The 567,607-nt window shown below is 38.3% G+C and overlaps 18 protein-coding genes and 1 long non-coding RNA gene across 64 annotated transcripts in view; 10 read left to right on the top strand and 9 right to left on the bottom strand.

Moving 5' to 3' along the window:
- Positions 1–861, bottom strand: part of LOC137119322 (kinesin-like protein KIF23) — an 11,008-nt gene extending 10,147 nt beyond the window's left edge. For all 6 annotated transcript variants that reach the window (XM_067495836.1, XM_067495839.1, XM_067495840.1 and 3 more), the window contains exon 1: positions 781–861. In XM_067495836.1, coding sequence (XP_067351937.1) covers positions 781–794 — 14 coding nt within the window. In that variant the 5' untranslated portion in view covers positions 795–861. The remainder of the gene's footprint in view (positions 1–780) is intronic.
- Positions 862–1,847: 986 nt separating this feature from the next.
- paqr5b (progestin and adipoQ receptor family member Vb) lies at positions 1,848–11,111 on the bottom strand. Its single transcript, XM_067495835.1, has 9 exons — positions 10,964–11,111; positions 9,840–10,092; positions 9,207–9,334; positions 7,187–7,392; positions 6,764–6,890; positions 5,645–5,689; positions 4,826–4,922; positions 3,830–3,974; positions 1,848–2,891 (listed from the first exon to the last, which is right to left on the bottom strand). The coding sequence occupies exons 2-9, from the start codon at positions 9,891–9,893 to the stop codon at positions 2,515–2,517; spliced, it is 1,179 nt and encodes a 392-aa protein (XP_067351936.1). The 5' UTR covers positions 9,894–10,092; positions 10,964–11,111; the 3' UTR covers positions 1,848–2,514.
- Positions 11,112–15,383: 4,272 nt separating this feature from the next.
- glceb (glucuronic acid epimerase b) lies at positions 15,384–62,621 on the bottom strand. Of its 4 annotated transcripts, XM_067495833.1 has the most exons (6): positions 62,404–62,618; positions 43,963–44,060; positions 36,150–36,679; positions 29,426–29,671; positions 19,570–19,862; positions 15,384–19,098 (listed from the first exon to the last, which is right to left on the bottom strand). In XM_067495833.1, the coding sequence occupies exons 3-6, from the start codon at positions 36,664–36,666 to the stop codon at positions 18,367–18,369; spliced, it is 1,788 nt and encodes a 595-aa protein (XP_067351934.1). In that variant the 5' UTR covers positions 36,667–36,679; positions 43,963–44,060; positions 62,404–62,618; the 3' UTR covers positions 15,384–18,366. The 4 variants fall into 4 exon arrangements, 3 of the variants coding, with proteins under 3 accessions (XP_067351934.1, XP_067351933.1, XP_067351935.1); XM_067495832.1 differs by lacking the exon at positions 43,963–44,060 and having other exon boundaries at positions 62,404–62,617; XM_067495834.1 differs by lacking the exons at positions 15,384–19,098; positions 19,570–19,862; positions 43,963–44,060 and adding an exon at positions 28,234–28,457 and having other exon boundaries at positions 62,404–62,621.
- Positions 62,622–80,818: 18,197 nt separating this feature from the next.
- anp32a (acidic (leucine-rich) nuclear phosphoprotein 32 family, member A) lies at positions 80,819–89,396 on the top strand. The gene is made up of 7 exons (XM_067495831.1): positions 80,819–81,203; positions 85,509–85,658; positions 85,757–85,879; positions 85,962–86,160; positions 86,301–86,413; positions 86,505–86,559; positions 88,138–89,396. The coding sequence occupies exons 1-7, from the start codon at positions 81,150–81,152 to the stop codon at positions 88,203–88,205; spliced, it is 762 nt and encodes a 253-aa protein (XP_067351932.1). The 5' UTR covers positions 80,819–81,149; the 3' UTR covers positions 88,206–89,396.
- coro2ba (coronin, actin binding protein, 2Ba) lies at positions 87,973–127,920 on the bottom strand. 3 transcript variants are annotated; one of them, XM_067495829.1, is made up of 12 exons: positions 127,475–127,920; positions 101,951–102,151; positions 97,306–97,422; positions 96,508–96,657; positions 96,064–96,228; positions 94,851–94,964; positions 94,649–94,753; positions 93,927–94,023; positions 93,468–93,580; positions 92,841–92,931; positions 91,991–92,130; positions 87,973–91,726 (listed from the first exon to the last, which is right to left on the bottom strand). In XM_067495829.1, the coding sequence occupies exons 1-12, from the start codon at positions 127,487–127,489 to the stop codon at positions 91,592–91,594; spliced, it is 1,443 nt and encodes a 480-aa protein (XP_067351930.1). In that variant the 5' UTR covers positions 127,490–127,920; the 3' UTR covers positions 87,973–91,591. The 3 variants fall into 3 exon arrangements, with proteins under 3 accessions (XP_067351930.1, XP_067351928.1, XP_067351931.1); XM_067495827.1 differs by having other exon boundaries at positions 94,851–94,967; positions 127,475–127,919; XM_067495830.1 differs by lacking the exon at positions 127,475–127,920 and adding an exon at positions 104,480–104,639 and having other exon boundaries at positions 94,851–94,967.
- A 17,698-nt stretch (positions 127,921–145,618) lies between these two features.
- itga11a (integrin, alpha 11a) lies at positions 145,619–182,245 on the top strand. Its single transcript, XM_067495824.1, has 30 exons — positions 145,619–145,776; positions 151,338–151,452; positions 158,243–158,355; positions 158,746–158,837; positions 159,088–159,202; positions 159,332–159,459; positions 159,700–159,848; positions 159,945–160,089; positions 160,585–160,750; positions 162,940–163,010; positions 164,893–165,037; positions 165,733–165,881; positions 166,977–167,120; positions 170,267–170,470; positions 170,639–170,769; positions 170,982–171,148; positions 172,690–172,829; positions 173,154–173,264; positions 173,362–173,447; positions 173,576–173,786; positions 173,879–173,977; positions 177,578–177,654; positions 177,783–177,866; positions 178,170–178,260; positions 178,346–178,459; positions 178,853–178,936; positions 179,043–179,153; positions 179,349–179,444; positions 180,217–180,330; positions 180,835–182,245. Exons 1-30 carry the CDS (start codon positions 145,704–145,706, stop codon positions 180,910–180,912), a joined length of 3,603 nt encoding a protein of 1,200 aa, XP_067351925.1. The 5' UTR covers positions 145,619–145,703; the 3' UTR covers positions 180,913–182,245.
- Positions 182,246–184,789: 2,544 nt separating this feature from the next.
- On the bottom strand, positions 184,790–186,768 carry rxfp3.3a2 (relaxin family peptide receptor 3.3a2). Its single transcript, XM_067493008.1, has one exon. The coding sequence runs from the start codon at positions 186,491–186,493 to the stop codon at positions 185,348–185,350; it is 1,146 nt and encodes a 381-aa protein (XP_067349109.1). The 5' UTR covers positions 186,494–186,768; the 3' UTR covers positions 184,790–185,347.
- A 588-nt stretch (positions 186,769–187,356) lies between these two features.
- On the top strand, positions 187,357–249,189 carry LOC137119080 (A disintegrin and metalloproteinase with thrombospondin motifs 7). 4 transcript variants are annotated; one of them, XM_067495818.1, is made up of 24 exons: positions 187,357–188,305; positions 191,126–191,493; positions 196,072–196,255; positions 198,644–198,846; positions 202,887–202,970; positions 205,629–205,753; positions 210,629–210,778; positions 213,463–213,606; positions 218,973–219,117; positions 223,797–223,889; positions 224,370–224,515; positions 225,640–225,809; positions 225,921–226,054; positions 227,172–227,292; positions 227,954–228,198; positions 228,620–228,761; positions 231,366–231,492; positions 232,669–232,882; positions 233,229–235,025; positions 235,336–235,488; positions 235,904–236,077; positions 236,577–236,723; positions 237,746–237,908; positions 241,341–242,847. In XM_067495818.1, exons 1-24 carry the CDS (start codon positions 188,191–188,193, stop codon positions 241,346–241,348), a joined length of 5,352 nt encoding a protein of 1,783 aa, XP_067351919.1. In that variant the 5' UTR covers positions 187,357–188,190; the 3' UTR covers positions 241,349–242,847. The 4 variants fall into 4 exon arrangements, with proteins under 4 accessions (XP_067351919.1, XP_067351918.1, XP_067351920.1 ...); XM_067495817.1 differs by lacking the exon at positions 241,341–242,847 and adding an exon at positions 246,865–249,189 and having other exon boundaries at positions 187,359–188,305; XM_067495819.1 differs by lacking the exons at positions 191,126–191,493; positions 196,072–196,255; positions 241,341–242,847 and adding an exon at positions 246,865–249,189 and having other exon boundaries at positions 187,359–188,305.
- A 790-nt stretch (positions 249,190–249,979) lies between these two features.
- On the bottom strand, positions 249,980–252,549 carry calml4a (calmodulin-like 4a). Its single transcript, XM_067495823.1, has 5 exons — positions 252,422–252,549; positions 252,278–252,308; positions 251,862–252,002; positions 251,494–251,682; positions 249,980–250,579 (listed from the first exon to the last, which is right to left on the bottom strand). The coding sequence occupies exons 1-5, from the start codon at positions 252,422–252,424 to the stop codon at positions 250,482–250,484; spliced, it is 462 nt and encodes a 153-aa protein (XP_067351924.1). The 5' UTR covers positions 252,425–252,549; the 3' UTR covers positions 249,980–250,481.
- A 209-nt stretch (positions 252,550–252,758) lies between these two features.
- Positions 252,759–262,258, bottom strand: LOC137119141 (ceroid-lipofuscinosis neuronal protein 6 homolog). The gene is made up of 7 exons (XM_067495822.1): positions 262,034–262,258; positions 259,535–259,652; positions 259,307–259,405; positions 258,562–258,750; positions 256,641–256,696; positions 254,426–254,548; positions 252,759–253,727 (listed from the first exon to the last, which is right to left on the bottom strand). Exons 1-7 carry the CDS (start codon positions 262,099–262,101, stop codon positions 253,457–253,459), a joined length of 924 nt encoding a protein of 307 aa, XP_067351923.1. The 5' UTR covers positions 262,102–262,258; the 3' UTR covers positions 252,759–253,456.
- A 976-nt stretch (positions 262,259–263,234) lies between these two features.
- chrna7a (cholinergic receptor, nicotinic, alpha 7a (neuronal)) lies at positions 263,235–280,121 on the top strand. Of its 3 annotated transcripts, none has more exons than XM_067495814.1 (10): positions 263,249–263,465; positions 266,501–266,640; positions 267,043–267,087; positions 269,176–269,285; positions 270,534–270,613; positions 272,892–273,059; positions 273,172–273,366; positions 275,557–275,643; positions 275,931–276,040; positions 276,611–280,121. In XM_067495814.1, exons 1-10 carry the CDS (start codon positions 263,411–263,413, stop codon positions 277,151–277,153), a joined length of 1,533 nt encoding a protein of 510 aa, XP_067351915.1. In that variant the 5' UTR covers positions 263,249–263,410; the 3' UTR covers positions 277,154–280,121. The 3 variants fall into 3 exon arrangements, with proteins under 3 accessions (XP_067351916.1, XP_067351915.1, XP_067351917.1); XM_067495816.1 differs by lacking the exon at positions 263,249–263,465 and adding an exon at positions 263,493–263,753; XM_067495815.1 differs by lacking the exon at positions 275,557–275,643 and having other exon boundaries at positions 263,235–263,465.
- A 4,115-nt stretch (positions 280,122–284,236) lies between these two features.
- trip4 (thyroid hormone receptor interactor 4) lies at positions 284,237–345,957 on the top strand. Of its 2 annotated transcripts, none has more exons than XM_067495805.1 (13): positions 284,237–284,413; positions 285,085–285,266; positions 285,464–285,594; positions 285,761–285,976; positions 286,097–286,175; positions 286,269–286,374; positions 286,523–286,738; positions 286,835–286,967; positions 287,243–287,433; positions 287,609–287,733; positions 287,885–287,976; positions 308,278–308,380; positions 345,658–345,957. In XM_067495805.1, the coding sequence occupies exons 1-13, from the start codon at positions 284,334–284,336 to the stop codon at positions 345,720–345,722; spliced, it is 1,719 nt and encodes a 572-aa protein (XP_067351906.1). In that variant the 5' UTR covers positions 284,237–284,333; the 3' UTR covers positions 345,723–345,957. The 2 variants fall into 2 exon arrangements, with proteins under 2 accessions (XP_067351906.1, XP_067351907.1); XM_067495806.1 differs by lacking the exon at positions 345,658–345,957 and adding an exon at positions 308,843–308,910.
- Positions 345,958–347,336: 1,379 nt separating this feature from the next.
- LOC137119012 (uncharacterized) lies at positions 347,337–377,664 on the bottom strand. Of its 2 annotated transcripts, XR_010913713.1 has the most exons (4): positions 377,388–377,664; positions 351,380–351,537; positions 349,143–349,353; positions 347,337–348,230 (listed from the first exon to the last, which is right to left on the bottom strand). It is a non-coding gene; the product is annotated as an uncharacterized lncRNA (long non-coding RNA). The 2 variants fall into 2 exon arrangements; XR_010913712.1 differs by having other exon boundaries at positions 347,337–349,353.
- LOC137118899 (zinc finger protein 609-like) lies at positions 354,411–423,908 on the top strand. Of its 3 annotated transcripts, none has more exons than XM_067495802.1 (9): positions 354,411–354,857; positions 375,282–376,168; positions 401,027–401,252; positions 412,993–413,080; positions 414,994–417,295; positions 417,413–417,779; positions 418,846–419,226; positions 419,474–419,537; positions 420,826–423,908. In XM_067495802.1, exons 2-8 carry the CDS (start codon positions 375,410–375,412, stop codon positions 419,530–419,532), a joined length of 4,182 nt encoding a protein of 1,393 aa, XP_067351903.1. In that variant the 5' UTR covers positions 354,411–354,857; positions 375,282–375,409; the 3' UTR covers positions 419,533–419,537; positions 420,826–423,908. The 3 variants fall into 3 exon arrangements, with proteins under 3 accessions (XP_067351903.1, XP_067351902.1, XP_067351905.1); XM_067495801.1 differs by having other exon boundaries at positions 419,459–419,537; XM_067495804.1 differs by lacking the exon at positions 419,474–419,537 and having other exon boundaries at positions 354,412–354,857.
- gramd2aa (GRAM domain containing 2Aa) lies at positions 423,879–450,986 on the top strand. Of its 5 annotated transcripts, none has more exons than XM_067495809.1 (12): positions 423,879–423,953; positions 432,871–432,975; positions 439,511–439,568; positions 441,271–441,571; positions 442,621–442,724; positions 443,215–443,313; positions 445,386–445,457; positions 445,556–445,612; positions 446,867–447,044; positions 448,377–448,470; positions 449,503–449,607; positions 450,273–450,986. In XM_067495809.1, exons 1-12 carry the CDS (start codon positions 423,925–423,927, stop codon positions 450,274–450,276), a joined length of 1,206 nt encoding a protein of 401 aa, XP_067351910.1. In that variant the 5' UTR covers positions 423,879–423,924; the 3' UTR covers positions 450,277–450,986. The 5 variants fall into 5 exon arrangements, 4 of the variants coding, with proteins under 4 accessions (XP_067351910.1, XP_067351908.1, XP_067351912.1 ...); XM_067495807.1 differs by lacking the exon at positions 423,879–423,953 and adding an exon at positions 425,880–426,118; XM_067495811.1 differs by lacking the exon at positions 423,879–423,953 and adding an exon at positions 425,883–426,118 and having other exon boundaries at positions 441,499–441,571.
- Positions 450,987–456,931: 5,945 nt separating this feature from the next.
- senp8 (SUMO peptidase family member, NEDD8 specific) lies at positions 456,932–460,081 on the bottom strand. 4 transcript variants are annotated; one of them, XM_067495798.1, is made up of 2 exons: positions 459,978–460,081; positions 456,932–458,711 (listed from the first exon to the last, which is right to left on the bottom strand). In XM_067495798.1, the coding sequence occupies exon 2, from the start codon at positions 458,684–458,686 to the stop codon at positions 458,021–458,023; it is 666 nt and encodes a 221-aa protein (XP_067351899.1). In that variant the 5' UTR covers positions 458,687–458,711; positions 459,978–460,081; the 3' UTR covers positions 456,932–458,020. The 4 variants fall into 4 exon arrangements, with proteins under 4 accessions (XP_067351899.1, XP_067351898.1, XP_067351900.1 ...); XM_067495797.1 differs by having other exon boundaries at positions 459,631–460,063; XM_067495799.1 differs by having other exon boundaries at positions 459,635–460,063.
- An 893-nt stretch (positions 460,082–460,974) lies between these two features.
- On the top strand, positions 460,975–543,319 carry myo9aa (myosin IXAa). Of its 20 annotated transcripts, none has more exons than XM_067495781.1 (46): positions 460,975–461,277; positions 478,788–479,759; positions 504,303–504,397; positions 504,480–504,542; positions 505,987–506,086; positions 507,301–507,354; positions 510,154–510,251; positions 510,677–510,803; positions 511,443–511,532; positions 514,127–514,243; positions 514,608–514,742; positions 517,397–517,518; positions 518,636–518,777; positions 519,301–519,496; positions 521,013–521,132; positions 521,890–521,937; positions 522,458–522,533; positions 525,253–525,393; positions 525,790–525,829; positions 525,932–526,054; positions 527,020–527,100; positions 527,257–527,367; positions 529,018–529,140; positions 530,348–530,497; positions 530,887–531,203; positions 531,647–533,392; positions 533,852–533,951; positions 534,186–534,401; positions 535,230–535,327; positions 535,483–535,613; positions 535,825–536,045; positions 536,216–536,332; positions 536,563–536,751; positions 537,036–537,083; positions 537,234–537,345; positions 538,276–538,337; positions 538,601–538,793; positions 538,935–539,063; positions 539,207–539,312; positions 539,426–539,557; positions 539,698–539,821; positions 540,012–540,059; positions 540,683–540,703; positions 540,965–541,170; positions 541,370–541,512; positions 541,621–543,319. In XM_067495781.1, the coding sequence occupies exons 2-46, from the start codon at positions 478,875–478,877 to the stop codon at positions 542,091–542,093; spliced, it is 8,169 nt and encodes a 2,722-aa protein (XP_067351882.1). In that variant the 5' UTR covers positions 460,975–461,277; positions 478,788–478,874; the 3' UTR covers positions 542,094–543,319. The 20 variants fall into 20 exon arrangements, 18 of the variants coding, with proteins under 18 accessions (XP_067351882.1, XP_067351880.1, XP_067351881.1 ...); XM_067495779.1 differs by having other exon boundaries at positions 537,033–537,083; XM_067495780.1 differs by having other exon boundaries at positions 535,822–536,045.
- A 7,275-nt stretch (positions 543,320–550,594) lies between these two features.
- On the top strand, positions 550,595–559,493 carry scamp2l (secretory carrier membrane protein 2, like). The gene is made up of 9 exons (XM_067495777.1): positions 550,595–550,757; positions 551,310–551,387; positions 551,504–551,590; positions 552,762–552,888; positions 552,998–553,126; positions 553,445–553,604; positions 553,868–553,969; positions 555,152–555,269; positions 557,546–559,493. The coding sequence occupies exons 1-9, from the start codon at positions 550,701–550,703 to the stop codon at positions 557,699–557,701; spliced, it is 1,014 nt and encodes a 337-aa protein (XP_067351878.1). The 5' UTR covers positions 550,595–550,700; the 3' UTR covers positions 557,702–559,493.
- Positions 559,494–559,808: 315 nt separating this feature from the next.
- The window catches only part of bbs4 (Bardet-Biedl syndrome 4), an 11,178-nt gene continuing 3,379 nt past the window's right edge, over positions 559,809–567,607 (top strand). Inside the window, exons 1-11 of the mRNA XM_067495776.1 lie at positions 559,809–560,098; positions 561,442–561,484; positions 563,908–563,987; positions 564,131–564,194; positions 564,831–564,942; positions 565,183–565,255; positions 565,598–565,651; positions 565,741–565,868; positions 566,761–566,815; positions 566,957–567,025; positions 567,210–567,362. Of these exons, the coding sequence (XP_067351877.1) occupies positions 560,039–560,098; positions 561,442–561,484; positions 563,908–563,987; positions 564,131–564,194; positions 564,831–564,942; positions 565,183–565,255; positions 565,598–565,651; positions 565,741–565,868; positions 566,761–566,815; positions 566,957–567,025; positions 567,210–567,362 (891 nt within the window). The 5' untranslated portion in view covers positions 559,809–560,038. The remainder of the gene's footprint in view (positions 560,099–561,441; positions 561,485–563,907; positions 563,988–564,130; positions 564,195–564,830; positions 564,943–565,182; positions 565,256–565,597; positions 565,652–565,740; positions 565,869–566,760; positions 566,816–566,956; positions 567,026–567,209; positions 567,363–567,607) is intronic.

Here is a 567,607-nt window from a genome sequence, read left to right as displayed (position 1 = left end):
TTTGTCAGTGGTATTTCTCTTGATACCACTGATCGCAATGACTGATGCATGAGCAGAGATGGATGACATTGTCTAGTTTCAAGTGGAAATTTTCTCTGTGCTCACCTACCTCCTGAGTTTAAGAGCATTATGACATTACATGTAAATCTTTAGGCAATCCAAGTCCAGGTAAACATGGAAACTTCAAACCTCTGTTTGAACATTGATTGCTGGGAAGTCTAACGACCGCAAACAAATTTAAAACTACCACAAAGCGACAGAAAACAAGCACCCTAGATACACAAAACATCCGTACAACAAAACGCTGAGGCCAGAGGCCTAACATTCTTCAGTGCATATGATGTTAGTTGTTTTTAAGTTAACTTAAGTGGTTTGCGCCGTTTACCTTACGCCATGTAAGTAAGTTATGCAGTTTCGCATCCGTATACATGACAAAGCGTTAGCTCCAACAATAGTTAAAAAAATAATATTGACTTTACACATCTATACACACAAATGTATAAGCATCTATACCAATTTTGATCATTTAACAAAAGGGACAATTGCTGTAGCGTTGGCTAACTTATGAGCTAGGTTAAGCTAAGCTAAAGCTAAAAAACTAACGTTAACGCTGACTAACTAATCTGACTTTAAGCTGACTTTACCCTGTGGACTCTATTCCTAGAAAATAACAGCTAGCAATTTGGTTACATTTGTTACCGGAGAAAAACGTATCTTATACATTAAGTAATTGTACATTGTTACTTGTTATTGAGTTGAACGTTAAACAATAATACTCACCCTGCTCTTTGCATTGTATTAAGCTCCACTCCACAGCACTGACAGAGCGAGTCTTCACGATTTGAAAATTTCCCTCTACTGAAGCGAAGTTCCGACGGACAGAAAATTCTACCAATCAGAGCGTAGAATTGGAGCTCTGCGGCGGAAGTTCCGCCTCTACAATTTATGCGTGTGTCTACTGATCCTGGATCAGTTGATCTAAATTACTACAGATCAGCTGATACTCATATTATAATACTATACATTTTATCAGATATGCCCTGTATAGCATGAATTGGAGAATGTTTTTCCAACACTCAACACTTTTTCAAATACTGGTAACAGTAAACAAGACAGCGGCAAAGGGAATTAAAGAGACAAAGAAAATAAAACGCACACTGGATAGCCGCAGACCCTTCCTGACATAAATTTAAATAAGTAGGCTGTAATTGTTTATTTTTATAGCAGTGTTCTATATTGTATGTCCATCAATAAATAGAAAATAAGGATATTTTCCCCCTTTTATCACATTATTTTTCACAATTTTCTTCTGTTTACTGCATATTTGTGCATATACCTAAACGTACTGGTCCTTTGTTTTTCTTGTTCTTTATTGTGTAACGCCATCCATCTTTTATCCTAACAGCTTATCCTATTAAGGATCCAGAAGCCTATCCCAAACTGTAATTAGGCAAGAGGCAGGGTGCATTCTGACATACTCACCAGTCTATAACAGGGCCACAGAAGAAAAGGACAACCATTCACATCTAGACTCAATTTAAAGTCTCTAATTAATAATCTAACTGCATGGTGGTGGGCTGTGGAAGGAGACTGGAATACCTGAAGAATATCCACAAAAGCATGCCACTTCCATGCAGAAAGGCCACAGCCAGAAGGTGAATTGGAACTAGGGACCTTTGAGCAATGAGGAACAGTGTTTACCACTCAATCACTGTGCTGCCCTTAATTTGTTATTGTAACTTACATAACAAAACAATAACAAATCGGTTTTACTCGACAAAAAGTGTAAAACTGATGTAAAAATGTGTATATGATCATACATATTATAAACTCATAACACAGGCAACTCCTCTTTAAAACCAGAATAACACAGTCAGGTTGATTTATTAAAAAACTTAAAATAAATAACAGTTTTTCAGAAATACTTAAGGTTTGGCATAACAGTAATGTTGTGACAGTATGTACAAGTACTGGGTCAGAAACAGCAATCATTTGAGGAAATTAATCCATTAAAGAATATTTTATATATCCAACAAAATCAGTAACATAACATTTAATTTATGAACCTGTTACTTAGCAGAAAAATAAAAATATTTTCTTCACTTGTCATAACTGTTTTGTCTTGATATGAGTGATGCACTCATACTGCTTTTACTCAGTGCAATTCAGGGTAGTGTACAGTAGTACAGTGTGGAATTGAAGTTAAAGAAGCTGATTTTTGCTATGCAGTCTCTTCGTAAACCATGTGGGCAAAAATCAGATAATCAAGAAAAAATAAATTGATCTATATAAAACACTTTCACATAAGATTGCTAGCCTGCCACATTTGTAGCCTTTAGGAACAAGTTTCCTCAGAAACATTTAGATTCAAAACATATTATGGTAACAAACATGTTATTGAATTTCCATTGTATGTTTGTGCAATTGATGCCCCTATTTCCAGTTTACCCACATATACAACAACAGTCATCACAGAGATGTCTGAAGGCCAAAAACCACAATGACTTTGGTTAATCATTTCTTCACCTCTTTACATCTCAGGAGAGTTTTAACGTCTTTATGTTTTGTGATCAGCTTGGATCCCGCAGCCGTGACTTTCGAAGCTGGAGCTCTTGCAACAGGTGCAGACTTGGCTGAGGCTTTCTTTGGACTTTTACCACGTCTCTTTTCTTGGCAGACTGGGGCAGAGAGGAGAGGTCGACTGTAGATGATGATGATGGCCAAGCTTAGCACCACACAAAGCAGCGCTGCACCAGCTGAGTTGGTCAATGTGATAGGAATGGAGTGTTCAAGGAGCCAGGGGCGTCGTGTCACCATGTCTTGTTCAATTGCCTTTATCTGGAAGTGTGTGCCGAGGATGGCGCACACATGGAAGAGCTGATGGCTGTGACCTGCAGAGGGAGCAGTCAAGTCTTGTTTGCACTCTGGTGTCTTAAAGGAGCAAATAATTTACACCTTCAAAAGATTTCAGAAAGAAAATATCTAAAGATGGTTCCAAATTATTCATGTGTAATGCAAAGCATACTACTACTGTTAGTATGATTTAAGCATTTACAGCAGGTAGAGAATTGTATTGTTTTAGCCTTTTATCTGAATGTGGCATTTGACATAGTTGTAAAAATGCACTGCATTCACAAACTGATCTTTTCTTCTGATCCAGAAACAGATTTTTTCAGCTGTGTACATAGTACGCATAATGGCATCTTTATTGCAAACCTTTGACTCTAGGTACATTATATCATATTTAATTACACGAGAATTACCTAACTCACTCAAAGACTTAAAAATAGGGAAATGGTCTAGTGTCTAACAAATAAAAACCCTGGCAACAGCATGAGAGGAAAAATGAAATGGTGACAGGTATATTGTAATTTAAACCTGCTGCAACAAATGTTTGGCCACTTGGGGGCATTAGAAAGAAACTGTACACATAACACTGGCAAACTCTATTTTCACCTTCAACTCAGTTCACATGAGGAACTTGTGGGAAAACACTAGCCTATACAGAGCAGTTTTAGCATTTTATTTATATAACAGTCTTATTTTAACTTTGTTTTGGTTCTCAACATCAGCTCAGAGATATAACTGGGTTTTTAACTCTTTAGTTGCTAAGTTTGTCTGTGGTTTGGAGCTTTTCTACTGCTAGGGTGATTTAAAAGGATTTAAAAGGATTGGTGGTGAGAGTAATGAGAGTGAGCCAAAATAGTAAAACTGGAGGAATATGCTGAAATGTTCAAGAGAAAAGAAGGGATACTAATTCTTTGTGGACTGACAAAGCAAAGCTGAACTGGCCAATGACAACAGTAGCTACTTCACTGGTCGGTTTTACCTATGTAGTCGAAGCTGCCAGGTGCCAGGCATTCAGGTAAATGTGTGGCAAACAGAAAGCCTGTGAGGAAAGCCAAGGTGATGTGGTTGTAGTGGAGCATGTTGGTACTATTGTCTGTGCAGCCTTCTCCTACACACAGGAACACCTGTGAACACAAAACCCACAGAGCACATTTAGAACAGATAACAGTCTTACTATTCACAGAAAGGCAGACTACGTTAGTATATGTACTAAACGTTTTAATTAGGCATAAACTCCTTTAGTTGGAGCTGCTGAGTGAATCTGTTTGCCCAAATCTTTTAACAGCAAATCTTTAAATCGTGCTGCTGTGCTCGCCACACGCTGTTATAAATCAGGTCACCCCCTTGCTTTTATAGTATAATAAAACAGGTGAAAGGGCATTTTCTTTTGAATTTCTTGTGTTAGAGGTTATACCAATGTTAAATACTTGATACACTTTATTTCCTATTGAGGTGTATAAGCAAGATTTATTGCATCACAAGTGGAAACACTAACTGTTTTTGGCAACCAAAAATCCAAATCATGTGCACCTGGTAGATGTTTTACTCCCAGTATGTTTTACTCTAGTGTTTAAAGGATCTGTATCCAATACTGAAGGAGAATAGACCTCCTAGCAATAAAATGTGGCAGTTTTTATTGAGTTGCATGTACATTGAAAAATTTAACTTAGGATGTTGTGTCATGTTTTTTTTTCGTAATTTTGTTTTTTGTGTCTGTTACTTGTCATTTTGTACGTTTTAGTCATTTGTGTGTATTTTTAGATTTTTTGTGGTTTTGGTCATTTTGCACAAATTTGTGTTGTAAAATATTGTCTGAAAACATATATAAATATTTTTCACTACTAAGGTAATTTATCTATAGTGAACCGGGTCAAACTCAGGACCTTAAAACAAAGCTGTTACAAATCTAATGTCCTTTTACATTAGATTAGATTTAGATGATAAATGTGTGTGAAATGCACAGGTGTGGCCCTACCCTGTAGAACAAAGGAATGTTGTCAAACAGGTAGGGGTAGGCAAAAGCAACAACCCGGAGAAATTTGCTGAACTTTGGACTCTGACACTTGGGGAATCTGAAACAGTAGAAGAAAGATGGTTTTTAAAAACAATGGCAAACAAAAGTTCTCTTTTACTAAATTAACTTTTGATATTGTAATCTGTAGTTTAGACCAATACACCTGAATATACTCTACACCCGCCTGTTTTTGTTTCACACTTACTGTTTTTTACTCAGTATAACTAATATTGAACGTTTGTAATGCATATATTGTATATAGCTTTTTAATGCTGCTGCTAATGCTAAATATAATTATATTAAATTCAAATACTGAATTAAATTGAATGATAGAGACTGAGCTGTGTGTGTCCAGTCATCCATGTCATGTCCTTGCCAGAGTGGTTCACTTGATGCTTCACACAGCTTTAAGAGTTATTACTGACATGGTATGTTACATTTGTTGTGTTATTTTCTTATTCAGTTGGGCGGGTGGTTACAAAGCCCACCTTTTCCCTCACTTTGTCAGCTTCTCTAACCTGCTTGACTCAAACTATACATAGAGTTAATCAGTGTTTGGGCTTGGTCCCTATAGTCACAGTTAGGTAACACCCAGTGTATGAAACAGTGAGTTGCTCAACTCATTCAGTCAACAATGTCTGTCGGATTGTCTCTCTGAAGGCATGTTAATACTTTAAATAGATAATGACACAATTTTAAAAGAATTGCTTGATTCATTTTACGTCAAGTTACAGTTTTAGATAAGAAGAGATAGTAGCAGGAGATTTAATGCATTTTTACCTTTTTATAGTCTCATGATTATACTGCAGAAGTGGTAAGCCAAGCCTTAGTGGCGGGGAGAGATGAGTGAAAGAGCAATGATTAGTTATACCAAGTTGACATTAATCCAGTACATGAAGATAAAAACAATGTTGTAAAAGTAAAGGGAGGAACAGTGGTGTATTGATGCAGAGTGGAGCAGTATTTCTTATACTCAGTGATAAATGTTGTCGAAACTGTTGAGTGATTCAAATATTTCTAAATCAGAAATTTGTCACACATATCTTAAAATGTGCACAGTACTACTGTCAAACAATCATCCTGATCCTGTTACAGCTATTTAGGAAATGCAGATAAATAAAATCCAACAACAGCTGTAATTATTGCCTATTAAAGAACAGATAAGGGAATTTTTTTAAGTCAACTTAGAAGAGTGCTGTAAGTGTGAGAACAAGTTTTAGTTGTCAGATTCCTACCAAATTCCTACCCTTCACACAAGGGTTTTACATGGAACATGACACTCCATTACACAGAAAAGGGTGATCACAATTCTGTTATTATAACTTTAACGGCTATTGTGTACAGCTTTGCCGTTACTGTGTAGGCTATGTTGTGTGTTGGGAGGGCTCTAAAGAAAACTGCATTTAAAGACATTCGCTGTGTCGTCATTCTAAAAAAACAAGACATTGTTTGGTCTGTATGAAGATTAGAAACAGCTACAGAAACAAAGACCTATTCTAACGGACACATGGGCACATCAGTATTGTTTTAAGACCGACAAAGTTATATTATTATCTGTCTTTGAGAAATTTGTAAGGTTAACAGTTTAACTGCACTTACCACGGTTTAAGATGACTAATACAACCATTAAGATAAAAATACTCTGCCCATTGCACCCTAAAATGATTTTTAACTTGTTTGCAAATTTGTAACTCCAAACAAACCAAAATCCAAACAAAAATGACAGTAATGTTCATTTTGTGCACTTTAAATTCAATCTGTCAACTGTGAAACAAGTTAGATTTATTTAGTGTAGCAGATGTTATTGTGTTTTTTGTTTGAAGAGTTTCAAAACTGTGGTGTTGTTCCTACGTGTTTAAAAATAAAACCGTAATGGCCAAACAACCTTTCTCACCATACCTGGAGTAGCAGGCCAGGCTGGTGCAGATGATGGTGTTGAGCACAGCAATAGGGATGTAGCACTGGTGGAAGAAGCTGTTCACCCACTTGTCGGGGAAAACATAAGCTGAATAAGTGATTGCTGACCCTGCAGCAGACAAATTAAAAAAAGTTGCATAATTGTGAACCTTTATGTATGTTGTTATGACAATAAAGGTTGTTCTTCTTCTATTGTACGAGGAACAAGTATCTGTAAGCTGTAGTATAAAGGATACAAGCTGCATTCACATGCACAAGGGAGACAGTTGTTAATATAAAACCATTCAATACAACACCCCCACTAGTAACTACTGCCGGAAAATCCAGATTGAGTCTGTTCCTTAAACGGAACATTGATGTTTCATGAAAACAGAGTTTACTGCAGGGCTGTAGAAAAGGCTGTACCCAAGCTGTAGAAACTGAGGGCGCCATAGTCAAAGAAGAAGCAGATGTGGCGTGCCCGCACTGACATGCTGCTGAAGGTGTGAGCACAGCTCGACGCCAGCGGATAAATACAGCAGGAGAGCAAGAGAATCACCAGAGGCCAGGTAAAGGAGTCCTGCCAGGCTGTCTGCAGCAGCACCACTGTCACCAGTTTCCATAGAAAGTACCTGTCAGGAGAGACAATGAGTACATTAAAATGGCTTGGACCATTCTTTTCATCTATCTCAAATCTAAACAATGAATAAATATGAGTATTTTTTATTAGCACAGTATTTTTAAAAAGCCCCTATGAGGTAAGAATAAACACTAAACCGTTGAGCCATTTACAAAGAATATTAATGGTAAAAGCCCCTGTACAACAGACCCCCAAACAGCCTATTAATTACCCACATAATGACAAACTAACATCAGTCATGTCATGGCATTGAAAGGACATTTGCCACCCCTATCAGTGTGCCTCCCAATGTGGCACAAACCAAGTTGTTCATTATTAAGTATCATGTACATTTTAAGTTGCATAACAGCCAACAGTGCTACATGAAAAGCTTATCAGCAGGCCATAAATTTCCACAACTCAGTTAACACCTCATTAACAAATCAACATTATTCCTGCTTATCCTCTTCACTGATCTGGTAAATAACTGAGGGTATGGGCATGAAAAGCTTGAACACAGATTTCCTCGTTAGCTGCAGACTTCTAGCTCCACACTGGGCCCCATGACACAAACACCCATGTGCCCTCAGTGTATCCTCAACACAGTGTCTCTCTCTCTCTCTCTCTCCGTGTACCATGCAGTCAAAGTAACTGGCATCTCACCAGGGAGGAAGTGCAGCATGACTAGTGGGAGCAGCAACCTCTGTAGTAACTTTAAATTCTGAGACATTCTCACTCAAACACACGCTGACAAAATAACAGCATCAGGACATTAGTTCCTGTGCCACCACAAATCACGATTTCAGCTCCATGCTCTGATGTTTGTCAGACACTGAACCAAGGTATACAGCAAAAATATCCTCTTTCTGTCTCTCACATTAGTATCTGTCTATCTTTAGCTTTGATTTTTCTGCTCTTGAGGGCATTGCATCTCAAGTGCTCTATAAGATAAGGCAAGAAGCTGAAAGGTTTTTTTGAGTTTATCACATTTAAGCTTTTTCCGAAGTTAACTTAGTTTCATGTTAGGTTTTCCAAATTTAAAATAGCATGTTTGCAGAAATAATTGGACACAGATTATGGGAAAGGACAATAGAAAGGTACAGAAGGGTTGGAGCCACAGTGCCCGACAGACAGCTCAGCAGCATAAAGCCCTATTCACCAAAATATTAAACACCCATCGGACAAAGGAAAGTCAAAGCTGACTTAGTGACCTAGTGTTATTGTGGTGACAGAGAAGACTGTGTGTGACACATAGTTACTCTGGAGACTGTAGTACTGCAGGTCTATGTGACCCACAAGGTTGCTGCTGGGATGTTTATCTTCAAAACAAACCTGTCTGTGTGTCCTTTTCATGTTACCTCAGTCCATCCTGACTGATGCCTGTAAGTCCTGTGAGAGCCAACCATCTACATCATCCACACTGCTCCATTTAACTGCCTATGGAGACCATTTCTAATAATAAATATGGCATGTCTTCCCAGACAGGTAGCAGAGGAATGATCAGTAGCCTTAATAAGTGAGTGATGTGCCAGATGGCAGAGAAAGAGCTATGACTTTAAGAGGTTTCATACAATGAAACTATGTAAGAAGTTTCTCGATTAGTCTGTGACCAACGAGCTTTACAAGTTGCACAAGATTCTTTTTTAGCTGGCCTGTGGATGCTATTTGGTTCTGTGAGAATTGTGGAAAAGGTGGAAAAGTGTGCATTTGGTCTGAAAAATCCAAAGCAGACTTTAACTGACTTTGAGCAACAAACTATGCTGAACGAAGTGCAGGTGATAATCCTGTTTGCCAACCCCATTTCTAAACATAATTGTTCAGCCATACCAAGTGGGCACAAAGTGGGTCCAGATGTTGAGTGTCTCATTGGTCAACTGGAAGATGCTCAGGATGCAGTCAGTGGCTGAGCTGCGAGGGTGTCGGTACCCAGAGATGATGCTCTCCTCATGGAAAACCTCGGTAGAGAAAACTCTTGGTGAGTCAGTTTGACAACTTTGTAAACACTATTTTTCTCCTTCTGTGGTGCAGAAGACGTCTCTCCAATTGATTTTAAAGTGAGTGTAGCAAAATACACAAGATTAACAAAATCGCGGTGCACCAACTGTTGCTTGTTTAAATTTTGGATTTATAATTTAGGATTATATCATTGTGTTACGCAACATTGAACTGGATAACATTTTGTCCAAATCAACTTTACACGTGTGTTCACACTTGATAGGAGCAAAACATAGCTGTGCATCCTCTTCTAACATACATGTGTTTTATAGGTTTTTCAGTTTTTGCACTGCACTGAGGTGAAGATGTCAATGAATTAGGGCTCTGTCAAATGAAATGAAGACATGTTTTTGTATGCACAGTTTTCTCTAAAACAACCAGGCACTTTTAAATTTCCCTGTCCAGCTCAACGTGACTGTGTAAAAGATGAAATGTCCAGGAAAGACACAGAGAAGATGAACTTACTTTGGGTACTTGATTGATGGTGAAGACTCGTGGTAATTTGATGAGGTTGAGCATGACTACCTAAAGGTGCTGCTGCTGCTGCTGCTGTCTGGGAGGTGAGCTGATCTGTGGCCACTGGCAGGGTGTGTCTCTGTCTTTAAAAGGTTAGTTCTGCCATGCTGCTGTCAAGGCTCCTCCCCTTCATCTCCTCCTACCTCAGATCCAGTGAAAATATCTAGTGTACCTGCGCCACTCCTCCTGCTGACTCTATACTCTATAGGTGCACACACACACACACACACACACACACACACACACACACACACACACACACACACACACACACACACACACACACACACACACACACACACTTGCTTGGCCAGAAGTCAAACATGTTTTTGTTTTGGAAAACAGCTTTTTCAAGATTAGATTGAACTCCCAGCCATTGCTCCTTCTATAGATTCATTCTCTATCAAAAACAAAAAGCTGTTTTCAAAACAACAAGGTGACAGTCAAGCCAGTAGAGCAGGTTTTAGTGGTACACCCACACACACACACACACACACACACACACATATATATATAAAACAGCTGTGATTGACAGTAATGATGTGCAACTGAGGCTAATATTTTTAGCCATTTTCCTGCCAGAAACTCTCAACCAGTGCTGCAGACGAGAAGCTCAGCTCAGGGTTGGACTCAACAATTGCTATCTGGGTTTCAACCTGTCCAGATAAGGCTGACTCTATGAATGAAGGGTGTGAATTGGTCGAGCAGAATAGCCAACACAATCCTTTCTTGCTGGCTTTTTTTTGCTCGTCTCCTGGTTAAAGTGACATGTCACCATCTGCCATCAGACTGCCAGCAGCCGTCACACCCAGCACAGAGGGGCAAGCTCAGTCAGAGCTCCCTGGGCCTCTTATCTTATATAAACTTTGAAGCAATGAAAGCAAACACATCTCACTGCAACCACAGAAATAGGAAATAGAAATTATATTTGTAGTTATATTTGCAAACTCCTGTGTAAGAATCTACTCAACCTATTTTAGAACAAGTTGATTTAAACATGCTACTCCTTTAAACTCAACTAAGCTCTGAATGTAAGTACATTTACTCATCAGCCACACTTTCATTCAATCTACCTTCAGTGATACACCATGTTGTCCTGCGATCACCACAGCATAGTGCGATGAGCTAATACATGATCTACAGCAGCACCTTGGAATCTCAGTCCACTTTCTCTCAGAGGGGCAGAGCTGCAGTGGGAGGCAAAGAAATACCAGGACAGGCTCAAAGCGATACATGAACTAGACATGCACGTCTGAGTGGAAGTCACTTTGTCTTGGACTCAGTTAATGTGTAAGTCATCAGGACCTCTAGTGGCAGTCAGATGCCAGGGGATACAAAACAATGTCAAGTTACAACAACAAAGTTATTTGCAGGAATTCGGTGAAAACACACGTTTACACTTCATAAAAAAGACTGAAAACAAGTTCCACTGCCTTTTCTGGTTGGAAGTTTCAAGACCGTTACACATCTGATAACACCCAAACAAGCCCATTGGGCACTGATGGGTGTGGTTAGTGTGATTCAGTACATAGGGATGAGCCTACCTGAACTGATATTTCTGTGCCGCCAAGTACACAATTAGCCTGTGTACCAACAGCATTGTTAAAAACACATTTCACATGGCACGCATCAGCTACATCCAAACAAACGTTCATCATGTGCTTATTGCAAACTTTAAAACTCATGTAAAAGATTAAATTCGGTTTCACGGCGTCTCCGACTCCTGCTGCTGTTTAATCCTTGCCGTCACATAGAACCGGCAAGCGCTGTCAATTGGAGTGCGTCCTGTGGCACCTGAAAACCACAGTCACGAAAGAAGAAACAAGATTGTCAGGGTGTGCTGAGCAACTTGAAAACTTCTTAAAAATGACTGCCAAGCTTAAGGGAGGACAAGTGTGTTCTTTGCTGCACTGAATAATTTTGCAGTATAACCTATACATATTAAATATGTTCTTTAGCCCTACTTTACTCCTACTTTGTTCCTTTCTTTAATAAATCCACAAATCAATCAATTACAAGAAAGTAGTAAATGTTTGTTCATATAGGTTTATATTTTTTTAAAGTCCAGTAGCTGTTCCCAGTTTGATCTTAATTTATCAGTTCAATGTCTTCATGAGGCATAAAGTTAAAGACAAATTAATGTCTCACATGAAGCTATGTTGCCTTCACAGTCAGCAGATCTCAACACCATTCAGTACCTCCTGTATGGGGAGCAGCACAGGATCAGAGTGGACCAACAGCTTCATACGAAACTTTGCCCATCCATGTATATGAAACATAAAACATTACACTGACAATGCTGCTTCACATTTCTTACTAATCTTTCTGACACTTCCCATCTCACCACAAGATGTCAGTGCTTTCAAACAGAAGCTGCAGGTTTGGGCATGAGCACTTCGAGGAGCAAAAAACACTGAAATGTTTTGTTTTTTTCATTAATGTTTAATTTTTTTTGGGTCTGAATTAAAGCATTTTCTTTATGGAAGCTCAGTGTCCTCAAACACTGCCCTTAGCTTTTACATTTGTGTTTCTTGTTTGTTAATTTATCCCTCAGTGACCTTAAGGAGAATACAAAGCTATCATCACTGCAGACACAAAGGTCTTGCAGCGCTGTTCACTTCTTTTATTGACTGTTAATGAGAAAAATTAAAATACGCACACACACATACACACAAACACGTAGAACTGAGCCTCCTGTGGCAAACCCTGAATGTTTGTGTGGCATCAGCACAACTGCAGTAGTTTCTCACATTAAACATTCACTGAGTTGTTGCTGATGCAAACTTCCCTTTCATTTAGACTGCAAGATGGTCCCTGTGCTTAGAAACATGAAAATAAAAACTAGTATCTTCACAGTACATAATACTTGTATTTTTAAACTTGCTACTTATTCTGCTACAGTTATTTACTGTAGGATGAGTACCCTTATATAAATTTAACTGCCAAACAGCTAAAGATACACTGCACCTCATTAGTATTTTTACTAATGCATAAACAAATCCTGTACAGCAATAGTGCATTCTACCACAACCAGCAAATGCAAGTGCCCCCTAACTTCAAACACCTTGCACAGTGTCCCCACAGTCAGGCATATGTGTAGTAGCCTTTTCCACCCATGTGCTAAGGCAAAGGTTCTTTTATTTTACAGTTTGTACAGCAGAAGAACAAATGTTTATAGTTACTACAACACTGCAAACATGTGATCATAAATAAACAGCAAAAGTGTGCAGATGCAAGCATAAAAAGTAGTTTCTTCAAATGACTTCAACAATACATTTCCTGCTTCATATTTACGTGATGCTCACAGGGATGACGATCTGTTCATGTTGTGATGATTTGAATAGGGCTGCTGTGCTGCAGCTGCTGAAAGAGTTGTTGCCTTGTTTTTAGTTGATGAGGTTTAGTTTGTGTCATCATATGAGAAGTGTGTGTGTGTGTGGCAGTCACTCTCCTGATACTTCATTAATAATTGTTACACAACAGGCACTGTCTTTCCTCAGTTTTGCAGTTGCTCATGGTTTTTCTCTTCAGCTTACTTTTCCCAGACCTACTTTCTCTTATGTACATCACTAAATCTTTTCTCTACTTACTCTACACACTGCTCTGTCTCCCCATTGTCCTCTCCCAGCACAGTTCTCATCTCTGGCTTGGCTGGACACTACACAGTTTTATTCTCTCTACCACGTGAACCAATGCAGCAATTACCAGGTTTGGAAAGTGAGAGAGAAGATTCAGAGTCTAACAACACAGGCTGCTCAGTAGCACCAGTGAACAGAATTATGACAGACTACTTATGTGGCTTCTTTAGATAATTTAGGGAGGTATTTTGACATTTTGGAAAAATATTCTTGCTCTTATTTTTGCTGGGAAGAAACAATTGATCCCACTCTCGTTGCTCTCTGTTAAATATGAAGCTGAGACCAGGAGCTACTTAGTTTAGCTTAGCATAATGACTCTAAATAGTCATTAAACATTTGGTTCATTCCAAATGTAATGTAATGTAAAAATTTTTTCCTAGGAAACCTGAAGTTAAATTTTGATACCCACAGATAGTAAAACAGCAAATTTCCCAAAATGATGCTCTCTCACAAGGTGGAAATTCCACAAACCACAAAAAAATGAGATGACCAATGAGATGACCAAGAAACACACAAAGACACCCAATAAAGCAGGGTTCAACGATGTGTTAATTTCAAGTGGCTAAATTTATGGACACCATAAAAGCCTCTGGCCTCCAGACCAAGGATCCACTGTAATGGTATCACAGCCATCTCAAAGGCATTTGAATGGCAGCGGAGGAGGCAGGAGAGGCCAGCACAGAGACAGTGAAGAGAAGAAGCTTATCAGGTTTGTGTGGGCCTAATTACAGGACTGGGAGACAGACTCATTGTCAGGAGGGGCGGCAATATTGTTAGCGTCGGGGAAAGAGGAAGAATGAGATGCGTGGGGTGAGGGAGAAACTATGGCTTTGTATAAATGCATGAAGGTAATGAAAAATGCAAATGGGTGGCAGAGGATATAATCTTTCTCAGGTGTCTGAGCTTCTCACTGGATCAAATTAGCCTAATTAGGATAAATTATTAATCAGGATTATTTTCTCTACTGGAGAGTTAGCACTGCAAGAGCAGATGTCTTTAGAAATTACTGTCAAAAACAAAATTTTTGAAAGTAGCTTAAACCATTAACTAATTTCTTATAATAATTACTGAATGTATCGTTTATTGACTAATCCACTAATTTAATCAACTTTATCACTGTTAAGTGCACTACCAGTATTTATTTTTTTGTCCTTTCAGCAGATCATTGTCTGCATGTTTATTTGTCACAGTTTTTATTCCCAGTGCCCCTGACACAACCGTCCCCAATTTCTACCGGGCTTGGACCAGCACTGCAAAGCTGGGAATGGGCACTGCTGTTAGGGGACATATAGACGTATAGCCTGGACCGGGGATCGACGCACTGACCCTGTGGTCCGTGGACCACTGCCTTACCAACTGAGCTACAGCCACCCCCCAGTTTAATGTAAACTGATGATTTAACAGGAAAGACTGAACCAGAAGTTTAGGAAAAATGCATTTATTTATTCTTTTTACATTTTTAAAAAGCTAGATTTTAAAGCACAAAGACTTACTCTGTATATAAACACCTCTCTTCCTTGGTCTAAAAAAAATGGTAGCATTTGCACATTGTGCTTCGATTGCAAAGTCTGTACAACCACTCTGGGTCTCACATGGTGTCAGGACCAGAGTAAACGTTTTATTGCATAAATCACGTTTGACCTCACTGGTCAAACTTTAAACAGATAGTGGAAAGACAGAAAAATTACCACTAAAATGAGCAAAGCAGTTCTCATATCTGTCACACAGTGAACAGTAATAGCAGCTTTCTTAATGAAGGTGTTGCACATTGTCCTGAAAAAAAAAATTCCAAAGGAAATACAACCCAAACGGTGAGAAAATAAACAGCAGTTGTGCTTTTGTCTGTGTAGAAAAACATCTTATTCCTCTAAAATGGTTCCAGCAAATGATGAAAACAAACAATAAAAAAACCCCACAAACCTTAATAAAACAAAACAAATAAATCGTTCAAGGAAAATTTTCAGCTACTGGCTCATTTCCCTTTAAAACAGTAGCTGACTAAATGCTAATCTCTAGTTGCACGCATCCCCTTTACAATAAGCATGTTTCATATTTCTTGTTTTTGCTATAATCTATTCAACATACATTTGAAAAACTCTCAAAAGGCAGACGCTCTTACTTTAACCTCTGTGACAACACTTAAAATCATTAAATGCTGAATGGAAATTGGTTTGCACAAAAATATACAAATTCAAACATTTGTGAATCCGTGACTTTGGTTTAAACTAAATGAAGAGAGTTTCTTACATAGAACTTTAATTTCTGAAAGTTACCTTGAAATTGTCCCATCAAAATGGCAAAATATGAATTAATTATGGGAAGAAGCCTTTTCTCTGGGCTATTATTATCTTTAAAAAGAGATCCTTAATATAATCGCTTACAGAGGATCAGGGCCACTGTGAAAAAGCATCATTGTATGAGGAAAAGTCATAATATTCTTTTTCAAATCATTATAAGAAAGTATAATTTTGTTATATTAAGAGGCATAGGAAATCATAGCACTGGAGAAAAATACTTTGTTTGAGAATAAACAGCTGTAATGATTGACAGACTGACAGACTTGATGTGCATGTTTTTGCTTTTCCTGAAACAGTATAATAACTACAATACACACGCACCTGTGTTGTTCAGTTACTATTTTGCTTTTCCTTATATTATGACTATAGAAGACTATGAAGTGTTAAAATTCCACTACATTTCTTCCTGAAACATTAAGACTTTTCTCTCAAAATGTGCAATGGCACAGATACTAGCTGAGGTATCAGACAGCTGCTTGATCCAGTTTTAACCACATGTTGCATGGAAATTAATCACATGCATCTTGAGATATTTGTCTTAATAGCTCATATGATGACAACCTGAAAGCAAACAGTGTAGAAAAATGTTTTCATCTCTAGGTTTACAGCCACTTCCTGAAAACAAGCAAAGAAAATTTACTATCCACACCTTCAGAAGGACAACCCCAGCACGAGTCTCCTGCTTCCCATTAATAATCTTTAAAGTAGATCGATGAAAGCCTCATTGATGCCGAGGGCTTCACTTTGTTTTGTTTGTGAGGGTGATGCCAGTAAATGCTGACTCATCCCTGACTAGCTACTGTACTGACTCTCCAACCTATTAGCCAGGTGAATTGTTTAAGCCCTTGGCAGGCCTCTGTCTCCCTGCACAGCGGGACAGTGCTCGGATTAAAAACACTGAGTTCATGCACCCACTGCAGCTGAGAGGAGCAACAAGAGTCTGCAGGGACTGTCAAGAATTCCCCTCCTGCTTCAGTTCTCCTGGCATCGTCTATTTAAACCTTTATGCCTCTGCTGCCCACATGTCTATCTACACTGATCTACACCACCATGTGGAAGAGTCATAGAAGAGCTTCTCAGAGAGTAAATGGCCTCTCACCAGTCAAAAGACGGGAACAGAAACCCTTTGTAGTTACAACTAATAGCGCCTGTAAAAAGCGAGATAAAGGAACATAAAGGTTTAAATGTTTTCACGATGGTCCAATGGATTCATCTCAAGCTCAATCTTAAAAGTCTAATCAAAAAACAAATATTAGTTGTACGTTACTGCCACAGTGTGTGCTGTAAGCATTTCTCATAAGATTAAAAGTCGCTCCAAACTGAGCCCTTCTTCGACTGAATGAAGACTCGTGGAACATTACCAATTGTTTTTTTGTCAATTATCAGAGACAGAAGACCTTAATAATTGCAGAAATTACTACTAATATCATCACAGCACTTATATGTGTAGCATAGTGTACACACAGGTAATAACCATTGTCATATACATGTCAAGTTGTCTATCTTTATCAGTAAACACTATACTGAGTGTATCAGTGTTAAGTTAACTTGGGTGGGATCACAGTCCAAGACCTCTCATGGAAAGCGCTGAAGAATCATTTGTAGCTGTGCAATGGCACATGAACATTTTGTTTGTGACCAAATTAAAAAGAAATTTTAGTTCCAGGTAGAACAACACACAGTGTTTTCATTCTAAAACATATTTTATCAGCATATTAGTAGCCATCATTGATAAAACGTTAAGTTGGATTGTTGCAGACCTGATGGGCTTATCTCAGGCAATTAACAGGAGCAAAAGGCCTTTACTGAAGAAGCTGTAACTATGATTTTGGAAGCATAAAAAAATTTGACTACAGGGTTAGTAGCCAAATGTATTATCTCACCTAGGAGCTTAAACATGGTATATTTAAATAACAAGTTTCCTGATTTAAAAGCAACCTTCAAATAAACTTTAAAGGTTGAAGGATAAAAATGTTGCACTTGAGAAATAAAATCAAACTAATTGTTGTATTGATGATATTACTTTTAGGCAACATTCTCCTTCAATTAATTTATAATATATTTTAATATTTACAGTTTTCTTTCAGTAAACTTGGCAAATCTGGAATGAAGTGGTATAAAAATACAGTTGGAGAGGGGACTTGTGATGGATGCACCCATAAATGTCGATTCAATTCAAGGAGGTTCGTCTTTTTTTAACAACATATATTGTTACACACACGCGCACACACAGTGTTCTTCCTGAACGCAAACACTCACGCTCTGAAACTAGATCTGTGCATAATTACAAATGCTAGAGAAAAAGAGCTACAGTCAGTGTTGCAGAAAATAAAAAACTTGCAACAGAGAAGACCAGAATGTTTCTGAGAGGTACAGCTAACTATACTCATCCTTTAGATTGTGATTTTCAAACAAAACTTGGTGGTGCACACACGCACGCACACACACACACACCACCCAGCATTTGGTTCTCACACACAGAATATATACTCCCTTTTCTTTCATCCTCTCAGCTGTGTACTACATGTGGTGACAGTTTGTCTAATTGTGCTTGGCACGGATCCCTTTTAAGTAGTTTTTCCAGCGCTTGACCACATCCTTGAAGATGGGAGAATTGTCTATGGATGCCAACAGCTGTAGCTGGTTAATGTGTGTGGTGTGATAGTCCCAGCGTGCCAGGTTGGGCGCAGTGCCCAACATGAAGTGACGCAGGTCATAAATGCTCCCAGACCCTGTGTCAAAGAGCGGCAGCATGGCCTTCAATGACTCCATGCCACGGCTGAACAGCTGCCCTGCCTCTCTGCCAAATTTCTCTCCAGCTGTCTCAGTCAAGTCATAGAGTCCCAGCAGAGAGTAGATAAAGCCATTGAGGACAAACGAACTGGGTGTGGTGGGGTATTCTTCATACCAGTCGTATTTGTTCATGAACACAGCTTTAACTCCGTGCTGCGCTGAAGGCACCTTGTAGGGTCCGATTGCCTTGAGGGCAGCGTTGAGGTAAGCCTGGTCCTTGGTGAGGAGGTACGCTCTCACCAGGGTGGACATGGCCTGACCCTGAGCCATGGCTGAGTACCAGCCGGGCTCCAGAGGCCGGAAGCCTTCTCCCAGTTTACGGGTGACCATGATGGGCCAGCCGCCTCGTTCATCCTGGTTGCGCACAAGCCAGTCGCTGGCAGCAAAGAAAGCGGCCATGTGGGCAGTGGTGGAAATAGTGATGTTGTCAACAAAGCCACGCCCATGTAGGACTACCCGCACCACCCGTCTGGGCATGATCTGAGAAAGCAATCAGAGACTGGTATTAGGATCTGCCATCAATTGCACGCAGTTATTTAGTTGTTCTCAACGATATGCGTAACCTGGTTCAGAGTTCTCATGACAAAATATTAGGTAATTTAAAAAAACCTTTTCAAAATAATGCTGCAAACATTTTTGTATAGATTACCAAGTGAGAAGCAGCTTCATGTAAATTACACATGGTCCACTTTTGGCTGCAACAAACATTTTATTTCATGAATGATTAAAATAGTATTTATTTTACAAATTTAATGTCTATGAAGCACAAAACAATTGTAGAAATATAACTTAAAGCTGAAGGTGGATATAATATTATATTGTTTGTACAACACTGTCCTCACACTACAGAAAGTAAAATGAGTTCTTGTTTGGTAATATTGCTTGACTATTGACTTAATAACTCAATTGTCAACATAGTTCATGATACAATTTCAATTTACTGAGTATCACCTTTGTGGCCTTTACAGCCTTAGTGTTGGACAGTCCAACGCCCTTCCTGAGGTCGGTGAGCAAGTCTCGGGTCAGAGTGCTCCAGGTGCTTCTTGGCCCAATGCCGTAGGTAATTTCACGGTCTTTAAAGGCAATAAGCTGCATGTTGGTCACATAGTGAATAGTGAAGGGTGGGCCCTTTTCTGTGGTCTCTAGGATCACTGAAATGCTGCTGTTGGATATTAACTTGATGTCCAGGCTGAGGATGAAGTCTTTGGAGTTACCCAGCTGGAGAGACACACCTTCTGATGACTCTGTGGTAGGTGAGAACAGGGGTGTGGGAGGGTACAGAAGATTGTGTGTCAAGTAAATTTGGTCAGAACAAAAATTAACTTAATTTAAGATTGTCTGATAAGGGTGTCTGTGTTACCATACTCTACTACAACACTCATACCACTTATAGTTTGTTTGTACGATAGCTTGTCTTTTTACTTATGTGTCTAAGTTTCATTTGCAGTCATTTTCCCAAATCAATGACAGCCAGACAACTGCAAAAACAATCTGCAGTTAAAAACCCGACTATTTTTCATTACAGGGGCTGTGTGTTGTTATTACCTGTATGTCTTCCTGTGTGTATAGAGTAAAGTCTCTCACACACACACAGACTAACCTCTCATGGGATGTACAGTGTCACTGTGCACTGAGCTTAATCAGGAGGACAGAAGGGAGGGAAGACAAAAACAGTAGCTGTAACATGAAATAAAGGAGTGAAAGTAGAAGTCGATGCACTATAGCAACTTTTAGATTTGAATCTCACATCTGTTCTAAGACAAACTCCGATGATATTTAACACTGCCACCTGTCCTCTTACACAAATTCAGCTATGTGCCAGTTTAGTGTGGGCACTTCAGTTGCTGTTCTGAATTCATTTCAACACCCTAAAGCAATAACAGGTTCTTGAATGATCTCTCCTTTGACCTTGTTACTTCATCTAAACAGCAAGAAAACCTGCTCCAATCAAGGCTTCCCAAAGGATGAATGCAGGAAATGAGTAGGAGTCAAGAAAAAGAGGGTAATGGCCTGAGAGCAGAGAGAGTGAAAATGAGCCAATAGTGAGGAGACAATTGAGAACTGGAGAAAGAGGGAGACAGATCTCCCATGACATAAGATGAGAATGCAAAAGACGACGAGGCAGACTCAGACACAAAGACAGTCGATCAGGAGGAGAATGAAGGAGAGAGCCCGCCTGGCAGGGGCCTCTGGATGACTACCGCTCTTTAATGCACTCATAAATCCATTACTTAAGGCAATGCAGAAAGTAAGTGGATTTGTACTCTGGCCCTGTGATTACTCTGCCATCAATAAAGGATGGGCTGGGAATTTAGACGAGATTCCACCTCCTCTGCTATGCTCTCTGGCTGTTTAGCATTAAGGCAGCGAACAGAGGTGACAAGCAGCTATAAATATGGCACGATAAACTTTGTTTGTATTCAGGAAAGACCATGTGAGAGAAACCTGAAAACCTGAATGGTATGTATGGCATTAGTAAGAAGAAGTAAATCCAAGTGACAAGACAGCAGTCGACACGTGTGATCACTGATCCTCATTCTCTGGACACATACATAAGCTCAGTTCTTAATGAATAATCTTACAACATGGAATCAAAGTTAAATATCGCTTCTCTGACAATGTAAAACATACAATGTTATCTACATCCATCTAAATTTAATTCAAAAATCGCATTGTGCACATTGGACACCCTCTTCAAATCAGTGTTAATTTGACAGCTGACAGCTGTCAAAGTAAAGCTGTCATTTTCCCCATTCCTCTTTGCAAAACTGCTCACGTTCTTTGATCACTTGGGGAATGTGAGTTTATTTCCTGTCACAAATCCTTTAAATGACTAAAATGTGGGCTCTTGACGTTTAAAGTCTTAATCACAAAGTTTATAAGAAAACATCTAATTGCACTTTTGACACTATTTATGTTTAGCACTTAAATATATTTACAACCAGTAATTGGGTGACTGACATCTTTGTATTTGTGATACAGTAGCATATCAAGGAGTGTTGCAATATTACAATGCCCTTAGCTTAAACCCAGTAATCATGGGTGTCACCAAATAACCCAGGAATCAAGTCTTGTAGCTTTTTTGTTTGTCAGATTCAAAACAGCTAAATTTAATCTACTTAAAAGCTCCAAGTTTGGTGAAACCATTTCACCATGTCCATGCATAGTTATTTCTAACAGGGCCCAGTTTGCAGAAGCAGCATTTCTGGAACAGAAACTGGAATAACATGATGGAAATGTCTACAGAGCACAAGAGGGGGCTGTGGGGTGATAAGTGGGTGGAAATGAGTAAATAGTGGTGACTGACTGAAATCTAGGGATAGACAGGGAAGACAGCTAAGGGAGGAGTGATGATGAGAAAGTTATGGAAAAAGAAAGGCAGGACGAGTGACAAGCCGAACAGAGACGGGATAAAAGGTGTAGAGCAGTGAAATGACAAGAAATTGTTGATGAGAGGTTGAAAGAAGAAGGAGGAGAAAATTACAGTAGAGACACCAGCTCAACAGAAGACAGAGAGAAATAGTGCTCTGGAAATATCAGCAGGAGATCAGACGACAATAGACAACTCACAGTCAGCATTGAGGTAAAAGATTTTGACTTCTCCCTGTTCCAAAAATAATTCTGTCAACTACCTTGTGGCCTCAAGATGGGCTAGTAAAACTAGGCCAGATTTCCAAAATCATATATATTAGACAGTCACATTTTATGGATAGTTTGGATATTTCAATCCCTGAGAAATATGCATATTATATATATATATATATATATATATATATATATATATATATATATATATATATATATATATATATATATATATATATATGAAGTCAAATATTAACATTTATTAATATTAATATATTAATATTTTCACTGCATTTAGTCCTGGTCCAAGCCTGGCAGAAATTGGGGAGGGTTGCGTCAAGAAACTACACTCTGTAAATTGTGATTTTTGTTTAAAACATTTTTTTTTGAAATCTGAATTTAGCTAACCTGTCAATTAATCAATCAATTCATTAATTACAATTAAAACCTTCAGTTTCTTTTTTTATGTTCATGATGCACACACAAACTACACAGACTTTGTTAGGCAGGAACAGAGTGTCCTCAGTACCATATGAGCAGAGTTGAAATGGTGCCATCTTATAATCAGATTTATTACATGTCAAGAAACTGCACTTTTTAAAGGCCTGTTGTTCACACACTTAAGGAGAAATAAAAAGATAATGGAAACTATTCTGTCCTCACTAGTGTGGAGAGTTGCGTCTAGCTTGACAGATAGCTAACAGGTCCTTTCAGTAAACACTCAGCAGGTAGTTTTTGAGTTTTGAACTTTACTGAAGAAAGCACTGTGAAACTGCAATACAAAATAAATACGTGTTACAAAAGGTTTCATTTATACATACATGCAAAGTCATTAAAAGATATGAATTAAGCTGATTACAAATCAGAACGTATAACAGAAGTGCACTAAGCGGGTAACGTTAACGAAATTAGCCCGATGCTAACATACATGGAAAAGCCCATAGACATGCTACGCAATTAGCATCGTGACGTTTTATCGAACTAACAAATAAATTACAAACTAAACCATCTTAAGAGATACATATGATACGAGTGTTAACTTTAACATACTCGGTACTTACAGACATATGTTCTTTAGGGACTGATGGAAAAGTTAGAAAGACAATTGTCTGCTCACTGCTGAACTAATCTTTTGAACTTCCGGGTTCACAGTCAACTACGGTAAGCCAGATAAGACAAAACACGCAACCCATTCTCTACATATGAGTGGCAGCACACTCCCCGTCTGGTATAATTTTATACCACTATGTACCTTTAATCAATAACACACATTCTGAGATGGGTCTTATGTACACCCTTGGTGTACCTCCCTTGACCACCCTTACTTCCACCTTCTGGACTCTATTGTCTTGTCCAGGAAAAGTATTCACAATTAGTCCAACGGGCCATTCATTTCTTTTAGCCTGGCTGTCTTTCAGAAGTACAACATCCCCTATCTCCAGGTTAGGTCCGACTGCCTGCCATTTCCTCCTTGGCTGAAGTGTGGCAAGGTATTCCTGACGCCATCATTTCCAAAATGAATTAGCAAGGCATTGTACTTGCTTCCATTGTTTTCTATGGAACTTTCAATGAGGATCTGATTTTCTGGATGAGTTTGGCTACTCCGTGGATAAGAAGCCTCCATCTGGAGAAGCGTTTAAACCTGTGTGATCCAAGCTGTGTGGTCCCAACTTTTGTAGTGAATGTTGTAATCAGTGGACGTAGCTCAACATCTGAGGCTGGTTCAACAAGCTCAAATGAGTCTGGCTGAGGTGGTGCATCTTCACTGACTTTCTTTAAAAAGTCTGGCCCAGTCAACCAGCTGGTACTGCAAAGAAGAGAGACTGGCACCGGTCGTGTACCATGATCTGCAGGGTTGTGTTGTGTGTTAACAAAGTACCACTGTGTTGGATTAGTTGACTTCCTGATGCGTGCTACTCTGTTGGCAACATACACATAGAACCTTCGACTAGTGTTGTTTATGTAACCTAAAACAACTTTGCTGTCAGTGTAGTATTTTACTTCATGGATTTCAATATCAAGTTCTTCCAGCAGTGTGTCAGCCAACTCAACTGCAAGCACGGCAGCGCATAGCTCTAGACGTGGGACAGTATGAGGCTGACGTGGAGCTAATTTGGACTTCCCCATGCAGAATCCTACATGAACTTGTCCCTCCTCATCAAAAGCCCTGAGGTAGGCCACAGCAGATACTGCTAGTGTAGAAGCATCTGCAAAGACACACAGCTCTCTCCGTAGTGTAGTATGCAGAGACGTGTGAATGTACTGCCTTGGAATCTGGAGCTTCTCGAGGTCTACTAATGAGGTTTGCCATGCTCTCCACTGTGTTTCTTTGTCAGATGGTAATGGTGCATCCCAATCACAGTTTTCAGAACACAGTTCTCTGATTAGAGCCTTGCCTTGCATAGTGATAGGTGCTGCAAATCCCAAAGGATCATATAAGCTGTTGACAGTTGAAAGAACGCCCCTTCTTGTGAATGGCTTTTCTTCTCGGGAGACAAGGAAGGTGAAGCTGTCCTTTTGCAAATTCCAGTTGAGCCCTAAACTCCGCTGCAGAGGTAAAGGGTCTGCACCTAGGTCAAGGTCTTTTAGCTCCTTAGCCCATTCCTGTGAGGGGAATGCCTTCATTACCTCGGGACTGTTGGAAGCTATTTTGTGGAGACAAATGTTTGAGTCTGCTAACATCTGTCTTGTTTCGTTCAGAACACGAATGGCTTCAGCATCACTGGAGAATGAGGTTAATCCATCATCAACATAAAAGTTTCTTAGGACAAACTGTTTTGCCTCCTTACTATATTCATCTTGTCTTTCCAGAGCAGCTCTTTTTAGGCCGTATATAGCAATGGCAGGAGAAGGGCTGTTGCCGAACACATGAACTGTCATGCGGTACTCTCTGATGGGTTTTTCAGGATCATTATCTTCAAACCATAAGAAACGCAAAAAGTCCCGGTGATCCTCACGAACAGTGAAACAATAGAACATCTGTTGTATGTCTGCTGTTACAGCGACTGGTTCCTTGCGAAAACGAATGAGGACCCCAAGAAGCGTATTGTTCAAATCTGGGCCACTCAGTAGAACACTGTTCAGGGAGATGCCCTCATGGGTAGCACTTGAGTCAAATACTACACGTATCTGACCTGGTTTGCGAGGATGATAAACACCAAAGATTGGTAAATACCAACACTCTTTTTCCTTGTTGAGTGGTGGAGCTGGTTCTGCATGACCTAAATCAAAGATTTTCTTCATGAATGCGAAGAAATGTTGGTTCATTTCTGGTCTTTTGTTGAGCATACGGCACAGTGTTGTGAAACGCTTCACTGCTTGGTCTCGATTGTTTGGGAGTCGGTGTCTTGGTGACCTGAAGGGTAAAGGGGCTGTCCAGCTGTTTGCCTCATTCACAAACATCTCCTTGTCCAGAATATCCAGAAAGACTTTCTCGTCCACAGAGATGGTAGGTATATCATCATGCGGTGTTCTCCTGAACAATTCCTCGCCAAGGCTATCAGTTTCATCAGATTTAATAATGTCGGTAATGTTAAGAGTACGAGTGTACAATGCTGGTGTATTTACCTCTTCTTTAACGTGTAGACCGTTATTACAGGGTTCAAAGAGAGATGTACGGCCATTGTTCAACACACAGGTCTTGTACACGTTGACATTAGCTGGCACATGAGCTCCTCCTAGACTGACTTCTCCTATTATTACCCAGCCAAGATCAAGGCGCTGGGCATATGGGGCGTTGTGCGGCCCGTTACAGTGTTCTCTGACTTTGTGGACTCTTAATACGTCTCTGCCGAGCAAGATAAGGATAGCTGCATTTTCATCAATAGCTGGTATCTTGTCTGCTACCTGTTTGAGATGAGCATAGTGTCCAGCAACTTCGGGTGTTGGGATTTCTGACCTATCATCTGGTAACATATCGCACTCAATCAATGTGGGTAGAGGAATACTGACTTTGCCATCTAATGACTCCACAATAAAATTGTTAGCTCGCCTCCCTGCGGTCTTCACAACTCCTGAACAGGTTTTCAACGTATACACAGCTGCATCTGTCTTGATGCCAAAAAGCTCAAAGAATTCAGTCTTTGCCAGGGACTTATTACTCTGCTCATCAAAAACCACATAGGTTTTGACAGACTTTTCTTTCTGCCCAGATGGGTATATTTTGACCAGACAGATCTTGGCACAGGATCTTGAACTTTTTACACTTCCGCAAACATCAGTGCATTTTGAGATCACTGCTGGAGAGAGGTTTTCTGCATGCTCCCCGCCCTGAATCTCTAGGGCTGCGGAGATCTCTGATTTCCATGGTGCTGGCCCTGGATGTAAAGCTGTTAGATGCTGACGGCTGTTGCACTCTCTGCACTGTACATTCTCATTGCAATTTTTGGCCATGTGGTTAGTAGAGGAACAGCATTTATAGCAGATGTTCTTTTCTTTGAGAAAGGTTTTCCTCTCATCTAACGATTTGCTTCTGAAGCCATGACATTTCCTTAAGGGATGTGGTTTGTTGTGCAGTGGACATTGTTTGTCAGGATCCATCACACTTTTGTCTGAGTTGTTGTAGTTTGCATCAGAACTCGTTGAGACTTCTGTTTTTCTGACAGACACTGAAGCTCTAAAATTAGACTTATAGGGTTTTTCCATTCTGGGTGGATTCATACCACCAGTGAGTAATGGTGTGAAGCTTGGATCATTGAGAGTCTTAGCTTGGTTACACACAAATTTCACAAAAACAGAGAATGGTGGGTAAGCAGAATGGTGTTCATCTTTGTAGCGTGCTGCAAAAGAGATCCATCTCTCATGTAGGTGATGTGGGAGTTTCTGAACTATAGGATTGATGCCCCGAGATGTGTCCAGGTAATTAAGACCAGGTAAGAATCCATCCGTACGAGCTGCATCGAGTTCCATTAAGATGTCTCCTAGGTCCCCAAGTCTGTGATTTTCTCTGGTTGTGATCTTTGGAAATTCATCTACCTTATTTAGAAGGGCATTTTCTATTGCTTCTGGTGACCCATAGCATTCTTGTAGTCTTTGCCACACCATGCTGACCCCTGATGATGCGTTGTGAATACACACCGCCCTTATCCTCTTTGCTTGCTCAGAAGATTTGGGTCCCAGCCATTTACAGAGAAGATCAAGCTCTTCCCTTGGTGTCAAATTCAAATCTTCAGTGGAACTGAGAAAAGATGTCTTCCAGGCCCAGTAATTCTCTGGCTTATCATCAAATGTTAGTAGTCCAGAACTTACCAACTCTCGACGTATTAAATACTTGGCTAAGTCAATTGTAGCAGATGAATTGGTCTCATTAGTTCTGGGTGTTGGTTGTGGAGGTGACTGTCTGGGGTGAAAGTCTGCATTGTATGGTAGTGGTTTGTACTCACAAGTAGATGGACTTCTGTGATATTGATGCAGGTTGGTGTTCCTGGATAAGCTTTGTGCTTGTGGAATATTAGGAGAGTTAGGAACGTTGTGGTTGGATGCATGCAACACTGGTAACTCACCAGAGTTGTATTCTCTGATCTCCTTTGACTGTGTGTTATCCTTCCTCACGTCGTACATTGTGCTTTCACCATTGTCCATCTGAATCTGATGCGAAGGGTATATTAAGGGATGTGCTAACTTAGTAGCTTGGTGAACGTCAGCCATTGAGCCAGTGGTTGCGTCCCTAGCATCGTCCTTTTTTATGTTTTGATAATCCACGTCTTCGAAGTCGTATTTAGCAGCTGCTTCCAGTACTTCAGCTTCTGCGATAGCTGCTGCTGCTGCTCTTTCTAGCCGCAGTGCGTGTAAGTTGGCATTAAGTTCTGCTGTCTTCCTGGTAGCTTCTGCTGTAGCCTTTTGTTTTTCTTCTTCTATATAAGCTTGGGTTTTAATTAAGTCAGCTTCTTTTTGAGCAAATGATGCTTGTGTTCGTGCAGATTCTGCTTTAGCACGTGCCTGCGCTGCTATTAAACTAGCTGAGGTACGTTGACTGGAACGTGAGGTGCTTGAGCACTGTGATCGTGTTTCCAGCATTTCTTCCGTGTCATCCATATTGGCAAATAGTTACTGGATGCTGCTATACTTGTCTAAGAATGTTGTTTTTCTGTGTTAACTCTTCTTAGGCTGCCCGTAGACGGATGTCTTTTCACTATTCTGTCCTCACTAGTGTGGAGAGTTGCGTCTAGCTTGACAGATAGCTAACAGGTCCCTTCAGTAAACACTCAGCAGGTAGCTTTTGAGTTTTGAACTTTACTGAAGAAAGCACTGTGAAACTGCAATACAAAATAAATACGTGTTACAAAAGGTTTCATTTATACATACATGCAAAGTCATTAAAAGATATGAATTAAGCTGATTACAAATCAGAAGGTATAACAGAAGTGCACTAAGCGGGTAACGTTAACGAAATTAGCCCGATGCTAACATACATGGAAAAGCCCATAGACATGCTACGCAATTAGCATCGTGACGTTTTATCGAACTAACAAATAAATTACAAACTAAACCATCTTAAGAGATACATATGATACGAGTGTTAACTTTAACATAATCGGTACTTACAGACATATGTTCTTTAGGGACTGATGGAAAAGTTAGAAAGAAAATTGTCTGCTCACTGCTGAACTAATCTTTTGAACTTCCGGGTTCACAGTCAACTACGGTAAGCCAGATAAGACAAAACACGCAACCCATTCTCTACATATGAGTGGCAGCACAGAAACTATAAAAAAGTTTTTCACATTTCAGAAGTTCTTCCTCACTAAATACCTCTTCATGTGTCACTGAAGAAACTCACGACTTTGTTGGTACGTCTGAACTAAAAAGGAACAAACACTTCACCACCTTTCATTAAAGCCCTTATGTGTACAATAGGCTCCAAATACAGACAGACCTTTGATCAACGGCAGAATTAAAAATGATTGTCTACTGATTTTATTGCTCTTTTAAAGAAGAGATGACTAAACAGTAATCTTCACAATGGATTAATAATGTGACTACATCAACAAAACAGGACGAAATGTGTGATGTTGTGTCTGCTTATTCTTTAATTGTCATATTTTATCAGAATCGGTAGGGGGGGGCACTGTCAACTCACACAGCCTGCCAACATTGTGGCAGTGACTCATTGTAGACTATCATTCTGTCCTGTAGTTGCATATCGAGCCTCCTGCAGCCACAGCTAACAGGAGTTAAGCTGCTTGCCCTGAAGCCATCTGGGCTCAGAGGAAGGCTCACGTACCTGGAGCACTGAACTGACGTACGGAGGTCACTCGGGCATTGTCGTAGACACGGCTCAGACCGCAACCTTTCGGCACACTCCACGGTGCTGTGCTGGCCCGGCTGTCTCTCTCTTCGGCCGTATCGTAGACCTCCACGTGGGGAGGGCGCTCAGTCAGGTTTTTGCTGTAATGGCTCAAACCGTACTGGGCAATCTGAATAGCGTAGAAGTAGCCCTGAGGGCCCCACTGGGTGGAAAGAGGCACACCTGGGAGGAAAAGAGCAAAAAAGAGCAAACAGATAAATGTGTACATTCACCTCTTTACATGCAACCAGAAATTGCAATTTAATGCTGCTCAACTTTTTCTGGGTGATCTTACACAGTCAGCTTGGTTTTTCTGTAAAGGTTTTTCTTTTAAAACTCCCCTCCAGTCATACATTTAGAAATATAAACTTACTTTGTTTAGAATATTAAATCATGTCTTATACTGTATGGTTTTTCCACAGAAAAAGTCAATTTAACTTTTTATTTAAAAACAAAACACATCAACTATTTTTTTATAAACGCTGACACCATCAAACCTGCATATCACACGTCTTTAAGTTGTTCAAACTGGGATTAGCTACTTTTGGGAGGAAGCCAGAGAAAGTTTCCCATTAGTGTTGAACTTTTAGTACTGCATGTATGCATATATATAATTCTGACGGGTAAAATGATGCCAAAGAATAGAAAAAGAGAACTCCACCCAGTCAATTTCAAGTATGCTTGATACCAAACATACAAATAGTAAAACAGTATATTGATGAGCTCAGCTACAGAACTAACAAACATTCAAGTGGGGGCATATGTTGTAAACACACACACACACACACACACAAACACACACACACACACACACACAAACACAGAGACACACACACACACAAACACAGAGACACACACACACACACACACACACACACACACACACACACACACACACACACACACACACACACACACACACACACACACGCAGCCCAAACTCCAACTTGAGGTAAAGAACAAGATATACTCAGATTAGAGCTGGGTGGTAATTTGCCTCCTCCGCTCGAGCTAAAAACCACTGTACACATAGCTGACGTTCTTCTTTCCTCACTGCCACATTGGGTGTTTTCACTCAAGGATGCATTTTGCATAAAAGACTGGATTTTATTATATGCTGTATTGCTTGTTTCAAACTCAGAAAAGACTAACATGTAACTTTTGTCTTTCCACGAAAAAAAAAGACCAAGTGAAGTCACTTTTTACCTATTAGTGAAGAGCTTTACCAAAAACCCTACATCAGTTCTGATGTGCCCCCTGCACTGAGACACATGGCACTACAGTGGGAGTCTATGCTGTGACAAGGGCACAAACCCATGTGCAAACATTGGTCAACTGTATTCATGTTTTTTATACATGCATACTTGCTTCATGTTTCAAAATTGAATGGCATAGAGGGAATAGAGCAGGGGCCCCCAACACATCGCTTGCGAGCTACCAGTACCGCTTTCCGAGTAGGTCGCCAAAGGGTTAATGAATCCTACATAAATTTGAAAACTTAATTATCAAATTTGAGTGGTCACTCAGCAAACCTACTTACATGTATATTCAATCAAATTCATAAGCGTTGCATTCCCTTCTTACACAAAGGGATTATTTGACAATTGTCAAACAGTGTGCTGCGGTCAAGCTTGATGAGCCAGTATTAAGACCCCTCTAGCGAGTCCTTATTAATGAAGTGACTAACAACAAATGTAGCAACTTTTTCTGGTGTTATTGAAGACTTTTGGAGACTCTGAATTTGAAAGCATGTAAGGTTCTGACTTTTCTCAACGAGCAGCATGTGCTACTGTACTCAGAGCAGGAGATGTTCATCCGTCCACCGCATCCAGACTGAAAAATAAATTAAGTATGCACGAAGCTGGCGCTGGTACCCATACCAGTTATAATACAAAGAAAGGAATGGTTACAGACACAGTAAATGCGAAAATACAAATAAAAATATTTTTTATGATGTTTTAATGCTAAATGTGAGATGTGACCATCACCATTTTGTAAAATCTGAAGAAAACAGCTTATCAATTTGATTGGGCTGAAATAGACTATGAGAATAAATGTTAGATGTTTTAGTAGATGAGTAGCTCTCTGCTATTTTCATTTTGTGTTAGGGGAAAAAGATTGAAGACACCTGAATTAGAGGGACTAATTTCATTTTAGCTGTTATTTTAAAAAGGCAAAATGCTCAAATAATTGATCAACTATTGTTTTGCAATGTTTTAGGCAATATTGCACATTTAGATACATGTGTCTAAGAATTTACTTGTGTTACTCGTGCACATAATTGTTGATTTAAATTATTTTAATGGTTGACAGCAAAGTGGGTAAGCCTGATTCATAGTATAACATCCCAAAGTAAAGCATGCAAAATATGCATTTTCTTCAGCTTGATCACCATTACTGGGGCATGAATTTATGCCCCCTTTTATGCATATTTTTAAACTAACAAGTAGATGGACCACTGCCATACATAAAATTTAAGCAGCAGTTGTCAAAAAAACCTCCTGATTGACAAGTGATACATATAATGAATCTTTCAAGCACACAAAAACATATTAACACAGCCCCACACAAGCATATACACTTCCAATCCCTTGCCAGACTTTTCTTCATGCCCGTCTTGTTACTGGCATCTCCCCTGACAACTTAAGTCAAATGATTGTCAAAATCCCAACACTGTAACACTGTGGTACTCACTGCATAAAATCAACTAATCCATTCGGAATTCACTGTTAAGCCTGCACAAATTATCATGACTCAAGAGAGCAGACTTTTAAAGAACTCTGAAAAACCAGGTCTTCTGCCAATTATAGTAGGTTCTAAGCTTGGTGAAGTTTAATCGGCAGCAAAAGTGCTGCACCATCAAATTGATGTACAATGCTTTTTCTGATTTTTTAATCTCTGGTTTTACTAGCTCCGTAAAGCAGGGTTAATAATAATGTTAAATAAGTGTCTGGAACATGACATGTGACAGGGTTGGCTGTTTGCTGTGCCTCTGAGAATTAGGAGCCAGCTTTGCTCTTTGCAGATTCTGGTTTGATAAAACGCTTTCAAGCAAACAACCTCAGACAATTTTACAGTGAAAAAGCAAAGAGAACAAGTCACAGAATGTGTTATGGTTAAAGGACAAGATGTTTACCTAATCAGTTGGTGGAGCCCAAAGCAGAGCTTATTGCAAACACAGCTTAAAGCAGCTACCAGGCCTGATATTCCAGTAGTACATATCATGAAACATTGTGAATGAAAAATAAAATTTTATATATATATATATATATATATATATATATATATATATATATATATATATATATATATATATATATATATATATATATATATATATATATATATATATATATATATATATGAAAACAGTCTTAAGACTTAAACACAAATGAAAAACATAATTTTATAAAATTTTTGACAGATAGAACTAGAATCATATTATTGTCTATTTAAAAGTCATTGGAACCTTTTGTAACCACAGCAGTTTACAACACTGTCCTGGATTCTTTTTAGAGACTCTTTAACCAAGTCCACCTCTGTCTTTATTAGAAAGTGCTATATCTCATAGTCAGTAGGATGATTGTGCACAGGCTTAGACAAATCATGGGTCATGTATGTGTTTACACTGAGCATAAGTGAGAGTTTGTTTATTTCATGGGGGACTTAAAACGTTATAAGACTTGTTTTAGACTGTGTGTCTGTGCAAATGTTAGTGATGATGTGTGTGGTAGAAAGGGAGTTGAGATAAATATAGTCCAGGAAAAAGCGACAGCAAAACAGATTGTGATTCAAGAGAGTGTTGTTAGAGAGGATTAACTACTTCTACTAATGACAGTGCTCTGGATGATGGAACTTCATTTTACTCAAACTTCTGTTCTGTTTGTTCTGAGGTCTATTTTTTTTCTGTACAAGGAAAACAAAGACTTCAGTTTCTAAATTTCCATAACCTATAGTAGGATTTACAGGTAATGGCACATAAAAGTGCCATTTTTTACTTATCTCCACACAAAGCCAGGTAAATCCTTAAATACATCCTTTACTTTCCATTTTGGTCCTGACTAAGACTGTCTACCCCTTTCTACCCCTAAAACGAAGCTCTTTCAAAACGCTCTCTGGATTGGTCAATCTGAAAGCCCCACTTTAAAGTTGAAGTGTGTACAAGGAAAAAAAGAGCATTGGTACAAATATCGATGATGGTAGTACTCTTAAAAATAGTCAGCTAAAAAAAATAAAATTCTTGTATACTCATTTGCATAAAAAATGGACGGAGCACAACTGGAAATAGAACACGGTTGTTTTCTGTGGCTGGTTTAGTTGTCAAGTCTTCTATGTATGCAGAGTACCCAAATACTAAATTTTCTGTCTCTGTGGTTTGATGTGAAGGAAGATAAAATGTCCGATGTTTTGTAAAAATCAAACTAACAAAAACAAAACAACAAAATGCGTTTAGATCGTACCCAGCTTAATGTGATTGTAGCCTGTGTAGATTAATAAAAAACAAGAAAAAACATACTGCATGAAAGTCTTGCGGTAAATTTCAGACTAGTTTATCTAAAACACCATGTAACTAAAGATATTTTCATCCTAAATGTTGCACTTAATAAAACAACTGAATGTTTGAGCTTGAGATATCAGTAAAAACATGGTGGGTGTCTGGCACTTGAATTGAGTCCTAAGACAAGTTACGGACAGGATATAGCAGAAGATTCAGTGATGGAAAAGGGCCACTGCAACATTTAATATCTGCTGCTAAGGTTCTTGTAGAAAAGCCTTTCCAGGGTGTTTTAGGAGAGAAATTGCTCCCATGATCTTGTTTAAGCCCTGTGGTACCTCTAACTGTGACAGGCTAATTAATGAAGCGCGATTCTCACCTATAAAAATGTGCTAAGTTTAAAAAAGGTGTGTATACTGCCAGATACCGTTGGGCTTAATTAATTGACCCTGGAAAAATGTGTGTGTGTGTGTGTGTCCAAGTGCTGAAGTGTGCAGGAATTAGACTGGATGTGTTTCTTAAGCTCTGTGCTAAAAAGGAATCTCCTGCAAGAAATTTAAGGGCGACAATAAGTGGACTCCCTGCAAACAGATTTGGCATTATTTCTATCTGAGGCATTTTCCACTATGCAACGATCAGCCACAACATTAATGTCTCCTTTTGCCTCGTTTTGGTGGACAGGGGTCAGCATGAGAAAACCGTACTTTGATCGACAGGCATCAGTAAACACAGTGCATGGTAGCTTTTGGGGCTGTGTTGCCACAGACCAGTTACAATGTTGGCTCCTGTCCACTACATTAAAGCCACCAGCTGGTATTAATGTTGTAGCTGATCAGTATATTTGTTCCCTCCCCTACATGTGTTATAGTAGGAATTACAAAGGTAAAACAATGGATTTTTATTAAAAACAACCAAACCAAATTTGTTATTAGGGTTTCTGACCCTCCTCACAAGTCAGCATTAAACTGCATTAGTGCTTTATGGAATGACACACATGCTTCTTTTAGATTTTACTATAAAGTACTTTATGGTTCTGCTTGTGTGATGAACTGAAGAGGAGATTTGTGCCAACACTGAAAAAATGCCAGTGTGGAAACATGCATTAATTATCTCTTTAACAAAACCTGTATACTGCTGGGAAATGTCTCTTGACTATTTTCTTACATTGGTCATCAAGTGAATCTCTGCATTTGGCACTGAATGAATACTGTATATAAAGTATCCCCACTATGTTTGTTTCTCAGGATAGTAGCTACGTATATAATGTTTTCACTGATTGCACTAAAACACTTGAATTAAGACGAAGACTCTCCACTACTAACTATTATTTTCTGAATTTCTGGAGTTTCTTGATTTTACTTGTGGCTTTAACTATTTGAATTAAATAAAGGATTATTTATATCTTTTCTGTAAATTTGGACAAATATATATTGCCACTTCTTTAGCTGAGCAAGGGCACAGAACTACAGTATATTGATAACAAAGTACTCTGAACTTACAGCCTTTTGAAATGAGCTATTGATCCCTCCTGGCAATTATTTTAAAAGGAACCATGAACAAAAAACACCTTTGAGGATGAAACCAAGTATGAAAGAACAGGGACAAGTACACTCACTGACATCCAGATTTTTATACAAGGACATGCTTACGCATTTAATTTTCACAAATAACAGATCAAAAAAGCTAATTCACATCTCACGACTTACTTAACTTGATACCATTAAGTAAATGACACATTTTTCAGTGACATGTGATTCATTAAAAACCTGTGAATTTAGCTTCTGCACACTGAAGGTGCATACGATAGAGTGTGTAGAAATTCAGTTTTTTTTAAACTGGGTATTAGTGCAATCATTGAAAACATTATTTGGCCACTATCCTGAGAAGCAAGCAATTGTTTTAGTGGGAAGATGTAATAAATTATATGCAGTGCTCACTGGCAAAATGTCAGCTGCTGAGATCAGCTTGAGCAAGTTAGGCTTAAAAAAAAGAAGTGGCCCTGACACAGATTCTTTGGATTATCTCAGGACACGTCTGATCCAGGTGTACTGGGATTCTTTTTTTCGGATTAAATAAACACACATACACACACACACACACGCACACCTGACAATGACATGCAATTTCTTTCCCCTGTGATAGACATTAATGAAAAAAATCTCTTACCTTCCACTCCACTTATACACTTTACACGGTCTCGAACCTCGACATTGTATCCCTCAAATGACATGAAGACTCCGTCCGGGTGGTAGGGCTCACGTTGTGCGTAAACCTTTGAATAACTGTGCTGGAACTCAAAACGATCATAGCCATCATACTGCACTACTTTGCCATACACCTCAAAGTATTTTTCCATCCAGCTGAAGGGCAGGTAGACCTCTGCTCCCTCTCGCCGGCCTTTGATAGTAGATTCATCATTGATCAGGCAGTCGATTTCTTCATACTTGAGCCCACCAACAACCCCAACAACAGGTGGGGGCTCTGGAGGTTGTGGAGGTTGCTGTTGGCTGCTGATGCTAGCATCCCCCTCTTTGGGACTTGGAGCCACCAAGGCAGCGCGGGGCAGGAAGTGTACGGAGGTGTCACTGGAACAGCGGTTCCACAGCAGCACAGTGATGAGTGTGAAAAGTGCACAGATGATGATGAGGGTCTTGTAGTTCACCCGAGCAGCCAAGCAACGCATGGTCACAACTCACCTGCGTGTCACAAACATGAAGATCATATTAAAAGCATGTGACTGATAAGTTGCAGAGAGTTGGCCAGGTCAATCAAGCTGTTGTGAAGTACGATACAGGAGCCTTTTTTAATAAGCCCTGTAAGGATATGCTATTAATGATTAGTAATCCACAAATTTTACTGTTTGCAAGACAAAAAAATAAAAATTACTTTGAAAACAAGGATGCAATGTAACAAGCTTTTATTCCACAGCTCTGAAGTCTGCCTCATTTAGGTTTATATATAAAAGGCTGATTAGAAACATAGTGTGTGTTTTTGTGTACCGTGCATCCAGAAAGTATTCCCAGTGCGTAATTTTTTTCCACATTTTGTTATGTTACAGCATTATTTTAAAATGGATCAAATTCATTATTTTACTCAAAGTTGACAACTTGAAAGTAGTTTGTTTGAAGTCTTTGCATGTATTAAAAACAAACAAACAAACAAACAAAAAAATCACATGTACATAAGTATTCATGGCCTTTGCTTGATACTTTGTTGAAGAACATTTAGCACCAATTACAGCCTCAAGTCTTTTTGAGTATAATGCTACAAACTTGGCACAACTATATTTGGTCAGTTTCTCCCATTCTTCTTTGCAGTTGCTCTCAACCTCAATTAGCTTGGATGAGACGCGTCGGTGCACAGCCATTTTTAGATCTCTCCAGAGATGTTAAGTCAGATTCAAGCTCTGGCTGGGCCACTCAAGGAAATTTGCTTAGGGTTGTTGCTCTGTTGAAAGATGAACAGTCACCCCAGGTTGAGGTCCCGAGCTCTGGAACAGGTTTTTATCAAGGATGTCCCTGTACATTGCTGCATGAAGCCCTACCACCATGCTTTACTGTAGGATGGTATTGGCCTGGTGGTGAGCGGTGCCTGGTTTCCTCCTTACATGACACTTGGCATTCAGGCCAAAGAGTTTAATCTTTGTTTCATCAGACCAGAGAATTTTGTTTCTCATGGACTGAGAGTCCTTTAGGTGGGCTGTCATGTGCCTTTTACTGAGCAGTGGTTTCCATCTGGCCACTCTACCATACAGGACTGATTGGTGGAGTGCTGCAGAGATGGTTGTTCTTCTGGAAGGTTCTCCTCTCTCCAAAGAGAAATGTTGGAGCTCTTTCAGATTGACCATCTGGTTCTTGGTCATTTTTCTCACTAAGGCCCTTCCCTCTCGATAGCTCAGTTTGGCCAGCCGGCCCACTCTAGGTAGCGTCCTGGTGGTTCCAAACATCTTCCATTTACTGGTGATGGAGGCTACTGTTTTCACTGGGACCTTCAATACTACAGAAATTTTTCTGTACCCTTCCCCAGATTTGTGCCTCAATGCAATTCTGTCTCAGAGGTCTACAGACAATTCCTTGGACTTCATGGCTTGGTTTGTGCTCTGACATGCACTGTTAACTGTGGGACCTTATATAAACAGGTGTATGCTTTGAATTTCCCACAGGTGGACTTCAATCAAGTTGTAGAAACATCTCAAGGATGATCAATGGAAACAGGATGAACCAGAGCTCAATTTTGAGTGTCATGGCAAAGGCTGTGAATACTTATATATATGAAAGTTTTTAATTTTAATTAATTTGCAATGTTTTCAAACAAACATCTTCCATGTTGTCATTATGGGGTATTGTTGTTAGAATTTTAAGGAAAATAATGAATTTGATTCATTTTGGAATAAGGCTGTAACAGAACAAAATGTGGAAAACGTTAAGCGCTGGTAATACTTTCTGGATGCACTGTAGATGTACAGGTTTGTCAGCCTTGTTTCTGCTCACTTTTGTTTAGTGGTCCTACCTTTGAGTGAGAAACACCTGAGGACAGAGTTGTTAAATGCATTTAGCAAATAAGACTGTGGTCCAACAAAACCACAGGTCTGTGACCAAGATGAAGATCTGGATTGTGCTTTGATCACCAATATGTAACACTGGGTGTGAGGCTGCATTTTTGTGATTTTGGTCTACGTTTTTCATCTGAACTTCTTTTGTTTTGTGAGCTTTCAAATCCCTTCTGCTAATTGCAGTAACATAGCTCTCTCGTAACATAGCAATATCTGCCAACCAACAAGACAAATCATAAAATTCATTTTAAAACTTTTGTTAATTTTACAGCAAGGTGGATGCCTTGGATCCTTTGTCTAATTACCATTCAATTACAATGTTTGCTCAAAATTAACTCTAACACAAACATTTCCTAATCTAGTGATAAGCATTTATTTGTAAGTGTATACAAAGTTACTGTTGCTACATGATCATTTACCTGTTAATCTGTAAAAAATATATTTTATATATATTATATATTTGAGTTCCCTTCTTCTCAGCTCTGTATTTAACACAAATTGAAAGTGCTTGATAATGAAATTAAATGTTTCTTTAAGTTCTCTACAAGTAAATTAATCTCTCATACAAAACACAAAGAGAATCAGACACGTTAGAGGACCAGTAAGTTTAGGTTCATGTTTTCATGTCCTTTGTGTCTCTCTGGCATTTTTACAGAGACAGTAAGAAATCAATACACATTTTAAGGTCTACTCCTCCATCGTAATTACAGTTTACTGCTCATAGTATTTTCTATTACAGGTCTTCTGGCAGTAGAGGGAAGGGAGGAGAATCATTATTCTCCAAGTTCATTTAAATTTCTCTGCTTTAACTAGCCAGTACTAAAGGTCAGCTCACTTAACATGCATTAATTGGACAGTAGTAATCTGCTGTGGCATTGCAGCTTCAGATTATATTACTAGTAGCCTGAAAAAAAGTCAATGTTTTAGATGACTCTTTTTAAATAGAAAAGTAGAGTGCAAGTTGTTTTAGATGAAGATCTGCTTCCCTCTAAACCAATGTCCGGAAGTTATAATAAAAAAAGAAACCTTTGAATGTAGGCTCTGTTAGTATGATAAAGGGATTGAGATGTGTCCAATACAACAGGAACAGAACATATCGTTTTCCACTACATGACTGTTTTTTTTTTCATTCCAAAAAACCGGGAGAAAAACATTTCAAATATTTCTTATTCTTATAAGCTCTAGCTTAAAACTTGCTGTTGTCTTCTGTCAGTTGAAAAAAATTATCTCTGGAGTACCTCTGCACCTGATAAATTATTGCTACACTTAAAAGCCATCATTGATATTTAGAGAAATGTCAGCCTGGTGCTCTGATGAAAGATTGGGCTGACTGGAACTCGGACAATGCTGAAAATGTGAGGCAGACTGCACCCTGAAAGATAAGTAGGACCAGCTCTGTCAGGGAACCAACTTTAAAAAATTGTCCCTTTTTATCGTGATTTGTCGCTAGTATTCAGCCAAGACTCAAGATAGGAATGACCTTAAGCACTCAAACATGCAGAGTATTCTAAGGCTTCACTGACTGGGAGACAATGCATCTCAAGTCATGGTCTGTCACAAGCGTAATTTACATTGCGACCACAGAACATGGTTACTGTACTGAAAGAGGAGTTAATGTCAACAGGCAAGTAAATTACAAAATGCAGTTTGTTTGTGCACCAAAACAAATATGAATGTTCCGATTCAGGTAATCTTGCTCTTTGTCAGAATCACATATGCATTGCCACATGCAGCTGTGTTGGTATGGTGACCAAACACATTGTTTGTAACATGAATCCTGTAAGTTTACTGTTTGTGGTTTTCACAACGAAATATAAAATACTTGCAGCCCTCATACGAAAAGCTTCAAAATAGGTATACTGTTTAGGTATGGTAAACCATTGCGCAGTGTCTTAAACTAATGTATTACTCAGACTGGACATTCTATATGTCAAACAACAAGCTCCCCACTGACACAACCCCCAACCATACAAAGGCGACATCGTTTATCGCCTATAAATACTGTTATGAATGTTCTCTTGACAGCGTCTCCATAAAACGATGATTTAAATCACATCTGCTGCTGCACACAAGTTAATTACAAGGCAAATAATACATTTAGCCATATAAGCAGACAGTAGCTGTACTTTTTCTAGTAATCTTGAGCCACATTTAATTTACTTTTTGAAGTTGCATTAGTTTTTATTCACAAACTGACTCACACTTGGGTATTCATGACAAACATCCTTTTTAGATGTGTGAATAATGTCTGTCACTCATTAGCACAAACTGATATAATGCATTTTACTGTGTGTTATTATAGATTGACAGAACGAGTCTAAGGTACAAAGTACCTTAATTTTAATCACAAATGGATGGATATGAGTACTTTTTGAACCAGCGATAACGATAATTTTCACTTTGTTTATGTTGTTTAGTTATAAGTATTTCTTCTCTGTATTATATGGGGAGACCTTTGTGTAATCCCTTGCTATTAAATTAACCCAGGATGTTTTGCATAGATGTAATCCCTCTGGTAATAAAACTTTTGATCTAAAAGTAAAACTGCACTGTCAGAAAGTAACCTACAGTATATAAAAAAAAGGCCGATGCAACTGGGCAGGAGGTGAAAAGCAATCCTGTTTGAGAATAAAAAGTCTTCCGTGCTTGACAGATTAAGGCAAAAGACACTGGAAAACAAAAGCAGCTTTTCAGCTTACATTCTCCCAGTGTCTTGCCTTACAAAATTGAAAAGTGCCTAAAATACCAGGCTGGCTTGTTCAAACTTCCAGGTTTTTATATGATAGCATCATTCTTCGAGAATGGCTAAAAGATTAACCACACACTGTGTATATTGATCAGTGCAGGGCAGAAAGAAAAATGAAGGAAGGCTTGTGCATTTGTCATCAGTCTTTTTGCCCATGCATACCACTTATTTCACCTGTTTTCCGAACAGCAACAACAAAACATGCCGTATATGGCAAAATGATGACTATCACGATCATACTGCAGGTTTAGGGTTTATATTCTGCCTGCTGTTTTTACTAAATATACCTTACTTATACATTACATGTTCCCTATATACTGTAGTATAATGTACTGAATCATGTACAATTACCACATGATTTGCAAAAGTCTAGCATTCAATGAATTAGATCTAAATCTTTAATGCAAAAGGTAATGCAATAAAGCAAATCAGATTTTTTTATTCATTTGGTCCTATCACAAAGTACTTTAAAATGTGACTCCTGTCAGGTTGTTAAGATTGAGATCTCATGTTTTTATGCTTGAAATTTGTGAGCATGTGCATGTGCATATTGGTCAGTGTCAGCAACTTCTACTCCGGTAAAAATGGATACAGACGAGAGCTACAAAGTAATCTAAGACTACTACTAATAATGCAAACAGACAATTAGCTTTTGGGATATAATTTACAGCTTTCAAATAATGTTTAAGAATGATCCTTGCAGCACTGAAAGTAGGCATTGCATTTACTGATAACTAAATAAGAAATCATTACCTAATGCATATACTTATGCTGACATTGGCAAATGTTTGGTCACATTTGACAGACTGTTGCATCATGATATTTTTGACAGCCCTGCTTCATAAACTGACAAAACAAACAGTTTAACAACTCTAATGTCTCATGTCTTTATACCAGCTTCATCTTTGCTTTTGCACATCATCAAGTTTTAGGCCTTACTTTAATTGTGAGCATGTGCCTTTGAGCTGTGATAGATGAGTTGTAACAAATGAGGGATCTCTAAATGCCCTGACGGTTGCCTCATCAAATACAGTGAGTGATCCCCTAGCTTAAATCCTTGGCTATTAATTCATCCTAACACAGACAACAACCAGACTTGTATTAACACTTGCAAATATTTGGATGTCTTTATCTCCTGAAACCCAGTAAGTAAGTCTGGGAAAACGGTAAATATTGAGAACGTCTGAGCAAAGTATAAAATGAAATCTTTTCATTAGCCACAAAGAAAAACACAACAAAACAAACTGTGTTAAATGCAAATTAAGTCAATCTACCTGCTAATCTCATCTAGGGCTCTGGTTTAGACATGTATACTAACAATAGCTCAAAAACTGCTGCAGCACGTGGCATGTGGAAAGCAAAATGGAGATTTTTTTCCTCTACTGCCATCCAAAAAAAAAAAAAAAAAGAATAAAAAATACAACCACACATTCACAGGCACTAATCATAGCAACAAAAGCTGAGTGCTTGTGAACCACCCTTGGGGAACTAATGGAGCAGAAGCCCAGTGTAAGTGAAAGGTGCAGGTGTTGTTGTTCTAACTAAACTCCTGACATTTTGACTGCACTCCTCTAACGGGTGAAGCAAGGCAGGGGTTTGAGACTGCCTATAAATTATCAGCTTAAGCTGAAACTGTTAGGCATGTTAGCTCCTGTGGAGATGGGATAGCTTGCTTGCTTGTGTGTGTGTGTGTGTGTGTGTGTGTGTGTGTGTGTTCTCAGCCTGATTATGATACTGTGTAGGCATGAGGGTGAACTTTAAGCAACAACAGCCAGAGGAAAAATAACTTTCACCACAACCATTTTATATATAAGTACTTAACATCAATCTCATTCACTGCCTGTTGCACTTATATTTTAGTACAATTACATATGTTGTTTTCAATATAATCAATAAAATAAAAAAGGCCCTGTTTATAGAGGATCCTTCTTGCAAATGAAACTGGAACCCGAGTAAAAATGACTTAGAATGTCAACCGATCAGATCTGTCTTTAATTGCTGGAAACACTGTGGACACTAGATTTGTATATGATTCACCAAGTCAACATGAAACTGTAAAACATGGATTTAGAATTAAAACCTTAGTGTTTCTTCCCTTTTTGTGCAGTGCTTAAAGAATGGCTATTACTCAGCTAACAAACTTAGACAAACTGAACATATCAATGTGTAAAGTTATATAAATGTTCAATAACACAGCTTTGTTAAGAGGCAACAGAGAAGTGAATAAACTGCTGTCAAGTTAATGTGCCTCTGTGTTTTATCTCTAGTTGGAGGATTAAACAGGTCATTAAAAAAGGTTATATCTGATGCCTACTGAGGGATTAGGCAAACCCTCAAATGCAGGAGCGAAGAGGGAAATGCATGCATTGTTTTTAAAGGGAAGCAGGTCATGCCAGCTGTGTGTCCTACATCATCACAGAAATAAATGTGGATCTAAAAAACACAGGATTAAAAACAAATGCTAAGACAAAAAAACAGATCATGTCTGGTTGGATTTGTGCACATTCTACAAGGGCTACAGCAAGAAACTGAACCAGGTAAAGTCCAACTACTAGGGGGTAAACAAAACTGTGACACTGTACATTAATTGCAAATTACATTTATAGAGACATTTTTCAGAGTGATAGGAGCATGGAGAAGATTCAATTTTTAATCTTGTCAGTAAGAATCCTGATACTAACCTTCAATCCATTTATAAAGAAATCGCTAACTAGATGGACATCCTAAGAAAAACCACACAAGAGTCTTGGAACAACTGGGCCACGAGTTTTTTTAGTACCTGTAAATGAGAGAGCAGAAAACTAAACTCTATTTTTGTGGCTTAAAGTTATCTTTAAAGATCTAATATCTGTATACATGATGTGCAACAGCAGGTATGTATAGGCAGCATAATCAACATTTAATTTTTAGATATCAACATTGACATGATAAAGATACGAACTTTGCAGGAGACACTGCAATATCTACCAGTATAGATAGAGCAATAATAATAATAATAATAAAGATAATATTTTGTTACAGTGCCTTGCAAAACTCTATGCAAAACTATTTTCCACACTTTGTCATGTTACAACCACAAATGTAAATGTACATACATACATACATATATACAATATATGAATGTAAGCTCAGTCAGATTGGATGGAGAGCATCTGGGAACAGTCATTTTCAAGTTTTGCCACAGATTCTCAATTGGATTTAGGTGTGGTCATTCCATTGTAGCTCTGGCTGTATGTTTATGGTCGTCCTGCACGAAGTAGAACCTTCGTCTGAGACTCAAGTCTTTTGCAAACTCCAACAGATTTTCTTCTAAGATTGCCCTACATTTTGCTCCATCCATCTTCCCATCAAGTCTGACCAACTTCCCTGTCCCTGCTAAGAAAAAGCATCCGAACAACATAATGCTGCCGCCACCATGTTTCACAGTGTTTTGTCTTATAAACCTTCACAGAACAGCTGTAATTATACTGAGATTACATTACACACAAAATTTCAAGGGGCATGAATACTTTTGCAAGGAACTGTATATACTGTCATTTTAATAAGAAAAGATAGTGGATATTTGTCTGCATGTTAAAACGACAAATGCATATTTATACACCCCCCTTTCCCCTTTCAGTTTCATGCTATTACAATTTGCATATGGATTTTGTGAGAAACTTATATTTGTATTGTCCTTTTAACTTTGAACCAACAGTCTTACCCAGGTCTTACTGTTATTAAAGAATCATAAAAAACTAAAACACCTGTTAGCTGACTAACAGGGGTCTTGTTGTTCTTCACACCTAACTACCAATTTCCAATCCAATACCTGCTTATTGCCATTCAGAATCATGTGGAGTGGAAGGGTTGGCACAGGCCTACACAAATATACACTGAGTAAAAGTTGTGGAAATGCAGTGGACATGTTGGTGATCACAGGATCAGATCAGTCAAATAAAATATTGACATAACTGCCAGATTAAAAGCAGTAATCAGAGTTGCTGATCAGTTTATAATAAGAGCATCAAGGCTTAACCATGGTCTGCATTCTTCAGATGAAATCCTTTAATGGGTCAAATGTTTTCTAAATGCAAATGATGACTGATTATTGCTGCATGCTTAGCAGCTTTTTAATTGAAACCCTTCGGAGGGAAACACAAATTAAATGTTTTTTTCCCTCTGGTTAATTATAACCTTAAATCAATGCTCTACAGATTGACACTGATACACTACAAATTAAGGTAAGGAAACAAATACATATTTGTAATTGGAGTGATGATGAATTTATAGCATTTCTTTCAGCAGGGTAATTAACGTACAACCAATCTATCAGTGCAAATAAGCAGAGAATGACATGGGTACTTTATTCTGCAATTAATCTCACCAATATATTTCCAGCCGGCTTTCAAAGAGGCTATTAAACTAAAAAAGGTGCAAAATCACGACATCAAAGGGAACATATTGATCTTCTTATAAATGAGCTTATTGATAAAGCGCTTAAATTAAATATTGTAGGAATAAAACCATCTGGGCTCCCTTCTGTCACTATTCTCTGAATTTCCTCTATCTATAGGAGATTCAGAGAAACAAGCTTTTCAGACTCATATTTGATGTTTCACTGAAGAGGAAACAGTCCTAAAATTATAAAAGATAATATATTTTCAAAACCTGCAGTACATGTACATTTTGCATATACTGTACAAACTGTACAGAAAAGAAAAACATTTTTTAAATGTTCCTAACCTAGGCATACCATGTTGACACAAAGGGAAGATGTGTGTATTTGTGTGTCTGTAACCTGACTTCATCTGAAAAATGGCACGCTGTTCCCAGCCAGAATGAAAGGCAACTAGAAATGTCAGCAGTCTTAATCAATATTCCCTGGCTACTGTATGAGTGTACTAACGCTTTTTGTAGCAGGTGTGCTGCAGGCAGATGGTGAGAAGTAGGAAATGAGAGTAAACCTCAGCCTAGCTCATTCTTGCTGGAGCTTATCCCGCACCACTTCTCTAGGCAAAATTTCACTCTAGATATCTCCTGTCTCTCCGAACATCTGGACATAGCCTTGCATTACTTAAAGAAATATCTCTGCCTTGACTTCTATTTGTAAAAAATAAAAATTAGATGGCCAAAAATAGCATTCTAATATATACACATCTAGCTATGCAGAATAATCCAAAACTGTGTTACTGTATTGGTACTTTTGTTTTTTGCTTTAAAAGACACAATGAGGAATAATGTTTGAGGCAACAGAAATAGATATCATTTTACAAATGAGCACCTTCTATGGCCATTTTATAAAATGCTTATAAAAGTCATTACAAATGCTAAATAAAACAAAAATTTACTTTTGAATATAATAAAAGAACGTGCAAAGAAACAATCTCCTGTCAATAAATATTTAGATTTGACTTTCTATAGGGCTTGATTTCTTTAGTCAACACTGACGTAGGACAAAGTATAAGTTACAGCAATAATCTCTTAAAGCTGTGTAGTGAAGTGCAGTGGAGGCCAAGCAGCACTCCAGCTCCTCTTTTAGGTGGCTTAGCATGAAGCTCCCCAAGCTTAGCACTGTGCTTACACCATTTTCATAGTCTTTAAATTCTGTCCAATTCAATTGACCTTTCTTAAGCTTGGGTTGACGCCTTGCATATGAATCATGAACATCAACTTTATGTCGCTCTCCTGGGAACACATTTAGGACATTAGGATGAGGATATTTCATTCACAGCAGCTTGTGTGAGAAAGATATTAGGCCATTAATTATTCTTTCCACTCCCCATTTGCTGCCACTTTGACATAAACAGTCATCTATCAGGGCATGTAGTCAGGGTAAAAAGAGAGATGTTGGGCATTCACAACACATCAATTTTCTCTTGGGAGTCAATGGCTGGCCAAACACTAAATGACCACTGATGCCACCATGGTGCCAACCACCACCTACCATCTGATTCTTAGAGCAATATCCAAGAATTGAGAGACTGCAAAGTGAAGAGCTCAATTAATTAAAATTTCTACTTTTAAAGCTGAAGCCGAATGATTAAATGTGAACACTTCTTATTACAAATTTGTTCAATCTATATTTGTTGTTGCCTTTATCTATAAGAAACTTTATTGCCTTTATTAAGAACTGCACTACCTCACCTTTTTGCTTATTTTTTAAATTTAATTTAATTTTTTCTATTTTTATTTTACTTTACTGTATGACATTTAGTGTGGACAGCAAAGTAAGAATTTCATTATGCAGGGTAACATGCTTTCTGTCTATGCATATGACAATAAACACTTTGAATCTTGAAATGTGAAGACACATTTTTACATTTGATACAACCATTTATGTGGTTGTTATATATGGTTAAATAGCAATTTAGCCTGCTTTCCCTCCCACATTCACTATTTTCAAAATACATTTGTGTGCTCTTATTGTTTTAAAAGTTTTTAAAACCTTTGCTCATCAACTATACAGAATAAAATTTTGAATGCTATTATATTAAAATGCTTATTTTTCTAATATCTGTATATCTATCTATATCTATATCTATATATATATATATATATATATTTTTTTTTTGCTTGTTTGTTTGTTTTTCCTCTTATAACAGCCAATAAGATGCTCTGGACCAGAGCATAATCAATAACCAGACTTTAAAGCTACCAACTATGGGGCCCAACCTAGTCACCAAAGCCAGACGTATTCTCCTACAGCAATGGCCCATGTCAACCTCTCCCAACTTCCAAAACTTTAGGGTAATTTTCACACTGGATTTAGTGGACAAAGAGGGTTTTAGTGGGTCAGCATCACATGCTGAGAGATGCGTTGTGGCTGTCACAAGTGTTCAAGGATATAGACAGTAAATTCTTATGTTATTTAGTGGTGTTTTGCATGTATTTAGAGGCCCTGTAACTCCCTTTTTGTGCTTGTGAAAAAACCTCATCTCCAGCATCTTTTTCCCAGATTGGGTACAGCCATTAACCCGTTTAACATGCAGAAAATACGTTACAATTGTGAGTTCCCTAAAAAACTAGATACTTCAAAACATGTAGCACCATAGGTCAGCTACACTTTAAACACACAATCCAAAATACTTTTGCATTCAGTGGTAAAAAGTAGTGTGACATTTAAAGGCTGAAGCATCAAGAACAAACAATGTGCAAATGCAGTGCAAAACAGAAAGTTGAAAACTGAAGCATCTCTGAGAGACACTACTGCTTTACTCCAACTCTAATCAACTGAGCAAAACAAGATAAAAGACAGAGTAGGAGGCAGCAAAGGCAAGCTTGCAAGAGGAAGCCAAGATGAGAATAAATAAGAGTTTTGAACTTTTTGGAACCTAAGTAAATACCCTTGGTGCCTGTCAAGTCTCTGTGGTGCTCTCTATAGTGATCTTGTTTTTTATGTTTGTAGTCAAAACCTGGCAATGGCAAGACTATACCATCAGATTCCAAAAATAAGCCACAGATTGTCCAAAGAAATATACAAACAGAAGAATTAAATTGAAACTTAAAGTCACTAAAGCCATATCCACCTCATCACTGATAAATCATTATGCTTCTAACCTAGAGTTGAGGTTCATCATGTTATTTTTATTTAATTTCTATTTGTAGAAATGGAGTAGCAAAACTAGCTATATTTTATCATTAACAATTAATTTCTGCACAAATTGTTAAGTTTACAAAAATGGCGCATATGGTAAAAAAAACAAAAAACATGGCCATCACAATTTAGAAGATCCCAGGATGACGTCTTGAAATGCAAGACTCATGCAGTCTTGAAGAAAATAAAAACAAATGACAACATGTCCCACCAGTTTATGTGTATCTGGCGAACAGCTCTGAACTTGTTATAGCACAGACACCTCAGTGTGAGCTCTGGGAGAGGAAAAGAAAAAAACAAAAAAAGAGGGCTGTGCCCCGGCTGCCTTTCACATGAAGACAAGTCTTGCATCTTCAGAACCTTGTTAGTTCTTTGAAAAGGCCACCGTCTAGCTCAGAATATTAAGCAGCTCATTCTGTCGGAAATCAAAAGGATTTGGGAAGAGAGTGGGAAGCCTCAAAAAGGCTTTGATGGTACATATCGCTCAATCTCCAGCAGATATGATGGAATGAAAAAATAAAGACGGGAACAAAGGGTGCCTGAAAGATGAGAGTGGCAAAGGTTATTCTTCTCTCAGAATTTTGCATATGGATATATCATTATTCCTCAATCAGAGTCGCTCTCTAAAAATGTCATGACTTCTGACTGAAAAGACAGAGCGTGTTACAGACAGAAAAAGAAAAAGAAAGGGCAAAGTGGGACACCATAATGTTTCAGGTCATTTATAATAACAGGGACACTCCAGTAACCAAAACACAGTTGTGTCAGTCAGAATACTTTTCAAATACAAACCATATTTACTGCATTCATATACATGTCTGTGCTGCACTGTGCTAAAATGCCTACCACTTCTGCTTCTTTACTTTGTATTAAAATTAAGGAGCTGTAGATAGCGAAAACCAAATATACTGAAATTTTTCCTTAACTCCTCCACAAGATTCACTGCTTCCATTCAGACCCCTACTGGGAGGGGAAATGCAATGATTAAGCATACTGTTTCCTTTTAATAAAAATAAATAAATAAATAAAAAAGGAGGACAAAGACAGGAAACAAGAACAAGACAAGAAATTCTTCCTATAAAAACAAACTGCGGTCAGGTAATGAAATGATTAGATCACCAGTCGTTCCTTTGAGGAATAACTGCATAGACAGTAAAGTAATGCTGCAAGACATTTATGGACTTTAAATTTCTTGATGTGATTTTTGGACATGCATGTTGATTGAATGATGACGGTCCTTTCACAGTGAAAAAATTAACCCCAACTCTGCAAGATTAAAATCAGCCTGATAGTGTGTCATTTGCAATACACCCTTTCCTTACTTAAAAAATAGGTCTCGTCTTTGGTTTGAATATCTCAGTCTTTTAAAAGAGTCACAGTAGATATAATGGTCTGTTGTGTGATTTATTATGTAAAGCACCTTGGTGCACTGAGCTTAGACTCTATCAGAAATTTCAAGAGACTATAGGTCACCCAGCAACAAGGTGGAACATGTCTGGCAATGGAAAGAAGAGTTGTGCTGAGGGAAAAGGTAAAAGCCTTGAGGTGATGTAAAAAAATTGTCTTTCTAGCTGACCTTGTCTTTGCTATAACAGGCCCTGTACAGGGCTGCCTTTCCAAGCAAATTACTACTCCAGTCAGGGTGGCGGTGTGCTGCCAATCTTGTTTTTCCACTCTTCCCTATAATTGCTCTTGGATAAATATCTTCAGCCTCTCTCTGTAGCTCTTAAGTCATTTCCTTTTCTTTCTGTTTATTATTTACATGATGTGTGTTTCTATGCTCAAATAAATGTGATAAATAGGCATTAAAGCCATTATACTATAGTTTATAGTTTCCAATTTGGTGATTTGGAAGTTTAAGTAATTCAGGAGTTGTGTGTAAGGATGTACAGCATGTAGCTAGTGTTTCCAAAAATTTGGAATGCTGTGTAAATAAATGAGATGATATGTAAAATATATTTAATTGAAAATGAGCAAATAATGACATATCAAATAACGACAGTGAGAAATTTGATTTAATTTTAAATTTGATTTTCAGGGGCATGTTCACCTCTCTGTTGCATCACATCAAAGTGAGTGGTCTGTTAATCTTTCTAAGATCACTTCTTGAGTTCTTGAGTGCAGCAACACTGCAGATTTATAATATTATACTAATTCCATGCAGTTTTTGATGGTTGTAACGCTAATTAGCACGTTAGCATGCTAGTGACATTAGCATAAGTTTGGTGTATTGGGTGTTAGAGAACGTCTAAAGCTAATATATATATATATATATATATATATATATATATATATATATATATATATATATATATATATATATATATATATATATATATATATATATATATATATATATATATATATATATATGAGGGCATCTGTCAGACAGCTAAAGCTTGGTCAAAATTTGACCATATATATATATATATATATATATATATATATATATATGGTCAAATTTTGACCAAGCTTTAGCTGTCTGACAGATGCCCTCACATTTGCTCCTAACATACTCCGATTTATAAATTACAAAACTATATAGCTCAAACTGTGGCAGTAAACTAAAAAAAAACTCAAGACATTTTACGGAAGTGTTCACATAACGAAAGATAATGTGATAAAATGGTTTATCCCTGTTCCTTTAGTGATAAGATAATGTCAAAAACATAATTAGCTTTAGCAACTAATTAACAAATGAATATTATACTGATCCACTCCAGCAAAGGATGGAAAATACACACATAATAAATACAATTAAAAGTAAACAATTGCTTATGGCGTGGGCTGTGTTTTTAGTTCAAGGGTAATGTAATAACTTGGACAATACTTGAATACAACACCCACCACACACCACCACACCCATTAATGGCTTTAGTAATTAGTATAACACCAGTGGTTTTCCAACTCTGACAGTGAATGGTAAATGGTCTGGACTTGAATAGCACTCTTCTACCTCAACAGTATCCAAAGTGCTATACACTTACCTCCATTAAACTATTCACATTCACACTAACAGGCCGATGACAGCAGCTGAAATGCAAGGTGCTGGCCTGATACACTGGGAGCAACTTGGAGTTCAGTATCTCTCCCAAGGACACTTGGACATATGGACAGCACCAGAGAATGAATTATAAATATATATTTTCAAATAATTGAACTCTCGCTGACATTTAGATCTGTCATACCTTTCATACTACGCAAGCAAATGTGTGATTAATAATGGCCCTTGTAAATGGGTGACTTATTTGACCAGACATAGTTTTTCGTTGTCTCAAGTAGTTGGAAACTACCAGACACGAGGCTACAAAGAGCCATGAAGAAAGGCTGAAGCAAACACTGATTAAGCAGGTGCACTGGCTGCAGCAAATCACTGCTGGAACTTCCTCCTGGATTATAATGTCCAGCCAATCCAATAAAGACTTAACTGGTGTCTGGGGCCAAGGTCACGCCTCCTGTCTCAAAAGAAGCAAAACTTCATTTGCAAGCCTAATCAAGTGTGAATGTCAAAGGCATTGCAAAGGGAGGTTGTAGATGGGTAATTTTGTTCAGGAAAGACGAGAGAGCTTCCGAGTGTCCTAGTTTGGCACTACTGGGGAGTGTTGAGTTGTAAAGATGGCTATTATAACAATTAACAAAGTCATCCTTTATCCACACCGAGTAGAGAGTGCATAGCTCTTATGAGAGTGACTGCAAATGGCACCCCAGCGACATTTCACTGCACCTTTCCTGCAATGAGCCCTTTAATTAGCAAAGTGAATGGAAAAAGAACTTCTTTATAAATGTAATGGCCAGGCTTAAATTATTCTTCTAGCCGACTACTCTTTTGTTTGACAAAAAAGTAAATACATAGATACACTCCAGCTCTCGCTTACGTCCTGCTTGGGAACATTGTAAAATTATTACTGACCCTAACTGGAAACTTGCTGACTTTAATGCATTCGTGATAAACTGAGGTTACTGTTAAATCTGTAATACAATGGAGTTGACTACCTTGGATAAGTTGTTTAATGTCATATACAGTCATGGCCAAAAATATGGGCAACCCATGCAATCCGCTCACCTAAAACACCTAAACAAAACAAAAAAAAAGAGACATAAAGTCAAACGATAAAAATTAACACAGAACTCAAAAAATGCCCTGGACAAAATTATGGGCACCCTTAACTTAATAATTGGTAGCCCCGCTTAAAAAAAATTACTGAAATCTATTGCTTCTTGTAACCATGTATGAGTTTCTTACACCTCTCTACTGGAATTTTGGACCACTCTTCTTTTCCAAACTGCTTCAGGTCATTCAGATTTTAATGATGCCTTCTCCCAAATGCTGTTTTGAGATCTCTCAGGTGTTCTATGGGATTCAGATCTGAACTCATTGCTGGTCATTTCAGAACTCTCCAGCGCTTTGTTTGTAACCATTTCTGAGTGCTTTCGGGTCATAGTCCTGCTGGAAGACCCATGACCTCTGGTGGAGACGTAGCTTTCTAAAACTGGCCACTACGTTGCGTTGTACCCTGTGTCTGCAGATCAGCTTGAATTTGTTTGGAAGTTAATCTGGGTTCTTTAAAAACCTTTCGAACAACCTTCTACACGGAGGTTAGCTACGGTGCCATGGACTGTAAACCTCTTGAGGATATTGCACACAGTGGACACAGGAACATTAAGATCTTTGGAGATGGACTTGTAACCTTGAGATTGTCCATGTTTTTCCACAATTTTTTCTCTTAAATCTACAGACGCTTCTTTCTTTTCTCCATGCTCAGTGTGACACACAACACAAAGGTTGATTCAACTTTTCTATATTTTAACTGGTTGCAAGTGTAATTTCTATATTGCCGACACCTGTTACTTGCCACATAAATGTCTAAATACAAATTACAGGAGCATGACATGCTTGAAATGAAATAATTTCTTGCAATTTTGCCAAAGTGCCAAAAGGTGGACTTTCCCGGCGGCGCTGTTTTGAACATATTGGAGCTTTTGAAGGCTCCTGCCGGAGATTCCAATGAGAAGTGCATTGTAGTAGTCGTGCCTGGAGGAGACAAAAGCGTGGACCAGCCTTTCAGCGTCACAGAGGGAGAGGGAGGGCGGAGTTTGGTTATGTTTTTGAGATGAAAAAATGCAATTTTACAGAGGTGTTGGACATGTGTTTCGAATGACAGGTTGAGCCCCAGGTTGTTAACAGAGTTGGAGAGGATAATGGTGTGACCAGAAAAGGAGATACAATTAATGGGTGAGGAATGAAGCTGATGGGTTGTGCCAACCAGAAGGGCTTCGGTTTTGGTGCTGTTCAGCTGAAGGAAGTTCTCTGACGTCCATGCCTTAATGTCCTTCAGGCAACAGGTGAGAGTTGACAGAAGTGTCGGTGGGGTCGGGCTCAGTCTCACGTAGAGCTGAGTATCATCGGCATAGCAGTGAAAGGAGATTCCATGCTTGCCAATGACTTGGCCTAGTGGGAGCATATAGATGTTGAAAAGGGTTGGCCCAAGAACCGAACCCTGTGGCACCCCACAGGTGACCGAGTGTGAATGAGATTTGGGATCCCCTAGTGCCACATACTCAGCTCTATTTGTGAGATAGGAACCAAACCACCACAAAGCAGTGCCAGAAAACCCAACGGTATGCTGCAGACGATGGAGGACAATTTTGTGGTCAACTGTATCAAAAGCGGCAGTGAGATCCAGAAGAATTAGAAGAGATGGGATGTCTCTGTGCTGTGGGAGAGGCGGAAGCCAGATTGAAATTTTTCGAACAGATTATGTCTTACCAATACCAAGTCATAATCCCAAGGCCAGACCAATCAAATCAAGACAAGATAGAAATCAGCAGTAATTTAAAAATTGCTCCTTTTAGCATATATTGTGTGCGTCATAGTAGAAAAAAAGGAAGAGGACACTTCACAGAATCTGACAAAAACATAAGAAAGCCATGTCTCCTAGTCACTGTCTCAGTCATGGCAAGAATATAAGATAATGTGGTAACAAGAATAATCTCAAACAAAGCGGCCTCCAAAATCCAGCATGGCCTGTATACGCAGACAAATGATCCTCTATCTGCCCACTTACTCACAATTATGGCAATGTTACCAAGTTATCACAGGGACTGTAACAATTCCTCCGGTGATCTAGCACTTCAGGGCAAGATGGCTTTAGGAAGTGTCATGCAGGCAGGCAAAACAAAGCAGACCTTAGTCTAGTAGCCTATTATTAAGGACCATGGGACAGCCTGGCTTCACCTGCATTAGACACAAAAGTCCCAGCATGAGCAAGCTCAATATCTACAGCAGTTGTGCAGATACAAAATCCTCGTCTATGTTCTGTAGGAGAGACATTCTCATTTAGGCAAGAAAGAGGGGAAAACAGTATGACCTGTCCACAATAGCTCTGATCAGCTCTATTCGGATTTCTTTGTGCTCTAAACTTTTGTTTCTCAATATACGTAAGGTTTATTTTGAAGGATTTGTGAGGCTATTTGTTATGAATAAACACGTTATAGTATTAGACATAACACTGTTCACTCAACGAGAGTAGAACCCTGCAATACATGTTTTCGTTTAATTTATAATTTAATTTGATTGGTTTATAATATTATTGTCTATGTAATGCTTAGGAGTACATTTTTTAATTTACAAAAGGAAAACGGGAAAATGGAATTTAAATTTCTAAAATACCATTTTTTATTTATTCCGTCCTTGTAAAAGTAGAAATTGTGATTGCACGTTGTGCCTTACATATGTGAAACACAACTCCAGAGCTAATTATTATTCTAGTAATTATAGTATTTGCGTTTATCATTGACAATGATATATATACAGTAACTACAACTTTGTCTGATATTTACTTTGTTTTACAAAATTATTTCAATGTCTGCACTTCTCTATTAAGGATCTCACCCCAAATCTTTGCTTTGTTCATCTTTCTGCCTTTTCTTTCTTTCAGTAAAAGATGTAATTTCTGAAACACCAATAGCTGCTATATTTGTTTTGAAAGAGGAACGCATTACAATTTCCCTTCTTGTGGCTTTGGTTAACTGCAGTGTACTGATGAGGATTTTACTGCCCACCAATTTCATCTGGAACAATGTTTCCCCCAGAATTTTTTTCACAAATAGTGGCAGGAGGATGATAAAAGTCTTGAATACATGCACTAAAATGTTTTTTTATTTCTCATGCAACACAAGATTTTACATAATTTTTAAAAATTGCCGTCGACATGCTGTGTAGGCATGGAAGGGGTCTTGTTAGCATGGCAACTCACCACGCCTGTACTATTGTAGAGGAAACACTGTAAAAGCAACACAATTTAGTACTAGTACCAGCACTATGTATCGTATATAAGTACTCCAATGGAAGTACTCCAGCTCCGTAAAATCTTTGCATCGGAACATCCCTATTGACAGATGATAATAGTATATCACACAGATGAAAAAATTTCTAAACTACAACATTATCTACAATGGCCTTATTTGAGCAAATATCTCCCACCAGATTATTGCTAAACCAGAATAAAGAAATATCTTAAAGTTCTAGGTATGATAATTACATTAAGAATACAGATTGCGTTCATACTGTAGACATATTAACCTAAACTTAAAACTACATGTTAACCACAATAGAACAATAAATAGAAAGATGCAAGATATTTAAATGGGTGTTGCTTATAATCTGGCAGCATTATCCCTTTTTTGGGCTGCTGGTAGAAAACAGATGGTAAAGCCTCATGAATGTGAGAAAAGAATCAGCCTCATGCAGACCTTTTCTTTAAAGCCTAATTAAGATGATGAACAAGCTCCAAAAAGAGGCCTTGTAAACAGATGAAAATAAATGTTACATTTTCTTTCTACATTAAAATAAGAAAACAAAAGGGTTTCATCTTCCAGAATGTTTTATTTGTTGATAATAGGCAAGAGGTTATATTTTATAAAGGCACATGGCACAATTTGAAATATACAGAATGAAACACAAGTATTGGCTGGTATCTCATCACACTGGTAGTTGCTATAGCCAAGATTTTATAACAATTACACTATATCATCTTGCTAATGCAGGATTCATACAACAGCCGGATCAACACTCTGAAGTCAGTTGTTGCTGAGAGTTTCGACCTAAAAGTTAACAATCAATTAGAAATTCAAACTACAAGGCATATGATTATTATTAGGGGTCACGGTAACAGTTGTAAGTTGATGGATGCATTTCAATTAGTTATGTATCTATTCTGGGTCAACTCAGTTGCACCATCATCCTAATAGAACATAGCAGGTGGGTTAACTAGCTGACATGACTAGCAGCCTAGCTCAGAGACAAGGCTTTTGTGGTAAGCATAGTTAAAACCTCAGTTTCTGTCACCTTTAAAGTCATTACCAAATGTAGGAGTTCAAAAAGAAACAGGGACCAAGCCAGTGCATTTTCATTTTGTATAGTTGAAGACCATTGTAAACCAAATTTAAAAAATTAATGAAAAAGGTTGAATTTATGAATAATGTCCAGAGGACCAACATTTTTAAAAAACAGTACATCCTCAGCTTTACGCAGAATATAAAATGTGAAGTTACGGCATGTCTGTTAACTGCTGTGGAAAACTGGCATCATTTTAAGATTGATGTGACCTGTTTTACGTGTCCCTGCTGAATAGTTGCCCTGCATGTGTAGTTTAAATATGATGGTTCTTCTCATGAAAATGAGAAGAAAAAAAAAGGGATATTACCTGGAGAAATTAAGTTACAATAGCAAGCAACAGTATCGGGAATAACAAATAATTAAAAATTCATTAACAGTTTTTCACTGGTGTCATGCGAGATCTGCTAGTTGTTCTTGCAAAGCTAAGATGGGAATGCTCTACTGACCTATTACGGCAGACAGTCAGAAAGTAAAAGCCCAGTTTCCAACTCAACAACAGAAAGACAGGGGAAATCACAGATAAACAGATGGCGCCTGAGTGCCCGAACAGTTAACATAGTGTGATGACAACTTTGCATTCTATATAGCAGTTTAACACTTTTCCACCACTACAGTTATTAACTCAAGGCACAACGAGCCTCATAAGGGTGATTGTTGTACAATGTTAGTTCTAAAGATTGTCAAATTATTGTATGGCCATATCACGCAGCACAGAGTCTCACGCACACTATAAAAAGAAAAATCCGGCACAGACTTAGATCTTGCTGTTGATACTTGTTGAGGCTGACATGTTCAAACATAGCAAAATAACTTAGGCTTCACAGTGTAATATTAAGCAATGGTGGTTCTTTATAGGCAACTGTGTAATAGTTGAGTAGGAACAGACACAAAGACAATGTACAATGGTGTTAGATTTATGGACAGTATAGTAATTACTATACAGCAATGAATTGGACATGCTACAAGTTAGATGCTACATCTGCTTTCTACTTTCACACGCTCACTCTGCAAATCCAGATCCACAGAAAATGGGCAAAAATCAGTAGACTTTAATAGAAGACATCATTTATTTGACGGCTTTCTGTCCTGTGCCCCTTAGTGTTTTAAATGATCTACACATATAAAACAAAAGGAGAACTTAAGCTGCAAGGACACTTGACTGTCTCATGTAGTGTGGTGAAACATGCTGATTAAGGTCACTCATAAGAGAAGAGACTAAAATGGCTTTGGGAGGACATAAATCAACAATAAATTACAGTACAGACATCAAACTGCAGTCAGCCAAATCCAGCAGATATTTCTAGATAGGGTACTATGTTTAATATTTCCTAGAGATAGCAATCCTAACGGAGCAATATGGGTTTAACAATTTAAATGTGTTGTGTTTAACAACATAAGGATTTGGTAAAATTTTGCAAGTATAGCGAAAACCTAGGTCAACGGAGAAATCAGAGGAGAAGCTATGGGTCTGTATAACAGTGATAACATTGATATACAGATAATTGAAAAAATGCGACTAAAGTATTACCATATTCTGCCTTCTCTACCCATTTCTATCAACTATGTCTTGTTAGCAGGCTCAGTAATTAACAAGCTTCCTACTTCTGCCAGTGTTTGTACTAATCCACACTCTATGGAACAAGATTTTGTGTCCAAGTTTTTTTAGGCACATTTCTGCAGGTCCTTCCTGGCTATGACACCATATACCAAATCTTATATACATTTATATGCTTATTTCCATTAATGACACTAGTTCAGCTTTATTAACAGTACATGCATTATCAAAATTTTTGTTCCCACCAGCAAACTGGCTCAAACTAGCGCACCAGTTAACTTTAAATTCAATTAAACGTTTTAACACATTTACTGCTTAGACATAGCACCCTATTCTTATTAGATGCCGTGCTATCTTATTACATTAAGATAACTAATGTACTGTAAGTTTTTATACTTCACTATTGACTAGTGTACATCCTGCTCTGCATTTGCTGCTATCCGTTTACCTTAGTGGCTCCTTTGTAAACTCAGGGAAAATTAAAATGAAACCAAATGAATCCAGACATTACTCGACATCAAGTTTTTGAAATGGTAGCCAGGCCGGCTGCCAGGGATCAATGTTGGTTGCCAAAATTGACAGAATGGCTGCCATAATGTCACAGATTACAAGTGGAGAAATTTTTTTTTCTGAATAATTACACCCCCAGCTTTTTGTTTATTGTTCAACTGAGTCTACTATTAGTAATATCATCATCTCTACTACTACTACTACTAAAACACTGTAGCATTTTCTGCTCAGGAATTAATTTTTGCAATCTAATCAGTATACTAAGCTTAAATGGTGTGTTTCAGTAATATAAATAATTCCTGCTACAAAGCTATTTTAAGGTTGTCTGTCTCAGGAATTCCTCATTCAACTGGAATATGGCTGTTCAATATCAATATTCAATAATGGATAGGTGAATTGACTTAATCTCCTTATTTATATGTCCTTATTTGATTTGTTATCCCTGTACATTTTTGTTTCTATTTGATTTATGGTTATGTTGTGGGCTAATGCAAAAAACAAACAAACTCGATGACTTTCAGGGGGTAGCCCTAGCTATTTTTAATTGTGCCACACAAAGAAACCTTTCTCACAGTGCATTTGCCATTTTCTTTTTCATTGATACTGAATCCTTCCTTTAGCTTTTAAAGCTCAAAACCTAAAAAGTTAATTATAATCTACTTTAATTTCATAGAATTGACTCGGTTAGAAGAGCAACGCATCTTTTGTTTTGTCTAACAGTTTTTACATGTGCTTGCATAAGTAGGTTATAGTCAGCTTTTTTGGGAAAGCTGATTTTTTTAAGTGTCATATAAAAGCTGGTTTCTGAAATAGTGTAAGGGATTAGGGAAACCTAATTTCCCCAGGTAGACAAGGACTTCTTTGATATGTATACATGTAACCAGGTTTCAAATCAGCTTTCTCCATGTGTGTAACAAAAGGCTGCAGACAGGAACATACAGTTGAGTAAAAGGCTGAATGAATGGAGACATCATTTGCGGGGTGACGGCGCTTTGTTTCTAATGCAAAGTCCACCTGAAGACCTATAGAAAATGTTACTAACATAAAGTGCCTCATAAAAGTCTGACTAACTTTCCCCTGATGATTTTTTTAAATTCAGACAATTCATCTAGTGGATCAGATGCATCTCCCCATTTTTCTCCTGCTGTCATACTGATGTGACACATACAAAAGTAAATGTCAGAAAGCAGCATTTTCTGTCACTATACAGTTAAAATCTATGTGCCAGGCTTGCAAAATAAGTCAGAGTTGGAGGAGAAATTAGATTACTCTTCTGCTGCATGTAGCTTTCCAGTAACCAGGTTTCTTAAGTGCATGTAAACGTTGTGAACTGCATGGTGAACTTCAATTTCATGTTACTTATCATATAAGGTAACTTGAGCATATATTAATAATCTACTCACAGCCCATATATGAGCTTGGCTGATCAATCTAGCTATTTTACTATGCGTTTATTTTTACTTTGCAAATTGAGCATACAGACGTAAATCTTGCCATCATCTTTTTTTCTCTTGTGGACATTTAGGAGGATATGCCCACATATCAGTACCCTCAAAATAGCATAATGCCAGCCAAATGACCCTTAACAATGCTCACTGTTGACAGCTGTGTGGTTACCAAAGCAGAGAAAGATCACACTGTAGAGATCTATTATAGACATTTTAAGTACCCCAGCATAGTGCTGATAAGTAAAATACAAAATTAGCATATTAGTTAGTTAATTAGTGCGATTGAATTTCTGACTCCTATATAGTCAAAAGCTAAATTGCATGTTAGTTGTATTTTCCCTTCAGTGGATACCGACAAGCGACACATGATTTCTGCACATAAGAAAGCTAATTAACAGTGGCCATTAAGAGTAGCTATGTTGTGGCAACAACTTGCACACCAAAACATGCAGCATGGTATTGTATATTACAATTCTTAAATATCACACAATGCAAGATCAAGGAGGTGTCTTATCCAAACACATTCTGCGGCATGACAGCAACTTCAAATATAGATCTAGAGTCAGAATGAACTATATTCAGAGATGAGAAGAACAAGAAGTCTGGCAACAGATGGTATGTCCCCCACAGAGCCCTGATCTCAACATCATGGAATCAGTCTGGGACTACACGAAGAGGCAGGAAACACTGACACAGACTAGTTCCACAGAAGAACTGTAGCATGCTCTCCATTCTGTAAACAACCTACCTGATGTAAAAGCAAAAGGGTGGCCATACCCAACACTTAATTGTTTCTGGCTTTTCTGTTTTCTGCACTTTGTTGATTAACAAAATTAAAATAATTTTGGCATGATTTTACAAACCATCTTCACTCAATTTATTTGTTTATTTATTTGCATAAAACGATAGCACGGTACTGTAACGTTAAAGATCCAATTTAAACTGCTTCAATTCATTTTAATGAACGTTATCTAGCGTTATCTCTTTCAGTTCAAGACCTTACAGAATCAGAGCGAAACCCAATAAATCCCCCTTGAGCAAACACTAGGCGACGGTAGACAGAAAAAGCACTCTCTTTGCTATAGAGAAGGAGCAAAACTGAGGTTAAAACTAACGATGAGTAGTTAGACGTTAGTTAACCAGTTGCACAAGTCAAGTTTGTCAGTTTCTGACCCAGTCCGTTTACTCAATTCCCGTTATAGCATCCTCGCATAGCCGCCTTATCACAACCTCTACAACAGGACAATAATAAAATGCTGTTTTGTGTAGAGCTGGCAGGCAATGCAACCAGCTAGCTAATGAGCCAGCCCACAGCGACTTTACCATACTAAGCAGATGTGTCGTTAGCATTCAAGCTAACGGGGAGAAGCATTCCTCAGAGTCCACAGTGAGCTTTGAAGTTCCTGTCTTCCCACTCTGAATCCGCTAAGAGGAGCCAGTACGCTAAAGGCTGTGGTAAAGTCCTCACGGTAAAGAGTTTCACGAGGGTGAAGATGTGAGAGAAGAAGAGACGGAGAATAGTGGGATTTAAACACTGCTTTCCTGATGTGAAAATGAAGTGTGAAAATATCTGCTAGCACTGCGAATGGGTGTCTGGACAGTGGGAGCCACAGGACGTAACGCTAGCAACCTTACCTGCACTATTAAAGAGGTCGTGCTGAGCCGAAGTCTGTTAAAACCCACCAGCAGCAGTTGTTTTCGGCTAGTTGGTCAGTTAAAAAGAATCCAGTTTTAGGCTGAATCACAGTTGAATGACAGAGACTAACTGGCTGGGTGACTGACTGTGCTGCATCCAGCCACAACAGCGACTGAACGCCGCTTTGGATCCGCTTCTCGCTGGGAAGGAGATTCAATATCGCGAGATAGGACGAGAACTTCGAGATTTCCACGAACCAATCAAATGCGTTTGTTTGTTGGAGTTTCGAGGGAAAGCGGTGAAGAGAAACAGAGAGAGAATAAACTGTGCTATTATGTTGCACGTTAGTAACATCAAGAACATCACTGAGTGCTTTGTGTAAAAATATTAATCAAGTCGCACTACTGAAGTGAGATTATGTCCTGTTTCAGAGCCATCATCTAGTCTGCAGTGGCTAACCTAGAATAGGGTGCCCATCTAATATTACTTATATAAATGTTTAGGTGAGTCCAAAAGAACAACACAGAACACTTTGTCAGGTAAAGAGGATGCCCTAAATAACAACAAAAACATCTCAAAAACATCTGTGATCTTCCATGGGCATGGTTGCAAGGAGCATGGTGTCTACAGTTTGACCTGCCAGAGGAGCCATTATTCTGCTACTACTGGGAAAGTGTTCTTTTACTGATTGAACCGTTTGAGAAGAACATGGACCAAAGATGCTGCTTAGCAACATAAAAAACATGTTGTGAAGTATTCCACAAGGAACATAATGATTTGGTGCTGCTTTGCATCCTAAGTTTGGACACCCCCGGTAATAGACAGTTTGCCATTACCGGGGTGAAAAAGAAATGCCAAGTTTATTGAGGTATCCCACACAAGATAATTTAAGAGTGCAGCCTGCCAACTGAAGCTCAGTAGAATCTTGGCAATACAGCAGCACAATGACCCTAAACATCATAATAAATCTACTATAGCATGACCTATGTCAAAGAGTTCAAACTCTCTGAAGTGGTCCAGTCAGAGAACATATCTTTCCATTGCAGATGGTGTAGGACGATGATATCATCACTGGCAAGAAAAACTCAGGGAAAAGCACGTGTATGATGCAATACTGCAACATCTTAACTTTTGAAAAACAGTAAGTCTAATACTTTAGTGTCTGTATCTCATAGCTCTTTGACAGTAATACTGTCATAGAAGCTATGGTCTTAGCTAAGAGTGGTTACTATAACCAGTAAATATAGATTCACCACACACAATGGTTTTTAATATTTTAATTTTAATATAATATGGACTATAATATGTTAATATAATATGGAGAATTTAACATGCTCTTACTGTCAGGTCTCTATATACGGTTGATTTGAAATTAAATTATCAGGATGTGCTCAAAGTTATGGGTTCACATAATATTCAAAATTGATTAATCCAATATTTTTGAGCAAACTAAATTAAAGCCGACCATTCACCTCGATTGTTTTATTTTAAATTTCTTACAGAGCGAAATTAATGAAAAATGTGCGACTGTCCAGTTACTTGCAATGAGTCACATTAAGGTATTATTGCATCTCTTTTAATAAGATATCGTTCATGTTAATTGTGCAAAACGTCATGGTCCCCCATAGGTGAACTGACTAACTTTGCCTTTGGAAAAATACCTGCAAAAACAATACACTTTTTAGCAACTTCACCTGGGTAGTGTATGTAGTGCTAATACTAGTATGTGAACACACTAAATTAGGATGGTAATCAGTAGCATTGCTTTGTGTTTCTCTCTCTCTCTTTTTTCAAATATAACAAACGCATAACACCTATGATAATGATTTGTTCACTGATGTGCATTTTACAAGCAGAAACATTTTAAATTCTGGATTTAAATTTCTTCCTGTATTTAAGTCTTTATAATTTTTATAATATTCCTTCAATACAAAAACAAGGAATTCACTGATGATTAAAGTATTATGACTAAAGCATTATGTGAAAATGCTTGTGGGAGGACTCGTTGTTATGTTGTTTTGAATCTAAAGCATTGTGCGCTGATTATGTACAGCTTGCCTATGAACGCTAAATAAGCTATTAAAGGTTTTATTTATGCCGTTCTTTGTGGCATTACCTGACAGCGATCAGAGGCACTGGAACATTTTTTTTAAAAATTAGGAGATTAGGTTTCCAAATCAATGTAGACAGCTTTCAGCAGGACATAGTATTTGATTTTGACCAAACAGATTTAAATAAGCTGTAATACAATTTGGTACTCTGTGTTTATGACATTTAACTGTGATTTAGATGAACTGTACATATATATGTTGATCTAAAATAAGACACGTATACGTATAAACAGAAATATAACACTAATAAATTGGTTTTATTCTTTAGAATATAATTTTGATTAATGACGGTGAAGGTAGGGAGACTGTTATTACAGTGAAGCCCATTTCTCTGCTCAGTATGTCTTCAGCATGTGAATCGAGGCATTCTCGTTGTGCAGAGTAATATTTGGCACTATTATTGTTGAAAGGAAGATGCACTGCCCCCCAAAAATGCAGACCCAAGAATCTGTATTTAGGATTAAACAGAGTCAATTCAAAGCAGATCGTTTTTTTTTTTTTTTCATTTCTTCCCTGCCACAATGCATAATGACTAAGGGAATATGTGAGTTGCTTTTGGTGAATGCTCAATAAGTGTTCCTCAGTCGACAGAGAATATTTCAGTGCTTAATCACATTTCTGGTTGACAAGCAATAGCTGCCTCCTCTATCAAACCACAGTGACTGAAAACTGAAATTTTATGGAAATTAACTGGCTCTCTTTTTTTTTCAAATTTTCACTCAAAGGGTGATTAAACACATCACAGCTAAAAAGATTTCTGGGCGTTGTGGCTCACACTTTCAAAGTCTCTACTTAGCATCAAAATGTTAACTCACTCATTTTTCTTTGCGAAAGAACATCAAAATTACAGTCCTACTTTTAGCACCTGTCACAAATCATTCTAGAGCAAAAGTAGCAAAAAATATGGATGTTGGCTTAATACACTGTCTAAAAAACCAAACTCCCTTCTTAAAAATACTGCACAACCTCACATTGATCAACTTTTCTTCAAAATTTGGAACAGCAGAGAAGGAATAAGTCCTCTCTCTGGGTCTTTGTAACGTGGCAACTGTAAACTGACTGATTGCTCCAAATCACTCCCATTTTTATGTATTCTGAGTCATAGAGTGATGTAAAAAAAAGCAGTGAACTGACTGACATCACTGTGTGGACAGACACAGGAGAAGAAGTGGAGTACAACTGTTGATGGAGACAAATAAACCAGTCTCTTATTCGCTTTTTTAATGTGACAACATTTAACCACCTCTTGGTTGAGATGTCCAGTTATATATTTCTAAGTAGTGCATTGTAACAGATTTATCAAATATGTGGGATTAAGGGAGTTAGTGTTGAAAAGTACAGTGTTTCTGTATGTGTGTGTGTGTGTGCATGTGTGTTTGTGTGTGTGTGTCTGAGACACAGGTTGCAGATCCTGGAGTTAGGCACCAAACAAGATATGCACTATTTATGTCACATCTTGTGGCATATCACAGCAGGATAAAGTAGACTAATAAGCCAACCAAGACTAATGTTTGTATAGCTAATGTGAAAGTACCTATGTATGTTCATAAGGGTGAGTTGTACCAAACATTTATAGAACATCTTTCAATATATATCTAATATATATATCTAGTTTTACACACAGCATTATGAATATGACCTACAAAGGCCTACTAATCAAAGGTTTTCCTTCAGCAGTTTTTCAGACATAATAAGTCTTTTCCAAAAGTCAAATTACGTTAAACTTACATCTGACAGACTTAAATTATGCTAACATTATGTCTGAAAGCAGAAGAAAAATTCTTAATGGATCTGAGAGTCACTGTTATCGAGTAATTTATGTCTCTTTACGTCTAACACTTGAGCAACTGTGATGCTGCACTCAAAGACACTGAGTCCCAGACACTCAGATTAACATTCCTCACAGAGAGGAGTCTGCCTGACCGACATTTGATTGATCTGAGTGTCCAGTATGCTCCATGAGCACAGCTTTTTGTCTTTCACTTTAACTGCTCTCCCAAGGTCATAAAAGATTCATGTGCAATGGCTCCCAGTGTTTTTTTAATTTGCTCAAAGTAGAACATTACACAGAGACACAGAAGGAACACTGGCGCTTTGAATTTAATTATATTTTTAAGCCAATCTCCTGCCCTGAAGAAAGTTCTGTTTAACCAGTAAACAAAGTGAAAGAAAGATGGCTGACGACTGAGGGAAACAAGCATTTTAAAATAAAGCATCTTTGTTAATATTGCTATATGCAAATTCACTCCCACTGCCTCTCGTCTTACTTTAAATATATGCAAGCGAGCTCACTGGTTGTGAATTAGACTATTGTTCACCATTTTCACTACAGATTACTACACCGCATACTAAGAAATGTCAGATTCTAAAAAATCAAAGTAATCATCTAAATTTTAATTTGCCTTGTACAAAGTGCATTTTGTGGTACTGGTAAACATCTAAATAAAAAGCACCTTAGACAAGTGTTACTGCTCCTTAAAACAAGTTTACAGTCACAACTCACTTGACAAAAGAATTCAGCCGTAGAAAAGTCAACAACAATAATATACCTAACCAGTTATGCCAGCTGTGATAACTTGCTTTTGTTAAAACACTTGCAATAAAACTTTTAGTATTTATAGCCATAATACTTCATTGGGAATTATCACATACTTTACTGTATTGTAGCTGTTCATTTTTTAAAAAGTTATACAACTGCTGAAGCTGGCAGCTTCTCCAGACAAATGAATACAAGATCAGCTTTTCTGGGTGTAATCCATCACTGAGGCGGCTTTGACAATCTGAGTCTGTGCACTTTTCTGTGGATGCATATATTCTCCATAGTTTCACTCCAAGCGAGTAATGATATTTTTATGAGCTAATCTTTAATCAGTGAGGATTGTTTGTTTTTAAACCAATGTTATGTGCACAGGCCGAACACTTCACTCACCATCTCAATCACTAAATAAAAAGACTGTTAAGTTTATTAAGTTTAATATCAATTATTAATTAAAAAGGCTAAACACCATACACATGCGTGCACCTTTAGCCTCCTACTCAACTCTTCACAAAACCTGCACTGTGAAAAAACTGTGAAAAATCTTGTGAGGGAGATTCAGTGGGTATTTTTGAAAAGTTTGAACAACTACATCCAGCCTCCAGGCTGCTGGCTCTCATTATACGTACATAACTTAAAAGTACAAAAGTGGCACTAATTTTCTCATGAAACTTTTAGTGAAAAAAGCAGACAAGCCGTTCAGCAAAATGTAAACTCTTCCTTTTAGACAGACTGACACATTGTCAACTAATTGCTCTAACTTGGCTCTAACTTGCATATCCAAACAGTGAAATCTATTATTGTTAATCAACTGGCACTTATTCAAAAGTTACAAAGCTCTCACTGCTGAAAAGATAAATATGCTGCAGGATTTCCCAGTAAAGAAGTTTTTATGTTTTGATCAGTCTGGATTTCTTCCCCAGAAACATTACAACTACGATTATATCTGGCTTTTCTAATAAAAATAAGTGAGTCGACCCTTTTTTTTTTTGCATGATAAGAGAAGTAATGATTTACAAGTGCAAAAGTATTGCAGCTTTATGAAGCTGGGACGACTTCCTATGGGATAATGAAAAATATGTAAATGAGGGTTGAACTTTAAAAACATGAACACAGGCAGAAGTCAGACAAATTACAAAATTTCTTGATTGTCCTGATAACAGAATTTCCATCCTCTCTTCCCTCTTTTATTGTTAAGTTATCTTTTGGACCAAATCGAACAAACCTTGCTGCTGCTATGACACTGTCAAATATTTACAGAAAGAAATAATAGTTATTACAGCAGAAGACAGACTGCTTTGGTGCATTTGTCTTACTGTCCTCCAAGAGCTGGGTCATTGCCTTCTGGCCTTGTCCTGAACCTAAACCTAGTTCACTTATCTCTCTGTACATCATCATCAACATTATTACTGCTTTGTACTGTGTGGTATGACACATGCTGATCATGGCAAATGCCAACAGGTGCTGTTAGTCAGTGTAGGTTCACATTACAATAGCATCTGCAGTATTTGATCACACAATCAACTTATTTGATAAATAGTATCACTGTTACAATTTCATTTTTATATTTTTGTATTTCTGCTTACAAATTGTTCAAATCATATGTTTCATGTAGTGTTGTTGCTGCTGTTGTTTAGTGTTGTTGTTGCTGATGAAAATCAAGCGCCTATATTGTTGATAAAGGTGGCTCCCAGGAATCAATATTAGGCCCATTAGGCCCACGTCACTATGTGAATTCATTATATTTACTCTTCAATTCACAGCAGCAATGCATATTTTTACGCTGATAGTTACGGTTCCACACATAACCTGATGTATTAAAAGATTATCAGCTGTCAGACTTGGACTTCACTAACATAAATTGAATGAATGCCTTGGAACTAACCAAGTGCCAAAAACCTGCAACTGAGCAGTGTGAAGAAAAATCTAAACCCACAGTGAAGGACCAGCCTGGAGGAAACTCTACTGCTGCAACAGAAAGCAACACCGACCAGATCAACACATGGTGGCCAGCCGATCTGGACTACGCAGATCAAGCAGCATGGCAGCCAAATGAGCTTCTGGTAGATGCCAGAGTGCAGTGTATCCATGGTGACTGCTTGCAGTGAATGACAGAGTTACATGTAGCTCTAAGCTCCCAACCTTTCTTGTTGTTTGACAGCCACAGTAGCCATAATTTTTTAGTCCTGGGGGAGAGGATACATTTGGCCCTATACACACCTGGCCATGACTTTACTATCTTTTAAGTAATAGTGTAAACTGTTTAAATTATGGCGTGGTGGGGACTTGAAGGCGTTCTCCAAGTTACATGAAGCTTTCAAGACATCTATTGCAGAGAGAAAAATTTTTAGTTACTTTGTTGTGTCTGTAATTACATAAATACTACCCAGTCTTTTAATTCATGCATGGGTCAATGTCTTCTCGCACCAGGGGGTAGAGATAAAGATGTCTGTAGAGGCAAACATGCTCTCACCCTTTTCCCTTCAGCTCATTCCTTTCCTAGTGTTTCCGCCCTGTGTTGTGTATGTCAAATTACAAAAATAAAGTGTATTACCAGGTGAAAAAACACCAAAGTTCACCCTGTGCCAGCAGTTGTGATATTAAAATTAGTAAAAACCTGCTTTACCGGCTGGTGGTGCAAGATAAGAAGTCGGGGGTCACTAAATCAGGATTAATCCCCGGGAAACTATGAATGTCCCTAATTTCTCAGAGAGCCATTAGAGTCTGAATGATGAACTCTGACATCCACAGATCCAGGCTGCTGGCATTGTTAAAAACAACACAGAGCTTGCAAAAACCAAGCACCTCATGGAAACATGCCTTAAATGTTGCTCTTCGCTTTACTCAAACATAATGTACAGATTATCAGATTTGTGTCAAATGCTCTTCTATCTCATAATTAACATGGAGACACTGTTGCAGATTAGCACACAGCAGATACGTGATTATGCATCATCCTGCATGCTAAAATGTGATTAGGCTCAGTGAGGGATGTTTTGTGTAAATTATGAGGGCTTGAGTGACAGAAATGTAGTGACAGAGTGTAAATTTTACATATTTTATGTATGTGTGTTCTTTCTGTATATGTGAGTGCATGTGCACAACAACACTGTAAAGTAAAGGAATCTTAGGCAGGTGAACAAATGCAAAAACAGCTTTGAAATACCAGATTGGAAAGTATTTAAAAGGGATGAAACTAAACATTTTAAATCAGAGTTGAAGAATTACGTGTGATATTAGGTGCTGTTTGAATAAAAGAAAGGATGTTCTTTTTTTGTTACTACTCCTAACATTCTCATATGAAAGAGAAGAGAAGCATGTTTATAATATCCCTTTGTTACATGAACTAGATCTCAAAATGATAATTTAAAGAAATCTCTTCCTATAGCAACTGTGACACAAATCCATCTCAAAACATCAAGATCAACCTAAGCAGGAGTTCTTTTTGGCTGGATATTATTTTTCATGTGGTTTGATTTGAAAGCTCATGAGAGTGTAAGAAAAGCAAGTAGGTAACAGAAAGAGGCTGAGTAGCCGAGAATCTGCACAGTAACATCTGACTGCTCTAGTTGAGCAGAATGGAGAGACCTCATTAAAATTTAATTGCAGCACGATGCTGAGTGCAATGCCATCTACATCAAGATGCGTGTGACCTTTTTTTTTCCCCATTTCACTTCTACTAAATGAGTGTTACATCTCATCTATCCTTGTGTTAGCTTAGCAGTGTTTAATTAAATAAAAGCATGTCAGAGAAAACATGGAATCAATTAATTATCACAATTTTCGAATGAAGAACAACAACAAAAAACCTTTGGATTTCACTGCATTTCAATTTGTTCTGTCTTGTGGAGTTGGGAGAAATTTAGGTTATAGAATTAAAAATATAACAATACTTCTGTTTTTGTTTTTTTTTTGGTGTAAAAAATCCTACATAAAGGCTGTATACACTGTAAAGGCCTGGTGTTCTAACAATTCAAAGCATCTAGAATAAAACTGGAGTCACATAGTTCCTCACAGTTCCAGGTTGATGTGAGAAGAAAGATTCACATGAGGAGGAAGCAGCCTGTTCAGTATGCATGCTGGAGGAGATTAGTGTGTGTTTATCATCTTCCTGTCCTGGAGGGGTGTTGCATTACAAGGTACTGTCTCCAAACTGCCAGAATCAATTAACATAAATAATAAATGTCTTCTGATGCTGTTGGTCTTGAGTGCTCATTTTGTTCCAGCTCCCTTTGTTCTTGCACATGCAGAGTGGTTTAATTTTGCAGGGAGTACAAGAAGCTTCTTCTTTAAGCGACAAAAGGTGGGGCCCAAATTATTCTTTGTACGGTTAAAGGCAGCACATGTCCTCAACAGACCTCACATTCCAAACTCTTCACTCACTAGACCTGCAATAACTAAACATGATATAAATCCTTTAATTCACATTGAGAAGGAGGTAATTACTTCTCACGTATGGACTGACACCACTTTGTTAAATCAAAAGAGACAAAGTTGTTACTCATCCTTACCAAGATCACTTTACACACTTCACCAACCATAAGGTTCACACATTAGTCAGGTCAACAGGCACTAACCAGTGGTCACAAAGCTCCAGCAGACACTTTATATCACGTTTCACAATGCTGACTTTGTCCTTGCTGTAAGATAAAAAGGTTACTATTAACTAATTTAATACTGAAAAGAGATTTTTTAGAATAAGCAAAGATACACCAACTGAAATTTAAAGGGTCACCACAGTTTATCCTCAGGAAAGGGTGTACATAATTGTACAAAAAGTCAGTGGATAATTATTCAAATTCATTTTCTTGTCAAGACCCAGCTCAGAGGTCATTGTAAATATGCATGGTTTTAGTGGGGGGAAAAAACTAAATGTATTGTTATTCGTCTAATAATATAAGTAAAAACTCTGTTCCTCCAAAATGTTCTAGATATATTTAGAGATACAGTATTTCTGTCTGGACTAAATGGGCAAACTAACCCATTCCAGCAATGGACCCCATCAAACAACACTGCCAGCACAGCTAAACATTAGGTCACAGGTCACGGTGGTTAATGCCTTGGTTTACTTTATGCAAATAAGCCCCAGTGTTGATATTATTTAGAGAACAACTTCACAGATTAAACTACACCTTCAATTTACTGTCAGGACGCCTCAGAATCTGTAGACAGCCCAGTGACATGTATTAAAATGTAGACAGTAATAATTCAAAAATGTCCAAATTTTATGATGGTTACAGTAGAAAAGAAACTATGCTGTATATTAACATAACATGACTTACAGATCCAGATAAATGTCTGTAAAGGGAAAATAATTTGTCTAACAAAAATATAATATGCTAATTTTCCACATAAGTTGCATTTCTAGCAGTTTTAAAATTAAACTGAGTTTTGTCCATTTGATTTGGGGTATTATGCTGCTTTCTTTTTGCAGCTCTACAGATTATAGCTAAATCAATACTGTAGCATTTTGATCAGTAATTTTTATGTCAATGAGCAGTTAATGACTATTACACACAAGACTAATCCAATTGCCTTATGATTTGGATCCACACCCTGAACAGCTCTTCTCCTGTCTGAATACCTTAATGTCTTAATGTCTTAATAATATTATTATTTCTTATAAAACTCAATGGCATTTCAGCGATATACATTTTTTAAACTTGTGCAGACTTTTTTACACAACGCGATTACTTTTTTCTACAAATTATGTAGCGTAAGTAAGCAGTGTAATTACAGCTGCTGTTTTACTTTTCATAAACGGCACAACTGTCATTTAAAAATCTGGCTAAACTGAAGAAAAGTTTCCTCTGAAGGCTTTTCAGGCTGCCAGTAGGAGAAGAGTTAATTAGATCTGACAACTGAGTAACTTTATGAGAATATTTCATACAAAATATCTCACATGTGAGCACTTAAGTCGGGAGTTACTACAGGCATAAAGTGCTGCCCTGTGGAGAAAAGTGGAAGAGGTTTATTATTTGTGCAGCAACTCTTTCCTCTTTTTCATCACTTCGCACCATGAAAACAACTGTTGTCATGGTTAAGTTAATCATCACTGTAGGAGAAACTGAAGGTGTTGAACTTCAAATGGTGAAATAAAAAATCTGAAGTCTGAAGATTTTAAGATATTACCATCTTTGATTGTAATTTTCACTGTCCTGGCCCTTTAAATCTATAGTTTCAAACATGTCAATGCCAAATATGCAAGAGAGCCTGTTGATGCTCCCTTTTCTTAACAAATATCCCCCTCTTGTGGTACATGAACTCTATCACAAGTGAATTTTTAACAACTGTTCAGTACTATTGATGCGTACAAAAATGCACATTTTAATTAAGTAAACATTTTCTTTAGATCATCATTTATTTCTGTCTCAAATAAAACCCCTTCTTAACACATTGTTAAGAAATGTTAAATTGTTTTTCTTCTGTATGATAGAGCCTAAAAGTAAATGTTAAATAACTGTAAACAATTTAGAAAGACAATTTTGGAGGACTTGCACAGTAGGTCATACAATCTTTATTTTAATCATATAATTTAATTTAGATCAGAGAATAAAGACAAACATGTGCAATACCAGGACCCTGAAACAAGTAAAATAAATTAAGGGGACAACAGTGGCGTTGATGAGTGAAGAGTGGATGCTATTCAGTTTTTCCAACCAAATTTGATTGTGCCAGTCTGGGGTGTTGAACAAACAGCCTTCCAGCCTTCTATGGTTTTTCACTATGAGATTCTAGAACTTTTTTTTTGAAATGAGAGAAAGCTTGAATCACATACACATTGCTTTTTTTAAAGATTTTGGTTGACACATCTGACTGACTGAACAACTAAGGCACAAAACCACATTTGATCACTTTTGTCAGTTACAGCCTGATGAGAACCTGTTTCTCCTCTCTACAGTGTTTAAGTCTCCTTAAATAAGACTATGAACCCCAAGTTGCACCCCCCAAGTTCCCCCCAAGTTCTGTCCTTTTACTAATTGTAAATGCAGGAATCTAAGATTTTGCCAATTAAATTACAAGTACATTCACAATTTACAGTTTCAAAACAAAAGTGAAACAATGTCCTATGCAGCAACAAAAATGTAAAGAAAGAATGATACTGTTAACAAACACAGTGTAGAAAAGTTGTATAGAAACTAAATAAAAAAAAAATCCTTATATGAACTACATTCACATCTAGAATCTTTTTTTTAGGAGGTGTAGAAGTTTCTAAAAAAATAAGATCTGGCAGTGATATCACAAAAGTAAGAGCGGTCGAGGTAGCAATAAGAAATCTGGATAACAAGGCTCCTTTTTACACTCAAAATATATATGGATATGCAACACTTTCTCATCCCACAGGTATCACAATTAATCACAAATAATTGCAGATTAATTGTGATTAAAAAATGAAATCAACAGCCCTATTCTAAATATTGACTATTTTCGCTATTCATCTTAACATACTGAACCTGACCCAAAGACAAACATTATTTCAAAATTTCTGTCCAAACCTTATGTTGGGTAGCAATGGTTCCTGAGTAGCCCAGTTTTGGTATCCACCCTCTATAACCTGCCAACACCCCACTTCACTCGGGTCCACCACTATCATAGGTAGACACTCTTCCAGCAATTGGGGAATTCTGAAAATAGGTACAAAAGTGTAGAACAGCAGTCTGGGCCAAGGATGATCGTTGATTGCATTCAGGTCCGGGGAAGGCTTCCTGATCTGCAATGAATGCAATGAAACACAGGTAAGACAAGACCAGCAAAAGAGGCAGTGAATAAGACAAAGATAAGAGTTCAGTGATAACAAATTAGTGCAGTTTGCTTTGTTGCAGAACAGTAGTTTCTTCTGATAATCTCTAATTAACCTCTATAGAATTGAACAACCCAGCACAGAGGGATTAATATACAAAGGCATGATCTTTTTTGTGTGTATTATATGCATGTGTGTGTGCATGCTCAAAAGAAATTCCCCAAACTTCAAGTAACAAAGTCCCAGGCTTTGCCCATGGCCCATCACATACGAACATGCATACAAACACACCAAACCACCCCCCCACACACACACACCCCTGAGCTGTCTTCCCCACCAGCATTCATCCAGTGCTACACTCCTGCCCCAGTGGTGACAAGCTCCATGCCCTAGGGGGAAATAGCTGTCTCTCTGCACGGCACTTAATCCCACAATCACTTGCGTTTATAGAATGCATAGTTACTTTCTCAATAATCATCAATGGCATCCTGGCCAAAAGTTATCACAGAAACAGATTACAATCTTTAACAATGTACGACAGGTAAACAATTGTGGGCTAAGAATTGAAATCCTTGATAACATGCAATACAAAAGAGAAACATTTTTATGCTATTCACCCATCAAAAGTTCCTCCAAAGCTCAGAAAAGTCCTTAACAACACTACTCAGGCCCCAGAGCTGCTGTTTTGTTGTTTTTTAATGAGAGTCTTTCCTTTTTTATGCTGGTTGCTCCTTAAATAAGACTTAACATCAGCTTCACTGTGCTTCAATAGTGAGCTAACCTTAGCCTCTGGCTGCATGTCAACATTAATAATGTTATTAAAATCATCAATTTACCTTCATTCTGTCATCTTTTTTTCCGATGATTGCCACTTTTTTGTTTAGGCTTGCAAAACATTATGCTTCTAAGGACACCTGTTTCTTGGTAAAAAGAGAGGGAAATTGTTACTAAAAACAATAAAACAAATAAGCATTTCAGATCATGCCTTCACACTTTCTGACTTTTGATAAAAAAGCAACCAAATGTTTATAGAGAGCAATGATGTTTATTTAAAAATAAAACCCACAATGCTTTGCGAAATTTTAATGAGGACAAATTAAATTTACATAAACAGATTATCACTCAAAACCGTAAGTAAAATCTGTATGGTGAGAAGGAGGTACATTGTCAACAAAGAATCGCACTGGGTCAAAAAGTGTTTACTTAACAACACTAATTATGGTTCTCATTAATAACCCCTTGACACATTCGGGGTCCCAGAAGCTTCACAGGTTTCACTGTTCATGGTACCTGCAAGATTAAACCTGGCTGCAACCAGAGTACATTTAGAAAAAGACTGACAGCTTCTCCAATGACTCGTTAAATTTATTTTCAGATGGTTCCAAACACTGGAAGCTAAAAGCAGTGGCACATTTGACTTGAGCTGTTGCTAACACATTTTTCTAAGCTACTAAGAAATAAGCTGGAATTATTACCCCTATTGTTTTTTTTTACTTAAGACATTTTTACATAAGACTATATTAGCATTATTGCCCATTACCATCCAGCAAATTAACAAATTAACAATTAAATAAAATGATGCAATGTTATGATAGTTAACTAACTAGTCTGGTTAGCTAAGAGAAAAAACAAATAAGGGATGCTTTTACACAGGAAGAAATTATGTATTTTTTTGTATATATATATATATATATATATATATGTATATATATATATATATATATAGATAGATAGATAGATAGATAGATACATAGATAGATAGATTTTGTGTACGCCAACTGATCTCTGGGTTATGAAAGCATTAAAGTAGCATTTCACAGATTCAGTTTCTTACATGATAGGTAGGTCTTTCTGGAAAGTTAACCAAAAATTATGCAAACAATCCTGTGTTTTTCATCCAGGGAAGAATTCAAACTCCAGCCAGAAAACTCTGCAGTTATCTGCCAAGTGGGAAGAAAATGATTTCAGATGCTGTCTGATAGACAAATGGTTTGACCCATCTCATCAGAAGTCCTATGCCAAGGAAAAACACTCACCAAATCTCACGTCTGTCCTTTCTTTTTTTAAGGCATAACACAGCTGTTTGGTAGCACCAGCGAAAACAGACACCAGCATTCCTGTCTTCATACAGATACCAGGCGGCACATATCTAACCTTTTTATAACTAAATTATTCCAGATTTGTATTCATCATTATCTGATGAGGCAGTGTTTGCAGATGTGTTAGCAATTAAAATATTTTTAATAGTTAAGTCATCGATATGACAGCACAAAACTTGTGTCTGTGTCTACAGGGCCTTTTCCTTTCTACCCCTTTTCGATTAAATAACCTCCTTGCTGACATCAGGAAGTCTGACACTGTGGAAGTTTTTAAATCCAAACCTAAAAGTCATTTATCTGCATTAACTTTCAATTAGAACGTTATAGATTATTTCGGGCCGCGTCGCAATAAATTTAAAAAATGAATAAACCCAGTATGTACAGTACAGACTATGGGTGCCACTGGCTCAGTTGGTAGAGTGGCCGCCTACTGATCATAGGGTCGGAGGTTAGCATCCTGCCCTTCCCGACAGCATGTCGAAGGGTTTGTGGGCAAGACACTGAACCCCAGTGCTGGTCCCAAGCCTGGTAGAAATTGGGCAGGTTTGCGTCAGGGCAGCTGGTTTAAAAAATGTGCCAAATCAACATGCAGACAAACAATCTGCTGTGGTGACCCTGAACTCACAGGATGAGCCAAAAGAACAAAAAACAAAAAAAGTACAGTACAGTAGAGTCTTTAGTCCTGCTGACAAGACAAAATTACTTTGCTTTACTTAATATCACTGCATCTTCTAATCATTCTGTTTTTTCCCCCTAAGCACATGAGCATCTAGCTGTGCACCTCTTCTTTCTCTGTGTCCTTTTCCTAGGTATGATGAAGAGAAGCTGGTGTGTTCAAGGCAATATCTGGTGGTGGCACCTGGAAGTTTTGTTTTTTGCTTCTCGTTGCTCTTCTTTTCTTTTCTCTCTCCTCTCCCCACTCACCCCAACTGGCTGAGGCAGATGGCTGCACAATCTGAGCCTGGTTCTGTTTGAGGTTTTTCCATTAAAGGGAGGTTTTCCTCTCTGCGGCTACCTAGTGCTTGCTCAAAGGGTATTTATGGGATTTTCTCCATAATTCTGTGTAAAGTGCATTGAGATGACTTGTTCTAATTTGGTTTTATATACAGTAAGTAATACGTTGTATTATTACAAGTAAGGTATCTGCAGTTGTAAATGCTAATAAGCTGTCTGCTTGGATTTCAGTGACAACAGTTTAAACACAATTAATGAGTTAAAAAACAATCAAAGTGTAGTAATTATGGAGGATTTTCTATAATTTGGGACCCCAAAATAATTACCGCTTATAATCCTCCTATAAATAGGATAAAATCAGAAATCAGTACAGATTCATCTTGTTCATGACAATTTCATGGCAATTCATTCAACATGTGTCAGAGCAAATGAGAAGACTATCTGGGAAGAATGATGGTCTGTATTAGTGTTTGAGCTAAACTATCAATTAATGCTGACACATTATCTGAACAAACGTTGACACTATACTGCTTGTGGTAAATACTACACAAACAGCCTGCATCTACTTCATACACTGCTACTGTTTTTTTTTTAATTTTCTTTCAGTACACTGTATATGTAAAATACCCTGTATTCAGAAAATGACTGCTGTATTATACATTATAATGTACTATTATTACTTGTGTATTCATGTGAAAGTAGCTTTCTTCTGTTGAATCTGGCTGAAAGCTTTTTAACTGACTAAAACATGTATAGGAAGGTTCATCAGGAGCTGAAATACAAAAAAGAAACAAAAAAGAAAGACAATCTAAACATTACGTGATATACAGATTACAATGGCATATTGTGAATAATGCAGCTTGTCTGCAAGTGTGAATCAGGAGCTCAGGTAACACTACACACACACATACACACACAAACACACACACACACACGGTGCCCTCTTGTGGCAGCGCTTATGCTTTATTCTCCCCAATCCCCCTAATCCACTGGTTGGTCAGTTCATATCTCAAAGACATTAAAATATATCAGGCTGATGTTGTGGAAACATTTACATACAGAATACTGGTGTAGGAGTAAAGCATATTTTCCTCTGTAAAATATCATACTGCTTCAACCAAAAGCTGGAATAAGCTGATCAACGATTGCGATTAGAAATTTAAAACATGTTCTTCAATGATAAAGCTATTTAGAAGGTGCAATGTGATGAGGTTAAACAGTTACAGGTGTACATTCACTTCCTTAGTGTGCATTAACTACATAAAGCATTTATTTGCTCCCACTCAGTCTTAACAGACCTTGATTGTCCTGTTGGAGCAAACAGCCATATTATATTGAATTATTTCTACTGCTTTCACTATCTATCATCTGTTCATCCTAAATTAAAAATAGAATAAAAAGTAAACAGCGGTATTAGTTTAAAAGGCTCATTAACCACAATGCATGTGTGCTGCTGTTGCAAAGCAATTTAACAGCAGTGGAGTGAAGCAGGGAGTTAATGTGTAGCAGAACTGGAACAATTAGTTCATCAGTCAATTAACAGAAAATGAAAAAATGAAAAATGAAACAATTTACTGCTTTTCTTAACCTTATATGTCAATACACTGAATATGTGGGGAGGGGTGTTACCTTAGGTTATGGAAACTTGTGAGTGGCTTTTTCAGAAAGATTTGTTGTAATTTTACTTGACTTAAAAAATGATCTAGGGAATAACCTGCAGCTCTACAGCATAGGATAAATTACTGTGTAAACCTGACAGGAGACATGTGAGTGACTGCCAAACTGCCTCAAAATGTGGTTAAAAGTTGCGCACATCTTCTTATCATAAACATGCACATTAGGCGATTTATCACACTAAAATAATTTATCAACATGACTGAGAGGGTGACGCCAGGGAGTGACCGTTCACCATTTTAAGCCAGTGGCATGTCTTCCTTTTTGGAGGACAAATGCCCCTCTCAGGGTTAATCCTCTATTCACATTTGTGACCCCATAAGCTTGTGACCTCATTAGACCAGTTGATAACAACCTAGATTGTGACTTGAATGTGACTGGAGCCTCTCCCCACCAATCTTTATGTAATTTTAAAACTTATTTTCAGGGTTAAAAATTTTAATGTCAATATAAACACCATACTGATGACCACAAACTACAAACTGGTAGCTTTGCTTCCCCCTTGTGGATGGGCTCCTCACAGCTCCAGACTGAACTTTAACCTTAACAAACTGTATCAGTTTCTCATTTGTTCAAGTCCAAAGTATTTGCATAACAAATAAAAACACTTGTAAGTTAGCGCACACATTTTTGTAAAGTTCTAATGTTGTACTGTGAAAAGTGTAGCCCAAACATTTTCCAATATGGCCCAGGGCAGTTGTAGTTCATATTGTGTGTTTGTGTGTGTGCGTATGTATATATATATATATATATATATATATATATATATATGTGTGTGTGTATATCTACATATTACACAATCCATTATGTCTGTACTAAAGCTGACTGTACTGCAGTTTTTGGTGTTATACTGGGCAAGCCAGGAGTTATAATGTGGTTAATAGGTAGTTCAACATTAAATAAACATTTGTAACTTAGTAAACACACATGCTTCAATAATGGTCTCTAACTAACCATAAAAACATACTTACTTTGGTCCGGTTCGGAAGTGTCAAATACAACAGTTGTCACCCTTTTTTAGAGTAATAAGCATAGTTTATTTTCCTTTCAACATAACAATTGTTTATGCTACATTGTGCGACCTACTGTTGCTGTTTAATTTAAAATCTTTACATGGAATATAATGAGCGAATACTTTGTTAAGTTTATGTTGTTTTGTGAGTTTGGGGGCAAATGTGTTATGTGAGTGTCGTTTTGTGTCATCTTAAAATTAACATTCAGGAGCTTCACACACCAACTTTAAATTGGCTTCATATAAGTTTCAAGTTTATTACTGACAGTTACAGAACCGACAAACATAAGACAGCCCTCTCCGTGTCATGTATTTGGTTTACAACATGACAGTATTGCATTAACCATGTAAACTTAAGTTAACGAAACAACCAAACATCGACAACAAAACCCCACCCAGTTTTATAAGGGCGGATTCATTGGCCTGTGCGTCTGTAAATCCGTTCCCTCTTTATTTGGCCGCAGCCATTGGTCGGCGGTGACGACAATCGTGAGCCGTGCTCCCGCCCACCGAGCTGATCAAGTTTGAATGAACAACAGCAGTCTATTCTGGAGGTGGTAGTTGCATTTGCAGTAATTATTAAAAGTGTGTATCATCTCGCGGGTGCCCTGATCAAGGATGGACATGAAGAAAAGAATTCACCTAGAGTTGCGGAACCGCACTCCGTCAGATGTAAGTTGGCCTCACATGTCGCTGGTCATGTTTTACACTCAGCTAATGGAGAATCTTTCGTGTGATGTCTTGGCGTGGGGATACAAAGTTTCTTACAAGTTAAAAGATGATGGGGACGTCGGCTCGCGTTGTTGCTTTGGGCTCAGATCCACGGTCGACAGGTGCTGCAGGTACGCTGGCTGAACTTTTGTGCGGCTCCGAGCTCAGGTTTGGATGTGCAGTTTGAGAATGCAGCACAGCTTTTTATGCCAGCGGTATAAACAAGGCAAGCGGTATGAGAAGCCATATTTGTAACTTTTGATCTGCGAACGCGCCCCTTTTCGTTTAAAGCCCGTGTTATTGTTTTCCCCTCCACGGTTCATGTGCTGTCTGCATGCTTCGACTGGGAAATATATTTGCTCAAACATTTTATGCCGTGCGCTCGGCGCGTTAAGGATGCAGATACTCAAAGTCATAGAATTATCAATGATGCATAAATATCACAGGCTTGCATTATCGGTTCACGACTGCGTGTCCGGCTGAACTCTCATATCTCCGCAGGAAGTGCATTGGAACACCAAACGGCGCACAGCGGTGAGCCCGCAGTCCAAGCATGCAGCCTACAACCGGAGCCACTGTGCGCACAGACGGCCGAAGGAGAGCGGCGTTAGCACGCACCGCTACCGGGCGAAAACACGCAGAGATTAAGCCCAGACACGCCCGCGTCGTTATTATCTGCTAGGTTCAGTCACTCGTTTGATCCAGACGCGGCGTGTCTATTTCAACTCCAGAGATCCGGCCATAATGAAAACAAATGGTCGAGTCGCGTTGTTGCTCTAGTTTTCCAGAACTAGGACAAGCCGCCATTTTACTGAGAAACAAAGGCAATCCGAAACACGGCGAAAATCCCGTTCATTCGACACACTGCACGAACGGAGCACCATACCTTCTTATTAACAGAAGTCTACACACGCCACCAATCCAATCGGCAAGTGTTTAGCACAAGCAACAATGAAAGGTTTGCCTGGCAGCTATCTAATCGGCTTTAGCTGCCCCTCCTACTCACAAATGACCCTGTGCACGACTCGTAGGTCTGTTTGGCTCCGGCTTGTTTTGACTAATGTGCATCTGCGCCGCTCATAACAACGCGCAGCCTCTCTTATTACACTTTGAACTCGGCGACCTGTAAAAACAAACACTCACTAGCCGCTATACTGGAAAAGTAGCTCAATGTGATATTTAGGCGACGTAATAAGAGGACAGCCAATGCATCGCGATAGCTGCAGCGTTGAAGTGCGTGCAGCCTACAACATATACAGTATTTTATAGTCCCGCTCCTCACCGCTGATTGGCTGAGTCACGGCCAAGGCCGCGGTCAAATATCCGGTAATTGCACACCTGTGACCGCGTATCAGACCAACGAAAGTCTACGCTCCTGTAGCTGCACGGTACACAGTAGGCTGCACTGTGCAAAAGTTTAGACACCCCTGGGGAAATGGCCTGCTCTAACTTTTTGGTAATATCTGAAGCAGTAAACGTAGGCCTACATTTAATACCCTACAGCAGTTCTTTCAATGTTAGTGCACGGTTACATTTAATTTCATGAACAGATTAGAAATAAAGTAATTGTGGCATATGCAGAACTATGGGCAGCCCATTAAGTCAGTAAGCTACTTACTAAGCCTGCCTTATGAGCTGGGGTCAGAATACTCTGCTTTGGGGCTGTGTGGCACAGATAGAGGGAAGGAAGGACTCCCATGTTTACTCCCTATCATTGACTTACAGTACAGTATCTAGAGGTACAGTGTCACACATATTGGGTCCTCAGGTTTGCCTCCCTGGTTCAGCAGGTGGAACCTGTGCCAGAATCTAATACTATGATCTGATTTTTGTATTTATTTATTATTTATTTTCCTCAAAGCAAATACTGCATCTGTTGTTCTTTCTAGGCATGAAACCACATTGCTGCTCACAAATGGTCACCTCTGCCCATAGCCTAGCTTCCGCTATTTCCCACAACTGCATTGTTTGGCTCATCAGTTTTATTCCCCTGTAGTTACCACAGCTCTGCACACCTACCCTATTCTTAAAAATAGGCACCAGTACACTTCCCCTCGATTCCTTGGGCATCCTCTCACTCTCCAAGATCTTGTTAAACAAACTAGTCAGAAACTCTACTGCCACCTCTCCTACACACTTCCATACCTCTACAGGTATGTCATCAGGACCAACTGCCTTTCCACTCTTCATCTTCTTCAACGTCCTCCTCACTTCACTCTTACTAAACTTTGCTACTTCCTGCTCTACACCAGTCACCTCTTCTTTCTCCATTCTCTTTAATTTTCCTCATTCATCAACTCTTCAAAGTTCTTACATCTTCCCATCACACTTCTGGCACCTGTCAATAGTTTTCCATCCTTATCTTTAATCACGCTAACCTGCTGCTCATCCTTCCCATCTCTATCTCTCTGCCTGGCCAATTTGTACAAATCCACCTCTGCCTCTGTACTGTCCAACCAAACATACATGTTCTCATATGCTCTTTGTTTGGTCTTTCCCACCTCTACCTTCACCTTACCCTGTACTCCTGTCTTCTCTCTTCTGTCCTACTTCTCTTTCCCTGTATACACTCCTGAACTTCCTCGCTCCACCACCAAGTCTCTTGTCCACTTTCCTCTTTCCCGATTGTCCAGTCATCTGAAAGCACCCCCTGACCACCCAGAGCCTGTCTCAGCTCCTCTCTGAAAACTACACAACATTCTTCCTTTTTCAACTTCCACCACTTTGTTCTCCGATCTGCCTTTGTCCTCTTCATCTTCCTCACCACCAGAGTCATTTTACACCCCCCCAAACTGTGATGTCTGGCTACACTCTCCTAGACATAACCTCCTACTCCATTTCTCTTCCTATCCACGGTAAAACAACTTGAACCCTGCTCCTAAGCTTCGAGACTTGCTACCTTTCCACCCGATCTCCTGGACACACCGTCTATCCACCTTCCTTCACTGCATCATGTCAACCAACCCTCTAGCCATCCCTGTCAAAGTCCCAACCTTCAAAGTCCCTACTGTCAGTCCTACATTCTTGGCTTTCCTCTTCTCTCTCTGCCTACGAACACACCTTTGTCCTCTCCTTTGGCCAACTGTAGCCCAATTTCCACCAGCACCCTGTAGGTCAACAGCACTGGTGGCGGTCGTTGTTAACACAGGCTGTGACCAATCTGGTATGGAAGTCACGATTCGTATGTTTAATTTGGCATGTGTTTTACGTTAGATACCCTTCCTGAGACAACCCTTTGCATTTATTCAGACTTGGGACTAGCACAAGAAGACCCTGGCTTGTGCCCCCTAGTGGTTACATTTTTGACCAGCTGGACAGTATAATCAAAAAGGGAATTGACAAATATTGCTGTATTAGAACGGCAGAATATTTGTAAATACCACAGTTTTCCAAATTTCGAACTTATTGAAAAATAGTCTGATTGGTCCTTGTAGTGTTTTTATTTACATCTTTTCATTTTAAATACCAACAGGATGCATATTTGGTTAGGTTTTGCATACCACATTTTTTTCTTTGGGATGTGCAATCAGTATTACACACTAAAATTAATGGTAGGAGAACTGTAAGTAAAATAGCAAAAGCACACAATAAAAACATTCTGGTTTCAATTTTTTACTGAAGTACAAGAACATTAGTATTAGGAGCAAAATTATTATTACTAAGCATTTTAAAGATTTATGTATTTAGTGTGGGGAACATTTAAACTACTTGATATACTGCTATAGTGTAATAAGTATATGCTTTTATACATTAAGTAGAGGTGACCAAACTGTGATGGTCAAAAAAAAGTTTAAAGTTTATGCGACTATATTGTCATTTGCACTTTATGATTATTACTGTAAGTTTTCATCTGGTACAACATTTGCTTCCTAAACAGAATGAAAAGGAAATATGCTTAAATGTAGCAGTAGCTTCTGCAAAACTCAAGGAAAATCAGTTTAGTATACTGAAAACAACTGTACATTCCTCCTTTTTGTTTGTTTATTAATTATTTTATCAATGGTATCTAAAACACAGCAAGTAAAGTTATGTTTAACCTCTCTAGGAATAAGAGCTAGAGCAAGCACATCTTTCCCAAATGAAATTGAAAAATAAAACAAGCCTGAAGTGAGTTAAAATAAAACAAATTTAGTTTTTTGTTTTTCTGGCAGAAAATGGTTCTACATTTGACATATTGTTTATTATTAATTGTACAGATTTTTGAATGCTTTATCATTTGCACCTCAAATTTAACACCCTGACCGGGTATGTTTGCTTGTCCATCAGGTCAAAGAACTTGTGTTAGACAACTGTCGCTCAAACGAAGGAAAGATTGAGGGTCTAACAGATGAATTTGAGGAGTTGGAATTTCTAAGCACAATTAACGTTGGGCTGACGACAGTTGCTCACTTGCCAAAGCTAAATAAACTCAAAAAGGTGGGTGATTTTTCTACATAAAATGAGTCTGTGAAATTTTGATAATTATGATGGTGAGATTATGATGTGCATGTTTTGATTGTTTAATTGATGAACAGCTTGAACTCAGCGATAACAGGATCTCAGGAGGGTTAGAAGTTTTGGCAGAGAAGTGCCCCAACCTCACACATCTCAACCTCAGTGGCAACAAGATAAAAGACCTCAGCACAATACAGCCATTGGTAAATGAAAACCTAACATAGCCTGGGGGTTAAGGACCCCATTCAAAGCAGCTTCATTCAAACTTGATTTTTCTCTTAACAGAAAGAACTGGGGACCCTGAAAAGCCTAGATCTGTTTAACTGTGAAGTGACAAACTTGAACGAATACAGAGACAATGTGTTCAAGCTACTACCCCAGCTCACGTACCTGGATGGGTATGACAAAGATGACAAGGAGGCACCAGATTCTGATGCTGAGGTTTATGCAGAGGGCTTGGATGATGAAGATGAAGACGAAGATGGTAAGTTTGAGATTGCAGCCAAGCTCTTCACATGCCATCATGTGAATAGCTTGTTCTTTCCAGCATTTGTTAAAGTTGCTTACCTGTTGATTGTTGGTACCTGATTTGATTCTTAATTAACCACGCCCGGTTTCCCTCAGATGTAGATGAGGAGTATGATGAAGATGTAGCACCAGGGGATGATGAGGAGGAAGAGGGAGAAGAAGACGAAGAGGAGAATGAAGAAGATGAGGAGGAGGACCTCAGCGGAGAGGTGGGATAAGAATAAATGTGTATTATATTATTATTATTAAAAATATTAAGTCTAAAATATCTAAATTGACATTGCATTGTGTTTTAAAAAGGAGGAAGAGGACGAAGATTTGAATGACAAAGAGGTTGACGATGAGGATGAGGAGGGTGAGTTAAATGGTGGTTATATTTGATTAAACACTGTTTTCTAATATTATGCTACATGCTAAGTGTATACAGTATCCACCTTTAATATTTAAAGGTTTTTGCAGGTTTTGTAGTTTTTTTTTTTTTAATTTACATTCTATGACTAGATAAAAAAGTTTCTCTAACGTTTAGGATTATAACTGGCCACTTACAGGGATAGTACAGTGAACTTACTTGTGTACTTACAGTGTACTTATTGGTAACAACAGTATACCTCCACGGTACCTGTGGAAACATATTTTCTGTTCCTTGATAACAATAAGCAGACTTAATAATTGGGTAACAAGATGAGAATAAAAAAATACCGACAGTGGAAGTATTTTGTAGTTAAGGGATACATATTAATAGTGTAACTATGATGTAACTAAAAATAAGAAGGTAGGAGGCTCCACTTTAAATTACAGCCCTCTTTTGTTGTTCCTACTGTATAACAACAGTTAACAAAGGGGTTTAGATTTTTGCAAAAAAGGCGCTAACCCGCACATATCATGGGACATTTAAATATTTATCAATACGTTTTTTTAGAATATAAAGCTCAACTGATTTAAGTTGGTTTCCATGCAATAGAATTAGAGGTAATAAAAATAAATGCATGATTGTGTTTCTCAAAAAACAATATTATAGCAATACCTTTATTACCTTGTGATATATAGCAGGTACAATAAATGAGGGCTGTAATTTAAAGTGGAGCCTCTTGCTCTCTTCTTATTTGTATTTACACAGTAGTTACATTGTAAGTATTGCCACTTATCATGTAATTATTTATTAAGTATCCCTGCACTACAAAATACTTGTAATACACTGTAGGTATTTGTCTTATTCTCGTCTTGTTATTCCGCAAAGTTTGTTTAAAAAATACTCAACAGGAGGCTTTTTAAAGGATAACTTCAAATCAATCATATTTTCAACAATCCCCCTACAGACACAACCATGAATCCCCTCTACTCATGGGGAGTGTCCATTTGTTTCCAGCCTGGGTTAGCTTGCGTGTCTGTGCTGTAGACCTTTGTTGTCCAAGATATGAATTCCCTTAAATTTTCACAGGGATTGCACATTTGCACTTGGTGCTTGCTTATTTCAGTCTGCTGTAAATAGATATTGGGATTTGCTGCAACATTTTAACCAATTTCATGACCAAGGTCTTTAATATGAAGAAACATGTCACTCAGTGAAGAGGTATGTCTAGATGTGATTTTAAATGGCTTTGGACGTTGGAGGGCAACACAGATAAACAAGCTTTTCCAGGTTGCTAGCAGTTGTTTGTTGAAGTGTCTGTATGTGTACTGTTGAAAATACACCTTATTTAGAAAATGACCAAAGGTAGCCTTTAGAGTTTTTTATAGTATAAGTACATAATACAGAGTTGAGACTCAGCAAATTCAGAAAATCTTTATTTTACATCACAAAGCAATGTACGCCCGTCTCGAAACAGTTTGAGCAAACATTGCTGTCGTGATGATGCAAAAAATTGATGACAGAAGTTTGATGGGAAACATTTATTAGTTTGGTTTTTCTTTAAATATGACTTTTCTATTTTAGAAGAAGAGCGAGGTCAGAAGAGAAAAAGGGACCTGGATGAAGAAGGGGAGGAGGACGAGGATGATTGAGAGTCCTCTTAAATCTAAGTTGTGAACTGTTTTAAACTTGTATCTCCCAGTCATGTCCCAACAATCCCTATGTATTTCCCCCCCAGTTTCATATTGCAGTAGGAGTGTTTTTTGTTATTGGCCAGTCAGGTAGATGGGGTTGTCTGGAGAAATAAGTTAAATTTATGTACCTTTGATGCTCCCTTGTTCCAGTCTTTACAGTCCACTTTAAACTGCTTTGTGGACACCGATTTTTGTAATATCAAATATAGCAAAGATAAACCTTTTTAAGAAATGTTTTTGTTTTCTCACTGTTTGTTTAAGACCAGTTTCTGGTGTATTTTAAGACGCCCCCTTCAAGAGAAAAATCAAAATTAAACAAAGAAAAAAAAAAAAGAGTGCATGTCTAATACATTTTAAAGTCAACTACTGGATTCATGTATGGCTGTCCTCTCCTCGTCTTAAACTTATTTTTGCATTTATTTTTAAATGTAAGTTATGTATTTGTAGTGTCACCAGTATGCCAATACTCTCTGCTGTCCTGGTGTGAAACTTCTGTCTGCACATGCAAAGTGTGACCCTCACAGGGCATATTTTTAATTAATAGCAGAAAAATGTCTGCCCTTGTCAAAGCTGCTCCTCCTCCTTCAACCCTCAGCTTTGATAGTTCGGAAATTACGTGTTCTTGTAAATAATGACCAAATCTATTTTTTTGTATTCTCTTTGATGACGGCAGACATTTAAACAGATGACTGAGGTGAAACTATGAATTGTAATAAGATATTAAATATGTATGCTGCTTTCTCTAAAATACGCAGTGTGAAATTTCTTGAATTTGAAAATAACTTTGTATTCATAATCTTTCCATAGAGAGAAATGTTTAACATCTAAACTTCATTATCACCTTTTCCACGTTCCTTTCTGTGATACAGAGGTGGCAATGTTCAAATTTGTGGTCATAATGTAGAGAAGTACTCCATATAAATGGAGGTTACAATCCAGAGTTATGTGCATTGTGAATTTATTGTTTCAAAGTCTAAACTCTGGAAAAAACAGCCTGTTAGCCAGACTTTGTATTCACTAGTATACGGAATGGTCAAATTGGCCTACCTCAGAGACTTTTCACTCTGTTAAATCCACTGTCATCAGCCAAATTCTGTTTCTTTTTCCCTCCCATTCACTTCAATAAATCCCTTTTATATATGTTTGGAATTTTGTGGTCCTTGTTTCAAGAAAAAAGTAAAGTCTAAACAGAAATCTAGTTTTCAATGAACGCATTGACTTTTTTTTCTGCACATGGAAAACCTATAAAGGTTACATTTTCAGTAGACTGAGATGTGATACTGTAATTGCCACATTAAATATAGACCTCGAGTACTACCAAAGTCCAAACTAAGCAAATACTGTGTAAGTGAGGATTTACTTGTTTGCTCAAATTAATCTAGTTCAATTCCAAATGGAATTGGCCCAAGCCAAAATGTCATTCAACATTGTCTTTCAGCCATTGTACAAGCACAAAATCCCTTGTGCCCTGTTATCATACCTTCCCACAAACAACCACTTCAGTGGTTGCTTTCAGTTCTCGATCTAGCTACATGATAGGTCCTGACATAGCGCAGCTCTCTCGGCATCTGATAGCGCTGTAGCTCATCAGATGTCTGGTACCGTTTACTTTCATTTTTGCCTTTTTTATTTTTTACTGCAAGAATCATACACATGTACCATTAGGGTCTATGGCTCAAGTCTACATTTAAAGGAGCCATGTCGTTTTCCCTCTTGTTAACTGAGGCTGTTAAGCTTAGGATCCTTTATACACTTGCAGGAAGGACTTGTAATCTCAAGTCCTTAACTTGCATTTTACTTTACCTAGTTATTAATTTCACTCTTGCTATGCATGCAGCAGATTCATCTTTTCTTTTGTGCACCAAGAGCAGAATCAGTAATGAGACGGCATATTTTTGGTAACTGCTTAGTCCTGGCTGACATAATAAAGCCATTTCGATGGTAATCCAGTAGCTACTTGACTTCAGTTTCAAAGTGTAGGATAAAAAAAGACTATTTGATGGTAGAAGAGGCATTCAAAGGGGTACTTTGTGTAAGTCTGTTAATGGTACAATTGGAGGAAAGACACATGACATTAAGTCTCTAGAGGAAAATTACATATACAAGTAAACACATCACAGTAGTGATGTAGTAGTGATATACTTAGTTTAAATGTAAAAGAATGGAGACTATTACAGTTTCCTGTACTGTTAGGAATAGGCAAAAATGTATTTTTATAACTTATCTCATGTTGGAGTCAAACAAATACCATTTAAGGTACAGTTTCGAACAAATTTTGCACTATTTCAACTGAAAACATTCAGCAAAATCTATCAAGCATCACAATCATTACTTGCACAGCCACGTCATGACAAAACAAAGGGATTAACTAATGTTAATGTCAAAAGCATGTATTAGCTAAAAAGGTCAAATATAATAAATAGGAGTGTATGTACATTAGTGCCCATTGTCAAAGTTAGCCCTAAAAACCACTAACAACCTGCAAAGCTTCTCTTTAGATTAGGTGTGAATAGTCCATCAACTCTGCATATTTGTTTCACCTGCTGCTTTCCCACTAATTAAATAAAAATACATTAAGTGAGTGTGCTATCATTGGAAAAAGGCTGCAATTGGGTAGTTGTGTGTCAGGTCTGTGACATACATTAACAGCAAACATTTGTAGGTCAGAAAAGAAATAACAGGTTTAGCAGCTCTGTGAAAAATATGATCCATGTGTGCAAAAGCCCTTTCTGTCTGTTAGATACAAAAGTACTTCACATCAGCCATTTTGGGATGTTGCTCGAGCTCACTGAAAACTGTGTCTGTGGCACGTTATAAGGCCTTAGGGAAGAAAAACAAAATACAATGAAAGTCTTTAAATCCTCTGCTTTTGCCTTGACAAAATGTGGAAATTCAGAGGTACTTTGGACAGTACAGGAGGATGAGTGTGAAGCATTTCTTGCATGGCAATAGATGTCAAGCATAGTGAGATAAACACCAAGGCAGTCTGGCTGAAAATATAAATGATCTTAACACTGGAAGATGTTTGATCATTTGTAAAAACAGGTAATAGCAAAAATGGCCAGGTCGGAAACCTTCCCTATGATCAGGTTAAATTGGCGCTGCATAAACACTGCCTTAGCTCTTTGCCATGTCATATTTGTCATTTTCATAACATTCCAGTAACCTCTTAAGACATTATCCAACAGTTACCAAATTCTTTTGTGCATTATGTTGGGCAGCAGGAGTTAAGATATGATATAATGTGATATATCAAAAGAGCAGGGTGGGAGGGCTCAGAAGCTTGTCAGATGTCAGATCTGGGGGCAAAGGAAGCAGCTTTGCCAGTCCAGGAGCCTAAGAGGTCAGACATTGTTGGGACTAACGTTCTTCAGGTTGTTCAACTCCAGCTCCAACTGGCGTATTCGCACATCCTTGGTGGTCAGCTCCTCCTTCAGTCGTCGCAACTCATCCTGCTGCCGGAAGAACATGCGCAAGAGCTACGCAAAGAAAAACAAAATGTGTGAAAACATGAATGTAACAAATATACTTTCATACAAGGTAATAAAGAGCTAACAATTACAAACAAGAGGAGGAAGTATGGGAGGAAATACATACTGTTTACTTCAATATATTCAGCAGTTGTTGAAAATATTAATCTGTTACTTTGATTTAACAATCTCACAAGATTATCAAGAGTAATCTCAAGACAAAATCCTCTCAAGAGTAATAACACTTTCATTCACCGTATTAATTCTACACACCTCGTTCTCTGTCCTGGGTGGAACATTCTCCAGCAGGTCGATCCCATTCACTACAACAGTCTTCTTTTCTTTTACCGGGGCCTTAAACACTAACTGGTTTGGCCGGTGATAACCGTCCTTCAGGGACATTAATACTGGATCTGTTTGGACAAAAACAATCCTAAGCAGGTAAAAACCAACAGGAAGCACAAAGATGCTCCATCACAGATCACTACAGGGAAATTACCACTTTGTGCTGGTCGTGCTTTTATTTCATACAACTGTGAACGCTTTTAACATTTAAACAGCTACATGTGCTATTGTTTTAGTCATCTTCTAGAATGTGTAGATTTTTTATCACTGAATGCTGTGGATAAGTCAGATCTATTGCAAAACTGCAAAAGGACATTTGACATAGGCTACTGTTAGATATGAAGAAGACGAGAGCAGATGAAAAGAACAAAACAAATACATAGTCACCTCATGAATTGTTGGCTGATTGATTATAATTTAAATTGCCCACAGGTTGTAAATCACATTCCACTTAAATTTGCGTGATATGAATGTAAAAAGAAATGATAACACAAGTGATGTGATTTGGCAATGAATACAAAAATAAACACAATAACCAAAGATGACTATGTTGCATCAACTTTAACTGAATCTTCATCTACATTTACATGTAGTCATTTAGCAGATGCTTTTATCCTAAAAGACTTTCAAGTGAGGTACAAGGCGGCAAAAATCTAAGTTCATCTGAGCCAAACCTAAGAAATGACACATCTCATCACTCTTGCTGAAAAGTGCGTTCTGTTCAAAACCACCAAAGGGGCATGAAGCTGATCCAGTGTGCCTCTGAAGTGCTGTTTACCTCTATCAATGCCGCTCAGCCACTCGCTGGCTGACAGCGCGGGTTCTGTTCCTGCAGTCATCGGGTAAATGTCCTCTTGGTATGTGTCTGACTGTAAACCAGGAAACACCAAATACATTATTTTATTTATTAGAGTTGGCACTTTTAATTATCTAAAGGTCTAATCTAAGAGCTTGTTTGGTGACTGAACGTTTGTTTTACTCAAAGCATAGAAACTGACCTCTGCATGAGTTCTATCATTGACCAGCCTCTTGTTTTTCCTTTTCTACCAACCATCATCACTATTGTCCTCAAATCAGTCTAATAAATGTAAACTGTTCATGCATCAATCCATTCATTATCTGTATGTGCTGGTGGGTTGCCAGGGGAAAATGCATCACTTTATCATCATTAGCTTTTCAATTCAATTTAATAACCTCCTGCTTGTCTGGTTCTGATTCACTGGATTATTCACAGTGTATTTGTGTTCATTACATGCCAAATGTAACCAGGAGAGGTTGATTAAGGCAAAGACTTAACAGCTTCTTAACTTGTTATGTGCTGGATAAATGTAACATATTACAGAAATTATAAATAATGAAAGAACAAAGCAGAATCAGTTCATTCCATGATGTGATTTTTACTCACCCTTCTTGGCACAATCATTGAAATGGGCTCAATCAAACCCTTTAGAGTGACCAGTTTGTAGAAGCGGTACACCTCGCAGGCTGCCACGTCCAGCCCGTGCTTTGGCATTACACCTGCAGGCAGGAATAGAAGTGTGTGATGAGACTGCTGTTGTTGACTGAAAATCCTTTCCTCAAACTCATGGCTACTTGAAGTCACATGAGCAAAAGTAAAAACCTGGTTCAATATGTCAGCCCTGGACAAGTTAGTCGCTTTATTAAGCTTTATAGAGGGAATATTGAAACAAATGTATATCCTTTCAGGCATACAACACCACTTTTAGAGCAATATTAAGGTCAAGCCCATTACCATAGTGATTTATTCTCTCCTCACATCTTTATAGACTTCTAATGACATAGTTGGGACTTTGCTCTCAGTAGGAGAGATCATATATTGCTAATCAACAAATTACTTACGTACCTAGTCCCTTCTGTGGAGCTGGGGAGCGAAACTCCATTAGGTATTGGATGTACGGCTTCTCTGTGGTAATCTCAAAGTAACGGATGTTGCCATCACCCTGCCAACGCACCAGAAAGTGGCTATTAAATCACAACTGAAGTAGTAGTTTTCTTACCGTGGAGGTTTTGCGGCTCATAATATACATTACTCTTCTGCTGACTTCTTGTTGCAAAATTGTCTTGGACTTTAAATTTTTATATAATTTTCAGTAACTTTAAATTAGAAAATAAACTTTGAAAATGTGATGTTTCATCTAAGCAATGGTGCACAGGCCGAACAAAAAATACAGTAAAACTAAAATTTCATCATAAATTGAACAATAGAGGTTCTTTGCTACAGGCAACATTATTAAGAATAAAGTACTCTTAATACCTTGAGCTGGAAAAAGATATATAAGTACATGTAGCCACACTGGTTTTGTTCTGTCTCCTGTTATTAAGATGTGTGACCATCTGTCCCTTTAGGTCCTTTTACATTTTATGCCAAATACTTGACAAAGGTAAAAAGACGAACCAATCATTTTGTACTTTGTTCACAAGTGCACACAGGGCGTTTTTTTCCTCCCCTGTGCACCTCTCATTTCTGTTCAGCCATCATTATTATTATAAATAAACCATGATTGCACTGCACCTTTGTTGCATATCAAAACTTTTTTGGGTGACACAGGAAGGGGCAGTTTTTACCTTGCCTGCCAGGTACAACATGTGTGTGTCAGCATCATAGAAGGGAAACAACAATCCTGAGAGACCATCTATGTCCTCTTCCACAATTGGCATGGACAGATCCTCCTGGGAAGAGCGACACACTCAGGGAATTAAATACACACACATTTGCTCCACCCACTCTGGTAATAAAAGCATGAGCCATATGGAGGTGTTGCCTGACCTGGTCCCACAGAGCGATCTGCCGGGTGTTCCAGCGAGAAACCCCTGTGGTGAGCAGCCTCTTCATGTTGCCCAGGAACACCACTCGGTTTACACGGTGGTTCTTACAACTGGCCTGCTGGTAGAGAAGCACAGAGAAAGAGTGAGGATTCACACACCAGCTGGGAAAACACTGACATCATTTATTTAACATACCTGTGACAGATGAGAGCAAAGACATGACATCTAAAAGTCTTATAAGATAATTCCGTTTTTATGATTGCTATGCTTTTGGACCCGTGGTGGCATAAAGTTTTCAAACAAGGAGCCCTACATAAATTCATAGCACCTAGGCATTTTCATTGGCAATGTACAGTAGCTCATTCACTTGGTAACAGGACATTAAACAATACTCCTCGGTTATAATCTTCTGGTCTCTTTGGATGTGAATCTGCACTTCAGGTAAAACTATTTTTATAGCCTCGCTGTTGCTGCCTTACCACCAAGACATGGTTTCTGATTAGATCCATCAGCTACCCCTCTGCTGCAACAATTACAAGACAGATCAAGGTAAACTTAATATTAATATAATCAAAATATTGGCAAATAAAATTAGTAGAGAAATGTAATTGCTCACCCTCTAAAAACTAAAACAAGTACTCAATTCACAATGAGTGAGGTCGAGCACTAAAGGTCTTGAAGGCAGTTAAGGTCAGTGATTTGTGCCCTGGAGCTTTATTTGTTGAAAAGAAAAGGATCAAACGGGAAAGTTGGAAGCAAACTATTTATGCTGTTATAGGTATAATGCTATTAAATGGTAGAATTTGTAATACAATTAAAATTTTCCTTTAATTTCAACTAAGGGGCATGGACTTAGAAACAAGAAACAAAGGTGAACACATACTATCCACATATTTGTGCCCATTTTTGCCCATTTTGCCCACCACTAATACTTAAAGTTCTCATTGTAAGTAAGAGATTCGGTAGCAGAATTTACTTTATAGTATTATTGTTTGTGAGGATTTTTACATTATTTGAATTTTAGTCTGTAAGTAAGAGATTCAGTAGAAGAATTTTTTTTTCAAACTCACAGACTAAAATTCAAATAATGTCAAAATCCTCACAAACAATAATGCTACAAAGTAAAGACATATTTTCATCTAAAAGCTGTGGCAAAGTTGTTCCTCAAACGTCCACACACCTTCCAGTAAAAGTATCAGGCTGTTCCCTCTTACCTGAAGGACCCTACCAGAGCGCGGCTCAATAACACGCAGCTTCTTGTCTTTGCAGCTGGTGGCCAGCAGGCTGCCGTCTGTGTTGAAGGACATGCTGAGGATTACGTCAGAGTGACAGTCGATCATCTTCACCGGCTCACCAATCTCCAGGTTCCAGATCAGGATCTGACAGAGTCAGGAAGGATAGTTTGGGTGGAGCTGTTAGATGGCTTTAGTGCTTGAACCAATTGTGTGATTATGCTGTGAGCTTGGAGTTTGACTTTGTTTTTATTTGTGTATATAAGAAGTCACAAAGCAGCAAACAGCTCAGTTACATGAAAAAATAATAATAATGCGTTGAAACATTATTAGATGGATTTTCTATAAATGAACTAATTGATTAACCCTGACACCAACACCAACGTAAGTCACTCTACTGATTCAAGCATGTTAATGATGTTGTACCTTATAGTCATAGCCAGCACTGAAGAGGATGCCGCTGCTGGTGGGGTGCCACTCGATCAGACCCACCCGTCTGCTGTGACCGTAAAGCTCCAGCACCGCCTCCGTCATATTACGTCTCAGACCACCATCAGGGATCTCCCATACTCGCACCTGCCATATTTACCCCCCACACACACGCACGCGTACACACACACACACACACACACACACACACACACACACACACACACACACACAAAGACATAAGAATGTTTACAGGTTAATAAATTGTATTATTGTATCAGTGGCTACTGCATGTTTTTTTCTAAGCCATTACTATGAACTCCAAACAACAAGCAGTACGACGTAAATAGAGATCCCTCTGATCAGAAATAACTCATGGTGTCAGAGCAGCCCGTTGCATTAGGATTACAGTGGATTACAGCTATGGCTACAGGCTCCGTGGTGGACCAGAGGAGATTATTCTTCAACAAGTGAAAGTACTACAAAGGACACCATGCCCGCAGCACATAGTGGCTTTACTCTGCTCAACAGTCATTTAACAGGCGCGTGTGACAGTGGTTGAGTGTCATTTTACAGTCTGTCACTGAACAGCTAACGGATTTGTGCCTTTGTCAAAGGTTTTCACATATGTCATTTTAAGTCTCCGGGTCCAGGGTTTCTGAGCCAGTGAACCGCTGGCCATAATAAACCAATAATGCTTTTCTGAAGCTATTCTAATACCTTCTGTATTATTATCCTTAACAAACCATTTTTGTTAAAATTAGACATGAAAAATAAAGACTCAGGAGAACTTACTGAGGTGTCCTCAGAGCAGGATGCTATGATGTTTTCAAAGAAGGGATTCCACTTGATATCCAGAACATTGCCTTGATGGCCACACACTTTTGGATAATGAGAGTCCAGACGACCTGACTGAAACAGAGTGACAGGAGTACATTGTTTTAAATTAGTCTTTCTGCTTTAGGACACCTAATATGTTAAAAAAGCATCAGCTACAGTATATTAGGATCCATTTTTTATGTGTGTTACACCACAGAAAATAGATCACAAAACAATGTTATAATAGACGTTGCGTTTTTATTTTGCATCGTGTGCACAGCCCTCATGGCTTTATAAGACAGCCAGTATAAAGTAAACAAAACAAGAGTAGAAAACAGCATAAGAATACGTGTTTTTGAAGACCTAAGAAACAGAGATAAAAATAATTACAAAGCATAAATTGTATTCACCACTGGATGCAAACAAATAAATAACCTGTATTTATTGGGCACGTGAAACTGGTATTTTAAGATACATCATTGATATAATTTAATAAATCCTGGACAAAAGAAAACACATTGCAATAATCCACAGTGTCCACTGAGGGGCACTGGCTCATAACAACAGACAAAATAACATGTCATCATGTCATTAATGTTTGATGTCACATCAGTCTAGTGACCTCCTTTTTATTTCCCCAGAGATTTGTTTTAGGAGCATTGGGTCACGTCTCAGTGAAATCCTGTCCATCTGTGTTTTTACATGCACTGTCCTCACTGAGCCTTGAATATTGCCTTGGACAAATGTTCACTCTTAACAGGTTGACAACAGCTAGAACTACGAGGAAGGAAAGGGGGGTTTCAAATCCTGTGCCATAATTCATGGTAATATGATTCAACAACAACCATGATTTATAAAGAAAACACAAACCCTAACCCTACACCATAAGAAATCATATCAATAAATATTTTTTTCAATATCTCTCTTCCAGTTAGCTAAATAAAAAGCAGCAAGCAGGAAATCTGCCCACAGAAAAATGTTTAACTTTCAAGTTGCACACTGCCAAATATCCTGAAGGCTTTGCTAACAAGACAAGGGACCTATGCCAAGACCAGAGGAAATCAGTGTCTTCCAGAACAACAGTGAAGTGGGACATCAATTCTGACTGAAAAGAGAGAGTGGAGACAGTGGGACTAAGGCTGATAGAATGATTGATTAACACAACTAATGCAAATACACTGTGTCATCATTAATGCAGACCAGTAGGGTAATACAAGTGAGATGTGATAGAATTTCTCAAAGAAGAAGTGGTTGAAAGTTTTAAAGTCACTTTGACATTACTGTACTGAACTTCATTTGACTAGGGTTCAAATACTTTAGCCACACACAAATAGTGTGTGGCAAATGTTATGACGTTTATAAGTCCCTTCATCTAATTTACAGTTTGCATTAAAATCAGATCCCATTTAAGGTCACATTTAATTAGAACATAAACGTTCAAACACCTCTGTGGTGTACAAGGACAGTGTTCAGCTTTTTCTCCTGCCATGATGGGGAGGTTTCAACAAGGCCTGAGGATTATTAATATGGGATCTAAGGGATTCATTTAGGTGGAACCAATTACCTGAAAAGAAATAAAGTATGTTGGGGGCATGACGAAGATCAGAAATCATCACAAAATGATTTAAACACGGACTGGTGCCTTCGCTGCTCTCTAGCATAGAAAAATAAGAAATACAGCATATTTATAAAGCCACTGTAACTATTCATCTTGCAAGACACAAACACAAATCTTCAGTACAGTACGTTGGGCCTTATTGTCTTTCTGCAGCTCATTTCCTGACGCTGTGGAACAGATGAGGACTCGTGGTGACGCACATATGTGCTGGCAGGTTACCAACAGCTCCGTACACTGTGCCTGCTACCAGGTCATACAGTGCCGATCTATCTGCAGTTCCCAGTGAAAATGGCTCTCCACTGCACTGCACAGCTAATTCTAACAGCAGATGTTAGGTCTTTTCTATACTGCTGTCATCGTTGGTTTCTCCTCTGAGTTTCTTCTCTACGTCACTGCAGTTTCACATACAGTTAGTGTCGACGCATGCTCATTCTGACATTGACACATACATTTTAGCAGAAGAGATTATAAATATTCTTTGACCTACTCTGGCATATGGTGACCTACTCCTCCCCTCAACTAACAACATTCAGATCCATGCGTATGAGGTTTAATTGACTCAGTATTCTGCTGCTGTGTTGTGTTTATCTCACGTTAATCCTCTAAAGCATCGTGCTGGAGTTTTTTCAGCATGTCCCCTCTGCCTGCAGTGTTTGGACATTCTCTTACTGTCACTGCATCACAGTTGTATACAGTGTGATAGCTGAAATTAGTGGTCATAACATCTTCCAGCAAAATAACCAAACATCCTTGGTCATCAAAATGAGTATAGTTAGCATGAGTGGTTATGTATATTTTATTTTATTTATGCCAATAAAACATTGCAAACACAGGCTTTACAATTGAATGAATACATATTGTTATTATTTCGCACTTTGGGGCCTGTTGTTCCATTGTCAGCTACAAATTACTAATTATGTCTTATGGCTTATGGTTTAAATAACTGGTTCAATCTAATCAACTTTCCAAAGATCACTTGGCATTAATGCTGGAAAAAAATTATACTGAAGTGATCAAAATCTTTTTTGTTGACTGACTGATTAAATCTTTCTGCTGGACTACATAGTAATTTAATTATTATGCAGCATAAACTACAGCACAATGTATGATGCACAGTAATAGCAGTGGGTTTGTGAAAGAGGTGCTTGTGACCTTTTCTGTCATTTTCTTGGCGGCCTTTGTGTGCCAGGTGGTGCCAGCGGTGGTTCTTTCACTTGTTAGTGGCATTTGTCTGGGAGCACCATATGGCTGTCTCTCGGACTGTCATCCTAATATGTCACATGTGCTCATACTTACAAAGAACAGTATGTGTTTCTATTAGAAAAGGTGGAGCTCATTGTGTAAGAGTTCTTTTCATATAGAATGGAAAATTGCAAAAAATATACTGTATTAATTTTTTTATACTTGTTTGAAAAAAAAAATTAATTACTGAGCTCTAATTTTACTGTCTCCTAGGAATGTTTCTACTGTGTGATCTCACATACATGGGACACCACAGCCTGTGGCCCATGTATCTACTACACAGTGTGGACAGTCATTGATTTTGGTTTAAGTGTAACTTGTGACACGATTTTGCACCTGGTTAAGATTTAACGCCTCTCCTGTGTGTTTTTACAAATGGACTTTATAAACCTATCTTCTCAACATGACCAGTAACACAGGTCCTCATTTATTTCCTGCTGTAAACACTGGAACGTTGAAGGTCATGCAATGCTTTCATGTTCACCCTTTCTTCAAGTGCCTTATACAAGGGATTGGTTAACTTTTGTTTTAATTATTACATGATGCAAAGTACAAAAAAATAAATAACAGAAAAAATTGTCGACACCTAAACAGCCATGATGATGTAGAGTAAAATGCAGCTGAGGTGTCCCTTCAGGGAAACTGCTCAGCTTGCTAAACACTTTTTCCTGCCTGACAGCAGCTCGTTCCGACCCTGCTCTGTGGCCAAGAGCTTTTCAAGTACCTTGGCAGAGTCTCTCTTAAAGAGGCAAAGGACCTCCATGGTTTCTCAAATCTGCAAAGTTATCTACAAAGTGGAGTGAGAACCAAACTACATTAAGTCCTTATGGAAAAATAAAGTCATACATAGAAGAACGCAGCAACAAATAACACAAGAGTCAAATATCTTTTGTTTGAATGCAGTTCTTGGAAAAATTACTTTCCACTTTCCACAGAGCGTTTATGACACTATTGTCTGCCCGAAAACACAATGTATTTGCTGAATGTGAAGAGAATTCTTAGTCAGAAGAAACAAATAAACTTTAATAATAATACAACTGTGCTCCTCTGTGTATTTATGGCCAATATGTGCTGCTATTGGCAGTACTACCCCATTACAACTTTAGTTTTAGATTCTGGCTTGTGGATTTAAGGCTGGCAGACTATATAACAGGTAGAGTCTGTGCTTCATTTGTGTAGAAACCGGTCTCCAAACTAAGATTTTAGTTTGCTGTGAAGTATGTGAAGCCAGAGAAATGAACTAAAGGTCTACACCCTTTTGTAGACCTATAATCTCATCAAGGTGATGCTGTTTTGTTGTTTTTTTGGAAGATGTCACTTGTGCTCTTGCTTAACTATACTGTATGTAGAGAGACATTTCTATGATTTGGCATAGCTTCACTGGACAAAATAAAATAAACGTCTGTCAGCATTATATAATATAACTCTGTAGCACCACAAAAATTGTCCAAAACCATTATACAGTTTATTCTACTCTAAAGGTCATCACTGTCACCTTTAAGATAGGAGGGCTTTTGGGATTGGTTAGCATTAGTATTAGTTTGGTGTACCTAATAAAATGAAAACTCTATATATTATTACATATATATTACACAGCAGCCAAAAAAATGCTTTGCATTACTTAAGCTGACTCAACTACAAATGATGCACACTGTGCTGTATCCAGTAGCAACAACAGCAGTCTCTTAATGTCCCATCCATTTTTTACCCTGGTCAGCAAAGCCAAAAACATCAAATCCAGAGCGAAGCACTTCCACTTACCTGGGATACAGGTATGACAATGAAAGAGCCCCCGCCGGCACTCTCTGTGACCACTGCCAGGAACTTGGAATTGACGGCACAGAAGTGGTTGTCATGGACATTCTTGGTGATGGGGATACCGTCAAAGCAATGCTCCCGGTTGGATGCTTTTCCATATACATTTCGAAACTTGGAGCTTCGGTAGGTTGGACGCCATGACATCTGAGAAAAAAACAAAAACAAGGATAAATAACTGTCTACTGCATATACTAAGGAACTGGCTTATTTTGAAAACCAAGAATTGTTTTGCTAATTAATTAAACTAAAAAAGGTAGAATGTGTCATATTTCCCTATGGCCAAGATGACCCATCATATTTAGTTTTGTCCAAACACCAAATATATGTCATTGACAATCTTATAAAACTCAGAGCATAACAGAAACTCAGTTGGAAAGGTGCAACCAGTGAACATCTGTTATTTCTGTCAAATATTTTTTTGTGATTCTGTTTAGCTTGAACAAAGTGTGTGAATACAATTTTTATTAGTCTCTGTAGACATCTTCTCCTTTGATACTTGTGTGTAGTTCACCAAACCAGAATCTATATAGAATGAAACCTGGCTTTCCTTCCCCTAATAATACGTATTGTGTATTCCCGTCTTTGCCCTTTCACTATCTGGTGTGTAGAAATATTTTGAATAGCCTTTTGTACATATTGTTAGGTGCTGGATATGATACGCACCTAATGTAAATAAAGAATGAGTCAAACATCCCATCTACCAAACTCACAGTTGCAGGGTGGGTCGGCCCATCTGTGCAGACATGATAGCAGTCACACATGCAATTACTGGAAATCATCCTAATTGGACAAGGGTGTGAGACATTCAGAGGTAGAAAACTGGATGAAAACTGTTTTAACACTATTTCATGTTCCCCAAGTCAAGCAAGAGAAGCAGTAAAACATTTCTTGCAAATACATGAATCAGGAAAAAGACAGCTGCATAAATCAGACTGATTAACACAGCACACTGCAGCACGTCCTATTGTAGTCACTCTATCTTGGTTCACGTGCATCTAGTAGAACATAAAAGCAGCCATTGTTTGCAGCCTTTACAAACAACAAAAGACAAGTGATTCTGTTGGACTCAAGATGCTTCTTTTGTTTGTGACCTCATCACAAGAATGCTGATGGGGCTCTTGATTTCTCTCATCTGCACTGAGAGTCAAAAGTTAACTCAACCACAGGAAGTGAATGTCAAAGACCTTTGTCCCACCAGGAGAGACCTTATGGGAATCTGCTAATGTATATGGCAACATTTCAAGATGTTTTCAAAAAATAAAATTTTTCAATGACATTGTTGATGGGGACTATATTAGATTTACAGGAACTGGACAGAGAAGATTTGTGACTCTAGTCAGATCAGTGGCAGTAATGCTGGATGACATCAGACAGTCCTCTATTCAGCATTGTTCTTCACATAAGGAGGGGAAACTGGTGGGAGTGGTGCACACATACAGACATCCCCACACCATGCTGCTGCCATTGTCTCTGCCCGTCTCTTTCCATCTCAAACCAGACTGAAGAAATACCAAGTGTGGCAATCGCTTCATCCTCACTGCAGCAATACAGCGTTCAGTCATTTACCAACAAAACATGCCAACTTTTTCTTTTCAGCATCTCAAATTGTATCCTTTATTTGCATTTTACTTTTTGTTTTGCTATTGTGCATATTTTTTGAAATGGTCCCCGATCCACTCCACCATATTTACCTGACAGCTACAGTTAGGTATAGGATATGGTGATTTTCTTAAATAATACACATTTGTAATAGAAATAACTACCTGAAGTTGCTGCCCCCCACCAAAATAAAACATCTATGTGTTTAATAAGTCAATTTGTAATACAGGCATTTCTTGCTGTATATGGATTCTACTGTGAGCTGCTTATCTGCAGCAGATAAATGCTTAAGCCATTTAAATCCAGACTGACTGCTCTGAAGCTATGTCTATATGAACAGCATAATGGCAGCTTGTTAAAGAATTAATGTAGAACAGAAGAGCAGCAGAAAGTGGCCTGAGGGACAGTTAGAGAGCAGGAAACGAGGACACTGTTTTGAGATCTTTTTACAAGGATGCTCATTCATTGGTCATCTGTGTGGATTAAAGGTTTTCGGCATAAGAACACACACACACACACACACACACACACACACACACACACACACACACACACACACACACACACACACACACACACACACACACACACACACACAGACCATCGGCTGCAGTGTGCACATAAACAGGATCTGTGAAGAATAATCACTTTGTATCTATCAACACAGATCATACGACTTGCACACTGGGAGCATGAGTCCCTCCAGGGTTACACAATGTGAGGCCTTCTTAACTTTGCAAACAGTTTTAGCATTTTCTTTTCTCACCATTCAAAGTTTTGTTCCCATGTTGGAATAATCCCCCCTCATTTAATATCACTTGTCTGAGCAGCAGTAAATTCCTACCAGTCACTATATTGAAAATGCCACCTTACCTTACCAATGTGACACTAGAGTCACAGAGTTCCTACGGCCTTCTCAGTTTGCAAACATCCACTCTTCTGTTTAAGTGAACCAGTAGGATGTCCTCTCTTTCCTTCTTCTTTTCAAATTCAACCAGGAGGCATGTGTCTGCTCTACCTCCTTCTCTCATGTTTTTCTCCCCCCTCCCCTTTAAATTTGCTCTTCCCACTCTCTTCTCCTCCTACTAGTACTGATAGCTGGAAGCCTAGCACTCCCCCTTCCTCTCTTTACCCTCTTCTCCCATCCTGCCACTCACTCTATCCTCACTTCCTCTGTTGTCTTCATCTAGAACAGTTCAAGCTCCAGTCCGTGTGCATAGAGTAGACATAGCAGCATTAAAGAAGTAGCCATTCATCTCCTTCCTCTCCCTCGTGCTGCTTATTGGAATTACAAGGCCCTTCTGGCTGATTCCCAGCACTGCAAGGAATTTTCAATTTGTAGGTAACTGCAAAGGTGCCAAAGGCAAGAAGAGGAATAGATTTTCAGAAAACACTAAAGTCTGGCAGACACTTGCTCTTTGAGTGTCATTAATAGCTATAAATGATGTACTATGGCTATATTCTAAAATTCAGCAATGTGTCTGTTAATTTGTGTGAACTCTCCCTCTTCTTAGAAATAATTAATATTAAACAGGTACCCCTTTTTGGCAGTTTGTAGGGTGAAGTGAGAGGGTCATTAAATGAACCCATAAAAACGATAAAAACTATGTTTGGGAAAAGTTGTTTTCTCCATGTAAGAAATCTTATACTTTATAATATATATATAATATTGACATATTTTATGTAGGAGATTGTGGGTCGTGGTCTGTCTATTTCTGTCAAGAACAGTTCATGGAGCTGGGGATAATGGTGTGAATAACTCCAGCTTCCAAATGACTTCTTTCCTTCCTTCTCCTCACTGACAAACCCTGGAGTCTCTGCTCTAACATTAAAATTGAAATGGCCCCTGGTCAAGTCAATATACGGAGGCAGGTGTTACAGTGAAAATTGTATTCTCAGTGTCTGAAATGTGGGTGGAGCCCTGCAGGCTGGTGTCTGGTTTGATGTGCATATGTGTGTGTAGTATATTTGTCTTCATTATGTGTTACATCTGTTTGTTTGCGTGCCTGCATCCATGTCTGACCATGTGTTGTCTGTGTGTAGCAGTATACATCTACTGTGAGTTCATGGCTGTGAGGCAGACCACTCCAGAGAGAAGTGTTTTCAAAGAGAGTTTTTTTTATATCTTTTCTCAAAACATGGCCGCTGCTCTGTGCAGACAATCTTTCTCTGCTCTGAGTTTTCAACTTTCTGTCTGTGTGATATCCTAAAACCAGCCTTTTTTTTTTACCCCAATTTTTTCTTTCAATCACTGAAATATACATTTAAATTGTGTAGGTGATTTGTAACAACAATAAAAAAACACATACACACCCTACTTAACACACACCCAACTGTATTTTAAGTACATTATTTTTCATATGATTAGAAACATCACTTCCTTTATACTAGCTGCAGTCAAATGTCCGCTCTCTAAACACTGCTAGTGGCAGCATACAGTCTCATTATGAGCCATAGACAGCCATTCAAAAACAGAATCAATGAATCAATGGACTAAACTATTCCAATCAAGATTTTCTCAACGTTGGTGCCAAATGTGGAAGTAGGACCATGTGAGCTCACATTCAATAGATACAAAAAGGAAATCCATGGGGAGACTGGGAGTCTTGTCACTCAGACACAGTAAAGCCCTGTTCAGCCTTTTCCTTTTCTCTCTTGGCAGTGACACTGTACAGTCATCACCGATAACTTCCATCACGGCGAGAAGTACACATCACAAAAAGAGAAAACTCCTATTGGCTCTTTTGGCCACATTTTCTCTCAGCGTGAAGTGGGAGCTCTTCTCACTCACACAGGAAGTGTCACAGCTGGGCTGAAAGTGTTGGGATATTTTCTACACTGCTACAGCAATGCATGATTGGACAACTGTGGTTACAAAAGGCCTTTGTTTGAAGCTTCATATTATTGGTGGGATTTCTGGAAAATTGAAATGTGATAATTGATGCAGTCAGGCTATTTTCTTAATTATTAAAACATTAGAATATGCATTTTAGTAGCCATCAGCTCATGGTCTGCATCATTAGTGGTTAGCGTTCGTCCTTTTCACAGCACCAATGTTGACCCTATCCCAATCCAATACAGGCAATTATTAATTTCTTACAATTTTACCACTGGATTTTGTTACAGCGTTTTTTAAACAAACAGTTACAGTTCAAAAGTTAAAACCTGTAGACAAAAAAATGACTGAAATTCAAATAGTAACAAAATAGCATATTAGCAATTAACAATTTTTGATGTAAAATATCAACTTGTCAATCTCAACAATGTAGTCTTCCGTTATAAAAGTAAAAACTAATAACCATGTATTTCAAACAGAAATGTTCTGATTAGATTTTTTTCATCCCTACAAATCAAATGCATCAAAAGAGACCGAATGAGCCTGGGCATGACTTCATGTCTGTATAAACTAGGCATATATCAAGTTAAAGTCTACAGTCAGCAATAACATCTGACAGCTGTTTTAAGTCATAACAAAAATATGAGCAGTCAATAAGGGAACAGTTGGAACCACATCGCAAGGTGCACTTACAAGTTTCCATCAGACAGTAGGCCAACATCTTACTGGACAAAAAAAGCAGCTGAAACTAGTACATAATCTCAGGCTAGGGAAGCGGCACTCACACACACAGCGTTTGCTTAAAGCATCGCTCACGCACAAATGTAAATGGAATACATAGGCAGCACTTGTGCTGTGGTGATGGCATCTGTGAGCGAGTGGCAAAAGTTATAAAACAGAGAATAGGTGTAACACACCTCCTGCAGCGAACCAAAGTGAATCAGCCCATGTGAATTTCTGTTTGATTTTTCCAGATGGCCAATTCAGGAATGTTGGAAAGTTAATTTTTTTTTTTTTAGCCTGCATAAATTTCACTAATTTCAAACAAGAGGTCGCAGGAGCCCTTGGAACTCACTCAGCCCCCATTATCTCCCCCATTAATGTGTTTTATATAATTTTTGGAGTTTCTCAAACAATTAGGAATTCACACTAACAGACCAAAAAGCCTCTACAGGAGTACAAGACCATGTCTCATCTGCAAAAGCATAATACACTCCATTACAAAGCCTTTAAATTGGACATATACCAATAGAATGTCTCCATCACCATGCAGGGCTGCAGGTGCAGTTGTTTTAGTGTGTGTGTCCTGTGTAGGACATTGTGCAGGCCACTGCCACTACTGATGCTGCATAGAGCAGTGTCAGACATTAATCATTTGCTTTATATGTGACACTTTGAATGATTAAGCTGATTTACAAATGGCTTCCTTTGAGAATCCCTTTTAGAAAAAAAAAAACGCCATCACCATTTGTGATTGCTATATTCCTTTAAGAGACACATAGCATAGAAATATACAGGTAGTCATAAAAAAAACCTAAACCAAAGAATTATTCTATGTAAAGTCGATGCAAGCACTATTTACAAAAATCTTGTACCCATGTAAAAATGCAAAAATATGCTGCCAAGAGCACATCAAATCAAGAAGCCTGAAAAAGCTAATACCAGTTCCTACTGGGTGTTTTCCAGCAATGTTGGCGACAAAGTCTGTGTCATGGAAGTGTAAAAATGTCCTCTGTAGCAATCTCTGACCCTTCTGTCAATAGGAGAGTATATATATCTATATCTATATAAATCAGAGATTTTCAACTGATTGGGACATATGTATATATACACACACATATATATATATACATACATACACATATATACATATATATATGTATATATGTGTATATATATGTATACATACATACATACATACATATATATATATATATATATATACACACACACACACACAAACACACATATATAAATGTATATACGTATATACGTATATATATATATATATATATATATATATATATATATATATATATATATATATAAATATACACACGTCCCAATCCACCTTGTAGTCAGCACCACCTTGTAGTCAGTTCCTCTGCTCCACCTACCGTGCCACATCTGCACCCTTCAGTAGCTCAGCTGAACTGCATCTCTTGTAACAAAATCGTTGCTATCCATTGTTTCCTTGTCAACTGTACAACAAACTTAAAACGTAAACAACAAAGGGAACCATCAAAGGCTGTATGAAAGCTATATGATGTCCCTAATGCCATCATCAGTACGCAGAAACATAACACAACACACAATACAGTTCACAATACACAATACATAGTACATAAAACAAAAACTAAAGCTGAGGATACCTTTGGTTGGCTCATACATACCCGGACAATAATTGTGCTCCAATATTAGAAACATTTTTTGTTGGAAACAATTACTAAATTACTTTGTACAAAAACACAAAAGAAGTCATGCAATAAACCACAAACATCATGACTTTTCTTCTATGGTGTTCTGTGCCCTTTCTTCTGGTACTAGCACTTAACACACCGAGAAAGATCAGTCTTAACCACCATCTCAGTCTGATTCCTGGAGAAGACAGACCTTGGTTATGGGTCTATCAAACTCGTTGGTCCTCGGCTTGATGTGAACCTGACGGACTAGACCTCGCCCATCCTTTATTGTATGGACGATCCTGCCAATCACCCAAGAATTACAACCCGCTGACTCATCAACAATCAACACAATACCCCCAGCAACAAAATTGCGCTTTGCATGTGTCCATTTTTGCCGCCTTTGGAGCTCAGTTAGGTAGGCTTTAGCCCAACGTTTCCAAAAGAGATCTCCCATATACTGGACTTGTCTCCATCTACAGAATTCGTAAAGATCATCTTTCTGAAAAACTAATAATGTATAATGTGACAAATCACCTTCTTCTCCTGCAGTATAAGGTGAGATACTTGATGATCTTTAGCCAGAGTAGCAGGGTGCTTGCATTCTTTTTTGGTGTTCTTATCATTCGTGAAGGCAATATAATCCATCTTAAATGAGGGATTCCTGAGAAACTTCCTCTTCAGTTGTAGCACCTTCTGCTACAGTCCGATTGTTTGGCATTTTAATTTCCAAATCCTTTAATGGGAGATTAAGGCAGTTGTGTCCGTCTACCAACTTAGCAGATTGTGAGACTCTATTCATAAACAAACGATTTGCCTTAGACATCTAATTCTCCTCCTCTTGACCACCCTCAGGAAAGTCATACTAAAACTGTTGATTCCACAGGTCTTCCAGCATGGCGACGGGTATACGATTTGACACAACTTGCTTTATTTCATTCCTGGTTCTGTTGCAACCACCCTCTTTCAGTGGCCCGTTGACTGTGCAACCCAGTATAGTTCTCACTGCATAAGGCCCGTTGTTGACACTAGGAATGACTTCTACTGGTTCCATCGCCTTGGCAACATTAGTTCCAATCATCAGTCATATGTCTGCGCGGATGAGAGGTATTTGCACTTATTTAAGATGTGGCCACTTATCTACATCTTCTTGTCGTGGGATGTTATCCTTGGTCACTGGAATACCGTTCTGTGAAAACACCTCATTTAGCTCTATGAGGTTATTTGATTCCAAGTGACTTACCTCCAACTCTGTCACCAGGTTACTGGTCACAACTTAGTTTTCCCCCATGGTTGTAAGAAGAATGCTAACTTTTTTCTTTTTTTTGCTGCCAGTATCCAAGAATGCATACAAGGTAATTACTTTGTTGCCCTTTTTAGCCTTTATTCGGGCATGAATTATGGCGAGGATGCCCTCAGTGTGCCCTGAGACCTGTCATATACATATATCTATATGACTTATATATATATATATATATATATATATATAAAGTTATGCGGATTACTTTGTAAAACAGTGTATGCTCCACACGAGACTATTTAAACAGCAGCTAGTGCTGTTTAACAGTGTATTCATGTTCTGTGGTGTGATCATGATGATAGGATTTTACAAGAGATGGAGAAGCTCAGCTAATGGCAGCTCTTAGGCTTTAAACCTGGGCCATTAAGCAGTAGTAATGGTGCAAAGAGTATACTACCCAGGGACAAGAAATCAGTCTGAAAGGCACCTATCAGTGCTCAAGCATGGAGAAATGGTTGAGGCAGAAATCATCCATTGCCCCAGATGGTAAAAGGACTCAACCAGGTGAAATAATGACTATGGATATTTGCTGGACTCTTACAGGTCTAAAGGTCTAAATTAATAATCTCCCTTTTGTGACCTTCTCCGATGGGAGTTTCTGCTTTATGAAGCACAGTGATGTGAGCTGGGCTTTACACCTCAAATGACAGGTGGGCGTTGTAAACTCAAGGTGGATGAAAAGCCCATAGAAAAGACAAGAGGTCATTTGAGGCACAAACGTCAAGTGCAGATAAAGAGGCATAAAACAATTAAAGGAAAGAATAGGGGACTCAAGGTGAAAGAGAAGACATTATAAGAAAAGAGAGAAAGGATGGGTAGGAGCAGACTGACAAAGAGCGATGAAATATTTAAAGAAACAAAGAAAAAGCAGACGGAGAGGAGGAGCCAAAGAGGCTTTTACCAGACAGATTAACTCCCCACTGTCAGACCACCAGCCTGCTCTGCACACACACATGCACACGCACACACTCACACATGCACTCTGAACCATCTAAAACTGTTTGTCCATACAGCATTTACTGAACCTTACATGGTACCTGTTGATAAATATGTATCAATAATAGGGGAAAACATATTATCATTTTTAATACCGTAACAAAATCTTCATGTTATTTCAGTTTACTTATTGAACATCACTTTTAACAATAATCCTAATACATGCAGATGGTGTGTTTTCAAGTGTGTTTTAAGTGAAAACTTTTACCGCAGCAAAAACTGTGATTTATACCATAGTACACTAAACTAACCAGCTCTGAAATTAAATTCCTCTGGCGCAAAGACAGAAGGCCAAATGGCACTGAGCCCAGAACACAAGAGCAGGGGAAGAAGGTGCACTTTCATCAGATGATTGAAATCCATCACCAAAGTAAGACCCCAGAAACAGCTCTTTGGAATGAATAATCAGCCTGAGAGTTATTATTTCAGTTCTGATATTGTGTTTCAAGACTTCAAGGGGATTGTTGAAGGGGAACATTGACTTACATGAGGCTGGATCATTGGTCATTTAACCGAGACCTTTAGAAGACTGGCATCAAATACAGACTAGTTCTGCTGCTTTACACAAAACTACTGTACTGTAAGTAGTACCACACCTATTCAGGTAATTAATCGTCTACCATGTACACAGATGTACAGTATCTTCAGGGACCTTGTATTTTGCAGGAGCAATAGCAAATTTAAAGTAAACAAAACTCTAAACCGATTTTTTTATTCAGCATATAACAGGGAAATGTTCATTTATGTGAGCTACAAATACTTTTAATCGCCATTGGAGTACAGGCATAATTCTTTTATAATTGAGGCCCTCGCAGTAAGATTAGGTGAAATTAATTTATCTCGATGACTCTCCCCGCTTCGTCCATTGACTGGGCGGTTTGGAGAAAGATCATGGTCTGGGTGATCATAGAACTAGTTAACAGGGATTTCAGACACAATATGTTTATTTACATTTAACCATGATATGATCTCAGATCTCAACTAATGCTATTCAGGTGCTTAAATCAAACCACAGATGGGGCATAAACAGTACATACTATGTAAATATAATTTCTAGAAGACAGAGTTGGACTGAGACATTTAAAAGAAAGGACAGAAAGGAGACATTTCTAATGTTATTAGTATAGTAAATCCAGCATAAAAAAGTAAAATGCACAGCAGTACATTAATGCAGTCCCAATAAAAAATCTCTTACCTCAAGGAAGATGACCATTTTTGAGGGAAATGTTCTTTATTACTACTGAAATTCTGGGTGTGAAAGTTTTCTAACCTTGTTCAAAATTATACACCAAGGCTGCAGACAAAGGCTGAGTAGAGTGAGTAAGGTGTGACAGTGGGTCTTTATTAAAACTGTCAATCAGTTTACTGAGTACACTGAGTCGTATGATATTTTAAAATCATCAGATCTCTTCTTACAGAAAGTACTTATTGCTCTGTTTTCACAAGTCTGGCAAAAAGCTAGTTTTTCTTCCAAATTGGATGAGGCACAAAGCCTTCGAGTGCCATGCAAAACCCAAATGTGTCACCAACCAGATGGAGCACACACCATTTTGGTATCTTTACCTCCTCAATCTATCACTGTCTGTCTTGTTCTCCCTTCTCTGTTTCTCTCTCATGTCTTCTCATTATCACTTTCTCTCACTCTATTACTCTTCACAGAATAGGAGAGATGGAGAGTGTGAAAAAGCAAACCTATAGCGAGAATGTGGCCAGACCAAGTGCCAGACCATCTGCCTGTCCATAGACTTTTCCATTCCTTGAACCTTGACAACAAGGATTTTTGCTACTAGACTGACTATTAGGTTCCTCACATCAAGGAGAATGAGAATGAATATTAGAGAAAGAAATAAAACACTGTGTAATGTTATGCCCTTGATAAGGGGACCAAGCTGTAACATTTGTTGGTGTTAAAAGCAAATGTGATGCAGAAGTTACCATAATGTTAATTATTGGTCCCTGTTAAGCCACTTGCCCTGGTTGCCACCACTCATGTACTCTGACCACTCAGGTGGTCATTTTTGTATTGTTGTCTGAAGGGCTTTAATACTGTGAGGCTAAATATTTATGTAAGACAAGATTTTTGACACTGGAAACTACATGGAAAGGAGAATGAGAATGGTTGTGATATCTTACTCTTGACCAAGCTATTAGAGAGACTAACTGACTTGCAGTAGGAGGAGATGGCAGATACCATAGTGAAAAGCCTTTACAGAGCTTTGAGCTATTTGTCAGATAAAGATACCTAGAATGAGGAGATAATCACTGTACTTGTACGAGAGATTCATATTCTCCAGTATCATTTTAGTGCATCAGGTCACCTCTCTGTAATCTCTTTATGGTTCCAGACAGTGTAATGATGAGTGGATTCTCATTGAAGATGGATACATGGAATAACAACAGGTTCTGAAAAATGATCTGAAGTGAACAGAGCTTCTAAGGTTGCATTGGCAGGTCTGATCTGTGAGATATAAACAGATTGCAGCGATTCTGTCACATTTCTCACTTTAAAAGGGGGGCAGGGAAACTCCAGATGTTCCTGGTTATTTGAAGCAGGAGGGAACACTTCTAATGGGTTTTCCTAATGAAGGCAGGAGGTTGACTGCAGAAATTGTCTACTTTTGGGGAAAACGTTGACAAAAATCAAAGCACTGCACATAAATCATAACTGAAGATGGAGGCGGTGTTCTGCCAAAAACGACAGGTGAAATGAGGAAAGAGACAGTGCTCTTCCTCTCTGTGTCCCAGGCTTTTTTAATTGAGGCTCGCCCCTAGACATGAGCAGTGGTGGTTAAAACTATTGCATGCAGTCTTGCACCATTGTGATCCTTTCTGCTGTGTGTCTTTAAAATAGTCTTTCTCAGCTTTCTAATTTAAATAATACAGAATGACAACTGTGCACATTGTTTGAAAAAACGCACACACACAGAAAGACAGAGAGAACAGACGGCAGTAATCGCCTTTGCATGTATGAGTTTATTAAGCGACACAGACAGAAAATGAATATTCCCTTATGTTGGTAAAGGTCAATGTAAATTTGACCTATTTCAGATGTTGATGAGTTTAACAAAGGAAAACCAGCCAAGATTACAATACTAACACACCTGTTATTCCACATCCATGATGATTATAATTTTTCCATTGTCAACACGTCTTATCATCATGGTTATATAGGACTATGCCACTCCCATGGACAGTATGTGGCTAGCGAGCGATATACTGGATATCTGTATTCACTGATGCACATCTTTCAAGCCTGATCTGTGTATTTTTCGCCTGTAAATTGGACTCCTACAGTACAGCAGGCCTATGTGTCCCAGTTTAAAAGCCAGCCTAATTTCCCTATCCTCAATGGAGAAACAAACTTAATTTAGGATATTATTGCATGAGGGATGTTCTACTGGCCTCATGTATTCCCTGCTGACTTTGCTCTCTTCCTGAGTCATAATAAAGCTTTCTGTAATACGTACACTGCCCTTGTTTCTGTGTAACTCACTTTTTGGGTATATTTTTGTATTTTTTAGATGGACCTCCCTCTTATTAGCACGTACATTACTTGTCAAAATTAAGTATTGAAATCACTTCTTGAAGCTAATTACTCATTACACAGCTCCAAAGCAAGAATGAAGAAATGTCAACAATCGACAAACCAGCTAGCAGACTTGTGTGCAGACTTTCACAAACTAAATCAAGTCAAGTCAAGTGGCTTTTATTGTCATTTCTACTATACACAGTGGTACACAGTACACAGTAGAAACGAGATAACGTTCCTCCAAGAACCAAGGTGCTACAAACAACACAAGCTATAATAAAGTGCATCGAGTGCAACCAAGTGCAAACAGTGCAGACGAAAAAACAGTACAGACGGACAGTGTAGACAGACAACACAAGTAACACAGGACAGGACACAAGACACAAGACCCAAGACAGTGCCGACCAGTAAACCTACTGTATACTATTTTACAGTACAGTACAGTTCAGTTAAGTGTGCTAGGGGTGTTAAAAAAAAGAGCAGCATGTAAACGGTATAGTGCATTTAAATGTCCAGCATGTAAAAAAAGTGCAATTGCATTGGAATGTGCAAAAAAAAAAAAAACAGCAGGTAAACAGTGTAGTGCAGTAAATGTAAAATGATAAAAGTAAATAAATAATAAATAAGTGGTGGTGGAATGAGATGAGTAGTGAGTGATGAGAATGTGCTGAGTTCGGTTTGCAGTGTGTTTAAGTTCTATTTCAGTTCTGTGTGTTGAGGAGCCTGATGGCTTGAGGGAAAAAACTGTTGCATAGTCTGGATGTGGTGGCCCGAATGCTTCGGAACCTCTTTCCTGATGGCAGGAGTGTGAAGAGTGTGTGTGATGGGTGTGTGGGGTCGTCCACAATGCTGTTGGCTTTGCGGATGCAGCGTGTGGTGTAAATGTGCATGATAGAGGGCAGAGAGACTCCGATGATCTTCTCAGCTGTCCTCACTATCCTCTGTAGGGTCTTGCGATCCGCGACGGTGCAGTTCCCAAACCAGGCAGTGATGCAGCTGCTCAGGATGCTCTCAATGGTCCCTCTGTAGAATATGGTCAGGATGGGGGGAGGGAGATGGGCTTTCCTCAGCCTTCTCAGGAAGTAGAGACGCTGCTGGGCCTTCTTGGTGATGGAGCTGGTGTTGACTGACCAGGTGAGGTTGTCCGCCAGATGAACACCAAGGAATTTGGTGCTCTTGACTATCTCCACTGAGGATCCATCGATGATCAATGGAGAATGGTCACCCTGTGCTCTCCTGAAGTCCACAACCATCTCTTTAGTTTTGTCAACGTTCAGAGACAGGTTGTTTGCTCCACACCAGGCTGTTAATCGTTGCACCTCCTCTCTGTAGGCTGACTCGTCGTTCTTGCTGATTAGACCCACCACGGTCGTGTCATCAGCAAACTTGACTATGTGGTTTGAGCTGTGCATTGCTACACAGTCGTGCGTCAGCAGAGTGAACAGCAGAGGGCTGAGCACACAGCCCTGAGGGGCTCCAGTGCTCAGTGTGGTGGTGCTGGAGATGTTGTTCCCGATCCGGACTGACTGGGGTCTCCCAGTCAGGAAGTCCAGAATCCAGTTGCAGAGGGAGGTGTTCAGGCCCAGTATGCTCAATTTCTCGGTCAGGTGCTGAGGGATGATTGTGTTGAATGCTGAGCTGAAGTCAATGAACAGCATTCGTACGTATGAGTCCTTACTGTCCAGGTGGGTGAGGGCCTGATGGAGGGTCGTGGAGATGGCATCGTCCGTGGAACGATTTGGACGATACGCAAACTGCATGGGGTCCAGGGAGGTTGGGAGTTGGGTCTTAATGTGCCTCATGACGAGCCTCTCGAAGCACTTCATCACGATGGGTGTGAGCGCGACGGGATGGCACAGGCACGATGGTCGTTGCCTTGAGGCACGTAGGAACAACGTTGCTGCTCAGGGAGATGTTGAAGATGTCTGTGAAGACATCCGCTAGCTGTTCTGCGCACTCCCTGAGCACTCTGCCAGGAATGTTGTCTGGTCCAGCAGACTTCCGTGGGTTAACTCTGCATAGAGTTTTCCTCACTTCAGCTGTGGTTAGACAGAGCACCTGGTCACTGGGAGGTGGAGTGGACTTCCTCGCCTTCACGTTGTTCTGTGCCTCAAACCGGGCGTAGAAGTGGTTCAGCGCATCTGGGAGGGAGGCGTCGCGGTCACAATCAGGTGAAGTTGTCTTGTAGTTCGTGATCGCCTGGATGCCCTGACACATGCGCCGGGTGTCTCCGCTGTCTTCGAAGTGGTCGTGGATTTTCTTTGAGTGTGCGCGCTTTGCCTCTCTAATGGCACGGGACAGTTTGGCCCTTGCTGTTCTCAAGGCCGTCTTGTCCCCTGTTCTGAAGGCAGCGTCTCTTTGTTTCAGCAGCGCACACACATTGGCATTTATCCACGGCTTCCTGTTGGAGCGTATAGTGATGGTCTTGGAGATGGTCACATCGTCAACGCACTTGCTGATGTAGCTGGTTACTGTTGACGTGTATTCCTCCAAGTTGATGGAATCGCCGTTGGTTGCGGTCACAAATGTGAAGTCAGCCAAAAGGATGACTTTGGGAAAACTAGTTTAAATCTTAGATGATTTCTATGAATGTAGCATTTTGGTTATTATTATATCAGTTACTTCTCAATCCTTTGGCTTGTGAAGGACAGTTGTGTGAAGAAGCAGTTTCTCATAATTCAGATCAGTCAGTATTGTACAGTTCAGTATTACTATACTAGGAAATGTAACCTTGAATAAGACGACTCCCTATGTTTCTATGGCTGAGAAATACCATAAAGTAAGGTCAGAATTTCTAATATATTCAGGATGTTAATGTCAAAGTTTCAAATCCTGTTCTATGACACAAGCACCCGCTTTGCTGCTATGCTCAACACCTTTTCTCTCTACTTTACTTTTCCCCCTTATGTTATGGAATATTGTATGTTAGCCTTTGCTACTTAGGTGTTCGCAGTTCCTGGTCGTCTTGGTCAGGAGTGTTGCCACTACAGGGCTCAACTTGTGTGACCAGATGGACGTATAGGAAATGACATAAGAGTAAAGGAAACATTACTGACGGAAAATGTACAAACAAATGTTTTCTACTGATATTATTGTGAGTTTGACATAAAGTGGACATCAAGTTTACAGTCCAGCAACTCTCTGGTACTTGGACATCAAAGACCGACAATAATTTTCCCCGACTAATCATTTATATGTTACCAATCTAATTGATGATAATTTATAAAGAAGAATATATGTAGTTGCTGTACAGCCTTAAAGGATATCTTCACAAATGTTCATGATTTTCCTGTCATAAAAAAAAGTAAAACATCTAGTTATCAAAGCAAACCACTGACCTGCTCTTCCTATCTCTGCAGGAATTCCCTGTGCAATAAGCTTTGTCTTTAGATCTAAAGCACTAAGACCTTCAAGAAGCCAACACAAGCTTTAACGTTTTTGAAAAACATTTAAAACCTAACCTGGAAAGACTGTAGAGGAATGCGTTGTAATAAAACTGGAAAAACTAATTTGCAGGAGCAAGACAATGTCCCCGGAAAACTGCATTAATATGCTGTGGAATGGGCAATGTATGAGTATCTTTTAGTAATACCATAAAAACAAAACAGTTACAGTGATGAATAATTACAGCTCACAAGTAGCAGAGAATACAGTTCTTGTTTGACATGACTGGAACAGTATGAATTCTAATGCCCCACAATTTCTAAAGGCTCTTTGTTTCTTGCCTCTGTTGTTGGACTTCTTTTTAGACAGACAGGCATACCCACTGTGTTACCATAGCGACAGAGACGAAAATCCAGACAAGAATTACTAACAAATTCTCAAAAAAATCAGAGATGACTGACGATTATATAGACTTCTCATTTGTGGTGAAAAATATCTGGCGAAATCTATAGAAATAATGGCGACACTTCACATTACAGCTTGGTAATAACAAGGTATTAAGGGTAAATACTCGGGTAAAAACAGTAACTTTATGTCTGGGTAAGTCCCAAAGTAATGAAGTACATTCCATCTAATTATCAAATTTTCCAAATTAAATGTATTGTCCACAATCACTATACAGATGCTAATGCCAGCAATGTATCTCCACTCATGTTCACTCTCTGTCTGCAGCCTGGATTAGTTTGTTTGTCTGTGTCCTCAACTGTCCAAAAATAATTAATTCAGCCAGACATCCCCCTTATTTCTTTTTTATTTTTATAAAAATGTGTAAATATATATTTTGTATCTAATTCTTTTAGCTTTCTCTCATTCTGTAATTGGTATTAACATCGGTGGTGCTGTGAGGAGGGTCATATGATTTCTATGATGAGCAGAGTTGCTTTTCGGCCACCAATTTATCAGAAGGATGCATTGTTCTGTTTACACTACCCACCCATGATTCCTTTCCCTCTGCAAAAACACAAACTGAACGCTACCAACGTCTAAACTCTGCAAGTATTAAATTCACTCAAACGAGCCTGGTTTATAAAGCGGATTGCTTTGGCCAAACTCATCTAACAAACTGCTGACACACCAGGCTTTATCTGTGGCTCAAAGCTGACACTTTAACCGTATACTGTTGCCTTTTTAAGAGGCTTATGGTTCATGTGATATCCTCACAGGCTCAAGCATTGGTTCAAAATAGTGAACCACCATGACTAAGTACTTGTAAAAATGAATTTTAATACTTCTTGTGTACATTGTTTTGACAGTATTAAAGACTGCAAAACAAACAAACAAAAAATTCAATATAACAGGAAAGTAAATAGCATATGCATGAGGAAAGGAAATTGTAGTGTATGTATCCTATAGAGACCAGTGTCTATATTTAAACTGCAATCAGTGCCCATAGGCAAAATACAGAGCTGAATGTGACCCTGATGAAGTTTAATGCGGATGTCTGTGTGTTTGTGTGAGAGTGTGTGTGTGTTTGTGAAAGTGAGAGTGTGGGTGGTAGTATCATCCTCGATGGATGTGCTCTCACTCATTGCCCCACTCCCCACTCATTGCTCTCTTATGTTCACTTCAGTCTTCAGCACTGTCTCACTCGGAGTAGAATGCAGTTCTACAGTACCCACAATAAAATACTTTGAACCAGTGCTTTACCAGCAAAAAAAAAAAATCACACTACATCTCACACATGCCCTAAAAGTAAGCCAATAATAATGCAAGAACTAAAAACACAGCATTGTATACAGGACTGCTATTGTTAACCTCATGCCTGGGAATGTGATGTGGGATAAAATTACGCAAGTAGATTCCATAGCACTTCATTAGGCCTCCCAACCAGGCTGTTACTCTGTCAGTGAGAAAACGGACCCCGTGATTTTCACTGGAGTGGTACTGCTTCAGTTAGTTGACATCGCCTAACCAATGCAGCATCACTAGTGCAACTGTAGTGAGAAGACTAAGTAAAATAAGTGCATTCATTTCAGAGTGCCTTTATTCAATATGTGGCACAATTCTAGATAGTAGAGCTTGTATTATTTAAATTACAGGTTGACATTTCTTAAGTCATGTCATTAAATTGTGCTTGACTCTTAAAGAAGATTCCTGATGTGACCAAATTTACTGTACAGTCTATTTAAAAATTAGTTAAAATGTTTATCTGAGGACAATATATGAATTAGTTACATTTAATGGATATCTTCCAAAGTTTTTAGTTCTCTCCTTGGTACTTCCCTTCCCATGCATCCCAACAAAAAAACACTGTTGAGGGAAACAAAAAAAAGGTATTTTATAACAAGAGACTAATTATGTAAGCTATGCATTTGATTTATTAAATATAGACTGCAGTATAATTGCAGTTAGGGTATCAGTTGGATAGGATTGCTGGTTTGATCCCATTTCCTTCTGGGCATACTGATCTATATGCAGCTGTCCAGCAACAGATCCCCATAGGAAACAATAAAGTATCTAATATTAGCTTTAGATACACAAATACACCTGCTCTTTATTTGCTTAGGAGATGCTGCATACAGTGTATTGCCTGCAGTTGCTACTACTGCTGCACCTGCAAAGAGAAACCCTCCAGAACCCCACTCACTTCCACCACTGCATTCCACCATCTCAGCTTGTGGGAAACATACGTACCTCCCTTCTGCCTTCAGACTTGTATAACAACAACCTTACCTTTGTGCATTGGGATCCAAACCCACCCTTTGATGCCTGGTCATTTCGCAGAGACTCTTATGATTATTTCTGAAGTCTGGGAGCACTACAACATCACCACACCAGTGTAATTGGGAAATAAATGCAAGCATCCACAGTGACTGTAGACAAGCTGACTTTGTTTTTTTTTTACTAGACCAGCCACAGCTTTATTTGTGCTAAAAAAGTCTTTACAACTGAAGTTCTGCTAATCTTTAACAATAACTGCACATGGAGAATAATATATTTCTACTGAATTCCTCCCACACCCCAAAATGGTAAACATGACTACACATGTGAATGTGAATGCTTAAAATTGCCTAAAATGACATTTGTACACCTGCTACAAACCCGACTGTTTTAACATGTCATTGACTGATAAGTGAGCCTCTTGTATCACTGTTGACACTCTGTTGACAAAGATAAATGTCGACAAACTGATACCATATCTGTAAATACAAAGAAAGCAGATAGCTGCTGCTTCAAGTTGTTGTACATAATACATATACATACACATAAAGAGGATGTTTACCAGAGGAGACATGCAAACCCTTATTGTCTTGTCTCTCAAGGCTCACAGTATGTCCGGACTGGAGGAGGTACACACACACACACACACACACACACACACACACACACACACACACACACACACACAGATCCCATGGATGGTGGATCTTACCTCAGCAGCAGGGGAAAGGGGATGCTGGTAATAGTCACTTTCTCCTGGGATTTTATTTCCTCTAGTGGATGTTCATAGAGAACTTCACATATTTTCTTTTCCAGTCAGTTCCCAAAGGGAACTCCAAATATGAGCACTTTCATTCAACAAAAGCTGCAACAAAGCTTTCCTCTGTGGACTTGCAATGAATTCAAGTCATACTTTGGAAAGAAAAGTCTCCAACTATATAAGTGCCCGGATTGTGTGAATGCATTTGCAGTGGTCACGGGATTTGAGCAGTGGCATAAGAAGAGAAGACTTTGGAAATACACTTCAGGCTTTTCACACAGATTTGCAAAGTACGCTTTTACAGACAGTCACACGCAGACACGTTGAGCAGGATGAGGAAGCTTTCTGACAGGCAATGAGCTCATGAGATCTGAATGTCTTCCTGTGGTGAAAGCTTTTCTGTGGCTTTCTTACAACAATTTCCCCATTTTTGTCTGCCCCCGTCTTCACACGCACAACTTACTTGCCCCATGTTAATTATTTAATCTGCTCTATATAGAGTGAATGTAAAAAACAAAAAAGCTCCAGCCATAATCTGCTAAGCTGTTGTGTATTTTTCCTACTTTAGAAAGGCAGGTTTTAGGTTGCTAGGTAAGCGATTCAGCTCACACTTTAATGTGTCTGAGTGTTGGTGTGTGTGAGAGAGCGTGCGGGTAAACATTACGCTTGACAAATGGCCAGTGGTCTAAATCAGACTCAATTAAGATTTATGGAGGGTGAGGTGCCCCGATAAAAGAATGTGGATAGTTTGAGTGTGCTTGTGCCTCAAGTTGTGTGAATATGTGCACAGCCTTTCTACACCAAATGTTTATTTTTCTTTTCCGATTGGACGGATAAAATAATTAAAAAGCCAAAGCAGATAATACTGTGAAGTCACTTAGACGTGTCTGGGCTTTCTTTTCAAGAAACATATCTCAAATTGTTTTATGGTGTGAGAGTCCTAACAGCCTTACAGTTAACAGTAAAAGCTGTACCATAAACACTGAAAATGGCTTTCAGACGACTTTCCAACCACATGTGCGCCTGACATCAGAGCAGTATGGGCCTCCTTTATAATTGCAGTGTTTGCAGATATGTAATTGCAAACACACTTAACACAGCCGTAATGCTACTTTGAATTATACATAAATCACGTCAAAAGGGTAAATATAAAGCTTTTCGTTAGCGGAATGTTCATGTGTGTTTGTGTTCCTGTACTTTGTGAGTTGTAGACGTACAGATTTTTGCAATGGGAAAACATTTGGGAGCTCATTACAATTTCAAGAACTTTATGATGGCTAAAGTCAAAATATTGTAAGAGTGAGACTGATAATGCAGTACATTTGGTTAAGATTTGATATTTGAGGCAGAAAATGAATAGTCAACCTTATTAACCATTAAATAGGGACATAAATCTGTTTATATGCAGTCACATTGTGGCCCCATAAGTAAATCATTCAACTGTAGAGTGTCATTCTGGTTTAAGATTAGGGATTAGATTAAGGCTGTGGTTAGGGTTTAGCGATCTTTAGTTGCCAACTACATGATTAAACTTGAGTTGAAAGTCAATGTAATGTCCTCTGAAATGATGGAAACAAGGCTGTTTGTGTGTGTTGACAGAGGAGGAGGATGACAGAGGAGGATCCCAGTCAGCGCAGTGTAGACCCTACCTGTGTTTGTCTGTGAGTGCATGTGTGCGTGATTCATCACAAGAAGTCAATTTAGTTTTAGCTGGCGAGCATTTTACTGGTGAACAAAAAGGGGTACTCTAAAGGCCATTCTCCCCCTCCCTGTCTTGGTCATTCAGTGTCCCTCTGTCCTCCTTTGCACTCCCTCCCCTGAACTGGGAACCTGCTCTTTTTGTGGTATCCAACCAAAAACAACTGGTCCATTTAAGGGGTTGCCATGCAAATCACAGCTTTATAATGAATGGGGTATTCAGCAGAACAGTCAAAATGGTCTTTGCCAGCAACTTGCCATTATGCTTTACAACTAATTTAAACACTCTGCCAAATGTTCAAAATGGCTTTGAATATGAAACAAAATTTAGCCCTTCTGTTTTTCCGAGGTCATTGGTGGACAGGGTTACAGACTATGTGACCTCAGCCTTCTGCAGCGGTCAGTTTCTCTCAAAGAGATCCCAGCTAGGCCATTATGCCTCTTAATCCCTGTGGACTGAGAGAAAAACTAAAACCATAAGAGAACTAGCTACTGTTGCCCCGAGTGGTGTTGGAGGATACTGAAGCGATCTTCTATGGAGCAAAGCGAAGGCTCTGTAATTTTACGACATGGGTTTAATATAAATTTTATCTTACGTAAGGGAGCAGCTGCTAGCTGCAGGGTTGTGTATGCCTATTTTGTAATCATGTTGAATAGTTGAGAATGTAGACACACATTCACACAGTTGTAGGTCACAAGACAGAAGATAAACAGGTTTCTTCTTTAGCTGCCATTACGAGTTAAGATCTCAAACACTGTACCGATTTGGTAGTAATAGTTCACCCACCTACACATATTGTGTCTGCCAACTCACATTTGTGCCCTCTCACCCATGTGCACGCACTCATGCACACACAGACAAACACACAATCAAAAACAGATGAGAACAGAGTGTCCAGATATAGAAATGATAATCTCATGCTGTGCCCTGGTTTGCTAGTTGTGATGCTATTTTCTGCTACACCACTAAAGACATCATACGATACACAGCACTAAGCATCTCCCCAAAGAAAACCCATTTTATGTTCATGTAATATTTTACTAATTTCCATGTCAAAGATAATATTTGGTGTATCAACAACATGTAGACAAGCTACATTAAACCTTGTGTGTTTTGTCTACCTCTCTGTTATGTACCATCAATTAATCCAAAAAATTAAATATATATATCTTCAAACATAAAAAAACAATATTCCTGTTTTGTTGTAGTTTGTATCAGAACTTTGAATAAAGAAAATTCAACTGACATGTGCAACCTCCCCAGCACAGTTGACGCAAATGATTAGTTGATTCTCCTATTAATCTACAGATAAACCCCTAGACTCAAAGAAATTATGGCCAGTAGACCAAAGTGTCAGTCTTAAAAGTGCTAAACAGCTTATGTTTGACAGCAAAGGCCACACATTTAAACATGCAGTGACCTATTTTCTGTGTCAACATTTTTTGAAGGACGTGAGAGTTAGTTTTTCTGTTTTTAAAATCTGTCTATGGTAAAAGAAGGAAACACATTTGATATTGACACGATTTCTTAGTGTCAATATACTTAGTAAACTCATAAATCTTTGACTAAGACTGACAACATCGGCCATCCGCATATGCTCACACACCTTTATAATCATCACCACTGTGACAATTAATTTAGCTACTAATGTTTATACATCAGTGTGGCTTCTTTCAAAAAATAACCAAATTAAGCAAATTATGTTAAGTACATGTGTTATAACTACCTACAGTATACGTTATTTATATCGCTTTTATGCAAAGTGCTTTATAATGTTATTTCTCATTCACACCGACGCCAGCTGCCATGCAAGGTGCTCATCTGATGCAAAGGGAGAAACTTGGGGTTCAGGCTCTTGCTTGCCCAGGAGGGACTGGGAATCGAACCACTGACCCTGTTGTCCATGGACAAGTGCCTTACCAACTGAGTTTTTAAATTTTGCAGATATTCATAGTTTTTTGGTTAATACCCTAAAGCTACTGTACATGTGGATTATTTCAGTATAACATATTCTTATATGCAAGTAACTACACAAGCTATAGTATGCATGATAAGTGCACCAATGAATCTCAATTTGGTGAAAAAGTAAAAAGAACTGAGTTGCATCTTTTTTTCTTTTCTTTCTTTTCTTTTTTGTTTGTTTATTTGATCTGTGTAACACTGTCATAGGTTACCAAACTTATACATTACATGAAATATAAAATATCTTCATTCTGATGATGTATCAACATTTTTATTCTACTGCAAAATATTTTAAAAAGCTGCTGATTACTAAATTGGCACATAGACACTTCAGAGCCCTATTTGACTGCCCTTCTATTGAGCCAGTAACTGAGTTTTAAATTAATTGCTGAGTCTGAGGACATAATATGTGGCATCACCTCCTATAGAGCCTTGTGTGTAATTTCGTGTTGCTGACGTGTTTGTGCTCATTAGCAAACACAACATAAACACTACATGCACATTATGGTCAAGCTTATGCTACTAATACTAATTAAACATTGCAGAAACATCAGTCTGTCAGTCTGTATCTGTGTATTGAGGGCTCTTTAGCCTTGTCAGCATAGAAGCTCTTGCCCTGTTTCCCTCCCAAGGTGACTCTCTGCTGTTGGCAGGCAGGCAGAGCAATGAAAATAGCTCCCTCGATTCTCTCTCTCCCTGCTTCTCCCACCCACCCATCATGATACTTCCGGGTAATGTGCTTTTGTATCTTTTACAGAGATGTCAAAGCACATTTTTTGCCTTTTTTCTTAACTCTTTCCTCCTCACTTCATAATCATAATTGCAGGTAGGAATCAATATGCAACAGAGACCAAAAAATTCTATGTATCTTCATTAAAAATTCTCTCCGATTCCTGTGGCCTTGTCTATCGTCAGATTTAGGCTTTGGCTCAGTGCCCGCGCATCACCACCTGACCTTTTCCTCTTTCAGTTCTCTTGGTGGAGAATGTCCACCTACACAGCAGCACACACCTCCCACACAATGTCTCTCACACAAAAGCAGAAAAAAATGCAGTTTGAGAGCAATCGTCTGTGAATGTGTATGATTTTGTGTTAGAGATTCCAGGCCTCAACTCTTTACTAACAGAACCTTTCGGTGGAACTTGCAGGTGTGTGTGCAAAAAGTCAGAGTAAATAGGCCATTGTCCTGTGTCTACAGTAGGTCATCTATTTTGGTCCAGTGTAATTCTTTACATGGAAGTAAGTGTGCTAATTTCCCCCCTCTCTCTCTTCCTGTTTCTGTCTGTCTGTCTCTGGGTTAATTGATTAGGAGGATTCAACTGGCTGCTGCAGTGTTAGCCTGGACTGTAACCACCAGTACACACTTAAAAGGTAAATGTAAACACTATTCCCAGCTCGGACAGGGACACACAAACACGTGTTGTTAAAATTGAGCAGACAGGGTAATGCTGTGTTACTTATTATTTATAATCAGAGGATTTACCATAATCTTAAAACACAACATAAACTTAAATCAAACATTAAGCAAAAAACAAAAACAAAACAAAACAAAATCTTAACCCTAAAATTATTTGGTTTGTGGGAACCTGTTTGTCATCCTTAGACCCCCTAATATGATTGTTTGAAATACACTGTTGCCCATAAAGTTGGAATAAAATATTTTTTATTTCCCCTCATGAAATTATTTTGCAAATGTGATTTATTCTTGATAGATAAAGTGTATATCTGCTCAAACCTTATTGATCAATCTCTTCCAAAATATCACAGAAAAAAGGAAACCACAATTAAACTTAGCAAAAAAAAAGGAATGTGTCTGAAATAAATTATTCCAACTTTATGGGCAACAGGGTAATTTTGTAGGTGCTTGTAGCCAAAGTAATATACCAATGAAGTAGGCCTACAATCCAAACCTGAGTAGATCACAAAGAAGCCATCATACCGTACTGAAGCACAGTGAGACTGCCGATAGCCTTATGTCTGCTGCTAGTCAGATTGTTGCCAGTCTGTAAAAACTATAGATAAAAGATAATCACAGATTTTGGCTTTGGTTCTATTATAGCCTTTCTATGTGGAACACAAGTAATAGAAGCCTGTTACACACATATCATCAGGCAGCAGCATCCTGATAATCTTGCTCTACCCAGTAACTCCAACACTACTCAAAAACTCATCTTCACTCCCCCACAGACAAAAACACACATGTTCACAATTTTATGTAACCAAAAACCCCAAATCATTGGCAACATCCTGAAAGTTGTCCCCATCTACAGCAGTCTTACCTTTGTGACAGTCATGCAGAATCAGTGAATGAGGAGCAGGTCAGTGTCCCCTTTGAGCAGAGAGCAACACCGCAGGAGTGGCAGAGTGATGAGGAGGAGAGGAGGACAGCTCTGCTGAATGTGCAGAGAGAGAGCGAGAGAGCGAGAGAGAGAGAGAGGAGGCTACAGACAGGTTAGTGTGTCTCGCTCACTAAGTATGAAGGGGGTGATCGCTGCTGTGCTGAAGTAATGGCTGGCAGTCGGCAGGCAGTTGGTTACTACAACAGGGAAAAGCTCCCTGGCTAGGATACACCCCTTCCACCTCCCTCACCAACTGCACACACGCACAGTGTGCAAAGACACACTGGTAACGCACACGAAGTCTGGCCGCCCTGCCCTCTCTCTCTCTCACTCTCTGTCTCTCCCAGTATGATTAGTGATGGACTAATACGGCTTATTGATGAGCAGCAGGCAGGGCTGCAGGAGGAGGCGGGAACAGCCTGGGACAGGAGAGGAGAGCACTGCAGAGCAGAGAGAAGGAGGGAGGGAGGGAGTTGGACGCTCTGTCGCAGTCTGCTACTTCAGGCATGGAGCCTGCTGCACGTCATCCGGTGTATGTGTGTGTGTATCAGTGAGTGTGAGTGACATAAGCACTGATGGGAGGGGGGCAATGAATTAAGGTATTTCTACATGTGAGACCTAAGAACATACACACACAAGAATACAAGTCATAGATATGAGGACACTGTTTTACAGTGTTTTTCGTGTTCCCCTTGTATACATGTATCCTTCTATTTAAGCACATATTTAGTGCAAGCAAAAATTGTTAATCCAATTTTAGTAGAATCAAATTAGGACATATTTTCTTAATACTTTACTAAACATTTTAAATCAAGGATTCATATGAGACTAGAAATCAAAACCAAGTATTCATTTTCAGTGAATACTGATCAGTCATAACAAAGTTATGGCATTTCCCTGGTTTTCTGCATAAATTCATCATGAAATATGATCTGATTTTCACCAAAGTCACAAATATCAACAAACATATTATGTCTAAGCTGAAACATAAACAGCCAGGATTCCTATTGTTATTGAAATCATCAATTAAACATACAAATCAATGAAGGAAAAAGTAATGACAGATTTCTTTCTGATGTCACTAAAAGTCAATTTGATGGGTTTTTTTTAGAACTTCCTTGACAGTCAAATGGTCAGTGGGCTAGCCCATCTGATCTCAGTAGTGTGATGTTTAAGAATCGTTGATTTGCATGTAGGTAGAAAGAGTTACAGTATATCAACCATGCACAAAACATTGAACAGACATGATATCTGTAGCAGGACATCACAGAGGAAGCCTGTGTTCTCTAAAAACAACATTGTAGCAAACCAGGAGTTTGTCTAAGTCTGCCTTGAAACTCACCACTGGGAAAATGTCTTGTAGACAGATGAAACTAAGGTAGAATTGTTTGGTTGAACTCAAAGCAGTCTCAAGAAGTCTACCAAGAGGAAGAAGTGTGATGCCATTGTGGAGAGGAAAATGACTGAAAATGAATTCACAAATTTATCACTAAATCCCCCTTTTACAGTGGCCAAGGCAGGTCATTAAAGTTTTTTGTCTTCCTGTGGTTTTATCACACCCAATCATCTTGTGATTTGGTGGTCACTTTGTTCCATAATCTCAATAGGAGTCTAGGAGTGTCATCTAATTGTTTAAAGCTCAGCATTTCCTCCCTTTTAACAACAGTATTTCCGGTGTCTGTACATGTTCCAATATGCATGGCTTCAAAATCTTTGTGAGAGAATATCTGGAATAAAATACTGTCACTAAAACAGCGATAAGGTAGAATTGCTAATAGCATGTTAAATGGTATTATAGCTTTATAAGAAACACACTAGTTTAGAATAGAAGTTTTACATTTCAGCCCATTAAATGAACCTTAGCAAAGTCGGTCATTCCAAAAGCCTGGATGAGAACGATTTAGTGTGAAAGTTACATGTTGTGCCACAATCCTGACTCACAGAAGTTTAATGCTTCGGAGTGGTGGAAGTACAAAATCTTTCCAATTTACCCCATGAAAAAGGTGTAACACAGACATCGTCCAGTGGGTGGAGGCGGCAAATCTTGGGGCCTTCAGACATGGAGGAGCCACTATGTCTCAACCACGTCCACATGCTCCTATTCAAAGAACATGACGGTAGAAGGACATTTTTCAAAATCTCTATTCAATGCTAATATGCTCTGCTATCAACAACATTCTTTTTTAATGATTAGAATAATAAACAACAGTGGTGATTGTCTGCTTTGCTGTTTACTTTGCATTCACAAGTTCTTTCTGATCCAGTGAATTATAACAAGTCTGTTTTGCATTAGGGATTTCATTCCTCTGTTTATTGCTCTGACCTTCTGACAGCTTTGTAACCTGGCAAATTCACAATTTTTTACACTTTGCTTCCCTCTTGTGGCCAAATTATACAATTACTTCTAATTAGTTTTCCTCAAGGTACCACTATTAAAGTATCACTAGTTGTAGATTTTAAAATGATTTTCTTGCAGATATTAATGTAAGATTGTATTTTATAGATTTTTGAAATAAAATCAAATTTTTATGTAGATTCTAATATACTGTAGATATATAAGAAAACTCATCATTATGAAATTATTTTTTTCTTAATTAAAGAATGGAAAACTACAGTTTTGAGGACAACCATGAAAACCAATTCAGTCAGAAAATAGGTACTAAATTTATATTTATGATATTTATATTTGAACATAAACAAAGATTAAAACCTTATAATATAAATAATAATAATAATAATTTGTATTAATGTTTTTAATTTTCAACATAGTCAGATACACTTTGCAGAAGTACAGTAATAAAAAAGAACATTAAACACATTTGGAAACACATTAACAGCAATAAGAAAGACAACATTCCAACAGCCTGTAAAAACTGTTCTAAAAGTGACTTAAGTAATGTGATGCTAATTTATTTAGCGTAACATTAAGCTAGGATTTTTGTGCACTGTAGTTTTAAGAATATGCTACAGTTTCTGTCCCAGCCCTCTTTACTTTGGGCTTTTTTCTCCTGCCATTATCCATCCATCCACCAGATGCCCCCAGACACCTGATATCCCCCAACCTCTCACACACCTGTTCCCTTTTGCCTCTTTGGTTCTCTCATTACTTATACCAGGCCATTTCTCCTGCTCAACGACAGATTAACAGTGTGTCTTCTGGGTTTTATTTAATTTCACCCCTCTACCTGTAAGACTGACTTTCATAAATTTTTTCACAGCATGGCTGCAGCTCAGTTGGTAGAGGCAGTCATCCACGGACCACAGGTTCAGTGGTTTGATCCTGGCTATATATGTTACATTGTCTCTGGGCAAGACACTGATCCCCCAACAGCCCTTTCCCCATCCCCAGCTGTGCAGTCACGGCCCAGTAGAAATTGGGGAGAGTTGTGTCAGGAGGGGCATCAGGCTTAAAACTGTGCCAAATCAACATGCAGACAATGATCTGTTGTGGTGACCCTGAACTCATGGAATAAGCCAAAAGGACAGAAAAAAAAAACTTGCAGGCATGTCTGCATTTACTGTGCTTCATAGACTGTGACAAAAATGCAATTTGTCCAAACCTTCACTTGCAACTGCAAGTATTACAGTCCCAATCTGTTCAGACCTTCTTTTGAATTGGCTTTGAAATATCACATCAATCATTTTTATGTTGTACAGACCATGTCAAGTGAAGACAAAACTAGGATTGTTAGGACAATTCAAAAAGTATTTATTTACTCCTCCTACATGTACATGCTACATGTACATGTGTAGTTTGTACATAAATGCATATAAAACATACCAGTATAGATTAATATATGGGCTTTCCCACTTGCCAAGTGTCTTAGCAGACTTGTAAAGCTGATTTGGCACGCTTGAATTGAATGCTTAAGAATATTTTCTTGATTCTTTATAATAGTAGCACTTCAAATATTAAATAGCAACAAGAAAGTGTGCAGTTACATTTTTGAAATCTTATCCTGCAGGTTCCAGTTAATCCTGTCAAAGGACTCATGTTCTCAGTGGAACCCCTCATGATTCATTCTCCCTCTAACAGTGTGAGACATCGTACTCTTACATATTATTGAATCTTTTCACTTAGCTAGTTACAAAAGACAAAATGGATGACTCTCACATAACCAACTACTGTGCCACTGACTCAAGCTGAATTTCTCTCACAAAACTGGAAATGATTTACAAACCGCTAACAAAATCAGTTAGCTCACCTAGGGGCTCCAATGTTTTGGCTGCTCGTCTGACTCACCATTGAGAAACCACATTTTAATGGACAGTCAGTGGGATGAATAAACTGGCAGACTAAAAAGCTGCTTGCATAAGCAACTGCAGAATAATAATAATTTTGCGCTTGAGGTGAAGATGACATACAGGGTCAAAGATTCTCACCCAGCATTTCAATAAGTGATCTCTGTCATCATCTAGAGGCTAATGCTTTGAATAATACTTAAATACTGCTTAATTTATCACTAAGAACATTTATCTACACTATTATTTTAACCTGGAGTCAGTGAATACCTCAGCTCTCTCAGTTCTTGGAGCTGCTTTTTTGGGTCCACTGGTAAACTAGTAACGGGCACTGCAACTCCTTCATGGCACACAACTCCCATAACAAGCCCTCACCTGTTTTTATTGACACTGAGCCCTGAAACTTTAATTAAAAATCAAACCAGAGCTGTCCTGGATTACAGATACTGGCACTGTGTTTCCTAAAACACACATACGCCCTTTACATTGCTCCAATGTTCTGTAGCAAGTCTGTAGCATCTTTGTTTTCTGCTTTTTATCTGGAGAGAGAGCAGTAGAAATAGAGGAGAAGGAAGACAATGACATAAAGTACATATAAAGATATGTGGTCAGATTTTAATTCGTTATGTGTCATGCACCAAAACCAACATTACCACCAGACTGGCAAAATCTTTATTTATGATAATAAGCAATTCGCCCCATTATCCCAGCTCTCTTTTCCTGACTGAGCCCTCCCCTATGGACCCTCTTACACTTACTCAAAGAAATTGTTGCTCTAGTGGAATTTTTAATGCACATGCACTCACATTTCAGCTTCCCAAGTGCACAGTACAGTGTTCCAGCCAGCCACAGTCTGCCTGCAAACCACTTCCTCTATTTGAAAGATAGTCAAGAAGAAGAAAAAGTAGAAGAAGAAGAAGAAGAAGAAGAATGGCTATGGTATGAGCATACCGTTGATTAAATGGAGGCAGGCAAGCAGGTGATGGAGGTTGACAGAAATAGGAAATACAAGAGCAACTAGGAGTGACAGGGATTAAGGTTTTGCCAATCATCTCCTGTGGTTTGAAGGAGGGGCCTCATGAGTGTGTGACTTTGTGAAGATGATGCAAAGCTCAGCCATGAGTACAGATGCACAGTTTATTCCGTCAACACACAAACATGTTGCTCCAGCGTCGCCTTCTCTAAATCATTTCCACTGGTTTCAGTTCATTCAAGTTTCCTCTCCAGCTAAGTTTACCTCCCTAAAGCATCTTTTTCTTTATTTTTTCACCTGTTCATCATTGGGGGAGCCCATTACAGAAGCCCTCTGGCTGGGAAAAGCTCCCATCTCTCCCAGACCTCATCAGACCCTCATTCCTCAGTTTCAGTGTCTGGATACTTCTGAACCTAATGCTGTTATAACATTTGAATTTTTTAAACCATTGCATAATCTCTCCTCCAGCTTTTTAACATGACCATGGTAACCTTGTTGTTCAGCTACAGTTTGATTTATTAATAAAACCATATTGGGGAAAGATAGCAATTGTATCAATTTAAAATGAACAAACTGAACAATAGTGTGAGAGAGTGAAGTAATATAATGTAAATAATTACAAACATGACATTGTACAGTATATATATGCTGATTATGTGGGGCAAATTATTGTTTCTATTTGGAAAAAAACACAAACTGAGAAACCAAACATACAAATAAATGCTTTCTTTCTCTCGGAAGTCAAAATATTGATTTGGGGTTGGTGGAAAACTGCTCTACATAATGAGCTAGTTATAAATAAATAAATGAAAACATGAAGAAAAAACATGTAAAACATACATTTAAAAACAAATTATTAATATCAGGAATTTTCACTTTCCTGAACGAACTAGGCACTGTACATATGTTCATAGCTTTGCTGTGCCATAAATGTGCTATTGTTGGTATGAATGTTTGACAGTTTATTTGTTAGTAATCACTCAGGATTAATGAATCAATGACTATATAAATCATCCTGTACTGTGGCAGGTTCAATGACGTGGATGTGGTTGTGGTCATCTTATCTCAAAAGCAGCAAAGACAGACAAGCTCCTGTAGCTCCTAGTTAAGCACTAAGTCTTCTATTAGTTCACCTCCTGTCATTGCTTACACAGCTCAGTGACCAGCCTGAATTTTCACCCCCAGACTTAGCACAAACAGGCAGTGGCTAATCATAAACACAGCAGAATGCTGGGAAACCTTCTGCAGTAGACTGGATCCTGCCCAGTGCACAGCCAAAAGTGAAAACAAAGGTGCTTAAATGCAGTTTTTCCACATTTAAGGTTTAAATGTAGGGTCAGTAACTTGAAAGCTCAGCTAAAAGTGTCCAAAGTAAATGCATTGTCTGCTAATGTCTGACAACATAACAACTGGGCTACTTCTGGGTGGCTCAGGAATCAAAGAATCTTTCTGTGATATTATGCTACAGTTTGGATTCATTCGTGTCTGCTCTTTGACTCCTTCTGGTTCCCTGCTTGTTGTTGTACTGTTTTTATGTGATAAACGTCTTGAATCCTAACTGCTAGGGATTAAATGCGTTCCAACTTTTCTCTTGATTGTGTTTGATTGAGCTGGTAATTGAACTTGGAATGCGTGTGAAGTCTGATTGGTGCCAGCCGCCTGTAACCAGTGGCATATTTCCACCACATGGAACGAGTGACACAGTGCTGTTTAATCCATGCATTTCCTTTGATTCCTACTGATATAAACACATTTACCTACATAAAAGACAACATGAACTGGACCTTGTACAAAAATGGCCCCTGACATTATACATATCACTAGATATTACACAATCAAAACATTGCTCCAAGTGGTGTAGTCTACTCCTCCGGTAACTTATTGTGTGCACTTTTGTTATACATTTATTCTGATTTGATATTTTGTGGCAAATATGGGTACACTCTTTCATAATTTGAGATTCCGTGACTTGATGTCTAAAATGACTATTTAGTTTATTGCCTAGGTTGACAAGTTAGAAATTAAATCCAGATGGTTTGGAAACTCTGTTGTTCAGTATCCATGAGGCCTTTTTTTAATAAAAGCCAAAATAAATGAGTGTTTTGTCGTTGTGACTAAAATGTCTATCTGCAATCTGTTTCGTCTTACAAAGCTATAGATGTCCCTCTCTGATGTTTCACCATGTAGCTGCTAATAGCTCATGTGCACACACATCTGTTTGGAAACAGCTGGTGTTAGAAACACGTATTTAAAGATGTGAGAGAGAATACAGCCACACTCATTTATTTAGAGGTTTTCATTTCTTTCCGGCTTAAAAACCAAAAACAATGATTTACTAGTGTTCCCACCCCGTTTCTATGATCAGACAAGAATTGAAGCTCATTAACTGCAAATGTTTTGACACTTAAAGGCATGTGACCAGCACTTTATGAAAATGAGGTCTTCAGCAACAGAATGAGCTTATAGCTCATAAACAGTGCAACCAAGCAGGGGGTTCCAGCTGTTACTTCAATCGGGGGCATGTTTACCTGTGTCTGGCAGAGAGTGGATGCTCAGCATGTAGAGGCCCTGTACACCTCTGGAACCAGCTCCTGGACTGCATCTTCTCACAGTAAATCACAAACCAGCAGGGATTGTTGAAGATGTTTAATAGCCGGAGTTGGTATTTCCAGCCAAACATCTCCTACCCAGACACCACCTGTTTGACAGAGTAAAAATGAGACACCGGCCAGCTATGCACTGATCAGCCACAACATTAAAATCAGCTGGTGGTTTTACTATTATATTATTTTTTCAAATAAAAAATTGGTTTCTTAATTGTGTACCCTTACTTTTGCACATTTACTTGCTTTACTTGAGTAAATCAGAATAAGAATATTTTTTATGCCAATACTTGTACTTTTACTTGACTTTGTGGGCTCCTACCACCTCTGTACACAGTGTACAACATTTAGCTGTGTATAGGGATGTGTAGTGGCCAGAGTGGACGGGCTCTGAGCAGTGTTGTGCCCTTTTTTAAAGTCTGTTGTAAAGTGTATAGGATATTCATTATACAGTGTTTTTAATGTAGTGTGTCTGATAGCTGATAAAGCTATGTTCAATCTTAGTATACTTCAGTAGAATATGAATGAAATATGAATTTAAAAAATATGAATTAAAAAAACAAAAACAAAAAACTTCCTTTCTGCTCTTTCTCACACGTGCATCTCGTGAAATGTAAACACTTTTCTGATAGGACTTTGCTTTGATGTTTTTTTTCTTGACTTGCTGCCTTGTATCTCACTTGTAAGTTGCTTTGGATAAAAGCGTCTGCTAAATGATTAAATGTAACTGTAAATGTTCAGTACAAGTACTGGTTTACAGAGATTTATAAAACTGATACAAGGACTACAGTATATGGTGCTTGTGTCCAACTCTGCAACTCTGTCCCATTGAATCTTAGACCTTTTAAAATGCAGCATAAGATGCACTTTAGATGTACCTTTGTTTAGCCTTTGCTAACCTTGCTTTGTGATGTATGCACTTGGAAGGTGCTGTACAAAATTAATTTACTAATTACAACTATTGGCAACAACTCATAACACAGCATTTATTAAGGTATAGCAAATGTGTTAGGTCTTAAACATTGGTCCTTTTTTGATATGAATCAGTAGTACAAAGCTTTGTAGTCAGTGTATAGTCAGGGAGGGTACACAGGCTGCAGTCATTTTGATTTAAATTTTTCTTCTTCTTCTTATTATTGTCTTTTCAGCTTATCCTGTGAGTTCAAGGTCGCCACAGCAGATCATTGTCCGCATGTTGATTTGGCACAGTTTTATGCTGGATACCCTTCCTGATGCAACCCTCCCAAATTCCTACCGGGCTTGGACCTGCACTGCAAAGCTGGGCATCGGAAGGGGGGTTCAGTGTCTTGCCCAGGAACACTTCGACATATAGCCGGGCCCGGGAATCAAACCACTGACTGTGGACGACTACCTTACCAACTGAGCTATAAGCTGCCCCCACACAGGCTGCATTCATTAAAAAACTAAAATCCAAATTTAGCACAGATATTTCTTTTATATTCTTTTTAAAATTAACTTTTTATTTCATCCAAGCCTCATTGGCATGTGGACTGCATTTCATTCAGTCAAGGCTTTGTGCATATGCAATGTTTTTATTGTTGAGACTGATTGTTGTAAATTTTGCTCTCTAGAACATGTGGTGTCCAGAGATGCTAGTAAAATTTCTAGCTTATTTCACATTTACTATAAGTGGACACAAACTTAATAGAATGACTAACGTCTAAAGTGTTGGCCACAGGGATGTTGCATTCAGTGGTGGTACTAAGTGACGGACAAACGTTTTTTATTTTTTAGATTTATTGCCAGTCAGGGGAGCTTGTAGCTTTCAGGCCACAAGCCTGTGCCCTTCACCTTTTGGGAGTTATTTACACATTTATAATTGTGTTTCAATACTTTTATCTGTACCGTCTCATCATACACACATAAGTCTTTGTAACCTATCATACACTGATACACTTATCATACAAACATTTTTTTTGAAGCAACTATATAAAGTAAAATTCCACGGAAACATGAATCCAAGTCCCGTTCTCTACAAGATCTTCCACTGTAACCTTATGGTATAAATGTTAAATGGTCTGCACTTATTCAGCACTTTTCTACCTATTGGCACTCAAAGCACTTTACACTACTTCTCATTCACAATCACAATCACACACACACACACTCACACACACCAATGGGGGAGCTGCTCAGCAGCTGGCCAACACTCACTGGGAGCAACAAAGTTGGGGTTCAGTGTCTTGCTCAGAGACACTTTGACATGTGACCGGAGGAGCCGGGGATCGAACCCACAACTGGGGGATTGATGGACGACCGCTCTCCTTCCTGTACCACAGTCGGACAATATTAAGCACAAACTAAATTAAATTAACAATTAAAGTCAGACTCCTGACAAATACAGGAGTTCTCATCGAAATTTGACTTGTAATGAACAAACGAACAACCAAAGCAAAATAAACAGTGGGTTTAAACTCTATTAGAAGAGTAGCTGCTAGGGTGTAAAACAACAGAAAATGGTATCACATGTAGACTTTCCCTTTGGAAACAGCACACCACAAGATGTGTTGCATTAAATGTTGACGTGTTGACATAAAGATGGCATTTAAAAAGTCTGTGAGAGGGACTCGACTTAGTGTTTGCGTGGTCAACCTGCAACAGATAATTGTATATAAGCTTCATGAAACCTAATAATTACAAGCAGAAAATTGTAGACAGTTTGGTTTTCCACTGAGATCCAGGAGGAGAAAAAAGCCCAGTACTATTTTTCCATCTGCCTGAAACAGGATTGTGTGTTCCCCCATGATGAAGACATGACGGAGGCAGAAGTTTGTGTTAGACCACAGGATGGTATGACCTAAGTCTCTGTACGACTTATTTGTCTGGATATGTTATTTGAAAGGAATGTGGGAATTGAATGCAATTCATTTTGATTTATTTATTTTTCGTGCATGAATCTCCTGCTGTGACACATCTACCAAAACATGGCCTATATAAGAGCCGACCATACTGTACACACTATGACTCTCTCATACTCAGAACTATATTGTAACTGTCCATAGGAAGCAGACTGGGAAAAAATTCTTGCTGACATATAGCACATTACTACGTCCATAGATGTTATTTCATATGAGCAGCAAGGCTTTGTGTTTAAGCTGGGTGTCGAGAGACATGGCTTTGCCCTGAATCTGGATGTGTGAGCTTAGTGGCATTCCATTGTCGTCCATCTTGTGGCGTGTGGCTTGATTTTCCACATTAGTTTATTTCCCACTATTGCTACTGGCACAATCGACCTGGACGACGCTCTGCCAGAGATCTGGAAAAGTTATAATGACTCACTCACCCTCAGACAGAAACATTTACTTCTCTGATTCTCTGTATGTGGCTCTTTTAATATGTTCATTTTTACTACACATGTATATTGAGATTTTCCATGGCCATTTAACTGCTTGTGATATTGTATCAGTTACCAAACAATTGATTTTCTCTGTGGGACATTTACAGTAAATCAGATTTGAACGGTGTGTTAAGGATGTTGTGCTGTATTACATTGATGATTTTTGTGGTGATTTTCCATGTAGAGCTGATTTACACCTGCATAGTGTAAATCAAGATCTTCTGTGAGAAATAATTTTACATCCACAGACAAACTATTAAGTAACTAATAACGTAGGACTGTGGATTCTTGCTTGGTGCTATTTGGGTTTTTAAAACTAATGCTTATGGTGGGGAAACTGCTTAGCTGTCAAATTACTGAATTCTATCAGCACTTGGTTTTTAAGTTATGTTAGATAGTTTAAGCAGAGTTAAAACTGCTCCCTTGTGGTGTCACACCTGTACCGATCAATACATAGTGTACATACTGCTATAGACAAAGTTTGAAGTGCAACAGAGTAAAGATAAATGGTAAATGGTCTGCACTTATATAGCGCTTTTCTACCTATTGGCACTCAAAGCGCTTATAGATAAAAAGGTATCTATACAGACTGTGTGAATTTGGTCTAAAGATCTAAAAGGTCTAAAGATCTGAATTTGGCTAAAGATCACCAAACACAGTATAGCTGTATTTTTGGTTTTAGCTTAAATATTATCTTATGTTGCACAACAAGAAAGGTCGTTGTGATGGTCTTGTGAACAAAAACAATTGCCTGCAACCAATTTTTAAAAGTGTCAACTCATCTGCTATCCAATTGGGACCTGACACAGTCTTTATAATTTCATTCTTACTCTATGCTCTCTTTGCAAAACAGTCCCAAGTTGGGCTCTCACCCATTTTTCTCCATTGATAAATCACATACATGCATGCACACATTCCTTCCCTAAAGTGATTATGGAGAAGGGCCCCTGACCTTTTACATAAATGCAAGTGGTCTGAAGTAACAGAAATATTTAGAAGATGCAAAAACACATTGGGTTGCAGGATTTGAAGTTTATTCTGTTTTGTTCAATGATAAACAAATTTGTGAATAAACAATTTCACAGTCACTTTAAAATACGCAGTTCATGCGTGAAATTATTGTTAAGTATAAATCACATCACATCTGTGACAAGCTTGTTGGACTTTTTTTTTATAAAGTCATGCAACTCTTATCAGTTGTGTACAATGTGGTAACTCATATTGCAGGTTTTAATCGTTTAGAACCTACAATCCTTGAACTCCCTCGCTTGCACGGTTTAGCTAGTTGGTCTCAGTGATGAGCTCACATTCAGTATCCGCCCAGTTTTACACTTTACACAATTGGGTAGAACAGATGACAGTACAAAACAGCTGGTCAGCAGCATAGTTTTTTTTGTCAGCTCTATACTTTTTTACCCTAAAATTAACAAAAGCTCAGCATACAGTATAACTTAATATTTCCGGTTTGCAGTAAACCAAAGATGCCCACAGTGACTTGCACATAATGATACATGGGATGTGTCATGTACTTTAGCTATGTGGGTAGACAGGATTTGAAGTTAAAGTCATGGATCCCAGGTTGAGTTTACATCCATGATTGAGTGTTTATTCTAAATGCCATCTTTAGAAAACAAAGACAGTTTTACTTAAGCTCAAACACAGACAAATAAATCCTTGCTACTCTATGTTTATTCACTCATCACAGTATGGACTTGTCTATAGGTAGAATACACATCATTTTCCCACAACTTATTTTTCAGTGATGTATAATAACAGAAACAAATGCTTCATCATATTCCCCCCCAAAAAAAACAAATAGTTCAAAAAGGACATTCTGGATGCTGTAGGATAACAAGAGCATAAAAAACCACTGACTTTTTCCTGCCTTGCATACTGTCTTTCAAGTTCTCCTCTAAATCTGCCTGCAATGCTCAGACTTCTTCAGCAATGGTTGACCATCACGGATTCCTGAAAGATAACACATTCAGGGAAACAAAAGACCTGGGTTTAGTTCTTTACCACGGTTAACTCAATCAGGATACATCTCTAATTGAAAGGAAGTTACTGGCATTTCCATTTTGTACAACCAAGTATTTTCCTCACAACACCTCAAATTGGAAAACAATTTTTTACTTTACCACATGTATCTGAGAACTACAGCTATCCCGCCTCTGTATGTGCCATCATGAACATTCAAGTGTTTGCTCAGTATTCAATCAATGCTTTAGATTAACACTCTGAAAGGTTCTTATTCCACATGATTATTGTTAGTCTTGATGACGTTATGTCTTTATTTGTTACTTCTGTGGATAATAGATGGAGTCTTGTTTGGTTCATGTTTTCTACAGCACATAGTTCTTGACAGAGAGCTTCCTGCAGACGAGCTTTCAACACTTTCCCCAAGTTAATGCTTTACGCAGCACTCACTGAAGCTGTTTTATAGTCCCTCCTGTGCTGTCCACACAGAGGATGATGGAGGGCCAGAATGGAGTTGCTGGAACACCAGCATATTACAAAAAGATCCATGGAGGGCTTTGAGTGTGTGCTCTATTGCTTTAGAAAAAAAAAAAAAAAAAAAAAAAACATTCATTGTTTTATCCTGCCCCTGCCTTACTTGGCTATGAATTGTGGAAAGTAACATCTCCACGGGCAATAAGCTTTAGCATGTGCAGTTGAATGTTTGAAAAACAGTTTCCAAGAAATATCCAGGGGCAGTGAAAGAGAACTAGTAATGGCTTCTGACACATGGATATAGAACTATGTGAAATGTCCTGTGTGCTGTAAGTAGACAGCAAAGGTTTCTCACAGTCAGATCTGAGATTTTGAATCTTATATCCCAAGTGATTCATCTTTTTGAGTTAAACGGTGAAAACTCCCCAGCATTTCTTTGCTGCTTTAGATCCCATCGTCTTCTGGGGAAGTCCAGCCTCTGGGACATACACTAGAGAGATATGAAAGAGAAGCACAGAAGAAAGAGATATGTTTTTTGTTCAAAAACCAAACTGAAGGGTCTTTGTGCTTGGTTGGCTTTAAAATTTAAGGTCTACTGTGTAGCATTATTAACAGCTTTAGGGTTAGGAGAAGTACTCCCTTTTCCCCTAAGGGGCATTTAATACTTCACTGCTTAAATGCTGACAAAACACAATTGAAGTTAAATATTTTATGGAAAACAATAGAGTTGGTGCTTTGTATAGTTTTGTATTTTTAATGCACTTTTGGCTTTTGAGTGAACTGGTCAAATGATGTATGGATTTGAAAGTAGCCCTTACCCATAACAACTGTACGTGTGATTGTGGTTGCTTATCTGTCAGCTTTTTCCTTGCTGCCTTGTGGTTACAAGCTTTAATGAAACATAGCTTGAACCTTCAGAAACCTGTGTCCTTAATCCCCCACCCTTCTGTTGTAATAATTAGAGAAATAGAAGTTACAGTGTGCAACACTTTTCACATATTTTTTTACAACCCCAATTCCAAAAAAGTTGGGACAATGTGTAAAACGTAAATAAAAACAGAATGCAATGATTTGCAAATCTCACCAACACATATTTTATTAACAATAGGACATAACCAATGTGATGGATGCAGTATGTGGTTTTGCATTGTCTTGCTGAAATATGCAAGGACTACCCTGAAAGAGACGTTGTCCGGATAGGAGCATATGTTGATCTAAAACCTCCATGTACTTGTTCAAGCTGCGAACGGCTCAGGCACTAATGGTGGAGCGTAAAGAGCAAAGTAAAGCTGTTTCTGAACAGGAAGAGCTTGGCAGAGCAGAGGACTGATTCAGAGTCTCAAGTTAACATTTAACACTGTGACTGCAAAGACGCCATTTAGAAGTTGCTCAAAAGCCCCAGAGACCCAAGGGGTGCAGAGGTCTTAACCTGACGGCAGTGGGGTAGATGCTGGTTCTCAACATGAGGCACACACTCCGCCTGAACTCTGATAGGGGTTTACAATTTGCTTCTTTATGTTTAGTCCCAGAGGACCTGTCCTGTGTCTGGTCAAACCTTCCGTTTACCCTGAGGAGAGAGCCACAGATTGTGCACAAACAGATAATCCTGGGTTGAATAATGTAATTGCTTGCAGTTGCAGTATGGTGTTGGAGAGGGGCCTTAAAAGGTTATGTATGTACAGCTCCTGTTCAGTATTGATTTCAAGTTGTGCTGCACAGTGGGACACTGTATAGTTTATGGGCGGGAGGAGGTGGAAAGAATAGGAATTATCACACTAGGTTTAGTTTGCATCAGCCCCCTCAAAACTCACATTTAGCCAAATATCAACATTGCAATTTTGATTAGCAACTAAGCATTCAGGAGAATTGCCCACCACCCCACTCACTTGTGAAACAACGAGGAAAAGCATCCAACTCATTGCACTGGCACACAGCCTTTATTCAGAGCAACAGAGCTTAATGCTAATTGTAGGTTTGTCTTTAATATATATCATTTGTTTTACAAGCTGACAGTGAGAGCTATGAGTTTATACCCACAATACTGGATAAAATTATTCTTGTTATGAAACTTTTCATGTTTACGGAGAACTTAAAGTTATAATGATGGCCAAACCCATATAACTTCTTGGTTCTCCCCCAGTTTTATTCCAATAGAGTTTGACTGGCAAGGAAAGCTCTTTTAAAACATTTCTTTGTTGTATTTGTCTTGTTAGTGAGCCTGTGGAAATCATTGTATGCTCATGGTGTAACCTGATATACCCTGTAGATTTGCTATTGCTTTACAACAGCATGAGCACAGCATAATATCAATGCCATGCATGTGTTTTTGTAGTTTAAGATGTAAGAGAGTTCATGTCCTAATGTCGAAAGCAGGTTTTGTATTATATCTAACAATGGACAGACACTTTTACTCACTGAATACAGTAACTCATTGCAAGAGCTGTGGCTGTTGTTTTTATCAACAGTCAAACAGGACTTAATTTCCTGAAGGAGGTCAATAGTCTACTGAGGAGAGGTGATCCAATGAGCATTTGAGCACCCTTAATCAAAGCAAGTCTTGAATCTTTTTATTTTTTGAAGTCTCTGTCATCCAAGTAATTTTAGCTCAAACACCAGCTTAATTTGTGATGCTCTGTGTTGAAAGTAAAAAGGAACTATTATCGCAAACCAGAGGAAGTGTCTTCACTTCACATGGGGTGATTGCTCAGTGTGGTATGTGTGGAAAGATCTATGAGGGACCTATTTTTTTTATATGATGAAAATATTAGTAAATATTTATTATTCTGCATCCAGCAGATACACAGTAAACATTTTCAAATTTTTCACTTTTGTTTTAGCTGTTTAGGTCTTCACCAGTCTTTGAAGCTAATACATGCCTCTTTAGTTGATAAATGCTGCCTTTGCTTTTCTAATGGAATAGGCATGCACTGACTGAAAATGATGCTTATGGGACAGCTGAATACGAAACACCACTTATCTTGTGTGCTATAAAATGGAAATGTTCAGTCTGTAACTTGGTGCTTCACCTTTTAAAGTTTATCCACAGCAAATATAAAAACAATTTTAGGAATTCATATAGCACCATAACTAATACAGTCCAAATACCTAACAAAACAGTAGAAAAAAAAAAAAGAATGAAGCTCAGTTGGTAAAGGCAGTCTTCCACGGACCCCAGTCCCGGCTATATGTCGAAGTGACTCTGGGCAAGACACTGAAGCCCCCCCAACAGCTGCACAGTGCCAGTCTAAGCCTGGTAGAAATTGGGAATGGTTGCATCAGGAAGGGCATCTGGCGTAAAAATCAACATGCAGACAACGATCCGCTATGGTGACCCTGAACTAACAGGATAAACCGAAAGGGCAAAAAAAGTGTCACCGTTTATTTATTTTGTTACTTAAGTTTTAAAATTAAAGGCAAGAAAAAACATCCCTATTTAGTGCAAGCCTAATGTTTAATGGATTTCCATTTTCGTAGGTAACTGTATAGACTATATCAATAATTAGCGATAACAATTAACGCAAAACAAGTACTTCTTTTTCCAGAACACTGGTTCATATATTGGGGTAATCCTAATATATCAAACATAGTCTAAAACCACTGCCTGCATTAAAAAGATAAGAAAAAAATGAGTTTCCAAACCAAAGCAAAAATGAGGCCTATGTAAAGAAAAGATGTGTGCTTATGTGATATATGCAATTAAACAGTGGTTAACTTGTGACTTGTCTTCCAGGTGACCACAAATGAATTTCAGGGGTGCTAATGTACACGAACTATGTCTTATTACGCAAGAGAGATCATATTTTATTCTCTAGTTAGGACTGGATGGCTCAATTGATGATTATGAGGTAACATGCAAACCCCACATTTGCATTCCACTGTTACACTGGTTAGTTTGTGGTTGCACCATGATGATAGCATTTTTGGTCCAGCTTGAGTCTTAAAGAACACATTTTAGGTTTGTTATGAGAAAAGCATAGGTTGTGATATACCATGGGCTATGTTTTTTGTTTTTTCCTATATTGACCTTCAAGTATTTTGAGAGATATTTTGAAATTAGGGAAATAAGTTACCACAATCTTTCCACCAAAATGGTCTAATTGAACATTAAGGTTTGAACATTAAGGCTTTAATTGACAGATTCGAATCTATTTTGGTCCATGTGTTTGTTAAAAATATTTTTTTAGTCAAACATGAAAAAAAGAGAGAAAGTAAAAAGTTCGATATATTCACTCACCTATTCTCATAAAACACAAACGTACTGTAAAAATGTAAGTAAATAAAAAGCCTTTTTCCCAAAGATGAGCCATCCGCAGAGTAATTAAGTCAAAGTGAGCTGAATTAGAGTTTTTCTGCCTGCTCTGTTAGAGTGGACCTCCTCCCCCTTCTTCCACAGTCTCCTCCTACTTCCAAGATATAGGCAGAGCTTTACACTTGGACTCAGAGTCAATCAGAGTGGGATCTTTAACAGTGCTTGCTACTGGGTCTTGTTGCCTCAGCTCACCACATACACATTCACAGAGGTCATCACTCACACATAAACACATGCACGCTTGCATTGGCAAACATATGGAGTACTACTGCTTCCTCCTGGTCTGGATCTGCAGCCAGCAGCTAGGTGAGTTGAACTTGTTCACGTTAGTGTTATTGTTAATGTGTGTGTATAATTTATGCGTCCTTAAAGTACATGCTTGCTTAATGCTGGGGTCCAAATCGGACATTTTTTTCTTAATGTGGCTTGGCAGCTTAATTATAGCACTCTGGTATGTTTTATTTTGACGTTTTCCTGCAGCAGATCAAGAAATGCATTTAGCCTGGTGTTCTTTTTAAAGCTTTGACATAAATAGCAAGAGTGCCACACTTTTAAGAATCCACATAAGCCAACTTTTTGTAGATTTTGTTCTTGTAATTTCCAACATAACTAAACTGTAAATGAGCTCACACATGCTGTACTTTAGGCAACAGTGATATCAATGTGTGACTGACATAACCTCATATCTTGACCCAGTCTAATGGTAAGACAGAAACACGGAGCTCAGTGGTTTTACTGAAGGATATGCGGTGTCTTTGGAAGCATGCATGTCCTTTTAAATGAAATGTAATGGTATCTTTTCACAGTCAAGGTTCCAGTGACTGGAGAGATGTTGGTGAGCCAGAGCTGTGGTCAATTACCAGTGAAATCACTATAGCAGTAACTCATTTAGACAGGAGGGAAGAAAGACAGCGAGATGGTGTTTGATTAAAAGGTAGCAAAAGTATATTAAATGTTTTACAGCCAGTGAGACATAAATTAATTATAAGCAACCCCTGCAATACTGTAGCGATTTCCACATGGTCAGGTTTTGAGCTTTGATATGCTGTGAACTGTAACCACACTCTGCGTTGTCAAGTATTTACATAAAATACTGTGCTTCCATTCGTGTACAGGGATATTATGTTAAGGTAGTTAAGGCATATTCACCCATTGTCTTGCTGCAGAAGCATGACGTTATGCAGAAGAAACCTTTAGATCTACAAGACTGGAATATTTCAAAAAATAAATTAATCAAACTTTGATCAAGTCAGTGAATATTACAGAAATAAGAGGAATGACAAGAGGAATGTTTTTTGTAAATATTTTGTTAGATTTTTGGAATTTGTTGGCACTGAGATTTGGATTAGTGTTATAGTGAGTAAGACACTGACCTTGTAGCTGCAGACTGTGGAGGGAGACTCGATGCTGTGGTGGGAAATTTGGAAAGAATTATTAACTCCTGGAACTACTATTTAACAATATGACACATTGTCCTCTCAAGAACAGTGCCCTCTACCGCTTCTATATTGATGTAGAAGTGCACAGAAGCTAAAAACAACAATACTGACATACTACTGACACACCTACACAAAATGAGTTATACCTGGAATCCAAGGATCCGGAATGAAACTACAATAAATAAACAAAAAAACAAATCCAGGAATTCATATGTATGCTGTATCATGACAATACCAGATTTTACGGTGACTTATAGTCCAGCTATTTGTTCACATCTTGAACCATCCTGGCCCCTTTCCTATTTAGAATTTGTATATTAATGTAATCTAACATCTTTCTTTGTTATCACTAGGATGGCTCCTAAACATATTGAGATTTAGTTTGACTCCCTGGAGCATCTTTTGTTGATTCAAATGGTTAATAAGTTCACAATTGGCTCTTTTGTATTGGGAACATCTGGTTTTCGATCCCATGCTTCCTATAGTATTTACATTGGCATGGGGTAATAGCGATAAAAGGTGCCAAAATGTTTGAAAGTATACCGTCTACCATCAAGTATCTTTCCAGAGAAAACCATTGTAATGGAAAACCACCAAAGGAACAGTGGAAATACAGTACATCTTGTTTTTTTGGTTTAAATTTTTTGTGGAGTCTGTTCTAATATTTGGTAAAACTCATGCTACTTGTCCTATAATACTAGTCAGATGGGGTCACAATGCAATTTCTACTGTTTGCACTTTAACTGATTATGACAAAAGAAAGAAGCTGTAAAGTGAAAAAAAAGAAAAACATTGTGATGTATCATATACTCATAATTCCTAAACCCCATTACAAACAATAATCTAATGTATCACTTTATAAAGGAACTCCATGTCTGATATGAGAAAGTTTCCAAGTCAGCAGTTTGCACAATGCAGTAACACAGCTGCTCTATGTCAGTGGCTCTGTGGTGGTGGAGCTCCTGCAGCTTGGTGTTAGGCCAAAGGCAGCAGCAGACTATTGTGGGTCGCATTGCCAACCGTCAGCCCAAAGTTTATTTATCTGGGCATGGAAGCTGGTACACAGGAAGGGAAACAATACTGTGACCTTGCGTTAGAAGCTGCTGATGATACTGGGAATATTAAATTGCCCACATTAATAGCTTGACATGAAAACTGGGTTGAAACATTATTGTTAGGCTTTCAACTTTTTTCTGTCTTAGCTTTCTATTTTTTTATTTTTTTTTATTTTTTATTTTTTTGCCTTAAATGTGATTGAATCAGCTACCGGGACATTTACGTGCTGCAGTTTAACGATAAAGCGCTCACTGCTTTCCATTTGTAAATTCATTCATGCTGCACTACACGGTCAGTTACTGATTTTTATTTATGTTTCATACACTTATCTGTTCCCAGCAATCTATTTCCAGTCACCCCTTTAATGTTTCCCAATAAACAGAAACTTTAGAAGGAGGTTTAGGGGCAGAATCAAAGAGCAGCTGAATACATGAACTATTCATGCAACAGGAAATAAGCAATGTGGAGAATGTGTCAATATTTATATCGAGAATCTGCATGGCAGAGAGGTCTGGTGAAGGACTTATTCACTCAGTGGCTGTCAATCCACCCATAAATGTCTTGTAGCGGTTTTGACACTGTGCACAGTCCCCCAAACCCTCTGCATCTGTAGGTTCATAGATAGGAGCTGTATGACAAAATGTTCAGTTTGCTGTTTGTTTAGACAACCTTTTGACACTCCTAAATATTCACAATCTAAGGAATGCAGACAGTCCTTCTACTGTTAGCCAGTTTTATTTCTCAGGAAATAAAGCTGCTCAGCCTCTGCAGCTAAAAAGTTTAAACAACTACACACCCAGAAATTGAGTCTTGTCTGCTGTTTAGTTAACTGAAGCTGAGTCTGAGATGTTCAGTACTGTCTGTTTTCGCAGTATTCCAAACTTTTTAAGTATGGCTGATGTAACGTTATTTTCTACTGGTATTTGTTACTGGTAATTGGTACTTTGAGGACGTACATTGATGCAATAAAAAAAAAAAAAAAAAAGTTCAAAACACACATTTAATCTGTTAAATTCAACTAAACGTGCAACTGTTCCGTAACGAGACTGTAGAGCTGCTCCACCTTGCAGAACCAAACTATTTCATTTGTTCTGAAGTCTTCATGACATAGTAACCATCCATTAACTGGAAGGGAACTCAGAATATTGTAAAAAAAAAAAAAAACACGTATTCAGTGATTCATCCTCACCTTCATCTTCCTAGGAAACACACTCATGCCTCAGTTTTGCTACATTTGCATTGATAGGGTCAGTGTTGTAAAACAACTAAGAAAATTCAACGTTTGCCAACTTTAGGCTAATAATTAAGTGTAGTCATCCTATTGTATTTTCTTCTGTCTCCACTGAGCTGGCAGTGAGATGTGATTGTAGTTATTTTTCATGAATGGCCAAAAACAACAAGCATCTTCTGTGAAGTGTCTGGACCAGAATCAGCTGTGCCTTTTTAAAATAGGAGGCACTTTGAAATGTTTGCATCTGGTGAGATTTGGGACTTTAACCAGACAGTTATGTCAAGGAGGCAGCTGTGGCTTTTTGATTCATCATGGCAATGCAGATGTGCATCATTGGAATAAAATTGAAAAAGGGTGACATACACCAAAAAAGATTATTGGATAACAGCCTAACAACAGCAGTCACATTAAGTCGCTCAAAATGTTTTCTAGTAGTACTTGCGAATCACTTTTATCCATCCACCATCTTTAATATTCACACTGCGGAGCTTTGATGTCACTGGTTTAGAGGCAGGATAAAACATAGACTGAAAGCTATACATAAAACTATATATATTGAAATGTATTTTATTCTTCTACGTCACTCAGTTTGGGTATGTGAAGTCAGTTCTATTTAAATAAAATCATTGTCTCTTTAAATTCACATGATTCCAAGACATTCATGGCTCTACAACTGTCTTGATTTTGTTATAGAACCAGTTGAAGTTTACCTTTCCACACTTGTTCAGCATTCCTTCATGCCATTTCTTACATTTAACTGAACTCATTATGACTTGACCCCAGAGTTTAACAGTGAGTGGGTTTAGGCATTGAGTGGGGACATTTAGTGTGAGGGCCAACAGTGCCCAACAGTGTGAACAACAGACAGATATTTGAGGAGTTGGGGAGTGATGGTTTAAAGCAGAAGCTTTCTGCTCTCAGCAATGAAGCTCACACTGTGAGAAAACACTTGTTCTTCAAACCATAAGTTTTAATTCCAACAAAAACAAAACCTCTGTTTCTTATTAAGCAATGAGAAGGTTTCACTTTTTCCCCCCCCCACTTTTGTTATAAAATGTGGTAGGCCAGTTCTCAAGCTAAAATGTTATATTTTTGGGAATGAAAGTACCATTGAGCTCTAGCATTAATCTGTCCCTTGACAGATTAACACTGGGTCTGGCAACTGGTGATGCAGAGCTCCACAAGAGATTAAGTAAAAGATCAGCATAGAAAGATGGATCAAGATGAAGTCAGAAGGGTGGCCAATTATTTTTTCCCCCTTCTCCTTGGCCAATAGGAAAATCTCATCACCTTCAAGTCCTTGAAGAGCAGCTCCCTTTTTTTGACAGAAAAAGCCAACTGATGCAGTCAACACTAATAAGCCATAATGGGTAACTTGGTAACATGTGGAATCTGAAAATACATTCACCGATTGGTATTTTAGTTACAAGCAGACATTTAGACAGACTATTCTGCCATCTGGTAAGACGTGAGAGAAACTGAAGTACACAACTAGGGAACAGATTTACTTTGATTAGGCCTCATACAGCTTTTACTGACCCTCCCAATAGATGTCAGGTTTAACTTTACCATGAAAAACAAAACTCTATGCTTCGACTTACAATCGCATCTTGTCTTACAATTGCAAAGGAAATTTCTTGCACCTTTTCAGCTTCTTACCAATGATTTTTAAACAAGTCTAAGATCTAGAGACGGAAAATGTACACGTAGCTGCTCATTTTGGTATTAACCTAAACAAATGTCAGATGCCTCTGATGATGTGCAGAGCTTTTATAATTATACATTTATTTGCATCCTTATGAAGGAAGTTTGTGTTTAGACTGGTACAGGGAAACACACAGATGTGAGACAGGGTGGGGATTGTTCTGAGGATGAGCAAGAATGGCTGTGGTGCTGTTTGTTTCACTTAGTCCAGATGTTGAGGGTCACACTGAGGAGTGTTAATGTAAATGTTTGTTTTTTCTTTTCTGAGTACGCACATCTGGACAACTACTAACATACTGTCATTTGGCACTCAGCTGTATAGATTATACTAACTAGACACTTAATCTGAGGTAAAAAAAAAAAAAAAACCATATCCCAAAATGTATGAATAATGTGGACTTGACAATGTCGATGAAAATGGTCTTTTCTTTTTAAAGGATTTCACAACTGTTTCAACATTGACACAAAGCAACACAGGATCATCAAAGGCCCTAAACAAGCCCAATTTGGATACACCGTCCAACAACATGTGGCTGCTGGAGGAGAAAAGTGGTAAGGGATACACTGCTCCTATGCAACATTTTGTAACTCACTGATGATTTGCACCATTTCATTTGGAATTTTACATTTATTCATTTAGCAAAATGTCATTTTTCAATATCATTTATCTAAAGTGACTTACAAGTGAGGTACAAGACAAGCATAAATCAAAATCTAAGTAAGGGGAAACATCAAAGCAAAGTGCTATCAGTAGAAGTGTTTAGGTTTCATGAGATGCAAGCGCAAAAAGCAAGTTTTAAAAAAAAAATAGATTTAAGTGCATAGGAAAGTGCAGAAGAGTTCCTATTTCAGCAGTTTTTTGAATATTGGTAGTGAGTTTGCTGAGTGTGAATCAAACAAGCTAAAATGTATTCTCATAATCATACATTTTTGCCATAACCATAGCTGCTGCCATAAGTGCAGTTTATGCAGTAGCACTTGTGCTACTATGCGATCGCAAAGTTTTACGCTTTCATTTTTCAGCAATTGGAAACTGTTGTATTGACTTCATTGCAGCTTCTGATAGAACAATGAGTTCTTTAAATTTTAGTGTCTTTCAACCATATTTTACAACAGTAAATATCAATATCGCTTAGTGATTTTTGTTTCACTTCTGTAAAACTGCTGGACTTTACCTATAAAGACATCTATGGCTAATATTAAGTAGTCAAGTACATTATGACTGTAAGAAAAAGAAATCGTGACAAGTGCTGACAGTGTATTTCTTTGGCAGAAAAATTTGCTGGTGCTCTCCTGTGATGCTTGCTCCCAAGTTTTATTCCTGCAAAACAAACTGTAGTTCTCAGTTGGATACCTCAAATTCATCATATTACCTCATAGAATAAACTGGCTCCTGCTCCACACTATTATTAGGCCAACTGGCACCACGTAGTGGCCAGAATAAGCTTCTGGCATCTCCACGATGTCTGATTGCAGAGACTATTCTAGTGCACTGCCAAGTTCCAGCTGTGCGTGATTGGGGGATGGGATGTGTAAACCCATTTTGTAGTTTTCTCTATGTATTTTAATTATATGTCTTCAATGGTTTCCACACTGGTGTAACCTAAAAAGTAATACCAGTGGTTGCTGGTTATATTAGTTGAAAATGCTTAATATAATCTATATTTACAGTTTCCTGATATCCTGATAAGTGCCCTGTTCCATTTGTGAAAAATGACCTGAAGTTTTCCTGATCACACCCCCACACACACACACCTTACTCTTCAGTAGGACCAGTGTTTTGCTGTACTGTATGTTGCAGGATCTGAACCTATTATAACTGCATAATGATTTTTTTTAAAAGATTTTTTTTTGTTTTTTTTAAGTAAAAATAACAATAGCATAACAATATATAAATAACTATATGAGGTTGGAACATAACTCCCACCTCACAACAAGAACAATGCTGCTGGTCAGCCAGGGCCATTCTGTCATCAATTCATTGGATTGGACAGGTTTCCTCCTAGAATCTAAACACATACAGATATACTGTTGTGTTCAACTGGTGCAAATGTAATGTGTGTTATGGAAGAACTGTCCAGGATGTACCTGGCCTCTTACATAGTGACAGCTTCAATAGTCCTACAGGAATAGTACAGGAAATAATGAATGGAATGGTTGTTTGTCCATAAGTAAAATACTAATCTGCAGAGAAAGTATTGGCCATGGCTAAAAAAATAAATATGTAGAGTAAAAAGTAGCATGCAGCTCTAAAGGCAAAGTAGGTAGCCAAGCCCATACATCTGTAAGATGGTTGGCCAGACCCCAACCATAACCAAATTCTAACAGTTTATCTATTCTGACGCATACTTAGCAGTCTTTGACAGAAAATTCACTGTGTCAAGAATTTCTCATTTCCTTGTGCCTAGTCAGTATAATGCTGCTCTAAACACCCAGCCAGAGAATACACTCTTTGGGGGGCTAAGAATAGGCAACATCACCTCCAACTGGCAAAGAGCTTGGGTCTTTTAAACCTGATGGGATATGCTGACCTGCATACTTGAGCCATACACCACAGAAGCCTCATATTTCCACTGTTTATTATTCTACAGTTATACCAGGTCTCCTCAGTGGAGACATGACCTTTACTCTCAGCTCAGTTACAAGTTGCACACCACAAAAAACTACATGAGTCTATCAAGTCTTTCACTATATTGGCCTTAAGACTGTTCCCTTTATTTAGCTTGTTTGAAGAGCTGCAGCATTTTTACACCTCAAGAGCAGGGTATGAAAACATTCAATCTGAATTTTAGACCAGACACAGGACTCACTGTTATGTGGTTTTCATTCTGGATCATGCATTTTAGCAGCAATGCCACCATACTGATGTTTACCATATTTATAATTTTAGTTTGGCACATTACTCCCCACACAATGATTTAGCTGAGGTTGATGGGAATGAAAATAATGCTGCAGCTCACAAGCTGCAATAGTTTAAAAATCTCAATCTGAAGTTGTGACTATACATAGGTCAATTTAAGGAATATTAAGAGTTCAACAATGTTTATATTTCAAATAGCTGATGAATCAGTGAAATGCTACAAAAGGTCAACCACATGGTGATGGCAAAGAATACATCACAAGAATTGTCATTTTAAGCATTTTTTTCCTAATATAATAAAGATTACTGTGAATCAGAGGTATGTCTTATGTCCTGGCAGGATGCAGGCTGGAGCATTACAGTCCAGAGTGAGTATCTGAATACTCCATCCAGTGGAGGTTGAGATTAGTTATTCAGGCATCACTAGCCTTCATCCTGTGAAGGCTGGTAATATCGGTATACAGCACTAAACTTCACCCAGTCTAATCCATCCAAGAGTGGACCAAATGTCAAACACTGTTACCTAGAGGCATAACATTACATCAGTATGTGTGAATGTTCAAGCCCCAAACAACCAAAGTGTTTTCAGGTCAATGAGTTGAAGGAACAAGTATGTGCTTCTAACCATCATGTCACTGTCTACTCAATACTCCAAAGCAAAGTAGTCATGGCAAATGAAGGTCTATGAAAATCACATTCATTGACTATTATCTTTCCCTCAAGTTCTGAGGCAGCATTACAAAACACATACCCTATTAATGCAGACAAGTGGAATGTGATGAGCAAGCATGACACTGAAGCAACACACTATGTTTGGGGCAGGGATGTGGTTTTACAGCGTATACATCTCTTCCTTCCAAGTATTAAAAACATTACCACATTAATGACAGCCTGGACTTGGGGATGGCATTTTCTCAAACCCCAAAATCTTGTATTCCTCTGTTACCAGGATAAAAGATGTCCATGCATTAATTCTGGGAAAAGTTATTAATTTCAGTGTCATTAGCATTCTTGCAGTGATGATGAACTCAAGGCTGACATTTCACCCTAATGAGCAATGAAGCATGATGGTTTGATCGGATTGTGGTGAGTCTTACCTCCCTAAGGCAGGCATCAAAGTAAAAAGCAACAATGGTCTCTTTCCATCAAGGTAGCTGTATCCTTACCTAAACTCTATCCGCACTGCTTCTTCTTGCCAAGGGAGAGTTATAACTGAAGTAATAATTATGATAGTAATAGCTATGTAAATATGAGCTCTGTTGGAGCAACTGTAGTGAAAATGACTTCCAGAGTCTGCAAGTCTTTAAAAATTGGCTTTGGAAGCAATAACAATGAAACTTACTTTGATGTGCAGTGAGGGACTGCTTGAACAACATTTCCTCTTGTCTTCAGCAGCTGCTGTAAAATGTCAGATCATAACTGGTGCTAAATTACCTGTGTATGTGCCCCAAATATACCACGTTTACCATAGCATATTACATGTACAGCTGCAGAGACACATACAGCTGCCCAAAACAAATTGACAAGTGGTAGCCCACATGACGCCAAACAATATGCTCTAGATTAAACTGACTCCTAAATCTTGACCTTGGAAACTGTAGTTGAACAAACAATCTTACCACCAAGTCCACTCCTGTTCTGCAGCTTAGCTGCAGTTCGTTTGCCCTCTTTTCATGTGGAATCAATTTTCAGTCTATACAAACTCTTTATTCCTGCAAGGGCCAATGTATCAAACCAAGTCAACAAAAACATCTAACAATGTTCTGGATCCACGAGACCAGCTTAAAGACAGAAAAATATTTCTGAACAAGACAATACTGCTTCAGAGAAATAAATGCGTAGTCGTTTGACTGTCTACTCTCATGCTGTTGCCTAAAAATAAAAATGGCAGCTGTCAGTGCAGTGATAAATCTGTTTGTAAAATAATGTGTTCAGCCCTATCCACCATTGTGTTCAGCATTAATAAATGACATCTGAGAATTTCACATAAAAACATTCACATTAGGTTACCAAAGTGATGCCCTGGAAATGGAGCAGTTTTAAAATTCCAGGGATCATGAGCCTAACCTAAAAATCCTGAAGTCAAAGAACTGCCTTTCTTTAATTACAAGTGTTTCACCTAGAAGTCTGTGCAGGAGGTTCAGGAATGTCTGCTTATGCTATAAAGTGGTGTCAAGAGTCTTTCCCTTTTTTTTGACTATTTACTGTGATTTTCACTATATAGTGGTTTAAAATTCTATATTGTATTAAGTGAAGAGAGTTCTTATCTTAGATACGGATTTGAATTATAGCTCTCCCTTAGGCCTTTTTGCACTCCCTCAGCCTGGAAGTAAATACACCACATGCCTTTATACTTTACAGCACATAGTTATGCAAAATGCTCTAGTTACATTTATACGACCACACTGATCCGCCAAAGGAAACCCACTGTAAAGTGAAATGCAGGACTGACTCCTCAAAAACACTATGTCATGGGAGAAGAACGCCACTGCTCTTTGAGGAAACCTAATCTCTGTGGTCTAGGACAACATTTCTCAGATTTTATTGTCTGATTAATCAGACAGTCCTGATGAAGTCAAATAGTTATTTCTCTCAGAAATCCCAATGATGGAATAATTGTAGCGGTGATTGGTGAAACACTAAAGCTTCCAGAGTAGAGGAAAAGGCAGCATTTAATTTAAATAGCATAAACAAAACAATATTGCCCCTCTCCTCACAACCACTGTAATGGTATTCTTTAAATCCAGTTAGTCCGGCAGTAGACACTTAGCATTCATATAAAACTGTCCAACAGTAACAATATTTACGTTTAGTCATTTATGCAAAACAACTCCCAAGTAAGGTACAGAGCAGAGACAATCCAAGTCAAGTAGAAGACATTAAAGTGAATTGTATGAGGGGGATCAGCTTGTCCCTTAATGGGTCGCCACAGCAGATGGTTTTCGCATGTGGATTTAGCTTGTATTTTTACACCCGATGCCCTTCCTGACACAACCGTCCCATTTTTTTAAATTTTTTTTTTTTTGTGTTTAAATCAGGGCTCTGGCCTTTCACATGAAGGTTTTGCTCACCTTAAATAGATTTCTTAGCCTATATGTTCCACACTAACCACTCGCTAGTTGTCACTTGGGCTCATTGCAACATGAAACATAGAACATTGGAATATGAAACTTGCAATTAACATAAACACATAAGCACTTATAAAGTGCAACTTACTCGATTCAGTGGGAAGATGAGCAGAGTCTAGAGGAGAAGCAAGGTTCTTATGGGGAAGAGTGGAGTATGGTCCTGGTAGAGTAGATAAATCTTGAGATGCAGCGATGTTGAGTGACTTGATGTTAGGGAAGGGAAATGGTGGGAGGAGGGACCACTGGGGAAAATGTAGTGCTCTTGATCCGTAACACAGAGGCAGGCCTGGTAGTGAGCATGTGGAACTTAGCCGTGGTTAATCTCCAATCCCGGATACAGAGGACAACTCCAAAATCCCATTAGTGATATAATATGCAAACTCCAAAAATCCCTTTATCGACTCAGTGCCCTAGTGCAATACTCTCTGTGCAATAACTAACTTGGTAAAGTCGTTGATACTTGATAATGTCTTGGTCAACAAATGTACACATGAAAAACCTTACAGTGGATTTTCGCTTATTGAGGTCCTTGATACAGGTAACATGGACACATGATGAATACTTGTCTAAGTTCCGCATAAGACTAGTATTAGATAGTCACATAACGTAAACAAAAAAAAACGTAACATTGCATGATGAAAACGTAGACATGACGTGGTAAATCATCTCCTTATAATCACGTAGTTACTAAGGCTTGTGAAGAACTTAATCCCTCATGGGTAGATAACAGTAATCATAATCCTGGTAATTTATTAGGTTGGCAACAGGGAGTCAATAGGGAGGGTTACTCACATAACCAAAGTAGCAGACAGAGTCAGCTCAAAAACGTAGCGTCGTCCGAACCGTAGATAGCAAAGATGATTTAGATGAACGCTGGACAGCTGCGGCGAAAGAGCAGACGGTCTGGCAGCTTGGTGAGGGAATTGAGGAGATGTATAAGCAGAGTGGTGAGAGCAGGTGAAACTGATTGCAGGTGATTAGTTAAGGTGAGAAAACTGTGACGGGAGCAGGAAACAGGAAGTATATACAAAATAAAAGTCATGAAGGAGGAAGTGAAGTGGGCGATCCTGACAGTGACTGTATGTGACTGCATGGAACCATGAATAAATGTGAAGTCTAGTGCTAGTAGATTTGGTTAAACATGTTTTGTTAACCTCCCTAGATAAATAAAATTATTTAAATTTTAAAAAGTTGTATTCCGCTATGTTTTGTTTGTCTAATTATTGACATATATAGTGTATAGACATAATATAGTCCTATTACCTCAGAGATCTAACTAGACTACAGAGATTTGTCTTTTATATTGATATATGTTTAAAGCAATTTTACATTTTGCATTTTACATTTTTTGCAGGTTATTAGTGGGTGCTCCATATGAAATGAATGGCCCGTACCAGACAGGGGATGTTTACAAATGTTCACAGAGCAAACGAACAAATGGCAATGTTTGCTCTAAGCTCAACTTAGGTAAATCACAAAACATCTTACTTTTTACAGACAATTGCAAGAAACACTAAGCATAGTAACAGCTATAACTGAAGACACAAAGTCTGGATGAATATGCATCTGTGTGAATGCTTTTTTGCATGTGTTTCAGACAGATACCAATCATTTTGGTCGACATTTTACAAATTTTAAATTCTCTCTTTATACGGATTGCACATGGTTTGTACTTTTAGTTATGCACTTGATTTTGTTAATGAAAAATTTAGATCTGTCTACCCAGACAGTAAAAACAAACCAGAGTGTCAGATGGTGTCTGTTCTGTGTAGTCCCTGAAGGATAGTGCTTGTATTTTTATGTATATGTAAGACTGTGTATCCAAGGTCACCTCAGTCAGCTTCATTTTCCCTCAAGGAAGGATATCCCTGACCAATGTATCAGAGCGAAAGGACAAAATGAGGCTGGGAATGACCCTCACATCTAATCCTCAAGACAACAGCTTTGTGGTGAGAACAAGTGTAACACTCATAAATGTTTGTTTTTGAGATGTAACATCCTGCAGTGCTCTGTTGCTGCAAAACACTTTAAGTAAATAATAGCACTGAAAAAGGACAATGCCACAAGATTGTCTTTTAATTACATAGATGTTATACTGCAGCTCTCCCTGCCAAAGTTATCTAAGAGCATAAGTCTAACCTTTTGTAATGGGCTGAGGTCAGTAATGTTGCTTGTAAAATACGTTCTTTTGTCCTTTAGGCTTGCGGGCCGCTATGGTCCTATGAGTGTGGGAGCTCCTACTACAGCACTGGCATATGCTCCAGAGTCAATGCAAGCTTTAAGTTCTCCAGGACGATTGCTCCTGCCTTTCAAAGTAAGCTTTAAAGTATCTTTACTGTTCATTCATTGACAGTTTTTGATTACAGCCTAGGATTATTTTCTTGTTTATGCACTTCTTTCTTTTTCATGTTTGGCCTCAAGATCATTTCAAAATGTTTTTCAGGATGTGAAACCTATATGGATATAGTGATAGTTCTAGATGGCTCAAACTCTATCTATCCCTGGTACGAAGTGCAGGCTTTTCTAATAAACATTCTTCAGAAGTTCCATATTGGACCAGGTCAAATACAGGTGTGTAACAAACACAATTAATGCTAGAAAATGTCAGATTTGTGAGTATTTACTGGTAATGTTCCTTGTTGGTTTCCCTTTTTTTTTAAACAAACATTTTTCTTTAGCAAGTTCTGTTTCTGTTTACTGTGACTGGGCCTCATGAAAGTTGTGGTGTGAAACCTGTATTTATAAGTGTACTTAAGTAAATAGGGCTCTTATATGTTGTGATAGATAACGTTTGCTGTATTTCTTGGACAGGTTGGGGTTGTTCAGTATGGTGAGAAGGTGGTCCATGAGTTTAAACTTAGCGACTACAAATCAGTTGAGGAAGTAGTGAAGAGAGCTCGCAGTATTGACCAAAGAGGTGGAGAGGAAACCAATACAGCTCTTGGCATCAATGTAGCACGGTACACCATCTTTAGGTCTACAAGTGAGCAGCAGTACTTCATTACTCCCCCAACCTGTAATTTTTTTCACCGGAAATGTCCACCATGTTCTCACAGCTCCCAAGCTTTCAAACAAGGAGGTCGGCGTGGTGCCAAGAAGGTGATGATAGTGATAACTGACGGCGAGTCACACGACAGTGCAGATCTCCAGCAAGCCATAGAGGACAGCGAGAAGGATGGCATTACCCGTTATGCTATAGCTGTGAGTCTCTTAGGCTTGATATTATTTACCCGGGTTATATGGCTTACTCTTTGAGTTTTCACTTGGTTTACTTGTGACTAATAATTTCCCTGCGCAGCACTATAAACAGTAATGAGCTGACCTCATGGAGTTCAGTTAAAGCAGGTTTCTCAGCTTAGGAGTGGAGCCAAGAATATTCAGAGCCCTCAAAGAGGTACAAACATAAACTTAGTAGTTAAAGGTGTGCATGAGCTCTTCCAGACCACATGCTTCTTTGGTTTGTGCTACTGCTGGTACAGTTAAAGACTTCCAGTGGCTAATCTGGGGACAGGCATCTGAGCAAAACTCTGAAGTCATATGGTTTAAGACCAGCTGGCATTGGTGGAGAAAACTAAATCATGAAACTTCTTCAAAGTTAGATAATATTAGCATATTACTGAGCTAATAAAATGTGATAGATGAATTAAATTAGTTGACACTACTTGCACTTATAATTTTTGGATCTTGTGGTCACAGGTGCTTGGCTACTACAACCGTAGAGGAATCAACCCTGAGGCCTTTCTGAATGAAATCAAGTACATTGCCAGTGACCCAGATGACAAACACTTTTTTAATGTGACAGACGAGTCTGCGCTTAAGGACATTGTGGATGCTCTTGGAGAACGCATCTTCAGTTTGGAAGGTTTTAAAAAAAAATCTTTTATTTAAGCAACTTAGATATCTACTTTTACATTTTTGTAAAAATTACAGCTCTGCTTCAAAGAATAACTTTTACCAATACCTGCAACGACTGTATGTGAATTGTATTAAATCTTGTGTCGACAAAAGAGATCAGTGACTGCAAAGTATTGGTGGGGAGAGTGTAGCCAGACAACACAGGATAGTGGTGTGTAAAATGACTTTGTGGTGGAAGGAGGAAGTTCAGGAGTGTATACAGGGAAAGAGGTTAGCTAAGAAGAAGTTGCTCACTGAGAGGACTGAAGAGAGTAGACATGAGTACAGACAGATGCCATCTAAGGTGAAGGTAGAGGTGGGAAAGGCCAAACAAAGACCATATGAGGACTTGTATGCTAGGTTGGACAGTAAGGAGGGAGAGGTGGATTGTACAGGTTGGTGAAGCAGAGAGATCGAGATGGGAAGGACGTGCAGCAGGTTACGGTGATTAAAGATAAAGATGGAAATGTACTGACAGGTGCCCAGAGTGTGATGGTAAGATGGAAGGAGAACTCTGTAGAGTGGATGAATGAGGAAATTGAAAGAGATTGGAGAAAGAAGAGGTGACTGGTGTGGAGCAGGAAGTAGCAAAGATTAGTAAGAGTGAAGTAAGGAGGACGTGTCTAGGAGAGGTGGCAGTAGAGTTTCTGACTAGTTTGTTTAACAAGATCTTGGAGAGTGAGAGGATGCCCGAGAAATGGAGGAGAAGTGTACTGGTGCCTATTTTTAACAACAGGGGAGATGTGCAGAGCTGTGGCAGCTACAGGGGAATAAAGCTAATGAGCCACATAATGAAGTTGTGGGAAAATGTAGTGGAAGCTATGCTAAGGGCAGAGGTGAGCGTTTGTGAGCAAGCAATATGGTTTCATGCCTAGAACAACAGATGCAGTATTTGCTTTGAGGATGCTGATGAAGAAGTACAGAGAAGGTCATAGGGAGTTGCATTGTGTCTTTGTAAATTTAATGAAAACGTATGACATGGTGCCGAGAGAGGAGCTGTGGTATTGTATCAGGAAGTCTGGAGTGGCAGAGAAGTCTGTTGGAGTGGTGCAGGACATGTATGAGAGCTGTAAGACTGTGGTGAGGTGCGCTGTAGATGTTACAGAAGAGTTCAAGTTGGAGGTGGGTCTGTATCAAGGATCGGCTCTCAGCCTCTTTTTCTTTGCTCTGGTAATGGACAGACTGACAGATGAGGTTAGACAGGAATCTCTAGGAACAGATGGAGGAAAATCTAAAGAGGTGGAGGTCTGCTCTGGAAAGCAGAGGAATGAAGGTGCAGGACTTTAAGTAATTTGGGTGCACGGTTCAGAGCAACAGAGACTGTGGGAAAGAGTTGGAGAGGCGTCTGCAAGCAGGTTGGAACAGGTGGAGAAAAGTGTCAGTTGTGTTGTGTGATAGAAGAGTATCAGCGAGAATAAAAGGAGACAGTGGCACTGAAGAAAAGACAGGAGGCAGAGCTGGAGGTAGCAGAGCTTAAGATGTTGAGGTTCTCTTTGGTAGTGACGAGGATGGACAGGATCAGGAAAGAGTACATCACAGGGGCAGCTCATGTTAGATGTTTTGGAGATAAAGTCAGAGAGGCCAGATTGAGGAGGTTTGGACATGTTCAGAGGAGAGACTGTGACTATATCGGTAGAAGGATGCTGAGGTTGGAGCTGCCAGGCAGGAGGTCTAGAGGAAGACCAAAGAGGAGGTTTATGGATGTAGTGAGAGAGGACACGAAGTTAGTTGGTGTGAGAGAAGAGGATGCAGAGGACAGGGTTAGATGGAGGCACATGATTCGCTGTGACGAGGCCTGAAAGAGAACAGCCGAAAGGAAAAGAAAAAGAATTAAGTTATTAATTTATCCGGCAAAATTGCCCTGAATGGGGGTTTTTCAAGTGTGTGTTTTAATTATAAATTTATTAAAGACATTTCACTAGTGAAAAAAATGGCTAATCAAATTAAGAGATTCACTAAATGTGACATAATCCTTATTTGCAGACTTAGTGGTCCTACTAAAACCAACCTTCAACCTGGCATACTACCATTATCTGAAAAGCTATACTAAATCTCATCAAAATTAAACGTTCACACTGACAGGACAGTGCTATCCAGTCCCAGGTTTAAAGATTACTTTTCTCTGTGGGTCAAACTTTAAAAAGACTGTTTCCACAGGAACCAGTAAGAATGGGACAGCTTTTGGCCTCCAGATGTCTCAGGCTGGATTTTCTGCTCACAGCATTGAGGTGAGTTTGATTTTTGCTACCAGGTTTCTCTCATAGCATCTGTCAACATGTAGAACAGCACACATTGCCTAAATTTCTGGTGCATCGTGACTCTTCCCCACTACCTGCCATTATTCACTCTCCAGTTCCCCCTGAGGTGCCTTGTGTGTGGCCCCTGGGGTTTAGGTCATCCTGATTTAGAAGTCGTTGACAGAAGAAGCAGACCTTTTTCCACTTTAACCATGCAGTGATGGGAAATAAGACACCACTTGTTCCCCAGGGAATAAGTATTGCTGAGAGACTGAGACGGGAGCGAGACAGTTCTTCTTCAGAATAATTTGTTTTTCCTTTTCATTCTGAGAGGTTTTTGATTTGCATCAGAAAACAGATTGTTGCAGGTGTGTTGGCTTTCAGGATCACACAGCTGGAGGAGGAAGATAAGGAACATCTCCTCTACTGTACTTGCCATTTAAATCTATTAAATGATTTGCATTCCTCTCTTTTTTACTCTCTCCGGACATCTGCTGATTTTCCAGTTCCACATTCACAGTGTGATTTGTCAAGGGAGAAATAAATGCATCCCATTTATAATGCAAAATAAATTTATAACACAATTTGCAACAGGGTGGCAGGAATGGCTGGAAATTATGTCCACAAGGTCAAATTCCAGAGAGGTCTGACAACCGACCTGAGAGCTGAGAGTAGCCCAACTTACTGGAAAGAATGTCCAGGCTTTAAAGGAGAAGGGCAGTCCAGAAAGCCCAAAAGGTTTTGTAGAATGTGATATTTGCCAACTCCGATGGCTGCGTTTGTCATGTATTATACAGCCGTGAGGACTGTAACTGTAACTAAACAATGCTGAAACATAATCTCAAATCTTTGTGTTGTGCAGCTTATTACTTTATTTGCAAAACAGATTTGGGACAGTATTTGTTGAGTTGATGTAAGCCATGCATATGCACTCTACTCATTTGTTTATGTAAAACCATAACTCTGGCCTGCTCCATTACAATACAGAGTTGACATCTAAACCAAAGCAAGACAAATGCAGCAAAAATAGGTCACTGGTTTTTTTTTAACCGTTTTGGGGTTTCATTCATTTGCCATGGAAACCATTTGACCAAAACAGCATTTAACCACACTGGCAAAATGCTGCTGTCAAAGGTGACGTAGTGCAAGCGGGCCGAGCAGAACAATTCCATCTTTTAGTAAGGAATCGCAAGCCTTCCATCATATGCTCAAACTGTGGAAAATTTGTTGAATATTGAAAAAAAAAAAGCTCCTTAAGTGAAGGAACACTATAATTATAGCGTCAGTGATACAAACTATGGTGAACCATGGAAGATAGAAATAACCTCCTCTAGCCCTCCTCATGTCTATAGCTTGTTTCACTTGGTGGTTTATTTCCTTTGTTGAATGATGAGTTAAAAATATACAGTGATCATTTGTTTGCATTCTTTTCATGCTATGATTTTTACTGTAAAAAATGTTTTTACACTTTTAGCTTTGTTTGCTCTCATAGATTTGGGTCCACCAGTAGTTTCCTTTGGAGAGAACTAGTCCTGAATACAGTATAAATGTGCAGTTTTTCTCACTTACTGTATATCTTTGTTGCAAACTAATTTTAAGTGGAAGCTTTGATGTAGTTTTACGGTATTCAGTGTGGATCCCTATTGGATAAGTCAGCTTTTTTGGACATGGAACTTGTATCAGAAAGGGCAAATAAGATTTGTGTCCAAAGATGGTGGTCAAAGAGTGTCAATCCAGGAGTTTATCATAATTTGCTGTACTTTCCAAGTTGTGTGTAGATGCAATACAACCAGAGCTTTCACTTTTACTCTCCTTTGTGAATGATGTATATGTATATGTCTGAAGCATACTAATTTACTACACTCACCTGCAGGATGGGATACTGGTGGGTGCTGTTGGGGCTTATGATTGGAACGGGGCAGTGCTGAAAGAAACACGGCAGGGAAAGGTGGTCCCTCCTAAGTCGTCCTACACGGAGGAGTTCCCTGAGGAGCTCAAAAACCATGGTGCCTATTTGGGTAAGTAACACACTAAACAACTGTAGAATAGTGTAAATATTTTAAATAGGTAGAAATTCAGGGTTGAACTATAATAAATTTAATTAAAAAGCAAAAAGACATAGAAATTGCATTGTGTAATTGTATTGGTAAATATTAAGCTTGGATACACATGGAGCCTTTGTTCCCATGGTCACCAGTTTAACTAGAAGAATGTATGTCCAGGTAGAACACACCTGTGGTTTTGCAACAACTTTCCTAGTTAGTGGACCATTGCTCCAGGGCTTCCCTGTCATATTCATTTCCATCTCACTCCACCACCACAAACCTCTGCTTATATCATCAGTGGTTTGTCTCTGAGCTCAGCCAGCCTGCCAATGGAAGTCACTGTAGACACAATAGTAATATGAGGTGGAAGCATAATTCTGTACAGGCAGGGAGAAAGTTAAAGCTGGGAAAAAGGGGGTATGAAGATGAGAGATGAAGATGGAAAAGTATATGGGGGGAATGTGGAACATTTTGTGGTGAAAGATGAAGAAATCGGAGAAACCCGAGAAACCAGAAGATGCAGTTTTGGGTAAATGAATGCGGTTCACTGAGTAGTAACTCTTCAGATTTCAATTTTTTATCAATTGGCCCTCTGTTATGCAGATTATCATTATGAATATTAACCTGAAAGTGCAGTTTTTTTATTTCTTGTTTTTATATATAACCAGGTTATACTGTGACATCTGTGGTCTCCGCTAAAAATGGTCGCCTACTCGTCGCAGGAGCACCACGTTTTAACCACACTGGCAAAGTCATAATTTTCACTCTGAAGAACTCAGGAAACCTCACCATTCTGCATGCCCTCAAAGGACAGCAGGTACTGTACCATCCAGAACAACTTCCTTGAAAAAAGGTTTATTGGCTGTTGGCAAGGTGAACACTGATGTTGTCCTCATGTCAGCGTTGGACGAATACCTCACTGTAACAATCAATGTCATGAAACACTTTAACTGATGAAGAGAAGATGTGTTAGTTATAAGACTTTTTAAAGTAATTGTGTCATTTTTTGCAGGATTATGCAGTAAAAATTTTACCAACTAATCCAGCATCTTTTTTTACACCTTAAGATTGTAACCTCCGTATTTCATTCCCCTTAAATATATACAACAATTACACTCCTGATATAAAAATGCCAGAAGGAAGTAAAGATTAGAGTTCAAAGAAAAAGAAAAAAAAGATGACTTTAACATTACTACATGTGCTGATGCTGTGTTGATATAAAGACAAATAAACTGTGTGATCTCTAGCACTGCTACTATTGTTAACATTTTCTAATGTTAATTTTGACAGTACATGACATTATCTGTTGGTATTTAATCCTACAATGTGAGACATTATGCTTCAAAATAATTACCACTTCAAATGCATGCGGTTGTGTGCTAATGACTCATCCTGTAACTGACTGCTCTTTGCCGGCTGTGAGCCTGAAGGGATTCTGCAGTGGCTGACATTGTACCTTGTCAGCAACAGCTCATCAGGAGCAGCAGATGGGTTTTTTGCAGAGTTGTAAGATTGAATGTCTTGATCGCAAAACTCCTGAGAAAAGTGCTTTTTTATAGGCAGATGTTTCTAATCTGAAAACCAATCGCTGATGTTTCATCCAGTCCAGTGAATGGTCCAGTCTATCTTCATAGTCACAGTCTGAGCATCTACACAAGCATTGTAACCCTGACCACTTGTTTTGACACAACACAGACCCCCATTCAAGTTCAAAAGCCACCACAGATCATCATCAAGCCCAGACAACATGTGGTTTATTAACAAAGAGGTCAGGGATATATATAGTGTAAGTTAAAATGTTGTCACCTTCAATGCATGAAGTAAATGTATAATTTCTGGCAAGAGTGGAATCACTTCATTTAATTGACTGTTAAGCATTAAAAATGGTTGCATCCATGAATGTCTGTTTCAGATTGGCTCCTATTACGGCAGTGAGATTACACCTATGGATATTGATGGAGATGGTATAACTGACAACCTTTTGGTATCGGCACCGATGTTCTTCAGTGCAGGCTTGGAGAAAGGAAAGGTCTACATCTACAGAGTGACAGAGCAGGTGAAAAAACACAGACACAGAGGCTGGCCACATGCACATTTTAAGCCATTTTGATCACAAACAACATCCTGCTCCAGCTGCTCAAACTAAAGTCTTTCCCAGTAACCCCTCACCAAAGGTTTCCGTTAACACACACTCAACCAGAATCTGTCACACATCGTCTCCATAATTTACACACTCACATGCTACGCACAGACATTTGACACATGACCCTGTCCAAATGTGCAGATCAGATGAGGACACTTTGCCATGCCAGTGTGAAGACTTTATTGGATGTGTAGAATGCACTCAGCAGGAAAGAATTCCACTCTTTTTAAACCCATTTCCAGCAAACCATTTGGAGACGAGAACTTTCTTTAATAGAAGGAAATTTCCCAGTGTTCCAGGTTTGTCTTGCTCATTGGAATAATAAATATCCTCAGCTGTTTTAAATCCACTGAATTGGGATAGAGGAGGCTTTTAAATATGTAGTGTGACCCAAACCCCATTACAGGTGGCAGGCCAAGCTTAACAGTAAAAATAAAACACAGACAGAAACAAATCACTCTTAAAAATGTCTGTCATCATGAGAATAGCAATACCACATTTTCAGGGTAATTAGTGATCATGAGATGGTTGATTCAGGTGTTGCTGTAAAGGCTGCACAGTGATATTGTACTGGAAATCCATTCAATTCTTTATAAGTTCAAAAATGTAGCAGCATGGGAATGTCAATGCTTGTGATTCAGTTTAGACTGAAATATCTAAGACAAAACAGATTTGCTATGAGCCAGCACCTCACTAGAACATGTGTAATTCTCTATTCTTCACAGAAAAATCTAATTTTTACAGAAATTTCTACTGTATGTTGTGCACAACAAAGTGGTTAGAACTGATTCGTCTTCTGTATATCCACAATGATTGCACTAATTCCTCTATGTGAAAGGTGTTGTTTATAGTGATGTAGACTCATCTGATAGCAATTATTGATTGCCAAGCACCAACCAGCAGACAGACATGGCACGAAGCTGGTGAATGTTGTGAAACATTTAGCATTTTCGAAACATTTTCTATTATTCTAGACCAGTGCTGTAGAATTCTGCACAACTACATCAGAAATTAATGAATGGAAGAACAGGGATACAGTAAGAACAAGTAATGAAAATATATACAGCATTCAGATAATTCAGGTCAATCTGATACTAAGCTACTGTTGCCCCAGGGGCTCCAACCAAACTAATAACAATAAGTTGTCTAAAGCTAGTCTGCCAGGTCCACAAAAATAACTGCATTCACCGTGCAGAAGTTGCACTTTTAGCTCACTCCAGAGTCACTGCACCCTGGTTATGACCCTTCATGGCCTCCTCACAAACCATATGTTTCAAATTTAAACTGAAGTATATTTTTCCATTCCTTCTTTTTCCTAGTAACCTCCCTCTTTGTCACTGTGCACACATCAGGTAGCTCAGAAGCAAAAGCTACCTTCCTAAATCAACTCCCTTCCCATTTGTTCACCTGAAAAAAACAGTGATCTCGTATTTCGTCTGCCGACCCTAAATTATAATAACTGGGATGCCAAGTGGAGCAATGACATGCAAGACTACTGATGGACTCGAGTATTTGGCTCCATTTTCTCACAGTGCTTTCCATTTGGGTAGTTGCTTTCAAAGACATGGAAATTTTCCATCTGACTTAACACTCAGGAGGAGGATAGAACTTCAAATAAATATACTAAAGCTACACAGCATTCTATATTTTTTTTAATTTAGAGATACATTTCCTCACTTTTTGTTTGCCAGATGTTTAAGATATCAAAAGGCAGAGTTAAAGGATTAAGTTAAAAATATTTAAGCTGATCCAAACTGCATTTTTAGTTTGGTTAGAAGAAATATTTAAAAAATCATCTTTGATGCTTTTTCTCTGTGTAAATTATGACATGGTTAGCTGTCTAAAGATGACTAAAGATGTTTTTGAGATTCCCAAAACAGCAATCCCAGCTGGAAAACAGGGCAGACAGGACAACAATGCTTGTTTTCTCATTGTGAGACAGATCATTTCAAGAATAGAACTGTCCTGTCCAGAAGGCACAGAGCTCACCACTAGACAGGGCAGATTGGTACAGAAGGATTCCCTTTGATAACACTACATACGTTATTTTTTATTCTGCTTTCAATAAAGCTTTTGTCCTCTGCTGTAAAGATTTCTCTATTTTGTGTATGATTGTATTGCTCATACTTGAAGTATCAGGATGTTGAGTGTGACTTTCAAGGAATTCTGGCAATCTGGACCATTAATCGTTTCTAGTAACAAAACTAATTACTAAATTAGTTGCAAAAGACAAATATATCCTCCATAGCCACACATTGCATCTTTGTAGGTGTGGAGCCAGAGGAGTGGTCTGGGGAGACACTGGCCATCCCCAAAATCTGACTGACCATTCCAGGTGCCAGGGTGACAAGGTGGTACTGTCAGTACCTTGTGTAGAATTTTCAGTACAAGGAGAACCAACCAAAGCTGAAATAACTCACTATCATTATAAATAGATATGATTTCATTATTATGCACATTATGTTGTAAAAATGTGCCACTGTATTTTGAGAGTGTGCTGTAGTCTGACCACCTTAACAAAAAACATTCTAGATCCTGCACCTTTTGCATTTACACTTACTGCATGTAGAATAGGAAAAAACACAACGTGTTTGACAAGTAAAATTTGGGGGAAATACTGACCATCCAACCATAAGATATGGATACCCATGACTAATCTTAGCAGACATGTAAATATGAATGCTTAGTAATTATGAGATCCTTTCCATTTTTGCTTATTATAGTAGACTGGTAGTAGACTGGTACACAAACAAGTACAGTTACTCATACACTGACGCAAAATGTCAGTGAGAAGATTCTAACAAGTTAATCTTTGGCAATACATGAGAGATTTCTTTTTTTTTTCATCTTGGCTTAAAACTGTTTTTGTTCCCTGACTGTGTGTGTTCAAATTCACACACAGTCAAAGCTGAGAAGAGTAGCCAGGAAAAACACATACATTCTGATATCAGCAAGACAAGTATGCTTTAAGGATGCTTTAATACATGGTTTAAAAAAAGATTAATTTTAAATTATTTTATTAAGACATAAATGTCTTTATGTTTTGCTTTGTCTCTCAGAATCGTTTCGTTCTTGAAGGGGCACTGGAAATCCATAATGGTGGCCAGAACGCTCGCTTTGGCTCATCGCTCGCTCCAGTCCCTGATCTGAATGGCGATGGCTTCAATGACCTGGTGGTGGGAGCCCCGCTGGAAGATGATCACAAGGGAGCTATTTATGTTTTCTTTAGCCAGCACAACAGAATACTACGCAAATATAAACAGGTAGGAGGTCTGCAAAAAGTACAGCTGTGTTCACAGCACAGTTGTAACACTGAATAAAACTGTAACTGTAGCTTTGTTGCACATGTCACACTCTTAAAAATCACTGTAATTGTTGATATTATGACATATGTGTACAAACTCCAGTTTCTTTCACTGTCTTTATCTCAGAGGATAGCAGCAGTAGATTTGGCGTCTGGTTTGCAGTACTTTGGCCGCAGTATCCATGGCACAATGGACATGAACGATGATGGTTTAGTGGACCTGGCAGTGGGTTCCCTTGGTGCTGCTGTTCTCCTCTGGTTAGTATTTGAGGCAGTAAATAACACCAGTGTCAGCTGTAATCAGTTATTATAAATACATTAATTTTATTCCTCTTGTGATTTGCTTGCTGTAGAAAAGAATGTTGGCAGAGCTTCATGTTTTCCTTGAGAAAGAATTACATTTTCAAATTTTTCTTGAGCCTCAATGGTTGTGGCTTGATTTAATCTGTAATACCTTTATGCACTAATAGGTCACAAAATGTTATCCGGATATATGCCAACATCAGGTTTGAGCCCAGCAAGATAAACATCTTTGTAAAGGACTGTCAGAGAGGTGGCAAAGACGTGACCTGTATGTCAGCCATTGTATGTTTCAACATCACTGCCAGGACAGCCATTTCTCCCACACAGGAAATTGGTAAGAAAAAATAATCCATTACTGTGAAAGCTATACAGCAAAGTTACCTGGTGTTTTGGTGTTTTGAGAAAAAAAGATTCTAAAACCCCATTTCCTCTTTTATTAAAATAGAGCCTTTAAATTATTGTATCTAGTAAATCCAAAAATGAATGAAAGAGTCTTTTGAGAAATAGATGCATATACTGCCAATTGTGTTGTCAAACGTCTGGATGTGGTCAAAACTTAAACAGTCCATTTTTTGGCAATATGGCTGAATGGAGTGAAACCTTTCATTTTGAATATTGTTCAGATGTTCTGAACTTACAGTATATCCCTAGTTTTAGTAAAGCTTTGATGGCTCCTTACATTCAGAGAGAGGCCCAAAGTCAATGTCTTTACTATGTATGAAGTAATAACAGATTGTAAACTCTCACATGTTTTTCTGTCAGAGCTAAACTGCCATCTCTTAAGCTGGTAGATCTGAAACACACTGGTGGTCTCAATTATTTGTTTATTGTTTGAATGCTGGTTGAAATGCATATAGAATTGTATCTAATTTAAGTAACATTCTCCTTAAGAGGGTGTTTCTAAATAGTTAGTGGTGGTGACAGCTCACAAACAACTCAACACAGCAGACGGGTGTTGTCATGCTATCAGTAGCAGCCTACCTGCATGTAAGCACAGGACTTGTGTGCACAGTTTATTTTAAGTAATATCACGGTAGGGTCCAGTTTCATGGTGTATGAGGGAGAGGAAACAGAGGTGTGGGGGGGAGTGGGTTCTAAATTAACCTCTTGACCCTTAAACATATTGATAAAATCTGTAAAATGCGCCAAAATAGACTAAAGAAGAACAGAGGGAGTTATCTTGTCTGCCATGGTTTCATACAGGGGAACACGTTTATTTAATTTTCCTCTCATTTTCATGTCTGGCTAGTAATACATGGCAGATGTGCCGGTGTTTGTCAGTGTAAAGTGGTCTGTTGCATAAAATGGATCTGTTTTTTTTTTTGTTGTAGTCAAGTTGCTCTTCTTTCTACAAATACATGTTTACAGTACTGTAATTGACAGTGGGGTCTTTAAACAAAAACACACAACCAACACATTTTTAGATGTCAAATATTGCAGTGTAGCTTCAAGCTATTAAAAAGTCAGTGTTTCATCCAACGTTTTGTAACCCACAGTCTCTCTCATCAAAAAATGAAACAAACTTTAATCTAGTTGAATGACATAATTGACTATTGACAGTTGTCATGTGGAAATAGGCTTTATTGTGTGGTATCTGCCCAGATTTTTTACAAAATCCATTCATAATTTTTGACTTCCTTATTCTTTAGTTGACTTCAAACACAGCACAAACAAAATCGATTTTCTCCATCAAACAAGACCCAATAAATTAAAGACCTTTTAAACAATGTGGGTCAGTACTGAACTCCGTGGGTTTGGATTCTTGTACATAGTAGTTGCACTATCATCATACGGTCAGAGTGAAGCGAATATTACATTGCAATGCACTGCTTTCGAATAGATGTGTAATTTCTAATCTCTGTATTGGACCAATAGGGATTAAATATAACGTTTCCATTGCGGAAAGACGCTTCAATCCTCGGGCCATACTTGACAACCCGAACAAGCTGCAGACTCAAAACCTGACCCTCTTTCCTGCAGAGGAGACCTGCGAGCATATATACTTCCACGTCATGGTGAGCTCAATGATGAGGCTTGTCCCCAGTGGTTACAGTTCATGCCATGAGAGGATTGTCAAAATGTTTTGGTTCATTTAATTTTGTTTGGTAATGTTTACTTGTAAATTAAATATTCATCCTAAGGACTGATGACTAATATAAAAAAATTTGTTGATACTGATCTAAACTAACACACACTTTACATTAATCCTATCTTTTGTAAGAAATCTGCATCTTCCATGTTTTATACAAAACTCTGCAAGAATAACCCTGTGCCACGAATAAAGCACCTAGAAAGAGAAAATCCACAGGCTAATCCTTCATCTTAATGTATTATATTAGGAGACCACAGATTATGCAAGGCCCATTGTGTTTGCTGTACAAGTCGGGCTACAAAATCCAGGTCATGGACCAGTTCTGGACGATAGCTGGCCTACTGTTGTGAGAACTGAGGTGAGAGACAATCTGACAGCTTATCCTGTCTTTGCTTAAATGCACGTCCATACATTATCAAATGATTTGATTTATAAACGTTTGTTTCTTTGGCCAGCTGCCCTTCTGGAACGGTTGTGATGAAGACGACCGTTGCATGCCAGACCTTGCACTGCAAAGTATGACCGACCTGATGACCCGAAAGTAGGTGCACGCATCACAAAGTGTAGAGCACAGTCAGGAACTTGCAGTCACACTGTTTTGACAAGCTTAATTAAAAAAAGAACTGCAATCAATCCTCTGCTTTTTCCACCTTCCTCCCTGCCACCCAGTCAATTTTGTGCACAACCTGTACAGTCTCATGGTGCTTTCTGCCACCATCAAAGTGAACAAGGGATTGTGCAATCTCTTCGAGTGCTGGAGGTCAACAGGAGGAGGATGTTGGTGGATGTCCGGCTGGAGAACAAGGGCGAAAATGCCTACAATGCTCGCTTCAACATCACCTACACACCCAATCTGCGCTTCTCTAGCATCATAGTGAAGGTAAATTATTACCAACCTCAACTATTCATGTGATTATTGAGATTTTCTAAAATTTGTTAACAGTCTAAATTGTTTAAAACTATTTGATCCAGGACAATTCTGACACCAAAATCGAGTGTTACACTGGGGACAGACTCCAAAGTGAGAAGATCTGTAATGTCAGCGCTCCGTTCATGAGAGCTAAATCACAGGTGAGATAACCCCACTAGCGCTCTCAGACTACAATATTAAGTCTGAGAGAGATAAATTATAAAAAATAACTAAAATATGATCATCACTGTGGAGCTGTGACTGCCATGTACATTCTGCTGCTAGATTCTCAGTTTTAAAGGTTTTGCAACGATTCTCCTATGTTATGTCTGACATTGAGTTGCTGGTGTTTTATGTCAAGCCATATGTTTTAGGTGAAAACCATAATTTATGTGTTTATCGGATTGAGAGGAAAGCAGATGTAAAATGTGATTTTTCCAACCATAAAGAATTCACTCTTACTGAGGTTTCATACTTGAAACTTGATACTATATGATGTTTCCCAAATGAGTCAAAAATCTGATGTGACAGTTGCACTTCTGACTACAATAAAAATCTGGACACATGTCCACAGATCTGTCAGAACCATCTCTATTGTGTAAAGAATATTGACAAGGACCATATTAGACCACAGCAGCGCAATAGGCTTGAGATGACAGTGACAAACCTCACTGGTTGATGTAAGAACTACAAATCAAGTGGAGCCCAGTTTAGCTCTTTTAGTCTGTGGGATAGTCTGACTTTAGAGTTCTTCTGTTTTTAACTTTATACAGTAAGGTCTAACAAATGTGAGTAAGAAACAAGAGACATATGATTATTGTCCCATCAGTGTATACATTTTGAAGTTGCTTAAGACAAAAAAAACATTAAATCTTAAGATCAACATATTTTTGCTAATTTATGTTCTCTGCGGTTTTAACTGTGACTCAACTTTATTTATAGGTCTGCGTGCAGAGGGTGGGCTTCACATGGTGCATTAGGGTTTTGAAACTTGATACTATATGATGTTTCCCAGATGAGTCAATAGCTCTTAAACCTGAAGCCTTTAACATTTCTATGCTATATAGTTCATTTGAGTTTGTAACAATTTATGCATTTCTAATATTAACCATAACATACTGCATCATTGTCATGTTGCTCTGGGTTGGATTTAAAAAATATCAATTAAATAATTAAATGCAAAGCTTCAGCTTGGGAGGGGGGGGGCATCCTCAGCATCACACACCAGGATTTTAAAGGTTTTAAAGTTAAAGCATTTTATGTGATCCAGAGGGGGCTTTCAGAGGAACATGCTTTAATTTTAGATGAATAAGGTGCTTAGCTAGCAAAACAGTGAAAGAAAAGAATGTTTGCATTGGGTAGTCCACTAACCACTTTAAACCTCAATAATTAACACACTTCATCTTTCACTTTGAACTTTCAGTTCAGTTCAGTTTCAATCTAAAACTGAGACATTAAAACTGTTTAAAAGTAGAGTTTATAGCAGAGCCACTGAATTGGGTTGTATTAGATTCTACAGGTGGTCATAATGTTGTTGCTGATCATTGTATGTTTTACTATTATTCTGGGAAACATGTCCATTTTTCTTATCTCATCATTATTTGATGATTAAAGTTTGGTACATATAAGAGTTGTGCAATGTGTTGTGATACATTTATGTATGAACCTCCACAGTGTAATTTCATAATCTGTTTAACATCCTGTAGGATGCGCTGTCAAAAAAGCAAATTAGTGTAATTGAAGCTGCATTTTTGAGTATGGAGAATTAATGAATTAATCACTCCCAAAGTTGTCTGAAAGGCACTTGAAAGAATGTTCTTGAAGTTTGAATTAATAGTATCATATAGACATAAAGTAAACCAAACAATATCTTTTTCCTTTATATAATAAATTAGCTATGTAGATAGCATGTTTGCATGATGGTAAGTAAGAAGATTTTCTCTCCACTTTAACCTGGCGCCTCAGGTGAGACTGAGTAAAAGACACTGTGATGTATCTTTTCTCTCATCTGTTACTGATTCTCATATTTAATTCTGCTGTTTCCAGGCCTTTCTCCCGACTTGTAATGTCAACAGTATTTATGAGACTCTGCACTATTAACTCTATTTAACAGCAAGGCATCAAGTTATATTTTTAAGATGGGTGATGTTTGAATTGACTTTGATAGGATGACACTTCTCATGTATCACACATGCAAAGAAAAGCCATTAAAGAGTAGGTAGATTATACATAAGCAGTCTTTTCCTTTGATGTCTGAACACTAGGCTTTCTAAACTGAAAAAAAGTCGGTTGACACACAGGAATGAAGTAAGGAAGCTTGTTCATTAAATGCCATAACCACGTTATTATCACAAACTAAAGTCTTCTCCTGGGTAACGGAAATATCATCACATTGCTATGTAATGCTCCCCAGCAACTGAAGCAAGAGAACTCTGGTCACCCTAAAACTGCACTGAGTGATTCATACCCATTCAGCCTGAACAGCATCCAGAGCCACAGGACTGATCTGCTTGGGTCGAGAGCCTTTTAAAATGTGGCACAGACTTAAACAAGGCTGATTGTATGTACACTGGTGCCAGTGCCAAACCAGCCCAAACCACTGTTTAGCTGAAGGAAAGTATTATTTTTTTTTAAGTAGCTTTGTTTTGACTTTTATGGTTGCCTTTGACCTGTGTAAAACCAGCACTCTACAGTAAACTAGTGCGGCAACCAAGTGGTGTGTGCATGTTGGTGGTGGTGTGTGCATGTTGGTGGTGGCAAATGCGTTTTTGTTGCTTGTGGGTGTAAATTAACACACTAGTTTTTGCAAATAATTGTTTGGTGATTGACATAAATATGCCTCAAGGATGTAGGCAGTCTGCATCAACCCAGAGGAAGAAGGGGTGCTTCATGCTCTGTCTATGTTTCCATGCTCAGCTATGCTGGCACACAAACACCCTCTCACCACAGACAATCATGTCTTCCAAACCCATAACACTTACATGCATGTGTGTGCCTTTGCATTCATATGGGTTTTTCCTTTATTCTTATGAATGAAAGTCGCTTAGTCATTTTTCAACATGGCGAAAAAATGATAGAGTTTTCTTTTCTATGTCATAGGAGAAGAAGAGTTGTTTCCCACAAATAGGATAAGATTAAAGAAACTTAGATCATTTTGTATGTATAGTCAAATATCTGTGGTTGGTCTATATAGAGGTAAACAGTAAACCTTGTTACGAATTCCTCTCTGCCCCAATGGAGTCTTTCAGGATTTCATTATAGCATTGAAGACTGTAAACAACATTCAGCTCGCCTCCTTCTGCTGCCAATCAACTCCTGCCCAGACTTGGGTTCTCCCTCTGTTTTCGTTTAGGATCCCTCCATTATCCTCTTTTGTTTCTTCTACCTCCTTTATTCTCATTTATGTGGCTCCTCTTATAGTTTGGCCTGAATCTGACTCTTGGTGTTAGTTGTATGTGTCTGTACTCCTGTTGATATGTGTTTACAGCATTGTTTTAAACTTAAGGGGAATTATCTGTCTGTCTTTAAGCAGCACCAACTGTGCAACCCCAGGCTGCCTGGGGCTTGAGCCTGGACTTACAGCAGGTTATTGCAGGCTTTACTCCTTAATCCATAATGATGGGGAGATTATATACAGTAGCATATGGAGTCAACAGAAGCATCTAACCTGTACATTCAGTGTTTATGTTATAAACATTAAATGATGAAACACATTAAGTATTTGATTGCTTTAATCCTCTGTTATTTTCTCCTATGTGTAGGTATTATTTCGTCTGGAGTTTGAGTTCAGTCGAACTGTCTTCCTAGAGCATATCAGGGTTATCCTGGAGGCCAGCAGGTGAGTTTGAAAATGATTTTTATCTAAATGAATTTCCTCTTTGCATGGAGATACTAAAGTGACTTTTGCATTACTGTTTGTAGCATCATTGTTGATGTTAGGGCTGATTTTTTTCTCTCTCTCAAAAGTGATGGTGAGGAATTGAGCACAGCTAATAATTTCAATGACATCTATTACACACTGAAATACGAGGCAGACCTTCTCTTCACTAGGTTTGTCAACTTCTCTGTGTCTTACCAAAAATTGCAATTTGCTAAAGCTCTTGGGATGATTATGAAAGCATTGAACGTTGAAGCATGAGTAACTGGAACAAAGTGACTTGATGTCATCTGGAAAATATAGAATAAAATTAGTGTGGGAAAACAAGATGCAGATACAGCACTTTATTAAGGATGGCAGCTTTATTACATGTACAGATTTGACTTCACGGCATGTTCTTTAAAACGGATAAATCAAATTAATGAAAGATAATTGCTCCTCACATGCTGTGGGATTGTGTTCTTTATTTCAAAAAGGGATGCAAAAACAACTCAGTATGAGATCAAATCAGAGCTGTCGCTGGAGGAGCCTGGAATTATCGGTCCTCCTTTCAACTTCACTTTCCAGGTGAAAACCAAGATGATCCTCACCATGGCTTTAATTTGATTGTGCAGGAAATAATTTACACGATTTACTCATTATTGTCTCCCAGATCCAGAACCTTGGCTATTTTCCAGTAAAATATCTGCAGCTGAACATTGACGTCCCAGAAATGACGAAAAACGGGAATCAACTCCTGCAGATTTCTGACTTCCAAATTGATCAGGTGAGTGTGGAGCTTCAAAGTTAGTTTCAGCGATTAAGGGCTGACTTTACAGCACATGTTTAGTTTGTCAGTTTGGTAAATATGCTTGAACTTTAATTCAAGTTTCTCCCTCCCTTCAGCCTATGGTAAGCTGGCCTAACCACATCCAGCCAGATACAGACATACAGACGCAACTTTAAGATCTATCTTTTCATAATTCCTAAGATGTTAAACTACTCCTTTAAGATGAGATAAGATAAACTTTTGCTCATCCCACAGTGGGAAATTTTCCATGATTCAGAGCTGTATTGTTTTCACTGCTCTTCCAATAGCAGAACACCAGTCCATTGTTTCTCAGCAGACATGAGATTGTGACACACTAACAGGTATTTTTACTCTGATATCACACCTCAGAGAGACGGTTCCCACTGTTTACCACTACATCATGTGGCACAGAGCAGAGCTTCACCAGAGGACCTTTCACGCTTCTCCCGCTTGGTAAAGTACAAATCAACCAAATATAATCCCACATAAGATTTGTATTTCTAACTCTTTCTTTGGTAAAATTTTTTCCTCAAGGCAAATGTCTGGTTTCTTCACACAGAACCGATCAAACACCCTAACTCTCCCGATCCTTTGCACTGTCAATGTGGCCTCCTACAGGGAAACTGCAGTTAGAATCAATGGAGCACTGCGGATAGATACATTGCATGCAGTGAGTAAAAAGCTTAAATCATCCATGAATAAATTTAGAGTTTTACCAAGCATTATGACAGCATACTCATGCATACAATCTCTCTATTCATCTGGATGTCTTTCTGCTTCGACCCAGTAGCGATGACAGTTTTGTAGTCTTTCAGCTGTGTTATGTGTTTGTGAAAACTGCTGGATGTGTTGATTTCCTGTCCAGCTGAAGTTCAAAATCCTGGAACTGGTAACCAGCGCATCACTAGAGCTCCCTTCTTCTAGCCCTATGTTTCTACATGAAGAGAGGCCTGTCAGACATGTGAGTCAACAATTTACATCAATAACATCTGAGTTCATATAAGCATCAAAATCAGGTCAGATTTATCTGCTCCGATTTTTATCCTCTGTGTGTGAAGACAGGGTTTGTGTTTAGGGACATCAGTTATTAAGAGGGCTTAAAGTAAAAAAAATATTCCTCTAATGGAATAATTCGTGTAACCCTAAATAAGTGCAAAATTTACTGCAGAGACCATGTTATATAAACAACGGGGTTGGGTTCTCTTACAGTGTATAATGGCATAGACTCAGACACTAAAGGGTAGTGTTGGAGCAAATGTATTGTGTGGTGCTCAGGGACCGAAAGGACCCGCGGCACAACATGTAAAAGTCTGAACTCATACATTAATCTTTGCTGCCATCTGTTGGCCAAGAGAAGCAATAATATAGTTTACTTTACTATACTTTGTTGAGTTATTACAAACTGATTTCCTTAAGCTGACAGAAATTCTAAATGTGTTATTTGTGCAGGGAATTTTAGTTGTTAACCAGACTGTGATTTGTGCTCCAATCATTGAGTTTTTTTTTTTACATATAAATGTTACAAAAGAAAAACTAATTAACGTGTTTAGTACTGATACATACTTTTCATGGAGTATAATCTTTGTATATAACATATATTGGGCCTGTGAGCATCCATGTTCCTTAACATGTTTAACACATTTAGGCCTATTTCATAACACTATATTATAGCCAACACTTTCTTTTAGAAAAAGAATTCAACTTCTATCACATGATCTCATCGTGTCTAACAGATAATACTGGAGATCAGAAAGGGGGGAGATTACAGAATCCCAACTTGGATCATCATTGGCAGCATGCTGGGAGGACTCTTATTGTTAGCCCTGCTCAGCCTCGCTCTATGGAAAGTAAGTCATCATTGCATCTCATAGTTATTGCCCATACTGTATTTATCAGTTGTAGCATTATTTTTACTGTCAAACTAATGTTGATCTCTTGTAATATTATTGTAGGTCCTCAAAGCGCCTGCGTAACCTTGTGCTGTCTTTTAAGTTACAATTTAGAATTTTCCATGACATCAGTGCTGCTTTGTACAGTAAATATTTTGAAAATATTATCTGTATCAGTTACTTTCTGGTACCTTAGAGTACTGCATTTTTTTCTGTTAGTACACTAATTGATCATTTATTTTTTTAGCACCATTCAGAAAATGTTGGCTTGCTAACGTGCTAAGCTAAGATGGGGTCACATTCATTTGTTAGCACTGTCAGAGCCTCACGGAAACTTAAAAGTTGCCAGATTTGAGTGCGTGTAATATTACAAATAAATAGTTGATTCTGTGTTTAGCATAGCAGCTAAATGCATTTACAGCACATTAGCCTCTTATCTAATTTCTCTCTGTGTTTGACCAGCTCGGCTTCTTCCAGAGGCAGAAGCGCAGAGATGAGGACGAGCAGAAGGCAAACGGGACTGTGGCTGAAGAACGGTAACGCAGGCTGAGGGCCCCCAGCAGACGCATTTTCCACAGGGGACCCGACACTCAGGGACCAACCCACCTCCTCCTGCTCCCTTATCACAGTGGCACCGTGTAGACCGGTGTGCACGATAGCTGAAGCAATGCCTTTTGAGTGCACTGGATCTGTCCCATGCCGTGACCCCTGACCCCCAGGAGTCAGCACTGTCACACTCACTTAGCATTCCTGCACTGTTTCGGCATCAGGGCCTTTATTGTGTGTATTTCACTGCCCTGACTGTCATCCCCTCACAGATCTTTGAGTTCTTGTTTTCTTGGCTTCAGGCTGGAGCTCTGGTGATTTTTTTTGGCCATTAGAAAAGAAGAACAGAGCGATTTTTAATCAATCTGTTCCAAGAATTTCAGGCCATCATTTGTCCTTAAGGTTGTCAGTCTTTTTTTTTTTTTTGTCTCTTCCCTGTGTATATTTATTTAAGTCATATGATAAATTTTGAAAAACATGAAAAACCTCAAGGGTGACCTTCCACCCAAAACTACTACAAATGTAGTTATTATTTTGTATATTGAATTGATGTTATAGATATTTAATCTGCAACATGTTCAGTTGACTTGCATAATAATTTATAAAGAAATAAAACTAAAGTCACCAGAGCAGAAAGAAGATTTGTAATGTTTAACTTGTGCTACAGAGAAGAATCTGCTAAACATGCATCTTTTCTTAAGAGTTCACTTCTTTTCTTTTAATATTTTAATCCTGAGGAAACATGCAGGATGGTCTTTAAACATTTGATGCACTTTTACTTTGTACAAAATTAACTTGAAATTTGTAAATAGTCAAGTAACTTTTTATACCCTTGCTATAATAGTTGTCATTATTTTCCACGTGCTTTATGGCATTACTTTGTAACTTAAACGACCAGAAAATTTAACAAGTTTGTGTTATTGAACCGGTTTAGACGGTTGCATTCCTTTTTACATGCACTGCACCAGAGCAAAGGGTGTACATGAAATACTGCTGGAAACTTTTTCTGGATTTGAAAAAAGTAACTTTGAAAAAGAACTGAAATCACATGTTATCAGATGCCATGAAAATGAGTCCAGTCAATGTTCTTGCTTACATTATTTTAGTATTACCAATGAATGTAAGTTTGTCTTACTTTGATGAGGTGTGAAATCTTGTAATACACCAAATGAATAAAACATTGAATTTCTCATGAAAACTTGAGGAGATTCCGTATCAAATAGGAATGTTTATATGCCAGTTCATTTTCATTCAGTATCAGAATTTATGCTCCTTAGTTGCATTCTTGGATTGTGTGTGTGTGTGTGTGTGTGTGTGTGTGTGTGTGTGTGTGTGTGTGTGTGTGTGTGTGTGTGTGTGTGTGTGTGTGTGTCGCTCTTAATTCACCACTAAGTGGCAGTGTTTATTTTATGACATCTGAACCTGCACCTGCAGCTGTCTTTACGCAAACGATTAACAATTTTTGCTGAATACCCATTACTATCATTATAATACAGATTACTATCTGTATTGATGAAAATAATGTTCTTGTGTCATCTCATTCATCACTCTGTCCATTTGTTGAACAGTAATAAGTACCACTGACTTGGTGTATTAGAATTGAGTACAGGTTGTTTTCCTGTTGTGGTGCCATCTATCGCATCTTTAAAATCCTTAGTTAGTTAACTTAGTAGTTAGTGTTTTTTGTTTTTATAAAACCAGGCAGATATTTGGTGCTGAGGTTTAGGAAAACTGTCATTTGTGTGGATGGATGAGGTTTGACTCAGCCAAGCTGACACATCCAAACAATCTGCTATTACCCTGGGGGGTAAATTAAACTGGTACAGCTGCAAACATAATAAGATTAAGAAAAAATAGAAGTAAAGCAACCACACAAATAATAAAGACGAGCACTGAATCTAACATTAGCACACACAAAGGTCGTGTAAACATGATGCACTTAACAAACCATAAGAGACACGTGAACGCCTATGGATTGATTTCCATCCCGGGTTTCTTTGTCTGCACGATTGCTACAATAAATGTGAATTTAAAGACAGTGTTTGAGCTGAAGTCAGGAGTAAACCAAGTTAACTGCCAATCCAGAGGACACAGAACCTCGCTGTAACTAAAACATCACTTACTGTAAATCTATCCATGCAGTCACCCTCAGTAAAAAAGCAGTCACAACTGGCACCTGACATGTGAAAGCCCTGGGATGCTAGAGCTCGGTGTCTTGCTCAAGGACACACCTGGGGTCTGGGTTGGGATTTGATCTTCTACTTCTACATCCCAACCTGAAGTGCTGGGATGCAGTTGCTTCACAAATTTGCATGTCACTCTCTGCTAGATTTTTGGACAGTTTCTTTGTCAAGCCAACTTGTTTAAGTTGCTCTTCTGTTTATGTGTTTTTCTTGTTGAGGATTTTGCCTGTTCACCTTGCATGAATTGGCTGCAAGGTTTGAGGATTCTACTGGTGTTTTTGGATTTGTGTCTTAGTTCCTGGTTGATCTTTTGTTTTGGGCTGCAGTGGCCTGTTTTCTATCCTTGCATCTCTTTTCCTCTATTGTTCACCTCTGCCTGGCACTGATCATTTGGACTCTTGTAAGTTTGCATGATTAGTTATTAAAACTAATCATGCACTGCATCTCTCTGCTGTCGGTGTGTCTGCATTTGAGTCCTCTTTGTGACACAACCATTAAAGTTAAACAACTTAAACTTTTTGTTTTTATTCAATCAGATTTAATATTTAATAACACTCCACCACTGGGTTTTAACACTGTGACTCCACTAAACCTGGCATTAATGTTTAATTAAAACTATGTGTAAATCTGTGTTTATTATATATGTTTATTATACAACATATATAGAATATTTGTGTCTTTATTGAAACAGTCATTTGAGGCCAAAAGTAATTTAGGATTCAGTGCTTCCTGTTGTCTAAAAAGAGCAATACCAGCTCAGGTTTCTTCCCTGAGGTTTCTTCCTTTTATTTCACGGTTAAAAGGTGTTTGCTCATAGGAGTCAGTTGTCAATGCAGATTGTGAAGCAAATTATTTGGAGCTATACAAATTAAATTAAAGTCCCATGGCTGGAAAGGCCACAGAGACCCACATTGTGGACAGTTGTAGTAACACTTGCTGCTCTTGGGAAAATGCTGTTTTAACACATGCTTTCAGCAGCAGCATGGACAGACCAAACATAACAAGTTCTCCAGGCACAAAAAGGAGGAAGGAGGCACAGTCAGACACATTAGCACAACCACCTGACAGCAGTCAATGTTGCCTGTAGCCAAGAGACTCACTCAGTCCAGGTGGTCTTGATTTTTGTTTGGTAAATAAATAACCTTAGGACCTCTGCATATACTGTATTATAAACCTTTCCTTCGTTTGAGCAGGGTCACTGCTGAATATGAGCACAACACAGACTGCAGTGGAGGCATGAATGCATTTAGAACTGAACTGAGTCATTTCTGCCCTGCATCTCTAGGTATACTATATTCCTGGCCCTTATTGTTGGCATGTTGAAGTGTCAGACTCAGTGGTCCTCACGTGCAAGACATGCAATGTATGAAATTAACTTATTTTTCAATGTTGGCACCTAAAAAAACAAACAAAGGATCTTCTTTTAGAAATGCACCTGCTCAAGGATGGCACAACGTTTAATATGTATAAGTGAGAATACAATTTTATTTATATAGTCCAGTTCCATCCATCCATCTTTTATCTGTAACTATTGTGTAACTATATTGTGTAGCATTACTTTTTAATGTTCATAGAGTAACGATGCATCAGTCTTATGGAGAACAGATGCCTTTTCGGAAGTAACGTTTGATGATAACGTGTTGTGGATGTGAGCAGGAACGAAAAAAAAAAAAACATAATTTAATACCTCAGATGGAAAAAGCTATTTATTTACAGCTTTTCAGGGTGTACACAAATAGAAAACTTTGCAACTTTTTTGATTATATCGATTCTATTTTAATCTCGATTACAAGTCCATTTAAAAGATCTTGTTTAAACGTTTATTTCCCGTGTCATCATGTCCTTGGTAAATATTCTGCTTATACAGTAAAGCGCTTTACAGTGTTGTTTTTCATTTACTCATCAATAGGTCAGGTATCAAATACATATTAGTGGCATTTTCCCCCGAAATCATCCTTCTTCAGTAACGATGCCAGTAAAAGCAAACACAATGAAAGGAATCGTACAAACAGCAAGAGTAAAAACAACAGGCGACTACATTTCAGAGGACAGAAAGAAAAAAAGCGCTTGCTTATTTCACCAATGGATTGATCATCTTGTGGCTGACATCATCGCAATTTTATGATGTGCATCTCTACTGCATGGGACACCAAGATTAGCACGACCAAGCGTTGCGCACGATTGAATTTACATGTGGACATCCAGAACCCAGAAGGTTGCAGCTTTCTTGCATTTTCTTTGGATGACTACTGCATGTGTGGCATCATTTTGGAGCTTGATGAGCCTTTACAGTCTATGATGGACAGCTTGTATTCACCATTGTCCAAAATCTGTAGAGGGACGACACCTTGCGCTTCTCCCTGCGTAAAAGAGCGCGTCTTGCAGCCCTTGCTGGACGAGGGAGGTGAAACTCTCCAAAGCAAACCACTGAGCATCTTCCTGATCTCTGGCCTCATCAAGCAGTAAAGCACCGGGTTTAAACAGCTGTTTGTGTGCGCCAAGCACACTGTGACAGGGAACACATATGTGTGCACCTTGTAATATGCTTTATCCCAGTTGACGGCGTTAAATTTGACCAAGACACCCCAGAATGTGATGGCATGATTCGGCATCCAACAGCAGAAGAAAGACAAAACCACAATAGCGACAGATTTGGTGACTCTAGATCTCCGTTTGGGGTTTCTGTTGTCCATGCTCCTCTGTCTAACAAAGTGCAGGAGCATCAGGTAGTTAACAGAGACTATGAGCATGGGGATTATAAAAGCTATCAATATTTTCTGGATGTGATACAGTGCGAGCCAGTCATGCCCTTCAGGAAACTTGAGGAGACAGAGTTTTTCTTCTGCCACCACAGTCGCAGTGGAAAAGATAGCTGTCGGAGCTGTGGCCACTGTTGCCGCGACCCACAGCACCGCGCACACCCATTTCACACACCGTGACCTCCTGTTGTGTTTTTTCTTAAGGACTGAAACGACAGACAAGTATCGAGTCACACTCATGGCCGTGAGGAAAAACACACTGGCGTACATGTTCATCACGGTGATTGAGAGGACGATTTTGCACATGGCGTCTCCAAACGGCCAGCTGAAGTCCAGCGCGTTGTCCACGGCCCAGAAGGGCAGAGTCAGCACAAACTGAAAGTCCGTCACTGCCAAGTTGATGATGAAAACATTAATAGTGGACCGCTTCCGACCTTGTCGTAATCTCATAAGGAAAAATACGAGCAGGTTTCCCACCAACCCCACGGCACAAACTACCGAGTACACAACGGAGTTGAGTATCCTCAGGATACGGGTGCCGTCCGCGCTGAAATCAATGTCTTCAAAACTGAATTTCTCATCTCTATGTGAACTTCTGTTCAGTGTCCCGCTGTTGTTAAATATTTCATCCATATTTAAAGATAGTGATGTGGACTCACACCAGGTTTTCTCCTGCGCCTCGGTTAGAAAACAGAACGCACACGCGCCATAATAGAGTGCATGGGCTCCCCTCTCTCTCTCTCTCTCTCTCTCTCTCTCTCTCTCTCTCTCGCTCTCACACACACACACACACACAAACACACTCTGATTCTTCTTCACAACTCTCTGAATGGCAACTGACGTGTAGTCCGCTTTTATACAGGTGGTCGCTCCTTTGCTGGGACACGATTGGTTGCAGGAGACGTGACAGCGAAGCAAACTGAGTCAGTCAAAGAGTGATTTTATAAATGGACCTGAATCCATCAGCAGGTTTGGACTCGTTTGGATTTTTACATTTATCCCCCACAGAATGACCGCTCTTGTCATGTGTGATAGAATGAACTTGGAAGCCTGTGCATAAAATGCGACGGATGGACTAATTTTTAAAATCAACCTTTGTGCGGGATAATCATAATCAAATACAGGTATTGAGTCCGCAAGCGTTTAGGTGGCATTATCTACGTGTCCAGACCGAGACATATCTGGTAAAGCACATTTTCATCGCAGTTAAACCCACATCCATCACTCCAGTTATCTTTACAGAGACCAGTGCAACTTTAAGCCACTGTTTTCACAAATAACGGTAGGACTATAATAAGGTACCGGAATTAATATAAAACATCCTAAACGCATACTGCAAGCAAGTTTTATCATCTCACCAATGGTCCACAGGGCCTCCATCCTGCCCCTAGAGGGGGCGCTAAGCTCGGGGAGATATAGTATAATAATGAAGCAAAACAACAGAGTTTGGTGCGCATGTGGACTTTATATCAAGATTCCACATTCCCTTTATTATGATGATAATACAAAAGCCCAATTCACCATTTGTACAATGAAAAGTGTTTCAAGACACTTTGTTTACACGACTGTAAGCAGCTCCAATACGTCCAAATGGTTTTCAGATTGGGACCCTCAATTTCCACCCAGTTTGTCTTTGTTGCATCTGATTTAAACGCTCACACAAACACACACAATATGACAGAGCTGCCATGTAAGTCGCTGGCCTGACCCTGAATTGTTGCCCAGAAACTCTTTGACTTAGGGACATGAGGACGAGATGGGAATCCGTGTTTTGCTTTTTTATACTTTGCTTGCGATCTGCAGTCATTTCTCTCACTCCAAGTGAACGCAACATGGAAACTGGTCCTCATCTGACCCACCGAGAACCCGAAGAACTTCAGGTTTGGCAGCGAGCGGTCTGTTTCACTATATCCACTTTCTTGGAGTAGCGTTCCCCTTTAAGTCTGCAGCCCTATTGAAAGAAAGATAGCTCCATTGTCTTGAGTCCACCCATCTGTGGGGGTGGCTGTAGGAAAGTTTGCAAAGAAAAGTTTCAAGCTGTCAGTGGCTGTCGGGGGGAGACTGATGGAGGACAGAGGACACAGCTATTCGTGATCAGACTGCAATACCGACATGCAAACAAGCCACAAAGACTGCATTACACACAGCCCGCAGACGATGTTCAGGCCCAACCTGGAGACGTTATTTGCGACTGTCACAGTTTAAGTGCCTGGTTGCAAACAAAGCCAAAAGTACATGCAGCCCCATATGGAAATAATTTGAATTGACAACCAACGCGGTGTTGGAAAGGCGTTAAATGCTACTAAAATATATGCGACAGTCCTGACAAAATGACCCGTGTGGACCGCGGGCTTCACGCATTTGGACGCGGATTCATTCGCTTCTTCATTGGACTTCTGGCGGTCCTGGAAAAGTGCAAAACGCAGGGATTATCTCATCAACCAGGTTAGTGAGCGTGAAAACGGCATTTAAACGTTTACATTTTTGAGATCAGGTCTGTGAAATAACGACGCCCTGTGGTGTCTTCTTTGTTGTGCACGGTCGCTCCAGAGGGCATCTGATTCATTACATGCAGGATGAGGCCAGTCCTCCCGGTCAGGGGAGGCCAGCTGTGACTTGTGTTTAGAAGGAGTTGGGCTGACTATAGCAATTAGGCCGAAGGTTTTACAGCTTAGTGTGGCAGGTAACTTTATTTTAACAAAGTTGTAGCCTGTATAAAGTGCCCTTATGCACGGTGCAGTGCTGGAGCTCTGTGACTCAGTCTGACCCCTGACCTCAGCAGTGTAGGGCAGGAAACAGAGTTTCACTTAGCCTATTTACAGGATGTATGGAGCCAGTTGTATTAGTTGTCATGTTCATTGGATATCATCACATCAGAGAATTCATCCTCTGTCCTCCTGTAGGATACACTCCCCCCTTCTCCATTCAATGCACTTACATTGTTTTTCCATTTAGTTTGTGGTTTGGATGTTAAAAGCCAGAGCTCTCCTGAGATTACAGAGAGAAGCAGGACAAGGAGTCTGGATGCACTTTGTCTCATCCTGTATAATCAGCTGTGTGCCCTTGGGGAAAAAACAAACTGTCAGCCACTAAAAGCTTGACTGAGGAGTAGAACCCTCTCTTTAAAACTTGAGAACTCTAAAACACTTATAATTTCAGGTGCTAAAGAGTGGCACGAGACCAATTTATTCCACTAAAGAGTCAGACCACAGGGGCACATCTTCTTTGGGTTCGATTTGCTTTATAAACTCTTACTTGATACAGAAATGTGAACATTGCAACATCAATATAGTTACAGGAGTTAAAGGGGGGGGGGGGATTTAACAATCATCTTAATAACAACATTAGTAAATTTTGATTTGCATTGCATTAGCCTGACAGACCCCCAGGGTTGGTTCTTCATGTACCATGTTTAGAACCACCTCTGAGGCCTTGTTGCTCATGCATTCACATTGTTTGGTGTATAATATGGTGAAAATGGTGTATGATATAAAAATAATGTTGCTTAAAATAATAAACTGAAATATTACACATTCACAGGCTATGAAACCGTCACCTATGGAACTTGAAGTCACTCCGTGTCAATACCTCTTTGTTTAGTAAATATTTGGAAAAGACCATCTAGATCTGAATCCAGAGCATCATCACAATACACATAATGAAAAACAGCTGTTCTCTGACTTGCAGCAATGATTTACAAATAAATTTAAACATCCAGCCATCCACTTTTGAAACTTTCTTATCCTGTTAAAGGTTGTTGGGATCCTATCCCAGCTGTCATCTGGCAAAAGGCAGGGTACACCCTGGGGGTGTGGTATTATTGCAAGTCTATCTCAGCACTGACAGACACATACAACCATTAACACCTATGTGCATTTGGATTCATCGGTTTAACCCTGCACATCTTCCCAATGTGAGTAGAACGTCCAGACTCCACACGGAAAAGCCACCTGGCCTCAATTCAAAATGGGGGAACCTTCTAAATCTGTTAGGCTGCAGCTCCAAACACCAACACCACTGTGCTGCTCTAAATCAAAACAATTGCAGGAATTGTTGCCAAATACAATTCTTTTGTTTTGCAGCTTCATCTACATGCAATATCCAGATGATTTGGTATCTAATATTGCAGGCACCCAGAAATCAAAGTGATTACATGTTAGGGGGATTTACACTGGAGAAAAACTTTAAAATTGTACACTCCTCTTGCTTCTTTATTTGAAACCACTATTTACAAAACACATCTCCGTCACACGGCAATGATGCGTTACTCAAAAGTATTCAAGCAGGCAATCCTGTGCAGTGCTGAATGGTTAGAGACACCTGACTTTACCTTTTCACATATCACTGTCTGCATTCTGATTATTTCCCTTGGATAAGATGAAGCTAATGAAGGTTAATTGTTCCCTACATTAAATGGTGTATGTTTGTGTGTAAAAATTATGACTGGTCTCACTGATATTATGAGCTTTACAGAATAAATGAGAAGTTATTGTCACAGTTATTTTCGTATTGGCCACATTGGAAGATTAGATTTGATTAGATTTAAATCAAGGCATTTACCTCTTCTCCTCATATCTCTGCACTCAGCTTGGTAATATCTGGTGAAATAAGTAGTTTATCTTTACCTTGACAGAGTTTACATGTTCCCATGGTTTCATGTGCATTCAACAATAATTACTTTCTGAAGTTGCTTTATTTGGACACATGCTTTAATGCGTCATGATATCGTGATATGACAAATTCTTACAACAACAAACTGCACTGCTGTGTACTCTATGACAATTCCCTGATGAAGATATAAACAATTTGTAAGGGAATTAATCATAAACATCATCTTAATGTGGTTTAATGTAATTGCTCACTATGTGTTTTGAAACCTTTTTAACCTTAAAAACAAAACTGCAAAACAGTTTTCATGAAAGTGAAATGAAATAGCATGCTGATGCCAAGCTTCATACAATCCACTGCTCTGGTTATTTTATTGTTAAAAGAAAAGTAAAGTATCATTTCAATGAGTGGAATGAGTTTCATCAGATTTAATACAATTGATTCCAATGAATTGAAGCCGTTTTCTTGCACAAGGACTGTGTATATACTGCAGCTGCATTGGAACATCCAAAACAGACACTAGGGACACACATGGATTTGTTTAGAGCTTCAGCGGTTTTGTTTACAGCTTTACACTCCCTTAATTACACTGGTTTTTCCCATGATTCAATAGCCCTCGTCTTCTTACATTTTCTCTTCCCACCATGGCTTTGACAGGGAGATATCTGCAGGATCTGCCTGAGTATGATGTAGTCCACCCCACTAGAGTGGATGCCAAAGGTCACTTCCTGTCTAACTTCCTGTCTCACCATGCTCGCCGAGTCCACCGCCGGGAAGCCTCCCAGGGGCCAGTAGACTTAGATCGAGTCTTCTACCGGTTGTGGCATGGCGGCCACAATTTGCACTTTAACCTCACCCTCAACAAACATCTGCTGGCCCCTGGCTTCCTAACGGAAAAGAGGTATGGTGGCCTGGATGGGGTCCAGATCAGTACTCCTGAATCTTCCCAGTGTTATTTCTTGGGTGAAGTGTGGGACGAGGACACGGTTAAGGGAAATGCAGCTATAAGCACCTGTGATGGACTGGTAAGTGGCAATGCAAACTAATTTAAATAACTTAAAGGCATAAAATTCATTGTATTCAAATGCATGCTGGGTTAAATTCAGATTTGTCAGCTGCCACAGAGGCCTAAATTCAGAGCGGTGATACAGAGCAAAGGAGGAATATACTGATTGGGTGGTATTAAGCTTCCCACTGCCATGTCCCTTTCAAGGTGAAAAATTTCTCGTTTGGAAGAGTTCTGGAGACTGTAGCCTTATTGTATGAGACGAACAGAATCAAAAAGCTCGCCTGTTTTTTAATTTAATGGAACATTTTAATTTTATAGCATTGACACAATGTTACAGTAAGATTTCTTTATGTTAGGTCGAGTTTATGACTATCAAAGAAAATGTCATAATTTCTCCTTTCTGAAGAGGCAATTGATCAAAATATGCAAACTAATTGTCACCGAGGTTGATTATGATTCTTTTAATAATTGTCACAGTTAAATCAGGCTGTTATTAGAGGATTTAAACTTTCCTTTTTTATTCTGAACAAGAAGAATATTAATGTTCTTATGTTAACATTTAAAAGCGTGTTTCACACATAATATTACAGCTTGCATCACTTTTTTTGTAACTTTTCTTTGATGAGCATAAAGTAATTTCATGCATTTGGTTTTGTCACAGTAGGAGAAGCACAGCTGTAAATAATGAATGAATTCTATTTAGTTGCTTCAGCTTCATTGTTCTGACAGAGGAAAATTCCTGGCCAACCTTATGCTGTCCACTGAGCAAATCTTTCAAACAGACAGTTGGTGTGACAATGCACCTGACTGGCTTATACATGCAGTAACTACATCACTTAAAGGTCCTTCCAACAATTTAGCATTGTATTCTGTTAACAGTGGTAAATTCGTGGAAGTTTTAAAGAATAATGAATTGTATCCATTTTTATTTTATTACCTATATTAGTCCCAATGCAATTTGTGTGTGTTAAGATTTTAGCAGCTTTTAGTGATTAGCCACAAGCAGAGATGGGAGCAGCTGCATGCAGGTATTTTAAGCTTTCTTCTTTCCAACTCCACGGCCACAATTTTCCTTCTTTTTTTCAGAGATGTATCAGAATCCACATTTGCAGGACTCCACAAGACCTATAAGTGGACTTGATAAAGATTTGAAAATTAGAGAAGCTTCACAGGCCCTATGTGTTCTCAAAGGTTGCAGGCACACCATCTGCATAAGAGTAATCTCACAGAGCATTGTCAATATACTCTTCTATTTAATATTGATCAGATAAATGTATTTAAAAACAAAATTCAAACTTTTCAAGGGCATTTTCTTTTTCTTTCAGATTCTACCAATTTCAGCTTAGCTCCACTTTTACCTCTTGGTTTACACTCACCATTTTGTACCTCGCCTGTAAAGGCAGCCCCTGCTGGCAGTTTGGTCGAACATTAGATTCTCCCACTTCACCTAAAGCAGTTATTATGTTTTTTTGCTCACTCTTCATTGATTCAGTTTTTGTGATTTGTTTTTGACTGTACTGTCACTTATTTAATCAAAGCTGTCAAGCTACAATATACAGGCACAGTCTCCTGCGGGTATAGTCCCCTCTGTCTAAACTTGTACTGTATTGTGTACTACTTCTAGTGTCCTTCTGGTCAGGTTTGTGCTCCTTCTTCTTGCCTCCCATCGTTTTAAGGTTCTTTACCTAGTTGTTTTCTGGTCCTTTAGCTTATCCCCAACCACAGCAGATAATTGTCTTTAGATTGATTTTTTTCGTGTGTTTTTTTGTTTGTTTGTTTTTTTACGCTGGATGCACTTCCTGACGCAACTTTCCATATTTCTACTGGGCTTGGACCGGCACTGCACAGCTGGGGGTGGGAATGGGCTTGTTGGGAGTTCAGTGTCTTGGCCAGAGACACTTCGACATATATCAAACCACTGACCCTGTGGTCCATGGATGACTGCCTTCCCAACTGAGCTACAGCCGCCCCTAGTGGTGTAAGGCTCTGATATTTCCCAGTTTATGGTTAAGAGAGTGCTGAGAATCAGAGAGTTAATATTGATTTGTCTGTGTGTTACCTGGATACTTTAGTATACTTTATTGATTAGTCCTGTGTCTAACAACAGCCAATGATGTGTCTACAACTTGAGTGATGCAGTGGCTTCAATAATGGAAAGAAATGGATGACATTTTGAACAACAAGAACTCTTCCTAGAGTTGGCTGCACAGTCAATCTGAGTAGCTGCACAAGAAGGGCCATGATCACAGGCAATCAAAAACTCAGCAGTTAGTAACATCTGTCTATCAACCAGGCTTTTATACTAGAGTGGATAGACAGAAGCCAATGTAATTTAGATGAGGAAATTGATTCATGTGTTTTGTCTACAAAAGTCAGCAATGTGAAGAATCCTTCGCCCTGATGAAAAACCAGTTTGGTTTAAACCGTTTGGAATTTTCCTAAATATTCCAGACTAAATAAAAGCTCTATATTACATAATATCTCTTTGATTGCTTTAGAGTTCCCAAAGAATGTTTCCTTTTTTCACTATGATCAGTTCAGCTTCTTCATTGTGTGACACAGTGAAGTTTTGTCTTTGCGTTTGCAGAAACACTTCCCACCTATTGTTAACATGGGCATGCAGTTCCACGTGATCTGTGTGTGTGTGCTTCTGTGTGCATAAATGTTTGTACTGTATACAGTATATAATGTGTATAACTTTTATTTAATCAGAAGTGCAATTGGAATAAAAGAATTTTTTTGCAAAAGTGAAAAAATAAACATGGCCAGTTGACGTGTATGACGCACTACCACTTCACAGACAGACTCAGTAAGGAGATGCAGTTATTGTTTTTTCTTAGTAAACACCTGTATATGGTGGCCCTGGGAGCTTAATGCTGCCACTTAGGAAAACAGATGCAAACACACACACAAAAAACACAAGCTAATTAAAAACAACTTTACCTTTTCACAGCACTTGTGCAACATTTAGAGAACACAGCCAAATACCGAAATGCAAAGCTAATCCAAAAACCATAACTGAAATATTGTTGGGTCACAAATACAGAAAACACTACTAATAAGAATTTAAGTTTAGCAACAATAAGCATGTCTCAGCCATGTTTTTATGTATTTACTTGTGTTGTATTTTTATTTTATTATTGACAGACCTAAATTAGAGGATAGACCCTCAGTATCCCTTGGTGTAAAGTTAAATCCATAATTTAGAAAAGGAGTAAAAAAAACATAGCACATGCATAAATCTGCCTAGAGCAGTTTGTCCTCCATACTGACTGACACTGCAAGAAGGATACTAGTGATGGAATCACCAAGATGACTACTCGGTAGTCTCCTCCCCTACCTGGTCATTCAGTTTTTGAGGACAGTCATATAGAAATGTATCTGAGGTCCACATAATAGAAAAATCAGTACAGTACTTACAATTTAGTCTAAACACTTATAGCATTTTAAATTGTTAAGTGCAGTGTGATTATACCAATACATTTCCTATGTATTTATACTGCAAAACCAAATGTATAACCCCTGGTTTGCCTAATCAATTGCTCAGAAAATTATAGAAAAAAATAAAAAACAGAAGTATAGACCAGCAATGTGCTACATTTGTATTAGGTTTGTGAGGCATCGTTCACTTTAACAGATGCTTTTTGTAAATTGCATACTCAAAATTGTTATATTGCTATGTTATAGTTCAATAGGTCCAAATAGGTCTAACTCACACATCCAATCTTGTCACATTGATTGGAGGGCAGGTTTTAGAACTCCTTATTCACTAATTTTATTAGTTTAAGATGATTTGTGTTATTAGTAAAAATTAGTATATTGTATTTAATATAGCAGCGTACTGTAGATGAGGATGTGGATGTGAAGTTCAACACAAGTCTTGTATTGTATTGTGCTTTTAATTGATTAAGGGAAATTTGAAGTCTGAAATGCCAGTGCTCTGTGGCAGTGATCAGTTTGCTAAATTACCTTTCACATCTAAATAGTCCATTTCAAGGCTATGGGTTGTGTTTGTTATCTGGTTGGCTTGTTTAGCTGATACTCCACTCTAATGAGTGTAGCATTAGTGCAGCCCAGATATTCTCGAGAGATATTAATCCCAGTGTTTTATGTAAGCATCAGTCTCTGACTTTCTGCACAATGATGGTGCAAAGGCCCAGCTGACAAGTTTGCTTAATGAAAGGGGATAATGAGGCCTGGGGCAATATAAGGACAACGTATCAGTACCACAGTGACTACTGTAGAGCTTTTTTGATGAAATCTGTCTTTTCAACATCCAGCAGCTGATAATAAAGCCCAAAACACTAAGTAGTCACATAACTACACATTACGGTAGTAACTACCTCTACCTTCACAGATAAGGTGGTATACTTTGGATCCTGAGCAGTTCTTTTTTCTGGTCCAAACTAATCATGGTCACACATGTAAGATCCTGTTCCAAAACTGTGCAGTTTTTTTTTCTTTTTATATTTTGTGGTTAAACTTTCATCTGTTTCCTTCTGTTTTTGAGACTTGAATGGCTTACATCTTTTGGGTTGAATCTAGTATTTAGAGACCTATGAGAACACTAGCACACACCTCTTCTTCTCTTCAGACAGGACTATTTAGGTTGTCTGATGAAGAGTTTTTTATTCAACCTCTGGAGAAGTCGATTGACGAGACCTCTGCACCACAGGCCCATGCCATCTACAAACGTCACGTGTCCCCTCCCTCCTGGAGTTCACTCATACAGCCAATCTCAGGGAAACAAGCTGTCAACGGTACATGCGGAGTCAAAGGTAGCACACATAAAAACTCTCTATACAAACATACAGTGATTTAAAGTGGTATAGGTTGTACAATTACTTTTTGTAAAGTCTTTTTTTTTTTTTGTTCTAAAAAAGTGTGTGAAGACGCACAGTCTGACAGGACTTGACAATCAGTTATCACACCACATTATGCCAAGTCCCATCTACTGATTATTCATAAGACAGTGAGCACTGAATGACTAGAATGAAGATGATGACTGATCAACGTTTCTTTTCCCTCTTTCATGCATCTGCAGAGGTCAGACAAATAAAAACAATTACATTTAGTAGCTCAGAAAGCAGCTACTCCAAATTTGCGGTGAGCTTAATTGACCCTGAAAAAAAAAACAATGAGATGTGCTCTGAGTTTTTGAATGCATTATTTAGAATTTGCATTCCTGAAAACTTTTAGCATGTGCATCACTAAAGGAAAAAAATATTTTTTTGTCTGTTCCAGACAACAATCCCTTTTTCATGCTCAGGTATGGGAATGTTGTGGTCACCTGCTGATTTGAATGTACTACTTTTATTTCAGACGTTAAGCCAACTAAAAGTATTAGTCAAGGTGGGCTGTCTAGACACATGAGTAGATATGTATAGTTCTTTTGAAGTGGATAGATAATGACAAAACAATGATAATTCGTACAGTAATTGTGCAATATAGGCTGCATGTATGAAATTTACAGGATCTTGAAAACTTCTTAACTCAATATTCAGAGTTTCAATATTCAGAGTTCAGTATTCCAACTAGTCTAATAAATAAAAGTTATTTATTTATTAGTTATTTCTTTAAAGACTTTAAACCTTTTTTAAAAACCCTTTTCATATCGATGAGTGCTAAACAGTAGCTAAAATTCATTACCCTCTATTGTATATGCAGTAATATTTCCTCAAGGACCCTTACAGTATTTTCATAAACTGGTGGAGGACTAGCTCAAAAGGACTCCATCTTGTGCTGCGTGTTCACTTGTTGGGAGCTTTTGACACTTGAAGGACTCTGGAGGCTCAGATAATAAATGTATTAAATATATCGTCTCCCCTGACCCGTTCCTCCTTAATAGTCTCTCTCTCTCTTTCCATCCTCCCTTGCTCTTATTACCCGTCTTCTTGTCTTAACAGGGCACACACTTAAGCACTGAGCTAGGAACCCTGTAAGAAACAGTAAATGTATTCTGTGATTTCACATAAATCCTAAGCATTTACACTTTTCCATACACAAAAACACCCTTTATTAACTAGTTTTTATCCCTACTTCTCCAGGGTCACAATCATTCATTTTTTATTTTAATAATTTTTTTTAATAATTCAGACACTTTGGGAGATGATTGTAGAGGCCAAAGTTGCACCATCTTAATCTAAGTTTTCACACTATATGATCAGGATAATGATTATTCCCTTTTGATTCATTTGTGCAGGCAGAATTGAAAATTGAATTTACACTGGTTTTGATAAATTAAACATCAGGCCTCAACATCTCATTAACGTACAGATGAATTGGTGCCTTGTTTGTTTGAATGTCATTTGTGCAGCCAAAACAAACTTCATTTATTCTCAAGTCATGAACATAACATGTCAGGCAAATCAACCGTAATAATTTAAAAATAAAGCTATACTTAAAAATGTAATAGATAATTTGGCAAAAATGAATCAGGCACCAATATTTACTTTTGGCACACAAAGTAAGTGAAAACATTTTATTTGTGCACTTATCCCATGGGGTCCCAGCCTGACACAGGTGGAATGTTTGCACAGGGATGTATTCCCTAGAGACATGAGTAATTCAAACCATGGTACACCACATGTTTTCGATACAGTGTGTGGAATAGGCTGCCAATATTATATGTAGGATAAAGTTAGACATTTGGCAATGTTCACTTTGACAAAGCACTGAGTGAAGCAAAGATGTTTGCTTGATGTATGCAGGGGCAACAGGGATATTTGCAATGTATATATTTTGTGATAGCTACCTGATATTCTGGCATACTGCAGTAACATGTCTGAATATGTCCTCCTTTCTGTAATCCAGTGAATTGATTGATTCCAGTGAAATACCTGTCACATCTTAACAATGAAGACATATTCAAACTTACATTCAGTGTTGACGAGGATCACACTCCCCAGCCCCCAGTGGCACTGCTGTTATTAATGACAGTAAAAACAAATTGCCACCAGCATTGCTAATCCCAAAGCTCCTAAGCAAGTGAAGGCTATGATCCAAGAACAATGTGCATATATACATATATACGCATATATATATTAACATTTATATACATACTTTATTAATTACAGAGGCAAGTTAAAAGTAATATCTGCAGTGTTGGCATGTACTGCGCCTCAGAAAGTCAGTTTTAAATGTGAATTTCTCTAATTCATGTCCAGATGCCTACCAGAGATTTGAAGACAAACGGGATCGCTGGGAGCAGCGCCAGCAGAGGAGAAGAAGAAGCAGGAAAAGGAGAATTCGTCAGCGTTCAGTTAGCAAAGAGAAGTGGGTGGAAACGCTGGTGGTGGCAGACCCAAAAATGGTGGAATATCATGGGAGCAAAGCTGTGGAAAGCTATGTCCTCACTGTCATGAACATTGTAAGTATGTGACATTACAAACAACAAAAGAAAATGTATATGCATCAGAATCCCTTCATTTGATCATCTCTAAGCATTTATCATCTACAGACTTAAAAATAATAAGTAATCTTGGAAAATCTACTTTCCTGCTGATAGTTAGACAGGAAAATGGATACCACTCTGACTTTTGTGTCAGCTGCAGTTAGGTTTTTATAAAGGGCAGCAGATAACAGCTAGCCTGGCTCCTGGAGACATACCCCTAAAGCTTAGAAATGAACACACTGCATCTTTAATATTGAACCCATATGCCATACAAAACAAAATGTAAAAACAACATGCTGAATCTCATGCTTTCTTACTTATCTTTAACTTTATATTCTGTTTTCAGACAAAAGAAATTTGTTTATTTACTCATCCAAATCAAAAAAGTGTTTTACAAATTAAGTTGCAGAATCTAACCAGTTTCTGTGGCAACAAGGAGAGCTCAGGGCAACTTATGAAATCCTCTGCAAATAGATACTGCACATGTTAATAAAGAAAACAGCTATTTTTTGTTATGGTTATTAGGATAAACTGAACATTACATAATATATAATATAATAGTTTAATATATTTTTTAAATTTAAATAAATGCTAAAAATAATGTAATAGAGGTCTGAAGAAGATGGGGCCATGATTTCAAGGCATATGGATGGGGTACGGGTCATATGTGTAAAAACACCCATAGATGATTAATAGCAAGGTTATAGAACATTTTGAGTCTGACCCCACATATTCCCAGGTCTACGTGTATGTTGAACACCCACATATTCAAATAGACACACTCATTAGGCTTATAACCCCTCTGATCCAACTCACAACAGGCCAGACCTATTAACAGATGCAAACAAATTACACAGCAGGGATTTTTGGTTGATGAGACATTGTGAGATCCCTGCAGAACTCACTTTAATGCTGGCTCTGAGACCTGATATTGTGGCTTGCAATGGAAGGGGGAAGGTTTAGTGGCAGTGGTAGTGGGTGACAGTGATCAATATTGCTTGGTTTATTTTAAGGTTTAAGAAATAAACACAGGTTTAATTTTACGGTTCTTCATGAAAGCTATATTAGATTCTAACCACCACCATGGTCTATGACATGATGTTTAAACATCTCATGATGTTTTGGATGATACTGCTGTGTGAGGCTAAAGGCAGCATCAGTTTTTCCAGCATTTTCAGGTAACACAATATTTTATAAATCATGACTACCAAGCCTTTCACAATAAAGAGTATTACTTCTTTTTACTTAGGGGGTTAGGTAAACTGACTCCTAGTCTGTTATTGGTTAGCACATAAGTAGATTTTCTGCATAAAAAAGCCATATCTGCTCTGGTGAGGCTGTAGAAGGTGTTTAAACTGCTATCACAAGACAGGATATCAAGAAAGGGAATTCACTGACAGAGAAGTCCATGGATCAACTGACCTAGCAGATAATAATACATCGAGGAAGCAGCCATTATTCCCCACATCCTCTCTTGATTATTATTTTTTTAGTCCTCTATATTCCAGCTTTGAAATTTAAAGCCCCAAACTATTTGTGTGGGTTTGAGATTTGTGAAAACAATCTCCCGTGACATGAAAGGAAACAACCTCTTATCCATGTCCAAACAATAAGGACTAGCATCATCTTCCTCAGCTGCCGGCTGCTCCATTGTCTTGAAGTTGTAAACCTCAGAAGCGATTCATATTCTGCTTGTCTGTTTTAACAGCCGGACACTCACCTTAGTAGAGAGAAGCATGATGCCATTTCATAAAAATAGCTCTTAATATTCATTCACACGGGGATCTAATGGTAAAGTATCATATTTATTTTGACTGTGTGTTAACAAACAGTCAGACTGTATGGACGCACACTAAAGACAAAAGCAATGGGAAATAATAAACACAATTTAACCCTTGGGATTAGGTGAAAATGCACAGTACGTGGCTTGTGAGGAAGCATGAAATCAACAGCACATTGTTGGGGAAAAAAGTCCATGAGCTTTAAATAGCTGGAGCTCTGTTTTTCGTCACAAGATAAACAACTGAGAAAATGGCTAAATATAAATGTAAAGCATATTGTTACTTATGAGCTTTTACAAATTATGCAAAGTTGCTTCAGTTACAAGACCACAAATATGTATAACTAAGCACTACCATGACAAATATGTATAATATGTATATGCACCTTAAAATAGAAGAGCTGTAAACACAGTTTAGATGAATATGTAGCAAAGAATGTCTGTGTAAAGCACCTCAGTTACACAACCTGTACACATGGTCTAGTGTGTTGATGTTTGAAAAGTACAGAGAAGGGTAAGACTAGGGTGGGGAAAAAACTGAATAACTAGGCAGGATTATGTAGCTGGTTTGTGGAAAATCATCCAGTATTGTCTGACAAAACTATGCACCTGCAGGAACTGGTTTGACCACCTTTTGCAGCCAGAACTTGAACTAAACTACAACTAAATGTTTCTGTTTATCAAACCTGTGCATTGGCTTGGAAAGATTTTATGCCATTCATTTTACAGAACAGGTTCAAAGCATGGATGTTTGTTGGCTGTTAGATGGCTGTGACTCAGCCATTAGAATACATTATAATTTTTCCACTTCAACCTTTCATAACCCACTTTTCACATATTTTCCTGTAGAATTCTCTTATACAACCCAGAATTCACAGACCCATAAATGGTGCCAAGCTTTTCGGATTCAGAGGCAGCAAAGCAAACCCAAATAATAATACCTCTACTACAATTTTACACAGATGGAAAAAGGTTGTTATGCTTGAATCCTATCATTCAATAGGCCTTCATTCCAGCCAGAAATTTCTGCTTTATTCTCATCCACCAAGAAAACATTCTCCCAGTCTTATAGGCCTTTTGCAAACTGTAGTTCTGTATTCTTTTTGGAGACTGATGGTTTCCTCTTTTCAACTCTGCCATGCACACCATTGTTGTTCAATGTTCCTCTAATGGTAGACGGATGAACATAGCCACTGGGAGGGGGTGGGATGTTGAATGTATCCTATTTTTACACAACCTGCCTGACTGTTGACTAGTGAAATCCAAACTTTTTGTACCCCCTTCCAGCCTGATGAGCATCAAAATTTAACAATTTCCTTTGTTTGAGCTCTGACACTGTATAAGTTTAAAAATTAAAGGGATGGACGGCCAGACTCAAATCTGATGGTCTTGTTACTGATTGAAACCCCACAGTCTAATACCCTCTTTATATGAGCCGATAATCGGTTCTCATACTTTTTCCCTCAAGAAAATTTAAGATTGGATCAGTTCTCCCCTCTGCACACAATGTGACATTTTGCTTTCTATGGGGCTGTGTAGCCACAAACTGTTCAAAGTAGCCATGCTGACCTTGGTCCTCCATGACAGCATTAAGACCATCAGTATTAATGTTGTGGCTTTTTGTGGTCTGTATATTGTCACCTGAAGTCATCAGGTCACATAACACCTCAGTGTACACTATATTGGATGTAACATCTCTTTGTGCTGCATACGAGTACAGTGATGTAAGTCTCTAGTTTTGGCCATCAAGGGTCTTGTACACCTTTAAATTGCTGAGTTGTGTATTGAGATGTGTTGAACATGATACAAATCAGGGAAGTCAAAATCTGGTGCATTTCTATTAAAATATAAACTAGAATTTCCAGATTACAGTTATACCTCTGCGAACCAGATTTGCAAACCAGATATCACGATCACAAGACTGATATGAGGTCACACAGACCTTGACTTTTTACTTCCAAAATCTAATCAGGTTATCCTTAAGCCCAAGTGAAGGTTTGAAAATGTTGCTTCCTTCAAGGCATTCCTGTTGCAGTAGATTTATTTTGTGACATATTTCAAAGTTTCCACTGCATGACTCACAGTAGCTGCTAGCCTTGGTCTCCCGCAATCATGGTCACAGTATGGTAAATGCTTATTATGTAGAGCAAATTATACATCTGCACACTCTATATTTTAGTGACAATAGGATTAATCCTTTCAACTTCATATCTTTAATGACTTTATTTATTTTCAGGTGGCAGGTGTGTTTCAAGATGCCAGTATTGGAAACGCAATCAACATTGCAGTTGTTCGACTCATTCTACTTGAGAAAGATGAGGTAAAACTTTGCCTTCGTCACTCATTCCTACAGATGTGTTACCAATGTAATGGAAAGGGCACTTACAGCTGCACTGCAACTTTTCTGCACGCTTTGAGCTATTTTAAGTAATCTCTTATTATTTAAGTGATAATAAGAGAATCATTTTTTTTCTTATTGCTGGTCGATGAAGATTCTCAGTCAACCAGGTATGTTATGTGGAAGTTCAGTCATATCAACTGGACTTCTTTCCTCTTATTTGGAAACAATTGACTAACAAAACATAAAAGCAGAGAATAAATGTCTTTTATTACCATTATATTTTCCATGAACTGCCTTGGCATGTAATATTTTTTCATTCGTTTTTGGTATTTTGGATATCAAATACTTGCTAGAATACAGTTTACGTAGTATGTATAATGTTGCCAGTTAAAACACTGTATATAAACATTTCTTTACGAATTTAAAACAATATTCTGTGTATGTAAAACTACATTAGAAAAAAAAATGAACAGTGACTAAAATGAACTGTGACTGTCAGTTCTCTGTCCAGTGGGTGTTCTGTGAATGAATCTAGAACTCAATGTTTGCATAACCAAACTGACTCATCTCAAGGTTATTCTTGTTCAACATAATTTCCTTTGTGTTGTTGGCAGCACTCCATTCATATCAGATAGACCTTAAATTATACCTGTATTTTCCTTTTGCATAATTAGATTTGCGAATGAAGCAAATAAACAAAACTAGTTAATATGTGCATAACCTACTGATAGTACTGTGCCAAAACTGGCTAAAAAAGATATGCTTATATACATCACTTGTAATTCTGATCCTTTTTACATTTACATGGACTCAAGTAGCTAGATTACAGTCGCCTTTCTCTGGAAAGCTGATTTCTTGAATGTCTTGTAAATGTGAAACTTGGTTTCCATAATCGAGGAAGGGGATTTTCCAGGGTAGATTTCTCCTGGATAATGCAGACTTCTGTGGCATGTATTCATGTACCAAGATACTGAGAGATAATTAATGGACTTGCTGCCTTTGTCTTGCATCAAAGTCCGCTTAAAGTTCAACTAAAATTTAAACTCCAAGTGCTTTAAACAAGTGCTGAAAAAGTTACTTTCCACTGCAGATATATTTTATTCAGTGAGTTTATGCTGTGTGTCTGCTGTATTTCCCTTCCCCCCAGCAGCTATGTCTGACTGCAGGAGTGAAAAATAACTTTTAAATATGATAAAATAAAATTGTAGCACAATTATTGATAAGTAGGTTGTGGGCTCGCATCCCCAAGCAACCATGGCCTTTGTGTGTGGAGTTTGCATGTTCTCCCTGTATTTGCATGGGCTTCCTCCGGGTTTTCTCAGTCCAAGGACATGTATGTTAGGTAAATGGTGACTCTAAAGTGCCAGTAGGTGTGAATGTGGGTGTGAATGGTTATATATAGGTTGTATATAATTTTATTATATTATTATTATCTAATCTTATCTGAATGACAGAATACATGTGTGTGAATGAGGGCGACCCAAGTGTAGTGGTGAGGTTACAGGGAGCAGAAGTGAAGAAGGTGCAGGACTTTAAGTACTTAGGGTCAACGGTTCAGAGTAACATAGAGAAAAGAGGTGAAGAGGAGAGTGCAAGCAGGTTAGAACGGGTGGAGAAAAGTGTCAGGTGTGTTGTGTGATAAAAGAGTATCAGTAAGAATGAAAGGAAAGGTGTTCAAGACCAGCGATGTTGTTTGGCTTAGAGACAGTGGCACTGAAGAAAAGCTGGAGGTAGCAGAGCTTAAGATGTTGAAGTTTTCTTTGGGAGTGATGAGGATGAACAGGATCAGGAATGAAGACATCAGAGGGACAGCTCATGTTAGATGTTTTGGAGATAAAGTCAGAGAGGCCAAATTGAGGTGGTTTGGACATGTTCAGAGAAGAGATGGTGAATATATCGGTAGAAGGATGCTGAGGTTGAAGCTGCCAGGCAGGAAGTCTAGAGGAAGACCAAAGAGGAGATTTATGGATGTAGTGAGAGAGGACATGAAGTTAGTTGGTTTGAGAAAAGAGGATGCAGAGGACAGGGTTAGATGGAGGCACATGATTCGCTGTGGCGAGGCCTGAAAGAGAACAGCCGAAAGGAAAAGAAGAAGAATTTCATCTGATACAATAGGAGTCTTCTCAAACCACTGTTTTCAAATTCCTTATCCAGTGTTCATTTATTGTTTATACAATTTAAAAGTTATTTCTGTTTGTAAATTATTAATCATACTGAATCAACTATTAATAGATGGACTTATTTTATGTCACTAAAAGCAGAACCTCACTCTTCTCCTCTCCTATATTTCCTGTTCTGGGCAATTATCAACGCGAGAAATGGGGTACACAGAATTTGGTAAATCCGTGTTCTCAAAGGTAAAAAATAAAACACTGTGACATATCCTTTTATACTTATTTTTGTCTGAATGACTGTTATTGGGGCACAGTAAAAGGCTTATTGATTCATGAAAATAGTGTTTCTGCAATTTAGCTGAACCTAAAGCTATTATTTTTTAGCCTGTTCCATCAAAGAGGACCTATATTTTCACCTTGTCATGCACTGGTAATGGCCTTTTGGACACTTATAGCTGCAAATTTTTTTTACCAATTTACTGTTTGCTCTTTTCTTTTCATTTCAATGTGACATGCATAACAGGGTGACTTAAAAATTACACATCATGCTGACAACAGTTTGAACAGCTTTTGTAAGTGGCAGAAGAAACTCAACATTAAAGGAGATGAACACCCGCTGCACCATGATGTAGCCGTTCTGCTCACCAGGTAAGTAAAACGTCAATTCCCCGGGCTCTCTTTCTGCCTCTGCCACACATTGGCACATCTCTAAGGAGTCAATTTGTAATTCGTACTAATCTTGTCATATCAGAGCAGTAATTATTTTACAGATATTCTTTTTTTTGGTGCATGCAGCTCTATCAGAAACATCTTTATTTTCCATTAATATCTTCTTCTTCTTCTTTTCCTTTCGGCTGCTCCCTTTCAGGGGTCGCCACAGCGAATCATGTGCCTCCATCTAACTCTGTCCTCTGCATCCTCTTCACTCACACCAACTAACTTCATGTCCTCCCTCACTACATCCATAAATCTCCTCTTTGGTCTTCCTCTAGACCTCCTGCCTGGCAGCTCCAACCTCAGCATCCTTCTACCGATATATTCACAGTTTCTCCTCTGAACATGTCCAAACCACCTCAATCTGGCCTCTCTGACTTTATCTCCAAAACATCTAACATGAGCTGTCCCTCTGATGTACTCATTCCTGATCCTGTCCATCCTCGTCACTCCCAAAGAGAACCTCAACATCTTAAGCTCTGCAACCTCCAGCTCTGCCTCCTGTCTTTTCTTCAGTGCAACAGTCTCTAAGCCGAACAACATTGCTGGTCTCACCACCGTCTTGAACACCTTTCCTTTCATTCTCGCTGATACTCTTTTATCACACAACACACCTGACACTTTTCTCCACCCGTTCCAACCTGCCTGCACTCGCCTCTTCACCTCTTTTCCACACTCACCGTTGCTCTGAACCGTTGACCCTAAATACTTAAAGTCCTGCACCTTCTTCACCTCTGCTCCCTGTAACCTCACCGTTCCACCTGGGTCCCTCTCATTCACACACATGTATTCTGTCTTGCTGCGGCTAAGCTTCATTCCTCTGTTTTCCAGAGCAGACCTCCACTTCTCTAGATTTTCCTCCACCTGCTCCCTGCTCTCACTACAAATAACAATGTCATCTGCAAACATCATAGTCCAGGGAGATTCTTGTCTAACCTCATCTGTCAGTCTGTCCATCACCAGAGCAAACAAGAAGGGGCTCAAAGCCGATCCTTGATGCAGACCCACCTCCACCTTGAACTCCTCTGTCACACCTACAGCACACCTCACCACTGTCTTACAGCTCTCATACATGTCCTGCACCACTCTAACATACTTCTCTGCCACTCCAGACGTCCTCATACAATACCACAGCTCCTCTCTCGGCACCCTGTCATACGCTTTTTCTAAATCTACGAAGACACAATGCAACTCCCTATGACCCTCTCTGTACTTCTCCATCAGCGTCCTCAAAGCAAATACTGCATCTGTTGTACTCTTTCTAGGCATGAAACCATATTGCTGCTCACAAATGTTCACCTCTGCCCTTAGCCGAGCTTCCACTACTCTTTCCCACAACTTCATTGTGTGACTCATCAGCTTTATTCCTCTGTAGTTGCCACAGCTCTGCGCATCTCCCTTGTTCTTAAAAATTGGTACCAGTACACTTTTCCTCCAGTCCTCTGGCATCCTCTCACTCTCCAAGATCTTGTTAAACAAACTAGTCAAAAACTCTACTGCCACCTCTCCTAGACACTTCCATACCTCCACAGGTATGTCATCAGGACCAACTGCCTTTCCACTCTTCATCCTCTTCAATGTCCTCCTCACTTCACTCTTACTAATCTTTGCTACTTCCTGCTTCACAACAGTCACCTCTTCTACTCTTCGTTCCCTTTCATTTTCCTCGTTCATCAACTCTTCAAAGTACTCCTTCCATCTTCCCATCACACTACTGGCACCTGTCAATACATTTCCATCCTTATCTTTAATCACCCTAACCTGCTGCACATCCTTTCCATCTCTATCTCTTTGTCTGGCCAACCTGTACAAATCCACCTCTCCCTCTTTAGTGTCCAACCTAGCATACAAGTCCTCATATGCTCTTTGTTTGGCCTTTGCCACCTCTATCTTCACCTTACGCTGTATCTCCCTGTACTCCTGTCTACTCTCTTCAGTCCTTTCAGTGTCCCACTTCTTCTTAGCTAACCTCTTTCTCTGTATACACTCCTGAACTGCCTCGTTCCACCACCAAGTCTCCTTGTCCGCTTTCCTCTTTCCAGATGACACACCGAGTACCCTCCTACCTGTCTCCCTGATCAAATTAGCTGTAGTAGTCCAGTCATCTGGAAGCACCTCCAAACCACCCAGAGTCTGTCTCAGCTCCTCCCTGAAAACTAAACGACATTCTTCCTTTTTCAACTTCCACCACTTCGTCCTCTGCTCTGCCTTAGTCCTCCTTATCTTCCTCACCACCAGCATCATTTTGCACACCACCATCCTGTGTTGTCTGGCTACACTCTCCCCTACCAATGCTTTACAGTCACTGATCTCTTTCAGATTACAACGTCTACATAAGATGTAGTCTACCTGAGTGCTTCTCCCTCCGCTCTTGTACGTCACCCTATGTTCCTGCCTCTTCTGAAAGAAAGTGTTTACTACAGCCATTTCCATTCTCTTTGCAAAGTCAACCACCATCTGACCTTCTGCGTTCCTGTCCTGAACACCAAACCTGCCCATAACAGTCTCATCACCTCTGTTCCCTTCACCTACATGCCCATTGAAATCTGCACCAATGACAACTCTCTCACCTCTGGGGATGCTCTGCATCACTTCATCTAACTCACTCCAGAATTTCTCCTTCTCTTCTAACTCACATCCTACCTGTGGGGCATAACCACTCACAACATTGAACATCACCCCTTCAACTTCCAGCTTCAGGCTCATCAACCTGTCTGATACTCTTTTCACCTCTAGAACATTCCTCACAAAATCCTCTTTCAATATAACTCCTACTCCATTTCTCTTCCTATCTGACCCATGGTAAAACAACTTGAACCCTGCTCCTAAGCTTCTAGCCTTGCTACCTTTCCACCTGGTCTCCTGGACACACAGTATGTCCACCTTCCTTCTCTGCATCATGTCGATCAACTCCCTAGCCTTCCCTGTCATAGTACCAACATTCAAAGTCCCTACTGTCAGTCCTACATTCTTAGCTTTCCTCTTCTCTCTCTGCCTACGAACACACCTTCCTCCTCTTCTTCTTCGTCTTCGACCAACAGTAGTCCAATTTCCACCGGTACCCTGTAGGTCAACAGCACCGGTGGCGGTCGTTGTTAACCCGGGCCCCGACCGATCCGGTATGGAAGCCTTTGTCACGATTCGCATGTTTGATTTGGCATGTGTTTTACGTCGGATGCCCTTCCTGCCACAACCCTCTGCATTTATCCAGACTTGGGACTGGCACAAGAAGACACTGGCTTGTGCCCCCTTGCGGTTGCATTTTTATTTTCCATTAATATAAGTTAGCAAAATAATCATATGAGATGCAGTTTATTTACACACTAAAATGTAAATACATTAACTCAGGTGATCAACAGCGAAATAATAAAAAAAAATAAACACTAAATGAGAAGTCTGTATGTTTATGGACATGTATCTATTTTTTTTAACATTGTCCTTAACTTACTTTTGAGGACTGGGAAGAGATTGATAGGAAGCATCTGTCAGTATGGACACGGTGAGGAGAAACTCATAAATGAGTCAATGAAGAAATAGAGAAAAAGATCAGATTAAGATGGTGAAAGATGAGAAGCTAGAAATGGGTGCGATGGAAGATCAAGTGGAGTGGAATTTACAATAGGATGTCATGTCAGGGACAAAAGACCAAAACAACAAATATGATCTACTGCTTTTTTGCCAGCTTATTTCACTTGCTTCTTTTTGATGAATTTCTTATACCTGTTTCTTCAACTTTTTGTTGTCATCAGCCACCCTTAATACATAACCTCCGATACCCTTCATGCTTGCTCTGACCCATTCTTCCTCCCTGGCTGACACATTGTCTGTCATCTCATGTCTCTTCTCTGCAGAAACAAATGTAGACATTGTTGCTGCCATTGTTTCTTTTTATTATTTACTTATTATTTTTATTACTTACTTTATTATTTCCACTTATATTTCATTATGAAGCGGTTTCTGCTATATCAGCTACCCTCATTGATACACATGGAAATCACAGAAACATGTGTCAGTATGATCTAGTACAGTTTAACCACATTATGAATGAACACCTGGACTTTATAACCACCTGCGGACTCAGGCTGCCTGAGGGGCAGGGGTGAAAAAAATTTAAAGGGCACCTGATATCAGCTCTAAATAAGGATGTGTGAGAAGCTAGAAGGCTACTTTACTTTACTTTATCATGTTTGCCCTACTGTGAGGGAACCTTATAGCACTGTATCACATTTTTACACTTTAGGGAAACTCAGAGTCCACTTTATGCCCTTTCTTTGTATTTAAGGTTGGTGCCAAAAGGGGGTGGTGGGGTGGGGTGGAATAAGTCACCTGTGGTTATAATCTTGAGCGTTTTTATGGATTTATAACTTCAAACACATTTCCCTCCAAATCAGCCTCACATATTTGTTATACATACAGATCTCTTTGATTATTCCATATGCAGCTTTAAATATTGAGTATCATTGCAGTTCATACTGTAGTTATTGATAAAGAATTAGAATACCCCATGTGGAAGCATGAAAGTCTGCACATTAATTTGAATTAATCCTCTAAAGTGACATTTCAATGATATGTAAAGAACTAACAGATTCACTAACAGGTCTTCATTGTCATGACTTACTGCTGTTAGTATGGCCATGAAACACAGTATACACACTCACTGGCCACTTTATTGGGTACAAATAAACAAATGATTTATTTGTACCTAATAAATCAAATCAAATTCAATAATTAGTGATTTATCAATGCTTCATTTCTTCATGTTCTGTTTCAGCAAATATCTGTCCAATCCTCCATCTTCACTTTTCACAGGAAGGACATATGTTCTGCCATCAACATGCCCTGCGAGACTCTGGGTTTGTCCCACGTGGCAGGGATGTGTCAGCCACATCGCAGTTGCAGCATTAGTGAAGACACAGGTCTCCCACTAGCCTTCACTGTAGCACATGAGCTGGGACACAAGTAAGGTTTTAGCACGAACACATACATAAACATATGTAAATAATAATACTCTTCAATAATGCTTTACAGTGTCAATTATAAGTTTTCAGAATAACAGAAAAGCGCTTTCACATCAAGTTGAAAATTAATCCAAATTAATGTATAGAAGTCAAAATATGTTATTATTGAATGAAGATCACCGGAGTGCAGTGAATGTGTCAAAGGATTGTAGTATACATTTACTAGCCATTTTTGTACACCTGTTGTACTGCCTAAAAGCGAAAGTACCTAATCAGCCAGTCAGATAGCAGCAACTCACTTCATTTAGACATGCAGACATGGTCAAGACAATCTACTGAAGTTTAATCCAAGCATCAGAATGAGGACAAAAGGAGACTTTGATTGTGGCATGGGTATTGGTGCCAGACAGGCTGGTCTGAGTATTTCAGAAACTGCTCATCTACTGGGACTTTCACACACAGCTATCTCTAGGGTTTACAGAGAATGGTCTGAAAAGGATAAATAACCAATTCTCCCCCCAATAAAAGCCTTGTTGATGGCAGAGGTCAGAGGTGAATGGCCAAACTGGATTTAGCTGATAGAAAGGCATCATTTCATAGCTAGTCTTGATTTCTGCTGCAACATTCAAATGGCTGGGTCAGAATTTGGAGTAAACAATGTGAAAGCATGGATCCATCCTGCATTGTATTACTGTTTCAGGGTGGTTGTGGTGTTGTAAGGGTGTGGGGGATATTTTCTTGCCACTCTTTGGGCACTTTAGCACTGTTTGAGCACTGTTTAAATGCCACAGCCCACCTGTCATTGTATCAAGTCTTGTTGCTGACTGTCCGTTTTTGACCCCAGTGTAGCATGGTGTACCTAATAAGTGGCCAGTAAGTGTAAGAACACTGGTTTTTGAAAGGTCCAGTTATTGGTGAGTCGGTATATTCACCAAAACCTACAACATCAAAACAAAAGAACACTCAAAGCCAAATTCAAAGGGTGGCAAATTCAAATACTTATATACTTGTGTGCAGGGCTTCATATCAGCTTTTTTTGCTCAACAGCCACTGCGGCTAGGGGTTCTTAGTTAGTAACCCCTTAGTTCTTAGGGGTTACTAGTTAATCAATAATTTCACTGACCACAGTTTTGAGATACTTTAAAATTGCTTGTCCCAACCACAAATAAACCCTTCTCCTGTTCACTGTTGTACATGTTGCAATAGATGCTGCATGCCTTTATCCAGGGGGTGGTGAGGTGGGCTCTGTCCTTAAATTGCCTGAACACGTTACATGTTGCTTTGTAAAAAAAACATTTATGACCTACACTTTGTGATGTCCTTGAATGCACCCCACCTGTGAGAAGCAACTTTTGACAGAAGCAGAATCCGTGTTAGGATAAAAGGAAATTATCCATTTACAGTCCAGTTACAACAAGAAGATAAGAAATGTCCTCTTCAATTACAGTACCATCCTAAGTTTAAGGTGCAGAGAAATCTGCATCTGTCAAACAGCATTTGGCTCTGCTAGTACCATATCAAGGTCTGCAAAAATGCATCCTTATGTCATAAAAGTAGTCAATCACATGTATTGTGATAGGCCTATCTCCAGGTTTTGTTAAATGTTATTTTAATGCCCTACATATCTCCTCTGGTTCACACCATGTTGTCCACAGAACGTCTTTACAGTATCACAGTTTATAACAGTTAAACCCTTTGTTTTTTAAATGACGGGTCCTTGATTTCAGACACAAGTAGACACAGGCAGGCTTCAATCTTCAGGCCATCAGTGTTTGTGGCTGATTTGGCTTTTGCTAACACATTGCATCAGCTGCAGGAAACCAAACAAATTGTAGGACAACTGGGTTGAAAAATCACTCCTGTAAAGTACCTTTTAATGTTCACAGTTCAAATAAAAAACCCTGTGTAAGGACTTAACGGATGTAGATGGTAATAAGGACAGTGTGATGTTTTCTGTTTCCTGGTTTTAACTGTTTGCTTCATCTTTGATGTCACAAAAGGCCTTTAAGAAGAGCACTAAAGAGGCGCTGACCTTGTGCTGTTGATGTAGCATTTAGCATTTCACAAGGTTTCAGTTGTAACATTGATCATGTCATTCATTCTGTTTACAATGTCAAATTAGTTTGCATGTTGTTTTATTCTTGGTCAAATTTTACTTTAGTTAAAAATATTGGATCAAATTTTTAATCATGTTAATGTAATCATAATTTTAATATAGGACTGCTGAAGACGTGTTGCCTTAAAATGTTCTCGCTTAAAAATAAAAATAATGATTTTTTTTAATTACATATTTTCAACCAGCATCTAGCAGCCATTCATAGAAATGCTTCTCACTGCAGTTGTCATTCATGTTGCTGAGCCTCCTATTCTTTAAGAGCATGAATTATACACAAAGCCACTGCAGTCTTTCAGGAAGCAGATGTTGAACATAATGAATGGTCTGCAATTAAAAGAGAAGTCTAAAGCTCATGTGTTTTAAAATGGTTTGTTTACCTTCTTTTACTGCAAAGAATTTGTGGGTTACCACCACAAAATTAAGTTAAATGTTGGTGTATACTGACTCACTAAGCATGTGCACAATATGCAGTGCTTGCACATGTTTCCTTTTGTTGTTGCACTCTGTAGATTTAACTTCTGCCCAGTCACTTTAATCGACCCTCTGTGGGATTTGCTTCTGTGTCACAGCTTTGGGATTCAGCATGATGGCTACGGTAATGACTGTGAACCCATTGGGAAACAACCTTTCGTCATGTCTCCACAGCTCCTGTACAGCACCTTCCTACCCAGGTGGTCACGCTGCAGTCGGCAGTATATCACCGGCTTCCTAGAGTGAGTGCCACATATCGTCAATGTCTACACTTGACGCTGGTGTTTATTCTCCTGCTTTTTAAGCTGCTGTGGACTGTTTTAGTGTAGCGATCTGTTCTACACATGCATAAGAAACAGAGAGGCTTGAAAAAAGTCTATTTTCCACTACTCTACATGATGACACTAGAGATGCGCCGAACTTTTTTCTGTGATCCAGCTCAGGGTATCTGCTGGTGTTCGGTATTCTCAAGTGCTCTCTTTGCTTTTTCCTAAACTGAAATAAATAATAAACAGAAACATTATCAGTGGATGCGCACTGTACTGTTTTCTCCATATAAGTATGTTAAATAATATATGCACATTTATATTGTTTTATTAGTTTACATGAAACTTTGTTTAACTCACGGCCCAAGACTATAGATAAAAATTTCTGTCTTCCAAGATAACTTTGGGCTATGTGCAAGTCTGAGTTTCAAAGAGTGTCAACCAACTAGGTTTTTATAAATACACCTAACATACACAATTCCTGCTGTAGGATTACTGCTGCTGTGTTCACATATACACCTTATAATCAGCACTAAGCTGCTGTTATCAACAGTGTTCATAGATGAAGCAGCTAGCCTTGTCCTCAGTATGCTTTTACACCTCGTCGCTTAACCATTCTACCTGTTCATACTGTAATTTATAAAATATAAAATGCCCTTGCCTGCTCCCTTTGAATTATAAAGCATTGTTAACCATGTAGTAAAATATATTTAGTCGATGCAGTTTTTCAAACCGATCAGACTTAAATTACTGCATTTAATCACCATTCAGAATTCACAAAGCAGCAACTACATTTTTTTCATAGCGTGGTGAAAAAAACCTAATGATTTAGGGGGGTTGTTTATGTTAGTTACTGTATGTAATGGTTGAGTTTTTAACGATCATGTTAAGTCTTTCACTCAAAGACATCCCACTTTATTCTTCTCTATCTTGCGTCGTGATTATGGCTTCAACAAGACGTGGTTAAATGTCTGAAATATTTCACTATAGTTGCCCCAGTTATTCAGCTCTGTGCATCTGGAATGCATTTAGTGGGTGTTGGGCTAATTGACACCATTGTAGCTGCTTGACTCTACTGTGGAAAAAAGGGCTGAAGGGCAATGTTTACACTTGTGGGAGTTAATCACACAAGGACCACTTTGTGTGTGTGTGTGTGTGTGTGTGTGTGTGTGTGTGTGTGTCTGTGGGAGACAGAGCTGTTTCAGCATTTAAAAGCAAAGCATTTTCCTCATGGATTCAAAGACACAAACATTTTCAGGAAAAATTAACTGGCCCAACACTAACATGTTTAGCAGGTTAGTGTGTTATCCTAGGGGTGTGCTCAAGTCACAGCTGTTTGTTGAATCACATTTTAAAAGAGATTTGTGATGAATTAAAATGTTTGACAAGTTGAAAATGTTACTTGCTGGTGGCATTATAAGATGAAATGCATAAAACATTAAATTACCCTCTGTGCACTTTGAATAGCTGTTTAACATTTCATAGCAATTACTGTGGTTGAGATGTCTCACAAATATTTAGAGTCTTAAGCTGTAGTCTGCTACGCTGTGTCTCCACATTCCAGCCACGTTTCTTAGTTGTATATGTCATGCACGGCTGACCGAACAAACATTTTTCTATTTTAATAAATCCATCAGTGACGTATTTAAATTTCTCCTAGTGTATGGATGAGGTTACAAAGACACAAGCTATACTGGAGTCCCACAATAATGGAATTTTGGAGTGTATTAAAAGTGACCTGACTAAGGCAGGATGCCCAAAGAAAGGAAAATAGATAATTTAAGCCTGATATCTGTTCCCACCCACCTCCCTCACAGCTTGTGTGCACCTGTTTTTGTCTTCTTGCTTCTCTTTCCTGTCATTGACATCTACATCCAGCGAGTCATTTCAATACTGCCAAATCTGCATTTATCATTTTCTTCACATGACTTGACTGCTGCTTTTTGTCTTCGCCTCTCATTCCTCTAAATGCCAGCATTTCCCCCCAATTTTTTATCTCCTTCACTGACTGCGGGACAAGGCTTCTATTGTACTCGTCCTGCTTCCGAGGTTTGGCCTGTAGGTGTTTTATGTGGAGTGTAGGAGATCAAACTGAGCTGACTGGTTTAGATATTATCACATACTGTGGATGGGATACTCAGATGTATCCTCTAGATGTCTAGAGGGGAATTTCTGAAACTTCATAGAGCAAAACACCCTCATTTCACTCATTTTAATTTAATTGCTGCATAAAAGAACCATGAGGGTTGTAACAGTTAGAGCTCATCACACGTTACATCTCACACATTATGTAGCATGTTTGTTTTAGGAAAGAGTTAATTAATTGGCACAAACATTTCCAGAAAAGCTGGCATTGACACAAGCTGAAGTGGAATCTAATTTGCCTTGTGAACTGCCTTTCAATCCAGAGTCAGTCATGGAGAACAATTTAATTGCTGCTGTTCAAGTCAGCCAGTGTGAGATCATCTCATATTGCATCCTATATGCATTTTGTTGCTAGATGCTAAAAAAAAAATCAACACCTGTACCTGTGTTTTTAAGTATTTAGGTTCATTTGTGTAGGATAAACATTTTCTATAAACGTATGTTAGAAAAATGGGCAAAATGTAAGACAAATTGCTTACAAATGTGATAAAGTAAATGTGATAAAGTAGGTGTGCTACTTATTAGCTTGGATTACCAGTGAATACATTTTCTCCGTGCCATAAACAGTTGATTATGTATTATTTATATAGTACTATTATTTATAAATATGACTCTTTAAGACTGTTTTAATACGTTTTTTACACAAAAAACAAATAACCACAAATTATCGGCCTTCAGCTCATAGCTTTGGTTGTATGGTGTTTTGTTACCTGTCAACTGCCCTTGTAAGCACATAGAAAGAACTGTGCGAAACAGTATAATTTTTTTCTTACAGTTGTACTTACATAATAGGGGAGAACATACTGTGCAAGTTATTTACATCTTCTTAGCAATAGGACAGCCCAGTAATTTGCTTGCAGCTTCTCACCGTAGGTAAGATAATACTGTGTAAATAATGTAAAGTCAAGAGTTAAATCATCATTTGCCAGACCTGCAATATATAGATGCTTTCTTTATACTTATTTTCAACAAAGACCAAAGGTCTAGGAACATCTGCACACTGATATTGTCCCTCATGGCTATGCAGTGCAGTAGGCCATAACTCAGCATTGACCCTTGATGTCAGGTGTGTCCACACTCTTTTCTTTTCATATCATCTCTGAGATAAGCAGTGGAGAATTTATTGCAATTTGTATTGTGCCACATTGGAGCAGGAAGCCACTTTTCGAGTGACAACTGACTAACCGGACCAACTGTAGACCTCTTACCTTGCAAGTATATTTACAGCTTTGGCAACGCAGCTCGACTCTTTAACAAATGTGTAATTAAAATTCACATCACAAAGCTCCCATCTCTTTAATGACTACAGGTCAATCAGAATCCTATCATCATCGTCATTAGCAATGATCTTGTCATGATTGCCTCAAAGGAAAAATAAAAGTACATACATGTCTGGAAGTGTTTTTTTAAATGTGTTCCCTATACTTCTGTATCTTTAAGGTAATACATTAAAGTGTAAATGTATATAACCTAATTTTATGCTTTACTAACAATTATTCTGACTAACAGCATTCTGGGTATTTGACAACAGTGAGGGAAGCACAGCAGTGCATTGGTTAGCGCTGCTGCCTCACAGCTAGCAGGTCCCCAGTTCAAATCCTGGCTGTGTGTAAACTTTCTGCGTGGAGTTTGCATGTTTGTTTGTGTGGGTTTCCTCTTGCCCGACAGATGGGATTGGCTCCAGCCCCCCGCGACCCTGAAGAGAATAAGTGGTTCATATAATGGATGGATGGATGGATGGACTATGGTGATGAAAAGATATGATGAAATATTTAACTAAGTATTTAGCGATGTCCTTATCCTTTCTCCTCCGGAGGTCATTCAGACGTGATCATGTTCTTTGACCAAAGCATCATGAACTTTTAGACCTTTTCAGTCCAACCATCCATGTTTTCATTGTGGGTAAAGTTATTTTCAATCATTGCTGACATGACTGCACATGGATTTTGTTTGCTTAGGGTAACTCAAACTGCACTGACTATAATCCTATCATTAATAGCATTATTCTTAATAATAAGATGTAAGAAAGTAGTCAGTACATACAGTACAGCTGTATAAGAATACAACACTGGGTCCTGAGGTTCTTTTTTGCAATGAAATAACAATAATTCATATGTTTTATTAATATAAATGAAAGTTCTGTCAGCTTCAAATCCAAATCAAACTTAAATATATAGCCCAACAGTGGAATTTTAGAATTTTTTAAATTTTCACATTAGGGCATTTTGGCTCAGTTGCTTTTTTTCTGCTACATATATACTGTAAGTGTTGATTTTTATTTATTTTTTAATGGGAAAGATAAAACAAATTGCTTTTAAACAAATCCCCTTTTTAATCTTGACACCATTTAATCTGATGCCTTTAATGAGATGGGTACTTTTAATGTAGTTTTGATTGAACGGTATTGCCTCTGCTAAAGATGTTAAAGCCTGAATCAACACATCACTGAAATTTATATAAAGGATAATTGGTTAGTTTGTCACACACTTATTTTGCTGTGTGCAGAGATACAAGAAGAATCAATTAAAACAATGATCTCTAATATTGAATATATCAATACCATTTCATTCATGTCTGTGATATGTAGCCAAGCTTTCAAAGCATGTGTCGCTCGACACACTTTTACATAAGATGATAATTTAAACACTTTTTTTCAGACTGCAATATCTGTTTGATTTTTTAAAAACTATTTGTTTCTTTATAGTATATTCGGGATCACCAGAGGACAGATTAATTTGTATTTCTTTTAAGGCCAAACCCCAAGACGAATGAAACCTTCTCTCAAGAAAACCAGAAATGTTTAATAAAAGGAGGTTCTTGGGATCAATTCAAAATATTCTTGTTCATTTTGTTTGGGGCTGTGTTGGCTCCAGTGTTTGTCAGCTTTACTTCCCAGAGATCATTTGTATTTGTTTTATTTTTTCTTTATTTTTGCTTTTTATTCCAAGCAAACCTCTGTAGAAAGTAGAAATGTAGAGTGCATTACATTTGTGAAAAAAACCTGGGTATCGCAATAAGAATTGCAGCAAAAGCTTTGATGGACAGCTGTAGGAAAAGCAGAAAAACATTTTGTTGATTAAAGACCTTGCAGAATTGTACTGTGCATATATAACAGAGAAAGCCTTGTAAACAGTTCTCACCACTTTTTTCCATCTTCTTCTTTTAAACCATCCACTCCCTCCTCCCATCTCTCACAGTCGTGGCTGGGGCTGGTGCCTTGATGATGCCCCAGTCAAGGATAAGCTCTCTTTGAACTCAGTACTTCCTGGGGTCCTCTACAGCGCTGCCCACCAGTGCCGGCTGCAGTATGGGTCTGGGTCCCTGCTCTGTGACGACATGGACGTAAGATTATCCATAAAAACAAAATCATACAAAGTCATGAAGAGTATTATGGAATGAATCTGGGTCTGTGGTCTTGTATTCTTGTATATTCCCAGTGGAAATTACACTCTTAATAATGTTGGTTGCAATTCATTTGTATTCCACTTTACAAAAATAATGAAATCATTACAGTCATAGCATTTTGTACAGCCATAAGCCAAACGAGTGTTTGTACAAACACACCCAAGAGAAGCAATAATATATTGAGAGAACTAATAGAATTGTAACATTTTCACTATTTTTCTTACTCTAAATGAATCCAGGACACAGGACCTTCAGATTTCTAATCGATTTCCCTGTTCTCAAGAATATTTAAATTTAGTTTTCTACCCTTACACAAGCCATTTTTAATCTACTTGCACTACAATGTGTAGGCACCTGGCAGTCGATGAATAATGTGAGGAGACTATGTGCAGAAAAAAAAAAATATTTCCCAGCTTCTAGAACTCCTGTCATCATTATGGCCACTATCAACTCACACCTGGTTACCATTTCTGCACAGTAATGTCTGGTCCTGGTTCCAATCAAAAAGATTTTACTTTAGAAAGTTAAATTCAAAAGTTAAAGTTAAAACCTACATGTCCAAGTGTTTGAAAAAATGTCAAAGGTCAGGTTATGTTGTTCAAAAGGAAAGAGTACCTACAAAGCTTTGACTTCTTTAATGACAGACAATGGTGTTTTGCGGTTTCCGGCCGAGTGAAAGGTCAGCAAGTTGAAGGAGTGTACAAAGTTTATATATGGGACAGGAATATTTAGTAAAGAACACTTTCAGAGCATTTCTCCTGAAATGAATCCATAGGCTGCACCGTTGTACAATACCAATACCAAAAAAGTTAGGAATATGTGTAAAACGTAAATAAAAACAGAATGCAATGATTTGCAAATCTCATCAACCCATATTTTATTAACAGTAGAATATAAAAAACATATCAGATGTTGGAACTGAGATATTTTTACCATTTTAAGGAAAAAAGTAGCTCATTTTGAATTAGATGGCAGAAACACATCCCAAAAAGTTGGAACAGGGGCAACAAAAGGCTGGAAAAGTAATTCCCTAATTAGGTTAATTAACATGTAACAGGTCAGTAACATGACTATAAAAGAAGCGTTTCAGAGAGGCAGAGCCTCTGGAATGTCAAGATGTGCAGAAGTTCTCTGACAAACTGCACCAAAAAACAATTGTGGTACAATTTCAGAAAAATGTTCCTGAAAATAAAATTGTGAACACTTTAAAGATCCCACTATCCACAGTATATAATATCATTAAAAGATTCAGAGAATCGGGAGGAATCTCTATTAGCAAGGGACAAGGCCGAAGGTCAAAACTGGATGGACGTGATCTTTGGGCTCTTAGGCGGCACTGCATTAAAATTAGGCATGATTCTCTACTGGACATCACTGCATGGGCTCAGGAACACTTCCAGAAATCACTGCCTGTGAACACAGTTCACTCTGCAATCCACAAATGTTAGTTAAAGCTGTAACATGCAAAGAAGAAGCCATATGTGAACACGATCTAGAAACACAGCCGTTCTCTCTGGGCCAAAGCTCAAGGAATAAAAAATAGATCTGGATTTAAACTACAATGCATAAGCAATACACAAGTCTTACTGAGCTCAGGGAAGACAGCAAAGCTTGAACCATTCTCAGTATCCAACCTCACTGTTGAATACTCATGTGGACTTGTGTATCTTAAGTACACACACATTTTAACACAGGATTTGCCTTAATGTAAACTGATTTCCCCAAAGAGTCATCTGTCTGTCTACATGTGTGTTTAAGTAAATACACTGAAAATTCAGTTAAACCTTTTCTGCTGCCAAAGCCTGTAAGACAGCTGTGTATTTTAGGTAGAAAAAATAAACCAAACACAGCACATTATATCACAGTAGACAGACCACACACATGCTTTTTTACACCAATTTAATTTCTCAAAGCAGTACTACTTTGGTAAGTTACATTGGTATTGTCTCTATAAGTATATTGTGATACCATATGTGCAGGTTTTAGTACCCAGCGGGGATAGAACATGTGGGATGCTACTAGTTTGAAATGCCACAAATGTAGTAGTGTTTAGCTCATATTGCAGGCTTCCTTCATGCAACAGAGGACATTATAGAGTCATTTGATATGAATCCGCTCTTTGTTTTTTTTAACTTTTATGTCTCCTGTGTTCTGCCAGAAGCTGCAAAGCGTGTGCTTTGTGTACATTACATATATTATATATCATTCTCAGGAGGCTCATAAAACATTTCTCCCTAATATTTTTAGTGGACCAAGTCTACCAAGTCTAAAAGAGCATGTCTTTAAGGTTTTCATTTTAAACATCTTTATATTTTTACAAGTGGTTTGAATTGGTTTTAGATTTGGTTGCCTGGAACACTAAGAACTGTGTAGGCTGCACTGACATGAGTTAAAGTTAATTAATACTTATATTACTAACGTAAACACATTTATACATTTAATAAACACATTTACTGTAACAATTACTTGTTTGAGGTGGAGATTTTTCATTTAATAACAAATACATTCAAACTTGAATTATTTTACTGTCTCTCACTTCACTTTTAATTCCTTGTAATTAATCTACATTTCAGTTAACTGCAAAGACTTACGGCTATTTTAACAGTCTAATTCAAACTTGCTGTTTTTTTTTTTTGTTTGTTTTGTTTTGTTTTGTTTTTTAAGGTCAAATGGTTAAATCACACATATCATAAACTAAATTAAGCATTTCAAAAGCACACCACGGTGATTATTATTTCCATAATAATAGCTTACAGCCCACTCATGCTGTGGGCCCATTTGCAAACACTTGCAATGGAGAAATGGTCCCATTATATCTGACCATTATATTAGTTTAAGATTAAACACGAATATCTGTGCTACCACTAATGCTTAGCTGTAGAGGATTTACTTACTAATCACTGTTACCTTCACGATTCTGCAAATGTTCCTCTGCATTAAGAATCTGCGCTGTATTTCTTTTAAAGTCTTTATCGTAGCAGTTACAGTTTTTTGCACATTATTAATTGGCAGTTGAATATTTCAGTAAAAATGCAAAAGATTCTCTACCCATTCTACAGAAATATCAAGCAAGAATGGTTTTAGACAATTACACCAATCAGCCAAGAAGCTTTCTGATAAAGAGTGCATTTGACCTTTAGTGTTATCAGTTCTGACATACTGTTCTTTTAATCACTGTAGGAAATAAATATCTTTCCATTGTTTATTATAGATGCAAACGCAAGACTGTTCCTTTCACCTTCTCAGTGACCTATTGTTGCTTTTCTGGTGGCTCAGGGAATTCACTGCAACTAAAAAAACAAATAAGAACGAACAAAACACAATCAAATTTACCAACATGTAGTATATGCAGCATACACTTTTCTTGTGAAGTTAATGGATGTGTCCCAAAATGCTTTTGTTTTTGTTTTATTGCAGTTCATTGGAAATACAGTTAAACAATGCAGTCAATTTGTGCTGTATTCATTTGCAGATTGGGAACATGTTCAAACATTGCATCTGATCTATATCTTAGTCAGAAATAATAGGAACTATAGCACATTGAATTTGAAACTAAAGTATCCCCAACAGTTTGAAGGAATAGTTTTACATAGAGGACAATAGACCTATTCCATTTCTTGCAAAGAGTCAGAAGAGAAGATTGAAAGCACCCCACAGTCTGCATTATAAACATGTAGCTGGGGCAAGAAACCGTGAGCTGTGCACAAGAAACTGCCCCACATTAACAAAATCTACCTGAGAGCACTGTACCTCTGAAGCTTAGTAATTAACCTGCTCTGAACATTTGTTCAGTTCATACAAATACACAAGAAATACAACATTGATGGAGTTTGGACTTATGTGCTGGGTTGCTTCTTGGCTGTGGCTGCGAGATATCCATTCTCTCAAAAATAATCCAGCACATAACATCCAGTAAATAAACATAATTTCACTTTAACACTTTGTTTCCGTACGCATAAAATAAATAAGGTTTACCAAGTAGTGGAAGTTACATAGACCTTTTATTGTTTGTAGCTTCATATTTACCAAACAAAGAGTAGTATCAATGTTGTCATCAAATTCCTTTTTACAAGTGCACACTCTAAATGTCTTTAAAGGTCATTGCTGTAGAGCATGATCATTCATACAGTCATGTTGTTTGGAGATGTCAACAATCCTAGCTGCATAGCTCTGGATTGTAATCCTTTCACACAGAGCAAGGACAAACACTGAGCTTTGTTACAGGGTGTATGCTTTATCAATCAATATTAATGATTAACTGGAGAATTCAAGCAATTTAGTCTGACAAGTATTGTAAGTAAACCTGTGGGAAAATGTTTGTGATGCTGAATGAGAGACTTTGACAAATACAACCTGTACACTCCAAATCCATAAGTTATTGCTTTTCTATTTAAATTGCCAGTAGATCCAAAGTGTTGTAGGAGAGCGCCAAAACCTTGTTGTAAATAAAAGTGGAGTTTAAGTTTCATAAATTCTGTTAAAAAATGTGCTGGGTGTTTTCACATATAATCTCTGCTTGTGTAAATCATCAAACTAAAAAAATGAATATCAAATGACAGCGTTTTTGATGTTTGAGGCTATAGAAGTAAGACATGAATCTCACTGTGTATCTTTAGGATGTCTGCAGCACTCTGTGGTGCACTGTGGGAACAACCTGTCACTCAAAGCTGGATGGGGCTGCGGATGGTACAAGTTGTGGTCAGGACAGGGTACGTCTTCCATTTTCTGACCATCAAAGGCATATTGCACAGGGGCTGTGATGATAATGCTGATTCAGTTGATTTCTAAAGAGAAGACTTTAAGCTCATGACAATCTATGCTTCTTTTTGGAAGTTGCTATAATGATAACGAGTCTGTGGTCTTCAACATAAATCAAACCAAATAAGGATTGTAGCATAAGGAAAACACACATACACGCACTTACAGTATGCAGGATGGAAGAATGACATGAGTAACCACTGTAACACCAAGAACCAAAATGAGAAGAATAATAGTTTTGCTTCAGAGATTTTTAACAGCCTAGCATATAAATTATTAAAGTTAAAGAGTTTCCAACTCTCATATCATTAGCTGCAGAACAAACCGTTACTGTCTGTATGTCCTATATAACGGCACATACAAACCTTTAAGATGATTTCAAGGTGGGTTTATTTATTTAATGGTGTAAGTGTTGCTACTGTATTTATTAGTGGTGCTTCAGTGGGGAGTGTGTGGCAGTTGGATATCACCCTGAGAGTATAGATGGTGGCTGGGCACCTTGGAGCGAGTGGTCGGCCTGTTCGAGGACGTGTGGAGCGGGCATCCAGAGTGCCCAAAGAGACTGCGATAATCCATTGTAAGTAAATGAAAAGAAGAATAACGTTAGTCATATTAAAGATTCATCCATACTAATGTATTCTTTATTAGCTGAAAGAGACAATACACCACATCTCAGCAGTAGTATAAGTAAAATACTTTACTTATTTTTTTAGTTTGAAATCTAATATCATTGAATATAAAATAGACATATTAGTGTATTTAGGGTAAAACTAGATATTTTTAATGACCTGTGGAAAATGAAAGGACTGACAGGAAACCATTTGCATGATTTGTTCTTGAAAGACATTTGGAGATGTTATGAAATCTACAGAGTATCAGTTAAAATCAAATCAAGTTGTATTTATACAGCCTAAAATAAGTGCCCCGGGGCGCATTACAGTCTGTACAACATTCAACATACTCTCTACTTAGACCCTTGATTTAGATAAGTAAAAATTTCCCCCCAACAAAACGTCTTTAACAAAAGCCCAGGCTGTATATTATGCCAGATAAAATACATCTGACAGCAGCAGGGTATATTTTTGCCTAAAATTGCAGCACAGGAAATTGCTGTATTTTTTTTTCTAGCCTGGGTTTCAGCTGACAGTATGGATAGTTGGCATTTTTTTTATTAGCTATTGATTCAGTTTTTTAGTTTGTACAGATTGTTCGTTTAAGCTTTTTATTCATATAAAAAGGGGGAAACACATAATGGATGGGAAGCTGATGCACCAGATAAGAAGATATTTTATTTATTCTTGTAAAATATTGATAGTCCTCTTGGTCGCACTGCGGATTAGTTCTCTTTGGTCAAAAAAGTTATTTTTTATTTTACTTTGAGATAAAATATACTATTTCTGTTGGACTTAAATAAATATGTCATTAAGTCTTGACAGATAAATTGTATTAAATAAAAATTCTTAGACTTACAGATTGGATTATAAAGTGGGTGATAGTTTTGGTCTTTACTGTGTCGATTATAGTCATGATCTTCAGTGTTACCTGATGTCTTATCACTACACCATACAATACGCCATATATGACAAAAACATATCTAGAAGATCTCTTATGTACTATGTACTATTATTTTTCATCAGCAATGTTCGTAATGTGAAAGTCAGTGAGCATCACTGACGTAACAATTCTATGACTATGTTACAGACCCAGATACAGAGGGAAGTACTGTTTGGGAGAGCGGCGGAGGTACAAGACCTGCAACACCAGCCCATGTCCTCATGACCTTCCCACCTTCAGAGACAGCCAGTGCAGTCACTTCAACACCATGCTGTACAAGGGCAAGTTTTACAAGTGGGAAGCAGTGATCAACAAAAGTGAGCAGATTTAACATGATGTGACAGTGCTAATGCAAACTTGAAACAACACTACTGTCATGGTGACGTTATCACAACTGTCTGTATTTTGTCTGTTAAAACTCTTCTCAGTTAACCCTTGTGAGCTGCACTGCCGCCCGCTGAACGAACACTTTTCTGAAAAGATGCGAGATGCTGTCACGGATGGGACTCCGTGCTACGAAGGAAACAAAAGCAGAGATATGTGCATAAATGGCATCTGTAAGGTATCAGCACTGCTGACGACGGATTCATTATACTGTATCATTTCATTTCACTGCACTGTTATTCAGTGCATTTAGCTGACAGTGACCTTGTTTTCTCTGCAGGTAAGTTTTGTGCGTTTGACATTCGGCATGAAAATAAGCTTGTTGATCAGAATATGTGATGGCTGTTATCTCTCCTGCTCTTGCCTATCACCTCAGGCCAAAATACCAGTCAGAGATACAGACACTGTTTGGGTACTGAGTGGCCAGCAGTCACTGATATGGTGCTCTGCTTTCATGACATTTGGTGACATTTTTGTCAGCCACATCTTTTCTGCTTTTCCTTTCCTGTTACAATAAAGGCTGGTTCAGAAGTTTTTCATATAAACTAAACAGTACACATGGAATTAAGGAGTCTGTCACAACATAAACATTATTATGACACTATTATACAATCACATAAAATATTCTGAACATTGGTTTAGTGAGCGTAAATTAGTACAGTTTTGAGGGTTTTGATACTACTATATGCTTTCATTGCACTACATGACAGAAGTATATATTCTTTTGCCTTTGGGATTTGACTTACATTTTTTTCTAATAAACTTTGTATCTTTTAACAAATAAGAACTTTATTCTGTTACTTTTTTAACTCATTGTACATTGCATTACTGCTACTTCTAGTAAACAGCACAAGGTAGCAGGATTACTTACTGTGCCTTTTAACTGCGTCAAATGGGAGCAGCAACGCAGAGAAGGATGTGACAGTAGTGATAAAGCAGCACAACATTAAATTAATGATTACTTGGATTGTCACTTGCATCACCTGCCACATCTGAACAAGTCAGAGGTACTGTGCCTGAGGCAAGCTGTGGAGAGGGGGAGAGGATTGTTCTGTGCTGTTTTGTGGATTTTACCATGAACAGGTTCTGTTCAAAGGCTTATTAAGTCATTACTGAGATGACAGATTGGAAGATCTGGATTTGATCCTTATTGCTAAAGAGGAAAATAATAGGAAAGCCTGATCTCCCAAATTGCAGAAGAATGTTGGTTCTTCTGCAAGATAAGTTGCCACTGTTGTGTGTGATTTCTGAGAGGCATATTCTACATAATGTAATGTGGTACCTGTGTGTTACAGAATGTAGGCTGTGACTATAAGATTGACTCCACTGCAGTAGAGGATCGCTGTGGTGTGTGTCATGGTAATGGCTCCACCTGTACAACTGTAAGGAGAACTTTTGAGGACAGGGAAGGACTTGGTACGTTTTTGTTTGTTTGTTTTTTTTACACATTTTTGATTAGAAATATGCCGTCTACTTAACTGTTTCTATTTCAAGGTGCTGGGGTGCTTCAAATTTGGCACCTTTTCCCAGTCACATCTATTTGTTGGAAAAAGAAACTTAATGAATCACTGCTGCTCCAATAATTGTTGAATGTACAGCATCTAAATGTGAAATAAAGAATAATACAAATTGACAGTTTGTTATGATTTACTATATTCTATACACCAGCCTCCAGGCATTAATTGTATTAATTTACCATTTATTAAAAATGTTTGACCAACTAAATTATACAAACAAAAGAAACAAGCAAGTACAAGCAAGAACAATAATAAGAACCAAAACATTATGTGAATGACAAAATAAACAAAACATAATTTTTTTTGTTCATTTTGTAAATAACTATAAATCTATTATATATAAATTGTTGTTACACCATTTTGTTACTTCTACATCGGGTTCTTTTCTATTCCCTCATTATTACATCTATTTATATATATATATATATATATATATATATATATATATATATATATATATATATATATATATATATATATATATATATATATATATATATATATATATATATATATATATAAAATTATATATTTAAAATATAAAATGTGATGTCTCACAGGCTACGTAGACATTGGGCTGATCCCAGAGGGAGCCTGGGATATTCGGATTGAGGAGGTAGCTGAAGCTGGGAACTTCCTGGCATTACGCAGTGACAATCCCAACGAGTATTTTCTTAACGGTGGCTGGACGATCCAGTGGAATGGAGAGTACAAAGCAGCCGGGACAGTGTTCACCTATGTGAGGACCGGGCACCTGGAAAACCTAATGTCCCCTGGTCCCACTGTGGAACCACTGTGGATTCAGGTGAGAACAGAATAACTTAAGCTTTTAAGTGTGTCGTGTTCTTGTGAGATATGTCATTACTGACACTGCCTGTATGTTAGGGACATACAGTAACTACACGAACACTACACGAACACTACACAAACACGAATTCTTTATGCAACATGACTGCAGAAAAGACCTTTAAGATGTTCAGTTTCAGTTTCATCACAAAAGGTAGATAAGTGGCCGCTTATATTTAGCGCTTTTATCCAAAGCGCTTTACACTGTTGCTTCTCATTCACCCATTCACACACACACACTAACAAACCAATGGTGGTGTCTGCCATGCAAGGTTCTCACCCGAACCACCGGGAGCCACTTGGGGTTCAATGTCTTGCCCAAGGACATTTTTTGTAGTAGGTCTTTCAGAGTTTTTAAGCTGTTTTCTTGTGTGTCGTAGCTTCTCTTTCAGGAGACCAATCCAGGTGTGCGGTACGAGTACACAATCAATCGAAATATCTCAGAGGAAAATTACATCACTTCATCAGTTTTCTTCTGGAAATATGGGTCATGGACTGAATGTAGTGTTACCTGTGGAAGAGGTAAGAGAAACTCCTCTGAATGCCTGTCCCTCATTAAAATACTCATTAAAGGAGCTGAATGGAACTGTATCTGAGTCAGTATTAGGTTTTTAAATGACAGCTGCAGCTGTACAGCTCTGGTCTTGAATTTAATTTTGCTTTACTGCTTCGCTGTGTGAAGTGTATTTGCTGCATGAGGTGAAGAGAAAAATGCACAAGAATTTCATCAAAATGAGATCACTAAAGATCTGTGTTTTCTCTTTAGGTTAAAAAGTGTCTGTGATGCACTAAAAATAAGCATCTGAGAATGAACTGTAGCAGTGATACATTACTAAACGTAACTGAAAGGTGGGATGGAAGTTAACATTATAGACTATTAAATGGTCTATGTTGTAATAATAATCTACTGTATCTAATCTACTGTACGTAGCTTGAAATACATTTAAACCTTTTTATAAAATATACACCATTCTTATTAGGTAATATTGAAAAGGTTACTGCTTCAGAAATTACAGGAAAGCCTGAACAGCCTCTTCTTTTTGTGAGTAGAATTCCAGAAACCTTTACATATAAGATATTCATAAAGACGTAAAGGGTAAACAAATAGAAATAGAAAATAAATTACTTTCTTAAAGTCCTTTTATACTCTCACATGCATTCACTGACTTTGTGACTATCCAAGAATGCTTGTGTGGTACATGTAAAGAAAAAATTCAAACAGATAAATGGCTTGTCAGATTTCTACAAACCACAATCTTCAGTTAAAGCAGGGCATGCAAAAGAATTTTGTCTTCAGTGATCGAATTGTTCTTGCCGTTAGCCATTTATCAAAGAAGCAGATAACTTCCAGTGTAGTCAACAAATATACATTTAGCTGTTTATCAAATGACAGCTACTTAAGTCGGCTTTCTGTGTGGGGTTTGGTTCTCTGGGTGATGGGCACCTGATGATCAGATCAGGGGCTTCACAGTGTGAATGAAGGGAACACAGTAAAATGTTTGGCTTATCCTGGGGGATGAATTTAGGATTTCAAAGCAGGTGCCCTGTTGCTGAACAGTACATCTTTTTCTTTTTCTTATCATGATGTAAGGATGAAGGTTCACATTCTCCAGTTTGCTGCTGACTAGGCAAAGTTGGCACTCGCTCAAATAATTTAAATTAATTATTTTATTAGTGTCATAGTTTTATATAATTGCTTCTTTAACTGATGCCTAATTACTTTCTGACACAGCTGTTGCATGTCATTCTCATCAGTATTATCTTGAACATGTTTTATTTGTGCAGCTAAAGTTGGGATGATTAATCCTATGTCTGCACGTTTATATTCTCTTGTGCATTAATTTAGAAAAGAGGTCAAAAACAGCAAAAATACTGCTGAAGTTCATACGTGTGAGTACTGATTTAATCCAGGTCATCAGGTTTCAGAAACTTATTGAAAGTTCAACTCACTCTGTTGAAACTTTCCAGCATTATAAATTAGTAAAGTAGTCTGTGTTGAGGTAATGTGCTCTGTATTTATAGTACTTTGTTATTCAGTATGTGCTTCTTTGTGAATGCCAAAACATCTGTATATGTTGATGGAAATAGTTTTTATGTATGGGCTCTCTGTTTAGAAGCTTTGCAGCACAGAATGTTGGATGCAGGTTTGGAGGTCTGTGAGTACATTATTGTATATTATCTACTGTAGAAGTGCAACTTGGCCAGAATATAGAATAATTGTCTGCAATGCTCTCTTCTTTATGGGACAGGACATTTCTCTGTCTTCTGGCAGCACTTCACATTATTTGATTAAATATTTTGAATGAAATCTCGCTGTTGCTCTTGGTTTGAATGCACTTTTTGTAAGTTGCCTTGAGCAAAAAGCTGTGCTTGAGTGAGGTAAGGTGTCTTACAGAAATTAAATGTCTTTGTAAGTATATATATGTCCACGTTTTTGTTGAAAAATCTACTTTTTAATTTAACTTCCCTTCACATTTATTCTTTGGGCTGCCAACCGCCCAAAAATATACCTGAACTGTAGAATTTAAAGTAATGCAGTACTCCCATTTAGCTCTGGCTTTCAGTCAATCATAGCTGGCTTGTCTTTTAAGAGCTGTCTTTGAAGGTGTAAATTAGCTATTAGACACACTGTAGCCCTCAGCAGGATCTGAGCAGAGGGCACAGAAAAGGTGAGATATGACCTCTGCTTTCAAAGAAGAAAGATCTCCCAATAAATTTGTCACAGCCTTAGATGACAAGTGTTTCTTATGTATTGCTTTGTGTAATGCTATCTAAAACCTAGATGTGACACCTCCTGTATGGTAGGTATCAAAATGTATTCTTGTCCAACTAGAATAATTTTGGATGAGACTTTTTGTACTTAAAGACATTTGTGTACAGCCCCAAGATTACTTGTATTGTATATATTATACATTATTTTAAATTTGTGCATTTTGAGGACAACGCTGCTTGAAAATAGCTTGACAAGTGGCTGCGTTGTTTGTTTAAAAAGTAAAAAGTCTTGGAACATGTATGTTTGGATGTTTTGGAAATGCTGCACATCCTGTCAAGTTGTTCATGGTTAGCTGTTTTCAGCAGTGTGGTGCTTGGTTTTACACAAGCTTCTCTCTCTCACTGCTCTTTCAGGTGTTCAGCGGCAGATCGTACACTGTGTGGAAAAGACAACAGGGATAGTGGAGGAGCACTTCTGTGACCCCTTAACCCGACCCGACGATAACCAAACCAGCTGTAACAAAGATCCATGTCCAGCTATGTGAGTTATTTACATCAGCTTTCACAGACACATATTTACAGATAAAGACACTTTACTAGGCTACCAATCACAAAGATTTGGATATTAATTCAATGTAACACGATCATTTTAATCTCAACTGTATTTCTAAACTTTATGGAACCTTACTCTTTTTGCAAAGAGTAAGGTTCCATGTTGTAGCTATGTTTTGAGACAAATGCAAATTCTTTGCTGTTTCTTTTAACTTGTGTTTACTATCAACAGTTTTGCCTCTTACTACCTTAACTGCTCCAAACATCATTTGTAGTGCCGTTGTGTTATTTCCATCCAATCTTAAGACATCAGTGTAAAAAATACAATTGTAACTTATTTTTTGCAGATTTTGCAACCCGCTGCACAGTTAAACCATGAAATAGTTTAAAGGCTTAAATATGTTTACCAACCTGTGTGTCTGTAACTGCAGAGGTTGATGCAGGATCTGGAAACATACTGCATGTTGAAACAGTTGATGCAGCTGTATAAATGCTACTCGCTTCTCTTTTTTTTGTGATTCACAAAAGGTTTTAAAGCAATAGCCATCTAATAATTTATGCACAAAATGCTTTGCATATTACACTGGAACAAGAGCAGCATTTTTTTTTTTTTGTCAGTGGAAGCTCAGCCACTCCTGCTGTTAGAAATACAATAATCCATTTCATGTTTAACTGTTGTACAGTAGAACTAATAATTGTAAATATTTAGTGTATGTCTGACTTACGTGTACTGTCTAATGAATAACCACAGTTTAATTTGCTGTGAACTGAGAACTGTGTAGAAAAGTAATCATACAGTAGCTCGGCAACGACACTGTCAAACCAGCCGGCGGGGGGCTTTCAAATGATATAGATTGGCAAACTTTTAGCAGAATTTGTAATGGTTGTTCATTTGTGCTGTTGGCTTTTTACTTTTTACATTCCATCAGAAATGTCACATTTTAGTAAAGAAAAATGTGAGACGCTGCTATTGACCGACGAGGCTTTTAACACCCTGGAGACACAATGTGAGCATTGTGTGCTGGGGTCCAATAAAATAATTCTCAGTGAAACAGCCATCTAAAGCTGTATGTGTGAGCCAGTTGCAAATTTGCAGCTGTAATATATTTTCATTTCCCATCACAAGTGTACATTCAAAATCTTTATAATTACTGTCTGTGAATAGATGGTGGATTGGCGAGTGGCAGAAATGCTCAGCGAGCTGTGGCAGCTCAGGTCTGGCTAAACGGACGGTGCTCTGCATCCAGGCAGTGAGCGTGGAGGAGCAGAGAGCTCTGCAGCCCAGTGACTGCGAGTACATCCCCAAGCCTGAGTCATTAACTTCCTGCAACACACACATCCCCTGCCCTGCAGACTGGACCACCAGCAGCTGGTCAAAGGTGAGTCCAGGTTCGGCCTTGTTGGCAACTTGGCTGTATCAGAACAAAATGGAAGTGTAAATTGTTCTGGATTTCACCAGAAATTTTTACAGCCATGTTGGTTATTAAACTCATGGAGAGATCTATGGTGTTAGAGTGCAATTAACATTTATGACACCATGTGATATTTTTCCATTTCTGTTATCAATTACACAGAGGTTATGCTTGGTAGACCTTACCTACCTTAACAAGGTAGACCTTGTTAAAAAAAATATAAAATGAAAAAAATAAAATAAATAAAATTTGCAACATTGTTAGCAAAATTTTACTTTCTTTTGACTAACTATCCCTCTCTTCTTTCCGGCAGTGTTCACTGACTTGTGGAAGTGGAGTACGTCGTCGCAATGTAACGTGCTCCAGAAACACAGGTGTTGACTGTGACCCACAGAAGAAACCCTTAGTTGTCAGCGCCTGCAACATTCAGGAATGTCCGAGGATTGTGGACAATTTCGGAGATATTGACTTGTCTGGAAGCGGCTGGTTGGGCAAAGAAGTCCTCAATGAAATTAACTTAATACCTGAAGCCAAACTTCCTCCAAAATACAGCCCCACCAGAGCCCAACCAAGAAACCATAATAACCTGAACAACATTGTTGAGGGAGATTTTGACTTCCACAATAGCATAGAAAATGTTGACCACACCAGTGTTCAAGTTGATGATTTTTACTATGACTACAACTTTATCAACTTCCATGTAGACTTGGCAAATGACTTTGAGAGTGATGAAAAAGATTCAGGGGACAGACACAGGTTCGGTGCTCCACAGGATGATAAACCAAGCCTCAGTATAATAGAAAATTCATTAGAGGAAACTACAAAAGCTCCCACAGCTATTTCAGCCATTTCAACAATTTCAAAGACCACTGCCTACTCTTTAAATTCTAAAGAGACACAAAACACAAATCTGGGCAGTGTGAATGACGAGTCCATGCAGACAATTTCTGAAAGTGTGGATGACTTTCTTTCTGAGGATAATCTTCTACCTGTGTACACCACTCACTCACCACCATTGTCCATAACTGAGGATACACAAACAGTAAAAGAGAGACATGACAATCCACTGTGGCCTGAAAACATAACCACAATGCCTAGTCTGGTTTTCACTACTGAGAAGCCTGCGCAGGATGTGAAATGGGGACAGCATGAGGAGGAAACTGATGACCATTCCAGTGAGGAGGAAAGTCAGTCTGAGGATCTTAGTGTGGCTTTAAAACATACAGCTTCCACTCCTGGTCACCAAACTGTTAATACTGCTGTCTCTAAAGCAGTACATGCTCAGGACACGGATGAACATGACGATTATGAGTATAGTTACAATGAACAAAGTACACGACTTCCAGGCATCTCTGCAGACCCAGAAAATGTGAAGAATCCAGAACCTTTAGGCTCTCCCATGCCAGAGACTGTAATTCATTTTAAGACTGAGGTCCAACTGGATGAAAGTGCTTCAGAAATACCTCAGATAACCAGTCCAACTGTATTTCCCACAGCCTTCACGATAGAGGATTTTGACATGGATCAGGCTCATGTCAATACAGTCAAGGCCACTGGCAAGGTTAATTCATGGGATACTGGCCTTGACCTCAGTATTAACTCAGTTCCTGGCTCTGAGAAATCCACTCTGTCCATTCCCTTTCACCAAAACTCAGGTAACCGAGAGGCCTCAGATGACTCCAAATCATTAACTGGAACAGAAATCATACCTCCTACAAAGTTGGATGGAACTACTCAGGCTTCTCCAGCTGATTTCCTGCCAGTGACAATGGAACAGATTCCTACAAAACCTGTCTTCACTATGAGAACTGGAACACAGTCTGGACCACACGATGAAGCAGATTTTGACTACAATGAAATAGTCGTTCCCAGCATGGGGACAAGCAGCAGTAACATTGGTCTTGGGCCTTCACATCAGCTTCCAACAAATTCAGCAGCCACTCCTGACTATAGCAGAGTAACTATGAAGCTCATGGAATCACCGACAACCACGGAGCCCAATTTGCCTCCTCCTCTTCTGCGGCCCCTCGAGGTGCCAACATCTGTCGGAAGTCCAGCCTCTGTGCAAGTCACCACTGCTGCCCACTGGGTCACAGGCAACTGGAGCGCTGTGAGTGCTGAGCCATTCATTCTGCTGTTGTACTTGTGTCTCAATATTTATATGTCTGTCTACTTTTATTATGCACAAACAGGATCTAGTTTTGGTCCCAGCACACTTATAACTGAATTATTTAAGACATCATTTAACCTCAAAGCAATGCAGCTAATGTTAATCTATAAATTATTCTTGAAATAGAATTAATATAGATGTGTAGAATTTTTAAGGTTGAAAACAGTTGAAAGAGAGATTCTTCTACTTGTACTCTTGCAGTGTTGTACATAACACTGGTATTCTAATGCTGTAATACGTTTGTGGGTAGTGCTCTACCAGCTGTGGACTGGGTGCCATTTGGAGAACTTTGTCTTGCAGTACTGGGTCCGACTCTGACTGTGATTCGAGCAAGAGGCCGGCACCAGCACAACAGTGCTACCTGCGGCCCTGCTCCATGTGGAAAGTGGGGGAGTGGAGTAAGGTGAGACTACATGTTACTATGAAAATTAATATATAATGTAATCGTTGTTTTACTGTACGTTTTTACAGATTTTTACCCCGAAATATGAAGAAGTTTATGTAAATGCATGACAAGGGTTTTTTTTTTTTTTTAATCATATTTTTAGCCATGCAAGAGGCATGGCTGCAGAAATAACAATGCAAACAAGTAACAAACATGTAACAAAACTTGTTACACAATTTGCTTCTTCTTGTTATTGATATTCAGAGTTATAAGAAAATGTTGGTCAGTTATATCATAGGTTATCCTGCTCCTCTAGTCATTTTGCTACTCCCTTACCTCTTAAAGGGCCTTGAGGCTTTAAGTGATAGATGAGTTCAAAGCGTTAATGACAAGGCTGCTGTTTGAATAAAAAATCATGTTGTATTTTTCCCAGTGCACTAAGAATTGCGAAGGTGGCATTAAATCACGTGATATTCAGTGTGTCGACATGCGGGATCAAAGGCTCCTACGACCTTTCCACTGCCGGGCCATGTCCTCCAGGCCACCGACCCAACAGCCCTGCAGCCTTCAGCCATGTCTTAAATGGTACTCCTCCTCCTGGGGTCAGGTGAGGAGCATAGGTGAAAAATGCAGTGGTGTGTTTCTAAATAGGATAGAAATTGAGGTAATGTGTCTGACAACAAGTAAATACCTCCATTTGATGTCTTTTTCAGTGTGTCTGTCCGTTTGTGATTGTTTATATGTGGTATCAAATTATTTATATGCAGAAAATGTCCCTCTTATAGTACATTATACAATATTATTATTACACATTTTTAGAATAATTCCTTCAATGGTTACTTTTGGTTGGTCTTTGTTTTTATAGCTTGGGAAGTGGTAACTCACCAACAAGTGGAACATAGCAGTACAATCTGTTCTCTCAGCTGATTCACCAAGCAACACTTCTGTAACAAAATACATGAAATATTCCAATTTTATGGAGTGGTTATTAAAATTGCAGTCGAGGATGTATTTTAACACATAGGTTCAAAGATTGCATTCTATAAGTGTGTCTTTGGTGTGCGTGTGTGTGTGTGTGTGTGTGTGTGTGTGTGTGTATTATTCAGTGCTCTGAGGTGTGTGGAGGAGGTGAGCAGCAGCGTATAGTCACTTGTCCAGAGGAGGATCAGTGTGACAGGGCCCTTCAGCCCAACCACATACAACCATGTAATATCCAGCCTTGTGCTCAGTGGCTTACTGGATCCTGGGGACAGGTATGACACACACGCACACACACACACACACACACACACCTACACACACACACACACACACACCTACACACACACACACACACACACACACACACACACACCTACACACAAGCAGCTCTTCATGAAGCACAAAGCAACAGCGGATAATCCAGCATGGTGTATAGTCATGACAATCTAATTTCTTTTTCATTTTAAACTTGATGTGGTAATATTTCTGAAAGTCCAAATGACCAAAATAACACTTTCATGCAAGTCTATAAATAATTCATAATGTCATCCCACTCTTTATTTTCTAAACCACTTATACTATTCAAGGTCCCAGACTAATTTGAATCTTAAAACATGCAATCACTTTGAATAGTCTGTGCATTTTGGAAGTATCTAAACCTGTATTAGAGCTCCTGATGCAAAGAGAATCACTGCAAAATGATGCACAGTCAGAGACAGTGATAAAGCACCAAACTGCAGGTTCTATAATGTACATTTCATACTGGAGTAAAGCTGGTAATTTCTTAACTTCAGACATGAGCTGAGATTCTCTAAACCTTTATTGTTTGACTAGAATTATTATTGGCTTCTCTAAGTGACTGACAGCAGAAGAAATCCTCCACATCCTTATTTTCTGTTATTGTCACATATACTTAATAGAGCCAGGATTAAAAAGAAAACACAGATGATAGTGTATTACTTTACTGGAAGTAGTATTTTCATCAGGTAGGATCACTATGGTTCATACACATTTGTACTGCTGCAGGTAAATCTCTGATAATAACCTGATCCACGCTGGAAATTATCACCGCGCACAAAGTCTAAAAAAATTTACGTTTACTCAAGTACTAAACTGCAATTTCAGTGTACTTGTACAGTACTTGACTTTTATGATTTTACAGTTAGGAGGATAATGTTGTACTCTCTTACTTTTACCTTTTAATTATGAAGACATGTTGAAGCAAAGAGACCCAGTCCTCTGAAATGTCTTGTCTGCCAAACATTGAAAGTATTTTTCAAAACTCTCTCTGCAGTGTTCAGCTTCTTGTGGTGGTGGAATGCAGCATCGACTCGTCAAATGTGTCAATACAAAAGAAGAGACAGATGAAGAAGTGGATCAAGCTCAATGTGACCATCAGTTGAGTCCTGAGAGCACCCAGAAGTGTAATTTACAAGAGTGTGACAGCGCCCCCTCTGGTGAGTGTGAGAGATATGGAGGCCAAAGTACCTCCACTTTACTCCTGGTTCATTTGAAAAGAGTAAAACTCAAAAAGTTGGTAAGTATATTGAGTTTGCTGCTCTTACTGCACGACATTTAAACAAACTCCTGCTTGTCACCTTACACAGTCAGGGCGGTGGAGTTGAATTTACCTTTGGTTTACATAAACTGTGACGCAGAAGCATCTTTGTTTGCCACACAGCAAGACCAAGTGATATGGAGCTCTAAATTTGTTGTTGGTGTAATAACCTTCAATCTCCTGCACTCTTCTTCAGCTTTTCAAAGAAATTCCATTTGAGTTTATTTTAGTCTATAAATATATTTTATCTTCTTATTTTATTATTTTATTATCTTATTTGTTTATTTGAGTTTTTTAGTTATTTATAGTTTTGCATTTAATACAAATGTTTTGGTATGTAAGGGCACACTTCAAGTGAAGTACCACAGGGACTAACTCTTAAACTAATGAATCTGCTTCAATGACTCTGCTTCAGCTTGGATAAGGTCAAACCCAGTATGACCTTATCCAAACACTTTTGTTTGAAGGTCCAAAACTTTATTTGCCATTTCAACTTAGTTTTCAATTCTTCGACTTCATTTTAGGCTTTATAGTGAATTTAGTTTTAATTTGAGATTATAAATTAGATCTTGTTGAATTGAAATTCAGTTGTAGTTTCAGCTTCAGCCAGAACGCTTGTTCCCCTGCAAACCTGAACAGGATAAAAAGGTGTACTGTAGCTGACCATACACAAACAGACCATCTAATATAAGTTAGAAATGTTACAAACCTTTGGCCTAAATACAGGCAGCATTTCGAGGTTTGTGTACTTTGTGCTAAAATTAGTTAATTTTAAAAAATGAACAGTGAAAAATAAGAGTATTTCAACAAGAGTATTTCTAAATAAAATATAGACATTTTGTTTCTTGTTATTTTTTTAGACCAGAGAACAACAAGCAAATTATAATCCCACTAACATCCTTCTGTTTTCATCAGTGCTGTTAGAGAAATAGCAGCACTAATGCAAATTAGACTAAGGGAGGGGGGGAAACATCTGATAAAAAGGAAAATAAATTGTGCCTTAAAGCGTAAATCAGGTAATTTAACTGATTCCCTTAGTCTGAAAATCACACTGAGACTGCATACCTCAACAGATCAGCTTCTTCTTTTTATTTTCACTTCAGCTTGCTTTCATGCGTCACTGGCTAACAGGCATTATCCTCCCTTCACTTACAAATAGACCTTTCTGTTGACAATACAACCTACTGTAAGAATTCTGAGCCTGGCTTGTCTTGAAAAATATCTTTCTTTTTTTAGCATTCTCATGTGCTTCTTAGAGTGCTGCAACTTGAATGTATTATTAATTCAGTGTTATGCCCCTGGTCTAGTGTAATCTAGATATAACATGTGTTCTCCGACTCTTCTCTATTCCAAGCAAAACCAGCAAGTCCAAGAGTTTAAAATCCAAATGGTACCAATTTATTGGCTTTAGAGGTGAGCAGTGCCAAAAACGGAAAGCTCTAAAGACAACATCCTACCTTACCAAACCAAACTAAACCAAACCACAAAACTCCTAACCCAAAACAGGAAGAAAAGGAAAAAATCAACTCCTACCATGGCTACCTGGTGCTCAGTATTTATTTTCTCGACACCAAAACACTAACCACAATAGTCTTATGTTTACACATAGCTCTCAAACTACTCAATCTTTGACCTGTTTGATGATTATGCACATTTGAAACATCAGCAAAAATCGTTCAACCCAAACAAGTTCAGATTTCAATCCTGCTCATTCAGGAAATGCTAAAGACTTCAGTGCGTGGGCAGTTTGTCTCAAAATCACATTGCTTGCACTGTTGCTAACAAGCTTATATTAAATTAAACTCAGTTGTTGATGAAACATTGCCACATTGTTCAGAGCCAATAAAGTGATAAGAATGAGTGTCTGCCAAAATTCTTCTTTGAAAAATTATTTTGCATAGTTTAAACTGACAACAATAACAAATTATGTGTACAGGAGAAAGTATGGTTCCATGGTATCATGTCATCCAACAGTTTGAATGTGGCCTTTTCTAGGAGTTACACATAAAAGTAATAATTTCAGCTTAAGTTGGTTGTAGTGTTACAGAAGCACCACTTTAAATATCAGGTTTTGCGATTCTTCACAACCAAAAGTGTGTCAAATTAACACTGTACAACACAGATATGTTCATGTGACGTACATCCTCTTTGTAGCCTGATATAGTCAAAAAGTTACAGTTTTGAAAATGAAAAGGCTGTTAGACAATATGCTGTATAAAATTATCTATTGTTATCAAGAGGATAATTATTATTAAACCATCTAAAGGCGGAGGAGTATCTGACCACAAGAAGCAGTGCACTTTGTCATACAATAGTTGGCTGTCAACAGTAGCATTATTATCACTGGGAAGGAACCAGCTCTCTAATGATGGAACATCACATCAAGGGCAGTGGAAAGGCTGACTACAGTGGCCTCAAAGATCCTCTTTGTTAAACCAGCAAATGAGCTTTGGCTTTTGTTTTCATCCTACTTACAGTTGAAAAAGACCTTTACAATAAAACCACGAATTTACAACAGTAATTCATAGGCTGTGTGTCCTCTGCTTGAAACACATCATTCATGTCTTGATATTTCCAGCTGTGACTTTTTATGGACTCTGTCCCAAAACTTTGTACGTACACTTGACTGAAGTGTACATATCTTTGATGTGCATGTCTCTTTGAAGATGATGACAGCAAAAGGGTTTCACTTTTGCACAAGAGGTGTATTTTTGCTCTGAAAATTAATGGTTCTCTCAGCTCTTCAAAATAGAGTAATCCATAGATTCGAAACACCTTTGTTGATGTAAGGCATCGGACAAAAAAATGATGATAATCTCCAAACGTTCATCACTTTTGCGGCTTTTTTTTCCATTTATGGCTTTTTTAATTGAAAGTATTGTTCACTTTAGTTAGCCTGTTCTTTGATGTATGCCACAGCAAGTCACTGGCATTTCTGTTTTATAGATCAGATACGAAATCACAGTATCCTCAGAGAGCAGCCTGTTAGTTGGACAGCAGCTTCATTGACATTTTGAGCGCATAGAGGTATAAAAGTGCTATGGTAAATAACTGAGGCGTAGGATAATGTGGCGGCAAACAGCTGGCCATGTTAGCACAGTAACCCTCTGTCTCAATAAATAATTTGTTTATGTGTTTTGAGGCAATCAGATGGTTGTAAACATCCTTTATCTTTTCTGTTGTCAAGCCAAGCTGCTGAAGCTTTCAGTCACACACAGTGCCATGTGTCCTCAACCTTCTCACATGTGAAATATTACATTCACCATGTGAAATGCCTGTACATGTAATAGATTCATGTAATTGTTTTAATATAAGTTTTATTTAAATCCAGTCTATTAAGAAGAAAGAAGAAATGGGGTCAGAAAGAACAAACCAGCGGGGGACAGAAAGAAGAAACCAGCAGGCTGAACCCAGAAGCCCTAATTTAGTGTAATGCCATGAATCAGAAACATGAAATTTGATCTCTGGGAAACCAAATGTGAAAATTAAAGGAATACAGAGAATGTCCGTCAGACTGATGTCTTTACAGGGTTTTTGATAGCAATCATATTGCGTGGAGCACGTGGAACATGATGTTCCCCCACGTGTGACCTGCTCCCTCAGCCAAAGAGAAGGATGACCTCAGTAAATCACTACTTTCTTTTTTTATCAAATACAGTTTAAAATAATATCTGCGCAGAAGTGCTTGTAAATATTCAACCTCCTAAACCTTTTTGTTGTCAACCCAATGGCTGTTTGCCTAGAGTCACTGTCTTGCTTGATGTCCGATCTTCTACCAAGTTGCAGTTCTGCAGCCTGCTGCAGAAAAACTTCCCCACTGCATGATGCTGCCAAGACCACCATGTTTCATGTGTGGGACGGTGTGTTTTTTATGGTGTTAAACCCAAATCATGGCATTTAATCTGATAAAAAACCTGATACCTGATAAACTCAGGTTTGGTCTCATCAGACTATTCTGATGTCTCCCACATTGTGCCCAATTGTGTTCTTTTGTTTCCAAGGACCTTCCAGATAGATGTGTGTTTATACATTCACTCCACTGTGGGTGAGCACCATGTTTAACTATTAACTTTCAATTCATTTTATTGCGGTGTGACCTGTCCTTGGTTAGATCTGACCTTGCATTGAGTGTTTGGCATGAATTTAAATAAGTACCTGTTATTTTTTTATATATAAAGAAGTGTTCCTGTTGTACTGCACTTTTATCACTCCATTTCACAACCTATGGGCTGATATTAATTCAGAGGAGTTTTTATGGTGTGTGGAACTCAGACCTTGTCAACACTTTAACTGAACACAAATCAGAAACATCTCTGGTGCCAGGCGTGACAGAAATTCAAGGTGATTGAACAGAAGGCAGTTTATCCATTCCATATAGATTAAACTAGACTTTTTGTTGTCTTAATACCAAATCATATATGTCAAATTGTAGCTCTACAAATTTAAAGGTATTTTTACATGAACGGTTGTCCAGAAGAAAGATTTATTAAATTTCACCTGACATTTAATAAAACTGTGGTCATGTGTCTATAAATGCTAATCTAATCGATGGCCAAGAGAAACTAAATTTACAAATGCTGCTCCAAGTAACCCTCCACCAAACCTGAAGTGGGGGCTGCACACAGAGGACTCACATACAAAAACTGTGACTTTAATCAGAGTGGGCAAACTAATGCTGTGACAGGACACATGAGTGCAGGGCCACGTGTGCAGCTACATGAGCCCAAGACAGATTTCCATCACTATATGCCTGAAAGTGTATCTGAGCTGGAAGTCATTAATATCCCAGTAGAAAACTAAGGCTGATTCACTTAGCAACACGAGAATAAAATAAGGCAGTTTGTCCTTCACATGGACCGAACAGTATTCATAGTTTTGAAGCACGGGATACAGGTATTTAAAGAAAAAAACAATATGGTGTAATTTGGTAGTAACAATGTGTCTATTTGTTAATCAAGTTCTTTTAAAGTGTACAACTATAACTACGGGGGGGGGGGGGAGTTGTGCCAGAATGACAGGCAGACAGGATGGGTACCCCTGCCAAGGCCTTTAGTCTGTCTCAGTACTGTGACAGACAACCACATCCACAGGCGGGTTTTAGAGGTTGCTTACTGGAAAGTGCATTTAAGTGTAGAGTCATCTTTAATAATGGTCTTTTAGCCTTGTGGATATTTCTCCCACTGTCTGGAAGTAGCAGGGTGGATGATGTTCATTCTGGTCAGATAATACCAGATACACAGTAATGTCTCATACTGGCTTGAAACAGAATCTAACTGGATGCTGGTTAGTTCCTAATTAAGCATGGTCCTATGGGAGAGGTCTCTCCCCGTCTGGTCATCAGACTCAGGCTTGACCCATTCCCCAGTGAATTTTGAATTATATATTTTCTCTTGTCTCTATATTGCTGAATTATACATACATAAGATACAATATCCTGCATCAAAGCCATGCAGAATTTATAGCACTAGCTCTAATGGAAATATATCATTTTTTTTAAAGATATTTAGGTAATTAATTGTTATGTACTGGAAGACCCTGACATAAGGGATCTGATTATTTGGCATACCTTGACTATATGTGTGCAATCTAAACTTAATTCAGTCTCGCCAGCATTCACTGTAATAGGCATAAGGGAAAAATGTAAAAAGGTCAAGTAGAAGAATGACTTGCATAAAAATACATGTGTATGTAAAGTGACGCCAGATTGTCCACTAAATTTAACCAGAAGAAAACCAAATCAATGTTAGTGCAAATCAATGTGAAAGTATAAATTTCTCTATTTTTTTTTTTCATGGTGTCAAGCACATACAAAATTTTCGCCCACATGGAGTTCAAATTACCATACAGTGAAACTTTGTGAATTTGTGGAACATTTATTATATACAGAGACCTATATTGGTATTTTAGGACCTGGTAGAGAACAAGAGAGATATGGTGAGATGTAACAATGATTTGAAAAAAGTTCAATGAGGAGGGTTGTATTTCCCTCCCCCATATGAATTAAAGTCCCATTCTTTAATCTCCGTGTTGTGGTGTCCAGCAACTTACTATTAAGATCTTTTGTTACCTGTTCTACATTTACAGTATGATGCTGTTTTTAACCCTCTGTGGCCTTTGAATGTCCCTCCCAAAAATACACCTGTTTTGGGAAACACATTTGAGGCCACATCCACACAGTGAGGAGGGACTGAAGAGCCATGAACAGGCTCTTCAGATTGTTGACCAAAAAATCTTTTGAAAGAAAAACAGAAACCTGTGGATGTCCCATATTCTACTGTCTCATTTTTTCTTTACTGTTCCATATTAGGCATGCTAGAGAGTGATTCAAAGATAGCAAAAGGGGATGTACAGATGAGGGGTAGCACACAGGAAATGCTGTATTGAGTTGCAGCTGTGACCTTTATACCCCACTGATGTCATGGGGTCTTTCTGATCTGGGCAACACTGGAAATTCTGCACATTGGGGAATTGCAGTGGCTTCAGTATAATGTAGGCTATGATAATGGTGTAGCCATGGTCGTAGAACAGACTGATGCAAGTATGTTGTTGAGCATAGAATTCAAAGTGCTTCATTACAAAGTTCTCAAATTCTGATCTAACCATTTTTTAACTCAATCCCTCAGTCTAGCACTGTTGTACAAAGTGAAGTATTGTTAGACTGAAATTACTTGGTGCATTCTAATTAAATTTGGTATGGGAGCACCAAAATATGACTACTAAAAATAATTCCTTTCTTTGCTACATGTACTTTAGTTCTCAAAAAGCTATTGTTCAAAGTAATGTTGAAGCTGGATTTAGATGACCCTCTGACCTTTTCTGTAGCACCACCTTCACCTTCTTGTCAGTCACATTTACTTTACATTTAGTCATTGACTTTTTTCCAAAGCAATTTGCTAAAAACTGAGTGAAGGAGAGAACGTTAAAACATGGTTCTATGAAAACCAATTTTTCTGTTTCAAGAGACGTGAGCGCAAAATAAGACAAAGGATTATTTTTTTCTCTTTTACCAGTTAAATTGCAAATTAAGTTCTGTCTTCAACAACGTTTCAATACTGGCAGAGAGGCTGCTGATTGAGCAGAGTCTGGTAGGTTGTTCCACAACTGTGAGACCTGAAAAGCTTTGCTAGGGATGTTTTGCTGAGTGGTGTAGGGACACCATGCATTGGCAGGGCACAGTGAATAGGAATGATTGTAGGCCTGAAAGAGAGTGTTCAGGTAAGAAGGTGCTGTTGAGTTGACAACCGTGTAGGTGAGTCAGAGCTTTGAACTTTATGCTGGCAGTTAGTGGAAGCCAGTGCAGAGATCTGAACAGTGGTGTGACGTTTCCTTTTGGCTGATCAAAAACTAGTCGTGCTCGGCATTTTGGATCATTTGGAGAGGTTTGATTGTGCATGCTGGTAGCTCTGTCAGCAGAGCATTTCAGTAGTTGAGACGAGATATGAAAGGTGCCTGCATAATGAGTTGGGTTGTATATACAGAAAGGTCGGATTTTTCAGAGGTTGTAGTGGGTGATGCATGCCAGAGAGATGGAGGAGATGTAGTCAATAAAGCTCAGTTGGTCGTCAATGATAACCCCCAGAATTCTGGTAGGGACAGTCACTGAAGATCCTAAGTTGATGCTGATGCTGTGCTGTATTAAAAGTTTGGCAGGGGAAAACTAGAAGTTCTGTTTTGGAGAGATTGAGTTCAAGATGTCTCTCTCTCATCCAAGCAGAAATGTCAGGGGTACAGGAGAAATGCATGATGAGAAAGTGGAGCTTTGTGTCATGAGCACCAGCTTGTACACAGTGGCTAGATGTCTCATAAATATGTTGGATAAACGGATGCATTTTGGTTAGTGAGGTAGTTTTATAGGTATGGATTGGTATTATATTATAATATATAATTTAAAAATGTGACAGAATTCGAGATGCTCATCACGAATTATATAATAATCTTAACTATCATTCTTCCATATAAAATGTAGATTTCTGTTTCTTTGTAAACAAGATAAAAATAGGTTGTTTTCAGGTGGATTTTGAAGGTCTGTAAAAGAGGAAAAGTTCATGTGAGCCATAAAGCCAAAGAAACCATTTGTACAATCTGACCTACAGTACCACAGACTATAGTTTATGCTTTTTGATTCTATTAATATCATTTTCAGAGCATTTCAGTTTATTTAGTATTGCTTCCTTAGCTGGTTAAGACTTTGCCATCAACATCACCCATCACCTTTTGATTTACATAGAAAAAACATTTAAATAATTACATCTGATAATCATAATGTCACACTTGATGTGCATGCTTTAAAGTCCCACTTGATTTGAAGGATTTTCAGGTGAATGTTTGCAAACTTCCAATAATTTCACAGAAATAAAATGCCTCTCCTCTAAAATGACTATCAGGGACCGACACTGGGTGGCATGTAATGTTGCTGCTTCAAGGAGCTTTTCAGCCAATCTGTAATACTTCCTTCGTCTGTTAAAGCTGTCATCAGCTGTTGCCTCCGCTTATTGACATTACTGACCTGATTTCAGCAGGAAGGCGTGGGTTTTTTTTTTTTGGTTTGTTTTTTCTCGCTCTGTTAGAAAGAAAAAAGGCTCAAAACATAAGACATTGGATACTAACTTTTAATATATCAAGCAGGCTAATTTTACACCATAAAAGCTCTGATCAGAAGGAAATTCACAGTAGGTCTCTAAACATACTGTATTGTTGATAGCATGAGAAGAATTATGATACTCAGAGGGTCACAGCCCTCACACAATGCCTAGGATTCTTTCTGAAATGATCTCCAGTTGATGTGTATGAGTTGAATGCAGTCTGCTTAACATCTGTGTGTAAAGTCTTTATCTCTCTCTCTCTTTCACACACAGGAACAGTTTGTCTTCAAGATCGTTTGACGTTTCGTTTCTGTCAGACTCTCCGGTTGCTCGGCCGTTGCCTCTTGCCCAATGTACGAGCACAGTGCTGCAAAAGCTGCAGCCAGCGTTTCCATCCCACCAGTGCGTCTTGATGCTGAGGTGTGCCAAAGCAACCACTCACATGCCTCATCGATCACTGCAAACAAGCTGCAGCACTGAGGGATGAAAAACGAATCATCTAAAGATAATCTGAGCCCTTTGATCTTTTCTTCAACTCTAAACTACACACAAACATTTAAATAGTTAGACAAATTTTAAATCCCCTCCAAAATGCTGCATGTTTGTGCTAGTGAAATAGAGCTCACATAAAGCGAAGCCTCTCTTTGCAAAACAAGGAGAATGTAAATATTTGGTTGCACTTTTTATATTATACAGAATGACATGTTATGAATAAACCCTTATTTGTAACAGTTACACCCCTACATAAGAGAGAAGGGTCTAGCCAGTTTAGTTCACATGTAGATAAATCCAATGCACAATGCTTTCATTTTACTGACAGCAGCAGAAACTGTAAATATTAAAACAAACCTATAAGATCACAATATGGTTTTCAGTACATATATTATGGTACCCCCCACCTTAGTAGTAGTCATTCGTAACCTCAAACAATAATTGAGGTAACAAATGATATGTTTGGATCCATTAACTGCGCCACTCTGACCATCTCACGGGTGTAGACAACCAAAGCTTGAAAGGCCTGCAGTGCCTGGTCACAAATTGATGTTTGGGGGAGGTTTTTAGTAAACAGTCAGTGCCGTCCACAGGATTTTGTACAGAAACGTTTTGAAGCAGCTGTATCAGTAATAGATGTGTAATGTCTCACCTCCACTTCACCACACACATTTAATTAGGTCACAATGTAAAATGTACATGTGAAAAGCTGCAGGGAATACTTGGTGCTAGCGGCCACTACAGGCTTCAACCTATTTAGATCGGGCATTGGCAGGCCCAGTGCCTTATCTACTTGAATACTGGATAATTTGTTGTCATTATTTTCAGACATTGATTGAAATATTTCAACTCTCAGAACATTGATTGTGAAACTGTAGGAAATTATTGGAATAGCATCAGTGTTGTACCACATTAGATTTAATAAGGTTAAATAAGCAATTGGGTAAATATGGTATTTTATACTCTTGCAACTATGGTTGTTAGTTGCTGTAATTTTTTCATTTTATTTTAATATAAGTATGTAAACCCTTGGTGTTATTTAACACTGACATTTATATTTCAGTCTCTATCATCAAATTAAACACAGCTCAGACTATTGCAGGCCAGCTGATGCTGCTGCAGTGCCATCATAGTCTCCTGTGTTTCCTTATGCTGTTTGATATCTAATGTAACCAAAAGCAATATATATGAAAAACCTTTTTGCTCTGTTGTATAAACAAATTTTGAAACGGGGAAACGATTTTTAAATAATTAATTGTAATTAACTGTATTTTTTAGTGAAATACAGAAAGTTGAGATAAAGGTGCCTATAGACTTATTTTTGTCCTAGAAAAGGTGTTGAAGCAGTGCTGCAGCTTTAAAAAAATTTTTTTGCTCAAAGACTGTAAAATGAACATGTCTCTGGAGTTGTGGTTTTGTATCTATTGATGCTAATCCAATCACAGGCAAAATCACTTTGTTGGCTATTGTCCTCGGGCATACACCATGTGTTATGCACATAAAACTACAGGGCAGTTTTTGGTTAAACGAAAGAAAAATTATGTTTACAGGTAGATGCTGGTAACAAGCTGCTTCAGTAATATTCATAGGCTGCTTGGTTCTGTTTGACACACTGAAACGTGAACAAACACGCTTATAAGCTCTTCATTCCTTGGTTAGTGGTGCTAAACTGATGAGATTTAAGTTATAGGACAGCACATATGACAGACAGACAGATTTCAATTACAACTATCACTGCCAAAAGTGATAACCCTAAAAAGCTGATCACTGCAAAAACATCGTGGTGGCTGCATGCTGACCCTATTTGTGCACTCTGTATACTACTTTGTGATTTGGTAGCACATTTTCTTTTGATATCAGTTATAGGTGGTGTCTTCAATTGTAGTTTCATGGTCCTACGGAAAAAACTTCTGCAGGATAAGACCAACATTAAATTCTAATTGTTTTGAGCAATTTGATAAAAATAAATAGTAGAGAGGAGTCTTTTGCTCAGGATTGATTTTCAGGCAAAAGGAAGACATTAATAACACCTTGGATTTACATTTGCGTCCTGCAGTTGGATAATGATTACAAAATACTGTAATAATAAAGTTTGTTCCTTTAATGCTTGGGTGGGGGATGTTCTGTGACTGAATCATGGGCTGCTGAGGTCACACATGGTACTAAGGCTAACTCCTCAGCATTAGTCTAAACTGATTGGACAAGTAGAGCAGCAGTATAACAAAAACTGAGAAATGTTTGTAACTGTGCGATTAGTTCACAGTTCATTTATAAGCATATTCCCACACTCAAACACTGTACAGTTGATATTTAACTGCATGGGTTATTTAAGTCACTAACTGCAACTAAGTTCAGCATTTTTCTTTTTGTTTGCTGAACTGTTTGTTTTATTATTTTTTTCCTGTTTTATAAAGATTCATTCTTTGTATATTTATGTTGGATTCCAAGCACAATATCAAGACTCTAGCCATGTGGCAACTTCCCTACAGAAATGTACAAAATTTCCTCAAATAGAAATGACAAAATGCTGCAGTCGTGGTAACTATTAAACACATTTTTTACAGCAGTCAGTTGTCTACAATTTCGACAATTTTACAACATTTACATGTTCCAGAGAAAATAGTGTTCATTTATTAATCAGTTATGTTATTAAATATGGATATTTATATACTGTTCTTTATACTATTATAATATATTATATAATATTATAATAAAAGTTGTAAAAAGTAATATTTTTATGGCAGTGGTCTTTGTAAGAGAAAAATGCTAATGGAAAATTCAACTGAAAGTCACTTATGTAAATGCAATGTTTACAAATGTCTAGTGGCTGACAATTATGCATGCAGGACTTGATATGACAGCTGAAACCATCAGAGATAAGAAGAAAATATTGCTGAAGGCTTTAATGAAAATTTTATTCAACAGGATAAACAGAAAATGTTCAAACTTCACATCACAAAAGCTTATGAAGAGAATGTAGTTTATTACCAATATTTAGAAAGGTGACTGTGCCATATGGAGACCAACATCACGAAATAAGAATTCATTATACAGCAGAAGTGCATCCACGTAACGAAATGGACATTAAATTAACACTAATTTGTTGGTGTACACAGATTTTATTTTGTCAAATTATATTAAGTATTGTAATATATAAGATACTATAATTGCAGCACTTCACAGTCTGTTCAGTCACAAGCTGGTGTTTATAGGCCTAACCAAGCATTATGCATTTAGTAAAATAATCAGGGAATAATCCTTTAGGAAAAAGAGAAAAATGTCTCAGTAGTCTGCCAGTACATGTCTCAACATTCAGATTTAATACAGTATGTTATCTCTAATCTGCAGCTCAGTGCATGTAAAGCCAGGTCCCTATCGTGGCTGTATTTGAAAATAAATCAGTAATCGACGGGTGGCAGCGTCACCATCTGAGTGAACTCTTCATGGTTGATAATTCCGTTTGGCTTGACATTTGCCTCTTTGAAGAGGTCATCCACTGGGAAAAGAACACAGAACAACATGCTTTGTAAGTGAATCTGATATAAAGTGCCTGAAAGCTTATTTGTCTCCTACAGTTATTCAAATTTCCAAGGTAAATGCAAACAAGCACAGCTTGTACAGGTGTTCTTACTGAATTTAAGAGCACAACAAGGTTTTTAATCTGGTGAGGGTTAAGGTTTTACATAATAAAAATATTCACATTACATTCAACCTAGTTGAATAATGTAATTTTATATTCACTCATTTTAATCATTATCTCTGTTCATTTTAATTGGCATTCAACACGGCTGCACTGAAACCTGCTCTTCAGTACAGCAGTGATGAATTGCCTCTTTTTAAAGTCAAGCTCATAAATCCTTAAATTGGTGTATTTCAGCAGCAATTTTAACAACTTTCACCACAGTTGTGCACATTTGCTACTGCAGTCCGTAGACTGTTTTTTCACAGTGCCATGGGAAGACACAGCAAATGGGACTCATGAAAGGAGAACAACAACTGGAGAGGAACTGTTGGAGCTCCAGTACATTGATTTTTGTTATTTCAGTTACTCTTCTCTAATGTGAATAGGTTCATTACGAAAACAAATTGCTAACACTTCTTAGAAATTACAGTTTTATCCCTATTAGTTTATCGTTTGATACCCACTACTGGCAGAAATATTGAGACAGAAGCTGGTGGTCTTATAGTGGGCTGGAGTCAGTATGGGAAAATGTGATGCTAGCTATGATGGACAGGTGTCAATCCACACAGCGCATCACACCTTGCTGCTTCTTTCAACACGTTACATTTTCTACAAAACAGAGACTTCTACCATTTTTTTGCAGTATCAACAGAGCAACCAAGCAGATTTCACTGAATGTCATAGTTCACTCATTCCACAGCTTTTCTACCTGAGATCATTTGGGTTACCTTCTTTGTCAGTGAGTTTCTCTCCTAACATAGTGAGCTTGGCCCGGAGCTCAGATGCCTGTATGTATCCTTTCTTCTGCTTGTCCGTCATTCTCAAAGCCTCCAGGATTTCTGTCTTGGGGTCTTCCTGTTGCATCTGTCTGTGCATCATTGTCAGGAATGTGGAAAAGTCCAGCTCACCAGTCTTTTCTTAACCCAACATAGGATGTAGCACAACAGTTACACAGTTAGCTGCTTTGTGGAATAATCATAAAGTAATGATGTATATGATGACAGTTATTCCTTTTATTGCCTAATAAATGCCTTGGACACAAATTAACCATACTTGACATTTAAACATTTAAACACTTCTGTATGTTGTACTTTACCAATTTTGTGAACTTGTAGGTGTCTTTCAATTTCACCAAATGTGGGACTTGTACCCAGACATCGCATAACCGTGATTAGGTCTTTGGCATCAATCTTGCCTTTTCGCTTTTTGTCGTACAAAGAGAAACACTCCTTGATCTCTGTGAGAGAAGCGGTAGTATTGTATTGCATCAGTACAGTTTATTGCATTGTATAATTAAGTACTATTTTCAGCTGTTCGAGTATCACACAATCCTTTGCTTAACTTTGACACTAAATTCACTCAATTCTTTAAGACTGAACAAGGTCACACTTGGATGTGCTAAGACATATAGATCTTTATTTACTACTTAATATATATGAAAGACAAGACATTTCAAAAAGCAAAAAGTAATAGTTATCCTTAAAAAAATGCAGTGCTGTAGAAAACGCTTACCATTGATTTGAACCGGTGTGAAGAATTTAGCCTGCAAGGTAAAGACAGTATGGCATTACAAGGCAGGCAAGTACACGAAGAATAGCTATTGGATAAAGAGAAAATATGACAAAATAGTTAATTAAAAACATTTCTTGCACTTACCATTTGTGCAGCTGCTTAGCTTCTTTCCAGGAAGAATGGTTTTATGAAGCCTGCGTCACCTGTTCCTCCACCTATGTTTAAAGTCCACCTGTAATTTAATATGTGTTGCTGTGGAAACACTGATACCAGATCAACCACACTGCATTGTCCTTTTCCTCTCCTCCCCTCTAATAAAAGGAAGGGGCCAATTATCAGTCACCCAATCTATAATTCTACCGAATTGTATAGTAAACTAATATGATTTGTGAGTATATAAATAGCAACATTTCCAATCATTTTAAGTTTAAAGATCAATGATACACACTCAGAGTTAAATAAGATAAGTCAAGTACAAATGTTTGTGAAATGTTTTGTTTTATTAGTTGATCACAAACTGACTGAAATACAGCAAGCCAGAGGTGGAAAGTGTACTTTGTGTTAATACCTGGAATCACTGTACACATACAATTAGATTAAGACAAAATACATGGATTGTCTCCAACATGGTTTAGACTAATTGCAAAACTAAAAGCCAAATTTAAAAAACTTGTTAAACCAGATGTGTGACTCACTATATGAGTAGTGAGAAGGTTGACAATATTGAGGAGTTACAGTAATCTGATTTATGTCACATGCACATGATAGGACTCACGCCACAAGATCCAAGGAGTTTTAAAACATTTTTTAATCTGGCAAGTGCATGTTACACCAAAGATCCCGATTACAACTTATTAAAGACTGTATCAATATAAGAATATGCATTCATAATGGACAATTTCCTTTCTTAATGCGCGGATAAGGTCAGCAGAGGTTGGTGCACTTACACAGCCTTCACTGTTTTGTTGAGGAAAAAGAAAAACAGCGTCATTCAGTTCAGATGAACGTAACTCACTTCTTCATGTAAAATTTAGATCTTTTTCTAAATCTATTTTCTACTGCCACCATACAGATGCTAAAACCATCGTTATATCTTCTTATCTTTAGTGTCTTATCAGTCTTATCAACAAATGCTTTTTCTTCAAAGACCGAGGAAGACACATGGAGGATATGTTTAAGTCAGGGGCTTTTCTTGATATGTAAGGTGTAGTAGGACCAGGGTTCTGGTACATAGATGAGCCCAGGGTATTTGCTGCGAAGCATGGTGTCATTCCACAGATAGCACACCCATAAGGCCACCAAGAGCACGGTAACGCTGAAACTACAGAACAGGAACAGGCCATTGCTGTCTGGGCTGAGGCCTTTGTGGCGCTGATGTATCACCATGGCAACCATAGCCAAAAAGGTAAGGAGGAAAAGTTCAGTGATTTGTCCTTCAGTGACCAAGTACCTTCAGGATATGAAAATGCAGGAGATGTCAGAAACACCAACTTTTAGTCAGTAACAAAACTAAACCCTTAGCAAGTAAATGTCTGTTTAAATGTGTCTAAATATCAGAGGCTGTTTTCTACTATACAGAGTAACCATTTTTGTTTAATATACAATTTACTAAATCATTAAAATTGTAATTTAAATTGGTTCTGTCAGACTTTTTTTTATTAATTTGTCAATAACCAATAATGCACTAAAACTTCTAATGGTGCACAGATGTTTTTACGATGTTTTGTTTTTTTTACTGTGAATCATCTGATAAGAGAAAAAAGAAAAGGCTTGTTTCACAATTTATGCAGATAGACATCATCGTTAGTCAGATAGAAATTCATTTTTTTTAAAAATTTCAATTTAAACAACCACTCCAAAAATAGTTAGTTATCAGTAATAAAATATGTGGAAGCCTTTTAGGAATCTTATTAGATCTTTTTTAAAAATTGCTTCCTTGTGTAAGAATTTTAAATACTAAGAAACATTTTCAGATGAATGCATACATCTCTTCATTATTTCAGACACATTTTGATAAACCATTGCCATTATAATTACCCAGTTTTTATGTAAAATATAAAGAGGCATCTCAATGAGAATTTAATAAGATAGTAATCACATTTCACTGTTAGAGTTTTATACATTTGAAAGTGTGAGAAGGCAACTAACCAATAGTAGCAGGCGCTGGGTCCCAGCAACAGCCAACCAGAGAGGGGAATCTTCTTCAGTTCTTCAGCCTCGGTGAAGCAGCCGGTGAAGTAGATGAACAGAATTACAAAGAAAGGAATGTACCTAAAAGAAAATAATAGAAAGACTCTTACAAACTACACTACAGACACAGTATGTCTATGTAAAAAAGATGAATGCGAAACTTAAATACAATGTGTGTATATCTTGCATAAACAATGGAAAATGTCAGTTAAACTTCACATTAAAGCTACAAAATGTAATGTAAGCTAGTGCTCACATAAGAAGTAAAATCAATGTACTCTGCTTAGCCAAGCCCTCCTTCGCCATCTGCTATGAACTATACTTTGACATGCTCTTGTCAGTGCTTCCGGAAGCTTTCATCATGAAGTTAAAATACCTAAGAATGCTTACTACTAACTGTAATTCTGTGATAGGTTAGAAGGACTCAAAAACTTTTAGAAGGGAATATCTCTGCAGTGGTGCCCGTGCTGTTCAAGAAATTTGGTTTACAAGAAGCTTCAACAACACCCCCCACCATTAAGTTTGGCTTCGACTCGTAGCCAGATAGGAAAACCCAGGCTTTACAGAACCATGTACTTATCCAGGAAGTTAGGCTAACACAGCCAGAATAAATTTAAATAGTTTCATGGAACAGACACCAGCTCTTACTTCCCCAATTGTCTGTTATTCATAAAAATCTGTCATTCCTCAGTAAACCAATTAATACCGTGAATAAAATGATACCTCAAACTTACTCCCAGGTGGATTGATAGTTGTTGCCATTTGCTTGCACATTGTTATCACTATAAGTGAGCGTTTAATTTACAGTACATCTGTTCTGCAAGATTAAAAGTAAAACTCATGAAGCAAAGGTAAAATAAAACAGATAGATGATCTATAGTGATATCATGTGTAATTCTAAATTTTGTTCACTTATGTAAATAACAATGGTGCCATATTGAACAACTGACTATTGAAAGAGAAAACAAGAGGGAAAGTGAAGAATATGGAATATGGAATATGGAAACACGTTAGAGAATACGTTTGATGGTATGCATCTTAAAGGACAGTTTGTCATTTTCTAAACTAATCATTATGTCCTCAAACACCATATTGACAGTAACACCAACACTGAATCTCTACTTTGGTTAGTTGTCAGCCTGCAGCCTGGATTATTTTATTCATCTACGGCACACATCGCCAAAGTTGTCAAAACTATTAAAAACACATCAGCCAGACACACCGCTCCACTGGGTGACATGCTTCTTCATCCTGAAAACCAAGGCCCTTATAAATATTGTTCAAACTGATTTCCTTAATTCCACCTTAAAATGTTGCACATGTGCAATTGACTGTCTGCGGCTGTTAACAGTATCAAGATTTACAGAACAGATGAACAATCTAGTCAAGGTTGCAGACTGATAAGACACTAAAGATAAGAAGATATAACAATGGTTTTAGCATCTGTATGGTGGCAGTAGAAAATAGATTTAGAAAAAGATCTAAATTTTACATGAAGGTGGTGACTATCGTGGATTTTCAAGAGCACCAATTTGTAAGAGGAAACCACTGAAAAATGTACCTTCCTGGATTTTACATGTGTGTCTTACAAACTCAGTCTGTGTGTCCATATTTGCAATACACAATCCATACCCATACACAACATCAAAATCTGTCAATGCCGGTGTGAAGTCATAATGCTAGACAGTTATCAGCTAACTGAGCCACCTAACTTCCATAACACTAAATGTCTGTATAAATAAAAGGGAAATACTTATTCTTCATACTGCCTCTAAAGTCCTTTCAAATGCCACAAATAAACCCAGTTATCAGGCAAGATTTCTTAGTCTGTTTGTGTATGTTGCAAGATGCAATTTCAAATTAGCACTCTCAGCTTGATACATCTGTTGTAAGCCATCACAATGGATCTTAAGATGAGCTCAGTTTGTTCATCTGTTTTGTGTTTAGATAGAAAATAACCAGATTTCAGAAAACTATGAACTAGCTAAGGTTCTTCTCTCTATTTTTGTCGTTTAATTAGTCCCATGCTTTCATGTATTCTCAAAAGCCAAAATATTAATTAAAGCCAGATTTAACAGTAAGAGTGTGTGTTCAAACCTACATTCTGCTACATTGCAGTCATTTCCCAGGAAGTTGTACGTGCACAACACAAATACTTATAACAAACACATACCACATTAGGTGTCCCAGCTGTTCATCATAAAAATATAGCAGCTCAAATGAATCAATCTGTGAAGAAAGGAGGGACGTAAAGGTTGAATTATTAATAGAAACTCATTACAAAACTATCGGGTGTACTAAAGCAACACAGGGTTTTATTCTGCATAGGGAGCCTTGTCCGGTAGTCTCTGCCTGATGCCGCAATGCCACCTACTGCTCAAGTTACAAAGTTATATTGCTGAATGCCATTTAAAAATCACATGTACATACAGATCACAAGTTGGAGGAAAAACGTGAATAAAAGAGTAGAGACACATAAATACTGCATGGTTTCTACACAGGTAATGTAGGGATACTGAATAATTTGATTAGTATGAAAATGATTAGATTAGTGTAATATGCCAGGCAGCAACAGCAAATAAGGGATTATCACTTTTTAGACACTTTTTGTAGCCCTTTTCCTTCAAAGTTATCACAAAGTTGCATCATCACCCTTCTTTCATTCTGAACTACCGAGGCACCAAATCTTCATTAAAATTGAGATACATCTCTAATGAAATGTAAAGATGTTATAATGGCAAACACTGGACATGCAGAGACATTTTTTTACTTCTAAAAATAAATAAACAGTTTTTACTAGAATCTGTAATCTGTTCTGTAGATTTTAGAGCACATGTGGGTGATCTAGTATGTACCACTGAAATGCACATTATAATAAATGTCTTACACTTCCACAATAAACTGCTTTTTATTCATTGACATGAGTATGTTACAATCTGCCAGCACTTCACCAAATGTTACACAGAACATCATTGGAACCTACAGGGACTAAAACCCCCCATACTCTTCCATGTAGTGTGAATGTGTGTGTGTGTGTTTATGTGTGTGTGTGTGCGCGTGGGTTAACTAACTTGATAATTGTCAAGCTCAATAGTAACCTGAACATCACAAACGTCCGAAATGCCCCATTGTGTTATGGGTTAGGGCAATTTAGAGAAACCGTGATGATACATATCCTGGTGGCTACTAGAGAAAACAGGGCTTTTAGTACATGTGCAGTTGCATAACAAAGACACAGCACAAGTAAAGAATTGGCAGTGTGGTTGGATTATAAGATTATTTCTAGTAGCTGTGCATCCTTGTATAAAAAAAACAAAGCCTGACTACCACTGAGAAGTTCAGACATGCACAGTAAAGAAAACAAAACCTTGTGTACTTTCTTACTACAGCACCTGTGTGTGAACTTCTGCTCAGCAAGCAACAGAAAGCTAAAACCAGATATTAAATTGTTGCCCAAATTGTATCACAAAAGAATCAATCAATCAATAATAACTCAATATTGGAGAATAACAAAGGCAGACAATACTGGACAACATCAAAAAGATTATATATAAAGGAGACAAAATTATAAAGCTTAAGTTGAGTAAACAGCTACAATGCAAAAAGCAAGAAGATCATTTGGAAAAATGTATTATATTAATTAACCCATATGGTTTTACAGTCCTGTTAACTTTAATTTGTTTTCAGCCACACAGTGCTTTACTTTTGGTCTGGGAATCAGGATGACAGAAGAAAATAGCAATGAAGGAGGAGACAGAAAAATAAGTTTCACCACAACACAGCAGATTTGCTGCTCAATTCAACTGTGGCAGTACTAATATGTTTTGTGTCGCCCATTGTCAGTTAGGTCAACAAAAAAAATGTTTCGTTTCAGCAAGTGCACTGCCTTTGGTGTGTCACAACAAGCAAGACAACCAGATTTTTGTTGTCTGATATTTTGACTGGTAATGAAGTACACTGATACAAGCCTCTGTAGAACTCATATAGGTAGGTACTGTTACTTATATCCACTATTAGCCCAGTAAGGTAGCAGGTAAAATACTACCACAGAAGACAAATTTCTCCTCACCATGGAGGAAAACCATATGTCTTACCAGAGAGGCAGGTTTGAGGTCTTTGATGATGGGGTTTTCTCTGACTGACAGGTGGAGCTGGTAGCCACTCAAAATGAGCCGGTGGTTGATGGAGTCTCCCACCAGGTGGATGCTTGCCCCCATGACAAAAGTTATGATGCAGAGGTAAACCACTGAGCGAGGCAGTGCCCTGGGACTGCGCTCAATCAGCTTAAAGGAGCAGAATTAAATCAGTTTTGCTACATCTTTACTAATTAGTGTCAAATGCAGCAACATCGTTGTACTTTATTTCCTAGACATCATTTTGAATAGCACTGATGGTAACAGAATTTAATTTTCTTTTGTTGAAGGTGAACTTTCTGAAGACACGTTCCTATCCAAGTTTCTGTCTCACTGCTCTGTGCTCTAAAGACACTACGGACATCAATCTGTTTTACCTCATTACCCCATGCAAGTAAATCAAACTATTAATAGCAAAACAATACACAGACTTTAAACTAAAGCAATTAAATTCCTAATTGAACTAAAATAAACCTGTATTTGTTCTGGACAGTATTGTGGCAGGTCTGCTTTTATGGTATAAAAAGGTATTTCATTAAAAAATTATATGTTCAATGAGAGTTGGACTAATTCAATCTGCTGCATGATCACATAATGCCATTTTTGGGATGTGCTTTATGGACTATAACTGTACACTATGGTCTGATACTGAATATATTCTTTGTGTCGGTCACTTTTACAATTGCTTTGTTAGGTTAAAACTTACCTTGAGCATTAGGAATGGTGTTAAAACATTGTAGGCCATGTGGAAATAGTCTCCAGCACTGGGCTTATTCAGGGGAAACCACTCCAGAGGAAGGATGATCTAATACATAAGATACACAATCTTTGGTATTTGTTACTCAATGAAATGGGGTGTAATAACAGTTTTATTATTTTTGCATTATATAGAACTGTGTGGGATATGAATAAAACATGTACAAAGTCTCCTTACCATAGCAATAGGCCTTCCAAAGTCCAATATCCAGTTTTGCAAAGTGAGGCAGAACCACAGATCAAAGTGGAAGTGTGGTATTTTCTTCAGTGGTATACTTTTCTTCAACCCAGGAGTGCTGTCAACATACATACATTTACAGTGACTATAAGTCATTGTAATAAAGCAAAATTACAGAAGCAAAAGGCAGTTTGGAGTTTAACATCTGCCAGACATATTAGAAATACTGTAGTTAGGTAAGTTTGCATAAGACATTTAATGCTGCAGTACATTTGTTGCCTATAATAGCTCATTTTGAAATTGATGGCAGCAACACATCTCAAAAAAAGTTGAAATAGGGCAATCTTTAGCATTGTGTAGCATCCCTGCTTCATTTAACAAATATCTATAAATGTCTTGGAAGTGATGAGGCTGGTTGCTGGAGTTTTAGGAGAGAAATGTTGTCCCATTCTTGTCTGATGCAGGATTCTACCTGCTCAACAGTCCTGTGCCTTTGTTGGGAGATTTTTTGTTTTATGATGCAACAATGTTTTCTATTGGTTAAAGGACTGCACTGCAGACAGGCCAGTTCAGCACCCAGACTCTTCTCCTGCGAAGCCATGCTGTTGTGATGGATGCAGTATGAGGTTTAACATTGTCTTGCTGAAACACTGTCTGGATGGGACCATATGTTGCTCTAAAACCTCTATGTACTTTTCAGCATTGATGGTGCCTTTCCAGATGTTTAAGCTGCTGCAGGCACTAGGCACTAATGCACCCCCACACCATCAGAGATGCAGGCTTTTGAACTGTTTGCTGACAACAAGCTGGATGGTCCCTCTCCTCTTTAGTCTTCAGGACACGCCGTCCATGGTTTCCAAAAAATAATTAAACATTTTGATTCATCTGACCAAAGAACAGTTTTTCTTTTGCCTCAGACCATTTTAAATGATCTTTGGCCCAGAGAACACGGCTGTGTTTCTGGATTGTGTTCACATATGGCTTCTTCTTTGCATGATACAATTTTAACTTACATTTGTGGATTGCACAGTGAACTGTGTTAACAGGCAGCGATTTCTGGAAGTGTTCCTGAGCCCATGCAGTGATGTCCAGTAGAGAATCATGCCTGATTTAAGAGATCACCAAAGATCACAAGCATCAAGTTTTATCCTTCGGCCTTGTCCCTTGCTTACAGATATCCTCCTGATTCTCTGAATCTTTTGATGATATTGTATACTGCAGATGGTGCGATCTTCAAAGTTTCGCAATTTTAAGTTAAACATTTTTCTGAAGTTGTTTTACGATTTTTAGACGCAGTTTGTTTCAGATTGGTAAACCTCTGCCCATCTTTACATTCCAGAGGCTCTGCCTCTCTGAAATGCTCCTTTTATACCCAGTCATGTTACCGCCATGTTGCCAATTATCATAATTAGTACTTACATAATTAATTACTTTTCAGGCCTTTTGTTACCCTTGTTCCAACTTTTATGGGGTGTGTTGCTGCAATCAAATTCAACATGAGCTAATATTTTCTATAAAATGGTAAAATGTCTCAGTTTCAAAATCTGATATGTTGTTTATGTTCTATTGTAAATGAAATATGGGTTAAGGAGATATGTAAATCATTGCATTTTGTTTTTATTTACGTTTTCAATTCAATCTTCCTAACTTTTTTGGAATTGGGGTTGTACAAAGACAGCATGTAATCTAATAATTCTAATAAAATTAAACAAGATTTTCTGTAAGTATTCGCACTTGTGTTATATATTCTAGCAAGCTATGCATTTTTACATGTATAACTGCCTTTATACATCATCATACACATTTAACATGATTAAATGACAGCATATTTAACAATATTATAACTGTATGCAATTCTGCACCTACTAAATCACGGTCAATGTGGATTCGCTGACCTACTCAAATAACTCTATTGTATACAGCTGTGCAAGTTTCCTGGTGTACACCCAACAGTGTCCATGGTTGAGAATATGAACTGATGAGTGCAGTTGCATAAATTAGCCTCCACAATGAAAAACAAAGAAGTCAGTCACATGATCATGATGCGTCTCTATGGTCTTTTGAAAAGCTGTAGCAATGTGATTTTTTTACTATGGACAAAAGGAGAAATTAGATCCAGTCACTAAAACACGACTGACTCTAATTTGATAGTAGTGAAAGAAGCCTGCAGACAAAAAAAGGGTAACGACCAACAGCACTAATCTATTTACAGTCATGTGAAATTGCTGGAGTGTTTTTGCAGGAAATCTCTGTGTGCTACGCATCACCAAAAACTAGAAGAATAAAATATTCACATTCAACTCTAAGTAGGGACAGCAAACACGCGCTTTTTCGCTTTAATATGCGCAAGCCTCCAGGGTTCGTTTCCAAAACAAGCGCCAGACCCTGGTCACAAGGGTTAGGGAGACGAGGTTGATATCCTTACATGCTACAATTAATTTAATTTCAGACCAGACACCGCGTACCTTACTACTAACAATGCGGCTCATTTGTACAGACCTATTTTGTGGTGTCCAGATCAAAGCATTGCCTCGACGTTGTCGCATATACTGCATTTTTGGTTCCATGTTGGCTTTCGATGATCCAGCTAACGATGACCCACTCTTACACCGTCCAGGGGTCCAAATAGAAGAAACCTAACGGAATTCAGGTACAGTAGTTAACTATGACATGTTGTTGTAGTTTAGTTCCACTTCCTATTTATCGCCTTGTTCCCGCCCATCGGCCTAGTCCACCAATCAAACCGCAGCAGAGGAATTAGGGGTTAAAAGGGGAAGCACAACCCTGAGTCACGATTCGTAGGCTTCAAACCGAACTACAAAGAAAGTAACTCGAAATACCACAAATTTGAATATAGTTGATCCTGGATTGTGCTGGAATAATTATATTATTATTTTTCTGTCTTTAATTATAAAATCATTAAATTGAAGTAATGAGAATAGGTTTAGTCATTCGTCAATAGGTTTATCATGGTGAATTTAGAGTAATATTTTGAGCAAGTTTTTAGAGGCCAGATATTTTTCAGTTGAACTATCTTGACTCACTCCGTGACATTTGCAAGAATGAATGAATTTAAACTTAAAATGCATTGTTCCTTCTTCAAACTGTCCAAGTTTTACTGTCAGGAAACAGAAAAAAGTCATTCCCCATGCCCTCAGTCCAAAACCAACAAAAAAACTAAAATAACACAATAATAAACACAACCATTTTAGGAACATACAACTTATACTCTTAAAAACACTTGCATCAGTTTATATAATTTATAATTAGGCACTTGAATTCTAAAAATTATATGATTATTGAGGACATTCCACTCAACAGCACTTAGCAGATATTATTCTAGAATCTGCTTGTAGTCCTGTCTAATGACCAGTAGATGTCACCGTATTTTTCAAAAGCAAGTCAGCAGCTCAGCAGACTGTGATGCTTAGGACAAGATTTTCGGTGTTACTAATGACCAACCTCTTTAAACTATTTTTCTGGAAGAAGAAAAGAAATTGCAAGAAACGAAATGAAATCCAAGAATAATAAGGAGTTGTTACGATGGCAGTAACTCATGGCAAGATAGACGTTTTTAGAGATTTTCTTCTTCATGTTTCTTATTTATTTACAGCTATAAAAGCCTACAGACGGGTGAAATAACATATTCCAGTTTATGCTTTTCCACTTAAGTAGGAGTAGTTAAGTTGGTTCAGGCTCAGTGAGACAAACTGCTGGGCAGAGTTAACCAGTGGGGCAACAAATCTGCCTGTCTGCCAAACACACTATTCATTAGGAGGAGGAGTTATTTCACACACACACACACACACACACACACACCACATCATTCTCGTATCCCATCAGGTTCTGCGATTAGCTGGGAAACCTCTGTTCATCATGGACTTTGGATATTTTCTGCTTTTCCTTGCAGTGACCGCCTGTACACTGAAAGGTAGGCAGTCATAATAAGCTTTAAATAAGAATTACCGTGTATAACCATCAGGGTTTTTTTTTTTATTTATCAGGCGGCAGGTTTATCTTCATTTTTTGTCGGATAATGGACATGTTGTACCAAACACGAGTTTGAGAACATGCTCATTCTTTACCGCTGTATAAATACGAACAGGCAGTAGATTATAATAAAGGTGGGAATTATTTTAGTGTTATTCCTCTTTTCAACAATGTCAGTACTGCTCTGCTGGACTCGTCTCATAGGTGGATAACCACATAGTTATCAAGCGTAAGTAAATCTACAAAACTCTATATTAAAGTACACTAATTAATCACCCAGCGTTTGCAACTATGCGAAACGCTGATTTTGGCTTAAATGTGTATAAAAGGGAATGACAAGACCTGCATTTCCATTTGCTCCGACAGTGCAGCTGATGTTTGAGATTTCACTTAAGTAGTTTCAATTAGAAACCTGCAGGAAGTTTTTAGATGGAAAGGTGGCTTTAATGATCATTTAGAAAATAATATTCATCAAGTGCTTTCACTATGCGTGAATTTTACCTATAATGACTGGAGCCTGCGTATGGAAAACTGAATAAACTGGGCATATTTTAGAAAGGTACAGATGTATCTAGGAATCCACAATTTTGACTGCATGTCATAACATGAAGTCCAACAAACTCTTTTGCTGCTGAAATTTTGAGGCATAGATAGCAAGGGTAGCTATTTCTAAAATGCCAAGTGTTTCCAGGTGCAAAGTTTGAAACCACCATTGTTGTTGGGCAAACGTGTGAGTGTCAAAGCAAAAAGTCCTGAAGTCCTTTGTGGAAGAGTGGCTTTATGGAAGACACTCAGGAAAAAGGCATATGACAGTGCACCTTCAGTTTGTAAACTCTTAGAGCAATGAAAACAAGGACATTGCGAGGGTCAGAACTGAGTGAAAGTGGGAGGCAAACAAATAAAGAGGTCCTTGAAGAAAACCTGCTCCATGGCTCCATGCACATAAGACCTTAGATCGTGCCAACTGTTCATCAGGATAATGACCTAATGAGGATTCCCTAAAAGCAAAGTGTACATAGAAGGAGAAAAGTCACATTAGTGTATGCACTTTCATACGTTCAAATGTTTGAGCAGATGTCTGGGGTACACAAAGCCCTTTTCCATCTCCCTGATACTGTTAAGTTTGATAATTCATTTATATTTTGCTTCATCTTGCCTCTTTGCCTTCCAGCTCACTTAGCAACAAGCTGGGAAAATTCAGAAAATGTTAATTGCGTGGTCTGACGTGTCCTCTGTAATGTGCTAAGGGGTGTTACACAAACAATATCACACACTGATGTCATCATACTGATGTTCATGGTGAAATTTGACTATGGTGGGATTGGGAGGGAGCAGATTCACAGGGGAGTCAGCCATGGACAAAGACAAGCCTTCAGCTAATCTTTCAGTCTTTTTTATGAGAGCAGCGGAATGGGAGGGTGCCTACAGACAGTAAGCTTTGCCAAATCATCGAGATAATGCGCTCCTCATAGGAGGTTTAGGATAATTGGGCTATGGCCATTAGTGAAGTGAATACATGCTGCCAAAAATGGCCCATAAGTCAAGAGAGGAGACGAGAGTGTGTTAAAATGAGGTGCAGGTCCGATTTGAGATCGCACAGTAAGATGAATATCGTCAGTAATGTATTTGAATAATTGCTTGTGTTTCACCACCTCCTCTCTAACGCTGACTGAAGTAGAAGTGTTTTATACATTTATATAATTTAAGTAAAAAAAAACACTTTGCCAAACCTTTTAATTAAATGAAAAATTATTTACAGAGATGTTTTGGTTTAGTTTTGGAGTCCAGCAGATAGGGCATCTAAGAGTTACCTAACAATTATGAATATAATCATAATAATTTATCATAATTATAAATATATTTATAATTTATATAAATATAAATCAAGTTATGTGTGTAAAGGCTTTACCATTAACATGACTTGATGGTAGAATCCCCGATCACATCTGGAATCACCCAGGTCCCATGCACATCTCTCTTCAAGGTCTTTCTCCTCTAAAACAGCTTCCGTTTACTATACCATAACATATGCAGCCTAAAAAGAAAAGCAGACTATAAATAGGAAGAGCCAAGATCATCAGTCATGAATTCAGGCAGATATCTATTAGAAAAAAGCTGGCCTAAAGTGAAAAGGGGGACAGTAGCTGTGGTTCGGTCTCATCTTTGAACTTAGCAGCTATAATCCATATTTTATATTAACAACAGATCACATGACTCTATCCAGTTCTCCTTTCTCCCAGTTTTGGACAGCATTTAAGCTGTAGCCTTTTTACCAGCTCGTTCTTTTGGTTTTAACAGCCTGCAACCTAATTGTTCCTCTCTTAACAGTCAGGTTTTCTTTAGTTACACACTGAACACAAATCTGCTCTGCACCAAACAATGGACAGGCCAAGTTAGCAAATAGCTGGTGGACATAGTGGAGCAGCTAAGAGCTAAAGAACCTGATAAAGATGAAACGAGTGTAAAAGTTGGAATTACATTCAAAAGATGGACTCAAACACAATCCCAAATAGCTGCTTGTGTTACTGCGTGCAGGGACAACTTAACAGGTGGTAATGACAGCATTCAAAGCTTGTTACTAAAGCCCCTAACATGTGGAATAGCAATTAATGCAGATTTAAGTGAGCTGCTGATTTCAACTCTAAGAGATTTATTTTTAAAAAACCTACCAGTTTCTACAGCAGTTCAAAATGGGTTGAATAATAGCACAATTTGTTTGTTTGTCTGTTCTTATCAGTTCCATACCCAGGAGACAAACTGCCATGCAGCTTCAGAAAGTTTGATTTATATTATGAAAGAGTGTGTTTCAGTATGGCTGCATAAAGTAGAAGTTTGATAAAGAAAGGGAAAATGAGTTGGCAGTTGATGTGACTAACAACGTCTATCTTGCTAATTTTTTCTGAAGTAATTATGAGTACATATTATTATTTTCTATTTTAAGCATATTTACTGTCCAGGTTTCTCTCTCTACTGCAGTTTCTCTTCAAGGGAAACACCAGCGCAGACTGTACAGAGACCTTATGACTGACTACAACGCGCTGGAGAGGCCGGTCTTCAATGACTCCCAGAGCCTCACTGTTCACTTCGGTTTCAGCCTTATGCAGATAATGGATGTGGTGCGTAAATGATGCTTCTCCACACATATGCATATGTGCCGCACAAGTTGGAGTTTTGATACTTTACTTTTGTTTCAGTGATAAGCAGACATCATCCGTCAAATTAAAGATTGTCACTATCGTTTCACTTGAGTGAATGAAGTGTCCGATTATTATTTTCAGCACTTTTTTGTTGGTCAGGTGTTTGAGTATTCATCTTTCATGGACGTCATATGGTGCATCTAGATTGTTGTTGCTGCTTAAATGTCTACTCTTTTACTGTTATCACAGCCTGAAATATCAAGGTACTGAGGAAATGTTTGAGTAGCACAATTCTTTATTTATGAATCTTAAACTGAGAAAACAATAAATTCATATGCTGAAAACCCAATGGTAAAATTAATAATCCCATTTTTCTAACAGGATGAGAAGAACCAGGTTTTGACAACCAACATTTGGCTGCAGCTGGTAAGAAGTTTTTCTGTATAATGTATTTAGTCTCACAAAAAAGCTAAACTGCACTTCTAAGTTTACGCACATACATTTTACTACATTTTAAAGTGTTAATTCATCAGTTTTATATGTCTGCTTAACCTATTTATGGTCACAAGATGCTGGAGTCTACCTGAACATGTACTGGGCTCTGGTAGTTGGACATCTTTTGGACTTACTGTTTTCACCTTTACAGTCTTTTGATCTGCAGCATTTTCCTCTGAACCATTTAACCCCTTATTGATATTTAGTTATGGCATCTAATCATCTAATCTAATCTAATAAAATTTTGGGATTCATCCATTGGGATAAATAAAGTATCTATCTATCTATCTATCAGAAGAAGAAGAAGAAGAAGAAGAAGAAATGTAAATGAAAGATATGGATATAATATGCTTAAATGTTTACTGGTCATCCTACAGTTTACTTTACTGCATCTACAGGTCGTTCCTTTTCATTTTCATCAACCACAGAAATTTCCCATTTTTCCTCCATATAGTGAGGTGTATGGCCACAAATATTTTACCACTGTCTGTCCATCGTATGACACTAGTTCCCTGCTGCTTCATCGTCACCAAGCTATGTCAAGGCTGTTTGGTCTGTTTTTAATCACCCTGTGAAATCACAGCAGCAGTCTCACTCAATTGCTCCCCCAGCCACAGAATAATATAACCTAATCAGTAACACTGCTTAGAAAAGTTAGAAATTTTCACAGATATAAATCATAAATAAAGGAATTAAGGAACAGTTTATCATTTTAAGCCCAGTTTAATCTCATCATATTATTTCTATAATGAATGTGGTAGTGTATTCGGTCACAACAAGCTGAAAATTAATTCATTAAAATTTATTTAATCATTCATATATGCTAATAATTTATGATTTTGCTGTTTCTGTTGCACACTCAACATGATAGGCTATTAGGTTATGGTATTCCTTATATAATATCAGTATTCTATTATAGTCTGTCTGTGCCTCCACTGCAGAGCTTCTCCACATAATGGGGAAGGGATCTGTCTGCCAGGAAGTGTTGCTGCAGCAGCCAAAGCTCAACAGTCTGCAGAATATTCATACAACACACCGCAATCACCACATTCATGTGTTACTGGCCTTTTCTTCTAGTTTACCACTTTGACAAATGCTGCAATAATTTGCTAAACATAAACATCAACTTCCTGCTGTACTGTACCAGCAGGCACCTCAAGTCCTTATCAATAAAGCAGAAAGCCTGCAAAGCCAGCAATAAAATTACCCTGTTTACTGTCAACAAGTTGATTGCTGTATGGATGGAATCTGGAATATTATTGGGTAATCCTTTAAACTAAGATCAGCAGAACAGTCTTGCGACCGTAAATCCTCCACTTGCCTTGTTTTGTATTGCAATAAATATCGAAATGTACATAAAACATCCTTAGCGTGGTTTAAAAGATGTTGAAGGACCTGAGCCTCCTCAAAAAATGGAGGCGGCTCTGGCCTTTCTTGTAGACAGCTTTAGTATTCTTATCCAAGTCCAGTTCATTGTCAATAAACACTATACATACCTGCTATTTATAATCTTCCACAACGTCCACAATTTGACCCTGAATAGAAACTTTTGAAATTGATAAAATTGATAATGTCAGGCCATCACTTGTTCCCAGACTGAAATTTCTCAACATCTAACAGATTGCCATTAAGAAGATTTATGCCCCTCTTAGAGGATGGGCCTCTGATGACTCCGGTGATCTTTTACCTTTTTCTCAGCCCCATCATCAAGTAATCGTTGATAGTTGAATGGTAAAAAAAGGTTTCATACAAATCTTGCCAGATGCCACTGAAACCCAGGCAGAGATTGAACCCAATTTTTGTAGCATGTCGCTACATGATGTAACCCACAGCTGCTGTCACATACATTTATTTTACTCATTAAAGTAACTGTCAGTGTTTTTAAAACAACACACAGCATTAACTCCCACCTGGTGTTTTCAAACTAAGCTCACTAAAGTGGAGACAGAGCCCATACAGGATCTGTTAAATATGTATATGGGAGAAATGAAAAGTACATTCTGTTTCCGTATCCCACAGTACTGGAATGATTATTACCTCCAGTGGAATACATCAGAGTATCCTGGCGTGACAAATGTGAGATTTCCTGACCATCTCATTTGGAAGCCAGACATCCTGCTGTATAACAGGTAGGCACTGGAAGGACAGACCTGCTGGGTGCTGCACTGTAATTGGATGCCTGGAGTCAGACTCGGCATGCATGCCTTGTCTTCTGCTCAGTAAAATGAGGGTATTTTTGTTTTACATGCTTAAAAACAAGATTGTTAAAACAAAACTGACTGTGACATATTAGTTATCTTATTATATGTCATATTATCACATGCTTCTTTTCTGAAAAATAAAGATTACCTTTATAATCTGGTGTAATTTAGAAAAACATTGGGCCTCATCTAAGAACCAATCCACTAAAAAAGTGGCACGTTGAAGTAGTATAAGGTTATTTGCAATTTTGGTGGGATTTGAAGTTTGTCCTTTTGAGCAAATCATGTAGAGTTACCTGTTGGATAAACCGTTAAATTTAACTCTTATTGAATTCAACTAAAATAAAAATTAGAATAATGATATAAAACTTGCCACTTTAACATTTCCCAGATTGAAAACTTTGGTTGAAATATAGTAGTTTGTGGGCCTTCTGTCATCCAGTGTTTGTAGGGTTCCCTAAATGCACCAATTGGAATCTGTTAGGTAAAGTGGTTTTCATAGCACAAGGTTAGTGGTGCTCAACAGTTTAAAGATATGCAGCACAGTGTAGAAGAAGACTTTATGGCAATAAATCATTCAGATGAATGAAAACACTTTTATAAGAAAGATGGGAGAGGGGCTATGTGCCTCATGGAAAATGCAGACAGATCCCCATTAATCAATCAAAGACAGAGATCTGAACAAATGATATTAGTGAGGCTCTAATCTCCCTCTAACTAAACATGGGGAAAGTGCTGTACTTCATTTGTCTTTGTCCCTCTGAGTAAAGCCTCGATTTGAGACTCTTTGAATTAGACACTGCTGTAAGTTAAGCTTCTTTCTTTTTCAAGAAACTCTTTCAACTTGAGCTCAACCCTGCCTAAACCTCCAGGGAGTTCATTTAGAGGCAGTGAATTGTGGGTAGCATGGAAGAGTGAGGGTAACAGCAGAATAACCATCTCCAGGGAAATGTTGCATCAGTCCTGACTCCTCGTGTACTGTCTACCTGCTGCAATAATGAGTTGGAGAAATATGTGCATTGTTCTACCACATCTTTTTCCCACACTGTTTGTAGCTCATCCAAATTCATGTGGCTTCATAATTAATAGGAGATCTTGCAAAGATTGTATAAGTGTATGAGGCAGGTTACAGATGCTGCAGCAGTAAATACTGATATTGTTCAATGTTGTCGACAGTGCAGATGAAAGATTTGATGCAACTTTCCACACCAACATTCTTGTGAACTCCTCGGGCTCCTGTTCCTACTTACCTCCAGGTAAGAGCTACATTCTCATGGATACTTTAGAACTGGACAAAACTACATGTTTACTCATTGGAAATGTTAGACATTAGGTAAGTGCTCCCTTTGTTTAACAAAGAAAATGTATTTGCTTCCTGTTGTACAGATGTAAGCAACACCCTCATCCTGTTAGAAACAGATATTACGTAGTTCCCCGGTGATGTTTTCCCATCAGCAACAACAAAACGTAATTAAAGCTAAAGCTCAACTACATCAAAAGTGCAACTCATAGCATAAATTTGCATACGTTAATCTTTTCTGCCAAATGTTTTTGAATGTTGGCAGCTCTATCTCTGTAAGCCCTTAATTAAAAATGGGGGGAAACAACATGTCCTCAGATACAACCTTAAAAAAACGATTTATAAACAGGTTTTAATGGTAAAACGAACAGAATACTTAGAAATAAAATTCTTTAAAATACTATTAAAATATAGACATAATATTGGTCGCCTAAGTGTTTGGCAGCCACAGTGTCCAAGTATTTGTTATTTATGTGACTAAATATAAGATGCACGAACTCTGAGCACCTATGTATAATGATTCACTTTAATTATTAGATTATACTGCAACTGAAAGTAGAGATCCAGAGAGGACAGCAGCCTGGTTCTGGATCAATATATCATGGTGCCTCACATTTCCAATTAACTTAAAGAACCCAACAATCTGAGATACCTGCCATTACTCTTCATCTGTACCCATGAGCATTACTGGACCGAGAATAATTTACAGCAGTGAACATGAATGTAGCTCTGTGTATAAAGCAAATATTAACTATGTCCATATAATCAAACCACAGACGATAGCAAATTTGCACACAAAAAAGTGAAGATCAAGGAGGTTTGATCAGAGATAGAAAATGTAAAATTTGATTGAAACTTCTTGTTCAAGGGCCTTTGCCAGAAAAGGAACAAAATAGACAGCTCTGTAAGTCTCCACAAAGGGAGGGGTCTACAGTAGGCTTCCTAGGCAGTGGAATAAGCGTGGGCTGCTTAAGTATAGGGTACAGGGTTTAGACATTAAGACATTTATTAACCTCAATATAACCTCAGTTTTGACAACTGTCATTCTAGCAGCAAACATCTGGATTTATAGCTGGGTAGCTTTATAAAAGAGGTTTGTATGTGAATTCTGTTGCTTTAAAACAGACCGAGGTTAACGGTGTTCCCCATTTCCCATCTTTATTCTAACTCACTGCTTGCAGTTTCTTCATTTTAATGGATGTACAATATTTAACTGTGATGCGCTTCTCCTCATTTAACTCTCAGGAACAAATCCTATAACCATATTTCTCCACAACATCATAATGTTACTATAAACGGTTTAAGTTTTAAAATGATCCCACTGAAGCACTGTCCTTTATTAAGTTATTAAGTGCTGTGCAGTTCTAAAGATATAAAATGTATATGTTATTTCCTGAGAAACAGTCAACTCATTTGCATATGCATATGCACCCACTCTCACACACACACACATACACACAGCATTAGACGCAGCTGGTGATTACTGCTCTCCCTGGCAAACTCTTCCCCCTTCACTCTTTTTTCCTTACTACGCAAATGTGCTGGCCTGCTTCGCCTCAGCATCTCAATCAATAGCGGCGTAAATAGTTCCATCACTGGATTTCTTCTGGCCTGATTGCCTCAGTCACAAGCGAAGTGGCTCTCGACTTTGTTCCAATAGAACCCTCGCTGAGTGCCATATTGGTGCAAAATAGTAATTTGTCACTTGAGCTCAACAGCACTGCATCAAATGAGTAAACCTATATGCAGATATGATGAAAGTAGTTTGAATTTCCTCACATTTATCTTTATCTCTGAGCTTCATTCCAGTAAATAACAGTCTTTCTATTCATCTGTTCCCCATCTCTATTCAATCCCTGCAGAGTTTTATCATCTTCATGGCACTGAGAGAGGAAATACCTTGTTTACTTCTAATGTCTCATATCTTTTTTAAATAAGAATGGAAATTAGTATGGCGCCTGTCTCTCCTGAAGGATTACTGGCCACTTTCATTTCATTGTCATATTGGATTTTTACTCTTTTTAAGATGGATGGTACTTGGTCTCCATATCTTCTGGAGAAAAACCTCTGCCTCTCAAAGGCCCTGTCTTTTTTCTTTTTTTTTTCTTTATTGCAGACTAGTTAAAATGCTCTCTGTCAGAGCTGGAGACTTCAACCTACCTGTTTCTGTCTCTCTTTTGTGTAGTGTTTTACATTACACAGTGCCCAGTCTTTCGTGTCTCCCACCACAACAGGAATCTTCAAAAGCACCTGCTACATTGATGTGCGCTGGTTCCCCTTTGATGTCCAGAGATGTGACCTGAAGTTTGGCTCCTGGACATATGGGGGCTGGTCTCTGGACTTAAAGATGTTGGAGGCAGATATCACTGGCTACATTGCCAATGGAGAGTGGGATCTTGTTGGTAAGAAAAACAAAAGTGAATCACAAATGTTATTATTCCACCATGTTAGTGAAATAACAATCTGAGGTTCACTCTATTTCTCCCAGAGTTAATTTAGTCTTTTTATACACAGAGGTTCCAGGACGGAAGAGCGAGCGTTTCTATGACTGCTGTGAGGAGCCATACCCTGATGTCACCTTCACTGTAGTGATGCGAAGACGTACCCTCTACTATGGCCTCAATCTACTCATCCCATGTGTCCTGATCTCCACTCTGGCCCTGCTCGTCTTCCTTCTGCCAGCTGACTCTGGGGAGAAAATCTCACTTGGTTAGAGGAACTGAAATTTACACTCGCTCATAGAAACACATGCAAAGGTACTCTAGATCATTGCTGTGGCCCTGCTTCGGTGCAGAAATGAAAAGCAGTGCACTCATTATTGATGGGAGGTGAGTCACTCAGTAACCAGTAATGCTGTGGCTGCTTTACTTTGCCAAGTGTTACAATGCATCGTTTTTAAATACTAAACATTAATTAGTCGCCCCACAGAAATTTCCAACGCAACTATAACTCTAGAACCCCTATAGAATTTGTATTGGTTCAAAAGGAAAATATTTATTCAATTAGTTATAATGTATTAATACATTTTACAGGTTTCAAGATTTGTAAAAACCATACACATTGGTAACATAACTTTTAAAGTAATTTTAATCGTGTTATATTACAATTAGATGTCATTATGAACCTAGCAACCCGTCAGGGTTTCAATTTTTATCATTATATATTTACAGGTTTATAGTTTTCTTGAGAATGACTTTGATGGCATCCTTGGCGATGTAACGATGACCTGGGTTCACTAACTATCTGCTGCTAAAAAAAAGAAAGAAAAAAAATAGAGAGTTGAAAATAAATGAGATTCTATTCACATCAAGTCCTTTAAACCCCAAGTGGTTTTGACACACTGCCAACCTTTATGTTATTTTCATATTTTACCTCTCTAAAACAAATTCATGTCCTATCCCATTTGTCTATTGAGTATTCAGTGGTTATATATCGGCTTTATGTTATTATGTAATCGGCTCTGAGTGACTGATTAAATTGTCAGAGGACCAGGAACAAAACGTATCACAGTTGTCACAGTTGACTTGAATGTATCATGCATTAATTATATTGGCTTTATAGAGACAGTATCTGTGGATGAGTAGTTGTGGTGAGGGTGGAGGCGGTGTGCTTGTGGGTGTATTGTGCAGTATGTAGGAGTGGATGTATTGATTTGTGATGCTTGTAATGTTTGCTTTAGAGTCCGACGTGTCGGCTTATGTGTGTGTCAGTACATGTGCATTATTTCTGATGTTTTGATGATAGCTCATAAGCAGATAGAGAAAAATGGAATGTGAATTGTACCATGTAAAATTTAGATATGTAAATCCTAAAACTTCTTATCAAAAATGTTTTCCAAAGGGGTTTAAACACATAGTTCCCAACACACATCAATTTAATAGGCCTAAGCCCAAATTAGCACATACACACTCCAGGAATCCACGGCACACAAAAAAACGGTCTAGCCACAAGCCTGACATAAAGAGAATGATTTAAGTTTTATTTTAAATGTGGAAACCTGGTCTCCAGATATCTGTTTGTTAGTTCCAAAAAGCAGGACCGCAGTATCTGAAGATCTGGATCTTACTGTATATTGGGTACAGCTAGGTGTGTTACAGCATCTTGATGTTTTAGTTAATTTTGTGTTGTAAAGCACAACAAGGAGGTTTGAAGAACTGCTGAAATATGGTCATTTTGAAGCTACTCATTGTATTTTAGAGACATGTAAACTAACAGTCTAAATGTAAATATATACTGTATGTTCAACTATTAGGCTGTAGTAAATTTGTGGACATTCATCAACATATATATAATTAGTACAGTTACATGTGCTGAGCATAACCAGGGTACTTGATAAGGGGAATGGAAACATGGCTGTAGAACTCAGAACCAAGTGGTGTAGAATCGCTAATGAGTCTAATGCATTATCTTGGCATCAAACTCCTTCAATTTGCTAGTAAACTGGAGCATTGTTTAAGAAATTTGCTTTTGAGTCATTCAGTTGTAATTTTTAAATGCTGAGATAGAAGCAGATGTCTCAATGAAAACAACATCTACACCAGTTCAATAAAACGTGCATAGGTACAATGCACAATGCACAATTTATGATTCGGGCTAATGGTCTATGATAATTTCTTTAATAAAACTATTAAAGTTGTGATTTCACATGCCCATTTACAGAGAACCTGTGTAGTATTTTCTTGAATCGTGAATCCTGCACTTATCCAAGATGCAACACTAAATCCTTCTGAGAATTTCAGATTCTGAGTAAAACAACTAGTGGCTTAGCATGTCAGCTCACTCGGGAAAACATTTTAGTTGCTCCAACCAAAGGGGCCCTGCCACGACTGTGTCAATACTTTCCATTGCATTCAGTATTTTTGTTGTGAAATTCTGACTTAGAATTCCTCTTCTTCCCAGGCATTACAGTCCTGCTGTCCCTGACTGTCTTTATGCTACTAGTTGCAGAGATTATGCCTGCCACATCTGACTCAGTGCCTTTAATAGGTAAGCCAGGCTGAAGTTAAAAGCAATTGAGATGGATGTCAACTACCATCAGTGGGAAGACACAGCTGAAAAATTGTGTAGTCACTTTTCATACAGGTTTCTCTCACATGTATATCACAGTGTTACCAAGCTTATTCAGACATCCAATATTTAAATCTTCAAAATGTTTATTACTGACTCTCCATCGTTTTGCATTTCTCTAAAACACATACAGTGTGTTGTGTTGTGTACTCAAAACTGTGTTTTGCTCTCTTGGAGAATATAATTTTACCTGTTTGTGTTCCCAGCTGAGTACTTTGCCACTACTATGGTTATTGTTGGTCTCTCAGTAATTGCTACTGTTCTGGTCCTGCAATATCACCATCACGACCCTGATGGAGGCAAGATGCCAAAGTGGGTAAGTGATTCATTTTCCACCGAATCACTTTGTGAGTTATACTGCGATGTCATTAACATAATTTAAGTCATCTGCCTCTAGTTGCACTACAAAACTGAGTATTGCATTATTAGAAGGAATGATCTTTTTAAATTTTACATGTCTTATTTGTTTTTGCTTCATTAATGTCATTCACAAAGATAATTTTGCATTTACTTGTATAGGGCCAAGTCTCCACTAGGTCCTCAGGACAGCAACAGAACTTTATTCTGGATTTAATTGTTCCCAAATGCTTAAATTAGAAAACTGTAATGTACCAGTATAGCCTAAGTTTGAATAAATGTCCTTCTTTCCTGCACCATTCGGAACTAATAAAGAAAACAAAGAAAGCTTTCTAGGCACACAATACTACATCACAAACCAGAGTGGTTACATACATAGTTACATAGTTAAATATATATCCTCTGCAGCAATATGATTAGACCTTTGTATTTAAAGAATAAAAGCTGGCTTAATGTTTCCTCACACTTTTTAAAAGTTTGTTTTCAAATAACAAAATGCTTTCGTTATCATCTCATTTATTACCCAAAGACCCGTGTGATCCTGCTGAACTGGTGCGCCTGGTTCCTGCGCATGAAGCGCCCAGGTGAGGAACGAGTGCGTTCAGCCTGTCACAACAAGGGCCCACGCAGCAGCCTGACCAGCATGGATCTCAATGCTAGCACCTCAGCATCCCAATCCACAAATGGCAACATTCTCTATGTTGGTATCCGTGGCCTGGAGAGCATTCATTACTCCCCAGCAGCCATCTCGCCTGACTCGGGAATCCACTGTGGACGACTGGTTGGACGAGCCGGCGAGGATGAGATGCTCCTTTCTACAGGTCAGAGCTCATCAATGGGCAGCGTGGAACCAGAGCTAGCCAAGATCCTGGATGAGGTGCGCTATATTGCCAAACGCTTTCGTGACCATGACAACGATGAGTCAGTGTGCAACGAGTGGAAATTTGCTGCTTCTGTTATTGACAGGCTTTGTCTCATGGCTTTCTCACTCTTTACTATCCTCTGCACCATTGGGATCCTCATGTCAGCACCCAACTTTGTAGAGGCCATTTCCAAAGACTTTTTCACTTGAAATGTTTGTCAGGAAGTAATGCTTCAAGAAAAATATAAGTGTGCATTGCACCATCACTCTAAACATAGAGTAACCACTTGGGCCATTGTCCATGATTTCGATACAGTTAAATCTACTTCTGTGGGACCTATCAATAAAGGTTTAAGAAAGTCAAATTGGGAACTTCCGGCAAATAATTCAGGCAAAATGTTTAACTTTTCATCACATAGCCTAATGGCATATTAAAGGAAAACATCTCAAATCTGATGTAAAAAGAGAAAGCATTGTTTAACTGGTATAATTTTCTAACCTAGAAAAAAGTAATTGTGGTTTGGTGTGTGATGTTACCTGTGTATTACCATTCATTAAAATGTATCTATTAAATCCTCCATAAAATGTATGCCATGTACAAAGCACTACCATATCTTGTACTGATATGCATTTGTTGTGTCACATGAATATTCATATCAAAATTAATTGCCTGATATTGTAAATTACCTTTCTATAAATACTAAATATTGTTGGTTTTAATTCATCAGACTCCTCAGTTTACCCATGTTGTTACTTAGGCTTAGCTATTGTTTCTTATAAACTGACATTATACCATTTTCTGATAACTAAAGAATTAGTGTGATGTCAAAATCCTAATTTATCTTTTATGTCAATAATTTTAAATTTCTTTAAAAAAAATTCCTTTTTTATATCAAATATGTTTTCTTGTTGGAAAGAAGTTGTGTTTTGTATGCATACTGCTCTTATATCCACATTTTATAACTAAGCCACAAGCACTTGTACACTACCAAATTGTAACAGACAACACAGATATAACAGCCATTATTTTATATCAAGCCAGCAAAAGACTATTCTATATAGTTCTCCTTCTTTTCCTTTCAGCTATTCCCTTTCAGGGATCCCACGGCAAATAATAGGCCTTTATCTAACCCTATCTTCTGCATCCTCTTCTCCTGCAACAACTCACTCCGTGTCCTCTCTCACTACATCCATGAATTTCCTCTTTGGTCTTCTTCTAGATCTCCTGCCTGCCACCTCCATATTTAGCATCGTTCTACCGATATATTCACAATCTTTCGTGTGGACATCTCAATCTGGCCTCTCTGACTTTATCTCCAACACTATTCTGTGTAGGTAAAACGCATAAATGGGCTACTACTCTCACACAAACCTGTTAAGAATGAGTCTAATTTTAAATGAGTTGAGCAATAGAAATGTATTGAACAAGTGAGTTTCTTTTAACCATTTGTAACCATGTGTTTGTGCTGATACTGTAGTTTTTCTTTAATTCTTGCTTGGCTTCTTTGTTAGTTTATTGAACTACTTTAATTTTAGCTCATTTCAAATCGCCAGAAACCAGTGTTGACTACAAGATAAAACTGTATGCAAAATTTCCCTTTTCCAGCAATTTAAGCCCATCATTGCACACATCATCTTCGTCGTTGCATAACACGACTGAAAAATTATTGTCCTTAAAACTCATTAGGTAAATCTCAAACTTACATACAATTTAGATTTGTTGTAGGTAAATTAGGTGAAATTGCATGCATTTGTAAACCAAATATGAATTTATTAATATTTAATCCATATCGAGATTTTCAGCAGAGCCAAGTGCATTGACACACATTAGGCTGTGTTTATTTCTCAAAAGATACTCATCATAGCATTAGTAACAGTAGTAACATTTTCTTAGTTTACATTTTCTTTATTTATTGTACAATTTGTGTTACTCTTGGTGATAGGCTATATAAAGAAAACTGTCAGATACCCTGAAACTTGAATTGAGCTAAACACAAACACTGCACTTTGGGTTCAGTGTGTAACATCTGTCCTCACCTGTGGATAATGTATCCACATCTTTACTTAAGGTACATAATGTAGAATGTCAAGCTAAAGTGATAAAGTGATTTGAAAATGTTAGCTAGTTTATGCAGCATTGTGACTTACCAGCAAAATCTACTTCAATCAGATAATTTTTCTGTGCTATAATTCACTATCTGCATTACACACATACAGTAGATTGTATTACACAAAATTATCGTTGTTATGTGTATAAGTAGCACATTTTATGTCTGAGATGGTAGAGATCATTTCAACTATTTTACATAGAGCTTCTTTTTTTCTTTTGGCTGTTCTCTTTCAGACCTCGTCACAGCGAATCATGTGCCTCCATCTAACCCTGTCCTCTGCATCCTCTTCTCTCACACCAACTAACTTCATGTCCTCTCTCACTACATCCATTAATCTCCATTTTGGTCTTCCTCTAGACCTCCTGCCTGGCAGCTCCAACCTCAGCATCCTTCTACCGATATAGTCACAGTCTCCCCTCTAAACATGTCCAAACCACCTCAATCTGGCCTCTCTGACTTTATCTCCAAAAAATTGAACATGAGCTGTCCCTCTGATCTCCTCGTTCCTGATCCTGTCCATCCTCATCACTCCCAAAGAGAACCTCAACATCTTAAGCTCTGCTACCTCCAGCTCTGTCTCCTGTCTTTTTTTAAGTGCCACTGTCTCTAAGCTGAACAACATCACTGGTCTCACCACCGTCTTCAACAACTTTCCTTTCATTCTCACTGATACTCTTTTATCACACAACACACTTGACACTTTTCTCCACCTGTTCCAACCTGCTTGCACACACCTCTTCACCTCTTTTCACACTCTCTGTTACTCTGAACCGTTGTCCAATTGACAGACATGTATTCTGTCTTGCTGCAGCTACCAAGGTATTGTAATTTAATCTATAAGAACAGTAAATGAGCATATTTTCTTGAAGCGATTTGAAAACTTAATCTGAAAAATGTCAAGGTCTCTCAAGGTTTTAATAACAGCCAGATTAATAATAGCCAGACAGATGATTAAGATAATTATAAATATTCTGTTCTGTAATTTCTATATCTTTAAATCATCTCTTAATATATGATATTGATGTGTAAATTTAAATTACAATCACAGAGTTAACATCAATCTATTATATCAGTCACCTTTTTTTTTTTTTTTTTTTTTTTTTTGTCCTTTCGGCTTATCCCGTGAGTCCAGGGTCGCCACAGCGGATCATTGTCCGCATGTTGATTTGGCACAGTTTTTACGCCGTATGCCCTTCCTGACGCAACCCTCACCAATTCTTACCGGGCTTGCACCAGCACTTTACTGTGAACAAAATGTAATATAAAATGTAAAAGTTCTCGCTAAAGGCATCTGTATTTCACTGCATTACAAAACTGCCACCTAGTGACTAAATTTAACAGGCACACCTCAGTACAGATCAGTGTCCTTAGCCCTATGTTTTCACTGTACAACTGTCAACTATAAGAATCTATCTATCTATCTATCTGATATGCATTTGTTGTGTCACATGAATATTCATATCAAAATTAATTGCCTGATATTGTAAATTACCTTTCTATAAATACTAAATATTGTTGGTTTTAATTCATCAGACTCCTCAGTTTACCCATGTTGTTACTTAGGCTTAGCTATTGTTTCTTATAAACTGACATTATACCATTTTCTGATAACTAAAGAATTAGTGTGATGTCAAAATCCTAATTTATCTTTTATGTCAATAATTTTAAATTTCTTTAAAAAAAATTCCTTTTTTATATCAAATATGTTTTCTTGTTGGAAAGAAGTTGTGTTTTGTATGCATACTGCTCTTATATCCACATTTTATAACTAAGCCACAAGCACTTGTACACTACCAAATTGTAACAGACAACACAGATATAACAGCCATTATTTTATATCAAGCCAGCAAAAGACTATTCTATATAGTTCTCCTTCTTTTCCTTTCAGCTATTCCCTTTCAGGGATCCCACGGCAAATAATAGGCCTTTATCTAACCCTATCTTCTGCATCCTCTTCTCCTGCAACAACTCACTCCGTGTCCTCTCTCACTACATCCATGAATTTCCTCTTTGGTCTTCTTCTAGATCTCCTGCCTGCCACCTCCATATTTAGCATCGTTCTACCGATATATTCACAATCTTTCGTGTGGACATCTCAATCTGGCCTCTCTGACTTTATCTCCAACACTATTCTGTGTAGGTAAAACGCATAAATGGGCTACTACTCTCACACAAACCTGTTAAGAATGAGTCTAATTTTAAATGAGTTGAGCAATAGAAATGTATTGAACAAGTGAGTTTCTTTTAACCATTTGTAACCATGTGTTTGTGCTGATACTGTAGTTTTTCTTTAATTCTTGCTTGGCTTCTTTGTTAGTTTATTGAACTACTTTAATTTTAGCTCATTTCAAATCGCCAGAAACCAGTGTTGACTACAAGATAAAACTGTATGCAAAATTTCCCTTTTCCAGCAATTTAAGCCCATCATTGCACACATCATCTTCGTCGTTGCATAACACGACTGAAAAATTATTGTCCTTAAAACTCATTAGGTAAATCTCAAACTTACATACAATTTAGATTTGTTGTAGGTAAATTAGGTGAAATTGCATGCATTTGTAAACCAAATATGAATTTATTAATATTTAATCCATATCGAGATTTTCAGCAGAGCCAAGTGCATTGACACACATTAGGCTGTGTTTATTTCTCAAAAGATACTCATCATAGCATTAGTAACAGTAGTAACATTTTCTTAGTTTACATTTTCTTTATTTATTGTACAATTTGTGTTACTCTTGGTGATAGGCTATATAAAGAAAACTGTCAGATACCCTGAAACTTGAATTGAGCTAAACACAAACACTGCACTTTGGGTTCAGTGTGTAACATCTGTCCTCACCTGTGGATAATGTATCCACATCTTTACTTAAGGTACATAATGTAGAATGTCAAGCTAAAGTGATAAAGTGATTTGAAAATGTTAGCTAGTTTATGCAGCATTGTGACTTACCAGCAAAATCTACTTCAATCAGATAATTTTTCTGTGCTATAATTCACTATCTGCATTACACACATACAGTAGATTGTATTACACAAAATTATCGTTGTTATGTGTATAAGTAGCACATTTTATGTCTGAGATGGTAGAGATCATTTCAACTATTTTACATAGAGCTTCTTTTTTTCTTTTGGCTGTTCTCTTTCAGACCTCGTCACAGCGAATCATGTGCCTCCATCTAACCCTGTCCTCTGCATCCTCTTCTCTCACACCAACTAACTTCATGTCCTCTCTCACTACATCCATTAATCTCCATTTTGGTCTTCCTCTAGACCTCCTGCCTGGCAGCTCCAACCTCAGCATCCTTCTACCGATATAGTCACAGTCTCCCCTCTAAACATGTCCAAACCACCTCAATCTGGCCTCTCTGACTTTATCTCCAAAAAATTGAACATGAGCTGTCCCTCTGATCTCCTCGTTCCTGATCCTGTCCATCCTCATCACTCCCAAAGAGAACCTCAACATCTTAAGCTCTGCTACCTCCAGCTCTGTCTCCTGTCTTTTTTTAAGTGCCACTGTCTCTAAGCTGAACAACATCACTGGTCTCACCACCGTCTTCAACAACTTTCCTTTCATTCTCACTGATACTCTTTTATCACACAACACACTTGACACTTTTCTCCACCTGTTCCAACCTGCTTGCACACACCTCTTCACCTCTTTTCACACTCTCTGTTACTCTGAACCGTTGTCCAATTGACAGACATGTATTCTGTCTTGCTGCAGCTACCAAGGTATTGTAATTTAATCTATAAGAACAGTAAATGAGCATATTTTCTTGAAGCGATTTGAAAACTTAATCTGAAAAATGTCAAGGTCTCTCAAGGTTTTAATAACAGCCAGATTAATAATAGCCAGACAGATGATTAAGATAATTATAAATATTCTGTTCTGTAATTTCTATATCTTTAAATCATCTCTTAATATATGATATTGATGTGTAAATTTAAATTACAATCACAGAGTTAACATCAATCTATTATATCAGTCACCTTTTTTTTTTTTTTTTTTTTTTTTTTTTTTGTCCTTTCGGCTTATCCCGTGAGTCCAGGGTCGCCACAGCGGATCATTGTCCGCATGTTGATTTGGCACAGTTTTTACGCCGTATGCCCTTCCTGACGCAACCCTCACCAATTCTTACCGGGCTTGCACCAGCACTTTACTGTGAACAAAATGTAATATAAAATGTAAAAGTTCTCGCTAAAGGCATCTGTATTTCACTGCATTACAAAACTGCCACCTAGTGACTAAATTTAACAGGCACACCTCAGTACAGATCAGTGTCCTTAGCCCTATGTTTTCACTGTACAACTGTCAACTATAAGAATCTAAGATGAGCATTTATGCAGTTATGCATATATTAATGATTTAAGCCTTGGGTTTTATCCCAGCAAGATAAGGCAAGAGACAGGCTCACTTAGACTTAATGAGGAATTTACCAACTGTGGTAGCACATTGCCAATTAATGTAATGGTCAGTGTTTAAGTGCTGGAAAATTAATATGTTCACTGCATGGCAGCCATAGTGATTGAATGTGTGAAAGAAAGCAGCGTTGTAAAGTGCCATATAAACAGCCCATATATCATAAGCAGACAACTAATTAGAATTATCCATCTATGGACATTCACCCTCCTGTGTTTGTTCTGTGATTAATCCTGCATTTTTTCTCCAGCAGGAGACTGGTTGAAACTGGCAACACGTGAGAGAGGGGACTGGCCAAGATTATGAAGGCTCTGCTTTCCCTCCATAGGCAGCCTCAATCTTCCTCATGGTCTCTTAAACTCTATAGTTACTTATTTCTGCACCCTTTCCATGGCTGTCAAATGCGTACATGTCTTGAATCACTGGTTCCTCACAAAAAGACACACTAAAATAAACTACATTATTTGAAATGTAAACACTTTATGTGTGAGGAATCCTGAGTCACGTTTGTAACACATCTGTAAAAGAAAGGGCCATTAGGAAAGGCAGAAGGAGTTAGTATAGTAACTATAAGGGAGCATACTGCGGGCTAAAATAGTTATAAGTGGAAGAGCAGTTAAGTATTGAGTGTGTGGGATTGGGTAATTAAAGTAATACTAAGCGAGAGGAACCTTAAAGCAAAGCAAGCGTTTTTCAGGATGCATTTTTGTGCTACTCCGGACTTTGGACTTTTTGTGTGTCTTTGTTTATCCTCCGACTGGCAACCCATCCGTGCTCGTAGGGGCTTGACGTGATACCGGTGTCTTTAATTTTTTATTTTTTTAGCTTATCGGGTAAAGGGTTTCAAGTCGGTAGAATGTCGGACGCTTTGTTGCAGTGGTGCGTGGACCAGCTGCACCACAAGTTTGGGTTGGAGGCATGTGAAGACATTGTCAAGTAAGAAAATTCAGGCCAGTTACGACTGACTAACCGTCTGCCTACAAGCTAACTAGCGTTAAAGAAAGCTAGCTTGTTAATGCTGCGTTGTAATGGACTGTGTACCAGTTGTACATTGCCAGCGTATCAAAATCCTGTGGGCAAACATTAAGTGTTTGTGTTAACAAAATAAAATTATTTCTGTTGATATAACTAGCTGTGTAAGTTTGACTTTTAGGTTAAATTACAGTTGTGACAGTAGCCGTTGACAGGTGTTATTTGTTAGCTAATAATTGACCAATTTATGAATCCCCTATTTTCTTTTATAAATCTTCTCCGAATAGATGTTTTTAACACTCACTGTCAGCATCCGAATTAGCTGTTTCCATCAAATCTAACAAGTAACTCTAAACCCTATAAAATTCCTTTTGGGGTTTACGTTTTGCCTTCAATTATTAGGCTGTTAGGCTTAAATGACAACATACAAATCTTTTAAGTTTACAAGTTGAAATCCCGCATTAAAGTTATACTTAAATATATTAAAGAAGTATATTTAGGCCTTTGCTCTAAACTATCAAAAGTTAAATTAGGTGTTATGCTGAAAAATGTCCCACTTTGAGTTTTATTAAACAATGTATTTAACTAAATGTTTTTTCAAAACTTCCTCTTTAATTTAATGTCAATAATTTTAGATACATTCTATCGATTGAAAAAGCTGAAGAGATTGAGGAATATGTTGGAGACCTTCTGCAGGGTACAGATGGAAGAAAAGGGCATTTTATAGATGAGCTTCTCAGTAGATGGAAGAAAACTCAAAGACAGGTCACACCTACCACAAATCTTTTCCTTCTCACAGACCCTGTTTCATCAGCAGGTGGGTAAATAATTTCCTAATCTATGCCATTGAATGTATTTTGTTTTAGGCTATTTCTCAAATTACTCTGACATTTAATACATCCAAGTGGAAATGACTAAACATTGTAAAATCCTCTACTGAATACATTTCTTATGCATGCAAATGAAACTATTGGAGATATTATCTAAAAGGTGCTGTCCACAATCTTTTCATAGATTCACAAGACTTAACCAAAGATACACTGAAAAAATCTAAACGCAAGGGCCGTAACAAACAGGAGGTGATGACTGTAAGCCAAACAGAATCTGAGCCAATGCCAGTAAAAACTCCCATTGATCTGATGAGGGTGTGTATACATCAGTCTAAATGTTTGTTCTCATGTCAACAACGATATGTTATTTTCTCATGGTTTGAGTGGAGTAAAGACAAAACAGGTGCTGATGTTTCATTTTCTTTGCTTTGATTTGCTTACTTCTATTAGATTCATCTCACTGTGCTTTTCCTCTTCTCAGGCTCAAGAAATCAGTAGTACTTCCACAAAGAAGAAAAGTAAGTTTGTTAATCTTTACGCTAAAGAAGGACAGGACAGGCTGGCAGTCCTACTTCCAGGCCGACATGCATGTGAATGCCTAGCCCAAAAGCACAAACTTATCAACAACTGCATCACCTGTGGTCGCATTGTATGTGAGCAAGAAGGCTCGGGACCCTGCCTCTTCTGTGGAAGCTTGGTACATACATGTTTTAAATCTTTAGATTCCCTTTTTTTTTTTTATTCAATATATTCGTCCTGGCAGCTCTTTTGCAATAGTTCTTTACTCACACTTTTTTTTTTCTTCTGAATTATTCAGGTCTGCACAAAAGAGGAGCAAGACATTCTGCAACGAGACTCCAACAAAAGCCAGAAACTGAGAAAAAAGCTTATGGGTGGTGAGAGTCAAAACTTATCAAAATTATTAAATACTAAAATTTATTATATGAAATCATAATGTGGATGGCTGCTTTGCTTTTTTGTGGTGACAGACTGTGGAGAAAGAGATTATCTCCCTCACCAAGAGGCCAAGATGAAGGCTGGCTTGGAGAAAGCTGTCCAGCACAAAGACAAGCTGCTTGAATATGACAGAAATAGGTATCATAAAATCCAATCATGCAAAGAATGAATAAGCTGATTGTTTGACGTGCAGTGTTAACACTTTAACTGAATTTCCTTTATTGTTGAAGATAAACGTGAAACAAAATTATACAGTTTACATATTTGCTTTTTCCTTCATCTGCAGTGTAAGGAGAACACAGGTTCTGGATGACGAATCAGATTACTTTGCCACCGAATCCAATCAGTGGTTGTCACCCAGTGAGCGAGAAAAGCTGAGGAAAAAGGAAGAGGAGCTTAGAGAACTTCGCCATGTCTCTCGTAAGGACAGGAAGATCACATTGGACTTTGCTGGCAGACAAGTAATTGATGAGGAAATTAACCTTAACGAGTACTATAACAAGTAAGAAAATCTTACATCACTTATATTATGGCTGCAAAAGAAGATTTGTAATATATAGCCACCTTCCCCTGTTAATAAGCTTGCAATAATTTGCAGATTGGATGAGACACTAAAGGCTATGAACAGGGATTCAGTGTCATCATCATCATCAGTTTATTCTGAAGGACAAGGTGGTAGGCAGAACCTCAGAGAGCTGCTCAATCCAAAAATAATGCAGTCTGCACCAGACGTATGTGATTTTTTTTTTTTCTCATATACAAGTGTAACCACTTTGTGGAACATTTTCACCACTACATATAGCATGCAAATATTTCTTCTTTAGGGCATTCTTGCATACTTTTATAAAACATAGATAGAATAACAGTAAAATGGATTGAAATCCCACTAACCGTTGTAGCTACCATTGTCTCTCATATATGTAATCTGGTGTTTGGATAGTGTTTTTGTGAAGGTGGTATTTATACAGATTCTAATAAATATGATGTCAATAAATGCACTTTGTAGTGGGTGGATGTTGGAAGCAGTGAAAACCACCAGAGAAAAATTAAACCGGGAAGGAATTTGGCAGAGGACAAGGAAGCTGAACGTAACAGGTTGCGACTCCAAGACAAAGAGCTACAGGAGATGTCTGATGCAGGCTGGTGCCTGAGCATGCATCAGCCATGGGCCTCACTACTTGTCAGAGGCATTAAGAGGTAAGGAGTAAACAAAATCTCCATGTTAGTGTCACTTGTATTTTCTTAAAAGCACTTTATATTGTATGAATATGTACAAAAGGTTCTTCACAAATAAAAATTGATTAAAAAACAATTTTGCAGTACTAATCAAAAGTTTGAAGTAGAAGTAATACTGCATTTTGTGTGACTCTAGGGTAGAGGGACGAACTTGGTACACATCACACCGGGGTCGCCTTTGGATTGCTGCTGCAGCTAAGAAGCCCACCCCTCAGGAGATTGCTCAGGTGGAAGCCATTTATCGCCAGAGCTACAAGAAAGGTACACATAACTATACTGCAAATCACAAAGTAAGAATAAACAAGAATATTGAAGGTGATATAGTGCGCACACCAGTAAAAACCCTTCAAGTTCAATTATGCATTTATGTTTGTTTGTTGGTAAATTCTGGATTGCTTTGTTTTCTGTGCAGAGCCCAGGTTTCCTAAAGACTACCCCACTGCCTGCCTGTTGGGCTGTGTCAATGTGACTGACTGCCTGTCTCAGGAGCAGTTTAAGGAACAGGTCAGTAAATCAATAGATCACAACAGTTTGATACCAGTACTTCTTTTCAAATGACAAAAAACATTAAGAAGAAATGCAGCTAGGTCAGTAAAAGCCTATGAATAAACTCCCCATGGTTCTATGCAGAGTTACTTATTGTATTGTATCTTGAATATGACTCTGGTTGCTTTAAAATGTCAATATGCTTATTCGCAACACAATGTGAAAATGAGTGATTTTCCTTTGGTTGACCTGGTGAACTGTTGTAATTTGGTTATTGTAATTGTTGTTTTGGGATGACTGCTGGAACATTTGTACTTCCCATCCTCCTCCTTTTACGCTTTCCAATGCTCGTAGCTTTGGAGGCTATGCTGTAGTGTAACTTCAGCTCTCAGAAAACTAACTTACCTAATGCAGTTGTAATGGAATTGCATTATAATTTCAGGTGATTAAAAACAAAACCCAGGGAATAACACATTATGGTTTAAAATGTAATACCCAGATAAACAGAATGACATCTTGGGTAGATCATAGTTTTATGTTCACTAGACGAAAGCACACTGGTATATAATATTAATCATTGTGAACTACCAATACAAAGTTGCTTAGAGAAGGTAAATATTTTAAAAGTATTATGTTGGTGACCATATTTTTTCTTACATTTGTTCTCTTGAATTTCTTGAAAACATTACCCTTTCTGCAATAAAAAATTGCTGCAGTATCATCTCCTCACAGCAGGTGTCAGTCACTGGCAACTCCTTGCCAGCTTAAGGCATTTCCCACTAGAGGCAGTATGCACCACAGGAAAATCACATCAAAGACTTCATTATTCCACTTATCCCAAACCAAAGTAAATGTTGATATATACACATTGTATTGGCTGCAGTCTGTTGTCTTTATGCCATGTCTGCAAAAAGGAATCATTGTGTTCTTTTGCTACATGAGACATGATGAGCAGAAAATCATCCTATGATCACTAATGTAATACTAGAGTGCACTGCTGATGTCTCTGTGTGTCAGTTTGTGAGAATTCTGAAGTGACCAAGCATAGAGCTTTTACAATATATTATGTGTTTATAATTATTAGAGCCTTATGGTAGATGATTATTTGAATTTATTAGTAGCTCAATCAGCAAAATATTGATAATCAGGTAAATTTTAAAATCATTATATAGCCAAATCATTCACTTGTGTCAGTCTTTTATATATGAATATTTCCTGATCTTAAAAAAATTAATTTACTATTCCTTATTCATGCACCTTGTCAGTAAATGTTGTAAATTTTACCAGACGTTCCTGCTTTGCAGTAGTATCTGATCAAAGTATTTACTCTATTTCCCGCAACAGTCAGCGTAAAATCTCTAAACAAACCCATAGCCTCAGGTAATGTCAGTTATTAGCCATTATTACTATGTTGTGTATAAACATCTACATGCTACTCTACAATCACACTAAAGTACACATTTATCTGCCTTTATACTCCTAAGTGTAAAAATGTATAAAATGCTACAAATTGCACAAACATGCCATAACCCTATAAAGCCTATAACATACACTTGTACACACATGAATGCCATCTTTGATGAGAAACTAAAGTTGCACAGTTACACACTTTCAACCTTCTGTTCTGGCTTAATAAAAAACACAACTGCAGTTCCATTTTTGGATGGTATAACTTATTTTTACTCATTTGTTTTTCATCTCTGTGCAGATGTTTTAACATATGTGTCCTTTTGTGAAAAGAGAGTTGTCTTATTGCTGAGGAACTGGTATTTGGATAAAATATCCAAGTGTATGCTGCTACATGTTTTGCATTCTGACTGCTGGGACCTGTAAATCTCAGGGCTTTCCCCTTTTGTACTCTGTCCTCATTCTCTCCTCCACCACTCATTCCACCCAGGGCTGTAAAATCATGTTTGCAGGCAGTGTGACTGCCCTTTCATCCTGTGAAAGGGTGTGTATGTGTGTGTCTGTGTGTGTCCACTTGCACAGAGCAGCCGTAAATAACACCCCCACCCCACAGAAGGCCCCTCAGAAAAAAGAAAGGCAGATGTAGAAAATAGTAAAGCAAGCAGGGAAGAACAAAAGTACCAAGAATGTAATGATGGTGCTGTACAGTTGCATACTGCTTATTCTAGGTATTATTTTTAAGAAAAGCATTGATTTTTGTCCTGTAGCATGTAGCACTTAAAACTTACTTCCTTTTATGTGAGTAGAAGAGTGCATGCATGGTGTGCAAGTGTGGGGCTGGGTGAGTGGGTGAGGTATAGGATTTGCTGTCCTGGGCTGGCAGCTGTGGGTGGTTAAAAAGGTGGCTGTGGTGAAGGACAGGCAGCCAGTCTCTCTTAAATCTGCCCCAAGTGATTTGCCACTAGTGATATGAAATATTTTGAGAATGTGGAATGGGAGAAGATCAGCACAGTATGAAGGAAACAGAACTGTACATGTGAATACTTAAAATATCCCTCTTCGGTTGTTATTACATGCATCCCCCTGTTGGTGTGCTGTTGTACAAGACAGCAACAAAACCTAAGACCCTGATAACAGTGCAGAAAGACCACCCCAGGCAGGGAAGGATTTCCATCTGCTTGACTTGGACCAATTCTTTCCTCCATTAGAAACTGACTGGTGTATTGATCCATTCTCCCCATAATCTGTCAGTCCTCCCAACTCGCCAGCCCCCCTTAGCACTGATAATTGGTCAGCCATTATGATCTGTGTTTTGTCTTTCCACCCCTAACCCCCAGTGCTCACTCAGCAATGAGTAGAGATGTACGCCTGACCTTCCTACCGCAGAGAGCAGTGGGGGAGGTTGGAGAAAAAATAGGTATATTACAGAAGGATCATTGGAATTTTTTTTTTGCTGGAAGAGGCAGAATGAGATAATTAAAAAGGAAGAGCACAAAGGTCCATCCAAGCTAAACAGTTTTTATCGGTTGTGGTTATGTTGTAGATGGTTTACCTCACCCAAACAAAAGACACTCAACTGTGCAACATTGTAAAATTGCACAGGAAATGAAATCGCACACCATTACTTTATTTACTGTACAACATTTACCTACACATGCACAGACCCATTCTGTCTTCAGACTGGTTTAGAGCACCGGCAAAGGCACATCTCACCCCATACAGAGCTTAAATCACATCATCAACTTACTCCTGTGGTGAAACAATTGATTGGATCAATCCACACTCTTAATAGGAGTCTGATTTCTTACTCTGTTTCAAAGACCTTATTACTGGCTGTGAAGCGATGTGTCTTAGTGAATCTAAGTCAGAGATATCTAATTTGTTAGGCTACATGTTGTGAGCAAAACATGTGACTGTTCAGTACTGTGTTGAGTCATAAAAATGACTAAGAGGGCAAGAAGGAAAGCTGGTCTGGTGTGTGTGTGTGTATGTGTGTGTGTGTGATCTGTACATACAGTACGCTATCTAATCAAAGGACTCCAAGAATTTCCTGATGATGAAATGTTGACATATGCAATCTGGAAGTTTTATCTGCTAGGCAGATTTCAGACGTGGTTTTAAGCAATGGTTTCTAAGTACTGAATTCACAGGTTCACATTCCTTCTTTGGCATTAAATTATCTTCTTGTCATAAGATAAATGAATGTCAATCCAATTTTAATTTGCTGACGTTTTAAACATCACAATATAGGAAGCAGATGTCAATAATGAGAAATACTGGCTGAATTCCATTTAGCTTCAGGGTCCTAGCATTGTGCATGCTAGCTAACCTACACAATGTGGTGCCTTAGGGCATCATGTTCAATCGGTGTCAGTCCCGTTGGTGAGCGAGATCACTCTGATTGGCTGTTCAGCTTAGCGATTTAGTGCAAGAGAAAAGGCCACTGTATTAACAAGGCCAGTACAGTTTGTAAACTAGTATCAGGCATGTATGTCGTCCATTACAATTAGTTCTAAGCTGTGTGTGTGTGCCACTTATTGGTCAGACAAAAGGCCATCACCATTAGATTTTTGTATTGGCTTGTGTCATCGCCCTTACACATGAAGTGAAGTACTTAGTATCTGTGCTTTTCCTGATAATAATTGAACATTAAACATCATCTGTAAAGATGTTTCTGTTATCTTGGTGTTATTGCATTGTTGCTCATTGTTCTATGCTAACTTTTTAACATCCAGCTATTAAAATAATGTTTTATTTTGTAGTTTTAAAGTTCTTTATGTGTCATTGTAATCACATTGTAGCACAGTATACTGCACATGTAGTGCAGTTCAGTAGAATTATGCACACCAGCATGTCAAATAACTGAAACCATAGGCTTAGACCACATCACATAGCTGCAAGCCAAGCCACTTATCTGTTAAAAGAAGTACTGGTTTCTGTGGAATTCCATTTGTGCAAGCTTTCCCTTTGACCTCCATAGTGGAGCTCCCGTGCTTGTTAGGCCGGTTGGAAGCTCGGACTGATGCCTGCACTTCCTTGTGTGGTAATGTGATATTTATATGCTAAAAGCCTTCCTGCCAGCATGCCACACACACACACACACACACACACACACACACACACACACACACACACACACACACACACACACACTCACAGGATATATTGGATGCATTCCAAAGGAAGTCAGGGAGTGCTATTTTTTTTCTTCCCTCCCTTTCTCTGTACCATTGTGTGAATCTTTAGCAGTTGCTGCTTCCTGCTCCCCTCCCCCTCCAGCATTCCATCTCCATATTTTCCCTACTTTTTCTCTGACAGTATAGCCTGTTTTAAACATAAACTCCAGGCAGTGATAGGAGAATTCAGCCTCTGACATTATCTGGAGTGTCCTTTCAGACATGCAACTCACAGCGGGAGATTGCTCGATTGCGATGCGTCCACAAGTGTGAAAATCCACTCAATTTCCGTGCCCGATTAGCACGCACTGGGGGCACAACATTATATAAAATTTTGTTTTGTGAAACTGTGTTTTGTTTACAGCACATCGGAGCCTTGCGACCAATTAAAAAAAAAAAAGACCCTTCGCACGACTACAACAGCAGTTGAGTGAAACAAACATCCTAATCATGCCTAATTGATCAATTATTATCCTGGTGGACAAGTCAGCAGAGAGCAGATCATGCTCATAATATGAACTTTGCACTAGGTGGTTTGAAGGAAATAACCTGGATAATGTCGGCAGCATTTTACTCGTACACCCACTGCTAAAAATGTTCAAATAACGTCAAAATTCCAATGCATGTCTGAAAGGGGCTTATGTTTTAGAATTTGGTGATGTGAAGTTCTATGTGGTCTCAGAGAATTTAGTTTACGCTCCATGGACATGCTTAAATGCAACATGGTTTTCTCCTGCCTCTTGTCTCCTTTTCTACATAACCTCACTAACAAACTCACATTCCTCTCCTTCCCCACTCTTCCTTGCTGGGCAGTTTGCCATGGCAGAGAGGTCAGACATCATGTGATTCTGCAGTGGTGTGTAGAAAGCATTCAGCCTAGATCCCCAGGCACTGGATGACAACCAACCAAACCTCAGTCACAGGTTTTGAGCAGCATGAAAAATACATCGAACCATCTGCCAAACTTGAAATGGCCTACTACACTGTAGAATTTCATTGCTGTCCTCAGACTACTTCATTGAATGTCACACAGTTTCTGCTGTTGGTGGAAAATGGCAGCTCCCTTATCATCATCTATACTACTCCTGCATTTTGTGCTGCTCACTTAATAAAGTGTGTTCCTCTGTCTGCATGCTGATCGCAGGAACTTGGAACAATGTTAAAGGCAACATGAGCGACATTCTGTGGAGCTTCATTTAATGCTCTGAAAGACAGCAGTGTTGATGAAAATAAGTCAAATAAAAAACAAAGGTAGCTGAATACACGCTGCATGAAGTGTTAGAATGAATGCTCTTTAAAAATGGATATGAGGCATTGTTGCTCTCTTTAAATCCGACCTGAAGAATGTATGCAAACAAAGTCAGTGATCAATAATAGGAAACTTGGATGTCATCAAATACTGAACAAAATAAACCAATTAAGTAGCTAGAAATAAAGAATGAAGGAAATATTTCCTTCACAGCAGTATTTCTCTTCTATATTTTCCCTCATGGTAAACAGTATGTACTAGCATTGTGTCTGCTGGCTCAGCCGTTCACCATGCTCGTTCTGTTTGTGGGCTCCTGTGAGATGCTTACGTTACAGTACATATGCAAAGAAATTATGTGTATGATATGTCAAAATTCTTATCATGGTGAGGAACTATGATGATATATCAGAGAGAGTACCATATGGCACAGACCTACTACACCGTTTACCACGTCCAAAAACTGGAATTGAATAATAAGAAAAGTACCTAAACAACAGTTATTCGTTTTATGTTTATAAGCCTGTTTCTAGCATAGTGAACTTCTTTACCAATACGTTTTTACACAAGTTAGGATTATTTCTTTTGCTAACTAATTTATATGATCAGTATTATACAAAATGTATTGAGGTACTGTAGTAAGTCAATAGTCTGGAATCTGTAGAATCCAAATGTTGAGACCTGTGTTTCTGTTTTTGTTTTTATTTTTTGGGAAAAGTCTTGCGGTTCTCAGGCTGTGATCACTTTGCTACAATGGCCCTGACAGTGTTAAACAATGTTTGTATAAAACAAGACCTCTGTAGATTTTATTGTTGTGATCTATTTAGTGCCTTGCCACAGGCAGTCTCTAACCCCCCATAACAAGCTTTAATGAAGCATAGAATCAGTATGTTTGACATTTATCTCCCATCTTCACATCTGGTGTTTGTTGTTGATGCCCCAAAATGGCTCCTCATGAGGCCTATGTCTGTGCCAGTTTTCTGTTTTGGAATGAGGATTTGAATAAAGGTTGAATAGCATACTTAATAAGTACTTTGTCTAAAATGAACCTGAAAAAACTAGAGATATCAATTTAGTTATTATTCTTAATGTCCTATCCAACCTAAGTGTGAGAAAAGGCATTACTTCACTCCTCTTACAGTGTTTTGCCAGCATTCTTCAGGCATGTCTATGCAATTTCTTTGTGCCTGTGTTCATTTCAGAAGAGATCTTTATCCAGTCAAGCCCAGCCTAGCAGCGGTATAACCACAAATATCTCAGCTAGAGAGGGAGAAACAGAGACAGAGAGCGAAAGACTCATTGCTGCTGCAGGGTCAGAGATTACAAACTCAATTGTATTTTGCTGGGTGACATGTCTGCTCAGCAACTTCCTGCTGGTGACATCTGAGGGGAGGAAAGCATGGCGAAAGAGAAGGAGGCGAAAGAGGCCACCCATGCTTGGAGTGCCATTTATCTTTTTCTCTTTTTGTGCAGTAAACTAGGAAAATATTTAGCCTCCAGTTGCCCTTCAGACCAGAGAGTCTGACTTGTTTACTTATAAATCACTGGAAAAAAGAGAGGAAAATAATAAAGGAAATTAAATTTTAATAAAATATTGCGAATGACTTTTGAAATTCATATCCTTCATTTTTTTCTGCAGAGTTCAATATTTCACGTTTGATTTTTCTGATATATGTGATTATAGTTTAAGTTTATAGCTTAGTTAATGAAACTTGTGGATACATTATTGTGATCTGTTAATAGGTTTTAGGCCTGTTTAGTCTGGCTGACATTGAAAATGGTGACAAATGTGAGCAGAGAATACAAGATTGGTTTACCACCTTCAGTTTTGACTCTTTTATTTTGGAAATGTAACAATTAACCAGTAAATTTTGCTCCCCACTGATGAACTGTTACACTCAATAGAAAATCTTATTGTTCTTAACCAAATGTCTATAACAAATGTGGCCTATGATATTGTATCTATTAGTAAATGGAGTGTACCTTCACATGAGCTACTGTTTATAGGGCATAGGGTGACCCACAATAGGTTCCTTTGTCAGGCTTTTGTGGAGATTCTGACAGTAAGCAGCTAACTATCAGCATAGATAGCATCTACATAAAAAAAGTTTTACCACATCAAATCTTACTTTAAGTTTTTGAGGATACTTGCAAATAAAACATGAGACATTGGTGTCACTACCCCACTCTAGGGGAAGGATACAAAGACAGACTGCTGTACTACATTCCCAGGTTGGCTACATCATTGCTCCCAAGCTTGGGAACTATCTACCCATTAACAATTACCCAAACATCACATTACAAAACAAGAAAATGTAGCAATGTTCCACATGGATGGGCAAAATCAGGCTTGATAAAAATGGATGGAATTCATCTTTGATTTCCTGTAAAACAGGCAACTTGTGGCAGAGATGACTACTTTTTTCAAAATAAATGGTTGACACATTAGTTTACGTATAAATTAGCACATAGAAGTATATTTCTATATTTCATTACCGATCACTAATCTAAGGAGCAGCAACAAGTGTCATAATTATTTTTTATCCACTTTATGAGGCTGTGAAGATTTTCCTAAATCAACATGCTTTTGTGTAATTTTATCTATCTATCGGTCTATCTGTCTAAATACAAAATCACATTCAATATGTGACTAAGTCATTAAAATGTTAGCGTCATTAAAATGGCTCCTGTGAATCAATAAGGAATTTGCAGTTTGACTTCATTCCCTACCAGCTTCAGCTAATTCTTTCTTGTGCCTTTTCCATATTCTGTGAAATTTCCTGGAAAACAAAGCACACACGCTCTAATACTATGGTCCACTGGGTACATATGCCATCAAATGCTTTTGCAGGCACAGTGTGTGAAGTAGAGTATTGATTTACATGCAGAACAATTTTCTTGCCTCTCAAAATTCTGGTGGGCACTGTAGCAGGAATACATTTCAGAATAATTACTTGAATAATTCTGGCTCTTCACATATCTTTGAACTGTACATTGCCTTTTCTGTGTGCTACACATGTCATCACAGAACTGTATTCTTGCCATAAAAGAACAAATCTTTTTATACATATAAATTAGGACTTTTGTCTGTGAGCTACTTTTCTAGATGTCATTGCAATAATAGTTGTCTAAGACCCCCATGATTCATCCTCTTCTCCTACCTCAAATTTAAACAGATCTTTTCAAGAAGCTTTTTAGTGTCTTTGTAGAGCAAAGAGACATGGACCATATGAACTGTCTTGTGATAGACAAGAACAAGACCTGTAATTATCGTCACTGTACACAATAAAAATGGCAACAGTTGTTACATCCAAATGTTTTATATATTAACATTAAATAGATATTTAAACAACACATTACCAAAATGATTCTCAGCTATCAGGAATGATAACTAAGTACAAGTGCACCCCATTATTTTTGAAAAGAGGAATACAATTTCTTAATATTAACATAATATTTAGTTCATATTCAGCTAGAACAAAGGTCCATTCATCAGAAAAAGAGTTATTTTTGGTTACATTTTCAAAGTAGATACAAACCTTTGCCCTGATGTAACTAATCAACCTTTTTTGTAATATAATGATAATGAAACATCATTTGAACTAGCTGAATGTGCGTTATTACTAGGTTTGGGTTACATCCCCTTACATTGACATTTCACATATTTAAATTGACACTCCTCATTAACTAATGTTACCAGCGCCATCTGGTGTTAACCAGAAGGTCAGTGGTTCGACTCCCTCTTGAAATGTCCTTAGAGAAGATAGTGAACCCCAAGTTGCTCCTGAATTGGTCAGAAAAGCACCTTCCAACTTTGGATAAAAGTGCTATATAAGCAGAATATTTGCTATCAATCATTGTACAGGCTATAGCTAGAGCCTATGGGGTGAATGAAGTGTAGGCTAGTCTAAGGATCTTGTGGAACTGATGCCTGATGACTTAGACATGGGCCACTTTTCCAAAACAGAAAATTGTCCAGTCCATCTCTGATGTTTTTATTATTCACGCTTTTTTATGTTGTTATATATTTAACAATAACTGAATATTCAACAATATTTGTTCTCCACATGTCAACTTGATTTCGGTTAGCCAAAGCGATGGTTGTTGGCTGTTGACCAGCTTTTTCTTTTCTTTTTTTTTTTTTATTGTTTTAAAAGTGAAATTTTAGGTGGTGCATCACTGTACACTGCTTATTGGCCATGCAAAAATGGCTTGATGCAAAAATGGCTTGATGAATATTGCAGCAGTAAAAGAAGTGGTGGGACTTAGGAAACAGTCAGTCGTCCTATGTTTAAGTTAATGGTTTCATTGTTCAGAGGCACAGATTTAGTAAGTTGAGTCTGAACTAAAAATATTTTTGCTCACTTGTAAATTGAAAAGAACTGGCATAAACGGCTCTTATTTATTGCCCTCTGTTTAGCAGTTCAGGGTGTCGTTCCACTGGAACACATAACATGGGATCACATTATCTGCTGTAGTACTAATTCTTGGGTTGGAGAAACCTAAAACTCACAAAAACCAAGTGACAGCCTTCTGTCTGCACCGTTCTTAAACCGTGCTCATTGCCAGCCTTGAGAAATGGAGTTAAGAGACAGTTATTTCCCACAGAGGCTGAGTGAACACAGATGGTAGGGCTGTACCTCAGAATGAGAATAGCAAAGCAAATATTCACCTTAAGATTTTCACAATTTCCACACTATGAAATCAAGTGCCCACTGTTAAGTTTATTTTTTTACCTTACTTAAAACTACAAGTGTTTTTGCTGACAGCACCTGTGTTGAGGAGAGCTGGATTTGTGACACAGATAAAAGGAGATTGTGGTGGAAAATAAGAAGTTTTAATGCATTAGATTCCCTGGAATTTTTCTTTGAAGTTGAGGTTTGAAAGCAGACAGAGTAATTGTCTCCAGGGGTTTGTGTGTGTGTATGCGCGCTGTAAAGGAAACTACTAAAGGATAATTACACTTAGGCGTTCTGCACATAAACATACATACACGGGTTACATCAGATACGTATGCACATTTTTTTTTGTTTGTTTGTTTGTTTTTTGTTTTATACTGGCACAATAGACTTACATGACAACAAGATGCAGTATTCCATTTAACAAACCTAATTTTGCTAGAAATTAAGAAGCAAACCAGAAACCAAAATGAAATGTATGTTTATGTTAACAATTCACAACACAGCGTTTTAAAGGTAAAAGCGGATTTCAGTAATACAGTTGATATGTCCTGGTTAACTGTAATCCAATGATTTGCAAATCTCATCAACGCAAATTTTATTCACAATAGAACATTAACAACAAATCAGATGTTGTAACTGAGATTTACAGTTTAATGGAAAATGTTAGCTGTGAACACAGTTCACTTTGCAATCCACAAATGTAAGTTAAAGCTGTATCAGGCAAAGAAGAAGTGAGCTAAAATTTACATTAAATGGTAAAATAGCTCAGTTTCAACATCTGATATGTTGTTTATCTTCTATTGTGAATAAAATAAGAGTTGATGAGATTAACAAATTCTGTTAATCATTCTGTTTTTATTTTGTGTTTTACACATTGTCCCAACTTTTTTTTGAAGTAGGGTTCTATGTGAAGCCTCTGGAATTACCTTGTTTTTTTCATTCGTTACACAGATGGGGATGTAATGTACTTTTTAGACATCTATGGAGAAGTACAATGGTCTGTCCTTAGTTGTTATTGAACAAATCTATAAATATTTTGAGAGATATACAGAATTCCAAAGACTAAATGGTAAATTGTGAAAATATTTTAGTTTTCAGTACTCAAAAAGTTTGTGTCCAGTGTGATTTATAGAGTGCTATCAAACCCAGCCTTTCGTCTTTCTTTTTTTAAATTTGTTTGTCATAAGTTGAAATACACATCTCAAAACATTCAAGTGGGACCCTGTTGCATTCGAACATAAGAACAGCATTTTAGTGATAACATATTTTATTTGGATGGCAACTCAGAACACAATGAAAACTAAACAAATATAAAAAAAACTCTGTACAGCAGCAGTACAACACTAGAATATATAAAACAACATAAAGATATATGATCCTGCCTCCCGACCTTATCCAATCAGCTTGTTTGATGCACATCTCAGCGCTATGCGTTATTGAGATTTGGGAGGCGTGCATATTGGGGCCTCTGCAACCTAAGGTTACCCCTAATTCCCTTCTCTGCGAAGGTCCGTGTCAACGTTTATGTGTATCAACGGAGAAGTCTAATGCCTCTTAAGTAGAATCGTTAGCCTGTGATTTTCTGAAAATGCAGTGCAGTGTCTTTAGTGCAGATATAACCTACTTATCTTTTTATGTTTGGAATTTGTAACTCATGCATAACTCTTATTAAATGCGTTTAATATTTTCTCTCTGAGTATTGTAGAAATTGACAGGTTAACAAAAGGCCATTGTCCCCTACACCTTAAAAATCTGTAGTTTTATTTATTATTGTCTTTTTTTCTAAACAGAAGCTTAACTGTGAGTGCAAGAAGCCTTTTCCTTGGAAAGTTGTTGTTGAGTATAAAAAGCTTTGGCTGTTTTGAGGCAGTCTCGTTTCTTGTTGCCTGAGGGCAGCCGCAGGAGGTGAAGTCATAAACATGGCTGGGAAAGTGGAACTGGCATAGTGAGGAAGTCTGTGTGTATCTCCCTGCAAAAACACATGACTTCACTACACCTGTCAGCAGTAGTGCTAGCTAAAAGGCTAATGTGTGACTTGCTCTTTACCAACAGTTTTTGCAGAGCACAATTGTTATGCTTATGAGGCAGGGGAGTAGAAAATACGTTTTATTACCTCATGCGCCACACTTTTCCAGGGAATTTTAATAGTGAAATGGTAAGGTAATGGCTAGTGACAGCTTGAAGTAATTTACATCACCACACTAATGAAGGTACAATTGCTGACATGCAGAGTTGGTTCTTAAACTAAACACCACAGTACAAATACATAAAGGTTTCACACTTTGTAAATCCTGTCGAGGCTCATTGTAGCCGTCAAATTGCAGTGGTAGTTTGATTAAACAATGTTTGTTTTGTTTTTTGCTGTATTTTATTTCAGGCTGCAAATGTACATGGCAAATGTGATTTTCAGTAAATTTACAATAGACAAAATACAATTACAAACACAAAACACACATTATGGCTTATTACATGTAAATTGCAAAAATGGCAGTTTTATCTATTTAGAAGAAATCCACAGACGTTTGCAAAACGCAAAGGGTTTGAATACTTTCTGAAGTCTCTGTATTTAGTAACATTGCTCAGTGTAAAATATGTCAATACACCTTGTAGTTGTACTTAGTGTTTTTTTTAGCTGAACAGACTGACATGATGGCAGTAATTGTAAAATCTGCTGCACTGCTGCTGAGCTTCTAATAATGAGACATGTCTCTTGTTATGTTGAGGATATTAATAATGTAAAAATTCAGGAGCCAGTGTTGGACACTCTTAGATAATTAATGTTCACTCTCTAACTTGACACCAGATTCTGTAGGTGAAGGAGTGTGTTAAATTTTTCATCATCTGTGCAGGTCTGTGTACCTGAGCTTCAAAGAAAGGGACAGTTGCAATAGCTGCCTGTTTAGAAGGTTTGCATTGGTTTGGATTATTGTCACATGACACCAGTACAATCCAGTTTATGCACCAGCTGAGCACATGTTTGTACTGTTTACTTTCAATTTCAAAAGGGTTGTGAAAAGGCATCCAAACATTTTTCATGTTTTCAGATTTACTACCATGTGAGACCAAGAAAGGCAGCAAATACTCAAAATTAAGTCTATTACTGTTTTAGTAATTACTATTTTTTGTTTGTTTTTTTTTTTTGTTTTTTTTAATGGAATCATTGTTTGCAAATTTAGTTAGGATTGAGCAATTGATTTGTCAGGTTCAGATAGTCGGATCCCTACTACAGGCATGTTTGAAACCAAATACAATGTGTACACATATGCCACTTGCTGAATTTATATGCATGGTGTAATTTGGTTGCTTGCCATACTCCAGTTTAGTTCATGTTTGTGTTGTTTACATAAACTGCTGATCCCTTGCGATTCTGCCCAGAAACAAAACGGTCCACCTGACTTTAACTGTTTACTGTGAGAAAAATTCTGGGATTAAAATTGTTTGCCCCTTGCCAGCCATCTGTACAACAGCCCAGTCAAGTAACATGTACTTACTGTTTCTGTTTTTCCTTCGAACCAGAAATGCTGTTCTCACTTAATGTTTCATTCCTTATGATCAACTCAAATTTGCCGCGCTTTCATGTTGTCAGGCTGTTTTTAATGAAACTCAACACTTCCTGCAGATGTTTCACAGTAAACGTGATGTGAAATGATTATTTCCCTTCAACCACTGGAAGGCTTTTAATGTGAAACAGATGGTGTAAGTTTGTATTAATAAACAGCAGATGGGAGTATATCAAACAACAGATTCTTATTGAAATATTAGAGTAATTTAGTTTAATAATAGCATGCATCAATGGTTATTTAAAAAAATCTACTTTAGCATTTTGTAAACAGCAACCAGACTATGCAATTATATGGCTGGTATTTTTATTTGAAATTCAAAGTTTTGTCAGAAAGTGGGGAATAAAATAAGTATTATACCTGTGGTGACTTGTTTGAATTCAACATTTACAGTAAATAAGCACAGGACAGATTGTGAGGTAGTTTGTCTTGTGGATCCAGCAAAGAGCATTCTTGTCACCAAAAGTAAGATTCACATACTGTATACATTAATTAACAGTAAACTAAGCAGAAAAATTGCAGGTTACAGCAAACGTGCCGCAGATTTAGCTAGTAAACACATTTGAAGGAATTATGTACATTAGTTATTAGTTCTAAACCTGCTTGAAAAAGTGACGTAAGTGTCATAAGTTTCTAATAAGAAAATTACATATCCAATTTTCAGTTTGTTTGTTTTATACATTTTAAAAGATATACATGTATTCTGAGGTTGTGTTTTCAAAATAAGGTTTTAAATTAAAATACTGATATAAATGATACATGCTGAAGACCTATTTGCATTTTGTGTCTTTGCATGTGCATGTTGTCTGTGTTTGCTTTGCTTCCATGTTGTTCTGGAATAGAAAATCAAGTAATGTGTTGCGTGCAGAAAGCTAAAAGGCAGTTACAGTGCATGTTTCCTGGGGGCAGCTGCATTTGTTAATAAATGCCAGAAAGCGGCTTGTGTTGTTTGGTGAACACAATAGATTAAAAGAACGATTGGCAAACGATTGCTGTTTCATACAGTTTCCACCAAGACCCTTTAACCTGCTACATGTAGCCTATAGCTCAAAGACAACCCATCTGTTTCTCCATTCCAAGAGTGAAACCAGCCTTGACAGAATTGGCTAAGCAGTACAGTAGTTTAGAAGTGTGTTTCTTTCAGGGGAGACTGTCTTGGTTTTGTGTAGTTGCCTATCTATTAAAATCTCTGTTTCTGTCTCCCCCTCACCTTATACTCTTATTATTAATTTTTCTTACCTAACCGTATACTTCTTTTTTCTCTGTAATTGTCCCCCTCTCTCTCCTACTTCACTCTGTGCCTCCCTCGCTCCCTCCCCATTATTTCACCCTCCTCATTTTTTAAAAGCCACATGCTCCCAGCCTGTCTGGCTCAGTTGCACCCTGCCAATGAAGGGCTTTTTATTGGGCTAAGATTGAGTGCAGCCAAGCAGGGCCTGGCTAGGTCTGAGGCTGGGGCCGGCCTCATACCCCCCCCAACTCCAACTGCACAGCCCACTCCACATGCCTGTTCTGCTCTGGCCCTGTCGCCCAGAAGGAGATTACTTGTCTCTGCTGCCCTTAATTGCCGACTGCAGCTGAAAAGAGCCAGAGAGAGAGACGTAGAGAGAGGAGAGGGAACAGTGTGGGCTTGTTGAGCTGTTACTTGACAAGCTTGGACTCAAAGGTTTGTGTTCCTGCTGTCAAATCCTGGCTCCGTATTAGCTGGTTTTATTAAGATGGATGTTGTTTTCATCAAATGCTGGTTATAACTCTTGATATTTTGGACTGTGCAGTAGAAAGAACACAGATGACGTGTTGAGGAAGGAAAGCTGATGAAAGACTCATGAAGTATAAACTTGAGTACATCTTACTTTATTTTAAGGATGTGTGGTGAGAGCAATAGGGCCACTGTGCCCTCTCCTTTCCATTTAAGCCACCTTTATTTTTCATGGCCAATGGCTTCCTTCCAAGCTGCCTGTCCCTTTTTCCTTTTTCCTATGAACTTGTGAATTTCATATTATTACAGTTGGTTATTGTTGAATCCCCTTCGGCTTGATCCCAGCAAATTAAATTGAGGGCAGTTTATTGAATTGACAGTCTCTGAAGTAGCCGTGCAGCTGTATGAAATTTTCACATCTTTTTTTTGCTGTTCAGTATTTTGTATGTAGGTTTTCGTTCAGGTGAGCTGTTGTTAAACTGTTTATAACCTATTGCCAATTTAATTCCAACTCATATCACTTTGATTATCAAAACATTGCAATGTGTCTCACCTGCAAATAAAATTTGCTTTAAATTGTTTTGGCTCTTACTGGTGTTCTGTTCTTTAGCCAGAAACACTGATTAAACACAAAATGTTGACAATGTATAGTCAAAAAATGACCTACTAAATAACATTTAGTACACTTAGGTTTAATTTAAATACAGATAAGAAAAGCAACACCGCTCTAAATGTGTTTAGCTGTATGCAGTTACTGTGTCTTTTTGTTATATTTTCTATTATATTGGTATATTGTATATTTACTCCAAGGGAAATATCCTTATACTAAATTTTTATGAAACCTTCGTGTGATGGTTTAACTGTAAAGATATAACATGTTAAGTAGTGATTTTTAAAGGTGCTAAAGGTTAGCTAGCTCTTTCCTGATGTTTTCTGACACTATCCTAAACTAGGATTACGCGTGTCTAGCAATATCTTTAAATTTACTTTACATACATGAAATTTGTATTACTGGAACTAGTCCTATTAAGTGAATTTTTTTGTGGCGGAATTCTGCACACACAAAACACTCTCAGGCGTAAAAAACATATACTTCTGTTAAAAAGTGACTCATCATTACACTTATCCCAAGTTGGCATTTTAGTTAGGCTAAGGTGTATTTGTACTAATATTCAGAAAATAATTTACAAGCTGGCCAGTGCAGTGGGCTTGCATTGTTGTGTTGAGCCTGAGACAATTTCTTATGTTTTTTTGAGCAAGCAAAAGCTGCTGAGTCTCTGTCTGGCATTTTTCTGACTTTTAATGGCAAATATATTTGCCTGAAGCAACAGACTAGTGACACTCAATTTAGGCTGAGACATTTTAATGGACCTGTCACAGTCACTATATTTACATGTTCATGATCTCTCCCATGTAAAACACTCTTACTACCCATAAGCCTTAGGGCTGTAAGCTTGACCTCCTCTACCAAGAAACCATCTGATTACTTATAACTGAATTTAGTGTGACACTCACTGTACCCGTAGTAGCTTTACATAAATCCAGATAACATAATGCATTCACTACCCGTGTTTCTCAAGAAGCTCAACTTTAATTTAATTTGTAAATAGGTCCACTTTGACTACATTAGATCTTTCTTGATGAATATGGAAGGTTTAGCAAACTTCCTTGTCACATAACTGCAATGTTTTGTGCCCTTTTGATTAACATGGAATGGAAACAATTAGGTGGGGGAGGTAGTGAGGCAAAGAAGCACATTCAACAACTTTAAATGCTAATTAGCTAATGGAGGATGAAAGAGCAGGCAACTGGCGGGGTCTCACATGAGCGCACTTGAGTTCTGGCTGCATCTATTCTTGCTTCATCTGAATTGAGCAAGACCACCACCATTTTGTCTCTTTGAGTACCTAAGACAATACAGCCATCTTGTGTAGTGCAAGATTTTTCGTAATGATGATAAATCAGGCTAAACACACAAGTGGTTTGTTAATTTTTGCTAATCTTATTCACACTTTTAATTACTACTTCTGTCTCGGTTCTTAGCTTCATACTGTATGGTATTACTGTCAGACTGTGCAAATATTATCGTGGTATTTAAGGGTGTGTGTGTGCGTGTGTGTGTGTGTGTGTGTGCGTGTGTGTGTGCGTGTGTGTGTGTGCAGGCATGTCATCTATACACTACACGGGATGTGGTCAACATTTGACCTATTTACACCAGACTTCTGTCACAAATTAATCTCTGTTCATTGCTGTTCACACAAGACCCAGGTCAATAAATGTTGTTATAATTAAATCCGTACTATCGTAGTATACAAGATTTTATAGAAATATACCAATGAATGACACTCCCTAGTAGTTCTTTGAAAGTAATGATTCTGCATAATGCTAAATCACATTGGATTAAAGTGCCTTCCTAAGAACATAATGTGTATATTTTAAAAAAGTCTCAATTGGGCTGCTATCCTTAAGCTATTTGAGAAGCACTGCATGGTCTTAATAGTTTGTAGGATCGATCTTTACATTGGAGATGGAAATGCACGCCCCCTCTGGCTACACCTTCTTTCTAATGTGATGTGTGTTATTTGTTACAAAACAAAGGACAGGCACTGTAATTGCTGGTTTAGGGACTTCCTTTTATGTTTTGATGTCAACCTGGTGCCCTAAAACATAAGACAGCTGATGTACTTTTTCCTTATGGTTCACAAATAAAGTAAAACATGAGAACCAACATGAAGCTGTTTGTTAAAAACATGCAAATCCACAGCAGTAATTATTTAATATTTCATTTAAATGGTTATAAGGGAAGTTTAAATTAATGCATAGTGGCATGAATTTTATTTATTAGTGCTGCTCTTTGTGGCATGACACTGCATGCTGTTGTGGCAAAATGGGAGGGAAGTTCAACTTATTTAGTTATTTATTGCTAGAACCCTCTGCATTGGGACCACCACACTGATCCTGCCTGTTTTTTCCCAGTTGTTTAAAAATGTTTTCGTTTTTGACATAGTCTCACAGCACATCTACTGTAATTCTACAGTATAAATCATTGTAGATTTTTTTTTTTTTTTTTTGTGGTTGTATTAGTGGCAAAATGACTGATGTGGCTTTCTTCATCAAAGTAAAGAGGGAACCACAATGTGGCTCATGATATGGTTAAAATTGTTGTACAATAAAGGAAGTGTATGGCACAGAGGAACACATGTAGTATACTGTAAACAATTTAAGATAGGAGGATAAACTCCTTAGTGGCTTTGATCTTTGCATGGGATTTGCTTAGATTGGGGGAAAACAGTGGTACAGCCCTATCTTTTAACATCACATTTTTGGACTCCCAACATTCCCCCTGTTTATACCTTACTAAATCACAGATAATTGTTTTCAAGGGCTGTCAAGGGAATTCTCTCACTTAGAGATGGCATACTTGACTTAGAGACCTAATTTAATTGGAATCACCAAATCATTTGCAATAGGAATGAGGAATCAAGGGGATCTTTTAATGCCCCCACTAATGTCTAACGACTGTGGGTGTTTACATATTTTATTCCTAACCCCTTTTATTATACTAAATTCAACATGGACTATAATCTGAAATAAACATCTCTGTCATCTCTCTCTAGTTAGTCACGGAACATACAGTTGGGTTGCAGACTATGTTGATTTCCTTTAAAAGCCCCAAATTTGTCACAACCTTCAGTGCTCCTCTGAGGGAGATAGAGGTTGTGAATAAGCGAGGGAAGAGGAGGGGGAAAAGCATGCTGTCATGAAAAGAGCCGCTTCCTGGCTGGCTAGATGCAATCATGGGCACTATCTGATAGTGCCAGAGGAAATTGGATGAGCTGAGAGCTGTTGGCTGCCAGTGATGGGAAAGATGACTCCTTTGTCACTGTGTCAGTCGATTCCCTACTCTCACCTGAGAGACCAATCAATAGCACTGGGAGATACAGGTTTTCTCTTGTTTCTTGGCTAGTGTATGATGTAGGTTGCTGTCAATTATGTGCTGTAAAACACCTACTACTTCATAGGAATGTAGCATTGCATGTTACATGGCATGCATAAATATGTCATGGATTTAAATAAATGGGATGTATTTCTGTAGAATTAGAATTTAGAATGCGTTTAATAAATTATATGTTGGAAGTATGTATACACACAAGTTGCACCTTTTTAATGTATTTTGCTTTCTTGTCTTTTTTGTTTGTGTCCATCTGTGTGTGTGTGTGTGTGTGTGTGTGTGTGTGTGTGTGTGTGTGTGTGTGTGTGTGTGTTGTAATACATTTTGCTGCTCTCATTAGGAACTGCATTATTAGTTGTACAATTACAGTACCTAAGACCCAGTGAGACTCATAACTATCAGTTGCTGTCAGGCACCTAGTATTACATCAGTCATGGGGGATATCTAGCACCACGTAGGTGTATAAACAGAGAAAGTCACTGAATGATTCATAAATGTCCTACCTAACACATTCTCTGCACAAGATGGCCATGCTACTTCTGTGTAAGATGATGCTAAACTGCTCTTTTTTTTTTTATCCCCCCAACACCCCTGCAGTTCCCTGATACCTGTGAGGAGTCCGCTTCCCCATTCGTCTTCATCTGCACCAACCCCCAGGAGCTCCTGGTGAAATTCCCCATGAAAGGAAAGCACAAGATCTGTAAGTCATCCTTCTTTCATGCTAGGGGAAGGGAGGTGGTGGAAATTAGCCTGCGCCGGCTGGTTTCTTTATCTGTGCATTAGTATGCTCACATACATACTTAAAAAGAATCCTAAAAGAATGGCAATAATGGGTATGCAGTTCATGATTGTTATGTTTTCATTAATGAAACAAAAATACACACACACACACAAAATATACTCCTACACACACATGTACCGATTCTCTCTAAGAGCCATCTGTAAAGACAGGATTTTGCTGTCAGGTTGCCTGGGGGACAAGCTGGGCCTGGATGTGCAATGTTGTTGCTGTATTATGTGATTTATAATAGGACTCTAACACGTTTTCCCTTTGCTGCCATAGCTGCTGCTGCAAAATTATGTACCTGCAAGCTCTTTTGTTAATATTTCAAAACCCTCTAAAGACTTGAAAGGATTGTTTATGCAGCTGTGCCTCTTTCAGATCTTTCCAGATCGATGGAGAAAGCTTTTTCAGAGGCTCAAGGTAAAATATAGCAGAGTTGTGTCCTTTTTTACTAAAATGGATATGATGGCCTTGTCTTTATTTTGTGAAAATGAGGAATAGGTTTTGGAGGTGTAACACAAATCCGGATGGCAAAAAATGAAATGATGTGCTTGTTAGTAGAATATCAGCAGGTGTTGTGTTGAATGAGTTGAATCTAACTACTGGTGGACTTTGTTTTAGAAATTACCAAAATTTTACTTCATTTCATTCTAACTGAGATTATCAGGGATCAGAGACACTGTTTCCTGATGTATATTTTGTTCTTGTTGTTGTTGTGTACATCAGAACAGGCTACCAGGACAATGAGAGAAGGGCAGGCAGGCAGAAATGGACTGGAAAATACTCTAATGTTCTCATTGTCTTTTTTTTATTTTTATTTTGGGGATCGCATACTTTAAGTTTTTAGCCTGTTCTAGCCTTGGTTTTGTTTGGAATCAGTTACATTTCCGATATTCTGAAAGAAATTCTGACAGAAGTAATTACAGGTAGGTTACAATAATGCTTCTTTAGCTGCTGGTATATTTAATGAAACTAATATTCTCCTCAGCTACCTTCTAACGTTGTTCAAGTTCTGATGCTTATGTTATGTTAGTTTGATATACCCATACTCAGCCAAACACACATGAACACCAACATTAATTTTCTTATAGCTGTTGATCCTTATGCATTACAAGTAGTAGCAATCCAAGAGTTTTTAAACCTACTCAACATTTTCTTCCTTTCTTTTTTTTTTTAAATGCAAACCCCAAGAGGCCGACTATTGTGGGTCTCTAATCAAATCAATCAAAATCAAAATTTGTTAATGGTACTCTTCTCTAATTTGCCCTCTCCTGCTAGCAAACTTCAGAAGGGTACTGGAGCATGTTTTGATTTTATGATCTATTTACTGGTCAAAATCACTATATATGTGTAACTAATTAACAAAAGTGGACACAGAGAGTCAGCTTTAAGAACCTGTGAAATAATTTTGACCTTCGGGCCCCATCATGTAAATTTAAATATTTCAGTATATCACAAATGCATACAATACTTCAATCATCCACCAAAATTATTTACAAATTTCTCTATAAAATAGGATATTTCTAATAATAGAGTGTGTTGTATTTTGTAAACATGTTGGACAATATGCTGTTGTGATAATTAACATTTGTCATTGCATTGTAGTTATTCTGTGCATGTGTAAAGGTTTGCATTTTTCATGTATGCAGTGATCTTAACATGCTCCCAGCCATACGTGTTAGTCTGATATTTAAATTGCTTATCTTGATTCACTGTACCCACACAGCTCAGTCTTCTATGTTCTTCTGCATCAGCCAGCTTTTCACATCTCAGTCTTTTGTTCTCTTGCCCTCTTCTACCTCAATTCCCATTGCATCCCACAGGTCAAAGCAATGGTGCTCATCTTACTCATGGGGGTTTAGCACAGGTGTTTTTTGCTTTCCTGCAGCTTACATTGACAAGATCCTCTTGTCACTTACATCACCATCTGTCCCATTCCTCATAGGAATGAGAAGAAAAGGTGACAATCAACTTTTTCATTCATTTCCTTTAATCTTTTGGTAACAACAGTGATGAACTTCCCAAACAACGAAAAAGTGCACAAAAGTTAAAAAACAAACTTTCCTGCTGGAAAAAAGCTGCATTGACATCAACTTCCCTTGAGCATAACTGCTGCAATTTAACACAACCAGTCATATAATAAATATATTGGTCTTACCCGACTTGCTAGATATTTGTTTTTCTCTAATCACCTTTTTTGTGCAATCCTTTGTGAATGGGATTTACCTTGATATATCTCGCTGGCAAGCCAAACACATGGGCTGCCCTTTGTGTCACACTTACTGTCAATACTTGAAGGTAGTTATATTGAAGATCATAGCTGGAGGCCTAAAAGAACAGAAAAAAATAGCAAATCTACATGATGAACATTACTGGATTATGTGATGCAGCTTCTATCTACAGGCAGTTGTACACTTGACTTGGTGGATAATATTATAGATGCAAACTCAGGTTGAGCATTTCCCTGCGGACCACTCTGTGACATTTAAAATGGCATGAAGCCAAGGCTCACTCCCTGTACGAAGGAGTATGCATTATGGGTTATGGTCACATCCTGTGTGTGTGTGTGTGTGTGTGTGTGTGTGTGTGTGTGTGTGCGTGTGCGTGCGTGCGTGCTGAAGGTCAGTTTGGGTGTTGGAAACAGTTTGGATCTCTGACATGAACCCACATTTCCTAGCTATGCCTCACTTCCTCCATGTTTTCAGTATCCTGACATTTCTATTTATGAGGCGCGCTATATATATATATATATATATATATATATAGCTAGAAAAGTGAAACACAAATCATATACCACTAAGCTATTTCTTTAAACAAGCTATAGTTGGCTATAGTATATTTGCCCAAATACAATATGACACACAAAAGCTTTTTTTATGTTTAACCAATAGTGTTAAAGTCTTTCTAATAAAGATTAAGAAAAAATCAAAAAATATTCTGACCATTCAATATCTAGTACAACACACTGAGGCACTTATAACCATCATCAGGCCATAACAACTTATTTTTCACATAGAGGTTGGACTCACGTGAAGTCAGCAAAAAAGTAGCACTTCGTTATCTTGTATCATGTAAAGATCCATGATGGAAACATAATTAGCCGCTAATCATATTTAATTATATGATGAGGAATGGGAAAAGATCCTGTCATCTGAGCTCAGACTAATTTATTCAGTTTCGTGCTTGATGGTAACTCTTTTTCAGTTAAGCAGTTTGTTGCTTATATAAGCAATTGCTATATCATCCCCTTTGTCATGGCTAAAGATGTGTCTGTTCCTTGAACCAAAAGCATGTACATTTCTTTACACTCTAAATTGGAAGTGTAACTATAGAACTTTCACTGGGTCATCTCAATTGAAAACATGTAGATATTATGCTGGGACTCTTGTTGCTTAATGAGCCTAAAGCTGCAGTTTGCCGTTCTTCAAAACACAGTGTTAGGTAGTTGGTAAATTATGTTTTGATTCCTCAGAAGAATTGAATTGTCTTTGCTTCCCAGGATTAGAGAGCCATACCCGAGTAATGTTTCAGGAATTAATCTAATAACTAAGCCTTATTTATAGAGCCAGCACCAAAAAATTTACAGATCCCTTGTGCAAGTGGTCCTATGTCCCTATTAATGAATGACCATTTCTTTTTTAAAGGGACTTGTTTCTATAATGGTTAACAGTACCTACAAAACGTATTTAGCCCCTTGGATGTTTCAAACATTTATTGACAATATAAATTAATTATGGTCAATATAAGGTGGTGTCTTTGACAACAGGCTTCTACAAAGTAATGTAAATTAAATAAAAATATGTAAGTTGAAATAAGTGTTTCCATAAATATGTGTAAAATGACTGACCTAATCCAACGGAGGTCCAGCTATTTGGTGCTAGTTGAATGTGTCTATAATGATTGCAGTAAAAAGAACGGTGCCTGGAAATGTTTTTGTCCAAGTCACCAACGTATATTGACTACTGACTACTTTATGTCACAAAAGGGTGAAACATCCAAAGGGGAGAATACTTACTCCCAGAAAATACAAAAAGAAAAGAAGCAACTGTTAACCGTTATAGAAAAATGGCCTTTTAAAAAAAGAAATGGTTGTTCCCAGGTCTTTAGTCAACATGGTACTGAATGTAAACTCCTGTGAATTCACATCTAATTTCGGCAAATGCTTTACGAACATTGGATTAAATTTGTCAAGTTGACACCTCTCCAGCAGATACAAAGGAGCTCTCTTCCCTTAGAATTGATCTAAGTACAGGGAGGAAGTCATGAAGATGTCGGTGAAGATGAGAAATTCAGCTTCATCAGCTGGTTATGATGAGATCTTTTCTTTCTCTTTCAGCAAAAAACACTGATATATGTATCAGTCAAAACCACTGGTAATAGAGTTATTAGTTAGTTAAAAGAACCATCAACAGTTATCCAAAATTAAGTGATTTTGCAATACTCCTACCTGACAATTTAACATATTAAAATTATGTTGTATTATTCACGGTTTTCCAGTGTCCTTCCAGTGTCATTTTTTAGTAATCCTGTGTGTATCTTATGAGGCAGGAATGGAAATACACTTGATATGTTACAATAGTAAATATCATGGAACAACATTGCTGAGGGACAAGTCTCACAGCCAAATCTGTCTTATTTCACTTTCATTATCCAGCCACTGATCCAGTTTTTACAGACTTTCCAAAAAAGGTCGGTTTATTTTCTCCCCAGCCAGTTGGACATGGACATCACTGGTATAAATAACTTGTTAAGCATTCATGCGGTCACTAGTATATTAAAGGAAAAACAACGTGAAAAAACAACGTGAAAACAATGAGCCAGTTTACCAATATAATACTAGGGGACATTGTTTTTTTTGTTTTTTTGTTCTCTGGTTATGTCTTATTTTGAAAGGACAACTAAATTTTATGTAAATTTCTCATGTCTTACGAGCTCAGTCATTGTGCAATCTGGCCTCCGTTTATCAGGAGTTTTTACCTGTTTGTGTGTGTGAAATGACAACAACCTCTTGAATGGCCACGAATCCTTTATGGATTATCATTAAAATTTCATCCAGGTTGATTTATGACACTTGTGGACTTGGGAAATGTTTTGGTTTGGTAAAGAAATCTGTCTTTCACTAGTTTAGTATTTTTAATTTTACTGTAAATACGAGAAGTAAGGTATTCAGTTGGTATTTTCAGTAATGTTGTACAGCTGATACAGCATTTGCAGATTCGACAGCAAGCAGTGAGCTTGTTATTAATGACATAGAATTCATCCAATAACAATGGATTGCAAACAGGCTTTGTATTTAAACTGCCACCTTGCTTGTTGAATGTTTTCTCCTTGACTTAAAATTTTTGCTTGGTTTTTTCCTCACTTTCATGTCAATTTGGATAAAAGTGTCTGCCAAATGACTAAATGTTAATGTAGTATAAATGTAGTGTAATGTTTTTCACCTGTCTCCTGTATTGTTTATTTGCCTGTAGTTCATTGTTGAATCAAAAAAAGTAAAATATATTACTCTATTTATGTCATTAAGGATATAGCAAAATTGTTTTATTAAACTTTATTGGACTTGTCACTGCACAAAACCAACCAATTTCAACACTCCGCTCAGCTTCACACTGCGGCCAATAGACTGACCCATAAAGTGTGAATTGAAAAGTCGCGGATTCTGGCTGAGCTTGAAGAATTAAAACGTGGACTGCAAGTTAACACATCATACATCATTAATTAAAGTTGTACAGTTTCTGCTTGGCTTCACCCTGCCCCGCACACTTAAATGTAATACAGAAGCATTTAGTAACTTATTCATTCATAGCTACTGTGTGCCTGTCTTATACAGTAATTTGTCTCCATATTATCTGTTTAAAAAATACAGAACACTGTAATTTAGTATGGTGCATACAGAATTAAACACCCTAGTCGGAATTGCTTGAAGCAAAGAAATCTATATTTACTTATTCCTGTGTAACAACCACATGCCAAGGGACTAGTAAGTATACATCACAAATAAATGATTCACTTCATTTCTTATGCATTCAGCTATTTTTTTTTTGTTTGTTTGTTTATTTATTCATTGCATTTCCATTTAAAATCCATGCTTTTTCAGGACTGTCTAGGTGCAGAGGAGAATTTGCTGCCTCTCACGCGGCCGGGGCCAAAAATCAGGTTTCAGCTCCAATGAGCCCAGTAGATGAGGGGAACAGGGAGAGAGAAGAATAAGAGAGCACAGATTCATGTGTTCTCTAGTAAATGAGAGGCAGGCCTTGAAGGTGACAGGCTGTGTTTATTACTGATCTGTCAGCCGGTTAATGGGGAGAGGAGAGGAGACGAGAGAGGGGAGAGCCAAGCTGTTGAGCAGAGACCAGAGCACACAGACATAGCAGCGAGAGAGAGCCTCAAGCAATAAACTTAACCATACTAGATCAGCGTGTCCTTACAGATTCAGTGACGCTTCTGCCTGCTGAGTGTCATTCACCTGCAGCTGAAATAGATCGCATATAAAAACGAGCTTTTTACTGTGTTGCTGTGAAAAGAAAAAAAAATTATATATATATATATATATATATATATATATATATATATATATATATATATATATATATATATATATATAATGCATGTTTATGCAAAAACATTAGCAGAAAAGAATAACTGTGACGTGCTGTTGTCATACTGTACTCCCTAAAAGCCAAATTATGCTTTTTGCATCCATGTAATTCTTAGCAGTCCATCCCAGTGCAAACCTAAATGTATGACTTTCAGAGACTTTTTCTTTATTCTTTAACTTTAACAAATTAAATAATAAAATGCAAACATTTCTTTCTATTTTGAACCCACCTGCTGACCCAACTGATCCCACCTGACACACAGGTCTGCACAATGTGGTGTTGTGGCTTATGAGACCTACAGTTAGTCATAACTATTTATATGTTCATTAACACAAATCTTCAGAAAATAATTAATCTTTTTTTAAACTAATACATCAAACCTCCAACGTTTTCCTTTTTGTTTTTAAAGTGAACAAAAATTATTATGTGGCAATTAATGGTTACCTATGTCCTAGACCTTAGCAGGTTACTTTTTGTATTTAGCAAGTGATATTGTTATTGTTGCAGAAAGGATGCACTTGAGCTTGGAGGTCTTATCAGCTGCCCTTGGCAATGAAGCCTCTTAGTTTTCTGTCTAATTAAAGTGTAAAAAGGCTGTGCAAAGAAAATACTATTTGTTGTAGCAATACATTAGTTTTTTTTTATCTTCTACAAGCATTGTTGCTATTATCTGTCAACATTATAAAATCCATAACAGTCAGCATTTTACCTGTTTCTTTCTTAAGTGCTTCATTTACTGCAAGACCTCTGTGTTGTCTGCATCAAGCTTGTTGATTGTATCTGTTTTGTTCTGTTTTTTTAATCTGGAAAAGTGTATGTCCTACTGTGGCCTTGGTTTAAGATATAGATGCGGCTCTATTATGCCACAACTCTGTTTTTCAGATGACGCTTATGTGGCTTACACTCCTGGGGTTGAAATTGATTCGGTCTTCAGAAATATAACATAGATGAAAGTGTTGCAAACCAAAGGATGCCTGCACTCAGCACAATGGAATTCAAAGCATCTGCTTTGGAACTAATTTTTTATTTTTTTTTATTTATTTATTTATTTTTATTTCTTTTTTCCTGAGGAAAAATAAAGCGCAAATCTTTTCACACACAGGCTCGGACCATTATCAGTACTTTTTATTCTTACCCGAGGCCTTTATAGACCAGCTAATCCACAGTCAGCTTCTCATCTTTTCCATGGCAGAAACAAAACTTTCTTCTGTGGTCTTATTCATATGGGTTGGTGTACAGTATATGAATGAGGAATACAAGGTACATTAACTGTATTCAGATCATCACTATAATTTATCAAGTACAGTGTCATTGTTGTTAATATTTACAGTTTATTTTGAGCTTGGTTGTGAGGGTAGAATAACACACGTTATTTATGCACAAATAAAAAAGGTGTTATACAAAAACAGAATTTAACACATTTGGCCCCATTTACCTTTTGACTTATGTTGTTTGGATCCAGTTTTCTGTTTCCATTCCCACATTTTTCCATTCGTCGTTGTCTCTGACCTAAGCCTGTCAATAGAAATCAGTCTGGCTCAGCACTGAGATGGCTTTGCCATGTAATCAATGTCCTTGATTAGTGAGACATTACGTCTGTGTGTGTGTGTGTGTGTGTGTGTGTGTTTAATCTTGAAGGGGCTGTTAGCATGAATTCAGTTAGACTGTTGCCTTGATTTTTGTTGCTTTGTCAGGTTAGAAATTGAGGATCAATAGGTGGATTATCTGCACAGTTCAAGTAGTTGACGGAGGTGAGAATTACTTACGGTAGTTAACTATTTTTAGCGTCAAATGTACACAGCTACTGATTAGACATCCAACTATTACTCAACTAAAATATTTGTTATTTTACCACAAAATAATACTTAAGATTCTGTAGTTGCAGAGCAATAGAACAGTATGGGTATTAACACCTCATCCATTGTATAATTTTAACAATATATTTGATATTTAATATTTTTAACAATACACATATAAATTACTGTTATAAAACATGTTTCATATCCAGTGTGAATTGGGAAACAACATCTGTGTAGCTGTGTGAAGTAATTGTTTTGAAAATGTTTATGTTGTAAATATGAGAAATATCACATTACCTACCTTAATTAAAAGTTGGCTGTGAAAAGCACATTAGTATTAGTGTAAACACTGACATACTGCTGTTATTTTCATCAGCTGTCAGTGTTTTCACATTGGCTGTTATTTTTTATATATATATATATATATATATATATATAGAGAGAGAGAGAGAGAGAGAGAGAGAGAGAGAGAGAGAGAGAGACAGATGTAATAGCCATTAGCCTCGGGGAGAGACGGCACAGATGTGTCAACAAGGCTTGACTTTTACAGTCTAAGTGAAGTCTGAGCAAACACTAGCTGTGTAGAGGCCTGTGTGGTTGAGCAGTGATCCAGGGACATGGTCACATGGTGTTGCCCTGAGACTCTTAACAGACCGTGACTCTAGTTCTCATTACAAGAGTGGGTCAGACCACCCCAACATGGAAAATAAATAATGCAGAAGAAAAACCTGAGTGCTGCCACCTCACCAACATCCGCAAACCTTGTCATTTATGAATAAGTGGTTTGCCCTTTAAAACACTCCTATTGTAAGCTTTTGTTCTATATACCTTAATTATTTTGAATGGTTGGAGGCTACAGCTAAACCTTGATAAAATCATCCATCACCTATATCCATTTACCTAGAAAAATTACTGTTTTGAATATTTATTTATTTCTAATTTAATTAATTAGATTGATCATTTGATCTATACAGTGCCATAGATGAAGAACAATAGTCACAATTTCATAAACATAAGGTGAGATCTCAATGCTCGTTTTTGCTAATGAAGGCATTTTTGCTATGAAATAATGCATTGCCCATTAATACAAGTGGTTATTCATGTTTCTCATCATTTTATGCTCAAGTGTCAATCTGTGTCTTCCATTTGACAGATATATATGGATCTATCGTATATTATCTAAATCCACTCATTCCTTTCTTTCTCATGTTCTCACTGCTCCAAAGAAACCCTTAAAAAATCCAATACTTTATCTTAATGTGATCTCTATTTTCTGTAGCAATTGCAAGAGAAAGCCCAAGATGAAGGAGTTGAAATTCTAATTAAGCTGTAATGGCAGCAGCAAGTTGATATTTTTCCTCCCTGTACAATTATCCCTAGTCAGCCCTCTCCCTCCCTGTATGTTTAGCTTGATCTCTTCAAATTTATTTCCTACTTTGTAACCAGAGGCAAGAGCCCTTGACTTGCTGCCCCCACAGCCGCAGCCAAGGCAGCCATTTAAGTTGTGATTAAAAATTAATGGCTGACTGAGAGGCAGCAGAAAGGGAGCAGCGGAGGGCAAAGAAAGAATGAGACAATGCAAGAGGATAGGCTTTGGAGAGGGGAACAACCCCAAGTAGCAGCTGCTCCCTGATAGAGGGATGGAAGGGCTTCTCACAACTCTGCTGTGTTTAACTGCTCCGCTCACACCTCACCATGAATATTGCATTACCACACCGTAGGGCTCCTTGTGTTACCCCCTCTGAGTTTTGAGCAGAGCTGCAGCCACATCACCAACAATCCAGCTCTCAGTGAGGGAGAAGGGTCCACAGTTAAGTAGGCACCCTACACAGACCACACCAGCTTTTGCACCACATAATTGCCAGCCTCATTCAGAGATGACCCTGCTTCAGTACTTGTCATCAACAAATATAATAAGCATAGCTGAAAGAAGTGGAACATTATGTGCTGTCATTTAAGGCCATTGTTACTGTTGTTTGTCTTTGTTATGGAACAATTTCAAGTTACTAAGCAAAAAAAAAAAGGGCAGCGATATTTTTCCTTTATACACACATACAAGGGTTCAGTAGTTGCAAATCATTTTAATGCGTTAGTTCTCTTTCAACTCAAAATTATGTTCATCATTTTCACTGTCTGGTTAGTTCTTTAAAAGGCAAGGCACACAACTGCCATGAGACCATACAAGGTCCTGACCTTGACTTTACCACATGGTGAGCAGTAGCACTTCTATCACTGCCGCCCTTTATTTTCTTTCTGCCTCCTTCCTCTGTAGGGTTTCATTACAGCATTTCTAAAACTCTTTTACCGGGATTGTTGCTGCAACATTATTAGCTGCTGTAATACAGCAGGATTGCAGGTGAAAGTGCTTCGATTGGAATAGGAACCAGTTTAAAAACATAACATTTTGCTTAATGGATTCGTTTTTTGGTTCTTTTAACTGGTCTGAGTTTTGTTTTGCCAATATTTAACATATTTGCCGTTTTTATAACTTGGCATATACAGTAGTAATACCAACAAGTCATGTGATAACACATTCGCAATACAGGACATTAGGAATAGTTTGACATTTTGGGCGTCACGCTTTCTTTTGAAGCATGGTGCTCGTTTATGTATTGGTAACATGACATGCGCATGTTTATTCACTTATCAAAAACGCAACTAACTCAGTTCTTGTGTGGACATCGTGTTATTTAGGCACGGGGTCCAGTAGCACGTGTGTTTTTTTGTTTGTTTGTTTTTTTTTATTTAAATCTTAATTAATTCTTAAGTCCTTACAACTACTTTAATTAATTAAGTTAAATTCATTTGTTAGTTGAAGGTAGGTTACTGTTTCTATGTTACTCACTGTAGTAACAAAAGTTTTTAAGGACTTTGAGTGACAAACCTGGCTTTTTCTTAGTGCCCCAGTAACAAAATTGTTTATTTAATAGTGACTTAAGTACCTAGTACCTGATGAACATGTTACCGAGTGGTACAAACTATCCTCTAGTGACAAGCATTATCACTGTTACTATAGCTAAACAATTTTAGCTATGAACATTGCGTTGTACTATATGGTTAAAGTTATTTCTGTCACCATTTAGGACATTAATCCTGTCCTCAATTGTTTTTCCTTATCTTACATGTTTGTTGGAGCGCTGTTATGCAGCTGTAGAAGAATTTAGTAAATATAAATTTTGTAAAAATGCTGATGTATTATTACTGAAATTGCACTGTGCACTTGCCTGAAGGGAAACTATTTGCAGTGTCACTAGGCACAGACTCTGACAGGTTGCAGAAAACAACACATGCTGTATGTTAAGACCAGACTTGTCATGTCATGTACTTGGATGGTGTGTTTAACCAAAGTGAATCTCCAGGTTTGAAGAGAGTAGCTTAAAGTTGTCAAATATCTCTTTGCTCTAATTAATGAAACTAAATGTCATGAAAGCATTAAGATAAACTGAAGTGAAGGAATAACATGACAGGCAGATTTTGATAAGTGAGGCACCAATACTATGTCTTAATGGAGAAAGCTTATTTAATGTGTCAAAATCTTTATTAATATGAATATTGGTAATTAATGCGATGGTTTTTTTTGGTTGTTCAGATTGTTGCTCACCAATGAAGGTTGACAGCCTAAATAATGTCTGGACTTTATTATCTCAATTTCTTGGATAATACAGAAGAAACCATACGGTTTCTCTCCCTCATAGACTTTTCTATTAAGCCACATTTAAAATGTTTTAGCATCAAGTAAGACTGAGTGATATGTGAAACTAAATTAATTACAATTCTTTAGATTTTCATTTAAACAGGGATTGTGGCAGGGTCCACCCAGATTCTACAACAATGCTCATGATTTGCTATTTTTTGATAAATATTGTCTAGGTGTTCTGTGTAATTTAACTGGAAACACTGGAGCTTTACTTGTCATAAAGAAACTAAATAAATTGGGAGTAACCTCCTGAAGTGTAATGTATAGCACAAATAGAAATGGATGTCCTCTAAGAATGTGGACTTTACGACATAATCACATTTGTAATATGCTCTTAACTCCTCCTCTTCACCAACCTCCTTGTTGCTACATTCTGTTCCTTCCATTCTTTTCATGCTTCTTACATAATTTGTTAATTATGTCCTGTTTACTCTGCTGCTACCGTCACCATTCTTGCTTTAGGTGTTATTTGAAATATTAATGAGGAGAAGCAGCAAGCAATGATGTGTAGGGAAAAGGAGCTGCCTGGAAAGATGGTGATACCGGTCACTGTGGCACTAATACAATGCTTTCAGAAAACTGCACTGCACATGCAGTGACATGTAAATTATACTGAATTTCAGAAGCGGTGTCAAAAGTTGGCAAAAACATGTATAGTATGTGGCAGGGTATCCAGGCCATCACCATCTGCAAAGGTAACATCCTCACAATTAAAGGAAGAACTCCACAATGTCAGACAAACTGAATGCATTCTATTCCAGACAGTCTCAATCATTACATGCCCCTAAAATCACGCTGCAGAAATAACATTTGCATGTTTCGTTTATACTTCACAAAGGGGCAGTATCACGTTTAACAAACTTAGATGAAACTGAAAATGAAGAAACGATAGAGAAACAATAATTAAATGTGTGGGTTCTTTGCCCTTGCAGCTTTGCTATAGCTGCAAAAGTTTGATATTCAAACTTGCAGATGACATGCTGGTATAAATCAGCAACAGCAATGAGGCACCATAGAGACAGCTGGTGAAGAATATCACCCTCTGTGGAGAAGATAATTACCTGGCCCTGAGCACATGGAAAAACTAAAGAACTCATCCTGCATTTCAGGAAAAGTGTCTCTACTCTGTTGCCCCTCACCATAAATGGGGCTGAGGTAGAGCAGGATGACAGCTTCAAGTTTCTGGCCTTGCTCATCTTCACAAACGTGACACGGTCCCCTAACACCACAGCTACACCAAAGGGTTCAGCAGCTGTGCTATTTCAATAGTAGACTGAAAAAGCAGGGCCTACAGAGGCCTCTTAGAGAGATCCCTGTGTGGTCTGACGTCACCAGCCTATAGCCTGTTTCACATATGAACTCCAGAAAATTCAGACTTGGACATTATCCAGAGTGGCCTTTTGCACTCACAGTGGGAGATTGCCTGAGTGGGAAGTGCCCTCACGTGTGAAAATCCGCTCGATTTCCGTGTGAGATCAGCGCACAGGAGGCACAACATGTTTTTAAATTTCAATTTGGGAAATTGTCTTTTGTTTACACTACATGTACAAGCTCACGCACAGAATACAGACATTGCACTAAGGGGCTTGAAGGATGTAGTCTGGATAATGTCGGCAGCGTTTCTCTCTGTCATTTTCGTTCACACATACACCCCCTCCTAAAAAAAAGTCAGGATAATGTGTGAAAGGGGCTAAAATGAAAGGAAAGCTCTCCTGTAGGTGGTTGAGTCTGTATTCAATATGACCAGGAACTCACTTTCCTCCATAGCAGCTTTGTACTCTGATCACTGTCATAACAAAACTCAAGCCATGTGACATAATACAAGATACAAGCTGAGATGCCTCAGATCACAAATAGGGGATCAAATGGCAATAAAGGTCTATCTTATCTAAATGAGGTAGGAAAAACACACCACTGCAACCTTAACAAAACTGTTTGCATCTCTTTGCAGATCCCAGCTTTAATATTACTCAGATGTTACATTTGCAGCACAAGAAATTAGAAAAAGTTGTCATTTTGTGTACTTTTATCTTAAACTTAAACAAGGTTAAAAATTAATAAATGCCAGTTTTAAATGTGCCAGTTGTAAGTTAAATAAGAAACACCATTAACTATTTCTCATGTAAAATATATATTTTTTAATTTAGAAAGATACAATATAATTACCTTTTCTAATGTGAATATATCCATACAGCCACCTTGTATTCCCTCAAAATGATTAAAGACAAGCTACAGTAATACAGTGTAAGCTTAGTCCATTTCATAGTTAAATTTAGGAGTGTGTTTCCATGCTGACATCAGGAAGAAAATATAAGGCACTTTACCTACTACCAAGCTCTCATCTTTCCATTTTAACCATTAGAGAAATGAGATAATTCTTCATGAAGGCAACAAGCAGAGAAGCATTACTTGATTTCAACCCATGTCACCATCTAGCAGCTTTCAATGGGCAGTTCCCCACTTATCTCTTTACAATCCAAGTGATTGAAATTACAGTCACGCCAATAGGAAAGGCATGTAAATGGATTATTGAGCAAGTGTGTGGCTTTCTCTACAGAGCTGGCTATTTGTGCTCTCTGGCCAGACATAAAAATGTAATAGTAACAGTATACTGCACAGTCCAGCTCTCAGATAAAGATAGTTATTTTTAATATGTGAAAAAAAAAATATAAACTTTGTTTTACAAAGGATTTCTAGCAGAAAGGATTTCAAACCTTGTTTTCCGCATCTTTGTTGTTGAATAGTAAATACATATTAATTCCAAACATACATATGGGCTTAAATTTACTCTTTACATTTTTGAATCATTGTTCGCTTTTGCCTGTTTGGTACAATGTTTTTATTACTGTACTTCTGCCAAGTTCCAAATAGCTGGTTATAGCTAAACTGAAACTGCACTTGCTGAATGTCCACACTTTCTCGTGTCCAATTAGAGGAATCGAACAGTAGTGGTTTTAGTTAATGTGTAAAGACATAGTTAAAACTGGTCAGGCATCCCTGATGTTTTATTACCTTTCCACTTATTCAGAGCAATGGCTAGTCAAATGTCCATTTTGATTTTGAACAGCTAATATTCCTCAACAACAGGACGTCCTGCAGGTGCTCTATCATGGCAGACAGCAAAATCTGACCAAGCAGTTTGTCTCACCCAACTTAGTTCTTTTTCCTTTATTTGTTTTTCCTTTGGGTTTGAAGAGAGAGATGGGGTGAATGGGCTGTTTGTGTTGGATGAACTAGAAAATTTATGGAGAGTAGCAGAGAGATGGGGGGGACGTATGAGGCTTTCCTTTTGTTAGCATAAAAAATAAAAATAAAATATATTGTTTCGGCTGGTGTATTAGCATATCGCAGTTTTCTTCCAGCTTCTTTTGGATGTTTTCATCGACGTTTTCAGCTTCATCTACTGTAGTTTTGTTCCAGAGGGTGGTTGTTCTTGACTATGGTGTCATTTTTTCTCTTAGTTAAGCAGGGACATTGTTAGTTTGTCTCTGATGTTGTGCTTAGGGACAGTGAATACAGCTTCGTTCGATCCCCGGTCCCTGCTATATGACGAAGTCGGCAAGACACTAAACCCCCCACCGGCCCATTCCCTTGGACCAGCAGTGCTGTAAAAAACGTTGTAAAAACTGTGCCAAATCAACATGCAGACAATGATCCGCTGTGGCAACCCTGAACTCACGGGATAAGCCGAAAGGACAAAACTACACTGCTAGTCTACTACGCTAACTCTGTCTGCTGTTTGTTGCTTGGCTTGGTAGTGAACAGTGGGTTTGAGAGCTGTTTTTACTGAACACAGCTGCCTGCTGGGGCTGAAAGCTATAAATTGGTGAGTGAATGAGTACAGTAAAGACCAGCTAAACAATTAGCTGAATCTCTGTGTAAAGATGCATAAAGCCAAGGGAAGCTGCAGATGATAATTCACTGTAGGTTCATCACTAAAAATGACCCATTTTACAGTAATGTCCTGTTGTTTTTTGATTGACAGGCTAAATAAATTGTGTTAATGTACATATTTGTGTGATTTAAAGGAGCACATACAATAAGAGCTCAAATGTAAATACAATCTGATGTAGAGTTGATTTACACTATTACACTGTATTTACACAAGAAAATACAGTGGCTGTATGTTTCATCATTGTGCACCAGGGATGGTGCTATTTTGAAGGCTGCTAGCTGTAAGTGCTAAAGTTACCCCTGTGTCTCATACCATTTGTACATTTCCATTTCCATTTAGTCATTTTGCAGACGCTTTTATCCAAAGCGACTTACACGTGAGGTACAAGGCAGCAAAAAATCTAAGTCAAGGAGAAAACATCAAAGCAGAGTCCTATCAGAAAAGTGTTTACATTTCACGAGATGCAAGTACGAGAAAGAGCAGAAAGGAAAGTTTTTTTTGTTTGTTTGTTTTTTTAATAGATTTAAGTGCATAAGAAGATGCATAAGAGTTCTGTTTTCAGCCGTTTTTTCAATGTTGGGAGTGAGTTTGCTGAGCGTGCAGAGTTTGGTAGCTCGTTCCACCATTGTGGGATCATTGCACTGAAGACACACACAAACCTGTCAAACGTGAAATGCAGATTACAAGTACGGTCTACAGTTCTTTTTGACAGTAGATAAATGACAACACTACGTGCAGAGTTTATTTTTTCCATGGTCAAAGACAAAATTCCTAAATATCATGAGAAAAAAAAGATTTAAGAATTCTAGAAGGCAGCAAATTGTAAAGGGACTAAATGAGCCTCAAAAGAAAATCCATCCAATAATTTGAATTCCTGCCCTATGAACTCAGTGCTTCACATCCATGAATTTTAATAAGTGTTTTAAAATGTACTGCAAACGGTACATTAGTGGGTATTCATTTAACTGTTGAGAGAATTATGATTTAGAACACTGGCAGTTAACTTAATATTCATTGCTTTGTACAGTATATATTTCTCCTTTTTCATAATGTTTACCTCAGAGTTAAAACAAAATAAATTATTTATCCTAATGCAGAGGAAATAACCTGCCAACTATTTTAATATTTCTTTAATAGTAATTTATTGTAACTTTAAAAGCAAAATTTGAGAATTAATTACCTTTCGATCTTACATTATAGCTAATAAAATATCTTGGATTTTACAAAACATTGCAATTGGCTCAATAATGTATCTTCTACAATCACTCCTATTATTTGAACTTTTTGTCAGGTTTTTCATAACATTGCTTTGAAATGTACACAATAAACACATGGTTTACAGTCATCATATTTAAATCAGGTTAAAAACAAATTCCTTAATGTTATGTTTTAAAACAGTTATAAGCAAAACCATGGCCAGAAACACATTGGTACAAAGGCTAAATGCAGCTTGGCTCAGCATGATAACGTAACCAGCTGATCAGACTAAGAATCTCTGGAGGTCATGTTTATTAAGCAGGCAGACTTCACCGCCTGTCTAACATATTGTCTCTTGTTTTTGCTGTTTTCTTTTAAATGCCAACCAACAAGAGAAAAGTCAAGTACAATAACAACTGTCATATTTACTGCATTCATCAAACTGCTAAAAGCAGCCACCGGCCACTTAATATTCTTTTTTTTTTTTTCGTTTGTTTTGTTTAGCTTAGATTGTAATGTGAAATTTGTTTTTGACTAGAATGCCCCTTGAAAAGGCTTTTCATATGAGTGATTGCTCCCCATGCGGTTTGGTCCTTGGGCCTTAGCAAACAATCACTGAATGAAAAATGAAAAGATACATTACTGTCTATTCCAGTATGATCTTCCACATTAGCACAGATAAAGGAAAATACAAAACAAATGTAGTTTTACCAGCAATTTTGGCATTTTTGTCAATCCCCAGATTATAGTCTTACTTTTTATTTGGTATTTAAATATTTGAAAAAAGTGTATGAATACAATATTACAATATTCTAGAGCCAAAGGTGACTTTGTGAAAAAGATTTTTTTTTCAAAACCCTTAAATATTCAAGTTATTATGTAAGGTAAGGTATTAGGTAATTTTTTCTTAGCAATTATTAAAATAGTGACCTAATGTCCTTTTAATCAGTAACCAATCATTGCATACACACGTGCTATGAGGAAAGTGGACACAAAAAAACAAATTTGTATGTGTATGTAACTACTACTTTGTATGTGAGTATGTGAGACTTGAATTGACTCTCTGCTGATACTCACTGTATGGATTTAAAGCCTTTATCTCACTCTCTCTCTGCCTCACATAACCCTCTTCACACTTCACCTGAGAGCACCTGAGCTTTCAGGACAGGATCTGTGTCTACACAGACACAGACACACACACACACACACAAAGACACATCAACTCCAGCTGAGCCCTCCTGCTTACAGTGTTGTTATGCATCTTTCTCCCTCAACTGTGGAAATTGACTGATAACCAATGGAAAAACATAAATAAAAAACCTAAAATAATAGTTTATGTTTGTAAAATAGACGAATATGTATGTATTTTCTCTTTGTCAGTGGCTGTACATAAGTAGAAAACATTGTATTGACCTAATTTTGCCACCATCATTGCACAACTAAAATCATTTTAACTATAATTATTCATTTTAATTAAAGTCTGGGATCTTGTTTTTAACAACAAATGTGTGTCCTGTTACTACTGGCATTGAGGAAGTGTGAGCCAAAACGAAGGGAAAGCCAGCCACTTTAGATGAAGGAATAAACCTCAGTTTAGAGAATAAAAGAATTATCATGGCAAACATGAAAACGACTGCCTCTCAAGCCATTTCTTTCTCTAACGCTCTAAATGCACTCACATCAAACAGCCACACTGCCTCAAAAGGTCAAAATCAGCTAGAGACATTTTGCATAACTTCGCTCCTGTAAAATCTTCCACTTTAATTTCATGGCCTAATTATTTCAAAACAAATGTGAAACTATTTTACTTTCTCTACAAAGCACAGCTACAATTAAACCAAAGAGTCCACTAAGAAATGCTAAAAACTTTTAAATTGTATTTTGAATTCCATGCATTACACTTTCATCAGTACAGTCAATCTGTTGTCTTAAATAGTGAAGGGGAATAATAACAAAATAAAACAATAAAAACAAAGAGGAAATTCATGCATAGGCACAGTTGTAGAAGAAAATAGAAAAGCCAAACTGAAATTGTTTGTTTGATTTTTAAATATCCTTGTTTGAATCCTGCTAGTCCAGCCACATGCCCACACATTCTGTCATCTGTACTCCACCTCTTTCTTTTTCTTTACGCCCCCCAGCTCCATCGAGCATGCTTTCCTCTTCTTGCTAATTATCAAGTGTGCTGCATTATTCCTCTAGCAGCTTGTTAAGCTCTCCAAGAGTTGACCCACTTTACTTGCACATCAGTAGGCTAAAAGCTTGCAGATGACTCCTTTGTCTCTTTTCAGTGAACCCCACAACAGTATAGATATTAGGGACATTTATTCTGCATCAGAGATAAAGTCAGACAGAAAAACACAAATGAAATTTTTTTTCTAGGGAAACCGGTGATACTGCCATATTGTTTACAACCAGGAGCACAGCCAAATCAGTGTGCTTCAGACAGTGGAAAAAAATAAATGCAGCAAGAAGGTCTTTCTCAGATTCTTTTATGTAAATATTTTATCATAAATCTCTGCAAGAAATTAGATTTAAATATCTAAATAGTTTATCTACAGTGCCATTTTGTGAGCAAAATTCTGCATAATTATGACACGAAATATTATCTTTTTTCCACAAACGTAAGTAAACTAGACTCAGAAAACCCAATTACGTCAGTGACAAAAAACAAATTGCACTTGCTGAACTATTTAGGTGGAACATACGTCAACCTTCTGGAACATCAATTCATTTGAAGGGTAAATTTGTGTCAGTTTTGAGTCTGAGAGAGTCTTATTTAACAAAAAGAAACTAGATTTTCAATAAGTCTGGTCTTGACAGCGCAGGTTTTCAGAAATGTTATGGCTCGTACAAAGTAGACGTCTAAAGATCTTAGAAGTTAATGATGTTCACTAGCCCAATATGCAAATACTACTAGCGAGTGTTACTTTAATGATTGCACAGCTGTTCTAGTGATGTTTTTTTTACTTGTATATGTGGCCATAGTTACTATGGAACAACATTTAGTTTTAGTAATAAATTAGTTTTGACTCAAGAATCAAGAGGACTGTCACATACATACCAAAAGAGGGAGTGAAGGCAGTATAATTTGGGTTGTTCATTTTTGTCTGGAGTTTATTTACTCAAAAAATCACTGAAACAAAGTAACTGGTCACTCCAGTTACTCAAGGCAGGGGTTGACCAACTCACAAATATTTAGGATTGGATACATGTCCACAACAAATTAATATTAGATATTTTTTTTGTTTTGTTTTATTGAATTGCCACTGCAGGCTGAAAACCGTTACATCATGCCCTTTCTTTTATTTTTTAGGAAGTCAAATCTTTCAGTCATTACAAATTAATGTAAGAAAATATATCTTTTGAAAATAGATGTTGGTCAAAGCATAAACTTCAGTCTTCATGTATTTTCATTTGAAAATAATTTATAATTGTATAAGCTACAGGATCACCACAGTTATATTTTAAGTCTTCCTTGCTAGATATAATCAAACCAATAAGTGTCTTTGAGTGCAGTCTAATGAAAATATAGTTGAAAAAAAGACATAAATTATATTTACATATAAAATGAATTCGCATTCATATTCAGCCACCTAAATCACAAATGTGATATTTGCCTAAATCAATGACCAGCATTTAGCTGTGCTAACGTATAAAATGTATTCGTATTGCACAGGCTAAAAAGATATTACAGATTAGTTAAATCACATGCATCCCCTCTAAATTTGACTTAATCTCTTGTATTTCCTTCTGTTATCACAAACTACATCAGTATTTACATATTAAAGCAAATGAAGGCAACTGTACATCTTTATAGGACTATGAAGTCAATATCAGTGCTCCTGTCACGTTCAGCTTAGACACAGACAAGACTAGAATATGCGGCACCAATTATAAACGTGCTCGTGCTTCCAACTCCTCTCTGCTGATGCTGCCTAAAGCCCTGTCTCAATGCCTCTTCTTTTCTGAAGGTTACACTGTCTCTAACATAACTAATATGTACGTCCAACTGTAGCCACCATTAACACAGCTCCCTGGAAAAGCACAGTCGTTCTGAAAATTTCCATCATTAGCTGTACCTCTTCTGTGCTTCCCTACCCCCACTCTTTAAAAAAGAATCAATAGCATCTGCTGCTGTACAGTTAAGCCTCCTTCACAGTTGAAGAAGACAAACAGTGGGTGAGCTAAATTTATTAATTCTCAAGCTATTTTTTGAGATGATGATTTTTAAGTCTGCCCAAATTGATGAAACCGTAAAATATAATCAAATAATGATGTATCTGCAATGTGCTGATATTTTTAAAGAAGCATCCTGTGCTATAACTTTCTAATAAAAGAAACATGAACATGTACTGTAAACCATGCCTGACACAGCTTTTAAAATAATGATGAAAGGGCTTCAGCACACTCTGTATCTGTGCAGCAGGCATTTGTCACATGCCTACAGTGGTTGTGGGTAATTAGCGTGTGACACCGAATACTGCTAAGCTAACAAACGATTCAAACAAGAAAGCTAATTGCATGTTGTGGCATATTTGCCGTAATATTCAACCTTCCCCAAACTCACAGCCCCCCAGGCTGAATTGAAATGTTAGCCTGTTTAAGGGTTATCATAATACATGTGACAGCAAATGGTTAATCAGGAAAGGGCTTTACTTCCTTCACCCTGTGTCCCCTTCCCCCAGCTGCCTCTGTTTATTTGCACTGTATCTGTTTGAAGTGTATCTTTGTTTGAATAACAGAAGAACACACTGGTGTAGGAAATGTTTGTATATGTTGAGTTAACAGTATAGGTTTCTCTGAATTGTTCGGAGGGTTTGTGGTTGTAATATTACTTATCTTGTTTAAATAGGGGGGCTACTTTGTCAAGCTGAATACTTTATTTGTGCACAGCCATGTGCAGGTACGTTTAGGTTCGGATGAATTCATCTGTGTGCTGAGCATCTGCCTGTCCACATGAGAATAACATGGCTCAATTTCCATTTTTATGAACACTCCAGTTACCTCTGTCAGGGAGACTGATGGAGAGAGAGGTCTGCTGGATCAATGTCATTGTGCCTCTGGCTTGTCCACCATATTATTGCCTACATTTGCTTCCACTCACCCCCTCTCCAATATAACTATAGATGTTCTAACAAGCACAAGTACACACTGTCACATTTTGTCATACGTACACTATTTCCTACTTATTTGTGCCAATCAGTAATCAGGATGCTTTCTACACTCTACAGTCTGTCAGCCTGCAGAGACCCAAACATAACATTGAGGTAACTTAACCTTGAGCTAAATGAACTACTTAACCAGACCCAAGGGATTCCTCTGTTATTTGCTGGTCATAATGTTAGACATGGCTGCATAAGCCCCTCAGCAAAGAAGCAAAAATAAGAACAAACTTGGTTTTAATGCATTTGCAGAAAAATATGAAAAGCAAGGTTGGTCACTTTTAAAGCCCTATCCGTTATTATTTTTGTCAGAACTGCTGCTCTCCCCTGCAAACACACAAACACACAAACACACACACACAGACACACACACACAGACACACACACAGACACCATTTTACGTAGGCTTTTATCCAAAGTAGTGATAATTATGGGCAGTGAAGGTGGAAGCACTAACCCTGGCAGTGTTTATGCTTTTCTCTCCCTACTGAGCAGTACAGCACCACATGGAGCACACAGATAGATAAATCCTCAAGTACTGTCTTATTAATCAGAAATGATGGTGGTTATTAGACAGTGTCAGGCAACTAAAATGTGTTCCCCTGATTCTTGTTGATGGCATTGCATGAACACTACTTGCCAAATTAAAGCCCCCTCTGGGCTTTTATGATAAACAGCATGAAGATAGTCTGGCAGTGTGTAACGCCTTTGGTTTTGACTGTCAAAAAGAATTCATTCTCTGTACATGTCTGGTCTAAGATGTAAGGCAGAGGTTTTATTCTACTCACCCAATGAGGGTCTTAAATATTTGAAAAAAGTGAAACTTACTGCAAAGAACGTCAATGCAGCTTTGTGCAGATGTCATATAATCCTGTTAAAGAAACCTGCAGAATGAAACAAAAAACTAGGAAACAAAGTAAAAATCTCATGCATATCCCAAGTGCTGTACATTTGTACGTATTTCAAAAAGCAACAATTTCAGTGTAAAGGTTACTGAATTATTTAGTAAGATGCATTAACATATGACATTTCTCTGAGAGTGCTGCACAATCAATAATGAGTGTACTTTTGTTGTTCCTTGTGCTCTGTTGCATTTCTGTTGTTGCTGCAATAGGTCCAATAAATCACAATCAGTCAGAAAACAAACTAATGATCCATAATTGAAGCTATGTATTGATAGATTCACAATGATCCACCATTTTTGTAGACTTAATGCCAGGTTTTCCCTGGTGATTTATTTTAGTATTTTGTTTCCATAAAGAACAGAACTCAAACGTGCTGTTTGTTAGTTTAATATCAAAAATTTCGGAATAACATAACTTCACATAAAATCATTTAAAAACGGGGAGCAGGTATACTATCAAGTATATTTCCCAAAATGTCATTCTTTTAACAGAGAATTCATCTGAAGGTCTCCACTGGTGACAAGAAGAGGTTGTTGGCATTGTACTAATTGGATTTAGCAGGTTTACCTCCCACAAATAGAACAGAGACATATTTTCAAATGGCCTAATACCCAGTATTTAAAGTGTGACTGAGTCCACATGCAGTAAGGCTGGGGTTTGGGTACTGAGTGCATTTCTGTTTAGTTTGCGTGTGTAATGTTTTTGCACTAAACCATATAGACCCATATATCTACACGTATGAATTGTTACTGTATTTCTGTGATTGGCAGCAAAAAAATGGGCCTGCCTCACTGCATCTATTCCCAAGAGATGACTCCTATACTTGAGCTGACTGTTAAACAACAAGCACTATACATCACTGTGCAAGAACAAAGCAATGCACAAAGCTTCCCATCTCCTGACCTTAAGTCTAGTGTCTGTATTTGTGTGTCTGCTTGTGTGTGAGTGTGTACATCTGTGCATTTTCCTGTGTGCATGTGCACGTACATGCTCGTGCATAAGTGCCTGTGCCTTCTTTCTTGAGTGTGTTTCTTCCACTGTGTGTCAGTGTATGTGAGGAGAGAGTGGTTGCAGGGGTGTCAGCGGAGGTTTAAGATATTCAGCTTGCTGTCAGCACCGACACATTTCTCCCTCTGCACCGCTGCACAGATATGCAAATCCAGCCTCCTCAGAATGCAGAGCACCAGATCAGCTTCAATTTATTCCATTCTGCTCTCCCCCTCTCTCTGCAATCACCCTCCCTCCCTCTATGTTCTCTCTGCTCTCTCTTTCTGTCTCCTTCTCTCTCCGCTGTCTCTATTCTGTCTTTGGTTTTCTGTTTGGTCTCAGCTGCTCTGTTCATGGCATATGCCCCCAATGAGGAATTGTAGGGAGTAGAGAGGATTTTTACTGAGCAGCTTCAAGACTAGGCTTAGTGCAAAGAAGCACTTCCTTCTTTGAATCTAGTACAAGGTACAAGAGGTGCAAGATTGCCTGAGCGTATGGATTTGAGCACATACTGTATTTTCTTATGTGTGTATGTTTTAGTCTTAATGTTGTCAAGGTTTGTTTGCATTTTTCAAACGCAACAATGTACGTCTCCCTTCTCTCTTGTTAATTGCCAGCAATAAAACAGCAGCAGCTTGCCTTGCTTGTCGTGAAACACAATTAGTTAGTTGCCAAGCTGCTCTTAAAAAGGCTATCTCACTACTATACAGTGTCATCAGTAATCTAGTCTCACCATAATCTAAATGCCAATGTCTATCCTCTGTGATCCATCTGTAGCCCACACTACATTTACATTCTAATTGGATGTGGCCAGGGCCGCTTTATGAGGACCCTTTTTAATAACATGCCTGCATTCACCTTTTCGGAGTCCCATCGTGGCTGTAAAAGGGAAAAAAATGGGCTGTGTACACTTTATGGTTTGTCCCTCTGATACTGTGGCTACCGAGGATGCGAGTGGCTTTTTAGAGGCCTTGACACTCAAGTGTATGTAGTAACGAGAGGAGATTTTCTTTTCTTTAGAGGTTACGCTGTGAACGGAGTTGTAAGACATGCAGTTATGGTGTTAAAGCAGGAGAAAAAAAACTAACACTGTGAGCATTACACCCAATTTGTCTATAATTAGGCAGTAGTGGATGTTTGATTGCAGTCTCTGTGGAATTGTTTTGTTTTGCTTTGTTTGAAGAGTTAAATGTTCCAGTATTTTTACTATAACTTTGGTCATGAAAAGGCTCATCCTTTGACCTTGTATTTAATATTGTTATCTAGGTGTAATTGGCATTTAATTGCACAATTGTGCTATGTGAAAACTCTCCTTTTCTAATCTGATGAGATTTGACAGCTGTTAAAAAAACATGTGCTTACAGGGTTTTAGAGTGTTTGGAGTGCTGTAGGGTTTTGGTGACAACACATTTTTCTGACAAGAAGATCTGATAGAAGCTAATGTGAAAATAATAAAACATCTTCTGGATGACTGCCCTTATTTTCACTCTTGTGAATGCTGCTTCAATAGCGCGGAGACATCTGATTTGTAAAACTAGATTTTCTCATCACAAGCAGTTTAAATTCAAATTGACAATACGTAGATTTTTACTATCTGAGAAGAGAAAATTGTAATTATTTTCTCATGCATATCTGTCATCATCATTATAATTGAATATGTAAATTATTTGCAATTCTGTGCTTACATCTGAAAAAATCCCCAAAGCACAGTTGTTTTGCAACATGTTCTTCAAACTATATGACAAAATAGGCCGACATTTTTGTAACAGCCCTCCAGAAAGATTTCAGATTTTCTTTTGTGATGTATGTTTTCAAGTAGCTCCCAAAGCCCTTACAAGTCAGTTGAATTTTTCTTTCTGACTTAACATCGCTTGTTTTAGTTTATGTACTAAACTTATTAATTATATTTTATAATTATATTTTCTTATGAATTTGTCAAGAGGGGTGCAAACTTTTGCACCAATATAATTTTCTTGATCTTGGTTTTATGCACTTCTGATCATGGCCACTTTTTACTTCTTTAAGAAAGAGCCATTTTACTATCTAATTGTGCATCAAATATTTTTTTAGGTTTAGGGGTTAAGTTTTCATTCATTTTTACTGAAAAAGCATTGAATGGGAAGCATGATGCCAGAACAATTGTACTAGTTCAATGCACATTAAATAAAATGTTGATGAAAAAACTTGACATTTCATACATTTCTAAAAACAGATGCATATAATTATACTTTTTTAATTGACTCCTCAACTGTTTTTGTTACTTATGCTGATTAAAAAATATGCAAACTTTTGCATCTAACTGTAAATTACAGTACATTATAAATCACTTGATATTAGCATCAATGGAAATTAAGTGACTAGTGCAATAGACAAAACATTTTTACAATATTCTCTTAAAGGATCTTTTCTGCCATTTAATACATGTATTTTAAGCAATCCCCATTGAGACAGTAAAAAGAAATGAACTCTCTCTACATATGTGTAATATCTGTCAGTTTGCAACCTGGATTTTTCGAACAGATTGGGATGTTTTGGACAACATCAAAGGTCTATGGTACGGAGAAGTATTCCAGGTTACAGACCTGCAGACACTAAACCATTGTAGATACATTTGTTAATTTCATTGTCTGTATAGGGACTGTCAGAAATAAGTGTTTAACACAGACATGCAGTGTTATAACTAGGTTAAACTGTGAGCTTGTGAAGTCTCAAAGAAATAAACATTCTCATTTTACCTTTCAGCTTTGGAATATATTATCTAGGACAGTCCCCCTTTGGGACAAAGCTGAAAATCACTTTCATAAACTTGGAGTTAGTGTGTTGAATTTAGTCAAAACTGGCCTTTTTGTGAATTTAATACAGCTCAGAATTCTGTGTGTTCTAATGAATTGTGGGCCTTGCAAATAATGCATGATAGAGGGTAGTGATATAGGGAAAATGGAATTGCAAAACAGAGTAGTGCTAATATTCCTTTTTGATGCAGCTGAGATCATTATGATCCATGGATACTTTAAAAGATTACTTCTTTTACCCAATAATCTAGTTGAGGGTACAGATATTGTAATGCTCCAGACATGTTTCTAATGCTAAGTTTTCTTTGTATTAGCCTAATAGACTAAATTATCCGTTGTGATAAAATCTTCAGTGTCTGTCTCTAGTGGACCATGAGGCCAAGTCAGTTTTTAAGTGAAAAAGTAATTCAATTCCAGAGTCTTTATATTTTCTGTGACCACCGTCACGACAAAGGCAAACATTAATGCTCAGACACAGTTTTGTGGGGGAGTGCTAAATACATCCATAAACATACATGGGCATGATCTTACAATATGTTTATGAGAAGTGTCACGATGCACAGAATTCATTTTATTTTGTAGCACTTGTGTTTTCTAGAGCTGATTTCTCTTTTTCCTATTATTTTGTGGGTTAAAATCAAAACCTGGTGACCCTAGGAACACAACCTACTTAAAAAGAAGAAAAAAATTAAATCATGTGCTTTATTTCACTCCACATACAGTCTTAAAAAATATGGCTTCCAAAGGTAGTGATGACAGAAACATCTCATTGTTCTATAATTTTCCAAAGCATTTGTTTGCAAGACATCTGGTGATGATTCAAAAGAAATGTATCGTAATATGTAAATTTTTTCTTGTGGTGTTTTATCACAACTGTTAAGATCCAGTCATCACTAAATGGCACCACTGTGTAGCAGCCACCATCCCGCTGCAAAAGGCTATAATAGAACTGATTGATAAGCTTTGAGGCTCTAGTCCTATTTTTAACAGTCACCGGTCGCTGCAGGGAAAATTGGCTCGCTGTGTTTTCTTTAGAGGCACCTCCCAGTAACTGATCAACCTTTTTGCTCAATCATTACAGGTTTCACTGCAATCACACTTTAAAGTCCAAAGCCCAGTGTTTCTTTTAAACTGATGATGTTTAACTACAGTAACAGCACTCTACCAAAAATAGGGTCAGGCATCAATGATGCTACGACATGCAACACATGGCTTCCAGAAGGAAGATCCATCTGCTCATTCATGTGAATGGAACAGAAATTGCTATGTGAGCAAATTTCAAGAAAAATGGTATCTCAGGATCTGCTCTTCTGATACAGTTATATAATTAGTTTGGTGTTTCCTTATATTTGCCACAAGAAGCTGCGTAAATCAAAAATAAATAAAATGCACTTCAATAAAGAGAGCTGCAACAAAGATGCATTTTATGGGTTGTAATCCCTAAACATTCATTTGTGAGAGAATGAAAGTGAAGCAGTAGATTTGTTTTGTTTTAAAGTTTTTAATATTTATCTGTCTTTTAGGCAGGCACTCCCGTCCATCCAAGCGTTTCAGCTTCATGTCATTTTTCTGTAAATGTTACTAAGACAATATTGCTAAGTTTAACCTAGTAATATAAATGGATAGACATTCTCAAGATTAGGATGTCATTTTAGGACATTGTTACACAGTTTTTCTAACATTTATAACCATGTAGGAATGCAGAGTTTCTCACTCACCCAGGTGAGGTTATCTGGAAGTGGACTCATGGCAACTAGACTTCTTTCTTCCTAGGTCAATGATGCCATAAGTCAAATTACAGGTAACACTAAATGACATATAAAAAGCTGTGCTCTAATCCAAGACATTATTCTAAAGATCAGCTCACTAAAAAACAAGATTTTTTTCAAGAATATACTCAGCAACAATAAAATGAGGGAAAAAATGTTTTTCCTTTGCCATTGTTAGGAAAGCCCAGGTTGTAAATTACTTGATACTGTCCAGTCTTGTGCATGGGGCAAATATTGTGTGCATACCATGGCTCTACATCACATTTAGTGGGTATGTCTGAATTAAGGTAAATATGATGTCTGAATGACAAATTGAGGAAACTAGCGATGGTATCCAATGTCTGAAAAGGGCTTTAGATTTATCTTTACTGTTTTCATTTTGTCTTACAGTGGAGCTCAGGGCAGAAACACGGGTGTAATATGATTATATGTGAACATAAAAACATAAATTACAATAAAACTGACAGAACTGAGCTCTAAGCACTTCGTACTTGCCTGGATATTTGATTGCCTGTTGAGAGTCAGTTCAGTCAAGTCCACCGTTAGTTGGGCTGACAGACTTTAAACAGTTCACACATCACCAGAGCCTTCCTCAGCTGTCCAGCTCTACAGGAAATTGAATTGAGGATTGATTGATTGATTGTGAGTGCCGGGTAAGACGGGAAAGACAAATGCTCGAGCCACGTGACTACACATAAAAGCCACAAAATCTGGTCTGACAGGAGTTTTGAATTCCATTACATTCAGCTTTGAGTTCTTAATGTCACCTGTAAATATAATGTGACTATAATTTTAAAGCAGGAATTGTAAGCCAGAAGGTTTAGACTGTAACTTGCCTACAACCTTTCCTCCAAAGTTTTTGAGACAGAATCACATGTAGGCTGATGTATTTGTTTCTACAAAGTTTAGATGTCTTTGATACAAAGGATGTAATATAGTATGTACTCTAAATTGAAGTTCTCAATCAGATTAATTACTTTCTTTAAAACGATCACAAACTGTGTGTTGGTCAAATCTGTTCTGTAGCAATGAGTTACTAAATTGTATGTGTGAATTGAAAACAAAAACATTTATACACCAAACTCTTGCCCAGTGTTCATTTTGCTCTCAATGTTTGCTTTTGTTTGGTTTTATTTGTTGATTATAGAATTGTAATTTAGTTAGAGTTGGACCAAAGTCCTGCTTTTCAAGCTAACATTTACCAAGATGCACATTTGGCAATTGACCAAAGCAGAAATAAATTTCATGTTAATTGCAGATGGGAATTTCAAGTTTGTACCCCACCAAACCTTAAAGATGAAACCATGACTGGATCTGCTTATTAGTATGTTTAAGCTGCTAACTATCCAAACATGGGCTTTAGACCAGTGTTTTGCTTTGTATTCTGGTCATATACCACAGAATCTCATGCTGTTCCTTGTATTTGTTTGACAATTTCCAGGTCTGCCCTTATTGAAGTTCACAAATTTTTTTCCTTCCAGTTTGACATTGTTGTTGTGTTTGTATGAATGAATGAGTTCTTCACCTTTAGGTGTTTGTATTTACTCGGTTTCGTGGCAGTCACAGGAAATGGACGTCATTAACATGCCCACTCACTCATGGGGAATTCTCCGGAGTATTACTTCCTCTATTTACAAATGAGCTCGGGTGGAGATAATCCGGACTTTGCACTAATGTCAGGGCCAACAGACTTGGGTGTTTGCATTCACACCTACACCCACCCCAGAGAAAGTCTGGAAAATATCTGAAATCCATGCACTGGATCTGAAATATCTAAACATGAAACACAAATGGATGTGTTTATGGTCTGAAGGAGGTGAAAAAGTTATCATTTTGTCTTCATTCATTTTTTTGACTTTCTGAAATTGGACAATTTCAGTCACGCTCCCTGTCTGCTGCAGCTGGGCAGGTGTATGCTGAATAGAAAATGGGCAGAGCTCCAATGCTTAGCTGATTTTTTTTTTTTTTTTTCCTCTCTCCAAATTCCTCACATTGCTATTTATAACACTGTTCAGTCTCATAAGTAAACCATAGCCTTTGCTTGTAGTGATTGAATTATTGTGCTTTTAGAGAATTGCGACGTTGATATAAACCTGCTGTTGGACATTCATTGAGACGGCTGGTTTTACATTGAATATCGCATTGTCGTGTGGCTTTAACTTTGTCAAGGGAAATTTATTGATGGTTTTTGTCACATCCATTGATGATACATAAATACAATCTAATAAAGCATCTATACCTTAGTTCACAGAAGCCTCTTTCACACATGTGCTGAAATCCTGATCATCCCTGGACTTTACCTAAAGGCAGTGAATGTGTAAAACATTGTCTGGAGCGCATATGTGAAAAAGGCGTTAGCCATGTGAATTCTTACAGTTTTTTATTTGACAAATTTCATATTAGTTTGTCATTACAAAATCTTGCTAAAATAACTCATTCAATGAATTTGAGTAAGATTGCTATAAGGATATTGCAAGTCAAACAACTTAATGGCGAGTATTTTGAGGGGGCTTCTCGTGGTGAGATAATGGGGAAAATAAGGCATATCTTGTACACTGAATATTATATACTTTTCACGGATGACAGCCCGTACAGTATTTATGATATTTGATCTTAATTATCTAAAATATTATGTCAGGCCAAACATAGTGCAGTAAATAAAGCTAGATAGTCTGCGTATTCATATATTGTAAAGTGAACCTTTAGGAATACTGATATAAATTAGCTGTCATTATGTCCCCACTGCTTCCCATCCACCCACTAACCAGGACCACCTTTGCTGTCCCAACTTGTCAGACACTGGTTCTCTTGCAAGTTGTGACGAACTGTCATGTGCGTGACTAAACCAGCTCAACAGACACTGTCTGCTGGAAAAATCACTCAACCATTACAGCCCCTCGGTGTCTGTGAAAACAGCTTCAGGCAGGGAGGTTTGGACAGACCAAGAGATGGAGAGAGACTGTTTTCTCTGCAGTGGGAAGCAGGGTTGACGCTTCTCCCTAACCCCTTGCAAACAGCATGCCAACACAAGTCTCAAAACAGCACCTTCTCTATCCACTTGTAAATTCACCAGCTCGGCAGCACAGGAAGGGAATGTAAATTAGGTGTGACTAACAGCAAGATGGGAACCAAGGCAGTTCCCCCCACCTCCTTTCTTGCTGTTCTCTCCAGGCTACAGAGGGTTTTGTACACATCCACTTTGCTGCAATGCTTGAGGCTGTCCAATTGGTTTCGCGTGCAGAATGACTTCAGCTGTAGGTGTACTAAGCCTAGACCAGATAAGGAAAAGAAGATAGAAGGGTAGTGTTGCTGAGCTGAAGTCAGGATAAACTATTTTTTTTAAAAATATTAGATGTATCATCAACTGGGAGCTCTTTCACTCCATCTCCAGAACTGCAGGACTAGTTGTGCTTGCTGAAATATGAGAAACACAACTGCTGCATGGGATTAATCAGTAGTATTTTATTTGCTTTAATGTTATAAGGCAGACGTTTCTAATTGCAAATAAACACTATGAAAAACTACATGAACAATATATCCTTCTTTAAATACTGCCTGTATGACCAAAGATCTTTTTGTTCCTGTATCATGTTTTTCTTCTGTACAACAGATCTCCATTAGTGTCCCTAACTATTTTAAACCATGATCCAAACATAGGCATTGTAGTGAATTCTAAGTCAGTTACACATATTCCTGTCTGGTGGTATAAATATTCAATGGTGCATCCAATGTATAAAGACTTGAGCTGAAAAAGGTCCCTCTTTAATGCAGTATTCTGTTTCAGATACCCTACTATAAAGCAGAGTGGCTCTGTCAGGGACTCGGTAGGCTGGTTATGCACCACTTTGGTTTAAATAGAAATATTCTAGGAACTAGCTAATTGGATTATAGTGAGATTTTTGTACAGACTTTCATGGTGCTTGTGGATGTATTAAGAAGAACTGGATGCAGGCACATGATTGCCCCCAGCTCATTTTGTGTGGCTGTAAAATATTTTAAAAATGGATGGGCTTGATGGAAATGGACAAAACGGCGAGTACAGAGAGACAGACACATTTTTGGTTCGGCTGATTCCTGGCATTTGTTGACAGTAAAAAAACAGAACACCACTTTTATCTGTTCATGTCAAAGTTTTTGCATTTGAGTCAAATGCACAATATATGCTTTACCATATATTCCAAATCATCCAATTCCGCCATTTATTTTGAGATTGTTAAAGCTCTAAACTTCTTTTAACTCACAGCATACTTGTGATAGACACTGAATTGGTTATTATTGTTATCCTGTGGGACTCAGTAAAACAGCAACTGTTAAAGGTGTTACATTCATAGTTGATGGTGCTCCACTTTCAATTTTCTTCTTTTCTGTGTCATCATTTGTAGGCATGAAGTAATTTCCTCATGTCAAAGTGTGTCATCAGAGATTGTATCAACATGTGGTTAAAGTGTATATGCATAGATGTTCGAGGTTTATTATCCAGGTGCTTAGGGACTGGTGTGTAATAAAAAGACAGAATACAAAAATTCAGCCTTTTTATTCTTCAGTGCGTAGGCTGCTACTCTCACAGAAAGAGAAACGGCAACCAGCCAATTATTCTTGTGATTATTGTTGAAGCTGGTGGGCCTGCATGTTATTGATGTCAGGGAGGAAGTCAATGGGCCTCTATTTTAGTCTAATAAATACTCTTTGCACTACTGGTCCTAGCATTATGTGAATGCGTCTTCCATCAGTGATGAGCTGTATTATCCCATTATGTATAATGGCAATAGTATGCATGCAGTTATATTGATGAGTATCCAAATGTAGTATATGTATGAGTGTCTGTGTGGATGAGTGTGTATTTGGGAGTGTGTTTTACGGGCTTGATGATGGAGAACTAGCCCTCTGCAGACAACCTGTGCTTTTTTTATGGCCTCCTCCCCAGCTGCAGCGTGTGGGCAATAAACCTCTCTCCAGCAATCTCCAAACAGTGCAGCAATCAATGGGAAATTATCTCAGCCAATCGATGGGACAGCCTTTTTATTTCTCCCTCTCTCTACCTCTCCCGCTGTCCTTCTGTCTGTATCCCTTTCTTCCAGCACCCCTCCCTCTCTCCATCCCTCTCCTCATCCATTCTATCTCATTTTTGCTGTCTCTCTGTTTTTTCCACCCACTCTTTCTCTCACCCCCTCCCATCCACACCAACACCACCCCCTTCCCATTTTCTGCCTTCCCTCCAGCTCTCTTAGCTCCACAGAACCTACTCTGAAATGCGACAGCTCAGCAGCTCCAAAGCCATTAACAAAAGTGGCCTTGACACATGGAATATGTAACTGTGCTGGATTGACTTTCCTGGTGAACATAATAACTCTGACTTGTTGATACAACCAAAGAATACTCCCACTGACAGTAATGACAAGACCCACTTACTGCGCATCATGTTGTTGATGTTGTCTTTGAAGCACAAAATCTCATTATTTTTCCATGTTTTACTTTAGGATGCATTTTCATAAGTTAGAAAATTGCACACTTGTCAAACTACTTTCCTGCATTATAAAAAAAACACTAAGTGGTTTCCACCGTTCAGTCTTTTGAGCAACATAAATAGCGAAAATTACTATGGTGACTTAGCTGAAATGACAGCTAATTATTCAAATGAACTCTTACATGGAGTTTACTCGCACACAAATAAGTAGAAAATTGAGTAATCTAAGTGAAAATAACCTAAAATCAACATGAAGGAGAATTTAGGGAAAACAAAGAAATTCACAAACCTAACCTGGAAAGGAAGTAAATCAAGTAAATCTTCTTCAGAACATTAAATACAATTTTGTGTGTAAAAATGGTTTTGTAAAACCAGCAAAGCTGTGGCTAATGTTTAAGGGTTTCTCCTAGAAAGAGGATCTTGAGATATCTACAAAAATGTGCTTTTTATAGTAGCTATAACCAGTATATGTATTAACAATTAATGTGTATATAGTGGATTTGTAGTTAGGAACCCCTGTATCACCTGAGGTCAGTCAGTTCCTCACAGTTCTAGAGAGCTTTCTAAAATGTTTCATCTTTTTGTTTTACTTTTCCAATCCCATCTCTTTTGGTTCACAGTCCCTAATCTCATAGCACAGTTTCAGCCACAGCAGGCAGCTGTTTTCAGTAAAAAGGCTCTACAAACCAATAGAAGGGCACAGCCACAGTGTTAGGCTTGTTACAAAAAATATATTTATATTATTCATAAGTCATTACTCTTTTCAAAATTAATATTATTACATATTACTCCCTGTCAGAAGTAACTTGTTACATTACTTGTTATATTACTAATGGTATGGTATATATGGTGTAAATGACAAGTCAATAGTGGACATTTTATCCATCACGTATGTGGCCCCAAACTTTTTTTAGTTATATAGTGCTTGTTGTAGCTGCTACCAAAGATTAAAATTCAGTTTTAGTTATTTAGCCATTGAACGGCCACCGCCATCCTCTAAGACCACAGACCACATTGTTGGGGTTCTACCTCCATGAGCTTTACCTTGTTGTACTGTCCTAATAAGTGTTTCAAGAGGTTTTGCTCACGAGCTATTAAATGCTCATGAGCATTTTGCTGTTGTTTCCTTTCTTTGACTTGTGTAATTAAGTTATTTTCATATTTGCTGATACACAATATTTCTCAGTATGTCAATGTGTCATGACAAGGAAATTCTCCAGAGACAATTTTCCACCAACCAGTGAATCCTGCTCTCACTCACACCCCAAAGGAAACCAGACAGGGCTGAAAAACATAGGAGTTAAACTGGTAACACATTTCCCAGGAAAAAAAACAGGCTGCTTATGCTGGCAAAACACAGCTCTAACGCCATCTTGGTATTTTATGTTATACTTATTGGGCTCATAACATCTAATGTTTATTTTCCCTTAAAATGCATCCTAGAGTGGAACTGTTCTCAGATATGTCTGATGAATGTTTCAAAGCACTTTTTTAACGTATTAGACATTTTGGTTATGGTTGATTTATACTTCCTTAGATAACCTTTTGGCAGTATTCACACAAAAATTCCAGAGGTGTTTCCACACCTAAGCACCACTTGCTCCTAGCAGAACAGACACACACTGACAGCCATTCAGACATGCTTGGAAAGGGTGAGCAAACAGCACCTCTCCTAAACATCTTGTTTATGCTGCTACTACCCACAGAGTTCAGCCATAACATGACAACATGAAAAGAAAGCACAAGCGACAACCACCACACCAGTCTGTCACAATTGTATCACTTTTCCCCCTGTCTCAGCCATGGAAAAAAAAGCCAACTAATGCTGTGGTTTGACAAGCAGGAGGTCTGTGTTACAAAAAGACACATTCATTAGTTCCCTTGTGGTTAAATTTGGGGTTGACACCAGTTATCACAACCCAGCAGAGGCATTTCTGCAGAGTAAAGGACAAAACAACAAATGACGGGGAGAATGAGAAGGAAACTGAAATTGATTCATATTAGCAATGCTGTATTAAGAGAAAAAGGTGACAGTGAATGACAAGGCCAAGTCAATTGAGTGGCTGCAGCGATTGTTTTATGGCTTGGAAATTGTGTTCTCCCAAGTTCAGGCAGGTAGTGTTACTGCATCTGGCTCAGCTAGAGAATTCCAGCAGTTTAGTGAAAGAATGTGTGACACTTACAATTTGGCAGTCTGAGTCTTCCAAGTCATAAACATTCCTCGGCTACGTCAGCGAGGTGCCCTTGCATGTTTTTTAGTTTATTAGGAATACACCAGCCTGTCCGGCACCAACAACCATGCCACATTAAATGTTCTGGTAAGTGCTTCTGTTAAGTGATTGGATATTTGTGTTAATGAGCAGTTTAATAGCTGTACCTAATAAAGTGGATGGTGAGTGTATTTTCACTGCGTTGTCTGTTGTTATGCGGATGACACCATCATGTACATACCATTGTCCCTGCTGTAAATCGGCTTCTTCAGATAGATTTAAATAACATTGTTATTCGTGTATATGTGATATGATGTGTGGGTATTTGTGATTTGTCCAAAAAATTCTATATGCTTTTACTTGTAGTCCATTGTTAGTCTGACGTTTTCGACTAACAGCATATTGTAATCCTGTGTATGTCTGTTCTTTATTGTCATTGAATTATATTCAATATTCTTATTTCGCTGCTACCAAAGGCTATGGTCTAATCTGTCTTTGCCGTGGAATAAAGTGTCTCATTGGCCTTTTACCGCATTTCCTTTTTCTCTCTGTTTCTCTTTCTGTCTCACTTTCTCCCCGAGTATATACCCAAGGCCGCCTCTAATCAACAGGCCCTGAGCTGAAAGGTCACTCTGTCCCTTTGATGGTGTTTTGATTCATCCCTTCCTCTTCTCTCGCCTCCCACCCCTCCCTCTCACCCCGTTTCTCTCACAGGGAAGCTGGAGAGCCACTACCACCAGGGTGCCAAGAAGGGGCTGATCCCATCAGCTGCAGAGTGACGTCAGATGAGAAGCTGAGGAGGGAAAACAGTTTGATCTCATGGGAACATGGCAAATGATGTTTCCTAAAGCATTGCCACATTCTCCGCTAGGTTGTTCCAACATTTTATGACTAGTTGTCAGAACTGACACATTACAGCAAGCGTGTTTCAATGACTTGCATTTGTATTTTGCAGCATACAATGTTACAATACAGCTTGTGTGTGTACATAGATAAATGATCATTTTGACATTGTGTGTGCATTCTGCTTTGTCTCTATTTGATTATTTGCAGGATCAAAATGTTTTAGTTCCTTGTTGTGCTTCTCTTATTCCAATTAAAATTTGATTTGTCAAAATGTTAAATGAGGAAGCTGTATTTTAGAAATTTAGATAAATTACACATTCCTAATATATAATATTATACATTATTATAATATATTATTATACATATACATCTGCACTTCTGATACCTAAAGCTACAGTATGCAACTTAAACTAGCGGTATAATGAGACTCACGATGAATCATTTAGCCCTGCCCTCCCTCTCACAGCTCTGAAGCAGCTAAAAAAAATTCAACAAATGACCAAGCTGCAAAACTATCTACAATTGCTGAGATTATCTGATCAATCGAGCCTCGCTCAAAAACTTTAAGAATCCAATATCTCAGTGCTGTTGTGTGAGTCTGTGTCACAGGAAGCATTGATAGCAAATACTTTTTAAAGTTGCATACTGTAGCTTTAGGCTCACGTTTAGTGCAACAATAGGGTTGTGTTAAAAACACAGATTTCTCATTCATTTCAAAGAGACCATTGCGTTGGCACAGCAGGGGAAGGATGACACAGGGCTCAAAGAAGAAAATGTTGGCTGTCCAACATTAAGTTGATCCTGCTTCAACACTGTTTAGACCAATCAAATACATTCATGCACACATTCTGTACATTATAACTTTCATTTTGTGGCTGTTCTGTTGTTTACTTCAGACATTTATTGGGAGGAGAAACTTTCCAGTACCATGACAGCTTTTAAAAAATGAAATAAATTTCATCTAAGCAGCTGTTTTTGATCAAATTTAATTTCTTCATAAAATGTGTTGTCAATTTAAAGTGATGATACCTGAAGTGCCGAACTGGAAGGCGAAATGTAAAGATGGCCATCATAGAATGAGCGGAGACATATGTTTCCCACAAAGAGATAATGGTGCACTTTTTTTATCACCAGATTCCAGTTGGTATCACATGGGTGTGAATGTCATATTGGTGCTTTCAGAAAGTTATAGAAAAGATCGGAAACAAGTCCTTAAGTATTACAACCTAAAATTGAATTTGATATTTTGTGTTTATTGCCATGTTGTGACTCTCTACAAAGTCTTGATTACATTACTAGAGGCAATTTTAAGCTACCAGTTACACTTTATAATCACAAACATGCTTCAAAGTGGTTTTACATCATGATGTTATATTAACTTAAGTTGCCAAATAATAAAAAGAAATCCTACAGGATTACCCCAGATTTTGCTTCACCCACATTTTAATATCTTCACATCCAAACAATTGGGCTTTTACAACCTGTACTTGAATGGGCGTGACCCAGTACTTACTCATGAGCAATAGTATGAATCATAAGATGCGGGTTAATTCAAGGCAGGCTATTTCATCATGGCAGCATCTTCACTTCCTCCAAAAATACACACCGATGCTGTATGATCAGTAAGACTCCAGTAGCTAGCACAGACAGACCGGAACCTTTGAAATGATTTATTTAGACATCTTTGAGCTCATATCAAGTGCACACAAGATTTTGACATCTTTATTATTGAGTTTCCTTGGATCAGGTGCTGTTGGGACAAGCTCTGACTGATATTCTGCCAGTGCAATATAATTTTGTGTTTACCCGTTCTTGCATTGCTGTGTGTTTATTTCCTTCCAGATCTGCGGAATGGCTCTTCGACTAAGCTGATTCTTGCCTGAGGGCGTATTTCACCATGGTTTGAAAAGCATAGCATGAATCACCAGGACACACACCCATCCTGAGTTGTTATGTTTTAGCCTGTGCCTAGCATTGTAATTCACTGTTGATTAGCTCAGATTTACACTTGTTTGAGTTGCAGATTAGCTACAACTCTCTGCACAGCTTCATTCAGGAAGTGGATGCATAATTGCCTTTGCCCTCCCAGTAATCTCTCACCCAGAGAATGTAAGGGGTCCCTTTTGTAAAGTTTCTCTGCCAGTGGTGGGTTTTTTCCAAGAGGCTGCTTAGGAATTTACCAAATTCACACCCTAGTGAATCCACGATGACAGCTACTTGCCCTGTGGGCGGCCTTTTTCTTCTGTCTTCCAGATCAGGGGCAGTTCTCTGAGTGCAGACTTCCAAGTTCACATAAACAAGGGATCTGTGGTGACATGCTAAACATTTAAGCACATGCACTTTTTACTAAGCCTCTTTAGATAAACATCAAGAGATCATGTGCTGTTGGTTTTTCTTGCACAAAAGATGATGCGATGTACTTCCATGGAGCTCGAGGTGATCTGTTTGAATAATGGATGAAGAGTCTGAGTAACAGTGCAACAAATCATCTAGACTTTAAAGGAACAGTAAGGCATTTTGTAAAATATATTTAATGGCTTTCTTTCTCATATAATGCATATGAGATGACTGATAACACTGTTAAATATAAAGCTAAAGAAAAGAGCTAGTTAGAAGTTAGGAGCCCATCTTTTGCACAAAGTTAGGAAATGTCTTTTTCCAAGGGTAATAAAATCCACCTACAAGCTAATGGTCTACTCTGCTCATTACTCAGTAGCCAAGCTAGTAGAGACCAAGTGGATTCCTTATTTTAGTGTCATATCTTTATTTCATAGTTTCAATTATTACCATTAAATTCATGCTTTTTTTATTTTAACTGTTTACAGTTGTAGTATTATTATTTATAGCACATCATGCTGCTGCTCCCAGTTTTTGTTGTGTCTAGGGCCTGTTTGTCAACTGCATTTTGTATCAGGTCTGTTTGGGCCAAGCTGCTCCCCATCACAAAGAATGATGGGGGGGGCATGTTGTCTGCTCTCTATTCGGTCATGCCAATATCTCCTCTTTAAACCGTAAAGCAAATAAGAGCTATGTATTGCAAAATGTCAAAAGATCAGACCAGCTTATTGTCAGTGGTGTTTCTCTGCTTCCTTTTGAGCCTAAAGCTTCTGGTGGATAGAGAAAACAATCAGAACTGGCGGGGGGGGTTTCATCAATTTGTGACTACCACCTGTTTCAGAAGTAAGAACTGCAACTAAAAGTCATGTCACCATCCAACTTTCATCCAGTTAACTAGGGTTTGAAATTAAATTAGGCATTTTAAAAAGTCATTTGGACTGAAAAAGATCCCCAGCTGCATTTCCTGATTAAAATGAAATGCAATTGACTCCAGTCCAAAAGCATGCCCTCCTCACCAACAAGCCAAGTTTCCAGTTGTAGAAGCAGCAGGACCTTTGTGTGCTTGCTGAGAGACTGATTGGACTGAGGGTGCAGTGTCCCATCCCCCATCCCCACAGGCATGGAAGAGGAATTAGTCTTTGGAGCACTTTAGAGGTGGTGGCAAGCAGGGGAACAAAATATGGGAACGGCTTGTGGCTCATCCATCTCATGATGTGTAGCAGACTTCTGCTTGTCAAGACAGGGAGGTTGTACAAAGGAAATAGTTAGAAATTGATATTGTCAATATTGGGCCACGCTATAATAAAATGCACTGAATAATATCTAAAGTCTTCACACATACACACATCTTAATTAATGAAATAACTTTATATACAACCCTTATATAGTTCATATAGAAACAACTCTGACTCGTTGTTTTCAGGTTTGAATTTTTATTGATTTAACTAACGTATGAGTTATGCTATTTTGTATTTGGCAGAGGGTGGATTTTGTTACTTTTGAACAGATTGGGGTTCGCTGTTTCCAACTAAGTTAACCAGCTGTTCACTGCAGCATAACTTTAAGTCAGCATAGATGAGAGTGGTATATCACTGTTTTCATCTAATTGTTGGTAAGAAAACTACATCATTTCTTAAACTGTCCAAACATTCATTTGTTTGTTGCATAAAACCAAATGTATAAGATTGCCTAGTGGGATGTAGGAGCTAGGCCGTAGAGACTCAAGAACAAGGACCTTCCTCTGACTGTCTTTGTTCCATCCCCAATGTGTGTCAAGGCTCATCTGCTTCCCTTCGAGCTGGGCCCCATCTGAGGGGTTCCACAAGGCCAATAAAGAGCTATGACCTAGAGTTTTGGGCGACAGTAAATGTTAACTTTACAACACGCACTCAGTTTAGAGTGTAGTTTTGCAAATAAAATGGATTGCTATTGGGTATATATAAAGTTGACTTTTTTAAAATTAAGATTCTTAATTAACAGCAAATAGGTCAGAATTTACAGCTATATTTAGCTGTGCAGTTTTTGTCAGATTAACTCCTGATTCTCTAATCGGAAGGGTTATTTAATACCCAACCAGTGAACAAATGGCAGTAACATTAATTTTTTATTTAGTGTCAACTACTTTAAAAAACCAAAACCAAATTCAGTTCAAAGGACCTAAGCTGGCAGGCCAAATTGCCTGTACAGTGTAAATTTACTATACGTTTAGTTCTCCATAAACGATTGACAAGTACCTTAAGTCCCCTATAATTTGCGACCCCCATCCAAATTTTGTGGATGCAACATATATGTTTATTTGTTCTCAGGCGTCTGTAGCTCAGGAGGCATAGAGGTAATCTCATCCAGGGCTTTTGGTTCGAATCCACTCCTTTTGTCACGCATTAAAGTGTCTTTGAACAAGGCACAGAATTAGTTGCTCCCCTATCAGTGAGTGAGTGCATAATTGTAAGTGCAAATGGGTGAATGTGAAGAAGTATAAAGTTCTTAGGGCACCAGTAAGGTAGAACAGTGTTAACAGTGTATAAGCGCAGACCACATACCACTCAATAACCCCCTCTTCAAAAACCCCTTTCATTGCCTTACTGTAATCACAGTTAAGGTAGCATATTGTAACATTGAAATACTTAGTTCTATAATAACGTTGTATAGGTTCACAAAAATGTCAGCATTAACACAATTTTCTTCATAGTTATCTTTTGTATCCCAGTACTGATCCCCATAGGTACCAAGTACTTACCAGCACACCTTGAGAATTGTTCATTGAATATTTAGCTTTTCTTTCACTCTACCCATATTTATTGTACGAACCAAAATGGCCCAGTATTGGCATCTGATTTATACAATAAAATTGCATTGTTCATTCCTGTTCACTGAATAGGAAATCCTTGAACAGAAGACCAAACTGACATTGAAAAGGCTCCTGGTTTCTAAGAAAACGTTCCTTAAAAGGAGAGCAGATGCATAAATTCAATTAAAAATGGATTTTCCATCACAAATGGCTTTCAATCACTACCATTTTTAAAGATCCACTGATAAGTGATCAATTCAGTCCCTGACCTTTTGGCCTTGCTGAAGGTTTCACCCTGTGCTACATTTGTAGCAATGGATCTTTAAAATGATGCCCATATCAATTTTCCAATAACAATATAAAAGAAACACCCTGTGAAGCCAAATGAAAGAGACTCCTGTGTGTTAAGGTTGTAATGCCTGTCCACAGAAAACCCCCCTCCCAATTCTCAGCCCAACCCCCTACCTTTTGAACACACACGATGTCATTGAAGACGGCTCAGATAGTAGCTTGTCTTCAAGGCCTCTTCTGTCACGAGGGGTGGATCTAGTGATTTTCAAGCCTTAGCCTCTTGAATATGTAAAGTAGTCCCTTCCAGGCTCCTGTTTTCATAGGAGCAAGCACTGTAACAGATACATAACATGATTACTGTGGATTAAGTATTAGCATATTGCTCTATGCTAGACAATAAATGCAAGCCTATTTTTGCCACAGGCTTGCAAAATGTGTTCTTATTCTCACGACTGTCGAAATGTAATGGTATGACAGATAGGTAGATATGTGAAATTTGGAGAGACAACAAAAGAAGTTTGTTGGAAACATTCCCTACAGACATTATACTGATCTGTTCTTCTTAGAACATTTGTTAGAAGACAAGTGAATACATCAACAATCTCAAAATTCTGTGATTTTCCTCATTTTCTTTTGATGCAATATTCAATCCCGTATTTGGCCTGAGTGTAGTCTAGGAAACACCTTTATGGTTTGTCTTTAAAATAATGTCCTTAACTAAAATGTTCCACTGTTACTTCTTTTGACACCACCATTATTGATTAATTGTTGGCTCTTTGTCAATCTCATGTTCAACAAAACTGATTTACCCTTAGCTAAATGTATGTTGTTGTACGCATGACTCCTATTCATTAAGCACTAATTGTGATGACTGGTGCTTGTGTGGTTTTAATCAGACAATCAAGCTAAAAAGTAAAAAAAACAACACATAATTCCTTTCTCTATTGAGGGGGCCTATCTCCGCTGTCATGGGGTGAGAGGCAGGGTACACTCTGGACGAACACAGACAGACAACCATTCACAATTAAAATTCAAATCAGCAGGGAATTTAGAGTCACCAATTAACCTAACATTTATGTCTTTGGACGGTGGGAGGAAACCAGAGCACCTGGAGGAAACCCACGCAAGCAGGGGGAAAACATGAAAACCCTACACAGAAAGGCGGCAGCCGGCTGATGGATTCAAACTGGGGACCTTCCAACAGTGAGGGGGCAGGACTAACTGCTCCACCACCGTGGTGCCTGGCTAAATGATGTGTACAACTAAAGTCTGTCTCCTACATCTACAAATATTGAGTATATTTTTCATATTTATCTGGAAAGGTGAATCATAGGCTTCTGTCCTTGACACATGCAGTTCATTGAATAAGAAATGTATTAATAATGCTACACGACTGGATCTTATTATGTTGTTTGCCTTTGTTTTATTTATTATCATATTTAGTATCGCTTGACTCTACTGTGTTAATGCCATTTATAAATGCCATCAGTTATCAAAGCTCTTTAATTGTATCATTTGCTAAAGAACGTGTCTCTTTTAGATGTCTTTCAAAGCTTCACACTTTCTTTTATTGAGTAGATCAAGCCAGCCTTTCTGTGATTCCACATTGCGAGCTGTTTAGCCCCTTTTCACTGATGGAAAACACATGGCGTCCACACAACTTGTCCATTTCAGGTTTTAGTTAGTGGGATTCTCAGCAGGAAGAATACTTGGTTTTGAGCCTCAGTCTTGAAAGGCAGTCATCGTCAGAAATCTGTCCCCTGCAGTCCTCACTGGTCACTGACTGTTATTTAGTTTTCCAATGGAGGCTGGCTGTTCCCTTGGGAAGGCATGAGTGTGCCCTGCCAGCAGGAATACATTGGAGGCAATAGATGAAGATGAAGGATGGATGGAGGATGGTGGGTAGCTGCTGCTGCTGCTTTTCCCTCAGTGTGAAAATGAGTCCATTAATTCAGTCCCCTCCCCTGTGTTCCCCCCAGCCCTCCCTGTGCCTGTTGTCTCTGTTTGTTAGCGAAATGATTCCTTCTGTCATGTCAATGGCAACATTATCATATTCTCGTTGCCTGGGAAACCAGCGCTGAGAGAAACGACTTCAAGCCTTCACAGTGTTTGAAGCTGCTAAACATGAAAGGTTATCCACGGTGCTGCGAGACTTGGAATCCTGACATATCTAAAAGGGTCTTATTGTTGGGATCTTTGTTTTTCTGCCGATCTGTTCTCTGAGAAATTTCCCTTTTGGTTGTTTAATAGATTCGGTCTTGTGCAATTAGCACATGATAAAGTATCATGTCCAATTTAACCCAAAGTGCAAAGATCAAGTTTTGACCTCACCATTTTTCCTTTGTGTGATCAGACTATAAACACGTATTTAATAATAGACTGTTTTAATGTACTACTTTCTAATAACAGGCAATTTCATTTGAATTTCTAAGGCATAATTAAAAACCTTCTAAATGGTCTTTTTATATCACTTATAGGCCATTAATAAGAACAATGTTTACGTTGTCAGGTTGTGACAAATCCCTGTAGTGGGTGTTTTATACAAAATTTTTAATCACACCATCAAAGCAAAGATGACTGTAGAGTGTCATATATTATTAGACGCCCTACATGGCTTATGCGTTTTAACCACTGCATACAAGTAATGGAACCAAGGTGCTTATATACAAAACAATCCAGGCCATGACCTGATTCAACATGGGGGCACAGTGGGCCACTCCCTAAAGGGGTGTGTGCACTTCTAAATAGCTACAAGAGGTGAGTAAGAGGACAGGCGCTCTAACAAAGTGTAATCACCCTCAGTATTGTTTTCTAATTCACTCTCAGCACCGCGCCAGGTGGTGTTGGATAGGAAGGATAGTGTGGGCAGGTGTAAGAAAATGATATAAAGTATTTATTTTCCCTCTATTCTTTTTGTCTATGTATGTATGTATATAGATAGATATATACATATATAGGTGTCTGGACAAAAAGTCTTAGGCACACGAGGGTAAATGGATTCATGATCACAGTGTTTCTAAAATCCTGCACTTGATCACCAGCTCAACACATTTGATAACTTTTGTGGTATGCACTATGTGGTGGATGTTCCTAGCAGACACAAAAACGCATGAAATCACAGTCCATCCAATGAGGAGGATCCAGTTCCACGTCTTTAGCCCGGGCTCCGTGGAGAGTGACAGTTCAATCCGAGTGGAACCGCCTGTCCTGGATTTCCTGCCCGCTCCCGCTGCTGCTGGTTGGCTACATTGTATCAGTTCCCACCACGGCGCTCATCCAGAAACGGTGAAGACGGAGGAATTAACCTGGATGGAAAGCTAGTCACTGTGGGATTAATCGCCAGACGGTCGCGTGAGAGGACTGGACTTGTACTGGTCTCGAGGCGGCACCGATAAAATGCCCCGCGGACTCGGTTGTTTTCGATGTGGACGGTATCTCGAAGTATGATGGCACAAGTCCAGTGAATCGCTGGCCTCCCCTCCGCTCTTGTGTTGGATGTCTTGGAGAGTGCGCTGCCACTGGTTTCTGGTGCTTCACAATTTTTGAGGTTTTTTTGTAATTGAAGGCAGTTGCTCTGATCTGCTGTTTGTGTATGGAGTGCGCACCACCATGGGCAGACCGGGTACTGGGATAAGATTGGCTAGCTAAGTCGGTAAGTTTGTCTCTTTTTCTCTTTTTGTCTTTTCTCCGTGAATGCAGCCACTCGCTAGCCTTTTAACGCTAGCCTTGCGTGCGGACGCGCTGGCTAGCTTTCCACCGACACAGCATGCAGCAGCTAGCCAAGCCTGACTGCACTCTGAGCTCATTGTTTCACTCTGCCAGCTAGCCTACTCGTCAGATTAGCTCATTACACACCAAGCTAAGTTAGCCCAGTTAGCTTCTTGAACTTCAACTAACCTATAAAGGTGTAACATTGTAACTTGACCTGCTTTCATCCACAAGATGCAGTAGCTAGCCAGTACAGTTGGACTTGAGTACACGGGTAGTAACAGTCAGTTATAACCCCGGGGAGACGCGTATTGATTGTTGACTGCCTGCAGTAGCAATTTCCCTGTAAAGCTGAATCTAAGGCCACACAATGTAATGAGTAAACACGAATTGGACGGAGTCAAAGGTGCAGATTCCAGCAGTGTGGTTCTTGGTGTGGTTCCATAGGTACTGGGGAACCCAAGGGCTTCCTAAGGGATAATACGAGCCCTCTGATTTCTGCTGCTGGTGTCACTGTAAGAACAGTTTGTCAGACATTTGTCTTAATACCCAAAACTTGATCTTCTCCTGAGAAACTTGGGGCGACAAAATGAGCGAATGAAGTGAACCTTCTGACATGGGAAAAACAAATCTGTGGCTTTCCTGTGTAGATTAGTCTGATTCTTTTTGTTGGCACACATTGTTGGGGCTGTCCCATCTCAAGTGAAGTGAGTCATTCAATTAAAGCACATCTATCTTTTTATAAGAACCCTGTGATCTTATCTCAGTCAGTAGAGTAAGAAAGTACCTCTTTAAGTATTGACTAAAAAAGTCAGTTAACGTGTTGGTCTTTTAGTAAAGATCTCAGATTTGTTTTGAGTGCGATAACAGTGGTCCAGTTTAAACTTTTCTTCAAGAATTTTGCTGATATTTCACATTCCCCATAATGGAGCAATGTTTATCAACAGTTGAATTTTCTGTCTCCATAGACAAAATTATGAAATTTGGTTTTAATTGCCATTGTGCAAGGAAGCTTGAAGGATAAAATTGTCAAAGATTTCCCTAGCTCAGTGAATCGCTGCCAACAGTTAATCAGTTACCATTGGTTTTTCACATGTCATATTTGTTGTGTTTCAGTTTTACTAGTGCAACCGCTTAGTGCTTAACACGCAACTCTTAATGTCTCCAATGTGGTGTGACTACATGAGTGGAGAAATAAGCAGCGTTGGAACTGTTAGTGTGTCTGGTCATTGAGGTTATCTGATGCTTAATCACCTGCTTTCAGTGTCATTTATCCAGATTATGGCGCTGACAAAGGAGGACAACTTTTAAAATTTGTCAGCCCATCATATTATTTGATCCTAAAGGCCTTAATCATTGCTGGGTATTGCTGTAGGTACTTTTAGATATCAGTTAGATCACTTTACACACTGGCACCTCCATTTTCCAGGGTGTGGCAAAAACTCCGGTGACACTTATATTAGAGTGTGGAATCACCCTAGACACAATTGTAGCAGCACAGCATAGTACTGTTAATCCACTTTGTTCCAGTGTATCATGCCATAGAAATGACTGATTTGCACCACACACTGAGCCAGTGTTTGGTAACATGCAGCATATTTGATGTTCTACCAGAACTGTGGTTCTGTCATACTCGATATCTTGTCAAACGATCTGTCATAAAAAGTTGCATCAGTTGGGTTAATCAGTGTGAAAGCTTGGTATTTGGTCAACGTAGTGGGAGCCTAATGACTTCCAGTGAAGCAAAGTCAAGAGAGAAGACAAAACAAAAAGCTGTAGGAGCAAGCAATTAACATTTGGGATATTCAGGGTCTCTCATCCATATGGTGTCCATATTTGACTCATTTCATCAGTTTATTTGGCTAGTTAGAAAAGGCTATTTTGGTCTGAGAAACAAAGAGAAGATCAACTTTGCCTCTAGTGTTTATAAATGGTTCAGAATGTTTGGTCAGTATTGATTTACTACTGACTTCTTATTTTGATTTTGTATATTTTAATGCTGTTTTACCTTGTGACATAACACCAAGGTACTCAAAGTAATATAACAATGTCAAGCTTATAGGATTTCATGTTGACTTGGATTTGAATTAAAATGATATGGCTGGCAACATGGATATCAGAGCATTAGTGGTACTGTTCATAACTGTAGTACTCATTCAGAGCACACGATTGTTCCTTTCTATCTTTTGTAACATATTAATCTTTTTCACTGAGGCAGAGAGGTGCTTTCTTTCCAGTTCACTACATTTTCAAAGACAGTTCCTCTCTATCTGATTACCTTTTTTAGTAGTAATTTGTTCTAAGCCTTGTTGGCGCAGACCAGACACATTTATACAATCTGACAGAGCCATCAATTGTGAAGTGGAAGTAAAATTTAACACTCTGTGCACCACACAATAACACAACATTTTATACATGTCAGAGTGGGAAATTTGCCCAATGCTTGAATGAGTGCCTAGGTGAACATGAAAGCCAATTCCCTTGTTTACCAGTTTGATGTTTGCGATAACAAAGCTGCTAGGAAGCAATGTTTTTAAGTGGGGGGGTGAGGGGTTGCTATCTACTAACACTAAAAGCGACTAATGTATGTGATGGTGCTGCAGCTTTTCCTCAGATGTGTTTGTGTACATTTGGATTATTTATGGAATGAGCACTCCCCAGTACCTGAATAAAAGGAAAGTATTAGGATTCAAGGATGTACAAAAAAAACTAAGTGAAAGTTTTGTGTTAATTTTGTCCAGGGTTTTACATTTTTAAGTCAGGCTGGATATCAAAGGAACATTATAAAAGGAGAGAATTTAACAGTGTTTGCTTAGAGGTCCTAGGCATCAGATTAGTCCAGGACAAGGGGATTATCTTGGCTTTGTAAGGCTCCCATCATCTTACAACTGCTCACCATCTGATGGCAGACAATATTCTAAAGGTTGCTGAAAATGTGAAGGCATTATGGTACAGTAAAATCCCTTGAAGGAAGCCATTTAATTTTGTTGAAGGTTACTTTGGCAGATAATTAGAGCATTTACTAAATGAGAAATGCATGCATCCACTATTTCCCTTTGTGCAGTGGCGAGTCCGTGCTAAGCCTCACAGTGTAGTTGATGCTATTTGACAGGTTGAGATGAGATGTAGTGGGGCATCTTTGTAGTTTGAAACATCATACAGTGTGATTTATTTGAAGTGGGCCTCCCTGAGTGATGGGGGTTGGGCTTGTTTAAGCAGTGGTGAGAGAGTCTGTGGAAAAACAGCCTTACATAAGTGAACTGGTTTCCAGAGAGTAGTCAGTAGTTTAAATTTCAAAAACAAAAATTAAATGATCTACATGGTCATCTGCAATAAACAGTTACCTTAAAATAAAAAATCTGTGCATACCACAAAAAATTGGTAGTCTGATTTCACTATCAATGTTTTATGTGCCTTTTCCTGATCTTAGCCCTTTAGAGGTATCTCAGTACAAAGTGAAATTGCTATGATTAATAAACAAAGATTAATCAGAAACATTTGTAATAACCCTTTAAATCCTATGATAAAGATTTTTTTATTTTTTGGCCTTTCGGCTTATCCCGTGAGTTCAGGGTCGCCACAGTGGATCATTGTACGCATGTTGATTTGACACAGTTTTTAACGCCCTTCCCAATGGCAATGGGCTGTTAGGGGTTCAGTGTCTTGCCCAGAGACACTTCGACATATAGCCAGGGCCAGGGATTGAACCACTGACCCTGTGGTCCGTGGACAACTGCCTTTACCAACTGAGCTACAGCCGCCCCCCTTAAAGCCATTCTTTGGTGAAACTTGTCAATGTGAAATGTCTTAAGATTTTGTACAGTTGGTATCTTCATTCTTTCTTGTTATAGGTGCTTATACAATCTCCTGTTGTGTTTTTGTATAATGCTGTTGAATTGTCGTGCACTGCATCCAGAAAGTATTCACAACTTAACATTTACCACATTTTGTTATGTTACATCCTTCTTCCAAAATTGATCAAATTCATAATTTTTCTCAAAACCCTACAAATGATACCCCATTAAGACAACATGAAAGAAGTTTGTTTGAAATCTGCAATTGAATGAATATTTGTTGAAGCACCTTTAGCACCAATTGGCGACTGTGGCGCAGGAAGGTAGAGCGGTTGTTCAACAATCTCACAGTTGAGAGATTGGTCGACATGTGCTCTTCCGGTCACATGTCGAAGTGTCCTTGAGCAAGACACTGAACCCCAACTTAGTTGCTCCCGGTGAGTGTTGGCCAGCTGCATAGCAGCTCCCCCTTCGGTGTATGAATGTGTGTGTGATTGTGAGTGTGAATGGGTAAATAAGAAGCAGTGTAAAGCGCTTTGAGTGCCAATAGGTAGAAAAGCGCTATATAAGTGCAGACCATTTACCATTTACCAATTAAAGGCTCAACTCTTTTTGAGTATAATGCTACAAGCTTAGCACAACTAGTTTTGGGCAGTTCCTCCCATTCTTTTGCAGTTCCTCTCAAGCTCCATCAGTTTGGATGGGGAGCGTTGGTGCACAGCCATTTTCAGATCTCTCCAGAGATGTTCAATTGGGTTAAAGTCTGGGATCTGACTAGGCCACTCAAGGACATTCACAGAGTTGTTGAAGAGATGAACTGTCAATCCAGTCTGAGACACTCCCATCCAGAGCGCTTTGGAACAGTAGGGTGGTATTGGCCAGGTGGTGAGAGGTGCCTGGTTTCCTCCAGACATGACATTTGGCATTCAAGCAAAAGACTTCAATCTTTGTTTCTTTGAGTATTTTGTTTCTCATGGACTGAGAGTCCTTTAGGTGGGCTGTCATGTGCCTTTTACTGAAGAGTGGTTTCCATCTGTCCACTCTACCCTACAGGCCTGATGGTTGCTCTTTTGTAAGGTTCTCCTCTATCTCCAGAGAAATACTAGAGCTCTTTCAGAGTGACCATCAGCTTCTTGGTCACCTCTCTGACTAAGGCCCTTCCCTCTCCATTGCTCAGTTTGGCCGGGCCGGCCGGCTCTAGGTAGCGTCCTGGTGGTTCCAAACAGCTTCAATTTAGAGGCCATTGTGCTCATTGGGGCCTTCAATTCTGCAGTGATTTTCTGTACCCTTCCCCACATCTGTGCCTCGATACAATTCTGTCTCGGCGGTCTACAGACAATTTCTTGGACTTCATGGCTTGGTTTGTGCTCTGACATGCACTGTTAAGTGTTGGACCTGAACAGGTGTATGCTTTTCCAAATCATCTCCAATCAAGTTGTAGAAACATCTCAAGGATGATCAGCGGAAACAGGATGCAACAAGGCTCAATTTCTAGTGTCATGGCAAAGGCCATGTATTTTTGTACAAATAGTTTTTTTTCTTAAGAAATTTGCGTACATTTCAAACAAATGTCTTTCACTTTGTCATTATGGGGTATTGTAGAATGTTGAGGAAAATAATTAATTTGATCCATTTTGAAATAAAGCTGTAACATAACAAAATGTGGAAAAAGTTAAGCGCTGTGAATACTTTCTGGATGCACTGTACGAAGCAGTTGTGAGTGCAAGGCTGGACAGGACTTGTTCATCTCCAACAGAAAAAATTCTAGGTTTAAAAGCAGTGTTGAGTTAACAGTTTATTTGTTGCAGAAACACATCTAGTAGCACAGTATTGTTACTACGACCAGTTCCTGTCACTCAAAGTTACCAAACTAAGTGTTAATTAATGAAACATTATTATTTAACACTGCTTGTTGCAGTTTGTTTGGTTCTTAAAATGTAAAGGCACAGTAGGATGTATTTCTCACAGATCATGCTTTATTATAGTGACATGAAATATCACTATATTGCTTTTTCTGTGCACTGTATGGATGCCTCTGTACTATGAAAAAGCATAGGACACTTCTGGCAAAGTTATTATTTTGTATGGTCTACCAAATAAATTACTCTGAACTCTTGATATTTGAGAACATTGTCAAGTTGACTGCATATGATAGTTGTCATTTGAGCTGTAGGTTGTATTAGGCATCAACAAACATGCAACTAGGGGTGGGGCAGTGTGATGATGTAATTCACGTCAATTACGAAAATACGTATATTTATATAGCGTTAGTCGATGTGCTTCAACCAGGGCTCTAAATTAATTATATTCCTTTGCCCCAGCGAAACAAAGATGGAGAATTTTGGACAATAAAAAGGTTACCTGATAGTGCACACATTTAGTTGTTAATGGTTAACTAGAGCACTAAATTATAAATATTTGTGTTCTCTAATCACGGGATAGGAATTTTTCAAGACCCCACAGAGATTAGATCAGCTTCTGCCCTCTGTGGATGAGTGAGGGCGGAGCTCAGCCAAGTGTCCCTGTAGGCAGCAGAGAGGGAGCAGACCGCTCAGGTAAAGTCAAAGTTACTCCTTAACTCGACTGAACAACATCCGTGCTCATTCAAGGAGCAGCTATAAAAACGCTCCACAAATTAACAATCTATAAGAGGAAATGATCAAAACAGTCATTAAAGGATCCGTAACGGGCAGAAAAGTGTTAATTTCAGCTGTAGGGAAACAAATGTAGGGTAATAAAAAAAAAAAAAAAAGTTTCATAACATGCCGTTAGCAGCTAATTAATCAATCTTAATATCAGATTCTGTTCTAGCTGGTATAACAATTTGTTATGCTCCTGATTTCTCACCATCCAGCTCTGAAGACATAGATGCAGAAATAGGCTAAAGTAATAGGTGGGCTATTATGAAGTGATCTGGAAATCTACTGATAATATGAATATGAATTTTTAAAAAGTTAAACTGATATATTAGCTGTTATAGTATTTAAACTAAAGTAAACTGAACTGTTTACTGTGTATTCTATATAGACATTTCCATAGGTCAGTAAAAGGTTTGAATTATGCCCTGCAGTGCATACTTTTTCATATTTGTTTGTTTAAAGAGAAGATAAGATGATTGATGAAATATAAATGATTGATTTTTTTTTATTTTGAGTAAAAACATTTATTTATTAATTGTAAAAATAAAGACCTTAATTGGAAAATAATCTATAGTTATCTATTATTTAATCGATACCAAAAAGCGATTGGTGTCGCCCTACATGCAACTCTGCTTTAGTTTTTTTTTTTTATAGCATTGATTGGATTTCTTACAAGTGAATTGCCAATTGCAGCAGAAAAGAGCACACTTTGAGTGCTTGTTGAACAGTTGCTACTTTGCCAGAGACTGGTGATCCATCTTCTCCTGGGATGTGAGCCCAGGTTACACTCCACTCTCCCCCACATAAGCTATAAAGAAATTGTCAGCTTTTGTGGCGCAGCATGGTCTTGAGTGCTGCAGAAAGCAGTCTCATTTGCCTTGGGTTTGGATTATCATCGTCTGTGTTCTTGGTAAGGAAAGCAACATAAATGATCAATTTAATTGGTTTTGTTGCTGTTATAACAAAGCTCTGTCAATTTGCATTAGAATGATTTCCAGTGTGCTTTTAGTGCTGTCTTTGTTCATCCACTAATAAGCAAAACGACATCATATATAACTCTTGCTTCACTTTTTCTTTGCACTGGTGATCTTTCCACTGCACGTTACAGATGGTATGAATGGCTGATTGAATGTAAAGAAAGTGGTATGAAATTGTTATCTTTTAAATCTGCTCTACAGTAGATGTAGTCCATTACTTGGATAATCAAACCAGTTAAGTCTAGTGTCCTCAGATGCTATCAGCTTGATTTGTTTTTTTAAGCTGTAGGGATGTCACTGTCTTTTAAAAAGCGACATTTTTCACTTCGAGCTTAGTGTAGAGCATGAAAAGTCTATGAATATGTGCTGTGTGGGATTTCCTCAGAGCACATCAATACTGTATGTGGTGGCAGTGAGTGGGTGATTGTGAGGCAGTGTGCCCTAATCATACAGCAGAATCCACTTTCATCTGAAAAATTAGGAGAAACTTGTCTTACACAGATGAGACACATAATATTGACCAGTAAATAACAGAGCATACACAAATGACTAAATTGTAAACATTTTTGAAAGCAGTTATTAATTATTTTTCTGTACAAACTTATGTTGATGTTGGAAACATATAATGTGGAAAAGGATACAGAATTGTTATCTTTGTCTTACTTTGAAGCTTCACCTTAGAGATCACTGAAGTTTTGTGATTTCAGTCTTGCAGTGTTCATGGCCCGTTAATTTTATTGTGCATCGATAAGGAATTGACTGGGATCTTTGCAGGCTTTAGTAGTGTGATTCTCCAGGACAAAACAATAATATTGTGGAGCTAGTATATTAGGCGTTTTTTGTTTTGAGATGTCTAATAGTGGAAACATTACCAGAGAAATTGGTTACTGAATATATTATTGTTTTGCAGGTGTATAGAACTTCAAGTCTTAAATATCTCCATTAAATCTACCAGTTCCAAACAGTCACAATAGTCGCTTTTGGCATGTAGTTAGAGTAAATTGTATTAGGGGCCTTAATATTTGACAGTAATGGTTGGCCAGTTGCCCTTGGCAACCACATTTGGACCACTGTCAACCATTTTGTGTAGTCTGGTTAGTCTTTATGGTCCCTCTGTCCTTGGCATTAATTCTTGCGACTAGGCAAATGGGAGCACTGCTGTTGTGTTTTGTTGAGAATGGCAAGATACATTTAAATGATGTCAAGTAATTAGCCACATCACTGACAAACCAAGATGCAGTTTGCTGACGCTGTCACTGAGCACAAGCTACAGCTGTAACGAGTCATTTAATTGATTTAATCAAACGGTGAATAAATGACATTGTCCTGATAATTATTTTTAAATTTTGTTTTTGCTTTTTTTTTTCGGGTGGGGGGGGGGCGTTTTGGGTCAGAAAACACAAATGTTGCCAATGGTAATTAATTAAGTAAATGATCACGAGATAGGTTAATAATCTATATCTTTCATGTAGCCTATGAATGCCCAATAGCCACTGCAATTTTGATTATTCATACAAAAATCTGGCAACCTTGCAAGCCCAAACCTTTTTTAGACATGCCTTGTTTGTTGCTTGTTATAATCAAATAAGACACAAGTGGCAAATTACAGATTTGATCAGACTTCAGGAAGTCATTATCTGTCCCTGTTCATTTTCCCATGAATCTGACATGATGGAATGGGATTAACTTGTGTGGGTCATAAATTTATATTTGGAGACAGAGTTATTTGCTATCTTTACAACTGATGAATTTAAATCTGTAGATAACACAAAATTAGAAATGCATGTCAATCTCAGGAGTACAGTATCATAATAAAAGCTTTACAATGTGACCAGAGAATGTAGTTAATGAAACACAATGATGCTGAACAGATCGCACTGTGTAGCTGCAGGCAGCATACATTGATTTCTCTAGCTTGCCTGCCACTGCCATCGCTTACTGCACATTATAAAAACATCTGGATTGTCAACATTCGTCCAAACAGAGAAATAATTTTATTACTTTAACACAAGTGAACTGGACTGACCTGACTGGTTTGGAAAAGTATGGGTGGCTAATGTTTTACTCAACAGCTTAAGGCAAATGTATGCCTCTTTGTTAAGATGTTGTGGTATCTATGTTCAAGGCAGTGCAGGCTATATAGGCTAATTGGAGACAACAATTGTGCTCAAACAGTGTGTTATGCTTTGTGTTTAACATTTTTCCAGTCTTGGCAGTAGAACTTAAAACTAGATTATTTATAATATTTTTGCAACAATATTAATGAAAATATTCACAGTACCATAACATGTCACATTATGGCACATATGCAAAAATCTCATTATACAACTGTTTTAGTATTGTGACATGACCACATTCCTCACTTGGGGAGGAAAATTATCTTGATACGATATGACACAGCCCTAGTTGGTTGTGTATGTTGCTAGAGAAGTTGAACACAGAAGAACACTTGTTTCTTTTCAGTAATATTTGACAAATGTCAGCTTGACCTTGAAAATCAGTTCCTTTTCCAACCACATTCAGTAAATATAAATGTGAGGCAAAGCTAAATATTTTGTGTGTGTGAGATGCATGACATGGCCTTGTAAAATACAACACACGCTTCTGGTGAACTAGCATTGCCGCAACAATCTAGGGGTTAACGCCTAGGTTACAATAAATCAGTTCCAATGCTGTCTACTACATGAGGACCCAAACACTTCAATTCAGCCTTAGTCATATTAGTATAATAATGAAACAATTGGATCTTCCAAGAATGTTATGTATTAAAATAAATATGAATATGTAGGATCTTTGACACACACAATGCATGGCTCATTTAGGATTTACTTGTACCTAATTGTAATCTGCCAGAGAAAATGGATTAGCTGCTAGTATGAAAGGGAGCATATGAAGTCTGACAATCTACCTGTTTGCTTTGTATTTTAATTTGGCAGCCATTCTAAAATATGATTTATTGTTAGAGGAAAAGAAGACGGACAGGTGTGTGGAATAGGAGATGCAGATTGATAACTGAGTTAATGTTAGTAAAAATTAAAGGGAGAAGCAAGTAAGTTAATGGTCTTTTTACTTTTAGAGCACCTTACCTCTGACTTCGTTGATTTGTGTTTTTTGAAGGTGGATGCACACCTTGTTTTTCTTTTAATGGATCTCCAACTGGTCAGGGTGGCAGCAAATGTGTGAACGAGGCTGCCAGATGTCTGAATTAACTAACATTAGGTGTTGTTTTTCATTTTTAAGCTTAATTATGGTCCAAAGTAGACCATAAAGGAAACTAGTCTGTCTTTCTCTCCAAGGACCCCTGTGGTATGAGGGAAACTGTCCTTTGTGTACAGCAACAGACTAGGTCTAGGAGTTTAAGACGATGTAAAAAACAAAAAAAAGACTTCAGTTAGTCATCATTGGTGAAAAGGTTGATGCAAACATCTAGCACGCAAACATCTAAAACGCAATAGTCATGCTGTATTTGAGGAGAAACTAAATATGAAAACATGAAAGTACACAAGTCTGGGTTGATCACTGAAATGTAGCAGGCTTCCCTTTTCTTTTCTTGCACTTTCCAGCAGTTCAACTGCTGGCATTGATACAATGTGCAACTGTCAGATGTTGTCTACTTTCACATTTTTAGGAACCAAACTTTAGCTATATCAGGTGAAATTAACAAGCTGTATTTAACATAATATAGTAAAAGTACTTGATCAGCATCTAAGTGTTAGTAAGCTTTAGTATTTTTTCAGTATTTACATTTAGTAAACTAAATGTTTGTGCTTATGCCTGATACTGATACTATGTTTGAATGTGACACTTGCATTTCTCAGGAACAGATAACTACTGTAATTGATTCTGGAAAGCTAGCATGTGAGAGTGACAATGGCATTTGAAGCCTCGCTTGTTGACTGTGTCTCTGTTAAGCAGCTGCTGGAAGAGGGACAGGCAGTTATTTGAGGTTAATGGTTGTCCATGCCCTCTCTCTAGTTAGACATTCATATGGGAATACCTCAACTGTCCACAGTGCAAACAGTAGCAGAGTATATTAGTCACTTAGCAGTGGCCCGTTGTCTTCTCACAGTTAGATGCCTGACTTTACAGGAGCAGTGACACCATTGTTGTGTGTATGTACTTTATTAGCCAATGGGTCAGTCATGTATAATATAGTTGCTTAATAAAATATTCTGCGTGGATAAAACTAGTTTGAAATGTCCACAAAGGTTGTATCATTAGCTTGATAAATGCATTGTTTACAAGTGGATATTTCAATTTTCAGTAAGAATTTGCTGGAATCTTGCCAAGCAGTGTGCCTGTGCAGGAATGCATGTAATGAATAATACACAGAAGACTGAAAGAAAATACTGTCTATTCTACACACACACACACACACACACACACACACAGCACTGTTAAACAACTGACTGACTGCTCTGTAGCCTCAGGCCTCATCCTTAAACAGCTCTTCCATTCCCCTTTGTCAGTCAGTTAGGTTTTTACTTAGGTAAAAAAGCAAGCTACATTTACATAACATATTAATTGAACTTGTTTCTCCCACTATTATTTTTAACCAGGAAGCAAATGAGCAATAGCTTAAATTAGGTGTCAGTAGAGGAGAGAAAAGGGGAAGAGGAAATAAGTTTTGTTTTGTGGTTTTGTTAGTATAGTATAACCAGATAATTAGTTTAGCACTGTGCAATGACGGTGTTTACATTCTGTAAATATAGAATGGCTATTACAATTGGCAAAACATCTGGGGTGTAACGTGGTTGTAACTGTAAAGGAGAAGTCAATATTTTCTGTAATATTTTAACTAGGGGTTTAGCGATATAGTCTTAAAATTATATCACAATATTTCAAGGAAATTTGCGATAATTATATTTATGACAACATGGCTGAACAGTGACTTATCGGGGAATGCAGCTTGCAGACATCAGCATTCATTATTGCAAACAAACGAAGGCCTTTTTCTATCCATCTTTTTCTAAAAGGTACTGTCTGATATTTTTTGAGTGTGCTGCTTCTCCTGCCTATTGCCTTTTTTTATGCACATGCCCTGTTAAAGAAAGCTGATTAGAAACCTTTTTACGTGTATACATGTCACATACACATACACAAAAATAGGTGTTCTTGGGAAGAAATCTACCTGGCATAATCTCCATAATATTAAAGTTGTTGCCTTTTTAGTATTTAATAAACATCACATGCTCGTCTTCGCTTCGTTTTGTTGTAGCGCATGCTATGGAGCACAAATGGATCATAAGTCATTGAGTTGCTATTTCATTGATAATATCTGACATTAAAGCAGGAGTCATTACTGCTTCCTGGTTTCACTATCTTTACTATTTAGATGCCAAATATAGTATGATGTTGCATTGTTATGCAGATTAAACCAGTGCAAATGCAATATTGTCCAACTGATGTTCAAACCTCTGAAATATGTGGATCTGATGCTTCACCTTATCACAGATAATTATAAATTAAATGAATTTTTGACTCTTGGCCAAACAAAATGCCTGAAAATAATGCCACTTTATTCTGTGGGAAACGGTGATAGGTACATTTCACCCTATACTGTTATTGTCCAGATAAACGTAAATGTTTATAGGCAACCTTTACAAGAATGTCTTTATTCTAATTAGTTTGATATTCTTAACAGTGAATTTGTTCTAGTACTCTGCACTGTAGTTGTGCAACCAACTGCAAGTACCTTGATTAAAGAAATATTTCTGAACAGATCAAACAATGAAGCATCTGGTTTAGGCTTTGAGTAGGTGTAAACCTTGATGTTAGTATTAAGTGAACATGACCAGAAGCAAATGTTATTAATGAAACTCATGAGACTATATATTGTTCAAGCCCAAAGCAAGCCCAGCTATATTAACATGTCATATTGGTATTTAAGCATTCTCATTTAACCAAAAGTCTTCATTAATAGATGGAATAACCTGCACTCAGTGACCCTGCTTTACAAGTGACGAGAAATAAAAACAAGTGTGCCACAGTAGATGTTGCAGCTGTTGATGTTACTGTATTGACTTGCATTGTGACAGTGTCTCAATTATAGAATGAAGAGAGCAGAGATAATTAAAAGTGTTTTGAGAATCCCAGTGACTGGCATTTGTAATTGAGTAATCATGGCCGAGTGGAATGGCTGAGCATATTAATAGAGTTGCTCTTGTTTCTGCTCAAGTCCACTTTGACCACAGGTTGCAAAAATCAATCTGGCACCTTGTCAGTGTTTTAAGATTGGGATTTTCTTACACACAGCTCTTGCCACAAACAAGCCACAACAATTTATTTGTACTCACATGCGAGTTGAATTGTCAGTGTAGAGTGGTTACCACTATCATTCCATGTTTATTTGTGTTTTAAAAATTATTATTATTATTTGGTCAATATGTGAACTACTGTTCTTTGTGGCAAGCACTTGTTAACACTTTATTAAATTGCATGAATAAGGGTTGTTTACTTTGGCAAACATTTCCACCATGAAATAACATAAATGCACTTAATGTAGTTTTGATTAATGTGAGGCAAATGATTTACTTTTAATAACTCACTTGTGATGTTTAACTTAATATGATTAGTTTAGAGCTACCTTCATCTGGCACACAGTTAAACCTTGAGAGTTTTTGTTTCATTTAATCCATTTATATCGTAATGAAAGGGAGATGAACTCTCTAGCTACATTCAGTTTTGAGTGATTTCAAAATATGGTGCAGTCAAAACAGTCAGACACTGCCTGTTTTTGATTTGTATCCCTTAAAGCAGTGACTTAAGAACGATTTTGGTACAGTTTTCACTCAGTCTGGTGTTCTCAAGGACATAAGGGCATTACATTTCTTTGCTGAGCCATTATTGAGCCTAAGGTAAATCCTTATTTGACATGCAGTTAATATGTGTGACATTTTCCCTTACTTAAGCATAGAGCTTAAGCAAAGAAATATTAAATAGCAACGGTAAGTGAGATTACACACAGATTTTTTTGCCTTGGACAGTAGGACCCAGGTTTAATAAAAACTCACTGGTACATACAGACCTAGTTAGTTAATAGGTGCTTTCTTAACACTTAGCCAAGGGCTATCTTTAAATTTAAGTTTCTTTCATAACTATGCTATTATTGTATGGAAAGAGATGTATTTGCTGATAAGATCATTGCAAGCATAAAGTAGTGATTTGGCAGTTACCATTTATGAACTGTGATCAGATCACAAAAGCCTTTGTGTGGTGTTCGTCCGTCTTAGTTTAGATGTTGTCTCGACTTGAGAAATAACATAGCATTCAAAATACTCATAACTGCTGGCTTTTAAAAAAGAAGAAATCGTTTTTTCTGTCGCAATTGCTGTATCGTCTCTCGACCTAACAGCCTTTAAGAAAGTTTGAGGCAGCGTTGTGAGGTTTTTCCTGCACACCAGAGCCCAGGAGCAACCTGCATATTTCACATTTGTTTAGCTACTGCTGGTTTAAATCGTACAGCTGACGTTCCAAAAGATGCAGAAAGCTGCTTCAGCCATTTGCCAATATTGATAATCCTGTAAATTAAACAGTTTTGTGTTTTTAGGGAGACTCAACCAAAAGTGATTTAGTTTTAAATTTAAGTTGAATATAATGATTTCAATAAAATGTGTGAACCACCAACCAAATCATTATTCAAGTAAGTTCCAGTGAGATGACACTTACTGTAGCTGGTGTATGTGACTTCCTGTTATTGACATATTTACTGAATAAGATGCCGGCTTGCCCCCAGATTCCTGATTCCTGGATCACCTAGGTTGAATGGGTGCATTTCTGTTTTGGTAATAAACTCAATTATGTGGAAGTTACAGTGTGACTCTCTGGATATGAACATGCCTTTTGAACGACCAGCGGAGAAAAGGGTGTACATTGTAGTTGTAGCACACACATGACTTTGTAACCAACAACGAACAAGTGTTTTATGTTGGGAAGGAGGAATGGGAAAATACGGAGAGAAGCCATACAGTTAAGTGACCAAAAAAAACCTGGTGAACTGTTATATCATCTAGTTCACCAGTTTCCCATAGGATTAAATAAAGTATCAGAAAAAAATGCTATGTGAGAAATAGCATTTTTGTGTGCAGCTATGTGAGCAGCTGTGTGCTTTACTGAAATAGATCAGGTGAATGTAAACCAGCCACATGTTTAGAACGCTAACCACTGATTCCTCAACATTTAAAAATGTCTTTTGCAAAATTAAACCAGGATGTTTGATGACATGATTAATAAAGCACAAATCTCAGAGATTAGCTTGCAAATGTAGTGTCGTCTTTGTTCCAAGAAAATCTGGCAAAAATCAGTAATGTACTCACTACTGCCATTGATGGTCTTATAGTCTAATTAAACTGATAAATGCAGTTCAATACGGAGATTAGTAATGTAATAAGACTGTTTTTTTTTGTTTTTTTTTATAATTTGAGTGTTGCAATAGCTTAACAAAAAAAGAACAATGTACAAGGCAGGTGAGAGAGCAAAAACAGAAGTGCAATAATGACATTAAATTGATTAAAAACCCTTAAGGTGTGCAATCATGCTAGAATTAGTCTTTATTCATTTTTGTTATTTGAGTTTGCATGGTGAAGATTTAGGAACCTGATGACAGCAGGGACAAAGGACCTGTGGTACTGCTTCTTCACACACCACATTTTCACCCGCTGCAAGTGCTGATGTGTATATCTCCGCTGCTCAACCAGAGCAGCGGAGATAGTCAGTGCTTGTTTGATGCACAGAACGACTGATATGCAGGGCATGTAATTGAGGAGAGATATAAACTCTTGTATGTGAGCTATAGTAAACTAGTTTCTTCCCTATATGCCTACAATTTAGAATGACTTTGGAGAAGCATCTTTCAGGTCTTAATGACACTTGGAGCAGAGGTGAGGCAATAATCATTATGACTATATATACCCCAGTTGAACAAAATACATCTTGACATGGTGTAAATGGTTATGATTCCAATTATAGCACCAACATGAACAAACAAAGGATTGGACCTAGGAGCATGGCAGATGATACACATCTATAATCATAAAATAAATGCTCACATTGTTTATTGATTTAAATGAAGGTAAAATCTGAATAAGAATGAAATAAAACACAAATTTCTGTCATGTAAGTAGTTACAGCTACTCTTTTGCAGCTTAACCTACATTTGTATCCATTTCGAATGCTTTCATCCTCAGTAATTATTGTGGCAGAAGCATATACAGAAATAGTTCTAACCACAACTATCATACTGTGAAATGTTCATGTGCATACATGCCTAATTTCAGGGCATATGTCATTTATGTCTAAGCTGAGAAGCTATTTTTATCTGTGCAATTCAAACTGAAATGACCTCTTCTTAATTCTGACACAGATGAATTGAAACATATGGTATGCATTACATCCTTTTCTTTTTTTATCATCAGAGAGAAAAACTAGATTATATTTATATCTCCTGAACTCAACGTTTTTAGATAACTGCCTGCATTTGTGGTACTAAAAATTTCAGTTATATTTTGGCAGTTATAAAGCAGTAGGAGTCGTATGTATTTCCCCTTGCACCTGTTGTTTTCTTGGCACCCTCTCTTGATCCAAACATCCGTCACATATAAACCGTAAGTATAAATCTCTAAATAAGCCCCACATTGTAGTTTGAGTTTGAATGGAGATGATTTTTTTGAACTTTGTTTATAGACAAACCTCATAATCTAATGTGTTATGCACAGATGGTGTTCCTAACAGTCACGTGTAGAAAACAACACTATAGCCGGTCTGATTGGTGTCCTACAGCCAATCGTCCAGAAATCACATTTCCCTGTCTTTTTCCCGTGCTATCGAGGCAGAATCACCCTTATGTGGCCCCTGTGATAGATAGCTGAATGAAACTGGATCTGTGAAAAAAGGACAAGCACTCTGGGAGTTGCACAGCCTGCATGCCTTTCGCTCAACGGGGCACTCACTGGGACATTTCCTCAGTGGCTCTTTTTCAAAAGGGGCTTGCGCTGCAGTTCCATCTAAGGTCAGTACAGTAGGTCAACTGCCGATAGAGTTACAACCTCTCTTTTGTGGAGGTGTTGAACAAATTAGACCTCACAACTGCTTACCCAGTCATACAGGGGCAGCTGCAGCTCTCTACCCTCCAAAACATGCCAGTGACTGTTGTTCTATTGGGGAGCCATCTGTGAGGAATAAGCAGGCATGGTGATCAAATGATGCTCTAACAATTTTACTTCTGTCACTGCTGGGTATGAATGGACACTTAACTGAATCCGCATGGCATCAATGACCCAGCTGCCATTTTAAACTGTTGTTCTAATAAATGCTGACTAATGGTATCTATTGCAAAGTGACTACTTCTTTGTCAGTCAGTGTCAACAAATCAGCTTTAAAGACTACAGCAAAAGTAACCAAGCTAATGTCTATAAATCAGGAAACCACGGTCAGCTTTTCATTAGTTTTGTTTAGTTGGTTTGTTTTGAGTGGTAAGCTGTCTCTGCTTCAGTTTCTCCTCAAATCAAAATGATGCCAATTGGTTCTCCCTGAACTCACATCATATTTACATAAAGTTAAGCTTTTTGCATTATGTTCGTGCCGTGTCGCTGAGATCTTTTTGTCTCTCCCTCCCACACACCAGGGTTTACTGAGTGACTATGCTGGGATGCCATTGACTGTGAATGGCAGCTGTCGCTGGTCAAGGGATTTGTTGCTCTATGTGAATGCACTGAAACAGTTAGATATAATTGTTGTGTTCTGCTTTGAGCTCGAGACATAACTAGGCTTGTGATTGGAGTCTAGTATGCATGACCTTAACAAGACAAATATGTTTAATGATTCTTTCTTTAATGATTCCTCTATTATAAAGAGATTAATGTAATTATCCCAGGAACAACAATGAAGCAGCGAACATGCCAACACGGTCCAACACGGTCTCTTTAAATGCTGTCAATTATTGGACAGGCTTCATGATTTGGCTTTTATAATCTAATCTAATCCTGACCATTTCTGCTTGAAAAATTAGTGTAGTTGCCACTTAATTTCTTCAAGATCATGTAATACAATTAGCCTTTCAAGTCCACCTTCTAATGACATATATATAGTTGGCCATATTTAATACAGGCTTAACACTGCATTGAAGATGATAATGCAGTGTTAAAATATAACAAATACATTTTACCCAATGTCTGCACCACAAAGAGAATAATCTGAATTCATTTCGTTTCAGTTGGTATTGATCTCATCACCCTTACCACCACTCCAGAGTCTTTAGTGCTCAGGCTACCTTATCGTTCACTTTGTTATTGCAAGGGCAGATGAGAACTACAGATGTGAGTGTTTTAGATTAGATTTTCAGAAAAGTACCTTTTCCTCTGTTACCAATGTGTGACACTATAAACACATTTTTATTTGGTTACATTAAGTGGTTGCATTAAGCCACTGGCCTTAATAAATAGAACACCCATAAAGTGCATTGATACCTTTTCCTTTACAAAGCTTTAAGTCGAGCAGTTTATCTGGTGTTTTGTAACTGTGTAGCTTTTTGATTACTTTAACATTCTATAAGCTATTGAAATGAAACAAATGTGAAAAAATCAAACCGCTAGGACCACATTTACGTGGACTTAAGTAACCGGGTTATAGTCAGCTTTCCTGGAAAAGCTGATTTCTTAAGTGTAATGCAAATGGTAAAGCTGATTTCTAGAAATCTACCTGCTTTCCCCAGGTACATACCTGTCGATTTTCTTTTTCTTATCAGCTTTCTCCAATTGTGGAGAGGAACACGCAGCTGATTGAAACAATGGCTCAGTAAGATGGCGATGCTGCCTTGCCTTTACTAAAGTCTAAAGAAACTTTAACTAACATAAATAAGTCACTTTCCCTCAAGGATTTTTTAAAAATTCATACAGTTCGCATTGTGGATCAGCTGCGTGTGCGCTGTCACTATGCTGCAACCTAAACGCGCACAAAAAAGTAAGTTAGAAAGCAGCGTTTTCTGTCACTATACAGTTAAAAAAAAATTGTAAGTCAGGCTTTTAAAAAAAGTCAGTTGGTGGAGGAGAGATCAGGTTACTCTGCTACTGCATATTTACACAGATTTCCAGTAATGCAATTTCTTGAATGTATGTAAATGCCATTCCAAGAGTACCTCGGTTAATTAAGTGCATGTAAACACAGTCAAGGATGTTAGAGGCCACTTTTAATGGCAACTTACTCACAATGATCACAAACAACAAACAAGTGGACGTTCATTGATGCTGACCTTTATTCTATGTCCACTTACTGCAACTGATCGATGTTGAAGCAAAATTCCAAACATTTTGTGTGTATATGTGTGCGTTTTCTGTTTATATAAATAACATTACATTGGGTTCTATTAGTGTGGTTCAATTTTGATTTTGATGTTTTTAATGTTAATATGAAGTGTATATCTAGAACACAATAACCTCTGGGCAACGTTGTGTTAGGAAGTATAACAAACTGGTGTAACATACACTGGTTCATTCATGTTTTAGGCTCCTGTTATTGCAAGATTATTTTTGTGCTCTTGAGTTGAAAAGGCACAGCTTCATAAACCATGTGGGGGTGTGTGAGGCCAGCTACTACTTATTTATCAACAGTGACACTATCAGCAGTGCCTTCTGAAAAGACAGTCAGTCATTCAGAACAGTGGGGCCACCTTGGCTGTCAAAGCAGGATTTAGGCTGCATTTCCCGTGGTTGCCATGACAACCGTGGGAAGTGATTATGAAGAGAGGGTTTCGGAGCACTGCTGTGACACCAGTGGGTATTGCTATAGTGGTTTGTGCAGTGATCATAAGAGAATTACTGGCTCATAATCAAATGACTTTTTTTGTGTGTTTTGTACGCATTGAATGCTCTGTTCTATGAGGACAGAGCTGTAGGGCATCAAGTCTAAATTATTAGATTAATTGAACTCAGAATAATGAAACCCTTTACTTTTCTCTTCTTTCTAGGGCAAAATGTGGTTAAATGGGACAGGAACGAGTACACCGTGAGGATTCTCTAGCCCTTGCCCCGGAGTCCCAGCCATCTGAGAGGGTGTTGGACCTCACTGAGGCATTACTGGGCCCTTGGCACTAAAATGTCCCTAAGTGGTGGCACTGCAGGCGGGAAAGGTGTGGACTCTAATGCGGTGGACACTTATGACAGCGGGGATGAATGGGATATCGGTGTTGGAAATCTCATTATTGACCTTGACGCTGACTTAGAGAAGGAAAAACTTGAGATGTCTGGTACAAAGGACGGCATGGCGGCACCACCAAGTGCAGTGGCACAGTTGCCTGAAAACATCAGGTTTGTTAGTCCAGTGTCTGGGTCTCAAGGCAAGGAAAGTAAATCAAAATACAAGCGCAGTAAGAACTCTAAAGACAATAGTAACAAAGCTTCAGGTGGAGATGGGGGCAAAAAAGAGACTACGGGACGGACTCAAGGGGAGCCAACAGGCACAGCAGTGAGTGCAGGAACAACTGGTAATAATTCCACTTCTGGGAAGAACATGGATAAGGGGGGCAAAGCCTCTAGAGGTGTTCTGGGTGGTAAAAAAGAGAAAGAAGGGGCTGGTGGAAAAGGTAAGAAGGACAAAACTGATGGAGCGCCAGTTATTACAATATCTGCAGCAGAGAAGGACACTGTGTCTCAAGCTCAAATTGCTTTGGGGAATAGTCGTAATACATCCTATGAGAACACACAATCAACAGACTTGGCAGAAGCCAATCAAATGGGGAATATTGCACTTGAACCAGTTGGGATAGTACAAGCATTGACAGGAAAAACTGAACCAGAGGAGGTGGAAATTGGTAATAGTGAATGCAAGACATTAAAGAAGGTGAAAAATGAAAAGGTAAGTTTTTTTTTTTTCTTTTTTCTTTTTTCTTTTTCTTTCTTGTTATGATGCATGGGTTTCTTTGGGGCTTGACTTGGATCATATTTTTGTTTCTCAAAGGCATTCAATTTCAGGTTTTATTGGGGATGTGCAGTTGTCATTTGGCATCCATATGTTGCAACAAGTTGTGCTTTGTGATAGTCTGTCACTTACAACAGGCTCAGAGATGCACTCCATTTCCTGAAGCTGCCTGACATGTGATGCGTATAAAGACCCTCTGCTGTTTTCTCGTTTATTACCACACTGTGAAGGACACCCTTGACAAATATGATGCTGAGACAAGCTTCAGCAAATAGCCCATAGCCCATTGTTTTTTTCCCTTCTTGCAATATTTAGTGTTAGACTAGAATGTGACATAGAATGTCAGCTATATACTCATCAGCAACAGTGTTAAACAATCTGCCTAATAGGTCATCCCTAACAGCATTTCCTTTCTGTTGTGAGCTGGGCCTTGATCATATTTAGATCTGGAGAAGGACAAGGCAGTAACTTGAAGTTTGTCATCTTCGTTTAACCGTTGTGGTGCATTGTTCTATTATGCTGAAAGAGGCCACTGGCATTAGAACGTGGGCGATCACAGGCCCTTTGATTAGTCTGCGGCTACACATCACTATACGTAGGATGCTGGGACTCACAGTGTGCTAACATCTGGCAATTATACACAGCATTAAATCTTTTAACCATTAATGCTACAGTAGCTCTTCTGCAGTGAGTCATAAACACCCATGACACACCAGTCCAGAGGTTGTCCTTCCTTGGACCACTATAGGAAGGTACTAACACATGTTATTAGGAACACCCCCCAGGATCTGCTGTTTTGGATATGCTCTGACCCACTTGTTTAGTCATTACAATTTGTCCATGGTTAAAATTACTCACATTCTTATGCTTGCCCATGTTCCATTTTATTCCAAACATCAACTCCGTGAACTGACTGTTCACTTGCTGTGAAGTATCTCATCTTTTGACATGTGCCACTGTTAAGAAGATGATCCATTACTAGTTCACTTTTCAGGGGTTACAATGATTGTGGGTGAATGTTGTATACATCACATTACACTTGTGAAGTAAAGTAAATGCCAAGGCATGTTCCACTTAATGTTCACAAAATTTCAGTGCTGCCATTGTCATAGAGGCACAGCACTAAGGTCCATTTTAGCAATTAATGCACACTTACCTTGTGCGATCTATCACCGTGTCTTTTGTATGCCTCATAGCAGCCTTTTCATACTCTATAAAAGACAGCAGAGCAGGGAGGTGCTGAGGACTGTTTTTGTCTGTCATCGTGTTCCATTCCTAATCCCACAAGCCCCAGCAATAACTGGTAGAGCAGTGTGTGGGGGAGGTAGTTGGTGCAAAGCACGCCTTCGTCGTTTTTCCTGCTGCTCTCAAAGTGGCATGGGGGATGGGCTGCGAGGCAGCCTCTTTAAATCCTTAAATCCAGAACACTCTGTTATAAACACAAGCTGAAGGGTCCCTTGGACAGACTGCTATCAAAGGAAATTTCAGGAAACTCTTTCCAATCAGAAGGCATTTAGAATGGAAAGGCTTTTAAGGGAGAACTACATGAAATGGTGACTCACTGCATAAAGAAGAGGTCACAATGGTTTTCAAATAGCTAACTGCAGAAATGTATCCTTGAAAATGTGATTAACAAAAGGATGTATTTCTTTTTATTGCTGCATAACAAAATTGGGCTTGATGACGAGCTTTCAGGTTGGCAACCCTAGTTAATGGATATGTTAGAAACTGAGTAGTTTTTTTCCCCTCAACTAAATGTCACAAAACCTCAGTATACTGTACATATAAACATTCTGTCATCTGGACTTTGTCAATTCTTTATGCCTACCTCAACAAGTAAACTGGAATGTTTCACCACATAAGGAAGAGGGTGAAGGCGAGGTCAAGAACAGTAATAATACAGCTGGATCCAAATTTGGTGTTTATACCAATGAGGTTGGCCACACCAGCCTGTACACACTTAATTGATGACAGCCTTATCATTTTTAGCTCTTCTGTTTTTCTTTTTAGCTCAAACAAAAACATTTTGGATGTAGTAGAAGAACAAAATACACGTTTTATGAAGAAACCTTTTCATTCTTGTGATATTTGTTCACAAGATGCACACCCTACTATCCTGTTTATGGCTTTTTGACTTTAACACATCTGTATAAAATTTAAAGACTAAAATTACAGTGAGCAACACAGTCATTTTAAGCCACTTTTACACATGCCCTAGAATCCTGATCTTCTCCAGATTTTACTGTTGCTCTGTCCTGAATTGTTAAAAGATTTAAAGTGAGCAAATAGGTGCGTTTACAATGTTTCTGTTAGGGGACTGCCTCTGCGTTTTTTGATGGATGGCTTTAAACAATACAGTTTCCCACAGTATACTTCTCAGTTATATTGTGCCTCCTGACCTGATTCTCCAGACATCTCCTTTCAGACATGCACTGGAATTTTGACATTACCCTGACTTTGTCAGGAAAGGTTGTATATGCAAACGAATATGTCAGTGGAATGCTGCCGAAATTATCAGGACATTATCTTTCGAGCCCCTAGTGAGATGTGTGAGCTTGTGCATGCAGCATGCTGCTCTTTGGCAAATCCTCTGGAGAATTACGTAAAAGGTTAAGGTTAACGTCTCTATCACTCAACTGTTGTCGTATCCGAGTGCTGGAACTTTTTTTTATTAGTTGCATGGCTCCGATGTCCTTTAAACAAAACACTGTTTCCTAATAAAATTTTATATCATGTTATGCCTACTGTGCACGCTGATCACGCACAGATATCAAGCAGATTTTCATGTGAGGACGAATCTCATTGACCACTCCGGACAGTGTCGGAGGCTGAATTCATGTGTGAAACAGGCTGCATTTACAAGCACTTGAGTAACTGGGGTACTCTGATTGGCATGCATTGGTAATGAAGCATGATTACCCCGTTAAAGATTTTTCTTTTGATTCAGCCTGTCACTCAGCTGTTTGTCTCTGCCTGCAGCCTTTTGTTAGGCACATGCACAGTTGGAGAAAGTCGATTAGAAACCTAGTTATGTGTATACATATCAAAATATGGGCATTCTCCAACAGAAATGTACCTCGGCAAAGCAGGTTTCTCTAATCCTCTACCCCGATTTCACAATCCAGCTTTCCCGACTACGTGACACTGAAGAAACCAGCTAAGATGGCTGACTGTAACCTGGTCACTTAAGTCCATGTAAATGCACTCATTGTCCAGAATTCATATGTGAATCTATTTTCTTTTTTACACACTGGCCACACTAGTACAATTGATTACTGTTGGAAAATACATTTCCACATAGCAGCTAGGCATTAGTTACAGAAGTTAAAAGAGCTACCTTTACCACATCTAGTGTAATCTAAACACAAATGCATAATTCTTACTAGCAATCTTGTTCTCCGTGGTATAGGAGTAACAGTGTACGTACATTGCCTGTGTTCTAAGTTAAAGGTCCCTAAACATCAGTTCTTAGAAGCTGAGATCATCTCTACTTTCTTTATAGAAGTGCTAACCATCTCTGAGTGTGTCTCCCCCACCTCTCATTATACTAATCCAGAAGAGCAAGACATTCGTCAGATGCCTCGATGTGCCACTGGCCTTGATAAATGGAGCAGCTCTCACGGAAAATTACATTGGCAATGTTACTTTGAAAATGGGGAGACAAAGGAATGGCTGCACTAGAATGAAAGAGCATAGCTACTGCTCTGTACTGCTCTCCGGCTTAGGGAGAGGAAGGATCTCATGAGAGCCAGTTCGAGTTCTCTCTCTTTGCTATTGCCTGACTGACTGTTGCTATTGTGTTACAATACAGTTCTTTTAAATAGTGCCAGGGATTATAAAAGCTCTGGAACAGACAGACCGTGACTTAAGAATAGTGCAAATTACATAAAGGCACTCTCGCTCTAAAGACAGCCTTTTAACTTATCTGTCCAGGTTCTAGTATGAGTAATTCTTCACTGAGCAGAGTTGTTGGTTTCTTAAAAACAATTTAACACCTGCATGAAAGAAATATGAAATGTCCCTTAGGTCCTATCTAATAAATCTGGCTTGTTGATTGTTCTGGATTTAAATCTTACAAACGATACTCTTCGCACACAGTGACATATTAGGCTGCCAGTGTGCACTGTCAGAACTGATTGTTAAATGGTTGAATAGCTTCCCCAAACACCTTTTAGATGCTTGCAGCGAGGGGGTCTGTGTTCGTCCATTTCTGTGACTATGAAACCAACCATCTGACATCCACATCACACCCTCTTCACGCTGTGATTGTTCAGCTGTGCAGAGATGGGGAAAGTGGCAGGGTTTGAGCTCTACTCTCAAGCTGTCTCTCTTATTTCTTTTTTCCCCCCTCCTTTTTTTTTAAACAACTACTTTGTTCAAGAGGGTACAACACTGTGGATGCTAGTGGTTGGATGCCACATTTTATGAAGTAGTACTGTTCACAACTTAAAACTTTTATCATGATATGGCAACTGTAGCAGAATTGCATAAAAGTAATTGTCACAGAATTAATTGGCTCTTAATCGTATTCTACTTTGTATCACCCATGTTAAACAAATAAAACAATAAATGTTAGGATCAATGTTTAAGTCTACAGAATGTTGATAAGAGAGTACTGAATTATCTCCCAGTGCTGTTTCATTTCTGTTTCTACATTGTTGCTTCTGCATGTTTTTGAAGCTTTCACCCTCAGGGAGTCTCTCACTACTATAGTAGGAAGCCATTTGACACTAATTGTTTTCCACGTCTGCCATTAGCCGCTGCCTTCACATGCTTTGAGCTTGTAGGCAAAACAAAACTCAGAACAACATAAACTAGAAATGAAATAAAATCAAGCAAATATGATAATGGTTATGATTGTGACTGTTCTTTTTACTGATTAAAATTCTGTTCATTTCCATGTCCTATGGAATTAAGCAGACTAAGACACACACCATGTATGACACATACTATGTATACCACATGTATTCAAAGTTTTGAGAGTCCTGTCCTTAGTAATTTGTGCAATCACCGAATATTAAATGCTTTGTGTAATCACATGATGGAAATGAATACAAAATGCTGGTATCTTCAAATGTCACAATATAATGCCAATGGCATACAGTGTTCGTCTGGTGACTGTTGTTTCATAGGGTTACCTGCCTGTATGTGACATTGTCAATGTGTATAGTCGATATCAAAGCAAATGTAATAATTAATGCCAGAGTAGGACACAGTCTGGTATTCCAGCACATACTGCACATACATCATGATCATTTGCGGTTAAAATAAAACAGATTTCTGTACAAATTAGCTGTCAATCTTAACCCTAGTTGGATAATTCTTAAAGCGTAACCAACCATTAGGCCAAATTCCTCAGGCCATACAGCACATCAGAGATTCAAATACAGGGTTAGACAAAAGGTGCCATGGCCTGCAAAATGTATCCTCTTGTTGCACAGAAAATTCAGCTTTTTTGTTTAATACTTAGTACTGAAACAAAGTCCTCCCGTTCACAATGGCTGCCTGTAGTAAACTTGACCTTACTGAATGGTTAGTTTGATTTGTGTCCCATCTCTCCACTTCCTGAAGGCTTTTGGGATTTTCTGTCACTTTTGATATCAAGTGTAGGTGAGGCCTGCTTTTACTACTAGTGCAGTCACGAATAATAGAAACCTTGAAAGAGCCATGGTTGGAAAGAGTGTGAGTGTTCTTTTTCATCAGCCTTTTTTGTTGACATCTTTCAGATCTCCCTCAGAGTCACTTTTTCTTCTGATTATGTCTTCTCTTAAAAAGACATTGTCATAATTACCTTCGCGCAAAAGTTACATATTTATAGCAGATCCTTAGATTGTAAATAGTGATCCCGTTAAAGTTTCCCAGTAGAAATCAATGGGAATATAAACCTTAAGATGCTATGCTGGGAGTGTGAATGCTGTTGTTGCTTTTTTTATTAGAATACGTTTGTTATTAAATGAGTAATTGCACTAGTATGTAGCATTCATCATGTTATTATAGTCTGAAAACTTAAAAAAGTAATCATGTTGGATTTATTTTAATCATAGGTATTTTTTTTTTTTTTTTTTAGTTTGGTTATAAAATGCAATGCTTCATTAAGAGTTGGTGTGAAGGGACACAACATGTCTAAGTACTTAAAAAGAGCAATTACATATCTGTCCAAGAAAGCCTCCGGTTAAAGCATGATTCAAAGCATGATTTGTCTTTTATTTCTCTGTCCTAAGCTTTCCACGAGGTATGTTGTGCTATGTCTGGATAAGCTTGCTATGAGGGAGGCATGTGTGAGGGGGAGGGAGCAAAGGATTGTACAACTAATTCAGCTCATGAAAGACTTATGCAGCAAGAGCAGCTGTCTTCCATTGTCAGCCTGCAAATTTCCAGCGTGCCTCATTTCGCCTCTCAATGCTTGAGTAGCAAGAAAGCAAGAGAACAAAGAACAGAGAGGAAACAACCCAAAATCAGAAGTAAAAATAACAAGCAGAGAAAGAGAAAGCAAATATCAAAACTTTCATTGCACTAACTCAGTGTAGGCCAAGTTCTATTTCCTCTATTTAAAACGAGTGGATGTTGGTTGGACCATGCTCTAATAATAAACTGAAGCCATTCCGTGTGCACTATGCAGACAGATAAAAAGGTCTGTGGTGAGAGGGAGAAAGGGCATATGAGGGGTAAGAGGAAGAGAAGGGGGAGGAGGATGGAGGGAGGGTGGGGTTGCGTGAGATTGGGAGAGGAGGGAGCGAGGGTTGAACAGTGTTATGAATGGATAGAGTCTTTAACCCCCCAACAAACTGAATAGTTTTTCACAGGCTGCTGCGGCTGTTTGTGGAATGAGCTGGGCTGGCTGAGAGCTCTTGGATTCCTGAATCCTTGAGGCATGTGGTCTGATTAGCAGAACAAAACCCACACAGTGGGGAGGAGCAGACGTGGCTCCCCCCCACCCCCACCCCAACTTGAATTTTCTACCAACGAGGGAAGAGGTGGCTCAAAGTTTGTGCTGCCTGTCTATGGTTGTAAAAGACTTTGCAAGCTGTTTGGGGATTTCTCACTTGTCTCTACAGCCTTGTCTCTGCACAGTCTCCATGTGAAAAGAATTTCCACCTCTCAGTTCTTTGGTCATGGTAGTTTGACCCTTACATTTTCTGATGCACATACTGAAATAATTATCAGTTTCACAACAGGTTTGACCATGAAACACTTGATGAAAAACATTTACTCCAATAGCTTAACTGCTTGTGAAAGGGTTTTAACCTAACAAAGAGGAAGTTAACAGCCAAGGACTGTTTGAGCAAGATTGATTACAGAGAAGATTACATTTCTTGCCCTCCCCCCTACTTTTTCTTAGAGGGTGGTTTGTAGTCAATTTGTTAAATGGAACAAGTTCAGGGAATCGGTAATGTTTCTACAGTAACTATTTTTATCTCCTTGCTCCACTGAGTTTTTTTCCCTCTGTCTTTTTCTTTTTTGGTAGTCAAACATTAAGAAGGTTAATTTTGCTGTTTTTTGTGTTTTTATTTTATTGACTGCACATTGAAACACTGTACATTTGCTTATTGACAATCTGCTGTGAGAAGGATGGCATATTGAAATTCCCAAACTTGACATGCTCTGTAACTATTCCCACAGTGTCAGAGTTAAATGCTTTAGTTGAACCATCATGTACCTTGTGTCTGTGGACAATGGAATGTCCCCAGATTGTTTATGTAAAGCTTAACATCACAGCTACAGCGTAAGAAAAAAGATTGTGCCTATTTTCCTTTCAGGCTCTTCTTATTCCCTCATTGCAGCCCCTCAACCTGATTGATTTGTGTCTTTATAGCTTTATATTAAATTACTATTGTTCCCATAGTTGTAAAAATAAATGACACTTAAACACTTTTAAGAAACCAGTAGGAAAATGCTTACTTATGTTGTGAGTAATAAAGAATGAGATCAAGTCTAAACCAAAACATACTTGACTTTATGTCATGCTCATAGACACACTTGCAGTTTAAGAATTTCTTTGGCAGGGAAAACTGGTGGCTTTTTAGAAGTGTTCTTCTATTAAGCTACTGGATTAAGTTATTTGTAGTCTGCATCCCGAAAGGTTTTTTGTGGAGCAGAAGATTCTGAAAAAACAGCTTTAGACAATACAACATGCTCTGGCTTGCTGCATAGACTAGTCAGAATTTTAACTCAGTCTTGTGCACAAGCTCCCACTGTGTGATTATCTATAATTGGCCTAAAAATACCACTTGACTGGTTCTATAGCCTTTTAGGAAAACAGGCGTAAACATTTGTGGCTTGTTAGACCGCTTTAGTTTTTGGTGCTTACAATGTTTCTCTGGAGTGTTTTAGTGTGAGAAGGGGACAGTCCGCAATTTATTGTGAAACTTGAAAGATTAGTAAAAGAATACTTCAGTAATAACACAAGACTTGTATATTGTTTTGCTAACCCTTGATTGGTGTAATGACCCCTCATGCTGTAAGAATGTTTACCTTCTAAATATGTGAGATTTTTGTTATTAAAGTCAAACACTTCACTTATTGCCAAGTTCAGATTCACACAGCTAGTAAACCCTTACAGCTGCTGAGCAAACACATAATGGACTATCTATTTTATTATCTGTTCTTACCTGTTTGTGTTTGGTGGCCTAAGTTTGTTACTTTTTGATTGAGGAGGTTCCCTAGTTTTATGTCTTTTGTTACATTTTGCTACATGTCAAAAGCCTGTCTGCCAGAAATAGAGCAGCAGTTCACTTTTCAGCATGAGAAATGGGAGACGCAAGTTAGATCGTGTGTGCCCTCCTCTGCGCCTCATCTTGCCTGTGAGCCAAACTGAGAGGTCAGGCTCGAGAGCAAAGCTTTTATACGAGCTTTTCTCTAATCCAGTGACTATCGTGCCCATTAAGAGCATAGTCGAATGTTATCTGTTTAATATAAGGAACTTCCTTGTGTATATTAAAAAAGAATTAAACAATATAGAGGTTGTCTACTTTCTTTTGAGGTGTATGCATTAGAGATTTGGCACACTGTGTCGGTACATTTGAGTGCACATGCATGCTCACAAGCTTGGAAGTACAGATCTGAGATGAAAGGATTTTCTTTCCCATTCTAATCCACACAGACAGCAAGGCCCTTATGATTATTCCCGCCCCCTTCTCTCCACTCATCACTTTGAATGCAGGGCCTTTCTAATTCACCCTAAAAAGGGTTTCAAAAGGGGATTATACCGCTGGTAGAAATTAAAGGGAGAACACGTCTGTCCTTCGGGACCAATGTCAAACATTCATGAGTCGATGGATGCCTGCACAATGCAGTATAGAACAGTTATATTTTGTTGGAATTTTTTAGGGCTGGAGCAGTCACTAACTAACTGCCATGAATCATTTTACTTCACGTTTAATTCAAGATATTTTTGAGACATTATTAATGTCAACATTCATGAAAAACTCGTTGTCGTAGCACCAGAACGCAGGGAAATTATTGGTGTCTTCCAATAAAACTATATATTTAAATTATGCTAATTGGAGTTTTTAATTTTTGAATCATATTATCATTCTGAAATTGACCTTTTTATTGATGACCTAAGTATATCATTGAGGTTGAAAGTTATAGGGAGACATAATTTTCTAGTCAAGTTATAAATTATTTTAAATGACCATAAATTATATCAGTTATCTTTATGGCATAAAACACATTACCAATTCGTCATTCTATTGAGGGGAAAAATTATAGTCTAATTTCTTTTGTTTTGTGATATTTACTTAGCTTTACGTATTAAGAAAAGCATGAATCTTACGACTATTACACTGAAACCCTTCATGTTAAACATGCTTGCAAAAAAAATTCTGAGAATTAGGTAATGCATCTTGTTACTCACTGACCTGGGCCTCAGTCCAACAACTTAACGCTTCATCACCACTGAATCCCTTAAATCCTCACCCCAATGTAATGCTCTTCAAGATAAATAAACAAGCTATATGTGAATTAAGTGTCCAAACACTGTTTGCTTGCACTGTTCCCTACCTTAACTCACTTTCACTTTGCTGCCAAGTCTGTTGAAATTTGATGACATGGAACTATTTAACTTTGGCATCAAGGACTTGGTCACTGTTTTTTATATTTATGCAGCTGCCACTACCACCTCTTTGACCAAGACCAGAATTGCAGAGAATTAAAATAACAATATATAAAAGGGTTATGATTACGATATCGTCTGTAGCATGACCATATAAAAAAGCAACATTAACGTCAATGTTCACGTTTAGTCTGGGAAATATTTTGTAATTTATATAGTTAACACAGCTATTTTTATAAGCTAATTATGATCAAATATTGTTGTGTGTTCATTTTTACCTTTTTATTCCTGCTTTTTGTCCAGCAAATTGTGTTTTCTTGGATTATACTCTCGTTTTACATTTTTGATCCCTGTGACTTTTAAATTATGTATATTTACATGATTTACTGCATTAACAGCCATAAATGCCACAAGTGATAAATGTAGGCTGTCCTCTGCTCATACTTATTCAAAAACGGGAGGTGTGCCAATGACTTTTATAGGCTCCAGTGTATGAAGGTTTGATTTTTGTCATGCTGTTTTCTTTCCTTAAACAAGAGTACCACATGTATCAAAGTCACCCTTGCCACAGCAGAGTCCTCTTATGAATGCTGATATGCTCAGTGGAGACTGCATCAGTGTCCTTGAATTACAGAAGCATTCCATTATCTGTTGTAGGCAGAGTCCCCTGTCAAAACAACATTCTTCCTATCATTTAGAGCTTTTATCCCATCCCCGTTCAAGACCCATTTTGGCAGCAATTCTTGTTGGTTGCTTTTTATTTATTGTAATTACAATACGTTACAGATAAGGCTGTGATGTAGGTAGTACTGTTAGAAATGATTAAGTAACTATATTAATGCTAAAAGAATCCAGGTGGATATTAGACTTTATTAAAATCCCTGTTGGCAGACACTACAATTTTTCCTTGGGTCAGAATTTACACACTCAAAGCATTTACTTTCCCCCATACACCCAAAATGAATGTCCTTGGGCTGAGAGGAAGCCCGTCCTCCCTGGAAGCAACCCATGCAAATACAATGCCAACATTGCAATGCAATTTCAACACTGAAAATGTCAGGCAGCTGTTGTGGGTGTTCTAAGGGTCAGTAGTAATGGATTCTGACAAATATATTAGACTTGCTTTGAATAAATTCTGGGCTTCATTCGTCACATACTTGTAAGTAACCCAGATACTGAGAGAGATCCAGTGGCAGTGGGGTGGTAATTGGGAAAATGTGTTTTGATGCAATGTAGTAACTTGGTGTCTGTAAATCTATGTATACATGCAGGAGATTATTAAGCAGATTTCTCTACTAAGCTGAATTTCCCTCCTTTTTATTCTTTTGTCCACTTGTGCACTTGTAACTGGATTTCTAATCAACTTTTTATAAGTGTCCAGTAAATGGCAGAGAAATCATAGTTTTCCAGAAGTATTCTACCTAGGGACTTGGGTAGGTAGGGACCTAAGAGTAACTGACTTCCCTGTTTAGATGACAGTTTGGAAAAACGCTTCCTTCTGATAGATGATTGTAATCAGGTGTTCAATGGCATGAAAACACACTGATTTGGATGCCCCGTGTACACATGGGTATTACTTTTACATTGTTTTCAAATAGTTGCATTTCTTTATTAATAAATATTAAATATAGGGGCTTTAAGGCTAATTGCTTTTAAACTTGCTGAGGTTTGAACTGTTTTGAACTGTTTATGCTAGATATCCTTGTAACAAATTACTTTAGATAAATCAAAAAACTTGTGTTTAGCTGGGTTGTTTTTGTCACAACGTATTTTGTTGATGCACAAGTGAGATGGGGGTTTGGTGATTTAGCAGGTTCAGAATTTATATTTTTTGTCTCTAACTTAATATACAGGTGATATATAATCCGTGGTCTGTGTAGTAGTTTTAATTTGCACCCCCACCCACATAAACACTACTGTTTACCATGATAGTCAGATATTACTGATTGCATTTCTTTACCTCACCGCTATTTTCAAATATCCCAAAAGGACTTTAGGGTGTTTTGCGTCGTGCCAAGTGGAGAAGATGTGCAAGTGGATCAATAAAGGTAAAGTTAATATGGAAATGAGCTCCTCTTTGTAGTGGCGGCTGGGGAGTTGTTTAGTCCTTGGCAATGAGCTGAGCTCACACATTCAATTATGTTTCGTGAGTGGGGCCTCTCTGTCTATCTGGAAAACTAAATTATATTTAATCATATCCATTAGGTTTATGCACCCCTTGAAAGGTGAGACATTTTGCTGTTAAATCCAGTCATTCAAGTCATATATTAGAATTATGATATTTCTGTAGTTAATAATGCAGCAGAGGATGTGACATAAGAAATCCTGGTAATTTGGTTACTGGTGAATAACGGGGCATTTAATACACCTAAAATATTATGCAAGATGTCACAGGGTTTTTTTCTGCATGACTTTTAGACTACATATCCCCTTCATTATGACTTGGGGTTTTCATCCTGTTCTATTTAAGAGGAAGGCTAGCTCTGTTACCACAGTGTGTTCACAATTATGGCCATATTCATATTGTGTTATTTTTTGTAGATGTGTCCTTGTTATCTGCATGTCTAAATTGTTCTTTGTGAAAGCCAAATAAGCTTGGATCACTGACGTGCCAAGAGATTTTTGAGGAATTTCCAAAATATGCTGTGAGTTCTATTATTTATTCATAACGCATGTCACATCTAGTTATGGGTTTGAATTATTAAAAGTGTTTAAAAAAAACATACACTTGAAAAATCTTTTTAAAAAAGCCAAATGTAGCAGGATACATATATTTTTGCCTGGTCCTCTGTGGTTTAATAATAATAAGGTATTGAAAGTTTTTTGATTTTTATAAAATCATTCTTTAGTATAGCCCAGAAATTAAAGCTAAATATATATTTAGAAACGCTTCAGTCACACTGTCTCTACATTATGTTTAACAATACATAATGCTAGCCCCCTGGCTTTTAAAAGCATCAGTTTGGCAGCAAGTCCACAGGATAAATAAAGATGGAGGTGTCATCTGTGTTTATGGATGGCAGCTGCAGACAGAGGAGGGGGACAACAACGACTACACTGACTGTTGATTTTTATCAGAGCATTAGCAGATTAGGCACTCAAACTAACAAGGTCATCAAACTCTGATGCCTGAGATCAGCAGACCTCTGCTAATCGCCTGGCAGAGACAGGGAGATTTGGTGTTATAGCGGGTTTCACTTTACTCCTGCTCCCTTGACATCACCACAGACTGACTTATTACTGCTGTAATTTGTGTTTTGCAGTGCCTGCACTGTGATCGCTCACTGTATTGGGCAGACACGCCGCCACATGTCCTTTTGATTAATTGTCTTAGAAACATTGAGGTCTCAATAAGCTTTTGTTGTTATGCCAAAGTCCATCCACTAAATGTTTTTAAACCTTCTGAACAGCTTTTAGATTTATTTGATACTTGCTGTAGTGGATTAATTTTAAGGTCAACTTGTTTTGGCATGTCTTTCAGTCCAGGGAAGGTTTCTCACATAACTCTCTGGATTATTCCCAAGTCACTTCCAGACTATAATTATAAAAATCAAGTCACAGAAGTGCTATGTGGATCAGAAAATAAACTGTGGTGTAACTTGCCCTGCTATGCTCTTCTCGTGAGCTAGCTTTTCAACTATTTTCCTTCTCACCAGTAAGACTGTTAAAGTGTGCTGAGGTGCCAGCTTGTGCATTCATTGCCCCAAGGTGCAGTAAGGTGTAGAAGTATAAAGAGCTTTGAGGCTGTAGTGCAGAAACTAGTGGCACACTCTAATAGTGCACATCACTGTCCATTAAGACTGACAGGGTTCAATAGGAGCTCTGTGAGACGGCCAGCAGTAGAGGTCAATCAGAGTAGCAAGCCCCAGTTAAAGTAGAAGCATAAGGGCCAGTGCAGTAAGTGCAGCTCAAGCACGGTCTGCAGAACAGAGCACAGTACACGCCCCTACATGCACATACATATTCCTACTTCTACAGCCAGGACCTTACCCTCCACACCTTTATCAGCTGCTGAAACCTGAATGCTTTATTCCAAGTTGGCAAGCTCTGAGTGGATTTAGGAAGCTAACCAAGAGATCCCTTGTGGTTATCTACAAACTGTAGTATGTACATACTTAGCATTTTTGAAGTGCTAGTTATTTACAGTTTGCCTTAGTGCCCAAATTCCACATTTAATAATAATAATAATTCATTTTTGAATTGTATTGCCCAAATTCCACATTTGGGCAAGAAGAAATTTCAGTCTGTGCTATGCTATGCTAAGTGTAATATATATTGTTTTGTAATTGTTCGTGTCAGCCCGAGTAACAAAAAAAACAATAGAAAGTATTTTTTAATGTTTCTTCATTGATGTATGACTTAGGATTTTCTTTCTAATGTTTGGAGAAGGCAACACCCACAACACAAGGGAAAGAGACTAACGGAGAACATCTAAAAATAGTTTGAGGTTAGGGGCTCTGGGGAAATCTCACAGCCTGAATAACAACTTGTTTTCCTTGTATAATAGGTGGGACTAGTGAAATGTAATTAGTTATTTAGCTGATCAGGTTTATGGATTAGTATATCATTTGTTTTTGCTGGACTGCTTTTAGGCATTTAAATTCAGGAAGATCTAGAGGTTTCATCACAGTTGCAATATGATGGGAATTGTAAACAATGGGTTCACTACCCAGGGAGCTACATCTTTTTCAAGCGTCTTCTCAGAGGCTTGGTCAAAGCTTTAGACTTGTAAGAATTCAGAGTGACTCATTGGTATTTGGGTGGGAATCTGTTTGGCTGAGCTGTTGATGACAGTTTCTCAGTTTGTTGTCAGGTTTCCCTTTGCTGTGAGATAAGATTTATGACTATGGAGAGGGCTGGCGAGAAAGAAATCCTTGTTGGCTCAGCTAAGCTTATCTGGCTTTCTGCTCCCAGTACAGCTACTCTCCCTGTTGTACTCAAGTGGGTGACCTTGACAAGAATGCATCTTATTGTTGTCAACTGACCTGTGGTCAGAGTGGGAATATGAGAAATGGGAGAAAGTCAAGAGGGGAGAGAATCGGCAATAGGAGAATCTGTATCAAGAAGGGATTAGCTCAAATCTGTCCTAGCTGATGACAATATAATCTTCAGACTTATTCACAAGTAATAAAGACTAATTGGAGGATTTCCTGGTTATTGTAAATTTTATTTTGTTGTGAATTTGGACTCGCAACTTCACATTCAGTCGTACGAAGTAGTATGGCTACTTTTTGTTTTTGGAGATTTCTTTAGTGTAATAAAGAAAACAACTAATTAGGATGTTCCACAATTAATTTAACCAATCTACTGTTAATTCTTCATAATAACAACTTGCAACTTCCATTACAATTCATTTAGAAGAGCTGTCATACAAAATCAAGCGTTTTACGCAACAGCAATATGAAAAGGGTCACCAAAATCCTGGTAGGATTGACTACTAGAAAATGTACCAAAAAACTAATAATTTTTAGTTGCAAGTCTATCTGGACCTGTTTATGAAATTATTTTTGCAATCTTTAAGCATGGGCATTTTTTACAATTATCTTTAATTTGGTAGACACAACAGTCAGTAAGTTTACCATTATTTTTCAGCAGTCACAGTTGTGTACATATTTGTTGTGATAAAAATAAGTATTCATGGCCTTTGCCATGGCACTCAAAATTGAGCTCTGGTGCATCCTGTTTGTACAACTTGAATCGAGACAGAAGGGCCTTAGTCTGAGAGGTGACCAAGAATCCAATGGTCACTCTGAAAGAGGTCCAACATTTCTCTGTGGAGAGAGGAGAACCTTCCAGAAGAACAACCATCTCTGCAGCACTCTACCAATCAGGCCTGTATGGTAGAGTGGCCAGATGGAAACAACTCCTCAGTAAAAGGCACATGACAGCCCACCTGAAGGACTCTCAGACCATTAGAAACAAAATTCTCTGGTCTGATAAAACAAAGATTAAACTCTTTGGCCCGAACGCCAAGTGTCATGTCTGGTGGAAACCAGGCACCGCTCACCACCAGGCCAATACCATCCTGCAGTAAAGCATGGTGGTGGCAGCATCATGCTGTGGGGATTTTTGTCAGCGGCAGAAACTGGGGGAATAGTCAGGATCGAGTGAAAGATGAATGCAGCAATGTGCAGAGACATCCTTGATGAAAACCTGTTCCAGAGCTCTGGACCTCAGACTGGAGTGATGGTTCATCTTTTAACAGAGCAACAACCCTAAGCACATAGCCACGATAACAAAGGAGTGGCTACTCCTTCTCAAAAAGACTTAAGGCGAAAGATGCTTCAACAAAGTATTAAGCAAAGGCTGTGAATACCCATGTACATGTGATTTTTTTTTTATTTCTTATTTTCTTTTCAAATTTTTATTAAATTTGGATTTCAAACAAATTTCTTTCACATTGTCATTATGAGGTATTGTTTGTAGAATTTTGAGAAAAATGAATTTGATCCATTTTGGAATAAGGCTGAATTATAACAAAATGTGGGAAAAGTGCTATGAATACTTTCTGGATGTAATGTATATCTGCAGACCTTTTACACGTCATGATATCCAACAGGCCACCTCAATGCACTTCGAACCCCACACCCCACCATTTCATCTAACAAAAAACAGGCTCAAGCCAGCTGATCCGAGAAGAGAAGAGGAAGGAATTAGGCTGACAAGGTCAAGCTGTGCCAAGGAAAGAGAAAAGTGTACCAAACCACCTGCTGTGTTTAATCAACCAGGCATTCAGCTTTCCTGCCTGAACCATATAGCTACAAATGATGTCTACTATTTTTAGTAATTTTAGCAATTTTTATCATGTCTGCCATTTTTTCCTTGTTTCTAAACCTACTATCTACTATTCAAATATTATAATTTTCCTATCTGATTGTCAGATAGGAAAAAGAAGAGGAAGGGTTTAAAGTCCATAGTCATAGTTTCCATCTGTCTGTTTCCATAATGTAAATTTTCGTGATCTCCCCAGTTCGCTAGGATCCAGACTGACTCTCTGTGGACAGGCCTAAAATTTGTATCCATGCATAATAGTACACCAATTGCATATGTGCCAGAAAAACAAACCAGGCGCGTGTTCCATGGCTCTGATGTGTGGAGCGTTTATTTCAACGCCCTTGGCACTGTCTTTGGCAATGTATTGCCACTTTACTGAGTTGCCATCATGTTCTGCATTGAGCATGTGTGTCTTCTATCCAATTGTAGTATGAATAGGAGCATGTGCACCTACCTTGTCTAAGTCCATCTCCAGACAAGGGTATGTGGAAAGTAAGATTTACATTTTAGTTAAACATCCAAAATGTACTAAGAAATTATATATGCTTGTCTATATGTTTGTTTCTTCATTGGACATGCTTTGTGAGCTAATGACTGTACAGAATACAAATAAAATTTGTCCCCAAACACCCAGTTTTATCAAACATTACTTTTACTTTTGATAATAGTAATAGGATAGCAGTTTTCCTTAGTGTGACTTTGGTTTACGTGGTAAATTAGGCTACTGCTTTAAAGTGAGCAGTTGGTAAACTCACTTACACTTATCTTTGCTCAGACCGCTACCCTGCAGCCCCTTGTAACTTTTGTCTTTTTATATCAATTATTTTCCATCATTTTGTCGGTGTCTTTAAGAAAGATCATTGACTAATATATTTTGTTTTTATCATGGTGCATATGCCCTGATAAACGTACAGCCTCCTATGCACACTGAAGAGGTTTCTCTTTGACGAAATTTTGTGTAACGTTTTGCTTCAGTAGTCAAAGATTTGAGTAAAACAGTAGCTCTGATTTGCAGCTTATAGCCATAATGTGTCCCTCTAAAAATATATTAAATCTGATCTGAAATTTACAGCAAATCTGAAGGCATTACTTGTCTTTGTACGAGCTGAGAAGTAATTCACAGCTGCTGCTGCAGGCTGAGAGATGAAAGTTAATTCCTTGCAGCATACAAAGCTGCTGCTTTTACAGACATTTTTCATGATTATGTCTTGTGTTTCATTGTTCTGTTTTTGAATTTGGAGGTTGTGTTCCGTTATAAAGAATGAGCTCTTAAGTGTCCTACTGTGGGCTCACACTAATCAGTATTTCATGGTGACATTAAAAATGACATTGTGTAAAGGTTTTTTAAGCTTTTATGGTCAAATACAAACATGTTTTACACATTTAATCTTCATCATAAGCCTTATAGAATGATATATGAAAGAATGTTTTTATGCTGGATGTGTGTCTGTAATCCTGAGGAGTCATGTGGCAAACGACTTCCTTGTCAGACAATGGGATCCTAGCTTACTCATTAAGGCTCTACAGAAATTCCAGGTCATGGGGCTTCATCATAGCTTAGTTTACTCTGTATTTTTATGTGTGGTTATGCTTTCCTCAAAGCACAAATAGCAGCTAAAACTGAGAAGAGTTGCCTAGAAACTGGATGCCTTTTGCCAGCTGGTGGTCTACAATAGATGCCAGGTGTTCGTGTTTGTGTTTTCTCTGTCTGTTTGTGTGATTATTCTGAGCTTCAGATAGTGACAGTGTGGTTTTAATAAAGGAATTAGGCCAGTTTTGTAGTTTTGGAGGGTAATTGCTAGGCTTTCACAACTTTAAAGGAGATCCAATTGTTTTGTTTCTTTTCTGTCCTTTGGCAGAATTTACCACTATTGTAATCAAATTAGATGAGGCTTTTGCATTTATTTTCAGTTGTAGCTTAATTCTAATAACCATGTAACTTGTCCTAAAAAATAAATTTAAAAGCTACCCAGTGATTTGACTGATGATGCTGATTTTATGGCAAATGTCGTGCGTCACTGGTTAGAATGTAAATGCTGCTGTTCTCGAATTCCTTGTGTGGATTTAGCCAGGGAGTACAGATTACATGTCTCTACATTGTTTGTATGACAGCCAAATAAAGGCTTGGGATCCTTTTTTCTAACATTTCTTAACTAGGTGTCAGTGGTGCTGAAACAGGCACCAAGCTGAGCCAGCAATGAAGTATAATCTCCACTGCCCTTCAACCTCAGTAACTCACCAAAGATGTTCATAGGATTTGCCCCTGGAGTCAAATAGAATTACATAATAGAAGCTGGATCACTGAACTCAACCAACTAATAGCACTTCAGCAAGGATTTCTTTTGACTTAATAATGGCCTTTTGTGTCAGAGGAATTACAGTTTCTCTTTTGAACACAGATGTTTTCTTTCTTTTGAAGCTGAAATTGTATTGAATGATTCATGGTTTTACAGGCTCAAAAATCTATCGCAGTTCAAAAGTTACACTTTCAACAGGGTCCAATTCAGACCAATTATAATCTTTTCAGACTATGATTGGTAAACTCGTCATCTCCTTTTGATTAGATATTGATTAAAGTTGCTACGTTGGATTGACAAACAATTCTCAGTGCATCTTGTCATATCACGTTTTACATTCGGAGCATTTTTTCTATGACCACATTCACATCAGCATAGTTATCAGTTCTAAAAAGTCAGAGGAATGGTCAGTGCTGTATTGTAAGTTCTCTTATACAGAATGTATAAAAATGCCAGTTTAGATAATAATATAAATAATAGTTTAGAATATACCATAATGTGTTTTTATGCAGCTAAAGGTATTTCATAAAGTTTGTAGTGTAGGTTGGTGTATAAACAGATAATGAATAAGTAAAAGCAGTTGTAATACAAAAAAATAATATAATGTAATTGCTGAATACGGAAAATGTAACTTTTTGATTAAAGCTTAGTATTACTAAGTATTGAACTTGTTCTACACAGAGACATTATATTCTCTTAGAAATTGAGTGTTTGCACGCCTCTCATAAATGCATCTCTCTCCAATAATAAATGTGGTAGCTAATCTTTTTTCTATGGAATTAAATACAGGTCTTGACTTTGGTATGAAAGGGTAAACACAGAAATCTCTCAGACAGTAGTATCTCCTCTGTGATGTTATTGCATTCAAACAGTGTTGTAACAGACCACCAAACAGCTCTTAAAAAAGCAAGACAAACAAAGAAGGCATGAGTGGGCACACAAAGCAGCATGTGGAAAAAGAGGAAGGCTTATGGTGCTTTATTTCTCCAAACATTATCTGAAGTTTAGAAGTGAAAGAGGCTTTAGTCTTCAGTCATGTATCTGTCACTGTCTCTTATCAGCTTAACTGTGCAGTGGACTACTAACTAATACTAGAAGGACAACAGTTATTACTCGTATCAGTACTCTGTATCTGCAAATACTCAAATGTACATATTTGTACTTAGGCTGGGAAGAAGTGGTATCAGGACATGAGCCCATGTTAAATTGGGTGTTTGTGTATGAAAGTAAAATGGATTTGGCAAAGGTCTGTGATTAATTTCTACCAGTTTCTACCAGTAATCACTTTAGAAAGAAAACCTTCTGTATTACACATCAGGATACATGGTTTTATATCCAGGAAAAACCTACTTTGAATGGAATATGAGTTTATTAGTGTAAAATGACTATTGATGACTCTGTCTTAGGTTCCCTTAGATTTATTTTAGTTTTTATTTGTCACTACTCTGTGTTGCCCAATTAACAAGCTTATTTTTATATAGCCCATCAAGACAAATACAATGAACAAAATCTATCTAATATAATAAAATGATACATGTTACTACCAGTTACTAATTACAAGTTGCCATACTTAAACAGTAGTGAATATTAGTTAGTACTTAATATAGGAAACTTTATTTTTCATATACAGCATATTTTGTTTATTTGAAAACACATTTTCCTCGTTCATCACACATGCAATTCTTTGCATAAACGTTTGAAGGTGCTAGCATAATATAAAAAAAAAGCTTGGAAGGGTACCAGCTGATCACTTGTAAACTTGCTGTGAACTTGTAAAATAAAATCTGTCTCTAACAAATCATTGTATTTATGACATGGTCAACATGACATGGTTAATGGTCAGCTCTTGATATTAACAAGTTTAAAGCCATAATATGCATCTAAAACTAATCCTACCATGACACTCTAAATCAATCCACTCTTTTGTCCACCCCCAACTCTCCCTATTATCCTGTGCCCTTTGATGATTTGCTACACTCTGATATGGTCTCTACAATGCTTCATGTAGTGTTTGCTATTAAATTACAATAAATGAATAAAGTTTTCTGTTTGGTTACACTGATGAAGCTCGTGCAAAAAGTCATATAAGTTATTATTTCTGCATTGGTGCCAGTACTGTTCAAGGAGATCAAATTTGAAGTTATCTAAAATATTTTGTTTGTTTAAAAAAACTACATACTGTATCTTTAATAGTACATAAGGTAATAGCCGCTCAAACACTAAAGTAATTCTCAGTAATGAGCCAATTCAATAGTTGCTTTTAGTATTATGCACAATAAAAAAATTCAAAGCTAAATTTGGTCACTTATATTGTAGCCTTAAAGCACCTAAACAAGTGCAGCCAAGACAGGTGTCTCAGTTTGGCACTGCAGTGTAATCCTTTGCTAATCCTCACCCATGCTCAGCTCTCAGTTTCTTAATCCCAACTCTAATAAACAAGTTAAAGCTGAAGTCAATGTGTCCAGTAAAAAATGCAGCAATCATCTCTGCCTGCGCTGAGCACTGTGAGGTATGGTCAACACATACTGTAAACATTACTCTTGCCATTGTGGCACAAGGAGTTGGTATGGGATTTCAGTTAGGAAAGATATGTGTGACACTGAAGCATTGTGTCTGTGGGGCGTTTTTCAAAATCCTTCTGTAAAGCCTGGCGAAGTGAAAAGAAATCATGGACTTTGGCATCAGCTGAGCATTTGATAGTGTTTTGGTAATCTGACAAGTTGTGTAGTTCAGTTGCATTAGTTTTTTTTTTTTTATTGTCATCAGGCCTTTCACTGTGTGGGTTTATATTCTGCAACCCTAGAGTGAGTCTTTTGTTCAGTCATCAATTGATGGAACTTGGGGAAAAAAAGGAGCATTGTTCATGCGCATTGTAAACTGGCCCCATTTCTTTTACTGTAATTATTTTGCACCATTACATAGTGAACGGCTTTTTCATTGTCATATCATTAGACCAGTTTGTCACTTTTTTGTGACTGTCTTTTTGGCTTGCTTGGTAAAAGCATTAAAACGTGAAGAGAAAAAAATGTTGGTTTTTTCAGGTAAAGATACTCAATTGAAAAATTTCTGACAAATGACACTTCTGTAAAATTTACAAAAATGTGATACTTACAAATGATTAACTAGAAATCTATAATGGAAAATTTCTAAGAATCGCAAACGTTCATTCAAAAGTAGGAGAATTGATTCTGAGAATATAAAAATAGGAGTCTACTTTAGCCTAACGGTTTTTATGTTCTAACATTGTCTGTAGTTCAGTAGAGTCATTATTTTCAAAGCAGTCTACCTAAAGTCAGACAACAAATAAAAATGTAAGCAACACAAAGTGCTAGTATAAAGTTCAAAAGGGTTACTTTCCCCTGCACTTTTTTTTTAATTCGGATACTTCCCATTGGTGATCACTTGCATGTGTCTCCCCCTTTTTTATTTTCTCCCCCCCTGCGCTGTCACTCTGCTGCTAAGTCCCTGGTGGAGGAGAAATCAGGTTACTTTTCTACTGCATTAATACTCGGATTTCCAGTAACCAGGTATCTTAAGTCATGTAAACACTGTTCCTGATTATCTGAGAGAGCCTATTTTTCAGAGTTCCCGGTTACTTAAGTGCATGTAAATGCAGTCAGTGTATGGTGACAGCTTGGGTGATTACCTGTCCCCTCTCGTTCACTCAGTCGGACACCAGCCTCTCCACGTCATGCATCAAAAACTGACACACAGTGATTACGATGTTGTTAGGCCTTACTCTGTCGCTCTCTGCACACATTAATTTGCTCTTCCTCTGAGCACCAGGAGAAATGGGCCAACCATGCTCGTTTCAGTAAACCATGAAATATGAAGTTTCTGGGATGAGTCTTGAGCTAATATTAAATTTCATTGGGGACTAATGTTTGGTTTTTAAAGTACTCACATCATTATGAATAAATGATTTACTCATAAAACACATTATAAAACACAAAATAATTTATAGCTGTTATGGTTTCAAATTAATAAATGTATAAATTATGATCTGTCATCATTAAGACACAATAAAAAATGTGTTCACATTGAGTGAAATATAACCAGAATAACATGGAATCATGTTTTGTAAAAGTAAATCTTCAGTGTCCTTTAATTCTGTTTTTCATTTTTAAACTGGAATTAAAATGCTAATCTTTTTTTTTAATTCAAACCACTGGCAGTGGCATTTTCATTTGGTAGATTATAACAGTCTTTGTCAGCCTGCATTTACAATGATTCTAAATACTTCAAAGTGCCATAGTCTTGCAAGATTGCAATCATTACAAAACTCCAAATGCTTAGTTCTAAAAAAAAGAGGAGATAATTGGACATAAATTTACTTATTATAATTTAGCTGTAAAAGAGCATCCTAATGTGTTTTGCTTGTCAACCCCCATTCTTTTAACATTCATCAACTTTACAGGCTAAAAGGCAAAAATACTTGAAACCAGGTGTTTACTGTGCTAGTGGCTCTGAAAATCTGTACTTAAGCAGATGGATGCTTTGAACTAAACCCTAACAGCAACAACAATGTAAATTATGTGCTGCCACAGCTGTTGGTCTCACTGGAGCTGACGTCTGCAAAGTCATTAGGATTCATCCTCTTAATATCATGAAGTAAAGTTGTACAGTATTTGAGATGTTTCAGTCTGGACTTAAGTGGCAGACCTTCCAAACAAGCTATAGACCACCATTTCCATCCCAAGATGTTTCAAAATTAAGTACTTACTTCACTATCTGCAGTGATAAGTAGTTTTTGTTCATCACATCATACTCAGTTTAGAAAAGTAAGTAGATTAGAACTAATTATTGAAAGGGTATATGGGTTTAATAGCCAATATGTCAGTTGTTATTTTGTCATCTAAGTCTAATTGGATCCAACATTGGCAGCATGTTCCTGAGCACTAAGTGGTTTATACCCAATTATTAGATGCATGGTGTTGGCTGCAGCATGGTATTCCTCCTGCAGTACAGTGCTAATTATTGTGTGCGCTTTAATGTCAACTGCCTTGAAAAAAAAGGACTAAGCCTGGTGTCACTGCCTTCCCTAAATCGCCATCAGTCTTCCTCTTTCTCTTTTCCACCTACGCACTTTTCTACCTCCAGTTCTCTCTAATGCTTTCCCTCAGTTGCTCTCATCATCTCCTTTCCTCCCTGTCCTTTTCATTTTCCATGTAGACTCACTGTCTCTTCATTGCTGTCACAGTATGTCAGAACAGGTGGAATCAATTACTGACCCTCACAGACCTGCTCCCAACCACAACTAGCCCTTTAATTCAGGGAATTAATGAGTGATCAGTCTGCGAGATGATTTGGTATCATGAATCTCAGTCTAGTGCATGCAAAGCTGGAAAGTTGGGGGAGGGATTGTTTGACCAACCCTGCATAACTAATTATGTCCTTCCACAGAGGCAGTCAGAACAGTTCACATCTTCCCATCTTTCCTACATGCTAATCACATCTAAGGTCAACCAAAGATATAGTAGTAGCACTGTGTACTACACCCTCTATGCCACTGAAGTCGGAGGATGTCGTCCATGAGCTTAGCACCTTGACTTCCTCTGATTGTGGTGTCCGTTGGCTGTATCTTAGCATCTGCTCGGTACATGTTTATACAGTGTTTCTGGAGTGTCTCACATGTTTCTTTCCCTTTCATCCCCACTTCTTTCTTCACAGATGGAATCTCCTGTCTCCACACCAGCCCCTCCCCCCCTCCACCTCCTGTCCACCGCAGGCAACAGTGAGATTGCCTCACCGTGTGAGCAGATAATGGTGCGTACACGCTCTGTGGCAGTGAACACATCTGATGTGGCCCTGGCTACCGAACCAGAGTGCTTGGGGCCCTGTGAGCCTGGTACCAGTGTTAATCTCGAAGGCATTGTGTGGCAGGAAACTGAGGATGGTAAGTGAAGTGGTTTAAAACTCCATGTTGTAACATCTATGCAAAACAAATCAGTCTTGGACTTCAAGGAAACAAGCTACATACATATTGATAGTTCTAGCCACACTTTGCCAGTGTGTTGTATTAAAACATCAAAGAAGTGTTGGCTTTTCAAGGCTTTAGCAAAGCCTCTGTCATTTAAAAAAAATTATTGCTTGCTGTCGTAACCATAAATATTTTGCCTGCTAAAAAATAAGTAGATATGCCCTGAATGTCTAAGGACTTAGTGACGGTAACAAGAGGAGTAGTCAGCAGGAGGTTCTTATGTGGCCTTGATTTGTTTTTTGCTCTGAACTATGCAGACTGGAGTTTGTTTCATAGAGATGTGTGCTTTCAACAACCTCAGCGTACCTCATAATGCAAAACACTTTTTGCCAGCCTGCCAGTTGAGAATAGAGTTGGCTTCTTTCCTGCAGTGCGGTCCAAGTGAAATCTTAGACACTCTTGGTTTTTTCACTTTGATCAAAACTGCATCAAGCTTATTTAATTTTAAGATGTATCTCTAGCACTATCAAGTTCTGCTGGGTCTGAAAAACTGCCCTCATTTTTTGGGTTGTGCATGTGAAATAATACAAACAGTTCTTCAAAGCAGCTCGTGCTCAGTCTCTCTGCGGGCATGCTGAGTACAAATCGCCCACACATCCACAGTGCAGCTTGTTGGTTCTGTTAGAGGAACAGACCAGAAAAGGTCCCTGCCTCATCAACATTCCCAAAGCACACTCCCTGCTATTGAGTGGTTGCCCCCCTTTTCTGTCCCTCTTTTGATTTTTTTCTTTCTTTTTTTTTTTTTTTTTTTCCCCCACCAGCAGCCCTGGTCTGTCTGATTCACCCCTGTTCTGGTCTCTATTGCAGCTCTTTTCTGTTACCGAGCATTCAGCCAGTCACCCCTTGACTCTGTTTCCAAGCAAACTGAGAGAGAGCTAGTGCAAAGCAGGGGTTGGGTCAGGGGGAAAGAGAGACAAGGCTACTTCTGTTAGTGACACAAACATGGCTCATTGCCAACACCAGTACTATGTTTGTGCTCCCTCATTCTCTGCATCCCACAGAGTGATTGACCCTCTCCCTTACCCTGCCCCCCTTCCTTTTCCCATCCAAGTCTGTCCTTTGCCTGCACTCACTCTCTCAAAGCTGCTATTTTGGCTGAAATAGGTAGTGGTTTGGCCTGATGGAGCTGTGTTTTCTTCTGATTCTACACTATCTGGCTCAGTAGGGAAGAGGCTGGTGGGAGCTTTTGAGAGGTTTTAAAAGTCATGTGGTGGAGAGGGAAGGTAGGATTATGTTGTGGGAATGGGAGCACTTAGCAGGTGTAGCGCATGGGTTGGTATGAACATCAGCACTGAGGAGACCAACAGTGTTTTCAGTATTTAATCCCCTTTTCTATCTTTGACGCCTGTTTTAGTTTTTTAGTCTCAGACAAAACCTTTATCGGGTAACGGCAATCTGGGGAAAATAAAAATCATGTGATAAAGGATGAAGCAACAGTGAGGATGTAACAATGAGATTGCCCTCAGTTGTCTGTTATACATTCGTCTGTGTTAAAATACACCCTTATTCCTATGTTGTTTTCTGTTCTATCAGTTTATTATAGCTGTTGGAATCAGCTGTAGTTTCTTGTTGTAGGAGAAACACTGCTGTGGCTGAAACGTTTTTCTCTACCCCAGGTAACTATGTAATTTTCAGTTTTAGGTGTCATATAAACAGTCATCATAGTAGCTGGAAATAGATGAGGTAATCTGGACCAAATTTCTAAGGGGGCACTTCTCCTTAGCCTCCTTTGTATTACATTTTGCACACTACATTAAACAACACAGAGATGTGTATTTCTTCTACATCATTTTAATAGTACAAGCTCCTAACAACCCACTGGCTATCTTCAAATGAAAGTGACCTAGATGCTGCCTATGTCAAACTGCGTTGCCATTCTGTTGTTTTTCCCTAAGAGACCTATGAATGCAGACTTCTCTCAATATGGGGCTACTGAACAAATGAGAACCAAATGAGGAAATCAAGCAAATGCAGGCACTGTACCAAGGAAGAGCAACAAACAAAGGCCCCAAAGACATAGCAGAGGCATTGTGATTAGCAGTGAAGTTGAGCAGTCCCCCACTTCTCTGCATGACAAGTCTCATACAGAGCTCTTTAGGCATGCACTGTGTGTGCGCGCGTTTCATTTAGCATGCCAACCAACAGCTGCTTCATCACCTCCGCCTTTCGGCCTTGTGGGAGTAAATAAACAACAGGCTCCCAGTAATTGTCTGTGCCTCACCCGACTCTCAAAGTGCCAGAGAAAGAAACCGATGAGGGGGAAGCAAGTGTCACCTCACAAAATGTGATCATAGAAACTGCTCCTTTGGTCAGAGCTGACAAGAATCTTGGCTGATATGGTCGAACACATTTTTCATCGTGGTTAACTGGAGCACAGATGTGGTAGCATTTTTGGCTTAATGTGGATACTGCGAAAATTTAAAGAGGAGCCTGAATTTAACGAGCCTTAAAGCTTTTAAACAGAAAGTTTGATGCATTTTAGCCTGTGTATGATTTAAATAGATAACGTGGTAATGGGAAAATGAGTCTTTGTCATTTAGTCAGTCTGGAGGCAAGTGGAACATAGGCAGGCGGGCGGGGGATTGTGTGTGGTATTTTAAGACCCAGCACTGACACAGATCCATTCGGCACAGACAAGGCAGTTGCATCTCCCAGGGTCATGTCAGCAGAGCAATGGGCCAACCCCTCCCAGGCTTAACATGCTGATACCTCCAAATGTCATCTCTAAAATGCTGGAGAAGTTTATTGCTCTTGAAACACAGCCCAGAATGGCTTTGCTCCTGCTCAAGGGTAGAGGGAACATAGAGGGGGCCCCTTTGGCCAAACACTGCAGCTCAATGCCACTGTCCCCCCAACCTCACACTCACACACGAGCCTCCCCTGCAACATACTTTACATCATTGTACTGAAATAATTATTACTTAATAAACATTTAAGATATTTATTTTTCTTTTTTCTCTGTTTCTCTGACCCTTGAAACAACACTGAGCATCATCAGAAAGCCTGTAGCTCTTTGCCAGGCCAATGAGCAAGAAGAGGAGGGAATGAAAAATCAATCACAAAAGACCAAATTCCTTTAACAGAAGTGGACATGTTGAAAATAAAAAAATAAAGTGATGCATGTTTTTCTTTCTCTAGCTAGTTCTCTGCAGATTTTCATTTGCCAGGTCCTTGGCTACATTTATTTTCCACCACACTAAGGCACTTTTTACCTTATACAGTCTTCACTGTCCAAGAGTGGAAGTTGTCAGGAAAAACAACTCTACAGCAGCATGTTGTAAAAATGAACCGGTTTCCTTAAATATATGGTTGAAGTAATACTGAGCAAGAAACCTAATATGTAAAATGGCTTCTGAAAGTATTCATACTCAAACAAATTTCATTTTTAATTGATTTCCATTTTGCCCAACATTTAAAACTTAATAATAACAAAGTAAATGTTCAAAATGGATGCTGTCGTCTTTTTTTGTGTGGTTATCTTGTCATAACAGTATATTTATCTCATTATCTGCAGTGGTAGTGTCCTGCGCACATCGATGCGCAATGAGCACACTGAATTTACCGGTGTCCATACACCCTCTACATTGAGTAAATTGCGAGCAAATGATACCAGGCTGCTAAAAAAAAAACAACCACGCACCTCAACACTCATCAATCGGTTTACTGCCCTTTTTTTCCCCCCAGTGGAACAGATTAGAGGCAAATTAATCCAGTACCTCCAGATCCTGCTCTATTTGCAGTTTTTCTGCATTTTCATGTTTTATTTTGAAAATGCTTTACAGCAGTTTTGATGGTGTGATTTTACAGCATGAGAGAGTAGAAAACTGATAAAGCATTGAATTGATGTAGGCTGATATTAAACATCAGTTATTTGTTGATGCAGAGAGTTATTTTACAGTTATGGCACCTTTGGGGTATCTGCTGCCTTTAATATGACTATTTTTAAATCATTTATCTCTATGTGGTAAAAGGTTCTGGGGCTGCTGATGAATGAGAGGCTGGAATTGAGCTTCACACAATCACATATTCTCCTCCTTTGAAGGAACAAAAATGGCAGTGCATCATTTTGGTGTGCTCCAAACACAGCCAGACAGCATCTGATAGAATGGCACTGACGCTGACCACAGACTGTTTCACATGGACAAAGAAAACCAAAGAATAGGGATGCACTTTTAAAGGAGTTTTTCAAACAGCATTTAAAGAACTCTGGGTGTTCTTGAAAGGTTTTCTGCTTTGATGAGACAAAAAGTTCTGCACTGGCTTTGAGAACCTGGCTGCTAAAACTAAACCTCATGCATATCTGTGGAGAAATCTAAAGGTTGCAGGTCACAGATACGTTCTGTCCAGTCTGACTTTGATAGGATTCCTCAGAAAGAATGGTGAAGACCACTTTGAGGTGTAAAAGGTTTATAGAGACTTACTTTATTCAGCATTTGAGAAGTAGTTAAGTGAGCTGTACTATTTTGATAAAACCAAGTTGTCCATTTTGCCAATTAGATTCTGTATTTGGTGAAAAGCATGCACTTAACATTACAAACCCACCATATCCACCATGAAGCATGGTGGTGGCAGCATACTTCTGTGGGGATGTATCTCTGCAGCAGGCTTGTAAAGGAAGATGAGTAATCTGCAAAAGAACTGAAACCAGGAGAAGATACGTTTTCCAGCAATACAGTGACCCCAAGCATACAGTCAGAGCTAAACATAAATGGTATGAAAAGAATTTTCACGTTATAGGGTGGCCAAGTCGGAGCTCCGATCAATGCAATTGAGAGGTTGTGATTGGGCTTGAAAAGGACTGTTCACTCCCAGTTCCTGTGCAGACAGAGCTTGAGAGGGAAAGTTTGCAAAGTCCAGACTTGTGAAGCTGATTGAGACCAATCCATGCACACTTAATGCTGTAATTGCTGTCTAAGGTGTATCTACTAAATACTGACTTGAAGCGGGGGTGACTACTTATCACCTATTTTCAGTTTTGTTTTGTTTTTTAATTAATTCAGACCACTTTATAGAGATGTTTTCACTTTGACATGAGGCACTAAGTCTTTTTCTAATCAATAGTGTAACAAGACTACTAACAGTGTGGATTTAACAAGTCAACATATATGGAAACTGTTTCTTGCCATACTGCAAATTATTAGTACAAATTATATACAGGACAAATGGATGTAAGGTTAGTAAATACACAAAATATATATTTTTGCATGTGTTGCAGCTGCTGTTTAGTACATTGTAAGATTAAACATGTACTGAGTTTTGTGCGTGCGTGTGTGTCTGGAGAGACAAACTGCTGCATGTGGCTGATAATGCTGGAACTACATGGAAAGCATACTAATGCTTTCTTTCTTTGCCTCTCAGTGGTATAAGAGAATTGACCTTCTCAGAAGCTGTTATTCTAGTGACTGAGTGACTTTGCACTTTTACCTCTTATCAACTGGAATAATGCCTGACATTTTTAGACATGGATAATGTAAAGGCTTTAAAATTGAATCTAAGATGAAATATTTTACTATTCCCTTGTTGCAGTTGTGTAATTCATAATGGGGAGTAAGAACCAGAAAAAGATACCCTAAACAATTGTTAGATTAAAAGTATTATTAAAATTAATGTTTGCTATTTAATGGCATTAATGCTATTTTTTACAAAAATATTGATTATTGGGCAGCACGTTGTAGTGGTTAGTGTTGCCACCTCACACCTATACACATTCACTTCCTGGCTGTGGCTTTTTTGTGTGGAGATTGCATGCTCTCCCTGTGCTTGCATGGGTTTCCACTAGGTGCTCTGGTTTCCTCCCACAGTCCAGAGACATGCATGTTAGGTTAGTTGCTAAATTGCCTGTGTGAATGTGGGTGTGAAAGGTTGTCTGTGTATGTATTTCTGTGTTGGCCCTGAGATAGGTTGGTGATTTGTACAGGGTGTACCCTGCCTCTTGCCCAGTGACAGCTGGGATAGGCTCCAACACCCTTGTGACCCTAAACAGGATATGCATGGATATTTGTTGTTAAAATTAGTAATGTAAGAAAGAAAGGGCCACACCCCTTAGTAAACACTAATCTTCATTATGTTAGAAATAAGCTAAGTTTAAAATTACAAACAATTGGTGTAGCTGCTTTCAGAATCTGAGCAAAGCATAAACAGTTTGAATCTCTCTTGTAGAGCTACGTTTGCTACCATTGGAAAGCCTATTGAGTACTTGTGGAAAAACACAAGATACACAATTTATTTCTGTCCAGTAAGCTTTGCTATTCAAAACAAGTATTAAAACAACAGTATTAGTATGTGGTCCTAGATTCGTTTCATATATGATCTTGCCATGCAACTGACTTCAAATGAGAATTCATTGTCTGTAGGAGACATCTCCTACACGCTGTGTTGACTGTCAGGGAATGGCACTGCCATCTTGTAAAGACTGGCTAAAAAGTTTGTGGTTGGTTCAAATTTGATGAAGATAGGACAAAGGTAAGGTGGCACTCCACTACTGATTGGTTGAGGCAGCAGCACTGGCAAAAAAATCCATCTATAGTTACCTTTTAAATCAAAATAGTTGTGAATAAATTGTATTCTGATCAATCAGATATTTGGTTAATTGTTTCAGCTTTATAATGTACTTTCACTATTACTTGCAAATAAACATAGCACTTAAAACAATAAGGGCTATATTCTACTATACAATTACTATGTCTACAGCTATCAGTGGGTCATATAAATCAACCTAAATTCCTGTTTGCCCAGGATTTAAGATGAGTTCAGTCTTAGAACTTTCAGCTATAACACTGCCATATAATCGTACAAGCTCAGCTTTATTTCATACACCATTAGTACAGAAAAACTCCTAAAACTGGGTTGGAAACATGCTCAGACACTTGAATGTGCAAACGCTTCATTTGTCATTGTTAAAGTTATTGCTCATGGCAGCACCAGGCTACCGTTTATCTTGTCTCTGTAATAAATACTGACACACTTTTTCAGATTGTTCTCACCTTTTTGTCTACATGCAACTGTGTTAGTTGTTTGTAGTGTAGAGGAAAGGAAGATGAGCATATGTTTTGTAAAGCAGGTTGTGAAATCTTTCAGTATTTGCATTAGAATTTGACTGTGTAGAATGGTTGATGATTGCTGGTAATTCTTTTTATATGTTTTGTGTGTTTTTTTTTATAACTGTTGAATAACTTTGTTGTAAAACAAAATCTTTGTCGCATTTCTACATAATCAGAAACCATAATTTGATATTTGTAAGAACATCTATATGATCATGTGACACCCGATCATTACACAGAAATGATCTAACCGATTTGACAGGGTCAGTCAGTGAAAATGCCATTAACCCCACTAAATTCTTGTTGACTTGGAGAAAAGCAGAGGTCAGACAATGAACCCATGACCCTCACCAGTGGCAGAGAATCTGATATTTTGACCACATTGCAGCCTAATGTAATGTGTTAGGAATAGAGGAGACGGGGGCAGTCACCCATGCAGCACACAACCTACTCGTGGCTTAATTGTCACCCGAAAAATACCCACTTGTCCAAGAAATCCTAAAATGTGCACTGTGGAGTTTGGTGCTGCCATTTGCTGTTAGACAACATTTATAGGAAAGGAGTAGTAACCCCACAGGCCAATTCCCCCCATTAATGTAGACTTCACTTAGCTGTCCTGGGTGACCCGAAAGAAACCGTCACTAAAGGGGGATGGGTTAGGGTCCTCGGAAGTAGGCTTGCTCTAAATCACTCCAACCCTATTTCTTCACCCTTCAACCCTCCCAAAGCAAACAAAACTCAATTGAACTGCAGTTCCAAAGAGCAAGTTTTATTTGTAATCTTCTGAACTCATATCAACAAGTCAAGTGAAAAGAGAGAGACTGTGTCTTACACAAACAAAATATTTAACTCGCTGTGTTTGTAAACAAATTGGTCATGCATCGAAGTCATCTGGGTTCCTTGTATAATTTGCTTTCTGCCACAGGAAAATTTGTTTGGGGCTTTTCGTGAAGGTTTTTCATAATTAGACACACATGATGTTGAGATATTTGCTTTAACAGCATTAGAAGTAGTACAGTTTCATCCTAGAAACGATTTTTTAAAAAACTGTAACTAAACCTTGATCGTGAAAAATTCAAAATCTTCACAAAATGCATTGCTTTGTCTTGTGCTACAAACTGAGTAGTCTCCTTACATCACCACTGGGAGCAGGGGTGAATAACCACCGTGTTTTTGCTCACCAGAAAAACAAGAAGACAACTCCTCATTTGAAAATAATAACTTGAAAACAGTGATGGAAAAGTGGGGACTTGTGCTTTACTGTGCATGTCTACTTTTACAAGACAATATATGTATTTATTTTGTTTTGAAATTAAATCTGTACTTGTGTATAAATAGTAAGGTACAATTAGTTGACATAAAACTAATTGTTTACTTAGAACTAATTAGTATCTCTATAATATAATTAGGACAAGAAGAAACATGTAAAATCATATTGGTGGTCTGGAAACTGAATTTTAAAATTTGATCCAACCTTAGAGTCAGCAATGAAAAGCCTTGTTATTTATCAATGGAAGAGGAGTATGATATAATAAGTTTGTATGGCGTTTTCAGCTAACGTAAGATATACAACCTATACCAATGGGAAGGCTTAAACAGCATGAAATTAAAGTGTGGTACTATTTCTTTAACCATTTAACCATTTCTGTAATTCCATGCATCATTTAGGTTAGGAAGCAACTTTAAATGTCCTTGAGGTGTCACATGTGATATTCACTGAACTACTTCATTAGTATTCACCTCAGATTGCCACATCTGCAGGTGACCTAGAAGCCAAAGGCGACTCTGATAGTATTATAGAGTCCCATGACTTTAAAACATGGGAGGGTTGCCACAACAAAGCCCACACACACACGCACATTAGTACATTTCCAATTAGAGGATGCTATGGGTCCAAAAACCTGGACCTGATCTATAACGAAAAATTTACAGGAATCTGACTTGCCTTAATTTGCTTTCAGAAATCAGAAGATAACCCGAACATAGTCGGGTCCAACACAAATATATGTCGATAAATAGATTTGATCCAAAATATACTTGATCATACTCTAACAGAGAAAATACAGTTATACCAGCAGAAGTGTTATGTCTTGTGGTTTAATTGTATTCATTGCCAAGTATTCATGATGGAAAAGAGCTGCAATGTAATAAAAATAAGTTCTAAGAATTAGACTACAATAATTTCATTATTTGCTTCAAAGATATTTGTCAAAAGATGTTAATCTTTTCCACTGAAGGGGCCTGGTGGTGCCAGTCCCAAGCCTGGATAAAAATGGGAGGGTTCCATAAGGAAGGGCATAAAAACTGGGCCAAATCAACCGCTGTGGCAACCCTGAACTCACAAGATAAGCCTGGAAGGACAAAAAAAAAAACTGTACTAGAATGCGAAACAGTGACTAAATATATTTTGTTATATAAATATCTGACCTCGTTTAAATTTAAATTTAATTTTTTAAATACTCATTTTGGAATTGAAAGAAGGAATCGATGAGAACTGAATTTGCTAAGAAAAACTAGAATTTGAGTTGATAAGACTCAAAGGATACCCAACCCTAACCTCTACATCCAGCATCTTTGAGTAATTGCATTTTATTGGGTGCTTAAAAATTAAAATACCACATGAAATATTTCTAGCAAATTAGTCAGTGTTTTGTTGGCAGTATACATGCTCGGTAAGATTGATTATGACTTGATCACTTTTAGCCACCTTCCAGCCGATATTAGTTGAGGGAAGAGGACCATTTCTTCAGAACAAGTATGAGACAAACTAGACAAATTCCTTGAAGCCAAAATTCAGACCTGAATAATGATGAAAAATCTTGCAGTGGCTTAAAAAAATTGTACGTAGTTTATATAGTTTGTGTACAAGAATTCTAGCAAATCGAAACCTTAATTTGCTAAGTTCACTAAGCCCAAACCAGTGTTGACTTGGGTTGAACTACGACCATGTCAGAATAAGTGCTAGTTTAGAAATGTTATTTAGGAATTACAACTAATAATATAATTTTCTAACTCATTACTTGAGAAAGCAGGGAAGACTGTATCCTGCACATCATGAAAGGCTAGTCATTTGTCCCCTTTGATTTACATCCTGTCATGACCAGCTGCCACAGCCATTTTGTGATGGGGGTGTTTAGAGACCTCAGGGGGTGTGCTGTTGAAGGCATTCTAAAAAAGGTCTGGACACTTGATGTGACAGAAATCTGAACTCAAGGACGTCATTACTATCTTGCACACAAAACCCTTTACAATTGGATGTAGCTTTGATCAAGCACTCCTGTTTACTGTAATGTAAAGGCAGATAGTTGTGACCAGGTGTCAGCAGGTTCCTGTAAACATATATAAATGCCTTATACACTCAATTGCTTTATGCCAGAGGCAACAGGAGAAAAAGTAGGTCTGAACTTAGACTTGTGTGTGGTAGGGGAAACGATTGTAAGCCAAGGATGGTTATACCATTGAAAAGAGGAAATGAGAATGTTGTTGAAGGAGAAGGGGAAAGTGGGGTGAGCAGGAGAGGTTTCCTAAGCCAAAAAAATGCTTGGAAGGATGGAAGCTGCCAGCCAGCATTCCTGTACCATTAGATAAGTTAGCTCACTGCAGCCTTCAGTTTCTCTGCAGTGCTGAAGTGGCAAGTTGAGGTCAACACTGGGTAGTGAGGGGATGCTGGGTGTAATAAATGAAGAATGTTTTTGTGCATTGTCATTACTCCTGATCCTGTGAAGCTTTTTTGTTGATGGTTTCCTTTTGAATTTAAAATCTGCAAATGATCATAATCTGTCTCTACCATGCTGTCCATTTAAAATGGCCCTTTTAGCTGTTTTTTGGATATTATGCAAGCTGTTTGGAAATTAAGAGTATCTGGGTGTAGAAACAAACATATTGTTGTGTGATCTTCTTGAAATAATTTTAGATATTGATTGCAAGGTCAGGTATTATACTTACCACCACTCAGACTGTTTAGTTCACACAGAGAGCTGCAAAATTCTCACTAGGCAAATGGCAACACAGAAGCTACTGAGAGTGGCAGAATGCAACATTATTCAGGAGAGTTTCTTGCAAACTGAGTTACAGTCTGTCAAACTCAACTGTTTGTGTTGAAATGACTTAACCAAGAAGCTTGTTGCTTGTTTTCATGAAGCTGTGGTAGTAGATCTGTAGAAAATGTCTGGGCTGCAAAGTCAGACAGAGGACTGCGTTACATATTTGCACCAAAAAGATGCTCCTACAGGAAAATCTCCAGTACGGTGAGAGAGCTTATTTACGTGGAAAAGATGTTCTAGTGTTTGCCAGTAGTATGATCTTTCTTGATGAGACCTCCAGTGGTGCTAGTATTTAATAGAGGCTCCACAATGTACTGACTGTTAAGTTTGTTTAAAGTAGTTTAGAAAGTAAAAAGTCATTCCTATGTGACTTCACATAGGAATGAGGCCAGATCAACACATGATGAAGCAGCCGTAATGTATACTTTTCTCGTGTATCGCAGACTGTTATACATTAATCTCACTCTAATATAGTACCTTTGTTTACAGAAAACAGAAAATGTTTCTGTCTAAAGAGACTTTTTGTCGTAGTAAATACAAAATAAATGGCCTCTTTTATTCTTTGTCCTACAGGGATGCTTGTAGTCAACGTTACTTGGCGAAACAAGACGTATGTGGGCACCCTGTTGGACTGTACACGGCATGACTGGGCTCCCCCAAGGTAAGAATCTATTTTTGTTTAAACCAGAGAAAAACAGCAGGGTGTAGTAATATTCAAATATGTTGTGTATATAATGTTTGTTTAAATAAAAGTGCTTGGTATTGTTAAAAAAGGCTTCATTCACAGATTTTGCCTAGACTTCATGAAGAAATTACTGTTTCACATTCACAAATGTCAAGGTAGAAGAAAGTTCCCGATTTCCATGAATCATTGATGCAGTCGCTTTATCCAAGCTTCAGTTGGGTTCTTTTTTGGTACATATTCATATTCTGTGTGACATGAATCTGCTACAGTAGCATCAGCTCAAGGATTTATACCCTAATGCATAGGCTTGCCTGTGTTCAGCTGGACTTTCTATGTTAGTCTTTATCTCAAGCCTGGGGAAATGGGATTCATTGGCAAACAGCTGATGTCCCGGGAGGTTGTAGTGGAAATAGAAAGCTACTCTAACAAGCCAGATTGCAGAATCCAATTACTGGACTAATAGCTTTTGTAAAATATTCCCTATCACAAAGGGTGCATTTTCTTAAATCAGTGTTATGTAGGTGGTAGCTCAAGGTATTTAAATTTTATTGGAATTTACAGTTGTTATGCAAAATACACAGCTTGTGGAAAATACATTTTTAAGCATTTGCTTTTAAATAAAAAACACCTGCACTGTTCTGAAAATATGTCTAAGTTTGAGAGGCATGCTTGTGCAATGTCCAAGTGCAATTGGAAAAGAAAATCTAAAGGAAAGCAATGAATGGAAGAATCATACTACTGTATCGTACTAAATCACAACAATATGTAGTGAGGTTTGCATTGTAAGTGAAGTTTATTGGGTTGTATTTGCGCCGAAATAATCACACTTTGCAGCACAACTACATTAGGGACACACCATGAATAATTCAAAACGCTTTCAACCAACTGAATATGAACTTGGACTTGTAATGAGTCTAAATTCCACTACCACTGTTAGACTACGGATGTATTCACATCCCCTGCTGGTTCTGAAATTGTTTAGGGAGACTTGTGGAGGAAGCCGTGAGTCATACCAACACAGTGTCTCTCTTTGTCACAGATTGCTAACCTTCACTGCTGTGCAGAAAGATAATTACATTACTGTTGTGGAGAGCGAAGGCCAAACTGGTATTTTGAATAACTGTTTTGATTACACAGAAGCTACAATGTTCACTGCTATGAATGATGTTTACTTATTTTTTTATTTAAAAAAAAAATCATGGCTTTGTTTAAAGTTCTTGCATAGTTATTTAACTCACTCATACTGCACAAAATATCAGATTCAAATGATTGGGATTACAGGCAGAAAAATAGTATGCAAAAGTTTATATTATTGCCATTTTTTTGTTGAAAGCTCCAGTTAATAATGTGTATTGCATGTGACTTCTCTTATAAATTTCTGAATTTCTCACGACTCTGTAGAGCTGTGCCATGCTATCTGACATGCCAATACTGTAAATACCATTTTATTAGATTTCCAGTAAAAGTACATACAAACAAAAACATGGCCATTAAGACCTCTTGAACACATTACAATTGGAATTTTTTATTTTATTTTTTTTATCCTGATGGTGTGTGTGGTTACTTAAGAATGCATCTGGGTAACTGGGGTTTGCCAAGTAGCAGTTTAATCTAAGATGTCTGGTCACGCCTTAATTACACTTAAACAGTTTACTACAAAAATGACGTCGTGTGTGACATAAAAGGGAAAAACTCTTAAATGTTTTTTGATTTACGTACTTTACTTCCTTCTAAGATTAATTTTTTTAAATTTATTAGTTTTATTTGGCATTGGAATTTGGCATTATTTCAGCATTTGAGGTAAAACTTTAATGAGTTTCATTGAAATCAACCAGTGATATTCATGTTAACCAGTAAAGTTCCACATGTGATCTTCAACCCTGGTGCAGGTTTTGTGAATCCCCTACAAGTGATCTGGAGATGAGGAATGGCCGTGGTCGAGGTAAACGAATGAGACCAAATAGCAACACGCCTATCAACGAGAACAGCAACTCATCTGACAACAAGGGCACGACCAACAACAAGACACGTGCTGCCTCTAACAGCAAGGGGAGGAGGGGAAGCCAGACACCATCAGAGCGACGCTCACCACCCAACAGTAACGCAGAAGACATCAAGGCCAGTCCCTCTTCAACTGGAAAACGCAAGGCCAAGCCAGCCTCAGACATGGAACCCAATTCCAGCTCAGAGGACACCAAAGGCAGCAAACGTATGCGGACAAATTCCAACAGTGGAGTGGTGGGACCAACAGGTCTGCCTCTCCCTGCCATTAAGACTGAGCAACTTCCACCTCCACTAGATCGTAGCTGCCCCTCCCCAGTTCTTATTGACTGCCCACACCCTAACTGCAACAAGAAGTACAAGCACATCAATGGTCTCAAGTACCACCAAGCACGTGCCCACAATGATGATGACATAAAGTTGGACTTAGATGGAGACAGTGAATATGGAGAGGACTCAACTCTCCATCCTGAACAAGGGAACTGTAATGGAGCATCTATCTCTCAGAAAGGATGTTTGTCTCCAGCACGTTCAGTTACTCCCAAAGGCAGAAACTTTGATGCTCAAAGTCCTTCCCCATCTCCTGGGAAATTTGGTTCAAAACAGAGTAAAAAGAAAACTGCTGATACTGATCCAGAAATAGGAGGTACACCAATGGACGGGTGTGAGGATGGGCCATGTCTTACTGATGAGGCCAGTAACGATGGTATAGATGATAAGAAAGGATCGGACAAGTCGAAAAAGACTAGCACTGGCACAAAAGCCGATAAAATGGCCCAGAAAAACATGAAGTCCCCACGCCCCATCGGTCCCGGCTCTACAGCATCCCAGCCGATGTACTCTTTTCCTTCTGGAAACCCAAATTCTTCCCCAGGGCTTACCCCAATGATACAAGGTATCCCCAAGAGTCCTCAGATGAAAGGTACACAGCCTAAACCGCCTGCCATTGGAGATCCTCCCTCAAGTAACTCCAAAGACAAGAAGAAGAAAGACAAGAAGAAAAAAGATGTTGGAAAGGAGGCTGACAGCCCCAAGCCCCCAGGAAAGGGAGGAAAAGGGGAGGAAGGAAAGCTTGCCTACCCTGAACCTTGTGATCAAGGAAATAAGGGGGAAGGACTCCTCAATGGTTCCTCGGATCCTCATCAGAGTCGCTTGGCCAGTATCAAGGCTGAGGCTGACAAGATATACAGCTTCTCTGACAATGCCCCTAGCCCATCTATTGGTGTAGCTAGTCGGATAGATGGCAGTGGGATGCCACAGCCTCTGACACCACTTCACATGGTGAACCAGAACGGTGCTGACAATTCTTCAGTCAAAACTAATAGCCCAGCATATTCAGACATTTCAGATGCTGGTGAGGATGGTGAAGGAAAACTAGAAGGTGTCAAGGTCAGGACAGAGGACCAAGCCATCAGGGACAGTGTAAAAAAAGCACTTTTTCAAAACCAGACAAGCAACAAAGAGTCCCCATATTATACCACCTATGACACATATTATTCACCCAATTATGTCAACCCCAGTCCCAGTGGACCCAATCCAGGCACGGCAGTGGCTGAAGTTCAAGCTAAAATCAAAAGGGATGATGATCAGGACCAAGCTGACGAGAAGGCAAAAGTTGAGATTCATGAAGACCGCAAACCAGACTGTGTTCCTGGCCAGCAGCAACAGCAACCATCAGTCATCCAGCCGAGGTCCAACATGTACATGCAACCTCTTTACTACAACCAGTATGCTTATGTCCCCCCATATGCCTACCATCATGATCAAGCCTACCATAACCACTTGATTAACACCAACCCAGCCTACAGGCAACAATTCGAGGAGCGCCAGCGACAGATGGCTGAACAGCATCGTGCTGAGAAGAAGTCAGATGCAGCCATAAAAGAACGAGAAGCTTCCATAAAGGAGGACTGGAAACAAAAGAGCCCAATGCCACCAAGCCTCTCTAAAGCTCCAAGTCAGTCAGAGCTTGGAAAGACATCACAACCCCCAACCAAATCTAGGGAATCTCCCTCTGAGGCCTCTTCCAAATCCATGGGAGGCATTAAAGGGGAAGATTCCAAGTCCCAGCAAGCTGAGGGGCTAAAGATGAAGCTGACAGAAGTGGGCCACCACGGAAAGGAAGACTCTAAGCAGGCACTGGAGTCAAGAGGTCAGGCAGCGATGGAGCAGACCATGTGGTACCGACAGGTAAAGTGGAAAACAGTACAACAGTGTTATAATATATGTTTGTAAATCTGTTGTGAGAATGTTATTTGAGTATGGAGATGTTATTTGCGCTCATTTTGACCTTATTTCTGACTTCAGTACTCTGAGAGCCAAAAGCCCCAAGCAGAAGATGAACACCAGCAACAACAACCTCGATGGAAAGATGAAAGGGATAGAGAACGGGAACGTGATCGTAAATTAAAGGATGACAGGCCTAGGCCCAAAGACAGTCAAATTGGGGCCAAAGAGGATGTCAAAGAGGCCAGTGATCCCCGAATAACTTCTGAGGACCACCGGGCTATGAGCAAAGACTCTCGTTCTAATCCTCACATGCAGTTCTCATCAACACTAGCGCAGCACCAAGGCTACCTGCCCTACATGCATAGTTACCCTTATGGACAAGGTTATGAGACCAACCACCCTGGATACAGGGGTTTGCCCTCAGTCATGATGCCGAACTACCCAGGTATGACATTAGATTAATAATTCTTAAACCCTTGATTTCCCTAGTGACGTTCTCAAGCAAATGGGTGGTTCATTTGAAAAATCTTTTTAGAGCCAGTGGTAACTATTGTACCACAGACATTTACTAAAAGTGATAATGAATCTCCCTACCAATGTTTTGACTTGTATGCAGAGTTTAGATGGAAATGCTCTCAGCATGGCTTAAAGAATTTACTGGCTCTTGGTTTATATTATGTATTTCTTTTTGGGCTATTGCAGTTTTAAACTGCATGTACCAGTCTCATCAGGATCTCATCAGTGTTATTGCTAAAAGTTGCAGTAATGTATAAAAAAAAGTGTAAAACGGCACAGAATACGTACATGGGCGTAATCTGGAAGGACAGTTCAGACTAATAAAGGACTGTTTTTTCATTAAACTACATTTCTTACAGTTGTTTTAAGTTCCATATAATGGACAAGCTCATTCCATTCATCAAGAATTTTTGTTACTTTGTTTTTCAAAAATATTTAATGAGTTGGTAACATGTTTTATAAATAAATCTGAAAGTAGTAAGTTTTGATCCTCAAATTTCTGATGTATGTTGCTTAAAGAACATAGTCCACTTGCGTAATTGATGGGTGATATATGGCTGTGTGTTTATCTCATCAACATTTGGTAATTTGCCAACATACAGAGCAACAGCACTATTGATATCTTAAACACAACCTCCATGTGAGCACATGAATTCCCTTCTAAACGAAATGAACACGGAGCATTTTGCAGCCAGGCCCATTGTGGTGAACCACATTACCAGCAGTGTGTGTTTTCGTTTCAAGAGCAGAATGAGCCTATGTAAAGACAATCTGCTGTATTTAAACAGTTAGTAAACTGTTAGTACCAGGATATAGTCCTGTTATGTGAACAGTGAACTTTTCTCCAGATGATCACCTAAAATCAATTTTGTTGACAGTGGACAATGAAGTTTGATTGTTGTGAAAAGTATTGAAGAATAATACATCATCAGTTATCACATTTGTATTCCATTGAAGCCTAAATTGGAACTTTGAATTTTCTTCATTACTCGTAGGTTCTTACCTGCCTGGAGCTTATCCCTTTTCTCCATATGGCACGAAAATAGCTGGAGGTGAGGAAGGCAGCGACAAATCTCGTGCTAGCCCTACTGTCACCAAAGCGGCAGCGGACTCCAAAGCCCTGGATATCCTGCATCAGCACGCCAGCCAATACAAGAGCAAATCTCCTACAGTAGGTGAAAAGCCACCCCACGACAGGGACAGGGAGCAGGATAGAGGGACTGCTGGAGACAGAGATCGGGAAAGGGAGCGTGACAGGGAAAGAGAGAGAGACGTGGACCGACCGCGCTCCTCCCCCTCCCAGCGCATCATGCCCTCTCACCACCACCTAGGATACCCCCTGCTCTCAGGGCAATATGACCTGTCTTATGCCACAGGTGAGTGTCCTCAGTTTGTCCTGTCTCCGCCATTGCTATAGTGTTCTTAGATGTCTAAATACACACTAAACAAGTAAAGCATATTACTGTCAGTTACTTACTTACAAGCCCCACAGTCAGAACATACTGTAATAAGATGCAGACTGTTAGATGATTGTATAGTCAGCGAAATAAATTTACAAGTAAAATAGGAAATATTATTGATAGCCATACATTTTTCAACCTACCATAGGTCTCTCTTCATCAGCTATTGTTGCCAGTCCACAAGCAGCAACCCCCTCCCTCTACCCGCCACCTCGGAGGTGAGAACGGTAAGACCCCCTTAGGAGCAGAGACAGGCAAAAGGCTGAATGTGAAACAAAATATTATTGAGACACATAAATAACAGCAGTGTTTGTGAACCAGTTAAATGCAAGTGACATTGTGCTTCTCATAAACAATGTATGTGATGAGTTATGAGCAGCAGCACAGAAGTTTCATGTCTTGTTAAAATCAAATGCTGCACTTGAAAAGAACAAGCCATGCCTTGCACTTTATGATGCAGAATTAAGGGCAGCACCCTCTTTAAACGAAAATCCTGAACAAACAAAGCTCTTGCTATTCTGCTGCAATCTACTACAATATGCACTGCAGCATTTAGCCCCTCAGCTCATCCATTCTAAGTAGGTCCTCTGAGGACAAGTGGATCACAGTTTTGATGAAACACATGCCTGCCTAGACACAAAAACTCTGCAGCCTGTACTGACATCTAGTGGGAGCTCTTTGAAATTACAATGTAGGAATTTGATAAATATGTGCGTGTTACCCTTTTATCCCTTTCAGTGATATACTGTCTTGTAAGAAATTGTTCCTTCATGAAGGCGAAATGTTCAGTTGTATTGTAAAAACTGTCTAATTATTTTGGAAGATGCAGTTTGTGGTGCTATTGAATTGTATCCATTCTACTGGCTGCCATTTGTTAATTTTGTCCTGAGTGTTTATGTCATCAAAGGCTAAATAACAAACTCCTCTCTCTGTAATTTGATGTCATTTACACCAAAAATTTAATTCCCCAGCCACTTTGAATACAAACAGCATGAATATTACATCTTTTATGAAAGGAAGCTGCAGGTTTAATACGGTACAACATTACTGGAACAAGTATTCAAATGATTCCCATTCCAGTGAAGCTACAGCAGTATTGTCAGCAGACTGTCTCTAAAGTATCCAAACTCAAAGTACACAGTAGCCTTCCAGACATGCTGTATTATTGTATTACTCTTATGCATGTATTTATATGTTAAGATAGTTTTCTTGTAATCTTGTAGTTTGCCAAAGTAAAAAAAAAAATATTTTTAACATTTGTATATAAAATTAATCATATTTTAGTTCATTTGTCAAATCAGTCTATTTGAGCAAAAAGTAAGCTGAATTGGTCCAAATTGAAGAGAAGGTAAAGTACAAGTACAAATACTTCACAAGTGTTTTCAGATATAATGCTTTTTTCCACCACTGCCTGATTCTGTGGTATTTTGCTAAATCTCTTTCTGTTGCTTTAATAAATGTATGAGTGATGTGGTGGTACTGTGAATAAACCACTTTCATTTGTATCTTTCACAGGGAAACCTGACCGTCACACCTCAACTCTGCAAAGATTCATGTGACTGGCTCACATGAGAACATCTCCTGGGCGTTACCTTTTAGACATCAGTTGAATGGTGTTTCTATCTATATTTTTTGTTGTTCTGCTCCATGACTAGGCAGATTGTCATTATTTTTTTCTCCCCTCTTAAATGACCCCAGATTCTCCAAACCTTGGACTGTAACGGAACTGATTAAAAACCCAGGTTCAAAGCCATCACTCTGCCCAACCACGCAGAGGAAACATCAACCCGCTGATTATCTAGTCTTTGCACTGTCAACAAATACAATGCAAAAAGAGACTATTGGGACTGCCAGAACAGCTTTTTTTGTTTATTTTAATACCTTGACTGCATTGCTTTTATTTTATTTTTAATTTTTTTGTCGCACGCAGAAAGAAATTGGCAGGGGATTTGGGGGAGTTGGGTGGGTGATGGGCAAGTGGAGTCGAACTAAATTAAAAACGGACAAAAAAGTGAATCATACTGAAATGATTTCAACTCTTTCTTTGGCTTCCTGTATGCCATGAAACAACAGTATATCCTTAACTTGACAAATGTTTGGCTGTATTTCATGGGGAGAGGGAATATGGCAGCAGCTGCTTTTATCAGAGACTTAAGAGCCTGAGACTGAAGTTCTTCATTTTCCATTGTCATTGTTGATTCCCATCCTCTTCAAACCTTCAGTTCTTGTTTCAGGGATGATGTCGTCATGTTTTGCGAAGGGACCGCGTACACCTCAGTGGAGAATAAACACTACTCATGTTTTCGTTTCTCAGCAATACTTTAGTTCTACTCCATATCATTGTGTTCATCTTTGAATGTGTCAGACGCTGGTATTAGTCCCCTCCATAATGTGTTCCCTCACTATGAAAGGAATCACGTCTATCTTTACACCCACTCACTGGTGAAGCCACATTAGCAAGCGATGAATTCACGGGGCATTTTCATCACTGCATTTGGCATTTTTCTGGCGTTTTACTGTAAGATTGTTTTTTGTTTAACTCCATCAAGTTTGTTTTCTGTAAACAATGTGAAATTTAACTCAACTTATGTATTTTTCTGCTGTAATATAGACTTTTAGCCTACTTTAATGTGCGTAAATGTTTATATTTATCCCAGCACGCAACAGTTGTAAAATTGTCACTGTTAAATAGCTTTTCAGCCTTCACAGCGTTTGCTGCTGCATCCCTAGATGTCCCAGTGTGCTGCTTCTTCACATCAGCTTTGTTTATCTTGCTGCAGATTTTTTAAACTCCCCCCCCCCCCCCCCCCGATATCACCCTTCTCAGAACATTGCAAGCTTGGTTCACGTCTCCATTCTTCCCAACATGCAGTAGATTGGCTCCAGACCCCTGGATCATTATCAACATGTCCAATTTTTTTTTTTTTTTCAGTGATTCCACAGCAACTCCGTCACGTCTGTCTGACAAGTCAGTCAGAAAGGTGAAAATAAAATAGTAAATCTGTTTGATTTTGGGGCTTTTTGGCACAACAAATATCTTCGCTTGCTTGTGTGGATTCACCATAAAACACCTTCACTTTGGACAGTTCTTGACATGGCTCTGATTTTGGTTCAAAAACTTGGTTCAATTAGTCTGATACCTCAGACACTATTTTTCTTTGTTGCTGCCTGTATTCTAAGGTCAACTCCTACCCCAATAAACCTTAGTGCATGAAATGACCCCAAAAACTCATGATCAGACGTATATACTGTAGTAAACTTAAATAGAAAGCAAGAGCTTGAGCTTTTCCTTAAGATCTCAAACTGGTGGTGCCAAATTCAAGCAACCCTGGTTAATTCTAAAAACCACACAAAAAATGACTGTCAGCATGGCCTCTTCTACCCGATGTCCCTCTTGGCTTTAAATTACAGTTCTCTTATCCTCAGGGGTTGTAGGTGAAATTCTATCCATATACCATGTGCATTGATTTGAGGGGGCTTCTCTTAATGGGCACATTTTCTGCTTAATTCAGACAAACAGGCTCAGGATAGAAAAATGGCAATTGTGTTATGCCACACATTGCTGTTGTGGGTTTTCTTTACACTCCTCTAGAGCATTATAAATGGAGTACATTATTGACCATGTTGTCACTGACTCATTTTATTAATATTTGGTTTACAGTAACTTCTAATGTTCCATTGTTGTGCTTTTTCCTCATTTTTGCACCATCAGTGGTCAAGGGTGATTCAAGTGCATAGGCCACCTGTTTATCTCATGTCTAACACCCTCTAAAGTTGGACATTATTTCTTTGTTGAGACACAGCTAAGGTTTTTGAAACCACGGCTCTTCATTTTGAGGTTCTTGGACATTCCAAGTTAATAAGTTGCCAGTGTCTCGTCCCACGATTTTTGCAAGATGGTTTCTCTTTTTCCGCATCTTAAGGAAGAATGGCTGACATGACTAAGCTGAATGTGGTGGTGTTTGACTGGTAGTTAATATGTAAGGGTAACCTAGGCAGCTGTGATGTTGTCATTAAAGTCAGTGGGTTTTAGTACCAGCAGAATGCATACATATAGTTTTATCAGACAATGGTTGTGACAAGTGCATTTGTTCTCTCTCTGAGAGTAGTAATGTTATCTCAGTAGTAAGCAAAGCCCAGTGAAAATCATATATACTAAAGTGTAAAGGCAGAAAAGTAATGTTTGCTATCAACATATTGGAAAGTGCTTGGCTCTTGTATTTTGCAGGACTGTATTTGTTTCATGGTGAAGAGTATATTTATTGGCCAGCAGTTGTCTCAATTGGTGCCTAGTTGAACATTCTTCTGTGAAAACACAGAAACACTTGCTTGTTTGTCCTTTTCTGACCCACCTACTGTCACACAACCCCCCCACCCCCACCCCAGAGTACCAAATCAGGTGCTTGAAAGGATGTTTACAATGTCTTCATTTTTTTTCTGTCTGAGAAATTCAGAATTCTTCTCCCTCTCCTCCTTTCTCCTTCCCTTCAGGAGTTTGTGTAAAGTGTACATTACCATGGTTCTTTTTATACAATACTCTGTAACTTGCCTTTGTAAATTTGGGCTGGAAAAAATAAATCTTTTTATGAGACAACCTGTCCTGGGACCTGCTCTATGCCTCCTGCTTTGTTGGCGCCGTGGAGGTAAAGTAACACTTACAGTATTTTGTCCTTTGAAAACGCTACTATGAAAAGGATTCAGTGTGTCTACAAAGATTATCCATTCTACCAGTTAATATTGCCAAAGACAGCTTTTAAAATAATAATTCTAATATAATGATACTTTCTTGAAGGAATCAAAGAGATAATTATAGAAAAGAATCTTAAGATCTTTAAGATTTCAAAACTGCCCTGTGGTTTTTGGCCACAGGAGAGCAGTATCTCTAAAGAGACTATTGTTTGTCCAGTCTGACTAAAATGTGGATTTTAACTGCTAAGTTTGTGTCCGTGGGAATAAAAGTTCATATTCTGAACATGTTTCTCTTGTAAATTCAGGATCATAGATTAAATTTGAAATACATAAAACTACCATTTACCCTATTAACCTATACTTGAACACAAAATGAGAAAGTGACAATATGTTTAAAGACATTTTTTTGTAAATAAACAAAATATTGAAATCTCTAATTTTAAAAGATTTGGACTTGATATAGTCCCATTTGATAACTACATGGGCTTCTCCCACCTGGATTTAGGCAGTTTATCCACTTCTTCCTGACAGGAAGTGTCTGTGAAGTGCCATCTTCAGGCCTGTCCACAGATGTTCGGTGGGGTTTGGCTTTATTTGAGCGGCTTAAGTAGAGACTATCTGAAACTACCCCTGTGTTGCCTTGGCTGTTTGCTTTTGGTCATTGTTAAACTCAAATGTTTTTCTACAAGGTCTTCGCTGTCTTTGACTGCGTTCATTCTTCCTTTAATCCTGACTACTCTCCGTGCCCCTGTCACCAAGATGCAACTTCTTAGCATGATGCTGCCACCACCAAGCTTCACCATAGAGATGGTATTAGAAACGAGATGAACAGTGCCTAGTGCTTGCCAGACCTAGAGCTTGAAAATCCGCCTAAAGAGTTCAGTTTTGGTCTCATTGGACCATAGTCTTGCTTTTATCATTGTTTCAGAGGCTCTGGGAAGGTTTTCCTATATGCCTTTCATTCAAACTGGCTTCCTCCCAGTCACTTCACCGTAAACGCTGAACTGATGAAGTGTTGCTGAGGTTCTCTTTCTGTCAGGAGAGGAATTTGGCTCGGTTTGGTTAGAGTAAACCTCACTGGTCACAGAGTGTAGATTGATGGCAGTTTTATTGTTAAAAATAAAATGTACAACACAATACGACAAGACTGAAGGGCATAAATGCTTGCTGACAAGTAAAACACTTGCACCTCTGCACAACATAACATCTCTGCACCTCTAAAATGTGTTTTGCATATTATGACTTCACTTGGATGTTTTTGGCCATTATGGTGTGGAATAATGAATGTGCCAATTGACACTAGAACCCTATAAGTCTGAAATCATGTAGAAATGGCCAACATTTCCTTAATGTGACTGCTGCTTTTTACATCTCTGTATAATTTTAATTGAATATTGTGTCTGAGTTTGGGACTGTTGTGAGAAAGTAATCCATTTTAACTTCACCTTTTGGTGAGAACCTTTGACTAGTCAATCACAGTAATAGGTTGAAATGACATTGTACATAGAATAATCATTAGTTGCTGTATGTTTTACCGGCTGTCAGTCTCTTCAACACTTTAAATACGTATTGTTACAACTTCATGCATTGTCTTCTACCAGGGGTTTAAGATATTTTTAACTGCTCCTAATGCGCCTGAACTGAGAGTACGCTTTGTGCATTAGCATAACACAACATCAGTGACAGGGAGCGATTACGCTGGGGATGATTTTGTTGAGTGTAAATGTGAAATCTGATTATCCTCTCTGCTCTCAGCTCTGCAAATGGAGGAGGGCCAGAGAGAGAGGGAGAACGAGGTTGGCTGAAGGGGAGCTTCAGAGGGAAGGAGGGGTTAAGATAGCAAAGTGCTGAGCCAATGGCTTTTCCACAGAGCAGCTGGCTGGCATCAGGACAGGACAGACCACTCAGAGAAAGGAAACCTTGAGGACGCTTCTCTCCACTAACTGTAGGACATTGAGGGCAACTTCTAGGAGGTGTTCATGGGATGCACTATCTACGCAGCCAGCCCTAAGGCCCTGCCTGCCGACGAGACCCAAGGCCAGGAAAGCTACTATCAGGTCTCCCATTACCGCTACTCTCATGGTAACTGCAGTCAGAGGATAGCAGCCAACAGAGCCAGGTCAGTCAGCACCACTACGCCATGACTTTGCTGAAAGTACTGAAAATTTAAAGTACTTGTCATGAATTACACCTCCAAGGTGAATCCAGGTGTCAGAGGAGGATGTTTTAACTGGGTCAAAAGTGATATATATCAGTACGACGTCTCATTTTTTACATTCATTGTGTATATTCAGAAAGATGAGACTTAAAGACCTCTTTATGTTATTGATAAAGTGACACCAATTGAATTTTTAACCACCAGCCACCAGAGGTTGCAATAAAGGTTTTTGTTTCTGTGCATCAGGACAACAAAACACTTACAAAAAAATTAAAAACCTCTGAGTGAATTTGATTAAATTGCACAATTGCAAGAATGGCCATGATGGAGAACATGCCAGCTAGCAGTATTTGTCTTCTGCATGTGTCACACATTCTTTGTTAGTTAATGAGGACATTTTATCACAATTTTCAATGTCTATTCTATTTTACATATTAAGTAGTTGGGCAGTGTGGTTAACCAGCACTTTGGAGACATGATTCAGCCACCATTGGACAAAGCAAAAAGTCTTTGATTGATAAATGACAAATGCTGCTAATTGACATTGTGAACCTACAGGAAAAAAGTCACCTTTTGTAGCTACACATAAATTTATACAGACTTGCGGGTGTCACAGTATTTTCTGCACCACAATATACCAACTTATCCTAACAAAGATTCTCCTCAAGAAGTGCTTCCAAGTTTAACCCTGAGACCATAAAGTAGCTGTAACACTGACAGCTTGAAGCATGGATGGCTGAAAGCTTTAGAGAGGCGACACTCTTAGTACTCAAACTGAAGCAAGAGTTGTTTTTTGCATTATTATTGGTTCCATAAGTATTTGTTTGGTTTATGCTTTTTAATCTTTTTGTACTTTGCAACATCTGTCCACTTTACAACGAGAAGGAAAGTGGCTTTTCTTTTCGCGAAATTACTAGAAATGTTTTAAAATTAATATATTAATATTATTAATAATTTATTAATATAACAATGAATGAACTTACTTACTTCTAAGTTGACCTCTGTTCCTGTAGCCTATTGGACATTTTTCCCAAACCAAAGAGACTGAGAACAGATTGAACTTTTTTTAAATCTAATTTGCGGTCAAAATAGTTGTTTTATGCATGTAGTATATTATATGTGTAAAAGTAAATCTAATAAAGCCGGACAAAGTACTTTTTAAGTAATGAATCTATATTATGAACCATTGAAAATACTAGGAAATTGCCGTAATAATTTTAGTATTTGTCTACACCTATAGAAGATAATAATCATCATCATCATCATAATAACAGTAAGGTGGCGTGAACTATTGGCTGTATTGTTGTAGCTCGGTTTGGCCTCAGTGTTCAAATCAAATTGCAAAAAGCTTTGGTGTTTGTGTTTGTAATTGATGAGCCGTCGTTACGTTATTCTGGGCGTGAGTGGAAAGAAACTAGTCGCTGTTTAATCCGTGGCAGAGCGTAAACGGCTCACACGGGGCTGGAGGTGAGATCAGCCCACCTCTGCGGAGCGGAGAGCACAGCTACCTCTGCTCCATGCTTTCTGTCCAGCTGAGTGGTTTCCTTAGGTTTTTGTGTGTGTGTGTGTTTAAAGAAGATGAAATGATAACACCGAGGAATAAAGCGCAGATCTGAGGGGAAGTCTTACAGCTATAAGGCGACAACACAGCGGAAAAAGTCGCTGCAGCGCGTGAGCTACAGGTAGGAACAGACGTCAAGGTAGAGAGAGGAAGCGTGGAGTTTCCGGGAAAGATACCAAATTACAAAGAACATGGGACTTGGTTATTTTTTCGGTCAACAAATCAAATGTTACCATGATATGGATTTATAATTTAACATATAGACTATATACATGTAGAGTACTGTAAAGTATTTATTGCAGCTTTTCTCGTTTTGGTTGTTATGATTCTGCTGTACCTTTGAGCTCTTATTTTGAAGAATCGCTTCTGATCCGATACTAATTTGGCGCTTCTTGACACACACACACACACACACACACACACACACACACACACACACACACACACACACACACACACACACACACACACACACATTTCTTTGTACTTTTGATTATCAAAAGTAACGTTTATCAAAAAACACAATTGCTATAGATTAATATGCTTTACTAAACTTTACATGACCTCATATTTATTAAGTGGTTACACAAAATGAAAAATGTGACTATTTGGCTGCACCTCTATTGCAATGTCATAGCCTGTGTGTCTGTGCAAGAGCAAATAGAGTCAATGTACAAACAAAAAACGCCAGAAAAACCCAGGAATGATCATTTTAATAGGAAAGGAAATACAGTCAGTGGTGGTTCACACAAAGGTATGAAAATTTACATTTAAATACATTTACATTAAGTGCAAAAAATGGTCAATTTATTCCTTTAAGCACAATGTTGGGTTAACCCTCAAGTGAGGGTCAAGTGACCTTTAGCTTTTCAAACTAAACTTTGCTTTAGACCCATTTAGTTTCAATTCTGTCTGCCTCCTGTCTTGGTCTCAGAGGTTTCCTGCGTGAACGTGTGATCAATAAGGGGGAGAGAGAGTTGCAGCTTGTGCTCTTTGTATACACTAAGTTAGAAGGTGGCATTCAACTTTAGATTTTGACAACTACAACAAGAACTTGGTGTAGGGGAGCTACAAGGAAACGATTGACAGGATGCAGTGGCTACTGTAGAAACCTTAACAAGATTACAGTTTATTGGATTAGAGGATTGTGACAGTACATAATGTTTGTCATCAGAGTCAAAGAAGGACATGGAGGAGCAGAGATGGACAGGTGGAGGTCTTTTAATTAATATTCAAGTAGACCAGAGCAGGACAGATTCCCAGAAGACCAAGAAGGAGTTTTGCAGGATCGTGAATGCAGTGTATTTGAAGTTCAACATGTACATTTATTGGATGCTGTATATATGTTTGTTTTTTTTGTGTAGCATTCAGCACTGCTATAAGGCAAATATGGAACCTGTAACCACAGGACTGTTCAGATGAGCCGCTGCTGCTGAAACGGATTATTGAACCATCCACTGAGATAGAGAATAAGATTTCACCCCACTTCCTCTCACACACCCGTACTCTACAACAGCGTAGTGATGGAACTGCTCCTTTTCACCTCCCAGTCAGGACCAAACCCTCCTCCTTAGCTTAACCACTAGTCATCCCTCAAGGATGTGTTGTCGTGGAGAACAGCAAACTACCCTGGGTCCCCCATAGCCCAAAGGTTCTCAAAAGTGATTTGGTGCTTATCGTATGTTTGCATTTTTATTTGTGAATACACACAATCACAAATGACATACTCGTGTTCTAACATCATCTAGAGATGTTGTCTTGTGTGTTTATGTAGCTGGGGCAGTGGTGGTCTAGATGAAAACTTGTGACTAAATGTCATCCGTTCACTCACCCAGACTGGCAGGATTAAATCTGTTTGGGACAAGTTTAGGAATGAAAGGTAACAGGTCGTGTTGTAGGTAGGGCAACATTCATAGTTTATTTGTGTGATTTCAGTTCTAGGAAACCCCCAGCTGACTAAATAAAACTTTTCAATTTCATTACTGAAACATCCTTATTGGTCAGAAAACACACACCAGTGCTGGTGTGATATTAAATAAAGATATTAAATGGCTTTTGAAATATCTTTATCTCTCACATATAATAAAGGCCTACCTGGAAAGATTTTAAAGAATAACACAAAAAACTTTCTATTTACATTGTCTTGGTAGTAACATCCATCCATTATGTTAAAGGTCGAGGGGGTTCTGGAGCCAGTCCCAGCTGTCATTGACAAATTATGACACAAATAAAGTCGATTTAGGAATTTTTTATTTCAGAAGATACAATCTTAAGCATTTTTCCTCATATCTTATGAGCAATAACAGTCTAAGTAACTTGTTATATGAAATATCTTGATCAGTGGAATCTTAGTACTGCAACCCACCCATTACTTCCAGAGCCAACTACAAGTCCCTCTTTGTATTTTTTATAACTGAACTCCAGCAGGACTTAAATTTGCCTGTAGGCCTATATTTGGGATCAGATACTATTCCTTAATTTCTTAAGCCTAAGGCGAACATCGCCTCCATATTTGTTACCAGAGGATCTTCACCTCCCTCACAGATAACCAATCAGAGTTCTTTGAACAGGTCACTGCCTGATGTCTTTATTGTTGCCATTTCCTTTTGTATTTCATTAGTAATGAATGTAAAGCCTTATATATTGTTTTCCTCTTGCTTTACCTTTATGTATCATAATTGATTGTAACATTATTTCAGTAAATTTCTTTTTTTAAAAACAAAAAACCTCAGTACCCGATGTAAAGCTTCAGGCCAATTAGAGGTAATACACAGGGAACTACATGTAGGAGCTTTTTTCCATCAGCACCTGTAATTAGACCAGAGCAGCTGGTAACAACTGCCCCTCTCCCAGAGGAAAATAATGAACAGGGCAGGTGTGTGTTTGTGTGTGCATCTGTGTGCATCTGAAAAAGAAAAATTCAACATGCAGGTGAGAAAAGGAGGAACAATAGATGGTCGAATATGATGGCAAAATGAAAATAAATAAATAAATGATACCCACTTTTTTCTTCTCGTTATATCAGCTGGAAGAAAACATAAAAGAGGAGTTGATTAAGAATATATTTACGTATTGTGTTCACGAAGAAACTGCATCAAGATACGATTATAAATTTGTATGATTTTTGCATATTTCTGTTATTAGCCTTAAACTGACAGTGCGTACACCACTCTGAGACAACAGGACATAAACACCATGTGTTGCTCTTTAGGGAGAGTGAAAAATAGAACTAGTATTTAAAAACTAGTAATAATAAATGTCTCAGTATTAGCAAAACATAGTGGGTAACAGCTGCAGAAAGTTCCTATATAATAACATCATTCTGATGAGTACAGTCAGGATCTTTCTTCTGGTCCAGTGTACACCAGAATGTGTGTGCACTAAAATGGCATCGGACAATTATGCTGTATATGGGCGAAACGCAGACGAAGCACCCAGACGGCATAAACTACTGACCAGTATTGCTGTGAGAAACCTTGGACTTATTTATGACCAGGAAATCTCCTTTAACTCACACATTAAACCAATCTTTAGAACAGCCTTCTCCCACCTGCAGCATAATGACAAAATTAGGAGCATCGTGTCTCAAAGTGATGCTGGAAAACCAGTCCAAGAATTAGTTTCTTCTAGACTAAACAACTGTAGTTCCCCTACTATTGTCCCAATAACAACCCAAAAAAGCCAATAATTAATCCAAAATTCCGCAGCAAAGGTAGACTTGGAATTGCCAAGAGAGGTTGTATTTCTTTATCATTAGCTTCTCTCCATTGGCTTCCCATAAAATCTAGAATTTAAAACCCTGCTCTTTACATATGAATATCACAAAGACCTTGTAGTACTATACCATCCCAATACTTCAGTCTCAGAGTGCAGGCCTACTTGTTGTTCCCAGAGTTTCCAAAAGTAGAATTTGAGGCAGAGCCTTTAGCTATCAAGCTCCTCTCCTGGGGAACCGACTCTCAGTCCAGATTCAGGAGGCAGACACTCATTCTACTTTCAAGATTAGGCTTAAAAACCTTCTTTTTAGTAAAACATATCATTAAAGCTGGCTCGCTCTTAGTTATGCTACCATAGATTTGAACTTCCTCTCCTCTTCTCTCCTCTTTCTACCATACATTTATGTCACCATAGATATGTTCATGCATAGGATACCTCGAAGTTTCTGCAGTTATTCACGTCTTTGGAGCTGCGTGTTCCCAATTCATAGTTACTGACCCCACAAACAAGCTTAATGTTTTGCCATTAGTTCTTATTGCTCCTCTTTTCTTTTTCTTTTCTTGAACCACTCACCCCAACTGGTCAAGGCAGATGGCTGCTCCCCATCACATTGAAAATGTAAAGCCATCCACATCACTAGTATGTGTTTTGCATACGTTTTGTGGCCAGATGGAAATTGCAGAGCTTGTTTTCCTTCCCACAGGAAGCAGTTGGCTCCCATCCATTTCAAACTATATGCAAAAGAGAGTCAACGAGCCGTTAAAATGACCTGAGCAATGTAATCCATCACAGTGAACACGAAGCTGTGATTTGGTTCACTCAGAGTTTTAGTGAATTTGTTCCTTCGTTGAGCATGAGCTAAGCATTTTTATATTAGTGTGCTTATCATGCTTTGTTCTACTCATTATCAATCAGAACACACAGGTAGACACCTACTGTAAGTCTTTGCTAGAAAACATCTCACCTTACACCATTTAGGTCAAGTCTTCATCTTCCTCCTTTGGTATTGTAGTGGATAATTTCAATTTCAGAGACATTTTGGTGCTAAGAAGTGTGAAATGTATTTTAAAAAATGTTTGAGTCAGCTCACAGCAGCACATCAGGTCAGCCATCTGCACAGGTGCTGACGTGCTCTATTTGTGAACATCTGGGTGAGAGCAGACGCCGACCGTTTGCACAAACACAGGAACACAGCTTTATTTTGCTGAGTGGAGATTTTATATGTAGTGTAAGCCAGCAGAATTAGACTTTGATTGTTACTTCTTTGCTGTGTTGATTTTACAGGCAAAGTCCACTTGTTTGCTTCATATATCTTTTTTTCCTCTCTGTAGCCAGACCTGCAGACAAAAACAAACATCATTTTTTACAAGTGTACATGAAGGTCAGGCAGAGAGGTGCCTGCTGTTAACACAGAGCTGTGTGTTTGTGTATTCAGGGGCAGGAGCATGACTGAGCAGCAGGAGCAGAGCGAAGAAACAGGCCTGCTCTCAACTCAGGACCTGGACCCCCCCAAGGACGACGACACACACGGCCACTTCAGGCAAATCTCTCACACACACACATTAATGTGCACTGTTCTGCAACACTCGCTGGCTCTCCAGGCTCCAGCTGTGCATGGTCATGGGTTATTTTTCAGCACTAATTCTGTGCTTTTTATTTGAGCAGTATTTGATATCAGGCAATGGTTAAGCACACACCCCATGCACGCACGCGCACACACACACACACACACACACACTCACACACACAAAGATTGCACAAACTGTGACATGTTTTATATTCCCCCAAAGGCCTGTGGACAAAATATATATGTTTGCAAAATGTAAATTACTGTAGTTATGCTATAATAAACACTTAAAATCAATTTAAACGTATTTGTTGTTGAACACACGCAGTGTTAATCAGACGTGTGTGTGTTATATAAAACAGATTTGAGGGCGGAGCAGTGTAATCCCTAGGAGTCTGTTCTGGGATGGGATTTAGCACTGGAGCACAATGTATGTCAGTACACTCACTGAATCCGTGGAACTTTACACACATCAGTCTAAACTTGCAGTGCCTGACTTTAGCTCATGTGTTGCTGTGTACAATTGTGAATATGTTTACATAGGCAGCAAACTGAAGTAATTGCTTTTTGGCCACTAGGGGGCAGAAAAAATCCAAATAAAAAGAAACCAAAACCACCACAAATCACTGGCTCATCAAAAAGTCAAGACTTTACACATCCACAAAAAATATTTTGTTGATGCACTACAGTTTTCTTAAGCTTACTTGTTTCTCAGAATCAATTTTGATTTAAATGACTGTTTATACATGTTAGGGACAGGGGCTAAGACCTGAGCAGAAATGAATGTGCCATAAAGCTATGAGGAAAACAGATGATAATTCCCTTTGGGTTTGTTCCTTCCAGTGGCTGCTTTCACATTACACAGAATCATTGGGTTCAACATACAGGTGAATTTCTATGTTGTTTTTCCAGAATAATAGGCTGAAGTATTTTTACCAGCACCAGTCTTAATTAAAATATCTTTGCTACACATTTGAGCTGTTTCCAATGATATTATGTATTTATAGGAAATGTGGTCTTTCCTCACAGACAGTATTTTTGGTTGAACTTATTATAAGGAAATGGAAGTTACTACTGAAATTGCAGGTGCCGCCATCCGGATATCAGTAAAACCTTGGATAATGCCTAACAATATAGCCTTTTATGTGTTCTCTGTGTCTGTAGAGAGATAACTCTGTTAACCTTTGTAGTTTGAGATGAAGCCACAGGTGCTCACTCAGTGTGTGACAGTTGCCTGTACAAATGGGGAATGATAACAGTATTTCTTTTTTTTTTTTTTTATTAAAGCCTGGTTTCACATGAGAACTTTGATCTGTGAGTCTGACATACCCAGGGGAAAAATCTTTTACGTCTTTCATCATTCCTGTCTTTCCTCCCAGATACTTTGAAGTCTCATGGTGAATCTACTTCTCTCAGTGCTCTCACTGACATTTTCTTCAGCTAAATTATTGTCTGGGAATCAACTGCTAGTCTGACCACCGATGGGAGGTGTTCGCTTTCTAATTTAAGATTCAATTTAGGATTCTTTGAGCTTGTAATTAGTTTCATTATTCAGCCTCACAGCCAAGGGCACTGAGATACATGGACAAAGGCGCATGCGTACACACACACACATACACGTACACACACACACACTTGCAGCAGGCAATGTTTTGCTCACAGGGGCAGAAGCTGATGCATGGGTTTTAGCTTGATTTACAAAAATCTACTTCTGAAATAATGTGTCAATCAACAGAGCCTCCTGGTTAATGGAAAACTGATAGATAAAAAAAAAACGTTTACATTGGCATGTTTTTACTTAAGCTGTAAAATGTAGTGTTTCTTCCGGGTGGTGTGAAAATAATTTCAGAGCAGTTCAGTACTATTTAAAACAAACTTACACGATTCAACAGTGACATTTGGTGAAGCCAAATGTCACTGTTAAATCATTTTTCATTAATGTGATAGTACTGGTGTAAACAAGGCTGTACTACCCCAGTACAGCTTTGAAGAAGAAAAAAAAGAAAAAAATTATCTTTACACACCACATTCACCGTTCTCCTTACACTATAATGGGAATTGCCTATGGGAGTTTTCTTTATACATTCATCTAGATGCACCAGCAGTATTGATTAGGACCTGGATCATGTGTAAAGGTAGAGACAGATGGAGAGTGCGAAGGGGGGGGTTTTGAGCAGCCTGTGCTTTTAATAATCACTCTGTTCTCTCCACCTGGGTAGCAGAACCACTGAGAAACCTATTTATAGATGACAACCAGCAGGCTGGAAGAGCAGCACACACATGCACTATTGTTTCTAATATCATCACAAGATTATAGCATGTCTGTTCTAGGATGAGGATTTTCCACAAAAAATAAATAAATGTACATCTAGGTCAAGCCACAGAGACTAAGTAAATGTTTAAAAAAACATTAAACACATTCTTGACTCAGGCCAATTGCATTAAAATTGTTACTCATTATTATTATTACTCATGCCATTAATTCTCATCTTTAAATACATGTCACGTACATGTTTTGGATATATATATATATAATTTTTAAAAGTTACAGCTGTCAGGGTGGGTGCAGAGAGGATTTTCTTACTGCTGTTTGGAGAATATCTGTATGATGTACAGATATGATGTAAAATGGTGCATCATTTAAAGTGTCTGCATTTTTCTGACAGATCCAGCAGGAGAGCTGGCAGTGCTGTCACACCTTTACTACTCTGCTGTAAACAACAGTGTTTATATATATACACACACACACACACACACACACACACACACACCAGCCATAGTTTCTATCTTACCCCTCTGCTCTCTGACAATGTGACCCCATTTGGAGCTTTTCCAGCCTGAGTCATGGATCTCTGTATCTCACTCCCTGCAAAAGAAGGAGAAAATGGTTTTAAAACAACAGTAGACATCAGAATTATTAATGGAATAAATACAACAATGCTACACCCACATAATGAGGCTTTCAGTTTAGCTCTATATACATTATATACAGCATCTGCATGATATACAGTATCACAATATCACAACCATGGAAGATCCATAATGTTAGACTGTATAGTCTATATTCCACTATAGTCTAACGTGTTCACATTAATTGTCAAGCTTAGCAACAGTGATTTGGCAAAAAAAGGAAACGACACTAATTATTGTGTGGTATGTTCTGTGTGCTGTTTTTGTTACTGACTTGATCAGCCAAGGAACTTTTTGCACCGACATGCTGAGTTTACATAGTACTTGCATACATTAGAAGGACAACAGTTAAATATTACACCTACATGCACATACACATACAACCTGTGCCTGCAGCCTTTTTAACTTACCTAATCAATTTAAACCTTTGATCGACTCAGTATTGTTTCCTCCTTCATGTTGCTTCCCTCCCATGCTGGGATTATACTTTCATTTTCTGGAGCTCTGATCCACATCATAGGAATTTCATGAGCAGATTGACTCTGCTCACTTTTGAGCTCTGTAGTTGTTATGCATAGCACTTGCTGTCTTAAACATTAAATAAGGCCTAACTATAACTTAATTTTATATTAGCCTATCTTTTAGTGGGTGTGTTTGGTTAAAATTGTATAATAATGAAATGCTCTGTCTAATCAGCTAACACAGGAAATATTATTTAAGATTAAATGATTTAGATTACATTAGAAAATAATTTCTGATCATTCAATTTCTCACCATTAGATGTTTTAAACGATTAAAGTGTAAAGTAGTCCATTTAGTGTATAGTTTTTACACTCTCAGATTTGAACAGTGACCACTTTACTGTGCATTTATACTTTGAATCTGAACCTCCCTGACATAATTATCTTCCTGTCACCAAGAAAATCAGCCCAGGTCAGTTGGGAGGAGAACGATGGAAAGAAGCAGCAGAATCAGAGACGGTTGTTTCAGACAGGGGTCACACTATCTTCTTACCTAGAGGAGACTCACTCACCAGGGCTGGGACACTAACAGTCCCTCTGTCATAAAGGCACCAGTCAAGTGTATTTTCACATAGGGTGATTTGAAAGGAGAGTCCAAATGTTATCAGAGCACTGCCATGTTGGTAAACTGATATGCAAGAAATGTTCTTCTGAAATAATTAGCGAGGATGAAAGAAAATTTGTTTTTTATTTTATTATTTCACCTACATTGTAGCTGCAAAAGTGCAGTGCATTTCTAGACCTATGTTAACATCTAAACATGTTACTAACCTAAGAGTAATTTTTCAATTTTGTGCCAGCTTATCATTTTCTTAGCGTATTATTTCATCCTCATTCAGCCAGTATAAATGTTTCTTCAGCATTCAAACTAACAAAAATGCTCAAGACAATGAAATTATATTTTAACTAAAGTTTGCATGTTTTTGTATAAAATGTTTTGTCTGTCCTTCCTTTGCCTTTGTGTCCGTTCAGGTCTACTTTTAGTCGATTCTTCATGGCATAATTGTCCCAAGTCAACCGGATTACTTGGTTGACTGCCATCTACAGCCTTATTCAAATCTATCCACAGGTACCAGTGATATTAGAGAGGTCTGGAGACTGGGAATGATTAAATGTTCATCTAATTAATTCCTGTTTTCTACTTTGGATCATTGTCTTGTTTTGATATTGGGCTGCATCCATTCTTCCTTCCACTTTATGCAGAGCTCCAGTGCCTGATGCAGACATACACCCCTAAAACATCACTGAGCCTCCACCACGAAGTGTGTTCCTTCCTCATAAGCATTTTGTTCACTCACCACACATACCTGTGTGACTTAAGACTACTGAATTCAACTTTGCTCTCATCCAAACACATAATCTTGTTCCAGGACTCTTTTGGTTTGTTCACATGCCATTCCAGTTTACATACTCTAAGTTTGCTGCCTTATATCAAGAAGTAAGCGATTGCTTCCGCCACACTTTTCTCCCCACAGGAGTGGGGACTTTTATTCCAGTTGCCTCTAAGGACTTTGTCAGGTCCGTTGTTGTTTGTTTTGGATTCTTATGTAGTTGTCAAGTTCTTTTTCTTGGTCTTCCACTTCTTGGAAGTATTGGTGTGTCCATTTTTCTTCTATTTCTGGATAATGCTATTCTGGTATCGCTAAATGCTTTGAAATATTTAGTATATCCCTTGCTAGTTTTAGAAAAAACTTACTGATTTTATTTTGAGGTCTTCTGAAGGGTTTTTTCCTTATCCTATTGTTTTTGTTTCTCTCAGCATACAGTATGTGACTGCCCCTGGAGATTTACCCACTTTAATTAAGTTAGAGGGTTAGTTAAGAGGGATGCAAACTTTATCCACTGATATAATCTTTATTATTTACTATAGCTTTCTTTTATCAACCGTTTGGATTTAAAATGTAAAGAAACTCTTTTACTGTATTCTTGCTCCTTTTATCGTAGAGCCCAGTCTCGTAGTGATATACTGTGAGCTTCTGTGTAAATAAAAGTAGCAATACCACAATGAAACAAAAAGTAAAGTTATTGGCAGCATTTTAATGCCGTAATAGGTTATAGGTAAGTACAACATGGAAAGATGTGTCAGAATATAGGTTTGTTTTTAGTTGCCTCACATCCAGCATTTATTCTCATTAACATTATTCTTGTTGGACCAGCATGGTTGAAGATAACACGACTCATATTTATGACCTTCTTTTTTTCTCACATAGAAAATGACTTTCTACAAGTAAGATAATCCATCACAGTACACATACACACACACACCTGCAATTTGGCTCTGAGAGTGCTTCTGTTTTATCAGCATCTTTTTGAGCAGGAGTGTTTTCGTATCAGTGTTGCACTACACAGCTCTCTCCCCGCTGTCAATCACCTGGCACTTACATATAGATGCAGGAAGAAAGGGAGGTCTCTGTCAGACACTTGTCCCATAGAAAGATCTTGCCACACCTATCTTCTTCTTTAAAGCATTTTAACTGGAACAGCAGTTCATTTCAATGACATGTTACTTAAAAGGCTCATTGTACTGCATATTGTATCTGTATTCTGTGTGAATTAGCATTGGATGTGACAATCATGCTGTGAATTTGACTGCACTGCCTCAACTATTCCTCCTGAGGCGAGCTTGATGTCAACAATGTATGGTCATGCTGTCTGACTATAAGAAGAACAACTATGATAATCTCCAGGCACAGTCACTATTTGTATTTCGACAACACAATGTTTTGTGACAGCCTTTCTCTCCCTGCAGTCATGCACACACTGATTATTAACTTGTCATGTGGAAGCTTGGACCCAGCTTGAATTTTCTTATATCGTAGACATCCAAACACACAGTGCACACCAGCAAACCACAAAAGTACTACATTTGCCTTCCTGTAAAATACAGTTTTTGCATTTTGTCATCCAGGTAATGCACTGAGGAGCCTTTAAATGCACCTCTATAAAGTCAACTTTGTATATTAAGATGTTTTGTCCACAGTAGTACATTGAGAGCGCTACATTTTACTACTGAGAGGTAAACATGCATGTTAAGAATTTTAAATCTGATTGTGTTTTCTCATTTTTTATTATCACAGGTTTCAACTGATTGAAGACTTGTCCTATGAAGACGTGAAGAAATGTTACAGAGGCTCGGTGAGTTTGGACACTCTGTCTTGCAAATTTTGCAACTAGTTGCAGTCATCTTTCAAAAAAATGTTTAGTTCTCAGTAAAAGAGATACCTGGACTTGAAAGCATCACATATGCCAAATTGTCATCCTGTGGTACTGAAATATATTTCAGATCTGTGTCAAGACTGTGAATGCAAACACTGATCAAATATCATTTTATACTGATGCCAACTGAATCTTTGTTTTATTTGTCTTTAGTGTATCTTGTGATGATAACCTAACAATACTGCAAACTAACACCAGGAAACATAACACAGTTCCATTATAAATGTATTAAAATGTTGACTGGATGCTTCTTATTTATCCTCATATAACAGGGCATTACTTTTAAATTCAACATATTTATTGACATATTATTATTCTAAAATATACAATACTTTGCAGTGGGTTTGCGCACTAAAAATAAAGTGACGGCAACTTAAAAAAAATAATGCCATAAAAAATATTTTAAATCAACTATATTGTGTCCGTATTTGGTGTGTGGCCCCTGTGCCCTTTAACTAGACACTAATTATACTCAGCTTTTACTGAGGGTTTTTGATGGCATTTGGTAGGTTGGTTGTTCCAGTTATCTTGCCACAGTTCTCCTGTGGATTTAACCTCAGTGTCTCTTGTCTCTTCATATAATCCCAGACTGACCCCATGACGTCAAGATTAGTGCTCTTTGGGGGGTTCACGCCATCTGCTGCAGGAATTTGTTCTGCTTGTCTCTTAATATTGTTCTCCAGGACTCCAGATTTAGGGGTGTAATTAGCCATTTTGTACTTTTTTTGGACTCTGACTTTGGTTGCATGCACACCAGTTTTCTTTTTTTCTTTGACTGCTGTGTTTTTCCTCCCTACATTCTTTATATCTAGTTCTTTTAGTTGTCATTTGACAGTTTATACAAAACCAGATAATTACACAACTAATCATCGAAACTTGCCAGAATTTAATGCATTGTCATCAAGCTGCAAAGTTGTCCCATGATTTCAAAATTATCGTCTTCATTAAGGTAACCTACTATCCAATGCCCCATTCCTGTAGACAGGAGCTGCTCTAGCATGAGCTATTAATAGAAAGACACAACCAGGAGTGGCAGACAACAGCACACTGAGCAGATAAGAGTCTAAGGGAAGATAGACGAGGGACAGAACAGGACAGAAAACAGGGAAGGTTTGGTGATAGAAATATCAAGAGCTGGATGAGTATTTGAGCTGTGGGAGGAGAGTGGGGAATGAAAGAGATCTCTTGTGGTTTCAGGGAGAGAAATCTACGACTTTCCTTCAAGAGTGAGAATTTTTAGGTGTTCAGTGAGAGTAGTGAGGGGTAACTGTGTACAAGGGTTTGTGTTGTTGTTTTTTTGTTGTTTGCTTTTGCTGAAATGACCAAGGGCAGTGTGTACGTATGTGTGCAAAGGAGAAAGGAGAGGGAGGGTGTCAGCTGGGTGCAGCAGAGTGTAGAGTCACTGGTGTATGTGAGACAGAGAAAGAGAGCCTTGTAGTTTCTGAGAAGGGGCTCAGTGGCTGTAAACTGAGGAGTTGTTGCTCTAACTCTGTAGTAGTAGTGTGTGTGTGTGTTTGTTTGTTATGTGTGCGTGCACACTTGTACATGCATGTAACCTAGAGGTAGTTGTACAGAGACAGTGGTTCTTCTCAGCCCTGTACTGACCGGTGACAGGGAACAGTGTGTGTCTTGCAGCAGCTTGCTCCAGGCCTTGGATGTGCGCGAGTGTGTGTGTGTTTATGGTGCCAACGTGCTGAGCCTGGTGCAGAGCTCGCGTCCTTTGAGAGAGAGGGTGGTGTCTGCGGCAAGCGGAGCCGGAGTGGCCGGTGGTGCCGGTGATGCTGGTACTGTGCAGACAGGCCGGTCTGCCAAGGAGTTGCTCATGACTCTGCCCTGTCCCTCTGCACAGACTGTCAGCAAGTACAACTCGCAGTACCACAAACTGTTCCCGTGTGTGCCCAAGGATGAGATCCTCATGAAAGGTAGAGTGTCCTTTTTGACAAGAGGAAAGCTTTTATGTGCCTGTTATGTGCTTGTCTATTTTTATTCATTAGAGTTTTTTAGTTCTCTTCTGTCTTTTCTTGCAACCTGTAAATGTATAGTAACAATACTGATGTTAGCCTTTTTGTTTGTCTCTATAGTCAATTCACCAGCTGATTAATAAAGAAAAATTCATATTCAGCAGTTTTGATAATTCACTAAACCTTAAATCATTTATCAAGCAAAATCAATGAAAACAGACAAACGTTCCAGAGCCTAGCTTTTCTTTTGTTCCTTTTTTCTGTTTCTGTCTGGTTTTTAAATTAAACATCTTTAATAAAACATTCTCAGATGTCGCCATTGGCGATATATATATATATATGCTTTTTGATTAGTCAGAAAAATAATAAGTAATAAGCCATTATTTGCACCAAAAATGTGATGACTGATCTACAAAGTTGTCTCATTGCAAATGCATGTCTAGCATTCTAGGATTTCTTAACTTGAAAAGTTTATACTGCAGAAAGAGACGCTGAAAAGTGACTGTTTCTTGGAAATGATAAATAATCTCTAATATGTGAACGTGTCAGCAGTTACCTTCAGCCTTCAAATACTGGTAACAGTTCACATCTGTCTGTGTTGTAAAACCATTGTCTTTGTAAGGGTGTAACTGCTTTTATTCAGCCTTTTTATTTTATATGTCTGACTTGGAGCCAGCTTTGATTCTTCTTGCTTGAGCTGAGAAACACTTAAATTGTGTTTCTGATACAACTGACTTCATCGTTTCTGTTTCAGCTCCCCTTTTGACACTGAGGAGATTTGACACAGATTCAATCTACCTTGCCATAAGCCATGTTCAGCCTATCAAAATGAAACCTATGATGCAAAACTTGCGAGATGATTACTTAGTTTTGAATTTCCCAAAAATACCAGAGGGGCAAGTAGAAGGGCTCTGGGAAATTGTTTCATTAAACTTTTACTTTGTGTTTTTTGTTGTTTTGTTTGTATTTTCAATTTACAGCTGTGGTGGTTTTGTCTTTTCTCTTCTCAGTTTACTCCTGTGCTCTTCTCAGAGATATCCTTCTACAAGGGCGGCTCTACATTTCCAGAAACTGGCTGTGTTTCTATGCCAACCTCTTCGGCAAAGACATCAAGGTACGACTGACTGACAGGTGCCTTAATAAACTCAAACTTACTGACAAACATCAACACCCAGTCACAGTCTGACAAGGTGATTGGACACCTTGAAAGATCATTGTGGGCTAACATCTAGTCCTAATTCAAAAACATATAAACATATCTTTCTCTCCATTTCTGCGACGTATCAAACAAGCAGTTTCACTGAAATTCTAACCTTTACCAGTCGTAGGATTTTGTCTTTGATGTATTGTGAATTGTTCCTTTTCCTTCATTTCCTTGAAACCAAACCTCCTCTGACATCTGAGTGACAATAAGCTACTTATTTGGTCTGCATTCCTCACATTCTGACGTAAGAGACGTTTCGTGTTCACTTTTGATTTTATCGAGGGGTTTTTCCTGGGTGTATTTCAGCATGTGTATTCCCTGCCATGATTTACTCACATCATATGAATGTTTTGTCTTACTTTGCATTTAGCCTTTTTGTGCCATTATCTATCTTCCCTAGGTGGCTATTCCTGTCGTTTCTGTGAGGCTGGTGAAGAAGCACAAAACAGCGGGCCTTGTGCCCAATGGCTTGGCTATTACCACAGACACCAGCCAGAAGGTAAACACTTCCATCCATCTCTGTGAAGCGAAATACCACTCTGCTGATTAGCACAGCATGGCTGTATTTTCCAGGCGAGGTGTAATGGAAAAAGCAACACCTATATGGTATAGATAGAAGCTGAGTCGAGTCCCAGTTCGGTAGCACAAGAGAGTAAAGGGTTTTTCCACAATTACATCGATATTCAGAGGGGCCACTTCACTTTCTGTCACATCAAACAGTGTCCTGTCACCAGGGGACGTTTTTGAAGACATAACGTTCCTTTTAGCTTCTGTTCTGGCATCAGCAACCCATGAATAGTGACAGGCAGGAAGCAGCATTAAGGAAGCTAGATAATTTATCTTTTGCTACCAATTAGCATTGACATAGAGATGTGTTGTATTGTTGCACACAGGTTATCACATTTTTGTTCCCTCAAAATAATTATTGGTGTTCAATGCGCATGCAGGACAGAAAAGAGCTGGACTATTATAACAGTATTTAGCTTGTGCATACGTTTTTTTTTAAATTTCTCAAAACCTCTTACTTCACATTCACTATGAGGTAATAAACATGGCAAAAAATTGAGCTTAAATTGTGTATTTTTCATTGCACTGGGTTGGGTGCCCAAACGTGAAATAGAAATTTTAGTCTTTTTTACAGATCTGTTTGCTTAATGAGAAAAAGCAGATTATACAGTTTTCTGCACATTTCTAGCTGTAACACACAGTTCAGCTTCATGCAGGCCAGTTTACACACACAAAACAGCTGGTTACACAGCAGTAAGATTGTGCAGTAATGTGCTTTTAAGTGCTCCTATACCAAACCAGAAACGTATACGGTGTGCACATTAAACGTGTACTGCAACTCATCCGACTGACATCATTCAACCCAAATCATTAGTTGTTCATATAAAGAATTAGTTGGTTTATTGTTAAAAGAAGGACAGAGGTCTGCTGGGTTTGCATTAGATACAAGAAATGTCTGAAAGAAAGATTTCTGCACAGAAGTCCTCGAACTGCATGTGTTGGACACATTCGTCCTCGCGCTCTATTTATATTTTCATGTTTCATGTTCACTCACTTACAGTAGGCAACACCCAGCAGTGTACAATATTACTTTACACTGCATTCGTCCAAAGGACTGTCAATAAATAGTTCTATGGTTGACATGTTGCTGGAAATGATCAAAACAGTCACTTCTGAATTGAAATAACACACAACCAACCCATTTTGCACACAGCAGTTTCTGATCAACTGGTGAGGACATCAGGTCCGAGCAGTACCCCCGAGTCCCCTTTATCAAGGCGTGTGAGATAAATGGATATAATGTTTCATACTGTACTATCTCCATATTTGTCTGCCTTGCGTTGACATGTCTCTGTCCAGTACAACTAAACTGCATATGTTTGAGGAGGTAAAACGTTAACAGCTTGTGTCTGTAACAGATTGTAAGATCAGGATCATTTGTATTTTTCACCCCATTTACTAACACGACTGTGTCGTGACAGATTAAATGGACAAAAACAGCTAATAGTACTCACATAATAACAGTGTTTCAGATGCTCAAACATAGATTCACAGGCTGTTTTTCCATCAAGCTCAGAATGACATTTGCTTAAGCTGTCACTGACCTATAAATCCTATAATTTCACAAAAGAATAAACCAGAACAAATATGTAATTAGGAAAATCTCCGCTTTATGCAAAAGATTAGAGCTTTTCAGTGAATGTTGTTCATCCTGAATGATTTCTGTTAACTTTCTGCTCAGTAATGTTGATGTTAAGCTATGCTTCATTTACATGTTCACATATCACCCCAGCTTTTAATGCACTGATTACAAGTTCAGCATGAGCAGCAGAGCATTTATTTCACTGAACTGCTGCAGGCACTCATGGTATCATTATACACAGGTGCAGGTATTTCACATTTTACATCCAACATTACTGTCTGTAATGTTTCAGGTTGAGTGAACAAAAACCCCATTTTCTGTGTTACATAAAAGAAACTGTAAGAATCACTCAGTCTAGGGATTTAAAAATATTAACATTGGTAATATTGCTGCATCACTCTTTGTGTTTTTTATTCCCGCAGTATGTATTTGTATCTCTGCTATCAAGAGACAGCGTGTATGATGTCCTCCGAAGGATCTGCACACACCTGCAGGTCAGAGGACACATAGTACATGCAGTATGTGCACAATATTCCGTCTGGCTGCGTGGTGTACATGTCAGCTAAAGAATGTCATTGCTTTCCATCTCCAGGTCAATGGGAAGAGTTTGAGCTTGAAGCAGTTCATGGAGGAGCCAACCTTAACACTGGTTAGTGGCCAGTCATCCTTCACTGAAAGAACCGTTTGTAAAGCACCATAAAATCATAACAGTGTAAAGACTAAATTGGGTGGAACATCTGGTGATCAGCTAGAATTTAAAGGATTTTAACATTTCTCAGTTAAGTGCATTTTACAGCAGCATCTGACCTGAAGGTTGACTTACCTTCTATCACAGACAGGATCAATAGATCATTTTGTTACAGCTGCAGCCTTGCAGTGAATTAGTCAGAATTAGAGTTGGCAAGATGTTATCAAAGAGCTCTGTGAAGTCTCGTTGTTTCTGTGTGCACCACAGGCTGCTCTGCCTCCAAACAGCTTTTATGTTAAGAAATAATTAAGCTGTGGTTGATCATGCTGTGATCTACACTGTATTTAGGAACAAGATTGTTTGTCCTTTTTGCCAGAGTACTAAGTTGGGTGCGGGAAATGTTATTAATATATTCACGGTTTATGATCATAGTTAGAAATAACTGTTTATCCAGAATGTCCAGAATTTTTTTACTTGCTGACTGTCTCATTACAGCGTAGCTTTCATGTAGAGTCCTGTAGGGTGCAGTAGAAATCTCGGCCCACAAAACTACAGTGTCACTGTCTAATTAGTGACACTTTATAATCGTTTTAATCCCTGTGAATTGATTTTTTTTTACCACTTACCTGAACCAAAATCTATTTACTAACATTGCATTTGCATTTTGTAACTGCAGATGTGCAGCTTATTAGAAAGTGAGAAATATATTTATTGATAAAACACATATTTATCCTATTGTTTATTAGGATACCTAACATTTATAACTACACTATTACCATAACAAAATTAAAACACTCTCCAGACTTAGCAAAGACCCCAGATTGGTTTAGTTAATGGGCTGTAGTATTCATTAGTAAACTGATGAAAGAAGCCCTTGTAATTTTTAACCTTTTTTATAAAAGGCCACTCATTACTATTTGGTCCCAGTAGATGCTTTGAAAGTGTTTGTTGAGTGTTCACTGAAATGATTTAATGATAAATCAGCTCCAGTCTGTCATGACCAGCTAAAAGATTTTTTATAATCTACAATTTTAATTAAACCATCTGAGAACGATCATTGTGATGTGAAGTTACATGTAAACATCAGGGATTATAAGCCAATACCATTTGGAGCCATTGAAATAGGAGATATGTTGCCAATTCAACTTTAGATGAACAAACTACTAGCGAGCTGCAGCTGCTATGTTACATGGTCTTCTTTTCTGTGTGCCACAGGATGACTTTCCAACTCCAGATGAATTCCCGGTGGTTGATGAATTCCCATCAGTGTTAAAGTGGAGAAGGAAACCCTCAGTGGTGTCTGTGTCCTCCTCCCTTCCTGACCTCCTGGGGAACTCCACCAGTGGCCTGAGTGCTGCAGACACACCCTTCAAGTCAGAACAGCTTCTGGAAGGTGATAAAACCATCTGTACTGTGCACTGACAATACACACTTACTGTTTCTTATTAGAACTGCTTTTTAAATTTTGTCCACCAAAATGTAGGCAAGGTTCCCATGAGCTTGACATCAGTGTGTCAGTAAAAAAGACAATTAGGAAACAACACAATCTTAATGTAAACAAACATTTTGTTTTACAGTAAATATCATATAATTCAACAAAACCAAAGCAAAATAGCTAATATGCAGTGTATAGTATATAGTATATGTGGCAATAAAAGATTTATAGAGTCCTTCCAATTAAGGAGGAGCTAATTCATGAAGAGTTTTATAGATAATAAGTGCCAGTTTGTATTCTGGCCAAGATCAGATGAAATAAGAAGTCAGCAAACTTAAAACACAAGCAGTGTTACATCTTCAAAAGTATTAAACAATTGTAGTGTTTATGTTTGTTGAGATCGCATCATATTCACTGTATACCACGAGACACTCATAGAGAATTAAGATGTTTGGATTATGTGTGTTATCAAGTATCATTTAAATTTTGTGTGTATGCTAAGGTGAGAGGACCTGCTTCTGGACGACAACATTTCTCTAATGCAACTGCACATAAAGTGATTCGATCATGTGGAGGCTTGTATTAAAAAGCTTTGGGACAATGGAGATAAATTAAAGATCATGAAGTAAAGATTATCACAAACAACGTCTGCTGTCAAATTTGTCTGAGGACAGTTTATGTTTCGTGTTGACAAGCGTCACAGCTCACATGTGAAGTGGAAAGCTGAGAAGTAATGTAAGTAATAAATGTCTGCCTGCTGAACATAACATGAACCAGCTTAACATGCATAACACAAATCAGTACCTCTATTATAATATACAAGAAACACACATGTAACATCTGCAGATAAGGATCATTGTCAGCATGTTGATTTGGCAGATTTTTCAATTTTTTCATGCCCTTCCTGATGCAACCCTCCCCAATTTCTAACGGGTTTGGGCCAGCACTGCCCAGCTGGGGATGGGAATGGGCTGTTGGGGGTTCAGTGTTTTGCCCAAAGATACTTCGACATAAAGTATTATTATATGGTAATTATTCATAACAAAGTATATCTGTCTTTAATGTCCATAAAATAAATGACTTTTTTACAATTACAGGAACATATTACTACACCAGTAACTGTGTGAGAGCACTGTCTGTCTTTTTGACTCCAAATGCATTCAGATGTACAATAAAAGGTGGCAGCACTATTAAAAGTAAAATATGTAGTACAGTGAAGCCAAGCACTGTTAATGGTTTTTGTTTTTTTGTGTGTTTGTGTGTGTGTGTTTGTGCGTGTACATGCTACAGAGCGAGCTCTGCAGACAGACAGAGGTCTTTTATCAGAGCCAGTGGCAGAGCTGGGCCAGATGGAGTACCAGCTGCTAAAGTTCTTCACCCTGCTGTGAGTATACAGTGAGGCAAACAGACAGCAACACCACCACCTTCAGTTCCTTTATCAGCTGACTCACACCTACACAAAACCTGTGAGCATTAACATGAAGTTCAGACTGAACACAGGGGAACTGAGCTATTAAAGAACTTTTTAATTTGTATTTTTTAAAGAGCAGTTACCTCCTATGAGACTTTATTATTCAGATTGATCATAATGCAACAAATTATGTGCGTTAGTGAGCATCGTGCTCTCCATGCCCTCCACCTGCCCTCCACCATAGCAGGGAGACACTGATCCGGGACACTGTCCTTCACTCAGAGGCTGAGATGTTGCTGTGCTTAAGTGTCCTTAAGAGAGAAAGCACTCCCTCTGTACCTGTTCCTGAAGATTTGTCATGCTGCTGACACTGACCGCTGAGGGAAAGAAAAAATCCACAGTATTATCTCACACATTCTAAACCATATAAATTACAATGAAAAGTCCATGTACAGGTTCGTTTAGGCTTAAATTAAGTACAATACCTTAGAAAACCTTGTGCATGTTAAGGCCAAGCGTGAAATCATATTTAGTAAATGATTATAGTATTTGTAATATTATCTAATTAAATGTCACATTGTATTTGTATACCTCACATTGTGATGTAATCACACTACCATTGCTTTCTTTTAAATAGTTAGTAAAAAAAAAGAAGCCTTACAAACACTGCAAGATTGCTTTTTAGTTTTGAGTTTTCAGATTATTGATTAGTGATCTCCGGAAACCAGTTGCTGTATCACTGCTTACTTCAGCAGTAATATGAAGCATGCAATGACAAGTAGCTTTGTGTAAGTTTTTACTCCAAAAATACTGCTACTCCTGTTTTACAAATTAAAATTGTGTTGCTCAAAGATTTGTCTTATAGACAGGTTTGCCATATGTTGTCACGAAGGGAAACATCGCCTCCTAGTGTTCTTCACAGGACATTACAGCACAGAACTCCAGTGTCTAATGTCAAAATGATCCTGAAATATAGTAATTCTGTGTCTCCTCCTTTCTTGTCAGCATTATTCTCCTCATCCTGTCATCGTGCTATCTGGCCTTTCGTGTGTGCAGTCTGGAGCAGCAGCTCTCCTTTCTCAGTAACCCAAGTCTGCCCCTGAGAGAGAGGTATCACTGCACCAGCTCTACACTATATCTTCTGTACATTAAAGTATATTTGTAAATCAGCCAATTTTTGTCTTGTGCACAACACAGTAATATACCAAAAACCAAGGACATTAATAAGATGCAGACATACTGTAGGAGACAAAATACACCAGAAGTGTGAAACAGAAAAGCCAGAGTTGTAACTAAGTGAGTAATGTTTGTATATGGTGTATTTTATGAGGGTGGCTCGGTGGGGAAGTGTTTACTGCTGCCACCTCACAGCTAGAAGGTTCTTGGTTTGAATCCACCTGCCAGCTGTGGCCTTTCTATTTGTGGAGTTTGCATGTACTCACCATGCTTGTGTGCGTTCCTCCCACGGTCCAGTGACATGCAGTTAGGTCATTTATTAGTTTCTGTAAATTGCCTGTAGGTGTGAATGTGAGTGTAAATGGTTGTCTGTCTCTGTGTACAGGGTGTCAGCTACTTCAGCCCCACTGAAAGCTGGAATAGACCCCAGACAATCCTAGTTATTATGGTTCCATCTAAATAAATACATGTATCTATTGTGCGTGTGTGCGCTGGCATGAGTGTTATTAAGGATGAATAAAAAAAATGATTTCTGACAATGATTTTGTATCAATTTATTTGTGAGAGACGTCTAACGTGGCTGCTGTCTTCTCATTCAGGTAACCACTGCTCTTCAAGTTATGCATCAGTTAGGCTGCTATTTACTCTCGTCATTTTTGGAGTCGATGACGTCCTCCTGAAAATTCCAAGGATCAGCCCAGAGCCCAGAACAGCTCCACCATGCTCCACCTGCAACATATGACGGAGTGATCCAGCTGTAGGCATCTTACGGACCTTCCCCCTTGGGGAATAACTTCCTGTTCACTGATCACTTCCAAACTATGCAAACAAATTATTTATTTCTGAAGACAAAGTCAGTTTTACCTACAGGTATGATTGTCTACCATGGCCTGCCCTCTCACAGACATTTGATCTTTAATCACAGTTGTTTGTAGCAGTGATGAAGTTTAGTAGTGGTGATGGAGAATAGGGTTGAGGTTGGTATGGGAAGGTTAAAGGTAAGCTATAATTCAACACACTAATTACTTGAAAACACTCATAGTAAAGATATTTCAGGTGAGTCTAAAATCATATATATTCTGACTGATGAGAAGTGGACTAAACCAAATGTTCTGTGAGATCTGGCCTAACAGTGGGAACAATGAGTCAAGCTGCAACAATGCACTTTTTAAAATATGTATGTTTTTTTTTTTGCTTGATAAAAGATAATAAGTTACTTGTCATTCAACTGGTGCATTAACACCACCCCTAACACAACTATAATGTGAAGGAGGTGGTTAAATTAAAAGATTTTGCATTGGTTTTTGTTCTTCTCTGCTGTGTGAAACTATTGCCAGGGTATTTTTCTTTCATACACTTCATACAAAGGGTTCTCGTATCATTGTGCAAAGATGTTTGACTGACTTTACAAAGATGGGTGAAATGTACTCCTGGACAAGTTTGTGAAATCCCTATAAATTATATTTGCAGCAGAATGTAGGTCAACAAAAAATTTTTGTGGCTTTCAGATTATTTTTATCATTATGATAAGCCTACATACAGGAACTTTAAATGCTTGACTCCAACAGCAAGATAAATTTTAGACGCCTCTGCAACTCAACCCAACCTATAACATGGAAACAAAACAATGTCAGAAGAGCTCAGTGCTCAATAAATGACATATGGAGCTCCTGGCTGTACACCAGGAGCATTGCTTTACTTCCAGATGTTGCAGTTAAAAACTTGTATTTTCTAATGTCAACCAAAACAGCTACAAAAACAAGTCCTGACTTTAGTCAAGAAATAGACACATTTACATAAATTCATGTTTGATATTATCTGATAGGGTTTGAATGTTCCAATCTTTTCAAGTTAGTAATGTCTCTTACAGTAAGTGTATGACATGCTGTGCTTCCATTAGTAAATAGTGTACTGTGTGTGAGTTAAACTGTGATCATTACTTTTGAAAGAACGTAAACTACATTACTCAGGCTAACAGAGGGAGATGCAGGAGAAAGACAGTTCTGGATCTAATTTTCTGGATTAGTCCCTTTTCTTGACAAATAGTCTGGTTTCAAAGGACATCTGTAGCCCAGATTTTTAAAATAATGGTAAACAGAGTCAGTCCACAGGCATAAATAACTGTTTTGTTTTTATACAGAGCCACACATAGTCCAGTGTGTAAATACTTGGATGAAAAGATGGATCATTAAAACTCCTTAACACACTGCTTCCCCCCTTAACTAACTTGAAATTAATTTACCTTGTTCCACAGTTTACTCTGGGTCAGTTTCAGCTCTACATTGTTATGTGTTAGTATGTGTAAGTAAGTTATGTGATATTATATTGGCCAAGTTTTAATGACGGGGACTTCATCCGTGGACATATTATAGATCTCCGAGCATCATTTTAAACCCAACTCAAGTCTTTGGAAACATTAGAAAAAGGGGGTGAAATAGAAAAATAAAAGGTCAACAAAGTCTTGGTGCACAACACGATTTTTGTACTGACTCCCCTACAGATCAGTTAGTGAGTTTGAGGAGTCAAAGGCCTGTGTAAGTATTAAGCAGTACAAAAGAACACATTTCTATGTGCATCACACATGATAATGTGGCCTAAAATATAAACTGGTAATGGTTCACTACAGTTCTGTCCTAGTCTAAACCCTCCACCTATGACCATGAAGGAAAGAAGACTTTGAAACTGAGACATTAAAAAATGTCCACTAGGTTGCTGAAACCAAAGTCTATCATTCAAGTGTCGATTTTACCTTTGGTGGATGTTTTGAAGAATCACATTTGGATCAGTTATGGGAGACTACTACTGTTGATACAGCAGTTTGCTCCTATTGGCAGAACAGAATATTGTTTAATCCACCTAACCACAGATACGTTTCTTTTCACTACTTTAACAATTTATCTGGGAAATACATCAACTATTGATTCTAAAAATCGGGTCTCAGATCATTACCATCCTGAATTTGTAACTCTTCATCAATTTGTGTTTCGCTTTTGTTTATAGCTTAGCTAACATCTGTATGCCACAAGGGAATGTGACACATTTACAAATAATACACAATCCTCTACTGTAAGTATTGTAAGTAAGTATGATATATGATATATATACAAATGTATTTTTCTACTGTACTTTACAACATTTATTTAATGAGTTGAAAATTTGTCCATCTTGACTAACTACAACAATAAAGTCTGAAAATATATGCATCAGTAATAATATTCCAATATTATACCATATATTTAAACTCAATGTAACAGGGTGAAAGTGTGTCTGTGCTTTACTTGGCTGTGTGCATTTGTGTGGATGGATTTAACTTGCTACAATCACAGGTGTGTGTGTGTGTGTGTCTGTCTCCTAAATACTCTGAAAACTATTTAGGAGACGGGTAGCAAACCCTGGGCCTCGAGACCCTCAGCCCAGCTTGTTTCCAACTATCTTGAGGCCTGGAGTTCGCTGACTCTTATTTAAGAGCTTGCCAATATTTGCCAACTTCGACTTAAAAGAAATGTTAAAGGCAGGACTTTTACTTCTAATAGGGTATTGTTTGTTGGAGTCACTCAACTGTTAAGTAATGGGGGCAGATAAAAGCAGATGGCCAGACAAGCTCTTTCCTTGTCCAGACCTCCAGGGACCTGTATTGTCTGTCCTGGTATGCTCTCCAGATGCCCTTTGACCTCTCTGGTGTGAAGGAGAGTACTGACTGTAACTGTACGGTAATGGACAGTATTACGCACAATAAAATCATTTCTGGAGGTTTTCCAAGAACACATTACCGCTGTGGTGCATTAAATGTGTCCACGTCTGAATCCAAGTGCATTAGAGTTAATCCGTTTATGAAGTAAGAGGTTTCATGTTTCCCTCTAATACCCAGTATGAGTATTCCTATCTGAGGGTATTTTAGAACCAAATATCCAGATTATATATTATTATTAAAACAGGTATCTTATGGAAATATATTACCCTTGGGTATAAACAATTATTGGGTTGTTTTGGTATTAGAGAACAGCCTAATGGCATTTAACATTTCATTTAGTGATATTCAACAATTACATTTAAATGGTGAGAGAAAAATGTGTGACATAATCAAGTATTATCTTGGTGCACATTTCATCAAGCTATTCAGTTTCACTTTTGTCTGAGATCCAAAAAAAAACTATATTGACTGTGAAAATTGACTTGCTAAAAAAAGGTGTATTTATTCTTATTTGCATGGGAAACCAACCAACGATAAACCATTACATCACTGTAAGCTACAACTGATTGTAAAAACATCTGCATCAAACGTTGGTAAAACTCTGATTAAACAATTCATTTATCTTTGGCCAGACAACCTCAAAGGGCCACAATGCAACGCAGCCACATGTTGAACTGTGTTTTTGATTAACGAAGCCTGGCTGTGACCGACACACCCAAGTGTTCACAAACAAGTCGGAAAGCTTCTCTGTATTTATGTCCACATGCCCACCATTGACTGAGAGCAACGCGTTCACACCCTTTCTCTAGAGAGCTGTTTGAAAGTCATTCTGGGAAGACTGGGAAACAAGTGTGTGCCAAAATAATATATTACAACATTTCAGCACAAAATAACTCCTGGAATGCACCAAACATCAATTGTGTAATATACAGTCTGAGCCTATATAAGAGAGAATTTTTCCATAAAGCAATAACCATTGTTTGTTGGACAAACTCTCCTGTTGGAAAGTTTGGTTAAATTTGGCAGTAGTGTCAGTTTCCTAGGTCGTACTATGGTCCATGATGTAGAGGAAAAACAGCCATAGACATTCTTCATGGTTGTGTTAACTGTGATCTGTGTGAACGTCACCATGGAATTAAATCAACTGTACCTTTTCATTTTCTTCTTCACTCTCATCTCTTCTTCTGTCTCGGCCTCCTTCTTTCTGGATTAGCATGTGCACTTCATCAGCTCTGTGGATTTCTTTCCATTTTCATTCCAGCAATCAACCCAGCAAGTCCACCACTGAAAGATCTGTGGTCCCTCATAAGTCAGTGTGTGTACACTTTCCACAGCATCGGTGGCTTTGGTTGCAAGAGTTCACCAAGTGAAACTGGATAAAGTATGTTTAGAGAAGACACTTGTGTGGTCAAACTGAGAAAACTGCATTTATATATGTACACTTGTCAGATAGAGACAGAATGCTAGTTGTCCTAATGCATTAGAATCCAAAGACTTCAAATAATAGTTTTGTGCGAAATACACTTATTCGGATTTCTACTCTGAACAAACCCTCCCATTACCGCCGCTCAAGCTCACTAATTAATACACATCAATTTTTATAATGTGTGTACAAAAACACAGAAATGACAAACCACTGTGCAGAGGTGCTGCTAGGTGGATTGTGTCCCCTTTTGAAGAGCTAGGCTAAGAGCCCTTCTTTTCAGTATTTAAGGTAACACTTGTAACACTTAGCTTGATTTGGGTGTTGGGGAAATTCAGGTATTGTAGCAGACAGTGACACTGCCATTAAAATGAAAGGTGTGACAGGTGTGTTCTACTAAGCTAAGCAGTCACTACCTGATGTAAATGTCAAACTGGGATAGGCTTATCAATATTGGTAATTCCCAGGTTACAGTTTTTTCCTAAATTGAGTCTGATCCAAAATCAACACAGTTTACTGTGCACACATTAACCAGACAGACTTTGTCTGTTGTGTCTCTATTGGATTTAAGGTTTCTAATTATTCACCTTTTTCCTGCAGGGACAGTAGAGGAGCCCTGATACAGTGACTGACCTACGTAACAACTCCAGTTACATGTATAAGACAGACAAGCATGGATAACAGTTATCTTCAACATTCATTGGATGTGTGTTTAGCTCGCTGTGCACCTGTTACCGCAGTGAGAAGCAGAAGACTTAAAACTGAGTACTTGAGCTAAAGAATGGCCTTCGTTCAATGTACAGCAGTGATTGTCAGTAAGACTGCTGTTGACTTACACCAGGAAAAAAAAACACCAGCACTAAGAAGCTTTGTTTAATGTCTCAGAAAACTCTGCATAATTTGCCAAAAGAGCAATGGGCTTGTTAGAGGATTTTGTAGGATTTAAGTTGATCCATCTCAGTTTAGGTTATGCAGTGCAAAACAATGTGGCCCTGTGTACAATTCCTTTAAATTACGTCACAAAACCTTGGTGCTTTTTGTGGGTGTAAAAAAGAAAAAAGACCTGAGGTCACAATAAACAGAAAACTCATAGAGTTGACTTAGATATTTAGAAGCTAATTTTTTCTACATTAATGTGCCCGTCTCGGGGTCCTTTGTCCTTCCAATGCAGTGGGCTACCAGGTTAATGTACGCCTCAGCTTTGCAGCATTTTATGGTGACAATAGTCAACCCCGGTGTCTGGTCTGACTGGTTACTCTGGGTGAAACATGCCTTTGGGATGTAGACAAGCACCGGGTTCCAGAGGACAGACAGCAGAGGGAGGAAACAGTCTGAGCAATGTGAAGCAGTACAGGGCAACCGGCCAGATCTGCAGGCTGTGCTCTTTTTCTTCCAGACAATTATTAATTAATATGCACAATTAGACACTGTACTTGGTCAAATGACTTGGAGAGGCAGAGGAGTATGGAACACATACTTATCTAAACTGTTAAAAAGTGACTACTCAAGCTTTTTAGGTAAGCAGTTACACAGTACAAGAAAGGACAATTGTTCATTATTCAGTGGTGCTACTTCTTCCTGAAATCACAGAGCATTTCTGTGAATCAGCTTTGTCCATCCCACCTCAGGTGCAGACGCAGTCAGCATTATTTTGCTGTGTATCTAATCCTCTAAATCCAAGTGACATAGTAATACTCACTCATAACTGAATCAAAGTACAAAGTCTGACTTTGAATGATGAAGTTGTAAATAAAGAATAGTTTGGCCTATTCTTGAGCTTTTTTAATTGAAAGCCCTGTGAAAAGTGTATTTGTGGATTGTTGGAACATGTTTCTTGAAATGGAAGTTGTTCCCTTTTATTAATGAACAATTATTTTTCAAACTTGTGCAGTGAAAGGCTCTGTCTCACTCAACTTTGAGACTTAACTGCTGCACATTTCTTGCATGTAGAAGACAATGAAGTTTACCCTTTGCCTCTAATGTGTCTCAGCTTGGCGCATTCCCCTCTTGTGAGTATTATGTTCCTTTCTTTCAAACCACAACAATAAGATGTTTGAACAATAAGCTATTGCACCGCAGGGCAAGGTATAATACATTTTGTGTACTGACTTTTTCACAACGTGGGGAGTCAAACAAAAGCTGAGTAGTACTTAAAAGTTTACTTTGAATGTGTTGTCTGCTTCTTACAGCTATGTTTGAATTCAATTTATTCCGATTTTTTGTTTACAGCTTTATTCAATTATTGTATATTTTATTTCAGGCAGTTGTTGTAACATTTGTTTAAGACATTTTAAATACTCACCAGAGTATAGTTCATAGATGTACATGTAAAATTTAATCGCATTTCGATAATGAAATACTTTCTAACATATGAGAATGAGATAGTAGTTTGGTATCCGATTTAAAACTGAACTCACAATGCCCGTGATTTTGATTATTGTGATGCCAGAAAATTAAGATGTAATTTATATTCAGTTACTGATACTGACGATGTTATAAAATGTATTTACATGAAGGATTTGGCTCAACAACAAGACCAAAATAAAACCACAAAGCAAATTTAGCATTTTGTCAACAAAAATGTGACAACAGTAAAATATATTAGATCACAATAGCTTTGATACTTGCGTTTTGTAAAACATAACATAATTCCACCACTTGTAGTAAACATTGCATGTCTTCCCATTGTACAGTAATCTTCTTTGAACAGATTCAAAACTGAGATGTTGTAGGTCTAACACTAGTTCAAACTGAGAAAGAAATTGAATACTGGATCAGAACAAAGTGACATGAAGTAGGAGCCAAAGTTAAGATGCACATTCTTATTGTCAATTCTAGTTCATTTAAAATGACCCTGAGCAATAATCAGTGTAAATATTCCTATATTCGCTCCAAACTAAATAAACTGAGGAAAGAAATGTCTTTCTTACTCTCCATCCTCGCTAAATATGTACAAGGGAGGAAATTTCCTTTTACAGGCATGCTGGTGTTCTTGTTTACATACTGTATGCTGCATATACAGCAGATTAAACATGACACCAATTATCCAATGAATCCTTAAAGATTCCAAACATTACTTTTTTAAACGTCTCTCTATTATGTGTTATGATAGTTTAATTCCAATATATTTCTTATATAATTATATTGTATTTAAGGAGGTCATTCAGATGCTCCAGCAGTAGATATGTGGGGGCTGATAGCTGTTCTGCATATAGTGAAGGTCAACCAATGTGCTAAGGAAAAGACAGAGAGCAGCAGAGGTCACTCTGAGCTAGACTCTGGATCAGTCTGCACCATTCAGCCCTCTTTTGGGTGATGTAGGCTGGGGTGATAATTTGAACAGGAAGACGCGGTGAGCCCTCCACCCTGACCTTCTCACACAAGGCCTCGGCGATACAGATAACATACATGCCGCAGTCATAGCTGTTCTGCTGTGATGGGCAAGGCTCCTCCACAAACAGAGCCTTTCTCCCTGCCCCCAAGAAAGGCTCTAGCTTGCTGGCAATGCGCCTTGCGTGCAGTGAATTGCTTCCATCTTGAGAGTCATAGTGGGCAAAGTGGTTGGAGTTATGATGGTACAACAAAAGGCTCCAATGGGATCCTCCAGCTGTTTGGTTGGAGTTATCGTTAACGGCTAGGAAGACCCAGCGACGAGAAGCAAGATCCAGTGGCTCCAGAAATAGAGCTAACTCATCAGGACAAGAGGCACACTTGATGAACTGGGTGACCTCTGGGCTGATAAAGATGATTGTCTCCCCCAGGGCTCCAAAGCGCTCTGCAGCAAAGTACTCAAAGGCAAAACCAATGACTTGGTCATTAAGCCAATAAGGTCCTTCCAGTAAGGACACATCAGAGCGCCGCAACAGGCTGTCCTGGTAGCTCAACACTACAGGGTCCATCCTCCAACACAGTCAGAGTGTCAGTCTGAAAATACACGACAGTTGTGGTGCTCCAGTGAAATATTGGTCAGGAAATGAATATACTATTCTGAATTTCTTTATTTATTATTTCTGTCATTATAGAGAAAAAACATTTTATAATTCCAAAATGTCTTTTGGGGTTTTGGCTGTACAAAAGAAACATTGGGTGTGATGTGAAACTATTCTAATTTCCTAGTTTACATTTTAAAGACTGACTAATTAGGTAATTAAGAATGAATGTAATTAATCAATAATTAAAACAAATGTTTCAGACAGCTCTACTGCAGTTCTGTAATGAGCAGTTGATCATTACATAGCCAGTGTAATAATCTTGGATCATTAGTGAGACAAAAACAAGCAATTGGAAGGTGTCATCATAGGCTGTTAGAAAATGTGATGAGCTGTTAACACCTCTGCAGCTGTATTGTTAATTTATACACTAAATGATGTGGAAGAAATTACTACTAATTACTGATGAAAATCACTGTCTTGTGCAGCAGTAAAATGTATAGCACTGGGTTGTCTTAAACAGAGACACTTTGCGCTGTTAACTGTAGTTATAAAAATGAGTGAATGTTAAGTCCATCTGGTTCTATGGCCTTAAACTTAAAATCTATGCAGCGGCTTTAAGTTCCTTTTTGATCCTTTTAATACTGGTCTAATTACTTTAAGGTAAGAACTATTCATATAAACAATGAACCCATCCACTGATTATTATATTATTATATATATAATGGGCAGATAATGCCTAATAAGGATAAATATATTCTAGATTTTTTATAGCTCCAACTGTCAAATAGCTTCTCTTCATAACAATACTAAAATGCTGTCTACACATTAACTTAATGCACCAGTAATAGAGAACATTTTTGTGCGTTGAGTACTTGTACTTTTAATACTAGAAGTACATTGAATATACTTACATACATGTGATAAGCACCATTCTTAATGCAGGGCTTGTTCGAACTAAAGGATTTGAGTACTTATTTCCCCATCGATTCGAGCTAACATTAACCTGGATTTTCGAATTAGGAGAGTATTAATTTTCACACATTTACAATAGCGTTTGATCGGCCATATCTACAGGGAACCGCTGTCAAGTGAAACCACTGCGGCCATGCACATCACTGCAATGCGCTTAGTTGAAACAGTCTTGCGTTAGGCTATGTTAGCTAAGCGCCACTTTCACCATCACACGAAGCTAAACGACTCTGATAACCAATCGTGTTCGCCTTTCGAACAACAGAGGCTATTGATTCAATGTCCATACCTGCAAAAGACACATTCAAAGAAATAATACCACGTAAAGTGGAGTCTGGTCCCTCATTGCAATGACTATCGTAAACCGCTACACACTGAAGACCGTAAACATTTTGCGACAGTAGGGAAGTGACAAACCGTCTCCGCTGTGATTGGCTGATTACATCCGGGTACCTGCGCAGGACGTTTACTGGAAGGGGAGTAGTCTCATTTATTACATGGCACAGTCCGTAAGCCGAAAGGACCAAAAAAAAAAAAAAGAAATAAAAATAAAAACCCAGTCCGTACAACTGTTGGAAGTATCCTACCAAGATCATTTATGTAGAAGATATGTCACACCCTAAGAATACTCTAACCAAGTACATCATACATTAAAGTTCTGCATTTACAATGTTACCTAAACTAAATTACAGAGATATAAACAAGAAAATGTTATTCAAGTATCAAATGTAAAAGTACTCAAAGAAATGTTAATTTCCAAGCAAGGTTTTACAGTTGTAGATTACGTGCATAATGATTATTGTCATTATGCATGGAACTGCTGCTCATTTTCTTGATTAATCTATGGCTTGATTAGTTTATAAAATATCTAATAACACTGACTAATTTCATCATCTTGACAATACATAATTAAAAGGAAAAGCAGCAGATCTTAACGTGTAAAGCTGGAACTATGCCAATTTTAATTGGCGTATATAAAAGTGATTCAAATTAAGAATCACATATTAATCAATTAGGTTTTATTTTCAGTGAAATTTGACTTTAACTAATGTATCCCAATTTTTTGTATGCATAATTTGCATTGGTGAAGTATCTAGAAGTTATCTGCCAGTTAAATGTAGTGTAGTAAAAAGATTTAGTGCCCAGATTTGGTTTAACCATCACAGACAGACAGACGTGCGATGCTCGCTCAGCGCTCCCGTGTTATTTGCTGCTCACTTCCTGTCATTGTGCTCCGTCCTCCCTCTGAATTGTCAGCGTGAACGCGCCCGGCTGCGCGCTTGAGAGTGACCGCACTGATTAACAAGGCGAAGAGGAGTTTTCAGCGACCGACCCTGATCTGCCGAGGAGAGCTTCGCACTGACATTCAAACACGCTTGGATGGAAAAATGCGCAAGTTTTCAGCGCTGATTTGACTTTCGACTAAGTTGTTTAGAGGCGAGCGGTGGATGAGAGAAGAAAACGAATTAATTCAGTGGAAATGCAAGGAACTATATAGAGACTTAGGCGTTTTGCGTGGCTACAAGTGCTGCAAACCATCCTGAGAGGAGACGGAAAACTCGGCTTTACTTCAGCGTTCACTTCTGGAGGTAAGACTGATGTGTAGTAGTCGGACCCTGCGGTGTGGTGAGCTCCCCCACTCCGTGAAGAACAGGGCTCTGGGGCTGGAAGCAGCCAGTGAATCCGTGAATCACTTTGTCAATGCAAGAAATGTGTGATTTTTAATCTCCACTCATTTGCAGCACACTTTAAAGTGGCTGTACTTTACTGCTGTGCTGTGGACAGTTGGACACTGAATCTTTACACATTTGGCTTAGAGGTTAATGCTCAGTAACTTCTGAGTGACATCCAGTCCTCACCGGTGGTTGTTCGCCTCAGAACGCAGTTTGGCCGATGCTGCACAGGTGAGGGTTTGTTTTACCTCACCGACCGGTGTTGAAGCGTGGTTTGAAATGTTTGGACGAGCTGGGAGTCTTCAGGGAGGACGGCAAGCTAAAGTTAGGGGCCGTCTCTAAAGTGCACACGACACGGTCAACTGGGCTTTGTAGATTCCCCCCACATGTGTGTTTTGTACGTATTTCAGAGCAACTACACGGTCACCTTAGAGTCCAGTCATTGCACGCATGGGGATTAAAGTGTTGCAATATGGACTAATAAAGCGTTTTAGCTTTTATGTCATCAGGTTTTCTTGTATTTTGCCTGAGACATTCAACGTCGCCCAGTTTGCATCTATGGACTGAAAAATTAGACATGTCAGTTTTGTTTTCACCTGGGCTTCCTCCTGTGGGACGCACTGTGTCAAGCTGTTCAATATACAGTGATGCCAGTGTATCACGGGCAGTGCTTTATAGAATATGAAAGGATACTTAGAACAGAGAGTTTTTTTTTCTTTAGAGGCATTGCAAAGCAATGCAATTTTAAATAAATTTAGCCTCTAAATAGAGCTGCATGCTCCCTTGCTAACTCTAACCCAATCTCCAGATTCTGGGTAGAAGTGTCTCACCCTGTTCCCTCTACTCCCTCCCGTGTGTTCAGTTTGTTCCCCTGTTCATCACCAACATGTCTTGAGAATCAAAATGTATCCCAGCTTCTGTTTCCTTTTTGTGCACTGTCACCTGATTCTGCCTGTCACTCATTCCCTTTTTCAGCCCAGCATATCAGACATTGTTTCCATCCCACCTGCCCACCCCATCAGATCATTGTGTGTGCGTTGGGTCCCATCCATTTACCTGTCAGTATGACTCTCTGCAGGGCTACCTGACCTTTCTGTCCAGTTTGGACTTTTCCATGTGTTTTTTAGATGTTTATTTAGAATTAGTTAACTGGTTGCTTTGCCCTCTAATAGGAGGTTGATATTACAATAATACTCTATTGAGGGAAAAACAAGCCATGATAGATACTGCATTTGTATGTTCTTTATGTGGTGCTGGCTTTAGTAGAGGTCTGACAGTCCTGATAATAATGCAGAGAAGGCAATACTGACTGCAAAGTGGTTATAAGTGTATGGGAAGGTCTAATGGGGTGAAGAAGCTGCTGAATCATAAGTGTACGTCTCATTCTGTGAGTGGACAGAGTCGACCTTAGACAGATTTTACAGCCCTTGATCTTGGTTCTTGGTTCTTTTCCATAAACCACCAGGATCTTTTTCCTCACTTTCATTTGGGTATTTGTTTGACAGATAATACTTCTTAAAGCTTTAGGATAGGGTTAATGTGACCATAAGAGCATCTTCATATTACAAGAGTTTTTCATCCAGTCATTTTAATATCTTCAAAAAGTAAAAATAAATGGCTTTAATTGAAGTAGCTGTGAGGTTCTCCTGAGAACTCATCCTCCCCTCAGATCAGCACAGGTGATGAGAGTGAAGTGGGCCTGTCCTGCAGGAATGTGAGGTCTGAGAAGACACAGCTGCTGCAGCATGAGAGGCAGGCCAGGCTAAGACTCCAGCAACTGGTCCCTGTCGACATCTGATACCCCACAGGCCCTCTGCCTGCTATTTCTAACAGACTGGCCTCAGTTTGTATCACATTGGGCTGTGTCTGTATTGAGCCTTTTCACTGACACTAGCTGAAAGATTGAAGCTGTGGTTAAGTAGATTTGAAAGCTCGGATTTGAGTCTTTGCTGGACGTACTTTGTACAGTTTTATAGAGAATCGGTTGTTTCAATATATGAAAGCGTGCCAGGATTACTACTAAGATAATCAGCCATAGCTATTCTACTTTGAATACTTGGGAGAAAACTTTACTTTTGAAGATATTTTGTTGAATGTGCACATGTCCTGAAAAACCTTAGCAGTAAATGCAAAGCGGCATTATTTTGATCAGTGTCAGCAGCTCATTTTAACAGCTACGCAACCAGGGATCCAGTCATTGTTCTCTCACAGAAGCACAATACATTTTTACATTATGTACTGGCTGTCACCCAATTAGAAATGGGTGTGGCTTCAACTTCATTAATATAGTTTTAAAAAAAGTAGTAGTAAAATGGTGTCATGTACCTGTATGTGCATCGTCTCTGGCTTCACTCCACTGGTTTTTCAGAGTTAAAGTTCTGTAGGATTTTAGCCTTGGGAAGATGCTTACAACAGAAATAACAACCCTCTGTGCTCTGACTAATTCTTTGCAATTCCACAGCCCCTCTGAGCTCCTGTGACCATTGTTCCCACAGACTCTACTATAAAGTGAAAATGGGAGTGACCCCATCCTCAAATCAAGAGCTGTTACCTGCTGAACTGAACCGTGGCTTGTGTTTGGGGGAGAAAGCGAGTCATGTGCGGCGTGCCCTGAAAAGTATAGTGGCCACATGATGGGATTGTATAGCGTAAGTGATTGACATGCACATTCAGTCATTAAAGAGGAACCTGCTTGTGTTGCACCAAACAAAGATCCTCTTTCTTTAGTAGGCCTTTAAATGAGCGAGGCTTTGGCCTCAAAGGCTCGGCTTCCCTGCGTTTTGCATTTCCCCTCATTAACTCACTGGTGTTAACAGTAGCCAGAGTGAGATGGAGAGAGAGTGTGCATTGTGCGCTGTGTGCAGGTTTGTTTATGTGAAATTAGCTTATTTTGTATTATTTGATTAATCCCTTAAATGGGAACCAGAGTCAACAGACAGAACCGATATGGTTGGAAAGTGCTTAACAACATTTTTGTTGAGTAGCAAGTTAGCCAACCTTAAAACCACAGAAAGGGTCAGTGTTACATAAATAAAGCAGTTTGATTATCAAAGTGTTTCTGTAGTTTTTATAAATTAGCTCTGAACAATGATGTGATGGTAATTACATAATGAAGTTAATCACTGAGGTGAATGCTCACCTCCATCATAACTTGTGTGTTTGGTGTAAGGGGCTGAAACATGTGTGGTTCATTTAGGCAGTGGAGGAAGACTGTTCAGTGTAATGTGGCACCACCACAGCATAAAGTGTATGTGTTCTTACAAGACCAATTTCTGTAAGTATGATCATGTGCGTGATGACAAATACAGGTAAAATGACCTCGAGAGGTCAGTGATCGTATTTCTGCAGACTTTTGGCAGCAGAGAACTGAAAACTAGGGTTGTGATTTTCCAAGTCTCTGTGTGTATGTTGTGACAGAGCCTGGCCCCCTGCTGCCTTATGGTACAGACAGGACATGGCCTATGGTTAATCCCCAGGTATGTGCTGTTGTGTAATGCTACACAATAATGTCCGTTTGTAGAGCAGTGCTGCAATGAGGAGTAACATTCACACCACAGCATCTGCTCCTAAGTAGGTCATGTGGATATGGAATGACAAAATACAGTGTTTTGTCTGCTTTATTGTGCTTTTATTTGTGGGATGTAGGCTAGTCAAGTGAACAGGAAGAGAGAAGGTTTAGCATTTGTCTCAGCACAGTGCTGCTCTTATCTGTGAAGAATTTAGGCAGTTTACAGTAGTCTGTACACTGTCAGAAAGAGGCGAGAGGGGAGGAAGAGCTGAGATAGTTGTGGGTAACTGACAACAAACAGACTCTGATATGGTTGATTTCAAATGCTTGCTAATAGCTGGAATGCCTTTCCTATCTAATCTCTGCTGTAGATATCAGTGAAGTAAATGAGCAGATCATATAGGCTACTTTAAGATTAAGTCTGACCATTACCTGGTGTTACTGTATGAGCAGAAGTGTAACCTCTTTTCGTGAAGCCAGTAGTATTGAATAAAATTTAAATTGAGGCAGAGATTAAGGTGTGCTCTAGTTCAGGTGTTCTCAGGCCTTCTGGGATCCCTACTCGGCCTGTGTTCCTACTATCTCTACCCTACCTACTGCTGCTTATCTGGATTATGTGTGTTCAGTCAATCAAAAGCTTTAAGCAAATAACATTATATTTGTTTTAGAGGCTAAATCATTTAAATAATGATGGACCTGACAACACTCCCAAATGTTGTATTAACATCAGATAATTTTTTCTTTTTTTTGCTGTGAAATTACTTTCATGTGTAGATATTTTTCTGTTCAGATTTAGCTAATTAATTTTTATCTGTTAGTTTTCAGATCATTTCAAAGTTACAAATAGTTGGAAAGTTAAACCTTAGGTACAAGTGGATTTGATCCATGGTGTAAATCCAAGTTTTTTTTTCTAAAGAACTCGTGAGCATAAAAATAGCATTTAACTATTTGCATGAAATGTATGTTTATTATGGTAGCTACTGTTCAGCAAAGATCTGCACTTTGAGTGTTTTGAGTTGAGATGTGGTCTGTTAGAATGAACATTGACTCTCTAGAAGTCAAACTAATCATCATAATAATATTATCTTTGGATTTTTAGGACAGTATTTCTGTCCTTTATAGTAGCACTAATTCTTAGTTTCGAAAGTTCAGCCTTATATAGTTTTAAAGGAATGATTACAAGCAAATCATCAGACCATTGTTTTTAATATCGCAGAATTGTGTTTCAACCTTTTGTTTCTCCCCATTCTCCACTGTAATGTCACTGTCCTTTCACTTTGCTCCATCTATATTCACCCTTATTACAAACTGGACCAACCTTCCCTCTAGTGACTTTGTCAGCTGGTTGAACGATTATGGACACAGACACCCTGGGGACAATCAAAGGGACCCCATTGTCCCCTCAAACTCAGAGTCCTACACTCTCCCTGAAAGTACCAACTTAAAGAGTGAAGCTGCCTCAGTTGAGCAAATATTTTGCTTGGTTACCTATTAAAAACCTGTAAAGTCCTAGGTTTGGAGATGGAGACGTGGAGCCAGAATGAGCTGAATGAGAATTCAGATGCAGGTTTGGACTGTTCTGACTGAGAGAATGAAACATTATTGTGAGACAGAGGAATTTAATCTGTAATGCTAATTCTGTGTGGATTGGTAAAAAAAAGAAAGGAAAAAGTATCAAATCTGCAGGTCATTGATTCAGAGAATATTTCTGTAAACAGTTTTTTGCTTGTAATAACTAGTCAATTAATTGCAAATGACTCACAATTTGATATATTTCTCTTCTAAAACATGAAAGTTTGCTGCTATTCTGCGTTTCATGTCATAAACTGAGAATTAACTAGATGAGCGTTATCATCGCATTGCAGCTCTTGCTGTCTCTCTGGCTCTGTCTGCACCACCAGTCTCAGATTTCAAAAGGCCTGCGGTCTGCTGCAGGCAGAAAGACAGCAGTCGGCCCCCCATCCTCAGAAGAGACGTGGAGAGTCTGTGTAACACTGCCCTGTAATTACAGGTCATGTTTTTTCCTAATACACTAAACAGATGTGCTTAAATTTATGTTTAACATTCAGACTCTGAATTGGTCGTGATGACTTGTCACTACTTTCTGCTGGTTAAGGTGTGAATTACTCCTGTGGCCTAAGTGATTTGAGATTTTCATATTATAGTTGTTTCTCTGTATTACCTTTCAGTCTGTGTGTACCATGTATGAAAGTAACCTGCCTGAAATGGAATTAAAGCATTTAATTTAAGGCAGCATTGCAAAGATGCATCCTAACTGGAAACATTCATAAAAATAATCTCTTTTGGTTTCCATGAAACCATAAATCACCACTGACGGATTTTGATGTTATGCTTATAACGATTTAAAAGATTTAGGACACTATTCAAACTCAAGGCTTTTATTGACAGGATTTGACTGCTGACTATACTGCACCGTTTTACATCACGATGGTTTCCCTAGTGGTGTTGCTTAACTTGATATTAGTGTTGTTACAGCCTAATTAGTGGTGATATTAGGCTGTAACTGATCATACTGCCTTGCAAACGTGACGCCAAGTATGTTGTAGAAGTTAAGTAGGCTTCTTTCTTGTTAGTTCAGACTATCAATAAAGTAAAACTCTCCATTCACGACCATTAGTTTGCTTCTGTGTTGCCAAAATGTAATACATTACATTAGAACATGTTCCTTTGATCACCGGTGCCCACTCATGTTTTCCATGATTCATTGTGATTCGAAATAGTTCTCAGTGTAGGCGTTTGAATGCCCCTAAGCAAGAAATCTTCTCTCTGTGTCATTATGCAGAGCTGCACAAAAGAATGTTTGGCAGCTAATTTGATCAAATACACTGAAGCTAATTGGCCATGAGTAGTTCACACACATACCTTAAGGTTGAAAATAAACTTTATGTTTAATGTCTTTTGTCTCTATGCTTGATCAGGTTGCCAAAATAGTAAAATGGGGTTGGTCTCTTTGTACACATTAGTGGACATCTCTGTTTATCAGTGTGAGGTTGAAGGCTATTGGCACTGTGTGAGCAGTCATTACTGCTCATGTCCGCTCAGCTATGAAAGATGATAGGAGTCCTTTTCGCATCTGCAGCCTCTCTGATTCTGAGGGTATGTTTGCAGACAAGCTCCTAATAGCTGTTATTCATTCCACTTTGTGTATGTTACAGCTACATCGTGCCCATTTGTGTTTAAGTTTTACACTTGTGTACAGACATCCTCTCTGCTGGTTCGTATATGATAGTTGTTTTTTTTAAACATGTTTTTGGAAGAAATGTGCTGATGTCCTTGCTGCTCCTCAGCACTGTCTTCACCCAGGCCATGAGTGTCTGACTGGGTTCCTTTGGCCCAACAGACTCCCTTTCTGAGGGGGAAATGGAGTGTGCATTATCCAGATCACTGATACCTCCTAGTCCTTCTGTCTTCCTCTTGCTCTTCCTCCTCTTCAACGGTTTCGCCTCTCTGTTACTGCTGCTTGTTAACACCTAACCAGCCAATGAGTTTTGATCAGTTTTGTTTTTTTTTTCTGTCTCTCACTGAAATTGATATTTGAGACAGAAAAATTGGAAATAGGCTGGATTTTTTACGGATGAAAAGTTTCTGCTGGTACCTGAGTGGTGTTTATGTTTATACATGTTGTTCACAATCAAAACATCGCTGCTGTTTAAATGTTTCTACTGCTGTCAAAAACATCCATGATGCTTTATTTAAAACTTTGTGTCATGTTTAAAAGGATATCAACATATACAAAGTAGGATAGGATTTTCATTTCCAGAATTATTAAACCTAAATACTTTATGCCTTTTTAAATCTACAGTTGTTGAAGATATGTCTTTCATTTGCTGGCCTCTTATGCTGTGGGTGGTGTACTTTTCCCGTTTCATCGGCTAAATGTAGACTGCAGCGTCATATTGATATTTCCAGAGCTAGAATGGAGTCTGAAAGGAAAAACATTTTTCCACTCTGTAAAACAATAAAATGTAAATGTGAGGTCAGTCCAACAATGAGGGCCTTTTTTCAGACTCAATATTTACCCTAATGCTCAAAAGTCACACAATATGAGTCCTAGCAATTTCTCCACCTACAGCTTAATGAGACCATAAGAAGGAAGGCTCTTCCACAGCACTGGTGTCTGATGACAGTAAACCATTAAAGCATTGGCTCACATTATTCAGTTTTATGGCTCTGACTAATACCGAAACAAACAAGAACACTTAGAGATTAGACCACGGTATTCATCAATCCATCGCCCACCATGAAGAGGAGTCAGAAGTTATAAGTGTATAAACCAGAATAAGGGCTTGTTAAAGAGAAAGCAGAAGAATTGGAATTGTTGGAAAGAGGCCAGCAGTTAAGACACAGAGTTGTAGACAGGCAACAGGTTTTGAATCGGGTGTGTCAGTATCAGCCAACTTGGCTGTCTCACCTCCTACCCTACAAACAAGAAAAGCTGTTTATATCTAGCCCTGAAAAAAAATAAAAAGAGAATGCTTTTAATTGATCAGCAGCCAGACACTGCTGTTTTAATTGGATGAGTTTGTGTTTGTTTTTTTGGCTTTTTTTTTTTTTGTGGTTTAGAGCTGCTAAAACTATTTGCAAGAATTTGATTTCCACTTAAATTATTGTGCACACTGTTGAGTTACACCAGTCCCTACTATGTGGCTATGTGTGATTGTCCAGAATGCCACATGACTTGTTGTGTTGCATTGTAGAAAATGAATCGGATCGTGATCCATTGGATCTTTAAGTTATCATTAATGTTCATTTTTACTTAAAAACCTTCCCTTTTTAACCCATTTGAGGCCACATTGTTTTTGTTAATAGGGTTTAGAACCATTGATGTTCAGTCACCCACCTGCTCCCTCCCCCTGCTGGTGTGAAGTGAACATAAACAGTGCAGTGGAATATATATAGAATTGTACGTGGCGCGACAGTCAGCTGTGCTTCAAATTTGACTTCATTGTTTCCCTCTAAAGTTGGTTGCATGGGAAATCTTAAATCCCAGATTTTTCCAAAACTCCTTTTGTCATGATTTCTTAATTGACTTCAAGTTTAGTCAACTCTTGAAAAACAAGAGATTATTCACTTAAAAACTTGGAAACTTATGACAGTGATATAATAATAGTAATAATAATAATATCATCATGATGGTTTTGTTATGTTGAAGCCCTCTGAGCTACACTTCCTGTCTCGTTGGGCTGCTGTCATTGTCCTGGGAGTGGACACAGGAAGTGGAATTCTCCATGGCAACAACAGAGGTGTGGTGCTGTTTACTTGCACTGTTTCTAGTGCTCTAGTCCATCATTGCAATTTTAGTAGTTGCTCTCAAGCTCACCATAAGAGCAAGGAGTATCTTTTTATTATAACATAAAATCTTTAGCTTTACACTGAACCGTAAGAAAATAAAACTGAATCTCAACTTGACATAATTGTCACCATAGACATGAATGTATACTAGAAGTGTGTGTGTGTGTGTGTGTGTGTGTGTGTGTGTGTGTGACCATGTTCACATTTCTCTTATTTATTTAGGCCCATTAAAGTAAATCTACCTGTTATTTACGAGCTTGCACTATTTATTTATTTTTTTAAATGTGAAGTTACATTGAAGCTTTGACTAAAACTGTTTTGATTCACATTTGCTATAATATCCTTTTTCTTCAAAAGCTCAATGTAACATTTAAGTGCTGTCATAAAACAGGGTGTCAGTAGGAAGAGATTTCAGAGCGCAGAGTAGTATGCAGTGAACTTTTTACTAGGTTGTCCTTGTCGTTCCTGCTGTACTCTGTATTAATTTCCTTCCTCTCCATTCTCCCTCCCTCCTGCATGGCTCAGTCTGTATCTCCATCAGACCTTCAAGTTACCATGCAGACACAGACAGTGCCCAGTTGGAATGACCTCATGCTCATGAACGTCTCATGAACGTCTCATGTTCCTCTTTGCCCACCCTGCTGCTTTTACACATTTTTTTCTCTGTAGAGAGGCTGTATATTTTCTACTTTGAAGAGATTATTGCTGCACAACACGGATGATACCTTCAGTCCAGGGTGTGAAAGGGTATCTTGGCTGTATGTGTGCAGGAGGAGAATACAATTGAATTTGTAGTTCATCAAGCCAAATCTAACCTATCTGCAAAAATGTCAAGGACAACACGACAAATCCCAGGAGGTACTTCCACTTTGGGTCTAGGTGTGGAAAAAAAGCATCTGCATTCTTCTATCTGCTTGTGTATGAGCGATGATTAAAATAGCTCATTAAAACACTTGTTAAACTAAGCACTTCACTCTTTTAAACTGTTAATTAATCATTAATGTGTCTGAAAGGCACATAACCAAGTGGCTTAAAAAGTTCTCTGTTCTATCATCTACCATTACATAAATCCATTCCGCAAACGGTAGGATTTCTCACCGGTTGAGATTTGGCTTGATCAATTCTAGGTTTGCTAAATTCCAAGAAGCAGGATAATTGTTAATGTTATGATTTGCTGGGCTTTTTCCTGAAGATGCTCATTAGCTCCAGTCTCTCCAGTCTCCTTCAGGCAGTAACAATAATAGGTTGTGCACAGCTAAATTAAGAGCAGAGTTAGGCTCTTAATTTAGCAAACACACATGGTTCCCCTAGCGTCATATTTTTTTGTCACCTGTTGGTGTTCGGCCAGTGGAATGTGGAGGGAGTCGGTGTAGGCCCTGGCGCTCGATTCAAAATGACCAACCACTTATCCTCTGCCGTGTGCACAGATGGGCCTTAAGGGCTTCAGCCATGGACAGTTATTCCAGCTTGGACTTGTTCCAACTTGGTTCAGTCCTCACTCACTCAAGTGTCTTGTTAACACAATTTTCATAGTCAAAAACATAACATTAACAGGTTGTTGGTAATTAATTGATAATTTATTAAAATGTATTTAATTTTTTTAAATCACTACATAGTTAAAAATCCTGTGTGCTTTACATATTTTTTTTCAAACTATGTGGTACAGTTTCAGAAGTATGAACGTATTTCTCCTGGCTTCAGTGACAGTCACGGATTTCCACACATTTGTGTCTGGTTGGAATATCAATCAGTGGTTCACTTCATGCTTGAGTTGGTTTACAAACAACACTCTCCAGTTAACCTTCTATTCCCTGCAGCAATAATGTAAAACTAAAAAAACCTTAAAGGGCGATCTCAAACCTAACATCTGCAGAATGGTTTGCTCTGATGTAAAGTACGTGTTTTAAAGCTTTCAACAACAAAGTAATTTTTTACAGTCACTGTTACTCGCCAAACTCAGCTGTGGGGTTTAGCAAACGTGTCCTTTTCATAAATAATTTGAAAAGCTTTTTTTTTTTTTTTTTTTTTGCATGTTTTAATATACAGCATTGTTTACTAGCTTGCAGTTGTCTTCTTTCCTGTCCCTTTCTTGGCTGGCACATCGCTGCATATCTTGGCAAGTTGACACTACCCATTGATCATTTGCATTAAAGTAAACCTAAGACATTATCTTGCTGTGTGTGATACTGCTAGTCAATTGTTCGCTCAGACACAAACAGTCACTGTAATGGTGAAAAACGTTTATTTATTTATTTTTTAACTGAATCAATATAGGGACCTCTTGTAATTTAAACCAGGTTGGTTCTTAGTAAACTCTTTTTCACATAGCACAGATTTTATGAAACCAACATCATCCTCTCCCTGTTTCACTTTGTGTCTCTTCTGTTTTCTTTTCTCACTGTTGTTGGCTCTCTGAATATTTCAGAACTCAAGTTTCACACCCCAGCCGCTGCCTTCAGTCATTAGTAGTTACAAAGAGGAGTAGAGTTAGTACAATATAACTATGTTTCACTGCAGGCCCTGAAACAAGTCATCCTACTAGGTTTAATGGACATGTTAATTCAGCAGGGAAATTGTTCACCTCCACTCCCTAAAGTTCCCATAGACTCATTCTTCTCTAATGTTTCATCAGTTGTAAATCAAGCTGAACTAGATATCAAGGATTTATCTGTTTGTCTTGGGCAGTAAATGCAACAAGCTGTTTTGTTTAGTTTTTTATTTTTTTTCCGTATAATTTCTGCTTTTCAGATTTTATATATATCTATATATATCTCTCTCACACACACACACACACACACACACACACACACACACACACACACACACACACACACACACTGTATATTGCTCTATTTATCATTACTAGCACAACATGCAGCAGGTATTTTTTTTTTAGCTCAGTCCGGGTTCTAATGTTTTGGCCACCCAATTTAAAACAAATTAGGTGGCCAAATCATTAGAACCACCTCTTCTTATAATGCACTCCAGTACGACAATTGCTACTGGTGGATAGTGGTCTCTGAGCTTTGTTTTCCTGTATTCTGTTCAGGTTATTTTGACTGTGGAGCTGCAACTGAAAGTTATTTTTTATTATTGATTAATTTGTTGACTGTTTTCTAAATTGATTTGCTTATTAATTTAATGGCAGAAAAATTTGAGAATGCCGTCACCAATATCATGACAAAATAATAGTTGGACCAGACCTATAAACAATAAATCTTCATGTTGAAGAAACTGTAACTAGGTAACTTACAACTACTGATTATTTTTGTATCAGTCAGTGTGCTAGCTGACTCTGCAGCTTTTTGTTTTCACTGCTACAGTGTTACACAGTTTACTTGGCTTGAGAAGGTGAAGGCCTTTCTGTGGGTTACGTGTTGCCTCCAGGCTGAAGGTGAACTATTCCTGTTGGACACTGCAGAGCAAGGGTTGTGTTACACGTTCATACATCTAGGTGCGAGGAAGGGTTACCTGTAATTATGGATATATGTCTGTTTGTCAAACATGTTGGTGCTCGAATGGCACGTCATCTGCCACATTGACCAGCTGACCCCTCCTTCCTTTTGTGTTACAGCTGAGGCTATTCCTTCTGCAAATGGTGGCCATGTCCACACTTCTTTTCCTTTCGGCTGTTCTCTTTCAGGCCCCGCCACAACGAATCATTTGCCTCCATCTAACACTGTCCTCTGCATCCTTTTCTCTCACAGCAACTAAGTTCATGTCCACCTCACTACATCCATAAATCTCCTCTTTTTGTCTTCCTCTAGACTTCCTGCCTGGCACCTCCAACCTCAGCATCCTTTTACCGATATATTCACAGTCTCTCCTCTGAACATGTCCAAACCACCTCAATCTGGCCTCTCTGACTTTATTTCCAAAACTGCTAACATGAGCTGTCCCTCTGATGTCCTCATTCCTGATCCTGTCCATCCTCGTCACTCCCAAAGAGAACCTCAACATCTTAAGATTTGCTACCTCCAGCTTTTCATTCATGTCAGCTCATGTCCCCTTTCATTCGCGCTGATATTCTTTTATCACACAACACACCTGACGTTTTTCTCCACCCGTTCCATCCTGCTTGCAGAGTCCTCTCCACCTATTTTCCACAGTCTCCATTGCTCTGAACCGTTGACCCTAAGTACTTAAAGTCCTGCACCTTCTTAACCTCTGTTTCCTGTAACCTCCACTTGGGTCCTTTTGATTCACACACGTATATTCTGTCTCGCTGTAGCTAACCTTCATTCCTCTGCTTTCCAGAGCAGACCTCCACCTTTCTAGTTTTTCCTCCACGTGTTCCTGGACATTCCTGTCTAACCACATCTGTCAGCCTATCCATCACCAGAGCAAACAAGAAGGGGCTCAGAGCCAATCCTTGATGCAGACCCACCTCCACCTTGAACTCCTCTGTCACACCTACGGCAAACTTTACCACTGTCTTACAGCTCTAATACATGTCCTGCACCACTCTAACATACTTCTCTGCCACACCAGACTTCCTCATTCAATACCACAGCTCTTCTCTCGGCACCCTATCATACATTTTCTGTAACTCTTTCCCACAACTTCATTGTTTGGCACATCAGCTTTATTCCTCTGTAGTTGCCACAGCTCTGCACATCTCTCTTGTTCTTATAAATCAGCACCAGTACGCTTCTCCTCTTACTCGGGCATCCTCTCACTCTCCAAGATCTTGTTAAACAAACGAGCCAGAAGTGATCATGTCCACGCTAATGTGGACAAGTGTAAAAATACTGTTAACATTAAAAAAAAAAAAAAAAACCTGTGCTAGATTGCAGGGTTTTTGGGTCTTGACAAATTAAATATGCTTAAATAAATAATTACTGCTTCCATTATCAATTTGTACACAAGAAATTGTGCATTTTAGCCAGTATCAAGAAGTGGGAAAGACACTCTTTTTAACCCTTTCAGTATACAGGTATCTGACCAGTCGTAGCACTTGATTTTTCTTTATAGAATGGTTTGTCTGTATCTGTTTATGCCTACAGTGCTGTTCCCTGTGCCAAGTGTGTGCCACATATCATGCTCCACATACAGTATATGCTCCCTAAGTAGTTGCGATTTTGTTACCCAATACCAAAAACACCATAACATACTTTGTATTGAGTTTGACTGGTTAACTTTACAATAGTGTTTGGAGGCTTAAAAATAAAAAGCCCAAGAATGCTGCGTTTGATGTGTTTATGGGCCGTCACCCTAACCCTATATACGGTATAATATAATGAGCTACAGCGTTACAGCAGCATTTTATTGCAAACTCAAAAAGTGATGGAAACTAAATGTACAACAGTGAGAAGCTGGGAGTGTAGTACTGTGACTAGCCAATAAGCAAGGCAGCTAACTATTGCACGATGGAGCTGTCAGATTCACAAACTAACCCACAAAAATCTGAAGGCTGACTGTGAAAGTTCAGTCAAGTACCAACTCGCACACCTTAGTGTAATGCATACAAATTCCCAGTTGCTAAAGTTATATTAAAGGGTCACTACGACATAATAACAACCAGCTTAGCCCTGATGACAGTGACACACATACACAGCTTTTCAGCAAGATGACTTCACATCATAGAAAGCTGACCAAACTTGATCCTTCACTGCTCTGCAACAATGGCAGCTATTGAAGAGTCTGACTCACGTGGTTGAAACTCTGCTTGGTTTCCTATGAGAGGGAACCTTCAATCAGGAATCCCTGACAATAAAGAGAAAATATGTAGATAGTATTCCTTCTAATTCAATATCAGTATGTATCAATGTTTATTTTAAAACTACCAGAATAATAAATATTGTTACAGTTGTTGTTTATTAAAAATGGCTCTACGTAAATGTTTTGACAATACGGTTTATGTGCTTCTTTTCTATTAGTGTGGGAATTCCAGCTTGTTAAATCCTTAACTGGCATTGGGTCCGTCACGAATTGCTATGTCTTAACACAGATCCCAGGTCAGATTGTGTTTCCTAATGTTTTACCATTCAAGTGATGTAACCAGATGAGTTTCTGATTCAGTTATTTGAGCAGAACACAGATGAGGATAGTCCACTGCAGGTTTTCTCCAGCTGTGCGCCATCTGCTTTATCTCTTCTTCCAGGGCACAGACCTCAGTCTGTATCTCCATCAGACATTCAAGTTACCATGCAGACACAGACAGTGCCCAGGTGGAATGACCTCATGCTTCAAATGTCTCCTGTTCCTCTTTGCCCACCCTGTTGCTTTCACACATTTTTTTTCTCTGCAGAGAGGCTGTATATTTGCTCCTTTTGAAGAGATTATTGCTGCACAACACGAATGATACCGTCAGTCCAGGGTGTGAAAGGGCATCTTGGCTATGTGTAGAAAAGGGAGAATACAATTGTTTATGTAGTTCATCAAGCCAAATCAAACCTATCTGCAAAAATGTCAAGGACAACACAACAAATTCCAGGAGGTAGTTCCACTTTGGGTTTTGGTGTAGAAAAAAAAGCATCTGCATTCTTCTATCTGTTTGTGTATGAGCGATGATTAAAATGGCTCATTAAAACACTTTTTAAACTAAGCAGTTCACTCTTTTAAACTGTTAATTAATCAGTAATGTGTCTGAAAGGCACTTAACCAAGTGGCTTAAAAATTTCTCTGTTCTAATATCTACAGTTACATAAACCCATTCCCCAAACGGTAGGATTTCTCACTGGTTGAGATCTGGTCTTATCCATTCTAGGTTTACTAAAATCCAAGAAGCATGATAATTGTTAATGTTATGATTTGCTGGGCTTTTTCCTGAAGACGCTCATTAGTTGATTATCTACACATTCTGGTTAACAGAAAGGAAGCCTGCATGGCCCTGTTCTGGCCAGCACTGCCACAACCCTAAATCCCCCCTCCCTATCCTTTAAGCAGCAAGCTGACCATCTGTTCTAGGCGCAGGGCCCTAACTCAGTCTTCAAAACACACCCTTGAACGCACCTAATACAGTTACACAACCAGGAAAACACAGGTACATTCATCAATCAGTGAATACCTCCCTCTGGATATTGAGTACTACGTGCTTGTAAAATGTAATGTGTGTGTTTTTCAGTCTCTCTTATGGGTGTGTGTCAAAAGTCCTATGCATGTATTTGTGTGGCACATTTATATTAACGTTGCTGAGCAGACACATGGCATAACTGTTGGATATGGGGCTACAGGAAATTACCAGGCAGGGGTACAGCATTGTATCATTTTCCTGCTGGAGTCATTTGTACTCCACTTTGCATGCCAGCTATATGTGTCTCTGTTCCATATTCCGTTTTCACTTTTTTTTTTCTTTAAAGATGTTGTCATAATGCTTATGCTTTTTTTTTTTTTTTTTTTTTTTTTTTTTTTTTTTTTTTTTTTTTTTAGGTGGGTGAAGTATATTATCATTTTTTTCTCCATGCATATTGACATTGAAGAGTAACTGATATGAACATAAACTCTAAACAATGTAAAACCTTTCAATTGATAACACACAAGACTTTAATACAAAAGACTGTTATGCAAACCAACTAATGCATTGGCTGTTGGAAAGTAGGGTAACACAAAGTCAAGAGTCACCATAAAGTCAACTTCTGATTTATCAGCATTTATCAGCAAGCTTCTAGTGGGAGTCAAATCATTTTACCTGATTAACAATACAGGGCCTCATACACTGTGTGGAATATGTTGTAGATTCTGGTGATGAGAGTACAGTCAAATCACTCAGCTCAGCACAAAGAGATGTTTTGTTTGAAGACTTTTCATTGAGCAGAAAAGCATACATGGAATTTGTAAGGGACCCTAGCCCACCTCCATCAACTCCTGTGCTGAAAATATTGTTCATCATTGTTTTTTAGAGGTTCTAAAGAGCAATAGAAATATGCTGTCTGTGCTGTGTGCTTGGTATTTAATGAAAATCCCTGTTACATTCAAAGTTCAAAAATAGGTTTAATAAAACTAATAATGGCACAGAAATCATAGAGCAGTCATTAAACACACCTCTCTCTGTATCCATGGCCCTCACTCACCCCATGATGTGTCTCTGCTGTGCATTAAAGCGGGAACTTGTGAATGGCTTGATTGTGTATTCAATAAAGAGGATGGCAGCTGCTGGTTTGGTGTTGGCGAGAGCTTATCTGTGTGCTTGAGAGTGTGCATGTGTGTTAATGGTAATCCAGTAGATCCCCATGACCTACCCGTTATCCGTTATCCGTTATGAGTATGCATGTCAGACTCCAGCAAAATAATTTGGACCCTCTGTAGATTACATAACATTACTTTATGTTATAATCCTCGACATTTTTGGTAATCTTGCATGATTGTAGAGGCCAAAATTGAAATGCCTTTGTTTTTTTATCTGGGAGTTTTTTTAAACTGTAATATTTGGAAATATTATCTTGAGCTTCAACATTATCTTGAGCTAAAAAGGAACAAATTGTACTTGTTGACACTTTATAATAAATTAAAAATCAATAATAAATATGTTCTATACTTACTCTGTCTTGGGTTGGGTTTGTATATTTTCTGCTGTATGTAGCTTGTACTTATATTTTAAACATATGAGTATTGGAAGTCTACAGGCAAGTGATCATCTTTTTTTTTACATTCCTCTCTTTAACAGTGGTAATGTCTTGAACCAGTGGCCCTTCCAGCCCAGGAAAAGGACGTGCAGTACCGGGCTGCTGCTAATGGGACCTCCTGCTCCACAATGAGTGCTCGAGATGGCGTTGGTGGCATCGGTGGTATGGGCACCCTGGGTCGGCGACAGCGCTTTGAGAACTCAGAGTTTACCGTGCGCATCTACCCAGGGGCTCTGGCTGAGGGCACCATCTACTGCCCAATCAGCGCCCACAAGTCCACCACAGCTGCTGAGGCCATCGAACGTGTCATTGAACGCCTGCAGCTTGACCGGACCAAGTGTTATGTTCTGGCTGAGGTGAAGGAGTTTGGTGGGGAAGAATGGATCCTGAACCCCAGCGACTGTCCTGTGCAGAGAATGATGCTGTGGCCCCGTGTGGCACTACAGCACCGGCCACTGTCTGGCGGTGAGGATTACCGCTTCCTCTTAAGGCAAAAGAACTTGGATGGTTCGATTCACTATGGCGGGAGCCTCCAGATGTGGCTGCAGGTCACAGAAGAGCGCAGGCGCATGGTTGAACGTGGACTGCTGCCACAGCCTGAATGTCAGGGCGATGTTGCAGATCTGTGCCGCCTTGTGGAACTCAACGAGCGCTCGCTGCTGGACAACCTGCGCTCACGTTTTCTCCAGGAAAAGATCTACACTTATGTTGGAAGCATCCTGATTGTCATTAACCCCTTCAAGTTTCTGCCCATCTACAACCCCAAGTATGTGAAGTTATATGATAATCATACGCTGGGAAATGTAGAGCCACATATTTATGCTGTGGCCGATGTGGCTTACCATGCCATGCTGCAGAGAGAGAGGAACCAGTGCATTGTTATATCTGGTGAGAGCGGCTCTGGGAAGACGCAAAGCACAAACTTTCTCATTCATCATCTGACTGCTCTCAGCCAGAAGGGCTTTGCCAGTGGAGTGGAGCAGATCATCGTGGGAGCAGGACCAGTACTAGAGGTAAGCAAAAACACTGGTATTTTGGGTTTTAGTAAAAATGTGAATGTGTTTTATGAATGTGTTCCGCATTAAGAAAAGAAGACTTTGCCTTGAACCAGACCTAAGTTACAAAAACGATAAGTTGAGGCTTGAATGCTGTGAGACTTGGGAGCTATCCTCTGTCTTGACTCCCCAAAGAGGAGATGTGACTCAAAGCTTGATGGCGAAAAAATTTATCTCATGTAACTATAAGACGGTGACAGGCAGGTCTTTTGAGTTGTGAGGTGTGCAACTTTAATCCTTTTAGTCCTTAAATACTTGATCTGGCATGATAAAGCTAGAAGTGGATAGTTATAATTGATATGTTAAGTGTAATTTCTTTTTGTTAATAGTTTCTACAGTTTGACTGTATGAATTCTTTCCTGCTGCAATACTCTGCATGATGTTCTGTGAGTGTTACATACGTGGCTACAAAACGCTGATCACAACTGTCTCCATGGTTGGCTCAGAATTGTGTCTGCCCCCATATAGATTTGTGGGTACTGCTTTTAACTGTGTGGGGTATGTGTAATGCGCTGAAGAGCTCACTATCTGCAAGCAACCTTCAGCAGTACTTGTTTCTTGTTTTTGAGATTATGATCATTTTTTTTTCTGCATAGTGGAAAGATTGTATCAAGGTAGACATTGTGGAGGCCCAGCCAAAGGTTGTGAAGGAAACTGGTTGTTTTCACTTCACTCAAGACATTCCAGTCATATTCTTTTTCTTCTTCAGGGACTTTTTACTGAAATGCACATAAGTCAAGAGTCTAAGACAAGTTCACAATAGCACAATGTTCTTATTTGTCTTCAACATCAACTGAATACCTAAAGGTTACATAATACTCTTTCACTGTATGTACAATGCTGCCAGTCAACAGTTCACACTTGATTTACCTCGCAGAACAACATGGTACTCAGTGAAATGCATAATTCGTGTGGTATTTCTGAATCCGTAGTAGTAACAGCCATGACTATAGAAGTATGTTTTCTACCAACAAAATTGTGCATGGTATGGGTTTAGATTGTTTATCACAATCTAAAGGCTAATTCTTCCACTAATTGTAGCATCAATGTCAATTGAAAATGGCATCTTAGTAACAAGTTCAAAGGTAACTAGCTCAACAAGTAGCTCTTACACCGCGTTTCAATGCCCTCGGTTTAGCAAACATAGTTCTCAGGAATGCCATTCATTGGTGTGTCTCCAGGGTTAATGTGTAAGTGTACCGGGTTAATCCACAACACAGCAACACGAGTGAGTAGTTTTGAGTGCAGAGGAGCAGCCTTTAATTGTTTGCACAGTAAGATTGTGTATCTGCTGCCTGGTGATTGATGCCAGGACTGGAGCTGCTGTGCTACTAGAGAGAGAGACATGGGAGTGGAGGAATGGCAGCCAAACATTACCTCACAGGCATACTTCATCTTCGTGTCCTTTTGAAGTTCTTCATTCATACATAAGCATCGCACATTCTAAAGATTTCTTGGTTTATTCCTTTTTTTTTTCAATAGTGTGTTAAATTTCATTGCAAGGTAACACAAAAAACCTATTTAGTTATGACCCTTTATTTGAAAAGTAAAAATTTAAAAGAGCACTGTTCAGGATATGTGTCAGGTGCCTAAAATGAGTATTCACTAAATATAGTCTTTGTACAGGTCTTCTTCGTGTGTGAAAACAGTAGTATTAATGTGTTTTGCGGCTCCACAGGGAGGTGCACCAAGTCTGGTAAATAGCTTCATGTGATGTCGCTAGAGTCAGAGTTGGTTGAGGACAAATACAAGTTTGAACAGAGAAAAAAAATATTCAAATTCAGCAAGATGAACTATGACAACAATATATTTAAAATAAAAAATATATATTTGGCACAGAAAAACTGAAGCTAGTCACACTTTAAAGATGATAGACTGCAGGATTTTGCCAAGGTACAATGTGATAATGCAAAAACATATTGTAAATAATATATATAACTTTTTTTAAAACATGAGGAGATTTCCAATCATTCAGAATTGTCTGATATCAAAGGCCAAGCTAGTGTTGAGCCGTCACCCTTACGTAAACAAAGCTATAGCAAAGAGGACATTATTCAGACTGTAAGGCATGGGCCCTAAAGCATATATGGAGATGTAGGATATCACTTATAAGAGGTTCTTCTGTTTTTGGAATCCTGCCAACAGCTGCACCTTGTGTTAAGATCTTGACAAGTGCTGTCACTCCATTGCTTCAGTTAATTAAACTTAGCTCGAAGGTGAAGAAAACGTATTTCATCAATGCATGTTGTTAGAGCATTTTCGTTCAACCTAATTTTTATTTAGAATTAAGGCGCTTGGAGATGCTTTGATTTTGCGATGGGACTTTGAAAAGGAAAGACAGATTTTAACACCTTTTGGCTTCAGGTAACCCTGTAACATGGAGATGAACACAAACGTATGCAAAATATGACACATTTTTCAGCTAATGTGAGTTTGGTGCTTATCTGCTGTCTGTCATTCCTGACATTGTTCACCTTTTTGTTCCAGATTTGACTGATATTGAACTGAAATTCCTGTGACTCTATACTTGGACACTGGAATTTACAGTTTGAAATAGTTTGGGTAATCTGTCTTTGTCTCCATATGAAACTGCCAGTTTTTACTCATTCTTTCAAACGCAGTAAACTGAAAGCAGAACATGATCAACTTTTCTCCTTAACATCTGTATGCCATGCACTGCAGTAGCTCTTGGTGGGTTAGGAGTAAACTTGCAGAGTCGTGCGTACTAGTTTGGAAGACTGACTTGGCTTCATAGCAGTGGATGACAGAGAGCTATAGCTTAAACTGGCAAGTGAAACTTAGGCCCATTTTGTTGTGTGTCTCTTTGCTTGCTCTCCATTTGCCCAACATTGCTCATTAGTAATGATAGGCTAGTCCAGAAAACACTCTTTCATCCAACAGCTGTGAGACAAATGCTGAGTTCACACAGTACTACATAATACATTTCCTTTTTATCTCTTAGTTCTATGTTGATATGTCACAATTAAGCTGTGGTCTAAAGACTGATAAATGTATCCTGGAAAGGTTAGAGAAGGATCCTTGGTGTACTTATCCCTGTGTAGTTTTTTTGGAATAGCTAGTGATCATCTAGTATTTAGCTACCACCCAGGCTTTGAATCTAGATGTCAACATCTTGAGATATTATGTTTTCAGGTGGCAACCTAACATTTGTCCAAGGTGACATCTTCAAATTTTTTGTTTAGTTCCATACAAAAACCCACAAATGTTCAATATATAATTGTAGAAGGCTTAGAAAAGCAAGTATTCCTTTTTGAAACGCTAGCAGAACCAGTCCATCTTTAATATTTTTTGTTGCATTTTGCAACTGCATAAAAAACATAATGAAAAACTGGCATATAATGTATAAAAATTTTTATAGGATACTTTGTAGTCCAGACTCATTTATTTGCAGTAACATGAATGTTTTTACAGAACCGAACAAAGTTCTTAAATTGAGGTCAGTTTTGACACTAGTACAAGTAATTGGTTTTAGTTTCATCATATTGTCAACAGTGGTGAAAAAAATGTGATAGACATAACAACTTAATATGAGCTCAGCTGTCTTCTGTAGGCACTGTTGCTGCTGCCATCAAATGACATGCATAAACCCACTTAGTGTGTGTGTGTGTGTGTGTGTGTGTGTGTGTGTGTGTGCATACAAACACACATACATTTACAGTCATGCACAGAGGCATGAATGATCTTAGTGATGAGACCTGGTCAGTATTTTATGGTGATATGAATATAGACATACCATAACATAAGCTATTTAGCTTTCAGGAAGGTCATTTGCCTCCACTGTCATTGCAAGGCCTGCAGCTATTTTTGATTCTCCTTCACCAAGTTCTTAGTCATTTCAGAGGCAGAAAAGTATTCCAAAAGCAAAACATGACAAAGAAAAAAGGAAACCGACACAGTGAATAAATATTACATACATGAACCATGAGATAAAAAAACTCCATAATTGGCAGAGTCTTGCTGCAACCATGACTAAAAAATATTTGCTTACCATCTGTTAATGAAAATTTTCTCTTAACCAGTTACGTTACTTGTGGTTACTTTACTTTTTTTCCAAGATAAGTATAAAGAGAGATTTGTCAGATTATTCCGACATACAGCAGTTTGTTGTTTATTTTTAGATACAGTTGTTTTTCATAGACAAAACAATAATTTTCACACATGTACTTATTTGTGATTGTGTCCTGTTGTTCGTTCTTAATTTGTAATGCATGGGAATACTTAGTCCTACCTACTAGTGGGTGTCTTTTCCTTCACATATGCATAATTTGTGAATGTACCTGTAGACCTTTTTTGGCCCAGTGAGCACTGGAGCTCCTGTTGTGTTACCATCCAACAGAAACCCTCAGTGTGAGTCAGCTCAGTTCAGCAGTTTCACTTCTCACCAGCTCCTCCACTGCTACTTCAATACACTTACACAGAAATGCACACACACTTGCCCATTTACATCTCCCTAGAGCGCCCACTAATACTGGGTAGGATTAGTGTGTACTATGCGATCTCCCTTGACTGGGTGGGGTCAAGTGAGATTTACTTTGCCCCTGAAAGTGTTGGTTTCCTCAGGCTGCAGTGGAAGGAAAGACAAAATGAGAGTGACACGGAATGATTGAATACTCTTCGTGTGCAGTGTCCCTCAGCTGAGTGTACAGTTACACAGTTAAGCTGTGTGTATTTATTAAGGGTAAGGGTAAACTAGGGTAGAAAGTGTAAGACTAGACAGTGTTGATGTGTACAATAGGCCAGCCTATATGCTGCATTCCCTGGTTAGCTAACATGCAAGGTGCAAGTTTTGAATGCCAGGTTATCTATAGTGCACTGGTGTCTATTGGGAAGTTATTATGCAGAGAGTTACACAAGCAGTTTAGGCATGAAGAAAAGAGCTTAACTTGTTGGTATGAGGATTATGTGATATTGGGCCGTATGTTTAGAAATGTTTGCTGAGGGTTGTTCCAAATGATCGAGCTAACGCTGTTCTGCCATAGGCACCAGTGGTTGAAGCACTCAGTAACTTCAGAATTTAAGTTATGTCAGTTTTATTAACTGAAAAAACCTTCACTGTTTTTCTGAGTAGTACTGTTATTAAACACAGTTAAAGAAACTCCCTTTAAAAGTCTCTCATGTTATCGTCTTGTTCATTACTAAAGGTTTTGCAGTAAGCTCTGGATGTGGATCTCCACAGAACCTTGTTGAGACCTTACTTCATGATTTGAAGTTCTCAGTGAAAGAAAATTCTCAGGAAAAATTAACATAACTTTTTTCCTTTTTAAGTGGTGTAGTTTGTGGAAGTTCATATTGTTGTTGTTCATATTCATATTGTTAGATCATATCAGTGTTCCTGTTGAAAGTTGATAGCAGAAACCTTTTCAAAAACCTAGTTTAAGAAAGTTGTTTTGTTCCACTGAGATCATGCACACGTGCTTAATAATTCTGCTGCCTGTGATTGTGTTTGAGAGTATAAAATAATAAAGACTTTAGATTACCTGAACTTTGTTTGTTGAATGAGTTATCGGTATGATCAGTTAGTCATCATTTCCTTTCTAAACTGCGTACAGCTGTAACAACCATCAATCAGACTCATAAACATGTCCAGTGGGTATAGTAAAATACTACCCCTCTTGGAAATTTTCACCAGTTGAGATATTTTTTATTTATTTTTTTGTCCTTTCGGCTTATCCTGTGAGTTCAAGGTCGCCACAGCGGATCATTATCTGTTTTGGCACAGTTTTTACGCCTGACACAACCCTCCCCAATTTTTTACCGGGCTTTGACCTACACTGTACAGCTGGGGATGGGAATGGGCTGTTTGGGGTTCAGTGTCTTGTTCAGAGACACTTGGACATATAGACGGGACCGGGGATCGAACCACTGACCCTGTGGTTTGTGGATGACTGCCAACTGAGCTACAGATGCCCCCTGTCACCTGTTGTTATTTAAATTATTTTTTTACCATAATTGCATAAAGATTAACACCCTTTAAAGGTACTCACCTAAATGATCACCGATGCAGCCAGTTAGTGTAAGAAGTCACGCAGTTAAGTGCAGTCAATGGGTTTAAAGCATAAACATTTAACATAAGCATTTATCTTTATAAATCTCTATCCTGGCCTGGTCAACTCTTTGAAAAAGTTAAGTTAGTGAAAAACAGATGTTAGGGAATGGATCACTAAATATCTATATATTAAGTATATTAGGAAAATATGTAATAGATCTACCATTTAAAAAAAAAAAAAAAAAAAAAGGAAGTATGTAGAACATGGCCAGATCTGCCTTGAAAAGCCATTTTTTTAAAAACTTAGTGACCAAGAAAATACCAAGAAACCTGCGATTCCTCTGAAGCAGTCACAAAGTTCAGCATCTGAAATGAGCAAGACTTTACATAGTCACTGGAAACCATCCTATGTTTTTCATTCGTGTTTGGAAAATGAGAAAATCAGTGACAAACTGATTATCAAAATAGTGGCAGTGGAGACTTCCTTTGGTTCCTTAACTAGTCATTGTAGCCCTAGTTTTCACATACTTCCATATTGACAAACCCTGAGGTTTGTTTTACAATTGGAATACATTATTGCAACTTTAACACTTCTGTTTAAATAAAGCATTCACCTATATTCTTAAAGTGTTGGACATTTGTTCCAAATGTATTATATGAGAACTCACCAGCAACAACTGCAGACGATCAAATACCAATGTAAGAACTAATGGCATTTTGCTCAGCTGAGGGATGAAAAATGGCAACTGCTCCAGCTGTGGCTTTTCACTCTTTGTTTATCTCTCGGCCCTGGTGCCAAGCTCCTATTTAACTCTGAAACTGTATACATGAGGACTCCTTCCACGGGCCAAGGAAGAGGAGTACATACTGTTCCTGCTTGGTCAACCCAGCTTTACAGAAAACCCTATCAAGCGGAGGGCACTGTTGGTTCAGCTTCTCACCCTGACTGTAACAGCTTGCGGTCAGAGGTTACTGTGAGATTGGGTAGAGCCACATCAGTCTCAAAGGGGTTAGAGTGATTTGTTTGACTTGTTAGCTTAGTGTAGTTTATTTTGTGTAGCAAAGGGCTTCTAAATCCTGGTCCGAGTAGAGCAGGGGTCCCTGAGGACCAGGATTGAGAATCGCTAGTGTCGTAGGTCAATATGAAGGAAGTATTTAGGTAATGTCAACTTTAATTGAACTTTATTTCCTTTTTTGATCTTTTGTGCTCCATTCCAGGATTTTGTTGTGTGTAGCTAAGTCTTGTTTAATGTGTAATTTAGTAGCATTTCCTTAACTTTAAAAAAGCTAAATTTGTCACAGGATCTGGGGCCTGCTGTGGCATGTCTCTGTCATCACAATTTCTGAGTCAAGTAGTTGGTCTTCAGCAACAGATGTCCCCTCACAGGCAGTTAACTTATGCCAGAGATTGCAGGTGCCTTGTCAGCATCTCTCTCACTCACTCACTCACACACACACACACACACACACACACACACACACACACACACACACACACACACACACACACACACACACACACACACACTACAGCCAGCATGTGCTGTCAGACTCAAACAGCTGCATGCCCTGACTACACCTGTATTAGTGTGCCACGTGGCCAAATGAGATGGACAGAAACTGCTTTGTTGTGTTCAATGTAAAAGTATCTTTTGAGTAGTGTGGGGTGCATCTGTGTTATTAATACCATCAATCATACCTGAAATATTCAGGTATCCTCTCTAGTTACATACAGTCATATAGAGCTAAAACAGTAAGGTGTATACTCCATTTGTCAATTACAATCATTTTAATATCTAATTTATTATTGAAATAGTTTTTAAGCAAATCTTCTTCAAAGAGCTTGAACCTTTTGGTTTGTCTTATGCAACTTTAAACTGAAATTTTTAGGGTTTTGGACAGGTAATAAGACTAATGAAGACATTATAAAACAGACCATCATAATTGTTTTAACCACAATGGTTCAATCATCTTAACTGTGTGTTTATTATTGTATACGTGATTATGAATTTCATCAAATACTGAAGTGCGTATTTCAACCCAAACATAACGAAGACGTTTTTGTGCCTAAACTGTGATTGTTCCACAAACCAAACAATGAAGGCCTCATGTACCACCACCGTAGGCTTGTTATTTCAGAAGACAGCAGGTTGTTTGTGGTTAAAGAGAGATTTTTTTAATTAATTTTTTTTTTGTATAAGATAAAAAAACATGAGTGGGTTTGAGTTGAGTCGTTACCATGCAGTGGAAATGCTCTTTTAGTGAGAGTCAATGTTCAGGACCTATTTTATGCTTTTATTATGTACACGTCTCCCTCCATCCCCTCTGCTTTCCTTCTGCAACAACAGAAACTCTGATGAATGTATCCTATACTTTGCAGTCTTACAATTCAGTCATTTTTATATTCAACAAAGAACCTGGAATTTATATACTCAGTTAATTATTTCTGCTAAAGACCTAATAGTAATTAAGGTTTTGGTTCTGAGAGAAGAACAGTTAAACTCTGAAACCACCACATCCTCCTCCTCCTCCTCTTATCCATTCTCACAGCAGGTTTTCCAACCTTGGGATTTTAGGTATCAATAAAGTCCTTGAAGGTGATCTCTCTGCTGTGAGGTTCTCATGTGGTGTATGTGTGGGGTTTGTGGCTGTCTTGTGCTTCCCATAAGCCCAGATGTGGTGTAATAAAACCTTGTGTGAAAAGAACACACATGTGGAAGGCAGCAGAAAACATGAGGGATGTCACCCTGGAGCAATGCGCTCATGGAAAGCTCATCCCAGTCAGCCATGTACTCCACTCTGTATTTTACAGTAGTTTGTCTTGGATCTTTTGGTGCCCAGTTGAAAGAAGACAGATTTATTTTGTTTATCTGAGCAGAGGTTGTTTCGTATGCCTGATAAAGAAATGGAAAGATAAGATTTTACTTTTGTACCCATGATACATTATCACTGCAGGAAATGAAAAGCAATTATCAAGTGCCGTTATCATCTTTCTCCTTCTCTGAACCTTTATTTCTCTCTTCCTCTCTTGGCCCATTACTGAAGTAGCGATCTTTCAATCTCCACCGGCCCTCCCAGTCAGAAGATAACTGTCACTGCAACACTAAGAACAAATCATTGTGCTTTGCGATCATTGCCTGAATGGATAATGTGAACGACTCATTAACTGTCCAGAACAATGGCTGTGAAGAGGCGTTGTGGTGTATTTAATAAGCGAGATAAGCTCTGTTTTGTTATAAAGCTTTCAACAACCACTGAATTTCAAACATCACTGCTTCTGCTCAGTAAACACTGACCTTTGGCTTATATCATTTAAGACCATGAGTTGAAAGTTATTTCTTTGATTCAAGTAGTAGTTGGTAATGCACCATAAAATGTTTAAAATATTCCCAAAAATATTTTGCAGATGTTTTTTTTTCTGTTGAAGAAAATACATTCAGATTGTGTATTGCCTATTGGGGGTTTCAACATCCAGATTTAAAAGGCTTGGACATGCATTGTGAGTGAAACCTGAATTTCCAGCTGTGTCCCCATCACTGAGCTTATCAGATTTAAAGGAGCTCAGATGGACAACACAGGAAAGTTGAGAAAGGGTCAGGCTGCATCTTTGTGCTTTTTTAATACCTTTGAAAAGTTACTGGGATAGTAAAAGCTTTGTTGCTTGTGAACACACAGAAAGCAACTATCCAATTGGAGCAGAGGATGGAAATAACATGTGCACAACACAACAATGCAACCAGAACTACAGCTTCACAAGAGGCCAGCTACTGACAGCTATCGTGGACACAGGCAGTCTGTAAACATGACTGCTGTTATTGTGGTGTTGGTGGGGGTGTGTAAAGAAAACCACATGGCACATTTAAGGATATGACTGATGTGTTTATTGAAGTCATTTGCTAACAGCTTATTTACTGCAGCACAATGTGGCAGCTCAGTATTTGGGATTAGATATGCAACATTCATTCTCATTTTGACTATTAAATATAATTACAATATTTCTGATTTAGGTTATTTTCTGTGATAAAAATCTACTTTATATTGTAACATGGTGAGTTTTAACACATCTGTGTGTAACATAGAACTAAGAACCTGAAGGGGGATTGTGGGATTGACACAGGATTGACCATGGTACTGGTGTTTGTGTCTCTGAGACCTAACAACTATTGGATTGACCTCCTTTCTGCCCTGACCACGTGGCTTAGCTTCAGTGTAGTGATTGCTCTAAGTCACTCCCCTCACGTGGCTGTATTGTGTAGCTCAGTGTTGGCTTAACACTGGCCAGCTAACGCCGGACATGTGGCCTACATGTGGGCGTGTTGCTGATAAGACCACCTGTTCCGGCTTTGCTCAAACTGTGTGGACGCAGCGTTAATAATATGTGAGGGTGAAGATTTATGACGGAGGGGTCACAATACACAAGCTATACACACGCTATACACACACACGCGCACACAGATTCATCTCTAAGCTGACGTTAGAGGTTAACTGGAGTTTATATCCTCACTGGGAGCACGCACAGCATTTGTCATCATGAACATTCTTCCTACTGTCAAGTCTGCTCATGATTTTAAATGATAACCTGTTAGAAGCTTTCAGTGTAATATAAACATACCTTGGGCTTAAGCAACAGGATCACAAATGTACATTTAAAGATCCCAAACCTGTATCACTTTTGTTTCTAACTTCTGCAGAACCTGTTCTACTATCCTAACATGTAATTGAGCCTTCTCATTTTTCACTTGTGCTGTAATCATCTGCTCTCATCCTGTGTACAGCTGGCTCACTGAGTTATCTTGAGAAACTGGGAACGCTAAGGCAGCGCCCAGCCCAGATCTGTAATAACAATTAGCTACAGCCTTGAACTGTTAGTTTAAGTTGACTGTTGTGCTTATAAATACTTGAACAGAGTGAGGTTTATGTTTCTGTAGCTGAGTAATCCTCTGTCTTGCAGTGTAATGCTTGTTGCAATTTTTCTGACTGAGTTCATGTAAGGAACAGTGAATTCTGTTTATTATTACCTCTTAAACATAACACTCTTGCCATGCAGCTTTGTGCTTTTGTTTCTCTTATGAGTTTTGAATATTGAGTCACTTCATGCTAAATGACAATAGGGTTATATTGCATCCTGTAACTGCAGTATAAGAAGTGATAAATAAGTCTGTATAGTTGCATTTTATGGCCCATTTTGATATTTAATTGGTTAATTAATTTGTTGCAGGACTGTAACTAATTATTCTCTATCTTGATTCTATCTTGATTCATCCAATAATCACACAGGTGTGTGTTCTGTAACGCTGAAACAATTTGGCAAATTGAGTTCAGTGGACAGGCAGTTGGTTTACAGCAACAATACCAAACATTCCCAGTTTAACTTCATCAGTTATGAATGCTGACTTTGTCATGCGATTTTAAAATGGAATTCTTTTGGTATTTTAAAATTTTTAATCATACAAATCATACAAATTTGATTTAAAACATTTTTCAACAGCATAATTTATTAATTTGTAAAATCAGCATTAGTCAATTAATGTAAATAATAAAGTTAACTGTACATTCACATCAGCCTGGATGCAGTTTTGGTAAATGCAGATTTAAGTACCCTCGTCAATACACTCACATGCACGTAGTCAGAATGCAAAGACTTAGATTTCAATTTTTGTACCAAATCTGGGTTCAAGTTATGTTGGTGTATTTGAATTCAAGTGTGCATTTCACTTTTGCTGCTTTGGAAAGTGGAAAGCAAACTTGTGATTTGTGTTTAGTCACACACCTCATTGACATCTGGAACAATACTGTGCTGCATAGCAAAGCTCGGTTATAGTAGTAGAGATTAGGTTGCAGATCCACTAATATAGTCTTGAAGAGGGACTACTTTGCAACTGGACACATTTTATTTCCTATTGTTTCATGTCATGTTTCAAATCTCAATGAGTTGTTAGCTATTCCACCAAAGGGGAAATTTCTCTTCAAAGCTTCTTTCATGGTTTCACGTCCTTAGATTTATCTTGACCCCGAAATGGGTCTCCCTCAGTCTCATCTCTCTGCTCTCTCAAAGTAAAAAGAATAAGATATTACACACCTAACCGTGACAGGTTATCCGAGCAGCCTACTGACACTGCATGTGAAATTGCATATTGACACAGTCTTCTGGAGTGAGTGGGTTTAGTGTTTGCTCTAAAAGATAGGCCTGTTTTCTTAATGGCTGTGCACATTTACTTAGTGCTTGTCAAACACATCCTATACAGGGAGGCAAATTGACTCAGGTCACTCAACCCTTCGTTCTCAAAGCACAGCACGGACTGGAATGTCACTAAACCTGCTTCAATACGGACATTATTATTTATCTCTGCTTTTAATAAAGAGGTTTCTTTTTTGTAAAGCTTTACATGTTAATTTAACTAACCCAAGTGTTGTTTAAAGTAATGAAGTTAAAATTTGGTCCAATTTGGTCAGGTCTTTTTTTCAGCAACACAAGGACATTGAATTATAGGACATCAATGCATCCATTATCAAAGGTTTATTTCAATCCACTGTTTCAGCTTTAGTTAGTTTGTGTGCAGTGCAGTCAGATACAGCCATATAATCATCTTATCGGCTGTCGTCAAACAGGATTTTATTGAACTCAGTGAGCAATATTTTGGAGGCTGTAATATCATAGTGGTGTAATTGTATTGTAGGCTACTGTAGCCATTGTAGCTAGGTTTACAAACTAGAAAGTCAATGCATGCTGGGCTTAGTCTTCCTAGTGTTATGTGCTTAATGTGCAGTGGTGAGAAAAGTCAGCCACTGCCCAAGTGGGTTTGGACTGAAGATGAAATTCCTCTTCTGAGCTCAGCCAAGAGCAGGGCTGAAGCCAGTGTCTCACACTTTAAAAATGCTTCTTATAGAGAACCAAATTTGCGACTATAAGCCTTTTTTCCCAGGTTGGTACTTCTGCATCTAGAACTCAAACATGATGACCAGTAAAAACGTCTAACGTATGACAGTCCACAGTCATACTTGAACTTAACATTATCCCCACCCAGCCATTAACAAATAAACATGGATGTGGGAGAGTGACATGTAAAGGGGTTTTGTTATGAAACCTATTACATCATCACAGTGTGGAGGCTTGTAAATGTTGGTCTTAGCCAATATATCCTTTTTAATACGAGATACTCGCTGCATTATTCCAAACTAACAAGAAAATCTGTCCCCCTCTATCACTTGTGTAACGTGGAATAATAATCAGTTAAAGCACATTCACATCTTTGTGTAATGCAGAACTGACCTTACTGACAAACAGTCAATAAAATTATTAATAGACTGTTAGAATAATTACTTGTTGCACTCCTGTTATACAGTACATGCAAATATATACAAAGTACATAGGTTTTTGTTAACTAAGGCAACATTTTAGTTTCACAAAACATGACACTTTTTGCATCTCATTTTTTGCAAATAAGCATCTCATTCAGAAACACTAATGAAAAGGTCTTAAGTTGACCACACCCATGTCTGCAGTGCTGCATTGTGCTGGCAGAGATTCACACTGAGGGCTCTGACTGTGTGTGTGTGTGTGTGTGTGTGTGTGTGTGTGTGGATTCATGCATAAGCACCTGCATGTTAATCAACAGAAGTGATGCTGGCCTTGTGGCCTGTTCACTTATTCATGGGTGTGCTTTGAGTGTTGAGTTATGTCTTCCATTGGCATAAGTTAAACCTTCTGAAAATGGTTAAACTTTTTACAATATCCTGACATTGAAGATGACAAATGTCTTGTCCATCTAAAAATCCAAAAATTAAACCTATACCTTTTACTACTGTGAAAGACAAAGAAGCCATCATAATCTCATGTTCCTTAGGTCTTCTAAGGTAGCTCATTATAGCTAGTGCAGTGGTCAGTCTGATATTTTAATTTACAATCGGGTCTTATTCCTCTATATGTTGGTGGAGTGAGTCACTGCACTGAGCGGAGCCTGTGGGCGGTGACTGGAAGGAATGACAGCATTTGTGGCTATAGAACATCAGCACTTGTTTTACTGTTTTGGTAAGACCGGAAAAATAGAAATTTATCAGAACTGCATGACTGACTTACAAAGGCTGACATTAAAGAGATTCTGTCTCTTGGTAACCCTTTCAGTCCTAATGAGCCTGAGCTAGTTATGTTTTATTAAAATAAGCTAGATACTGCAGTTATCACTCCTTTCTTGGACTGATCCCAGAGAGATTTTTTTTTTATCTCAAGAATTAAAAAAATTGTAAATAAACAAACAGTAATAGATAATCAAACAACACAAAAGTAATACCTTCAAGGTTGAGTTGATCTACAATTCAAATAACACCTCCCTTTTCTTTGCATAATCACAGAGTCAGGGACACTGACTCATAGGAAGTAACTGTATAGTAGTAGTAGTAGTAGTAGTAACTGTAACTGTAGAGATGAAATGTAATGTTCCTGTTTACATTCTTAGGTGGTGCTCTCTTGACACCTGGACCAAAGAGACAATGTTATTGACAACGTTAATGTAAACCCTTAGAAGCCCCCTAGAAGCTGTGCAGATACAGGAAAAATATATATACAATATACTTTATGTATAAAATATAAGGTGGACACATTGGAATTGTTCTTATGTATGTAATTAATGGAATGTTCTTTAGGATATAGGTACATTAGTATGGATGTGTAACGTATTTGTTTACAACCACAATTCTAAATAGGTTGGGACGATGTTTAATACGTAAATAAAAACAGAACACAATGGTTTGCAACTGAGGCATTTTACCATTTTATGGAAAATATTAGCTCCTTTATTTCTCATTTATCTGCGCAATCTCTGTGCACGAGGGTCATGTGTTCAGACCTAAAACTTAAGTACAACACGCAAAATAGTTAAAAAGACCTTCTTGAACTGGATTACACATAAGATTTTGGTCATTGATTAGTCATAGATCAAAGTCTTCACAGGGCCGATGGTCAAAACTGGATGCATATGATCTTTGGGCCCTCAGGCTGCACCGCATTAAAAACAGGCATGATTCTCTGCTGGACATCCCTGCATGGGCCCAGGAACACTTCCAGAAATCACCGTTAACACAGTTCACTCTGCAATCCACAAATGTTAGTTAAAGCTGTATCATGCAAAGAAGAAGCCATATGTGAATATGATCCAGAAAGGCAGCCGTGTTCTCTGGGCCAAAGCTCATTTAAAATGGTCTGAGGCAAAATGGAAACGTGTTCTGTGGTCAGATGAATCAAAATTTGAAATTCTTTTTGAAAACCATGGATGCCGTGTCCTGTGGACTAAAGAGGAGAGGGACCATCCAGCTTGTTATCAGCTGACAGTTCAAAAGCCTGCATCTCTTATGGTATGGGGGTGCATTAGTACCTAGTGCCTGCAGCAGCTTAAACATCTGGAAAGGCACCATTAATGCTGAAAAGTACATAGAGCTTTTAAAGAAACATGCTCCCATCCAGACAGTATTTCAGCAAGATGATGCTAAACCTCATACTGCATACACCACAAAAGCATGGCTTCGCAGGAGAACAGTCTGAGTGCTGAAGTGGCCTGTCTGCAGTCCAGTTCTTTCACCAATAGAAAACATTTGGCACATCATAAAAAAAAAAAAAAAATTCCGGTCACATAGGTCCAGGACTATTGAGCACCTAGAGTCCTGCATCAGACAATAATGGGACAACATTCCTCTCCTAAAACTCCAGAAACTTGTCGTTTCACTTCCCAGATGTTTACAGACAAAGAAAGAGACGTTGCTACACAATGTTAAACAGTGCCCTGTTCCAACTTTTTTGAGATGCGTTGCTGCCATTAAATTCAAAATGAACTAATATTTTCCACGAAATGGTAAAAAGTATCAGTTTCAACATCTTTTAAACAAAAATGTGATCAACATTTTTGCAGAAATGGCACAAATTCTAAAAAGTTGACGAACATTAGAAGCACCTCTATAAATAAAAGTATCCCCCAAAATACATGATTTGATTTTACACTTTATTTTGCTTTAGTAATTGTAAATAATTCAACACAAACCACACTCATGTTAACTTTGTTAACTGTTAACTTTCTTGTACTGTAAATACACAAACTAGGTTACAAGTGTTGTGTAGAGACACAGATACCATAGAAGTACTGCAATTATGTTACTGAGGTTATATTACTTATATTACATATATTATATAATATTATTACTGTAATTATTTGAGAATATCGTCCCTTGATTTACTGCAGGAAATAGTAGGAAAGTAGGAAATGTACTGAACTACTAGTCCAGTTGCACACAAAATTATTGGGACCTTTCCTTTACATCCCTTTCTTTTTTCTTTTCCCTCCCTCACTGTGCCCCATTCTATGTACCCCCCCCCCAACCCTTCCTTTTTTATCCTTCTTTGTGCCTCTCATTTACCTCATCTCATTATCACGAAGAAACACTGCACTATTGTTTAGCCCAGAATATGCCTGTAAAGTGGATTCTGAAACAAGAAGCTTGCTGGTCCTGTTTGTTCTGCCACTTATTGTGCCTTTTTACTTTTGAGGAAATGAGTTTCTTTGGCTCTTACATCAACTCCTTTCTCAGACCTAATAAAATGGTGCACTTTGAGGTAACACTGGGTCAAAAGTTCAGTTGAGGAGAAAGTTATTTTTTTGAAATTGTCACATGCCAGAAGAAGCAAGAGTAACGTGGTGAATGACTGACTGAAGAACAGAGCAAACACTGTGTGCCACTGTGAGAAATGACATTGTGTCAAAGGCATCTTGAAAATGTTTGAAATAAATCCTGTAAGGCAGCTGTGCTTCACCAAAAAGGAAGGGGCCTCAGCTACAAGTACTCACCCCACACATTAAAGACCTAATAGTCCACTCATCTAATTACACTGAAGAAGAATGTGGTTTAACCTCTTTTTGGAGGAATGCAGAAAGCTCTTCTTTCATAATTATGATTTCAAGACTTTTCCCCTGCAGTGGCTCAAAATAGCTGGTCCTTAAGCTGAATGATACTCTACCTGCAACTTCTTTGGGAAATATCTGCTGTCTCACCTGGCTCTAAACTGTTGTGCTTTGTCATTGTGTGTTAATCTTTTTAAAAATCAGTGGCTCTGCATAACTAATTAATTCATTATTATGTCTGAACCAGTGAAAAATGCCTGTTGGACAAAATATTAGGAATTAAAAATATTGTATATATTGTTTGGATGGTGTCATTTTCTTTCTAAGATATGAAATTCTCTTTCAGTAGTGTATTGGTATGTAGATCCTGAGCTTGTGGGGGTGGGGAAAGTCTTCTGTGTAATATTTCTACATTTATTCTTTCCAGTTATGTTCACTTTTCTCAGCTTATGGTCATCAGCATACCTAACTTCATCTGTTCTGTACTAACTGTATTATTTTCCTAAAAATTCTACAAACAATACTCCATAATTACAATGTGAAAGAAGGTTGTTTTTTGGGGGGGGGGAAATCTCATGTACATAAGTATTCACAGCCTTTGCCATGACACTCAAAATCGAAATCGAAAGAATCGAAATTTAGAATCGAAATTGAGCTCTGGTTCATACTGTTTCCATTGATCATCCCTGAGATGTTTCTACAACTGGATTGAAGTCCACCTGTGGGAAATTCGGTTAATTGGACATTATTTGGAAAAGCAGACACCTGTTTATATAAGGTCCCACAGTTAACAGTGCATGTCAGAGCACAAACCAAACTATGAAGTCCAAGGAATTGTCTGTAGATCTCCGAGACAGAATTGTGTTGAGGCACAGATCTGGGGAAGGGTACACAGTGGCCTCCTTCGTTAGTAAATGGAAGATGTTTGGAACCAACGGCTCCAAAAATTTCTCTGTGGGGGGAGGAGAACCTTCGAGAAGAACAACCATCTCTTCAGCACTCCACCAATCAGGCCTGTATGGTAAAGTGGCCAGACAGAAACAACTCCTCAGTAAAAGGCACATGACAGCAAACCTGAAGGACTCTCAGTCCATGAGAAACAAAATTTCAAAATTGTTAAGATAAAGGAGTGGCTACGGGACAACTCTGTTAATGTCCTTGAGTGGCTCAGCCAGAGCCTAGACTCCAACCCGATCAACTCTGGAAAGATCTGAAAATGGTTGTGCACCAACGCTCCCCATCCAACCTGATGGAGCTTGAGAGATACTGCAAAGAAGAATGAGAGGAACTACCCAAAACTAGTTGGGCCAAGCTTGTAGGATCATACTCAAAAAGACTTGGTGCTAAAGGTATTGAGCAAAGGCGTTAATTACTTATGTGATTGTCTTTATTTTTTTTTCTAAAAAATTTGCAAACAAAATAATTTCATGTTGTCATTATGGCGTATTTTTTGGAAAATAATAAATGTAATAACTGTACTACAGTACTAACTGTAGTCTTCAAAAGCTGGCATGAAATGCTGTTATTTCGGCTGCCTTCCACTGATGTTTATGTTGACTTTTTTTACATGTCAAGATTAGCTTTAAAAGTTGGATAAATCTTAATTTACTCAATCTTTACTAAATCTTTTAAAGTTTTGTTAACAAATTTAGTTTTTACGTTTTTCAAGCTGCTGTACAGGAATTTAGCGACACAGTAAACTGTATGTAAATGCATTTCCCTCGCTTTGTTCTAGCTGGTTACTGCAAAGGCATTAGAATTTCAGATTTTTCTTGTAAACCCAGAAATGCTGGTAATATTTGCTTGCGTTTGTGTGGTGTTGTATGACGTATGAGGGGAAAAAGTGGAGGGGAGGAGTGAAATCAGAGAGACTTAAAAAGCAGAGATCAGATAGCAGAGGGAAGTAAATGGCGGATGTCATCTTCATTGCACATGAGGAATGACTGGGCAGCTTACTGTACTGACTCAGCACCGAAGAAAACAACATGCTGCCACCCACAAACAATGCAGTGAGTCCTGTTAACTAGTCGGCAAATTTTTCTCAAGGTTTCAGTCAGAATTAGAAACAAGACCTGATTTTTAAATGTTGACTTCAGTACTTCAATTGTGACCTTGCTGTGTGCTTTGTCATTAAAATCTTATTTTCCTTGCTATCCGGTGAGAGGGTTCTGTCAGTTTTTAGATGTCCTGAAGGATTACAGCATTTCACCATGAGCTGACAACATTTTGCCATCATTGGGCCTTGATAAAAATCCTTTGCTTAACCCAGATAAGGCTTGTGTCTGTATAAAGTAACATTAACAGTAACAATTGGAAATGCTGTCATCTTCTCTGTAGGCGATCTAAGGATAGTTCTTTATATACCTTTTTAGATCATTATCTGCAAACATGCATTCAGATACGGTATGGATATGCCATTGCATATACTTTGTCTCAGAAATTCCCTGCTATGGCCCAAGGATTAAAAAAAAAAAAAGTCCTCTTTCAGGATTCATGCAATAGTCTAATTTTAAGATATAGCATGGGAAATGAATATGTTAATTTTAAGAGTTTCAGGAGTTTTAAACTTTATTTATTTTTTTCATGGGGTCTGTGTAACATGGGAATGTGGCTTTGTCCCCACTCTCCTCTAATTCAGGAAGGTTTGTTATATGAAAGACATCTAATAGCTGAGTCCTAGAGAGATTTTTATATTAAGCCTGGCTTTTATCTCCATCTCTGCGATTAATGTTCATTTTCTTTGAACAAACTCAGGAGGACTTTCTGATTAAGTCAAATAATTTCGGAAACCACTGCACTTGTCCAAAGGCCTCTACTTTTTCTCATCAGGTTATTCTAGTTTTCCTTTATACTGTTCTCACTTTCTGTCACAAATTCAGGTGTTGTCTGATGGTTATTAAACTTTATTTAGTTTATACATTTAGTATATTCAGTCTATTTGTTTTTTGGCAGAGAGTTGAGAAGATCGTAATATCATAATACAAAATAAAAATAAATAAAACCAAAAACCTACAGTACGTATGTATGTAATGATAACCATTCTTAAAAGAAGAACAAGCAGACAAGTGGCCCTTGTTGAAATGAAAATATGATTTCTTAAAAAAAAAAAAAATTTGGAAGTTATGTTTAGTTTTTCCCCTAGGCTGTATAAGAAGCCTTGATTAAAAAATAACTGCACAATCTTACATTAGCATGCACGCATAGATAATAAATTCTCTTGCACATAACAGCTGTCAGCAGCCCCAAACAAATAGGCTCTGAGGTTTGTGGCAGCTCGTTTTCCTCTTGCCAGAGTTACATATCCTGTCAAGCTTGATGTCTATATTGCAATTTCACTGTAACATCAGATATGCTCCTAACGGTGTTTGTATCAGAAAAATTGATGAAAATTATGAGATCTCTTTTCTGACAATAGAAGTTAATTCATGGATACAAATTTTGAATTTGTATGTTGTTTAAAAGTATCCTCTAAATTAATAGGACTTCCTCATTGTTAACACCCTAGCATTAGCAGTGCTTTGAAAAAAAAAAAAAAAACAAGCTGCCATTATGTTCATGGGTCCTGTTCTATGGGAGAGAAAATCCTCAAAAATGTCTTACTGTACATGGACAGTGTACAGTAATGCAGACATATTTTAAAGCACTGTTTTGACTAATGCAGCAGCTGCCAAAAGCCACATCCCACCGTTCTTTCACCTAGCTGGGAACCATGACTGCAGATCAGTGACCACAGTCCACTGTGGCCAGCATTACCTTAGGTGCGCTATTATAAGGGGCCCGGCTATGAACTAGCCTCTGGAGAACGGCATCTGCCCACACGTTTTACGACATAATCATGATGCATGTTGGGCTGATGCACTCACTCTTTCACTTTGTCAGTGGTATGTCCACATTCTGCGATGGGTGAATCAGCCTGGTAAAAGTCCTGGAAACGGATGTGAATACACTGAGGTTAAATGAGCAATGTCTCTTTGAGTAGCCAATAAATTACTATTTAGTTGGACGTGATTTTTCTCCATAGCTACTGTCAGAGAAAGAATGCTAAAAATTTTATGACACTTTCCTAAATCAATCTGCAGTTAACCATTAAAAAGAAGGCAGTTTTTATTTTAGAGCCCATTACAGTTGAGCAATAGTGATATTCGGACAAAGCATCTCTCTGGGTGGTTTGGGACAGAAATGTCATGTGACCTCTAAACACTACCAGTATTGAAGTCCATTTGTTGCCCTCAAGCAATTGATAACTCACAAAAAGATAAACCCCTTTGTGAGTGAAGTCAAGCAGTCTTTTGTCCTGACTCCCTAGTACCTAGCGTGAGTCATCTATCTGTTTTAAATGATCTGTAGTCTTAATTCAAGATGTTGCTCTCTCCTCTCCTCCCTCCATGTAATATTCTACTAACATAAATGTTTATTATTTTGACACAACTTCTAAGTTCAGTTGTCAAGAATACACAAATGTGTTTAATTGTTCAACTTTATCATATTTGAAAAAAATAACCTTTATGACTTTATAATAAAGTTATTATTCAGACACCTGTCTCAAACCTTGCCTATTTGGCCCAACCTTCAAGTTATCTTAGCAGTGTCATATATCAGCTCATTGCCTTTCCAATGGAGTGCATCAGTTCTCCGTTCTTCGTGTGTTCCCTGGGTTCCATCATCTCCTCACACATCTCTTCCTATAACTGCTATGCTGATGATACACAGTTGTTTTTCTCTAGATCGAGCCTCATCGTGCATTTCAGTTTGTCTCTCTGACATCTCTGCTTGTATGAAAGAAAAACCTCATCACGTCTGTCTCCAAGAGTAAAGTTCTAGTTTTCCCAGGCAGACCTTCCATACAACACAGCATTAGCATCTACCTTGGATCCTTAGTGACCGTCCCACCTACAGTCTGCCAGAAATCTGGGGGGGGGTCATCATTGGCACACAGACTTCCCAACTATGACACCAAAAAGATCAGACTTAACTTTTTGAATATGCAACCCTATTCTTCGTGCAGGCGCTAGTTACATCTCATTTTGGCTTCTGTAATGTTAATGTATTGTCTGCTTAATGCTTCACATATGACTAAATTTAAACAGAGTGTTAGATAGGGGTCCATCTGGAGCACATTGATGGATGGTTGATGAATGAAAACCTAGGGATGAGATTTTAAACGTAGGAAATGGTTAATAAGAGAAGGTGTCATAACAGGTATAACCAGCAGAAAATGGGATTGCTGCATCCATATCAAAACCTGGATTAAGTTTACAATGATATGGAAGTTGATTGATATATCTTTAAAGCGACAAATCAAAGACATCTAATTAAAACAACCACAGTATCTAACACAACTAAACAGTTTTTCCAGATGCTGACATGAGGATAGACTTTGCTTATAAAAACATAACATCAGCCTTGTGGCATGCTCTCTGTCTGTGGTCCTCTGGATGACTTTGACCGAGCCTGTAGTCAGACACATTACACCTAGAACACACTGGCATCATCTCAAGTCTGTCGTTGGCCTGCCTTTCACTCAGTCTGTGGTCTGTAGCCAAGAATAATAATGATGACCTACTTGAGTCACGTCTGTGCAAACAGTTTAAGCTGTCGTGTCCCTTTTGAGTATTTGTGACCATTCAAAGGGAAACAAATCCCCCCTCAGATACTGTTCAACTGTTGCTGCATCTTAAAAATCATGTTACTCTGCCATGAAATGTGATTTTGTGCATTAGACTTCTCACCTTACCCAACCTGTCCTGTCTGCTTGACCTTAGGTTGGTGACTAAGATCAAAGAGAATAACTTTTGACAACACTTATACTAGAAGAAGAACATTGTGTGTGCTGTGAAAATACGTCCTTCTGTAACTGATTTGCTCCTATTTGCTTGATTTTTTTGTTAATGTTATTTTATGTTGCATTGTTGTTTGTCAGCAGGTAGATTTCATTCTTCCGATGTTGTAAGTTGTAAGTGAGATGTGTGTTTTATAGCCTTAATATGGAGCTAAGCCAAGTTTAGAGCGAATACACTTTGCTGGCAGTAAATTATTATTTTTTTAACTATGCATCTTTTTTTATATAGACCAGGTGGCCAAATGCATGGTGCTTGAATATAAATCAGCTCTCAGTATTTTAGTTCCACATCCTGCTTCCTGCTGGCTCAACACAAAATGTTGAATGTCAAGCCTTTTAACAAAAGTCACTGAAAGGTCCTGCCTGTTTCTCACCCTGTGTGCAAACAAGTTGGTGTTATGAATTCTTTAGTGCTGTGTTTTATTGACTGTCCTGTCAGGAAGTTGTTAAAACATAAGGATGCTGACTGAATGTAGTCTGTCCTTGTCTGACCTGCAGTTCCTGAACCAGGCAGCTTAGCCAATTTGGAGGTAGACGGCGTGGTTAACAGAATACCAGCTCATCTTGGTTTCAGGCGCCCTATTTTAAAACCCACATGTCTGGATGTGAAATGATTGTCACTATTACTTAGTTTAGCCTTTCATGGACTTTCTTTGTCCAGGAAGCAGAGTTGAATATGGATCTTTACAGCATCTGCCCATTTAAATGATTTGTTCAGCTTTTGTTTTAAATGAAATGTCACTTCATTGCTGTGATCCAGTAGTTTGAGCCAGTGTCACTTCTAAGAGAGAAGTGTAATGTCTCCTGATGATTCCTGCTCCCTAAAATCATCTCAAGGGTATGATGCTCTTTGCCCATGCTACAGAGATCATGTAAACCTTAAGTTGCCAATAGAAAACAAATTGTCCTCTATTCTCATGACTTGTAACTTTTGCAAACCGGCTGGTAAAGGGTACAGTTTCCTGCTGTTTCCCTTTTGTCTTGCATTATAGCAGCACTATGAATCAATCATGGACCAACCTGCATCAGATGCTAGACCTCAGGACTAGTCTGAACCTTTACAGTGTTGTCTGTTAGCTTGTTAGTAGCCATTGCCTAGAATGCCTGCATGCTAGTATGTGAAGTTGGTGAAGGGTGGGGTTAGGAAGGGGTGTTTTCCCATTTCTCAGACGCAGTGCCGATGGCTGCTCTAAGTGATTCACTGAGGAATTTGTTTACTTGTGGTGGAGCTACAAATAACTGGGGGGTTTATATAGGGCGAAAAACTACTTCCCCTGCAGGCAGCCATACAACATAAACAGAACTGCTAGGGGAAATACTGGACTGTCTTATTAAAGCACAACCACTACACATGTTCCACATGGCCACATGGATTGCATTACTCACTGAGTTGCTTTTTTCCAATCATGTCGGCTCGCCTGGCTTCTATATCCTCACTCTGGCAATTTGTCTGACTCTGACTTGAATAGATCCTCAAACCATATTATTAATCTGTCTAAGACTGACACTGTTTAAAACTATGTAAGAGGAAAAGCTTGCTCCGCATCATCCAGGCTGACAATGTTTCAAGACAATGTTTGGCATGAGACCAAAATCTCTGTGTGTGCCTGACCCACCAAAAATTATCCACACCTAAAGTCAACTCAGAAAGTGACCTCAAACATCTGGCACTAACCTGTGTGTAAAATATGTAATATGTGGCCTCTCCTCATTTATTTTCCTAAGTGCATATTGTTTTCATCTTACCACTTCTTCCTTTCTTTCCCCTCAAGGCATTTGGGAACGCAAAGACAGCCCACAATAACAACTCAAGTCGCTTTGGCAAATTCATTCAGGTGAACTACCAGGAGAGTGGCACTGTGAGAGGGTAAGGGACAAGATACAAATGGTTTTCTTCTTCCTAAAAACATTGTGTTTTGAAGTTGATCCCCTTGTCATACTTTTTTCAGAGCATATGTGGAAAAATACCTCCTGGAGAAGTCAAGGCTGGTCTATCAGGAACACAATGAGCGGTGAGCACTTCACATATTCTCATTAAGATTCACACTGCTCTCTTGTTAATCTGGCGTACTTTTATGTGCTGCTTGTATCAAATGAACTTTTGCAGAGCTTGTTTACATAATAAGCAGCAAATCTAGAACAATTTTTGATATACTGCACTTGGTAGGATGGTAACACTGATGAAAATGCAGATGTTGCTTTTAAGGCCCCGAACATAAACTCTATATCTACTACTGTACATTGTGGAATTTCTGGCAATTCTAGCACTTTGAATCATCAATCCAAATGGAACTTCAAACCGCCTTTTGCTGAAAATTTGTTTCACTAATGTAGAAAATATTGTGATAGCAACAAGTAAATTGAGTTTGAATTGTGGCAAAAAAAATGTGCATGTAAATGAAAGCCAGAAAGCTTGTTGTTTGCCAAACTGTGTGTTGTGAAATTTAAATGAGCTCTAACTGGGGCTGACACTAATGTGTTGGACGGGCTGCGTGGTGTGATGAGTCTTAGCATCTCCTGCGGGGTGGCTCTCAGTGGCCCCCCCTGTGTTGGCTATTATACCTGTTATTGAAATGGATTGTTGACTCCAGGCCCATAAAAGCTTTCTTGTGTCTGTATTCAATAAGGAACTTGGTCACACAGCTGCTGGACATGTTTGACCTCTGGTCTTTATGCTATAGTTAGGTGCTGTCAGAGGAAAAATTACACACCTACATTGTTGTGCACTTGTATACAAAGACTAACCATGATACCCTATCTATTATTTTTCCAGTGTATTTTTTGCATTTGTTTTATCTAAATTAGTGTTATTATGGCTGTGGGGAATTGTGAGAGTTCTGGTCCGTCATTAGTCTAGTGAGGACTAATACTGTAAAATAATAGCGCAGTTCAGAACTAGGGCTGGGCAGTATGGATTAAAGTATTATCACTATAGTTGTTTTCATATTTGTTGAGATCGATAATCATCACAATGTAGTTCAAGTCATTCATTTGTCCTTTTTACTTACTTACTTTTTACCTTTCTGAAACAAATGAGTTTGTTTCTGTCGTTGTTCAAGTATCTGCCTATTCTTCTTATAACATTGGTTGTGTTTGAGGTGTTGAAACAAATTCAGTGCTTTAAAAGTGTTTGTTGATTCAGCTTTGTGACACACCTTGCAAATCCAATATGTTTGACTCACATTTGATTTATTGCCAGTTTCCAAATGACTTGAAACAAATGTCTTTTTTTCAGAACTAAAGCCTTAGTCTCTTTCAGCGTGTGACCATTTGCTCTTCTTCTTTATGTGGATATAATTATAGCCTTTTTTTAAATGGCCTATACATTTTTTTTTTTTTTTTAAGCTTGAAGTAATAACCAATTTCATGTGTACAGACTAAAAAAAAAGAATCTTGCATTTCTTATTAATTTAAATTAGAGCAAGTAGTAAGAGGAGTGTGTGTATGTATTTTTAGAAACTACCACGTGTTTTACTACCTGCTCGCTGGAGCAAGTGAAGAAGAGAGGACCACCTATCACCTCAAGAAGCCTGAAGAATATCATTACCTCAGTCAGGTGGGATCCTTAGTTTCATGATAAACTAAACATGTAGTAAACCTTCCTGCTTCTGTCTTGCACTGGTTGTTGTCCAATTCTGTTTGTGCTTTAAAGCTTTATGAACTTTGTCTCACATGTTGTGATTTGTTTGCTGTATAGTTATTTGTTGAGTCACCTGCACATCCTCAGACAAGGAAGCCAAGCACATTTACCTCTATGTCACAGTGTCTGGAAACAGGAAAGAAAGAAATCACCTATATATACACACTTATATAGAGGGACTATATAGTCCCTCTGCTCTGTAATGTGTAATGTCCTCAGTTGTTTCAGACAGACAACTGTGTGTGTGTGTGTGTGTGTGTGTGTGTACACTATGTTCTTTATTTACTTTATGCTTCTGCTGGTAACATGTTCACACATAAATAGGCTATTGTATATGTATAAAATATGGATTGTGTGTAAAACTCCCTGCTTTAGAACTTTAACAGTCACACCATGACAGTCAGAGACCTGCACTCCTGCATTTGCACACCTGCGCAGAAGAGAGCAGAAAATTCCTTCCATTCCTCCAAGTCACTGTTATGCACATGCAAACATGCATGCTGACATACACAAACACAAACTCTTGCCATCTGTTCATATTAACCTCTTCCTTTGTATCGGTCTTTCTTTTTCATCGGTATAATATTGCATTAAAGATAATCAGACTAAGTCCAACACTTGCACGTATCGGTTTTTTTTTGTGCATACATTTATTTTTTCAGATTATATAAACACCTATAAGAGATGGCTATTAATTATCATTCGTAGTTATAATGTCAGTGTTTTGCTTTGAGAATCCTGGCTTTTTAAATATCCAGGTAACTACACAGACTGATAGATTCATGTGAGAAAATAAGTTGAGACTTTTCTACTAACAAACTGAAACACCTGATGTGTTGAATCATGATGTGCTCATTGTTTAGTACCTTCTTTATTGTGTGTGCATGTCCTATATTTCTGTCACCTGTGTCAAGATGCTTTTGAATGTTTGACTATTTAATATCACTCTGTGTGTTTGGACTGAGTAAACGGTCAGCCGTTGCTTGTATCTTAACTGTCTGTCTTTCCATTGATGTCAGTTGCCTATAACTCTGTGTACATGTTTAATTGTACAGTATGTGTCATTGGAATGCTGCTGCTTTTAACCTGCATAACCTTAGTCCCTGTAAACTCTGCTCTAACATTTCCAGATGACAAAGACAACGCACCAACAGCACTGGGAAAGTTACTGTGAGAGTGACCCGGTCAGTATCTGTGCCTCAGTTCTGTGTGTACTGTGAAACACATTGTAGTGGACAAACCTCAACACGTAGTTTTTCAATCACCTGGGCACTTGTAGGGGTAGTCAGCCTTCTCCTGCACAGTTGCACACTCCCTCCTTGCCTTTTTTTTTTGCTTTTTGTGTTTTTCCTAAATTTGGCTTTGGTAGAGTTTGTTCTAGGGTATCTTGGTTTGTTTTAGTTGTTCCTTGTTGATTTGTTTCTCTGACTTATGCTGGAATGTCTAGTCATATCCTGACCACTGTAGACACTTTTTGGATCATTGTCAGTGCAGTGCCCAAAGTAACATTTTCCATGCGGCGAATGAGGGCCTCACTAATTTACAGAAAACATCTGGGTAACCCTGAATCCACAGCAGGTGAAAAATCTCCTTTTGCTACATTAATACGGGTCACTTTGCGTTCTGGGTGGTTTAGTTTCACACAGTTTCAGGTATAATTTCCGCTTAATAAAACAAAAGCCCTTCTTCATGGAAGATATTTTAACATGTAATACTAGGAAAAGCACAGGTGTACAGTGGCTGAATTTCATTACCTGTTTCCCTTACAGGGTTGTTATGTCGTGCATGCTGGTGCAGTGGGACAATGGAAAAGTACAGAGCTTTATTCAGTGTGACAAATCAAAATTACTGCTCTGAAAAAAGGCGATACAGCTTTTAATGTGCTCAGTGACTCAAGACATGGGAGAAACCTCTGTACATCCATTATAAACACTGCATCATAAACATGCTGAGGTACCCTCTATGCACAGTAGATAGGAATGCTTAATGTGAAGAAGAACGCAAGAAAAATGGCAACAAAAAATAGGAAAAAGTCATAATGGGCGTAACGGTAAACTGGAAATTTCCCGAATGTCAGGAAAGTCAAAGAGAAAGGCATCTTTGTAGAATCCTAATTAAACAGAAATAAAAGGACACTTTCCAGTACCTTTATTAAAACTTGCATGAGTAGACCGTAATGTCTTGCAGCGACAAGAAAACATGTTACAACATTAGAGGAGTGGTCTGAGGTTTAGTCATAGATGTTCTCTGTTCACCAGTGACTAAGCTACAGTATATTTACTCATAGTAAATACTACTTATTTACTATTTGCTCATGCCTACGGGTTTACACAAGGTACTTGTTCAAAGACATCTCAGTCACTGGATCTGATTCAGATCACACTGGGATTGTATGATGTCAGCGATCAAATAAGTTGTTATGATTTGTGTTTCTGTGTATTTTTATATATCTATACGTGAGAAGTGTAATTTAGACAACTGTGACAACTTTTATCTGCAAAATAAAAATTCAAAACATTTTACTACATTGATGTATTGTTTTTACACAAAGGAGTTTAAGGGCAAGAAATGTGAGCTTTATTTAACTGAATATAGTTTTATATAGTTTTCTTTGAAAATGATAACCCTAAAGTCAGTAGTAGGTCAATGTGAGTTTCTGCTAGAGTGAGGGAGGCAAAAGGAGGTGCAGTGTTGTAAGTGTGAGTCTCATGTTTGGAGTGTTTGTCTTTCTGGGCCCTTGGTATGTGATAATTATGGCAGCCATAGTGGAATGAGCCCATAAAGCAAATAGCACAGCTCACTTTATTGTGGGTGTATGAATGTAGAGAAACACGGTTAGTTACATCAAAGCATCTACTTCCTACTTTAACATAATCTATTCCTCTTGTCATAAACAGCTAATGTAGCTCCAGATTTATCGACAGGTTTACTCCTCCGAATGTGTATTTAGTTGCTAAATAATATGCTATTTAATTCTGTCTTTTATGGCTTTACCTTGAGTTTGTAATGACTTTGTGCTTCTAGTGTTATATTGTGGTACATGACCTCAGCATTGATTGAAAATAATTTTGATTATACAAAATTTTATGGCTGTAGCTCAATTCGTAAGGCAGTCGTCCACGGGCCATAGGGTCAGTGGTTCGATCCCCGGGCCCTGTCTGGGCAAGACACTGAACTCCCAACAGCCCTTTCCCAACCCCAGCTGTGCAGTGCTGGTCCTCAGTAGAAATTGGAAAATATCTGTAAGACTTTGTTTTACAGATATCCTCCATTTACCAGTCATCGCAAATTAGTATTATAAATACAAAAGTATGAATAATATTTACTGTTAACTACAGGATAATAATTAGTTGTTTCATCTCATCACATGTGAATGTCTGCACTTTGTTTGATATGTTAGGGATAGTGTATGAAATGTGCACTCGCTGTGTACACATAACTTGTTGTATCAAAACAAACTGTTTCCTCTCTGCTTACTTTAGTTTGTCGTTAATCACTCCAAAACAGAAAAACCTACAAATTGCTGCTCTTCTCAGCTCTTCTGCCAGCCTGCCAAATTTCTGTGGATTGGTTTAAAGGAGAAGCCAGACCAGAATTTTCCACTACATGAGCAGAACTTGCACATGCTGTTCACTAAATGCTCTGCACTGAAGTGTTGCTGTTTTGTTTGACCCCCGAGCTTTTTAATGATAGCTTATTTTAGTGTCAGTCATTCGTTCTGTCTGCTTCAGGCCACTCTGTTTTTTGTTTCAGCTTTAAAGTTAACAAAAAAACTATTTTAAGTATTATTGCCAGACATTTACTAAACATTAAAAACCCTTGGGCACTGTGTATGTCAACAGTCTTTAGTAAATCCTTCTAAACTTCATAGAGATTGGTTATTACCTCTTTTAGCTTCCAGACCGCTGTTTGTTAACAGCTGCTTTAAATCCTATAACATCCGGTTACTGCTTTTTTATTTTTTTTATTTTTATTTTTTCTAGGATTGTTTCACTGTTGAGGGAGAGGACCTGAAGCATGACTTTGAGAGGCTTCAGTTAGCCATGGAGATGGTGGGCTTTCTTCCTGCCACACGCAAGCAGTGAGTGATGCGCACACACAATCACAATGAGTGTGTGATGAGATAAATTTGAGTTGTCCTCAGTGGTGAGTTTGTGAATTACACTACTTTCTTATTTGCAATCTCCATCTAAAGTGCAAAACACCTCATTTGCTTACAGTTCATTGATTTGTCTAAACTATAGCCCATTTTTACAGTGTATTTAGCATGTCATAAAATGCACACATTTTAGCTCTCTTCACTTACATTGTCACGCTTGCAAACTGTACTGTCACCACCTACTTGATTTTATCACAGTTACAGGTCCTCATCACTGCCTGTATTGCACTGAATTCAACTTGCATCATTATTTCAATCATATTTGACCTAATAAAATCGGCTACAGAGGGTTCCAGAGAATGTTTTAAATATATCGTGCCTTACATGTTTCCTGAACTGTTGTTTAGGATCTTTTCGCTGCTGTCGGCCATCCTGCACCTGGGCAACATCCGCTACAAGAGGAAAACGTACAGGGACGACTCGATAGATATCTGTAACCCAGAGGTGCTGCCTGTTGTCTCAGAGCTGCTGGAGGTACTGCAAAATAATGTGACATAGATTAGGAGAAAATATAATCACAATGGCCCAATTAAAAGTCTGGTTTACCTTTTAGATATCTACTCTTCGGTTCCTGTTAACATGAAGTGCATCAAAACTTTGTTTCTTGGCCTCAGGGTCATTTTAATGCACTCTTCTGATGACTACTTACTGTGTGTGCTAATAACCAATGAAAGACTGTTGTTTAGGACTTTAATTGGCTTTGTCTCATAGTCCACCATTAACATACATAAAGTCAGTCATGTAGTGTGTTATCTGTGGTAAGTGAGTTAGTAAAGGTTGATGACATATTGTAGATGTTAGGTTGTTGAACAGCTTAGGTTAGGTTGATTTAAATCTCCTGAATAAACACTGGGCCCTAATGTTGACATTATATTCGGCAGCCATTCTAATAAGGGGATAGTTGAGTATTATCCCTGTAATGAGAATACAGTTACACAGTTGATCTTTTGTGTATACATAGCTTATTTTAATCTAAACTACAAGATTTTCCTCAGGAAAGAACTAATATAGATTTTGGGACTTCTTCAGTCTGCATCATTCATATAGCCACTAAGGTGAAAAACAGCTTTTTAAAAATGCTTTATTTACCGTCTCTCTCCTTGTCATCACTAGGTCAAAGAAGAGATGCTGTTTGAGGCCCTGACAACACGCAAGACAGTTACTGTGGGAGAGAAGCTGATTGTTCCCTACAAACTTTCTGAGGTGAGACTGCAGCTGTTGCCACACTGCTCCAGAACATCTGTGGCTCAGGTTGTCGCTGATCACAGGGTCAGTGGTTTAAACATCAGTTCCCCACTAAGCCTAAATTGCTGTGGATAGTTGGGGCCTATACCTGCTCTGTCAGAGTGAGAAAAGAATGCATACATTTTTAGTTAGGAAGCAAAATGACTATTACATCTTTAAAGGGACATTTTGATGTCTGTAAAGTTTCATTGTTTATTTTTGTTACAGAGGAGTTAAATACAGTGATTTATTACTCACTGATTGCAAAGTCGGCAGGATTCATGTAATATATGTATATCTGCTTAGCATGTTATATAGAATAGACTGAGCTAGAGTATGAGCAATTTTTGTTTGTTTTGTGTATTTTTCCACTAAAACAGAGTCTCATACTCAGTAGTGTAACTGGAGGCACTTTGCCAACTTAATAACTGCACTGTAGTCGTGGCTCTTTAGTCTGACCCAGCCATGTTTACAGGACATTGTGCACTAGTACCGGATCTCCTCCCGCTCGCTCTCTCTGCGGCTCTTTCAGCCTGTGGCCACACATGAGCACACCATCACACCAGTACACACTGACAAACACACATGCACCAAGTCTTTCAATCTGCTTAGTAAGAAAGGAAGGCATTTCAAGACTCTATCTAGTTTCTATTGGAAACCCTGCTCTGCAAAACAAATGCGCGTCATGATCTGGAGAGGAGAGCCATCTGAGAGAGAAGAGGGAACAACAAGGATACACAGTGTAACATGCCTGTTGGTTTGAATGAAGTCATTTTTACGCACACGAGAACCCGTCATGATGATGATGTCAAATCTGTTCTTAAACACATGCAAAGAGTTTGCTAAAGTTATTTTATTTGCAGTATACCTCAGCTACATTTTACCACTGACTCTCCCAGAAGTTCATATGAACAAACAGTTATTGTTTTGGTAGCACTCTGGGTGGTCTGTGTAAATATTTCTCTAACAGTCACAACAGTCCCATTGCCTGTTAACTAAAATTGTACACTTGAAAACCTCAAAGAAATCGGAGCATTTCTGTAATGAATTTCTCCATTTATTGTTTATCTCCCTCATGTTGTTTTAAGTCCAATTTCCTCTAAATAATGAAAGGCTTATGGGTCATTAGATCACAGTATGTATGGGGTACAAAATATTCTCTGTCCTAACTCATGGAAGGCGTATTTGGTCTGAGGTGGCTAAAAATATCCTGGTTAATTATTTAGAAACAAAGAACATTGGGTAACCACTCTATGATTTGTTTTGTTTCTGAAGACCATGGCTCAACTTACTGCTCTAAGGTCAAATCTTTCCAGCGGCTACAGAAATAAGAACGTCTTTTTCAATAATTTGACAAGGAAGCTTTTGTCAAATAATTTGTCTTTATAGTAGAAGACACAACATCCATCCCAGCACACTAACGTTACCCAGCATAAAATAGGTTTTTAAATCCTGATAACATTAAATCTAAAAATGCTTATGGGTCATTAGATTACAAAATGCTGATGTTTGTCCTCTGAATTACATCTTGGTCGCCCCAGTGGCACATCATCTAGCACCCAAGTACATACATCTTACAATAATTTTAGCCCATTAAAGCTAAAATTTCCATAAGACCAATAGACTGTATGGCAGATCATTCTGTCCGTGGTGCAATCTATCCTATTGGCAGCTTTCATGAGTGAACCTCATGAGTGGTTGGATGACTGAGGGCCTGGGGACGTTCTGCAATGCAGGCCACCAGCATGTCTATAATGTCAGTATCAGAAATCATTTTGCATATTTATGATGGTTATCTGTTTTTTACATTTTAGCAAATCCCATTTTGCATTTCCCCATAAGAATTTTGAGTACAATGGCTACTGACAGGACCGTGAGGACCCGATTTATACTCAGGTCAAACGATAGACTGTTGGTCATAAAGCAGAAATAAAACTCATCTTCTTTTTCAATAACGATTTTTCAAACTAGGTCACGTCTGTGTTTCACATAAGTCTTTAGTTTTATATATTTAAATGCCTCTATTCATTTTGTAAGCTGGCCCAGCACAAAAGTACAGTGTTATAAGGCCGAAATTTAATGTGTAACACAGATGTGTGGGTCAGGTTGAAGGGGTGACTCAAAAATAATGCTTGATGTGTGTCAAGAATGAGTTGAGGCGTAAAGAAATGGATGAATCTTCAAACCTCTGGCACAGATCAACAGGATAGAACTATCCCTTTGACAAAAAAACCTTACAAAAATCCATTCCAAAAGCTTAATACAGTTAACAGATAGTAGTAGGTACAGTAGTAAGGAAACAAAGTAAAATACTGTAGAGATGAGACGGACACATCCAGTGAAAGGACAAACGAGGAAGACACTTACCTGTGCATTAACATAAAAATTGGGGTTGTGCTGGAGATGACAGAGACTGATTAAAAACTCTACTCATTGTTGGGTAGTGCCTCTTTTAAAAGACTATACACAGGAGCAGCCTTACTCATAGTACTTTCTTAATCTACCAAATGTTATTTACTGACATAGTAGCAGTGAGATACCACTGAAGAGATGGTGGATGTTTGTTCTTCCAGGCTGGTACGGTACGAGATTCCATGGCAAAGTCTTTGTACAGTGCTCTGTTTGACTGGATTGTCTTCAGGATCAACCACGCTCTGCTGAACCTCAAGGACCTGGAGGAGACCACCAAGGTTAGACCTTACAAAATACACTAGTTGAGATTAGGAGACCCTAGGGTCTTGTTGGGCTGATTAGAAACTGTTCAAAATAGTCATAGTAATAATAACTGTTTAAACTAATTTTATAAAATTGTATTTAAGAATTAATATATAAAATATATAAATATAAAATTATACATTTAAAATATAAAATTGTAGTTAAGAAAACTAATAACTTAACTTGACTTTACTACTAAAGTCAGTCAATAAGAGTCCAGACCTTTCCTGAAAATAGTTCCAGCCTTTCAGAAGTCAAAGTTTTTAGCATGAATAAGCACCAATATTTGAATAAAACACGTTTGTATATTTTCAAATTGTGTTCGTCTGTCATCCTCAGATCTTGTCCATCGGAGTGCTTGACATTTTTGGTTTTGAGGACTACGAGAACAATGGCTTTGAACAATTCTGTATCAACTTTGCAAATGAACGTCTCCAACACTACTTCAACCAGCACATCTTCAAGCTTGAACAAGTAAGAGTCCTCTTAAAGTTCTTCTGCAGGATGCTCTTTCCTAAAGTTGATGTTCTGTTTTAAGCCTTTGACCGGGAGTTGAACTTCTGAGCTACTGTACTACAGTAAATATTATTCTAAACATACTGCATTGTTGATATACCCACTTACATTCTTTGCCTATGACCAGTTCCAAATAAATCTCTGATGGTTATCATGTGTCACAGCGCATATACATCACAGTGGCACTGCAACAATGAAGAAGTTATTTATTACATGACACAACAAGGTTAGCTAGGAGCAGCTGTATGACTCAGCTTCCCCTCCCAGTGACCACCTAACTGTAGCTGTACAATATGTTGTGGTAAATGAGCCAATTTACTTCAAAGTTTGTTTGTTTTTTAACTTTAATAATGTTCTTAAAGACTTGCCTGTTAGTTAAACATTGTGTTTAGGGCCGTTCATGAATTGCACCAAAACGTTAAGGTATGTCAAGCCATAAATATGTCAACTTGCAGTACATTGATCAAAGTTGAGGCTCCCATCCCCCTTTGGGAAACCTTATTCTTACCTGTATTTTACGTATTTACTGTTGCTGGGATGGCGCTCATTATGATTCTTAAAACTCCCTTTGCTACAGCTGTTGTAACGTCACTAACCCAGTTTATAGTAGATGCAGCCTCAAGCAAAACTGTCGACAAATGGACTGTCTCAGTGAAAGTATATTATTTTCCTTTTTTTTTTTTTTTTTTTTTTATGTTTTCATGGATCAGGTGACATAATTTTAAGTCACAATTCTAATTAGACTTCTAGGATTTTATCAATTAAGATCATGTCATGAAGTGTGCTTTTCCACTAAAACCAGATTCACATTGTCCATTCAGTACCAATATTTCCATTCACCTATCGCCCAGTGAGTCACTTCTTTTCATGAGTTAGGGGCTGAAGTCTGTTTAGCTGGATAATATAAGGGGTATTATTATTTATCTTCTTCCTTTTCTTTACGGGGGGGATAAGGTATCCTGTGCAAAATAAAGCTGTCAAATACAACATCCCCACAAACCCCAACTCAGCGATTACCAAAAAGTTAAATATTGCATGTATGAGCTCCACCACTTTTATTCCAGATACAATGTATTGGATCATGTTGCACACATTTTTGTTTTGTAGTTTCCAGTCTGCATTTGTCAGAGGTCTCGTTAAAATTCTGAGATGCTGATATTGTGAAAAGATGGAAACATGTATCCTATGATTTCAACAACCAGTTAAAATTTGCTTTGTTCTTTAACATTTTTTTTTTCAAACCTAAAGCCATGGAAAACATGGCCCATATTGGTTTTCTCAATAAAAGTAAAAAAAACTCTAAGTAAAAAAATTGTCTAGTGGTGAAAAGAAAGACACGTGTATGAAAATATTCATGAAAAACTAAGGTCATGAGCATAAGACATAACTATTAAAACACACTCATACAGAGGTTTTGCTGCAGTAGCTTCCCTTAAGTAGGTTGTGATGGTCAATGTAGGGAACCTGTAAATATTTGTTATAGTGTAATTGACACTGAGTCAGTTTGTTCTTGTCTTCTTGCTACTGTTTCACTACACTTTAGCATAACAACTATCATACACTTAGCAACTTTTGTTGCTTTTGCATTTTCTTTAGATGTTAAGAATGAATGGTTACTTTTGCAAAGACTAAAGGTCTTTTTAAGTTACAAATGGTGTTTCTTAAAGGAAAATTCTATTGCTTCTCATGTGGTAAGAAGGCTGAACACAGCTGCACATTGCAGTCACAGTAGAGAGTAACAGCCAGTATTCAGTATAGTATTTAGTTAAATAAATCTTTTGTTTACAGGAGTTTCAATGGAATCGGCTGGATTGTTGTGTATTGAGAAAACTCAACGCAAGCTACAAGTCACTGAGAAGTAAATGAATGCGTTACAGAGCGATGCTTTCAAACTGTTGTAACATTAACAAAATGTGAAATATTTTCCTACGAGAATGTACAGCAGCAGAACAGGTACAGACATTTGCTCCGTGTGATTGCAGCATCCAGATTTTTTTCGCATATCACCACTCTTGAAGAGAGGATCATCTTTACTTTTAGAATTTCCTTCCTCATGATTATTGTCTTCGGCACATAAAGTAGCATATTTTAAGCAGCTGTAATTAAGTACTTCAATCTTCTAAAAAAACAGAACATGAGACTAAAGGAATTCCAGTGATTTTGTGTTTTGTTTTTTTATTAAACCTCGCCTGGATTAAGGTCTTTATTAAATAAATCTCTTTCCCAGAAACACAGGGAAAGTAACTTGCATGCAGGAGAAGACTGGCAAATCCAAATGCTTCTCTCATTATTAAACCTCTAAGAGGCCTAGCAACATAAAAGCATACATGCCAGTCACATTGTTACTTTGTAAAACATTTCATCTGTTTTCGATGGCACTTTGCTAATTAATATAGTCTTGAGTGCCTAGAGATATTGTCTTTAAGCCAAAGGCACTGTATGCCTTCCGGTCTAAAACTAAAATGCTCGAGGCTTCTTCTCAGTTGTCTGACGTCTTTAAACAGAAAGTTACAGTTCCGCTTAGATATTATTGTAACAAATAAATGTGAACAAAGTAGTTCTGAACGTAATACTAACACTGACCTCTCTGCCTGTATTCTGTGTCCACACAGGAAGAGTATAGGGCAGAGGGCATCAGCTGGCGAAATATCGATTATATTGACAACACAGGCTGCATCAACCTGATCAGCAAGAAGCCCACAGCGCTCTTCCACCTTCTGGATGAAGAAAGCAAGTGAGTCTTCAGCCTGTTTGGCTAGTTGGCTAGTCCTGTTTGGCTTTCTTTTGAAAGTCACTGTATTTTCCTGTGTGGTAACCTTCCAGAAGTGTGTTTTTCTGGAAGGTTAAAGGAAAACTGGAAGGCATCCTAATGTAACTACACTGTCCCTGGTTTGATTCCAGCTGTGGATCTTTATTGCCTGTCATACTTGTAGTCATATGGTCGTGTGTAACATAAAGACAAAAACAAACATAACCAAATGGGAACTCATGAGCCCCAGGCCCTGAAAGGTAAGACCCATTCTGTGCCAGCAGCTCTTTCAATATTAAAAATCAATAAAATGCCTGTGTGTAATGTGAAAAAACCTACAGAGTTGTCACCTAATTCTGTTGCTAAACAGAAATAAAGACTCATGCCTGCTGAATTAATTAACTGGCATTTTTTTGTGACAAGGTGTCAGAATGTGATAGTTGGTTCTGGTTGGAGTAATTATGCCCCCTAGGTGCCAAAGTCAAAGTGTTTCATAAACCTTAACCTCAAATAAATGTTTGGTTATTGGCGCTTATAGGGAATAGGAGCTTTGAATTAATCTCAAATGACTCCTGCAAGCTTTAGGCTAGCTGCCGGTAAAACATTGTTGTTTTGTTTTTTTGTTGTTTGTATCCTTATTTTATTTCAGTGAATTATAGGCTAGTAAAACTGTTGTAGCTATCAGCATTATAGCATTAAACAGAGCTCCTTCTATCCAATCCTACTCTTGATGTAAAGGAGTACATGAAATGTAAGCCCTGTGTATCTGCGAAGTAATGTAATTCTTTCAGGTTCATGATTGTACTGTGACTATATTTATTAACAAAATATCCTACTTTATTTCCCCCTCTTCTCCATTTGGACACTGAATCAAAATCCACCCACTTGGAAAAGATGGAAAACACTGAGTCCTCAGCTGTGTTGTTAGCTGAGTCCTCAGCTGTGTTGTTAGCTCAGATTTCACCCTGCTCCAAAACCCCTGGTGTCTCATTCTTCCCCTCTTCTCTTCCTGCAAAAAAAGTGCATCAACATCTGTGATTCTTTACTTTAAAAACAGCTGTAAAACTTCATTGTTCTACACTCTTTCATCCCTGTCTTTCAGTTTTCCTCAAGCCACTAACCAGACTTTGTTGGATAAGTTCAAGCGGCAGCATGAGGGGAACAGCTACATTGAGTTTCCTGCTGTCATGGAACCCGCCTTCATCATTCGACACTATGCTGGCAAGGTCAAGTACGGTGTCAAGGTCAGTATACACTTCATTTCCCACCTCTAGTCATTGACTGGAACTTTTTTTGTTGTGAGACAGAGGGAATGCTTGACCATGTTTGACCATGTTTATGACTCTTGCTGTTTTCAGATGCAGTTCAAGTAAAGTAAATTAACATTTCAAAACAAACCAAATCATGGTAAACAGTTATAGGTAGTATGTGGCAAATCCTAGTCCTAGTTTAGTTCCTTATATTGTATAATAATTTCCATTGGGACACGAGTAGTTTGTCTTACGGACAATGACAAATGTGAAAAAACAACTATGCACACCCTTTGTTCTCTTTGCAAAGATCTACACATCAGCAGCAAATCAAATTGTTTGCTGATGCAGTAGAAGTGTATATGGTCTTTTAACTAAATGTAACAACTCTGATGGATATTTATCAGTTTATGTACAAATTTTCACTTACATAGTGCTTAAATTCTACTCAGTTTATTCTAAAGTATAACAGACGAGTGGCAGACAGTAAAATATTACCACTGTGCATCTCGCACAGGACTTTAGAGAGAAGAACACAGACCACATGCGGCCAGACATCGTAGCTCTGCTGAAGAGCAGCAAGAATGCCTTCATCTGCGGGCTGATCGGCATCGACCCATCGGCTACTTTCCGCTGGGCAGTACTACGAGCCTACTTCAGAGCCCTGGTGGCTTTCAGAGAGGCTGGGAAGAGGCACACGCAGAAGAAGACCAGTGAGTGCTCACACTGATGAAAGGTCCACATGCAAGGCCAAGGTTGGCGGTAGACTCTGGAAATTTATCTGAACTTAAAAAGTTTATACATACAAAATTGTCATGAGCAAATGCATAATTAACTCTTTTTATTGTCTCAAGTTAATTTGTCTTATTTAGGGCCTGTGTTACTTATGAAGTTCTGGTTGTGTCATACCAGTTTCAAAGAAACCAAAAAAAGGGAACAGGATGTTATTTATACTAAATGGCCTGTGAGCATTACAGTTCATGTATCTTTCTTTAAATACAATAATAGTTGGAAACCTGCAAACAGCTACATCTTGAGATGGGAATAACAGTAATCTGATCATTTGCCTCTTTAGTATGCTTGTGTTGGAGCTTGCAGTTCATTGGTATCCTCCACTTCTGAAAGTTTGGGTGAGGCCGGTCAACTTGAACAAAAACCAAATGACCTCTGTTCAGCCAAAAAACTAAAATTACAAACATTATATGTTTAGTTTTCTGTACAGTATGCTCATATGTAACGTAGTTTGGATTCTATCCTCTCTGTTCATTGTAGTTTCATTTCTCCCAGCATTTTTTTGTTTCACCAGTCACTGTTCAGTAGTATGTCTGTATAGTAATGTTGAAGCCGCCAGGTAGCTGTTGCTCTTTGTCTAAGCTTTGGCTCTTTATGACTGTTCTCTTTTCTCTCAGAATTTACTCTTGCTGTTTTAAATACAGTATGTAGTAGGTATTACCCTCAGATGTTCAGTGCTGCCCTTATATGAAAAACAGACTCTGCACCATCTCTATCCTTTCTATATGTATAGTCTTTGTTATAGTCCAAGATCAACGGCTTTCGGCTTGTCCCCTTCAGGGGTGTCCACAGCGGAACGTTGATTTGGCATAAATTTTTACGCCCATTTTATTTGGGTGACTGGCACCAAGGTTGTTCTTGGTGGCTGGGCAGGGCCACACCCGGTGGGGTTGAAGTGGAATCCGCTGCCTTCTGCATCCCAACCCAATGCTCTACCACTGAGCCACCAAGCCCCCTCCTTTGAAATTACTAAATATGTGTCAATTACATTTACATATTTTAGAAATCCTTGGGTGACAATATTGGTGTCACCCACGGCACTCTGTTACATGTCCTCTTTAACATTTTGCAGAATGGCAGCTTTTAATAGCAAGTCTTTTTATTATTTATTATTTTGTGTTTAATTTGTAAGTGAAATTAACTGATGAGGGGGCATTGTTGAATCAGGTCACAGAAAAACATTTAGGAGACATTATATGAAAGTGCTTTGGGAGGCAAATGCATATACACAAAACTACTATGACAAACACCCTACTACTGGCACCAACTGCAGTTTTGAATGTTAAATTATTGCACAGGTATCTTTTCAGTAGATGACTGCATCTCTTGATCTCTTCTTCTGTGCTGTCTAATCTGTCGTCTCTCTCTCTCTTTCCCCCTTTTCTTGTCTTTATTTTTCTCCCCTTTCTGTTTATCTTTTTGTTTTGCTTCTCCAAGGGCATGATGATGCTGCTCCCTGTGCAGCTTTGAAAAGTGTGGATAGTTTTAGCTTTCTGCAGCACCCTGTGCATCAGAGAAGCTTAGAGATCCTGCAGAGATGCAAAGAGGAGAAGTACAGTAAGGCTGCCACTACAATAACTCCTCCTATTTTCACATTAGAGCATAATTTGGGAAACTGTAGGGGCAAGCTGACCAACATCATCAGATTTACTAAAACCGAAGTCAAGCCAAAAGACATCAAAATCATAAGCACATCTAGACCTAAAGACATGGTGTCACAACATTTTTTTACTACTTTGTAGTTTCATTTACAGCTCTTTATTTCCTATCACTAGACTAGATGTGTGTTGGTCTCTGCTCCCTCTGTGTCCCTATCCCACTTTCTTGTGCATCTGCATGCTTGTGTCTTGTCTTGCATGTTCACTAGCATGCCTCACCTGGTTTGTCACTGTGGTCGTAAAACACTAGCAGAGAAATGCTTGGTTGTGTTTTTTTTTTTTTTTTTTATCAGCTAACTGCACCTGTAGGTGTCCATCACCTTTGACAGGCACATTGCTTTGCTTTCATGTCAAGTCTTGTCTGTTAGGCACTGGGTATAGTTCCTTGTCTACCACAGCTCACTTCTACAATCAACCACCGGATACTTTCACTAATACGACACAAGCTGGTCATTCCGATAGAAGGCTGATGAGAGTATATCACATTGTTGGGATGCAGATTTGTATATTTTTATGACTAACTTGCTCACAGGCAACTTCTCACTTGGTGCAGGACACACACTTGACATGACACAGTTCTTTGACAGATTACATTGTCTATAGAAACGTTGCACTACACTTAAATGTGTTTGTGTCTTGTTTGTTCCACCCTGCAGCTCCAGATGAGAGTGAAAATGTTGTACAGAGTGATGAATCTGAAAACGGTATACTGTTAAGTCACCTGATAATTCACTCTCCTAGATTACATTTAAATAGGCTAACACAATGTAGTCTGATTTCACATCACAGAGGAATGCTGACTGACAATGTTGTAGACTTATCTCCACCAAAACTCAACCATCACATTGTAGTAATAAAACCAAGCAGCTGTAATTATGCCTTGTATTTTGGGGGTTTTTTTGTTTTTGTTTTTTTAAGATAATTGATATACGGGACAAGCTTCAGACTAAACAACAACTCTTCAGTAGTATCTTCTGCAATTCAGCACTAACCACAGCAACTCTCTATTAACCTCACAAATCTTTGTTTGAGTAATAATTCATATAAGGTATATAGAAATATATATTTGCAATAAAGGGGTACATAACCTATTCATAACATTAGAGTGTTAATATTGTGTTGGAAGCATATTTTGTTTTGGAGTTTTTGTGTTTTGTGTGAATGTGTGTGAGTGTGTGGTTTTGTGGCCTGTCACGTGATGCCAACCCGTCTGTTCATAACCAGGTGTGACCAGAAAGAGTCCTCGTACACCGCTGTCCGACCTTCAGGGAAGTAACACCATGAAGGAGAAATCACCATGGTAAGAGCATGTGCTGTGTTTCAAGATCTGTATAGAGTGTCACATCACTCGTCAGCTTGGTGTATTTTATTTTTTTAATAATAACGCTTCCCTGCAGAAATAATTGTTTCAGTATCGTTATTGTAATTACTGGAAATGGTATACACTTCAAAGTCATGTCTTTATAATAATGGTCTGCAAGCTCCTGCAAAGGTGTTACACGAGAATGAAATACTATGTTGGTATAGACACAATAAAAGAAAATTTGATTGTGAAAAAAAAAAAAAAAGACAATCATACATGCAAATAGCATTTTAAATCCAAGTTAAGTGGGTTCATCATTTGATGTTTACACATTGTATATGTGTAAAGTGTATAATAAACTTTATAATAAAATAATTAAAAAAAAATACATCTGTGCAAAACTTTGCATGCCCCTTTGTAACTTAACTTTAATTTCTGATCAGGGATCATTTGTAACAGCTCAATGTAAAATAAATATTATGTTGATGAAACAATTATTTGTTGGAACTCTTTTTGCCATTTCAAAATAAGGGTATGCAAACTTTTGCACTCAGCTGTACAAATATATTAAGGCAAGTGATTCTTTACACGTTACACAATTACGTAAACATTCTTTCCCCTTTCTTTGCTTCTTTGGAATAAAATTTTTTTTTACTTCTTACTAAACCAAAAAAAACAAAACAAAAAACAATTAAGCAAGTTGAGCAAATTATTTTCTTGTAAACTTTTTATTTTGTTTTTAAGCCATTTTCCCCGGTTATTAGTGAGTCAACAGTAAGAAGAAAAAATCATGGGAGAGGGAGTTGGGGAATAACAAACTCAAACTTGGCACATGTGGATTAGTTTTTGGAGTCATATCCCTACTTCTCCAAGGCTTCCCATAAAAAAAGGTTTTAATTTACACACATTCTACAAAGAGCTCTGGAAATAGTGCAGACACTCCTTGGTACCTTCATTACATATTAATTTTTATACTTTACAATATATTCTAATCATCATTCAATGATATTTACTCCTGGGAACAGACGGCGCAAGAAAAGACTAATGAACACAGTGACCCTGAGTAGCCCCACCTGCTCTAATTAGCTGTCGAGTGTGGGATTAGGAGCCCCCGACCACGACTGGTACCACAAATCAACTCATACAAGACAGCTTTTGTTACACAGAAGCTCAGGCTGGGGCTGTTAAAACTGCCCATAATGTGATTTGCAACCTCTGCTCTCCCTCTGCCTCCCTATCTGTCTCACTGACACACACTCATCCTCCACATACTGAGAGAGTCCTAAACCCTGTGCAGCTGTTTCCTCTGTGATGTAAAGTCAGAGCTATGCATTGTAGGGGGGTGCCCAGTGAGTGATAAATATTCAGTCCCAGCAGGGTGCTTGTCTAATGGACAGAGCAGCAGACAGTGTATTTTATGGGACTCTCTGTGGACTAAACAGAGTGAGTACAACAGGATCAATTATCTTCTTCACATGTTGGGTCAGATAATTTCTGACTTGGTCATACACAGTAAACCGTTAAACACTGGTCCTAAGATTAGAAAAGGGATGGAGTATGATCCCAAAACAAATATAAATCCAAAGACTGGGGCTTTATTGACACTTTCCTGTAGAATATGTAGTGGGATGGAATTGCCTTAAATTTCAGCAAAGTCTTGCAGAAATTTAAATATTGACCTGATGATGGAATAACAATGAAAAGTTTGTCCATCCAGTGTAGATATTGACTGAGCTAAAATAGCAATCCAACATCGCCGTCCTCAAAAGTAATTCAAAAATGAAGATTTGGTCTGCATACAGTAGGTGAAGGGAATCTGTGGTTTGAATAAAATTACCTTAAGCTGCATTCACTTACTGTATCTGAAATTTACTATATGAAAATATATTTAAGCTTTAATAAAGCACTAGAAAATCACTTTCAACAGCTGTGCAGTACCAAACCCAACCTTATTACTGCCTTTTGTGTTTTATATCGACTTGATCAGCCATTTAAAAACTCTCCACACACTCTATGCCTTGTTTATTCTAGGAATGATTGAACCCTCTGCTTAAAGCCCCATGTACATGGGTGGCTGGTAATTCTTCAGGCGGTCTAGTAAATTCTTATCTTGTAAACTTGTGTAATCTAAACATTTATTACATAAAAATGATTGTAATGTAAACAAAATAAAGTGCTCCAGTAGAACTGAATAACTAAATCTAAGATAAATTGCTACTACAGCTACAGTATGCTGAGATTCAGCAATGATGTTGCCTTTTTATTGCAAACCTTTTTTATATGTTGCCTCTCCTCCTCTTTCGTCTTCTCCACTGTGCTAAAAATGTTCCATTATGGTTAATGGTTTTAACCTCAAACTGACCGCCTGTATTTTTGTTTGTGTTCTGAGCAGGTTCTTTGGTTTTACCTTGAGACCTGGGGTCTAAACCTTTTGAGCCTTTGCTAAACTGTGTTAGATGAATTTCACTTTCTGCAAGAGGAAAAAAACATAATAACTACTGCCCCTTTTAATGATATTCCTCTTTTGGAAATACAATTTGGAAAGATCCCCTTTTGCAAATGCAAATAGGATGGATGTAATTTAATTTATCCATACGTTACACTACAAAAACCATCTGATAAGTTGTAAAACTCAGACATTATTAAATCTTTTTGTTTGTGTTTTCCTCAGTGATTCACCTTTATCGAGTTGTGTGTGTGTGCTTTTCATCCAAAGGGGTTCTCCAGGCCTAAGCTGGAACGAACGTCTAAGTCGGCAGAGGCGCTTATCATCCAGCAGCTCCACAACAGAAGAAGACGGAATCTTTGTCAACTCTGCCAGCAGCAAACTCCTTGAGAGAGCACACGACATCCTCATGTCAGTAACCAGATGCAGCTGCCCTCGCCAAAATTCCCATTTTTGTCCCCTGTTTACACTAATTCAGACTTTATACAATACACTATGAAGTATCCTTTAGTGACCACTGCATTCCTGTCTGCTGCTGTTCTGTAGTCGACCAGACCTCTGACTCCCTGTGGAAAACAAGAGAATTTCCCCACAGGGATGAATAAAGTTTCTGTTTATTGGCAGAGATATGATTCGATTGAGAAATGTTTCTAGAATAAATTGCTCTGTTGCATTTGTATTTGACAGTGAAGGTTTCATTATTCACCTGTTGATTGAAGAATAAAAAGAGGGATTTTGTTGTTTGGTGATTAGTAGATAAAGCACATTAGATACTGGATTAACCTGGTTTTGTTTTTTTATAATTAGGAGGAACAAAAACTACAAGTCTAAGCCAGTCCTCCCCAAGGTACAGTACAGGATATCTTTAATTGATCTTAATAGATGGCACATATTCTCATGTGGTTTACGGTATCACCATTACCAACACTGTGTGACTTAACTTCTGCAGCATTTACTGAATGTTAAGTCCCTGAAGTACCTGAGCAACCTAACGCTTCATGACCGCATCACCAAGTCACTGCTCCACCTCCACAAGAAGAAGAAACCACCCAGTATCAGCGCACAGTTCCAGGTCAGACACACACTCACACCAACACAGCCAGAGCCAGCATCATCCTCCATTTGTCATTCAGAGCTCTTTTTGTAAATGTAACATGATTAGCCTGGGCTGAGCAGAGGAATCCACCTCCAGCTGTGAATATGAAATAAACAAGGTGGTTGTGGGCGGAAACATTCCTTCACTTCTCTGCCTACTCTTGGCCTTTACTATCCACTGTCTAATCCATGTATTTGTCTGCAATGTGTACATCATATAAAAGTCTCTTTGATATTTTGTACTTGCATACTTTTAGCATTCATTTAGAATGAAACATGAGCATGTTCTTATCATTTAAACTGCTGAAAATGGTCGTCTGCTCTTTGAGCACGTATTAGCAGCGCATTTTCTAAACTGCATATCCATCAGGAAGGTTTAGAGAAATTCGGTCATTTTTAGGTCAAAACTGTATATTTAAAGCTCTTATTGGGAACACACACCAGCTTAGAAGCCGAAAGTGCTATTTTCTTCCTGATTTCTTTGAAAGTGAACTGTACTGCTGCTGCTCGAGGTAGAGATGAGCGCCGAGGCCCCTCTGGCAGGCGGCCCTGGCCCCAGTGTGTGGATGACTTCACTTCCCACATCCTGTGCTGCGCTGATTGCTTTAATCTCCCATGGTGGAGGAGGAGACTAAATTCCTTTGGCCACTGAATTATCACACACACATGCTGACACACATGTGCATGTGGTCACACACACACACACAATAATTGCACATGGAAATACTGCACACATGGTTTCTTCTGTTTCGTCACAACCACATGTTACGTAGACACGTTGTTAGTATTTATGATCCCAAGCAATGACTTTAATCTTGCAGCGACAAGTTTTTTACAGATGGTCCAGCAACATTGTTCATGGCTGACAGAACCACCTGACTTTGACTGCAGCCAAAGCAGCTGTGTGTTATATTGTGATGTCTTATTTGTCTCTTTATGTAGGCCTCACTCAATAAGCTAATGGAGACTCTGGGTCAGTCTGAGCCATATTTTGTCAAATGCATCCGTTCCAACGCTGAGAAGGTACAGTGTACCCACTAGAAACAGCAACCATTTTCAAAGTTTTCTTTAATTACAACACATTTTTATTAAAGCTGTTTATCATTTCTCCCCCTTCTCCCTATTACCCATGTTTCCTGTGTTTTTTTATGTCTTTCTTTTTTTCCCCTCTCCTCTCAGCTGCCCTTACGCTTTAATGATAACCTGGTGCTGAGGCAGCTGCGGTACACTGGCATGCTGGAGACCGTCCGTATCCGACAGTCAGGCTACAACATCAAGTACAGCTTTAAGGTAACACACACACAGATACACAGATATAACTTGTTTGACTCCTCTCTGCTTTAAGAGACCCACTTCATTCACAAAGTTTTATCTAAAATGCTACGTGTGGTGTTTTATAGAAAGTACACACTTGATCATTGAATAGGTAAAAGTTCACTGTCAGACCACTTTAACATGATCCCGCTGTGCCAAGAGTATTGCTTAGATCCCAAAACCTAGTTTCTAAGTTTCTAAGGGTTCCAGAGTTAAATGAATCATGCCACTTTTCTGAGCAAGGAATCATTGTGTGCTACATCGGGAGGGAATTATGGTCCTCCATGATGCATGTAGTGGCAGCCATCTTAACTACGCTTGCTATTATAGGAATGATATCATCCCTGTTTAATGCAGATTGGTATCAAGTTTTTGGACAGAACATTTGGGAGTGGCTCATTTCCACTCCCAGTTTTGTTTTGTGGCATTGAATAAACTTCTGTGTCTGTCATGTCATGTTAAAGCTAGGTAAAAGATGAAGTCACTAGGTTAGTTCATCACTCAGAGTAATATGGAATATGACTACTCTTTTATTTTTATTTTCATTTTTTGCATATTTATTTGCTTAGTTATTAAACAAGGTATGGTTATTGCAGGGGCCGGCTGTAGCTCATTTTGGTAAGGCAGGTTGTCCACGGACTACAGGGTTAGTGGTTTGATCCCCGGTCCTGCTTATATGTCAAAGTGTCTCTGGCCAGGACGCTGAACCCCTAACAGCTCATTCCCATCCCCAGCTGTGCAGAGCCGGTCCAAGCCCGGTAGAAATTAGGGAAGGTTGCCTCAGGAAGGGCATCCGGCATAAAAACTGTGCCAAATCAACATGCGGACTTAACTCAGGGGATAAGCTGAAAGGACAAAAAAATAAATGTTCTTTGTTATTAAAACTAACAATGGTGTGTGTGTGTGTGTGTGTGTGTGTGTGTAAAAAAATATATATTTTTATTTTTACATCTGGAGAAATGAGTGCATAACTTAAAATGACCATTTGGATTAGCTCACTCAAATAATTTCAGCATCAGACATTGTCAATTACCCAGAAATTTTTACAAACAAATTTAGTGCTGTGGTCAGCACTAATGAGAAATATCTTTAGCATGGTATCACTTTAGAAGACTCTGCTGTTTCCCAACTCTTCACAACAGAGCCTCTCCATTGTCCTCGGGTTTCTGAAATACTCCCCATGCTAGTAATTGTATAAACACGGCATCTGTTTCCCTATCCACCCCCTACAACCCAGTTTGTAGAGTGTATTGAATTTAGACAATGGGCCTCAGTTTAAAGAGTGGGAGCTGAGCATACTTATATCATGATGTTTGAACCCCTGCAAATATAGACAGAATGAATTTTTACCTGAAAACACATGTGTCTTGATAGTATTTTTTTATTTTATTTTTTTAGCATCTTGATATTTGGTCATGAGATGTGTTATGAGCTGCTTTAGTTTTAAGTGTTGGTCAAGAGTTTTATTTTAAATTCAGGGCCATGGTGGTTACATTCACAAACAGTTTATGCTATACTGGTTAGACATGTTACGTGAAGAAAAATTGACACAAACGTTACACCTAGTTTACATATTGTACTGTACAGTAATATGTTTAATGATTTCTTTGCTTCTTCCCCTGTTAGGATTTTGTACATCACTTCTGTGTGCTACTTCCAGCGGGCACCAGTGCTACCAGAGAGGGAATCCAGCAGTTTCTAGACCAGCTAGACCTAGACCCAGATGGATACCAAGTGGGAAAGACAATGGTATATACCTGCCTTTTGCTTATCTCCCTGCAGTTCTTTTTAATCGACTGATAATCAAAAACTGTTGAGATCTGTTTTTAGATTTCGCAAAATATCTGTCTCAATTAACTTTGTCTACTGTACTGTTGTTCATCATTACAAAATAGTGTGACACTGTTAGTGTGACACCTTATTCTGACAGTTAATTTAAAATAAACTGTTTTATAGCATATTAAGAATATTTAACATGATCTACAACAAGCTGCCACAACATTAATTCCAAGTTTCTGTCTCAATGTTGTGGTGAAGGGTCAGCATGGGCACACTAACCTGTCTGAGGCTATGTTGGTCCATAAGATGAGGCTATATGTGTGTCGATCATGGACAGCAATACATTTTTGCCATGTTCACATGCTATCACTGCACGTTACACGTTAAAGCCACCAGGTGATATCTATTTTGTGGCTAATCGGTGTAGTTGTGCAGACATTGGTTTTATTTCACACATTCTAAATTTAAAATGGTTTGAGTAAAGTTTTGGAACAAGCTGAATGAAAAAAATTGCATTATGTTAAAAAAACATTTACAGTTTAATGTAAATGGTTTTGGAATCTGAGAGAAATATCTGAGTTTGTTAAGTTACAGTCACAATCCATAATGAAGGTGTAAAATGAAAAGATAAGTTTGTGATTTCTTTTAGATCTATGTTTGGTATCAGTGCACATATTAAAATGTTTCGGTCACTTTGGCTAATAATAACCAATGTGACAATGTTATACTTTGCTTACTTCCTTTTAAGGGCTCTTGGAGTCTGGAAATGTTTAATCCCAGAGCCAAAATTGTAAATAATGCAGAGTATTTAAATTGATCAGTTTATTAGTTAAATTACACATACTATAAATAGAGTCAGGATATGATAGTGTTGGTTATAAACTCATATTACCTGAAAGCATAATATGTATGTAGCATGTAATGAGGAGGGTGCAGGTAATTCCACATTATGAATGAAGCACAATGGAGGGGTCCATGCCTTTGGAATACTGTCTATATAATTAGAGGATCATACCTCACATTCTTGCGACCATGTTATCAGCCAGCAATTTGAGTTTTCTCTTTTCTTTTTTTTTTTTTTTTAAATGTGCATATTATATCTATTTCAAAGCAGTTGGACAGACTTGGTCTGTATTAAGTGTATGCGTTGCCCTGTGATCCCTCCCCCCCTCCCCAGGTGTTTTTGCAGGAGGCTGAGCGTCAGCGGCTGCAGGCCTTACTCCACAGGGAAGTTCTCAGACTCATCGTCCTGCTGCAGCGACGATTCAGAGCCCAGCTGGAGAGGAAGCAGTTTGTCAGGATGAGAGAAGCAGCAATCTGCATCCAGGTAAAGTGAAATGCTTTTCCTCATCGCTCTTATCTACTTCTGTTTTTAAAGTTTTATTGGTTTTGTTGTGGGATTTACTGGAAAAAGTTGTCTTACACTTCAGACTGTGCTATTACAATCCCTATTGCAAAGACATTATCACCATTGACCATATTTTGCATCAGTCATCATATTATCTACGAGTGTTTACATTTTAAATTTCATACTAATAAATATCAAAGTTGTCCAGTCCACTTCGGATTTTATTTATTTTTGCAGAAAATTTTAAATATTATGTAAAGGCATTAAAATAGTTTGTAAATAAAGTAAAAAACATTACAGCATCAGGAAAATGTTGATGTTGTTAATTTTATTATTGTTATTCATTTTATGAATTTATTTCCTACTAGAAATGGTGGCGTTTTTATCAGCCCATGGAGGAGGAAGAGGGGGAGGAGAATTGTGACCCAAAAGTCCTGGATGGGGCAGTCTTGTGTTTGCAGGCACACTGGCGAGGTTACAGGGAACGTCAGAGGTTTAGGCTGTCGAGGGAGGCTGCTCTGGTGCTACAGAGGGGATGGAGGTTATGGCTTCACCGCCGCTGCACGGCAGCTCTGGTTATTCAGAAGGCTTGGCGCTGTCATCGAGCCAGAGAAGCATACTTGCATTTGTGTGCTTCTGTGGTACAAATACAGGCAATTAGCAGAGGCTACCTTGCCAGGCAAAGGTAAGCCATACTATTAAACAGACCATATTCTGAGAAGCTGCATGAGTTCCTCATTCTCTCTTATTAGAAAGTTGTAGATGAGTTTAACTAAGCAAACATTTAAATACTGTGTTTGCATATAATATAAATTGCTTAGAAGGTTAGAGACTGCATGAGTTCAGTTAAGCTGGTGAAAAATCTCTGCACATAGGTGCTGCAGAATTTGGTCATGGTTCAGATTGGTAACAGACTGGGCTTGGTAAAAGCATTTCATTACGCAAGCAATCCAATACAAAGCAGCTCTATAATCAGCTAAGCTGCTGGGAGCAAGAATTTTTTTTTTTATTAAACTCTTTCTTTAGTGAATTTGTTACAAATCAAAAACTGGTTGAGATGTATCTTGATAGAACTGGAAAGCAGTTGGACATTAGCCTAATGTAATCTCATGCCTTATTTACTGACAGTTTCAATACACTGAAAGAACAGAGTCTGAAGCAGAAGGACCAGCAGGAGACGCTGCTTAAGCTACAAAATGGCCAGGTGAAACTCTCATCTGAAGAAGAGGAGGAGTCCGCAAAGAGAATCATGGGGTTGGACCTCAGCACATGGGAGGATCGTTCTTACGATCAACGAGAAAGAAACCTACAAATCCCTAGCAGCCATGAAGCCACCAATAAGGAAGAAGGTGAAGGAAGAAAACTTGCTAGGACAAATGAGAGCTATGCTATTCTAACACCCACTGTTGTGGTGCGAGAGCGGGACAGAACTGTAGATGAGCCCAGCCAAAAAAACACTCGGGCCAAGAGAGAGAGCCGGCGGATGAGAGAGTTGGAACAGGCAAAGTTCAGCCTGGAGCTTCTTAAGGTCCGGGCAACCAGTAGTGGAGCCTCATCACCATCTGAGGAACGACGCTGGTCTGTTGAACTGGTTCCCCCTGCAACCCCACCTTTTCGATCACCACAGGGCACACCTGATAGTGAGACCTCCAAAGGCAGCTTTGAGCTTCTCAGCATGGTTGACGAGCCTCCGAAGGCTATAGAAGAGATGATGGACGGTGAGGCCCTCTGCTCCCCATTTCCTTCAGTAGCTCCTGTACTTAAGCCTACTATGGAGGTTGTTTCAAGAAGCCCAAAGCTAAGTGACCCTCATATGACAGGGCTTTCTCATACTGTTACCTACCCTGGCCACCAGGACCAGACAAAAATAGATGTGGCAGCCCCCTCTGCCCTGACACATCCGCCCAAAATCGAGAACTACCTCCCTACATTTTACGTCCCTGCTAGTGAAGGCAGCACAGTCTTTCCCCGTTGTCCTGCTGAGGAGCCTCAGCCAAACGCAGAGGCAGCTACCTCTTCAACCACCCCCAGTGTTACAAAGCCTCTAAAAGAACGGCGCGATTCAACCCGTCGACCACTGGTAGTGGTCATCAGTATGCAGAGAGAAACATCACTAACTGAGGGGTTGGGCAATTTTGTCCTTCCGCCATTAGAGGTTCAAGATTCTGCAGCTCAGACAGGGGAGCAGACGTCATCACCACAGAAACCGGGCTCAGTTCCTGTGTCTCAAAGTCCCATCCCTGTCTCAGCCTCTGTGCCTCAGGCTGGCCTGTCTCTGATTGAGAAACTGGTGCGACTGAATGAGGAGAAGGAGGAAAGGCAGCGTAATCAACAACAGCAGAATGAAAAGGAGATGATGGAGCAGATAAGACAACAGAAGGAAGCGCTTGTACAGCAACGCCGTTTCTACGCTCAGTACGAGAGAGAGATGTTTGAGAAGAAAAGAGAAGAAGCACTGCACAAGATCCAGCAGAGTCGACAAGATATGAGGGGAAATGCACCCTCCAGCAAGCCTCTTCGACCCAGTTCCCTGCTGATTGAGACAACGCCAGAGCCAACTCCTCATGGCAGAACACAGTCAGCCTCTGCTGCCCCATCAGTATACTCTCCCCAAGTTGCAGACACCCAAAGCAGTGTTCCTTACCCCAAGCTGCCTCCTCCACCTGCTCCTGCTACCAGACAAAGCCACAAGGAGAGAAGACCTGCTGCTGAGGGCTGGGCACCCAAACTCACCCTGGAGTCCCGTGGTGGAGGAGGAACAAGAGGGAAAACAGCTGCCAAGAAGCCTCCAAGTAATGAAGGCACCACAGCTAGTATGACGGATAAGTCGAGTAACACCTTTTTCTCCCCCAAGGACAAGGTGTTATTTACAAAGTGAGTAATTTTTTTTTGCTTTTGTTGTGTAGAGACTTTCTTCACATTTGTCTCAAATATGAATAAGAATAAAATCAATGCATCTCAAAGTAAAAGGTCAAGGAGAAAAGATAAAGATAAAACATGAAAACAGTAGCATTCAATAATAAATTAAGTTTGTATTTTATATCTAACATGAATTGGGATGACACATTTGTTCCTTGCAGTTTATACTTTGGCCCTCACTTTTCCACTGCCTTTGGGACATTCTTACAGACACTAGCCCATTTGTTTTGAGAGTGGCAAAACCTTTGAAACATGCTATAACCACAAACATCTTCATAGAGTGGCTTTATGTGTGTATTCGATGGGATGTTGACTTACAGTCTTCTTCTGTGCCACCAAATTATTTCTTCGTTTGGATTAATTACTGTTACCGGTAGCTGTTTGTATGTATTATCTCCTCTTCTCATCTCTCAGGTTTGACAGTGATGCTCTCACAGCAGAAATCCCTCCAGTTGTTCCTAGAGAGGGACCCAAACCAGTGTTCAAACCTTCTAAAGGAACAAAACCTCGTGATGTAAGCAACACTCTTTTTTCTCTTTAGTAAAGAGGCATAGAGAATGTCTTTTCAACTTCGCAGAAGTGTCTTTTCGTGTTGTGTCAATGAATAAATGAGTCTTGGCAGGAGAGCTTTCAGTCTCGCATTAAAAATGACCTCATGGTCTACATGAAGAACAAACTACTGAAGCTCATCTACAGGTTATTAAAGGCACCGTTTAAACATGCTGTTATCACTTGTGGTAAACTCCAGGTTGGCAGATTGGGCCAAAAAAAGAAAGCCAGAATGGCACGGACTCGCTCAGACTTCCTAACCCGCGCCCCTATCACCTCACTTGCGGGCGATTCAGACGAGGATGACTATGATGGCGACAGCTCCCTCAGCCCCCGCCATTACACACTGCCCCTCTCCAAACAGAGCTCCGTGGAAGCAGTCTTAAGAGAGTCCTGTTTCAGTGACTCAGACATGGTAACAGGCGCCATCAAAGCCAGTAGTGGCCCTCTTAAAATGTGGCTTCTCTTTGACATTTCTAACCTCCTTCAGCACACAGACCATAGGTAGTTAGATGTGCAGTACAACTCTGATTCACACTGGGCCTCAACAATCTTCTGTTTTCTAAAACTTCTCATTACTGGTATTTCAAGGCAGATATTTCAAAGATATTTTGAAATGTCTGCTCAAACCACGTTGTGTATTAAAACGTACAGTAAACACTGTCCTTCCATCAGGAGGTACAAATACTGACATGATACAAATATTCATGTGTGTTTAAGTATTGCATTCCAGGCTATCAAATAACCATTAATGCAGTACTTCACTAGTTTTATAACCCCTCCAAATGATATGATATTGGCTTTACATATCATAAGAGATGCAGGACCATTTTTGAAACACGTTTTCTTTTATAACTTAGTTGCTTTTCTAACATGGCTTCTGTTTCACAGCTGTAACTGATTTTTCTTCTTGATTCATTGTTCCTGTTTAACGATATTTGCACGTCACTTAATGCACGTACTACCCAAAGCCTCACTCTCTGCTTTCTTCATGGGTCCTTTATGTCTTCTGTTGTAAAATTTCTGATTTGAATTTCTTAAAAGTATTAATGTTACTTCATAATATCATTATTGCTATGAACACCATTTACTCTGATATTTAGATGAAATTAAAGGTCTAGTAATGTGCAACTCTGCTGATGTGATGCTGCCACCTGTTGGCTGGACATTGTCTACAGTTACTAGACCAGTTTTTGTTGTTTTTACTGTCTTTAACATGTTTTTCAACATCATGTTGTTTCAGCCTGCAAGCTCCGAGGAGCAAAAAAAGATGCTAAAAGCCATCACCTCAGGAGATTTGGGCAAAGTGGACTCACTCCGGAAGAACTCACAAGATGGAAGGTTTGTTCCTCAACTTGGGAAAGTTTTATCCTTTATAGAAATTGTTAAGCATTTTATTATCACTTGTAAATTTGAGCAAATTATCATCATAATTCTCAAAAGAAATCAAATGCATTTATTTATTTTTAATAAATGTAAATATTGTTTTAAACAAGGGTTCGTGCTAAGATGCGTTTCTGGGGTAAGACCAAGTATGGGGACAAGAAGACTTCCAGAGACAAGCTGATTTGTGGGGCTGATTCTTTGGATGGAGAATACGGAGATGCTGGACCATTGCTGGGAGAGGGTGTGTTATCTGATTTCAAGTATTTTTACATAATAAACTGTTATGGATAGAAGACATTAGACACTTAAATGTTGTTTTTGTTTTGTTTCATTGCTCATAAAGTAAATTTACAAACCCATTGTTAAAATTGCACTTTATTAATTTGCAGGAAACTGTTGAACTAGTAATTTCCATATAAGCGTCATTTACCTGCATTCTCTCCAAACAGAAGGTCAGGAAAACATGTCCCCCTCCTGCAGTCCTGATCAGATGTTGGACCGAGGGTTCAGGGACTTGAAGGAGAACAAGGAGCCATCTCCCAAGGTGAAAAGGAGGCGCAGTGTAAAGATCAGCAATGTGGCTCTGGAGCCTGCCCAATGGCAGAATGATGCAGTGCAGATTCTCACCTGTACCAGTGACTACAGGAGCATGAATGAATTCCTTATGAAGAAGGTATACAACTCAAACTTTGGCACATGTAGGCAATGATGATGAATATATGTCCTACAGGTCCTGCATTTTCACACTGGAAATTCTTCACAAGGAGTGCATTTTTGGCTTTGGTTTGAGTTTATTTCATTTGCTGTTTATAATAGTCATGCTAAGATGATGTCATATTATAGATCTCCGACCTGGACACAGAAGGCAGTAAGAAGGATACGATGGTGGATGTTGTGTTTAAAAAGGCTTTGAAGGAATTCCGTCTAAACATCTTCAACTCTTACTCCACAGTACTTGCAGTAAGTGCTGCCAACACTGTTTACTAGATTACTAGTTAAAAACTTAAAATATTATCAAAATTATACCCAGCATCTATAACTACTACTTGTCAAAGTGATTAGACATGTTCAGTAATTAAATCAGTAGTAAACTGTCAAAGATTCAGAATTGGACCAGACCTTTCCAGGGAAACATGGGACAGATGAGTTATGTGTCTTACCTATGACCCTGTTGCTGTATTCCTCTCTAGCTGGATGATGGTAAAATGATCCGCTACAAAGACCTCTACGCTCTGTTTGAGCACATTTTGGAAAAGACCATGCGACAGGAACAGAGGGACTGGAGTGAGTCTCCTGTCAGGGTGTGGGTCAACACCTTTAAAGTGTTCCTGGATGAGTTCATGACGGAGTACAAATCTCTGGACAGCACACTGGGCAAGGTAAAGACATGTAACAGCTTCCTGCATACACAGGAGAACACGCTTTGGATTTTGGATGAGGTCTACATTTTTCAGTGCTTAAATTTTTTTCAAACTTACTAAATTACCTACATTCTGCTGTCCATCAGTCTTCTGGGTTGTTCCTGAGGCTTTATTGAGATGGACATTGAATCAATTGTTTTACACCTGTTAATAACTAGTAATAATGATTACACACAGTATAACATATCTACATATCTAAGAAATAATACAAATACTGTTATTCTGTTTTGTTGCTACAGCAGGTGCCTAAACCAGAACGCAAAAAGCGGAGGAAAAAGGACACTGATGTCGTAAGTCTCTGTTTACTCTTCATCATTGATCTTGATCATAACAGAAGGAAGACTTCTTCATTTGCTCCCTAGAAAAGCAAGATATTATTACATTGGTGACCAGAATAGAAAAGGCTATTGCGAAAAATATTCTGTACATGCTCTCTACAGGTGGAGGAGCATAACGGCCACATCTTCAAGTCCACACAGTACAGCATCCCCACATACTGTGAATACTGCTCATCCCTCATCTGGATGATGGACCGCGCCTGTGTGTGCAAATGTGAGTGTGTGGGCAAAATATCCCACCAGGCACCTTGAGAATCTTTGGATTTCTTAGATAACATGTCTTCAAAAGGTTTTGAATCTGTGTTTTTTTTTTAATACAGTTTTAAAGGTTGTGGATGGTGTTGGAAATAGGCTTTTTATTTTTTTAAAAGCCAGTTGTGAAATACTCTAATATTCTACTGACATAGAATCATCATAAGTTTCATAACTAACACTAATGTATAATAAGTCACTGAATAACGAAGGAAGGTTCCCTTTATTTGCAGGTTGTAATTTCTTGTCTGGAGTTTATGTAATTTTAAATGGCATATTTTTAAGAAAATTGATAGGACGACACCAAGAATGTGCCACTTCGGGCTTTGGTAACTCATAGTGGATGTTTTTAGTTAATGGTAATGTTTGTGTTTCAGGATAATCTATATGTCCTTAAAAATTATGTTGGTGAATGATGCCAACGCGAGAGAGAGAGAAGTGCACACACGCTCAGAAGTTCAGAATATTAGTTTTTATTCAATTAATTTTCTGTGTATTTTAAAATAGCTTTTCTTGCTAAATCTTTGCACATTTCATTTAAAAACACTTCACACAGACCCTCACATGAACTTTAACACACACATACCATGTCCTGGCTCATAGCTCAGTCTGGCCTCAGGGAGCAAGCCCCACCCTCCGTCTCTCCTCAGCCCTAATCTGATTGTTTTCAAGTGGACTCATGGGGTCTGCGGCTCCATTTCTCGGGAGATTTCTGCACAGTTTCTCCTGTTTTTGCACAGAATGTTTTCTTCATGTCAGCCAATGCTGCCTTGGTCTCTCAAGTGATATTTTTTTTTCCTTTGTCCCAACTTTTGCTGAATAATGAGGAGGCACTGCCTTTCTGTAGATAGTGGAAATGACCTGTTTGATTTCTCTGGGTGTGTTTATCCAGTGTGCCGGCATGCCTGTCACAGAAAGTGCTGCCAGAAGACAACCACCAAATGCAATAAGAAGGTTAGTCAGATATACTGTGCACCCACACAATAATCTCTCATGATTTTAGCTGTCATTGTGATATTATGTCCAGTAGCTACTATGATTTCTATCCTATTACAATGGATAGTAAAGTTATTAACCGACAGTACGTAGTGGCCTGAGAATGTATTCATTAAACCCACAAATGTTTATATGCAGTTCAAAAACTGGCCATTACCACTGTGTGCAGGACTACACAGTAACATGTCTACATCAAAGTATGTTAAATTTCCTGTGAACAGTTTGATCCAGAGCTTTCCTCGAGACAGTTCGGGGTGGAAGTTTCTCGTCTGACTAACGATGAGAGGACAGTGCCTCTGGTAGTGGAGAAGCTTATCAACTACATTGAGATGCATGGCCTCTACGCTGAAGGAATATACAGAAAATCTGGCTCCACCAACAAAATTAAGGAACTCAAGCAGGGACTCGACACAGGTAACTTTTGAAATTGGTAAATGGTGCTACAGTAGCTGGCTTTTAAATGCGTAGAAACATGGGCAGGAAGAGACTAAGTGTGATGACTAAGTGTGATGACCAAATGTTTGCTTTGTCTGCATTCACTATATGACCATACAGATGTGGACAGCGTAAATCTGGACGACTACAACATTCATGTCATTGCTAGTGTTTTCAAACAGTGGCTCAGAGACCTACCTAATCCTCTGATGACATTTGAGCTCTATGAGGAGTTTATACGTGCCATGGGTAAGTGGGCAACCTCATGTTTTCTTAATCATTAATCTGGAAATTTTGTCTTCTAAAAGTGATTTTGCAGTTTTGAAAAGAAAAAATATTTTTATTTGCTGTAACAGTAAATGATAATTTATGTCATGGGAATGTCTCTTCAGGTTTGCAGGACAACAAGGAAATGATCAGAGGGGTGTATTCAGTTATTGACCAGCTAAGCAGAACTCACCTAAACACTTTGGAACGCCTCATATTTCATCTTGTCAGGTAATAAAAAGGTTCTTTGGATAATTTTAGAAGAGAAATTTTAGGATTATTACATGAAAGTGCTTTATTTCACTCGGGATAAACAGCTCTAATGCTGAACTCATGTTTTTAAGGATTGCCTTGCAAGAGGAGACAAATCGTATGTCAGCTAATGCTTTAGCTATAGTGTTTGCTCCCTGTATCCTGCGCTGTCCTGACACTATTGATCCACTTCAGAGTGTCCAAGACATCAGCAAGACAACTGCGTAAGTATATACTTTGTCTATCAAATTATTTCTATGCCTTTGTCTGAGGGACCGGTTCTCTTGAATTCCTAAAAAATGTTTGTGTGGCATTTATAGGTCATTCTGATGCAATATTACTTGTTCCCCTTCTTCTTCCATAGGTGTGTAGAACTTATCATTTATGAACAGATGAATAAGTACAAAATACGCCTAAAGGACATCAGAAGCCTGGAATTTGCTGAGAATAAGGCCAAGAACAGATTGACATTCATTCGACGGTCAATGGTATGATCAAATAATGACTAATCCCAGTACTATCAGAAATACATATTTACTTTACAGTGACTCATTGTTAAATCTACCTCACTGAACCATCCTACAAACTTGGTTAGTGCTTTACCTTCCCTAATTTACTCCTTGCAGTTTTTCCTGCTTTTCAGATTTACCTCCCTAATCTGTTCTTTCCTTTACCCAGAGACCCGTACTAATAGCTGTTAGATTTATGAGCATAGCACGTACTATGGTATGTATACACACACACCATGGTCTACATCCCCAAACCCTCATCCATTGGTGATGTTATAGCACAGTTCACTGCACATCTCATGTTTTTTCAGATGTTAACATCTGTCTTCTGTCATCTGTCACCTTTCTTTGACTCTGCTGCTCTTCTTTTTTGCGTATTGTTTTTGTTTTAAGACTGTGTCAGTCTGTTGTGACAAAAGGAAAGACACTATCTAATCATGCATTTGCTTAGATTGACATCATGCTATGTGGAATATATAACATGCAAAGTGAAAAGTGTTTAAATAGTCTATGACTTAGAACCTTTATAACTTTTTCTTCAGCACATTATGCTGAACATCTGTGGCAAATGACATTTTAAACTTTTTTCCACTTGTCATCACTGTCTCTAGATGAATTGTGAAGAGACATTGTAACCTGATGTAACCCTTAGGATCATTATACATTTCTGCAGCAAATATCACAGGGTAACAGTGTTGTTGCTATTAGCTTCACATCTACGATCTGAGCTCTCTCAGAATATACAGTATACTAATACAGTATACTAAGACAACAAAAAATTAGCAACAATGAAAAGACTTCTAATATAATATTCTCATTCCTTCTCATTTTTGCTCTAAGCATCCAAATGCAACCAAAAAGGTAAAGTTTAGTCTTATTTTCCTGTGTATCTTTCAGTGTAGCTGTTGTTTTTTAAGTGCCTGTTTCTTTCATATGGTTTTATCATTGCATGTGCCAGAATCTCCATGCTAAAAGAAGTGAAATATACTGTATATGACACCATGATTTAACTTTTATTTTAGTGCTGTATTTTAGTTTGTTTGTTTGTTTTTTTTAAATAAAGCACAAATGTAATATCCACATCAGTAAAAAGGAAACATGTGCCTTTCTTTTGTTTCTCAGGGAAAAGGACCCATGTACCATCTAGGCTCCTACACGCCTTCACCTCCAGTTAGTCCCCAGCTGCTGTCTGGGGCTGATGCTGTGATAGCAGAGAGTCAGATTAAAGAGGGAGCAGACTCTGCTGAAATCTCAGAGTATCAGCAGGCAGCCATGCAGCAGGAGGAGAGAGTACTGACTGAGCAAATTGAAAGCCTGCAGAAAGAGAAGTAAGCTTCATTACGGCATTGTCCTTAAAATGTAAAAATAAAAATAAAAAAAACGATTTGTTTAATACTTGACATTTTAGAGTCACACAACAGTGTTTCTAAAAATACTTTTACCATTCCCATGTGTTATTAGCATTGGCTATGTCTGATGATGTTTGCTCATCTCATTTGTTAATTTGGATAAAAATTCCCTCTGCAGAGAGGAGTTGACTTTTGAAATGCTGTCCCTGGAGCCACGAGCATCAGATGATGAGACTCTGGAGTCAGAGGCCTCTATCGGAACAGCCGACAGTTCTGAGAATCTCAATGTGGACTCCGAGGGAACTATTTCAGACTTCTCTGGTATGTTGTGCAGGAAACTGAAAGTCATCTTTCAGAGTGTGTGTTTTTATGAATAATTGGTACAAGCGTACAGGGTTCACAAATGGTTGGCTTTGCCTTTCATTGCAGAGAGATTGACATCCCCCTGGCCTCAAAGATCTGGTGGAAAAGGCCCCCGACGCCACCCTCTCCGCCGGCAGCCTGAATCCCTCGACTCTGTAGACTCTTGCTTTAGTGTGTCTTCATACTCCTCCTCATCGCACTTCCATCCACCATCCTCTTCCTCCTCTGCTACAAACCGGCGTTTTCGTTTCCACTCCAAGTCGCCATCGCTAGGTTCAGGTCCAGCCCAGGATTCGAATGCACCCCAAGCTTCCCGGTCTGACAGCCTAGACAGCAGCCTAACAGGAGATCAGGAAACCACGTTTGGTGAAAGGCCCCTGTTTACCAGCAGAGGCACCTTCAATCCAGAGAAGGGCAAACAGAAACTTAAGGCGACTAAGCATTCAATCGTGAGGCACTCCAGAGAAGATGACGATAATGACCCTCCAGACATACCACAGCAGATGGTAATGTATGGCAATAATGAATTCATGGTATGACGGACCTTGGACACCAAAGTACTCCTTATCCAGTGCCCCATGTAGGCCTTTACGTTGGGAGGTAATGCAGTGGCATCTAACTTCCACTTCTCAATCTACTCCTGCTTAGCCTTTGTTTGCAAAGAAATGTCCCTAAGTGCCATGTACAGTGTTTTCACCTCCAGAAGGAGGAGATATTTAACAGAGGAACATAAATAATTGGAACGGCTCCTCTTATTCAGACTTAACTGCCACCCATGTCCCCACAGTGCCTTGGCAGATCTTTACTCAGCGCCAAGAGGAGATTCATCGAGCAGAAAGATAGAAAAGGAAATGTTGGATTGTGCAAAAGACCGTTCATCCTCAGCAGATGTCACAGAGCTGTAAAGCTGAAGCTGTGGGCGACATAAGCAGGCAAAATCAGCATTAGGTTATTGTCATCTTAAAAGTTACAAAGATTAGCTGCTGACAGTTGAAAACAATTAGTCTAAGCAGTGGTTAATCTTATTACACGTTTTTTTCCCTTATTTAATAAATTTTAATGTCAAAAATTCTTCATAGCATAAGATACAGGTATTAGTGGTATAAATACTGTACAAAGCTAGAGCACCAGCTTCTGCTGGGTAGTCAAATATTTATCTTTTTTTCTTTTCTTTTTTTTTTTGAGTATCTTTGACAAAGTTGTACAGATTTCTCCAGTGAATGATTTGTGTGTGTGTGTGTGTGTGTGTGTGTGTGTGTGTGTGTGTGTGTGTGTGTGTGTGTGTGTGTGTGTGTGTGTGTGTGTGTGTGTGTGTGTGTGTGTGTGTGTGTGTGTGTGTGTGTGTGTGTGTGTGTGTGTGTGTGTGTGTGTGTGTGTGTGTGTGTGTGTGTGTGTACGCGCGCACGCGGCTAGCACTCACGGGTGATTGTATGTGTGAGAAAGAGAGAACCACATCATGTGTTTTAAGTTTGTGCTGCTTCATTTCCCTCTTACATGGGAAATATGCCATCAAAGGGACCAAGTCAGCTGGTGTGTATTCCAGCCAGGGGGATCCCAGCAAAGAATGTATATGTATGACATCTTTGCATTCACTGCTTAACAGCCATACAACAATTGTAATGTACATTACAGTTCGTATGTACAGTATAGTGGACAAATGTCTGTCTATTGAAGAAATCTATTGTTGCCTCCCGACCCCCAAACTCATCCCCATCTCCTGTTCCCAAAGTGTTTGCTCAAATGCAACCAAGAAATTACTAAGTCATTGTGTCTTTTGTCATTATTGAGTGTTTCTTTAATCATGCATGAGTATTTCTGCATTTTTCTACCTTTTTTCAGGTCTGTGTTGAAATCCTTTAAACTTGGTCATTGTTCCAATTTTGCAGCAATGATTTTATTAAAATTGTTCAGCAGATATTTTGACATGCCATAGTTGGTAAAAAGCAGGTATTACTAATAAGCCTCCCATTTGTTTTCTGTCCTTTAATATTGTAGCTATAGCTGTGTGACAGTGAACCAGCACTCGCTGCACACTGAAACTGAAAGACCTACATGGAATTCAGCCAAATTTTATTTAATTACACCTGTAATTGTTTAACTGTGACCATGAATGGACAACCACATGGGCCTACCAGGCACAGGTCCAGGGGCCTGAGAGGTTTGTGGGATCGCTGGGCTGTAGCCTCTGTATTGGGGATTGTTAAAATGTATTGTTTGAAAGTGACGGAGCCTAAAAATAAAATAACATTTTAAAATTATAATGAAACACACAACCTAAAATGGACACCAAAAATAGCATGATGGCCAGAAGAAACATAGAATGTTCTCAAAAAAGCTGAAAAGAATCACCATAAAGTGACACAAAAGGTTAATAAAGACATTACTAACAAAAGGACTACAATGACAGCCTTTTTGGAGTTGTTTTTACTTTTTGAAATTTGTGAGTATTTCAGTATACAGTAGGAGGATGGAGAGGCGTTTTTTCTTCACATACTGTCAATTACTGTGAAATTTTATTTATCCAAGTTGTAATAGACTGCAAACTTTTTATACAGTTTGCCAACCTTAGTATTTTGCAGTGTACACTCCTCTGTGCACAGTGTTTTCTCTATTGTTTTAATCAACAAAGCAGCCAATTCAGCAGTGAAGTGTCTGTTTCTGAAGGAGGACTTTCGCATGTCCTTATCATCTTGGGCAGATATGCACATGGGTCTTCAACTGCCTCTTCTATCCTAATAAATTTTGTTGCAGCATGTCTCTGGAGACTATAGTGTACACATTTTAAGAGAAATCTCTTATTTCTTGGATATAGTTTGTAAAGGTTAAGGATATTTGACTTTTGGGGGAAATTTTTAAAGCGTAAAAATGTCATGCTACAGTGTTGTGCGGAATATCACTAGTATCAAGTAGTGCACTTAAAGAGAAGCATGCAATGGTAATTCTTCATCTCAAACAATTTATCAAAACAAAAGCTAACAACAGTGCTGGTATAACATAACAAAAACTGTCAGAGTTGAGTTAGGTTGTGTTAAAGCATTTACATTTAGTCATTTAGCAGACGCTTTTATCCCAAGCGACTTACAAGTGAGGTACAAGGCAGAAAAAAATCTAAGTCAAGGAAAAACATCAAAGTAAAGTCCTATCAGAAAAGTGTTCACAGTTCGCGAGATGCAAGTGCGAGAAAGAGCAGAAAGGATTTTTTTTTTTTTAATAGAGATTTAAGTCCATAGGAAGATGCGGAAGAGTTCTGTTTTCAGCAGTTTTTTGAATATTGAGAGAGAGTCTGCTGAGCGTCCGGAGTTTGGTAGCTCGTTCCATAATCGTGGGAGCATTGCTTCTTTGCGGTGCTGGGACCACCAGACGTCGTTCGTTGGCAGACCGCGGCGGGAGTTAGGTTGCGTTAACTCCCTCCAGGAAGTGAAATAAGACATTTTCCTCCTTGTTTATTCATTCCTGAGTTGACAAAATCAAAAAAACAGATTTAAAAAACAACTAAAGTTTAAATAAGAAGGACTAAAAGGAATTATCACTCAGCAACTTTGTTGAGGGCTATACATCATATGCGCTCTTTACTCATTGTATACGGTAGTGTTACACCCAAAATGTTCTGTACCTTCTCATTACCTGTATTACGGTAAACACCTTTTAGGGATGAGAAGAAGAAAACTGTTGTCACGTTATGATTGACTGTGTCGGATGGACAGAGCCGACAAAGCTGTTCTTTTGCTAAATAAACGTTTCATTGTGTGGCCAAAGAGACCAGAATGATTTTTACTTTATCTCCACACGCAGAATGAACGAAGTGTTCCTGCGCTCAACAGGTTATGGGCCCAGAGTGGAAGATAAGTGAACGTCTTAAGAGTCTCTTTTACGGACATTTTTGGCGCGACGCATTACGCGCGATAAAGAAGCCAATTTAGCAAGAACAGAGAAACTGATAAAATGGCAAGTCGAGCGACCGGGATCACGACTCCCCAACTTTACTTCGACGGCACAGAAGCTAAGTATGAGCTCTGGGAAACAAGATTCCTAGGATATTTGCACGTGCTAAAGCTAAAAAATGCAGATTGCTATGCTGAGCTAATAAGGCTAATAGACGACAGAAGCCTCTCGCTGATAAGGCATGAAGCCAGTGATGATGGTAGAGGAGCCCTGAAGATATTAAAGGAACATTATTGTGGAAAAAGCAAGCCACGGATAATAAACATGTACACATCTCTAACTAATTTAAGAATGGCAGAAACCGAGAGTGTTACAGACTACATTATAAGGGCAGAGAACATTATTACAGCTCTGAGAAATGCTGGCCAGCCATTGAGTGACGGTCTAATTGTAGCCATGATCCTAGGCGGGCTCCCAGACTCCTTCAAACCACTAGCTGTCCATGTGACACAAAATGAGGACAATGTCACTTTTGCAGACTTTAAGAGAAGATTACGAGTCTACGAAGAGTCAGAAAAAATGAGAATAATGGGGACAACAGATAATGTAATGAAAACACTACATGGAAGAGTTAATACTAAATCACACAACAGGAAAGATGAAGACATAAATGTAACCTGTTACAAATGTGGAACGAAAGGACACAAAGCAAGAAAGTGTTCCAGAAAAGTGTGGTGTAATCACTGTAAAAGCAACACGCACACAGAATCTATTTGCAAGAAAAAGGGAGAACGCGATGATCTCAGAAAGATTGCAGAGAACCAAGAGATGGATAAAGACCACTTCTTCAAGGCTAAGCACACAAAGAAGGAGAAACCAGCAGGTACGAAAAACTTAAAAGGCATCATGGTGGACACAGGAGCGACATCCCACATTATCAACGACATAAGAAAGTTCATCAACTTCGACTCTTCATTCCAACCGGGTTCTCATTCTGTAGAACTGGCCGACGGGACAAGATGCAGTGGAATAGCGGAAAAAAGAGGTACAGCAGTGATCTACCTTCTGGACAATGCTGGAAAACAACACAGAGCACAGCTACGAGACACACTCTACGTACCCTCCTACCCACAAGATATCTTCTCAGTAGTGAAAGCAACAAATGGAGGAGCGACTATTACTTTCAAAAGGGAGGACAATCACTTGATTACCAAAGATGGCAGCAGGTTTGACATTCATGAGACAGGAAATTTGTACTACTTGTCAACCGTAGAAGAGAATGTTGACCAATGCAATGTATGTCATGATATTCAAACCTGGCATGAAATTCTAGGTCATTGTAATTACGATGATATACAAAAACTACAAGGTGTAGTGAGAGGAATGGGGATGAAGGGAAACACAAAGCCAGACAAGCTATGTGAAGTGTGCACTCAAGGAAAATTCAGTCAGACGAGAAATAGGGAGCCAGATATAAAGGCAAAGAAACCCTTAGAGCTAGTCCACACTGATTTAGCTGGCCCCATGCCAACACCAACTGTTGAAGGGTACAGATATGCTCAGTCCTTCACAGATGACTATTCAGGTACTATATTGGTGTATTTCCTAAGATCCAAAAGTGATACAGTAAAAGCCACAGAAAAATTCCTGGCAGACATAGCACCATATGGAGAAGTATAATGCATCCGTTCGGATAATGGCACTGAGTTTACAAGCCGAGACTTCCAAACATTGCTAACAAAGAACAGGATAAGGCATGAAACATCTGCACCTTACTCACCTCATCAAAACGGCACTGCAGAGAGGAGTTGGAGAACTCTATATGAGATGAGTAGATGCTTACTAATAGAGAGTGGATTACCCAATAAGTTATGGAACTATGCCATACAAACGTCGGCGTACGTGAGGAACAGGTGCTACAATAGGTACACAAAGAAAACAGCATACGAGTTGTTCACAGGCAAGAAGCCAAATTTATCCAAGATGCAAAAATTTGGATCTATATGTTTTGCTTACAAGCAAGAGAGTGGAAAATTAGACTCCAGATGTGATCAGGGTATTTTCATTGGCTATGATAAAAACAGCCCGGCTTACTTAGTGTACTACCCAGACAGAGAAAAGATTCAGAAGCACAGGTTGGTAAAATTTACAACTAAAGCGACCGAAGAGAAGGAAACACAAACTTCTGAATCACACACAGGGTATGAGAATGTGTATCCTGTGGTTCAAAACCAAGAGAGAAATGATGTAATGGTGGAAAAAGATGGAAAGGATGTTCATGAAGTTTTACCTGAACAAAGTGAGCCCACATGCCCAGATAAACACACAGAAATGATCAGAAGAAACCCACCAAGAACTAGGAGGAAACCAACACATCTATTGGGATTTGAGACCGAGTACTCAGGGGACAATCTTAAAATGTGTGTTGACTTTTGTTACAGAATGATATGTAACATACCCCAGAACTATGAGGAGGCCATATCATCAACCGACTCACAGCAGTGGAAAAGAGCTATGGACGAGGAGATGAGTTCGTTGGAAGAGAACAAAACCTTCACACTCACACAGCTACCACCAGGGAAAAGGACAGTGGGAGGTAGATGGGTCTACGCAATAAAAACGGACATTGATGGACGTGAAAAGTACAAGGCAAGGTTCGTAGCGAAAGGCTACAGTCAGAAACCAGGAACTGACTATGAGGAGACATTTTCACCCACAGCTGATATGACAAGTGTAAGAGTGGTCATGCAGAAGGCAGTTCAAGAAAACTTAGTTTTACACCAGATGGATGTTAAAACTGCTTACCTACATGCACCAATTGACTGTGAAATATACATTGAACAACCAGAAGGCTATGAAAAAAGGTCAAAAACAGGTGACAAACTTGTATGTAAATTACAGAAATCACTTTATGGTCTCAAACAATCAGGGAGAAATTGGAATGCTATGTTACACACTTGCTTAGTGGAAAACAACTTTAGACAGTATCCAGCTGACAACTGTGTATACACAAGGGAGAACAATAATGGGAAGGTGATCTTAATAATATGGGTAGATGATCTGATTATAACAGCAGACAGTGAAAGCATACTGAGAGATGTAAAGAAGATGCTCACTGAAAAATTCAAAATGAAAGACATGGGAAGGCTGAAACACTTCTTAGGGATCGATTTTGAACAGACAGAAGGAAGAGTAAAGATGTCACAAGAAAAATATGTGTCAAAAATACTGAACAGGTTTAACATGCAAGACTGTAAACCTAGGGAAACTCCATGTGAACTAAAACTAGACTTCACAGAAAATGCAAAGAAAATGAATAACCCAAGAATGTACAGGGAGGCAGTGGGAAGCTTAATCTACCTGTCCACTCGCACCCGACCAGATCTGAGTTTTGTGGTCAGTAAACTGTCACAACATTTTGCTGAACCAACAGAAGCCCACTGGAACACAGTGAAGCATGTGTTCAGATATCTTAAGGGTACAGTAAAACAAGGTTTGTACTTTAAGAGAAAGACTGGAAAATTGGGTCTAATAGTGTACAGTGATGCTGACTGGGCATCAGACACTACGGACAGACGCAGTACATCAGGTTATTGTATCAGTCTAAGCAAAAACAGTGGTCTGATTGCATGGAAGACAAGGAAACAACCAACAGTAGCACTGTCTACTTGTGAGGCAGAATATGTGTCCTTAGCATCAGCTATACAGGAAAGCATCTATCTGGAACAACTACTCACAGGGATTGATTCGTATGAATATACAAGCACCATAGTGTACGAAGACAACCAAGGTACTATAGCACTAGCCAGAAACCCAGTTAACAGGCAGAGGTGTAAACACATTGACATCAAGTACCACTTTATGAGGGAAACTGTCAACAGTGGCAGAGTCAATCTAGAATATTGCCCAAGTGAAAAGATGGTTGCTGACATAATGACAACACCAGCCACTAAACTGAAATTGTCTATGTTTACTGAAGACATGTTTGGTACTTAAGAATGTCTATAATGTACCATATGATCAAGACAATATAACAATCTTGAGATGTTTGTGCATAAGTGTTAAGTTGATGAGCTAAGAGCGAGTGGGGGTGTTGAGGTCTGTACATCATATGCGCTCTTTACTCATTGTATACGGTAGTGTTACACCCAAAATATTCTGTACCTTCTCATTACCTGTATTACGGTAAACACCTTTTAGGGATGAGAAGAAGAAAACTGTTGTCACGTTATGATTGACCGTGTCGGATGGACAGAGCCGACAAAGCTGTTCTTTTGCTAAATAAACGTTTCATTGTGTGGCCAAAGAGACCAGAATGATTTTTACTTTATCTCCACACGCAGAATGAACGAAGTGTTCCTGCGCTCAACAAACTTTTTAGTTACAAATTTTAACTTTTTCTTTCTGTCTTACTATATACTATATTTCTATTTTACTTCATTTTAGAGGGAAACGTACTTACGTACGTACGTAATTATTCTACATTTGTAGGACAATTTTGGTTACTTGTCAATTATGACTTGCATACACAATTCAAGCACTTGTCTGATAATATGCATTTTATATTATATATAAGTTATATAGGCCTAAGAGCTAAATTAGTAGCCAGTTGATTAATAATACCTGCTTACTTTAACTTAAAATACTCAAATGTAGACATAAATGAGAATTTGCTGCATATTTTTATAGACTATTATTACTAGGTCTGGATTATTGCATTTCTCATATTTTAATTTCCAAAATAACAAAAATAGTCTGATTCTTGTGCAGCTAATGATAATCTTCATTATAAACATATTAACTGCAAAAGTACAAAGTTTCTTACACATCAACCAATAGTTCTTTTTTCCGCCTTAAGTACTTTTAACAAGTTTTACCTGAAAAATTGGAAATGCTGGACTTTTACTTGTAAGGGAATAGTTTCACAGTGTGTAATCAATCATTTTACTTAAGCGGGGTCAAGGATTTGGATTCACCAGTGGAAAAGAGTCACTTTGAACACAACTGAATGAAATCAAACAGTCACGAGAACAGCACATTTAAACCCACTTGACATTATTTCTAAAAATAAACGTAGGCTAATTGACTAGTATTGACCCGAGACAGCCTCCTGTGACGCGGGCCACCAATTCGAGGGACGCATGCGCAGTGGCGCAGCGTCACAGTAACGCCATCAGTACTCGGGAGCAGCTGCAGCCGCCGCAGCCGCTGGGAAGACGAGAGCTGTTGTGTTGTTTATTTCACAGCATAAACTTTTATGTACGATGTCGGGATTTGACAGCAACCCCTTTGCGGACCCAGTGGATGTGAACCCTTTCCAGGTGAGACCCCTGCGTTGTTTTCTCTCGCTGAAATAAAAATTTTCATGTAAAGTGAAGCCTGAAAGCGATATGCTGCAACAAAAACCTGTTTGGTTGGTTGCTGGGTTTGGCCTCAGCATTTCCTGAAGTAAGAGTCGTCCGTCTTATAAAGTATGCCACCCTGATGTCCGACTATAAGCTATTTATAAGTCATCTTTGTTAAACGGCATGTTTACGCTGCACGTAGCCTGTTAACTCACCTGCGCAGGTAGCAGACCCGTGAACAGGTGCTTTCTGATACTTGGCCACGAGCTATGACTCCTCCTAACGCGCCATTGAAAGAAACCGATCTTCTAAACCAGATATTTGAGAAATTCTGTTTTAACTGAGACAAATGTGGGCCAAGAGTGTGTTAATAGTTAACGTGCGACACAGTTCAGCTTTCGAAATCTGTTTCAGTGCTCGTTTGGACTCTTTAGGACAATACTTAATCCACATGTTGTACATCTATCTATCTTTATATAATATGGGGTTCTACTTTCTAACACCAACCATTGATCTCCCTTTTTTCAGGATGCCTCAGTCACACAGGCTACCAACAGAGTCCCTGATAGCAGTGCAGATTTCAACCCATTCTCCTCCTCTGACATGGTTTGCTCTAATGTTTTGTTTTTTTAAATAACGACTGATGCAGACCTGTAAGCATTGCTTCGCTGAGAGGTCATTTTATTATTTAGAAATCACTATTGCATTAACCTTTTTCACAGGATAACCACTCTGGCACCACTATCCCCATCTCTGCTGCCTCCACTCAACCTGCTGTGTTACACACCCCTGTGGAGCAGAGCGCAAGGGTGAGTCAGACACGCGTTTACAAACAGAAAAATGTAAAAACTGGTGTGTAGTCCAAATTTGTGCATTTTATCAGCCAATTGAGGTGAACTATTCAGAGTGAAGCTGTCTCTGGGAGTCAAATTAGTATTTAAAGGACAGGTTCACAGCTAGTTAAATCTGTATTAAAACACTATTTAGGTGCCCATACAAACATTTAAAGAAGTATATTTTTTAGTGTAAAATTTGACTTTGTGTTTCACTGGACTGTGTTTCTCTATTACGATGTAGTGGGAGGAAAATAACAGGTTTGCTAACAAAAAAAAAAAGGTTGCATCTCTGGAAGATTTAATGTTACCAATGTGAACCCATTATGAAGGTTAATGCTTTGTATTGTTATAAGATAAACATGTTAGTTTTGGGTTTGCACAGAGGAGATGGATTTTGATGGAGATGGATCCACTATCATATACAAATAAACATCTCTTTAGAAGTCTGTATGAATGGAAGGAATGTTTACAGCAAGTAAAACCTGTTTCAGTGTTCACATGTGCACTGAATTGTTGTTTAAGAAATTGTGAACCAATCCTTCAATATCCAGGACAATAGATGAGGCTACGATGATGACGATCACTGTGCTGATTCAATCAAGAGTGACTTATGATGAAAGAAAGGACAGCCAAGTCATTATTTCCATTTTTAGGCCAATATCAATATTTGAGAATTACGTATAGGCATGTCTGAGTAAAGCCTAGTAACTTAACCACATCAACCAAATCGGTGTTTTCCTTTCAGGATTGTTTAGACTAATGTGCAGTATATGTGATTTAGGTTTTACAATTTTATTAACGCTGCCTGTTTTGGAAATATTATTTAATTTATTGTGCAATATATACTTCACTGACAATATATCTATAATAAGCCACAGTTGTAAAACAATTTCATCTCAGTTTAGTAGCAGAATAACAATCTAACTATGGTAATGAGTCAGTAGTTACAAACAGGAAATCTGTTTCAAATCTGGCGTTAGGAGCTGGTATCTTTACATAGATGATTCACGTTTGTTGTACATGTACAGCTGCCTACAGCGTACTTTATAAACTTACCCTGGCATGAAAAATTTAGCAGGCGGTTTTAGTGATGCAGTGACAATATTGAACAATGTTAAGAGTGCAGCTCTTCTTCATCCACCAGGCAACTGCAGCTGCGGCCCAGGCTAACCTGGTCAAACAGCAGGAGGAGCTGGAGAGGAAAGCAGCAGAGCTGGATCGGAAGGAGCAGGAGCTGAAGAACAGGGCCTCCGACAGAGCAAACACTGGAGGTAAGTGGTAGCATTTGTTTTAAATGCTTCCAAGTAAAATATGAAAGCTACATAAACCGTCAGCATTGGCTAACCATTGACCATCCAGTTGTGAAATCCTGTGTTTTAGCTAAAGAGAACAACTGGCCGCCTCTTCCCACTTTTTTCCCTGTGAAACCATGCTTCTATCAGGACTTTGAGGAGGATATCCCTGAAGAGTACCGGAGGATCTGCAAGAGAATGTATTACCTTTGGATGTGTACGTGTCCTTATAATTCATGCGTTTTCTCACTGTGCTGTCATACTATCAACAAATTAAAAATTAGATTGTATTTTATTGTTAAATGTCCTGAGTTGTAGAATGTACAAACTTTTTCAAATGTTCGCATCTTCACATTATACTTTAGAAAAGAATCATGAGCCAAATTTGTTCCGATGCATGTTTAGAATCCTAGCAGCGATCATTCAAGCTAACCCACTGTGTCCCGAAAAGTTGCATTTGTCTTTATATTGTGTTCTTTGTTGCTGGTTACCAATCCACCAGTAAAATTTTTTAGCTTGCTGTTTGTCTTGTCAGTCCACAGTGCCACTCTCTTCCTCAACGTGTTGGCCTGCCTCGCTTACTTCACTGTAGACTCAGACTACGGTGTTGACTTCGGTCTGTCAATCCTATGGTTCGTCCTCTTCACCCCCGTCTCCTTCATCTGCTGGTACAGGCCTGTCTACAAGGCCTTCAGGTGCACTGCTTTACTGACCTTTTCCAATTGATTTACTATTAATGTGATTTACATTACACTCAGGGATGGATATTACTTTCCTTTACAAGCAGTAAAAATAAAGAAACTTGACAGTCCTGATTTTTAATTTTTTTTCTGTTTGTTTGTTTTTTAACTTCAATAAAATTTTAACGCCAACATATCTAATCATGCCACAAATAAGCCTCTTTAAAATAAAAAATCCTTAATAACATGACGTTCCTGTTGTCTGTTTTCTTTCCCAGGTCTGACAGCTCCTTTAGCTTCTTTTTTTTCTTTTTTGTATTTTTCTTCCAAGTTGCAGTGTACATTATCCAAACTGTTGGCATTCCAAGGTGGGGAAACAGGTCAGTAAGAACCTTTCTTAACTGAAAATTCATTAGCATTTTTGGTGACAGTCTGAAGGTGTGGTCTAAATGCATAAGGCCAGCATTCATCACTAAAATCAAGGGTCATATTTACAAAACACCCTATTCCTAAAAGTAGTTTCTATATGGCTGGGTGAGGGGAAACTCTTAATAATAAGGTGCGAGTTGGTCCTAACTTTACAATGGCAAACGTTTTGGTATTTCACACAGCCTTAGTTCTTATAAGTTATGGGCAGTGCACTGAAGATATGCCTCATCTCTTAAGTCTTTTGAGAGTCATAATGTTTTTTTTTTGTCTTTTTAAAAACACTTTATCAATGGACATTTAAAAAAGAATATCATTACATATACATACAATATTTGATTGTGCTTAGTTCTACTGGAAAGTAGGAGCTGATGCCAGTTACAGTGTAGCTGACAAGAAATCTGTTCTTTACTGTTTCATGTATGAAATTATGTTTTATGAAATTACTCCATGTTCTCTCTCCATCCTATCTGACACAGCAGTCACTAGATAAAACACCTATGACAGTGGACTGTGAGAAGTTCACTCATGAATCATAGTGTAACCCATAGCAGTGGGGCCAACCTGCTCCTTCTCTCAGCTTAGGAGTTCTCTCTGTTCTTTTTTTATAAGTTGCCCCTGGCACTGTTGTGAATGGCTTTTTAGATTAAGGAGATGGTTTGATGTTTTGTGAATATGGCCCCGGGTTTCTGTTCATTAATGAGAATCAGTATGTGCACTTTGCTTTGAGTAGTAAATAGGGGTTTGCATGGGTCAATGTGTCTTAAATCACACATGTGTTTGTTTTTTTCCTTTTTCCTGTGTCTCCTTTCTTGCGTCTCTTTGACAGATTCCTGCTGCCCTAACTTGTCTGGGTTGGTGCTTTGTAAGTCTGTGGAACTTTTCTTTTTAGGTTTGTTTATTTTCTGTATCATATAATACTAGGCTTTTTTCCAGTTTCCATCACTCACATTTTTAATTGTCATGCCTTTCCATTGGTCACCGGGGTAGATTAGGATATTTGTTCATTTTTAAAAACTTAAACTTCATGCTGTTTTTGATTCCAGATACTCGTTGGACACTATAGAACACACAAACACCGTAGAGAAAATATTAAATGACACATGGTTATTTGTTTATGTCTCTTTTGTTTACAGTGGATGGATTGCATCCATCAGCATGATCAGCATAAACCTGGCTGTGGCTGTGGTAATGATGGTAGTCGCTGGTTTTTTCACTGTAAATGCTGTCCTGGCTGTCATCCTACTGAAAATGGTATGCTTATGTAAATGTTCTGCACACTCTACACAAAGATGAATGGTGTGCCATGTGGCATATAAACTGATTATACTTTAGTATTCTAAGTATTAACCAGGCATGTTTAACTAAGTAAATTATGAATTAAAGTTGCCCAAAATAGTAAGTCACACAAGGTGTTGTATACAAACATAAATAGAACTGTCTTTGTATAGTTTATTTTCCCTTCAACTCATTGAGGTTGTGTATACATCAAAGACAGAAATACGAGATAAAGTAAGATAGTACAATTCCAATAAACTGGTAACAAAATTATCACAATATGCTGCATGGATATAAAAGTTTGGAAATACCAAAAAGAGGTCAGAAGTTAAGCCTACAAATAGTTAATTTACAACCCCAATTCCAAAAAAGTTGGGATGTATGTAAAACGTAAATAAAAACAGAATGCAATGATTTGCAAATCTAATAAACGCATATTTTATTCACAATACAACATAAACATCAAATGTTTAAATTGGGATATTTTACCATTTCATGGAAAATATCTCAATTTGGAATTTGATGACAGCAACACATCTCAAAGAAAAAGTTGGAACAGAGGCAACAACAGGCTGGAAACATAATTGCTGCAAATCAGAAACAAATGGAGGAGCATTTGACAACTAATTAGGTTAATTGGCATTAGGTCAGTAACATGGGTATAAAAAGGAGCATTTCATAGAGGCAGAGCCTCTACAATGTAAAGATGGGCAGAGGTTCACCAATCTGTAACAAACAATTTCAGAAAAATGTTCTTCAATGTAAAATTGCAGTTAAAGCTGTATCATGCAAAGAAGAAGTCATATGTGAACATGATCCAGAAACACAGCCGTGTTCTCTGGGCCAAAGCTTATTTTAAATTGGTCTGAGGCAAAATGTAAAACTGTTTTGTAGTCAAATTAATCTAAATTTGAAATTATTTTTGGAAACAATGGACGCCGTGTCCTGTGGACTAAAGAGGAGAGGGACCATCCAGCTTAGTGCCTATTGTGTGGGCATCTTACACATCTGGAAAGACACCATCAATGCTGAGAAGTACATAGAGGTTTTAGAGCAACATATGCTCCCATCCAGAGAAGGTGTCTTTCAGGACAATGCCAAACCATATACTGCATTCATCACAACAGCATGGCTGATTCTGAGTGCTGAACTGGCCTCTCCCTCTTCACCTTCTTATTTTATCCAGGATGTTTAAAATCATATTTCAGGATATTACATCCGCAACATATTTCGTCCAGGATGTTAAACACAATCTCTTGAGAGTGTAGACTAATGTGTTTCACAGAGACATGGCTGCAGGACAGTATGTCTGACACATGCATTAGTATTGACCGCTTCAGTACACTGCAGCAGATCGAAGGAGAGTTGGTCCTCACGCGCCATATTGATCGCCATCTATATTCCTCCCTCTGCCTCCTCAGACATCGCATGTGATGTCATACACCAGTCAGACTCCAGACCCAACATCCTGACACACTCTTTAGACCCTCCCCAACTTCAAACCGTATGTGGATTCACACCAGGGGAGAATTAAATTTAATTTTATTTATATAGCGCCAATTCACAACAATGACAAGGCACTTCACATTATAAAGTCCAGACTAAACAAGTATGTAGAGGCAACCAAACAAATCCCCCTTGAGCAAGCCCTAGGCAACAGTGGAGAGGAAACCTCCAGCAGAACCAGGGTCAGGGTGGGCAGCCATCTGCTTTGACTGGTTGGGGTGAGTGGAAAGTGGAGAGAGAAAAGAAAAGCAACAAAGCAAAATAATACATTTGGCAGGTTGGTAGGACAAGTAGCTGCGCACTGGAAAAACCCACAGCTCCAAAGCCGGGACAAAGAGGGAAAAAGAGAGGGACCCCCCTTTTCAACTCATCCCCATATATAGTTTTTATTTTATTTATTTTTACTCCTCTGGGTGTTTTTTTTTTTCTTACTTTTTGATCAGTATGTTGTATTTGTTTGTCTCGGTTTGGTGGATGTTCTTTTCGTTTCTTTATACTTTCACGCAGTGAGTAATTGTAACAAGGCAACACAATTTCCCTATGGGATCAATAGTTGTTGAATCTTGAAATGGTAAATAGTATCAGATGTCAGGTGTGTTCAGTCAGTCAGAAGCTTGAAGATACCATAGATGAGGGTGGGGAGGGGGAAGATAAAGTGAATTGGTATCCTTCAGCTTCTGTCTGAATGACACCTGGTTTTATAAACCTGTCACTGTCCTAATATGTCTTTTTTCTTATTCCTCCAGGTCCACTCTAAGTACAGAAGGACAGGTGCCAGCTTCACTAAGGCCCAGCAGGAGTTCTCCCAAGGAGTCCTGACTAACCGAAACTTCCAGACTGCTGCAGCCACCGCTGCCACCTCTGCTGCCCAGGGAGCTTTCGACAGAAGTCAGGGAAATTAGACCATTTATCACCCTTAATGCCTCAGGGTGATCTCTTCTCTGACCAACACACAAGACTAGCCATTTTCCAAAATTTTTACTAGGTTATGGGGTAGGATGGTTCATTGTTTAATGGAAATGCCAAAATCAAGTAACTTATGACATCAGATATTATTCTCGCCACATGATCAATGTAGTCAAGTGTTCCCCATTCTTTTAAAGACACTGTCGTATAATACAGAAGACAGGGTAGAGGGTTTTATACAAGTATATAATGACAACCATTATCAATGTACAATTTCTTCAAAATCCAAGCTCTGATGTATTCTAAAAAATGAATGAAATGCATATAAAAAGGAGCTGAAGGAGGATTATATTTGACAAAACACAAACACCCAAAAACATGTTAATGTAAGACCATCTGCAGAACACTGCTGAGCAAGGATGGGGCTTTAAAACTACATTATTCAAATCCTGTCACTGTTAATTATGCCTGTGCAAAGGATTGGAGTTTTCTGTCTCAATCTGGTATCAGAAATAAGCACTGCACATAGTCTGAATTACATAAAAATCATAGTTGACATGAGAATGTTTTGCCATCCATTAATGATGGAGCCATTGCAGCCGTGTGTACAGCCATACAGGGTAACCAGTCTCATCATTTCACCTTAATTTTAAATGCACAGTACTCGATATACTGAGAATTTTCAGGTTACTTTCTTCTTGTGCAATCAGACTAGATGCCCTGTAAAGTGAGATGCATCCTGTTACATGGTATTGCTTCAATTGCTTCACAGAGTTGCTGTTTGAATTTGGTCTTTGTATGTACTGTTTTGTATAGTACTGTACAGGGTAAACTGGTTATCGATGAAGGTAACGGGATGAAGGGTTTTCTTGAACTGTAGTGATCAGCTTACTAATTTAAATGAAGTGAGATTTTAACAAAATCTTTTGTGAGGGTAAATTAAGATGTGTGTTAACTGGGGTGTTATATTTTCATTTGTTTTGTGGATAGAAATATGTTGTTTTATGGAGTCTTGCAGTGATTAAAATAAAAGGTGGTGCAGGTTTATGAATGTAAAGTTACAGACTGTAGTATAGAGCATAGATGTATTTAAAGTACATTAATGAGCAAAAAGAACACAATATTTATTATTTTGATTTGCTATCTATAGTGATTATTTTGTAGACAAGTTACCTGTAACTGAGTAGATGCTTTGTATTTTTTGGCTGCACCTGTGTGTTAGGCATTTACATCTTTCCATTTTATTAATGTAATAAGATTTACATCTTATTGTAACACTGAATCACTTTCTTAAGGTGTAACCTGCCAGTTTGTGGGAAGGGATTTAAGCACAAGGCTATTGATGGTCAATTTTTTGTCTGTCTTCTTAAAAAACTTTATTTTATGAGCAGAATGTATATTAAGGGGTGTTGTAAATACTGATTAATTATTTAAACATTAACTGGAGGGGTATTTTTGGAAATTGGTAATCTGTCATCCAATAAACTGACAGTTTAGCTTTTAAATATTGGACGATCTTTAACTGAAGACTTGTTCATGCTGTGCCAAATGTCTTAGCTATGTGTAAATGTAGATCCAAACGTAGGACCAAATTGAAATGATTCTATTATTGACAAATGTTTCTGCCAGCTGTTATGTTTAATCTGATTGAATTTTAATGTTATGGGGGTTCATTCAATAGAAATCTAAGATGTAATCAAATCATGTCATGGGAACAATATTTGTTTTCTGTTGTTTTTCTTCTTTTTTTTTTTTTTGTATTTTCTAAATTAAGCTGCAATCCCAGAAGCACATAGCTACTCATGCAATTTTTAAACAGGAAAAGTCTGCAGAAGCACTCTTAGGCAGATCAAGAATTTTTTGAGAAAATTCCCCAGATGTTACCCCCATGCAAGGCAAGCATGCACAGAAAGATGATATTAATCCAAGCAAGAGCAAAATGGCCAAATGTTTAGATGGCTTAAATATCCCTGGCGATCACATTAAAAAAGGGATGAACAACCCCTCTCATTCAGAATAAAATTACTTCTCATCAGATTAAGGTGGTTACTTGATGCAATTTACTGTATCTTGTTTCTTTATCTGATAATCAGTCTAATGTAAGGGTCCATGTAAACGCTGCTAATGCAGACGTGTAGCTGTATACAGGTACAAAACAATCCACTCGATCGGTATCAAGTCAGATGAGCATTGAAAACTTTACATCTGTGAAATAACTTGAGTTTTATCATGTATTTGCACGGAGTGCACTGTTCCCTTCAGTCAGCCACATTCATACAGGTCAAATCCCACTGACACTGCAGGCAACACCACCGCATTCTAAACGTGTATCCATGGTAACAGCTTCTAGTGTTGGTCGTCCCAAGATGGCGGACGAAGTGGCAGCGTCGGAGGTGAGTGCAAAGCAAAGCTTATTATCATTTTCTTAAGTAAAAATACTGGATAACGTGCCACTTCAGGTCATGCTATTATACTTTACAAGTTAACGTAGTGAGAGGTTGGAGTACAGCCTTTGTATGACGCTTGTTCTCTAAATAATAGCTGCTTGGCTAACTGGTTCGGAGCTAACCTAGAGTTAAACTGATTAGGATTGCTAACAGTTGACATCAGCGAATTGTAACTCGTACTCTGTATTTAATCTCTAATCTCACTTATCCAAGGGCAAAGTAATGTTTGAGAACTAACGGCTATAGCTACAGAGCTATGCGGAGGTAACGCAGTACAAATTGTTTAACGATGCCATCGTTAGCCCAGACTTTAGTTGCTGTCGGTAACATTAACAGTCCCATCTTTGCGGTATAGTAAGTGGGTGAGCTTTACCATTATCCCCATTGTTTTATATCTGTAGCTTCAAGGATGTGATCAAATATAGAGAATATTCATGCACTAACAAAAAATGAGTGACTGTACTAGACACAATCCACAAGTGAGTCAAATATGGAAGAAATTCTCTAAAACAAAACACTGGCTTTGCGCATGCGTCCATCTACCTGTTTACAAGGTAGCTGTACCTCAGCGCGGTAACAGTAGTTGAGATAGTTTCAAATAAAGCAATAACCAGTGATGCAATGTAACCTATTACACTTGGTTTACTAAGCCCTCTTCTTCTGTCACCTAATGCTTTGACATAAATGCGTTTTTGAATGCAGAACCTTTGTTTCTAATCGAGTAGTTTATCGAGTATTATTATCCTTTTACTTAAGTGAAGACAAACATATGCTGTAAATTACTATTAAAAAGTGCTGGCTTTTATTTTATTAATTATTTAGTTTGTGACCCAGCATGTCCAAACTAGGGGAACAATAAATATGCTTGTTCAGTGACCCCAATAGGACTAAGTAAAGTCAGCAAATAATTGTACATATTAGAGCAAGTAGAGCATTTGCTCTACATTCAGCATCACCTTGAACACCTTCACAAAGCCTTTCTGGATATTAGTGTTCTTTCTAAATTGTATTATGATTGAGAAATGTGTTATTTCAATATTGCGCAATATGGCAGGGTTGTGGCTTCTAATAAAGTGATTTTGTTTTTTCTGTTCTATTAAAGACGCCCTTTCAGCACACATTTAAGTTAGTCTGAACTTTGAACTGTATTTCCAAACTTTACCAGGAAGACCAATATAAAAACTCTTTTTGGGTAGGGCAAATATGTATCCAGTGTGTGTTGCTAGTAGGTTAGATAGGGATTCTGTAAGCTGTTATGTATTTATTTTTAGTGTTGCATCTCATTTCAGCTTCCGGTTGCTACTGACACCACGAAACGCCGGGCACCTAAAGGTACAGTTGTGACTTGCAAACCATCTTACAAAAAGGTTCTCAAACAACACAATTCCTTTCAAAATACCCATTATTTTGTCATTAATATCTGACTTTTGATTTGTACGTTGTAAGTGGAAGTAGTCATCCTGCAGAGGTCACCCTCACCCTTCTTTCTGTATCTCTGTTTATTCAGTATGCTTCTTCATTGGAAATAGTTTGTTTTTTGATTATGTCATAATGTTCAATCAGCCAATGTTGTTGATAGAATAAACATTTTTATTTTTGTTTTGTTTAATTTTTGCAGCAGTTAAGTGCTTACTGCTCTGTGGTATTTTATCATTTTACATGGTTTTATATTTCCAAATTGTATATGTGAGATCTTCCACATCATAAAAGTAATTCTTCAGACAAACTAAATCTAAAGTGAAAAAGTACAATAATGTAAGATAACTGAGTTATTAAAGCAATAAAAACAGAGCTCAAAGATTGGATTTTTATTTGGTTAATGTAGTGGAAAATATACGTTTCTTTCAACATCTTGAGAAGAATATCCACCACACAGCAAAAGATGCAGAGCAATGCCCTCCAGCTCAATTGTCCCATGATGGTGGAATGAGCTACCAAACTGCACACTCAGCAGCTTCACTTCTAATATTCAAAAAACTGTGGAAGACAGATTCTTATGCAACTTCTTATGCACTAAAACTTTTAAAAAATCTGTCCTATGTTGGGCTTGCATCACATGAAACAGAAATATTTCTTTTCATAGCACTGTTCCTTAATTTTTTCTCCTTCACTTAGATTTTTGTGCTTGCTTTGTAGCTCACTTTGGATAAAGCATCTGCCAAATGACTAAATTAAAGTGCAACTAAGTATGAGACTAGATGACTTAACAAGACCAAGGGTTTTTGAAATTCCCATGCCAAAACTCCCAAAATAATTTTCATCATATTTTTCATTAAATTCTCTCTATGTGTCTTTTGATCTCAGCAGGCTTCTCCTCTGCTCTTATCCCATTTTAACAGATGGTTGAAGCACATGGAAGACAAATCTGCCTTAGCATTAGCCAGATCAATTATAACAAAGAGGAAAGCCGTCCATGTTTTGGATGACTTTTTTTCACATGGCTGTATTTAGCGGACCGCACGCTGTGCTTTTCTTGTTCGCTTTTCGGTGCTATTCTTTCTTATAGTAGTTGCAGGAATATATGTCGCACGTATATCCCATCTCTCCTTACTAAATCTGCCTTGCCTTGTGTATGTGGACGCAAGAGCACCACAGGACCACAGCTGAAACCCAGAGACAAGAATATTATTGCTGTCTCACCAGGAAGAAAGCGGATTAGGTTGCTACAAATAGGGCCATTACGAATCTTGACGAGGCAAACGTGTGAAGCCCATGCAGTTTCGTGCTCAGCGATGGAGAGGATTTCTGTGAAGTAGTTGGAAAAGGCTTCAGTTGTAGCAGCAGATCAACAGCACTGCTTGAAGCACTGACAGATAAAAACAGAAGGGAGCTTTGGTATGATTCACACTGTATTCTTTTGCAGGCAGTTCATTAATGATATCCCAAATGTCAGTGACAGACTCAAAGCCTGGCACTTCATTTCACTTTGCCTTGAATCCTATTTTTAGCCTCAGAGGAAGGTAGTAGGTGGAAGATAGCAGGATTACCAGAATAAAACTCGCTTGAATAGGAATTATGTTTGCTTCCTTGTGAAATGAAATGTGGTACTCTGGGAAGAAGACTTGAGGCATTGTGGTTTGGCTCTCGAGGTTACCTAACCCTTTCTAAAGCTGGCTTTGTATTGTGCTGCTCATTCCTCCAGCCTTCCTCTTTCAGTCTGTCTCTGTGCCCTCTCTGGTCTGTCGCAAGCACCTGGTTTGTCAGAGACATTGTTGCCCTGGCAACGGAAAGAGTATCTCAGCCTGCTGAGACATTAAAGAGAGAGAGCGGAAACAGCAGTGTTTGTAACTAAAGAACTTGCTTACAAGGTGACAGCATTGCTGGTGAACTGATTATAGTTTAGCCTGGGGTTTTTGGTTGAAGTGTTAACATCTATGTTAACTGTCAGATCAAAGCCTTGCTAGTGACTGCAGGGGGGTGGTGCTTTCAGGATTATTTATTCAGCTGTCAGACAGAAAAAGACTGTCTAAATTAAAAATAGTCCAAATAGACATAACTCTTAATACTCTGAGCCGTCTGCTTGTAAGCAAAAATGCGCTAATAAGCTAAGATTTACAGAGTGCCTGGTGAATTGATGTAAATTCAGCCTGTGAATTTACAGGACGATTTGTTACACCTGTGTAACTGTCAGAGACTTAATATTGACTAAAACAAGCGGGTGAGAATTAATTATTTCGTTATCAGCTAGAAAAATACATAGTTTAAACTGTAAATTAAAGTATAATCTTATGATTGTATTACATTCTTCCCCCCAGCTCCAGAGCTTCCCATTGGGGAGAGGAGAAACTGGCTAATCCACCAGCACTATATCCGTAAGGACTATGATACCTGTAAGGTAAAGTGTCTTCATCCTTCCATTCTCTCCATAGTCTGTGTTTAGTGTTTCTTCAACCATGGTAGCTATGAATTTTAGCTGCATTGTTATTCACACCTGTTAAAGTAACATCTGCCTCTGTCTCCTACTCTATGTCCATGTAGGTGATCATCAAAGAACAACTCCAGGAGACTAATGGGATGTGTGAATATGCCATATATGTTCAAGGTGAGCCATTGTTTCCATAGTAACTCTTCATCTTAACACATGAAACATGCATGATGTTCTCTCCCGTAGTTGTCTTTGTCCTCCTCTGTCCCCCTCTCTCTGTCCCTTTCTGCAGGTGTCCCCCGGCTTTGAAGCTGTGTGTCTTCCAGCGTGCAGTTACTGGTCCTACCAATCTGCCCGATGTTTTGTTATTGCTTTTTGTTGCTCTGTTCTTTTCTCTCTCCCCTTTCCACTCACCCCAACCGGTCGAGGCAGATGGCCGTCCACCCTGAGCCTGGTTCTGCTGGAGGTTTCTTCCGTTAAAGGGAGTTTTTCCTCTCCACTGTTGCCTATGGCTTGCTCCAGGGGGAATTGTTGGGTTCTCTTTATATATCTTTACAGAATAAAGTCAAGATTATAAAGTGCCCTGAGATGACTTTGTTGTGAATTGGCGCTATATAAATAAAGTTTAATTGAATTGAATTGAATGTTAATTTACAGCTACATGAAATGAAGAGTCCATTATTTGATGCCACAACTCTCCATTACATCATGAATTTCCTCAAATTAAGCTCTTTAGACCCCATGTTGTGCTTAAGATTTTTAACGTGGTTATCTTCTCTTCTGTCTTTTTGTGTTTTTTCTTTCTTGCCACAGCGCTAATCTTGCGTCTTGAGGGCAAGATTCAACAGTCTCTGGAGCTCTTTCAAAGCTGTGCTATTCTTAATCCCAGCAGTGCTGACAATATCAAACAAGTGGCCAGATCACTGTGAGTCTACTGCCCTCAAACCTCACCCCTTCTCCATTAATTACAAGATAGAATGCAAATATACATTGATAACAGGTCAACTGTGCGCCAGAACATATTTAATGTTCTTAGTGTATGGAAAATTAAGCCACCCTCGGTCTTTATTTCACTGTTGAGGAATTGGCGGATTACTCTTAAGCATGCAGTGATTAAGATGGTTTAATTTTTCATATGGGTAATTATTGTTTTTTCTTTCCATAGATTTCTCCTGGGGAAGCACAAAGCTGCCATTGAATTTTATCATGAAGCCGCAAAGCTCAATGAGAAAGACTGGGTACAAGAAAAGAAATACTCTAAGCACTGAGTTACTGATATGTCTTAAAGTTTGTCAGGGGTCATTTTTATATATATATATATTCATAACATTAAGTCCTCTAAACAAATCCTCCTATCAGTTAAAAACGGCATATGCCAAGACATTTATGCAACAATTTATCCCGAAAAAACCTCGTGGTTATTACAAAGCCTAAAAAGTGTTTTAAAGTGGCATTTCTCACGAGTATGTTTTGCCCCTGCCAATACTTGTCAGTAATACTGTAGAATTTGTATTCAGCCTTTATCCAGCTCGTTTCTGTTAAACATGGCTCATGTATAATTTGACATTTTCTTGCCCCAGGAGATCAGTCATAATTTGGGGGTGTGCTATTTCTTCATCAAAGACTTCAAAAATGTGAGCATGCTGATTTTTACCAACACTATGCCGAACAAATTGTAATATTTCCCTGGTGATCTCATCATTTGATCTTCTGTTTCTATCAGGCTGAAGAGCATCTAAACTTAGCTCTCCAGATAAATAAACACGACAAGACTTTCATGATGCTTGGGAAGGTTCATTTGCTGGTTGGAGCCACTGACAAGGCCGTCGAAGTGTATAAGAGGGCAGTGGAGTAAGTAAATACGGACAACATTAAAACCGTTCTGATGATGTTTCAATAGGAATGTGTGAACTATTAACATTGAAAATGCACAATATTTCTAGGTATATGCTATTACAGACAGCAGCTACGGTTCTATAAATATTTATAAATATTCCAGACTGGTCACGTACATCTTTCTGTTTTATTTCAATTTTAGGATATTTTTTACTGTGATAAAGTATACTTAACTGGCTCAAATAATAATAGAACATTATATTAATAATTGGTAATAATTACATAGCCCCAGTATGATTTCTTTCTCTTTTTTTCTATGTTGGCAATTTGCAAAGAGGTGGCCATATAATTTGCTGTTTCAGAGAAGATCATTTCCAAGGGCTCCCTGTTGATTTATCTGATGATTTTCCTCTTCAGAGCTCCTTTCAATCAATGGTCCTCCTTCAATCTCACACAAAGCTCCAGCTTCCAGATTTTAACTGAGGCCCCCATCAGTTCAGTAGCATATAGTTAATTTCCACTTCTATTCACATTTTTAAAATTTAAACATGAAGCTGTGGCATAAATGAGGAAATGACATCAGTGCCTATAATAGAGCTCATTATGGCTACCTCCTGTTGGGGCTAAATGAATTAATCAAGTGCCCCAATACTAGTGTTGCATTTAATGAGACATACCACTGTGAGTTTTATTTTAATGCCGATCTGCATCTCCTATCCCATTTTTACTTTGGGCCACATTGTCCCGCCACAGGTCATAATTAAAACTTCACAATTATGCTGAATCAAAGCCTGATTGAATAATCAGGAGATTCTCTGAATATCAACAATCTTTGCTCAAGAATAAGTGCAAGCATTAAATATAATTTCAGGCATAGATAAAGTGACATTTTTCATTGGACTTTCAGATTCTCTCCAGAGAATACTGAACTTCTTACTACTCTTGGCTTGCTGTTTTTACAGGTAAGTACAATTTTTTTTCTCCTAACCTTTTCAATGAGTTTTTGTTTAAACAAGTAAGAGGATCTACAAGTTACGTGTGACATTTAAGAGTCAGTAAGATCTAAAAGTGGAAGTATAATTTTCACTTTTGTGTTTTGTCAGCTTGGGAAATACCAAAAGGCATTTGAGCACCTTGGAAATGCCCTCACTTTTGACCCCAACAATTATAAGGTATGTGTGTGCTCCGGGAAACATACTTTGCAATAGATTTATTTTAATATTAGGCTAGCTAAGAATAGTGTGTAGGACTTTTTCAGAGCAGTTCATTCAAAATTAAAGGTAATTTTCTCTCATGTGGTAGTTTGTCTTTCATCGTATCCACACTTGTCTCTCTAATCATTGTTTTTATTCCCAGGCAATCTTGGCTGCAGGCAGCATGATGCAAACCCATGGTGACTTTGATGTGGCCATGAACAAGTACAGAGTGGTAGCATGTGCCGTCCCAGAAAGCCCACCTCTCTGGAACAACATTGGCATGTGCTTCTTTGGCAAAAAGAAATATGTCGCTGTGAGCAATGTGGTTTTCGTTGAGTTAGGACTTAAAATATTTAGCAGATTATTTTGTTATGGTTACTAAATTCATTAAGTTTATGTTTAAAACATCAGTCATTACAGTTGTTTCTCATTTTGTTCAATCTAAACAGTCATAGGAAAATTCATCTTTAAACTGAAGAAATGAAAAATCCACATAAGGGCTGCTCAGTATAATTCACCTACCTACTGCGGTGCTGGGCCTTTCATCTTCCTGTGATA

The sequence above is a fragment of the Channa argus genome, chromosome 2 (genome assembly GCF_033026475.1).
Source record: "Channa argus isolate prfri chromosome 2, Channa argus male v1.0, whole genome shotgun sequence".
Lineage (NCBI taxonomy): Eukaryota > Metazoa > Chordata > Actinopteri > Anabantiformes > Channidae > Channa > Channa argus.
Note: the sequence above shows the minus strand (reverse complement) of the source record. Positions and strands in the feature narration are given on the sequence as shown.

What these genes read in the sequence shown, in the direction of transcription:
- anp32a (XM_067495831.1), top strand. Translation starts at nt 81,150, where the DNA reads ATGGACATGAAGAAAAGAATTCACCTAGAGTTGCGGAACCGCACTCCG. An exon ending in AGCTAAATAAACTCAAAAAG is followed by an intron (nt 85,659 to 85,756) that starts GTGGGTGATTTT and finishes ATTGATGAACAG; the next exon opens with CTTGAACTCAGCGATAACAG. An exon ending in TGACGATGAGGATGAGGAGG is followed by an intron (nt 86,560 to 88,137) that starts GTGAGTTAAATG and finishes TTTCTATTTTAG; the next exon opens with AAGAAGAGCGAGGTCAGAAG.
- gramd2aa (XM_067495807.1), top strand. Translation starts at nt 425,979, where the DNA reads ATGGGATGCACTATCTACGCAGCCAGCCCTAAGGCCCTGCCTGCCGAC. An exon ending in ATAGCAGCCAACAGAGCCAG is followed by an intron (nt 426,119 to 432,870) that starts GTCAGTCAGCAC and finishes TTGTGTATTCAG; the next exon opens with GGGCAGGAGCATGACTGAGC. An exon ending in GGATGAGATCCTCATGAAAG is followed by an intron (nt 441,572 to 442,620) that starts GTAGAGTGTCCT and finishes TTCTCTTCTCAG; the next exon opens with TTTACTCCTGTGCTCTTCTC.
- coro2ba (XM_067495827.1), bottom strand. An exon ending in GTGCTGGCTATGACTATAAG is followed by an intron (nt 96,229 to 96,507) that starts GTACAACATCAT and finishes TGACTCTGTCAG; the next exon opens with ATCCTGATCTGGAACCTGGA. An exon ending in GCTGAGCGGCATTGATAGAG is followed by an intron (nt 92,131 to 92,840) that starts GTAAACAGCACT and finishes TTGTCCAAACAG; the next exon opens with ATCCAGTATTAATGTCCCTG.
- LOC137118899 (XM_067495801.1), top strand. Translation starts at nt 375,410, where the DNA reads ATGTCCCTAAGTGGTGGCACTGCAGGCGGGAAAGGTGTGGACTCTAAT. An exon ending in GTGGCAGGAAACTGAGGATG is followed by an intron (nt 401,253 to 412,992) that starts GTAAGTGAAGTG and finishes TTTGTCCTACAG; the next exon opens with GGATGCTTGTAGTCAACGTT. An exon ending in CATGATGCCGAACTACCCAG is followed by an intron (nt 417,780 to 418,845) that starts GTATGACATTAG and finishes CATTACTCGTAG; the next exon opens with GTTCTTACCTGCCTGGAGCT.
- senp8 (XM_067495798.1), bottom strand. Translation starts at nt 458,686, where the DNA reads ATGGACCCTGTAGTGTTGAGCTACCAGGACAGCCTGTTGCGGCGCTCT.
- paqr5b (XM_067495835.1), bottom strand. Translation starts at nt 9,893, where the DNA reads ATGCTCAACCTCATCAAATTACCACGAGTCTTCACCATCAATCAAGTA. An exon ending in CCTCAGTTTCTACAGCTTGG is followed by an intron (nt 6,891 to 7,186) that starts GTACAGCCTTTT and finishes TGTCTGCTGCAG; the next exon opens with GGTCAGCAATCACTTATTCA. An exon ending in TGGCAGCTTCGACTACATAG is followed by an intron (nt 2,892 to 3,829) that starts GTAAAACCGACC and finishes CTCCCTCTGCAG; the next exon opens with GTCACAGCCATCAGCTCTTC.
- myo9aa (XM_067495778.1), top strand. Translation starts at nt 478,875, where the DNA reads ATGAGTGCTCGAGATGGCGTTGGTGGCATCGGTGGTATGGGCACCCTG. An exon ending in ATGAATTCCTTATGAAGAAG is followed by an intron (nt 536,046 to 536,215) that starts GTATACAACTCA and finishes GTCATATTATAG; the next exon opens with ATCTCCGACCTGGACACAGA. An exon ending in CCACCAAATGCAATAAGAAG is followed by an intron (nt 538,338 to 538,600) that starts GTTAGTCAGATA and finishes TCCTGTGAACAG; the next exon opens with TTTGATCCAGAGCTTTCCTC.
- calml4a (XM_067495823.1), bottom strand. An exon ending in CCTACAAGTTCACAAAATTG is followed by an intron (nt 251,683 to 251,861) that starts GTAAAGTACAAC and finishes TGTTGGGTTAAG; the next exon opens with AAAAGACTGGTGAGCTGGAC. An exon ending in GAAACTCACTGACAAAGAAG is followed by an intron (nt 250,580 to 251,493) that starts GTAACCCAAATG and finishes TTCTTTTCCCAG; the next exon opens with TGGATGACCTCTTCAAAGAG.
- trip4 (XM_067495805.1), top strand. Translation starts at nt 284,334, where the DNA reads ATGTCGGACGCTTTGTTGCAGTGGTGCGTGGACCAGCTGCACCACAAG. An exon ending in GCATGTGAAGACATTGTCAA is followed by an intron (nt 284,414 to 285,084) that starts GTAAGAAAATTC and finishes CAATAATTTTAG; the next exon opens with ATACATTCTATCGATTGAAA. An exon ending in GAAAGGAAAGCACAAGATCT is followed by an intron (nt 308,381 to 345,657) that starts GTAAGTCATCCT and finishes TTTCTCTCACAG; the next exon opens with GGAAGCTGGAGAGCCACTAC.
- LOC137119141 (XM_067495822.1), bottom strand. Translation starts at nt 262,101, where the DNA reads ATGGAACCAAAAATGCAGTATATGCGACAACGTCGAGGCAATGCTTTG. An exon ending in ATCTGGACACCACAAAATAG is followed by an intron (nt 259,653 to 262,033) that starts GTCTGTACAAAT and finishes GTATGTTGACAG; the next exon opens with CACTCCTGGGTTGAAGAAAA. An exon ending in CAGCTGGGACACCTAATGTG is followed by an intron (nt 254,549 to 256,640) that starts GTATGTGTTTGT and finishes ATTTTCTTTTAG; the next exon opens with GTACATTCCTTTCTTTGTAA.
- rxfp3.3a2 (XM_067493008.1), bottom strand. Translation starts at nt 186,493, where the DNA reads ATGGATGAAATATTTAACAACAGCGGGACACTGAACAGAAGTTCACAT.
- glceb (XM_067495833.1), bottom strand. Translation starts at nt 36,666, where the DNA reads ATGCGTTGCTTGGCTGCTCGGGTGAACTACAAGACCCTCATCATCATC. An exon ending in ACGTCAGTTCAGTGCTCCAG is followed by an intron (nt 19,863 to 29,425) that starts GTACGTGAGCCT and finishes CACCTACCACAG; the next exon opens with AGTCATCAGAAGGTGTGTCT. An exon ending in AGGCTGTAAAGGCCACAAAG is followed by an intron (nt 19,099 to 19,569) that starts GTGATACTCAGT and finishes TTGCTTTCTCAG; the next exon opens with ATCATGCCCAGACGGGTGGT.
- LOC137119080 (XM_067495817.1), top strand. Translation starts at nt 188,191, where the DNA reads ATGACCCGTGTGGACCGCGGGCTTCACGCATTTGGACGCGGATTCATT. An exon ending in GGGATTATCTCATCAACCAG is followed by an intron (nt 188,306 to 191,125) that starts GTTAGTGAGCGT and finishes TGGCTTTGACAG; the next exon opens with GGAGATATCTGCAGGATCTG. An exon ending in CGGTACATGCGGAGTCAAAG is followed by an intron (nt 196,256 to 198,643) that starts GTAGCACACATA and finishes ATTCATGTCCAG; the next exon opens with ATGCCTACCAGAGATTTGAA.
- scamp2l (XM_067495777.1), top strand. Translation starts at nt 550,701, where the DNA reads ATGTCGGGATTTGACAGCAACCCCTTTGCGGACCCAGTGGATGTGAAC. An exon ending in CATTCTCCTCCTCTGACATG is followed by an intron (nt 551,388 to 551,503) that starts GTTTGCTCTAAT and finishes CCTTTTTCACAG; the next exon opens with GATAACCACTCTGGCACCAC. An exon ending in CCTGTCTACAAGGCCTTCAG is followed by an intron (nt 553,605 to 553,867) that starts GTGCACTGCTTT and finishes TTTCTTTCCCAG; the next exon opens with GTCTGACAGCTCCTTTAGCT.
- chrna7a (XM_067495814.1), top strand. Translation starts at nt 263,411, where the DNA reads ATGGACTTTGGATATTTTCTGCTTTTCCTTGCAGTGACCGCCTGTACA. An exon ending in CTGTTCCTACTTACCTCCAG is followed by an intron (nt 270,614 to 272,891) that starts GTAAGAGCTACA and finishes CCACCACAACAG; the next exon opens with GAATCTTCAAAAGCACCTGC. An exon ending in GAGGCAAGATGCCAAAGTGG is followed by an intron (nt 276,041 to 276,610) that starts GTAAGTGATTCA and finishes TATTACCCAAAG; the next exon opens with ACCCGTGTGATCCTGCTGAA.
- itga11a (XM_067495824.1), top strand. Translation starts at nt 145,704, where the DNA reads ATGCACGCTTGCATTGGCAAACATATGGAGTACTACTGCTTCCTCCTG. An exon ending in GCAGACCTTCTCTTCACTAG is followed by an intron (nt 177,867 to 178,169) that starts GTTTGTCAACTT and finishes TATTTCAAAAAG; the next exon opens with GGATGCAAAAACAACTCAGT. An exon ending in CTTTCAACTTCACTTTCCAG is followed by an intron (nt 178,261 to 178,345) that starts GTGAAAACCAAG and finishes ATTGTCTCCCAG; the next exon opens with ATCCAGAACCTTGGCTATTT.